This window comes from Anomalospiza imberbis, chromosome 6, assembly GCF_031753505.1.
Source record: "Anomalospiza imberbis isolate Cuckoo-Finch-1a 21T00152 chromosome 6, ASM3175350v1, whole genome shotgun sequence".
Taxonomy (NCBI): Eukaryota; Metazoa; Chordata; class Aves; order Passeriformes; family Viduidae; genus Anomalospiza; species Anomalospiza imberbis.
Window position 1 is genome coordinate 56,878,311 of NC_089686.1, and position 486,519 is coordinate 57,364,829.

The 486,519-nt window shown below is 40.5% G+C and overlaps 7 protein-coding genes and 4 long non-coding RNA genes across 23 annotated transcripts; 7 read left to right on the plus strand and 4 right to left on the minus strand.

The window, feature by feature from the left end:
* The first annotated feature begins 11,806 nt into the window (after nucleotides 1-11,806).
* IRAG1 (inositol 1,4,5-triphosphate receptor associated 1) lies at nucleotides 11,807-45,032 on the plus strand. Of its 2 annotated transcripts, none has more exons than XM_068194602.1 (20): nucleotides 11,807-12,409; nucleotides 13,423-13,611; nucleotides 18,969-19,069; nucleotides 20,218-20,288; nucleotides 21,622-21,795; nucleotides 23,271-23,320; nucleotides 23,784-23,825; nucleotides 24,404-24,994; nucleotides 26,795-26,873; nucleotides 29,216-29,336; nucleotides 30,188-30,218; nucleotides 31,281-31,421; nucleotides 33,815-33,946; nucleotides 34,714-34,855; nucleotides 35,515-35,564; nucleotides 37,123-37,230; nucleotides 38,425-38,492; nucleotides 39,861-39,980; nucleotides 40,605-40,736; nucleotides 41,712-45,032. In XM_068194602.1, the coding sequence occupies exons 2-20, from the start codon at nucleotides 13,543-13,545 to the stop codon at nucleotides 41,950-41,952; spliced, it is 2,463 nt and encodes an 820-aa protein (XP_068050703.1). In that variant the 5' UTR covers nucleotides 11,807-12,409; nucleotides 13,423-13,542; the 3' UTR covers nucleotides 41,953-45,032. The 2 variants fall into 2 exon arrangements, with proteins under 2 accessions (XP_068050703.1, XP_068050704.1); XM_068194603.1 differs by having other exon boundaries at nucleotides 12,249-12,409; nucleotides 41,715-45,032.
* Nucleotides 45,033-46,436: 1,404 nt separating this feature from the next.
* Nucleotides 46,437-57,088, plus strand: LYVE1 (lymphatic vessel endothelial hyaluronan receptor 1). The gene is made up of 6 exons (XM_068194609.1): nucleotides 46,437-48,221; nucleotides 51,558-51,717; nucleotides 51,824-51,963; nucleotides 54,229-54,531; nucleotides 55,303-55,381; nucleotides 56,093-57,088. The coding sequence occupies exons 1-6, from the start codon at nucleotides 48,140-48,142 to the stop codon at nucleotides 56,277-56,279; spliced, it is 951 nt and encodes a 316-aa protein (XP_068050710.1). The 5' UTR covers nucleotides 46,437-48,139; the 3' UTR covers nucleotides 56,280-57,088.
* A 3,148-nt stretch (nucleotides 57,089-60,236) lies between these two features.
* RNF141 (ring finger protein 141) lies at nucleotides 60,237-97,977 on the plus strand. Of its 5 annotated transcripts, none has more exons than XM_068194614.1 (7): nucleotides 60,237-60,394; nucleotides 62,223-62,422; nucleotides 63,878-63,986; nucleotides 64,950-65,131; nucleotides 68,126-68,233; nucleotides 73,083-73,198; nucleotides 96,722-97,977. In XM_068194614.1, exons 2-6 carry the CDS (start codon nucleotides 62,238-62,240, stop codon nucleotides 73,168-73,170), a joined length of 672 nt encoding a protein of 223 aa, XP_068050715.1. In that variant the 5' UTR covers nucleotides 60,237-60,394; nucleotides 62,223-62,237; the 3' UTR covers nucleotides 73,171-73,198; nucleotides 96,722-97,977. The 5 variants fall into 5 exon arrangements, with proteins under 5 accessions (XP_068050715.1, XP_068050713.1, XP_068050716.1 ...); XM_068194612.1 differs by lacking the exon at nucleotides 96,722-97,977 and adding an exon at nucleotides 73,330-77,381; XM_068194615.1 differs by lacking the exon at nucleotides 96,722-97,977 and adding an exon at nucleotides 73,358-77,381.
* Nucleotides 75,208-107,256, minus strand: AMPD3 (adenosine monophosphate deaminase 3). Of its 3 annotated transcripts, none has more exons than XM_068194606.1 (15): nucleotides 107,137-107,256; nucleotides 103,887-104,112; nucleotides 101,196-101,391; nucleotides 100,636-100,801; nucleotides 98,348-98,567; nucleotides 95,769-95,898; nucleotides 88,103-88,297; nucleotides 87,725-87,856; nucleotides 86,696-86,859; nucleotides 85,410-85,536; nucleotides 84,433-84,596; nucleotides 82,307-82,427; nucleotides 80,132-80,305; nucleotides 78,938-79,048; nucleotides 75,208-78,009 (listed from the first exon to the last, which is right to left on the minus strand). In XM_068194606.1, the coding sequence occupies exons 2-15, from the start codon at nucleotides 104,105-104,107 to the stop codon at nucleotides 77,833-77,835; spliced, it is 2,298 nt and encodes a 765-aa protein (XP_068050707.1). In that variant the 5' UTR covers nucleotides 104,108-104,112; nucleotides 107,137-107,256; the 3' UTR covers nucleotides 75,208-77,832. The 3 variants fall into 3 exon arrangements, 2 of the variants coding, with proteins under 2 accessions (XP_068050707.1, XP_068050706.1); XM_068194605.1 differs by lacking the exon at nucleotides 107,137-107,256 and adding an exon at nucleotides 106,819-107,048; XR_011000328.1 differs by lacking the exons at nucleotides 75,208-78,009; nucleotides 107,137-107,256 and adding an exon at nucleotides 79,293-79,908 and having other exon boundaries at nucleotides 78,957-79,048.
* Nucleotides 107,257-107,381: 125 nt separating this feature from the next.
* On the plus strand, nucleotides 107,382-143,327 carry LOC137476385 (uncharacterized). Of its 2 annotated transcripts, none has more exons than XR_011000335.1 (5): nucleotides 107,382-107,503; nucleotides 108,324-108,445; nucleotides 109,340-109,463; nucleotides 134,410-137,861; nucleotides 142,856-143,327. It is a non-coding gene; the product is annotated as an uncharacterized lncRNA (long non-coding RNA). The 2 variants fall into 2 exon arrangements; XR_011000336.1 differs by having other exon boundaries at nucleotides 137,747-137,861.
* Nucleotides 129,499-130,605, minus strand: LOC137476387 (uncharacterized). Its single transcript, XR_011000343.1, has 2 exons — nucleotides 130,314-130,605; nucleotides 129,499-129,968 (listed from the first exon to the last, which is right to left on the minus strand). It is a non-coding gene; the product is annotated as an uncharacterized lncRNA (long non-coding RNA).
* On the minus strand, nucleotides 139,028-142,048 carry ADM (adrenomedullin). Of its 2 annotated transcripts, none has more exons than XM_068194617.1 (4): nucleotides 141,803-142,048; nucleotides 141,107-141,217; nucleotides 140,667-140,807; nucleotides 139,028-140,178 (listed from the first exon to the last, which is right to left on the minus strand). In XM_068194617.1, the coding sequence occupies exons 2-4, from the start codon at nucleotides 141,202-141,204 to the stop codon at nucleotides 139,875-139,877; spliced, it is 543 nt and encodes a 180-aa protein (XP_068050718.1). In that variant the 5' UTR covers nucleotides 141,205-141,217; nucleotides 141,803-142,048; the 3' UTR covers nucleotides 139,028-139,874. The 2 variants fall into 2 exon arrangements, with proteins under 2 accessions (XP_068050718.1, XP_068050717.1); XM_068194616.1 differs by having other exon boundaries at nucleotides 141,107-141,220; nucleotides 141,803-142,040.
* A 4,343-nt stretch (nucleotides 143,328-147,670) lies between the features above and the next one.
* On the plus strand, nucleotides 147,671-380,836 carry SBF2 (SET binding factor 2). Its single transcript, XM_068194618.1, is given in 43 exon segments — nucleotides 147,671-147,947; nucleotides 193,311-193,399; nucleotides 248,089-248,226; nucleotides 260,734-260,847; nucleotides 262,452-262,562; nucleotides 264,840-264,945; nucleotides 282,082-282,214; nucleotides 283,239-283,347; nucleotides 284,054-284,167; nucleotides 284,968-285,045; nucleotides 286,731-286,844; nucleotides 287,366-287,494; nucleotides 288,230-288,328; nucleotides 290,563-290,767; nucleotides 293,021-293,130; nucleotides 294,641-294,790; nucleotides 315,960-316,028; nucleotides 331,566-331,736; nucleotides 332,568-332,824; nucleotides 334,058-334,230; nucleotides 334,479-334,552; nucleotides 334,929-335,124; nucleotides 335,772-335,899; nucleotides 338,077-338,252; nucleotides 339,177-339,322; nucleotides 343,032-343,230; nucleotides 344,807-344,876; nucleotides 344,878-345,004; nucleotides 348,916-349,053; nucleotides 350,002-350,097; nucleotides 353,486-353,557; nucleotides 355,579-355,763; nucleotides 357,556-357,732; nucleotides 360,570-360,671; nucleotides 361,808-361,993; nucleotides 368,483-368,609; nucleotides 369,433-369,560; nucleotides 370,071-370,304; nucleotides 374,482-374,586; nucleotides 375,659-375,852; nucleotides 376,326-376,413; nucleotides 377,854-377,985; nucleotides 378,257-380,836. Coding segments are annotated over 43 exon segments (5,703 nt in total). The 5' UTR covers nucleotides 147,671-147,892; the 3' UTR covers nucleotides 378,356-380,836.
* Nucleotides 380,837-403,786: 22,950 nt separating this feature from the next.
* LOC137476389 (uncharacterized) lies at nucleotides 403,787-444,670 on the plus strand. 3 transcript variants are annotated; one of them, XR_011000344.1, is made up of 4 exons: nucleotides 403,787-404,542; nucleotides 424,757-427,145; nucleotides 428,602-428,764; nucleotides 440,936-444,670. It is a non-coding gene; the product is annotated as an uncharacterized lncRNA (long non-coding RNA). The 3 variants fall into 3 exon arrangements; XR_011000345.1 differs by lacking the exon at nucleotides 403,787-404,542 and adding an exon at nucleotides 420,465-424,567; XR_011000346.1 differs by lacking the exon at nucleotides 403,787-404,542 and adding an exon at nucleotides 420,465-421,157.
* On the plus strand, nucleotides 406,334-417,026 carry LOC137476391 (uncharacterized). Its single transcript, XR_011000347.1, has 3 exons — nucleotides 406,334-406,605; nucleotides 406,932-408,230; nucleotides 416,476-417,026. It is a non-coding gene; the product is annotated as an uncharacterized lncRNA (long non-coding RNA).
* On the minus strand, nucleotides 444,384-480,220 carry SWAP70 (switching B cell complex subunit SWAP70). 2 transcript variants are annotated; one of them, XM_068194620.1, is made up of 12 exons: nucleotides 480,002-480,220; nucleotides 471,729-471,869; nucleotides 466,348-466,521; nucleotides 458,388-458,615; nucleotides 455,737-455,883; nucleotides 455,371-455,479; nucleotides 453,947-454,128; nucleotides 450,458-450,565; nucleotides 449,091-449,257; nucleotides 448,162-448,360; nucleotides 446,717-446,813; nucleotides 444,384-446,394 (listed from the first exon to the last, which is right to left on the minus strand). In XM_068194620.1, exons 1-12 carry the CDS (start codon nucleotides 480,098-480,100, stop codon nucleotides 446,285-446,287), a joined length of 1,761 nt encoding a protein of 586 aa, XP_068050721.1. In that variant the 5' UTR covers nucleotides 480,101-480,220; the 3' UTR covers nucleotides 444,384-446,284. The 2 variants fall into 2 exon arrangements, with proteins under 2 accessions (XP_068050721.1, XP_068050722.1); XM_068194621.1 differs by lacking the exon at nucleotides 480,002-480,220 and adding an exon at nucleotides 478,276-478,311.
* Nucleotides 480,221-486,519: the final 6,299 nt, after the last annotated feature.

Consider the following 486,519-nt stretch of genomic DNA (forward strand, 5'->3'; position numbering starts at 1 on the left):
AGGAACTAGGATGAAAGTCTTAAGTGATAATAAAATTATAAAGCAATCAGTCCTCAAATCTGAAGTTTGTTTTGTTTGAGCAGAATTACAAAGCAGCTCAGGGTCAACATCAAAATATTGAAGGAGATGTTTGGAAAGAATGAGCATCCTTCACTGTGTGCCTTTATCTCAGTCTCTTTAAGGCTTTTTATTTGCCTTCCATTACCTCAGGTGATAATGCACAGCTTTTTTTCCCTTGGCATTTGCCAGAATATTGTCCAGAGACACTCTAAACCCCCAAAACTTCGATTAACAATAAAACTTTTGATGCATTGGTATTTCAGCATTTCTTCTATTAAAATTAGTCTTATGGTATTGTTAAAATTACAATGAGTTCCTCTATCTTCTTTTAAGAGATATTTTCTAAATATTTTACCTGGTTTTGTATTTTTTTATTTCCTAATATATTACAATGACTGAATCTTTTTCATTCCATAATTCTCTACAAGTGTTTTAAACTTTAAATAATGGGTTCCATTACTTCAATGCAACCTTGTTTACTTTATTTGACATAAAGAAAAGAAAGGTAAAGTAATAAATCTTAATGTTTGTGACTACAAACTTATTGTATACAAATTGTTTATAAGTAGGCAAATACAGAATGCCATTTTGACTCATCATATATAAAGTTGTAAAATTAGCAACTTGACAATTTCTTGGTAGAGTGATGACAAAAGCAATACTGAGTTCTAGCGTAGCTTATAAGGTGCAATGAAACAGGACTAAGAAATATGTATTCGAGTCAATTTAGCTCAGTATCAAGATATGATTGCTGCTCCTTTCCCACTTTGTCTCCTTGCTCCTCTCCCAGGAGATACCAAACTGTCAGCAGCTGCAAGGGAGCAGGAGGTGTTGTACAAACTCAGTCATTTGCACCAGAGCTGAAGTGCTGGTTGTGAACTGAGGAACTGAAGTGCAATTCCATGCCTTACTCACTGCTCTTACTGCAGATATGGAGTGCCCTGAAAAAAACAGACAATGGCAGTAGGTCTAGATATTTCTGTGGCAAATCTTGACCCGTGGCATGTCTTGGAGTTTTTTTAAAGCTTCATAGAATGTGAGTAACTCTGTTGCTTTTATGTCCTTCTCACATCCCCTATTTTCATTTTAGGTTTTGAGGTTAAAATGTCATAACTAGCATACGAAATATAGCCCCCAAAGTGTAGAATTCTCTTTTCCCTGCAGAAGTAGCTCTCTAGTTTAAGCTCATCTCTTTCCTAGGGCCTTCCTGTGCACAACACTGATAAAACCATACCAAACGAGTGTGGGGTTTTTTTAGATGTTGATGAGATGAGATTGTGCATAAAGCTGGTACATTATTTTTTGGATCAGCTCCTGGATATAATCAGGAATGGAATGGTGTTGGCTAAATAATTTTATCAGGGAAAGATTTTGACAAAGGACATGAGGAACATTTTGCTACATTTGGCTTGTGCTATTCCAGAAGAGCAGAGCCGTTGTTTTCCTCAAAGCTTTTTTCTGAACTGTCTTATTACACAGAAAAATGTGGGAGTTTGGTACAGTGTGTGCCAGTCAATACATAAAAATTCCTTTCTTGTTCTGATAGTTTTGATTTTTATTATTAACTTTCTTAGTCCTAGGTTTTGAAAAGCAATAATTGAAAATGGCAGAAATAAGGTTAGCAAACTGTGTGTTCTCAGAGTGTGGTATCTGGTAGCCTTCTAAAAGAAAATGAGAAGCTATTTTTCTTACCATGCTTTCTAGGTGATGTGAGCCAATAAGGATAATTTTCCAATTAGAGTGCAAATTGTAAAGATCCTGAATCTAGAATTTTAACAAGTAGCCAAAAGAGGCCTCATTTTCTTTCTGCTGAGAAGAGTTTAAAAGTAAGAGGAATTCTGTACTTTATTCACTTAAATCATCACAGGTTAGTTTGATGTTGCATATTTGGAAATGCTGACTGTCCATATGCAGAATACATCAGTATTTCCTTAAAGTGAGGACACTGCAAGTAGAGGGTTAAATTCTCCTTTAGGTCCTCAGTGTTAATACCTGGAAGACAAATAGAATGACTGAGGTGCTTTTGAAGTGGATGGTATAAGAGAACATTCACTTTACTTTTAAGGATACCTGAAAAATAAAAGGTTGAATTGCTTTTAGCAATTTTTTGCTTTTTAGCATTACCATGTGCTCCCAATCTTGAGATTCTGTGGGTAGCGACTTTGTACGATGTAGCAGAAAGGCAGCTCTGGAGCTGGTTTGGGTTGTTTTGTTTGGGTTTTTTAGGTACTAGCAATAATCCCTTGTTCCTCATTTTGGATTCCGATGGCGTGCAGAACTTCGAGAGCACAGGAAATGGAGACTTGCTTCTCTTTTCTCACAAACAACTGCTTGCTTTCATTTTCAGACCATCCTTTCTGCAAGTCAGCACATCCGTTCTTTCTGAAGTGATGAAGCAGTGTGCTTTATCCCTTTCCCCTACATTAAAATAAAGAGCTCAGGTTGAATTTTCCTGAAGTTTCATCATCTGGATTTCACATAAGGACAAAAAAGGGCAAATTATTTATGCTTTAATTTTGACCATGGGTTCTTGATTGCAGCCGCTGGCAAGTCTCCTTCAGGCCAAGTAGCTGATTTGGGGATCTGAGCAGGAGAGAGCCATGACACTTCTCAAATCAGAGCTGCAGCCAGACATTACCTGAGAGAGGCTTGCGAGTGATACCTGAGATTAAGTATCCCCTTGGGATAGTGGTATTTTCAAACCAGGGACAGTAGGCAGAGCATCACTTTTCAGAAATCAGATAAAGCACCTGTGCAGTCAGTCAGTTGTAATGGTAATGTGATGCACTGCTCTACTAAAAACTTCAGCCAGAACTCAGCTGTCCTCAGTCTTTTCATTTCAAGGCTTTGTTTGCACTGGGAGTTTGGACACAGTGTTATTTTCACACTATGAAGTTCTTAGAGCAAGCATTCCCAAACTGATATACTTTTTCGTTTAAATTTATTTTTAGAAGGTGTGATAGAAATAGGCAGCATATTTACAGCACAATTCAATTTATGTACTATGTAAAGGCTGCTTGCAAAAGGGCTCATCTCACAAAGTTCACCAGATGTTATTTATGACTGAAGTTTAACTCAGTGCTGTGCTTGTATTATAAAATAAACTTTTAAAGAATGAAAATTAATATTTTACTGTGAGATATAAGAACAACCATGTCATGAGCATGCCTGATGGAACAGTCTCTGTGTTAACAGCTTGTTTCTGTATGATGTGTGAATTTTAGAGTATTTTTTTCACCTCTGTCTTAATTACCACATCATCCTGTCTAATGCAACACCCTCACAGCCCTCAAATTATTAAATCAAATATGCTTTGTTGGTTTCACCTTGAAATTAAAAACTGCCTCCATTAGCAAAAGAGGGACTTTGAGGAATTTGTTGTTGATTCAGCATGTGCCTCATTGGAGGGTCATCCAATCCAATTCATTGCTAATTTGGCCAGTAAAATGCACATAGAATGTCTTTGCTAAATGCATCAGTAACAAGGTGATCTTTCTGTCTCTGAATATTGCGGGTCTTGGCTTTTAAATACCAGTTAAAAAAAAAACCCAAAAAACAACCAAGATCAGGCTTCATCCAAGCTACTCAAAGTCTGCCTTTACATAGTACATAAGTTGAATTGTACTGTAAATATGCTGCCTCTTCCTATCACACCTTCTAAAAATTAAATTTAAATGAAAAACTGCATCAGTTTGGGAATGCTTACTGTAAGAATTTCATAGTGTGAAAGTAACACTGTGTGACTACATCTGAAGGGTTCTTGTCAGGGTATTTATAATGTCCCAGAAGCATACAGTAGCAAGGAATAACACAGCACACAGAAATCTGTAAATGATTCAGCAATACAGGCAAAAGACCTTCTACAAAGTGTCTTTTCAGAATCTTGTATTACATTAATAGATCTTTTGAGAAAGAGGTTTTGGCTCCAATTTTGCATTTACATCACACCTGAACGAGACAGTGAGGACTTCCTCACCCCACCTCTTTGAAGAATACTAAAATTGAACAATCATCCTTTGTATTATTAATCTGTTGTTGATGTTGTTTTTGTTGTTGCTGCTGCTGTTATACCTGTTTTTAGAGCTAGATATTGATGAGAGAAATCAGTGTTGCTGCTGGCTTCAAAACTGTGTCTGTTTGTAGGTAAAAAAACTTAAAAGGTGGCATTACAAAATGTTACTGCTTTTTCACACTTCTGTATCGTACGCTGGCAGGAAGGAAGAGGTGACATGATCAGCTTTGCTTTTTCACAGACAGCTAGACCTGCAGATTTCATGTGTACTCCAGGAATAAAATTAGACTGTTTCTAGCAAAAGGAACAATTCTTGTGACCTAATATACAGCATCCCTAAATCCAAGCTCGACGTTGCAGCCTGGATGAGTGAACTACCAGGTGTGTATAAAAAAAGTAAGCTGTCAAAATCCACACAATTGCTGTTTATTTGAATAAGTTGATAATGAAGATATTCCTATCCTGGTGTACAGCAATATTTGAAAAAACATTCAGTGGACTAAGATCCATCATTCTTTTCTCATAAAAAGGAAGTGAAACATGTTCATGCTCTTTTGGCATGTGTTCATTTTTGCAATGCAAAAGTAGGTGTCCATGTATCACTAAAGTAAGCAAATGTCAATCTGATTGTGTCCAGGAAGGATAAAATGGGAATAAAATTCTTGTTTTGCTGCTTTGCCATTTATCTATGCAAGATGGAAAGCCAAGTATAATCTCCCTGCTTGAAAGCCTACAATTGCATTCTAGTTCCCAAAGAAAGCTATTTATTGTTGGTTTGTTCAATAAAGTTTGCCCTCTGGGATTACCCTTTGTCATTGGGAAAAAAAGAATTAAATTTCTTCATTTGGAAAATTTTTTTGCTTGACTAGCAACAAGACTCCTGGGTCACTAAGCAATAGTTTTCTGCCCTAATTGCCTTCAACTTATTTATGTTTCTAAGTCAGGCCTTTGGTAGTCGGTTTTTCCAAATTATGCAAAGTTGATATCCTGCTGCCCTGAAAAGCAGGATAATTTATAGAATGTTTCTATGTAGAAATTACTTTCAATCATTTTACTTCATGTAGAAACCTTAAGATTTTTCTTTAAAAAGGATGAATTGGCACCAAGGAAGACTGATTTTTTCCCCCCTAATCTTATCTGTCTCTCCTCCATGCAAACGTATTTGTTCTCTTTTTACACTGATTAAGGATACAGTCAAGTGGCAATTTGAGAAAATATCATCTCAAGCTCCCAACTCTGCCTACACCCTAGACAAAAATAAATGTGTAACTAGAATGTGATGTATAATACATGCAGTCCAGACAGCAGAAACATACCTAGGTTTCTCCAGATCTGTGAGAAGGAGTAGAAGAAAGAAACCCAAGTGACTCTGTGTGACTGAGAACATGATGCTCATTTAGGCAAAAGCATGTTGGGTGGTATTAGTATCTCCTGGTATTCTGAATGGTGCAATTTCTGTTGGGAGATTGCTCAGTGCACAGGTCCTGCTTCAGAGGGGTTCTTCAGCACCACATGAGCCTGGCACTGCCTCTTAAACAATTTTACTTTTAATTAGTAAGTTGTCTAAGAGGAGGATATTTTTTACTCACATATAATTTCAACCTTTTTTTTATTTTATCCTGTTTTAAGTTCACTGCCTTTGTTATAATAGACTTTTTTCCAGGTACTTCCTAGCTCTAGATTTTTGAACTGCCCTCCTGAATGACACCAAGTGTACTGTTCTCCCACTCTTATCTTCACACTTTCTTATATGCTGTTCCTTATTCTTATATGCTTAGAAATCCTTATTCTCCATGCCAGATATCCTCCCACTCTATATTCACATTCTTCCTTTAAACTGCATTTCCTTAAAGTCTACACAAAATAATCTGCAAGTTAAGAAATATGGCAATTGTGCCTTGAGGTCTGACAGTCTTCTGATCATCAGATTTGCTACTGTTGACTGAATTCTTTAATTTATGCATAATACTGAATAAATCAGGGATTCATTTTTCCTTAATATCACATGTACTGTATTTTGCTATATAAATATTTCTAAAATTTTATTTTAAAGTACCCCAAAGTTCATCCAAACTGTTCCTAGAGGCCACCTTGCTGAGCAGTGCATTTCGTTGTCTTCTTGCTTTTCCAACTGAAAGCCCACTGATTAAAAAAAAATGAGCTCAGTAAAAAATCCTTCTCATAAGAGAACTGAGTCCAGTTTCTTAGGTACAAACTCAATCAGATAAAATCACCATTTTAGAGTTCTGTCTCAAGGATATTTTTTCAAAGAAAAGCCCCAGAATGAATAAAAAGTACAGGTGAACCAGAACATGGGGGTTTTTTTTCCTGAACTTGTATGCAGTTCTTAAAACCATTTGTTTTAGAGAGGTTTTGCTGCCTATAACCTCATTTTCTTAAGTTCTTATTAGTGCTAGATAAAAAAAAAATCCCTGCAAATAAAAAATTGTATCCATACCAGAGTAATTTATAAAAATTTGATTAATGCAACATCAACTCCTACTTGTCCCTAAAAAACAACCAAAACCATTGGAATTGGGAAATTTTCAGGCTGTCTAAAATAGGCTTACCTTAAAAGAAATACCTTTTTTAATAAATCTGTGTCTACTAGTTAAAAAGCTAGTGAAATACTACTCCTCAGTGTTTCTAAAATATGTACATTCTTCATCTGTTTGCTGATTGTCTGCAGAATAAAATTCAGCCTAGAATTCTTGCAAGGCAAAAAAAGTCCTTGTAAGCCACTCCTTCAGATGTTTTGCTGCAAGAGAAGTAAATCTAAACACTGACTGCTAAAAAACCAGAAACTGTAAAAGCATTGCTAAAACAAATGAAGATGACATTTTACAGAAAGAAGAGTGCTATTTTGAACACAGTCATGATATTTTAGTAACTATTAAATTTCCATTTAGCTATGTTAAAATGATTGTCTGTGAGTGAAATAGGTCCGATAGCTGTTTCTCTTAATGTATCAAGGGAAAGCTAAAGCGGGGACCAGAATGGGTCCTCTGGGAGTTAAGTACAGAACTCCCAGAATAAATTTTCCACTAGACTCTTTTGGAATTAGTTTTCAGATTTCCTTGAACTCTGATGTAAATTTTTGATACATAATCAAACCAAGTGCCTTGTTGTAGGGGTTGGTCTTGTTGATAATGGAGCAGCATCACCTGTCACCCCCAAACCTTTTGGTTTTGAGTCTCAACAGTGTCATAACTACCCATTACTGGAGAAATTCTCTGAGGATGCATGTCAGGCTGGACAATGCATCAAAACATTTTACTTTCTGCCTGACCTAACTTTTCCTTTCTCTCATTCAAGCGGATTATTGAAAACCATCCAGTTTTATGTGTTCCTGAGCTATGAGGAAAACAGGAAGCAGAAAAGGAGATTCTTTCCTGTCCTGCTGCTCTGTAAATCAAGTCCTACATGTGTAGCTTATAGTTCCAAAGAAGTCTGGAACCACTGAGTTTGAGGGAAGTTTTTTAGAAATTGTATTTTCCTTCAGCTTTCTCTAGTTTCTTCCTTTGAAATATTTTTGTGACAGAATTATTCACATTTATCCCTTGTCTCTGAGGTTGCAACCTGGAAGTGTTCTGACTGTTAAGAAGTATAATTTAAGTCACTCAGTAATGAATCTCAGAATGCAAACAGATTTTTTTGAATTCACGCAGGGATTGCATGTACACTGCATGCCCCAGTGGAATTGTTCTGTATCCTAAAAACAGAAATACTACTTTGTCTTCCAGGTTTTACCTTGACCAGTTTAATGGATGTTAGTGTGGGTGGAACTCAGATCATTAAGATTATCACAGAGATGCCATATTTTTGTCCTGTGGCTATGACTCTGTAGTTTGGTAAATTGGCTGAAGCAGGATCTTAATATCTTGCAAACTTGAGTACTTAACATGAAAAACCACTCCTTTGTCATAAGAATGAGATGCAATAGGAAACTACTAGTCGATATTTTTCCTGTGTTGCAGACAATAAAGAAAATGTCTTCCAGTTTCCATGTAGGACCTTTTGTCACAAAGGGCAAGAATGTACATGAGTCAGCTTCAGTTGTGGGATTCTTTTTCCTTTTCCCAGTGAATTTTCCTATTATACAAAGATCTTGGAGTCCTAATGCAAAATTTCAAAGTGTTTCTATTAAGATATTCTGGATCTGTTTTTAGGGGGTTTATTTGTTTTGATGTGTTGTGGTTTTGGGTTTTTAAAATTTTAGGGGATGGTTAATGTATGCCAACAAACTGTGTATCTTATGCTATAATCATGCTTTGTCTTTGAAAACACTTTTGTGGTACAAACATAAGAAAAACACCCTGTTTTTCTCAGGCTTTGTTTGGAGGAAGTTTACTGGGTCTTAAGTACTTCAAAGCTGCAAAACCAAATTCAAAATGTTATGTGAATTCCATATATTTTTACAGCTATGCAAAAAGGTACCTTTTTAATTTGGTAACATTTTACTACCACTTTCAGGGCAACAAAGAAAAAAGCTACAAAAGGCCACTCAGAATTGTGCAGTTCAGCTGCTGCATCCATGAGCAAGCAACTCCTGTTTTGACAAATGAGACTTGACTGCAGGCAGCATGAAGTCAAGAAATATTAATAAAACTCTTTCTTATCTGGTTATTTCTGCTCTTTTTTGTGTCCCCTTGCTGAGATCTGACAGCATTTGGGGTCAGGTGCCTAGCTATCAGTGGAGATGGAGTGAAGCACCTTTCTCTGAGCCTTTGCTGCCACGGACTCAGCCGTGACTCAGCCAGGGGAAGGGAAGTGATTATACTTAACTTTCTCTACTATGGTAAAAAAAGTTGCAGAGAGAACACACTGAAAGCCAAGGGCCTCTAAATACTTTTCCCTTTTATGGAATAGAGCTCCCAGATCTCCATTTCCTGGAGATTGTACTCTAAGCCTACACAGTGGTAAAAGAAAGTTCTCTGCATTCACTGATCTGTATCTGACTACAAATTTGAGCTCAGGGTATAATTTTTTTCCTAACTATTTTAAGCAGTAAGTTTATAATAACAGAGCAAAATGTTAAAAAGCACTCCATCCTCTCTTTTATTTATTTTTCTTTCTTTTTTTTTTTGTTTAGATTGTCTCCTGTTAGTGTGGGAATGAGCAGAATTTGGTGAACTGGATAGGTAATTTGTTTGTGGGGTTTTTTTAACTTATTTTGTAGGTGCACAAGGCTTGTGCATACAGAGATTGTAGATCTTCACCCACATCCACTCTGCCTGTGACATGTGAGTTAATATCTACAAGTATTTAGTTTTAAAAGATAATTTTGAAGCTTTTGTCATTTATGAAAGAATGGAGTTTTGGGGGAGATCATTTACTTTGGTAAAACAGTACAATAATGTAAATGACATTCTTTGATAAGATAGAGACAGACCAGACAGGGCTTGATCAATGAAGAGAAAAAAGAAATAAAAATAGAAATAACAGGATCTTGAAATGATCTCAGTGCCTAGGATGCTAATATGTGCTCATATACCTTGACTGTTTTTAAAGTGCAGGTGTATTTTTAAGCTCTTTTCAGTGTCTTCAGGGCCAGTAATTACAGGTGTTTCAGTTGGTACCTCACTGTATTGCATGTATTGTTAACATATCCTTTCCTTCTTTGACTGAAACGTGTTTGTTCTTGTGGAGACAAACCTGGCAAAGCTAATGGGAGCATCATTCCAAAGGCTGTTCAGCTGGCAGGTGAGCCAGGCTTAGAAGCAGGCTAGTCAAGCTCTACATACTCTAGCTCAGGGTTCAGTAAAGCTGTCAGCTGGTTTTGTAAATAGAGATGTGATTTTCTGTGAGCTCCAAGGCTGCACTCTGCCCTAATGCTCTGCTGAAAAAGAAAAAACGTGCCTTCCAGTGACATAAATTTTCCAAGGACATTTCTTTATCTTCTATCTACATTTTTGAGATGCATATAAACTCCTCTAATTCTTGTAGAGTGTTCTTACAAAGCCTCCCATTTCTATCCCTTTTGACTCCATGTGACATTTACTGTGGCTGTTTTCATTGCTCAGCTAAAGGGGCATAAGGTTGCTTCAGCAGTGATGGAAGAACATTTATTCACTAATATTTAAGTTTCCATCTTTTCTAAACATTTGCCTTCCCTACCAGTATCAGGAGGCAGTAACTGATCACAAAATGGCAGAACTCCTTGCAGAGCATGGTATATCCACTTGAATTTACAATGTATGATATCTGTGCTGGGTAAGCATCATTGTCTTTAAAAAATCTGGGCTACTGACTTTGAGAACACTGCCCAGGTTAAAACTAAGCTTTTAGACAGAAAGTTAATCATTTTGGAGTTCTAAATAATATAGTTTATTAATTGAACTACATCCTTATACTGAAATACCAAAATGCAGTGCCCCTCACTTTGGCAGTGTAGTGAACTGCAGCAATGCAGTTAAGGTGTGCAAAAATGGGGTTTGATTCAAGAAGCCTAAGAATATGAGTAATTATGTGTAAGCTTTCACTGCTCCAATATAGTCCTTAGCACTGGGGTTTTCTGGAGTGGTATTAGGAAAAAATGGAAAGTCAAAAGAAGAAATTTTCCTACTGATCACCACAGAGATTTGAAGCTTATTCCTATTTGCAAGATAGCTCTGTAAGGAAATCAGAGTAGGGTTCTAATTGTGTTGGAGACAGCCTGAACTCAGTCCACTCCAAATCTGGGGGTTGTTAAGGTGGCATAAATTCATCTTTCTACCCTCTGTTTTCCCTTGGCTGTACTTTCTGTGCTGCATCTCTAGGACAACACAACTCGGGATTTGTCCCTTTCTATTCTTAGACAAGCTTGCTGATTTATTTCTTTCTCTTTTAAAGATTTTTTTGCTTTTTAAATCTGAAAAATGAACTGAAACTTGATGTGCTTAACCGCTCTTTCTTGTTTCAAGATAAGTTGCATTACTTTTTTAAGTTTAGTATGTACTAAGAACTCAGCTAAGACTGGGAATAAACCACTTTGGTGCAATAGCTTCTACAATTCCATGCAGTACTGCAAGCATGCTTTGGCCGTGACTTGAAACATTCCTGATTTTTCAGGCCCAGCATTGGGTTGAATGTATCAGAACCATAATAAATTCATAAGGCAAACACTAAGAGGGATTAGACAAATAGCCAGATTTATAATTTTTTCTCTCTTTTTTTTTTTTTTTTTTTTTTTTTAATTTGAGTTCTTGCAAACTCAGAAACTGTGTAGGATGCCAGGATTTTCTTATAGAGATGAAAAGCGAGTCTGTGTCATATTTTTCAGTCACCTTGTTTCCATCTCAGCTTCATGTGTTGCTGATAGATGGTAACTGGGTTTGATACAAAAAAAAATGGTGAAACACACAGATGTTCAGTGTCTGTCTAATCTGTGGATTTATTCAAATATACATAATCATAAATTTGTTTTTTCCATCCTATTAGGGACTTTAATTGTTTTGCCTTAATAGCCATTTTAAAAGATTTTATTCATAGAAAGTTTCCTCTACTCTTATTTGAAGTCAGAGGTGGGTAAAATCATGATACAAACATGAACTACCACTTACTTTTGTAGAATTAGAAAACCACCTGTAGCAGGTACAAAAAGGTCTAGAAAAGCTTGAAACGTACTGTCCCTACAGCATGCACTCCTCTTAAAAATCTTTATGCCCACTGTTCAAAAAGAGTCTGTATCTTGGTCTTCATAATGATGTCACAAGTGCTGCATCTTTTTCAGTGTTATTATTGAGGAACTGCAATTATAGAATTACTTTTTCCTGAACACAGCAATACTTGTGTAGGATCATTTTTACAATCTATTTGTTCAGCATTAAAGTTCATGTGAGATGGCCTTGTATTCCTCTTCTAGTGAAAGAGAAAATTAAGTTTCCAACATAATGTGAAATAAACCCAATAAAAGCATGGGTCTTAGCTGCTTCTGTAGTCCAAAGTTTTCACACATTCTGTAGGTTTTACAACCCAGATTTTCTTCTGTGAGGGTTGAGGTCAGGCACTTGTCGCTGCTGAGACTGCTTCAGTGTTTCTTGTGAATGGTTTTCCCTCTTTTTGCTTTTATTTTAAAGCAACAGATGTATTTTGACAAATGCAATTGGCAGCCTCAGTAAACCAACATGTTTCTGAGTACCTTTCTTTGCCCACCCCTGAAATGGAAGGGAAAACTGTAGCAGGTTTATTTCCAATGCAGTAGTCAGCAGTTCCTAGTGGAGACACCAGAGTGTGCACCAGGTGGCCTCAGCTGTGTGTGTGTGACCTGCAGGCACGGCCGGGGAGTGCAGTGATGCATCCATGAGGACACCGATGTACTGATGAGGACAGCTCCCTGATTCCTGGGCAGGTGTCACAGTAAGTATTGCAACCCATGCACTGCCACTCTAAGGACTGATTTGAGCTTTGCACTGCTGATCCTCAGACTTTGGTGCAGGCTTTCCTGCTGATGTTACCCTTGTGAATGCATTGCCTCCCCTTGATACTAATAATGAGAATTTTCTCAGCTAATAGGTAGTGATTTTTTTTTCCTTCTTTGGGCATTTCTGCTGTTTTGCTTTGGAAGTGTCTTGCACTTTGTTGTCTTGTGCAGAGGTACACCAAGACTTTTCACAATTCACCTTGCTCAAAGGAGAAGTGCCACCCTCTAGGGTTCCAGTTTTGGTCCTCTGAGATCTGAGATCATGCTCTGTAGGCATATGATGGAAGAGATGACTGAGAAGGGACCCCAGCAATGTCTGTCAGTAGATCTGCAGGGAGCTGTCAGAGGATGGATCCAGACTCTGCTTGGTGGTGCTGAGCAATAGGACAAGAGGCAAGGGCAAAAACTGATGCACAGGAAGTTCCACGTGAACATGAGGAAAAACTTCTGTGCAGGTGATTATGCACTGGAACAGATTGTCCAGAGAGGATGTGGAGTCTCCCTCACTGGAGATATTCAAGAACTTTCTGGATGCAATTCTGTTCCATGTGCTCTGGGATGACCTGGCTTGAGCAGGGAGGTTGGACCAGATGACCCCTGTGGTCCTTTCCAACCTGCCGATACTGCTGTTCTGTGATAGTCAGGATATGATAATAGGATGCTGCTTATTTCTTAGAGGATATTTAGAAAAGGCAGTTTGGTCACATCATAGTGACAAAATGAAAATTGTAAAATGGAGGAAAGAGATGGAAATAGCAACAAGAGCAGAAGGTTGTCTGTTTTGAATGCATTTGCTAATTTATACTTGGCCTTGAAAGCTTTAGTTAATAAAACACAAGATAGCATTTTTAATTTAAACCTTAATACTGTTTGTTATTGTAAAGTGATCTCAGTTTTTGAGCATAGAGTTTTAAATGGATTTGATTTGTATTTTTGGCATCTAACCCAGCCTGCAGATCACGAGGCCTCCCAGAGCTTATGCCTTCAGGCTAACTTGAAACAGATACTGCCAGCAGTGCATGGTCCTCTTAGTCAACATTGCAGCTCCACGTGCTTCACGCTGCCCACCATGCCAACCTTACCTGAAGACAAGGGACAAGCAAAAGAGGCCCAGCACAACAGCTCTCCTCCAGCCAAAGTAAGCTCTCTTACTTACAGAGGTGTTTTCTGACACTTGCTGGAAACCTGAGGCTGAAACCTGTTTGTATATATTTAGGGGTTTATAAAATCAAATCTATTTGTTGCTCTGTATTAGGGTGTTTTGCTTAATTGATGAAGCTATGAATGATCCTTCAGTTGAAATCCTTAGAGTTCCTCAAATATTTTATAGCCTAAGGGATGAGAACTTAAATTGCTCAAGCAGTTGTTTATCATTTTGAACTGGAGGCTTATAAATGGTTCAGAACAGACAGACATATATCAAAGCTGTCCAAAAATGTCCTTTCTGATGTTATTAAAGAAAACTTTAAACTTTGAGAACAGAACTTAGGCTTACACTTCAACAACTAGGGTTGTTTTTACAGATATAGAGGATGTTATGCAACTTGTGTATGTGAAAGATGGAAATGGGGTTTTTTTGGTTTGTAGTCTTTCTCAGTGCTTTATTTGCCAAAGCAGTAGATGAACATACACTGGAACTAGACAGAGGCAGGTGGGTGCTCTCCAGGCATATTGATCAGTTTGCTTCAAATTTGTGTGGCATCTATGTTTTTACATGTTTTCTTTCCAGATAAATATAAAAAATCAGTAACAGATGGGTATTCCCCATTTTCAGTAATCTCTATACCACAGATAAAAAGTTTATGCTTCAATAAACTGGGGTTGGATATTTTTTTCAGTTGTTAGCTTAGCTGAAGTAAAGAACTTCACTGTGATTAAGAAATCACAGGTTATCCAAATCATTAATTTTATGCAAACTGGTGTAAAGAAAGAGGATTTATAGTCTGGCACATCCTCAGTTAAAGATGTGACACTGTCATTGGCTTTGGGGACACTACATTCCAGACTTTAGGTGAAAACATCCGCTACTTTAACATTGTTGGAAAATATTGTCAGTGGTGAGCTCTGCACTGATTTGTCCTGCCTTCCATCTAAACTGCACATGGTGCTGAGTGTTAATTTCCTGCCTTAAGATAAACACCCCAGTTGGATGCAAGTTCATCAAGACTACCATCTGATAACATATATTAGCTCAGGAAGATTGTATTGGGGTTTTTTAACTCATCTATGTAAAAAGTGGTTTAGTACAAAAGATTTGCTATATAAAACATACCCAAAGATGCAAAATGCAAAAATCTAGCAGACATCAGTAATTCTAATCCTGAATGTGCTTGTCAAGTGGGAGAAATGAAAATTTTCAACCTCCTAATACAAAAGCATTACATTTTTAATACATTTTCCAGGCCTTTTAGACGTAGGTTTTAAATGAACTGTTGTAATGTGATAGTTCATGAATCAGTTCACTGTGCAAAATGCTTCATTTTAGATAAATTATTATTTTTAGGCACAAAATTGCAGTGGAGTGATTTTTACCAACACACTGCTCATAAGCCTAGTTAAGGTTTGCCACTTGCCAACTTGATCTTGTTCGTAGCTGTTGTCACTCTTGGCTCTTGCTGCAGGTCAAGTTCTGCAGCACGATTGTAAGTCACTCTAAGTAAAACTGCTTATCATTGTGAGATAAGGACTTGCAAGCAAGGAGAGGGCATCAGAAGGAGCTAAAAGCTGCTGAATTTGTTTTCTGCCACTCAACAAAATTTTCCAAGTTTGGAATTTCGTCTCATCTAGAGTGCTGTCTGGTGTCTAACAGCTTCCTTGTTCTGTTTCAGGAGATTCTTCCCCACCCTTTCTCTGCATGCCCAAATGCACACAGATTGCAAAACAGTTCTGACAAAAAGAAAGTGAACTTTACATTACATGTAGCTTTCTGCATGCTTCAAGTATGATCATGCTTTTACATGATGGGAAGACCTGGGTTCTATGTCTCAAATTAATTTTGAGAAAACAAACGTGGGTTTTCATTTCAGTATTTCTTAAAGCAGCCTGTGTTTTTCTAAAGTTCAGCCCAGACTTTTAGTTAATATCTAAGAATATGGCCAGGTGCAGTGGGTTTTCTGTTTCCTGGTTTTTTTTTTCCCAGTGCTTTGAAGAATTCAGGTGTTATACAGTAAAGCTCTGTCACCTGACTGTCTGGCATGGTAGGTCTTTCAGAAGAGTATCTTTGTATTCCTTCTCCCCTCACCATCCCGTTAATGTAAAAATCATCCAAATTTGTCTGGATTATAAAAAATTCAAAAGCACATTATCTATATGCTTAGTGAGGGCCTGGTAGAACTTAACAGCCAGAATGTCTGGAGGTTCTACTTCCATCCCTGATCCTCTTGGCTGCTCTGTTATGGACTAAACTGCCTGTGCCACCCTCTCAACCCTCCACACGCCTCCCTGCAAGTCTGGATGGCTCCTGGTCACCCTTGTGGGGCAGTTCCCACCTGAGCCACAGAGGTGGAGTCAGTTTTACCCTGCATTTTTGTCGGGGGGAGGGCTTTGGACAAAAAGGAAGCAAAGATTTGGGTAGTAGGGAAGCACTGGTAGTAGGAGATGAGACAACTGTTGGGAATAGCTGAGGAGCAGATGGGGCTGGAAGCTACCAAGGGAACAGAGTTTAAAGGCACACAAATAAAACAGTGATGGAAATCTTCTGTGACATCTCTGTGCAGTTGTACAACACTGCACTGTTGTGAGGCAGCTTAAGCTTCCTGTTAAAGCTTTTCTTCCAAGGCCTGTGTGGAGCAGCCTGAGCACTCCTCAGTCTATAACAATTCCTTTTGATTGGAGCCAGCTGGCCCTGCAAAGAGCTTCCTGCTCTGGCTCTTCCTGCCCCTCTCCTGGACAATGCAGGTTTGGACAAGAGGAGCCATGAGGTTTCACTTGTGTAGATGCTGAACTCCTATTGCTGCTGACCAGGATTAATGTTTTCTACCTGACCTGAACTAGCCTTGACTGCAAACTCTTTTTTTTTTTTCACTTCTCTTTTTTTATTTTTTATTTTTTATTTTTTTATTTTTAATGAGCTGTTTTTAGAGTCCTAAAATGGGCTTGAGTGACTTCAAGGCTGATGTTACATCATTCAAAAGTTTTTGCTTTCTGGCAGTCATGAGATTAGTATAAAACACTGTGCATGTGTATTCAGCTGCTTTGCCCTACAAGCAGGGGAGTCACCTGAGTTTTGTCATTGACAAAATATATCATCACTTTTTAACATTTTCAAGGCTATTACTAAAAATTGCTTTTAAGCTATTATCATAAAATGTCACTTGTGTATTTGAATCGCATATGCTTTGGGATTCTGACATTTTCAGAATTACAAGGATATTTTTCCTAAATTTAAATCTGCTCAGTGTTTTCTTGGCATGTTCCCCATCCTGCTCTCTTGTGACTGACAAAGGGAACTTGCCAAGGCAGCTCATATGAGAATTATGAGTATGGAAGTGTGGAGCTGCTTTAAAAAAATTAATTTTTGTAAATAAAGATGCTATTTACAGTAGAAGCAAGAATTCTAACTCAGGTGTCCAAATCAAGGCCTATTTCATTGTCTTTGAGAGGTAGAAGGGTTATGCTATGTATTTTAATATTATACCATTTTCCAAGTAATTCTAGAGTCCTTTGACTTGATCAGAAAATACATGATTTTAACAAGAATAAAATGCAGCACTGGGAGAGATGTTGCAAGGAGTTCTATGGTAAATGACAGACATTAGCAGTCAAGTAAGAGTCAGCTTCCTTATGGAATAAAATAGAATGTTTTAGGATGGAAGGGACCTGGAAGGGACCTTAAAGTTCGTGCAGTTCCAGTGCCCTGTTATGGACAGGTATAGTAAAGTGTGACAAGCCCTGGATGAGGGAAGAAATGATGATGTCTGGCTCCAGATTAGGAGGCTGAAGGACAGCTTTATTAAAACTAAGCTATACTACATTAATATACTATTTAAAGAGATACTATACTATTCTACATACTTACCTGTCTAACTAACAAACGTGTGACTCTGCTGAGAGTCCGAGCCACAGCTGGATCCCATTGGTCACTGAACCCAAACAACCTTCACCAGAATCCAATCAAGCAATCACTTCAGGTAAACACTCTCCATACCACATTCCACATGGAGAAAACAAAGGAGCAGAGATAAAGATTGTTTTCTCTTCTTCTCTCTGTGCTTCTCCAAGAAATCCTGAGAGACAGAATTATGTCTCTCTGTCCAGAGAATGAATGTCACAGAGAGGGACACTTTCCACTAGATCAGGTAGCTCAGAGCTCCACCCAACCTGGCCTGGAACACTTCCAGAGTCTAAAACTGACTTGCTGAACTGTGTCTTACTACATTCTTCATTCTGTTAATGCCTAAAATAGTGCTATTGCAACAGCTTTTTCTTACCTGCCTTACAAATTTCTTGTGAAGCTTTGGGATGTAGTTTCAAGAAAATTGTAGACTCCAAATAACAAACTAGAACAAAACTCTTAAATGTATCAGTGCCTAGCAGAAGCAATTAGGATTTGAGAATTTACAAATTATTCTTTAAATTTTACAAGTCACTTGACACCAGCCCACTGGGAAGCTTTCCCTCCAGCTGTTTCTTGGTTTTAATCTGAATATGGTGCTTGGGGTAGAAGTAATAATTTTCTTACCACATATGAGACATCCACGTTAATTTATGCCAACTTGATGCATCTCCACTTGTGATCTCTCACAGGAAATGGATTCCCTTTCTTCAGCTGAATGGTATCATTATGCAGAAGGTGTGAGATTAAGTTCTTGGGGAAAGGTCTCATATTTTTAAACAGGCAAGCACATACTGTAATCAGTACCAGCTTGCCAGTTTATTTTAAAAATTATATTTTATTAAATATTTAAATTGTATTTTTAAAAAATATGTTTCCAAGTAATTTGAGGGAAAACCATGAGGAGCTCTTAACAAGATAACTTTAAATTATTTTTTGGGGTTTTGGGTATCATGTTTGCACTTAATACTGTGTTTTTTCAAGATTTCATTATACATTACTATAATTTGGAGGGTTTGTGTGCTTAATTTAGCCCTGTTATACAGAGCTGCTTTTCACTCTTGCATTCAGTTCATAAACTCACCGAACTCTTGGACATGTACTTCACTAGAGGAATGGTTTGCTGTGTGTGAAACTGGACTCTCTGCCTTTTTAAAGCTTTCTCATTAGCTCCATGCTTATTGAATTTAGCTTGCATGCATTAGAACTTTTTAAAGAAAACAGATATTCCAGGTCTCCATCATGTCTTTTGAGTAATTTAAGTACAGGCCTCTAATTCATGTTTGTTTTGTCAAATTACAGCTAATTATCTCTTATTTCAATTACTTTTTCTTTTTTTAGGTAAATTGAGAAATACACATTGTTTTCCACACAGAGAATCAATGTTCAATGGTTTGAATTTCTGTTTAACTACATTTTTATATTTCTCACACACCATTCAGGACACAACTGTTGAAGGGACAACATGCAGCACACCTTCTATTGTTCTTCCAGAGAATGCTGTCACGCCAGATGTAGAAATTGATAAAAATCTGGTTAACAGGTACTATATAATGCATTACCAATCCATCCATAAATTCCAAGGGCTGTGTTTCTAAAACATTGCTCTGAAATGTATGTTGTATGAAAATATTACTGCTGCATCTCTGTGATTTGATCATATTGCCTTTGCATTTTGGGAATGATGTTTGGGAGGTGGGGTGGAGGAACAGGAATATAATTGAGACTAAAATAATAGAGTTACACAGAATAACTTTCCTGGCAACCCCACTTATGGAGCTGGACAACTTAAATATCTAGTTTGAACACCGTAATACAATGGGGTTTGAAGCAGTTTTGGGCCTGTTCACATAGATGGGACAAGAATACCACCTTGAGGTTAAGCATATGTGAAAGTAAGTCATTGAATAGAAATAGTAATCCTCTTTGAAGTTGAAAACTTCGATTAAGTATCAGTTATTATATTTACTCTGATAAATCTCTGGGCTTTTTAATTTTATTGACCTGCCACTAAACTTCAAATATGGGGAAAAACCATATTTCATAAATCTATAATTTGTTTTTATTTTTAAAAGTGTGTTTCTCCAAATTTCAAGATTAGTTTAGAGTCAGAATTTATATGTAGCCCTTCAAAAGCAGAATTATTTGCAGGATCAGTATTTACATTCTGCAGTTGTTTGAGATTTTTTTCCTGGTTTGCAGTTTAGAAAGATCCTATAGGAGTGTCAATGTGGGAGCCTAAGGAATTATTTTATCCATAAAATTTAGTTTAAGAAGCCGTGACAATTCAGAAAGACTACATCTTATGGGGGGTTTTTGGGGTTTGGTTTTTGGGTTTTTTTTTTGTGTTTTGGATTTTTTTTTTCTATATGCCATTCTTACATGATTTTTAAGTCATGGTAATAATCTAAAGAAATGTAGAGGCTTTTTCTGAGAAAAGAGGTTCACAGTGAGTGAGATTAATAGCAAATTTTAGAACTGCTTTGTCAGATCAATTTCTGCAATTTTCCTTCTTTCCACAATCTCCTCCATTTTCCAGTTGTTTGGAGGTGCGAGGAACTGCAATAAATGCTTTTTTGTCTTCATTTTAAAATCATAGGGCTTTCTTTTTAATATTAACTTTTAATAGGCAATTAGGACCTCTTTTTGATGCCATACTCCATAATTTTTTTTGTTCACTTTTCTCTCTAGACCTCGGAGTCCTCATAGGAGACATTCTAACCGTGCCACCAGGAATTCAACAAGTTCACTGACTTCTGTTGGTAAGAAGTGATTATTCATTTCAACTAGGATGCATTCTCAGAAAATGTGACATGCAATAAAAACCTGTATAGAGAGTCTGTCTGTATTGACCACCATTTTCTTTTCTCTGTGCACACTGTGTAATGCACGCACAGGGAACGCTGCTGGGATGTTGAATTGTGATCATGAATTTGTAAGTGGACTGCATGCAGACCAATTTAGGGAAAAGCACACATTGTTACTTTCAGAACGTTGTTAATTGGTGCATTAGCTTAACATCTTTAGAAGGCTCAACATACACATGCTTTATTTCTTGAAGAATACAAAATACTGGTTTTGCTACACTTGAGCTTCTCTTTTGTTGGCACAGGGAAAGTGTCATGGGAAGTCTGTCTTTCAAACTTCCAACACACAAATCTGAGTTTAAAACAAAACAGATATTTCACTGAAAATAGATTGCTTTACAATATTTAATTTGTAAGTATGGTTTTTGTCATCCTTGAAATTGAACTAAATTTAAGGAAATTAAAGCCAAAGGATTTCTCCCTCCCCCCCAAAAAATCAATCCAAAACCAATAGTGAAACAACTCCAAATCCACAAACAAAAAATCCTTGAGTTTTTGCTGCTTGCTTACATCCTTACCTTTTCTGAAAACTGATGGGTCTGTAATGGCTCTTGTCAATTTTTAAAATATTTTTCTCATATTATCTGATGACTTTCCCCCCGCCTCATTCAAACTGTTCTTTAGATGCTCATAAAAGCCATTTATACTGACTCACTCAGGGCTTTTCTGACAACTGCCTGCCTTCTTTGCTTCATCGTAGGCTGGAGAATTGTAAAAATTGATGCTCAAAGTTTAGTGTTTTCAAACAATTTAAATGCCACAGATTAATGAAGTGTTAGATTAATTGTTAAAACTATTGTGCATAAATCTTTGCTGGATGAGTTTGTGGGTTCTTAGCCTTGAAAAACTAAACATGAAAATTCCATGAAGAAACCCAGTCTACAACAGAAATGCCATTACTGTTAGTTGAGATGGATCTAATGGCACTTTTAGTTAGAAATTAGAAAAACTGCATTGGAGGCACAGCTGGAAAAGTCAGTTTCACATATTCAGAGAATTTCTGATCACAGTGAATTAATCTTAGTTACGTGTGGTTTTGAGGACTTGCTCTAAACTTGAGATTGTAACAACATAAGGAATGAGCAGACAGTAATTTTTGTTACATGCAAGCTCAAAACTAAATTTATAGGTATAAATTTACAGGTTTGTTTTGAACTTGTTACTCTCACATGCCACAATATAGCTGGAAATGGAAGGTCCAGCTCTAATTCTGATGTTTTCTACACAGACAATAGCGGACATGTGATTGATCTGGTGAATGATCCACTACCAGATGTCAAAATATCAGAGGAAGACAAAAAGAAGAACCTTGAATTGTTAGAAGAAGCAAAGAAAGTGAGTGAGAGGTTCCTAACACGCAGAGGCAGAAAGTCAAGAAGCAGCCTCTCAGAGTCACCCACAGGTACAGGCAGATCCTGAAAACCAGATTTTACATTCTCCTTCAAACATCTCCTGTAATCTATACATTGCTGCTGTTGACGTGCACTTGGTTAATTTGAAAGTCAGAATCCCTCATGTCCTCTACAAAGTTCCACATAAAACAGAAATGACCCATCTGTGCTACCCAGATGTGTCAGGGTAAAATGGTGTAAAGTTACACTGCAAACAGCGTAACAAGAAAGCACAAAGTACTTCTAATGAAAAGTGAAAAATGCTCACAAATTATTGGTTAAATGAAATTCTAGTGCCTAGATTCATCCTACTGAAAAAACATTCCCTCCAGACACAATTACACTGTCTCTTATTCTGAACATAGCCATGAACTAAGCTAAATGGACCAGATCCTCCTTTAAATCAGCAGAATAAAATGTTTTATTCAAGAATGTCAATTGAAATTATTTTTCTTTCTATATGAAGTGTTGGAAAACTGGAACGAAATGCTTTTTTACCGTGAAATAGGACTCTCATTTTGGTTTGAAATGCCAGTTCAAACAAAAGTTCTGTCTTAAAACTGGCCTGATATTCTCTGGAGGGAAAAAAACATCTCACAGCTGTACATCACCTCTTTTTTTTTTTCCTAAATTCCTCATGGATCTTATCTTGTGCTGTGTCTCCTCCGTGCTTACAGTCCCAGAAAGCTGAGGAGCACAAGGATTTCCTGTATCAATAGAAATTTATCCATTTTTGATAAGCATAAGACATTAAACGTGCTCCAAACTCCTAATTGCCTTGTACAACCTAGCAATTACAATGACTTGTTGGATTCTGGATGGACACATGACTATGATATTGATGTTTTAATCTCACCTGAATTCTTACAATACAGAAGGTACAAGCCTAGAAAGTAAAATCACCTTTTCATTTTGTTTTTGTTCTTGTTCTAATGAAGCAGTTTCCCCTACTCTTAGTCCTAAAGTTTCACCCATAACATCTCGGAGCAACTCTCTCACTCTTCCAGTTCCATCAGGTAAAATGATCACGAATCATTAAGGGAGAAAATACCTCTAAGATCATCAAATCCAATCATTTGCAGACTCAAACTTTCACTTATAAAAGCTCACCAAAAAAGTATTTGTTTAGTATTTCTTGAGAAGAGTAAATTTAAGCATCTAGTCCTGAAGATGATAAAGTTCCTTAATGCATACAAAATATGTTTTTGCATATAGATTTTTAATTATATTTTTATTCCTGTGATGTTGCAATTTCGCATGTTCTATTTTCTAAGTTTTATCAATAACAGAGTTTTGAGAAGATTTAATGATCTTTCACTTGCTATGTATTTGATATTTTTTCTTTTTTAATAGTATTTTTGACATTTGAATTTTTGTCCTTCATGTATTATGAGAAACTGTGCACATCTGTGTTTGTTAATGCTATAGTAATAAAAGTTTTGAGCAAAATATCAGGATATGCCCTAATTATATGTGTATCTTTCAGGGTTGGATGCATGCACAACCACTAGTATTGAGTCAGTATCTCCAGGGCAGGTAAGAGCTGAATATTCTGTGCAATAACCTGGTTATTACAGTACTGTATTATAATATGTTGCCCTTTTAGTCCCTGATAAAAATTGTATGTTTGGAATATAATTTTATAGACCAAAATTAGATTACTGGTATTTTCTCTGTACAGCAAGGGACAAATAAATATTTAGTCTGAAGATAGAAATCCATGAAGGAACTGAAGTAACTGAAGACTCCATGAAGAACTGAAAGATCATGAAGATCTGTTAAGTGTAGAAAATAGAAAAAGGTGCAATATAACCCTAATCTATGAAAAAACAATCCCTAAAGGTATTTTGTAAATAAATACAAGAAGCAATGTGAAAATTATGAGATTCAAAGTTCAGCCATTTATATCTATATCTAATGTTTGTAGGATAGGTGTGAAACAGAACCTTGTAAGCAGTTTTTTCTTTTTTTTTTTTTTTTTATTTTTTTTTTTTGCTAGAATAACAGAATTGTGAAAGAGGATGACAGGCAAACTGCAGAGGTAAGTGTTTCACATTGAGAGCTGAACAAAGTCTGCTGGTTTGTCTTAGCACACATATGACTTACTGATGGGACTAAAAATGCTGAAAGATTGTCCACTGGGTGAAAAGAAAATTACACTGCTTTAAGAAATTATGAAGCACCTACAAAAGAAGTAGAGGATAGAAAGCTTACCATTTGATCTTTCCAACCTATCATGCATCTTGCTCTAGCTCAGTAAAAATCAATATACTAAATAACTTTATAAGTAAAATAAAAATATCCACTATAGCCATTTTGGTGTATGTCAGTGGTTTAGACTTTCCATGACTTTAACATGCCGAGGAGCTTGGCTCTAGGAGGATTGATGTAATGGACTCTGGAGTGGGAGAGGTTAACTCAAAAGTTCAGAGAGGAGATTCCAAATTCACTATTCTTTAAGTGCCTTTAAAAAATTATTTCTTTTGTCAACAGCACATATTCAAAAGCAAATGTCACTGAAAAGGAAATTGCTTTTTACAATGAAAATCTGTCCTTGGGCAGGGGAAAAGAGGAATCTGGACTCGATTCTCTGTTTCATGTTTGTCCCTGTACTTTCAGAATGCTGCAAAAGGATTAATTGATCGAAGGCAGAATGATCAAAGAAAGATTTCTCAGGGAAGGTTGGTTCCTCGTTCTGCTGGCTTTGAAAACTCCAAAGAGAAGCTCTCAGACCAAAAGGAAAACTTTGATCCACGTAGACATATGGATACTTTACCTAAATTCTCCCCTTCAGCTGGTGATGGTGGCAGAATGTCTCTTAATACTTGCATGAATGTTTGTGAAAATGAACTTGGAAAATCATTCCTCAAGAAAGGGAAAGAAAATGATGTTCCTTTAAGAACCCATCTACCAGGACCAGGAATAGGAAATATGGACTCAAAGCTAAAAATTCCTGTTCCAGAAATGAGGGACCATAAAGTTCCATGTAAACCAGAATTTAAACTGTGTGGACTGCGTCCTCCTCTGTTACGGGCTGTGTCCTGGGATAGCTTGGAGCCTGGACAGAAAGAGAAGACCTCTTTAAAATTACCATCTGAGGAAGATAAGAGCTTTCTTGGAAATAAATCCAGCAATCAGTTAAAAGCATTCAAAGACCTTCAAATCCAAGTTCAGCCAGTTCGAATGCAGAAGTTGACAAAGCTCAGAGAGGTAAGTCTTGTCATCAGCTGTATCCTGTTAGAAAAAGTCTTTTTCATACCCTACTAAACTTTCAACACGTTTAGTATTATTTTTTTCACTACAAGAAACATACAGTAATAAAATGGGAAACAGTTTCAGCATAATCAATACAGAATTGTAACATGTTTTTCCTTTGCAACTTTACTAAATTGTAACCTGTAAGTAAATTCCATGGGATTACTCTATTTCTTAGTTCTCTTTGGGTATGCATCAAGTGCACTGTGGTACTTCAAGGTGTATACATGCATGCACTCTTGCATGTTTACATTTGCAAGATCACAGAGGACAGGAAATGGGTTTGTAATGATTACTTGATTATTGAAGCTTCTCAGAAAATGTGTCAAAGTGTTCAGAGCTGTAGAACTGGGCATCTCTGACAGCAAGGGCACGTTAGAGCATGCCCTGACTTACATTTCCTAATTATAACCTGCTGCAAATTTGTCAGCTTCTAAATGAATAATCTGTTGTTAAATAAGTTCCTAAATGGTTAGCAATTAAACCCTAGGAAAAAAAGCAGAAATTTCATTAAATTATAAACCACCAAAAGAAAGCAGTGAACATGTCTCTGTGGCTAATAATGACTTTGAAAGAGAAAAGAAGCAGCAGATAATTTCCTGAACAGTCTAATGAGGCTATTTTCTTTAAACCCCAGTAATTAATATTTTAAGATGAATATAAGGCTGTCAGGTGAGGACCTCAAATTCTGCACTTCGGTTAATTCATTCCCATTGTATTGTTTGGGAATGGCAGCTTCCTTATCCAGCTTTTCCTGTTGATATAACACAAATATTCTTAGTGTGTATGTACTGGAAGTTTTGATTATAGGGACCCTTGGGCCATATAATTACAGGAGAAATTCTTCCCTGTGAGGTTTGTGAGGCACTGGCACAGGCTGCCCAGAGCCCCATCCCTGGCAGTGTCCAAGGCCAGGCTGGATGGGGCTTGGAGCAGCCTGGGATAGAGAAAGGTGTCTCTGCCCATAGCAGGGGGTTTGTAACCAGGTGATCTTTAAGGTCTCTTTCAACCCAAGCTATTCTATAATTCTTTAATTTTATCATTTTGAATGACCTAGAAGTTGTTAAGCACAAATAAGAGAATCAAACCATTAGTGCAACATGATCTATAATTCCTGTTGGGAAAGATTTGACCTCTGTCTCCAGTAGGAATTGTCTACTCATAAACAATAACAAGTGTTTGTGAATTTAAACATATATGAGAATATGAAAGAAAATGAGGAGATGATAAAAGGAGAAATAAGACAACAAGGTTTAATCCTTGAGAGTGCATTTTTTCCTACCTGTAAGGAATAGAGGTAGAACACAGTAAGAATGAAGCATCCCAAGTTCTAGTCTTAATAAGGTCAAAGTGGCAAAGTCTCATTTGCAGGATTTTCTGGATTTCCTCTGTTATCTGGGATACGTAGTTATACTGTGGCTATATCCAAAACTGATTTTTTCATTGTCAGTTGCTAAAGCTCTCATTTACCAAAACTCTACATATCTGCTTGAATAAGGGGAACATTTCACAAATCTTTGTTTGCATGACCAGGAATTTTTCTCAATAATGCCTGTATGAAATTTGAAATATGTAATATTCTAGAGTGCATGTGAATTTATTTGTATCCATGTAATGTAGCATTTGACTGTAATATAATGCAAATATCTGTTTATTAGCTAAAGTAAGTGCTTTATTTACTGTTCATTTGGCAGGGATATTTAAATTGAGGTTTGTAGTTCAGTTACTTAGAAATATTATTGTTTCTCTTCACAGGAGCATATTTTGATGAGAAATCAAAATTTAGTTGGACTTAAACTTCCTGAACTTAGTGAAGCAGTGGAACAGGAAAAAGGTGCAGTATCATAAAAACTGGAAGGAATATTTGTTATATACTGATTTTTATAACTGAGTATTAGGGAGGGGTGAGGAAAAAAAGTCTTAAAATCTTCAACTTCAATTGCAATAATAGTTGAAGCAGTCACGGAGAACAGTAATAAAGGATTTTTAAAAACAAGAGAGACCAATAATGGAAAGCACCTCAGTTTCTCAATGATTTGAACCAAGAAGATACTGTAGGTATTATTATAACCAAGGGAAAAGATGCACACGTGGAATGGAGTCTGGCCTGTACCTAATAGCTGTGAGACTGAAGTTTCAGTAACTTTCTGTAAAAACATTTCAGCAGTGATGGATTAAATGGATGCAACTTCTGCAAGATATTAAGGTCATATGGGTGAATTTGATCCCTGGGAATATAAATAAGAGATGGGATGCTTTATTCCTTTTTTTATTTTAGTATATGTGTGGCAAGTACTTCTGGTCCACACTTCCATGTCAATGTGAATGAGAAAATGTAAGGCCAGAAGAGAGTCATAAAGGTGTTTGAAGGATTGGAAAAATATGCTTTACAATAAGTGGGATTTTTAAACCTCAATTTCTGTGATTTTTAAGGAAAAATAAAGGAAAATGTTTTTTAAGGAAAAAGCTTAGAACTCTACATAAATGAGGAAAAGAAATCTGGCACCAAATATTTTCTCCAATCTAACATAAGCAAAAAAGATTTGATGCCTGTAGCTGCATCTAAAAACATTCAGAATGAAGAGCAAAGATAAGAACCTGAGGATAATTTAACATATGGAAGAATTAAATAGCAGTAGTGCTTAGATAAATATTTCAACCAAATATATCAACCTAAAATATTTAAGCCAAAACTATATATTTGTTTGGAAGTAGTTAATTCAGAACTTGTTCAGTGTGACATCAAGTGAAATGAAGATGGTTACTATGAAATGAGGTGAAATTCATTGTCCAAGATTTAATCCAAAGTAAATTTCAATATTTTTTAATACTGTACGTTTTGCTAATTCATACATTTGTACTCATCAGCCTTAAAGCTGGCTAGCTCATCAGCCTTAAAGTTCCTGTTACACTTAGAGATGGTTGAGATACTAGAATTCATGTTATGTCTGGAAATGGACTCATCTTCAGTCTGAATGAATCAAGATTAAAAGAGACTTACTGTCCTCTATATTTAGTGATTATATCTTTGGATTCTTAGATATGATAATATTCTTCCTGTCACTCTGTTAATGTATAATTTCCCAGAAATTATTTAGCAGGCTCTGTTTGAAAGTATAAAATAGTTGCCATTTTACCAGCCTGCTACGTAATTTCGGCAGGTTTGGAAGTCTTGAGGAAAACATTATGAATGAGATAAGGGACATTAAGGAACATTAAGGGTCAACTCCTTATCCTCAGTGGGGAAAACAAGCAAGGGGTCAAATTCTTAGTAATTTGTTAGGGAGACCTACTTCCTTACATTGTCATAGAAGCCACCTTTTCAACTGGAGTGGTAATTTTGCTTAAACAATAGGAAATAGCCAAATACTTCATTATTACTGTTATGAATCCAATGTACTGTCTCTGTCATGGTTTTTATCAGTGACAAGTTACTGTCACCATCTGAGTAAACACAATTCTGCATCTGCACTAGATAAGTGGAATGCATTAAATCTGGAGACACTGTGGTGTCAGGCTGGATTTTTTGGGGGTACATGTGACTGTTCTTAAGTAAATACTGGAAATTTTTAATATAAAGCAAATGCACAGAACTAAAACGTAGCTGGAAAGAATCTCCCTTTCTGTTCCATCTTTCATGTTAATGCTCTCCAGATTTACACACTAATTACATGGCAAGTCTAAGAATCCTACTGTTAAACTTATGAGCAGGAGAAGTGTTTAAAGATTCTTTCCCAAGTCTGACATTCAGACTGGGGAATCTGCCTTTCCTACCGGAGATCCTTCATGAAATTCTGGTAAGACAGAAGGAGATAAGGGAACTAATATATGTGAAATTAAATAAAATGAAAATACAGAAGCTAAGTAACGAAAATTTTAAAAAGTGTTAGCCATGTCTTGGTCCTTATGAAAGTGACAGAATCGAAGAATGTAAGTATAACCTTTATATCCTGTTTCAATTGACAGTGCAAACAGGTACATGATGGAAATTATAACAATAAATGGTGTACAAAATCCGTAGTATGGCACATTACACTACACTTCATCTTGGCTAGTGGGACTTAAAGCCTTAGAAAATGACAGTATTCTATTACAAAATCTCAGCTAAAATATTCCAGAAAAGAATGTGTGACTTTTCAAGTAATATAATTTCTTTAAATCTGAAAATGTCTTAAGGCCCTTCACCTCTCCCTTCCCCCACTGAAGAGGAAGAGACAAAGAACAGCTCTGATGTCATGCCCAGCATTCCTGATGTATTGCTGCGAAAACTGCGAGTGCACAAATCGCTTCCAGGAAGGTAAAAGCTCATTAGAAGTGGAAACTCTCATCCAGGAGAAGGCACACTAATGGTCTCCAGCCAACTTCCCTTCCCTCCATTCATAGGGAGATAAATTGTTGCATTTTAAAATGTGCAACACAGATTTACTGAAAAATTTTGGGTAACGCACCAGCTTCCAGTACCTGCCCAACTTTTAAAATTAGTTTGAGAGCCCTACATAAAAAGTCTTAAAGCTTATTTGCATGCTACAAGTTGATTTTTTACAGGTTTTTCCACTCCTGGTTTCCGGGACTGCTGCTGCAGATATGTACTCCTATTGAAAATATTATTTCTCACCCCCATGAAAATAATCAGGCCAGATGATGCTTTCCAATGGTAGAATTTGGGCATGTAAGAGTTCTGCAGTTTTTCTGCAGGTGACAATTTTTTTGGGAAACAGAGTTTATTTTGCAAATGTAGTTGAAGGACTCACTTGTGAATTCACTGATTTGGACTTTCCAAGACATTAAAACAATTCTAAACTTATTCAGCCAAAAATAATTCCTCCATTCAGCCACAATGGTCAGGTACCAAAACCACCAGAGCCTTCAATTATCTGAACTGTCAATAAGGATTCTCTGTGAAGGTGAAATAAATATTTAACATTTATGTTGAAGGAATTGTTATTTACATTATTTTATATAAATGAATGCACAAGGTGAAGAACTTCTGAGAGACCGCTGCTTGATTGTAATCAATACTGAAAAGTAGTAGGAAAATTTTGAAACTCAAATATATATTTTGTTGTTCTTTTCAATTAAGTATTAGAATACCTTTGGTTCTAGAGAAAAAACTCATTAAAATGTGATTTTTTTAACTTTTATTTCTAGCTCCCTACCACTCACTGAAAAAGAAGTTGAGGTAAGTATATTATTATTTTAGACATGTTCCAATTTTAAGTGATTAAGTCTAAGTGTGGTTATTAGAATGAGGTAATAGGGTCATTTTTTCCCCCAAAATATATTTCTCATTTAAAAAAAACCCACATTGAACTCCATCAAAATTTTGTGAAATATGAGCAATAGAAATTGTAAAATGACAGAGTAGGAACAAGCAAAACATTTGTGTTTTTCATAATAAAATATGAATTCACTTTGGAAAGAGTTTTAATATTCTAAAGTAGTAAAAAAATGAGATTAAATAAGATCAGAAACTCAGCAATTTAAATTGCATTTTTATTAGCTAATATGAGCTTTGGGGCATTTTTAATAATATCCTGCTGTTAGTTTACATAATTTTTGTTTTCTCAGTTCAAGCCAATAATTTTATTTGCATGTCTCTCTCTAGCTTGTAGCATTTGTTTCTTGTATTTTTTAAATCACATAGCAGTCAAGAAAAAGATCTTTTTTTACGATACTGTAATGTACTGGAACTGTTGGTGCCTTTTGCTTTGCGAAGTATTAATCCTAAGAAATAACGAGTCTGGTAAAGAAATAAACAATCTTTAAAAGCAGGGTGCAAGAGGAAAAAAAAAATGTTAGCACTTAATCTTTTGCTGGCTTCAGGGGTAGGTGTTTATCCCTTAGGTAAAACAATGCTCATGGTGAGCTCATCCCTGGACTTCCTCTGCACAGACTATCTGTTTAAAAACCTTGGGGACCCTTGGAGGAAGTCCAGCCAGAAAACAGATCCATTGTGATTCTGGTGCTTCTGGTAGGCTGCTTCCTTCATTTTGTCTCTGCCCTACAGTGCTCCCAGAAAAACATCCAGGAAAAGAGGCAGCAACGCATTTACTGTTCCTATTTCAGTGGAAATAAATAGACGTGATTTTTAAAGAAAACAAATTAAAAATAATTTCAATTTTCTGTTTCAATACTTATTTAAGCAGCAAAGTCTGTTAAACACATACCTTATTCATAAGTTGTTATTGAAAATTGTATTACTGTGAGACTTATTGGAAAATGCCTTTTTTGATCCAAACAGAATGTATTTGTACAACTCTCCTTGGCCTTTAGAAATGATAGTTATACATTGGAATCTAGAATTCAGCAGGCAGAGAGAGAGAGAAATCTTACTGAAGAGAATGCTGAGAAGGAACTGGAAAACTTTAAAGCAGCCATTACGGTAAGAAACCAGTGGGAATTCTTTTGCTGAACTAAAGCGTACATGAAAGTGCACACATATTGCAAATGTGTTTGGCTTGTAAATTCGTCCCCAAAACATTGTTTTCTGCTGCTCAAACTCTTTGCCATGAGCTGCCTACTACTCTGAGTGAGGGCATATTCTGCCAGAGTGGGCCAGCATTTGTGGAAATGCCTAGGGGATGCTTCCCTGGGTCTAGCAGATTTCAGGAATAAAGACCTGGAGTTTGCTGTTCAGTTCTTGATATAGGCCTGTGACATAGCTGAGAGCAATCTGAACTGCAGCTGGAGCACTGATGCATATTCTCCTGAGTAAGACCTTCTTTAGCAGTAAATTTGAGGTGTCCACATTTGAGAGATACTAAAATTATTTGAAACTTGAATCCTGAGATGTGTAACTTGGAAGGCCTCTTAACTGCAGGTACTAGAAGGCATGCAATGTGAAAGGAACCAGCAAGGAGTACTTAAGGAATAGGTCCAATCTCAGGCTCAGGTTTTGGGCCTGACTACTCTTTCATTTCAGCTGTCCCTGCTGTTCCTTTACAGCAGTAGTTTTGAGTCCTTCCTTCTCTAGGTTTTCTAACTGGAAGGACAAAAAATGGCTACGATGTGTCAACTGAAGTGCTGTGCATGTCTTTGTGCATAAAGGGGAGGGATGGTTAGACACCAGGCTGATAAATGAAATAGCCTTAGACCCAGCATTCATTATTGCAAGGGGGTCTGCCATTCTTATGAGAATAGTGAGGAGAACATATGAGTCTCCCATTTACTTTATCATCAGGTAAGAAAATATACAATTAAATATTGTGATATTCACATCTTTTCATCTGGAATTCCAAATCTCCATTTTCAAATTACTGTTTCTGTAAAAATAAAATGTTGAGAATAATTTTGCTGCTTTTCACTCGATTCCATGTGTAAAGAGCAAGCAGAAACATTAAATCTCAGGGTTTTCAGACTGAAGTAAATCTGTTAGATTTGCCATGTATTTCTGTCAAGAATCCCTTATTAGGCACCAAGGTTCATGTTGCCAGCATGGGACAGATGTGATTAGGATTTTCTTCCTTTAAGCAGTTCACATGCTACAGTCTGGCTTTTACAAGCTTTTTACATTATTTATAACAAAGTGGAAGCTGCCTTCCCTATGAAAGCTTTTGTTCTGGACAATGGAATAACCTAACAAGCAATTAAAAACAGTGATGGCTTCTGTAAAATCTCTGTCATACTAGACCTAGACTTGTTCCAATCTCATTGAGAGGTTATCTTCACTTCTGTAGGACAGGCACATATTTTATATCTCAGTGACAGTTTTACCAGTTTTTCTGATTTTTAATCAGTCTTGTGATAATTGATGTGTTATTCAGAAACCTAATTTCAAGAGAAAGCTGATCTACATTAATTTCTGTTTTTTTGGGGTTTTTTTGAGAAAATAAGGAGGTTACAGTTGTCAAGAAAGAAAAAAAAATCAGAAATTCTGCGCATGATTTTTCCTAAACAGATTTCCTTATGCCTTTTTGGTTCTTGCAGTCAAATTTTGGTTACAATTTATTATCAAGGTAGCAATTCTTGAGACTATGATGTCTTATTTTCCAAATAAGTGAAGTATCATGGAACTGAAAGAACACACGTGTCCTTCTTAATACTTGTGCCCAGAAAATTAAAATGTCCTTTGTCCCTCAGCAATCATTTTTATGTGCTAGTTGAAATGAACTTAGCATTTGTAGAGTTCACAGGTAGCGGGGTGTGTTTCACTGTGGATTTCAGAAGGGAAAGTATCACAAATGTGCTGAGTGTTGTAGATGTCGGCGAACCCAATGGGAAGAATGATGATGCTTGACTTATTTCAGAAGGCTGAATGATTTCTTTATAATTATGCTATGATACATTAATATACTATATAAAAGAGGATACTAAAAACTACATGCTACTCTCTCTATCATATCTAACTCATGACTCTGATCTCCAGATCTTAGACACAGGTGGATTCGATTGGCCATCAGGCCCACACAATCCACCGTAATCCAACCAGGCATTCGCTCTAGGTAAACAATTCTCCAAACACATTCCACAAGAGAAAAACAAGGAGCAGAAACCGAAATTGTTTTCTCTTTCACTTCTCTCTGTGTACCTTTATAAAAATCCTGAGAGAGAGAAATGTGCTTGCCACATGCTGAGCCCTCTCTAACTCTCAAACTGTGTCCCTGCAGCTTGCAGTGAAGCACCAGGGCAGCAGCACTCTGGGCTGGGTGTGGTGGCAGTGCTGGCACCTGTCTGGGTGTGCCAGTCTAATCTCTCCATGAGTTCTGCCTGGACATTTCTACCCCACTCCATTTGAACTAAAAACATGCTGATAAAGCTGCTGTATTTTTGCTTCAGTCTTCAGCTCACCTGTGGCACCACTATGAGCACAGGGAAGCCTACCAGAAGCTCCTGGAGGACATCGCGGTGCTGCGGCGTTTGGCTGCCAGGCTCTCGAGCCGCGCTGAGATGGTCGGAGCCGTTCGCCAGGTGAGGGCATCCTGGTGTTTACCTGGATCCTGGATCCACAGGAACGCTCTTTTCCAGCCTGAGCTAGAGATATGTTCACCCTCTGAGTTTTGTTTGCCATTTTGACAGATTAAAGACGTCTGTTGTAGTGTCAGGTAACACACCTCTGCAGCCTGGAAACACAATTCCAACAGTAGAATATTGCCCATTAAGCTATGTAACATCTGTACAACAAGAGCATATATTTTATTCAGAACTACAGCTGCACCACAAGAAACTAATTTCAAATCAGTGCAGTACATAATAAAAATAATAATAAAAAAAAACGCCCAAACTTTTCTGGGTCAAAAAACTCATCTAATTCAGTCACTTGCCTTTAGCAATAGCTCAGTCAATTACAAAGAGTATGAGAAGGGAGTGAGTATAAATAAGAACACCAGTACTCTCCCAGATTCAAGAATGTTCCCTCTGCCCTCTAAAGTAACCAGATTGATGTCAGTGACCAAGACCTTTGAGGGTTTGAAAACAAATGAGGTATACCACATAAGTAATCAGGCACACAGGCAGGGTGTCTGAATATATGACAAAATAAATTATTATATTCTGTGAAATGCATATGAATTGGCATTTTCTTCTAACTATCTTAGGAATTTTCAGTCACGGAGGCAGCAATATTTCCTTAAGATCAACAACTCCAGATTTAGCCCTGACATGGAGCATACATATAGAGGCAAACGATTTGTTGATGTGTAGAGGTTACCTGGATATTTCCTTCTTTTCTTCCTTAGGAGAAGCGTATGTCAAAGGCAACAGAAGTAATGATGCAGTATGTGGAAAATCTGAAAAGGACATATGAAAAGGATCATGCTGAACTAATGGAGTTCAAGAAACTTGCCAATCAGAATTCCAGCAGAACCTATGGTGCATCTGGTAAAGCAAAATCAAAATTTAAGGGTTTGCCTTGCCTCTAATTCAGAGAGATGTTGGTGCTATTAATGAATTAAAGTATTGGGAAACATGTTCATGAAGTTCTGATCTACAGGAGTAGATTTTTAAAAGTTACAGAAATAAGTTAAGATGTTTCATATGAGCCATACTTAATGCTAAAGTAAAGTAATTTGAAATCACTATCAGTTACCAAATTCTTATGAGATCAAGTCATATTTTCTCGTGGCCTCTTGCAAATCCATGTACTCTGCACAATTTTAATGCAACTACCTGTTAGGTCCAGATGAAGGCAAAATTTCATTATTAAAACCACTTTTTTCTTTTTGCAACGTCTTCTTTCCTTTGCTGGAAACTGAAATATGAGGATTTTCCTTTGCAAGAACTTGTATATTGGGACCAAAAGTGGGCTTTTTTTGCCTGATTCAGTGAAAATAGTTCTGATTTGGTTATTTGTAATTATTTCAAATTTATTGTGCAGGTGTAATTAAGAAGACAGCTGTATGACAATAAATACATGGTCATTTACAGATCCTGTGTAAATATACTGTATCTGAGTTTGAAATATAAGCAAGAGTTCTATTAATATTATATACAGATACTCACGTAGTCTAATACTGTTCTTTATCTTTGTTTCTGTGCAGAAGATGGGGTTCCTCGTTCATCTAGATCCATGTCTCTCACTGTTGGAAAGGTATTTCTGCAATATAAAGAAAATGAAGATTTTATGTAGTGAAATTTATTGTGTATATACACAGTTCTTTAGGCTGTGCTCAAACAGTGCTGGTAAAGTCTCAATATTGTTCATGCAATTTAGTGCATGTGCTTTGCAGTTTTGTATACATGACTTAGTATGGCTTAGTGCAATAATGGTAGTGCCTGATGTGAAACTCCAGTGTTTTATTTCTGTAAAACTTCCAAGTGTTGGAGATCACGTCTACCACAAAACTTGCTAAAAAAACCAGTGATCTGGGAGGCATGAGTCCCAGTATGACCACTATGAAATTTGGTGATCGTGTGCATTATACTCAGTCTACTGTTTATTTTCATATTTTTATTTGATTGGGTTGTAGTTCTTTAGGTTTAGTTTATTCCTGCCACCTCTGAGTGTTGGGTATAAAGAATTACAGCACAGAGCATGCAGAGGGCAAGAGGGGATTTCAGAATGAGAACCCCATAAGTTGAAGCAGAGGTCTCAATGACTAAATTTAACAGGAACAAGTCCAAATAATAAAGAGGAGGAGAAAAAGAACCCAAACTCTAGAATGCACTGCCTACCATGGCTGCAGACTTCCCAATGTAGTTTTTCAGGAGCACATTAAATAAAACTTTTGTTAATGAATACTTATGGTTGGTTTTGTCTAGAACCAGAGTCATGGAGTGACTCCTAAGTATTCACTCTAAAGCTGTGTTTTTCTCCTCTCCTGTAAAGTTGTCTAGAGCAGAATCTTAGAAGTGTTTGGATATGCACTAAAGCAAAGCTGTTAGATGCTATAAGTGTTTTGATGTTTTACTTAGTTGGAAGCATAGATTTTACATAGATTTTATAGGATGAAGCATTTGGCTACTTACCAAATGACAGCAAAAATTTACATAATCTGTACTTGAGCTAGAATATATTGTTACGGTTAGCATGTGTTTGTCATAAGAAAGAATTTTATGGTCTTTGGGAAATATAAGCAGTGTTGCATGATGCCATCTCACAATGCAGGGGTGGGGGAGAAGGGACTGCTCTTTTGTGGAAGGAATTAATGTTTTTGTTTCAGTAAATTATAATTAATATGTTTACATGTAATTAATATATCCTAGTGGGCACAGTATATCATAATAGGGACATAGCAAGATAAGAGTTTTAATGTGTGACTTCATTATTTCCAGTCATCGCGACACTGGCACTTTCCCCAGTATCATTATGCATCTGCTTTCATCAAAGATAAAGGCCTATGATAAGAGCTGACAATATAAACTCAGAACGTTTCTGTTGTGTGATTTACACTGCTGGGCTTTCAGTATGGAGGGAAAAGAGCAGCATCTCTGGGCCACACCTCATTTCACATTGAGCACTTGCCATACCAGGCAGGACAAGATGAATTTCTGGGAAAAACCATTACCTTTTATTTTACATTTGCTCCCAACTCTCCTTTTCCCAAAGGGGACACTGACCTACATCTTTGCCACACAAATTAACCCACAGAATTGTTCTTCATTCTGTCTTGTTGCATGGTAGAAAAAACAATTGTTGTTTCTCCCAGAATATGCCTCGAAGGAGAGTCAGTGTTGCAGTTGTTCCTAAATTTAACTCCTTGAACATTCCTGGTCAGTCACCAACAGCTTCACCTATACCTTCAATGCCATCCCTGGTAAGTAAAACCCACATTTTAAAGTTACCAGTTTTTGTCTAAACCACTTTTGCATAAGGGCAAGCCATAGTTACTGTAAAATGAAAGCTTTTGCATTGATTTAACTTGTTTTGACTCCACCCTGGTGAAGGGGATGGACAGAGGTAATTCCTATTGTGTAAGGGGATATTGCAGTCTACCTCCATGAATGATCCTTTGGGAGCAGCTGAATAGGGCAGGCTGCTGAGCCACAGGACATTGGTGAGGCACTTTGCCTTTAATCTGAAGTAACACACAGGAAAGAAATAATGAAAATAGCTGTACACTGTAGAAGAGAAATTTCAACCAGAAACCACAGAACACAGCTGAACTGCTGTTCTTCATTGCCAAAAGTCCACTGAACAGAAATAAATCTAATTAATGTACAGAAATGTATATGGCAGCAATTTAGAGGTTCTGTGATGATATGGGATCAGTGGAGCCATCAGCCTCTATATTGAATTGTTTTTTGTTAAACTTTAATAAATGAAATGAAATTCTAATCTGAACATAATAAATCCATAGAAATGCTTTGGAGAAAAACTGCAAGACATATTCACTGTTCAGAGATGAGCTAAGATGGGACATAACCTTAAAGTTACGGAGTTTTCTGTTAAAAATACAGGATTATTTAAATGAGGGTTTTGCCGAGAAGCCAAATCTATTTATCTATTTTACATGTAAGAAAAGCATCTGTTTGTGCAATTTATTTATTATGTACTCAGAGTTAATTGCTTCAGGAGCCAGGTGTGTTTGTTTGCCATGGTTTATTATTAATTATTTTGGTTTAAAATTTCCCATTGAAAATTCAGCTAATAAATGAATGTTCCTAGGATAATAGAAGAGAAGTAAGAGAATAATTTTACTGGTTGGTGATCAATATATGAAGGAGAATGTTTTCTGAGGAAAAATAAACAGGGTACAAGGAAATGTCAGAAAAATTTTAGTGTGCAAGTCCATTGTGTACTCTGGTTAATGGAAGCAATGTGGAAGCACCACGTTAAAGATACTTTGCTTGTGAGTGTGGGAAGGAAACCTAAGCAGCACACTGCCTTTGTCATTTTATTGAAAACTCATTGGAAATTAAATAATGAATTTTAATTGGTATTTAATTATTTAGTCATGAACGTTAACTAATTAATGAACGTAACATTTAGTGCTGTGTTTTACTTACAGTCTGAATCACCCAGTAATGGAAGGAGCAACCTAACATCTACTCCTGCTCTGCCAGCACTTCTAGAAAAGTGAGTTTTGCCTAGGTCATCTCAGTACCTATTAAATGATAACACTAAATGATAATTTAAAAAATCATATTTTGAAATGCTGTGATATTACCACTAGTGGTTAGAATGCTTTAAACGTGCAAATTAAAAGCTTTCAATGTATACATCCCTACAGAATATTGAATTTCATGTATTTTAGATTAGTGCTGAGGCAGGACAAAATTTATCTTATGTCTTTGTTTTACCTTGTGCTTTACTAAGAATGTAAGTATGCAACAACTGAGAAAACAAAAATGGGGAGCTACAGCACTGGCTGCTGCTATTCAAAAGAACTCTGCAAGATCTAGTCCACCTTTTGAAACTGCACAGAAATTCTGTGAGAAAATACAACAGCCAAAAAAACCTTATCAATATTTCACACCTAGGAGAAAACAAATCATGTTACCAAGTAACAGAAGCAGAACTTGAAATTCAAGTTTGAGCCTAAGTGTGTGTGCATGGGCCAGCTGGTCTAGTAGTGTAGAATTACCCAGACCAGCAGACTTTTGTATGTTTAAGCACTTCAAGCTTATACTCATGGTTCGTTTAAAGTCCAAGTGAAAATAATGTTTATTGTTAACAGGACTTGAGAGAAAATCCATTGCCCACACATGGTGTCAATCAGGTTGAACTATTTTAGTGCCAGGAAAATAAGACCTGCAAAAAGTGTGAGATTCCAGAAGCTGAAATGGGATCCATTGCTGAGCTTATTAAACCTTGACTTTGATAGATCTGCTATGTCTCAATCATTTAAACTCTCTGTCCCAGATAAAATAAATGACAGGAGAGTACTGCAGGAAGACAGCAATATAAAAGAGCTTATCTTAGGCTAAATGCTCCAAACTTTCACTTGAGAAAAGTGAGGTATGTGTACTTTTTTTAACCTGTGCATCAGTTCAGCATATAAAGTCAGCTCAGGAGAATACTTACAAGGCAAACAAGAACAATGTTTTGTTGAATTAGTATTTGATATTACTTCTTGTTATGTTCCTCCAATGTAGCAGGTTACGATTTATAAGATGAGTTTTCCAAAGTTGAGGGAAATGTTTTCATGAATAGCAAATAAATGTCATGCATGAGCCAGGAAACAAAGACTGTTTTCTTCTTTTTTAAAGAAGAATAAAAATTATAGTTTTCTTCTTTAGAAACATTATAGTTACTGTTCTTAAATCACAACACCCTGAAACTAATATTTTTCTTGGTGTTCAATTTTTTCTTTTGAAAGACATTTCATTTCTCTGATGTATATTAAAAAAGAAAAATCATGACTCACAAAATTGCAGCATGCTCCAAATACAACACATTTCCCTGATGTTATTTTCTATCTGTCTGCTTCTTTTGTCTTAGCAGTGGGAAGTCAAATGGAGAACCTGACTGTGAAACCTCAACTTCTGTGCTGACACAGAGTGGGTTGGAAGAGATCAGTCCTGAAACGAAAGCCAAGATAGAAGAGGAAGCATATAACAAGGGGTGGGAATATTTTTTGTCAACTAAATCTGTAAATATGTGCTACCAGATGAGGACATGTGTTTTTCAAAATTTAATTTTAAATACAAGTAGTTATGTTGTTGGTGTCACAAAGTGCTTTACACAGCATGTTTTGGGGCAATTAAAAACTTTGGGATCTGTTTCTGAATGTCAAGCAAATAATTTTGCATTATGTGAAGAGTGAGACAAATTTTGATCCTCTCCTGCAGAATCCAGCATGCCATCTGACTTTAGCACTGAATTGCATTTATTCTCCAGGAAAAAAAAGTAGTATCTAGAGGATATTCAAAGTGATGGAAAGCTATAGAGGAATGATTATTGGCTCCTTTACAACAGACAGAAATTGTTCTCTGTGGAGAAAAACCTTTTTCTTTTTTTTGGTACAAAATTATAAACTTGGTATCAGCTCCAATATAATCCTCTGTTCAGGAAGGGTGGCTGTCTGTGTGCCTTACACATGATCTTCAGCTAATTTTTACTCTTGTTCAGGTGCTGCAACATTCTACTTGTGTTTTATTTCATAAAACATAAAGCTAATTTTTCATTAAATAAGATCGTGCTTATACAACGTCCTAGACTAAGAAAGAAATGTTTTATCTGATAAAGATATCAGGAAGCCTTGAAGAAGACCAAAGAACTTCAAGAATTGAAGGAAGAAGATGAAGAGACACCCAAAGAAAGTCATGATGAACACGAAGAAAGTGAAAATGAAGATGAGATGAAAAATCTGAAAAGCAGGTGAGACAGTGGTATAAAATATCCATACAAGAGGGGCCACATTTTTCTACTCGTGGTAACCAAGCAAGTATTTTATACTATCATTTTGGCATGTTTTCCTCCTGGGGAGGCACATTGAAATAACAGTATTTTCACAGAAAGTAATATTCTAAGACAATGTAGTTGCAAACACAAAACTTTTGATTTTGATATTTTGGTGAAAGCTGTATGTTGATATATGTTGACATCAAGATGCTTCATCTTGATGGGGCATGGTTCTGATTTGAGGTAAAAGAATGCTCTATGAAATTTCCTCAGATGCCAAAATGTATCTCTCTGTGAATATGTACTGCCTTATAAAGGTTGTAATTCAGGAGCCTGAATTGGTGCTGTGTGTCATTCCTGTCGCTGGACTGACACTGCATCCATCTACACCCAGTGTTCTCTGTCTGTACATTACAGAGGAATTGGATGCTGGCCAAAGCAAGTAATATGTCCCATCCCAGGTTAAGGCAGGGATCCTTACCTAATCCAGGAGAATTCATTTCCATTCCATAACCATTATAGCTATGAACATCTGTTGATTTCAGATTTCAGCCGCCTTCAGAGAACAACCATCTCATTAGTCATGACACTCTTGGAAAGAAAGGTTTACCACATATTCCAATGTCTAATTTAGTTGATCAAGGTATGAACAGCGCAGAATTTTGCATGATATCAGGCTCTGAGGTTTGCCAGCCGACAGGTGGGAGAAATAGGAGTCAAGTTTACAGTATCCAGCTGTCTCACACGTATTACTCGTATGGAATAGTTGGAGTTGGAATATCTGAGTGTACAGCTTTCCATAAAAGAATTTACAGTTTGAATCTTCTTTGACAAGGTGTTTGTATAGGGAAAAAAGGTGGTGCACCACCTATGACACATTCCAAGTTGAAAAGCTTAAGATAAAAAATTTGCATTTGATTAATATATAATAGTTTTCTTTTCATTTTACAGCAGACTTGAAGTCATCATTAATTATTTATATATCCTGTACCCCAAACTGTGCAAACACTGGAATGTGGTGTGGCTTGTGGTGGCTGCAATAGTCATTTTTGCTGTGGTGTTGGGAATCTACCATTCATACAACTCCTGTGATGAAAAGTCAGAGGCACCTGAAGGGAAGGCCAGCTGCTCTGCAGCCCAGCAGTATTCCTGGTGGAACTCAGGATTCCGACAGGAGCAACGCACGGAATAACAGAGGAACAGCCACGCCCTTATGGTCCCTGAGCAAGTTTGTGTATTAGAGCGCCGTTGTTAAAGGTAGTGTTTAGTCATCCCTGTGGCTGTTCCACCGATCCCTTAGGCCAGTGAGTTACTCTGCACCACCAGGTTTGGGACACATGGTGAGCATTCCTTGCTAAGATGCCAATCTGATAAATAATTCTGTCCGTCCTCTTATTGTAAAGGACTTGTACAAATAAAGTAGTATTGAATCATGGTAAGGTTGTGGCAGTAATCAGCAACCTGCAAGACATTTAAAAGAATGATTTGCACAGGACATTGACATTTTGAAGACCATCATAAAACCCGCATTTGCAGTTAATGCTTTACTTTGCGTTTCCTGAATTTATTGTTGATTGTTGAAGTACTAATTGCATTTAAGTCCTTTGGGTTTTAAGAGGCTAACTAATTTCCTTATTCATGACTATTGGGTAGAAATAGAAACACTTCCATGGAAGAATATAATTATAATCTAAGACCAAATGCCTAGCTGCTAAAGTAATTTTATAAGAGGAATTGTCTATATGATTATTTAAATGGAATGCTAAGTATGTGCATAAATGTGTTTTATGATATGCTTTGAGAATGGGACCACCACTTTTTTTTAAATGGGATACTCAACAGAACCTGAAATGGGGTCTAGGTGGCACGGCTGATATCATCCAATAAGTCTGGAAACTTCTGATATATAAAAGCTTCCAAAAATGTATGTGTGCCGCTCAGAGTCAGTACTGGTTACAGCCAAAAGTGGTAGCTGCCTGGAAGGGTCCATGTGCTACCCAAACCCAAAACACAGCAGTCTTGGACATGGGAAGCAATCTTCAATTCTTGATTGAAAAAGAAAACAAAAGCTCTTCAAACCTCTGCATGGAGGTGACCATACCAAGTGGACTCTGCCCTCCTGCTAACACTGGAATAGGCATTCTCTGAGATCTGCAGCAGGAACAGAGTTCTGAGAGCAGCCAGAACCCAGCCAGTGCCTACATGAATCAGGCCATGGTAGCAGTGAGGCCTTAGGAGAGCTCACTGTGTGTTTTCAGTAGTTCATTTTCAGAATCTGATGCCAAGACCAAAACTGATCTGATACACTTCCCAAGCTGAGCTACCACATCAAGCTAGAATAATCTTTTGCCCAGATTTTTTGCCAGTTCTGCCTATTTGGGAGTTGTGAGTTCTTACACAAGAATGTGAAAGCCTGAAATTTTTGGACAAGCAGTTTGAAAATGGTGAAGCCATTACCTGTACAAAACCCAGCACCTAGGGCTGAGACCAAAATATATGTCACTGGAGGTGTGCCATTTGTACCTGCTGAGCATCACTTCTGAGTGAGGGTGAACCATTTTGTCTTTCCGTAGCTACGGCCACAACAGCAAAGCCAGGGTGACCCTCGATGGCACTCCTGTCCTGCATCCTCCTGGCGTTTTCTGGTGGAGAAATGGGTCTGTTTTCCAACAGAAGGATAAGAGTGTTATGAAGTACTGTAATTTCAGTTCTGATACAGTCAATATTGTCCTGTCTTCTTTTGGTGGAAACACTGAATCTTAAGCTGTCAAAGAAAACAGGTTTCTAACTCGGTCAGAAATTTATTTCACATACCTGGCACTAATAACAAATATCCTGCTGGTGAATTTTTCTTGGCCATGTGTTTCTTAGGAGACATTAATATGGGGAAAGAAAAAAAAATTAAAAAAAAAAAAAGGCAGACCACTACCAAATTTTTGGGGGGTGGGGAAGGGAGTCTATAAGCAATTACAATGGGTTTTTTAATACTTTTTAAAGTATATATATTGAGGAATAGTGTGCTTAAGGAAGTTCAAAAAGGATAACGGGGAAGTGTGATTTGGTCTAAAATTGCAATTGGTAAAGAATAAGGAGAAGGTTTCTTGCAAATTACTTGGAATCTGGTTCAGTTAGAATTTCTGACTGTGAAGAACTACTGTGACCTTTCAGGTAGTTTCAGTATTTGGAGAAACTAGTCAGTTGTTTCTTTAACACTTCTTTTCTAAAATCAGCTTCTTTAACTTAATATTCATTGCAAATAACATTAGTAACTTAATAAGGCAATAAAATTGAATGTAAATACTGCTAAATATTCAGATTTTTCTGTGCCAAAAATTATGGCACATATTTATGTGACTGTGGAAATGTTGGGCTGCGCTGAAGAAAATTAATTAACAGTGCCTGTAATTGAATTAATTTTTTATTTCCATCTGCACTGTTGTAAGTCCAACAACTTATTTTAAGTACACATAAAAGGTTATTGATATCAACAAGACTCTCCAATTGCTTAGTGTTAAGCATGTGAAAAGGTCTTTTTGGTAATTGGGTGAATGAGGTCTCCATCCTCTCTTAAAATTCAGCACACTGGCTTCTTGTGGAATTAGTGCAAAGGGACAATTCCCATGAGTAGTTGTACTGATTTGAGCTGAACTACTTGCATGTCTGAGGTAAGTATAATTTAGCCACAAATGGACTGAAAGAGGCAAGAGATTTTAGTGGGGGTGCAAAAATGAAGATAAAGTTTACTTTAAAAAAAAAATTGGTTTTTTTGTAACTACTTTGAGCAAACTGTCCACTAAAAATAACAAACCACAATGACTAACAGCACACTAAATAGCTATGCTTATATTTTTCAGTTATTCAATTAAAACACCTTTTGTTTAATAGGAAACTAGATTAAGCTCAAAAACTATTCTAAATACAATTTTATCTGTTGGATATTAGTTTGCTTTATCTGGAAAAAAAAAAAAGCCGAACAACCTCTTCTGTGTTCAAAGATCACATCAGATAACAAGAAACAGACCTATTATTTATGCTATTAACACTGAAATAGTTTTCTTAAGGTGCAATATTTATTTTTCTGCTTTAACAAGATACATTTATGGTTTCTCCTGCACAGCACAAATGTTTCTAGCAAAAGGAATTTCAAAAGGGCACTATTTTTGTGTATCATATTTAAATTTGTAATATTGTAAGATTTTGCACCAGTGTGCTGGTATTGTACTGTATAGTATCACATACTTGAGTTTTGAAATAAAATTATGGTTTCAAAGTCCTCAGTGTTTTTACCTTAAAGATTTGGGGTGCTCTGTCTGCATATTGATGGCCGTGTCCTCATGAAACAAGTCCTGCCTTGTCTACACTGTTACATGTTCCGAGGATCTTGCTCTTAGTCTTCCAGTTCTTCAGGAAAGTGGTACAGAAGAGGAGAGCAAACTCCTGTGTCAGTGGAGAAATTTTTGGAAGCAGGATCATCCTGCCATGCCCTAGAAACCAGCTGAGAGAGGAAGCTGAAATATCCTGGAAAGAGTTTAACTCCTGCTTCGGAGGGAGGCCACGTGTCACGGAGGAGGCCGAACATGGGAGCCACAAGGGAAATCTGTAACCCAAGGATTCTGGGCCAAAGCTCAGGAGTCTTTATCTGCTTCGTGGACTTAGGAGGTCTGGGAAGCCTGGGTCTAGTGGGGAGCAGATTTGCCTGACCAGCAAGCAGGAGTCAATCCTCAAGTTCTGAATCTCTGATGGTCTCTGCCAGGGGACAAACTCTGGGACATCAACAACCTGGAAAGGAATCACTGTTTCCATGGAAAGACCCTGATATTTTTATTTTCTACGTGAACATTTTTTGTTTGTTTCCTCTACTGTTTTTCAGGTTTCAAGGTTCCTTTTGAAATTATTGTAGAGAACAATTACATGTGTTCTGCCTTATCAAAGTTTTCTGTTTAGCAATCATCAGCATTTTAAAACATGCTGACATAAAAAGCAGGGAATTTTTCATATAGGTTGTAATAAGTGTTTAGGTCAAAGACTAATTAATCATTCAGTATAGGTCTGCTTTTTTTAACCACACTGATTATGAAGAAGACACACCAAAAGGTTAAAGACCTTTTGTACTGTTTCAGTCCAGATAAGTGATCTTCCATGCAGTTTTGGAACAGCTGAACTACAAAAAGGAAGAAATAGACAAAAAACAAAGTTATTTCAGTCTTGCTTCATCATTCTAAAATTCTTTTCTCCCACTCCTAATCTGTAAGACATGGTGAAAGAGCTCATAGCTTTGTTTGGTGTTGCAAAGGTGTATATCTCATTTTTACAGCTAAAAATCCTACTAAACATCAAGAGTTTGACTAAAGGAACTTTGCCACAGCACAAAATGTTAAGATCTGGCAGGACAAGTAGCATGCAATTTTAAAATGTCAGAAACCCAGCTATTTATGAGTTTTCATGGTAGGAAATACTTAGCAGTTCAAGGTAAGCATTTTCAATGGAAAGATTTTGTTTAATGTTCTCAGTATTTTACAGCCACAGTCTATAGTCCACGAGAGCTTCAGAATAACTAATAATTAGTTCCTGCTTCTACCTTGTAAATGCCAGTGAATCCCCTTACAGCCTTCTTCAAGTGAGAGCTAAGTCTGATTATAGTATCTGACTGCCATGGCTTTGTAAAGGCAGGTAAGTACAGCACAATAAGGGAGGGAACAGAAATTGGAGCTAGAACTTTGGCTGAAGATCTCCTTGAGTTTTACCAAATTCAGTTCCAAACCACAGCCCAAACACAACCCAATTTTCATTTCATCATTGCTAATGGAGACATGATCTCACTGACCCCAGGCATTCTCTTCAGGCCCTGTCTGTGTTACAGAGCACCATCTACTAACCCTGTTACATGCTGCTGCAGGAGCTGTGCCTGTGCCCCATTAAAAGTTAATGCCATCTCATATATTGGCTGGGGACTTTCTAAATGCAAACCACAGTTTAAAGAGGTAGCTTTACACTGTTACACTTGTGTTTCTAGGACTCTGTAAACAGCCTGGAGACACTGGACATCCAAAAGTTTGCTGAATCACAAGTTGAACATGATGTAAGAAAATCATACCGTTGCAATAATAAAAAGACTGACACCATTCTGAACTGTAAAGCAGGTAAAGCAATTTATTAATTAGTCTTGGCATTGGCAAGGCATCACATAGAGCAAGAGACTGAGGCAGCAGGGGTTTCTTAGCTGAAAGAAAACTGGGAGCAGAGGCATTACTCTTTAAAAACATAAAATAGTTGCAAAACATAAGGGAGTAAAACTATCTTCCATGTCCATTGCCAGCAGGAAAAGCAGTGATAGGTTTATACCAGGGAATAGCTAAGTCAAGTTAGTGTAGGGAACACCTTTGAACTGTAAAGAACAGTGAGGCACTGAACAAGAGGAAAGATTAGAGGAAATGTTAGGAATCTGTCACTGGAAATCTTTGAGAACAGGTTAGACAAACATCTGTCAGGAATACGTAGATACAACAGACATGACTGACACTAAAGGAATTAGCCCATCCCTTGAACTCCATTCCTGCTCTGTGTTTATTGGAACCTCTGGGAAAAAAAATCTGCTAAGACTTCTTGAAGGTTTTCTAAATTATAGCTGTGGGGATCATCTGTGTTTTGAATCAATCCAAGGGAATCGCTGTTTGTTGGAATGTCACAAAAGGCAGCAGTGATGGCACTGGCTGCCACCTCTGTACCTATAGTCTCAAAAGGAATCCCATTTACAGTAGTGTATCTGCAAATCTCTTAAAAATAAGTTTTATATTACCTCTGTGTTATGGGAACTACTTTTGCATTGGAACTCTAAGAAAAAAAAAGTAAAACTACTCCATCAAGACAAATAGGACGGTGGGGAATGGATGCCCTTCCAATTCCAATAAAAAAGAAAAATCTTGTCTGGCATATTGTGATACAATAGAAGATTGGTTTTATTTACCAGATGGATAGACAACATGAGTAATGATCTGTTCATCAGTAAAACAGGAAAAAATAGCAAAAGAAAAACTTCTTTCAAAGTGTTTACTGACTTAGCAGTCTGACAGCCTTATCTCCCTTCCTCAGCCGTGCTTTGTGAATCAGCAGCAGTGACATTTTCCAGCCATCCCCTCATGAAAGCCAGTGGAAAGGGTGATGAGAGATTTCCGCTCCGTGACCTCGCCCTGCAGTGGGACAGTCACCACACTGCCTCTGGCATTCTTTCTATGAAGCACTGCGGTGACAGCTGAAGTTGCTTTCCAGAAGTCATCTCATCATCTCATCATCTGACAGCATCCAATACCTTAACTTTCCTTAGCACAGGAGACAAACTACCTTGAATTTCCTACTTTTCTGAGTTTTCCAAGCTGGTGACAATGGCAAATTATCTTGGAGTTACCTCAGCAGTGTCTTTCATCTGGGTTATGATGTTCCTGGCTCAAAATTACTTTGTAACAGGTATGTCAAGTTCCACTTTTTAAATTCTTGAAAAAAGTAGCTGGATTTACAAACAAAAATGGGGGGAAGGAACGTGTGTAAAAAAATGTGTCTCTAGCAGAGGAAGCCACAGGGCTTTGAGAATACAGTGCAACAAAATCTGGCATGTAGGGAAACTTTCATTGTTGGTCTAATTCAATTGCTGTAAATGCTGAAGCCTTTGAATCTAAATGCCACAGAAATGCTTATTTTAAAGATCTGGTATTGCATTTAGGATTAAGTTCAGATCTATTGAAATGTAACTTTATTTTGTATAATTTTAAATACCAGAGCAAAATATGACACCTATTCTCTTTCAAATTCCATTATTAACTTGACAGAATCCATCCTCACTGCAGTAGCTGCTGGGATATCTGCAGAAGCACAATGCACACCAGAAGCCTCCACTGATGCTTCACTGTTTTCCAAGGATTTAATGCTTGTTCTAGTTCTGTTAAAGAACATATACAGTTACTGCAGACAATTGATTTTCTCACCTACTGAAAGACTTCTGGACTGAGTGAATTAGATGCTCAAGTCCTGTTGAAATTCCACAGGACTGGAGTACCTAACAACAGCGGTATCCTCTAGCAAAACCAACACTACAATTTCCACTGGGGGAAAGGAGAGCTTGAGGAAGTAACCTTCCTTGGGACACCTTCTCATGCACCCTCACGGCTCCAAGAGCTCTAGTTAAGCTCAGGGCTGATCTCCAGCTGTGTCTTGGAGCTATTTTGTGGTAGTGATTTGCTGTCTGGGCTTTTTCCCTCCTGTAGTAATTTGCTGTCTGGGCTTCACATATGGACTCTGGATTTAGGCTGTAGGTAATCTTGTCTCCAGGACAGACTTCAGGCATGTGTAGAACCATCTCCTGCTGTTCCCAGATGGACTTTCTGGATGTCTGACTCGTTGTCTTGCTCTCTGGCAGTGAAGCCTGCCACCATCCCCACTGTGGTGCTGTTGAGGTGCTGTGGGACTGTGCCTGTCACCCTCTGCTCTTGGCCCCCTTCCTTGTGGAGCAGCCTCATGCTTGCTTCTCCCTGACACCAGCAGCCAAAGGGAATTCTAATAAATCAGAGTGAAGGTTAGACACAAGGCAAAGAGAAAAACAGCAGCTGCCCCACTAAAAAAACCAAAAAAGGGAACTATTACATAACAAGGCCGACATCCACAGCATACAAAAACTGAAATTTTCTTCCTGTTCTACAGCAACTTTATCTTGCTGTGAGATTTGTCTGTCTAGGTCTTCTCACTTATTTCAGTAAACCAATTTTTTGACCCAAGACCAAAATACTGAGCAGAATGTGCCAGTACTAAATAGAGTAGAGCTTAAAGTATAGCTATGTGCAGCTTGTGGACCAAAAAGGATAATGTACTTCTAAAGGATTAGTGTGCCTCCTGCACAAATTCAGTCATCTTTAGAACAGAGTTCAGAGGTGATTTAATGACCTGACACTTGAAGAGGCTACTGTTCTCTTTCTGGATTCCTTCCTCACAGTATGAAATTCATAACTTTTACAAAATGTATCATTCAATCACTGTTTTGTTTTAAAAGACCTAGCAAATTTTAAGGCACAATTTTGGTCCATATCCTAGAGTCATTTTTCTTATAATTTGCAACCTAAGTTTCTGGCACTGAATTTCTATATTATGCTGTGTATCTAACCTGCAATACACATGTGAAAATATTTGTCCTGTATGATTGTAGCAGTTCACAAGTATCTCGGTAATTTTCTAGGATTTCATTAAGTTCCTTTCATTCAGCTGCTCAGCTTTATTTGAAATTTGTAAAGTTGGTCATCGAGAAGCTTCCTTTCTCAACATTACATTTTTTTAAAAGCTCTGTTGGCTCAGATCTGAAGATATGAAAATAATAGACTAAATAAGGTAGACTTGAAGTCCTTGCTAACAGCACACACAGCTTCACTGAGCACCAGGGCTTCTCTGCATCCCCCTGCAATGTGTTTGGGCTTATCTTCAGGTCAGGGCTGGATGCAGCCACAATTTTTCTGAGGGGGACTGCTCGAGGGTTCAGTGGCTTTCCCTCTCTGCTGAGATAAAGCCACCTGATTCAAAGACAGCTCTTCCAAATATTTAAACTAAATGTAAGGACAGCAGAGATGCATCATTTTCCAAAAGCCATTTCCAGCCCCACCACATCCAGTGGGAGCAGGAGCTAAAAGCCTGTCTGGTTTCTTAGCACTCCACACAAGCTGAGTCACCTTTTATCCTCTTCTCATCACAAGAGTAGCTTGGCTGCCAGTTCTATCTTTTCATTCATAAAATTCAGTTTAACTTGTCTTGTTAAGAAGTCATGGGGTGGATTTGGAGGCATCACTTCATCCTGCCTTGAGAGTTTATGGACTGCCTGTATTCTGAAGCACAGATTTTGTGAAATGCACGTTAGTGCACGCACCTAGGGAATACAGTCTGACAAACATATTGAGCAAGGAAGTAACACCTGTGGCTGGTGGTTATCTGACATGTCTGTAATGAAATGCTGAAATGTTTCCTTTGACAGGGCAATTACTGTATGTAACTCCAAAAGAATCTTTTTCACTGCATCCAGTGAAATATGGAGGCAAAATAGTAATACCCTTTATCCTTATTTGTGCCAAATCCTGACTTTTTGTCCTATGCCCTAACACAGATGTGAAAGAAGAGCAGGTGTAACCTGAGCTATGCACTTGCTGGTGCAGGTGTCACAAAGAGTGTGCCAGCTGTGGCTATTTAAAAAGCTGGATGAACTGCTTGGAAAAGTGCTACATTCACCTGGCCTATCTCCTCTTTTCCTGCTGCCTGCCAAACACCGTAAATGGAACACTTGACAGTGGCTGAAGGATGGATGCATCATGCAAAGCTAGGAAAAAAAAAAGCAAAAAGAGTTTAGGAGGAATAAGGAACATCAGAAATGATAAAATATTTTTATTTTCTTATTGGTATATTAATTCAGTGGAAAATTATGTGTAACTCCTTTGCTGTTATGTACCTTACCATCTCGATAAGAAAGGTGTCATAACAGAATCAATGCCTTGGTGCAACAGCTAACTTGAATTCATTTTTAAAAAGAAAAGAGAAAAAAGGCTGTATATGCATTTAGTCTAATGACAGTCAAGCCCCTTGAAATTCCAGACTATTGTGTTTAAAAAATACATTCTATTTTTAAAATATGTCTTTTATGCTAGAAATTAGTTTTCTGCTATCCTCAAGCTAGAAATTTTAAAAAAAATTTTCAATTCAGTTGATCTTAAATTCTTCATGAGGAATAAATGTTAATATTCAAATACTAACCTTGACTATTTTATGGCTTAATTACAGGTTCCATTAATTCACCTTGCAGGATCAAGGGTATAGGAATTTATCTTGATCAGAAAGCGAATTTTTCAGAAGCAAGTAAAGGATGTAATTCATTCAACCTAGAGTTGGCAAGTAAAATACAAGTTGAAGAGGCTTTGAAACATGGCTTTGAAACATGCAAGTATGTGCCATCAGTTAGTGGCCCACTACCTTTAGTGAACGCCTTCACACACAGCTGAGGCCGGTGATAAATCTCATACTAAAAGCACTGATCCTTTTTATTGTAGCTATGGATGGGTGAAAGATGGATTTGCTGTTATTCCTCGGATAACATCCAACCAGAAATGTGGTCAGGGAAAAACTGGAATAGCACAATGGAATGCTGGCAAGGATAAAAAATTTCATCTCTACTGCTTCAATTCCTCAGGTATGTAAGCATGACAACTGCATTTTCTGTGTGTTTCTGATTATATTAGATTTTTTAAATCTGCAATAAAAAATCATAAAAGTGAGTAATTTCCTATGATTTGTTGACCCTTTCCCCCAGTCTTAAACATTGTCCAGCTGTTCTTAGCTCAGAAGCTTCCAAGAAATGCAAAAGGTGAATTCATTTAATCCCAATTAACAATGTCGTGCTGCCATTAAAGCTCTTGACAAAGAGTTGCTTTTCCCATTACTTAATGTTGACTCAATGCTTTTAATATGTATTGATTATTTGGGTATGATAATTTAAAAAAGAGTGACTTAATCTTTAATCAGGGTGTCTGTGTGTAAAGTGTGTGTCTGCTCTTGCAAAAAGGCTAAGAGTGGAGTACTTCAGGAAAATTGGAATTTTTTTTTTTTTAATAAAGGGAGGTCTATCCATTAAGTCAAATTAAATTATAAGCCAGAACTGCCAAGAGATCATAAAATTAATTAGATTCCTAATCAGTAAAATCCAACAGTTCTTTTTAATTTGCATCACCCTAAGTGTGAAAAGACCCGCCCTTCCCCTCACTGGCTATTTACAGACTGAAGTCCAACAGTAGAACTTGGGCCTTGATATATCAAGTTAGATCTCAGGACAATAAGTCAATATTGTTTCTTAATGGCTTCTACTAGAAATAAGTAACTAGAGATGTTACGTTCCTACTTGTGTCTCATATCTATGGTTATTACATGACAAATGTATCAATAATTAGAACAAAAAAATGATAATTTCATTATTTATAATCAGTTCCTAGACTTTGCCAATGAGTTTTAGGTAACAAGAGCAAGAGGATATGTAAAAAATCCTGAAAGTTTTCAGGAACACTGTGTGAACAAGGGTTGGAAAGCAGGAGAAAGATGGAGATGCAAAGATGTAAAGACCTGAGACCCTGCCTGATGACTGTGAACATTGGAGGCTCCCAAGAGACTGAGGATAAAGCTGCAGAGAGAAGGCTTATGCCACATTCACTGCATGAAATGCCTCTTATTCTGCATCAAAAGTGTTGGCTAGATTGGGTAATGCTAAAGAGGCAGCGAAGAACTCCAAATTGTTTGCTTTGTTTTGCTTAAATTAAGAGAAAATAAATACATATATACTGTTAGAGTAGGTGAAGAAAGTAAAGCTTGCTCAATGGGTAGAAAACCATTAAATGTATCTTTCACATTGGGATGATTGTGCAGTCCTTTTTCTTAATTTCCAAACTGTTGCCTGTTCTAGGCATTTCTTTCCATTTCCTTCCATTTCATTTCGAAGTATTTGTCAGAAGCTCGTTTTGTCAATTTTCTTGTGCCATAAAACTTGCCAAAAGCTCTTGAAAAACCATAGTGGGAAAAGTGTCAAGCCCCTGCCCTTTGGCATTTCATTCTGTAAAGATGACTGCGTCATCAGACTTCCCATGGGGATTCACTTGGAAACAGCACATTCATCGTTTCCCTGGTATTTATGTCAACCTGGTTGTTACTTTAGTGAAATTGTTATAGCTTTACATAATGCAGAATTTCACCAGCAAAGTAGAATTTTCACATTTTCACAGGAGCCTGATTCAGAACTCAGCTTTTCCAATTCCATATAAAACTTCACTTGCGCCTACATTTTTATACAGACAACATCCACTTCTATTAAATTACTCAATTTCTGGAAATTACTTATTTTTCTTCAAACCTGAAGTTTTTTACTTCCCATTCTCTCCTCCCCACTTACAATCAAATCTCTTTATTATCTCACACTGGTGCCTGATTTATTTGAAACTTTTATGGGCTACATTATTTTACAGGAAATCAAATTAATTTTCCAAGTATCAACAGTACATGCATATATTTTGAACTTATATATATATATAATATAATTGAAATACTTTTTAACATTGAATCTGCAGTTAAGCTGCTCCCTGCTCTGTGGGAGTTTATGCTGTTGGGTTTTATGTGCAGTACTACTCTAAGTAGTTTTCATGAGGGATATAATCTTTGGTATAGAATCATAAAATGAGTACCACAGTTACTCAAAGGAGTGTGTGTGAGTAATGATAAAAGCTGTAGAATCTAAGTTGTAACCACAGGTTTGAAATAGGATATATTTGCCTGGTTTGGGTAAAGCTTTTGTGAACAAAACAAAAAAAAAATTCCAGAAGGGAAAGACTGAGGAACAACTTCAATAAATGTGTGTACAGTATGTACAAAACTGGCATCCAACACAAATTTTATATATTTCTTTTCCCTGCTGCAGATGTCCAGATTAATTCATGTCAACCAGACCCAACTACAACCTCATTTCCTTTATCAACTGCATCAAGGGACTTAGCTGCATATTCAGCCTCTGATTTGACGGAGAACATCACAACAGTGCCCACTGAGACTGTGACTGAGTCAGAACAATTCCTGAAAAAGAGATTTCGTGTTGTATGTGTGACTGAAACGCTCTTGCCAACAGAGGGGCCCACCACACCAATGCCAGAGGAGCACTCGCCCACTGACTCCCCCAAGCACACTCCCCACCTGGCCTTTAAGAATGATGCTGTTGTTTTTGGAGGTAAAGGCCTTATGTGGTAGTTATTTAATGAAAAGGCTAATTATGTAGCAGCCAGTAGTCAAACTGTTCAGTGCTGTTTTTGTTTGCTGCTCCAGTGTCCATTTTGATAAAGCTGAACCTGGAGGCAGAATTAGGAGTGTTTTGATTTTGCAGAACAAGGCTTATAGGGCAGAGGATTCAAAAATAGCTTTTAAGAAGAACTAAGGTCGAATTTTATACTTTATGATAAATTTTAATATTAAATGGTGTAAATTCATTCTGGTTAATGTGATTTGGGGTAAAAAAATTTCTGAAGAAATCTTGGCAAACACTCTCAGTGTAATGGAAAGCTCACCAGGCTTTTAAAACTAAAAGAAGCCAAGAAAGTTTGAAGGAGAATTGTTCTTGATATACAAGGTGTGAGTAAGCAATCCCAATGCACAGCAGTGGAGAAACAGACCAAATGTGGGGAAAGGCACGCTAACTGTAAGAATAGCTAATAACAAGAATCTGTTCTTCAAGCAGGTTGTAAAAACCCTCCAATGAGCAGATTAGACAAATATCTGTCAGGGATTGCCCAAATACCAGTTTTAGGCTATCCTGAAAGAAATGAGCAGGAATAACTCACCTTTTGATCTTCCTAATATTCTGTTCTTCAGTTCATGTGTATGTACTCTTATAATAGACTGCTTTTAGAAGAATCCAGACTTTTGCTCTTAAGCCTTCAGAACATCAGCTTTAAGTACATAAATAAAAAACACTGTAAATAATAAATATCACTTTTATCTCCAGGTATCCCCACGGCACTTCTTGTACTGGCAATCATCTTCTTCATTATTTCTGTTGTTCTAGCAGTCTGTTATATCAAAAAGTAAGTTGCTTTTTTTTTTTTTTCCCCTCTCTTGGAGTGAACTAACTCCTAGAGTGCAATCACTGAATATTTAAAATACATACGAAAGAGCAGAGAAGTAATGATGATAACATAATAGTGTTGCACAAATTTTAAAAATCTTAAACCCTGTTTTTATGCAGATAAGTTTGTTGTTGCTGTTGCCACTCCCTGCTTTAAAAGGAACACAAAAAATATTGCCTACTTTTAATTGGTCAATCATGCCTAGTGTGAATCATTTCCAATTGTGTCAAAATAGCAACACTGAAATGTGCATCTGTTGGTACATTAACCTGTTTATGCAGTTCTATCCTTTTTTTTTCCTGTGTCACACTCAAGGTAAAAGTTTTTATTATTGCACTATGATTTTGCTCAGAAAAAAAATAATTGTTGAACTCATTTGTCAGACTTAGACTTTCAGTACAGTACATCATTAAATGCTGCTAAAAAGTGTGCAGTTCTCACACCCTAGCCCAGACAGCTTTATCATTGTGTACCACAAATCCTGAATACACATTGTATGTTTTTTAAAAAAATACCAAAATATTTCTTTAGAAAGCACACTGCTGGAAAAAGCACAACGATCTAGCATGCCACTATTCTCTGAGAGACTTCTGCATTTAATTCTAGCTGTTTGAGTACTACCAAACTATACCAGTCTTTCTGCTTTACTATCTTTTTTTCTTTTTAAAGGTACAAGAAAACCTTACCATTTTTAAACAAGAATCAGCAAAAAGAAACAGTTGTAACTACCGCTCTGAAAGAGACAAAATCAAATGACCAAACACCTGAGAAGGAAACACAGAATAATGGAAATAAGGTAGAAGAGTGTAAAACTAAGCCTGAGGCCACAGTAAAATGTCTAGAAGCAGAAGTTTAAAGGGAAGAATGTACAGTTCTTGATGGAAGTATGAAACAAAGCACACAGAACTTAGCAGTGCTTTTAAACATAAGTGATTGTAAATACTCATATCTTTTCTATCTTTAACATATGAAACCTTGGTTTTTTAATAATTACATCTTTGGCAACAAATACTCTTGCAGAAGAACATGACATCTTATTTACTTGAAATAAATTCTACAAATCCATATTACAGCTCATTTTTCATCTTTAATAAAGAAGCAATTAGAAATATGCTATTAACAACATGCACTACATTAACTATTTGCATGGACTTCAGATCAATATATAACAAAAAGGTTTTTATATCTGGCTGGAGGATGTCTGCTAGCCTAATGCCTAAAATAAAATGCTGACACTGTAGTTCTTTCTCATGTAGATTAGCTTATTTCCATTCAGTAGTTGCATGCTGCTTTAAAAATGTCTGTTTACAAACAGAAGAAACAGTTCTGTTTACAAGGGAGTAAAAACTCAAAGGATTAACCCACTGTCATTCAAATGCCCAAAGAAGGGTACAAAGATGCTGATGTGTGTGTACATATATATATATATATATACACAGCAATGAATAACTTAGATACCTTCGTTGTATCATAATTTACTCTTTTATTTATTGAAACCATTATCATTCTTCCACATGAGATATTTGACAGAGGGGGACAAAAAATCCTTGAACAAGACTTATAATGGAGATCTTTTGTGTGTATTTAAGTGTGGCTTTCATAATAAAGGTCTCAGGTGATATGGGATGTCTGTAGTGCTCCCTAAAAAATAAACTGTGGTGGATATGTTTGTCTGGACAATTTATTCTCATGAAAACTGTCTCATGGTAAAAAGAATTCATAGAACCATAATGTTACAGAAGTAGTTGTTGTTATAACAACACTAGCAGTTTATCAAATATTTTCCTGAATAAAGAATTTCGATAACTTATCTTTATGTTTGAAGGAGGTTGTTACGCCAAAGAAAGATTTTTTTTCCTCCATCAGGCAGCTTTAAAAGCATAGTCTTAGATGATAATAATAATTTTTAAAATAGCAATAGAACTGGTCGTCACCTATATTGTGTTTTCAACAGCGTAGGACACTGGATTACGAACTTGGATATTTTTCGATCACATAAATTTTAAAATGCCCAGTGTTCATACATTCCACTAGTAATGATTTATAGTGTATTTCTAGCATTATACTGAAGAGATTCCCTGGGTTGTTTTTTGTTTTCTTTTTGCCTTTTTTTTTTTTTTTTTGATAGTTCAGAAATATTTTATGGCTCCAAGTGATACAGTACAGCTCTAAAAACTGCTTAGTTCAGATGTCCATCAGCAGAATTTTAGCAGAAAAATGTGCAACAGTGAACAGCGCTAGACACAGCTTTCCCAGCCAGTTAAGTAACTTCTCTCCTTGCAAAATATCACAGTAACACCTTGTGTCCTGAAGGGAAGTGCTCTGTGAGGAGCAGACAGCACAAGGAAGGCCATCAGGAAGAGCCACAGCCACCAGTCATGAAGGTGCCAGAGTAGCAAAGAGGCCTAAGGACCCAGGCAAACATAGTGGATTCCAGGTAGTTTAGGACATTTTTTAATCTCCCTTCTGCCTCTCTTTTCCATGTTTTAGATATCAGAAATTACCTGTTTCTCTATTCTTTTCCCTACAGCCAAGAGATAATGTTGCTTCTGTTTCAGAGCTAAATAAGGCTGCTTTTTTCCCCTGAGCTGTTTACTTGCTAAAAAAAAAAATTACCCTATTTTAATAAGACATTGCCTTAACATCTAAGTGTCTTATTTTATCATGTACCTTAAAAACTCAGCATTCATCCCACTGCTACCTGACCAATGCACATGGTTTGATCTGCCCCTCCGTTTCACTACACAATTTATGCCAACACCACAATGGCTAAAGGAGCTGTTACACTGCTGTGTATGGAATAAAGGCAGCTCTAAGTACTAATCATCAAGGATTTTATATTGTCTCTATGTAGATAGCACAACTCAGTCACATTGGAATTGGAAAGTACAAAACATTCCTGCTCATTGTTTAATGGAATTGCAAGGGATGCACTAGTACAATGCAAACAGGAAACATTTATTTAAGTATCTAGACCAAGAGGGTCAAACACCAAACCCTTAACTAGAGGTAGCAGAAACTTAAGAGAAATTCTTCATTATGTTTCAGATTTTTCTCAAGTGTTGTGCTTTATCTTTTTTTTTTTTTTTTTTTTTTTTTTTTTTTTTTTTTTTTTTTTTTTTTTAAACAAGACCTTCTCAACAGTTCTGAAGCTCCTTGATGTGCCAGAGCTGCTCAAGCACCTTGGACAAATAACTCATCCCAGTGAGCAGGGGAGCACAGTCTGTACTTGTCACTCGATGGTAACACCACCCAGATTCCCACACTGTGGCTACAGATGTTTGCTGACCTTAGGCAAAAGGGGTGCGTGGCCTGCAGGAAATACAGCAAGGTTTCCAGTCCAGCCCAATCCCTGTCTGGCATATAGGGATGCCTTTGGTGTGGGAAGTACGTGTGTCCATGTGTGAACAGAAGCAGGCAGGAAGGGGAAGTACTACTCCTTTTCTCCTCTTAAAATTAAGGAAAAAAAAAAAAGTAGAATTAAATATTGCAGCATCAGGATATGGATGACCCAGAGGATGTTCTAGGATGTCTGTTTCTCAATGGCTTGTTGTCGTTTATGGGTATTGGGGTTTTTTTTGTGAAAAGGTCGGTGAGCATTGACCTTTGCCACTCACATCCACCACCCACATCCTCCCTGCCGACCGGGATTTGCACCAGCAGCTGTGGCCTGGAATGATCCCACTCAGGATCCCAGGCACTCAGCATCTATTAAATCACTATTTAATAGAGCTCATAGTTAAGAGTGAAGGCACTGTGAATCCTGGGCAGTGCAGCACTGAGTGTGCATCTGCTGAGGGTGCAGCAAGGTGAAAAGTGATCCCATTTTTGTCAGTCCAGCTATCACAGAGTGTTTCTTAAACAAACCAGCTCTCTACAGCACTTCTGCTGTGTGTCAGAATGGATAATAGTGCGACCAGCAGGAGCAGGGCAGGGATCGTCCCCCTTTACTGGGCACTGGAGAGGCCACACCTGGAGTGCTGTGACCTGTTCTGGGCCCCTTAGGAAGGACATCCAGGGGCTGGAGCGAGCCCAGAGAAGGGCAATGGAGCTGGGGAAGGGAGCTGAGTCGGGAGCCAAACTATGATGAGGGAGCTGGGGGTGTTTAGCCTGGGGAAAAGGAGGTTCAGGGATGACCTTATCACGCTCTACAACTGCCTGAAAGGAAGCTGTGACCAGGAGGGGGTCGGGCTCTTCTCCCAGGAAAGCAGCGCCAGGATGAGGGGACATAGGCTGTGCCAGGGGAGTCTCAGGTTCGACAGTAGCAGGAATCTCTTCATAGAAAGGTTGATCAGACATCGAAATGGGCTGCCCAGGGAGGTGGTGGAGTCACCGTCCCTGCAGGCGTTCAAGGAACGACTGGACGTGGCACTCAGTGCCATGTTCTGGATGACACGGCGGTGTTCGGTCACAGGCTGGACTCGATGACATCAGAGGTCTTTTCCAACCTAACCGATCCTGTGATTCTATGGGTGTCCCGGCGGGGCCCGCTCCGCTCAGCGGCAACGCCACCGCCGGCAGCCCTGGGACCAGGAGGGAAGGAGGGAGGGACGCCGGGCGCAGTGAGCGGCGCAGCGGCCGCGGTGAGGGCGGCGCTGAGGGCAGGGCCGCGGTGAGGGCGGCGCTGAGGGCAGGGCCGCGGTGAGGGCGGCGCTGAGGGCAGGGCCGCGCTGAGGGCGGCGCTGAGGGCAGGGCCGCGGTGAGGGCGGCGCTGAGGGCAGGGCCGCGGTGAGGGCGGCGCTGAGGGCAGGGCCGCGCTGAGGGCGGCGCTGAGGGCAGGGCCGCCCGGGCCCCGCTCCCGCCGCGCGTCCGCCGCGTCCCGGCAACGGCGCGCGCCGCCCGCTGGCGTCACCCCCGCGCGCCGCCGCCCAGCGCGCGCCTGCGCGGCGCGGGGGAGCGGCCGCGGCGCTGCGGTGCCCGTGGGGCGGCGGCGGCGGCGGCGGCTCCTCCGCGGGACGTGCCGGGGATGCGGTGAGCGGGACCCGCCCCCCGCCGCCCCTCGGCGCCGAGCGCAAGGCCCGGCCCGGGGGAAGCCGGCGGGTGCGGGCAGGGCAGGGCAGGGCCGGGCGGGGGGAGCGGGCGGGGCGGCCGTGACGCAGCCGGGCTGAGCGCGGCCCGTTCCGCGGGGGGCCGGCAGCGGGCGGGGCGCACCTGGGCCGTGAGGGGCGGTGTCCGGGCCGTCCGCGCCGCTCGGGGCGCCTCGTGGGTCAGCGGGTGACGCGGGGTCTTTTAGGGTGAACAGTAGGGAATATTTCATAGAGTGCCTCCTTGGAAGGGACTCTCAGGGATAAAGTCCAACTCCCGGCCCTGCACAGGACACCCCAAGAGTCACTCCGTGTGCCTGAGAGCGTTGTCCAAACGCTTCTTGAACTCTCTCGGGCTTGGTGCAGTGACCACTGCCCTGCGGACACTGTTCCGGTGCTCGACCACCCTTGGGGTGGAACCTTTCCCGATATCCAGTTCTGCACACACCCTTGCAGGTGTTTCTCCCCAAACTTTTCAGTGCTGGGATTTAGGTGCTGAGCTCGGCAGGCCCGCGGGAGGCACGGTGCTCCCTGGGAAGCTCGGGAGAGCAGAAGCCCGGGAGATCCGGGAGGAGGTGTCTGGAAGGTGGCAGGTTGTGCTGTTGACCTGTGGGCCTGGGCGTGTGCTCACCGGACACTCCCTGGAGAGCGGGCCAGGAGGCGACTGCAGCCGTATCGGGAAGGGGAAAAGTGGGCGGAGGGGGAGCTTATCTGTGTGGGAACAGAAATTGGTCACAATTCCAGCCAGAAATTGGAAGCTTACTGTGGTGAAGCATAGTGCTTCCGACGGGAGCTCGCTCAGTGTGCTGTGTTTTTCTCAACAGCTGTAAATTTTGTTCTGGGCGGGGTTAAGCCCAAGTGCTGCTACAGCTACCTGCAGGGCAAAGCGCTGCTTTCTCTGACAGCAGTTTGTAACGCAGCTCCTGTCAGACTGCTCCGTGTGTGAGTTTGGGTGGATGTTCTGCGGTTCCCTTGCCCTCGCACACCTCTGTCTGTAGAAGTCTTAAAAGGGCCTGACACAACTGGTTTGCTTGACAAACAATGAACTCTGCAAAGAGGCATTTTGGGGGAAGTCAAATGCAGGGGGACCAAAGGGAGCAAGTAGATAAATACTCGGAGGGCATGGCATTAAGCCTTCGGCTATCTTTTGGGGACAAAGATTTGGGTGTGAAGGAAAGATGAAGTAAGTTGGAGTTGGACACATTTGAGCAAGTCAGTTCTGTAATACAGCCTGAAGCTGAGTGTTTTGTGTGGATAGGGAGGTCTCTAAATTGGTTTATACTGACATGGATTCCTTGGCTTACCAGTTTCAGAATGCTGTGGGAGCTCTTCTAATCTGCCAATGCAAGTTTGATGTCAGAAAGCTGATTCCTGATGTGATGTCTGTGTAGAAACAGACACTGATGTGCTTATTTGCAGACATTCTGATATTCACATGCACAAATATTTAGAATAAACAAAGATTGTCATAAATTACCATTGTCATCTTAAGATTTTTTTTTCCATTCCATTGGATGTATTTATATATGTGTGTGTTAGAGCTGAATCTGTGGGGAAAGTTATCTCAATTTAATATAAGCATTGCTGTAAAGCAAAATAGTGCATTTTTAATAAGATTATAATGCCACATTCCAGACTCTTTGAAGTGTTTTGCGTTGTTTCTGATCTGACTGTTCAGGTTGTGTTACTTGTGGAATAATTACTGTAGGCTAAAAGAAAGTGAGGGAGTAGCCATTCACAAACACACAAATGTAACTCTCACATATTTTTGGCAGGGACTCTACAAGTGAATGAGAGCTTCTCTCTACAGAACTGAGGTGAAGAGCTTCACCATGGGTCAACAGATTTCAAACCACACGCAAACTGTAATTAACAAGTTGCCAGAAAAAGTAGCAAAGCATGCCTCTTTGGTTCAAGAAAGTGGTTTCCTAACCTATGAAGAGTTTCTGGGAAGAGTAGCTGAACTCAATGATATGTAAGCCTTACTCTTTTTTTTTTTTTTTTTTTTTGGTATTTTACAGAGACCCTTTATGCAATATATTGTTGTGTGCTGGCTAAGCCAGAACTGGCCTGATGGGCCAGTTGTATCCTTCATTTCTGTATGTCTTTATAATGGTTGTAATTAAACTTCAAAATCAAGCCTTTCTCCTCCTTAAATTCACTTCTCTGCAGTACTCTTCTTCCAGCAAGTGCTGCTCTCTCTTAAAAGTTCACAAGAAGTGATTTAGAGTCATCATTTTGTTAGTGTCACCTGTGTCCCTTATTGTTCTCCCTTCCACCTGAAGATGCAATGCTGCTTCTTCTCTGCTTGTCATTTTGGGTAGGAAGGAGCAATAGGAGCCTGTAGGGACAGCAGATCTACATGAGGAGGGTGGCACCTGAGACAGAGCTGTTTGTGACCATCTCTGCCACCTCTGCAGACATGCCAGGCTGCTCCTCATTAAGGATGAGATGTATCCCAAACCAGTGACCTAGATAATCCCAAACAAAAGGCTGCTTTTTTGTCACATTTTTCATAGCCTGCCTTTTGCTAGACCAGTACAATGACAGTAAAAGGAAATGAGAAAAAAAGCAGTGTTGTCATTTTTAGCCTGTATTTATGGCATACAGTGAGAGTGATAAAATGAAGTGGAAGCACACACACACTCTGAATAAGGGCTTTGTAATGTTTGCTGTTTAACTAAAATGTGAATTTGTATTCAGTTTAGAAATTATCTTGGAGAGGGTCATATTTTTTGTGAATGACTTTGAAAAACACATGGCTGTCTTCTGGGTTGACACATAAATAGATTTTGAAGAACATAACCTGATGTTTTGCCTGAGACTCCAGGCATATATTAGTATAATTCACTCCAAAATACTGTTACTCAAGTGGTTTCTTTCTTTCCAGTGTTTACTTAAGCCTGAATGTGTTCTGATTCTTATGGAATAGATTGTTGTGTCTGTGTTCCACTAAACAAACAAATCTTAGGTTACCTGACATGTTCACATGACTACCTCATTATTAATATATACTAACAAAAATACACCTCGTCAGCATACACTGGTAGTCACAGGCTTTTTTTTACATACCTGTTGAGGAAATAACCTTTTCAGATTGGAGACAACATTGTGTGATTAGTACAATAAACAGTGAGAATATATATGAATTTAAATGTCTGTAAAGTATACCTGCTTGTTGATGCTGGATCAAAAGAGTTGCACAGCATTTTCTGAAGTTTGCTGTGCAGTGTAAAGTGAAATGGATTGTGTATTCAGTGATGTGCTAAGAAAGTCATACTCTGTACTTTGATGCCTCTGGGCAGTATTGCTAAAATCTCTTTTAAGGTTGGAGAGCAGACAGGTGAACCATAAATAATCTCACTTGTCTGAGGCTGCTGATCTTTGCAGGTCCAGCACATGGCATTGAACTGATGTTGCTTTGTTTCAGTACTGCAAAATTGGCTTCTGGACAAGACAAACATCTGTTATTTGAAGTGCAGCCTGGGTCTGATTCTTCTGCTTTCTGGAAGGTGATCGTTAGGATAATATGTACCAAAGTAAGTGTGAACATTTTACTTTGATGGGCAGTTTGTATGCACAGATTTGAGGACTGTCAGTTTTACTTGTAAAATCCAACACCTGCTACATGTGTTTAGATACAGGTGATGTATTCAAAGATGCTGTTGGATATAAATTAAGTCTAAATTCTAAGTTTCTGCAAAAAACGTGGCAACAAAAACATTTTTATAACTAAGTTTAAAGGAGTGATGCCTTCCAGTGGAGCACTTAAAAATGCAGGTGATTTGGGAGGTCAAGTAATCGAATGGCACAACAAACTGCCAGCTGTAGATTTTGAGGTCAGTAGTAGAAATTAATCAGGTCTTCCAGGCATTTTTAGTTGAACTAGTGTGCCTGTACATAGTCTAATCCCTTAGAAAACCATTCTAAAGGTTAAATGTTTTCATTTGTGACAAAAACTTATGAAATTTGCTCTGTCTAATGAGGAGATTTTCCCCTCTCTATCCTGTCATTAAAGGTAAAGTCCTTTAATGATCCTGAATCCCCTGAGCAATCTTAAGATGTGATTAAACAAGCCAACCCTCAACCTCTGTTTGAAACCAACAGTTTGTAGTTTTTTGTTTGCTCCTAGTTTTCATTAAGGCAGCCATCACTGTAGGCAATTTTTAGTTCAGGTATCAAATGACTGATTATCCTGTGCTTGGTTCTAAGTTCAGCCCATTTCTTTGGGCAGTCAGTCCCTACTCACACCTGAATCCATTTGAGTAGTGATGGCAATTGCCTTGCCCTGAAATCGTGGTGCTGCCTGTGGTGTTCCTCAGCTGCAGCAGCTGTGGGCAGTCCTGACTCTTGCTGAGGCAGACTGCAGCTTGTTAATGTGGAGAAGGACACTTGGGAAGGAGACTACTGCCTTACATGAGAACTGCAGTGCTTTACAAACATTCTGAGCAATGCCAAGTTAAAACCTGATAAGTAATTGTAAACAATTCTCATATCTTAAGATAAATAAAACAAGTGGCATCGTGGAAGCTTCCAGAATCTTGAACTTATATCAGTTCACTCAACTTTATAAAGACATCACCAGTCAAGCAGCAGGAGTTCTTGCACAGAGTGATACTTCTGAAGAAGCTGCTGAGAGTTGGAGGTCTCTGTCTTCGTGTCAGGCCAGCTTGTGGATGGGAAGGTATTTTGATACACTTTAGCTTCTGACCCAGTTACAACATAAGCATTTTGGGAGTTGTGCTTCAAAACTGAACTACAAATACCTGCTGATGAGAACTGCTCGTTCTTGATAGCTGCAGGCTTTGTACCATCTCAAACATGGACAGACACCTTCCCTTGCACCAAGGGAGCTGCAGTGCACTTGGGTGAAATCCTGAAATATGGTGCTACCATACATTAGCTTCAGAACAGCCCTTTTAGAGATCAGTTCCAATAGAAACATAGTATATGTTCAATCTCCTGAATAAGGAAACAGGAGGAAACGGAATCAGCTGCAGCTACAAATCCAGGGGGTTTGACAGTGTTTGTTTAAACAGATTTTGTTATTGTTCCACTTAAACTATCTCTTCCTCTTACATTTTGGCATGTGAAAGTTCCCATCTGTTGCCACTAGAAACCCATCCATTATGGTAATAATTTAACTTGCAAGACTGGAAAAATGTGAGTTGTCTCACTCATGTTGACCTTCTGCTTTGTTAACCAGAGGAAAAACAAAAGACTGAGGTCAACACCTGCAATAACTTAATTTCAAACTGAATGTAAAAGCAAGAAGCCTGTCACCCTTTACCTGTTGTGGAAGTGTTGCTACTACCAGCAATTCCTTACTTTTCTGGAATAAGTTCATGGTTCTAACTCAGTTTAAAGTGAGGTAGAGCTAGGTTTTACAAGAAAAGGTAGTAAATGGTAGAGTTCTCTATGTTCACCAGTGAAGAGCTGGCAGCCAGGTGTTTTAATGAAACAGCCTGAGTGTCACACTTCAGCTGTTGAAATGAAAAAGGGGTCACCTGTGTTGTCACTTCACAGAGCCCTCTGGTTTTTCTAAGTCAGTGGATTGCAGAAGGTATTATTTTCATGTCATTTAATTTCCTGTAAACTGTAAACATGTTTGAGAAAGAACAGGCAAATTGCTTTCTCAAGGTTATACCAGAACACACATTTTGATGGAAATGGTCTTTTGCTTCAAACAGACAAATCAAACAACATAGACCCCAGATTCTTAGGCAAAACAACTGTATATATAGTGCTAAAGTCAATGAGGAAAACAAAAGATTTCCGATGTGAGTTTCTTTTTCAGTTTTTCAGACTTGGAGACAGGGGAGATGGGCATCTTTCTTGTTCGTAAACTTCATCACTTGAGGCACTCTCAGTCACAAATAAAACCAGAGTATTCTTTGCTAATATGATGCAATTTGGTGAGCTTGTGTCTTAGCCAAGTTTTTCTAGTTACTAAGGAAAATATAAGCTGAAGCACCTTCAAGTATTCTACACCAGTGAAATCTTCTGTATATTTTTCTGTGATAACCACCCATTTTCTTCAGTTCTTCTTCTCACCTTCAGATATTTTTCAGCTCTGCAAAGTTAGCCCTCACTATCTAAAAATAGCAAGTGTTATCTGTTCAATTCTTCTTAACTTTTCCCCCTAGAATAATACCCCATATCTCTACAACATCCACTTCCTATTCAGAGCATTCAAAATGGGCCTAAGTGGTTTATGCTTTCTGATAACGAAGAGATAAGCATTTCCTTTGTCTGTCACTCCTTTATTTTACTGTTTCTTCAGGAACTTAGTACTGTGACTAAAGTTGACTTTGCAGAAGCTTTATAAATAGGCCTTGTGTAATTGCTTGTATAGGCATCAGCAAATCTCAAAAATTCAAGTGCTTTTAAAGGTTAGTACTCAGAATTGCATGGGGGAGGAAAACAAGAAGGGAACAGGTCTAAAGAACACAGCAGGCTTCTTGGAAATTGTTGTCCTTATTGTATGCAAACTACCATCTGTAAAAAAAATCTGTCATTTTAAAGCAATTTCTCCAAAAGCACATTAAAAAGGAAACCCCAAGGACCTACTGAAAGATAAAGGCATGTTGACTGCTGTTCAGTAGCTGGCTATTCTGTGCAGATCAAAAATGAATCTGTATTTGACAAGCTCCCTGAGATACCTAAGCAAAAATGGTGTGGTCAGTAGTCATTAAGGTGGACTAACTCCTGAAATGCCATTTTTTTCTAGAACACTCTCTGTCCCTCAGTTCAGAACAGGGATTCCTTAATCAGGGTTTTTGGAAAACCCAAGCATTTTAGAACACTTCCTTGATGGTTTTGGAAGTGAGCTGTGACTATAAAATTGCAAACTTTACATATCTGTTTAGGCCAGTGAAAGCTGAGGAGTCTGTACATTTTTGCACTTGAGAAGTCTTGATGGTGCCAGTATTTGAGATACTCCTGATAAGAACATTAGATAAAGATATCTAATATTTGAGGAAAAGATAAAAAAAGTCAATATCTGTCTTGGGTAGTGAGATAATTTTTAAACTTCCCCTCCAACAGAAACACCTGGGAGTTTAACTGGAAAAGCTGTGGTAACAGTCATCTTGAGAGTCCTAATTTGAGGAGCAATCATATGGAGCATATTGCAAGCTAAAATCACCCTTTTCAATCTAATGAGCAGTTCAGCTCCTGGCATTTTGATGCCATGTGAGATAAGTGAACCTGCATTCTGGTAGTGATCCTCTTGACATGCATGTTTTTGTCTAGGATATAAGCCAGCACACAGAAATGTGGCCAAGTTCATTATGAATTAGTTCAGCCTAAGGCGCAGTGACAGGAAGGCAGGTTCTTCTCCTGCCTTTAATGTAAACAGTGTTTCTGTTCTTCTGCCCAGTCATGTGATACGAAGCAGTTACAATTCCTCACTCTTCCTTGTTGATATGAAAAAGGATTTACAGAACCCTTGGCAACACCAAAAGCACCTAACACAAAAACCTGACACAAAAAATAAATGCACATTCTGGCTTACTGTAGTTCACTGCTGACATAGGCTGGGATGACATAAGTAGTCCATTCACACATTAAAAGCACAGGTGTTTCTCTCTGGCCATCACTAATAATTATGAAAAATGTAATAACTGGGGCATAAATATCAAACATCTGGAAGAAAACAGTGTCTTCTCTTCTGCAGGGTTAAACAGCTGACGGATGAAGAGGAATGTTGCATCTGCATGGATGGGCGTGCTGATTTAATCCTGCCGTGTGCTCACAGTTTCTGCCAGAAGTGCATTGATAAATGGTAATATAGATGAAAGGATATGAATTATTTTATAGTATGCATGTTTCAGTTTGATTTGACAGATTCTATGATTGCCATATAATTTAAAATTGAGTAAAAGCAGACTGAAGCAGAAGGAAGGCAGGAAATTTTGTTAAAAAGAGATGTGAAAATGCTGTTCAGCATTTGTTTTGTAATTTCTTACATCTTTTTATTCTTCTGAAATTGAATTGTTACAGCCTTGCTCAGAAACTTGTGAAGATGGTATATGCAGATGCTGGCATGTTATGCTTCACAAAATCTCATTTAAAGCTTGTTAAGACTGTGCAGGTATGAAGGCAAGTTGGACTGTCTGTCACTTACTTGGGAAATAACTGTCAGAGAGGTTTTTTTTTCCATATGTGATGCTTTCACTTTAAATAAATAGCATACAATCTACTGATTTATCAGATTCTTCCAGAAAGATGTTTCTTCTCCATGGCAGCACCTTCAAGTTTATATATATAATGTGTAGTTTACAGTGTTCAGCTTCACAGTAAATTGAACACCGTTTCAGCTTCTGCATCTCTGATACACCAGTTCTTGGAAAAGTGGGAGAGAATTCCTTTGTGGAGGAGCACAGCTCTTGTCTGACCATGCAGGCCTTCAAGAATTAGTGAAGTGTCCTGGCAGTCTGGCATTAGGGGACACATACCTGCTCTGTTAAAAAAGTGATTTTTTTGGCTAGTTAATGCAAATGGGTTTACACATAATTTGTGCATAAGGATTTCTTTGTGGCTTTTTGAAAGATTTAGCAAGGAAGTTATTCTTGTAACAAACACCAGGCTTCCACAAGGAAAAAATATAGTAAAAAATCACTGGATCTCAGAATACAGCAAGTCATTTCTCTCTTCTGGAAAAATATCCTAACATCTATCGGCAGGACAGGGCTTAGTTTAGTGACTCTGCTGGAGAGTGGATTATATGCTGCTTTGGCTGATGAATCAGCTGAACTCCTCACTAAGTTCCAGCTGCACCATGCTTTTTTTTTTTTTGTCTGTAATTTTTAAGGTGGATCTCCTCTTAATTTAGGCATAGTGGAGGCTCCCAGCTCAAACATAAGTTGTTGGGGACCTCCGAGATGGTGGAGGGGGTTGAGACTCCAAGGGACCAGTTCTAAACTTTTGTGGGCTGCGTAACCCAGGAAAAGGCTCCTTCTTCTCTTTATCTAGGAAGCCTATGGAGATTGGTTTCTAAGGACCTCAGCTGAATTCCTGAAGATAGGAGAATTAATTTAGACAGTGAATTTCCATTTAAACTGTCTGGTCAGGTAGCCAGATGCATCCTGTCTGACCTGAGCAAAGGATTAGGAGGAACATGATTTCAAATTTTCACTCAAAGAATGGAGCTCCATTCAGAAGTCTTTCTCACAAAGAAAGAAGTTTTTAAACAAACAAAATAGATAGGTGGCCTAATTCAGTTAATGTGATCATTCTTCAAGTTCTCGCTGGGTTGGTTTTTGTTTGGGTTTTGTTTGTCCTTTTGGGGGCTCTTTTGGCTTTTTCTGGCCAGCAAAAGACCATCAGTGAAAACCACTCATTTCTGTGCCTTCCTAACAGGAGTGACCGCCACAGAAACTGTCCTGTGTGCCGCCGGCAGGTGACTGGGGCAGGAGATTCCTGGGTGGTGTCAGAGGCCCCTACAGAAGATGACGTTGCCACTTACATCCTTAACATGGTGGATGAGGCGGGGCAGCCCCACAGACCCTGACCCTGCCCACCAGGCTGACCATGGCAGAAGCACTTGAAACTTTTGTTTTCCCCAGTGTCTGGTTTTACCCCTCCTGGCCGTTCTTCCACAGTCTGTCCTTTCCTTCTCCTCTTGGCCGCTGCGAGTCTGCGCTGCTCTCCTAAAGCACAGGGTATCTGAGCAAGTCTCTGTGTGTGCAGTCTTTGTTATTGAACTGTTCTTCCAGCAAACTCTTTGATCATTAACATAGTTTACTTTAACGACAGCGTTTGATATTAATTAACAGTTCGACTACTCAATGAAGCAACTTGTAACAGCACAACTACAACTGCAAACTGCCGTTTGAGCATCACAGTGTACTGCTACAGAGGTGAACCATGGTAGATGGCTTGACCTCACAGTTCCTGCCCTTAAAAGCAGTCCCTTATTCACAACTAATGTGAATAAAGATGATGAGTTAGCACTAGATGTTATTAATTTGAAATTGTACTGTTGAAACTTGAAGATGTCCCACTGCCTGTTCTTCGGTAGGAAGTTATTGCTGCTCTTAGTGTTTATAGATAATTAATCTGATCTGTTAAGACTTTTAGTATTAATTATTTAAAATCTGTTTTTGAGAGTGTAGGCAGGTCTGTAAATGTACTTGTGCACTTCCCTTTATTCTTCTAACAAAACTTATCTCTTAAAATATTTTTTTTTAATATGATATTTAGCATAAGCTTATTAGCTTGGAAACATTAAACAGTTTTGTACACAATCCTAAAAGCAGTAAATCAGCTTCTCAGTAGTTTTTGATAAAGAACAGCTAGAATTATTTTTAAACATTGGGTATATCTGAATGCCTTTATTTGAATTAGCACTTAAGGTGTAGTTTAGTCTCATGCTGTGGTTTTATCTGCTCCTCTTGAGTTATTGAAGTGATGAGATCAGAGTTAAAAGGTACATGAAGAGTTACAAGTGATAATCTAAGTAAGGGTGCTCTACTTAATATCTACAAGTGCAATATGCTTTTATGTAGCAGAGGGGAATTTCTTTAATAGTAATGTGGCTTGGACTGAGATGCACATGTGACAGTTTGGAAAAGGGATATCTCAACTGGAGTGCAACAGTATTTTGTGTCTAGCAGAATAAAGTCTTTAAGAGCTGAGTTTAGACAGTCTAAAATTGTTAGTATTCAGGAAACCCATCCTAAGCCTCTTATGCATAAATAGTGTTATGAAAATGAATGGCTACTGCAGAGAATTAATTTTATATATATATTAACAAATACTACTTTTTCTCACTCAGTAACCTCAAGTTAAAATATTCAAGTGTAGCATTTGAGGGAATAACAGCATAAATCTTGCTTACTGTGAAGACTGCATTTTTTCTTACCATACCTGTTAAAATTCCATGACGCCATAAGGCTTAAGTCCTTTTGTCACAGACAGGTTCTGAACTAAAAGGCATGTGCACATGTAGATATGCACATTTAGGTTATTTTTCTTAATTGGCTACAAAAAATTTAATTACTTCAGTTTGTTAAAGAATGTGCACAGAGTATGGCACGTGTTTGAGCTTGGCTTGTGACACCATTGTCAAATTTATCATAGGTTTTAAGACAGAGAAGCAATGTACCCTTCACGTGTCTGTCATCTGAGAGCCACTATGGCTTAGTGTGTAAATCTGTATTTAGCTGTGGAAAAATCCTTTTAGGAGTATATATAGCTGAGAACTATTTTTTTTCCCTTTGTTAAGCTATTGATGGCAATGAGATATTCTTCAGTAAATGTATGGAGTGTTTGGTTGCATAAGGGTGGTTGTTGTTTGGGCTGGAAATCATTACTGGCCCAGGATTTCCCACTAAAACATGCAAATATTCCTAATCACTAGTTTGGTTTCTTTTTGCTTTTTGAGCTTGTGTTAGTCTATGTTCAGAACTTTCAGATAATCTTCGAATTTTTTAAAGTTTTTATATTACTGGAACAGAAAGAGCATCTAAGTGAAAGCCTCAAGCTAACTTTATTTTTCAAGTACTTCAAGAATTATACTTCTGAACTGAGATTTTATAAGTTGACTTTCTGCTGAGAACTTACATGAACTTCTTAAAATGTAATTTTATAATGATGTAAACAGGTTGTTAATTGCAGCATAATGACAATTACAATATAAACTAATGCAAAAATTATTTAAATAGTGAAAAAGTAAACTTTGTATGCTGTACAGCTTTTATAAATTAAGTTGCTGTAATTCACACTGCTGTGATGTAGATACTGTAATGTGTGCCTTGTAAAATATATGTACTGTATGTTATATGGAGAAATAGATACTTAAACACCGAAAAACTAGTAATTTGGTACTGGTTGGTATGACTTAGTCAGAAGTACAACCTTTAGCAAACAGTTTTGGAAAAGGAATCCATTGGCATGGACATGGCAATGAGTTCCAGAAGCTAGACCTTGAAAATGTGAATTACTGCAAATAGCTGTTGGTAGTGGAGGGCATTAGAATAAATTAACTTTCTTGTGTTAAGTGAACATTTCTTACAGGTTTAATGTGAAATTGTAACTTAAACATTAGAGATGGTATTAATAGCTAAGAACATTCCACTATATTAAACTTTCTGTATGAATTGTGCAATAAAGTTGCTTTGGAAGAAATGTTAGAATTTTTTTAAGCTTAAGGAATCTCTTGGCTTTAGTACTACGGAAGTCTGAAAACTTGAGTTTTGATCCAAATACAATGGCATTGTACAGGTGGTGTGGTTAAAAGTGTGGCACTTTGAGTCAGAGCTCTCTTAAACTTTGAAGGGTCGTATCAACAAGGTACCTCAATGCAGCTCTGCAAAAAAAAAAAAAATACTGGCTCTGATTTGACTTCTTCTAGGTACACAAATAAATTGGAACGTTCTGAAGTAATGGGAATAATTAAACAACTCTAATTCTTAGAGGGCAATATTCAGGAGCGTGTTTGTTTGGGGAAAGGATTTTTATTTTCAGAGATGTGTGATACACTTTTTCCCCAAGTTATTTCATCATGTTTCTGATGGTATTTTAAGGTTTAAGAATGCTAAGGTTTGGAATATTCTTTTTTTTTCTTATTTTTTCCTCCTTTTAAGTAAGAACTGAAATATGTAATAAATATAACTCTTTCCTCTGTCTAGTTACTTGGCTTATCTCTTTGGATCTTTCGAAGCCAAGGCAGGAATGGGAGCGGAATTCATTAACAGATCAGGAAATGAGAATCGATGAAATGACCAGCTGACAGGCACAGCAGGAGGTAGGTGTACCAGAGCAATTAGCAAACCTTTATATTTACTAGGTTTCAAGTTTAGGCACCATATCAGTGTGATGGGCATGATTCTTTAGAAAGGTTTTCTACTCCATACTCCTTCCAGTTCTGGAAACCAGGGCAGCCACTGAGATCTCTGTGTTACAGGTTTGAACGGAGCTGTTCAGTCCCACCCCTGTAGAGCTGTATGTGCCGAAGGCATTATTTTTGGAAGGAACATAGTGGCCATGGTTCTTTGTGCTTTGCATCCAGCTAGATCCTGGAAGAACAGCCCCCTCAGGATGTTTGATATAACTAGGAGCTGTATGTTAACCTGACTGGCCTTAATCCTTACACTGCATATACATAATGTGTTAATTTTGTATTCACACACATTCTGTAATGGAAGTAATATGACAGTAATTAAGAATTTTCTTTGGGCTTCTGTTGTTGAATCATCCCTGAAGATAACTTGCCAGAGGTTTTATCCTCACCTGTTTTAAGTAGGTGAGCAGAATTTTTGCTTTATGAGTGTGTCTTAAACATCAGCCATTTCAAAACTGCATTTTTGTTAACTGTCTTTTCTTACAATGCTTGACTTCAAGGCATGGAATTTATATACAGCAATATTCTTTAAGGACTGAAAACTTTTCCTGCTGGGATGTGTCACTGGAATTAGGCTGGATGGGGCTGTGTGCCTTCCAGTGACCACAGTGTGTGATCACCAGGTAACGTTTCACTCTGAGCCAGCCAACGTTAGACCCATGAGGGATGGGACAGCACATTCTGCTTTTGTGTCTGAGCTGCCAAGATGTTTGTTAGCAGATCTTTACTTACCTCACTAAGCCATGAAAATCCAAATAGTAAACACTGGGCATGGGATTTTTAGGTTTAATATTAGAAGGAATTATCAGTTTTGTGAACTTGGATAGAACTTGGCACTGTGTGTCTGCTGGAATGAAGAATACAATCCAATAGGTGATTAAATGAGCACTCTTCTTTAGTTCAAAGTGCTATTTAAAAATGCTATGTGTTTTCACAAAGTAAACTTAAAGTATTTGGAAACCTGCACCTCTGAAATTTGTAAGTGTAAGAAGGTAGGAGTTTGATACAACAATGTGCTTCCATGCTGATGTGTTTCTGACCCATTTTAACAGACCTTCAAAAAGTACTTTTTATGTGAGACCTGTCAGTCATGGTGAATGACTAATGAAGTGGTGGTGTTGGTGTCTCACTGTTCTACAGACTGTGCTGTTTAACAGTGGTGTTCAGTGCTCTGAGGGGCGTGGGGGAGAAATGCACATTTCTCAGTTACTGACAAACTGTGCTTCACCAGTGCTACTCGTGTACAGAAATAAAGTTTGTGTACTGAAAGGGATGATGTCCTAGTCTTCATCTAAAAATCTTAACACTTCTTACTGAAGTGTTTTGTGTTATGCTTTTCCTCAAAAGTCACGGTGACTCTAGCAGGATATCTGTGTTGATACTATTTCTTTAAATCTGTCACTTGTTGGCTTCATAGTTGGGTTTTGTCAGATGTATTTGTTGTGTGTGCTCATGAAATCACACCTTGAACTGCTCTGCCCTCAGGGTCAGGGCTGCTTTCCTGCTCTCAGGCTGGGTGTTTTGACTCTCAGCTCAATATCCACATGAGGCTCCAGGATCAGCAGGAGCTGCTGTGTGCCCTGCCCTGGTGCCCAGCTTGGATGAGCAGGGAAGCAGGGTGGGCACCAAGAGATGGTGGGGGCAGCAATGCAATTTCACTTTCACAACTTTATGCCATGTCTGAATGGTTGGTTTGCATTAACACTGACTTGTTTTAAGCCAGATAAGCCTTTAGCCCCTTCTCCTGAATAGTGCTCACTGTCTTCTCTATCTCCACTGGGTTTTTTCAGTTTTCATGCTTCATTAAGGTTTAGTCAGTTTAGTTGCACGTGGGTTTAGTTCTCCTTAAATGTGAAGATTGGGAGGAGCTACTTTTTTTTTTGAGAGATACACACACAAAATCCATAACCATATTCTTTTACAATTCATTCATTAGTGTAATGTTTAATGCTTCCACAAGAGGCAAAAGATAAACATCATGTAACCCAGGCACAGAAAGAAAAAGCAGTTTTTACAGACACCTTTTCAGACTTGGATTTTAACTAGGCAAAGAGAACAGACATGTTTAGCCACATGTAAAGAACAATTATATGAGACAATAAGGTGGCTGTGGGCTGTGAAAAAATATGTATTCTCCAGTAGCAGAGCAAATGCCTTAAGTTTGCTAAAGTAACAGAACAGAAAAGAATTGTTCAGGTAGACAGGTTGTAAACATCAAATAACCATAATTAACCATTTCAGCTTGAAAGTATAAAATGCTTTTGAACCAACAGATTTAAGGAAGTCTTGAATAACCTTTGAGCCTCTCTCCTAATGAAGTAAAGAGAAAGGAGGATGTTCTTCCATCCTGCAGCAGTACTTACCCAGTGGCCACCTGCAGTGATGTTCTTCCAGCCCCTGAATCAAACCAGCTGTGTTCTAACCAGGTTTGACCTCAGCACTGCTGGGGGGATCAACCACTGCCCTGTCCTGCACTGGTGTCTGTGTGTTCAGCAGTGACTTGTTGCTGGATCTGTCTTTTCATTCCAGCCTCAGCCTGAGCCCTCAAGGTTACTCTGAACAGCCTCACATTAGCACAAAAGTGCAACTTAAAAAAAATAAAACAAGGCAAAGCTTAAGAACTGAACTTGGAAATCAGTAACATTTGCCCAATTAAAGGATGACCAGGAGAAATGTAGTAATGGAAGCTTGAAAGGATGTCTGTTTATTTCCCCAAATATAATACTATAAGCCCAATTTCCCCTTAAAAGCAGCACACAAGAAAGCACAGAAAGCAGAACTTGTGGTCATGACCGCTTATGCGTTACTGTGGTTATTGTCAGAATCCCAATTACTGTCCCTTCACTGAATATGCAAATCCAGTTGTTTTTTTTTTCAATAACAGCTACAGACCTATTAGAACCTGAGGTAAGGAAAGCTGAAAAGGTATTAAATATATACACAAATTTGGTATAATTTTAAGGAAACTAAAAAAGACATGTAAGTGACAACAAAAGCAGCACTAATAGGTGAAACTACCCAAGTAAAGCAATGTTTATCAGATGGAAATACTTGAAATTTAAATTCTTCATACCAAGCATGTTGCTTATTTAGTGTGGATGCAGATGTTTTTTCCCAAATAATGTTATGTTGATAACAGTTTATTAGGAAGTTGTACTTCTGAAAACAAGACATTTGCATTTGATGCAGCTGAACAGCTTAAACCACTTTCTCAGACTTCATCCTAAACAAATGACACCAATCCTGAGACTGCACTCTATGAGCAGGCACTGCACTCTACTCACAGGCATCCACACCCTCTGCTTCCCCAGCCTCGAGTCTTTTTTGGTGTGAAACTGTGTGCAGCTTCTACGATACATAGCTGCCATCATGTTACTACCTTTAATCCTTTCTGAAGTACTGTGTCATAAAGATGATGAAACAGAAAGAAGATTGAAAGTGATAAATATCCCAGTAGCTGTATTTTACTAACCACTTCCTCATAAATAAATAGTTTAACATAACATACCATGATTTGAAATGACACATTTCAAGTGGGCTGGCTTCTGTATAAATAGACAGCTTGACTTCCCATTTAGCTGTAGTTGACTAAAATACAGACTAAAACAAATGTGTAAAAATATGTCAGAAGTAGGAACCAGTAGAACCAGGTCTGGCATTTCTACCACTGATTCATAAGAACACTTCCCTTTTTCAAGTAAAAAATTTCTCTTTACATGCAGCCAGAATTATCTGCATAAATTTCAAAATAATTTGAACAGGCATATCCACATATTCCCATTACAAAGCAATAAAAAAAGTGTTCTCAACTTTCAAGGCAAATTTTTCTTGATGTAATTAGACCCATTACAATGTATAATAGTGATTTTGACACCATGTTTTCCATTTGCTAGATTAAAAAGCATTAATCTGCTGTTCTTCACTGACATCCTACATAACAACAGGAATTAATTAGTCATTGAACAAGATTGCTTGATGATGGTGTTTCTTGTTTTCCAATATAACTGTTGAAACATTGAGTTAAAAACTGTGTCAGAACACCTTCCAGAATGAAAGGGTAGCCTCAAAATTGTGCACCCCATAAAAATTGCTAATGAATAAAGGGTTAAACTTAAAAGTGTTAAAAGCCATGACTGGTACAGAGATGTGCAGGACCAACCCAGGTGGGTGTGTGCTGTCAGCATCTGCAGGATCCTCAGGTGCACAGCACAGCTGCAGTACAGATACTCTCTCTGGCTTCCCAGGCTACACAGCAGGGCACAGTTAAGACAGAATGAAACAAATAGTACGTGATTCTGAGTTTGCATTTAATATTTACAGCAATCTTAAAAGCCTAATGTTCGTAGAAACCGAAATCTTTGCAATGAGAATAACGCGGTAACAGGTGATGGCAAACGCTGTTTACCTTCCACAGATACTCCCTTTTGTCTCTGTACTGTTCAGGTATGTCTCCACAGCATCAAAGACAGGTGATTTGAGGTTAATTAGCATCTTATCCTGCTTAAGAGGGACATATTCTGGTTTCTCTGAGTTTGTAACTACTTGGACAGAGTAGAAATATCTTCTGTTCTCATGGCATCAGCCAGGAAGCTGAGTTCATTGCACAGAGTCTCGTACCTGAAGGCCATCCGGATCTGGGCAACATTTGTCTTTCGAATGTCATTTCCCTCAGGCCCTTCCTTGCAATAATTCATCCCTAAGAATTTCTGCTTTTCCTGTGAACAGGATTAAAAGTCAAAAGGAAGAAGTCAGTTCAACTGCTTTGGCTTATTGCAGAAATAAGTGTTAGCTGAATGAGTCTGGTACAAGTGAAAAGAGCAGTTTCAACCAGCTGGCCGTTGAACTCTTCCTCAGAGTCTTAACCAGTTTAGGAGATTTTAAGGCCAAAGTTTATCCATATAATCACTCAAAAGTACACTCAGTCTGGCTTGCTAAAACCCTCTCTGTTAGTGTTCAGCCTTCACTGCCACATCTTGCATGTGAGAGGGTGAAAAGAAGCTTAGGTCTCTTCTGTTGGTTAAATGTCACATGAGGAAAATGAGTAGTTGTCACCAGGGAATATTGGAAGAAGCAACAGAATATACTCATGAAGCCCCTTCAAATACCAGTTCCTTCAGAGAAATGTTCAAAAGTGACACAGAACAGAGAATGCTCTAAAGTAAGTCCTACAGAAAGCCTTGGCTGTGTAGAGTTTTAAAGCCAGAAGGGAATTTAATCTAATCTGACCGCCTATCTAAACCAAATATTTTCTGTAGTACTCCCTTTTAAGTAAAAAAAACATGTCTTACTTATGACAGGCAGTTTGTTTTTACTTAATGCTAAGCCATGATGCAGAAAATCACTGGCAGAAGGATATCACCCAAATTAGAAATTTGTAACTGGAAGAGGAACTGAGTATAAACAGACATCTGGTCTCTACATATTTTGAGAATTCCAAAACAAAGCTAATGGGGAAAAGTAGTATCAATACTTTACTTGTAATATAAGACTGCATAGCAGATAGTTTGTGACTATTTCTGGAAAAGAAGACAGGGATGTGCACAAATACATCACTAAGCACCTGCTATTCCGTGTTCAGACTATTGACTTCTAGGTTCCTACTTGCCTTAACATTCACAGGAGAGGTTTTCCAGCCATACTTACCTTATCTGACAATCCACTCTGTAGAACACTGTTTCTTGCTATTTCACACAAGTCACACGTGCTTAGTTTCCACACCTGAGCTGCAATAGCATATTCTTCCATGAGAGCTTCCTGCAGCACCAAAATATATTTGGTATTAAATTATATGTAAATAAGATATAAATGGGGATATGTACTCATTATTAATTAAGGATTTTATACATGCTCTTTAGACAGCTGTGAAAAATTAGAAGTTTGAAACTTTAAAATCACAAGTACTATGAAAAGAATTGTTCATTTCAAATTTCCCAAGGACTACTGGTTAATAGTTAATAGGCACTGGGTATCCAGTTAGCTTAGTCTAAGAAATTGCAGCCTGCAGTCCAGATCCTTGGAGGCATTTCTTAGGCAATTCCAAAGGAGCCCCCAGGGTACACAAACACCCTGGAGCACCCAGCTGTAAGGCCCGAGTGATTGTGCACATGGACGGGTAGCAGGGCAATTTCTCCCTCCGGCCCTCCAGGCGGGGCAGGCAGGTGTGGCCCCGGCGGGCTGGCCCAGCCCAGGACCTTGCACACTCCGGGCGACTGCAGCCGTGCCCCAGCCAGTGGCAGCTCCGCGTCCCGGGCCAGCAGCCAGCCCGGGCCAAGGCCAGCAGGGCTCGGCTTGTCCCGGGACGCGGAGCTGAGCGACGGACGGGCCCCTCTGGGCACAGCACGGCTCAAGTCGGTGCCAGCCACAAACGAGGGCATCACAGCCAGTGACCAGGCACTCCTGTCCTGCCAGGCCACCCAAGGGCAGGAATCTGTTTCAGCTCACTGAGCAAGCAGCTCGTATGTCATCTTGAGATTCCACATCGTGTTTTTGTAATGTACTTCCCCAGACTTATTAGAGTAAGGAAACTGGACTTTCCTGGCACTCTAGAGGATTGTTTATGAAGGCTCAAACCTCCCTTCAGCCTCATCCTTCATTTTATACTTCAACAGCCAACACTGGAGAGGCAAGAGTACAAAAGAAACATAATTAGGAAATCAGACATTTCCTTCTGAAGCCTAACAGTGAGTAGTAGACAGAGAATGAGGAGGGAGAATGAATGAAGTGACTGAAAGACATGACACTATGTCCTAAGCAATGAAATAAAACAGCTTTCAGGTCATTCTGGACCCTTGTGGTGCTGTTGCCAAATTCAAACCTGGTGCTTTTTGCAATTCCTACCTTTGTGTAATGAAACTGCATAGGATCATCTGTGGAGAGGGAGACATGCAGGCCCTTATGGAGAAATTCCCGTAGTGGATTTTTGGAGTACTCCAGGAACAGGCTGTTGTTACTAAGTGGGGACATAGCAATGGGTATTTGTGCAAGATAATACAGATACTGGAGGACGGGACTCTGAAAAACAAAACACAGCATTTAGTGGTACTATGGGATCATGAAAAAGAGAAGGATTTCCCTTGGATTAAATGGTTAACAGCACTGCAGGGGGAAAACTAAGATCAAAAAAATTAGGTTGACATTGAACCATGACTTCTCCAGGAAATATCTGAAAGTCTGAATTTTAAATCTTACTGATCTTTATAAAAATAATTGATGTTCTTAAATGTAGGTGTCATCCTTTTAAAAATCTGGTGACTAATATTACTGTAGATTAGTAAGTACATATATATATGAACATTATGGGCACTGCATTTGATATCAGCTGCATACCTTCCCCCAAAACCTGAAAGTCACAGAAAACAGATGGGCAAGAACTGCTAAGCAATTTTTTATTTCCAAAGCTGCAGTCCAATAGATAAATTTTAGGAGCAAAAGAAGTTTTAATTTATGAGAAGTCATGTGTTGCTGTTGTAAATAATGTAAATAATCTGTGATCATGTCATCTTTATGACTGTTTTGCCTTAGCCAACCTATGAACCTAGCAAGTGCCTTTATTACTGTTACTATTATTAGTACCTGCTATGCCATCTTATCACACCAGGCCATGCAGGAGAGAGGGAAGAGGAGAATGCTTTGGTCACACACTGCTTTAGTGCTGCTCTGTCTGGGTCTAATTTTATGAAGTATTATTCGTGAGCATAGTATTGGACATGATTTTAGGTATATTTTTTCTTTGTTCTTGGTTATGTTGAAAAATACAGAGAATTCTACAGCATTAACCAGAAAAAACTCACTTATAAGGAAACTCCTGAAATATTACAGTGAACTCAGTACAAGTCTGCCACCCACTGACCAATTATTTTAATTATGAAAAAATGCCCTGAGGATGGGTTGAGTGATGATTTTCATTAACTAATGTGCCAGGAATGCTAACATTTGTTCTGTCATAAAACATTTGTTCTGTCTAAAATATTGTTGTGTCAAACAACTATGTTGAATTTCTTGATCAAAATAATCAAATCCTTGGAGAATTTCAGAAGGAACCTTGAAGAACAGAAATGCCAATCAGAGAAAATGACCTTTGTCCCCGGAGAGAAAAAATGAGAGATTTCCTTAAGTTCTTCTGGGACTAAACCAGGGAGCAGTAGCAAGTCTGAAGTTTTAAATTTTGTTCACATAATTTTAACTCTGCTTGGAGTAACCAAAAATGGGTGCTGCCAAATCCTTGACATATCTGAACAGCTGATCTTCCTTCCCTGTGAAGACAAAGCTGTCTTTTTGTAGCTTAAGAACAGGAAGTTCATTTGAGCTTATTTATTTCATTGAATCATGAAATAGTTTAGTTTGTAAGGAAGTTCATTTAAGCTTATTTATTTCATTGAATCATGAAATAATTTGGTTTATAAAGGACCTTAGAGATCATCTGGTTCCAACCCCCAGCAATGGGCAGGGACACCTCCCACTGGACAAGGTGGCTCAAAGCCCCATCCAACCTGGCCTTGAACACTTCCAGGGATGGGGCAGCCACAGCTTCTGGGCAAGCTGTGCCAGGGCCTCACCACCCTCACAGTAAAGAATTTCTTCCAAATATCTAATCTGAACCTACCCTCTTTCAACTCCCCCTTGTCCTGTCACTACCTGCCCTTGTGGAAAGTCCCTCTCCAGCTCTCCTGTAACCCCCATTTAGCTACTGGAAGGTGCTAGAAGATCTCCCTGGAAGGTGCTAGAAGATCTCTCTCTCTCACTTTTCCAGGCTGCACAACCCCAATGCTCTCAGCCTTTCCTCACAGAAGAGGTGCTCCAGCCCTCTGAGCATTTTCATGGCCTCCTCTGGACTCCCTCCAGTAGGTCCACGTGTTCTGGTGTTGGGGGGGTCTGGGTGGAGTTTCTGACCAAACTGAAGAGTTACTTGTGCCTTGCTAAGAAAGTGAATTAATGAAAAATGTCCATTTGGTGCCTTCTGTTTGAACCAGTGATGGATGTCTGAGCACAGAGGGATTAGTTTAGGAGCAATACCTTCTTCAGGAGCAATCCATGAGAGATGTTGTCTGCTGTCAGAAAGGCAGAAACAAGGTGCGTGATAGACCCAGCTTCTCCACAGTGCGGTCGAAACAGGAAGGTGCACATGCCTCTTTCCCTGAAGAGATTAAAAGCAAGTTTCACTTAAGAGAAAACACTGTTCTTTATCTATTTGGTATACAACTGCCAGTAACATGTGAATTTAAAAAAAAAATTAGGTTTCACATTCTCATACAGTTTGATGTGACATCTACCCAGGCCTACCTGTAGTGGGCTGCTCAAAAGGTCAGGTCCCTCTATCCAAGCCCCTTCTACCACCAGACATATTTGTGTCTTCTTGCCTTCCTCAGTTACATCTCGTTTAGCAATTGTCTACCCCCTGGGTGAACAGCTACTGAATGGATTTCAGTAGAGTGAACTGTCAGATGGAAAATTCAGTAAACCCATGCAACCTGTGGCTGCAAAATTCCTGGTTCAAAATGAGGGAAGAAGGGGAAGCACATTGCCAAGAGTTAGCTAACAGTACCTAGTGTGATCAGAGGCTGCCATCTCACCAGGTTAAGTGTAGCATAAAACCACACCTTCAGAAGCAGAGATGATCTAGGAATGTTTGTTATTATAGCAGACTTCCACTGTAATTTCTAGAATTATGTTATCACCTGTATTAAAATTGATACTGGGTTGGAGGTTATAATGGACCCTGTTATCCAGTGCAGACAAGTGTCCCACAAGTATCTGCAGATGTTTAAAACACAATTTCAACAAGGAGTGCTAGAATATAAGGCAATTCTAGGGTGGAAGTTAGTAACATTTCTCCTGATGTAAGGATGTAACCCATCCTCACTAATATTACCAAAAATATAAAACAGTCTTGTCAGGGCTGTGTTGACTCAAGCACTTAGATTAACAGGGTGAACAGTTAGTGACTCATTGGTGAATTCTGTCAGAATCTCAGCTACAAAGAATATTTAATGATTATCTGGGGGCATTTTAATACAGTAGTCAAAATTATCTTGAGGTTAAAAAGAAATGCATTAGTTCTGGCAGAATCTCTCTTTGGATCAGAAAAAGCATGTAGACTACAGACAATGTACAGGAAGTCAGGAGAAAGGGATGACTTAGCTATCTGCTATATTGCATCCATTATAGAATTAAAACTAACAACTACACCTGATTGTTGCACATACAAGGTAATTTAAGGTATGTGTTTGCATTATGAGTTTTGATTAAATAGAATGATAAAGAAATGCTTGAAGTAGCAGTGGGGGAGAAGAATTAACATTTTGAAGGCTAACTTGGATAAAACTGTAAAATGACAAATCTGTGCACCTTCTATAAGAAATCCCCAACACATTTTCTAAATAACTAAAATAACCTAAATAACTAAATGAAGTGAACCAAATCCTTTCAGGGTACGTGATGACACTCACATTAGTGGATAACCTCACTGTGCCTTAGCTGGAGTCAGTTGTGCAGGGCACTCAATGAGTCAGCTGCAAATTTAGCAATATAACCTCACACTGAATTTCAGGCTTTCCTGAGCCTGATGCCAAAATCTGCTCTGACAGTCTGATGTCACGTAACTCCCTGCATTACCTGCCCAGACGTTGGTCCTGAAGTTGTAAAACTGAGTCAAGAAGCCTGCTAAAGGAAGTTAGCTGGATGTGCAGTTTGTAATTGTGTCCTACTCTGTCTGTCTCTGAATGCACAGCCCCTAAGCCAGTGTGCCACAATATTACTTTGTGTCTCTTAAACTACCAGGAGATAGCCAGGCACCAAGAGGCAGGTACCTTGTATTTGGGAATCTGCTGCAAAGCCAAGCAGAGGGCAGTGAGTGGGTTTTGTGGGGTTCCATCTTTTGTTTGGTATATGCAGCTATAAGGAGTTAAAAAACCCAAAACACACAAGAACATCAAACCAAGACATTAATCTGATGCCTCTGCATTTTCTGAATTTTTTGTTTTAATTAATTCTGACGTTAGTATTTTCAAAATATCTCAAGTACTCAACTCTGTAAGTCAAAATAACCCTTGCTTCAGAAGATCTGTAATCTAAACACTGACAGTCTGAGAGAAAGATACTGATTTTCTGGGAGCTTGTAAAATACAAAAGTGTCTGCTTACCTCCTAAGGTTGTTTAGCAACATGATATTGACATACATGTAATACAAATAATAGCTATATGGGGGATTCTTCTCACTGGTCCAGAGGTCAGGGTTAAGGCTCTTGTCAGAGAACATATGGCCACTGTGTTTGGATTCATCATCAACACTGTCAAAGCCAGTCACCTGGTGGGAGAAGAAATTCACAGAAATAAGGGGCTCCAAGAAGCAAACTTCAGTGCCACTTACTCTTGCTTCAGGATTTGTTTGAACAAGCCTCCAGCCCCTCCTCCTTCATTTCCATCCCTATCCTAGCAGTCCTGCTGCTCTGCATCCTACCATACCATGCACACAGCAGGAATAACATGTTTTGTCAAAGTTTGACCCATTTTTTTGTTTCTGAGACAAACAGGAAGCCCAGGTGCACAAAAGCCTTCAGGCTCCTGTGGGGGTTTACAGAGCCGCAAAACTCCCTAGGATCCAGACTAGAATCCTTTGAACTCATCTGCTGTCTTTGATAAGCAGCTGAAAGCAAGAGGCTCCCAGCAAACCTCAGAGCTGTGATCTGAGGCACACTCAGAAATGTCTGTGTTAAACTTGTCCCAGCAGCTACATCCCCACTTCCCTCCTGAGATCCATCATGATCTACACAATGCTTCCTTCCAGCTGCCTCCTTCTTGGAGGCCAGTTCAGAAGCAGCTCTAAGTGCCCTGGATGATGATGATGTACAAGAGCATGCAAACAGTTTTGGTCATTAATAAAAGGACAAATAAATAGCTGCTGAGCTTTTTCTGAGGAAATAAACAGGTTATGTGGGAATAGGACCTCACACAGACTTGTACTAAATTATGTGTCAGGGCTTTGAAACAATAATAATAGGAGCAATCTGTGGAGAAGGAAGCTTTTTTAGTGTCTGGGAACAGCTGTTGACCAAAAAAAAAAAAATATGAGCAGTAGAGGATCCATTTCATGTGAGAAAGAAAACCCAAACATACTTACATATTTGAGGAATAGGTGCAATTCTTTGTGGTCTTTGGGATTGATTGTTGCTTCAAACAAAGGTACAAAGATGTTCTCCAACATCTTCCCAAAACTAGGCAGAATATTTTTAGACCTAAATATGTCACTGAAAGGGAAAAAATAGACACATTCTTTAATAAGCTTGTATTGTCCTTCACTTTTGTATTTTCTGTTATTTGTGTAAATTCTAGAGCTTCAGTTCCACCAGGATTCAGAAACTCAAAGTTTATGTCAGGGCGTATTGTCTCTGTGCTCTGTTTCCTGCACTGCCTGGCACTCTGCTTCATCCAGGCTCTGCTGAAGCTCTCAAGTGCTCCAGAAATAGAGACAGCATGCAGGGGCAGATGCTGCCTCAGAGCAGTGACCCTGTCCTTTACAGACATCCGTGTACTACCAGGGGAGATAATGAGCTACCTCTCGTGAAGGATTCTGTTTCCTAAAGCTGTAACTACTCCAAATGAAAGTAGAATGCTGTGCTTAAGTGAGCCTTTCAGAAAAAAGGGATAGTACTTCCATGTGCCACTAAGTGCATGGCTTATTCCAAGTGCTGACTGTGCCATGCATGTCAGAAATTGCTATGTAAGAAATTAAAGGACAGAAACTTTCTCTCCAGTGAAAAGCACACTCTGGGGGATATATGTGACTGTGACAGCTCCTTCTTTACTCATACCCCAACTGTGACATTTCAAAACATGAAGCTCAGCGCTTAAGTCTGACAAAATTATCAGGGGAGACTGTATTACAACACACAGTATTAGAAACAAAGAAATAAAGTCCCAAAGGATGCTGAAAAACTAAGAAGATCCCGACAAGGATTTAAGTTTGGAAATCATCAGTCTGGGTTGTTTCCAAGTTCACTGTCATTTAGTCACTAATCTTGATGATAATGATTTGACAGAGCATTTTCTACTCCTTCATGGAATTTAAGAGTTGATTTATTCTTATTAGTAAATTGTATTTTAATTGGCCTTTGAATGCAGCTTGATTTCACCCAGTTGTAATTTTTGGTTTCAATGTCTTCAGACTTACAAATAATTCACAGTAATTTTGAATAGCTTCATAAAGAGTACATTCAATCCCCAACTCCTGTCTTCCACCCCCAGACTGTCAGGAAACCTGCATCAATGTTTCAAAATAAATCTCCCAAGCTATTGCTTATAAATAGAACTACAGGACAGCTAATAAGCCATCTAAATATTATCAGAAATTAAGTCAGTGATATGATTTCAAACTATTAGGATTACCAAGAGCTCCTGATTACTTACTAGATTCTGGGAACCTGAATTATCCAGCGCATATTAGGGGAATAAACTTTATGCTTAATGAACCATTTTGCCAAGTTCAGCCATTCATCTGGAGACCGTCCATAAATGGATAAGCGTGGTTCTGTGTACTGGTACTTACTTTCTTCTAGTTCACGGGCTACTTCCTAGTAAGTAATAAATATATTGGCTTTAATATGGACACTGAGATCATTTACAGCTAGAAATATATTTATCATTGCATTTTCCTCAGAGCAGACATAACTCTATTGGCACCTTTCACAGATAAAGGGAATCTCTTGTCTTTCAATCCATTATTTTATTTTAGGCATCTAAATACTCTACTGGCAAGCTAGCTCAAATATCTTGTGAGTATAACTTAACTGTACATATAACTGGGAATAACTCTAACACTTCCTTTTGGAGGACAATGTTCTTGTGGAGTCATTACTAACACCTTTGTCAGACCTACATTTAAGATAGCTAAATCAAAAGTAGACTGTTTAAAATACAGCAAACCTCTACATAAAATATGCAGAACAATGGAGTATCTGAGTTTTATGGCAATTAATTTTAGACAATACTCCTCTATATTCAAGAAGAGCTGATATCTACTACATTGCAAAAACTACTTTTTTTTTGTTCTAAGAAATCAATTTGAAGCCTATTGCATGCATGTGCAGATGCAGATTTATGCAGAGGCACTGCCCTAGCAACTACCAGTAGCCAACTAAATCCTAACAAAATATTAAACCAGTGAATTGACCCCCAGCTGCTCTCCATTAGTTTAAAACTACCCACAAATCAGCTTTGAACTCATACACAGCTTATGTGTACATTTCTACCTCATAAAACTATTCAGAAAGCAGCAGGGGCTGGCTTAGCAGAGATTCTCCTCTGAAGAATTGCTGGAGCAAGCCCAATACTTGGAATCACTTAACCATAGTACTAGTTCTGTGTACAAGTATGACATCACAAATCTATTACAAACCTTCATTTCTCTACAGCTGGACAAGCTTGAAACTTATTTACCTTGACCATACGAGCAAAGTATTCACCACCAATATAGTTCTCAGTCTTCAAATACAAGTCCCTCAGCTCGCTGGCACCAACTGGATTGTACTTGGAATTGAATTTGTCAAATCGATGGAATGTTTGACGTCCCTGGAGGAGGGAAAAAACCCAAATAACCATGGTTTTAAGAACACACAATAGTTCGTAAATTAAATTGCCCAGCATTAAAAGGCATAAAAAAGAAAAATCCTTTGATAACTCTTTCAAACATACACTGTAATGCATGAAATCAAATTCTGATTTAGTAAGTCTTCATGCAAACGTTGTAGGAACTAGAATTTTACACTTGGAAAACTTAGCTTTTTCCCATTTGTTTTGTCATTTCACTAGACTTACTGCATGGACATCTAAAGAGTCTACAGTGAGGTCATAGGGGTCCATGTGAAGGCTTTCGAAGACTTGCTTTAAAGTCATCTTCTTGCCTTTTTTCTCTGCAACAATCCTGTCAGGCTCCGTTTGATAGGTGTGCTTAATAAACCTCAGTAAGTGCTTCTGGTTCATGCAGGCAGCAGCATGGATATGAGTGTCAACCTGAAATCAGAAGGTTATTTATGCTTATCAGCAAAGCATCTATGTCACTGAGTAACAAATGGATTAGTGCCTAAGCAAATCAAAATGTTTCAGTACCCTGAGATTTTGATTTTGGTAGAATCATTCAGTAAGCAGAACTGTAAGTAAAGTAGCCCTCAGTTAGTAGTTTCCTATTTAAATAGGAACATTTTCGACAAGATACATTCTAAGTGCCAGTCACTGAGCCTGGTTTCAGATTAAATTTGGTACTTCCTTAAAGGACACTCTGACCCCTTAATACCCTTTTACTTCATTCATGAATCAACAATGCCTCTCTAGTTATAGACTGTGGTTATAACTATCCTCACTGACTGAAGGGACTTGGAATTCTCAGCCATTTCCAAAAGCAGAATTCATTTTTATATTTCAACCATATAAAACATCTTAGGTCATAGAACTGAAGAATATACATGTGAGATTTTTGTCACCATTTTTTCCAAGTTTAATTATGATACAGCAACTCATAACACTGAAAGACTTTTCAGATCTCTTTTCTTAGATCTCTTCACATAGTAAGGGAAGTGAACCTAAATGTCTGAAAGGATTCTCATGCTGGACTCCTCTGTCCAGGAAACTGCAAACATGGACACCAACAAAGTGAGCCCAAGGCATTCCCCTTTGTGCAGTGACTCTGCAGTTTCACATTCTACCAACAGAACTAATCAACATCCTTATCTGCTTTTAAGGATCAGCAGGAAACACATCACAGAGCACATGAATAAGCCACCCTCCTGCAGTGTAAACCTGGGTTTATGCCATGACATCCAGGCCACAGGAATGCCACTGCTTCAGTGGGCACCTGGAGTCATTTTATTTGCATGTTATATATACACAAATTGTTGCAGCTTCTCCCTGTGAATGTCAGTAGCATAAATAAAGTCCAGGATAAAAAACTGAATCCTAAACACTTAAAATTGTTAATCACTGCCTAATTCAAATATACCAGATACATTAAAGCTAAATGAAAAAACAAGAAAGATATTGCTGTCTCAAAGTACATTACATAAAGTACATTATTAATGCACAGGAAACAGTGCTGTCTATAAACAGTAAACACACCTCTGCACTAATGTATTCTCACCCTCCTCAGAGTATTTCTATAGATATTTGAGCCCAAGTGCATTTTATACATGTGCTTACTCAGGTTAATAAACATTCTCTGGGTTAGGCACTAATGTTGTTTACTGTAAACTCTTCCTGGAACACTGATACTACTAGGCTTGGTCAGCTTGTATAGGACAGTGAACAGCAGTTACCAGGCTCTAAATGCTAATGAAAAGCAAGTCCTAAACAGAGAATACAGGGGTAGGGATCCTGAAGAAGTGTAGTTTATTGAATTTCAGAATGCAGTGGTTCCAGTAGTGGCCTAGCTACTGGAATAAGTGAGTCTTGAAAAAAGTCAGAACAAAACAAGACACAGCACTTCCTCCTTATGTAAATCAGCATGAATTCACTGCTGTTAGGAGGACACGGATGGAAAGCAAGGCTTTTTGTTTCTTTTGTTTGCTTGTGTGCAAAGATCACATTGCTTTTAAAATCCTGCTTCCTGTTGAGAAATAATTCTCTGGAATGTGCCTTTGCTGTTCAGTGAGCTGCTTTGACATCTTCTCCAGTCCCCACAGACACATCACACACAGCCCTAGAGCTGAGTTAACCACAGCAGGTTTATTCTGAGAACAAAGATCTGCCTTTATATTTATATATATACTTTTTTTTTTTTTACCTCCTCCTTCAACCTAAACATACATATCTGCCAAAAGTTAAGAGACCTTTCTGGAATCTCCTTCATGCTTTTTTCCAGAGAATATTCACTGCTTTAGCTACCTTTTTTAACTACCCAGTATAATTTGACCTTTAAGCAAGCAGCAACTTCAGTAACAAAAAGTCATAAAAGACTCAAGTCTAAAGTCATAAGAGTATCATACAGCTTTTCTTCTTTATTTTTTTTAGCATAAATGCAACATTTTGGAAGGTTTTAAGGACCTGAGCTTTGAGCTACCCTAGCACACAGTGAGTTAGTGTGTAAGCTGTTGTACATTTTTACCATGCAGGGTGCAATCCTAACTAAATGAAGTATCTGAACACAGAACCCTTAGATAGAGCTTAGGTGGGCTGACTGGTTAGGCAGATTATTGTCATCATTATTATGTGAAATGTTGTAATGCTAAAATATTGTTGTTAATTTTATTGTTATTTATTATGAAAGGCTTCTACTAAAACAATTTGAACAGACTGAATTCATACAAGGGTGACAAATACCCCCTTTGCCTCCTTCCTCCCCCCCCCCAAAAAAAGACAAAGCCACTCCAGTTTAAGATGTTACTATTTTGTTCTTCATACAATACATAAAATAAGCTCATGCTTTTCTGGACCATGAGTAACACACCCCCACCACAAGGTTGATTTGTTTCTATTTGCAAACATTCTCCTTGCATTTTCAAATTCACTATAGTGCCATTCCAGCCCAGTTTCTCCTTAGTGGAAAAAACCCCGGCTGCATTCCCTTAACCAGATTTCCTGTTGCACTGCTTATTGTCCCCTCCCCCAGCAGAAAACCTTTCACTCAAGGTCACATTAATCTTCAATGGAAAGAAAACCAGAATTACTGACAGAAGCCTGTCTTGGAACACAATTTTATACCTTCAGTGAACTCACCCTTGTAACAAATGGAAACAGTTGTTTACATAGAGGTTAAATTCTTGTAATTCCATCATTCAAGCAATGGTGGACATCAGCTTTCTTGCACTTAAAGGGTAGTAGAATTCCCTTCACTCAGCAATCCTCCAGGCTTTCTTTCTCTGCAGATTCCTACTGTGTACAACTTACAGCTTGAAGGAGTTCTCATTGCCCTCCACATCTAACCAGCACCAGCCTCCCTCAACCACTGCCTCCTCCCTTTTCTTCCTGCATTCCTTCTCTTTCCTTCCACTGTTGCTCAGATCTCCACAAAACCTCCATCTCAGATCTGTTTTATAGATGCTTATCTGTGCATATCACAGACAGTGCTGCACTGAATTGGGCATATGAGCTAGATTCAGAGTGACAAGTAATAAGTACAGCAAAAAGAAATGCCAAGGCCAGCCCTTTTAATGACACAGAACTTTTCCAGGGTGTGGATTAGTTGTACCCACAGCTGTAAACTGCCACATTTTCTAAACACATACACTTTCATTTGTAAATACTTCTAACCCAATAGCTATGGGCTGCATGAACTTGACACTGGCTGCTCTGCAGGCTTTACTTCAGTGCTGAATTGAAGGGAAATCATTCCTCATCCCACTGCTAGATCCCTGCTCGTCAATACATTGATACTGCATCAGCTTTTCTGATAGGATGCAAAGCTCTGTACAGTGGGATTGATTTTCTCCTGGCAGTTCTTTAACAGGCATGAGAGGCAGAGGCACAAAATACTCTGTCTTCGGGTAGTGCAGGAATGCTCCTGGCAGCAGAAATAGTCCCTAGAGCAGTGCAGAGCTCTTCAGCAGCTTGTCTAATTCATATTTATGCCATGCAGAGCAACCCAGAAACCAGGAGAGATAAGAAGAGAATCCCTGCACATCCAGCTTCTTGTTTGGCTGCAGAATCCAGCCCAAGTGTTTGTATTCACACAAATACAGAAATACACTGCTGTGAAGAGAAAACCTCTTGTTCTGTTCTTTTAAATACTAAAAGAAAGAAGAAAAGCTTTCTTTATGGTCTTGACAGAAGTTTTGCATTATAATCATTGATGCCTTTGCACCTGATCGTATTTTGTGCTCACTTGCAAGACTGAGGGCAAGAATTTGCCTCAGCATCTTTGCAAGGCAGGAGGGGAGAAGCAGCACTCAGAGCTTTGAAAGCACAACAGCCAGCTTTGCTGCCAGCTAACAGTGGCAAGGCACCATTCTGTGTCATGCTGAAGGGGCATTCCTTTTAGATCTGATGCCAACCTCTAAGTCTTCACATTCATTGTCATTTTGGTTTATATGATGAAACTATTTCATCACCAAAGTCAGTTAAGTAGCTACTGAGGGAAACAAAAGAAACACTTAAAAAAGAGCAAACTTGGAATGAATCAAAGTTCAGAGAAGTTATGGTATAGGTTCACCATTCACTCACAATGCTTGTAAGCACATGTTTAAAAAGCAGGCATCTGCTGATTTCATTCAGGATTTTTTGAGATCTATAGAATTTAGTAGCATTTAACCCCACTCTAACTTCCCTTCTTACAAGTACAACCAGTGGTGTATTAATTCTCTGGTCTTAAAAACCAGCTAGAATTTACTTCCTCTTTGTCTAACCAATAAGTAAACAAATAAAAATTCATTGCAACGCCCTCATCCAACGGATGTCACAGCAGCAGCCAGCTGTTGCAGTGGAGCACTCAGCAGGGCTGTGAGTGCACAAACTGCATTCTCCCATGTACAGCTCCCCACACAAAGTTAGGCACCTGCACTAGTAAGCCTGCAGGCAGGAGAATGTGATGTGTAAAAGTCACTGCTAGGACATATCCTCAGGTCTGGTTTGCTGACACACTGAAAATAGTGGCTACAGAAAGAAAGAATATCCAAAGAGGCTTAGGCTGTGATTTTTTCATCTTTAGAAACTGTAGCAAAGCTATTTGCAGTGAAGGACACCTACCAGTTCAGTACATCAGTATCCATTACAAAGGTAGCAAATTATGTGAGGTAAAAAAAAAATCTCTTGGCTTCACCTAAAAAAAAAAAAAAAGTGTCTGCTCTGAATTATCTGAGGCTATTGGGCACAGAGGTCTACAGGAAGCCCTTCTCAAACAAACCTCACATATAGGTCAAGAAACCCTGGTACACCAAGGTTAAAACTCAGTTCTGAGTTTGTGTATCATAGAGCTAAACTCTGGTTCCTTAATTTCATTCTTCATGCAGGCAGTGTTACGTGGGAAACGTGTGTTGCCTGCACTTTGCTGTGCATCAGCTGGAGGACGTGAGGAATCCTGCTGATGGCAGACTCAAGAGTCTCCTCTAAAGTCAGTGTTCTCTTCACAGACAGCTGTTCACCTCCTGTGGAGAGCCAAGGGGAGCCAGCCACGCTGTCTCACCACCTGTGGGTTCTTATCTGTCTACAGAAATACCTGTGTCCTTAGTAAAGGGCAATTTTCCAGGTCCAGCTTGCAAAACTGTGAAAAACATACCTGGCTGCATTCCAGTTCAGTTCAATATACAAGATATTAACATGCATGTCCCTTATTTAAGATGAGCCTTATCCTGGGTTTTAAGAATAGATGATCTCACTAGAGAACTCTTATTAAATCAGGAAAAAGTGAGGAAGGGGGAAGGAGGCAGGGGAAAACCAGCAAGGTTTGGTTGTCATGCTAGCAATTAATCCTGGCCAGCTTTCTACTGCACCTTTCTAAATGCAGCAGTCCATGTTCACTGACTGACCTTGCCACTCCATTCATATCTGTTCTAATTTGGGCATTTTCCATCCGTTCCTTTGGCTCTTTCACATAAGCAGATTGTACCAGGACCTCCACACTTGTGTCTGAGGGATGTGATACACAACTTCACCAACAGCCTTGGGAAGAAGGCTTGTTCCTTGCTTTCCTTGTGAGCTGTAAGCGCTTCTTAGGATTGACTTAACAGAGAGACATCCTGAAAACATAGGCTGAGAAGTGTGGCTTTCAAACGTTTCACTGCTGATACGGTTATTAGAAGGAAGCACTTCAGGGAAGTTACAGTTCCAAACATTACAGGGGTTAGCAGGACACAGGGAAAACAAGATTATCTGGGGGCTTACAGGAATTGTGCCTACAATGCAGTTTACTTTCCAGAGTGCTTCGGAAAAATACTACTTGTGAGCTTGCTTCATAAAAATACTTTAAGCAAGATGAACTCTGTGCAGCAGGAATTTTTCAAGCAGTACCTGGCACTAGGAATTGTCTTTGGCAGAGCAGAGCAGGCTGGTTCCAGCTCTCTGGAATGTGCTTATTGCCAGAGGGGATGCAACACACATTTTGGGCTTTTGACCAGTATGAATCCTTTTGTAGAGTGGCTTATTCAACAGCAGGTAATTAAAAAATAATTAAGATATGCCCAGAGACATTGAACATTTGCTTTTAGATCAAAAGCTGAACTTAGCAAGTACGATCCTGTTAATTACAACTTCTCACTAATCAAACTGATTGTGGTAGTCACCTGTTCCACACCTCTGCATGTCTCAGTCAGCATATGTTTTATTATGAAAGTCTCTGTCAGCTACTGAAGTGTTTTCTCTGAACATGGCACGTAGCAAATGTCTCACCAGGGTTATGGAAGAAAACGTCAGACTCAGCTCCCAACCTGCCACTTGAGCGAATTAGCTGACACATCCTCCCATCCATACATTTAACAGTCAGAGGTGTGAAATCCATTAGAACTTACCTGACAACTCATCTGCTTCCACCCTTGTGATGGACACTGGGACAGTTTATTACCCAACAGTAGCCAGCAAACACATTGGGCATTATAGGGAAAAGCCAAGAGGACTTTTTGATGAACTAGTGCTAACCAAAATGTAACAAGAAGGGTTAGTGAACCCTGAAGTTATAAAATAAGGATCACCTCTTCCAGCTGCATAGAGGAACAATGCAAAATGGACCCAAAGTGGTTAAAACCACCAGCAACAATTGTGAAGAAATCTCACCTATCAAAATGAAGCAGTAACTCCAGTAACTTCCTCTCCACTTCAAGAAAGGGAAGCAAATGAAGCAGCCTGACACTGTTGTTTCCATGCTTTGAAGAGCACGCAGCTCCCTTGGGTGTGAATATGTCAGGAAGTTAAATCAACTCCTTGATTCCCCTACCTGTCTCCTAATTATAGCCCAGTGTATCTCAGAGGCAGCCAAGACTACAACTCAGATTATCTTTTTACTTAATATATCACAGACTTTTTTTACCAGATACTGATGGCAGCATGAACCCTCAGTTTAGTTTCTGTGGGAGGTCTTTTGACATGTATTTAAACATGTATTTTCAATATGAAATGAAATTATCATCTAAAATCTATACAGCTGTTCCTACTACAGTCTAGTAAGATGTACCTACATGAAAGCAGAAAAATGCACTTGAATGTCTTTGAGTTCATTAAAATTAATTAAACCTCCATAAGGATACTTTTATTCATAATTCAAGTGAGCTTCATTTGATTAACTCTGTTTCACTCCTTTAAAGCAATCTACACACAATTAAGCCCCTTTGATTCTGAATAAGTAAACAAATTAGTTTAGCAAAATCCAATTAACCCATGCACATTCAAGTTAATTTTCCTGGAGAGCTCCCATGTAGAAAAACATTAACATTCTTAAAATAACTTATATCAGTAGAGCGGTAGGCACACACTACTTCACGCATATCATCTACACCTCCCATAAGAAAAACAAAACTGCTGGTATTCCTACTAAAAAGAGTGTCATACCTTTAATCCTTCTCACACTTACCTTTCTCACATTGTAAAAGTCTCGATGGGGATTACTCTTCAGTTCTTTAAATTCCGACATCTCGTTTAACATCTCGTGTAAGCTAAATTTAGATTCTAAAAAGTTAAGCCTCCGATGACAATACGTTTTTCTGTAAAAGAAACACAAAAATGAACTGTAACTTAAAATTAGTTGTATTTCAAATTCAAAAAGAATGTCAAAGTTTTCACAGTAAAAACAAAGTTGGGGCATTTTACGAGGTCCAAGACAAATCCATTCTTTTTATCCTAATGGTTAACAAATATGTAAGTAAATTTCAGACCAAAGTTATTGGTGAAATCTCAAACAGAACTCTACATAACCATGTTATGTCCTTCAACTTGTGTGTTGCACTGCAGTCCTTTTAGTAATAATGACCAAAGCATGAAACCTATAATCAAATGTGATGTCAATTGCAACTTCTCCAATAGAACCATCTTCTTGTATATAACAGAAACAACTTGTCATCCAGCCTTACTCATTATAAATTTTTTTATTCTCTAAATTTATTTGCTTTTTTCAGTTAAATGTGAGAAGCCAAGATAAGATCCAATCTGCTTTCATCTTTCATGCCTTGAGAACACATATATTGTGTAGAAATACTTTTTTCCAAAATAATTTCTTGTGCCCTTTTTAGAAAATATGCTTTTTTGTTCCTGCTTGCCTACTCAGAGCTCCATCTTCACTTTCATCTTCTGTCATGTTTCTCCTTCTATTTTTAACCAATGACATGGTTTTTCTCTTCACCATCTGTCAATTCTTATTGACTCCACAATATTTTGGTAGCACTGTTAATGTAATAGCCTTCTTTTTCCTGCTTTATTGTTGCCAATCTCTCCTCAATAGGACACATATCCCATTATGGTTTTGGAAGTCTGTTTCAAACCCAGTTTCACAGAACCCAATACTAATCAAGACCTGTTTGCCCATTGCAGGAAGTCTGTTAGGTCATACTGTTATCCAAAAGACCACAAGCCTGAGGAGCAGGGGTGAGTGAGATTTCATCAGTTTAGCAGCAGCAAAGATTAAAGAACAGTGGCTCCTGATCTCTGAGCAGCCCCACATGTGATGGGCATAAATGACAGGAAAGCACTTGCTGCAAACAGGGAAACAATACCAAAAGAAAAGCTTATGCAAAAGGATTATGGGAAAGACCTTTTTCTTTAGGGTTTTGCACCTTTAGTAGAGAGTGCGGATGAGCCTGCAAAAGCTTACCCTGAATTAATGAAAGGAGCAGGTGACTGACCTACATTCACCACAGTGCTGAGTGTTCTAACTTGTCCTACCATAGCCCTTCTTAGGGCTCCCTGTTACAACTGTGAGGTCTAAGGTTTAAGTGCAAACTGCAGAAGGGGCTTCAGCATGACTCTTGTTTCTGGTTTTCCTCCTCATCCTTTTATCTTCTCATTGTCTGTCTGGGAATATAAGGCACTGTAACTGGAATGCATTTGCCCATTGCTCTGTAACCAAAGCCTGCTCAAGCTGGTACTGATTTGGAGCTGATAAGGCTGGCAGAAGCACAGGAGCTGGCTCCTGAGAAAGGGCTTAGGGAATGGGCCAGGCTTGTTCTGCCACTGTCGCTGCACGAGGCAGACAGACTGGCACAGCTGTGAGACAGACAGACAGGGGAAAGAAAGCACCAGGTGGGGCTAACTGGGCACAGTGTCAGTGATGATCTCTCCCAGGCAGAGGACCAGCAATGCAGTGCTGGCACACTGGGCAAATAGCTCAGAAGAACAGTTCAGGTTCCTGCTTGGTTCCATCCTAGAGTGGATTCTTTTCCTTTCCTGGTGTTGAGGCCATGAGAGATGGTGCTGTTTCCAACCCCCAGCTAGGAAGTAAACTTCAAACTGGATGCACGTGCTTTCATCATGCACTAGGCAAGGACATTGCTTTGTCACGAGTGTCACTGACTATAGTTGTACTATAGTAGTACAGTTGTTACATTTCTGGTTTTTAGAGAGTTCACAGGAATTTGGTGGTGTTGGGAAATTTCGGACTTATTTTGATTGTGCATACAGGGGTCAGTTTTGCAGCATATGAGCAGTTAATTAACATCTGGAACAAATCAGACTGAATATTTATGTTGCTGAGCTGATCTGTATGCTCTGCATATGCAGGGTTTCTCTTCATGCAACCAGAGCAGGACAGACATGAAGGAATTTAGGACAACTGTTCAAAAACCTCAGGTTTAGCATAGGCCAAAAGAAAATTAAAGAAAAAAAATAAAGGTTCAAGTTTCAGTTCCCATGCTTCAAGAAGTCTGGGTCAGATTTTACTTGAATAGAAACATTTGGCAAATTCCTTTATTTTTTTTCTGTTAATCCCTTTCTTGCCATGGTTGATGCTAAGAAACCAAAGAAATGAAAGGTAGCCATAGGTGGCATTGTATTTTTTACTTCTGAAGATTTTTCATGATGCATTAATGCTTGAGAAAGACAAAACAAAACACTACTATAGAATGGGTATGCTGAGGAATTAAATATCACAGAAGGGAGAAGTACGAAGCCACAGGTAGGCAGCAGCCTGAAGGGGCAGAGAGTGACAAAAGAGGAACATACGTTGGGCCATCTGCAATTAGAGCAAGAACGTGGCTCAGGTCAAGGGTGTAGGTCTGCAGGTCAGGATATGGCAAACTCCGAGGCTCATTGAGCTCCATCATCTCTTTGCTATCATAAACAAAGGGAATGCCACCTTTCAGCTTGATAACATAATCCAAGTTGTCTGGAGCATCGTCGAGATTATAAGGATCTTCATTTTCTTCTGGGGGTGAATGGAAATCTGAAAATGTAAATTTACATTACAGTTAGAAGAAATAACTTACACAAAAGGCAAAATAATTACAAAAAGAACGTCCTGTTTCTGTAAAGCTTAATTTCTAATAGATCTCAGTATTTTCATTAAAATCACATTCAGTTACTATAAAAGATCTGCCGTTACAACAAAGTTTTTCCTGCCAGGCTTTAGTTGCAGCCCCTCTCTAAAGGGGCCTACCTTAATTCAAATGTTGTATGTTATTAGTGTTCTCTGAACCAAGGCATACAGATTTCATATTATTCTTCATTGATGTGTGTTGGAGTAAGTTTGAAAATGAGTTTGCAGAAGTATTTAAATTAGGATGGTCAAAGAACAGTTGAGATCTTTGAACAATAAAATAATTGTTGTATGTTGACTTCATACCCATCTTCATTATTTTCTTTTCACCTTCTGACTCTCTGTAGCAATTTTGGAAGCTTGTATTTAAGCATAGAATCAGTTGGTTTTGTTGTGTTTTGATTGGAGTTTTTTAGTTTGTGGGGGTTGGTTTGTTTATGTGTGGTTTTCTGTGGTGAGGGTTTGGTTTGAGCTTTTTTAACAAGTTTTTTTTTAATAGAAGCAAGAAGGATAGAAGCCAAAAATTGTACAACACAAACCCAGTTTATCCCTTGGCCTTTTGATCATAAATGAAATCACAACGTGCCAGAAACACAATTGGGATTTGTTCAGTACAGTTTTGTAAAGCCTTTAAAAAGTTATAAAGTTTTTTCCTACTCATCAAGTAATCACACACACACTTCTAGGAGATCTAGCTTATGTGAACACTCAAACATCGTCACTCCTGTTATGAACAATCATCACTTCTTCTACAAGATCTTACTAATGCAACCAGCACCAAGTGTCCTGACTGCATTTATGTCAACTGAACTATATTCTTTGGCTCAGTCTTATCAGAGATTTCTTCTTTTACCTGTTCAGTTAAACCAGATGGAAAAGTAATTACCAGTCCTTTTATTCACCTAGAGCACCTGAATGAATGTTATAAACTGATACCATCCTTATCTCTAATATTCATAACTATTTAGCTCAAACTTGTGCTAATTAAGACATTGTGTAACAAGATTTCATTTTTTGTGTTGTAAGTTTAAAATCTTAACTGTAAGAAAGTTATTAACCTAATAATAGCTTGGAAATATCTCCCTGGCAGCTGTTCCAAAATATCTTCCCTGTCTTGAATATTCAGTATACTGTCCTCTTTACACTCTTCCTGGAAAACAAACACTTGAAAACATATTTAGTCACCCTCTTTCAACCACTAAGCCAGAAATTGATTTAAAATGTCTCTTCAAGGCTGAAAATAAATTGTCAGCAACATGGACACATCTACAGTGGCCCATCTGTACAGACCGAAGGTTGCTCCTCACAGCCTAATCCAGAAATGAGCAGTGCAAACAGTTTAATGCACAAGCAAAGCTTTCAAGACACAACCCACCTAAGAGACAAAAATAATTTGTGACACACATAGTGGGGGAATATTTTCAGCCTAATAAGCCTTGTTGAGAGATCAGTTTATTTACCCAGGCAGAATGCCCAACAAATATGACTCTACAGCTTCCAGTCTTGACCTGGCAAGTGTAGCCTGCCTGTGAAATTCCTGACTCAGGGCTTGCTAACTGGCATGTCTGTATCATGCTTCAATTTATGATGTAGATGAGCTCATCACCACTTTTAGTTCCATATGCCAAGATGAGGAGGAATGACTTCACTTTAAACCACAGCCATACAGCTTTTTCCTGGGGGAGCGCAAGTATGCTACTTAACCTTTGCTTAGGAAGTAAAATAATCAATGAGAATCTAGTCTTGGTTTTTAGGTTTTCAGCTTCAAATTTCTAAATTAGAATCAGGATTTATAATTTAGGCCTGTTAGTGATTCTCCAGTCAATAACAGAATAAATTACAAAGACAGTCAGAAGAGATCATCACAAAAATACAAGTTTCCTTTACTACAGTAGTGCGTGGGTTTAATTCTGCATTTTAAAATAATGTCTAAATTTTTCAGAATGCAATGGGATATTTTAAAAAGGGTATTCACCTGGGTACACCTCATCTTCAACCTTCCATTTCTGATCCCGCATGCTGCACAGGTACTGAGAGGTTGTTCTCGGGAAGCGATGGTAGGCGAGACGTGAGTACTTCTCTCGGATGAGGAGAGCTTTCACCAGGCTCTTGGCAGCTTGTTCATAGTCATCAACTGTAACCTGGAAGGAAAACCTGGATAAACCCTGGAAAAAATAGCAGTTCTAGCATAGAAGTGTGTGGGGCTTGACCATAAGGATCGTGCCCAAGGAGTCAGTAAGCCAGTGACATAAGCAGAAACCAAATACAATATACAAAACACAGACAAATGTTTTTATCCTACCATGTATTACCTATTTTCGAACATCTGATTATGTTTTTATCCAATTTATTTTAAAAAGAGTCTAAAACAACCTGACCTTGACTTCTAGCTGTCTAACAAATCACTGTATTCACAAAGCAATTTGGAGTTTGTTGCAGAGCACCATCATATTGGCATTTTACACTTCATGTACATATATGGGACCTTTTTTACACCCTCTAGATAGAGAAAGTGGGAAAACAATAGTTTCTTACCCCTGCACAGTAGTCCCCACTAATTGAAACTCTCTGGAATTCTGGTACATCATATGGCACTTGGACTGGCACAAAAGCACTTGGAAGAACTGGCGTTGCAGGAGACAGGACAGGATTGGCCGGTGGTGCTTTCCATTCCTGAGGTGGAATTTGTAATGACAAAGACTGGGATCTAATCATCTTGAAACTTTTCTTCCTATGAATTCATGGTATAAAACATAAAATAAGCCATGGTATAAAACACTTAATACACTGGAAAACTGATGACAGCAAAGAGATCACCCCCTAGGAAATTTTACTAATGAAAAATACCACAGAAAAAATGCTGTTTCTTTCATACCACAGAAAAAAACCTGCTCAGGGTTTTTTAGCTTCTCTGCATTGACATTTCACATGAGCTGCACCACACACAATTGCACTTACCCTCTACATGAGTCCAGTATGCCACAATTTATTTACAACCACTCTAAGATGCCCTAAAGTTTTTGTTTCACTTCTCACAACTTCAGTTTCAGCAAGTCACTGTGCAGAAGGAAAAGGTGATCACTGTGCTCACTTTGGTAAGGGTCAATTCTTACAGACTGACAGCATCAAAATTCATGAAGGATCAGACAGAAACGAGTCTGTACATTTGGAATATTGCGTATGGAAATTGTTCTAAGTTATCATGCTGTTACACACACTTCCCATTCTTCCCAAAACTTGCAAGACTGAAAACTCCTCTAGTTGTCAGACAAGACTAGGCAACAAAATTTCACATACAGTCATTCACTTCAACTTGTAAGGAAAGAAGGAGCACCTAGTTATTCCTTAGGCAGTATTTGATGAAACTTGAGCAGAAGGCTGATGTTGGTTATCAGAATGCTATCACAGCATGGCTTTGATACACAAATCCATTCCTCCCTTCAGGTGGAACTCACATAAATTTAAGAATGCTGCTTTTTCTCATCAAAGCTGTAACAGATGTGCACTTCAGATAAACCAGCTAAAAAAGAATGCTGTGTTTTCCAATGAAGTAACTGTAATACCTCAAGTGGAGCTTTGGAATATCTCTGAAGATGGAATTAATTTTCCTTACTCAGTTTAAGTGTACTTAAATGTATTTTAAATACTCATATAATATACAAATAGTGTGTTATAAACTACCTGTGATAACAATTTCTTTTGCACTGTGGAAGTAGTCTCTACTTTTGTAAGTTAGATACCAAAACCTTAAAATGTTAGTAAGAATCACTAACAAAGAAAAAGGAACACTGGAACATTCTCTGAAAGCTGCATATTACTTCTGTGGTATTCTTAAGAATAAGAACATGCAGTGCTAGTACAATTAACACCCAAATTTCATCCTCTAAAGTACTTGTAGCCACCTTGGAAATCAGCATCAGTTTTGAAAGGCAGTGTTTGATCAACTGAGACTGGAAACAGCACAAGCTGTACTTGTGTCACTGTCCCTCCAGTCCTGCAGGACAGGGGATGAACACTTGTTCTGTTCCTACATGTAAACAAAATACCTATAATACCCCTTCCTACAGTTAAACCTGTACAAACCCCGAGTTTGTTTCTGTGGGACAAATTTTCCAAATTAAAAATGAAACACACTAGTTCAGGAGGAAATATATACCAAATATTTGTTTGACTGGAAACATCTGGTTTTCCCTTCTGTGCCTGTTTATGTCTATGAACATGCCAACTGGGAAATCCACTTGCACAATTCCAAACCCAAAGTCTCAGCTTGTATCATCAGTGAGTCATACCTTAATTTAACTAAATTGACTCTTCTCCCTTCTGTTCCAGAAACATGATTCCAAGTGTTGCCCAACTGCCTTTCTGCAGCTAACCAGGTACATGGGTTCAGCTATCACTTTCACATGCTTTCTTGCCTGCCTGCTTTTTGAAGAGTCTGCACACGTCCAACCCATTTGGTGTCAGGCTGCTGCTGAGCTCATGTGACTCCAGAAACAGCCCAGCAGTCCTGTGAAGGCAAGACACTGGAACAGACTGACATCAGGGGAAGGCTGCCTCTCTTACAGAATTAAAAAAAAACAACAAAAACAAACTGACAAACCAAAGCAAGCTTGCCTTCATTACAGCCATGGGTAGACCAAAGGTAGAATGCAATTTTTTTTTGTTTAATCTGCACTTTTATGGCTGACGGTGGTTAGATTTTATCTCTGTGAGTAAAGGAAACTTACAAATAACCTCATTATGACAATACCACTTTTCACCTTATCCCTTGATCTTAAATATATTCTTTGCTTTCATCTATTTTTGCAGAGACTAAAGGAAGTATCATGCCACTGTCATTTTCCCTGTGTTAAAATTTCCTGTTTCTCTTAATGAAACTAGAAAAAGAGGGGGCAGCGTTTCTTTTTCTTACTCTTTTTGCATTAAAGAGTCTCAGGATTTTGTTCATTTCTACCCAGCTATGCTGTTTATTAAATTTGCATGAGCAATATCTGTGCTATTGCTGGGAACACAGCTGAGACAGCCCGACCAATCCAAGCTCCCTGGGGCCCATCCTGATACCTCCTGCACAGGACAGAAGGACACCGCAGGGGTGGCCCTGGTGCCTGCTGCTGACCTTTCTCCTGGAGTAGTAAGAGACAGAATGCAGTTTGCCAGGTATTTCAATACTAACTCAAACTCATCTCAAAAACTATTTTCCACTGAGAAAGCAACTACAGAACAAACCTTTTAGCTGTTTCCACAGACTGCTGTTCTGCCAGCTCCTTCTGCAGCTCCCTCTCCTTGGCCTCCTTCTGCCCAATAGGGCAGTCTTCAGGCACGGTGAAGAGTGACAACGCATCCTTGCTGTCTTCTTCTCGCAGAACTTTGGCAAACACCTTCTCTGCCAGGAGCCGCACGTGCTCATCCACCTCGGAAATGTTCAGCTTGGGAAACTGTCGGGGCATCTCGCCTGATGAGGAGCACAGTTGACAAAGTTAGAGCTACAGGATGAGTGAAGATGTGCGAGAGATTGGGGGTTTTTCCACGGTATGCCTATCAAAATTCAGAGCTTGGAGCAAAATCAGAAGAAAGTAGAACAGTTCTGCAGAATTCAAACTAGCATGCAGTACACAAGAACCACAGAGCAGCTCTACTTTCGGAGCCATGCCAATTTGTGCATCAGGAACCTCGGGGTATAGCCACAAGAATTCCTAAGCAATTTATATAGAGATTTGCCAGGAGATTCCACTTACTTGCACAGTCAGACAGACAATTATTTGTGATACAATGGATATTCAGCTGTCCGTCCTTGCACTGAACCTGGAAATCACATCCACTCAATTGCTTGCCTTCTTCCTTGCTCAGGCAACAAGGCAAGTTAGAAAAGAAGGTTGTAATTTCTACCTCACCCCATCCCTTGCACAAATCAAAGTCACAGAACTGCTGGGAAGTGGAATAGTTGCACAACAGGAACAAAGGTAGTATAGTTAACTCACTTTTTTCCATTTGTAGTAGCTCATATCACATTTTTGAATGCATGTGGGAAGCAGATAGGTCGTGGACTTCCATTTCTACTTGGTACTTAAATATTATTTTCAAAAAGAATATGTTCTATATTTTAAATTTTTAAGTAGCTAGTCTTTAATCACAAAATATTTCTGTTTTATGCTAGCATCATTACTAAAATGCCATCTTTATTGCTTCTTCTGTAGTTTCCCAGCTTTACTTTTATTCCATTTTCATTCAATCCAGAATGTGCATTTTAGCACAAATGGAAGCATTCCAGAGAGGAAAAAACACAGTGCTGATAAGCTACTGACCAGCATTATTTGTTGTGTACTATAAAGCTTTCTGAATGCCTTCAGTATGATGGAGTTTATAACAAATAAGATTAAATTCTTATTACATAAGTTAAAAATAGCTGTGAACATGTCACAGCAAATGGATCCAAGCACTGCCAGAATGTGAAGTCTGGGTCCAAAACTGGCATTTCAGAATCCTTTTTGGTTAGAAAAATGCAAACATATTTTGTGAGATAGCATTCATTTAAATAACGACATACCCTGGAAGTCAGCAAGGAGAGTGGCAGTTGTTTATCTCTCCAGGCACAACTTATCAGGGCCCCCATTACAATTTTTCTGTAGGCATTCTGCAGGTTTCACATGTTGATATGTGATCCTGTTGGTTTCAGCCTGCAAGACTCTAATTAATATCCACCTGTTTCCACAGTTGCTTTGAGAACATTTCTGCTTTTATTCTAAAAGCAAATGTAGTATGAAAAGGTGGCAAGAGTTAAATTGGACCATAACACAGCAATTTAGTGTTCCCCTACATTACTTGGCATTCCTATTTTATAAGAACCCATTCACATCCCAGTAGAAAAGCATCTCTGTTTTTAAAGAGCTGTGGATTTGACTGTGCTCTTTTCTGCACAGGAGAGTATTTGTTTTGCAATTGGTTATTAAGTCTTCATAAAATCGAGTATAACTACATAAGAAATTTTAAAACACATACATGTTTAGCTGAATAATTCAGTGACAACGCACTACCATGTCTTAGTAGCATCCAAACTCAAGTTTGGTTTCGCAATGTCAACCCCCAAGGAAGTCATGGGAGCCTGTCCCCTGACCTCAATGAGCACAGCTGTCAGCAGCAGAGCCTGCCACACATGCAGCTGTCAGCAGCAAGAGCCTTTTGGGCCACTTCAGCCAGGGAAAAACTCCCTTTATACTTACTCAACTACAGTAAGAGTGCTAACAATACTTGTACAATGTGAAATAAAAATGTTTTTTCTGCTGATCAGAAAATGCTGAACATTTTCCTAGTTTAAATGAACTTTTTCCTAGAGAATTGTGATCAGAAACATAAATGCAGCAAGAAACACGCTGCATGAGAAACTATGCTGTGTTTTAAAGCCTTACAATAAGATAGTGAAGAGACAGAAAATACAGATGTAGGTACAATCCTTTACTGACACCAAAGATTTTTTTCTTTCTTACAGAAACCAAGCTCACCGTCTCCACTCAAGCATGAGATGCTAAGGCACAGAATAGTTTGAAATGTACATTCACCCACATCACTGCTAGCTCATGGCACCGAAAGGAGCCGAATAAACCTAAAACAGTCATGGGGCACCTCACGCAATACTCGTGTGCGCTGTGCCATCCTGAACTGGAAGAGGTTTTGTATCCAGTATCCTTCTATTAAATGCTGCCCTTTGCCCAAGGTGAGCAACAACTGCACATTTTAATGGGATGGGGAAGGGTATGAATGCCACCCAGTAAATGCTCTTTTCCTAAATAGCTTGATGTAATAGAAAGGTTGGTTGCTCTTTAGGTCTGTACCTTTGCAGAAGAAAAGAAAACTATTTCTCTTGAAACATGCTGCACTAAAAATTAAAAAAAAAAACCAAAAAAAAAAAAAAAAACCAAAAAGAATCCCAGATGGAATGATTCCTTAAAAAGCAATTATCGATCAGGCATTTAACGGCCTTGAATCTATACCAAGCACATGCCGTGAAAGCCAGAGCCACCTCCGAGCCCCGCGGATGCCCAGCGGGCAGCGCCGCATCCCGGCGCGAGCAGGCGGGGCCGGGCCGCGGCCGCCGCAGGAGCCCCGCGCGGCTCCGGCCCAAGGTCACCGCCAGCGCCGCGGGCCAGCCCGGCGCGGCACTTACCGAGCGCCCCGGGGAGAGCCATGCTGGGGCAGGGCCGGGCCGCCACCGGCCGGAGAGACGCTGCCCGGAGCCGCCGGCGGAGGAGGAGGCGGCGGCGGGGGGAGGAGCCGCTCCCGCCAGCTGCTGCCGCCGCTCCCCGCTGCCGCATCCACCCGCCGGCTGCCCGGTACCGCAGTGCCGCGCCGCCCGAGCCGGCCCTTTATGGCCCGCGGGCGGAGGAACCCGCTCGCCGCGCCCCCGGCCCCGCCGGGCCATAAAGGCTGGCCCCGGGGCGGCCGCATCGCGGCGGGCGGGGGGGCTGCGCTGCGCTGCCCGTACCTCTGTGAGGGCCGGCGCTGTCGCTCCGGGCGCCGGCTGCACCTGTGGCGGGGCACGGGCGGTGCCTCCCCCGCGGGGCCGCGGCCTCAGCGCAGCCGGAGCAGCGGGGAAAGTCTGGCCCCTTCCCCTTCCCCTTCCCCTTCCCCTTCGGCGGCTTGAAGGCAGAAGTCGCGCTGTCACATGGCTCCCGGCCGGCGCGGCAGGCAGGGACCGAGGGGCGGGAGCCCAGCCCCCAGCCCCACCTGGATTCGCCTCAGCTGTGCCGCCTTCCCGAGCGCCTGGTTCAAAACTCCTTGAAAAGTGCTTTAACGTAGAAAACTTGGGTTCGAGACCAGAAAGTCGTGGAGTCAGTGCAGAATGACAGCCGGTAAGTGTGCTGGCGATGTGTCCCAATAAGAAGTGTTTTCAACAGCGTCTGCCCTTCAATGTAGCAACGCGGGCCAGGTGCTCGTCTATATTAAAACATAAACAAACAAAACCCCAAGAAATTTTCCGGGTAGATAGGCCAAGGCAAATAACTGAAGCTCAAACCCAGTGTGACTCAGCAGGAAAGAGGATATTAAGGTGTAAAATAATTTGACCTTATGTTGAGAGATTCTGGGCCCTGAAGCTGAAAGTTCTAGGGACATTTTTTTCTGAGTTTGGGTTACACTACTTGGAGACTAACCTGAAGATATTTAGATATAAAAGTATCTTTAGGATGCAGGGAAGCACTGGGAATGCAGTGACTGAAGGTAGTTGGTGTAAAACGATGAGCCGAGTTAAAGGTAGATGTCCCAAAGCATGAGGCATCAGGTAGTTCTGTGTCCCCCCAGCTTGGGAGGCATAGAAATGCTCCATGTGTAAACCTCAGGGGATTTTGGCTTTGGAAACTCCCTTACTTCACATAGCTAGTAAAGAAATGAAGTGAAAAGAAAGGAGTTTTACATCCCAAGTCCTAGTTGCAAAGAAGAGTGGATATTTTGACCTTTAGGCAAGTGCAACACATTCACCCACGTGTGGTCATAAAAAAGGCAAAGAATTATGGCCACAGCTGTTGTATGAGACACATAGCAATCCAAAGCCTTCAAGAATGAGTCAGCCTTAATAAAAAAAATATTTAGAAACAATATTAATACTACAAAAGTAGGCCTTTTTTCTCAGCCTGGAAAAAGGACTTATGCTGCGTGTACGTGCTTTTCCCACAGTAATTCTGAATGTCTTCATCAGCTGCTGCTGGCAACACCCTGACAAAATATGTGTCACCCAGAAAACCACATACTGTAAGTGTCTGTACCTGTGACTCACAGCTGGCCTGCCCATTTGAGATGTGAGTAAAGCACACCTGTTGCTGCTGGCCATTCAATTCCTGATCTGTTAGTTCTGCTGCCTTCCTTTCTCCCAGCCACCTGCCTGAACTTGCTCGAACTTGCCTGCTATCAGGGCAGTTTGTCTGGAAGTTTAAGCTTGGTGTCCATCAAATTATTATTGTGCCCTGCCTGCTGGATTCAGGTGTCCCACGGCCCTTTGGTTTTCTGTCCTCAGCTTGGCACATCAGTCTTGCCTCTGCACTTGATTTAATCTCTTCTGTGGGATGCAAGGGCTTGGCAGAGTTCCCTCTCGTGCTGACTTGGTGCCAGCCGCAGTGAAAGGATAACGGTTTGGAAGATAACTGTTTCTCAGCTCTCTTACACACAAACGGGCAGTTCCACGTGCCCCCGGTGAAGAGAGAGAACGTTGCAGTGTGAGCTCACGTGTTAGCAAAGCCAGAGGATTCACACAGAAAGGAGACCTTAAAATGCATTAGCAAAGAATAGGCTTCTGTGAGCGCTGAAGTACAAATTCCTAAGTGTGTAGGACACAGGGCACTTGTTGTAGGTGACCATGAGTATTTAAATGAGTTTTTCTTTTGTAACAAATTGGAAAACTTCAAAAGCAAACTGTGATCACAGCTAAGTAAATGCATCTACGGTAATTGAGGCATTAAGAAAATACTATTGCGAGATCTGTAATAAGGGCAGGGTGGATTGTAAGGGTAGGGTAATACTAACAAATCAACAAGTAAATACTTTAAGTCCTCTCACATTTTGCAGAAGCAATTACATTTGACTGGTGGGTCTAGTTTCCTGTCGTGTCTCTGCTCTCCTAATGAACAGTTCCCATGCATCCTTGGGGAATGGCAGTAACATTGAGCTGACAGTGAAATAAAGTATTTTCTGCACAGATCTTCTTATTCTCTTCCATTGGCACCTACAAAACATAAAGCACTAAACCTTAGAACACCTCAGTGATGCCAGTCAGCACCTTGTCTGCCCCATCAGGAGCCTGTCTGCCAGCCCTGTTTGTAGGTAGGTTGTACTTTTACACACCACATGCTGAAAGCAGTTCAAGTGCCTCCAGAGTTATTTTAAATGTTGGGATTCCCACTGTAAAATGTCAGTACTTTCTGAAGCCACCTGGGTGTTGGTTCACTTCTGTTATGCAGCAAGCACTGGTTCTCTCAGGTAAATTTTACACTCTGTAAAAATGTATTTATTTCAATCTTTTTAATGTTGCTATTATAATTATCCACTTTGTTTTACCAAGTTACAGCTGATCACATTTATTTATATATATATTTTTTTTTAAATGTGTATTTCTATTATGTCTTCAACTTGCTTTTAGTCCTACTTTAGGGACTACTCTTTTGGTGACAGTAATACACTCATGATTATTTCAGTGCACATGGTATTTTCTCTTTTGCAGTCTGTCTATTTTAACAAGAGGAAATGCAGTAAAAGTTTTAAATGTCAACATTTACAGAGGAATGGAACAAAATAATAAACCTCCCCTAAATTTACATCTGTATTATTAACAATTATTTTTAGAAACAGACAGATCTTGTCTGGGAGATGATTACTGCTGGAATGCATATTCATCAAAATGGTCTCTCATTTTGACTTGTAATTGTTTCAGCTGTTGTAGGAGACTGCTTTCATTTGAGCAGTGCCTTAAAAGCTGAAGGAGTTTGAATTCATTTTGTAAATAGATTCATACAACTGTCTGTGGTATTGATAACAACAAAACAACTAATGGATCAAATGAAATATTTCAATCTATAATGGACCCATTAGTGGCACCCAAGTGATATCAGGTCTAGTACTTGCTTTTCTGATCTTCAATCAGTTCAGTTAATGATATGCTTGGCACACATGCATTTACTTACGGAAGACTCACTGATATTCCAACAGAAAAAAAACTCCTCACAGTTAAATGAAATTATCTCCAAAAGCTAGAGGGGAGTTTTTTGCCAAATGTGCAACGCAGTTGAATCGTGTTATCAAATACTCTTCACTGTAAAGGAAGAATGATTCCTTTTTTAAACCAAATAATATAGAAAACTGTAATCATTCATAAACAGAGAAAATTTCTCCACTGAATGATGGAATGATACCAATCATATCTGTCAGTTTTATAAAGTCAACAAATCAAAAAGCATCGTATTTCTTATCCACTGCTTTTCAAAAAGCCTGCAGAAATTGATTTGGCATATGAGTATTCAGTCCTGTAATGGAATTAGAGCAGCTAAGAACTCTTGGTACAGATTATTTAGTCTTTCTCAGTATTAAGTTAAGGAGGAATTTGTAAATCTAGAAGTTTGGCTCCTACTTTAAATAAAACCAACAAATTTCCTATGTTTTGGAGATTGTTCAAGGCCATTCCAGAAAGTGGGTTGTGAGATGAGAACTAAGAGGAGAAACTTTGATTAGACCAAGCTTTTCCATAAACTCCATCTTGAGTAGTTGGAATGTGTACATACAAGATACTACTAGGCTTATATAAAATGCAAAATGTTTTTATAATGATTTGTACTGACATTAGAACTGAGATTTCTAGGTGTGGAATCCAGTTCCTGGGGGGTTTTCAGCCAGGTGACATTCTCTCTTCTGAAAGGATACCTGCGAGTAGGGTTGTCCTGTAGTATATTATTATAAGATAAAACACACAGAGTATGCAAATATAAACCAGTTTGTTTCAAACCAGAAATGGAAGTGAGAAATGCAGAAATTGCAAAAGGATGTGACTGTTCAGCCACTGCTTTAAAAATAAATTGGGAAAGTACATGTACAGTCCTAATAATTAGAGTCTGAAGCAACATAAAAGAAGTTTTCTGTGAGTTTATAAATAGAAGGCACTGTAATACTTTGTTGCACAAGAAAGGTTTACAAGCAGGTTGGGACACTGGTGTGTTTGGAATTGTAAGTCATCATGTGGATGTTTGGAAAGATTTCTTTCCAGCCACTTGGCAAATTCTTAGCTGGCATCTGCTAACTGCCTCTGGCACAACAGCCATGTAAAATGGTGCTTTAAAACCAGTTTGTCTCAAACCTGCTTAGCTTGGACTTTTCAAGTAGTTACCCCAGATGAAGACTGCCTTTCTCTGACTTTATACATAATTTGTCTGAAATTCTGGAGTTGTTCAAATAAGGAGAGAGCTGAATGCATCAGACAAACCTGTATGTGTAGCTGAGTGACCTTAAATCTGATTTATAAAACAGAATTTTCTGAAAGTTACATTTCAAATCCGTTATGTGCAATGTGGTAGAAATAGTTTTTAAGCACAACTCTAATGTACAATGCCTTTTTACTCAACTTTGTTTTAAGAGGAGTTTTATTTGCTCAGAATGAACATAAAATAAAATATTCAGCAAGCAACAGTCTAATAAATTAAACACTACCAGTGCATGATAAATAATAAATCAGTGTAATTACAGGTCACAGAGGAGAACTCTGTGGTCTGTTTTGGAGACCCCTAAAATACAAATATTCTAAATTAGGTGTTTTCTGCAAAAACCAGTACTGAAATCTAACATGTATGTTTAGAATTAATTTATATTGTTATGTTTGCAGGGAAATGCAAATAGTTAAGTGCTACTCAGTTCTGCATTTGTATTATTATTGGCCATTAAGTTTTCTGTAATCATTAGTGATAAGGGTTTGCATCTGGGTTCTTTGGCCCTCACACTGGACGTTTCCTTCCCAAGGAACAGGTATCTGTGGGATGCAGATGGAGCACATAACTGCCCAGCTGGGAAAATGCAAGGTAGGTTTAAACATGACTTTACACAAAGGTCACATATCCTTAAATAAACCCTGGTCTAGGTGTTGTTGAACTATTATCCTTAAATAAACTCCAGGCTAGGTGTTGCTGAACTGTAGCTTTCCCTGTCCCCAAAGTATCCCCCATCTTCTCTTTGTTTTGCAAGTGTATTTTCCAAGTGTCAGTGAAACTCTGCAACCTCCAACCAGAGTTCATTTGTACGTGGGGATTCCTGGTGATCATTTATGGCCCAAAGAAACTTCCTCTGTGTTCCTTGCCCAGTGCTAAGCAAGCAGAGCTGGCAAGAAAGCAAACAGAGAATTTTCTAATCCTCCTGTAGAAACTTAAACTTTCACTGGGAGTGGGGATTGTTTTATTATTTTATCCAACCTGCCTGTGTAAAATCGCCGTGGCCAGGCCTGTGTTGTCTTCGTGTTTCCAGTGTTTGGATGGTCAGATGTTGGAATGGGCTGCCCTGGGAGGTGGTGGGATCACCGTCCCTGGAGGTGTTCCAGGTGTGTCTGGGTCTGGGGGATGTGGCTGTGTGGCTTAGGGGTTCCAGGGGCACTGCTGGCATCATGGGGGACTGGATGATCCTGAAGGTCTCTTCCAAACTTGATGCTTCCATGATTCTATATGAAAAACTACGTCAAAACCTCCTGTCCTCTTTCCATAAAGCCCACCTAAACTATCGCTATGGGAATCTGCAGTTTGTGAGATTTCCCATCTTTTTTATTTCTTTTCCTCCAGGCAGAAGCAGCGCATTTCCTTTGTGGTGGGGCGGGCAGTGCCGGGCGCTGCGCTGCGCTCCGCTCCTCTCCGCCGGTGCGGCTCTCCCCGCTCCGGGGCCGGGGCCGGGGTTATGTAAAGAGCCGAGTTACGCAAGGAATGCAGATTTTCCCTTACGTAACCGCTCGCCCCTGCCGGAGCCTTCCCTGTTCGTGCCGGCGCTGCCCATACATTAAGGGAGGGAAAGGCGGTGCTCGCGGGGTTGGAGCATCCCTGGCTCCATCCACACTGACCTCTTCGCTGCGGTGGCTCTTTCCACTCGCGTTTCGTGAAAGTCCCGCCTCTTCCTTAACCTGCGGGACATTTCCTTCCATTAAAATAAACAGCATACATACCTAAGTCGTATTTGTGCCCTTTTCTGGGTCTAGGAAAGACTTTATTAATTCCCAGTTATTGCACAGAGTGAAGTTAATCCAATGTGGACAAGTGAAGTTACAAAGTTCTGTGTACCTGGAGCTCTATGTTTCAGCTGCTGCCACAATTAAGGACCTGATTCCAATGCCTGTGTCCAAAACCAGATTTCCAAGTCACTTCAGTGCCAATAGGGCCAGAAAAAAAAAGAGCCCAGTAGCTCAAAACTCTCTTTAGCAGATGTTAGGGAAGATTGCAGAGATGGTGGGGCCTGTTGCTGTTTGCTTGTCCCCTCATGTGCAGGCAGAGCATCATCAGGTGGTGCACACTTGGGATGCTTTCATGGAGCAGTAGATGCTGTCAGGGCTTCTGTGCTTGTTGCCTCACTCAACTCCCTCTATACTGATTTCTGATCCTGCAACTTTACATGCCTTTCCTTTCAGATTTAGTGACCCTGATAAGTTGGGGTAGGTGGTTTGCTCAGGGCTTTTTTTGTTGGTTGGTTTTATGTTTGTTTCAGGGTTTTTTCCGCTTTTCCTTGGCCTTGTTTCTCCACGGAAAGGCCTTGAATTCCATGGACACCTTGAAGGATTGATGTAAAAGGAGTGCTCTGCTCGGGGCTTTGTTCAGGTTCTCTACTTGGACATTTTTGACCATACACCTTCATACCCCTTTCCTTTTTCACGTGTTTCTAAAGCCCAGGATCTGTGGGGAGGGTCGCTATATGTAATAAACTCTTTGCTGGATCACGTAGTGGAAAAGAAGGGATTTCCACTGGGAGCAGCTCCAGCAGGGACACATCTCTTGGAGTGTCAGGTAGCAATAGAGGCTGGGGGATTTGGCAGAAGGTGTGGATTGGAAGGTGACCTGCTGGATTAGTCAGTGTTTGAGTGGCTTATTCCTGTCATCTCCTGTACAATGAGCTGATAGTAGGGAAACAGCCAGTCTTCTCAAATCTAGACTAAAGTGGAAGAAAAGAAGAGGTGTTGAACTCAATGCCTGCCTTCCCTAATATTTAATTTCTGAGTTTCAACAACCTTTTGTTTAAAAAACAGAAATATCAGAAGAGTTTAGAACTTAAATGAGTAGATAATTAGAAAATGAACCATCATGTTGGCGTTTCTTCAACTTTGTTTTTTCAGATCAATTTAGTTTTTCTTCAAAGCTCATATGAATGAAGTATAAATTGTAAACTTACATGTGCTACCCCAAAACAATGAGGAAAGGTGAATTTGCTGTATGCAAACATTCATTTAGTAATCTGGTACTGAAACTGGATATTTGCTAAAAGAGCAAGAGTAAACTTCACCATCCCTCAAGACAACTTTTCAGCATTTTGCAGTGCAGCAGGAAGGAATGGGTGCTTCCATGACTTTTCCTTTTGCCAGTGTGACACAGATAGGTGCAAAAGGTTGGAAGAGCATGTCAACAGCTTAAAACCACTTTTGCCAACTTTCACTGTGCAAGGGGCCAGAACCCTTTGTTTTCCATCCTTCGGCACCTGCAGGCATCCTGTGGATAAAATTAACTGTGAAAATTCAGTATAATACAGGGGAGAAACTGAAAGCCTTTTTGCCCCTTGCACTGGCTGTCTGTTCCACGTTGCTCAAAGGATGAAGACAATTATTTTTTTCTTTTTACTTTTCTTTTTTTTCAGTAGTCTCTATGACTGTCAATGGAACACACTCTGAATGGTATTTGCTTTTCAAAACTCTGTGCAAGCTTGGGAAGTGCTGCATTTAAAAAGCCAATGGAGCCATCTAGTGTTTAAAAATTACAGTTCCATGGTGTTTGGACTTGTGTGTGCAAGATAACAGGTACAATCTTCAAGGTCAGAGAGGGAAAACAACTCATAATGTTTCATATTAATCCCTGACAGCCCTTGATTCTTACCAAATGAACAGTTAGGGGTGCCAGAATTGACACTGTTAAATTGCATGTGGTGATTTCCATTACTTCACTAGAGACACCCAAGTCTAGACAAAAAGGTTTTCTTATATTTATGCTCAGCCACTTTCATATATCATCATTTTCAGTAATATGTTTTCATTTCTGCTTGGCATTTAGACCCTTCCAATACCTGTGCTGCTCCCTTGCCTGCTCTTTCAGGGCATACACACAAGACACATTCACACAGCTCACAATTTACATTGATTTTTTTCCTTGTAATTTCTTGTGCTGAGCTCAGATATGATTGCTCAACATTTGTCATCCACAGTCCTTTCCCCTATTACATAGTCACATGGTCATTTTCTGCATTTATGGATAACTTCTAGAGACAAGGACAATTTTTTAAAATAATTGGGATGACTTTATTCTTCTAATGTAACCTCGGAAGGTGATTGCAGATCAACTACTCAACAAAAAGGCAAAAGAGAATTTTGCTGCCCTGTGGAGAAAAAACTGGGGTCAAAGCAGAGACTGAGCCAACTTATCAGCTTCTACTGGTGTGGCAGATGTAGGACAGAGGACGGGAGGTGTCACACCAGGAAGAACCACTGATGTTTCTGAGACAAGCCACCTCTTCCTGGGTCCATGACAGAAGTCAGTGTCCCTTAATAATTTTTCTTTTTTTTTCTTTCTTTTTCTTTTTTCTTCTTTTTTTCCTGTCCAAGTCTAGTCTAATCCTACAGATTTGGTAGACATAATGCAGCGATTAATTTAAATCCTAATGTCCATTTAGCAATCTAAAATATGTATAATTCAAAGGTAGGGCAGACTTTGGACATGGGAGCTGACCTGACCTAGCTTTGGATGTTTGAAAGATAGTGGCTAAATTTAAGCTGGTGTTCTAAGATTCTTTATAGTCCATAAGAGGAAGCAAGAAAAGGGTTTATTTTGATCTCCTCATAGGTGCCTAAGAATGCTGGAGCCAATCCCACATGGCCAGCAGTAACTACTGAAAATCAGCTGCTTACCAGGAATCTCAGAGTGAGTCAGAGTTATCGTAGTTCTTTTGGAAGCCACTTCTGGATGGCCATCTTAGACAGGAGAGGCAAGATTCTAAGAATCACTTAACACATGGATTCCTTCTAGTAGTTGCCCAGTGTGGTCAGGAAAGGAATCTGAGTCTTGTGCTTTATAAACCTGTTTTGGTTATTATTGGTGGTTCTTCTGCCCACTATACATTTTAAGTTTTTAAAAACAGAGTTTCTTCACCGATATTTTTGCCAAAAGTCAAAATAAAGGCCCTGATAATACCACAGTGCACTACTGCTCTATTGTATTTACTGAATCCATTCAAAGGGACTATCATATTATCGCTGTGACCTCAAAAAAATGTTAGTCTTGTTTAATCATTAGAACAAAGAGCTGGAGGCCAAAAAGTTTGTAATATCACAATTAGGGGCAGAGGAGAGCCAACAGTGTGGTTTATAGAAAGGAGACCAGAAAAGACCTGTCTGAGTCAGTGGAGTGTTTCCATTTTCCCCAGCTGATGTAGTGCACAAACCCATGATATATCCAGTTTCTCCAGACTTTCAGTTCACATTAAAGCAGGTCTTGTGCCAAGCTGTCCTGTTTACAAAGCTTCTGTCTACACAAGGAAATCAACTGATAGAGCTCTCATGGCATAAAGTGAGCTTTTCTAAAAGCTGTAACTAGTTATTTAAGAGCAACTATTGTGGAATAGCTTATGCTACAGTGGTTACACCCATCACCTTCCCTGGAGAGAAGAAAATCCATTACAATATTCTAAACATGAACTCACTGTACACTTTTGCAGCATTTTCTTCAGAACTCTACAAATAGGCAACTTGAAATAACATTCTGAATGACACTAGTTACCTTTGAACAGTTAACTCTAAGATCCAATTACATGACTTGGAATGCTTAGCAAAACTTTGATTGGAGGCAATTAGAATTAAGAATGAGAAGAAAGAGGAGCTATCAGAGGGAGGAAAACTCCAAAGGAAAGGAAATTAATAGCAACAAAAGGAAAACTCTAAAGGAGAAAATCAAAGCACAGAATTAACAGTCAAGATGGGAATGTTTCCTCAACTGAGAAATGATGGTGGTTGTAAGCCTGAGTGAGCAACAGCAGAACAAAAGTAAATAGGATATCCTGTAGATCTCAATGCCTGTGCCCCACTGATTTCAGTGTGCACCTTGCTGGTTGAAGTGCATCACAGAGTCCTAAATTCAGACAAGCAGTCATTACACATGGAATCTGGCCTTCTCTGCAGAATGACTTTTCATATCCCCAGTGCCAAGGCAATATTTCCCCACATCATGCCCATGTTTGTTCTGCCAGCCTTTTCACTGCTTGCTTCACTTATTCCCAGTATGTCAGAGCCCAGCTCTGACATTTCACTCTGGGGATCTTTTAAAAGAACTGGGTTTTTGGATCTGTTTTGAACAGGGCAGAGCAACTTGCTGTTTGTTTCCCTCCCTGTGGCAGACACTTCTGTCCTCTAAGCAGACTCAAATACTGTGACAGTTTAAAGGAAAAGTGTGTTATTTCCAGATGTGTGGCAGGAGCTGGGGAGCAGGGGAAAAGACAAGGACCCGAGCTGTGCAACAGGAACCAACAAGGACAGAACAGGGCAGCAGAGCCTCCTCTCTCAGACCTGCCCTGAGATAGTGTCCGAGCTGATGTGCATGAGTCTGTCAGTTTCCCACACAGTCCATGGACAGGATTTTCAATCCTTGAAGAACCAGGAGCTAAAGTTATTTTACAGAAGTGTTCCTTCTTTTATTTTCATAATTCAGGAGCAGATAAAAGGTTACCTTGATCAAAAAATATAATTGTATTTGTGATATTTGAGTATGTAATGGAAATTTTTCTCCCTGTTTTTAATGTTCAGGTGTGTTTTTAATACCTGTGCATGAATGTGTATCCACATCACTAGGAAAGCCTTTCTGTCTGAGATTAAGAATGAAAGGGAGTCCTTTGTTTTAAATCTTAGTTTGACCAAGTTAGACAAGGAAGTTAGATTAATGTTTCACTCTAAATGTTTCTTCAGGGAACAAAACTTCAAAAAGCTGGAAAATGGGACAGGAAGTGTGAATTATCTGCAGGAATTGAGACCAGAGCAAGTGGATTGGGCAGGAGAGACTCTGCCTGGAGCTTTTGGAGCCAGGTTCTAGATAACTCCAGACAATGAGGTCTCTACTTGTAACAAGTGACTTAGGTGGTGTCAGGAAAATGCGCACTGTATTTCTTGGTTTATCTTCATGAAGAGCAGTAAAGTGCTACAGGTGACAGGAAATCCAGCACAGCAGTTTGGGGGGCACACCTTGGTGCAGTTTGGACAGATCTGTGCACCAAGGGTGAGTAGATTGCTCCACAAAGAATTCCTTTGTGTGAAGTTATCACAACATAAGGACTCTTTAATAATGTGGAAAGAGGTGAAAATGAGAGCCAAGGGCAGTAGGGGGAAAACAGCAAATTCAAATGAGAAGCTTGTGTGCTATTTAACATTGTGTGTGATTAATAAGTGTCAAGGAAAGTGCTGATTTTCCACCTCTTCATGTTCTCACTCCAAAGCAGTGTACCTTTCTGGAAGCAATGCTTCAGTTGAACAGAGCTGTGGATCTCAGCATAGTAATGGAATGGAAACGGGTAAAATGGAATTGCCTTCACAAACAGGAGTCAAACTCAGAGAGCTGTCGTTTCATCCTGCCCTTAAATTCTCTCAGTCTGTGAAATTTCTTAGACAGTTTTGACTTCCTCACCCAAGATTTCATATTGCTTCTTTCTGCATGTAGTTTAGTGTTCTAAATTTGTGCCTGAAGGCCAGAGGTGCCTTTTTTGTTCTTGTTCCTCAAACACTAACTTGAATGCTGAAAACATTCCTGTTTTTCCAAATCTGGAAAAATGCAAAATGGTCATATTACCAAAGGGAAAGAGAGGAGGGAAAAAAAAAAGAAAAGGAATACTGTGTACCCAACAAAATAGAGGCAAGAATGCAAGAATGCAGGAATGTAAATGTGTTACAGGCTGTTATTAGGATTTTGGATGCAAAAATAAAACTTAGAAAAGACCGAAGATTTGAAAAGGTATAATACAATCCAATTTATTTTGACTAGAAATTGCCCTCCCTAGATTGCTAAGGTGACAGGAAAAATTATGAAAATAAGGTAATCATATTTGTTTCAAGTCTGGCAGTTTCCACTGAAATGCCTGTCTCTCTATAATAGTTTTTTTGAAGGAAGTGCCTTGGGGAATTACTAGAAAAATGATCTTTATTAAGTGTTCATGGCCATCTGAACTATCCACCCATCCAGTATAAATGTGTTCTGGCAAAACAAGTGTTTGTGTTGCCATGGCCTTTCCCATGATGTTATTTTCTTAAGCAAAAGCATTTTTCTAGCTGAGATCTTAACAAGGACACAGGCAGGGCGCCATGATTCAGTCCTTGAAGAGAAAAATAATGATTTGGAGGGAATGGTGAAGGAAAAAGATGGTCTCAGAGGGGGTAGAGCACAAGACTTAGATATCTGGTGTCTCTTTTGCCCAACAGAAGCAGTGATTCCTTTCACTAACCACCCCAGTTGTGCAGGACAGCAGTGCAGCCTCCATCAGCCCTGCAAAAACACTGATGAGCCCAGTGCTGAGATTCTCCTGAGGCATCCTCAGGATAGGGAAAATCTTCCTTAAAAATAGCAGCTCGATTATTATTTGCTGAGCAAATCACATGCCTCAGATACAGGCTTCCAGAAATCAGGTCATAGGGCCCTGTGCTGTGCAAAGGTACAGGAATTCTGCACAAAAAATATTTTCCCAAGGTCTGTGTGGATCCATGTGTTGTGTTTACAAGGTTTTAACTGTTCTGTGTGCTTGGGTTTGGGGTTTTTTCTGCCTTTGTTCTGCAAAATCTCTTTGGGAAGGTGCTGCCTAAGGGTTTCACATTGGTTTCTGTTCTCTGGTAAATACCTCTGGAAATGAAAGTGATTGTGAATTTTATTTTTTTATGGATTTATACTCTGGGTTTAGACTAATATCAAAGTGTTTGAGCATAAAAACAGGTGAACAGATCTCATAAGTATTGAACAACATTGTAAAGTCACAGTGACTGAAGCAAAACTAATGGGTGCTTACATAAAGTGAACAAGGACAAGGTAGGTGTTGAGCCCTCCTTTCTCTGCATATCTTCCCAAATTCCAGTAATCATCACTTTCTGAGGCAGAGGTCATCTCTGAATCTGTCTGCTTCCCATTTGCCAAGGGGCCACAAATTCCTTTCGGAAGGAATAAAACCAAAAAATGAAGAGCAGCAGGACCAAAGGCTGGGGCTTAGCTCTCATAGGGTTCTGATGAGATTTGGGCTTTTTCCTTCCTTCAGCTCCTTTGAGAAACCTCTCTCAAACTGCTTTCATAGCCGTGTAGCTCCACAAGTCACATCAGAATATTGATCTCAACAGAAAATATAAAGGGAATAAGGTCCATGAATGCTGAATGTAGGTCCAAATCCATTTATGTATCCAGCTGTAGAATAGAACACATTACCAAAACCAAAAAAAACCAAACCAAAACAAAACAAACAGAAAATACCCAACAAGTAACAAAAAATGAAAAGAGTAGGCTTGTAAAAATAGAAAGGGCGGCGTCATCATGAGAGAGTGAGTTCACATCTCACAGATACCTGAACACGGCACCATTTCAGCAAACAGATCAATTACAGAACTATGGCAAAACAAAGCAAGCAGCACTAATCATTTTATTTGCCATGAAATGAAATTAGTTAGTGTGACACTAAGGCAGTAAATAGTGTTTGATATAAAGGATAGAATATGTTAGAACTTTGCTCCAGTGTGTAATGTGTTCCCCTAGCTACTGAGACCCATTCACTCTCCTGCTCCTGCACTGAAATTACTTTTAGAAATCCCAGGAACAGAGCTCTGCTCCATCCTCTGGGATGCAATGCCTCAGTCTACCACCTCACAGAAAGTTCTTCCTGTTCAACTCAACACTTACCTGCCATCTCACTGTACTGCTGAGTATCTTCAATAACATGTACTTGACATCTTTCATATTCATACTCACTGAAAAAAAATCACAACATATCTAATCTAAAGCTAAAAATCCACAGAAAGAACATGAGGAGCATGAGCTAAATCCAGTTTGCTTTATGCAACTAATTCCAATGAAATGAAAAGGCTATTTGGGGGGGAAACAAACTTACAGCATTACATAACACCAGTCATATATTTTTTTAATACAACTTTTGAAATTAGATTAGAGAGAAAATTCCAAGTTAAAATTGACTCAATTAATTCTCCTGCTCTTGCACTTCAAGAGGGACATGTCTGATGCGTGAAGCAATAATGGAGCTGCGTGCTTGGGATGTATCTGGCTCATGACTAAATCCTAAGTGGATTTAGTTGTCACAGTGTGGTGCAGGGAGCTTGCAAGCTCCATTCAGCAAGAAAAGGGTTGACCTGGATAGTGATTCTGGAACAGAAGGAAAGGGAATGAGCTGCAGGGGATGACAAGGCTGCCAGGAGAGCAGCAAAGATCACCCAGAATGTATCACTTAAAGGGAGGCATTCCTAAGCCGATGCTGACAGGAATTCAGAGAAGTGGATGAACCAAAAAAAAAAAAAGATCTAGAGGCTGGAGAAAGGGCTCTAAATTGAGTTTGCTGGTGCTTATCTGCTGCTACAAACAGTGACAGTAATTTATAGGCATGCCTATAATTTATAGTTGTCAGGAAAAATGAGTTAAAATAACCTATGAAAAATGAAAGCTTGTAAAATAGTCCACCTTTAACAAAATGCTGGAGAACACAATGCAATTACAATTTACTTCCAAGTATGTACTTTTTAAAATTAAAATTAATAATGCATTTAATTAATACAGAATCATTAGGAATGACATGTTTTACTGAGGAAATAGTGATAAATTTCTGAATATTACATATATGCAATGTGGTTCCTATGAGGTCTACCAGCTCTCAGCACTTGTGGATGCATCCCATCATGGCCCATGGATTTGTGGATGTCAGGTATACCTAGATGTTCTCTAACCCTATCCTCCTTGAGAAAGGGAAGGTCTTCCTTCCAATGTTCCTTTACCCTGGTCTCAATATAGTATCAGCTTTGCAATTTAAATTAAAATTTAAAATTTAAATGATTCAAAATTTTCTAACTTTGCAATGTGTCAGCTTCTTCCCGATATACATGTGGCACTAATCAGACCCCCAGTTCTCTTCATATTCCCAAATAAGCTATGTGATTCAGAATTTAGAGTAGGATTTGACCCAGAACCTTGTTTATTATGTAAATGTACAGTAGGATAACTCTTTTGCTTAGGGCTTGAGGATGGGCAGTGGGAGATGTGTATTTTTATTTAGAATCTGACTATTAATCATGAAAAAGCTGTTAAGAACCAACATTTATTTGATGTCTTGATAGTTTGTCTGTCAGTTAATTAGCTGTCCTTTATGGTCTACTCTCATGGCCTTTCTGATGCAAGCTGAATTGCAATAGTCCAGTTGTGTATCTTTTATGTTTTAGAGAAGAATGATTTGGTAATATGTTTCACTTTTAAATAGCAATTGGACAGCATAAGTTCATTTTTCCACTGCTTTTTAAATGCCAATGCATGGTGTAAATAGCTTAAGAATGACTGTCATCATTGGTCTGTCACCAGGGAGGTATTATTCATGTCCCGAGTCCTTGGAGGAATTAAATTCTCTGTTCAGATTCATGAACAATAAGTTGTTAATTTCTTGCATGGAAATTAAGATAGTTGTGAACACCAATTGACACAGTGGGATTCAGCAGCAAGGAAAGGCCTTCCCAATGCTATGGCTTGCTTCTTCCAAAGATTTTCACCTCTGCTGTAGGGACAGTTGAACTGCATGAAAAACTGGTCCCCAGTCACCACATTCTATAGCACAGAATCAGTGTTTTTATAGTGTAACAGCTTAGAAACCATAGAATCATAGAATTACTTAAGTTGAGAAGGTACCTTAAGGATCGTCTGGTTCCAACCCCTCTCCATGGGCAGGGACACTTTTCACTAGACCAGGTTGCTCAGAGCTCCACCCAGCCTGGCCTTGAACGCTTGCAGGGATGAACGGATTATTCCACTTCCCTGTTGTGGGATGAATGGATTATTCCACTTCCCTGTTGTGGGATGGATTGTTCCATTTCCCTCTTGTGGGAAAGAGCAAAGGACAGTCATAGAGACCGGCAGCTGAAGGCCACCATCAGTTAAATCTGCCAACTGCTATATGTACTGAATCCCTGCTTTCCAGAAAGTGGCTGGGCATGGCCTGCTGTTGGGAAGTAAAGAATTAATATTTTGATTTTCCTTTGCACAAAGCCTTTGGTTTTGCTTTATTAAATTGCCTTTACCTTGATCCACAAGTTCTGTCCTGTCTTTGCTTTCTTCTTCTCTGTCCTGATGAGGAGAGGAGTGGTAGAGTCACTTGGTGGGCACCTGGCTGCCAGACAAAGTCAAACTCCTGCACCATCTAATAGATCTTTTTGGATCTGTTGTGATGGAATTTATTTTGGTTGGATGCGGTTTTATACCTGTAAAGATTGTGATAAGGCCAAGAAATGGAAGTGCATTCTTGTCCAAATTCTGTGTTTATCCTCTGCGTTTGAAGGACTGAATGACATTTGCCAAACTATTCAGTTGTTGGTCGAAAGTTGGAGGAGCTACCAGAACATGCTCCTCTAATATTTATGAACTATATGATTTCAAGCATCTTGTTGCCAGGGTTTAAAATAGTGCTAAGTTCTCTAAATCTCTGGTATAGTCCAGAAATTAACTAATTGTGAATCTAATCAGTTCCAGAAGGAGATCGACTACCTCAGAACACTGAGGCCCCTCAATGATGTTAGTCAGAAGATGTTTGTTGCAAGTGGTCACAAGATTGAGAATCCTTGAAACAATTTGAGAACAGGGGTCACAGATCTCTAGCACAGTGGTGAAATGGGTGAAGGGGGTGGTTATTTGGGGGTTTCTTAAGTTACTTTTGTCCTAAACCAAATTAGCTATCAAGGTGTTACCAGTTTTGTAAAACAATGAAACCTCTTGTTCTGCTCTCTGGGATTTCCTGTAATTGCATGAATGGAAGACAAAGAACAGGGGCTGTGTACATTGGAACCTTCAGAAAGGGGACTGAGGCCAGTGGTGGTGTCTCCTCTTTTCAGGAGGTTGTGGTGTGGTTATGAGACCTGGAGATTGCTTTGAGTTCCCATGCCATGTAAGAGGCAGCCGTTATAAAGTTAAGGTCATGTCAGCACTGGTAGGCACTAGACAGCCACGCTGCTGGGTGCTGGGCTGCTCTGCAGAGCCTGCCCTGGGAGATATCCCAAGGATACCCACGGAGTATGAAAGGAGCAATCAGCCAAGAAAAGCAGGAAAAAGTGTTCTTCTGAAGTGGGGGAAGGGATGCTGTTTGTTTTCTGATTTTAATCTGCAGAAGTCCAAGAAAGGGAACCAAAAAATTACAGAGTGGGAGGACTGAACTGGAGGGGAGGAGAGTAAAAGTATCTTTTTTCATCAAGAATAGCCAGACCACTGTTTAAGCCTTGGAACTTCATTATTCTTCATCCAGCTGGCAGTCTGTTAGAAGAATCCTCCTGACTCCTGAGTATACAGATTTTGGAGAAATGCAGGTTTTCCCATTTCCACTCTTGCAACAGTAACAATTTCCTTGCCAGAAACACCAGCATGGGGAAGGCTGTGTATCTGGAACTCTGTCCTAGAGTAAGGTCAGAGAGAGCTCAGCTGCTGCTCCAGGAGCCCAGAGGGGACATCCAGAACGAGGCCAAGAACAGTCAGTGTTGGTGTTAAAGACAGGTAGCCAACTGCACCGTGTCTCTGTGCACAGGGATTCCCTCAAAGTGCCATATTAGCCAAAGCCTCTGCTGTACCGTACAAGTCAGAATTCCAGAGGTTAACTGCTCTCTGCCAGGAGAAACTGCTTTCTGTCTCCTGCAGAGCTTTCAGAAGCAGAACATAAGCATGTCACCGGAGCCACAGGAAGCGTGTGGTTTGTCCTGCCTGGCAGCCCCTGAAAACACACATCTTCCCTGATGCTTTTTGGCCTAAGTGTTTGAAAACATGTCACTGAAAGGTGCTTGCAGGCAGTGGACATTTCTCTTTTCCTGCTTCAGTAAAAATGTCCATCCTGGCAAACTGCAATGAGACAAACTCTCTGCCTGAAGAAGGAGTCCCAGCCTTTTTTGTGGTCAGTGACAAGGGGAGCAGAAATTACAGCTCTCAAGGTAAAGTGTCTGTATCTTCCTTGACACAGCTGATCCAGGCCTGGATATTGCTGTGAGACCAGGAAGTCTTTCTGTTAATTGTCTGTGTTCTTTTCAGTGCCTTGTAGTAACCAAAAACACCCATCCAGTGGCATACAATAGAGAGAAAGAGAAATGTGGGGCAGAAGAAGACACTTTTCTGGAGAAAAACTGGGGACTGGGGAAGATAAACTGAGCTTGATTTTATTTGTGTTGAGTTCAGCAACATAAACCACAAGCCTGTAACTTTTAAATATAATACTCTCATTTGTAATATAAAATAGTCTTTATGAATTCTCTTACCACTTTATGTCTCAAGGCATTTTGAATTTTAAAGTCTTCAGCCCAAGCAAGAGCATGTCCACATGCACTACCTAACCTATTTAACCATGCATAGATGCAACTTTTAAAAAAATTGTATATAGAGGGGAACTAACCAAAATAATAAAAACAGATAGTCCTGAAAACTTAACATAATAGATTCAAAATTTATCCATTTCCCATTCTCTTAAATTTCTAACCAGATTTTTCCAAAGTAAAAGATAAACATCTTGATACTGCCATACACATGTAGATTTTGTTTGGAATTTTCAAAGGTCAGTGCAGAGCAACTATGTACTTTGGAAATCCATTCAGAGGCACAGATACTATTCTTAGATAGTAAACAAATAAAGATGGACTTCTATGCCTCTAGCTGAACATTCCACAAACTTACAAAGAAGTCCACACCTAAATATATCTGACACGAAATATTGTGGTATTCTGGGGTTCTATACATTTTATCACTTCTTAGATGCATTTATTTAGTTCTTGTTATCAATAAAAGGTGCCCTTAGTCAGATATGTCATTTCCCAACTACTTAGCTGGGTTAGGCATTGTTGTCCATAGTGTGTGCTGTTACTTGCACTTATTTTTTTGGACAACTTTTATTGCACAAGGAACCTGTATTGTTCTGTGAAGTGTACACAATGTAGGAGTACAAGAAACAGGAAACAATGTCACCAAGCCCAATAAGAGTAAGGTTTTGGTAAAAGAAGCAACTTCATTCAGGGACAGAGATGTACTCACAAGCTCACAGACAGGGCCCCCATACCAGCTCATCTGTCTGATTCTGTAGTTTCTGAAATTTTCATCAAATGTAGCTGTGTTGAACCTCAATCCCTAGGTTATCTGTGTAGCCACATTCTTCACAGGTAGCAGTGAGGCAGGAAAGTAATTGTAATTTAGCATTTGGGAAGTTGGCACACACTTTAATGTCAGCTTCCCTTTTTAGCTAAATGCTGTTTCAAAACTCTTCCAAGTTAGACATGGATAAAAATAACTCAAAGATTGGAGGAGATTTTCAGACAGGAGTCAACAAAAAAAAAAAAAAAAAATCCTGTTCTATCTCTGCCCGGGACAAGCAATATTTGAATATTCCAGGCATTTTCACAACAGTTGGAGTTGCAGATAATCTGTACTGAACACAGACCCTAATCCTTCTAATGGCATGTTAAATTTGTTGAGCACTCTGGCAGTGAGCCACTTGTCTGGTAATGTTAGGAAGGGGTTAGGTCAGAATGACCTAGACACATGCAGAGAAACCATTGCCTTCCCAAGGCATTCTGCTTGGGATAATCATTCTGAAACCTCCAACAAGGAATGCCATAGCACTGAACTTAGGAAGGAGCATCTGGGCTAATGAGTGCTACAAAGGAGACAAAAGCCCTCTGCTCTGAGGGCTTCTGATATATTTACTTTTTTCTCTTGTTTCTGTGGTACTAAATATTTGAGAGAAATCCCAGGAAATCCAGAACAAAACACTAAATGTGTCATGGCAAGCAAAAATGTTTTTCTCCTCCTCTTGATTCCAAGGCTGTGAGCTAAATCAGGATATTTGCTTTCCTTTGCCATCCACTTCTAACACATAAATAAAGCAACCACTCCTCTGTTGCAATGTGTCTGAGGTAGCAGTAATCATGCTGTTGACTGACAGTAATTGGTATTTGCTTCGGTCATCTTTAAAGTCATGCTAATTAAAACTGATCTTCCTACTCACATATTGAAAGAAACCAGTATCTGGAGGCAAGATCATCTGGGGAAAATGTTAATAAATCCTCAGGCACCAATGTCTGCCTCCCTCAGAGCTGGCAGCAGTGGCCTTCCTGTTCCGAAAGAACGCTTTGTCATGGTGTCGTGGTTCCACCCCAGGCAGGCACCAAGCTCCAGGCCGCCGCTCGCTCTCTGTCCCATGGGATCAGCGAGAGAATCAGAAGGGGAAAGGCTGCAAAGCTCATGGGCTTGAACTAAAGACAGTTTAATAGGAAAAGCAAAAGCCATGCAAAACACAAGCAAAGCGAAACAAGGAATGAGTCCCCTTCTTCCTGTGGGCAGGCAGGTGTTCAGCCATCTCCAGGAGAGCAGGGTCCCCTCACGCTACCAGTGACTTGGGGAGGCAAAGGCCATCACTCCAAACGTCGCCCCGCTTCCTTCTTCCCCCACTTTATATACTGAGCAGGATGCCATACAGCACGGAATATCCTGTGGTCACTTGGGGTCACACAATCCTGGGCTGTGTCCCCTGCCAGCTTCTTGTGCACCTGCAGCTCTCTCACCAGCGAGACCTACGGAAAGCAGAGAAGGTCTCATCTCTGTGCAAGCCCTGCTCAGCAATAACAAAAACATCTCTATATTACCAACTTTGTGTTCAGCACAAATCCAAAGCACAGCTCCATTCCAGCCAGTGTGCTGACAATTACCTCAGCCCCAAAGCAGCACACACCTTCTCTAGGCTCTTGCCTTCTCCATGTGCATCAATGATTCTGCCCCTAGGACCAGGAAAGCTTACTATGCTGTGTAGCAAACCAGCACACATTGATGGCCAACACTGTGTGAAAGCCAAAGATGTTTACTATTTTTTCTGAAGTTTCCTTTCTCCAGTTCTTCACTGGAGCATTTCTTGACCATCCCCAGAGACCTGCAGAACAGGGAATAGAAAACACAGAGAGAGGAGAAAAAACTAGGGAATACCGTGTGCAATTCCTCAGGTGTGGGCTTTGGTCAGGACACTGGGATCGGTACCAAATGCCCAATAAACTCTTTAATTATGGCATGGTTTAGCACTGCCTTGAGGTACCTTCAGCAGTCTGTGGCAATCCTAGTTAAGCTGGTTTGTTACGGAGCCCGCAGGAAGGGCTCACCTTGGAGCCCAGCACGCGGCTGGCTGTGCTGGTTCAGCTGGGTGCTGGCCAGCCGGTCACTCACTGGCCACAGATGTTGGGTAAGAGGAGACTGGAGTCAGAGGCTGCACAGCAATAGGATGTCCTTGGTTTATAACCTCTGTAAAGGCTTCAAGGTGGTTTGAAATCAAGCAAAATAGTTTTCAGAGGATGCCTTGCAGTTTCATAAGATGTTGCATGCTTTGCCTTACAAAAATGTGAAATAGCTGCCAAGAAAACTGAAATAAAGAAAACCAGATTAAATAGATACCAGTGAATTTTCCAGGACTCTTCCATCCTTCATTTTCTAACTTGTTAATACAAATGCATTACAAGTAGGTCAGCACTAACAAGGAAGTTATAGTGTTTGCATTTTGTCCAGTTTTAATTAATGCTATGTTATTTCATCAGTGTTTTTTGTAAACCACTGATAAAACTAAAGATGTACTTGCTTCAACATCCTCTGTAAGATGTTGCCAAACTCACATTAAGTATATACAAAGATTTTGTAACTAAAGATACATATGCATCATTTAATGTATGTTATCATTTGACAGCATTGTCATAAAATGCTATTTTTAGTGCCACTGTTGTCTTCTTTAATAATTTTATTTTTTGTTATTCTGGCAAATGCAAAACTTGTCAGAAAATATACAAAGAACCACAAAAATTGTAGGTTCCAAATGACAATAAAAGCTACAAGTTGTCATGATTAATCCAGATTTACAGCATGAATGTTAGCTTTTCATTACTCTGTAGTAGAGGACCATACAAAGAAAATAAACTTATTATGTTGGTGTCAGACATTTTGACAGCTTAGTAGACATTGCATTCCTATTTTCTTTCCTGTCTCATGTGGCACTGCTGTCTTCCATACCATTTAGCAGTTGCATAATTGTTCCCTTTCAAGCATACAAACAATGAGGTCAACTTGAGTCATGTCAAATAACTGAAGCAAATACCACATATGAAACCATTTAAGATAACAAGTCATGTAATCACATCTATTACCCCTTGCCTGGATTTTCTGGATCATGCTAGAAGTGTGTTAGAATGCACAAAAGCAACAGAGCTCACCAACTGGCTGTTTTGCCTGTGATAGGCAAATAATGAGCAGTTTATTGCAAAGTATTTAATACAGACAAGCTAGAATTGAAAGTTATCTTCCTCTACATCATCATGCTTCTTCTCTACTCTGACCTTTTCAAGGCAAAACCTGTGTTTTCCTGCAGAAAAAAAAAAAAAGTCAGGGATGGAGGTTTAATTTTATTTTAGTGGTTTTAATAACATTCAGCTATGTTACATTTTAAAGCATCCTAATTATCAGATGTAACATCTGGGATACAGTATCTATCAGACTGTGTTTTATCCAAACTGGGCACAGATGCAAGAAAGTGTTATTTGTATTTATTAACTGGAACATAGAGAGAAAGGTCAACACTTTCCCTATTCATCCTTCATCAGCAGAGAGGCTGGTAAGAAAGCAGGGTAAAAGTAAAACCCTTAGTCAACAAAAACCTGTGCCTTCAATAATATGCAAGACACATGAAAACAAAGAAGAAGCTTCTTACCTGTGCATTTTTTTCTTTTATTGAATCATTCAGTTAAGCTATAGAGCACATCACAGACCTCTTCTGTTCTCAACTGAAGCCAAAAGAAGTGATTTCTCTCTTGCTACAGTGGTTGACGAGAAGCGCTGACACACTGTTCATAAACAGGCAGCAATTAAGAAATAGCAGAACATGGCTAGAATAGTTCCTATTAATATATTTTATTCCACTCTGCAGCACTTTTGAAGTAGTTAAACAGTGCTGTTTCTATAATCCTCCCAAGTACTTGTGACAATAGTGGCAATTACTGACTCTTCAATGCGAGTTGTTCTGCTTCCAGAAATGTTGAGTCTCTTTTTTTATTTGCACTGCAGGGCCTCACTGACAAGAGGTAACTTTCCTCTAACCTTTTGGTCCTAGAGAGTTTCAGGCTGCTGCTGGAGGGTGTGTGGGCGCTCGGGTTGAGCAGCCCTGTTGGTGTATGGTATGGGGTAAGTAAGTGTGTGTTTCTAACCCCACACACCCTCACCAGCCAGTTTCCCAGTCATCTGCTACAGCCCAGCCAGCATTCGCATTTGCAGTACAGCACAGCAGAGTGGCTTTCCCTGCATGGAGGGGATGCTCAACACAGGGGCTTTATTCACAACAACACAGACATGCCTGACTGGGTCAGAACCCCAGCCTGGCCGGGCCAATGTGCTGGGCCAGTCTCCCACAGTGAAAGAGCTACTGTTCAGGGACATTGTGTGAACCTGGCCACTTCCTGTGGTCTGTTCTCATACCCTCCCACATCACTGGATTAGGAGGCACACCTCTGCCTGCTGCCTGTAGCTTCTGCTTTGATACTGTTATCTGTGATACCATTCCCCTGCCGGTATCAGCGCCTTCCCCAGCCCCAGCCCCTGTTGTAATGTTGCAGGGTTTGATGAGTGGCACTTCACATTCATTCACCTCATCTACCACCTTAATGATTCTCAGTACCCTTCCTGATGATGTCCAACGCACCCACTTCGTGCTGCTGCTGGACGCTGAGCTGGAAGGTCACTTTTCTCCCTCAGCATCTCTGATGTGGCCTATCACACAACTCTGGTTCCTTTCTCCATCACAGATTTTTTTTTTCCTCTCCACTCCCACTTACCTTGAATACATGAGAGCTGTCAGAGTTAAAATCCAGTCTAATTTAGCAACTGGTGGCTTCAAAGTGCTGTGGTTTTAGTCAGAAAATAAAATGGAATTCTAACTGGAAAACAAAACAAGATCTAGAACAGAATTTGAAATAGCATTTTGAAAACATTTCCAGATATATTTATATATAAAAGCCACTATTTCAAAATACTAATTTGACTGAATTCTGGAGTCCCCTAGCAACTATTTTTGCAGTAGAAGGACTGTTTAGACTGGGTTTTGCACAGGCCTTTTTTTCAGGACTGAAGGAAGGTGCCCTGGCTGCTGAGTGCTGCTCTTTAGGTTCTCAGTGGGCTTGTTCACTTGGGGGCCTCCTCCAGGGATCTCCAGGCTTCAGTGGAAGAGGGCTGACATGTGTGTGGGTTGCATGGTTATTATTGATGCTGTGCCCTGGAGGTGACAGCAGGCCTGTTTCTCAAGCCTGGGCAGGTGTGTTTACTTGTCTGTGTTTCTGTGCTTCCATGATCTATGTGAAGTCCATGAAGTAATGTCCTGGCTGAAGGTCCATGGTGTGCCCTAACTAGTGAATCCCTGTGCATCCAGGAGAGAGCAAAGGTAACCAGCACTGATTCCAAACCATTTCAGCTACTTATTTTAAACCCATTATAAATAAAGGGTTGAATCTTCTATACCAGCATCATACAGAATATAATTTTTGAAGCAACTCTACTGTCACAGACATGAAAAGAAATGTATTGATGGAAGGTCCATTTTTCAATGCCTGATTGAGTTACTTGGCAGGATTAAAAATAAAATTTAAAAATCCCTCATATCAGCCAAGATATTTTTACAATATTTTAAAAGACACTTCTACTGTCTCGAGCTTTCTCAGGTAGAATTTGAAGCAGCCTTTCATACCAGATATGATACTTCCTTCTTGTGCGTTTTTGGATTATATGTTATAATGAAAACATTTTGCAACATGCTATTCCTTAAAATAAGAGTACTTGTATCATATTGTGTGTATAAGTTACATAATTATGTAGAGTAAATACAACTGTAATTTCAATCTAGCATATATATTTTTTTTTCTTCTGAAAAGAATCCCTCCTGTTTGTAACAGTTAGATGTACAACTTCAGTTCTCTGATTGTGGAAGCTGACAGCTCATACCTGACTACTGCTGAGATGGTGTTGTTTATGCCTGAGGCAGAGAAACAGGTCAGTCTGACTCAGCACACTGTTCTGACTCCTGCCTTTGAAAGAGCTCTGTGTGTAGAAATGAAGAGCATGTGCACATCTCTCCAATTGTGAGTTCTCCTGAAAAGGCATTACTGGTCTTTTCTAACTTCAGCCTTCTTTACTCTTCAGCAAGTAAGTCCTTCCTGCAGCACAGGAGCCAGTGTTCTCCTTTTATCTCTTCATGTCACACCTTGAAAACAACTATTTTCTCAAAAAATGCTGCTACTGTTCTCTTGGTAGCCCAGAGTGGCAAAAGTGGTATCATGCTGGTTCCTTTCTTCATCTCCTCGGAATATGTAAAGGTATTGTGCTGTTCCTGCGGTTTCTGAGTAAAGCTCGGGAGGAATGAAAAATCTGAGTCTCTGCCTTACTCAGCATATTGAGTAACCAGCCCAGGGCAGCTACAAAACACTTTTAAAGCCAGGCCTCCCTCCCCACTGGCAGCAGCCCCGTGCCACTGGCATCCAGCTCTCATTTTAGAGTGATTTGTTTGTCTTCAGGAGGCAGCAGATGGCAGCAAAGTTGTACAGATGCACCAGGAGAAGGAAAATACCTTTGTGCACACACTCTAACAACATTCCATGGAAAAAACGTATCATTTGTTTCTGTCTGTCTTGCAGTGTGGTTAAGACAATAAATCAGGTTTATTGGCCCTCATGCACTTGTAACGTAAGGGGTTGTTTTTCCCCCATTACCAGGAGTTAATTTAAATCAGGCTGGGGTGAAAGGACGTGAACTATTTCTCAGTAAGTCATTTTCATCTCTGTAGGACTCACTTCTTTGTGCAAATCTCTTTATATCCTTCATTAAACAGATACTGATGGCCTTGTGCAAATATTATAACAGTGCTGGTGTGTGCACTTTGATTGACTGCCGGTCTCTGCTGTGAGCTACGGAATTCCTCTCTCACTTGAGCTGTCCAGATACATCCTTCTCCAACACTTCAAAATAGGTAGCAATATTTTTTTTAAAACATAAAGAGCAAAAAGAGGAGGAAGGAAATGCTACTGTATAAAGTCTTACTGTTTAAAACGCTCCAAAGTCCTACTGTGTTAAATAAAAAATGAAGCCTGGGTTTTGGACAACAGCACTGGAAGTTTCTGGGATTCCATCCCTGCTCATGAACACATTTAGTGACGCACTTGACACATGTATGTTTGCTGAAGTTGTCACTGCCAGCAGCACCACATCCACTTAGAGCAGCAGCAATAAGCATACATTGCTGAACTCATTTCAGATTAAATGGAGAGTCTGGATTTGTGTTCCTTCTTTTTAACAGGGATCCCATTCCTTACTCGTATCTTTTAATAGTTTCTTCCGTGTTCAAAACCAGAAATTGGGAATAAATGAAGTATAAAGCAAAATTTACAATACAGTTTTTTGGTATAAAAATAGACATGTTTTTGAAAGAAAGCTGGGGCTTAGATTTTCTTCCTGCTGAAGTCAGTAGAAGTTTTGTTTCAATTAGATAGGATCAGTCTTGGACCTGGGATTTGTTGCTGAGATTCCTATCTGGCTCACCAGTTCATCACACCAGCATGTCTGATGTCTGTAGGCAGTAAGGAGACTAATGATATATGCCAGTTGCATACTTTTTCATGTTTATCAATAAAGGCTAGACTGTGAATGTGTTCCTTATGCAGAATGAGATGCAGGGCTGCACAGCCTCGGGAAAAAAATTACTTAGGAAAAGGGATTTAAAATCCCTCACTTTTTCCTTGTCTCTAAAGAGAACAGACATATTTTACAAGGTGCAGCTGTCCTCTTCCAGTGTGCAGCTCACACCTGCTCCTGAGCCCTCCTGGGCAGGCAGGGAAGTGTGGTGGTCTCTGAGAGTTGGGTGCTTTCCAGCAGAGAGACACTAGAGCTGGGTCACATCAGGGGAAAGGAGGAGCACACACACCCTCCTGTGCTGTGCTGTAACAGCAGGGGGATGAATTACACGGTGCCTTTCAGTCTTGGAGTGATTCAGCGCCATGGAACTCCTGTCACAGAAACCACCTCTTAAAAGGACAAAAAGCGTGTTTGTTTGATGAGCTGCTCAGTCTGCTCCTGAACTAACAGATAAGATCCGGCTTGTTTGTTCTCCCATTTCTGCCCCTACTGCTGGACATCAGAGATTAAGACCCAGACATCTATTTGTTTGTTTTTTTACACCATGTTAGAAAAGTATGGAGAAAATAAAAACCTTTTTATAACTGATGGAAAAGTTGCATGTAATTTTCAGAGAAGTGACAACTTACAGAAAGTATTGGAAGAATACTTATTTTGCAAACCTATTCTCAGAGTCAGAATTTATTACAAAAAATGTGCCTTCAATGGCTAGAACATATTTTTCTTGACTTTGGAAAACCCCAGGATTTTGTAAGTGGATGAGAGAATCAAGGAGGTCTAGTTAAATGTTTTGTAAAAGTTATCACAGAATCAAAAAAGTAAAAAAAATTCATTTGGCATCCTCACTGCTGTTGTGTTTGCTGGGAATGTTGCATGCAAAACACTCCAGTCTTATCAAATCATTAACATGGATTCTAGTCTTAATGGGACCATTTGTTTTTCATCTGGAGACATTACCAAGCATTTTGACTAGTGTACATAGCTTGTAGTAAAAAGGCTTTTACATAGCAAAGTTTTTTACCTCATGAACAAATTATGCTCCTTCTTCTCATGAAGGATACATGGCCTCACTCCAAAGAATTAAGTATTTAAAGATTAAAACAATTTCAAAGCTGACACAAATTTTTTGGTGAAAAAAAACCCTGTTCCTTAAAAAATATTTGGATAATAAAAGCAAACCCTTGTGAATGCAACAAATAGATTTTAATTAGGCATAATTGGATTTACTTATTGGTTGTAGTCAGTCATGCTGGAATTCTTTCTCCTGATGCCTGTGTGCTCCACACTACTTAAGTATGATGTGAGATAATATGAAACGGTGAATTGACGGCACAAGGAAACTATTTGGATGGCTGTCTGGAGTTGCCATTATTGGCTTTAATTATGACTTGCTGTCCTTTGGGTACTCAATGAGCCAGAAAAGGCTTCATATGTGCCAAAGTATTCATTAGTATTCCCCTTTCTGTCATTGTGCTTGCAGAAAGAGTTTATATCTGGCACCTGACTGCAGTTCTCCTTAGCACGGACCGAGATGCTTTGCAGATTTTGATAATCATCTGTAAGTACACCGGCGTCTCTACTTTTTGGATGCTGTAGAAGTTGTTCCTAGGTAACCGTGGAAGAACTCTGACCACTTTCTGATGTAACTGGAGAACAAACAATTTTTGCGGTTGTTCATGTGACACGGCTGCATAAAGAAAATGTCGTGGTACCAACTGGAAAAAGAAAAATAATTACTTGTTTTCCTCTTCCAGGTTAGGGGACCTGCACTAGGGCTTCATGGGGAAGTCCTTGTATATATCAGCATTTTAGGCACTTTGACATCATTCCATGTAGAGCTAACAATGAAGCCCAAAAAACTTTTTGAAATAAAAATAGCCTTTGGAATCCATTTTGGTAATGAAAATTTGTCTATAGTGAATTTTGGATAGAATAGACTAGATTAACTAAATAGAATAGAATTAAATAGAATAGATTTTTTTGTCTGCCATAGGGTGTCCCTAGGGTAGCTACAAAACACAGTAATCACTCCTAAAGAATACTCCATGAACTTTTCTGACACTTTGCTGTGGAGGCTGTGCTGAGAATGGTGACCACTCCTTTGGCATCTGCTCTTGAACAGGCTGGTGGACAAGGATGAATTCCTGCTCCAATACATATTTACCATTGCAAAACTTAACTTTCATTTAGAACAGTGTTTGAACTTCGAGTCATGTTTTTAGCAGCCTTTGAAATACTGTCCTGTGGGACACCAGATTGTTCTTAGAAACGAATATTTTAACTAAGGTGGTGTGTAAACAGATGCTCCTGATTTTGGAGGCATTTGATGACATCTCCCACTTCTCATCTGATACATTACAGCATAAGCTGGCTTTGACCTAAGTACAAAGTTCTTCTTGAACTTCTGCTGTTACAGGAGGATGCTCTCTTTCATGTGCTGTTTCCCAGTCTTGTTCTCCCTGAAACCCCAAATCCTTACACTTGTCAGAGATTTTAATCTAGATCATGGATGAACTTCAGCCACTATTGAAGCATCCACGCCCAACATTTTGCTTTATGGGATGAAGTGAAAAGATGCTTCAACAGGGTTTTTCAGTATCATCCCCTGTTTGGGCAGGAGGAAGAGCTTTCACCTGGGCAAATTGCACGTGGGGCTGGTGCAGAAATGGATGAGAAGAGAGGATGCTGTCTTGATATATTCTACCCCTTATAAACCCATTCCCTGAAACCTAGAACTGAGTCTGTCTAGCCTAGGTTAGCCAAAATCCACTGGCATTGTGTTTCCAGGGTTTCCTTGTCTGCTCTTTACACTCAAAGAGTGTGCCATCTTTGGGCTGCTCACTACTTCCTGACATCTCTCCTTCAGCAGTGCTTGTGCTTTAAAACACATGGTTTCAAAGATTGGTGGGGGAATGGAGGGAACTTAAAAAACCCCAATCTTTCTTTTCTTTGGTTGCCATTTATTGCAGAGAGTTTTGCTTCTCCTTACAGGCGCGGCAGGTGGTGCTCTTGGTCCTTCCAAACACAAGTTGCACTTCCTAAACTCCAGTCAGGCCAGAATTGTGCCATCCTGCACCAGCTGGCTGGTTTGAGCCCTGTCTGGTTCAGGGCAGGGTCTTGCAGCTTTGAGTGAAGTGTTTTCCACCAGTGAAGAGGAATGGAGGGAAGAAAAGGTACTCTATGTGGGGTTTTGGCAGGAAATGAAGAAAAAAGATCAATACAAACAAAAGGAACTAGTTGGCAAGTACATACTTAACCACACTGTAGCCCAATCCAGCCTTCTGTCCCAAATTTAGATGTAAAAATACTAACTGTGGAACTTACAGGGAAAACGTAGCTATTAAATGGGATGGTTCTGTTGCCGTTGTTTTCTTGTGCTGTGTACATTAAGTAGGATCACGCTTTCACCCACAAATTGTAATTTCTCAGTGCAAGCACCACTGAACTTGTAACAGCAACAATTCTCATTTCCAGGTTCCACTTGCTTGTTTCTCAGCTGGCAGCTATACCTTGTGCTGAAGACCATGCATTTGTGTCATCCCTTACATCTTGCAAAATCTGGATCAGAAAGGCCAAGGGCAGGAGACCGGTAAATTCTCTTCCAGCTGTTAACAAACAGGTAATTAAAACTGGCAAAGTATCATTATCTTTGGTTTTCTTTCTTTTTAAAATAATGTTTCAAGTGGAAAATCCACCTCTCCAGATTTCAAAAATCTAAGTTGAAAGTGCTTAGAAAGTAACTAAAAATAGGCAATTCTGAGCAGAACTTCAAAGTTTGGAAAGAAAAATCATGACTACATGCCAAGTATCTCATCAAGAGATTCCTACCCAAGGTTTTTGCAGCAGTTTCCTGGAAAGGTGTCATTGCCAGTTCTTTTCAGTTTTTCTTGTAAATATATGTTCTTGAGGAATTTAATATTAGGTAAACAAAATTAAATGCCCACTTTATTTTTTCTAAAGGCATTGAGTTCTGCTGTTCCCCAGTCCCCTCCTGTATATGTTCACTATGTTCAGAGACATGGTAAAATAGAGGAAATGCTTCATTTCACCCAGTAAGTTATTCAAATACACTTGATTAGGTTTTAGGTTTGTTTTCCTCAAGTGCAAGGAGTAGACACCAATAGATGGTGCTGGTGGTGCATTAATAAGGTTCAGTTTCACATTTGTTTTCTGGTCTGTGCTTGGAATTTGTTTAAAAAAAAATAGAAGGAGAACAAAACAAAACAACAAAAAAAGAACAAAACAACAAAATCCCTCATGATAAGCTTTTATCCAAAATGTTCTCCCCACACTGAACCGGTCACCGTTTAACTTTAACCTGAACTGTGGCCCAGGAAATCCTTCAACATAAATAACCTTGGAAGCTGCCATGACCATTTTTGGAACGTGCTGCCTCAATAAATCTGTTACTTTGTTGTGCAATGTTGAAGTGTGCAGTTGTTTCTCTGATTAATTAGGGCAAAAAATAAACTTGCACGATCAATCCAAGCTGTGACACGTTTCAGCCCTGGCTTGAACATGTGGGCAGAAAAGAGCCTTAGAGCCTTCTCCACAGACCTGCCCTGGAATTTTCGGATGCATTGCTGGCTCGGAGATTACTCCATTTGATGAGATAAGGTGGCTGCTAACAAAGTGCAAGGGAAGAGTTTTGGTCTGTCCCAGGACTGCCATTCTAGCTTAGCATGAGTAGGACTGAACACAGTGAGAAATGATTCATCTTGACCACTGCCCCCACTAAAGACAACATAACTGAAGTGTTTTATGTAATTGTGTTTATTTTATTTCACATATTACCCATGGAGAACAGCTGATACATTCTCTATATCTTTCACCAGTCTGGAATGCAAGATAAAAAAAGGTATGGAAAAAGAGTTTAACGTTTGACATTCATGATATGAAAAATAGAGGGGATACAATGTTTTAAAATGCCCTTATGCAATATATATATATATATATATATATATATAAACCGTATAAAAATAAAATATATTTTTCCAAAAAAAAAAAAAAAAGACATGGCACAGAACAATCTTAAATACCAATGCATATCTCGTGATCCACACACACCGCACTTATAATTAACAAAAACCACGTACAATTGCACTTTTCCTCTCTGTGACGTTCAAGTATATCGCAGTCCCCGCAGGGACTAATGAGTGTCCGATTCCCTGCCGGGTGCACATAACGCAGAGGGTAGAGCAGACGAGGGCGGCTTGTCCTTGCCCACGGCTGACGCGCACCCTCCAGCCCTCGGGGGCAGAGGGCGAGGCCGGGGCCCGTCGCCCACCGGCGGGTCCCCCCCTGAGCATCCCCTCCTCGGGGCGGCGGGGCGCGGGAGGGCGGCCAGGGCCGCCCGGCCCCCCGGGAGCAGCGGCGGCGCCTTCGCGTCGCGGGCGGCGGCGGCTGCGGGAGCCGGCGGTGCCCGGCCGGGGAGGGCCAGAGTCCGTGGCGGGCGGGGGGCGCAGCGTCCGCTGCCTTCTCAGCTCCCCCGGAGGGCGCGCCGGGGTCCCGCCCGGGCAGGCGCTCTCCGCGAATCCTGGCGGATCTCAGCCCGTGCCTCAGTCCATCCGTCGAGGCGGCCTCGGCCGGGTCTTGCGGCGCTTCAGACTCCGAGGACGGCGGCGAGGGGCTGCGCCCGGCGCGTCCGTGGGCGCCGCCCGGAGCTGGGGGAGCGCGCCGGGCTGCGGCGCTCGGGCAGGGAGCGTCGCCGGCGGCCGTAGCCCTGGGGGCTGATCTTGTTTGGGGGGGCGGCATCGTTCCTATCGTTGACGGCCGCCCTGTGGAGCTCGTCGACCAGCCAATGCACCGTGCACGTCCCGAAGCGGCACGCCTTTGTTTGGAAGTGGGGGAATCTGTTAATGCTCTGGCGGTAGCGCTTGACGCGGATGTGAGCATCCTCCCGGTTGCTGCAGGAAGAGAGAGAGCGGGCATGAGAAGAGCGCAGTGGGGGCCCGGAGGAGGGGACCCGGTGGGCGAGAGAAAGGGAGGGCAGGGAGCCCCGAGGCTGGAGACGGGCTCGTCCCCACGGTACCCAGCTGCCCCCCAGCAGTCCCGGCTGTGCCCTCCGCGGGAGCGCGGATCAGAGCCTGCTGCCCCGGCTAGGAGAGGCCCCGCCGGTTTACGGCTGTTACTTTTTCCTACGCATCCAAGGCTCGAGTTACTATTTATATCTGGCTTTCGCAGCAAAGGCGCTACTATCTCCCGCCAGCTAAAGAGCGCGGGGAAAGGAAGGCGGGAGGCTGCTTTCAGCGCGATGGGCAGCCCGGGCAGGACCTGCCTCTGGGGCGGGGAGGATCGACAGCGAGAATAACCCTAAACACCCGGAAACGAGGGGACCCCGAAACTTTCCAGTGTCTCGAGCAAGTGCCCGAGCCCAGGAAGGGCTGGAATTTACCTGGGAGGCGAGACTCGGGAATCCTCCTTCACGTCCTGGGTGCGTATGAGAGGCAGCACGTCGGCGGCTGCCCCCAGCCCTCGGAGCAAGCCCGCAGGCTTCACGTCCCGCTTGGCTCGGCTTAGTGCCCATTTCGTCCATCTGAAAGAGCACAAGGGAAGAGGAGAGCCTGTTATCGCAAGTCTGCAGGGCGGGAGCCAAACCAAATAGATTCGAGAGGCGAAAAATCTTTGCCAGCGCCGAGATTTTTTTCTTTTTTTTTTTTTTTTTTTTTCCTCCCCCCAGTCAATGTTTCCTGAAAGGGCACGAGGCCTTTAAGGAGCTGAGCAATTTCTGCAGGGAATCCAGTGCCTCTGATCGCTGCCGGACCCAGGCGCGGGGGCTCGGCAGCTCGACGCGCGGCGCGGGGCGCTGGCAGGAGGGCGCGCTCCGATACTCACTTTCTTTTGAACTCTGTCGCTACGTCCGCCCTTGCAGCATCCACCCCGAAGAAAGTCACAGAGCCGAGATAGAGCAGGGCTACGTGAACTAGTTTCATTTTGGCTGGGCTCCTGCTGGAAGGAAAAGAGAAGGACTATAAGCATGCTTGCTAATAAAAGTCAAGTAAGGACTGTCCTTTATTCCTGGTGATTCCAGAGACCTCCTTCCCTCGCAGAGCCCCCAGGCTACCGGGGACTTTGTGTCTGATATGAACCAGAAGCTAATATTTGCTCAACAACTTATCACAGAGTAAATAACAGAGCCTCCAAAGTTTACGTTTGTCGAGAGTTTAGTTGCAGAGGCGGCTGAAAACCAGCAGGATTTCCAGAATACCCCCAGCGGCTTGCACTAGGATTTAGCAAACCCATAAGATCAGAGAGAGCTGGCTATCGGACGCATCGTTTCCAAACTCCAGCAAGTGTTTTGCTGCCGAGAAGTTTATTCCCTGATAGCTCCTCTTCCCAATTCACACGCAGAACCAGCTAGTTCTGGATCTTAGGTTGTGAACTGCAGCTGATGCCAAGAGCCAGTGCAAGACTCCACAGCATAACTCCAAACTCTTCCAAACAGTCCAAATTTAGTAGAATTTTACTTGCGTTCCACCTCCCCTGAATCTTTTGTTGCTGCCAAGGACGGGGGAAAAAAATAGTTCTTACCTGACAATGAGGATAATCCACTGAGACAAATGTTTTTGTAGTAGCGATCCGAGCTTGCAGGGTTTCCTGAGGAGCGAGAACTCCTCCTTTGTGTGTGTGTGTGTGTGTGTGTGAAGTAATCACTGCCGAGCTCTGCGCTCCACTGCTCGCTTTTATAGAGCAGCGCGGAGAAGTGGGTGGACCTTGGCGTGGCTGGGCGATCTCTCTTTTGGCACCCCCCCCACCCCCACATTTCAAGCACTCCTTAAGCATTCTGACCTGGACTGGGGGCAACATTGGGGGGGGGTGGAAATAAGAGGATTATTGAAAAATATCTAAAACAACCCCCTTGGTATTTTGTTAATTATAACGGCAGCTTTTAGGATTCTGAGTCATGGCACAACTTGCAAAATCCGATGAGCCCCTCAGCCTGTTTTACCGGGGACAAACATTTTAACCGCCGAAATACAATTATTTTTATGCTGTCTGTAGCATAATTTCTCATTCTAGACATCTTAGCTTCAGGTGGGTGAAAGCAGGGGAGTGGAAACCAGATTCAATCCATTCCAAAATCCATGAAAATCTATCAAATATCAAAGTTCCAAAAAGAAACCCATATTTGGACAACGTGAATTTAAAATGAGTAACTGGAATGACAGCCTTCTTTACATAAGTAATGAGGTGGCAAATCGGGCATCATTAATATTTATGACTTAACTTGGGTGCATTTTTTATCTAACAAAATGCATTTGATTTACTTGATCGATTCAAGTAGATCACGATTCAAATGGATTTGGCAGATGAAGGTTAGAGTCCAGTTCTGTGCCTTGGAACAGAGCAAGTGGCATTGCTTTGGGGCAAACACAGGGTCACTGAAACGCCTGGGGTTACGGGCGCTGGGAAGATACGCCGTGCCTTGTGCTGTTCCCTATCCGCAAACCTCACGGACGTGAGTGCGGTTACTTCCCGGTCAGAAAGCTGAACCAGTGCAGGATCGGGGTCTCTTACAGCATTCTCCCGTCTGGCCAGCAGCAAGACCTTAGTCTGACAACCTTGTTGTTGGGTTTTTTACAGTCTTTAACGCCTTTGCTCCGTGACGCTTCAGAAATGCAGCGGTCCGGCTTCGCAGGGGGTGCTGGAAGCGAGCAGCGGATGGACCGTGTCTCCGCTTACTTGTGGCAGTGCAAATTCGGCGGGACGGAGGGAAATGCCCCAGGAGATCTGCGCCCTGGGGCGCCAGGGTGCCCTGGCCAGCGAGAGACGCTCGGCAGGAAGGAATGAGCTGGTGAGACTTTTCTCTCGCATCTTGCCCCAAGCAAAGCGTTTCAAAAGTCAGGCGAGTGAGTGTGTGCTCGTGACTCTGTGCCTTTCTAGATAGCCGCGGTATATAACAACACCCCGGAGAGGTATGTGCAGGGGGATGACGGAAACTTTCCTGTGCACGGCTCACTCGGTCTAAGGCGCTCTCTCCCTCCCTCCCCCCGCTCCCCAGCAGCGTCCAGACATCTGGAGCTTTCTGTCTCCGGCATCTACCTGTGCGGGACAGGCTGGCCAGGGAGCTGCCATCACCCGGCCGGCGGGGAGGGCCAGCACTGCCTGTCGCTGATCCCCATCGCATCAGCCCCTCTGCCCCGAGCCCCCTGCGCGGCTCTCGCGGGGCGAGGCCGGTCCCCCGGCCCGGAGCCGGCCGCCGGGCGAGCCCGGATCCGCTGCCCGCCGCACCTGCCCGGCCGAGCGCGGGGCGGGACGCGGCGGCGGCCCCGGAGCGCCGGCAGCCAGCGGGGCTCGCCCCCGTCCCTTCCGCCCGCAGCCCCGCGGAGCCGCTGCCCCGCGGAGCCGCTGCCCCGCTGCCCGCGCCTCGGACCGGGCTCCGGAGCACAAACGGGCAGAGCGAGAGGCTTGGGGGCGAAACACAGGGAGGAAGAAATAGGAAAATAAGTGATCTAGAACGGGACCGTATCGTGACCAGAGCTGCACGACTGCATCAGCTCGCGATGGCTGAATTTTAGAGACCTCACGAGGCAGCTCAAGTGTTCAAGCATTTCCTTGACTAGCAGAAGTTTAAACTGAATCTAACTTTTTTTTTTTTCGAATGAGAAGGCAGGATTTTATGTGATAAGCATTGCTTTGACTCAAATTAAGTCTCCCATTCCAGTAAAAAAAAAAAAAAGCCAAAAACAAAAACACCCCACCAACACATTTCCTCAAATGCTGGAAAACCCCTCATTAAAATCCTTGGCTTAAACGGAAAGTGTATTTTGTATACTCTAAGCTAAACAATGCAGAAAAAAAGAAATCCTGCATTGATTTAGGAATAGTAATAACAGTAGTAGCACAACTCCCATGTGATTTCCATGCTGACTGTAACTATCATCTCAGTGATATAAAATTACTTCAAGTAAATTCATGAGGTGGCAAACTCTGACACATAAATGATCAGTGTGTTGCTGATGTGATTCGTGAAAGGGCGTCAGCAGGTAAAGCTGGTTCAAATCAACCACAAAACATCATGTTCTTTGTTCAGATGCTCATTTTGTTCTTTCTATGAACTTGCATTCTCATGCAGTTTGGAAATGAGCAATAGTCACTAAATTGGTACTATGATGTAACAGTGACCACTTAAAAAAATTATTCCACCAATAGTTATTTCCTTAAAAAATAAACAAACAAGCAATTCCACAGAATGCTCCATAGCAATATCATTCACAAGCTTTGAGTCTGAGGCATTGCCAAGCAGTTCAGCAAGACCGGTGTGTGATGTGAAGTGCAGGGTCTCCTGGATGCTGCCTCATCCGTGCGGGAAGCTGGCCTGGAGGAGCAGCCAGCTCCTGTTTACTGCTTATCTTGGGTGTACCATTCAACCTCTTGGTGTTCCCATACAGAAGACCTTACAACAAGTATCTGCTCTGGCAGGGACATGGTGAAGATGAGTTGCTGTTATAATAGAGCATTTTATTCAGGCTGAGATTTATTCGAAAAGAAAAGGTTTAAAATCTGTGGGTAGCAATGGGGAATCATTGTGAGGCAAATATTCGGTGCTGATTATGGAAGAAAACTGTTGTTTGAAGCCAGTGGAAGTGCCTTTGCATGTTTCACTTTGTTTAAACAAATTGTTCTGAATTCATATGGCATGAGTATGAATAGACTGGATTGTATTTCAGCCTGCATGAAATCAGCAGAAAGATAATACTAATAGAAGAATGGCACCCCCTGAAGGATCTAAAAGCTCCACACAGAAAAACCTTACTGTTAGTTCCTGCACTCAGCCAGTTCTCTCCGTGCCAAGAGCACAGCAACAAAGGGGTGATTCCATTTTGGTAGTCCCGTTGGAGGTGCTGTGGTGAGCCTTATGTCTGGTAGGTTTGAGTATACCAAACAAAGCCTCCAAAGTCAGTGGGGAATGTCTATTGGTAGGGGAAAACCTGGTCAGGGTCATGGCTGCCCCCCTGTTCTGGCATGGGCTGGGGTGACACTGGATAGAGACTGCAGGCAAAGTGTGAATTCCCTGCTTCCTGAAGGAGGAGTGAACTGTAGAAGGTACTGTGGGTGTTCACACCTTGTTGTTGGCAAGTGCACAGTGAGAGCGTGGCAACATTGTCCCTTGAGTGCTTTCAGGCTCTTGGAGAGGCTGCAGCCTTGCAGGTCTTCCCCTGGGGTAAGTACACGACTAGGGGCTTGTGGAGACCCGTGCCTTGGTGTCCTCTGTGAGCCCCTGCTTCTCCTGTGAGGAGCTAGGCTACCCTGCTGCAAGTGAGGGAATTAAGGTTTGGTGGTCTGGAGGAGCATTCAGTTTCACTTTCCACTAGAATTTAGGTGAACAAACACTGTGTCTGCTGCACTTCTTCATTTGTCCTAGAAGAATGTAAGATTGCTCTATACTTAAGGGAAGTTGCCCAGAGAAGTTGTGGATGCCACTTCCCTGGAAGAGTTCATGGTGTGGTTGGATGGGTCTGAGCAACCTGGTCTAGTGGAATGTGCCCCTGCCTGTAGCAAGGGGGTTGGAACAGCATGATCTTTAAGATCTCTCCTGACCCAAACAATTCTGTGATTCTGTGAAATAAATAAGCTCAACTGAACTTCCTGTTTCTTATTTAAGATGTGCCGCTTCTTATAAACTTTATAAACTTTGGCTGTACTGATCTAGATGGCAGAAGGAGCAAGGCTGTAAAGTGAGCAGTAGCATTATTGGGAAATCACTAAATAAACATCTTTCTCTCAAAACAGCATTTATTAATGTCCTAGGAAAGGTGTGAGTGATTTTCTCCTGGTAGAGGTGCTGTGTAAAAAGAGCAGTGAGATTTTACTAATGAGATTTGTTATTGCATATTGAATCTTTTTATGAATGCAGATACCATAACCCTAAGGTCCTATTTCAGCTCCAAATTAGGTAATTTCTTAGTGTCTTTAAACTTTCCCTCCAGGTTTAGCTGTACAAAACATTATCCTTTGCTTTTGTGAACTGTTGTTGTGTCCTGAAACCAAAATGCCTATGCACAACTTAACAAAGATATTCCTACCTAACTTCTACCTAGAAGCAACTGACCCCACAGAAAGCATCCCTTTCTCAAAAAGTATGGTCAATCTTTTTTATGTATATATTACACATTTTTCTCTACTCCTAAACAAGGAAATGTATTAGGATTGGATCTTTACACATGTCATTTGCTTCCAAACAGCTAAATCACGAAGCTGATGACTCCGAGGAGATGTCAACCTCTGCCCTCGGCTGAGAAGGCACAAACGGGAACACTGAAGCTTCCTGACCAATTTGCATCTGGCTCATTAGCAAGACACTGCATCACTATGTCCCAGCTAAGAGGTGTAAGAACGGCGTGTTTGAAGCAGAAATGTCCCTGAGACCACTAATGACTGTCTACTGGGTCCCTCGTCAGGAGCGAATCCAGTTTGCTGCACTTCCACGCTCAGCCCGGCACCCACGACTGCTCCTCGCTGGAGTGCAACCCGTGTCCTCCGCGCTGTCTTCTCTCTGTGCTGTCGAACGGGACGTACACAGAAGTTTATCAGTGTTGTCTGCAGGCTCCGCCAGCGACCCAAGCGCTGTACTGTCCGCTCGTTTAACCTCAGCATCTCCGCGACTTGCTGGCAAAGCCCAGCGTGCTTTCGAGGGCCACGGTCCAAAAGGTGCCTGCCTCATCGGCACGTTATGAATAGCACCACGGCAGCTCCCGGCGCGGCCTCGCTGAGCGCCCCAGCGGCCACCGCCCGTGCCCGGGCCAGCACGTCCGAGGCCACGCGGGTCACGCCGAGGCACCGCTGGCCAGTGCCCTGCCAGGCTCGGCCCCGGCGCAGCCAGCCGCGGGCAGCAGCAGGGCCGGGCCGGGCAGCACAGCCCGCTCGGGGCCGTGGGTGCTGCCGTGAGGGGACCCGTGCCGACCCTCGGCACCGCCACAGAGCTCAGCGGGGCCGCGGCACGGCTCCCCCCGCGGCGGCACGTCCCGCACACCCCGGGCAAAACGTGACCGGGACACATTCTGGAAGCGCAATCCCCGATTCCCCGGGCCGGGCTGGCGGGGCCGCCGTTATCTCGCCGCCGGCTTCCATTTCCGCGGAGCCTCAGTGAGGGCGATGCCCGGCGCCGGCAGCTCCTCGCGGGAGCGGCGAGGTGCAGCCCCGCTCAAACACTTGAGTCTCCCCGGGCACGCAGAGCGCTCCGACCCGCCGCGAGTGTCTTTTGTAAGGGGAACGAGCCCCGGTCCCGCCGCCCCCCGGGCGGCCACCGCACCGGGGGAGGCTGCCGGGAGACAAAGCCCCGCGCGGGCGGGGCGCGGACCTCCCCCGCCGGGCCCTCCCCGCCCGCGGGGGGCTGCGAAGGGAGGCCGCGGCGCCGGCGGCGGCGTCCCGGCACGGCGGTCGGCCCGGGGCAGCGGCACTGCGGGACAGCCGGGCCGGGCCGCCCCAGCCCCCGCCCAGCCCCGGGGTCACGGCGAGCGGTCCGGGCGGCGCGCAGGCGCACGGCGTGCCCGCGCCTCCAACATGGCTGAGGTGGTGCCGTTCCTCCTGCGGCGGGCGCGGAGCGGAGGATGCTGAGCCTGGCCCGAGCCGCCGCCGCAGCCGCTGGGGTGGTGAGGCCGAGGCGCGCCCCGCGCAGCCATGGCCAGGCTGGCCGACTACTTCATCGTGGTGGGCTATGACCACGAGAAGACAGGTAGGTGTGGCTGCGCGCAGCGCTGCCCCGCCGTGCCTGGCCGCTCCCCGCGCTCCTGCCCGGCCCCGGCCCCCGCCCGCCTCCGGCCGGGCCGCGGGAGGAGGAGACTGCGGCGCACACGGGGCGCGCGTCCGGCCGGGGGAGGAGGGGGTGAGGGCAGCGGGGCGAGCCAAGGGTTAATCCCCCTTTCCCGAGGGGGAGGCGGAGGGGCTCCGGCACCGACCGGCCGGGGCGGCCCCGGCCCGCCCCGCCCGCCGGGAGCGGCTGCGGTTCCTTCCCGAAAGCGCGGGCAGGTTCAAACGGGGCCCGCGGCCGTGCCGGGCCCGGCGGCCGGAGCCGCGGGGCAGCGCCGGAGCTGCCGGGTCCCCACCTGTGTCCCGCCGGCTGGGGCGCGACAGCCGCGCCTCCCGGGAGAACAAAGGCTGCGTTCGGCGAGCGGCGGGGTTTGCCCGTCTCGCTGCTCATCCATCGCCTGTGGAGCGGTGCCGCGTGTCCCCCGGGGGAGCGCCGCACACGGCTTGGGGAAGGAATGGGTGCTTTTTCCTGAAGCCTCGGGATGCGTCCTGTCTGCTGGGGGAAGGGGAAGTGGTGTTATCTGCTGTCGTTTTGTGGGCAAAGAGAGTGGTTTGTGTTACGTAACTCTCCGTTACGGTACCGGCTTTGTTGCTGCAGAGACCTCAAATCAGTGTTTAAACTGATTGGAAAACGAAGTGATTGTCAACTGGAATGTGTTTGTGCTGCGTGTTTCAGAGCGATATCCTTTGAATGTATGTTGTTAATAAACAATATTTTAAACAGTCGAATGTTCCCTAATTTATTTGACTATGCATAAACCAAACAACACTCAAGTTTGTTACTCAGACTAATTCTTTGAAGTAGCAATTGTGTGTCCTCTGTATCTGTTCATTCGAAAAGTGCAGCTAATAAACTCAGACTATGGGATTTTTTAAAAAGAAATATAATTTTTAGAGAAATCATTATATTTGTGTGTTTAAAGATGCAGCATCTTACAAAGTTCTGCTAAGGGTGTCTTGGATTTTACTATTCTGCAATTATTATTCTATTAATTACATCCTGGTTTCCCCTCCCACCCCATTTGATAATAGGTTTGTCCTAATTGTACTGTCAAAATCAAGCCATGTGAAAATAGGAAGTATTTTATTTTAAAAATAAAGACCTTTTGTCTCTCTCCTGTTTGGAACATTTTCCCTGACAAAGGAGAGAGAACCCAAATCAAAACAAGCCACCAAAAAACCCAGATGTGCTTTTAAGAAGACAAAGCGAGTAGGCTGCTTGCTTCATGGGTATGATCAATCTGACAGAGTATGTGAAGTGAAATTACAGATTGCATTGGAAAGCTTTGTGTCTGTAAAATGTCTTCATCTGTAGCATTTAAGTATGTGTTTAACTTCCCATACATAAATTGTCTCATGAAGTTTTGTAGAATTGCTTGCATGGGTGAAATTGAGCAGATTCAGAAATTGAGCAGATTCAGAAATAACTTCTGAACCTTAATTTAAAAAGGTCATGCCCAGAAAGTAATTGTTTACACTTTATTATTTAAATTACTTGTTGCTGCTTTAATGCTTCATAAGAAAAATGCTTGAAGGAACAACATTCTATTGAAGACTAGGCATACATTGTTTTCCAAATTCCTTTACCCCCACATGCAATCCCATAATACATGGAGTACTGACCTTTATTTTTCTTATAAAACTCAAGTTTTTTGATGCACTTATTATGCCTCCTTCCATATGAAAAGCGGGGACAAACATTTCTAGGATTATAGACTAGCTACCCTTGAAGCTTTTATATTTTTAAGTATGTTCTTTTTTTTTTTTTTTTCTTTTTTTTTTTTCATCTGCAGCTACCTTCTGGCTTGGTTTTAATGTGCTTGATTGTAATACTGAGTGTAATTACATTTTGTAGTGGTTTTTTTGTTTGTTTGTTTCCTTTTTTTCCCCGGCATAATCTGTGGAATAGCTTTGTGTAAACAAGCAAACAAAAATGCTGGACCCTTCCCCCCAACCTGTGTGTCAGTAGCATTTGGATGATAAACACTTGAGGGTGTTTATAGTAGTGACTGCTCTCCCAGGAAAGCCTCACTGTGTCTGCTGGCTCTCCTTTCACTGCTTATATGGATTTATTTACATGTGCCAATATCTTACCCCTGAAAACGTGGTAAAGGTGATTTTCTGGCTTTACTCAAAAAACATCCGCTGTAAATCTCTAAAATGCAGTGCTTATGCGGTTTAGGAGCAGATTTGTAGATTTTTTTCTTGTTTTGGAACACTTTGTTATTGATGCTACAGGTTTTTATCCAGCATAGTCTTCAGGGAAGTGAAGGGTTTTATTGTCCTTGAACCTTGAATAAATCCCTTTGGGAATCAAGCATGTGAAAGTCCATTCCTGTTCTGGTCTAGGTCTGTGTAAATTGATGTTACAGCAGCCCTAGTGCTGCCATTGCTATTGTGTTAAATCTTCCTTTGGATCCTGCTCACTTTAGGATACTCACCCATCCAGAAGACCTTTCTTGCTGGGTGTGTTACCGGTGTTGCTGTATTGTCCTTGGATTACTTTCCTGCCCATTTTTCAAACAGTGCTGGCTCATCAGGATGTCAGATGAACGCCAGTATTGGCATGAAGGAGGGTCAGGAGCATGCTGAAAGACAGATCAGTGCACTCTGAATTTAGATCGGCCGAAATGGTCCTAGAGCCTTGGGCACAAAGGTGCTAGTGAGGTGCCTTGGTCTCCTACATGCTCCAAGGAGACTGAGGGGAGCCCTTGGATAATTTGCCTGACAGGCAGTTCGTTCATGCCTGGCAAGGTGCACTGAGGCTCTGCCTGAGCGGAGAAGGAGCTTTGTGTCAGTAGAAGTGCATGCGCTTAGGAGTTGAGAAGTCTTTGTGGTGTTGAGGATGACCTGATTCGCCCAGCTTTTTCTGTGTTTCAGGTACACTGCTCTGTATTCCTACTTAAGTTGCTCAGTCTGTGTCTCTCACCATAAAACTGAGCTGCAGTGGATCATCGTTTTAATGAAATGTTGTGTATTTTAAGAACTCGTTGTGAGACACTGCTCAGAACGGCAGCAGCAGTAGCTGCTGTCAGAAGTGCATGTTAAGTGTCCTGACAGAGTTGGAGAAACCGGATTTTTAAATCCCCCAGCTTTACTAAACCCCTTTTTTTTGTTTGAACACTGAAAGCATGAGGGATTTCAGGGATACTTTTTCAGAGTAAAGCAATCAACCTTGGTGTATTTTGCCTTCAGCTGAACCTTGGCTGAGGTAGATAACCACATTTTCCCCCATCCTATCAGCACAGTATAAAGCTGTTACATAACTGGCTACAAAAGGCACTTACAGAAGTCTCTGAAAGGAGCAAAGGTTCTACCAAATGTAGGCATTCTGGGTTAGCAGCTAGGAGAAATCCCAGGAGGCCTTACTGTTCATGCATTTTATTTTTTCATGGGTTTTGAAGTGTGTTTGATGTGCTTCACCAAAAAATTCTCATGTAATATGTCTGAATAATGGAATGTGGATGGGATTTAGGAAGAACACAGATGTTTGCAAAGATCACAGAAGGGCATGAGAAAATGACTTTTTTGTTTTGTTTGTTTTTGGTTTTGCTGGTATAAGCCCTAATCATAAAATTATCCCTAGAATGTACATACAGTGATACTTGGAAAAGGTAAAAGAGAGAACATTCTGTGTCTTCCTTAGCTCAGCAGCTGAAAGGTAAGGATAAAGAAGAGAGGCTCCAAAGACTGCATTTGATTAATTCTCCCATACACCTGTAGCAGCTTTCCTGTAGGATGCTGTTTTGTACCCAGAAGTTAAAGGAGAAAACCTGTGAGGTGGAGCAAGATGTTTTCTGTGAGGTTTGGTCGCTCTAAGAGGACAGAGCAATGCTTTGCTCTTGATTCTATGTGCACTTGCAATGTGTAGGACAGAAGGCTTGCAACAGTATAGCAGTTTAATTTGGCTGTTGTCACAACTGATAAATGCTGGTATAACATGTGTAGGCTCTGTTGTGGTTGTTTCTGTTCTGATTTTTATCAGCTCCTCTTCAGGGAAGCCTTTATTGTGTAACATAGCTTTGTATCTCAGAGGATTTTGAAACAAGACAAGTGATTGTTGATGGAGTGGGAGAAATTTCTAAGTGGAGTTGCCTGATTCTTTTGTTTTGTTTTTTTTTTTTTCCTGTGAGCAGATTTTGCCTGCGAAGAATAAAACGTCATGAGGATTTTCTGGTGTATTTGCTGTATATTCATGGTTGAGCATTTCATTGAGCTAGTGTGTGTATAAGGAGTGGATGATTGCTTGATGCCATGGCATGCAATCTCTGTAAAACAAAATGCAGAAAAATAAGGGAATAAAGCTGTTGCTTCAGTGGCTTTCTTATCTGTGCTGCAGCTTAATTTGATTCAAATGCAATCCAGGGAAATCTCAAAGGGATTAAAAAGGCAACAAAAACTGAATCCTTCTTATTATGGCAGGAGAATTTTTGTAGCTGGAATGAAGCATCAAGAGCAGTGCTGGAAGTGGAGCGGCATGCAGGAGTGTGCCTGTGTGCTGCTGGGAGACGGCTGCAGGTGGCTGTGGCTGGGTAGGGCATGGCAGCCCAAAAGCATTGCAAACAAATTAGTTGATCAGTCAATGAAATTAGCTCTTCCTTGTGCTTTCCTTTTCAAATACAATAGATTCCACAGTAGTGTGCTGAAACAGAATGAGGGAAAAGTATTGCCATTGCATATGGTTTTGTTTGTTTTGATTGTGGTGGTGTTTGTTTGTTTGTTTGTGAGATAAAGCTCTCTTGAAAGTCTGCTTGGAGGACTCCCAGTATTTTTTGGTAGCATGTATTCCTAACGATATTCAAGCAGTTTCTTCTAGTACATAATACTGACCAAATTATTTCGATTTTGGTTTATGAATTTATCATTTTGGAGAAATCTTAAAATCAACGGAGATTATGGAGATCTTCTCTCCCTCACACGTCTGTAATGAACATTTCTAAAGAACTTGGATTTCAGACTCTTTACTCTCTCAGTCTTGCCATTATAATAACAACAACAATAAAAATACTTCTTTTTCAGCCTTTCATCTTAAACTAAAGTATTCCTGGAGGCTGATTTCTTTTTTTTCTGTGTAAGCTGTCTTCATTTGTTCTGAAATACGAGGACACAGATTATGTTGAGGGAAGTAGCATTTCCTATCTTTGTGACTAAATTGCAGTCAAGGAACTCTCTCTTCCCTGTTCTGTCCTGGATTAACTTTGTGGATTATCTGACAAAAAGACACTTTTCCTGCAGCCTGTTCATGGAAAACAGTTTGTTATGCAAGCCTGAATAATGTGTAAGCCCTGGCCTTCTATAACCCCAATCATATTTTTCAGTGGAGGGACAATGAGACTGACATTTAACTTCTCCAATGTCCCAAACACAACAGTCTTGTCTTGTAACAGCAAGGAGGAGAATTATACTGCTGTGGTAGTTCTCTGACATCAGTTTGAAGTACCAGCTACCTCCCCAGTTACTGCTGCTCACAAAGGAGAGCCACAGTCACTGTAAAATTTGTAAAATGTGTAACAGCAGATTCACAGTTCGGCTTTGATAACTGTCAGCGAAAGTTGTGTCCTGCAAATATGTACTGGTGAGCAGGAGGTTTTCCTTTGGTTCATCTCTCCTCTTACTCCTCTTTGCAGTAGCATGAGAATTCCAGGCTCCTTGCTTCTATAGTGAAAAAAAAAATGATTTCTAACAATAGCATTATCAGTATTGATGAGATTAATTTTCTTCTGCTTGGCGTTTTGGGAATTGGGTTCCATTTATATGTGTTTGTTGAAATAAATTACTCCTGTGGTGTCAGTGGTATGTTCTGAAGTCAAGGACAATCCAATTAGTGTTGATTGGGATTTGGCAGCTAAATCCCTGCTCATTGAGCCAAGAACATGCTGGTTATTGCTTATCTGCTAGTGACTAGATAGATCCTGATTTCATGTCTCTAATGTTTACAGTTCTCAGTTTTCAATCTTCTGCAAATGAATACTATGAAAAAAATGCAATCATTGAACAGAGCTTGAATTCTTTGTTTCCTTTCTGGTAGCGTTGTGCTCAAGGTGTCAAAGTAACCACAAGATTTCCACTGAACTGGATGTGGCTGACGGGCTGTCACTCCTGCAGCCAGAACCAGCACTTGGTGACAGTATGGTCTGGGGTTGTGTGAGCTGTCGTGGAGGAAAGCTGAGAGAAAGAAAAAACAAACTCATCATAATTCTGGATACAAATTCAGGATAGTTGCGTCCAAAACCCCGTTGGACCATGGGAGACCTCAGTGGATAAAAAGAGGCAAAGGAATGTTACTGGGCTTACAAAATCAATCACTCAGAAAGAAATTCAAGGGGGCAAAAATAGAAGGTAGGAATAATGTCCCTATCCTTTTACTGTGGTTCATATGTTGTTTCCTAGGATTTAAAACCCCTGAAAATCCATTATCTGACACTTGGATTGATCTTCAGCAAAATAGAAATGTCTTTTTTTAAATGCTAGAGTGTTGGGTTGGGTCTGCTTGAATAGCAGCTGGAAGGAAGATGAGACATGCTGGCAGAGGATTTCTCAGATACTTGTGGGTGAAAAGGGATGACAGCTCTTCTTTCTGGAGCCTTGACTTCAGTTGTGGAAGGTTCTGAGTTTTGTGGAGCTCCTTTTGCCAGCTGCTGTAGACAGTGATGCCAGGAGTATGGAGTGTTGTCCGACTCCGTAGTGCGCTGCATGTCACTTCCCGTGGTTTAGGAACCCTTTGTAAGACATTGGCCACTGCTCCTGCTTACTGTATTTGACACATTCTGGTATTTTAGAATGCTTTCTGTCTTCTGGGTTTACTCCAGAAGAATCTCTACCTTTTCTCTCTCACTTTCTCCTTCCTTCTCTTGCTCAATATCCATTTAACTCTCTTTATCTACTCTGTGGTTTTCTGAGATGAAGTCCTCTTGGCCACTCAGTCTGATTTCTTATGGTTTTCATCTTTAAATAAACAAATTCCAATTCATCACACAAGCACCAGGGCCAGGTTTTGTCCCTTCTGTAAATTTTGGGCCTAAAAGCGTGTTTGGTAGAATTTTAGTTTAGGCCAAAACAAATCCTTTTCTCCCCAGTCTTATTTCTTGGAAGCAGAAAAAGTATTTGGTGTGAAATTTTACTGAAATACTTGAGCTAGAAACAGATGTCAACCATTGAGACTTTATGTGGCGCATTTAGTTTGTTTAAGTAAAAAATAATTGAAAATAGCTACAGAACAAGACAGAGCACCGTTAGTGATGCCTGTAGCTGTTAGTTATTTGTGTATCTTAAAAAATCACTCTTGTTTCTTTGTTTGTTATAACTGCACCAGTTAAAGCCCAGTAAACCTTTTAGTTTGACCACTGTGTTGTTGAAGTCTTCCACAGTTTAAACTTGTGCATTTAACATATGTATTTTTGTTTTGGACAAAGAAATGCAGACGCTTGTCCTTTTTTGTGACTATTGTTCTCTGGACTGTAAATCTAATTCCTAAATGGCAGTAAGAATAAGCTGTATGTGTGACTGACAAAATACTCAAGACTCAAAAGACAAAGTTGTGATCTTGTCATAAATGCAACTGTAATGGAATTTAAATTCTTGAAATATTGTTAAATGGGCATACTGAACTTTTAAAAAAAATTAGGAAAGCTGTGTTTTTTAATTCTATTACACAGACTGCTTTTCATAAACATGCAAATTGCAATTGCATAAAAATAGAAGAAAGCCACATGCTTTGTTCCTGCAGAGCTGTTCTTCATAATTAATCTATTTTCCCAGAAAAACACATAGTAGTTTTATGAAGCTCGTGTGATGACTGGGCTGTTACTGGTCCATATTGTTGGTGTGTGCTATTTTTAAACTAGGTTTAGTACAAAACATTCTAGTAGAACTTACAAGAGGATTTCAATATTCTTTCTTCTTGTTTTGTAGTTCGTGAAGAGAGAAGTAGTGAGTTTGAAATTTTTTAAGAATATAGAATTCTTAAAAGAAAGTTTCAAAGAAAAATTGGTGATAAAACCAATTTTAAAAGCCTTCCTAAAACATGGATTTAAACCCACATTTTCCGCCATATTTTTTTGGGTAATTTAACCTATTTAGAGTCTTCCTCTTTTAGGCTGCAAGTTCTTAGAATCTTCAGTCTCTGAGTTTTTTTTCCTTCAGTGTATTTTGTTCAGTGGGCTGCCAGGCAGAATTTGCTTTTTGCGAAGGATCTTAGCCTGGAGCCTCTGCCTGAGCCATAGGTTGTGTCTGGCTGCAGCTGAGGAACAAGTTGGAATTTCCTGTAAAGGGAGGAAAGAGCTGCTGCCTGAGCATTGCCTTTGAGGTTCACCCTACGTTTCTTAGAAGTGCAATTATTGAATTACTCTTATTTTATGCCTTTCAGGAGCCGCTTGCTTTTGCAAAATCGGAGGCTGATTAGCATGTGCTTCTCATGATCAGTAAGTTTCAGCAGTGGTAGCAAGCCCAGGTTTGGATTGGATGCTTTTAGTGGTATTTCCAAGACAAATGAGATAACGAGGCATACCCACAGAATAAAAAGATGCGTTCTTTGGTAATAAATATTTAGTTTGTGTTCAGAAATCCATGCAAGTGTTCAAAGTGTCGCAGAGGAATGCTTCTTCCCTGGGTATTTTATAGTGACTAAAACTGAAATGCTTCTTTTCAGTGATAAATTCCGGTCCACTTTGCTGAAGTGAGTTAAGGGAACACCTGTGAAGTCTCAGATTTGCCCTTTAGCTGGAGGCAGCGATTTTAGACACTGGTGCCAGTTCTGTGCTCCTCCCAGTCACGAGCTGAGGTTTTGACTCAAGCTACCTGTAAGCATGCTTTAAGGTGAGGCACCTGGATTTGGAGTGACACTGTGTGCTCTCTTTTCCAGCTCTGAGGGGTTGGTTCTTTCCAGCAGGGAAGCAGCAGAGAGAGCTGGAACATCCCCAAGCCCCTCAGCCTGCAGCTGTGATGGCACTGCACTTCAGCAGGACAGCCAAAGCAAGTGGCTGTGTTGTTTCAGCTACAGGCAACTGAAAAGAAAACAAAGCCATAGAGAGCCACATGTTTGTGATTTGGAATTCAAAACTCTTCTTTCAAAAGATTCTCTTTCCTGTTTGGTTAACGTGCGTAAATAATGATACCAGGTTTGCCACTGAGTAAGCGGCGTCCGGTCAAGTTGTGACACTTCTGTAAGGGTGTTGTTTCAGCACCGTGTTTTCCAAATGTTTTGTTTATAGTGTTTATTATTAAAAGAGATGAGATCGTGCATGTTTAACAAAATAATCTCGTGGAGGCTGTTTTTTATCATTTTGTTCTCTTTTGCCATATGGCATCTCTTTGGAAAGAGGCAAGGCTGTCACTCATTTTTTGTGAGAGAGTGGTCTTGAAGAGAACTCAGAAAACATGCTTTGTGCCTTCTGACCTTGTGAGATGATTTTGCATTCCTATAAAATTGTTTACGTGCTTGTTCATGGGTTTCTTTATTATTTTTGGTTTTAATTTACAAAAATGTGGCCAGTGTTTTACTAAATAGCCTTTTTTGGAAAACTGCGGTTCAAGAACATGGGGGTTCCCTGGTCTAGTCCCTAGACATAGTTACTGATAATCAGAGCTGCTCTTCTTGCTGATAGCCTAGTAGAAGACAGTTTACATCCATACTTAATTCTAATAAAAATGAAGATTGTTCCTCTTTACGGTGAGGTAGGATTTGAGAGGCCTAACTCAGAGGATTATTGTTTTCATAATCTGTTGTTTGCTTGAGAATATGCTTACCATTATTTGAAGTTAGAAAACCCAGAGGTAAGATTCAGATAAAAGTAATAATAACAATAATATTTTTTTAAAGAAAGGCCTTACCTGGTCTGCAAATCATTGTTTCTGTCTTTTGGAAAAGACCTTGGAGATGTTTCCCAAAGTTGTGATGGTTAAGGATAGGATGCTGGAAAGTAAAACCCATGGCTCTCCTATTTTGTTTTGTAACTGAGTTGTGTGTGTTCTGCTTATTCTAAGCCGGTGTTCTTAAAGTTATAATAAAGTCTGTGGGTTGAGTTGTTTCCTATCCCTAACTTCTTTTCTCCTTCTCCTCTCTGACTCCCCAAAAATCAGTAATTCTTCTTGTTTTAGGTTTCATATGAAAACAAGAAGGGTCATGGCTACTAATAAAATACTGAAGCAGAAGACTCAGAATATAGTTCTGTTTAAAAATCCCCATATAAAGTCTAGAAATGAGCAGTAGAAAACCCTCTTTACTTACTAAGTCTGGTATGTAGTCTCTACCTAGTCTTAACTGTTCTATTAAAGCTTTGAAAATAGATTTACAGAGACCAAAATATAAATTGTATGTTTTATTAGATTTGATTTATGGTTTTATGAAAACTCTGGATCTTTTTTTGTTCTTTTGCATTTGATGGTTACTAAGAGAAGCTTTGGACTTCAGTGACCTTAATGTAGTTGTGTAAAGCACCATATGCTTTCTACAGTTTTCACAGCAGATGGACCAAGGTTTTTGTCAATATGGTCTTGCCAAACTTAATTAGCAGCAAATTTTCATGTCTGAATCTAAGCTGTTCCTGGTTTAATGGTAAAAGTCTCAAGAGTTACGTATAGATTAAAGGATCATAGAATGGTTTTGGTTGGAAGGGACCTTAAAGATCCTCTGGTTCCATGGGCAGGGACACCTTCCACTAGATTGGGTTGTCGTTCCTCTGTTGGGGACCCCAGAGGTGGTGGAGCACTCCAGTAGAAGGAGAGAATCACCTCTCTTGACCTGCTGGTAAAGGATGGGTGCAAGTGGTCACTGTACTTGGTCAAAATGGGTAGCATGGGCTCCCAAAATTAATTTTGCAGATCTTTTTTTTGTTCAACTTGTAAATATCAAGTAAAAGAGGAAGTGGAATATTTAGCGCTTGAGACTTGCAGATGATTAAAAGAAAGTAATTAAAGTAATTCCGAATAGCTGAATCTAAAGCTTGTGGTGAAGGGCTCCAGACAAAGCTCATGATACTGAGTGACCAGAATGTTCAAATTTTGGATGAAATGCAATTTTGATAAATACAAGCCAAAGTATATTTAGTGGTGAGAAAGAATTCATAGCAATGGTCTCTAATTTAACTATTGTCACTTAGTGAAAAGTTCTTGAAATTTGTTGGGACAGTTCTCTGTAAAACTTCAGCCTAAAGTCTGGTATGGCATCAGTAAACTCAGAAATAAACAGTGTGGAATTGTGAAAAAAACCCGCCCAAAACCACTGTGGTATTGGGACTTGCAGCTTAGGGGCCAGGAATGGCTTAGGTGAATCCGGGAGGTCCTGCTCAGCCCTGCTTTCTGTGACCCAGACCCTCAAGACTGGACAGCATCAGCGGGAACTGCCGGATCCGTTCTCCTCTCCTGAGGCACGGCTGGCTGCAGCCTTTGCTGCCTGGGACAGGTTCTACCTCATCCTCAGAGCCCCTCCATAGCAGCCCTTCACAACCTCCTCTGGCAGCTATTCCAGTGCTTCTCAGGAGGCTTTTCAGAGTCTTTGAGTCATGGGGGTCTGGGTACAGTTGTCAGCCTGTTACTGCTCTTCTTGAAGTGTGGTGGCCAAACTGGATGTGGTAATTTACCTGAAATCTTACCAAAATACAAGCCAAAGCTTTGTGGGCAGTTCCCTGACATCACTCTGAGCTTTTAATTTGTTTTTCTTTTAGCTCTCAGCATCACAACACTGAGGGTCACTTTGTGGTCTGCTTTAACCTCTACATCCCTTTTACCTAAACCTCATTTGGGTCATCCCCTACATGTGCAATCAGGTGTTCTGGCCTAACTCAGCAGCTTTGCAGTTCTCCTTAGTCACACTCTTTAACATTTTTTCATAACTTTTTCCCCAGTCTTTCAGGGTCACTTTGAATTCTTATCTTGTCCTCTACTCTGTTTATTTTCATTTTCAGAAAATAAATAATTTTTATATATATATATTTTTTTTTTTTTTTTTAATATATATGCTTGTATATTAAAAGAACAGGTGCAGTTATGTTCTGTGTTTCACCCTGCAGCAACTTCAATCAAAACCAAACCAAAACCCACTTCAAACCGAAAACCGAGCACTGGACCCCACAATGACTCACATATCATGTGCGGGAGATAAAATTAATGCTGCTGTAAATATGATTGTGTGTAGTGAATAAATTTGCAGAAAACACATTCAGTTGATGTCCCTAGGCATACTAAATTTTGGGTTGTTTGGGGTGCATTTGAGTAGGGTGATATTTTAAGAGTCAGGGACTTTGAGAAACAAGCTAGCCAATTATTTCCTAAACAACAGAACTAGTGATGTATTTCTGCACATTTTGGTCTTTTGTCTGGAATGGCCCTGGTAGTGCTGCTACAGACATGGAACAGGGTGTCTTGAATACTAACTTTTCTTCAGATCAGGGTCACTGTGTATTTATTTATTTGGGTTAAAGGCCATTGGTCACATGGACGCCGTTTCTGTAGGAAACCTCTCTGCGAGGAGCAGTTTTACTTGTGAGAGCACTGTTTACTGTCACTTAGGAGAATATTTGCCTGCCTTTGTGGCAGACACATTATAATACGCTCCAGTTAAGATTCTGGGCCTGCCACAGCCTCAGTAAGGAGAGGTTATGTTCTATTAATTAATTACGGGCCCATAGTCAAGTGGCATTTAATTGTTTGCTAGGACGTGGATTTGACTCTGTTTCTTTGTTTGTGCTCTCATTTCAGACCACCAGTTCCTTCGGTTTCTTACAATTGCAAAATATGCATTGAGGAGGTAAAAACCCCCTATTTTTACTGCTAATGGTGCATGCACTGGAAGTGCATTTGGATGTGCAAAATCTTGGCAGTGTAGCTTATTTATGGGGCAGGAGATGGCAGTAAGGAAATAGGTGATTTAGCACAAGCACAGAACCATACTTTATTCTTACATTATGGTTTTAAGAGAACTCTCAAAGCCCCTGAAACACCATAATAATTATTCACATTTACACATTTATATTTATTTTGTGCCTTCCTGTTTGATTTTTTTGGGTCTTTTTCCAATGAGGTAAGTAATTACCAGCATTTGCAGTACTTGTTTAGCTGTGTGTGGAGATCAGGTGAAATATTATGTGCTACGTGAGCAAAATGCAATTCACATTATGCACAGTTCAGCTTTAGGGAAGACTGCTAGAGTAACACTTGTGACATGTTTCAAAGTTTGTGTCTGTGAGTTTAAAAGAAATTAGCATACAGCATTATTTTTAAGAATTCACATTCTTTGTGTTGGTCCTCACTTAAATTAAGTCACTCTGGCAGCCCTGTTCTGTGGGCAAGGAGGGAATGGAATACTGTTAACCTTTGCGAGCCAGAACACAAACAAATAGTGTTTAACTGGGGACAGCTGAGGGTGTTCCAAACAATGGTGTTAATTTTGATTGCCTGTTTGAAGTAGCCCCTGGCTTTTTGTTCTCGGTTTGGAAGCAAAACATGTTGTTTGGAACTTGTCTGCAGCTGTGAAGAACAAAGTTTGTCATGCAGGAGTTGAGCAAGATGACATCAGGAGATGGTGGTGACTGCTGTGGCAGTGTGCTGCTGTTTGCCCCCGTGTAAACGTGATCACTGGCATGGATTCCTTCCATTTGGGGTCAGTCAAGCAGGCAGGGATGGAATTGCATTCTGTGGGTGTTTATGGGACCCCTTGTTAATAGGGGCTGTTGTTATTTTGACCTGGAAGCCGGTCAGTCTCTGTTCCAGGGTGTCCCCCAGGTAAGTGCTCCTGCCGGGTGGTCGGTGGGCACCCCAGGGTGTTTGGATGGTGACACACCAGCTCTTTGCAATTCAGGCACGACAGGAGGCCAGTCACTGTGGAGCCTTGCTCACCTCCCCTGCACATCCCCGGCTTATGGAGTGCTGGAGAATGTGGAGCAAAATGTGCCTAAAGCCTCAGGGCCAAATGCTCTTGAGAGAGAATGCTGCTTCAGAATCCTGGCTTGCACAGACCAGTGTGGGGTTAGCTGGTACCTGGGGTGACCAGCCTGAATGTTGGCATTGATGCCATTCAGGCAGGTGGGTAAAGAGCTGGTTTTTACTAAATACATATGGACCATAAGATATGCTCAGCTTACTGGAAGCTCTTTGTTTTTTTGCTCTGTTTTTAGTCTATAGTCAGTCCAGACAAAATATTTGGCCTACCAGGATATGTGAATCATTCTTCTTTGTAAAGCATCATTTATCATCTCTGTTCTGAAAGTGTTTTGTATGAGGAAAACATTGAATACACTCAGAAATTTTTATTGTCAACGTGCGTTTTTACAGCTGTTGTATGAAAATCTTACTTTGTTGAGATCAAAATATTATTTAATTGTTTTAGTCTATTGGAATCACAGGAAATATACAGGGTGGGAAACTCCCAAATGACTTGTCACTCTCCATCATCTGTAGGTGAGCAGTGGCACGCAGACTTAAATAAACAAATCTTAGCAGCTGGTTAGTTCTGTGAAAAAAGAGAAAACTTGCTTCCTCATCCTTTATGATTGCTTATACTAATGTGTTTAGTGGAAGAAAAGCTTTGAAACTTCCTTAATCAATGCAAAAAAAAACGTACAGTACAAATCTGTTGTTAAGGATTGAGTGATCAGCTTGAAATCAACTTGTGTTGATTTTTTGTTCTTTTAGTCTTGTTTTAAATGAAACTAAGCCTGGTTTTGAAAGAAACTAGTGCATTTTAGAGGGTACTGTCTAAAATTCTATGTGGACTTTCAGTGAGTATCTCAGTACCCAAAGATCTGTGGCAGCTGCTGTGAAGTTGTGGGAAAAATAATGTTGTAGTAGACAGTTGAGATGGCCTTCCAGTCACAAAATTCTGCTTGAGCAAATTTTGTATCAAGTATGATGCAAGGAAGTTTGCTGACATGTGATACATATGAATGATACCTGCTGGGGGGTGAGCATGTACGGATCCATGTTCCAGTTCCTCTCATTAAAGGACTGTGGCTCTGCAAATGCTTAGAGGCAGGAAGCATTATAGAAAAACAGTATTTTAAATAACAATAAGGAATGGAATAGGGCAGTGGAAGAGGAACTGCGAGATGACAAACATTGTCTATTAGAGATCAGGTGTGCAGTGTAGAGGAAGAATCCTGTGAAGGTGGTGGAGAGGGAACAGGGACTTGGAAGTTAAGGCAGCTTCTTACTGCAGAGGATTGGAAAGTAGATCAGGAGGAAGTGAGTTGCAGAGCTAACATCTTGCATGTTGGGATTTGCTAAGTAATATTTACAGGTTGGGTTGGGATGTGGGTAGCTTGTGCAAGGTCTGGAAGAGGAATTGGCAGTGATGTATGATATGAGACCACAAATAAAGACTGGATTTAAGGCTAAAGTGAGGGAGTTGGAGAAATGAGTTGCGTGTTATCTCTGCAGCGCTGTCACTGCGTGGGCTGTCAGAAGGGCTCTTATGAGGAGGATTCCTTCTTTACACATTTCAGATTTGAGGAGGATTGTTTTGATCTGAGGCAGATGAAAGAGAGGTGTGTGTGAATATACAGCTTTCGAAAGGAAGAAGTGAAGGCAGAGGGGATTTATCTGTCTCTGCTGCCTGAATTATGTTGTTCCCAGGCCCTGGGTTGAAAATTGCAGTTGAGCTGGCTTAGTAATATATTGCAAGGATATATTGAATTTACCGAGATGTTAACTTTTAACACAATTTGCAAGTAGTATCCAAAAGAAATTTTAAATTTTTGGAGGTCATGATAATTCCCTAGCTCTAGAGTGACAGTGTGTCCAGTGTAAAACAGCATTAAGTTACAATTATGTTGCAATTTAGCAGGAAACGTGGATCTCTCACATAAGATCTGGGTCAAGTGTGTATTTCCTTTGATTCCAAGCAAGTGCTTTTTACTAAAAATCAATGGCTTTTTTTAATATATGTTGTGGAAATATTATTTTTATTGATCAACTACCCACCCTTGAAATGCTTTTAGAAGTGATGATTGTTTTGCTTCAAAGTGTGTCACACCAACTTCAACGAGTCTGCTGTTTGTGTGGAGTCTCTTTCTGGTATTGAAAATATCAACCCACACCATGTCTAATCTTACAGTAGACTGAGAGCTTTGGAAACCTTCACCTTGAAAATTTCAGAAAGTTCATTGCCTCCTGTATAAAAAATGTTATTTACAAAGGATTTTTCCACGTCTTTGAAAGCAAGATGCATGCTGTAATGCATGCTTACTTTGCTTTCTGGTTTCTTGGCTTCAAGGAAGAACTGCTTTTTTGCTGCTGTATCTTTTACACAGATGTGCGTTTTGCTTAATTTTACTCTAATCCTTCATGTACACTTTTGATGACAAAGAAATAACAGATCCTCCTTTACAAAGCGTTTGGATGCTTTACTGTGTACGAAAGCATCACTTTGAACTCTGAAAAAATTACTGTAATGAAACAGCTGAGTTCCAAACGTGTCAAAGTTGAGCTTGAAAAGAAACATTCTGCATTTTCAGCTGCTCTGTGCAAAGACAGTCTTTTGAACATGAAATGTATGATTACTATGCTTGAGAAGATGTAAAGCACTTTTTATTTGATGTAAACAGTGTCATAATGCTCTGTGTTCTACTGTACTCTAGTGTTTATGATTACACTTTGTATTATTTGGTAAAGAGGCATAAAGAGCTTCTAAAGAAACATCACTAAATAGTCCAAATTATCCCAAGGATAAAACTGATTAATAACCAGAAAAAAGCCTTTGCCTTTTCAGTCATTAAGCAGACATGAAGCCCAAATCCTCAAGCTGAGGGAAAGAATACTGCTCTGTTGGAGACACAGTTTGTGGTGGCTGGGAGCGGGGCTGGGGCCGAGCCTCATCCCCAGTGGGCACAGCTGTGAGAAGCAGGTGAGCAGCACTGCCAGCAATGAGCCATGGAGTGCCCAGGTGCACTGAGCAACCACCAAAGGGAGCAGAGGGCACACAGGGGCACTGCATGAGCAGTGAGGGCTATTGAAAGGTTGGGCTGAAGGACACACAGGGGCACTGCATGAGCAGTGAGGGCTATTGAAAGGTTGAGCTGAAGGACACACAGGTGCAGTGCATGAGCAGTGAGGGCTATTGAAAGGTTGGGCTGAAGGACACACAGGTGCAATGCATGAGCAGTGAGGGCTATTGAAAGGTTGGGCTGAAGGACGAGAAGGGCAGACGCTTGCAGCCTTCTGAGGTGGTACGATGTTGCTCTGTATGAGCAGATAACTGAAGCCTTCTGATGAGGTGTGGTGATACTCTGGATGGGCTGAAGCCTTCTGATGAGTTGTGGTGTTACTCTGGATGGGCTGAAGCCTTCTGATGAGGTATGGTGATACTCTGGATGGGCTGAAGCCTTCTGATGAGGTGTGGTGATACTCTGGATGGGCTGAAGCCTTCTGATAGTGTGTGGTGATACTCTGGATGGGCTGAAGCCTTCTGATGAGTTGTGGTGTTACTCTGGATGGGCTGAAACCTTCTGATGAGTTGTGGTGTTACTCTGGATGGGCTGAAACCTTCTGATAGTGTGTGGTGATACTCTGGATGGGCTGAAGCCTTCTGATGAGGTATGGTGTTACTCTGGATGGGCTGAAACCTTCTGATGAGGTGTGGTGATACTCTGGATGGACTGAAGCCTTCTGATAGTGTGTGGGGATGCTCTGTGTATTGTGGCTGTCTCAGCTGCAACCACTGCTGTGGCGTGTGTTGTGACACTCTGGCACAACAGAACTTGTCATTCTGGTGGGGAGCGGTCTGTAGAGCTTGTGAGCACAGTCCAGGGCAAATCCTGCCCTGTCAGTGGGATGGTGCAGAGGGACAGCTGGAGGAATATGTCCTGGATATGCCTGCAGAAGGTCTCCACTCCAGGTGTTGCCATGGGGGATGCAGTTTGCATATGGAAGGCTCTGTAGAAATACCTGGAAAATCTGGTGTGAAACTCTGAGCAGTTCCTCTCTGCCTATGAAGATGCAGCTCTGAGGTAGCAGATGTACATGGAATTCCTGGGCAGTGCCAAAGAGAGCGTGTAGGAATCCCAGGTGTGCATTGTGTGTTGTTGTAGGTGAGGATATTCCGCTGCAGGGGGAGGTTGCTGGGGCTGTTGAGAGTTGCTCTGGTGGCTTTGCTCTGCATCTCATCCTGCAAGTAACATGGGTTGAACTTAGGCATTCAGGCTGCTGAAATGCAGAATACGTTCTAGGTGCATTATTTTATTTTTGTAGGCCTGCCTTGTTAGGTCTTGCAGCAAGGAACCGATGTTTTGTCCTAGTGAGGAACATTAGAGGAGTGGCTTTGGCCTCTTCAGGCCAAACTGAAGGTCATAATTAAACTTTTTCAATAGTTGTTCTGTTTGGTTATGTTCTGGTTTGAGTCATGAAGGAGTTGCTGAGTTGCCTTTTTTATTTATTCTGATGGACACAATAGAGTTGGGGTTTGGTAGGATTAGTAAGGCAAGAAAAATTCTTGTTGGGGATATATCTAGAAATGGGAATTTTTTTTCTGTTTTTTCCCCCGGAGGGGAAAGATGCTCTTAAAAATAAGTCAGGATCCAGACATTTAGCACAAGTTTTATTTGTTTCTTCTTAAATTGAGAGTAGTTGTCCTACTTCATGTACCTGCATTGGAAAAATTGTGAGTTTGCCATTTTTAGTTCCAAAGCAATGGCTAAACATTCTAAAGTTTCTCTTAGTGCAAACATTATGGGTTGTTGTTTTTTTTTTTTTCAGATTTTGAAAGGCAGTTTTTAACTTTGAAAGTACTGTAGTTTGACTCCTCAGTCTCCAGCAGGTTCTTTTCTCCTCTGCTTTTCCATTGACAATCAACTTAACAAGAAAAGTCCATGAGGCTGAGGCTAAATAAATAACAACAGGTACAAATCCAGGATAAGGGTAACAGGATGGTGTGTGCAAACCTTGTAGTTCATTTTGCACATTTCTATTAAAATCAGTAGTTATTAAGTAATACAAGTCCTCAGAGGCCTCCTTTGTGTGAAATGTGTATTTAGCACTTGAAAGTCATGGTGATGCCAAAGAATATGGGAAGTTGTATTAAAAATGAACCCCATTTACTGTGTAGTAGGGCACAAAATGTACTGTAAAGCTAGGGATACAGTTTCATGACTGCTAAGTTTTCAATATATTATCATTTGAGACTTCTGAAAAGCAGCTTTTTACCAAGTGCTATTAAATTATTTCTGTATGACTCTTGCTAAAACAAGAAAATGGCAACAAATTATGAATGTTCAGTAGTAGGTCTGTATCTTCTCTATCTTCAGGTGTTCTCAATAATTGTCAAAATACTTTCATTCTTGTTAGAAAGCTTTAGGCAACTTTGCTATGCTGCCACTTGAATAAAAGTCAACCCCAAGAGCCAGCCCTGCTAAGCTGCATGAAACCAAGGGAGACCTTGAAGGCCAACAAGTACACAAATACCACCTCAGAAAATCAACTAAACAACAACCCACAAACCACCACCACCACAAAAAAAACTGCTCAAAACAAACCCAAGAAAACTCCCTAAACAAAAACCCCAGGAAATAACTTCTTTCATTTCCTGCATGTTTTCTATGGAAGTTTGGGGCTGTCAGACCCACAGGTGGATTCTGTCCTTTCATTTGCTGAAGCCATGGGTAGAAATAGGTTTGATAGTGTTTGTGTTCAGCCACTTGAGGGGGTAATGCATGGAAAGCATGAGGATGAAAAGGTAACACCTGCTTCTGCCACACAAGAGGGTTTTTACCTCTTTGCCAGGAAGAATTTTTTGCTGAATATTGTTCAGTGTTCAGGCAGTGACGTGCATTGTCTCATGTTGAACTTCTCTTCTTCAAGCTGCTTAATAAAAGTTTGTGCCTCACTTGGTGATCTGTACTCTGCATGTAAATTGAAATAGTTCTGTGTTTCCAGGATGGGGGAAGGAGGAAAGCAGTAGAGACTATATGTATGTATGTGTGTATATATATATATATAATTTTTTTTTGGTGTGCTGCATTTTAGGGAGTGTTTTGGCTATTTTCCTGTTTTATTTCATTGCACCTCTGAATTGAAATCTTTCTCACTTCTGTTAATTTCAAGTTAATGTGTTTTATGATTGTATTGTGTGTGAGTAGGGCACAGCCCAAAACCTGGCTGGAGTATGTGGAAAATTGCTTCAGTTTAAAGACAAATTATTGCTTTGTAAGTTGTACCTTTGAATATTTGTGCTGCCACATTAATTGTGGTTTTGTCATAGTAATAGATTTGGTGTGACCCAGTAAGTATGTCAAGGGCCACCTTACTTGCTATCCACAGTACTTTTAGGATTTAAAGAAAAAATTCAAAGTCATTGGTTGATTTTCTTTCCTCTCTTACATTCTTTCACAGTGTGTGAGAAAGTAACAAATGATGAAACTAATCTAGCAAGTTTTTTGCCTGATTAATTTAAAGTTATTTTTATTCAGTGCCATACCAGTTAAGAGACACAGGACTGAAAAACAGATCTGAAATTGTAACTCAGACTCTGCTGGGGCAGGGCAATAATAGTTACTCTGTCATGGGGGCTGCACAAAGGTAAGAAGATGAGCAATGAGATGGGTTGGGGAAGATTTCCTTGGGTGAAGCTGAGACTGGGGTTAAGTGGGAAGCCAAGAGAAGTGGAAAATAGAGAAGTGCAGGTAGTGTGTGCCTGGGGGAGCAGGGTGGGTAGGAGCTGTGCTGTTACCTTGAAGACAATTGAAATTAAGTTGATTTTGTACTTTCAGGTAACTCCTTCTGTTTTATTAGTATTGATGCTCCTCAGACTCCTCTTTCGTTCTGACAGAGAGGTTCTGTTTTTCCCCTCAAGTCTCCATGGAGACTTTTGGAGTTGAAGTTAGGAGAGGTTATGTACACACAACGCTGTCTTGTCATCCATAACTTCTCAGTTCTCTAAACTAATCCCAAGCATTTAAGTGTGTGATGGCTCGATTGCAGTCCTGTACGTAAGAAGAGACATGCTAGAGAGGAGAAGGCTGTTTGTCTTGGACAGTGCTTTTCTGCCATGCTCATTTTCTGGTGTCAGGCTTCTGACTGATGCCAAATGCTGGCTGGATTAGTAAAAAGCTTGCAGTTTATAAATTCAGAGAGCAGCTCTCATACATATCTCAATTATTTGGCATACTAAACCAGAAAATCAGATAGGGAAATTTCAAAGTGCGGGTACTTTGGCTAGTAACAGGGTGATAAAACTTTTTACTTTGGCAAACAGATTGTTTGCAAGATAGAGTTTTTGGTTTTGCTGACGATATTTATCACGTACATTACCTGTTAATTCTTTGTTGTTGTGGCCCAGGCTTACGTGTTAAAATGTCTTTTATACGGGGGCCAGCAGAAACAATTTTCAGTGTATTATGTGTTGTATTTCCTGAATTCTGAGTCAGAAGTTTACAATAGTTTCTTATTTCAAAAATAAGACACTATAATACGTATTTCTATGCATAATGTCTATTTCTGTATGCTGTGTATGGATGTATTTTTGGGTAACACCTGAAAATGCTGTCATCCTGAACAAACTAATAAGACTGTAGTATTTTTTTTTCCTTTCATGGTGGTTGTATCAAGTGTTCCAGTAAAAGAGAGACGTAGTTTCTGCATTTTGTCTGTGTTGTGAAGGGATTTTTTTCTCCTCCCCCAATCCTCCCAGTAGCCACTGGTTATGTAGAGAAGGTTGGAAAAGCAAGGAAAGGATAAACATGAAAGAGTAGGGCCTTTTCCTGACATTGTAAAAATAATTTCCTTAATGAATAAAGCAGTTAAACAAGATCTTGCAGGTCCCATGAAGAGAAATTCAGGGTTGATGATGATGACAATTATTATTATTACTATGGAATTATAAAGCTGGAAGCTTTTACATTACATCAGAAGTAAATGTGACATACATAGAATACCCTGGTTGTCAGTGGATTTATTAACTTAAAAAGGAGAGATTTTTACACTGGCTGCTCCTGCTGATGCTTTTGGCTGTAGATCAGTGGTAGAAGAGTTTTGTACTTAATTTGTCAGGTTAAGGAGGGCAAAGGGCTGGAATTGTGCTGCTGCAAAGGGTTTCATAGCTGATGGATCACTGCTGAAAGAAGCTCTTGTGCTGCAGTGCTGTCCTGGCAGTTCTCAGCTCTGTAAGAGCCACTTGAAGGGCAAGTCTAGGGACTGCCCTTGGGCTTTTTGAGCACAGCACCGAGGATTGGTCTTATTCCTAGCAGGCAAAGGGTAAAGGAAGTGGAAAGGTGGCTCATAACCAACTTCCACTTGCCCTCTGGTCCTGTGCTGCTGCTCTGGGGCTCTGGGCCAAGCATACATAATGTGGAAGATTGTGCTAGTAAACCACATCATTTGGAGACAGAGAATATGTGCAATCTGCAATTTGCAACAATTTGTACAGACTGTGGAGGAGGTTGCATTTAATATGTAGCTTAGAAACAAAGTTATGTTACGGACTTGTTTAACTGTGTGAGCATTTTGTAATAATGGGCAGTTTGCACCTCAGTAGTCTTTAAAAAAAAAATATAGTCCAAGTACTTCCAGACATGTTAGTCTCGTGTGACAGATTCATTCATCAGCAGTTGCAATCTTGCCTGTCTTTTCCCCTTACTAGAAAGTAGTAGCTCCCTTGTACAATCCCAAAGGCATTGTGCATTCTGAAGAATGTGGAAGGTATTTTATTAAGGTAAATTCTTTTGTGCTCAGAGAACGTGTTTACCTCCACTGTTTAAATGTTTAAGCTTGACTGAGGAATAAAATAATATTTTAGGATTATTTGTAGTTATCTTGGGTTGTGTCATTTTGTTGTTCTGTAGATCTCATGTGCAGGACTGAGATGGTCACCAGTGGAGTATTATTTTCAGTGTATCAGGACCTAATTTTGCCTTTATTCATTATATTAATTTGTGTCCTTTGAAGCCAGTTTTAAAGTGTACCCTGTCTTTGCTAATGCTGAGCTACAGCATTAGCTGTTCTCCAGAACATAATTAAATGATTGGAAGTTATTGCTGCTAAGGGAAAGAAAACATCTACCATTCACCCAGAAATAAAACATTATAACAATTCAAGCCAAATAGGATAAATAAATAGCCCCAGGCTATTCTTTTTAAAATGTCTAGGTCAAATGCCTAAGCTTTAATCATGAAACTTGTTGGTATGTATGGAGATATTTACAGATATTTCTGCATTTTTCTCTTCAGACCTGACTTAGGTTTGAAGGGGTTTTTTACTGTTACTGAAAACAATAAAACTCAGTGTTGGTATGCATTGGCTTAAATATATAGCATATTTATGTAATAACCCAGCTTTTATGGGTTTGATTTCTTGCTTTTGTGAAATGTTGTGTGATGTAAAATATTCTTTACTCATGCAGAAGAACTCCAGAAGGGCTGCTGAAGTTGAATCTGTTGCAGTTACTTTGCAAATTGGAATTGAGCTAATAGAGAAAACCTTGAGGTAGTCCATCAGAATCCACGAAGTTGCTAAAAATTTGCTGTATTTAAGCTAATAAGGAGTAATTGCATCACCTCTAAAACAAAGGGTAACATGATGATATAGGTGAGAAGTAAAAAAAAAAAAAAAAATCAAAGCTTAAATTTTTTAGGAGTTAAGTCCATTTCTTTTTTTGTTAACCTAAAAGAAATGGAGGGTTTCATTTCTTAAGGTAATGTTTACTTTTAAACCTATGGCAACCTTCCTCTAGAGTGTGTATTGTCTACTTCAAAGCAGCATTAGATCATTCGTTTGTTCATTAATGAATCACTAGAATTATTTGTCCAGCAGTGAATCACAAAGCAGGTTTGAATGAAGCTTATTGAGGAGTGTATTATTGTCAAATTTGCATCACAAATGCTTCAGCATATATTTCATTTGTGTTCATTGACTTCCTTATCCTGTTTTCCCTGCTGCTTCTTCCCCCCCACCCTGCCTCATTTTATGTCTTTCTCTGAAAGGATAGCTGAAATTCAATCTTACTGCCTCTGATAGCTGTTTCATTTTCTTTTCTATTGCTTTTATGTGATAATTTGCCAGCCCATGACTTCTGTAGATAAGAATGTGTCTTGGCTATCAAGTGCATCATTTACTAACAGTATTTCTTACAAGTAAGGTTAGAGGTAGAAATGATTACACTGAAATTACCTGGGTAGATGTTCAGAAATCTATAAAATGCAGAATTTTACAGCATGAAATTAGCCAAGAACGTAGATATGTTTTCTGAGTCACATTGAATAGAATATGAGGTGCTAGTGCCTGGAAGCAGTGTACACTTCTGTGTAGTTTGTGGAAGTGTGTTATTCAAGTTCAATTGTTATTCAGAGTAGCTTCTAATACTGCCTTTTCTTTTTGGTATCATAAGTCAGTTTTCATGTGTGTCAAATTTGAGTTACAGGTGTGTTTTGACTTCCAGTAAATTCTGTATTATCTTCAAGAACTTTCTTCTGTTCTTCAGACTTGCAGTAGTGTCCCTGTTGTAACAGCATCGTGGGTAGCACTAGCAACACATCACATCTCTGAGAAGATAACATTCTGAAGGCGTTGGGCCAGTCAGTTCAGCATCTCTGGCTGTTTCTGAATGTACTTGATTCTTGAATGAAGGATATTGGCTAAGTGGAGTGCTGATTGTGGGGGGATGACCTGGAAGCTCATAACGTGTTGAGTTCCTCATTTGTCCTGCCTCGTTTCGTATGGTTCATAATGCTCTGGGTGGTTGGCTGGAGGATGTTCTTGTTGAGTAGTGGGGATTTAGTGCTGAGGACACATTCAGAAGAACTGCAGAGTCTTTATTTGCTTTGGTATTTGGTTGAGTTTGTTCTAGATTTTGTGTGATTGGTGTTTTTTTCTTTTCAGAAGAGGAAAAACTTTAAAAGTCAAAATAACAGAAAAGATTCAGCACAAAATAGAATTTATGGGTGAACAAAAAGCCAAGTGTATATGCATTATATTAAAAGGCATTCAGTTTTGGTTTACTGTGGCAATAGTTGAGTTTGTGTCTGAACAGGCATTTTTTTCCCCTGAAAACCTGTGAGCTATACAATGTGCCATCAGATTGTGTACGTTTTCCCCATGTTCACACCCTTCCTTTTGTTTCTCCAAGCACTTGTCAGGATGTACAGGATGCAGCCCTGGAGATGTAGAGCTGTTTCTTGGTAGGTGTGAGGTTTGAGTTTGCTCTTGCTAGGCGGTGTCAGGGAGCACAGCTGCAGCCTCTGCTGCCCTCTCCTGCTGTGCTTTCTGGCTTGTGTGCTTGGAACACTCAGTGATTCTCAGGATGGAGCCAGGGCAAAATGGGCTTGCAGCTTTGGAAACCGATAGGGCAGAGAGTTCCATGCACCCTGATGCCCTTCTGAACCAGAAATATTTATAGCTTAACACAGGTTACCCGGTCTCCTCCTCAGTGTTAATTCTGGGCTGGGGAGAAAGTCCTCAAACACATTACTTAAATTATCATGAAGGTAAAAAACATGTGAATTCTCAGGGTAGTTGTCATGGTGAGGGAGTTTCTGGCGCTTAAAATAGACTAATCTTGCATGTTCAGGGACTTGTTATATATTTTTTTTGTACCCATGGGTCACAGGTAGTAAAAAAAAAAAAAACACCTTAAATATATTAGTGGTACAAGAGAAAAAGATACTGAGTATGTAAGTTTGTAATTCGGGTGATGTAGGCAATGTTTCACCAGAGGCAGGCTATATTAACACTTTCCTTTTAAAAAAGCCATCATCTGTTGTTGCATAAATTGTTTGCATATCTGGATACGCAATAATAAGGAAAATTTTATTTATTGAAAGGTTTGAAAATGAAAATTCTATGTAAAAATATATTATAAGATATGAAAATCTCTATGGTAATTCCTTCTCTAGGAATTAATTTCTCTGAGGATAGTTGGTGGGAGCACTAAGGAAGGGATTGAAAGTGTCATGGAATAAGAGCCATGTGGATTTTGTATGTATGCCATTAAATGGTTTGACAGTATTTTAAGGGCTCCTGTTTTGGATAACATAGAAACACAGTTTGGAGAGAGTGCTTGAAAACTCATTTAATTGAGCATAGTATAAATATGGACTGAAAACAACTGGGACTTGGATGACATTGCACAGGACAAAGAGTACTTAAAGTGCAGAGCTCTGTGGTAAGAGTAGTGTTTACTTCAGAAAGCATGGGCTGCCAGTTTGATAAATAAAGTTTAACTGGTGTAAATTGCTGTTAGTGAAGTCTCCTTATGTGAAGGTATTACTAGAATCCAACTGCCTAGTGAAACCGTTCTGAATATCCAAATCTGAGATGGCCAGTATCTGTTTGGTCCTTTTTATGCATTTGTCCTAGCCAGCTGTATTACAAAATGTTTTATTTCTCCAGCATACTTTTGGCTTTCAAGTTCTGGTACAAGAGGCTGCAGCACACTTTGCTAATTCAGAAAGCATGTGTCGTATGTGGAAATTGGTCTGACAATCCTGAAAATAAAAATACCTTGTAAGTTGTTATCTCTCCTCTGGGGAACATTGTAGGTGCATTTATGATGTTATCAGTGGCTCTTGGCAGGTGCTTGACTGAGATCACAGGATCGTGTTCTTCCCACAGAGGAGACAAGTTTGTTTTCCTCTGTGCCCCAGGTGATGAGGACTTCTCCAAAGGATTTAGGAAATCTGTACATTCTACAGTAGGTGTTGAGTCATTAGTTGGGTGTCTAGTGCACACTGATTGACTCTAATTTCCTGAGTCGAATTTAGGTCAAAACTCATTCTAGAAGAAAAGAGTTTCGATGTTTTAAAAGTAAAGCTGGGTAAAGTCATGTTTAACTCAGGGTGCTTTGCTGAACAGTTTGACAGTGCCTGTTGCTGGGTGTGCTGTGTCCACTTCTGGGCTCCTCAGGACAAGAGGCACAGAGCTCCTGGAGCAGGTCCAGGGAAGGGTGGCAAAGCTTATTAAGGGCTGGAGCATCTCTCCAGTGAGGAAAAGCTGAGGGAGCTGGGCCTGTTCAGCCAGGAGAAGAGACACTGAGAGGGCACCCGTCAGTGTCTGTCAGTGTCTGCAGGGAGGGCCAGAGCATGCACCAGGCTCTGCTTGGTGGGGCTGAGCAATAGGACAAGAAGTAAGGGCAGAAGCTGGTGCACAGGAAGGTCCATGTGAACATGAGGAAGAACTTCACTGTGCGGTGACCAAGCACTGGGACAGATTGCCCAGGGAGGTTTTGGAGTTTTTCTTACTGGAGATGTTCCAGAACCATCTGGACTCAATCCTGTGCCATGTGCTCTGGGTTGCCCATGCTCAAGCAGGGAGGTTGGACCAGGTGATCAGCTGTGGTCCCTTACAGCCTACCCCATCCTGTGATTCTGTGACAGCATTTGGTAGGTTTAGGACAACCCTGGAACTGAAAAAAGTCCACACTGAATTAAGGCTATAATGTGTGAGGAAGGATATCTTGGAACAGTTCAATGTGGCACTTGCAGCATGCACAGGAATTCTTGCCTCTTTATAGTTGTGTTGATCTGGAAGGGTACATTTAAGAGCAGTTGGAAGTAATTTGGTAACTTGATGCTCAGACTGTACTACACATGCAAATCCCACAGGATTTCAAAGTTTTTAGGGCTTTTGCACTTCAATATCCTTTTGCATGTGGTGGCAGGGCTGGATAATAGGACAGCACTTGACTTTGGAGGTTACATTTTAAAAACAGTGGTGCCTGTAGACCTCAGGTCTTCAGTGATAACCTTCTAGGGCAGGAATCTGTGAAACGAGTTTGCTCTGATTTTGATATTAGTGTTCTAAAAACAGAAGAGCTACTTCTGATTGAGGATTTCTGGTGAAGTTTCAGTATTGTGATAGAGCTCTTAATAAAAGCAGTTGAACACCCTCTAATGTATGTGGTTCTGGGTAATGATTCTGAACACTTTCTTAATATTTCTGTGGAGTATTATGATTGTCCTGTGTGCTGAATCCAGTTAATTGCAATTATTACTGACTTGTACGTGTAGACACTCAGCAATGGCCAAAAGATGAGGCAGGTGTGCTAGAACCACAGCCAGCAGTGGGGTTACATATGGTAGTTTGTCTGCAGACATGAATGCTATTTTTTTTTTTTTTTTGTTTGTAGATAGCATAATTTTAATAGTAACAAATCTGGTGTGCCACAGTTCTTCACCATTTTGCAATATGTGCATATGGGTTAGATAGAAAAGTGAAGCAATCCTTGCTTTTCCTAGTCATTAATCATTTATAGCACTCTTGTGGTTTTTTTCAGCTTGTTTGGATTAACGGCTTAGAGTTTAAGATAATTCTAGCCTAAGTCAATGTTCTTTATATACAGGTGATTCCTGTTTCTGGAAGTTTTGTGATAAGTTTTTCCACAGTTGAACTCCTGTCCAGTGATTTTCCTTTGAAACAGTTGCAATTTTCATTTAGGAACATAAGAGTGGAGTCTTGGCTGTGGTTTCTTTCCTAGACTAGTTTTTTTTCCCCTCAGTTTTTTTTTTTTAGATTTTTTTAAGTGTTCTCTCTAGCGACTATGGCTTGTCACTGATAGATAGGCAGCTCTCCCAAATTAAATATTTAAACTTTAGTCATGTAAAGCAGATATGGCAGGAGTGTGCCAGAAGAAAGGATTTACTCTGATACATCTGGTTCTGTTTCAGTATTGAAATTCTTGTAGAGTTCAAAAATAAGAACAAAAGGTAACAGAGAACACCAGTACAGAACAGTTGTCCCTGGTTGTAACTTTTTGTCCTTTGTTCCAGAGGGGTGAAAATCCTTTTGGGCCGCGTTGATAAAATGTTTCTGTAGAGTTAGTGTAGAAGGAGGGCTTCCTCAGACTTTCAGTAGTAATATTTTTTTTTAATAATACATTTTTCATTTTAAGTTCCACAGCATTTGTTGTTCTGTATTTGACTGTGGCTCACATGAGTTCGAACACACCGCTTTCACTTGCAAACTTGAGACAGGGGAATATTTTCCCTGTGCAGGCTCTGTAGATGGAACATTCATGCTCCATGTGTGGGGAATGAGAAAACACATGGACACATTAGTTGGAATGCGTCTGGCATGGCTCTTCCTTGGGGAGATGGAGTGTTCCATAGCTGTGAGTTGTTTTCTTTTCAGAGTGGCAGAAAGTTGTTCCATATTTGTTCTTTTTCCAAGATGTTCTGGCTTCCCACATTCTTCTTTTGCGACTTGAGAACTGACTCCATCTTGTAGTCCGCATGTATTGTATCCCTATTACCACAGAGATGGAAAGGTCATGATGCTCCACCATTCATCTTTCATCAAAACAAAAGTGGGTAAGATCTTTACCTTGGAAGATTTTCTCCTTGGAAGAGCATTGAAGGGCGTATGGATGTCTCGAGTTGACATTACCTGAAGTCAGAGCCTTTAGCAGTGTCTTTAGAGCAGGCAAGTTTTTGTCAGCCAGCTCCTTGGGTGCTGCCATCCCAACAACTCCATTTTTGAGGGCAGTCCCTAGCTGTCAACATGATAAATTTGAGAACTGTTCAGCATTGGGTTATTCAGTAAAATCCAGAAAGACGAAGTTAATGTGTGCTCAGAGTGCTCTGTTCTCGTGTCTTGGAGGGCATGGCTGCTTGTGGCAGGGAAATGGAACTAAGAAGCCAGAATTGTGACAGTAGCAGTTGTCCTCATTCCCTATGAGTTCTAGATATGCCTCCACAAGACTTGTGTTCATTTTTTGTGGCTACAGACCAGGCATTCAGCCAGTGCACATTTGTATAATACACTTTGACAAAGAAAAATAGAAAAAAAATCTACTTTTAGCAGGTTTATCTTTACTTTTGCAATGAGAATTCCCCACCTTCATGGAATTACTATCTCAGAACCTTTCCCGTGGTCAGTGTCAGTCAGAACCATTATTTTATTCTTGGGAAAGGTGTACTGCAGGGGTGAAACTTGATTAAATAAGTAGAGGATCCTAGTGAGGAGGAGTCCCTTGGTGTGGAAGTAGAACCATGCTTTGTGGTCAAGTTTTGTAATCTGCTTGCAGCCTCAATGTCATTGCCTGCAAAGGAAATCTGATAAACATGAATCTTCTGTGGTGGGTTGACCCTGGCCAGTGGCTAAGCCCCCAGCCAGGTGTTGGCTCACTCCTCTATAGCAATATGGGGGAGAGAATCAAGAGGGCAGAAATGAGGAAAAGTTTTGTGAGAAACAAAGGCGGCCTTGATGCTGTGCAACAGCTCAAAGTTTGGTTTATTATCAGCACTGCTGCAGTCATGTACCTGAAGGACACCACGGTTCAGGCCGCTTTGAAGGAAATTCACTTCACTGCGACTATACCCTGTGCATTCTGTCCCTGAAACTCTCCAAATTTTGTTACTTTACTGCTCACAGAGTAAGTGGGGAATACCTGTTTTTTAAGGAAGTGAATGCTTGCTGTAATCCTTCTTCTTAGCTAAACCCCCCAGGTTCAGAAGGGTTTGCAGCATGAGGCTGATTTCAGCGAAGGCATTTGTTCTTTGCCTCAGTGCAGATGACTGTCAGATTATTTCACACTGCTTTCCTGAAGTGACCACGCTGTTCCTCTTTGACTTCCTGCCCACTGAAACCAGACAGAATTACTTCTTCTTCCAAGTTGTCTCCAGGGCATTTCTTCGACTCCAGGAGTTGTTTAGAGACCTAGATGGTAGTGGTCTGTGGAGTTAGCTGTTTTGCAAAAGCTTGAACACTGCACCAGTGCAAGTTGTGGAGTAACTGGATGTGTTCTTGATTCCTGAGTGAGGAGAGGTCTGTTTCCTATAAGACTGATACCAGTCTGTAAGTTTGGTTCTGTGACTGCATACTCAGCTAACCACTATGGTAAATCAGTATGTCCTCCTTCTGAAATAGATGACCCATTTATCCTCTGTGACTCATTGCACCAAATGTTACCTCAGATGACTTGAAGTATCTGGAATCGTTCTGAGTCCTTCTGGCAAGCTTTCCTTTGAGTGGGTCAACATTGTTCAGATTTGTTGTAGTAATACTGTTCAGCACTTGAACCTCCCCGAATCCTCCAAAAAAGTGACATCAGATGTGTTTCATGACAGTTGGGAAGCACATTTTCAGTGATGTTGTGCAAGGTCTGTGGTCTTGGTTGGAAGAGACATTTTGCATCAGTGCTGTGGGGCTGTGCACTCTTGGAAATGGGTGGGCAACCTCACTGCCTAATACCAGATTGATAGGTAACATAATATAGTCATTGCTCTTTTAATAAGAACATCGGGTTTTGGGATAGATAAGTGGAAATTTGCTTGCCAGCAATCCGCCCAAGTAAAGCTTCAAACTTTCATATTTAAATTCGAGATGTCTGGTTCCTAAATCATGAGCAGCAGATTCTAATTGAAATTTAGAAAGTGGGGTATCAAACTGTTTTCCTTCCTGCAGCAACTGGAGGCTCTTCTGCTCCTTAATGAATTCGCAGCCGAACGTTCTTGGATACGCTCCCAGTTACATCAGGGTGTCTGGCCACATTTATGTTCTGGTTCCACTGTTGCAAATCTTTCTAGCCCAAGGAAAAACTGTGTATGTCACTGGTTATCCATTTCTTTTGATATAGGTGAGAAAATTTTGATATTTAGACCCTCTGATATTTTTGTTTTGTGTGAAAGAGTAGAGAAGGTTCAAGGCCTTGCTTACCCTCGTGGTCTTTCATGTGTATTTATGTACCTTATTTTTCAATACTGGTTGAATGTATTTCTTACTATATGAAGAAAGACTCAGGTGACAAGGTAGTCAGCACTGGGTGAGCACTGCATAGGTTCTGGTTCTTGATCAGTGAACTTCCCGTAGAGTTATTCCATTGCTGTTGTTTCCTGATGTTATGTGTGGAGTGTAGAAGATTGTTTCCATCCCAGTAGTTTGCCTTATTCTGTGTCAAGTAACTGAATTGTGAGGCTTTCTATGAGTTAGGATCCATATTAGGTCATTTAATTTACATCCTGGTAGGAATTCAGAGGCATGTAGGAGTGTTCCTGGCTGATGTTTTCTTCAAAACTACTGCATAACGAGAAATGCTATTGGAGAATCACCATGCAGTGCCTGTCGTAACACTGAATTCTTCTGCATCTTCTACATGTGGCCTACATAAGAAAACCACAAAACTAAAGAGACTTGTATGTTAAAGAAGCTCTGTTATTAGACCACAGTTGAGAGCAGGTTATGGCAAGAATGGTTTTCTGTGGCAATAGTACTAATTAATAAAAATTACTTGTGTAAGAGTTTATCTGCGTGGGGACACAGAGACTTAAACCCTTAGTGGATGTAAGTAGCTGTAGTGCTGTCATTTTTGGTGTTCAGTGATTAATCTTTTGCTGACTATAAAATGGGGATGTCCCTGTTTTGACAGGTCATCTGTCTTTGGCTAGAAGTGTTGTGATACTATGATGGGAAGTATTTTATAAGTTGAAACATTAATTTTGTGTTCTGACATCTGGCACAAGGAAAATGTCATTTGAGAGCAGCTGTTAGGCTGAAGAAAAATAAGTAGTCAAAAACTTGAAAATTAAAATTTCTCTTTAAATATGATGGTCCAAGATAATGATGTATTTAGTAGGCAAAAAAAAAAAAAAAAGTGGGAGTGATGAGCTATTAGCTTCTGTCTCTGTGAGTCACGTATGACAGAAGAGCCTCATGGACACTTTTTCTTACACCTCATGATGTGGCCACTGCTGGATCATACCCAGTTTTCTGCCCTGAGGTTCTGGGCTGCATCTGCAGTTGGTGTGGGATAGGTATTTTACATCACACTAATGAAGCACCCCAATCAACATGGCAGCTGTCATTGTGAGATTTGGACATAAAGCTTTGTTTTATAGGAGCTGTAGTAGTCGATGATACAGATGCTACTCCTTTATATAAAAGTAAAATGTTTCAGACTTGAAGCTGATATGATTCTGTTCCTGTAACAAAACAAATTCAGTAACCACTGTTAGATCTGTGTGTGCATGTGCTGGTGCAATTTAACTAGAAGGATCCCACCTATTTAAAGTTTGTAAGGTCAAGCTAATTTGGGGAAAATGAAAGCTGAGGGATGTTCTAGTTCCTTCCTGCTTATGAGTACCTAAGCACTGCATATTAAAGCGGAACCTTACATTTTTGCTTCTGTTACTTTGTAGATTTAAAACAGTGCCTTCTTGCATTCCTTCCCCTTGACTCTCCTTAAGAATCATAGAATCCTAGAATGGTTTGAATTGGAAGAGACCTTAAAGGTTGTCTATTTCCCACACCACCACCATAGCTGGGGACACCTTCCACTAGACCAGGTTTCTCAAAGACCCATCCAACCTGGCCTTGAACATTTCCAGGGATGGAGCCTGCACAGCTTCTCTGGGTAGCCTATTTTCACCACTCTCACAGTAAAGAATTTCTTCCTAATATCTAATCTGAACCTGCTCTCTTTCAGTTGAAGGCCATTCCCCTATGTCCTGTCACTGCATGCCCTTGTTAGAGGTCCCTGTCCAGTTCTCTTATAGCCCCTCTGGGTACTGGAAGGTTCTGTAAGGTCTCCCTGAAGCCTTCACTTCTCCAGGCTGAACAACCCCAACTCTGTCTCCAGAGGAGAGGTGCTCTGAGCCCTTTGTGGCCTCTGGACTCACTCCAACATGTCCAGGTCCTTATGCTGAAAGCCCCAGAGGTGGATTCCAGCTGGGATCTCAGGAGAGCAGAAGAGAAGAGCAGATTCACCCTGTCACCTGCTGTCCACTCTCCTTTTAATGCAGCTTGGGACATATTTGGCTCTCTGGGCTGCAAGTGCACGTTGCTGGGTCATGTTGAGCTTCCCATCAATCAACACTCCCAAGTCCTTTCTCCTCAGGGCTGCTCTCCGTCCATTCTCTGCCCTGTGTTTGTGCTTGGAATTGTATGTGTTCAGTTTAAAACAGGAAAAAAGATGACTGCTTTGTAGCAAAGATTAGTCTTCAAAAATGGAGTCCAGATCTTCTGTTGCAAATATGTGAACTTGGTATAGCTAGAGCTGTCTTCCGGTGCTGTGCTTGCTTTTCCTCGTGGGATGGAAAAATCTTTCCAGAATTGTCCTTTTGTCTCTCAGAACTGTCCTCTCTGCTCACTTCTCATGGGTCTGTGTGTTGGTGAGCCCTAAGTTGAAATGCAGTTATCAGCCAGCTCTGGGAAGTGCTTTGCTTACTCTTTTGCAACATTGCATTCCCTGTTAATTAGATGTATCCGACTCTCTGGTGCCTTTGAAACAAGTCAACGCTTGAGGAGACACATTTGGTCTTGTACAGTGACAGTTTTTCTCATCAGCAGAATTTTCAGGTGATAATTCATGCTGGTAATCTAATTTTATCTGTTTTCAGAGGTAGAATGTGGTAGGGATACAATTGTTCTTGCAGAGTATTTATTTGAAGTCCTTCTGACAGGGTCTAAATGATGTTATACAAACTGTTGTAATTTTTCAAGCAAAAAATATTTGTGTTCTACTTGGTGCTTGTTAACAGGAAAAGTGTGTACTTTCACATAGCTTTTGAGAACCCATTTGCTTGACACTTTTTTGAGATACAATAGGCATGAAGACCTTGTCTTTCCTTTTGGAATGATCTTTCCAATTACTTTTTATTAGACATTTCATTTCAGAGCTCTTTACTTTTTGACTGAATTTGAACTCTGTGACTCTTTCCCTCAAAGACAGCCACTTGTTCAGACCATTGGATACAAATGTGAGCTTCAGGGGAAGTCTCATTGTTTACCTTAGAAAAATATCTTTGTTCAAGAGTTTACGCATCTTTTACAACACAAGATCCAACATCAAACTTGGTGTATGCTTATTCTACCCTGTATACCCAGCTACTACTAATTTACTCTCCCAAACAGACCAGATCTAATATTTTTCTGTTAGCATATGCATCAGTTTTGGAAGAACTTGTTGAACTCAAGACACTGTCTCTGTAAAATAATTTTTCCCTACTTGAATCTTAAGAGTAAGCAATAGAAAAATAAGTGTGATGATGGGTTGAACTGAATAGCAGCTGAGCGCTGTATTTCATGGTTTGTGTTCTTGCTTTATTGTGAGTGTGGCTGAGAGCTGAAGGCAGTGGGGAGAAGCTGGTGGACTGACACAGTGCACTACAGAAACCTCATTTCCTTAGGAAAGCAGCTGGGGGAGGGTGAAGAGATCCTGTTAGAGCAGAAGAGCTCAGGGCCAGGAGGTGCTGAGAGCACTGAGCTCTGATGGCTTTTTGGGAAGGAGGTAGACCCAGCCCCAGAACTGTGCAGGAATTCAAAGCCTGGTGAGCAGTAACACTGGTGTTGCACACCAGGCTGCTGTGGAGCAGGTGCTACAGAGACAGGAAAAATTGCTCAGGGCCGTGGACTGAGATTCTGGGAGGGAATCAAGACCTTTAGGAGTTCAGGTGTCAGCAGCTTGGTGCTCACACTGTGACTTTTTCTTCCTCCCCTCATCCAGATTTTTTTTTTTTTGTTGTTGTTTTTATTACTTTATTTTTTGACTTTCTTATCCCCCCCCTTACTTTAAATTCTTATTGAGCACTTTCTAAAATGCAAATGGAACGACAGTATTAGGAAGCTTCTTCAGGCTTTTTGTAGAGGATTTAGTCTGCAACTTTCCTATATTCTATAGGCCCTGAAAGGGTTTATTAAAAGTTTCGTTTCCTGGTCAGATATATGGGTTTTCCAAATGAATAATTTATGATGGTACTGTAGATGGCACTTCAAATGAAATTACTTTGAGCATAATTTCATTTTTTTACTTTCTCATGTCACTCTCATTTTCCCCCAGGATGTCATGAGAAGGAATCTCTTGTTTATCAGTGTTCACACAAGTGTGAGTGAGGAGGATTTCAAAAAACCCCATAACCGTATTATTAACATTTTCAATGGGCACAGTAGCATATTTCCATATTCAGTTGAATGTGCCAGAATTTCATTTAGTGTTTTTATCTGTATTGTGCCTTGCATAGATCTAATTATGACTTTTTCTGGCTATCACCAAACACGATTAGACACTTCCAGAAGTTATTTTGTGTATCTGAACAAATAGTGTGCAGTCAGTAAAATGATAAATGTGGGATTCCCACCCCATGGCCCCAGATTATCTCTGTATCCTCTGCTCCTTGGAAAAAAAAAATTACGTAATAGGGAAAAAACCCAAATCATAGTAGAAGATAAAACATGACTGTACTTTAATAGTAAACCAAGTGTTTCAACATCTTTATGTTTTAAGCATTGCATTGCAAACTTATGTTTTACATAAGTTACATTGCAAACATTGCAAACATATGCTTTAAGTATTACATTTAGACCTGAATCTTCATATTCAAGAATCCTGTAAATAAACAGAAGAACTGTTGCATGTAGTCTTCTTTACCTATTATAGTCCTATGAAGTGATTTAGAAAAATAAGTTTTAGCACATGAACAGTCTTCTTTAAGAGAAAATGTAGAAAGCCTTTTTGTGAAGTTGTTTCTTTGCTGAATTTTAGAGTATGAATAACTGTCCTGTATACTCCACAAAATCAGGTTACAGTAACAGCTACTTACATCTCTGGAGTGTAAATATCTGAAATCCGATTCTGACCTTGCCATCTGTGTTTGGTTAAAAAAAAAACCAACCGCACAAAAAGTAAAAAAAGGTATAAGAGAAATATTTGCACAGACTGTTTTTTTAATGTATTCGAATTTTGTATGCTGAAAGGGGTGCTGATTAAAATGTTGAAACAACAATAGTGAAAATGTAAAATTGTTTTGGTAAAATTAGAGTCTTACAGTTAAGTTCAGGAAGTTTCAAAGTGGAGCTTTTTTTATTCATTTGGTATATCAGTTAAAGATAATTCCAGTGGATGGTTGTAGAAGGAAGATAACTTATTGAAAACAGTAATCATATTTAGCAAATATGGCAGGATTATTTTTAAAGCTGGGCAAGTAAACATAATTAGTTGGAACTGAGAAGCTGCCTAATTTTTTTTTTAAAGCATTTAAGACATTGATTCAGAGTACAAAGCTGAGTATGATTTTGGCATCCTGATTTTTATACCATCCTTGAAAATAAATAACAAATATTTTCTCCAAGACAGTTGGGAAGTCTTTTTCAGTTCGGTGTGTTCAAAAGACTGTTTGTTTAATATAGAGTGTTTATTTTGAAGTCTGATCTTCCCTTCCTATGCAGAAGCTGGCAAAAGTGATTTGTTTGCAAACAAGAAGGGGAATTGTCAGTGAGCAGGAAACTTTCTCCCTGCCAGCTGCCCTAGCTTTTTTCAAATTTCTTGACTATTATGCCAACTGTTGGGTAGGGAGTTACTTGAAAATTTAACATTCATTGTTGTTTTCTCGTCTGTTATTTTTTTTAAGGCTTTTGCAAAAGCACCTTACTGTCCACCCAGCAAAAATACAGTGTTTGTCCAGGAGTGTGTTACATCCCAAACTTCTGTCTGGAAGGAAGAGTCCTGAGGTGCAGCTGTTCAACCAAGCTGCATTCATTGTCTCAGTAACTGACCTAGATAAAACCCTGGAAATGGTTCTTCAGGAGCAGCTGGCACTTCCATAGGTGAGGGCCAGAAAAGCTTTTTGAAGGGCAGCTCGTGCTGTTGCAGAAGTTCCCACTCGAGCTCTTAAAGATGAGAGAGGCAATGACAGCAAAGTCAAGTAGCTTTTTACAGAATTTTGCAAAGTGCCAGTGAGTTCGTTGCCACTGGTCACTGAGGTTTTGTCCTCAAAAGTGGCTTTCAGCATGAGGCAGCATTTTGCAGGACAGTTTTCCAAGGATAATGCTGAGTTTGTGGCATTTGGCACATTTCTTCAGCAGGGTCGGGTGCTGGGGACAGTGCTGCTGTGCTGTATCAGCTGAGCAGCATTAGAGGGACACTGCTGCTGCAGCTGAATGGGTCTCTAACCTGTGGTGATGATGGTGACATCCCTATTTATTCCCTATTTTTCCTCCTCATTCTGCTTTTTATTGTATTTATCTGTTTTCGTTTTCACTTGGCACTGATGCAGCTTCAGTGGATGAAGTTCATCCCTAAATGTGAATTTCCCCTAGAAGATCTGTTTTAGAGTACCAGTGGCTAACCTCCCTTCAGCAGAAACACCAGCTGATTCAGTGGAATGAGATATGGCATGTTTTGCCGTAGTCTCACTTTTTACCTTAATTAAAATACAAGCTGGAATATTTTCCCTCCTTTATTTACAAAGCATAGAAATGGTTTCTGATCGCCAGGAGCAAGGGAAATGCTGGCCTGCCTAGGAGATTATCCATTGCAATAGTGGGGAGGATGATCCTTCAAGTAAGATGCCAGTCTGTGATTTGGGTGGTAATGACTGAGCCTGTTTCTTGTACATCCCTTTCTTTGTGCTCTGCAAATGACAAAAGTACAAAAATCAAATAAATACCAAGACAATTCAGGATTTTGGACCATCCCAAGTATTTCAGGTAGTCCTGACTGCAGTGACAGTAAATTTGGGGGAAGACTGAAATGCTACTTGGTTTTTTTCCCCCTGCCAAGTTCAACAAATTTTTCCTGTTTACAAAGAAAAGAGCCTGAGGGTTGCCTTATCCCATTATTTGCTGCATCCTTGATGATACTGCGAGCCTCCAGAACGGCTGCCGTTCAGATTCCCGGCATTGCTGGGTTGTTGTGTGCATCTCTTTGACCTGGTTAAGATGAACTGACTCTGAGCTGTGCCAGTTATACAAAGAGTGTCCATGGTCACTGTGAGAAGCCTGTCTTCATTCCTAAACGTGCCAGCATTTTGTCTAACCTTTTGTGGCCACAGGCTGCAATGAAGTCTTTATTCTCTTGAATAAATCAGAATTAAATGCTCTTTATGTAAACTTCCATGTCCAGGCTACTTCAGACTTTAGGATGCACATGGCCTGTGATGTGCTGGTGGGGGTTGGACAGATATTTTGAGAATTTCATGTATTTTAGGCCTATCAAAGAAACATTTTTCTTTCTAGGTGTTTAATATTTGTTCTCCTTTGGCTTCTTGTTCCCTTTTGTTTCAGCAGTGACTTCTGTATAGGGACTGAATTAAAATGGGGATATCTCCTGTAGTATTTTGTGTCTTCTGGCATCAAGATTTCTGTAGTGATGTTTATAAAGGTACAGGAAGGCCCCAGGTACATTTCTGTTCCCAAGATGGAACATGAGTTGTCTTCATGCTTCCATGAAAAGCATTTCCAAAACACCTAAAAGTGACAAGAATCCTGAATAGTTTAAAACTTCTGCAAGGTTCAAGTAAAGAACGTTGCTATGAAAAGAATTTTACTTCAGAGCAGATTTTAGTGATGTCTTTAGCACTGGGTCCTGTTTTGGGAAGGATCAGAGGTCCTGTGCTCTGCCACCTGCCTGTGCATCTTTCACACTGACAGTGTGATCCTAACTCTGAACATGGAAAGTTATACTTCTGAATACTTGAAATTATTTCTTACCTTTTCACCTACAGTGGTCATTTTAAACAATTTTCCATGGCATAACTACTGATGTTGTTTGTGATAGTTGCCTGAAAATTACACCTTTTTATAACAGATCACCAAAGTGCTTCTATGCAAAGCTTTGCATGTTAACAATACTTAGTGCTCAAATGCACTTTTATCAGGGGTTTGTGAGTGAAAAGACAAGAGTGCATCACAGTCCTCATTAATTTGGAATGTAAGTTACATGAACAGCTTGCTTCTGGAATTTCAAGGGCGAGCAAGAGATGGCATGTGACCTTTCATGGGGAAAGATTTATGCAAGAAGGGAGTTTAGGGGACTAGGGTTCAGGAACCAGCAAATTATGCCAGAATTTTAATGTGTTGCATGTTTGTACTGTTTAAAGAAAAAGATGGGAAAAGGAGAAGGAGAAAGAGGGCAGATCAGAAGAAGTTAGCTGAGAAGAAAAGTTGCTTTTCCCTTAGTAGCTTGAGGTATAGACTGCTTGTTCAGAATTCTTACAGGCTGAAATTTGGGGTTTGGTCTTGGCAATGCACTTTGTGTATGTACTATACACAGGCAAGAATGTAATGTCTAAAAATTTGAAGCCTCATTCATTTTGTGGTCAACTGTGATTCTTAATGGATTAAGGAGTTAAGCCCTCTTAAAGGTAGCATAACTATTGGATGAGGATGATAATGATTATTTTAACCTGGCACCTTTAGTGAAAATGAAAATGCAATTCATTGCTGTAGGTGCCAAATTACAGTTTTGAAAAATGGTTGCAATGTTTTTACAACTTTTGTACTTCGCTTTATGTGACAAAACTTTACAGCAAAATGAAACAAAAAAATTGCAATTCAGTTGAAATACAGGAATAGTTTTGCTTTTGTAGGAATGACTCTTAAGATAACGACCATGAGTGTTTGATAACAATAATAATAATAATAATAATAATAATGACAGTAGTTTTGTTAGAAATGTCTCTTGTTACTGCCAGGCATGTTTTGTACATATAATTAATAATGAGAGCAATTCCTGTTTTATGTGGAGCACACTGTTAAAGTGCAGTGATTACCCATGCTCTGCTCTCACGCACAAACACTACATTTAGTGGATTGTTGTCTGAGTGATGTCTGGAGTGCATCTGAGTTTCAGTGGTTTTAAAACACCTCCAGAATCTTCTGTCTGACTGGTCAGAATTCAGTGAGCAGTGCTAGCCATGGGCTTTCCACCATGGTTTTGGGCCGCTTGCATGTTATTTGAAAGGACACCAAAAGACAAACATTCTTTCCTTGCTGATACAGAGGCTCTTCTTGGTGGCTGTGGCCATCTGAAGCCATTGACACTGCAATGAGCTATTTTTCCAGTTCAAAAACAAGGATTAACAAGTGTTAATGAGTGGCAGTTCACAGAATCATTTAGATTGGAGAAGACCTTCAAGATCATCAAGTCCAACCTCTGACCCAACACCACGGTGCCAACCAGAGCATGGCAGTGAGGACCACATCCAGTCATTCCCTGAACTCCTCCAGGGATGGTGACCCCACCATCTCCCTGGGCAGCCCATTCCAGTGTCTAACTACCTCTTCCATGAAGAAATTATTCTTAATGTTCTCAAAACCTCTGAAATCTTGGTAGGTCTGTAAAGCAGATACTATCAGGCACAAACTGAGGAGGCTGCTACTGGTGTTCACTGTGTGCATGTTTTTAATGTGGTGTCACATTTGTTTAATTAGCTTTAGTTAACAGGAATTTCACCAGGGCACTGAGGCAATGTCCTCTGAGTGTTAAGAATTAATAAAAGGGGCTTGAAAGAAGACTAGATACAGAGCGAAGGGAATGTGGTCAAAATCTGAAGGTATTAACAGGAAAATCTGAATCACCTTTATAATTTTTTTTCCTCATGTGGCTTCAATATTTGTGCAAAGTTGTCAGTAGTTATCAGTAGCATATATTGAAACAAAAGATAGTTGTTGAAATCCCATGACCTGATATTTTTCGGTTTCTTCCTGTTGTGCTAAAGCAGTCAAGAATGCAAATTCACTTGGGTGTTGAGTTGCAGCCACCTCTTGGATAATCTGTTATTTTCAGACACAACTGCTCTGCTGAAAGTTGGATGATTTAATAAAAGTCAGCTGAAGGCAGATAGTGTCCACACCCCCTCACCCCAAACCGTGGGATTTAGGGACTTACTGTAATTCTGCTGTTATTTTGCTGGTTAGTTTGAAAAATGTCAACAGAGAATCAACAGTAATTGCAATATAAAGTATTGGGAAAATGTGGTGAGCATATGGTACTGGATTGGGTTTGTTATTAAAGGAAGTGCAGCTGCTGGGTCTTCTCTTGCACAGGAGATTCTTTCAAGTGCTCTGGGTCTAAACTTCTCCCAAAGAAGGCAACTTGCAGCTCAGTAACTTTTGTAATTGAAAAGAATAATTTTATTTATTTTTCAAATTTATCAAATTGCAATGAATTTTACCTCGTGATTGCAAACATAGAAAACTCTGAGAAGATTCTGAAGAATTGCCCTAATTTTGAAGGAGTGCGGATTCATTTACAAAAGCAAGCCCAACAATCCCCCTCAAGCCCAACCACATTTTAGTGGGATGGAAAGCGTGTTTCCTGCCTATCTCTATTGTATTCAACTTAAGAAATTATGTGAAATAGTTAGATCTTATGCATTATCAGTAGATTTGTAAATCTGTATCACAGGACTTTTCTGTTGAAGGATTAACAGTGCTCCTTCTGTTGGTGTTTTGTTTTTATTTTTTTACTCATATCTGATAGATGTGAATACTTTTCTAATGCTCATATGTTGAACACAGAGCTGTTCACTTCCCTTCCCCCGCCCCTCTTTGAAATGTTGCACTTCTGTGATACATCCTTCATGTGCTGCTCCATGAACTTTTTGAAAATTTTAGTATTTCTCTGTGTCAATGGTTTCCTGAAGATTCAGCTTTACTGCTGTGGGCCTTAAGTTTGACTGTTTAATACCTGGAATGTTTGTGAGCCTTCTGTGAGCTGTTCTGAACAGGATCCTTTTCTAAATTTTTTGAGAACTCGGATACCAAATGAGTTGGGGCTGAACCAGAGGTGGACAGAAAGCATTTCTGGTTTTCAGGTGTTTTCCCACCGGTGGAGACAGGCTGGTTCTGGGGACACAAGGAGGGAATGGTGCTGCACCTCTTGGAGGGAGCTGCTCCATGGGATGTGTGGAGTTTTTTCTTTGATCCTAGAGGTGACCTCAAGTGCAAGTTCAGGCAGCATAAGAAGTTTTTGTGGCTTTCAGAAAATGCTCAACAGCACATCATTTTCTTCAGGGAAATTCCTATGGAGGTCTAGTATCCTTCTTGAAAGCAAAATGGAATTACGTGCAGTTAACTCTAACACTGGTGGCCAACATTAGTGACCTTCTAAGGAAAGCAACCTAAAAAACCTGATAAGCTTTTGACATAAAAGAGAGAATATTAAAAACTTTTAAAAGAAGTGTACATCTCTCAATTCTGAATTAAGAGCTTCCTGTACTGTAATGTAGGGAGAGTCCTTGGAGCAGTCAAGTAAAAAGAGAGCTAGAAGGATTGATAGCTTCAGAACATGATGAAGTAGAAGAAATGTTGAGCTACTTTCCTGAATGTCATTATTGATAAGTGTAGTTAAGTGTAAGTAGTGTCAGAGGTCTCAGTCTCTTGTAAACTGAATTCAGAGTTCAAAAAAGTCACCTGTGTTCCCCCAGAGAAACTTAGAGAGCCCATACGTAGCAGGGACTGTTTGCTGCTCTCTTTGATACTTCCTTTTCCAGAAGTGTCTGTTCAGCTCAGTCCTTCTGCCCTTTCTTGCAGGCTGAGCTCTGCCTGGAGGGTGTTTGTGCTCACCCCTGCCTTGGGTGCATTTGTTTGCTGTCTCTTCTTTGTGCCACCTGCCAGCCCTAGAACAACTGGAGGAAGAAGAGATTTGACAGAGATATGACTTAGGATAAGCAGATAATGTGATCATTTGAGACTTGAACTCAACTAGGGGAGAAGTTCTGACACTGAGTCAATGAAGGAGCAACCCCTTTATGCAGTCACCTACTCCACAGTCACTGCTGCTCTCTGCACAAAGGAATAGAAAAGCTTTGCTGGAGTACATGAGGGGAACACTTAACAGTGGGAGCACTGACTGGTGACCCTGTTCAGTTGTTACAGTCTAACAGAGAGCTCCTTTTCCTTACAAAAACTACAGCTGGGGCCATGTCTGAACTTGTTCCTTGGTTTCTGGCACATCCTGGCTCTGCCTTCGGAGCATCCCTGCAGCTCCTCTGTAACTGAGATACTTCCTCTGGCTTTTAGCTTGCTGAGCTCCTGCACAGAGCCCCAGCTAAGCTCGTGTGATTGCAGTCCATCAGCAGGCTGCCCTTGGCAGTCACACTGTGTGCTACCTTGGGGCTGAGGTTGCTTTTGGGAGTTTTACTCTTTGTAGTTTGCATGGCCATTGTACCAAGAACATCTGTTCTGAGATTATCCCCAAGAGACAGTTCCAGAAGGTTAAATGTAAATGTGCACAAACTGGAGGAAACTTACTAACTTCTTACTAACCCATCGGATTGGTTCTGCCCAAATGCCTTGTAAGATGTTTTGAGGGTTTTAAGATAACAGCAAACTCAAACTGCAGGTTTTAAGATAACAGCAAACTAAATTAGCAGGAAGCTTAGAGGAAGCCTATTTTTTTTTTTTCACTGTAACACTGATTTATGCTAGCAGACTTGAGTTGTGTCAGACTGAAAATGGATTTTTATGGTAAAGCCAGGAGAGAAATGTATTCATTGCTGCTGCCTGGGTGTCTGCAGAGGAGGCAACACATATGGACTGCTACTACTAATACATAAGTTGGATTGCTTCATAGTATCAGAGTGCAGCTTTAAGAAGAACATCTTTGAGAAGATTTTCTTTGACAAGAAAATCTTTAACAATTTCAATGCTTAATCTCAAAATTTTGTGATACAACTTTAGAGAAAAGATGATTCAATTAGATAGGACAGGTCAGCTATTAAAAGGTATTTTAAATGGTTGCAAACTTCAGCTTTGCCATTGATCTAGGACAGACTGAAGAATGAGACACCCTGGAGAGCAGCCCTGTGGAAAGGGACCTGGGGTCATTGAAGTTACAGCTTCTTCAATGAGGGGAAGAGGAGGGGCAGGCACTGATCTCTTCTTGCTGACCAGCACTAGGACCTGATGGAATGGCCTGAAGCTGGGTTAGGGGAGGTTAGGTTGGATATCAGGGAAAGGTTTTTGCAGGATTTACTGGAGGATTTCAGAAGGTAAAACCAAAATTCCTGTTTGTACGTGCATTCCTGTACCATTCAGGATGACGCAGTGCTACAATTCTGGTGTTTCCAAAATTTATCTATAGCACTGTTGTTTCCAAAAAAAGGAACGTGTCAAAAAAGAGGACAGTTGCATCAGAAAAGTTACCAGAAATGATCAGGTTTTCTTCATGTCTTTCTGGGTGGAAAACCACTGCTGACTTGTCCAAGGAAACCGGTGAGAAATACTGGCAGAGAGCTAGTGTGTCCTGGATCAGTCATGTTCTAATCTGCATATTTATTTCAGTCTGTAGGTTTCTTTTGGAAGATTGCTTCTTGAGAAACGATTGCTTTCTTTTTTAGATATCACATTATCCATAGTATTACTCTTAAACTCACTGCTGTTTGTAGAGAGAGACCAAAATTATCAATAACCATTTGTCACTTTGAAACTGTGCATGAGAGGCAGAGGCTGGATGCAGCTCGTAGCTTCACTTCCTGTAGTGAGTCCTTGTGTTACTGCTGGAAAATGTTAAGATTGTATTTATTACATGACTTGCAAGACACATTTCAGGGGTGTGTTCTGCCTCTCCTGGCAAAAAACTCACATATTGGGTATATTTTGAAAAGATTCTCAAATATGACTTCAATTCCACCAGTTTGCCTTTAGGTAATTGAATTTTATCTTTCAGCAGGACCAACAGAAGGTTTGGGGAAAATAATACAAAGATTTCCCCAGAAGGACTGGGAAGACACTCCTTTTCCACAGGGAATCGAGTTGGTAAGTTTGCATTACATTTTACAATTTTTAGAATTTCTTTCATGTGCAGTTGAAAGATACATCTGCCTTCATGTAATGATCTGTATTTAACCCAGCAGGGCATGGGTAGAAATTAGTGAGCACAGGGGATAGATAATAGGTTGAATAACAACAATTTTGGCTAACAGAAGATAATTCGTTCTGGTATGCACAGCTAAGTATTCTTAGAATATAGAAAATGTCTGCTGCAAATTTATAAACTGTGTGTTTAAAAGAAATGCTTATTTGTGCCCCTACGTTTTTGTGAGCAGCTTTCAGATGGGAGATGACTTCTCATTGTCATGTTCAAATAATTACAAATGCATATTTGTATAATGTAGATTTAAAAAGAAGTGAATATAATATCCCAGTAAACTAGATCTATTAAAGTGGTCAGCAAGGCTGGTGTGCAGGGATTGATCTTAAACAGAGAATTCCCAAGGTGCTGCTTCTTTCCCTTCCTTGGGCTCTTCTTGTGGGATGCAATGAAAAGGTGTCTCTCACTCATCTGGATCAGGGATTCACTCAACACCTTGTCTCTAAAAATCCTGAAGAGAAACGAAGGACTGCGGTCATATTCTGAAATGAGGTTTCTGAGAAGTCAGAGTGAAACTTTCGCTGGTGTGAACTGAGCAACTTTGGGGACGGGATGAGCTATAGGAGGAGATGGGCTCTAGGAAATGTCGCAATAGGAGTCTCTGTGCTGTGGGGCACAATCGGCTGCAAGGACAAAGACAGCGACTCTTCACTGAGTTTACTGCACAGGTGCAGCCAACACAGCAGGCTTTTCCCAGTCTGGCACCTCTCAGGCAGTGTTCAGCTCCTTGCTGCCATGTGCTGTGCTCTCCTGAAGGACAGGGAAGGGGACTGCTGTTGGCTGCTCTCTCCCCGAGAAGTGCGTTCGCTCCCTGCGCTGGCGTACGCGGCCGCGCGCTCGTTTTCTCCGCCTCTGTGGTTTCATTTCTTCACAGCCTGGGGTTTCAGCACCTGCCTGAGGTTTCAGGGCTTGCCATGCCCTGGTCTTTGGGGTGAGCACGATTTCTCACCCACGTGATGGAATTGCAGGCTCTTGGTGCACTTGCACAACAGCGGGTTTGGCAATGCCGAGCTCTGCTGAAATGGGGAAGCTCCAAGGTTCAAGCAGGAGGGCTCATCTTGCCTCAAAGAAGCCCAGAGGCTGAGTCATGGTAAGATTTCCTCTGTCCCACAGATCTGCCTGACCTCCTTCAGAGAAAGCAACGGGTCTGACTACCTGTGAAGACGTGAGATAGGCACAGCTTCTCTTGAAGCAGTGAATCTTAATCTGTGCCCAGTGATATCTCCCATTTAAGTTTCATTGTAGAGTTTTAGCACTGCAAGAAACACCTTTCTAAAGGAAGATTTTCTTTTAATGGGAAAAAAGGTTTTTTTCTGTATCGATTCTCAAATGACTCATTAGGCAAAGCCATTAAGACATTAAACTTTCCAAGTAAAACAAAATCTGACAATTTAAGGACATCAATTCAGCCAGTTGGCAAAATCAGTCAAGTTTTGATCTGCTTTCCAAGTGTGGTAAATAAAATTTTAGTTAATGAAGATTGAGGAGTCAGTGCAAAGATCAAGTACTAAAGTAAATCACTTATGAAAGTCAGATTTTGGCAGGAAGTTTTTTTCATGATTTTGGATGAGCCTAACAAGAATCAACATTAATTCATGGAAAGGAAAGAAGAAAAGCTGTGTTACCATGTTCTGTCACCTTAAGGGCAGATTTAATATCAATAAGGGGGTAATAGGCAAACCTTAAGGAAAAAGAGATGCAGGGGAAAAAGGTAAGAATAGAGTTGACAAATGTATATGAGACTGAAGAGGGACATAATTATTAATAGCACTTAGTTCTATGAGAAGTTTGAGGTAATATCCTCTTAAATGTACTTTCTCTTCTTTGAAAGATCTGTGTGGAAGTGTATGGGTTGTGTTAAGTGGAAAAAAAGCCATGGTTTGTATCTGAAAAACATGTCAAGCTCTCTTCACTTTGTTCTCATGAAGGAAAAAGGCCAAAGCTTTCCATGCTTAATGATAGGATTGAAGGGAGATTTGCTGTTTGAATCTTGTCCTCTGTCAAAGGTGGTTCTCCTGCTGTGAAAACCTTCAGCTGATTATTGGTGATGATCTCAGTGTGCCACTGACTTCCCCCAGCCCTCTCAGCTCTTTCATGAATTCTTTGCCTGAGAATTTAGATATTTGTGTCATTTTTCTAAGTTTTTTTTTCCAATAAGATAGATTGAATGGGGTGATTTGTATTGACGTGTAATGGGTGATACATCCACAGACCAGCCCAGGCTGGAAAGGAACTGGAAACATGCTTTGGTCCAGCCTTTCATGGGAAAGGAGGCATAGCTGAGATTATCCCACCACCTTCCACCCCGTCCAGTCTCATCTTAAAAACCTCCAGCAGTGAGAACTCCACTGTCCCTAAATTATCTATCAATTATGTCCTATTCCTATTGGTAATGGCATTTTATGGGACAAGACAAGTGGAAAAGACCTGTGCACACCCCCACCCCTCAAGCTTTAGTGCTTTAAGATGGAAAATGCCTTCTGGGAACCCTTGTGTTCTCTGTAGCTGGTAGAGATGCCATTAGTCCAAGCTCCAGCCAAAATGATAGGTGAAAATCCTCTGAGAGTTTTTTGGAGGGCTCTTCTATTTGCCAGCCCTTCATGTCCCCCATCCTTGTGGCTTGAATCCATGGGGTCAGATTTCTGAGACATAATTAAGGCAATGTAAACAGTGGAGTTGTGTGGGTAATTTTAAAGTTAAATAAGAAAACCACATAAAATAACGTTTAACAATTTTTTTGAGCCCAGTTTTGTTAAACAGGCACCCATGGGACAAACTGGGCCTACTGGATCTGCCTTAGACTGAGTGAAAAGGGATCATTTTGAGAACATCATCTCTAGGAATGATGACTCAATTTCACCTTTCACTTTGACTGTATTTTGTAGTTTTGGTAGTGTGACACAAATATACAGAGAATTGGGTCATTATAAAGTGTAATTGCAGTCTGAACTTCACTGAAGGGTGTTTTGCTGTATGTGTGTTCTGGATTAAAGGATTAAGAGTTACTCAAACTGTGTCTGTTTTTATAGAGTAGTATGATAGCTATGTTCTGGTCACAAACACATGAGAATGGGAGTAAATATATTGTCCAGAATTCAACAGAAATATGCTTTACTCAATTTTACTCAAGTCAAGTGCTTTAATCTGTTTTATTCAGTAAATTGTGTGTCTTCTGGTTGTCAGTGGTGAGGAAAGCCATGAGTCTCTGCTGAGGAAATGATGCTGTCAGGAGGTGTTGGTCAGTGTTTTCTTACACCTCTTACTTGTCTGCATCCCCTGAAACTACCTAAAAAGAATTTTCTTAATCTTTTTGCATTTGCCATTTCACTGAAGACTTCACAGCTTTGAACTTTGTTCTGTTTATAACTGAAGGCAGAAACTTTGATAAGCCACCTGCAAATTGCTGTGAAACATACCTGAAGTCTTTTGCCATGGGTTATTGATAATTACAGTAGCTGCTAAGGGGCTGAAGACTTTTTTACCACTTGTTAAGTTGTGTGATGTAACTGTGAATAAGATAGGATATTTCTTAATGTTATATATCATATATATTGAGTGTTACTTCAAAAGCAATAAAATACTCCTCTTCCATTTGTTAGAACCTTTGTGGCCTATTCAAGAGAAATTTAAGGAACAATTTCAGTTTAGAATCTGAGCATCTTCATTTTACTGACAAATAGTAGTCCATCTGCAATTTATTGACCAATGCAAGTCAGAGTGAGTTTCTTCCAGTTCCATGGAAGTAAGCTGACTTTGTGAGGTAAAGAGAGATTTATGCTCATTCTTAAAGTTAATAAAATATTTGTCTCAGAAAAGCATTTCAGTCATTGGTTTTTGAAAGAACGCAGTTAGAACACACCAGTCTGATAGCTGCCCCCCATGATATTTTAAATGAACATTTTTAGGTATCCTTCTCCACAGTCTGCCTGTTTCTGAGAAGTTTTTTTTTTTCAGCTGCAGCCTAAGTGTAAAAATAACCCTGTAAAGTCAGCTGAGACATACAGAGCAGTGTAAGATGAGGACAATCAAACTTGATCTTGCTTGTAGAGAGAATGCTCGAGAGTGTGGGTTGGTTGAATGAGTTAGCTTTATGTTTCTGCATATTTTTCTAATTTCTAATGCAGTTTTAATTCCACTGTGTAACTTTCTAGACATCATAATTAGTTACACATCAGAGGAAGCTTTGGTATGTAATGTTACACTGTAAAGTCATTTTTGTCCCAGGGCTAAATTAGCTAAACTAATTCATCATTACTCAGTGCTGGGAGGCTGCTCTTAATGAGGCCAAGGAAAGTCATACCTAGGAACAGTTACATTGTCTGGAGTTTGAACTGGGTATGAAGTGTTTCTGCAGTTTGTGAGTAGCAGGGAAGGAAATTTCCCTCTGTAACTGGCGCTGGTGTTAGCAGCAGTGTCATGATTCAGTAATTTGAATTTCAAGTGTGGTCAAGTATAGAAATTAACATTTATTTCTAGACAAGCTAATCACCAATCCAAATAATTACTTAAATTCTAAAATTTACTTTTAATTGGTAAAAATTGCTATTTAATGCAACCATTTGCAGACCACTTACACAAGATATGAGACTAAGAGAGAAAGAAAGGCTGCAGGTATTCCTTTGGATTCTGGAAGGTTGCCTGCTTCCTTCTAAAGGAGGAGTTGGAGTTTTTGGAATCAGTTTATTCCTCCTTAGTGCACAGCCCTTGCTGTGGAGCTCAGCATTTCTGCACCTTTGTTTTGCCTCAGACATGAACTCTTAAATGGACGTGGAATATGTCTTTTATGAAAAACTGGATTCAACTTTCAAATTGCACCTAACCTGAGATACAAAATAAACCCATGAGTTTTGTAAAATGAGAGTAAGGAATGGTGTTTTCAAAGTGTATTTGTATTCTGACTGATCTAGTTGGTCTTGTAGAGATTTCCACTTCATTTTTACATACATAATTTATGAGTTACAGCTCTACCTCTGAGATCTTAACGGATCTTTACTTCTGTTGGAGCTTTACAGCTGGAATGGGGAGAAAAAAAATCTATAAAAAACCCCACCAAAACCCAGCTCGTTTATCTTCAAAGTTGCACTCAACTGAAGACATTTAAAAGAAGGCCAGATTTTAAAGTGGAAAAGTTTTTCAAAACTCCTAAACTTCTGAAAACTTCCACTGCAGTGTCTCTGGAAATGATTACACATTCAGTCAAAAGCAGTGCTTTTAAATTTTAAGTGTTGATCTCTTGGTATTATTTTTGTTTTGCCACCTTGGTATAAGGCAACTTTTCTGAGGAAAAAAAATCTGGTGTTTGAACATTTCACTGCTTATTTTAAGTAAGACATAAGAGACAACTAGGGCTGCAGATTAGACAGTTAAGACCTGAAGTGATTAAAGTTTTAAAGAAGTTAATCTTTAAATGCTTCAGTCTTAGCTAGCTGATCTGTAAGCCAATTTTTCTCAAACAATAATTCTTTTAAGGACCTGAATAAGGAGTTGTCTACAATGTCCATTTAACCTTCAGTGCACCTGATCAGCTGCAGAGATTTTTGTTTGATGGGGGATTTTTTGCTCTTCTTTCTCCTCAAACATTTTTTACCTCTCAAGAATCATTACATATGTAATTGTTCAATGAACAACTGCAGAGCAGAGCTCAGTGTAGCACTTATAAATGCATTGTGTTGTTTTTATTCTCATATTATTACAGAGCAGGTGCTTTGAGCACTTAGTAGGAAACTGATGATAGCAAAAGTACAGATATTTTTTTTTTCTTTTTTTTTTTTTTTTGGTCAGAGTGTTTCTGGACTCAGCTTATATTCTTTGAACATAGTAGCCTCCACTAGACAACTTAGAGTGCCCTTAATGTGGTGTATTTTACAGTTACATTTCTGCTGTGGTGTAAAACAGCTACATTGTGGTTTTAGAATCTGGTCTTACTGAATGGATGTTAGCTTCTGCATTTTGTAGACAAATGTGATAAAATAATTTGATATTTGTATCTAAGGACTTGCAAGTAGTCCTTATGTAGTATAACTTTGTCTGACTTGACTAGGTGCTGTCAAAGTGTTCAATTAATGTGCTTTATCCACTCTTAGTTCTGTTTTGAGTTGGAAAAATGTCAGGGCACGTCAGAGCACTACAGTCAACAGGTTTGGTAGAAATGGTAAACTATTGACGTGACACCTGTTTGGAATTTCAGCTTGTCCAGCTCTCTAATCTTTCAATGGAGTATATTGAAGTGGAATCTTTTTTGCATCTATCATGGTGTTTTAAGATCCACACACTTTGGTTTTAAGTTAAATTCTTTTCAGCTCTTCTGGAGGAGAAGGCCATTTTTACAAGGTTTCTTAGGAAGTGCAGATATTTTTAGACTCACAGAATGCTTTGGGTTGGTTTTCTTCTTTGTTCATTTCTGCCATCTCCATAGATAATGCTTGACTGCATGAGATGGTCTTGTCCACCCAAGCTTTGTTTGTGATTCAGCATCTTTCTTACCTCTCTCTAAGTTTTTCTCATCTTGTTTAAAAATTAGAGGAAAGACTGTAACGTGGACTTCTCTCTGTCTCTGCTTTGGGGTTTTTGTGTAACAGTCTGCAGAGGAGATTCTGAGACCCCCAGTTAAGCCATGAGGTGATGTAACATTCACAAAATTCTGTGAGTGTCTCGGTATTTCCACCTTATAACTTATAGACTTGTCTGTGGTAAGTCTCCTGGGAGACCCTGCTTTTCCTGAAGGTTCTGAATTTTAAATATTAAATGGTTTTTTGTTGTTCCTTGTTGATTTTTTTAAAGCTCTTGAAAAACTCTTGACCAAAAAGGGAGAGCAGCGTACATCTCAAACACACAGTATGAAAATGGGCTGTATCTCCAGAAGCCAAAACTGAAGAACAGAAATCCTGTTGTTTTGTATGTGAAAGCAAAAATTATGGGGAAAAAATTATGATTTTAATTATTTTCAACTTTATGATTAGCCTGGTTACAGATGTGCTTTGTGTTTTTAAAAAATGTGAGTTTATACTTGAAAGTTAGCTTGGATGAATGCAGCGCATGACTGTGGAGTGACACAAGTTCTTGAAAAGCTGAGCATGTCCTTAACATCAGAGGAGGTTCTTTAGCCTAAGTGGCCTATTCCACTTTGGACTAATCATCACTGATTATTTCAGAATAATTCTATATGAACATAAATCCATGTGAGTTTGGGATGCAAGCAACAAAAGAGCAATTTATCTGGAGAGACACAAACCAATGTGCATTTCTAAGTCAGTTAAAACTCCTGTGCGTGCTGCACCCTCTGGGTTTACAGCACTGTTTTTATGTTGACCCAAGCACACAGAAGTGAATGGAAATGAAATTGTGTGCACTATAACATCCAGTTCTGTTGCTATACAAAACTCCTGTTTCCAGTTTTTCCTCATGCCATGTGCAGATGACTGTACCTCTCTAAGTTATTTGTGTACAGTGTCTCTCATTTCCCCATCTGTTGTCTCCACAAATAACAAAGCTGTGCTCAGCGTGAATCAAAGAAGTTTAACTTTTGAATAAAGGTAAGCACTATTCTGAGATGGCTAGAGGTTAAACTTGAGAAGACTTCAGATTAATAAAATGAAGAGGATAAACTGTTCTCCTTGTCCTTGTTTGAGAATATGGTGAGTGAATGGATTCTCTAGCAAAGGAGATTTGGTGTAAACAGTAATAAATGTTTAAATAGATGGGGCTCGTGCTATTTAGAATGAAAATTTTGAGCAGTCTTATTTGTTTCTGATGGAGAATGACATGTGTGAGGCTAACAGTATGACATGGAAAGGGGAATTGTTTGGATAACCTCCTGAAGTGGTTCTTGGATCTGTTAATCTGAACAGTAAAGGCCCTGGCTGTCTTGCGTGCCTTCTCATTTGGCTCTCTGCAGAAAGAGCCATGCCAAGGGGCCGGACTGGGACATCAGAGCCAGACTGGGACATCAGAATGGAGACAAATGAAGAAATACTGTGGGTTACCATGGGAGATGAGATCTGGGGGGATTGTCAGGTGTTTGCCCTCACTGTTAAGTACAGCAAACGTTGACACCATTGGATCATCTTCCTGTAACTACCAGAGAAAGAGAGGACTGGACAAATGTAACGATCCTGAAAACCACCGAATCACCTCAGAACCACTCTGCTTAAAATCCTATGTTTTGTTTCAGCTCCTTATTACAGATTGTCTGTCAGCTTTCTGTAAGAAGTGGGAACTTCTTTTACTCTTGATGTGCTATAATTGAGACAATTTTTGGACTGACGTTTCTGGGGTTTTTTGTTTGGTAGGTTTGGTTTTTCTGTGTGTTTGTGCAGGGAGCTGAGAACTGGTGAGGTTTTGGAGAAAGCCAGCCAGCAAGAGTGTTGTGTGTTGAATTTATAACTATATATCCAGTTGTCACAAAGAGATCCTCTCTGGGGTTGTGCAGAAAGGCAGATGATGTGCAGCTAATCAAACACAGCCTATTGGGCTGGAGACAAGATTGTGAAACTTGAACTGGGTCGTTGAGTATGTTCTGGGAATCCAGAAATAATTCATCTGTGAAGTTGATTCCTATGACTGTAAATCACTTTGGAATGTTTTCTAATAGTTCAAGAAAACAGATTAATGGAAAATAAAGGGTATTTTACTTTTTTTTTGAACAAATTTGTTAGTGGTTCGTTAAAGCTGATACTTTTCATGCTAAGAATTTCTAATCAGTAGTACTTGTAACTCCCCCAATTTGACTGACCTTTTAGTTTGTACTCTGCAAAAATTTTGTTGTGTTTTGATGCAGGTTTCTTATGCTGGCTTAAGCCATCTCAGTGGTTTTAAAGCTTGGCTTCTTAAACTTGGAAACTTTTTTGAAGCCTTTATACAGTGTAAGTGCTTATTAATAATAAATTGTAAAAGGTGTGTCCTAGTTGTGTTCACCAAAGAACAGAAAAGAACATTAATAAATCTTGTGATGATACTTCTCAATTTTGAGCATTCTGTGGGCCACAGCTCATTTTGTCATTGCATTATCCAGTTTGAAGCCAAGCAGAAAGATCAGTGCAGAGGCTTTCTGCAGTTCCCAGTTGGTATAATTTCTGATTTCCAGATTCCATAAAGGTCAGAGTGACTCCAGGCATGCACCTGACACAGCACCCATGCAGCTGATTCCAGTGCTTCAGTGTCTGACTGAGGCTGTGCCGTGCAAAATTCCTGGGAAAGGACTTTGGAGGCTTAGAACCAATTTTTTTTTCCCCCCTCCCCAAAAGTATCCTGTTGGCCTCCAGTACCACCACAACTGTAGTCTCAAACAGAGCTCAGTTTATGAATCCTGAGGTAAGGATGATGTTTTGTTTGTTTATAAAGCCAGCACTAAATATTGTTTCAGTACAGGATGGTGGTGCTGGCTTTTGGGTGACTGCATGGAGTTGGCCAAACTACTTTCAAATTTGCAGGTTTTATTGTACAACCTTTTTGGACTCTTGTCTATATCCCAGTAACAAATCATTTTCTTTTATATGAAACCTGGCATTTGTAGGTGGAAGAAGAAGTTTATGAGTGAACTTCAAGGTTAGAAGATAGAAAAGGTGGCTAGGCTGTTTAGATGACCTTCTTCCTCCTGTATTATTCTTTAGAAATGTGGTATTTTATAATTTCTGGTATGGTTCTAATCCTAATTTCAGTATGGATTTGATAAATGACTATGAGAATTTTACTGAAGAAATCTTATTTTAAGTAGAATTCAATAAATAATAATTTTCTATGTATTCGTTGTAACAGGAGTTTGAGTTTGCTCATAGTAAGGTAAAAGAGTAAAGAAATAATTACTTTTATATGCAAAACACAGTTTGTATTAAGAGGAAGAAGAAAGATATAACTATATTCAGATGTGATTTCTAAGTGCTGATTTTAGGGCTAGTCACCAAGAAGAATTTCTGTCTTTGAACTTCTCCTGAGTGGGGATCTGCTCCAATCATGGCTTCTTGTAATGAATTCCAAGTGTGGAACCGTAGTTTTGCCCGCAGTTTACCTGGACTGCTCCTAGCAAAACTTTTCCTTTTTTCTCAGTCCTCATTGCTCTGTGGATGTCAGAATTAAACCAGTGCAGAAGTGGCAGATTTTTCAGAGGAGTGCTCATGGTGCAGCTGATCCATGGAGCGTTAGAATTTTATTAAATGTTGCTAAGAGAGACCTCGAGACCTCTCTGGGCTCTGTTGGGTTTCAGTGTCTGTGTTTTTCAAGGACACACTGTCAAAGCATCACTTGACCAGGTGCTTTTATTTAGCTGTCATGGATACCAGCATAAACTAAAAAGGAAAAAAAAAATCAAAACCAGAGTAATAAATGAGGCATTTCAACTGGCTGCTAATGTGACTCAATGAAGCTCCAGCTTACAGATTTGGACAGGAGGCAGTTCAGGCTTTACTTGTGGCTAATGCTGCTTGTATGGTGACCCTTGCAGAGTTTGTAGCTATTGCTTAGCCTGCAATTAATTAAATCTGAGCTGTGGAGTGAACTTGGGCAAAGAGGGAGAGCTCTGACACCCAAGTCTTCTCTTGGATGGTATTTGGAACTTGAGCGGCCCTGACTGGATAGCACAAGTCTTGCAGGTTTGTATCCTTTAAAACATCACCTGCTCTTGTCATGTTTCCTTAGAAAAAAGCAAATTCCCCCTGCTGCCCCTCCTGCCCTTCTTGGATTTATATCTCTAACATAAAGGTTACTGGTGGTCTAAGGTACTACTGATGCTTTTGAAGAAACTTTTCTTGATGCTTTTGAAGAAACTTTTCTGTCCAGATTTTGTCATAAAGTTGTCCCCAAACTGCTTGCACATCTTTCCTTTACACTGGCTGGTTCCTGAACTTGGATGTGAAATGATCTTTTATTTACATGGACAAAAGGGAGATCAGAAAAGCAGATTGTGCCCTGTTACTGATCAGTATTGGTTATCCTTAAGTCAAAAATGTCTTTTTTCTTTTTGTTTTTTTTTTTTGAAGTATATTTCTGATTTGACTCTCTGCCATGTTACTTGGACAAAAGCAGCTAGTACATACATAAAATTAGGACTAAAGAAATTTTAATATAATACATAATACGTAGTCACACCTCCTACCTCCAAATAAAATGATCTGCTGTTTTACTGAGCTGCTAATATTTCTGTTGTCAGTCTGCCATAAATTGTGGGGAATTTAATATAAGAAATGGCTTTAACTTTCTGTTCATGTCCCTCCCCCTCTTCTCCTCTGATCTCTGTGTCTTCTGAGCTTGGTTTTAGGTGTTTATCTGAGTAAAGGCAGTTGAACACAAATCCATTCTAGTGTGTGTGAAACAGTTTGGTAGGACAAGGCTGGATTATGTAACTACTTTGTATGGATTCATGCAGTATATTACTCTGAATTATAATCAACCCAAATGTTCTTTCAGTAATAAAATGCCCAGTGCAGGTATGATTTTGGTGCTTTTTCTTAGGCTTACCTATGAGCTAGGAGTGCAGGGAGCGTTACTCTAAAAAAATGTAAATAAATTCAAAATTTTCATCCGAGAGAGAAGATTTGTTTTTTAGTTTACTGACAGATCTATGGTATAATGTAGTATTTTAAAAACAAGCAATTCTCCTGTTATGCACATGGCATATGCAGAATCAACCTCACTTCATTTTTTAACTATATTGTTTCCTTTTTGACGTGTGTTATAGCAGTGGACAAGAGAGATGTTCATTAAAATCACTGCTTATAAGCTTAGAATGAAGAATGAATTAGATTTAATGTCAAAATAGTGGGATAAGAAGTGAGTACTAAAGTTCCAGTGTGCATTCGTGACCTCAGTGTTTTTAACATTCCTTGAATACCAGATTTGTCTAGTTCTCGGCATCACCTCATGATTATTTGCTATAACTGCATACCAGAAAACCTTATTTCACAAGGATTTTCCTGCATTCTGGTCTGGTAATATACTTGCAGAGACTTGTTGGCATTTGCAATTTTGAAGATTTGTTGTTGGACCATTTTCATATCTGGTTCATGTCTTGTATATTGGATTTGATCTGCTTCTCCCAAAAAGCCGAGGAACTGGCAAGACCTCTCAAAAAGTGGGTGGAGAGTACATTCTCCCCTCCCCCCAATTTAAATATTTTTCTCCTTTGACCAATGTGTGTTTGCAGCAGCCACTTCTGCATGAGCAGCTTTTCAGCATCCACAGCGAGTTATTGAATTGGCACTGAGGAGCAAAAATTACTCTGAAAAGTCACTTGCTGGTTTGGGTTATGGCTGAATTATTTATAGAAGCATGGCTGAAGTTTTCTAGTTTGAAATTCAAGGTTTGATTCTTGTCACACTTTCATCAATAATGTTACTTAAAAGGACGTGTTTTGGTCATTTCATGTCTGAATGTCTTTCATCCAAAAGATTAGCAGCATTTCCAGCTGTGTAGTTGGGAAACTGTGACTATTGTAATAAATACATATCTGCAGATTTCTCTGGGTTTGGGTAATACAGTTGTGAAAACTTCATATGATTGGGGATACTGTTTCAATTTTATATTACCAAAGAATGATTAAGTGAATAGAAATAAACACAACAACTTTGAAGTTTGATCAGGCTTGAAAGATTGTTGGTATCAGTTTTTTGTACTAGTGTGCCTTAGCTGAAGAAAGTAACTATTTGTGTTGCTATGCCTGAGAAAAATGTTTTGCAGTAATAACTTCTGTGGAATTATATACAATTAATAAATATTTAAATATATTTTATCTTGGTTTAAAATGAAGGCACACCAGTGTTAAATTTAGGTTTTTTTGGCTGCCACAAAACATAATTATATTTGTATTTTGTGTGGTAAAGGCTAAGTAGATAGTATTCAGTGAAATGTTCAATAATACATTTTCCAAAAGGTTTCAGTTTGATCCAAGGTGAACAATGATGTAATTTAAGAAAATGTCATCAAATGTCAGGTTTTGTGCTGACTTTGGCTTTAGACTGCAAGTAGTATTGTGTGTAAGAGTTCAGCTACAACCACCAAACTTCAGCCCCTGAGTTCAGACTGAGAATTAACCTAAGTGGGATGTTTTTATTGAACTGTTTCTTTGGTTATTTAAATGGTAAAACAGAAGTAGTTTAACTAAAAAAAAAAAAAAAAAAAAAAAAAAAAAAAAAAAAAAAGGAAGGACTTAATTAAAAGTTTTATCTGTACTTTTCTTTCAAAATTCATCATTAAGCTTTTAAGAACAAAATTACAAAACAGAAAACAAGATTTTCATTGGCTCTCCTTCCTTTTTTAACTACTTCTTGCAGGATCTGAAGATATTTGATGATGCAAGTGTTATTTAACAGTCTGTATTTGTAGTTCGATCATGAAAAGAAATGGTAGGAAAGCATTACCTGAAAAGGAGTATTTTGTGGCATGTTTTATGTATTGGCTGGGTTTTTTTAATGAAACATTTTGAGCTTATCAGCCACTAAATAGACATCTTTATAAGTATCCTAATTTCATTTGTTAAATACATAGATGGAATCTACGCTGAAGCATTTTAGGGCGTGTAGTATGGGATAATAGTTGACATACTTCTTATATTATTAAGGTGTGTCATTATTACAGCATATGCACACCCTTTTATGTCTTATTGCTTAAATATGATAGTGCTTATAAGCTTTCCTTTTAAAGTATGAGTTACTACGGTGAGTTAGGTAACAGCATTTTTATATGCACTGTTTCACCTATTATGGGTAATGCCTTACGTTTCTGTTGCAAGAGCCTCACTGCAGTGTGGAAACAGTATGTAAATGAGGGATTGAATTTAGTAGTGGTTTCTGAAGTTCAAAGAACGAAGCTTAATGACTCCTGTCTCTTCAGATGACTGGCTCTAAGTGTGGCAGAAAGAATGTGCTGTTTCAGTTTCACAGTATGTGATGTCTTGCACTGAGTGAGGTAAGAATGGGGTGCTCAGGAGTGGTCCATCATTTCCTTCTAGTTGGAGTTACCCCTTTTTGGGTTTTCCCGTTGGAGAGGCTGCAGTTCTCTGTGCCAGCACTGGTCCAGAGGGAGAGGAGAGAGCCAATTAGCTACTTTGAGATGCAATCTAGAGATGTGTAAATCAGATTTGCAAAGTGCACCTACACGTTTCAGAGCCCAGTAAGAGGCAGTGCACACAGGAGGTGCTTTCTGCTGAGACTGCAAAAAGTCCTGTGGGCAGCAGGGGAGGGAGGGGATTCTGCCCCTCTGCTCTGGTGAGATCCCACCTGGAACACTGCATCCAACTCTGGTTCCCTAGCACAGGAAGGACATGGAGCTGTTGGGGTGAGTCCAGAGGAGACCACCAAGATGATCACAGGGTTGGGTCACCTCTCCTGTGAGGAAAGGCTGAGAGAACTGGGGATGTGCAGCCTGGAGAAGAGAAGGCCAAGGGAAACCTTCTTCTGGCAGCCTTCCAGTGCCTGAAGTGGTGCTACAAGAGAGCTGAGGAGGGACTCTTTAGAATGGCAGGTAGAGATAGGACAAGGGGGAATGGCTTCAAGCTGAAGGACAGTGGGTTTAGATGAGGTGAGAGGAAGATTCACTGTGGGAGCAGTGAGGCAGTGGAACAGGTTGCCCAGAGCAGCTGTGGACGCTCCATCCCTGGGAGTGTTTAAGGCAAGGTAGGATGGGGCTCTGAGTTGTGACATTCACATTCTCTGGACAGAGAGACATAATTCTGTCTCTCAGGATTTCTTGGAGAAGCACAGAGAGAAGAAGAGAAAACAATCTTTATCTCTGCTCCTTTGTTTTCTCCATGTGGAATGTGGTATGGAGAGTGTTTACCTGAAGTGATTGCTTGATTGGATTCTGGTGAAGGTTGTTTGGGTTCAGTGACCAATGGGATCCAGCTGTGGCTCGGACTCTCAGCAGAGAGTCACGAGTTTGTTAGGTAAGTAAGAAGTAAGTATGTAGAATAGGATAGTATCTCATTTAAATAGTATATTAATGTAATATACCATAGTTTTAATAAAGCTGTCCTTCAGCCTTTTGATCTGGAGCCAGACATCATCATTTCTTCCCTGAGTTGGGGTCCACCACATTGTTACTGTACTGAGTAACCTGGTATAGTGGAAAGTGTCCCTGTTCCTGGGCAGAGAGTTGGGTTTAGATGATCTTTAAGGGATATTACACTGTTGATAGTTGAGCTAATGTGGTTGAAGTGAATCATGTTTCAGGTTCCCTTTCCTGAGTGGTAACAAGAAGTCTGGTATTGCATAGGCATCTTCAGGATTCTTTTTTCATTTGCTTTAGTTTCCCCTTCTCAATTAGGCAACATGAAATGCTTACCCATTTGCTTGGTATTGTAAGACCCTCTCTCATGTGCAGTCACACGGGACTTTAGTATTGGCTGTTCCAGATTCTTTTATTGTCCCCAGACTCGATGAAATTTACTGATGAATGTCTGTGATATGTTCAGAAATTATCTGTAGAAAACAAACAACCCCCCTAAGTCAATCAGCCCCTATGACACATGCACAGAGCCCAGCAGAAATCTAATTTGCATCTCTTGGAGAAAACCTACCATTTATTCTTACTTTTAAAAATAACTTTTACTTCAAAAGAGAACTGTTCTCCTATACCATGACAATTTAATTTGATTGAGAGTTTTTTTGAATGTTCCTTCTAAAAGACTTTTTACTAAATGACTCTATTGTGTTGAGTGCATCCATTTACTTTTGTTGAAGAGCTGTTAATAGATGGATGATTTATGATCTAGCTGTAGAGAAGCCGTTCTGTTTCTTTTCCAGTGTAATTTATTTTTCTGCAGGGTTTCTAGTTGTGTAATTTGATGTCTTCTACACATTTGCTACTTGAAGCAAAGATTCTGGATAATGCTTTTATAAACAGATGCAACATTTGCCTACTTCCAATAACCCTATCTTGGCTTGTCTTCAGAAACTCACAATTTAGAGTTATCTAATTTTATATTTTGATTACACAGAACACTTGGAATCATGCTCTCTGATACTTCCCTTTTCATTTTCCAAACTCTTCTGTGGCTTCCCCTCCAAAATACAGTTTTATTCTGGGAACTTCCCCAGGAACCCCTCTGAGAAACTATAACATTGAAAGATTTCTTAGAGGGGTTTTTTCAGTCCTCTTTGAGGGATTTTACCTTTGCTCTTATTTTAGCTGTTGTCATCATCAGTTTTTAGAAGCTTTCTTCTTCTGATTCATGATGAAACATATCTTAGGGGATTGAGGGGATTGTCCCGTTCTGCTCTGCACTGCGGCGGCCTCACCTCGAGTCCCATGAGCAGTTTTGGGATCCACAGTATAGAAAAAATATGGCAATACTAGAGAGTGACCAAAGGAGGGCATGAAGATGAGGGGCTGGGAGGTGGGAGAGGAGACTCTTTGAGGAGTGGCTGAGGTCACTTGGTCTCTTCACATGGAGAAAAGGGACTGAGGAGAGACCTCACTGCAGTTACAAATCCTCACAAGGGCATGAGGAGGGGCAGGCACTGCTCTCTTCTCTGTGGTGACCAGTGACAGAATGCAGGGCCCTGGCCCGAAGTTGTGTCAGGGAGGTTTGGGTTGGATATCAGGAAAAGGCTCTTCCCCCAGTGAGTGGCTGGGCACTGGAACAGCTCCCCAGGGCAGTGGTCGCAGCACCAGCCCGACAGAGCTCAAGAGTGCTTGGACAATGCCCTCAGGCACATGGTGGGACTGCTGGGGATGGTCCTGTGCAGGGCCAGGAGTTTGAGTTGATGATCCTGATTGGTCCCTCCCAGCTGAGAATATTCTATGATGTGATGATTCTAATCTTCATTCCTTAGCAGATTTCTCTGCCACGTTTCTCAGTCATTTTCAAATGTAGTTTTATATGTGACTTGCTGGAGTTTATGCATACTTCTATTGTCTTTGTCTTGGACAGGACTTTCCCCCCCTGACAGTTATTGATTGTTTTCAAAAGATAATTATAACTGCTGAGTGATGCACTCTGACAGCAACAGGTTTCAGATTCATCACCATTTCCTAGACCAGAAACAGTCAAGTCTGCATGAGGTTTATCACATGGACTTCCAACAAACAAATTGCTACAGGTTCTTGCTGGTATGAGTTACAGTCCTACTCCCCTGCCTTTAGAACTTGCTTTTCCTTCCAAGCTGGGTTCATTCCTACTGCGAGAGTGTCCTCTGTGGAAAGAGGGTCAAGGCTACTGGTAGGGCTCAATCTTGGAATAATACTCCCTTAATGCGAGACTTCTCTGTACTGAGAAAGAGCCAGGGCTTGGAGTGGGACTGTGCTGTGTGGCCTGGCTGGCCCAGCACGGTCTGACCTGCTGCTTTCCTGGCACAGGAGCAGCAGCATCACATTCCAAGGAGCAGTGCCTGGGCACAGCTCCCCAAGGGAACTATGTGGGCCACCACTGGGATATGTGGCAGGAGGAGGAGGAGGCAATGGTTGTTGTGGATGCTGATCTTTCAGGTTTTATGTACTTGCTGTCAATTTTTTTCTTGACTTTTCCATTTCTGTCTGATACAGGAACATGTAATTAAAAAGTGTGGAAATGTGGAAAACAACAAATGCGTTTTAATGACATTTTCCAAGCAAGGATTTTGTCTCTAAACTTTTCAATCAAGCTGGCAAGAGTGTGCTTTAAAAGCCTGTGGCCAGCTCACTTGTGTTCATTTGGAACAGAACTCTGGAGCTTGGGCTGCTTGTCACTGCCTGAATGTTCCTAAGTAGGAACAGTGTTGAAATTCCCATACTAAACCTCCAGTGGTTATCCTTCCTCTTTGAAATTAGTTTGTGGATGTTTTCACTCCATATTGTATATTTGTACTGTGTTTACATTTTCTTCAGGTTTTACTTGAAGATAATGTACCTTTCCTGAAAATACCTGAGGTGATGAAAAGGATGTCAATGTTTTCTTGCTCTGATAGGTATTTCAGGTATTTTGGTAAAGGAATATCACAGATATTTTCACAGCAGAGTGGGAAGACTGTACATGGTGCTGCTAAACTTGAGCGCTTGTCTGAACTTGTTTTTACATCCTCTTTGGGATGTAGCTGTGCCACACTTGTGGTGGGAAAACAAAGAGGTCTTACTTAAAAGCTGTGGCAGTATTGGGGCATAGAAGTACTGGTTTTGGGGGCTTTGGGGCTTTAGGGGGGTTTGTTTCTTCTTTTAACATTTCAGGCTCTAGTTTCACTGCCACATGCCATAAATTTTGCACAAGACTGCAATTTATGTGCAATGTTTTCAACTACAGTAAACATTATTAATAACCTCATCTAGGAAAGAATTAAAATGCTCTGAGGCCATGAACCTAATCCTTGGAACGCCACGGGTCGCAGTTGGAGTTGACTTTAGGCGGTGTGACTGAATGAATATGTGTATGAATATATGTAAAATAAAAATCTGACAGATTTTATCCCTTACTTTTTAGAATTTCTGGGTTGTGAAAGAGGCAGTGACTTTGAAAGTTTTACTGCGTTTTTATTGTGGCTTTAAAAATGCATATAAATAAGTAATTGCATGCTTTAAATGGAGGCAACGTCAAGGCATGGAGTGCTCTTTACTATTTTTACATATACTTTCTCAATAAGTTGTATTCAATGAATATGGTAATTTAGTCACTATTCAGAACAGTAGCTGATATTTTATATTTAATTTGATTTGATTTTGTAGCAAATCAATCTTGGTCTTAAACAGAGTTTAAGACCAAAGTTTGTGTAATACTATGGAGCAGGGGGGAGAAGCTTGTTAAAGGTTGTTATATGTTGATGTACATTTCCACAGGGCTTTGTGAACACTTTCATGTGGATTCATTGGAAATGACCAGAGTATTTTTTAGATTTTTTTTTTTCCTTTCAGTTGGCAGTATTTCCTTCTAACATTTTTTTTTTAAGATTTTCCTTTACTGAGGATACTATTTCTATTACAAACCCACAAACCTGCTGGCTCTGGAAGCAATTACTTCAGATGAGACTTTAGAATTATAGATAAATATGAGCACTTCAATTTTTTTCTCAACTATGAATACTTGGTAATTTACTCCTTATGTATTTTGTAAAGTAAGTTTACTCATTACTCTTGATATTATAATTTGCTCTTTAAAACATCATTATTAGCATCAGTTTTGCAAATAGGTTAACAGGTATTATGGGAGTCCGTCATGAGTCCTGGAGGCATATTTTTTACAGCATGTAGTGCATTTGTTACTGTAAAATTTTCTCTTGTGCTTTTATTGTTTCTGGTGTTGACATTAAAGGCATGCATTTAGTCAGGTATTTACCATCTAAGTTTCACTGTTTTCACTGTCTCATTTCAAATATCTGACTAGTCGGTGCTCCAAACCATGTCTTGGTTGAAGTGAATTGACATTTAAGAACGTCTCTGCTGCAGGAGCCAGTAGAAGTTGGTTAGCACTGGTTACAGGAAGAAACCACAAGGCTCTGGCTTACAGCAGATACTGGAATCTGGTGCTAGAGGATGTTTGAGTCGATACACTCAGGGGCAGGGGTCCCATACAGAGAGCTTGTACAGGCTGCAGGAGTGAGCCAGGGAAAGCATTATGAAATGAATCAGGGAAAAATGCAAAGCCCGTGTTTGGGAGGGAAGAACCACGTGTCGTGTTTCATGTTGGAGACTGGCTGGCTGGGAATCCTCTCTGCTGGAAATGACCTCGAGGTCCTGCTAGACAGCAAGCTAAACGTGAGCCAGAGTGTGCCCTGGCAGCAAAGATCTCCAGCAGCATCCCAAATGGCATTCACAGCCAGGAGCCTGAGCGAGCTGATTATTGAAGTCTTTTATTCAGCACTTCATAGATCCCATCTGAAAAGCTGCATCTGGTTTTGGGCCCCCCAATACAAGAAGGATGTCCATGAAATAGAGCTGTTCTGCATTGAGGGCAGCCAAGAGGGTCTGGTCAGTGCCCAGAAGACTTGTCCCATGAGGAGAAGCTGCAGGAGCTGGGAGAGTCTGCAAACTGGAGAAGGGACATCTTTGGGATGACTGAACAGCAGCTTTCCAATACCTACATGGAGGCTGTTAAGGTGGAGCCAGGTTCTGCTCAGTGCCATGCGATGGCAGAACAAGAGGCAAGAAGTTGAAGTAAGAGGAATTGTAAACCAAGCAAGGGAAAATCTTTCATCATAAGGAGAGATGGGAGCATTGGGATAAGTTATCTAAGAGACTTTATGGTCTCCATCCTTGGAGGTTTTCAAGGCTGACTTTATAAATCCCTGAGCAATCGGGTCTGAATTTGATGTTTATTATACTTAGAGCAGGAGGCTGGACTGTACAGCTCCTGAAGTGCCTTCCCTAGGACCTCCAGTTGTCAGCAGCCTTATGTATCACAGTGTGCAGAGGTTGATGAGGAGAAGGAAGATCTGCAGTGGGATTACATCTCAGTTCAAGCAGCTTCTGCTGCTGAGCAAGAGGGGCAGAGCTGCATCCCAGCACGCAGCTCACATTCAGTGAGCCAGGTCACACACCTGCTGTGGTTAACTTTGTAGTTGATTTCTTACAGGTAACTCTGAGGAGTTGTTTTCCACCTCTCTGCCCAACATCCTAAGGCTCCTTAATCTGGGAACTGGTTCTGGATGTTGTTCAGCAGTCTGGCCCTTGGTACCAGGAGATGTTCTTCACTTGCTGCATTCGCTGCTAACAAAACCAAAGTGCGCGTTCCACCTTTTAAAAGACCTTGTTGGAAATAATTACTTTTTTGAAAATGTAGGAGATAGACCTGTTTATTGCAAGATCGCCACTGTTTTGATCTAACTGGTGGCTTAATTGACACCTCTGCATTTGGAAAAAAAAGGGAGAAGAAAGCGACTAATTGTAAAATACATTTTTTCATCTTAATATTTAAATTATTAATGGGTTGTGGTATGGTTTTCATTACTCCATCCAGTCACTTGGTTTCTGTCACTTTCTCATGTGTAGAGCCAGATATGCAAGATGTTTTTGCTGTAATTTAGTGCCTTGATTCTGTGGTATTTGTCAAGAGCATCTGTTTTATAGCAATGTGCATGTTCCTAGAAACCTGTAGAAGCAGAAAAGCCACTTCTGACTTGCCAAATCTCTTGATCAAAAGTTATTAAAGGCCTGGAAGTTCTTCCCAGTAGACTGGCTATCAGCTCTATCTAGAAACAGTATACATGCTTCATTAACTCAGTGTAGCTGTTCTTGTGATAAATCATTCTGATTAGTTGGTAGATGGAGTTTGTTGGGTGAGCATGGTCATCTACTGAGAAGGCAAAGGTGAAAATGGCATAGTTAATGAACAATTGGTCTGAATATGTTTTCACATTTTGCTCTAGAAGGAGTGCATGTTTTCCATGGAAGAGCTGAGGGAGGTGGTCATGTACAGCATGGCCTTTCTGTGCATCACACATGTATTGCTTTTAGTTATGGCACTTGGAATGTGAGAAACAGCAGCTGCAAAGAATGGAGAAATAAATTTGTCTGCTTTATCACACAATCATTTTATTTTTCAGGAAAAGAAATCCTAAGGAGAGATTTCTTTCGTTGTCAGCATGTCAACTTGCCCATTTTCTTTACCCCTTCTTTCTCTGTTTTTTTCTCTATAAAAACATTAAATGATTGTTCTGTTCATCCTTCATAACAGTATGTTTGGCCTTCAAGAAATGCCTATGTAAAAGTTTGTGGGAATTGCTTTAAAAGATATCTAAATACCTTAAAGATGTAAATTGTGAAAATGTGTTTTTATATCCTAGAGTGGAAATCTAATTAAACTGATATTTTCTTCTAGTTGAAAATAAGTAGGTTTTTAATATGCTGTCCTGAAAAAGTGTTATTAAAAGAAGAAAATGAAGGCATCTCAAAGACAATATCTCAATATTCCATTTGTTAGTACTTAAAGATTTCTTTTACTCCAGAAAGGAAGTGCTCGGCTTCAGGCAAGATTCTATTCCAGGCTTAATTTGTGTTTCAAGAATTTCAGTGAATTGGAAGTTCCATGAGGGAAATGAAAATGAAACTCAGACTTGCACCCCATTGCCTCAAACAAGAATGTGATTTAGACAAAGGCAGCTTTACAGGTAATCTGCAGTTCATACAAATATATATATATTTTTTTAATCTGCCGTGTTTCTGTGTTTAATTCCATGTGAGGTTTGCAGAGCAAACCTGGCTGGGGGTTCTGCAGATGGTGCAGCGTGGAGGTATTTATCTGACAGACACTGCTTGACTTTTTAAACTCTCCTCATTGTTCCAGCGCAGTCCCAGCTGCAATGTGGAATGCAGCAGAGCTTCCGGGAAGCGCTGGAACGCTGCTCCAGCACAGCCTCAATGCGAGGGAGGATCAGCACTGGTGGCTAAGGGCAGCTGAGCTCAGCTCAGCAATTCCTCCCTTCTTCTGGTTTCCTGTGCTCTTGGCAATGGCTGTGGTGATAAAGGAAAGGAAAGGTGAAGCAGCTCCTGGAGCAGGAACTGCGGGAGGCTGTGTTTGTTTCTCTTGCATGTTTGGTAATGAAATCTGTTGTTTCAGTGAATAAGCAAGCGGCAATGACATGCAGAATTGCACGTTCTAGTGAGACACTGACCTGCCAAGATTCCTTTCATTTATAACATATTCCAGAAAAAACTTTAGACCAGAAGCATCGTGTTACTACTTTGAAAGCTCATCTTAGAACACGGCAGCCCAGCATTTCTGAACCTGTGGTTTTACATCTTAGTGTAAGAGGTTGGTGTGATGGTTATAATCAGAAAAGCTGGTTTGTTTATGTACTGCTGTAAAATTCAGTATTTTACATGTTGTTTTAGTTACTGCACTCTATACTACTTATAGTTGTAATATTTGGTCACATTGTAGTAAATGTGAAAGTTCATTTTGATTTTTTTCACTACATTAGGATCTTACCTGTGAAAAATGGTACCTTTTATTTTGTTTTTGCACCTTGAAAGGAGTTATTTCAGTGGTGTTTTTACTGATGATTCATTAGAGTTGGAATTCATTGTAGTTGCTAGAAGTATCTTGCAGATGGTGAATTAAGTCTTTCATTTATGTGAGTAGTAATGCTTTCATGACACAAAAGAATTTATGGCTGTGTGTACTAGCTGATTACTTTCTCCTAGTAATACACTTACTGCTTACATATTTCTAGTAATTAAGAACACAAAATCATGCAGGAAGGACATCATTACTGCGTAAAATACACTGAGTGATTTAATAAGTATTGTACTTGTCAGGCCTTAATTGCACAGGTGATTAGAGCTCTGGATGGAGAGTGAAATGGGCACTTTTCCTCAGAGACCTTTTAGTGCATTCCTTTTGTATTAATAAAAAGCTTCAAATCTTTGAAGTGTGTGCACCGAAAAGATGGTAGAACTTAACCAGAACAACTAATGAAACTGATCAAACAGCAGGTTTTGTTTTTTAAATAAAGATAAAGAAGATATCAAAGAAGAAGTTAATTGTTTCAGAAAGGAAAACTCCCTGTGAATCTGTTCGTGTTTGAGTGCACATTCAGAACTGGATCCAGCTGTGCTGTGGATCCAGCTGCTGCTCAGTCTGTGCAGCTGATCCCTTTATCTTGTGACCTGGAGTGTGACACAGAGGATAAGGGATTCATTCCTGTGTCCTGCATTCCATGTCAGTAAATCCTTCCATACCCAGCACCTCATCCAAAGCACTTTTTTTTTCTTTTTTTTTTTTTTTTTCTTTTTGTCGGTTTGAAGTTATTTAGGGAAAGCCCAGAAACAACGTAGGCATAAAGGAGGATGCATCCTGCTGACATGTTCTTCCTTTTCCAGGAACTGACGTTCTCCTCACATTGAGTGACACACACAAGGGATATTGAGTTTTTAATAATCGTGTGAAATAAAATCAAAAGGGGGACAGGGACTGCAGTGTTTGGGAATTTGGAAAGGAACTTCAGTTCCAGTCTCAGAAGTTGTTCCATTTTGCAATCAGACTGCTGATTAAAATATGCAGTTTTAGAAAACTGTAGCTGAACAAAATTCTCTTGGTTTCACAAAGCAAAACTATGCTTTGCTAATCTATTAATATTCTCTGAGTGCATAAACCAAACAGTGGATACAGCTGAATCACTGACATCGTTTATTTGAAGATTCCAAGTCCTTTGCCAAACCCCTTCAAAATAGGTCAAGGAAATTCCAAGGCAAGGGACAGTCAGGAATCAGGTGGTGACCAGGAGAGCTGAAAAAAAGGTGCAATACAAAAGTATTCATCACAGCAGAAGTGTTCTTGCTAGAGATGAGAATGTTTATATGCAATAAATACCAGTTATAGGATTAACAAAATTGCAGCTATTAGAACTATTTATCTAGCTGGGATCAGAGGAAACCCTTGGGACAATTTTGTGAGTGCAAATTAGTTGGATGAGTAGCAAGATGGCAGATGAAATTCAGTGCTGATGAATGCAAACCCATGCGTAGTGAAGGAAGTCATATGAACTGTGCATAAGCTTTGCTGTGTTAGGAATTAATTTGACAAATTTAGAATACATCTGAGCAATGTTTTGGACAGCAGAGTTGGGGATCTCTGGCTCAGTAAGCAACAGTTTGTGAAAAAAAGCAAAAGCTAAGATTTGTTAAGGATAGAATTGTGGAAATAAAATGCATAAACAAATAGTTCCCCTGTTGTCTGGAACCACACAGACAAGAGATTTGGGAAGGATTACTTGAATGACAAGGGAGATGAAAAGCTTGTGGAGATGTATAATAAATATGTTGGATATGTCTTTCTTCATCTTCTGGAACCTGGTATATTTTTCTCTCTTATAGAACACAAAAATCAGAAAACAAAAATTGGAAGCAATGTTAAATGCTCAGAAAAAGTTTTTTTTTGGACAAGATGCTTTTAGGAGAAGAATAAGTTCCTTCTTTTTACCAGTAGATTCTTGCATTTCCATTTCCATATACAAAGCATTCACAGTAGGTTAAGGATTTGCAGGTTAATGAACCAAAGCTTTTTAATTCAGTAGTAGTAAATATTTCCAAATCCTTTAACTCCGATAAATTTATTTTTGGAGAGAAATTCCATACGTAGGGGAAGGACTTCTTTTTTTTATTTTTTTTTTTTTCCTTTATTTTTTGTATTTTTGCTGTAGTTTTGTAACAGCCTGTGAGATTATGTATTTACAGTGAGGTACCTGTTTGTCACTCAGGCTGGAGCTGAACTTCAAGTTCATACACTGCCTCCTCAATCTCTTATTTAGTGCTCATCCTTGTGCTTTAGACTGGTGGTGGCCTCTTAATGTATAAGTTGCAGTTTATTTGAGGAATTGTATCTGAGCATCTCATACAAACATTAATAAATGTTTTTCCTGCTTAGAACAAGTAAAGCAGAAGTCCTTTAAAGAAATTACCCTGTTAATCAATGAATGGGGTGCTTTTGAGTGAAATCATGCCTTGTAAGTAAATCCTTTTTAATACTTTAATACTTAATTTAATCAATCTTGGTAGATGCATGCAGTTAAATTTGGGGTTCACGGTATTTTAGGACACAGCAAGGTGCAGCAAATACATTAAATTCCTTTCTGAGCAGCAGTTTTAAAAGGCTTTCTGGCTTAAGTGAATTTTTGCCAACGGGTATGTAGTGGTTGCCTTCTCAATGCTGAGGATGGTTGTTATTTAAAAATGCAGAGTGCCATGGCTATTGCTTATCCTTCTGATTCAAGGTTCTCACTTGGCATCAATGCCAAAAAGGCAAAGCGTTGTGAGGATGCACATGATACTGGCTTGAGGTAATTCTGAGATGCAGATATCTCTTACTGATGACTGTTGTATGCATTTTTATGGCACAGATGAATTAAGCATTGGTTTGTTTCTTAGAAATTTTCTGTTTTGGAGTAGAAACTGGATTTACAGCTGTGTCTGTAGCAAATTACTTTGGGATTAGTGTGACTCTGTGATACATTAGATAAATACTAGTGAGTTTTTGAAAATAATTTCTCATTATTAAAAATAAATGTTGCTTGTACATTTCTAGTGGATACAGGATTTCACCGTTTGGATTTGCAAAAATTTGTATCCTAAATGGAAATTCATTTTTGGTGTCTGTCTTGGTGATGTTCTTACACAAAAGTATAACTAGTAAATCAAGAGTTTGGAAAAAACATTGCTGCTTGATTTTGGCCCAAGGCCAACATAATATCTGCTGACCTTTGTTTCTTAATAAGTTTTTTTTTTTTAATCTAGTGTGTCTACCTTTGCTAATTAATTTAAATTTTAATTATGCTAATATTTCTTCTGTGTGTATCTCTTCTAAAGAAGCTGTAGGAACTCAAAACCTTTGGTTCTGGGAATTGCTGGGAATGTAGCTCTTGCACACCTGGCTTTAAGGATGGCTTTCACTGCTCAAATCTTTTGTAATATAACAAGTAGCTGTGTAAGAGAGAGAGAGAGACCACTTCAGTTTTACCAGTAATTAACCTAGCAGTGTGTGATAGACAAAAAAACCATTTCACATAAAACTGGATGGAATGAAAATATCATCCTAAAATATAGACCAAGGTGTTGTAGATGTTTCCCTTCTGAGGTTGGGGAAAGGAGCAAGGAGGAACACATCAGGGGATATTCAGTCAATCATCAGATGATTCTGATAATTACAGAACACTACTGCTCTGTGTTTGGCAGGTGAAGGGAGGTGGTGATTGCAAGATACTGTTGTACAAGACATTCTGGCTGTGAAAGAAAAGAGGTTGGTAACTGGTGGTGTCTGTGTGGTTCTGGTCCTTGAGTTGTTCCTTCAGTTCCATTATCCTCACATTGCCCTAAGAAACCCAGGATGCAGTTACCCTCCAGGGGGGCAGTGAGTAAGACTGTTCAAGTTCTCAAGCTCAGTGAATCCCTCTATTTGGTGTTTAAAACTGCTTTTGATATCCCAAAAGTCAGGTTACTTTTCAGAGTGTCTTCTCTGCACTTCACAGCATGGGTTTAACCTATGGAATACTGACATGTCTGGAACATGTTTTTGAGAAAAGCAAAGCCCGCTTATCCGGGATAAAAACCACAAAAGCAGTAGCAAGTGCAGAGATTTGTAGTTAGTGCGTAATGCTCCCAGTGGTTTAGCCAGCGCTCAGCAGGTGCAGGGTATCACCTTCCCTCTCCAAGGGCTGGGGACTGAGAGCTCTGTGAACGCCCCAGCACTCGGCTCAGCTGTTCAGTCTGCAGCTGAGCTCTGGCTCTTCTGTCTCAAGGAAGCAGCTCCTCAGAGCAGCCTCCTGTGCTCCTCATTAGAGAGCTCCCCCTGCTCGGCTTGTCAGTTCTTCCTGGAGAAGGTCCTGGCTCTGCCTCTGTGCCTAAAGCTGGATGTCCCTACAACACCAATCCCTTGTAACAGTGGTAGTAATTGTAGTAAGGGAGGTTTTTCTGCAGGGAGGGAGAAGGTTATGTCAGCAAGTTATTGTCTCAGAGGCTACAAGTTAAAAATGCAACACAGCAGAAAAGCCTAGCACCAGAAAACCCTTAAAAATCCTCAAGGCTTTTCCAAGCCTCGTTAGGCATGGCACCAGTAGGAGAACTTAAGGGTGTGTATGCAGTGCCTGTGCTAAAACAGGAACTCATGTGCACACATATGGAATATTTAACATCCCAGCTGGGCAGCACAAAAGCATTGGTAAGCAATGCGTGGCAGGTTAGCTCAGGATTTTGGTGTTGGTTAAATGCATTTGGCTGAGGGTGTACAGGGAGCTGTGTTTGTTTGTGTGATAAAGAAATTCTTTGGCTTATAAAGCTGAATTCAGTCCATATATGCTTGTGTGTGTTTAAGTCATGCAGAAATGATCAGCCTTTGTGACTTGCCACCTGTTTTGAGTTAGAGGAAATCTAAGGTTGTCTGAAGGCACATATTTCAGGCCTCATTTTCTTTGGCAAAAATGCAGGCAGGAGATGCATGTTCTTCTGTTGTAAGAGTGCTGGCTGGTTACATGTAGGCATTTTCTTAAATTCTTGTATACACTGTATTTAACTACATAGCAAAACCTTTCAGTCTTTTCTAGAAGACTAAATACTTTTCTCTGAAGAGCTGGATAATGTCTTTATGCTTTTGTGAATGTCCCAATTTCAGTTCTGTCATCTAGAACATTTATTTGTGAACCATGTTCAAATGAGAGTATCACATTCTAGCTTTGACTCAGTTGACAAATTTAGGATATGGGAATACATCTGTGTGTGTAATTTCATATATGTCTCTCTCTAATGCACACTGTTACCAACCTTTATTAATGCCAATATTTTTAAACATTACAATTACATTTTTAAAAACCTAATTCTCCTTTCTGTCTTGCGTCAGTTTCAAACAAGAGTGACTGCTACTAAAAGCACTCTGCTATTGAAACATAACTTCTCTGTTTAAATGCTTACAGTGATTTATCTTGTACAGACTGGTGACTGAGATGCTCATACCAACATTTTCATGCCATACTTTTAAACACCTCCATTGCTTGGAGGATTAAGTGTTCCTTATATCATGAAGCTCTTCCTAAAACAAACAAATAAACTTCAAGGTTTGGAATGTAGTTTCTAGTATCATGTTGCCCATTTGTCTCTGTACTGCTTATGCAACTGCTTATGCATTGTGCTTTTTTAGTCAGAGGAATGTATGGTGGTTAATTTCAACTTTTGTTTTCAATTTATTTGTTTTATAAGTCTAATCCAATTATTTGTCCTTTTGAAAGAGAAGAAACTAAAGATACATACACAAAAATTAGAACTATTCTTTTAATGTACTGTACATTAATGTACATGGCAGAACCTACTAAAAACTGTAATTTACTGAATTATCCCATATGTCTCTGTTTTTCATGCTGAAACTTGTCCCTGTTGCCTAGAGAAAGGTATATGTTGTGTCCATCACCAGAAACTGTGAAAAGCAGTGTCTGGGGAAGGCAGGCAGACTGCAGCACAATCAGATTTTTAGATGATGCAAAACTGAGGGGTGCAGTTGAATGTGGAGATGTCATTGAGATCAACCTGGACAGGCTGAAGGAATGTACTGACAGGAACCCCAGGAAGTCCAGCAAACATTTTTGTATGAGTCATCTCTGTAAGTTTATAGAGCTAAATGAAGCCACCATTCAAATCCAAAATCTCTCGATGTTATACTCTGACACCTGGTTCAGTTACCAATTCCATGATAAAGGTTTTGGGGCAGCTCATCTTGATTTCTTTATTTTGGGGTATAGAAACCTATGAAAGTGTCCTGCCAAGTTGCTGTCCTTTTTCAGAGCAGCCCCACTGCACTGATCAGCAGCTCCCAGAGTGTGGGCAAACAGCTGAAGGTGCCAGACCCTTTGGCTTTTCTGGGAGTGTTCAAGGCCAGGTTGGATGGGGCTCTGAGCTACCTGATCCTAGAGGAAGGTGTCCCTACCCACGGCAGGGTTTTGACCTAGATGATCTTTAGGGTCCCTTCCAACCAAAATATTCTATTTTCCTATAACATTTTATAAACTGTTGGCTGATAGGTGTGCTGTGTCCCCGTGTAATTCTTCATGGAGACCCAGTTGCACCTTTTCCTCTCTTGGGTCTGAGTTTATTCTTTCACTTGAGAACCAGTGACCAGCATGCCTGGTGTTGCATGCTTCATCACCAACAGAAGCCACTGTTAATGCTGTTAAGAAGAGATTTCTGTAGCTGTGAATGGTTTCCATTAAACAGAAGGACTTTCCTATCTGTTGGGTTTGACTGACTAAAAATAACTGTCTGATAAGCAGAATTTATAGTCATGGTGTAATTTTTGAATTTATAATGCATTTCTGTTGGTACTAAAAAAAGGAAGTTAATTTTTCATCTAGATATACTGACCTTGAAAGTTGTGGAATGTAGTAAAGATTACAGCAAGATTATGACATTCTTAGTCAGGATAAATATGCACCATGATGGTTTTATGCTTTAGTAAAGTCTGCTAAACCTTCAGCAGCACATTGACAGCCATCCAGAGTGAATTTTCATTACACTTATCCAAACAATTTTTATAATCTTAGCAAGCATACTCCATCTCGAGGTTTATTTAGATGAATAATGTTTCAGATTCAGCTGATCAAGATAACTGCTTGGGAAAAAAATAGCCCTTTATGTGGAAAGATTGCTGCCCTTTTCACTGCTTGTCTGTGTGTTTGCTGGTACTGGGCTCAGTAAAAATAACCTTCTTCACCACTCCTCACGGGGTAGGTGTGTGTTTCAGAGACCTGCAAGCCCAGGTCCCACTGAGTGCAGAGCCAGTTGTGAGGATGCACGTTCTTCCAGCTCAGGGGAAATTCCAGAGCAAACTGGAAATCTCTCTGTTGTCTCTTCAGCTCTCCTGGCTGTTTGGTGTTTTCTAAATTTTCACAGGAAACTTCCCCATTGCTGCCAGTTTTCCAGGATTCATCTGTGGGCTACCCCTTGTAGAGCACCGAAGGATTTTTCCTGGGGAACATGGCTTTGGCTTCTCTGGCAGACTCTAAACTATGTATGGTTCAGGAGATTATTTTTCTATAGGCATTTTCTCAGTTTTAAAAGAGAAGCATATTCTTGGGAGCTGTTGTTTTCAGGACTTGTGTCTAGAGGACTTTGCTGTCTAGGATCACTTGGGAGGATGGGAGGTGGCAGAGCTGGATGACTTTGGGAAATTGGACTGTGTTGGAATGGTTCTTCTTTCAGACTGGCTTGCTGTCCTCTGTTGTCTAACAGAGATTGGGGTTGTGACAGGCAGAGTGTTTGTTCTTGAGGTCCCTGCTGTACAGGACTCCAGATATTAGGGTATTCCTGCTCTTCCTGCTGGTGTGGGAGCTTGGAGAGTTACCTGTGTGCCTGCTGGGCCACCAGGAACCCAGGTGTCAGCTTTGGTCTGCACTGCCAAAGATAGATGGCTTTCCAAAATTGAAATTGGAATAATGACCAGGAGGCAGGTACTGAAATGGTAGATTTGAACTGTGCTGGGGTCCTGAAAAAGAAGGCATGACAGTTTTATTCTGCATTCCATAAAAGTGGCAAAAATTCTGGTAAAGTGGCCTGATTTGCATCTCCAGAGATGTCGTCCTGTTTATACTTTATTCACAACAGAAGATATTCTAATTCCTGTACTGTGAATGAAGTTAAATCACCTTGCTGAGAAGCTTGAGATTCTTTTTCTTTGTGTTCTTATAGCCACGTTTTATTTCTTAGAGTTTTATGCCACAGCTTTACTGCTTTGCAGAGCTTTGGTGATTGGTGGTACATTTTCTGTAGGAACAGAATTGTTTCATCTGCCAGAGAAAAGCAATTTAGGACAAGTGCAAAAGGATTCAATGCAAATAATGTGGAAGGTTCCATACGATAAGCTTTTTGCAAAAGGGAAATCAGTAATTAAAAATTCAGCTGTTAAAAGCAGATTTATATTCAATGAAACTTGATGTTACCCAAGATTTATCAAAAAGATATGTATCTCTCTATTTGCATACCAATTTCTTATTATGGCAGGACCTTGGATGTGCTTCTGAGGAAAGCAGAGTAAAAATGCTTTCCTGGGCTGCACAGGTGCTCTGACACTGGACAGTCATATCCCTACACAGAGCTGTGCAGGCTTTGAGCATTACTCGTTACCTGTGCCCTTGATGCTGTTCCAGTGAAGCGGTCACTGTCCAGCTTCCATGTTAGCCTGCTTTAGGAAGCAGTCCCAGCCCTTTCTGCCTGTGTGAAGGGGAAGTGATGCTGGCCTGGGGCTGATTCTGCCTCCAGTCTGTTGGGAAGTCTGCGTGTTGTGTTTGTAAATCTGGAGCAGTAGCACGCGCAGCATGGAAATTATTGCAGCAGTTTCTGCATTGTCAGCTGCAGCCTCGCTGGGGTTGTTAGGTTCAGATATAAACTCAGTCCCTGGGAGAGTGTTCCCACAAAAGTCACTTTCCAATGCTCAGACTCAGGCAAGCTGTCTAGAATTGGGGTTGCTCTTGAGTGAAATTAGTGAGTTCCACCCTGGGGACAATGTGAAAGTTCTCAGGCTTATGGATCTATAAGAAATTTTGTCATCAGTTTCTAACGTAACGGGGTAAAAACCAGAAAACTTGAGTCCCTGAGTGAAGCTGAAGGAGGGTTATTGTTTTGTTGGTTTGTTGTTTTCTCTTTTGTTTCTGGGCTTAGAAAAGAACGTAGTCGGTTGAATTCACATCTGGTTGGCTGATTTTCTTTGTGGAAAAACTCCAAATTCATTGTGAAGATTAGAGTAAGCGTTTATGGGTTTTCAGGATTTTGAATGGAATTTAAAGTATTGTGTTTTCAAGCAGTGGACAAATCAGTTTTCTCATAGGTATTTGTTCATGTTCTAATTTTGGCATTTCTTTGTCTATTTTCTAATTCTAAAAATTGTTTTATGCTTCATGTTGTGTCTTGGGATTTCATAATGTGCTTGCTCTTTTTGCAAAAATGCATACAAATTCATTGATGTTCCTCATGACAAAAAGTTCTCATCTAAAAGTTGTTGCCAAGTTAGTTGGAATCAACATATTTATCAAAAATAAGTTGCTTGTTAATGAGAGTGGAATTTGCAAATCATAAAAATTGATGAACGTGTTAATATGCAAGATTTGCTTAAAAAAGTACAAGCACGCTCTTGTGCTGTTGCCTTATTTTCTTCATAATAATGGTTAACAAATGTATCTCCAAGAGGTCTCGTGAGCAAGATAATGAAAAATTGGTTAGCCTGTGAAAAGTGCTTGGCAGCTAAAGATGTCTTTTCTCTCAAGATTTATCAATCCCCTCTTTTGCATTTAAATTCATAAATTGTAAATTATGTAGGTTTGGGAGGGTTTTTTTTGTGCAAATTCCTCTGGAATTTTAAATGTCCAACATTGCAAAACTTCAGAGTTTTTTTGCAGTTTTGGGTGGATGTTATTGACTAGTTTCTGGCATATCTCTACAACTTTATTCATATTTATTTCCTATAAGTGTACTGTTTTCCAAGAAGCTCAGATACTGGAATCTCCGAGTAAACTCTCCTTGATCTTCTCTGTTTGAAAACTGAATTTTTTCCTTGATTACAATTATTTCAAAGTATCACATCACTTAGATTCTTGTGCTTTATGTTTTAGATATTTGTTGTTTTAAAGTGTAAGACTGTATCAAAGTTGTTGTCTGGTCCATGCATCTCTCTGCTTATCCAGTAGGCAAAAAATTGTGTTTGAACTTTGCTGCTGTTTTATACAGGCAGACGAGTTAGGCTACATTATTTCATTTCAAAAACCAGCATTTTGAGCCATCAGACTGATAAAAAATCATAAGTAGCTTTATAAAACAAAACAGTTGTGTGTTAAGGATACACAAGAGTGGAATGCAGGTATTACTAATGTACTTAGTAACTCATTTTGAGAATTGTGGTACAAATGGCAGCCACGTAAAATGATTGTGTAGTCTTATTTGAGATTTTAATAGTTGGTTGAAGACATGTTGTTTATTCTGGCTAAAGAATCACAGAATCACAGGATGGGGCAGGTTGGAAAAGACCACAGGGGTCATGTGGTGCAACCCCTCTGCTCAAGCAGCGTCATTCTGGAGCACTTGGCACAGGATTGCACCCAGATGGTTCTGGAATATCTCCATGAGGGAGACACCACAGCCTCTCTGGGCAACCCCGTTAAATGCTTGGTCACTGCACAGTAAAGAAGTTCTTCCTCATGTCCAGGTGGAACTTCCTTGTGGATCAGTTTCTGCCCATTGCCTCTTGTCCTGTTAAAGCTTTGATTGGAAGTTCTTTTCCTAAAGAGCCCTGGCAGCTTTCTGGCTTTTTTCAAATTATATTGTCTTTGGTTTCAGTGGGAACTTGAATATTGTCAACAGCTTGTTGCAAAACATCTGTAGACCTGAGATCTTAAGACTTAACCGCAAGAAGGACTTTTTTTTTTTTGCCAGTGCCAACTGTTTTTGTGAGGAAGATTTGAGGAGGTTTAATTACTATAATATTTCTGGGGCTTTTCTCCCAAGTCCTGCATGCACATTATACAGTCATTGTATCAATTTCTCTAAAACTCTTTGGTTAGCCTTGTCGAACGAAAGAAACCCTCACAAGACTTTTGTTACAATTTGTTAATCTAGAGACAGAGCTACCCCAAACAGTCACTCAGTGTGTTTTCTCATTTCATTTTAATTTCCACCCTGTGTTGGGAAAGAACATTTCCAGACTTGTTTAGACCTTGAAGTGGTTCAGATAAGAGGATACCAACAGAATGATGTGCTGGATTGATGACTGAGTCTACGTTGTACAAATTCTCTGGTGTTGATCTGGTGTCCCTAAAATGTTACCATCAAGTTGTCATAGTTGATGAAATGAACTTAAAATATCATCTTTTGAAATTTTTATTTTTATTCTACTTAAAAACTCAACCAGACATCAACACAATCAATTCATTTTGGTCATGCTTCCATATGTTTCCCTCACAATTCTGTGGGGATGTAAAGTTTTTGTTCCAATAGAGGTAGAGAAACCATTTGGTTTATATTGCCATACAAAGAGGATATTGAGGTGTGACTAGGGCTGTAACCTTGTTCTAGAAATGGGCTTCACCACTTTGTCCTACAGTTCTCTCTTTTTTTTTGTGTGTGTGCATTTTTCCCCCTTAAGATAAGTACTAGAAAATCTTAACTTTCTATTGATTAGAATAAATTTCACTTCAATACTTATGCTGAAGTAGTGAATTGCTTAGAGGTGATCAGGAATGGGTAAGATCACTCGAGGTCCTGGGTAAATCTAGATCATCGTTTCCTACTGCAGCTTCTGATGTACTCTGAAGGCCATTGTGGAAGGGTCTAAAGCTTCTTTCTTTCCTGTAAATTGTTGTTCCTGATGCAGGAGCAATTCCCTAGGGTTGCTGTACTCAAGCCTCATATCACAACATCTTTTAATTGAGGTTTGAAAATTTTAAGTCTGCAACAGCTTTGTCAAATCTCAAATATCTATGACCCAATTTTTCAATACTACCAATATTGCAAATGAAAGCATTCTAAAAAGAATGCCTGCTCAGCATTTCTGAGAATCTGGCCCTGGATCTGTAGTGTCCATTTGTAGCAATTGGGGAATGCCCGTAAGAAGTGTCTTCACAGCATCACACAGAAAATTGGTGGCGGGGGCACAGGGTTATGTGCTGGTTCCCAAAGTAGCAGCTGGTCACCCGTGTGGCTGATCAAACACATGCACTGCTTTACCATACAGACACTTCCCTTCATTTCTTTTCTGCTTATGATTGGCCACCCATACCTGTTTTCCTCCTTTCTTAGGAGCAATGAATCTTTGTTGGAGTGCTTGCATGCTTAGCACTGGAATTAGGAAACCACCTTTAAGTTTCACAGTGTCAACTCAGCAGGAACTTCAGTGATGTAGAGGAAGCTTAGTGTGTATTAAATGTCAGCATTTTCTATCCAAATCACCTCTTCTTTTATCAGATGATATGCACAGCTTTTCCCTGCTCCTTCACTTCTCTGAAGCTTCTTTTGCTCACTTACAAGTAGCACATTTACAGGGGCTGAATTTGCAAGTAAAAGTGGTTTGCTGGGCAATAAGGAATTGTGAAGTTGTCTTTATATCCCATCTGAATTCCCTACTTTATATAAAATGTTTCTAGTAAAATCATTAATAAGTGGATGTAGTCATTTGTTCAGGGAGCTGAGTAATTTTCCACTCCCAGCTTTCTATTACTGGGAAGTGGTAGTAGTAGTAGTATTATCAGTTCATACCCTACGTTCTGGAGTTTGGAAAAGTTTCCAAATCAGTGTGGAAATATTGGATTTGAAATATTTCCCTAGTTTTGTATGGCTTTCTGATATGCTGAAAGATGCAAAGTATGTAGCTGAACATCATCTTGTCTCCTTAAACTTGTTTTGAACTATAGTTGTGAAATATTAAAAAAAAAACCAAAAAACCAAAACAAACAGAAAATAAAGGGGTGGAGACATTTTATAATTCTATAATGGTTTTAGAGTAGTGCAAGCCATAAGAACAATTGAAAACAGTTATTGTTGCATTTAAGTAATGCAGTAGGTCGATGACACTTTGCATGCAAAGTTGATTATTGAAAATGTTAAGTAAAGGGGAAGTATTATGGTGCAACTTTTAAATGTATACTGAAGATACATTTAATGTTACTTGAAGATTCATAGCTTTTTAATCTTAAGAATATTGGCATCAAATCACAAAGCAATTACACGGCTGTTAGCAAGTCATGGGGTTTATAGAAACAAGGATATGATCCAGGCTTTCTGTTGAGCATTTTTTTTCCTTTTAGTAAGTTGTTTTGCAAAATGTTGAGTTGCAAGCTGTCATTATTACTGGACACTTTTTTAAGGCACTTTTTTAAGGCACGTGCGTAACTCACAGTATCAAAAGATCTATAATTTTATTCATCATTTTCTCCCTCAGCTATAAAGCTTCTACTTCACTGTGGACAGAAGGTAAACTGTTAGAAACTTGGAAGAGTACCAGTCAGTGTAAAGATTCCCAATTTTTTTGTTTCATTCCTAATTTAAATCCTTTGAAAACCAAGTAGCTACTTTTGCAGTTTTCTCCTTTCTACTCTGTTAAAAACAAGACATTGTTCTTGATCTTTGTTTTCTGCTGTGCTTTTTACTTTACCCTTCAAGCACAGCTTGATTTGCTGTGTAAGCTGTCTTGGTGGCTGGTGCTGAGCAGTTGGAAGCAAAAGGAGAAAATGGGCAGTAGAATGGTAGTTTTGAGGAAAAAGTGGACTTGAAGAATATTGAGATTGGAAAATGAACTCTGGTTTTAATTGTAATCACATTTATTGTCTATCATGCTTTAAACATCACTGTGTCTGGGGATTTAAATTAAGTCATGTAGAAATAGATTCATTTTAGTTTAGAGAAAGAAGACCTGGGGGGTTTTTTTGAGCTGCTGACATTGCACTGGTAGCTGTGAATACACCATAAAATATACCACATTCTCAGAGCTGAAGTGTTTTGCTACGTTTTTACTACCAAGAAAACCAAATAATTAAGGAAAAACCTTTAACAATTAAAATTAAAGATGTTAAAATTAAAGATGCTAGTTAAGATCTGACTTATTTCGCCCAAGAATATTAAGCAAGTGTTCTTAAAACCAGAAAAGCCTTAAAGCATTTAGCTGAGCACAAATGCACCTTACTGAAAGCAGAGTCACCAGGGCAGTGGAAGAATGCCCGGATTGTTCAAATCCCGTCCTGTCATTCCAGAAGTTGGAATCACTGTTGTTCCGGTTACAGGGTGCGGTCAGTGCTTCAGGCACGAGGTCACGAGTCACCCTGTGCTGTGCCAGCGTGGTGGAGAGGGGTTTGCAGATGTGTCCAGCATCAGGCAGTTTAAATTGTCCATAATTTTGTTATTAATGTGTGTTGGAAGATCTGTGTCTTGTAATCTACAACTAAAGAAGTACAAAATGTGATGGAGTTAGTTGCTTATTGTTAAGATTTTATTGATTAGGAGATTTTCTGGTTTTCTTTCTGCAGCATACCAATTTCACTTTTACAAGATGAGAATTCTGTTAAGGAATTGTTCATCTCGGAGACTTTTTGGGGTAGGGTACTTAAGAAACACAAAATTTACAGTACCAGAGGGAAAAGAAGACATTTCTCTCAGGACTGAGATATGGCTATAGCGTTGCTGTCTCTTTGTACTTTTGGGGGAATGTTTTTTGGAATGGCAGCTTTCAGTGAGACAAAAAATTGAGATACATCCATTTTAGGCACTCAAGACCTGTCCTTGCAAAAGTAGGAGTGTTATCCAATTATTTTTCCTTGTATTTCTTTCTCGAGTAATGCAAACGTTTTTCCAGCAGCTTTCCTGTGAATTGTGTTGTGTCCACCTTTAAAACAGTTTTGAAATTCCTGAATTGAGGAAAAGATTTCAACAAGGGCATGTTAGTTGCTCTTCATAAATGGATGCCTCTGAAGTCTCTGATCAAAATAAGCACTGTTGAAACTCAAGCTGAATTGAATTGGAAAAGGTTGTGAAGAGAGTTCTTGGGCTTTCCAGTTGGCTACAAAAGAAGAAAATTAAGAAAATTAATACCTGCATCAAAAAATAGGTTCTTCTTAAGTGTGAACAAGTGTAAGGGTTTGTGAAAGGGGTAAGTAAATTCTTGGTCTAGGTTTTAAAATCTTAGCATGACTGTCCAAAAGATAACACAAGAAAGGGTTCTGCAAAGGAGCTGGTGTAACTGAAGCAAAGAAAGTTGCTGAGCAGGATTTTTAAGCGAATCAGTTCAAATTATAGTGCTTTAGTTCCTCAGTATAGTGAAGAACTTAGGTAATTATAAATATAATATAAAGGAAAGATATTTATTAGAGGTTATAAAGGAAATGGTACAAGATAAAGAAATTTTAGTGTCGGAGGTAAGTGAAGAATGGGTCAAAAAAATGTGAGTCACTGGTGACAGGAAGAGTAGGTGGTCAGCTATGGCAGAAAATTACGATTTCTTGGATGCGGGTGGGAATACCAACTGAAGGACTGTGGATAGTGACTCAAGGTTTGGTCTGCCACTCAGGCTGTACACATGTTTATATATCCAGCTATTACTCTGAAGTGTTGATAGATTTTTGTACATTGCTTTTGGGTTTTTTTTGGATTAAAGGTAATGAAATAGATGACATGTCTTTGACCTTTCCCTTTTTCCCGTAGTGTTGCTTTTTATGTCACTGGTTTTGAATGGTAAGTTATCTGAATCAGCTGGTGCATGGAGGGCAGGGGATGTCAGTTCTGTGCCTGGCAACTTGGAGGGGGCTGTTTCACAGCCTTGCTATTCCACGTGACACTTGATGGCAACTTTCTGTGACTTGGAGGTGCTTCTTAGGTGTGGTTTACAAATGAAGAACACCAGTCTGAGAGCTCTCCCATAACCTACAATTCCAGAAAACGTTGTCTAGATCCTGGTAGAACTGTCCTCTCTGTTCCCAGTGTCTCATTTTGTTCTGGTATTGTGGTATGTTTTTCTTTCCTGTATCCGGTGCTCATCCGCTTAAGTCACTTTTCTCGTGCTTCACTGTTTAATTTTAATTTTTTTTAGAAAAACGGATATATGGAGGAATGTTTTTAAAATGCGTCAGTTGTTCCATGGTAATACCAATGAAATCTTTTCTGGTTTCATTCTGAGAAGTGATGAGAGTTCAGAATTTTGCTAATGTAGTAGATTGTAGTAATTTCTTGGGGAAGGCTACAAACATTTTGAGTAGGCTTGTATGTCAGCCAGTCTTTGTTTGCGGTAATGGATTCCTTTCCATATCTGCAGGGAACAAAAAGCAAAACTAGGTCTTTACAAATCACTGCACAGTAACAAGTAAGTCAATGTACTTGCGTGGTTTTCTATTGAAAAATCCCTCCCCAGGTGAAGGACTTTGCATTTCCTTTGTTGAAGTTGATGAGAACTTCTTTGTACGTGAATTGATTCTGGTCACTTTTTAAACATCACCTCCTAAAGGGCGATGGAGCAGCAATTCCCAAATGTCACAAGTCAAGCAGATGAGGCAGAAAACTGGCTTGGCTGAGCAGGGATCTCCTCTTGGAAATAAGGCAGAAAAAGGGAGACGTGTAGAGTGGAAGCAAGGTCAGGTGACCTGGGAAGAATACAGTGGTGCTGCTTGCCACTGCAGGGAGAAAATTCTTGTGGCCAAAGCTCAGCTGGAGTTGAAGCTAGCCAGAACTGTGGGGGACAATAAGAAGAGGTTTTCTAAATACATTAACAGTGATAGGCAGTGAAAATAACTGGCCCATTACAGGATGAGAATGATCACTGCAAACAGGGCCATGGACAAGGCAGAAGTGTTTAATGCATTCTTTGCCTTTGTCTTCAACAAGGATGATGGACCAGGGGAGGATGGTGAAGGGTCTGAAGGGGAAGCTGCATCAGGAGTTGGCTGAGGTCCCTTGGTCTGTTCAGCCTGGAGGAGACTGAAGGGAGACCTCGCTGCAGTTACAAATTCCTCCTTAGGGGAAGAGGAGGGGCAGGCACTGATCTCTTCTCCCTGGTGACCAGTGACAGGACCTGAGGCATTTGCCTGAAGTTGATTCAGGAGAGGTTTGGGTTGGATATCAGGAAAAGGTTCTTCCCCCCAGAGCGTGGTTGGGCGCTGGAACAGCTCCCCAGGGCAGTGGTCACAGCACCAGCCTGACAGAGCTCAAGAAGTGTTTGAAGGGTGCACCCATGGTGGGACTCTTGGGGATGTCCTGTGCAGGACCAGGAGCTGGACTCGATGATCCTTGTGGGTCCCTTCCAGCTCAGCATATTCCATGATTCTATGACGTATTCAAGAATTGAGCTCAATTAAAAAGAAGTTAACCCATAGTTCTGCCTTTACATGAAGAATTCTTTTCGTTCTGGGTGAAATGTAGTTTGCAAAATGAAGTGCAGTGACTTTCTGACCACTGCAGGAATGTGTAGGCCTGTGTTTATGACTTGAGCTCTACAGCAGTGTTTTCAAGCTGTAGCAGCTGATATTTTTAAGGACATAGTATCCTAAATACCTGGGGGGTAGGAAATACTCTTTTGTGAAGAACAGTCTGTTGGTTTCTATTTTGGTGCAAATCTGTGCATAATCAAAAAATCATTCTGGCAATCTACTCTGAGTTGGTCTGTGTGGGCCAAAGCCGTTCGATAAAGTATCTACTGCCTGCTGCACCTTGTAAGAAAAAGGAGTTTCTTAAGTCGCATGGTGTTGACTAGGAAAAATAGAAATAGCAGGAAGTTTTTGTAATGTTTTACAGAGTCTTTGAGTCCCTAATTATTCTGAAAGATTCCTTCTTTTCTGTGCTGCTGGAGGTTGTGCGTAGGACGCTGTTGTTTGCTGTTCAAGTGTCGTAGGTCAACACATGTTTCCTGGTATGCAACTGTTGAGAAGTGGGGGGTGTTTGCTTGTTTTTTGTTGTTTTTTTTTTTCTAATGTAACCCATACACACTTTGTCAAAGCTCATCTATTATTCTTTTAATGTTTTTCCAGTACTACATAGTTATTTTCAAATTTTCACTTAATTTGTTTGGAGTTTACAGCGAATACTTTTCGTATTATTTTTCTTTCGTATGATCTGTTTCATATTTGGGCGACTCAGGAATGTAGGAAACATTGATGCACCAGGAAGTGCTGCCTCTGCAGTAGGGTATTTCTGCTCATCTTGTATCATTTCTCCTGAGACAAATGAATGACTGTGCTAATATTTGTAGGCAGCTCTGCAGTCCTTGCTGCTCAGACAAGACCATCATGTCTGAGATGTTGTCATCGTCGGCGCTTATGCCGTGCTCGCCCTCCGACCGTCCGTGTCCCAGACTTCCAGCCTTCCTGATAAACCAAATTTTAGTTTTACTAGCTTGAATTTTAGTGTTACAGGGAGTGTATTGCTAAGATGTATGTTATTATTCATCTACTGGAGCATTACCAGGCATTTTCTGTTGTTTAAAGCAAAGGCTTCAAACTTCCCGTGGCCGTGTAGGTGTCGATGTTGAACTTGTAATGCATTTTCTTCCTTAGGTTTCAGTTTCTTTTCGAGCCAGACCATAGCAGCAGTGGTTTGCTTGGCTCTGGGTAACTTCAGACAGTTTCAGAGTCTTCTAAAGATGGCTTTTGCCAATATATTAATATTTTATTTTAGATCAGGAGAACAGTAAAAGAGCCAAAAGTAGTTCAGTGTTTCCCTAAACCAGTGCAGAATTTATTTTTAGTAGTTAAGAAAAATCCCAAACGTTTTCAGGTGATTTTTATGTTGCCTGTATCATGAAGGAATAAGTAGTCATTCTTTTAAAAGAACATGCTGTCCTTTTGGATAGCTGTATTGCACAAGTAATGTCCAAGGCAAAAGAGTGGGGTTTTTTTTCTTGTTTTACTTTTTATTTTTCCTGCAGATGGCTTCCTCTTGGGTATAATTTGGAATAAAATTCAGTACTGTTAAGTGTTTTGGCTCTTTATTTTATTCAAAGTATGTAAGACATTACAGATGCCTTGAAATATTTCTGTTTCCTCTGTATGCTTGTGGGACAATAGAAGGGAACCCCCCATGGTTGACTGGTGTTTCTATTTTTATATATAAGAGTACCACTAACATTTGATTAATTTGGGGAAGGAAACATGTTATTTAATTTTTTTTTCAATGAGATTGTGATATTTACAATGTAATTTTCCATGTTTTAATTCCTACTATTCAATAGCATCTTCTATTGTGTAGTAGTTATCTCGTAATAATTTGACATACATAATAATAACAATAATGTGTTTTCCCCACCTCTTGTGCTGTTTAGATGATAAAGATGAGGTTTCTATTTCTGTTCCCTGTATTTTCTGAGGGGATCTGTAATTGTTGATGTTCAGTCATGTTTAGTTTCAAAGAACAATAAGGGTAGCCCAGGTCCCTTTGGATATAAGGGACTGGAATTCTTCCACCAGTAAAGAAGTAAAGAGAAGACCCTTTCTGGGCATCCTGTCCCTGCAGAGGGCACCTTCATGCAGCTGAAGTGCAGTGCTTATATTTTGTCTGCACTTGTTAACCCACTTGGGACAGAGGGGGAAATGCATGGTTTTTCTGAACAGTGAAGTTACCAGCTTACATTTTTCAATTCTCTTAAGGTGGCATTGTTTTAATTAATTACCAATAAGTGGTGTTTATAAGCAGTAAACCCTTTCGCAAGTATAATTTGCAGGTATAATTTGACCAATTATTTTGCAATAAATTATGATGGCAAGATAGAATTATCTAATCCCTACCAATCCACTTGAAAAATATTTATTCCTTCATATACAATCCTACTCAAATCTTTCCAAGAACTAAATTTTATGGTATGAAATGATATAATGTTTTGGATATGTTGCACACAAGCAATGAAGTTTGCTTTCTTTTTAAAGCATTTCAGTTTATTAAAAAAAAAAATTCTCCCCTCTTTTTGGCTTCAAGGAGGAGACCATATGTGATTATGTGATACATCAGCTTATTGAGTCTGACCAGAGTCTATTAATTAGCACCACTGATTTGTGATACAGTGTCCAGCAATTCTAGTTATTCCAGCTAGTTTCAGTCCTGTCCAATTTGATAGTGTTCTTGAGATTAGGATGAAACCAGAGCATCTCCTGAGCTTAAGGGAATTGATTACACTGATGATGCTAATGTGCCATATGCTACAAAGGAAAACAAACAAGTAAAATAAATCCCTGAATCCCTCTCAGCTTGATTTGGTAGAAAATTCCATCTCAGCCCTTGATTTGGCATGCAGTTTATAGTCACATAAGCAAGACAGGCCAGCCAGACTCCTCTGTAAGTATCTGCCAGCCCCATGAAGTGCTGGATGGCTGCCACTGGCTCTCTTGCAAAAACTCAGATGTCCAATTAGGTATCCAGGTGGAAGTGCTGTCTAAATCTCTATGCTTGAGTGGTTGAAGCTCTCACGTATGAGATCTGATTATAGCTGTATAATAATGGAAAGCTTCAAGTGATATGAGCAAGTTCAGCCCCTGAAAGTTTCAGAACAAGAGGTTTCATGTACAGATCTTCAGGTCCCCAACACACATGGACAAAATAATTTCTTCCAAAAGCTGTTCAATTTTACTTGAAGGACTCCTGCTCCAGCTGAAGAAAGCATAATGCTTACCCTGATAACCTGACTCTGTTTTCCATCCCCATACTGACTAGAGTATGAGATCTTATTTAGAGATTTGAATTTTTATGATAATGAATTCTGAACATTTACCTGAAATCCTCTTACTAGCAAACACCGTATCTACAAATAACCACTCTATAATGTGTTTCTCAACTCTCTGCAGTAAACTCCAAAAGCTGAGCTCTTTTAAACTCATGATATGACACTTGTTTTCCAGCATAAGTGTTGGGGCTTTTTTTGTCTTACTTGGAAAACTGTCTTTGTATTCTCTACACCATGTTCCAAAGTGATTTTTTTGGCAGGTCTGTGCCTGCCCAGTTAGGAAACATGGGACAGGATGAGGCTTTTTAGCTGGGACCAGGGTTGGGTATTAGATAATGCTTCTTCAGTAGAGGTGCCTTCACTGATGTGTGACACTGGTAACAAAGATGGGTTATCTTTCCCAGTCCCTCAGCAGGCTTGTCTTTACTCTGAGGAATGTGTTTTTAAAACATAATTGCCACAAAGAATCAAATCACTTTTAAGAAAGAAAAAAATCCAGGTATACTGATGTGATTATAATTGTTTTTATTAGCTGCATTGTATTCCTGTTACCCTACCCTGAAAAAACCATTTTAATGCCTTGCTTTTTACAGAAACGGTCATCATTCCGTTTGTATCTTGATTTTGGCTCTGATGCAGCTTTAAATTGCCTTCTGCTCTTACCTGTTGTGCTGAACTAGTCAGTAATTTCCTAAGGACATTCTTTTTTTACCCTCTTAAAGCATAAAAATTATGTCGTTGGTGTCTGGGCCTCTGGGAATTCCTCCTTTTGGAATACTGAGTTTAGTGGTGAAGAACTCCTCAGTTCTTTTCTGCTGCATGCAAGTTACTTGAGCCAGTTTGCTTGAAAATACTGACTTTTATCAGAGGTGCTCACATTCTCTCTTCTAATTTTTCTTTTGTTGTTCTAGTAACATCTCGTTACGGAAGTCTGCTCCCCCATAAAAGCTTGTGATGCTCTGTTTTAATTGCCATGTGGTGGAGAACAGAGAACATGCAAGCTGCAGTCCTGTGGTGATTGTGCAAAGCTCCAGTTGAGCATGTTGTCCAAACGTGGAGTGCGCTGGAGAGCTGCCAGAAGGGAGGAAAAGGGGCTGCCATGAATAGACAGGAGCTTAGAAGCACAAACTTCCTCAGTGCCAAACCTCTCTCAAGCTTCATTCTGATGAGTTTTGGAATCTCATAGTGCAGAAACTGCTAAATTCAGCAAGCCTACCTGGAGGAAATAGTCTCTTGCTCCAAGTAGCTGTTTCCTGGCATGCCAGCTGTGCACATGGAAGCATCTGCAGTGGCACAAAGCCTTTTTGTTTACTTGGGGCTTTTGGCAGACACGCTCTCTTACCACAGCCCTGAGAGATATCCTGTAGTGCAGGCCAGCACTAATGCCCACTGCTTATATGACAACAATAATCCACGCCCCGGTGCTGTGGGAAGAGAGGACAAGTGTGTCTCATGTTGTTGATCCCGGTTCTCTGCACAGGAAACTGAAACTCAGTGGAAAGCACCAAACTTTTCAGCTGTCTTCTCATGCTACTTATTTTACTGTGTTCCTGGTGAGAATGCTGACAGGAAATACATTCCATATTTTTCTTAATTAGCACTGTGGAAATGCAGAATTCAGTAGTAGCAACCAGTGTACAGAACTTCATTGGTGGAATATGTTCATATTGCAATCCAGTTGTTTGGTATTTTTATTTTAGCTCCCAGCCTAGTCTTTCACTTATATAAGATGTTTCTTTGTGAGATTTTTAGTCACATTTTTCTATGTTTATGTATTTACTCTTCTGTTTCCTTGTAGAAACTCACACCTGCAAACGGGGAAATCAGTTGTGACCTTAAGTGGGAAACAATAATATGACTCATATAAGAAGTATTGTTAAATTCCCAAAATTAACAGACCAGCAATGCACTGCCCATTCTATAGTTTCCTTTGTTTATTTTTAATTTAACTTCTCCTGGCTGAGTCAAGCTTCTGGTGCAGGGATCTGCTGTAGTTCTGTCTGTCCTTTGCATCTCTGAGGATCTGAGGCTGATGGAGCAGGTGGTGCCAGGGCTGATGCTGGGAATGGCTGCATGTGACAAGGTGGAGGTTTTGGGAGTGCCCTCCCTTTAGACCTTCCACCACTGACATGGCTACAGGGCTCCTGCTGGCTTAGGCCAGTGCCAAACCTTTTAAACTCCCCCAGTTGCATCATGATGGGATATATTTCAAAAAGAAATTGCTCATCACTTTGCACTGAGCACTTTTTTTTAGGGAGTTTAAGGTATGCATTACCCTTTTTGTGGTTTGCTCCACAAGTGTATGTTCCAGTTGCGTTTCTGCTATTTTAAGAGCAAATTCTGACATCAAACTAATTTGCCTGTTTCAAGACTTCCTGTTCTGTATTCTGTCATCTTGAGGCTGCTGATACCTCTTTTGAGTCTCTTAAGTCTGTTTTGCTGCAGCAGTCCCAGGCCTTTCGGTGGCTGGCTCTCTGTCAGGTCACATCAGTGTTCTTTCCAGTGTACCCTGCATTGCCATGTGCTTACACACACTGCCCCCAGCTCCCACGTGCTTTTTTCTGAGTGTTGAGGCTTGAACCCATCTCTGGCACATTATTCTAAGGAGTTAGAAGATGATGGATACAAAAATCCTAACATATATTAGCACAAAGCTGCTTGTGCATTCTTATGATTGCTAGAGAGCAGCAGCCTATCTCCAGACTGTAGCATGGTATTATCAGTGTGGTTTAATGTCTGATTGTGCAGGTGTGAGTGATAAAAATGAGGTAATGAGGACCTTGTGTATTATGGTAGTATTTTATAGAACATTGACCTGCGTTATCTGGAGTAGTATTAATCATTAACATAAATCAAAATTTATGTTTGTGTAAATTGCTTACTGTGTGCCAGTAGTGGTTGTTGAGTGATGTATGTTAATTACCCTATTTTTTTTTTTTTGGACACTCAACGGATGCAATAATTGCACATGCTGTGTGTATATTAAAGCTAATTTATACTTTATCTAGCAAATGAATTGGGAAGTCACTGAAGGCAGGCTGGGAAATGTTCATGGCCACTGCCAGAAGAGAAAAATAAAGAAGGAAGGAGAGAGAGAAGAGGAGCAAAAAGAGTGCAATAGGCAAGGTTAATATTTCATACTTCACTGATAATTGTGCATAAAATGCTCAATTATATTTCTAAATAGAAACTGTATTTCTAGGCTTGTCTACCTCAGATGACTACTGATCTTTTAAAAGGTCAGGGATCATTAAAAATAGGAATCAAACCAAGCCCCAAAACAAAAAAAAAAAAAACAAGCAAAAAACCCTTCTGAAACAAATTAACTATTAGCATAGCATCACAATGCATTTTCAAAACCACTCCTGAAAAATGGTTGTTGAAAAAGTTAAGAGGGACAGAGATGCTTCTTTATCTACTTGGTGATGAAAATTAAAGCACAAGCATTTAATACAAGGAATCAGTTTCTTTGATAGTTATCCTTTTATAGTCCTTCTTTAAGTATTCTAAATATCAGAAATTTTCCTTCCATGCTGTCTTTTTGTCTATAACAAAACAGTGCACACTAGAACTGTTTATTCTGTATTCACTAACCTAAAGTATAAATTTCTAAAGCCATGTCTTACTTGGATTTATTGCTGCGTTGTAATTGTCTTTTCTGCTTTCATGTTGAACAATTAATTTCCAGACTTCTCTTATTCCTTTGACCCGTGCTGACCAGCAAAGATTGCTTTGTAAAAGGAATTCTGAAGGCAGGCCCTGTGTTCCTGAATTTCAGGTGCAAGACCCAAGTTTAAATTTATGACTTCTTAACTGTTTGATGATGTTTAAAATGTATGTTTAAAAAGAAAAGTACCTAGAAATCTCTGGTGTAAAGCATGTGCTCCAGACACCAAATGTATGGGTATTTGGTTTGCCGTACTGATGTACATCTGAGAATTCCTGCTTGTTGTCCGCAGCTATCTTGCTCACTTTACCTGAGGTAGCCTGGAGCAGTGCTGGGTTTTACTGTGGGTGGGTGTGGTAAGAAAAGATTCTGGGTCCAAGGGTCTGAGAATTTTTAAATGTCCATAAGATTATCTTGATAGCACTTGGCTGGAAACAACAGGATGGACCACTGTTTAAATAGGTTAAAAAAATTATTTGCACAAGCCTGCCATTTCCACATTCTTACTAAACTTCATTAGAATAGAGATGTTGGAAGTTTGTTTTGTGAAGAAATCCCCATTCAGTGCCATTATTAATCCTGTACTATTTCTGAAATAAAGGCATTAGCTTGCAGTACTTACTCATAAATAACCATTTCTGTAGTCTAGCCTGGTTTTGTTCAGAAATGGTCAGAAGAGTATTTGACAGCTTTTTGTTGTTGTTGTTTTAAATAAGCCACTGGAATGGCGATACTAAGTGTTCTGAAAACACAAGAAGGAACTGTTTTCCCAGTGGGTGTAGTTTTCTTTCTAAAAGCCAGTTCAGTTTTGGTTTGTTTTTTTTGCAGAAGATAAACTAGGAGTACAGTTGCTGCGCAAATGCTTTTTACAAATTTGAGTTTTCATTATAGCAGCTCCTTGAGGAAAGGTGTTTAAAACTACACAAGGTTATGAGGTTATAAAAAGGCAAAGCAATGAACTTGATACTGATTTTTTTTTTCCAAGTGCATGTGTAGATGTACACCCAGGATTATGTATTTACTGGTGTGCGGGGGAGGCTAACCTGGATGAATTTCGGAAAAAGACTTCTCTGTCTTTGACTTTGGAGGATGAACTGAGTGGTTTAATTGAGATGTTCCTGCATATTTTAAGTCACGAGGCTGGTGAGGGGCTTGGAACACAAGCCATATGAGGAACGACTGAGGGAGCTGAGATTGTTTAGCCTGGAGAAAAGGAGACTCAGAGGTGACCTTATCGCTCTCTTCAACTTCCTGAAGGGTGGCTGTGGTGAGCTGGGGGTCGGTCTCTTTCTCCGGGCAGCAACAGATAGAACAAGAGGACACAGTCGCAAGCTGTGCCAAGGGAGATACAGGCTAGACTTAAGGAAGAAGTTTTTCACAGAAAGAGTGGTCAAATACTGGAATCATCTGCCCAGGGAGGTGGTGGAGTCAACATCCCTGGATGTATTTAAAAAAAGACTGGATGTGGCACTTGGTGCCATGATCTAGTTGAGGTGTTAGAACATGGGTTGGACTCGATGATCTTAAAGGTCTCTTCCAACCTAGAAAATTCTGTGAAAGTTTCTGTGAAAGTTTTCTGGCTTTGTGGAACTTTGCTGCAGGGTCTCTCTGGCAAGCCTGAGCACCTGGTTGTTGGGGATCGCTTGAATGTGCAGCTCCAATGAGAGAATTGCTGGTCTGCCCCGTGTGCAGGATTAGTGCCACTGAGAGATCCTTCAGCAACTTTCAGCCTTAGGAAGCTCAGGAATGTGGTTGTGGGTCTCCCCTCTGCAGGGAAACATTTCTTAGTGTCTGTTTTTACGTGGCTTTAAGGGTTTGAGTGAGGGCAGTCTGTCCCAGGCAGAGAGGGAAGGATCATTCACCTGTAATATATATAATTCACAGGCAGCACAGGTGCCTCAAGGTGATTATGTAAAGGTTTCTCTTGGAGAATGCTGCATTTCGGTTCATTTCAAGGCATAAATTTTTAAAAGGCCTTTATTTTTTATTTCTTTAGAGCTTTAGGATTAAAAGCTATTGTTTTGTTTGTGAGTGAGTTTAATTGTTTGGAGTTGATCACCAGAATATTCTGCAACACTGCAAATTGACTTTTACCTGGAAATAATTTGGAGTGTATTTTAAGTACTCTGGTTTTATTTTAGACCAGGATAAGGATAAATACATGGTTTCCTAGATACAAGGCAAGAAGCTGTTACAAAATTCAGTCTATATTTTGTGTTCTGTTTACATCCAGAGATGTCCAAAAGCTCCAAGTGTTTCTTCATATTTACAGCTTCATAACATTGCTTTTTTTTTATCATGCCAGTGAGCATTGTAATTGTTTTGTTTTAAGTAGAGGTATGCATGTGAGAAAATTCCCTTTGCCAAAATTCCATACATAAGTGAACGGAGAAATGGTGAAATACTCAGCAGCTGGTGCTAGGTCATGCAAGTCCAGATGGAACAACTTCCTTCACATAATGTCCAGAACATGGTTCTTTATTTTTAGAGAGGTTTGCAGGAAAGATGATGATGATACAGGTTAAAAACAAAGCACACTTACTTGAATAGTGAGAGCCTACAGAAGCAGCCTTAATAAAATAATCTTTGTGCTCAGAGTGATTCAAGGGAGAATTCAATGTTTGGTGAAAGAGTTGCATTTGAAAGGAAAGTGTATATCTCTGACAGATTTTTAAAATTTTCAAATAATTTTGGGATCTTTGAATTAAAATTTTGTCAATGGGGTTCAAGTGTTTTCTATTTTATGTGCATTTTAGATAGCTTTGTATTTTATTTGATGAGGAACAAATGCACAAATATATTTTGAAGAAAAAAAATACAGTGTGAGAAAATATCTTAAGTATAATTATTTAAGTTCAGGATGCTGTCACAGAGCTCTGTGTAAACCCTTCACAAAATGCTTTCAAAGGATGACTTGCAAAGAATGTTTCATGTTGCAAACTTTCCGAACAAGCTTTTTTTCCCTTTCTCCCTCGGTCATGCCATTGGAGGTGGTGGATTTCTGATGGAAAGCTGAGCAGACCATTGATACAGAAAACAATGTAAAGTGCAGAGTGAGCAGTCTGTGGCTGCACAGACCCAACTAGAATATCGGTTCGAGTTTTTGTTTTGGACTTGGTTGTGCTCGGGCTGCAAGGCCAGAAGAAAATGATGAATTTCTAAAGTGCAGTTCAGCAGCTGGGTCATTTCTGATCAAATTTCTGAGATACGGATATTATAGTTTTGCCATGGTAGGGATACAAAGGACTAACATTTTTCTTTAATAAAACTTGAACACTTCGGAATTACTGTTCATTATAATGATATTTAATCTTCATATTCACAGTAACCAATAAGCCTTCTTCCTAGGAATTCTAAATCCTCCAGTGCTTTAATAGAAATTGTGACAATTTCAACATTTTCTTCAATTTTTCAACAGACTTAAATGCTCCTTGGGGAAGTTTTCATGGTCTCAAACCACTGGGTGTTTAAGCCCATCTTTGGATAAACTCCAGCATCTCAAAGTCCTTTCTCAAGTGAGGGCAGTCAGGAGCACCTACTCCACGACCTGTCCCTTCCCATTCAGGATGTGCTAGGATTCTGGACACCAAAGCTGTGTACAGTGTATCTAGGGGATATGCTGATTTATGCAAATGATTTATTTCAATAGAGAGGGACAAGGCAGGCAGTAGCAGTACAGCTGTGACTCTAGCTTAGAGAGAGGGAACAAATCTATGAATCAAGCAAAGATGATGTGTTTAGCTTATAAAAATCAGAAGAAAGAAATGTCACTTTTAAACTGATTAATCATGTCTAGACTTTAGCAAGAAGGCTTGTGGTGATGACATACAAATTTTTTGAAGGTAACAAACCCAGTTTCACTGGTTTAAAACACTATGCGTCATTTTTAAATCTGTCTGATTTCTTGTTTAGTCTGAAAGCATTTGTGGGAATAATTAAGAGAAAGTTCTTTGCTTCAATGGGCACCTGCAGTTTCAGATAATGCATAAAGTGTCATTTCAGCACCTGCAGTATGTATTGCATATTCTTCAGTGCAATCTCTGCATATCTGCAGCACATTTTAGAAGGCAATCAGGTGTAACGTGGAGTCTATTTGTAGCACTCACCCAGCATTAGGGGCTTGTTCTTATAAATTTTAAGTTGGGCATTGTGCTTCATTCTTCTTCTCGTTGTCTTCTATAGGAGTTGTAGTCTGCTTCCAAGAATTCTGGCAAATAAGTGAAACAATGTGGAAGCATGTTGGTTCTTAAACTGTTGGGGTTTTTCTTGTTTACTGGAGAATCCACATGACCTTTGGATTATATTCACAGTGGTGCTTTTTTGTGTTTTGGTAAAGCATCTGGTTTGGTAAGGAAACATTTTCCTTTTCTTAGTAGCCAGAGAGTGCTGGTAATCATCCTGGAGGGTAACTTGTATTTATACTAGTTTGGAAAGTTCTTCTCAACGTTGCTTGCATTTCAAATATTGCGCTAACATTTATTACCTTATTTTAAGGAAACTGAGAAACAGTCATTGTTTAATCTCTTGGGGGAGCCTGTTGTCTTTATCCTCAATCTCTTTATTTATAAATTCCTTCTAGTTTATTTGAAAACACAGACTCTCTGTGTAGCCAGTGGTTGTACTTTACTTCAGCTGTTTTTCTCAGCAATCACTAATTGTTGTTTTCTAGTAAAATAGTTAAATCTAGAAAGCATGCTTTGATGCCTGATGAAGGCTGACCTAGGACAGAGGCTAGATGGAGCTAAAGAATAAAGAAGGTCTTTATTAGAAGGCCTCAATGGATCCACCTTGGGCAGCACAAGAGCCCAGCCCGGGCAACACTCAAGATGAACCCAAAATAATCGCAAAAATGGGTGACCGGTCAGGGGGTCTCACACTTTTACAAGTTCTGGTCCATTGGCATATCGGAGTTAATTGTCCAGTTATAGCTTCAGCCCATGAAGTCCCATCCTTCTTGTTTTTCTCTCTTCAGTCCACGTTGTTTGTGCTCTTGGGCCTGAGATTTGGATCATTTGTCCTTGGTCCCCAGCTAGAGAAGGAGCTGTTTTGTACTCCTGCTCTCTGAAGAGAGTTCACCATCCCCTAATATGAACTACACACCAAAGTAGTACAGAATCTGAGAAACGTAAACGCTAAAGCCTGAGGCATATTTTGTACACAAGATCACTTTGAAATTGGGGAGAATTCTCACCTGTGAAATGAGTAGGTTTTAGACATGCATAGATTGAGAGGTTGCTATTGACAGCAGCCTGCCCAGATGCAAAGTCTCCTCTGGCAGTTAAAAGTTTGGCTGTAGGGCTTCCCTTTGCATTTCCCAGTTTACAGGGCAGATGTTGGTATAAATTTTATGCAGCAGACATGCTAATAATGGATTTTTCCAATAAATAGAATTGTTTTCACTTCTGTGCCTTTAGTAGGGTACGGTTTGGCATGGGCAGAGTGGGGCTTTGTCCAGGAACTCCAGACTCTCAAAAATCTGAGAGATTGTTGTTTCCAGGTGTGAGATGGGCATCACCTGCAGAGCTGAAAGGCAGTGGCACCAGCAAGGAGCTCCTGTCAGAACTGGGAGACTGGGCAGATCTGGAGGAATGTTGAGATTGTAAACTCGAGTGTTTGGACCTTAAGAAGCCTGAGCTGCATGAACAGCCTTAATTTGACCTACCTTGTATGAATAATTTGGTTTCAATGGCATAGCATGGAAAGGTTTTATTTATTATTAGGCCCTTGCTGCATTCTTTGCATTTTGACTCATATTTGTTGAGCAAAGAGCAATTTGCACTTTTGGGGGTTATCTTGTTGAACTGTAGATTCCAGGCTTCATTTATTACACAGACACCCCTCAAACTCTGCAATTCACAGAGAACTATTAATGATTTTTTTTATTGTCAAAGTTTTTAATGATGTTTTTGTTACAATGTCTGTATATATTGGCCATATTACATTATCTTTATAGCAGTCCTGCAAGATTAATAGCAGTATCTTCTTATTTTTAACTGACGTGGGATGAAAAACAAAAGGAGATTAGGCCAGTATTATCAAAATCATGGACTAATACTGGATGCTTAACTTGGAATGACTGGGATGTCTTTTCACAGAGTACTTTTTGATGTTCGGAGCAGTTATTCTCAGATGTAGAAGGGAGTGCTTAGCACTTCTAAGGGTACAGACTCACAAGTGTTAAGCTGGCTATCTAGAATTTGAAGAATGTAGCATGAGAAAACTTTGGTTTTGAAGATTTTCCCAGGACCATAAAAGAAACTGTATATCAGAGGCAGAGTTTTAACTGGTGGTCACCTAAGACTACCCAGGTTTTATGGTAGAGGTTCTAAAGATGAATCTGTAGAAAATGTTTGTTTACAACTTACTCTTCATGCTCTTTCAGTCTTTAATATCTGTCTAGAGGAATGAAGCAATTCTGGAAACTTGAGATTTTGACCTGTCTGTTTGGTTCCTTTGGTATCTGCATTGTTTAACAATCCTAGGAATTTATTGTGGGTTTTTGTTATTGTTATTACTCCTAATGCATACAGGGGTTATTGCTTTTGTGGTCTTAATTCTAGGTTTATAATTTTTGCTATTAGGAACGTACTTGTGTTTTTTTGTGGATGTGACTTTAGCCTTCAGTAAAAGAAAGGAGGGGTGCAGTATTCCATAAAGGTCATCTCAGGTATCTTCAGCAAACTGATCCCTGAATTTCAGCACCCTCTTGCATTAAAGAGTATTTATTTAAAAAGGAAAAAAAGACAACACAATTTCCACTTTGCTGTTGAGCTCTAGTTCTCTGTTCATGCTGCTTGTGCATGTAAAATTTAAAATGTTTACAAAAGTAATGAATAAATAGGTGAAAAACATTGTTCTACAATGTTCTTTCAGGAGTGAGTATTGAACTCACTTCCCATTTTGCAAGTAGGTGCAAGTGATCTATATCTATGTTTGATTAGATAAATTATTGGTGAAATAAGTGAAGAAATTAAAAATGTAGAGATGTTTTAAGACACAAGAATTTTAGCTTCAGAATCTAACCTTTTTATCCAAATGAAATCTGCTTCATGTGTGAATTTATTCACACATGTTATTTCCTGTGAATAACACACGTGTTATTTCCTGTTCAATACCGCAAAGATGCTCTTGAATGCTGACTGTATTTAAAGGAATACATTTTCTTTTTATAGTGTTTATTCTCTCCCTTGATGTTTATACAGCTAAATTTATCTCAGTCTTACCAAGTTCAAGACACATTGGGTTTTCCCCATTTTCTTCAAATTTTGCAGCCCTGCATATGTTCACTTTAAACAAAACGATCCTGGATAATGCTGAAATATTTTTCACATTTCTGAAAACAACTGGTGTCACTGCTTACCTGTGTCTGTTTGCTCCCTTAGTTTTGCCAGCCTGGAGGATGGCAGCTTTCCAAGGAGAGGAAACAGCCAACGTTCTTCGTGGTGGTGTTGACTGACATCGACTCAGAGAGGCACTACTGCTCCTGCCTGACTTTCTATGAAGCAGAGATTAACCTGCAGGTAAGAGATTTACAGCAAGAAACAGAAATGCTTGAAGAAGTGCCTGCAAACAATGGATCAGTGTCATAGAGAGCAACTTGAGAAAATATTTTGCTGTTCCTGCCAAAGGTTCATTTTTCTGTCCTACAGAAATCCCTGTGTTTTTGCAAAAGGTGAGCTTGAGGCACTTTTTAGTGTGTTTGGAGTTTTCACCTGCTTTGAAACGAAAAAAGAACCCAGCCAAAAACACGTCATAGAATTTCTTTTTCTCCACTGCAGTTTTCTTTTCAAATGGGATAAGCAATATGGTGTTCCTTTTCATTTCCTTTCATGTTGGACCTAGCATGGATGAGTCTCAGCCTTGTTCTAGGAAAAGGTTTATTAACTTCTGCTCCCTCTGCTGGCCTGCTCCGTCAGAACAGATGTGCACAAGGATGCTGGAATGTACATCCAGAATTCTGTAAGCCCATTTATTGGCAAGATTTTAGAAACTGATGGAATAATTATTCAGTTTTTAGTTGGGTCAGATTTGAGGTGTCAGCTACTTGGCACTGTTTGTTTTTAAACATGGATTTAATTATTTTTTGGCAACCTCAGTCTTTCAAAAATACATTTTGTTTCCCATTTGATGTAAAGTGCTTTACAGAATATCTGCTGTGACTTAATACTTGAATTTTTTAGAGTCTAGAACCTAGGGAAAACCTAATCCAATATGTAATTGCAGACTGCCATTGTTATGTTTTGAAATATCTTCTTTCCTATGTGAAAATTAAAAAAATAAGTGAAACCTTGGCACTAAGTATAATGGAATTAGCTGAGATTAAATGAATAGCTGAGTAAAGTAATTTCTTGTTCTTCTAGTGAAGAAATGTATCATTATTGATTATTTTAAGAAAATGTTTTTAATAATCCAAGAGCACTATGTTCATTTAATACCGGAGTTGAAAGATTACCCTGTTTGTAGAATAATTGAAAGATGTGTTGTAATAATAATAATAATGGTGTGTTTTTTCTGGGCACAGTTGGAAGCCAGAGAATAATAGTTATTCTCATTTCATTAGTGCTACAGTTTAGTTGGATGTTTTTGTGGACTTCTAGAAGGGTTTGAAAGCAGAAGTGTACCCCAATATTAGACGTATTTTAGTCTTAAAGTTTAGTGTAGATCAGCTGACACATTCCTTTTAAAAATTTAATGTCTGTCATATTTCCTTTATTTTATAAGTAGAGAGTGAAATATTCTATAGTAATTCTTTCCCAGCTGATAAAAATTTACAATGGCTGTCTCTTCCTCCACTCTATGTATTTCATAACGTAAACTAAATTTAGCAAACTTGTTATTTATCCTGTGGTTTCTAGCAGCTGCTTTTGATTCCCTATCCACATCTTTGAAGTAATGCTCCTCACAAAACATCCAGTATTAACTAAAACAGTTTCTTTCTTATATTGCCTAAGTATTAATACAAAATAACCCAAAGTAAAAAAACAATAAAAAACTGAGTGCAGCAGGATGTTGGTTCTCATAATGCCATTCCTGGCTGTGTTGTAAAGAATGCATATTTTTCAGATGAACTTGCTGTGGTGAAATTTATTCTATGACTGCATTGTTTATAGCAAAACTTCCTGTTTCTTTCTGAAACCCAAAGAGAATAATTGAACGTGCCCTGTTTCATGGTCATTAGACAAGAATCCAGCACGTGTACAATCTGTAATGAAACCTAAGCTCACGGAGCATTGGCCTGTGACAGTAATATTGATTTAACCATTCAGATGCATGCCTAATTAAATCATCTATGAAACATTGTGCCCAGGACTTGAAATAAAATCTAGACAGTGCTTTGCACAGATAAATACAGTTCAGTTTTTTCTTAAGTGAATGATATGACTTACTGAGGCAAAAGGAAGATTAAATTTCAAAAAAAACCCACAAAACCACTTCTTTCCCAGTAGTCTTCACCAGGTAAACCTTGCTGATACATGAGACTGGTCAGAATTCAGCCAGAGCAGCAGATGAGACGTTTGGCTTGGCAGAATCATCTTCACAAAAAAAAAAAAAAAAATTGAATCAACTACTTGGAAGTTTCTATGGTTAATTAAACTGGGAATTGAAAACAAACTCATTTCTCAGCCTGTGAATGCTACAAGTGCTACAAGAGAACCATCAAACCTTTTTGGAACCTTCTGCATAAGAATACAAACCCTTTAGACACAGTTGAGTTTGAGAAGACTCAAGGGAGGACTCAAGTCAAGAAGACTTGTTTTGTTTGGGCTTCCTTCATCCCTGCTTCAGTTGTTTGTTACAAGATAATTTGTAAATAAATGCTACCAGAAGCGTAAGGAGTTTGTACTCACATGGAATACATAAGTGATACCATGATAACCTAGGGTGCAAGATTAATATAGCAGCTGTAAAAACTACACAGTCTGCAGGAAAAAAGTATTCTCCTTGCTGTCTCTCAGAGTCCTGGGTTTAGTGTAGCCTCTTGGCAGTTGCATGTCATGACAGGGTTTCCAGAGGAAAGCACAGGCTCTAGGAATCAATCAGCTGATGGCTTATTTTCAGCTTCTTACCCCTGGACAGAAACCAGGATGCTGTTTTCTTTGGTGGCATCTATGAATCATCCTTTGCATTGCTGCAGTTCTGACTGACCCAGAATTTATTACCTGCATGGGTGCTGGTCAGTTTGATTGGCAATCAGCTCTGGAAAAGTGTGATAATGGAAAAAAATATTGTTATTAACTTTAGTCTGACTAATACTCCATATCTTTAGGTACAAGTAAGCTGAACACAATCCATTAAACAGGGAATGGAACTCACTTGGTGCTGTGTGATTTCAGGTGATACAGCTTTGCCATGGAGTCCTTCATGAGTTGTTCTGGTTTAGGATGCCAGTCTCACTTATTTGTCCCAGTAATGTTTCCTAAAGCTAAATAAGGATATGTTCTTCATCTGGGTTTAACATGAAACATTAGACAAACATTAGTTTGACTTTAAGAGCAGAATAAATTGGATTGTGGATAGGCAGTTCAATTAACAGTGATAAAGCTGCTGTCATTTAGAGGCATCCTGAGCATGTTGCAGAGCAGTTCTGTGTGCAAGGTTTCTCTCCTACCTCAAGTTCCTACATGAGTGTAAACAAATCTGAGATGCTGCTCTGGTTCTTGGTCCTTCCAGCTTCTTGTGTTTCCAGCACATGCTTGGCTGTATCCACGTTTCTGTCTGGCTTAAGGTGTTATTTAGATACTCTAGCAAACAGAGCTGGGTGCCTCATTCACTTCCATGTGCCTGCAGGAATTAGGAGGAGGAAAGTAAGTCAAAATATCTCTATTTCCCTTCCTCTCACAGTGCCTTCAAAGTTGGTTGGTTTTTCCAGAGGAGCTGGGAGTCTCTGGAGGTTTGTGATGTCCCATTGCTTTATTTGGATTGCTTCTGTGGACTTGAAACCTCATAGGTTTGAAATCCACTTGAATTGTCATTGATTTGGAAAAACCTTGTTCTATCAACCACAAAAAAAAAAGACTACTTAGTTTATTTTTCTGTCAGCTGAAGCCAGAAGCTGAGCAGCCAAAGGGTATTCAGAAGAATCATAACTTACATCTACAGAATTCACCCATAAAACTCAGCTTCTCTATGTTTGTAGCTTTGTTAATCATAAAAAGTGTATCTTTGTATACATATACTTGCATACTTTAACGTGTTTCATTCTGTGTGGTGTACACAGTTTGCTAAAATGAGGTTCTTATTTCTAACAGCAATTTCTGCATGTTACCACTTAGTAGACAAGGACTTGGTTTAATACTTTTGACTCAGCAGATACTTCTAGTGACCTCAGTTGTGCTTCTTACCAGTTACGCAGTTAGAATTTATAATAACAATGTTTGGAAGAGCACTGCAGATAGAATCTTTCTTAAAAAATGTTGACTCAGATAATTTAGGAACATAATGGTCAATTTGTACATTGCTTTGCACTTGGAAAGAAATTTGCCCTCTCTTCCCAACCCCACCATCAACAAATTAGAGGATGATTTATGCCAGCAATTGAGCCTGTGCAACTGCATTTCTTGCATTGCAGGAAATCTGCTCAGTGAGATCAGCACAACACCCCAAAGATTTGTTTATAACAATCTTATTACAAGATTGTCTCGTGCTTGTGTGTTGTCTCAAGCGTGTGTGTGTGTGTTAAAACATTGCAACCACAAATATAGGATTAAATATTTCATTCTGGGAAATGGACATAAGTAATAATTCACAGCTCTCCTGTTTCCTGCCATTCACATTCTCTTCCTCTCCCTGCCCTCCCCTGAAAAAGAGGAAAAAGAACTTGTAAAAATCCCAAACCATAAAATGGCAGATTCACAACATTCACAGAGTTTTCCTGAGTCAAGAGAAAAACTGCCAACAAAATGATTGTGCTTCAGAAAGTTACGATTTTTCAGCTTGGACTGGAGAGTTGGTGATCCTGCTGTGCTAAGGCACGTGCTGCTCGATGAGTCACTGATATTTGGGTTTTACCAGAGAGTGAGAACACTCAGTTCAGTTGTACCTGTTTTGTATGGGAAATCTGACCCCCCCTTTGGATATTAAATGAGCATGTTCTTCCTAAAATGAAGTTTAATAATTTTTTGTTAGTATCCCAAATGCTAAATTTATTCTGAAAATTTCTTCATATAGTCAATGCCCCAAAGCACATTTTGTTTAAAAAAACCCCAAATTTTAAAAGCAATGTTCAGTATGTTGCATCATCATCTTCCTGAATCTACTGAAAAATGGCTATTGTGACATTGTATAGAGATTTAAGTAATGCCTTATTTCCTTTCTAGTCTGGTGTAAAGGCCAGATTGCAGATAATTTTCTATATAAGAAACAGACTTGTATTTTAATGTCCTTTTATACATTTAAGGTCCTCTTTAGACCAGAATTTAAAGTTAAGATGAGAACAGTTGTACAGAGGAAATCATATTTCCATCTTAATAACTCCGGCAATAATTTCTCCTGCCCTGTTCATCCCCTGCCTCGTGCATTTGCACACACATCCCCAAGCTGAACTCATGCTTTTGCAGGGTACAAAAACTTGTGTTGGGTAAAGGTCACCTTGTCCTCTTAACTCCTGTGTTGTTGAACAGAGGCCCCAAGTTCAGCTCACAGGACAAGGAGATGCTATCTTTTAAGCCGAGGCATTTCTTTGTCAGTAGAGATCAGATTCAGCTGACTTTCAAACAGTAGCATAATACTAGTTCAGCAATTCACTGCAAGTCTTTTCAATGCTTTTCCCCATATGAAATTCAAAGGGATTAACTGTTTTAATTAACCAAAACAATCTGTGTGTGTAAAATTTTGCCTTGGTGTATGCCTACGTATGCTGTTCTGTATTATTAAAAAAAAAACAAACCACGTTACAGTGAGTTAAAATAGGGCATGAATTACAGCATTCTTAGGTTTGAGTTTTGCCATTTGTTCTGCATGTGTATCGTAGGTGTCTGCAGTTTTCTCACCTCAGTTTAGGTGGGTGAAGTTAGGGTGGCACTCATGGATCAAGCCAGCTGCCTTTGGGAAAAATCAGAAATGGTTATAAACTTGAAGCTCTGAAATGATGTTTGCTTCTGCATGGTTCTTGCTGAGGACCTGGTACTGCAGGAAGAGTGATAAAGTTCTGGAGTGGTCTGCCTGGGGAGGTGGTGGAGTCACCATCCCTGGATGTATTTCAAATTAAAGACTGGATGTGGCACTCGATGTCGTGGTTCAGTTGAGGTGTTAGGGCATGGGTTGGACTCAATGATCTTGAGTACAGGTCTCTTGAAGGTCTCTTCCAACCTAGTGATTCTGTGAATTCTGTTTCCTATTCCTCAGTGATGAGGTTAACACAGTAAAAGCAGTTTTTAATGCTATTGATTATTGATATTCCATCAGGGCAACTCAGTGGCATCACCTTGCACTTCCCGGATCCTCTGGAGCTTGCACATCCTATTCCAGAGAGACAGTGGCTGGAAAGCTGCACTGGAATGTGCCAAGTGTGGGTGTGAGGCTGCTGTGGTTCCAAAGTGCTTTCATTGTTTTTATGTGACAATCCACATCAACACCTTCTGGAGGTTTTCAAAGTGAGGTGTACTAAGTGGTAAACATCCAATAGGCTGTGGCGGTGTCAATTTTGCGTAATGCTGGAAGGTGCATTGCAAACTCTTTCCTATCACATTTGTACTCTGAAGTGTCAGTAGTACATAGGGAGTGAACAAGCTGACCTGTCATAAAAACTCGAGATTACTCTATTTGATAAGTTTATGACCTCCATATCATTTTCTGACTTTGATCCTTATCTTTTTTAGTTGATAGGCTCCTTACTGTGCATTGCTACAGTGTATTATCCCCATTTTGAAATAATTAAGTCAAGATAATGGCTTTTATGCTGGTTGAATTTTTTCCAGTGTAGGTTTAGCTGCAGTGGTATGGTTCTGTGCACGCAGGCAAACCACAGAGCAGATCTGTTCACCTGTGGTTTTAGCTCAGTACAGCAGATTGCAGGCAGGCTGCAGATTTGACTTCTGGCAGCAGGCAGCTTAGTTTATTTTAACTTTCCTACATGTGTTAGAATTTATTGGATACATGCATTTATATGCTCTGACAAGTAAATAAAATTAATTGATGCTGAATGTTTTTTGGCCTTTGATTGTTAATAAAGCAGCTAAGCGTGTATTTGGCTGCAAGTAAGACAAACAGAGACCAAGTCACATAAGGAGAAAGGGGTCTGTCCCAAATGAGTAATTGGCATAAGGTTACTAAAGTAAACTCCAAATAATTTTTCCTAAAATAAGAAATTGAACATGGTCTCTAAATCTTTGCTGGGCAGTTAGTAGAAAAACAACAGGCTTGGTGAACTTGGCATAATTTCAATGCAAAATTTTGCATAGGGCAAACTGTTTCTGACCTAATGAAGTACTAGAGTGCAAGATTTGGAATGAGAGAAGTTCATTCTCTTTCGAAGGGTGAACTAATTGTTAAAGCACAACTTCAATTTCTGCTCACATTTGATTTCCTTTTGAGTTTCAAATAATGCCTGCCAGCTTCCACCCTGAGAACCGCACAGCTACATCTAAGGCCTTGTGTTTCTTGGAACTTTTCTACTAGTACCTCTGTTTAAATTGGTTTTCTTCCCTCTAACATGAGGATAAGCCTAATTTTTCTCTGCTCAACATGAATCAGAACTGGCATTCCAGATTCTGAAGACTGGGGTGAAAAAATAGGAGAAGAAGGGTGGCTGTGGTTCATGTGTGCTGTAATTCAGTTGCATGTTGATGGAGCAAATGATAATGCTGCAGTCAGTAGTAGGGAGAATTTTTTTGGGGTCATATTGGTAGGTCCTTTTGATCTTTCATAATTGACTTTGGTTCCTAATGTTGATTTTGGCTAGATGTTTATCTTTAAGTTAAATGTCAATATTTAGAAGCAGAGCTGACATCTTAAAATAATGTGATTGTTGTGGCAAAACTAGGTTTATAGAAGTTCGAGAGGAAACCTTAAAGTTTGAAGGCTACATCATGGCAGTTAATATCTGTGTTTAATAAAAAGATAAGGTTAATATGAGTAAAGTTGTTTTTTAAAACTTCATTTGTTTCTTGGCTGCCACATCTGTTGCCTTTAAATGAGTTGCAGTTCTTCACTGAAGTAGCACAAAATCAGTCACCTTTTTCTTCTAGAAGCTTTAACATAATTTTTTAAGCAGAAATTGAGACTTTCATGAGACCGTCGGGTTTTGTCCTGATTTACCCCATGCAACACTGAACCACATCCAAGTGTCAGCCAGATGTGGCTTACAGGAGGTGTAATTTCATGGAAGTGAGTGGGGAGCAGAGAGATGTTTCATAGTCCATTGCCACTCGATGGAAAATTTGGAGTGTAAGATCAGCCTTGATCAGCAGTCAGGTAATCCACAAATGTTTTAACTTGCACATAAATGTACATGAAATGGAAATAATTCATGGCTGTGAGTACCTATTTTCTTGTTACATGTATGATGCAGTTATTTATTTAATATTTATTATATTATAATTTATTTAATATACATTTCACTGTTGAGCAAGTATTTGCTCTTGATCGATTTCCATTTATTTGAGGGAAATATGCAATGTTTTATTTTCATAATTATCCTTTGTTTAATATTTTTTCTTCTAATACCAAGCTTTCAAACTCTTCTCTCATTACTTGGTAAAATACTGCGAACTGTGCTCAGCTTTACACTTTTTTATAGATGTAGAGGGATTTTAAGAGCAAAAGGACACTGATTAAACAAAGCAATACCTTACTTAATGTGCATTTATTAATTCAGCTGCTTTTATTGGACAAGTTCATAAACTATGGAGTGATGCTGTTAGTTCAATTGGTTGGTAATTGCATTTTTTAATTTACCCCGTCACTTGAGGTCACAAATATGTTCAGTGGCTGCTTCTCCTATAAAAGAAGAAAGGCCAACAGCTGCACTAGGTGCACTCTCTAGTTCTGTGCTCTCATTTTTGTGAGAACCTGTGAAACTGATTATTGTGTCATTCTGGGAGTTGTGTGTGTGTATATATCTATCTATCTATCTATATATATATAGATAGATATATACATGCATGTATTTTAGTGTAGATGTGGGTGTGAACATTTGTTAAAATACATGAAAACATTTGAGTTTAAATATATGTATTGGTGTGCTTTAAGTGCACTGAACACACACACACACACATTTTTTGGCCAATCTCTTAAGAGGCCACTTTATAGCTATAGCAGCCAAGGTAAGTAAAATGAAATTGCATCCTATGACCTTCAAAAGAGGTTTTACCATTTTCTGAGTTTGTTTATTAAATATTATTAATGCAGAAAAAGAGATGGGGGGGGGGGAAGACAGCAAGTAAATAAATAAAATATTTTGTTGTTAAACCAGGTAAGATTTTTCTGTTCGGACTTATATCTTCACCCATGTTCTACCTATACAAGAAATAATTGCTTGTTTAATTGTATTTTAATTTTTTCAAGGATTTAATATTGTTTTTAGTTTTAAAATTGGTTATCTTAATTTTTCCTATGCATTTTTTTGATCTCACATGACATAAATGTTAACATTCAATACTGTCATGTTGCATGTAAGTTTTTGTGATGGTTTGTAACATCCGGGAAATTTTTTGGGAAAACTGCTCTAAGGACATAAGTCAGCTATACTTTACAGATCTCTGCATTATATTCTTCTTATAACTTTAGAAACCAAGTCAGGGTGCAGAAGAAAAGAGGATTCTGAGTGTGACAGGCAGGGAGCAGGACCCTGATGGGCTTTGGTCGTGTCTAAGTACAAGTGACTGAATATTTTAAGCATGTATAATTATTTTAATTGTGTATAACCACAGGTCATGCAGTTCTTTGATACAGTTAGAGCAGTCTCTGCTACCTACTTTGTAGCCTATGGAAAAGTCTTTTTCAGGACTTTATTAATTGGATGGTAAAAAAGAAAAAATATTCATTTGCCTTCTCAAGGCACAGGTATTTCTGGATGAGGTTTTAGATGTTTATCACCTGTTAAATTAAATGGATTGGTAAGGATCTGGAACACTGGTTTGCTCTCTAGTGGTACATTTTTCTAAATTCAGCTGTTCTCAAAGTTTGCTTATTTCAAATAAATAAAAAGAGAAAAATGGAAGAGAAAAAAAAATCTTTTTTCAATATTAATTAACCAATTTAAATTCAGGGAAAGGTAACAGAGCTGGGGAAGGATCTGGAGCACAAGTCTGATGAGGAGCTGCTGAGGGAGCTGGGGGTGTTTAGCCTGGGGAGAAGGAGGCTCAGATGGGACTTTGCCCCTCTACAACTCCAAGGAAGGTGGTTGTAGCCAGGTAGGGATCAGTCCCTTCTCTCAGGCAATGAGTGACAGGATGAGAGGACACAGCATCCAAGGGGAGGTTCAGGTTGGACATCAGGAGGAATTTCTTCACAGAAAGGGTCATCAGACTCTGGAATGGGCTGCCCAGGGAGGTGCTGGTGTCACCATCCCTGGAGGTGCTCCAGAAGAAGCTGGACATGGCACTGAGTGCTGTGGTCTAATTGGCAGGGTGGTGTTCACTCATAGGCTGAACTCAGTGATCTCAGAGGTCTTTTCCAACCCAAATGATTCTGTGGCTCTGTGATTCTGTAATTTAAATTCATCTTTCAATCTATGTATTCTTTAGCAAGCTTACCATACCATCCATTTATTCTTAGGTAAGCTGTAAACTGAATGCTGCATATATAAAATAAAAAGTTATTGTAAAAAGCACCCAACATAACAAACTCTTTCATTTTGTTATTTTTTATTTGACAGTATTTTTCCTTAGATGGAAAAAGGGATAAAGAAAGATGGAATGTGTGTGTGTGTCTGACCAGAAGTGTAAATACAATCACATTTGTGGCTTTAATGCTTTGTAATTACTTTTGGTACAGAATGCTTATGCTGTTAATACTTTGCTTGAAAAGTAGGTTAAAAGTCATGTGTTTGAAATGATTATCTACTTAGTCTAGTGACTCCTAATAATGTGCCTGTCAGAATGTTGAGCTGGGAAAGAAACACATCAGTCACATTACATTTTTCTGTACATCTTTTATGAAGTAGGAGAGAGTGGTTTAAGAGTGTAAATGCTTTATCAGTCAGTAGTGTGCTGCAGTTGTGCCCCGAAAGCTTTAAATCTAATTATGAATTCATTCAAGACTGGGACTCAAATTGTGTGGATTTTCTTAGAAGGGTCTTGTAGGGAAAGCTCCTGCCTATCTGAGCACCCTGAGGTTTCATTATCTTAGTACCATGTGAATATGGAGGAGCTTCCATGTTCCCTTGCCTTTAGGAATGTGGAATGTGTTTTAATTTCATTTTTCCTAATGTCAGAGCCCACAGTTTGTCAGATATCCAGAAACTGTTGTCTTTATGCCTAGAACTCATACTTGCTCTTTAGAATGGCTGATACAGTAAACTTCTGCTGATAATTAAAAAATTTGGGGATTTGGGGGGGCAGAGGGAGAGAACTGTAATTCCTGTAAAAGCTCTCGCTGTCAGCATTAAAAGGGAAGAAAATGAATGAATATGTGTGGGATGTGTGACTGTTGAGTTATTAGGTTTCTCTATTTGTGAATCACAATTTTATCTTAGAAATGGGGTGCAGACTCCACCGAGCACATCCAGTGTGAATGAATTGCTTGACATTTAGGGAAAATTTAATGTACAAAGCCAAGTGTTTGCCCATATGTGTATATGTACTGTTGAACCAACTGGTTTTATTTTGGTATGAAGGTGTTATGCTGTATTAACCAAGATATTCTGATTAAAACCCAAGTACTCTTTTTATATCATTTTAACTTGAATTCTGGGTTGTTGGTTGGCATTTGCCTAAAGAAACTGTACATTCTGAACTGAGATTGTGAAATAAAGCTCATGAACTTGTAGCATTCCTGGCATTTAAGAGCATTTTTATCAGATTTCCTCCATTTAGGAGAAATGTTGGATTTTTTTTTTTTAAGGAACTGAAATGATGAGTAGTAATGTGACAGGAATAGAAGGCTGATATTTTAAGTTGTCATATGAAAATGGACATAATTTTTCTCGTGTTCCTAATTAAGATAATAGAGTGATTTTTGCTTGGAAGAATGCTTGGTCAGAGGAACAAATAAAAGAAATTTGGTGGGTGGTGTGGGGTTGGAGAGAATTACATCTGGAAATTGGAAAGCAAGGACATTCTGTCATCTGAAAACTTTATTTGTCAAAGAATGTATGGAATTTGAGAAATGAAAATATTTAGTGACATCTTCAGTTTTGGCTATGAATAATAATAATAAACTATTTGTGATTGAATAAGTTCTGGCAAGAAGGTTCTAGCCACTTGCACAATATCATGAGCAACTGCAAGTTTATCTGCACTGTGCTGTTCTCTCTTTTTTTTTTTTGGTAACCTTAGTGGTTCCTAAGTGTGAGGAATTTTTTTGAGAAATCTGAACCAATTTTCTGGTGAAGAAATTTCTTTAAATTCCAAATTCACTAGGTCAGGCTGGAGATGACATTGCAGATAATTTCAGCTGTAATGATAGGGGGAATTCTATGAGAAATTGAACTATATTAATATGAGGAAGACAACCAAACATTCTTTTGTGAAATGCATGATCTCTGTGTTTGGAGAGATTGTAAATCAGCTAACACTTTGATGTGGAAGGATCCTGTTCTATCATCCACCTCACTATCTAAAATGTGCCACAGGGAGTACTTAATGTGAAACAATGTCCTGTGAAACTGCTGCCTTAAGAGAACTTTATTTTAGGTGCATTGGAGCATGACTTCCCAGGGTGAGTTTTAATAAACTGAATTACATCTAGAAGCTTTAGGGAATTGGGGCAGCCATTGGAGTGTGCTGCTGTTACTCGATTTTGTTGCCAGTTTCAAGTAATGCACTACTTTTCTGAAGCTCTGAGAAACGTTACCTTTTGGTAAAAATGCTAACATTTTGATTTGAGTTTTCTTCCTGCTTATTAATTCAAGTGTTTCTGTTTTCAAGGGAACGAAAGAAATTGAAGGTGAAGAGGAGTCTGGTTTAATTCAGCCTGCAGAAGTATTTGCTCCTAAAAGTCTGGTGCTGGTGTCCAGACTAGATTATCCAGAAATTTTCAGGGTAAAGAACTTGCAATTGCTATTTACAATATATCAGCAGAAGGATCTGGTTTTAAATGAGTAGCAATGACAGTTCTTTTGATTTAAAATATCTCACTGAGGATTGATCTGGGAATTTAAAAGTAAAAGTAGCTTTAGATTGAACTAGATAAAAGTCAACATCTGTGACAGTAAATAGCCCCTGTAGGTTAAAGTAGTGCCTTTTTACCCTCCAAGCAGTTTTAAAACTACACAGAAGGGGTGGATAAGATTTTTCTGGGCTCAGAGTACTCTCTAATGAAAGAAGTTATTAGGAAAAAAACCAGACAATATTTGACTAACTATATAAAGGTGAATTAACAGTGAAAATCTACTTCTCCTGCATATATAAAGTAAAATGTCCAAGCCTCTTCCAGACCAAATTAAGATACATGACCAAGATTGAGGACCTTGGATTACTTTCAGCTGGTGAAATATGACTTATCTGAGATAAATGAAAAGCTTAAATTTCTCTGAAGCTAATGCATATTAACAGCAACAAATAACGTTCAGTTTACAGATCAAGGGAGGAAATCATTCAGCAGTTGTCTTTAGACATTAAGGATGACTGCTCCATGTGAGGCTAAAAGTCCTTGTAGCCCAGTGTTTTGTCTCTCATAGTGGCCCACGGCAAATGCAAAGCAAAGTGTGTAAGAACAGGGCAGGCTGTAGAAATAATTCAACAAAATGTTTTCCTCATTCAGTGTGAATAATAGTTGAATGACATCCTGAACCAGAGGTGTTGTTTCTGTGGGTTTTTCTAAAATTGGTTCACTTTCTTAACATTCACGTTTTACAACAACCCACGGCAGAGTTTCACTGTTTAACTATGTGTGATATGAAAAGTTACTGTTGGAATTATTTCTAAGAAGAGAACTACTAAAATATTTGCTGATTTATCAAAGTTACAGCAGTCAAAAGGCAAAAGATGCTGTGGAGCAGTTATTTCCTTTTGTCCAAAGGCTTCTTAGAATGTCACATTGATCTAGATTAAATTATTAGCAAAAATGCTAAAACAGTATCTGTGATTTCTCAATCAAAATTTGATCCATTAATAAAATATGTGGAAATATTGATATACTATTAATATAAAGTGTATTTGCATTGATACAACAAAATAAAGAATGTAAGTTAAAAAACATATGGAATTGTTCTTGATTGATACTGGTCTTAAAATGAGCCTCAGAAGCTCATTGATTAATCAGTGTTCTGTTCTGGAAACCAGTCAGGTTTAAGTCCTTTGGAGTTCAAAGCACATATATGAAGCTGTGTTGATTTTTATCATTTTTAACAGTAACCTCTAATAAAGCACTTCTTATATAATAAAGAAAGCAAACCATTATACCTAGGATTTCTTTTTAAAAAAACATACATCCCTTGCAAGTAGCCAGTAGCCAATTTTTTTAAATGAATTATTGCCTCTGTGGCAAATTACTTTGGTTGGAGAGTACTTCCCTGCACTACTAAGCTGAACTTATTTTTGAAAAGATTATATACATAGATCTTTGAATAATTTGACATCTTCCTTCCCTGTTTTGCAGCCTGATATATTTTGTATATATTTGTATATATTGTGTACTTTTCTAGGCTTGCCTTGGCTTGATCTACACCGTGTATGTGGACAGCCTGAATGTGTCACTGGAGACTCTCATTGCAAATCTGTGCTCATGCCTTGTCCCTGCTTCTGGAGGGTCTCAGGTAAATGGGGAGGGGGGCTAGGGGAGGAAAGGGTATTTTTCCAGTTAATTTAATTTATGGAGAAAACAAAAAATAAATTCTTGAGATATTTTAGAGGAAAAAAAAAAAAGATCATAGTTCAGCTGAGTGCTTTCCCTGTGGCCTGTGAGTGCTTTCCCTGTGGCCTGTCTTCTAGAGACAGCAAAAATTCCATTCCAGGATAAGGTCAAAGGGTTAATTTTGTCACTGAGTTGGCTTTTACAGGGCATATTAACAAATTAAGCAGTTTGTATAACTTTAGTTTTTAAATAATAAAGTGTTCAGGAATATTTTTGCTTGCTACAGAACTTTTTTTAAAGGCTTTTTTTCTTTACCATTTTCTAACATAAGCTTCATGTCAGTTCACTTATGCATGTTTTTTCCTTGGTGGAGTTCAGGATTCCACTGGTTGTTTCTTTGATAATTAATTTAAATTTTTATTTCCATAATTAGTTTTTTAAATGCTAAAATAGTAACTCAAATGTGGTTTCCTCAGGGGGAATTAAATAATGCAAAAGTTTTCTTGCAAACAGACTTCTTTCTGCTTTTCACTTGTGCTTTCTGTGAGCAGAAAGTCAGGTTTGTTTCTTGACTTACTTTTTATAAATTATCCCTATACATTTGTGGGGTTTTGGGAAGCCAGTTGAGTCTTCTGTGTTTGGTTTTTGCTTTATGCTGTGACCCTGATGGGAAATTATGGTCCTTACTATGAAACATACCAGAAAACTGCATGTGCAAATGGCAACATTTTAAAGTCAATTACACATGCAGCCTCCCACTCAACCTATGGATTTTCAACCCTCTTGAAATCCTGCAGCCTCCCACTCAACCTATGGATTTTCAACCCTCTTGAAATCCTACAGCTTCCAAATTCTGTTCTGGTTTTGCCATAGCCCTGGCTGCTGTGGGACTTCCCTTAGTGCAGAAGGTGTCAGTGTCCTGTCACTCACTCAAGCTCTGCCTTGCTGCTCTCCAGGCTGCCACATCTCTGCTTTTTCTATCCTAGCCTTTTGGTTTTGAAGGGGAGTAATCAGATTTTATCTCCTCATCACAAAGCCTCTTTTCCAGTGGTATTTGAGCCTCACATTTTTGGTTTTGGTGATCCATTTGAGCTTCTGGCTCTGCTTCTGTCCTCTCTTTTTTCTCCCTGTCCATAAATGCAGCTTTTCTCAGTGGCTGTTTGCTCTGCTAGAAGAGGAAGGAAAAGTCATGCTCCTCTGGTTGTTCTTCCTTCTGCTTTTTCTCTTCAATTAAAATGCTCACTCATTTCCATCTTAAGTTTGCTACTGCCAAACTGTCATTTAAATCAGAAATTAAGTGTTGCTCTTCCCTTACTTACGCCTTATGCTTGCAGGGCTGAAGGTGAATTATAGTGAATTGTATCTACAAGAGTGGGAACACTCTTGTAGCATTTATTTCCAGAAATTCTCGGCTGTGAAATGGGTTCCTGACCTGCACCCAGGCCTGCTGGGGCAGAGCATCTCTGCTACAGCTCGGGGACTTCTTTGGCTTCACTGGGAAGATTTTTAAATACCTGCTGTGCAGCAGGCACAGCTTGCTGCCTTCCTACATTCCCCACCTTTGCTGCCATACAGAGAGAAGATTTACCACACAGAGATGCCCCCAGCCCATGGGAGTCTGGGTGGAGGGAGCTGCTTGGCATCACTCGGTGCTCGAGTGCCGTGTGGATTTGCCCACGGGACAGCGAGGGTGTGTGCCAGTTGCAGAGCTCTCTGGGATGTGATACCCAAGTGCACTCCTTTCCTCCTCCCATTTCCTGCCTCCCTCCATGTTCTTGTGCTGGAAAGGTAACTGAGGCTGTAATTGTACTTTAATGTGCAGAGCAGGAGCACGGGAATGGCAGAAGTGCCTTCTTCAATACCCACATGTCACAAGTATGTTCATTCTTAATACACGCCTGAGGATGGTAGAGAGCAAAGAAATTCAGTTAGTAATACTGTACATTTTTCTGATTTAAATGGATTTGAAACCTTTTTCTTCCCTGGGAGGTTTTTTATTGTATTAATAGAAATGTTCTATTAACTGCCTTCAAAGCCATAACTATTTAACTTGGTGTAAAATGCAAGGGAGACACTATCAAGCAGACATATCACTGTCCCCAAATTACACTTCAGATCTCTGTTTGACTTTAAGTTTCTGTATAGAAAATAAATAATTTTTGCAGTATGAATCACTTATCTGTACGACGACAGTTTGTTCATTTTATATAAATTAAATTTAAAAAAATTCTTTCTACAGAAATTGTTTTCTTTGGGAGCTGGAGACCGACAGCTGATACAGACTCCTCTACATGATAGCCTTCCTGTTACAGGCACCAGTGTGGCTCTTCTCTTTCAGCAACTGGGTATGTCTAGGCCTGCTTTGAAAAAAAATTATTTTTATAAATTATAAAATGAGGTATTTTCTGTTCTAATTCAATTCTAATCATGTGCCAAGAAAGCTGCATGGTAAATATTAATTTCTTTCGAATGAAAGAATGACTGACTGTGCTTTTACCCCCTAATCAGACATTCAGAGAACCTTTCTGTGCAGCCTGCCTGTGGTAAGTTATTTCCAGTATTAGAGAATCATGGAATTGTTTGGGTTGGAAGGAACCTTTAAAGGTCATCTAGTCCAATCCCACCATGTAGTATCTGTAAGTTACTGGGGGCAGAAGTGAGCGTGGCCCCTGTGTAATCACACAAACATTCCTGTAAAAAGATTCCCTGCTCCACTCCCCTTGGATGCTGTACAAACTCCAAAGAAAAGCAGGGAGCTTTGTAATAAAGCTGGTGTGACCAGAAAGTTCCTTTAATTCAGTTGTTACCTGTTACTCCCAATCTTTCAAGAAGATTCTCTAACACAATCCTCACCAAATGTTTTCTTGTTCATTACAACTACAAAGTTGCATCTCTGTTACCTGGGTACCTCAGTCCTGCTCTTGTCTGCCATTAAATCCTGACACTTTTAGTCTTTGTTCCATTGGTTTGTGAAGTGACTTTGAATCATAAACTTGTAGCAGCACTGTATAAGGGCACAATTAATAATCTTTTCTGATCCTGTGAACCTCAGTTTTACTCTCGAGCAACCAAATGGCCTCAGGATATGTGTGGTCATCCATTCTTCTCTCAAACAGGCAGTAAGAATGAATGAAACCAGAAAAACATTAGTGAACAACACTAAGCTTATGTCACAGAAAGCAGTATCAGATCGGATGAGCTCAATGCCTTCTCCTACTAGGATGATTTAGTTGCATCCTTCCAAAAAGAATATCATTCCAAAAGGAAGATTTTCATTTTTTTAAATACTAGTTTAGGTAAAAATTGTGGCTAACATGGTATATAGGTGCTACTTAACTTCATGACAGTTCTGGGGTTTTACTTGGCTTATTATGTCAAGATTCGTTAGGATTGATTGCTCTGATCAGATTGCAGGCAGTTTTGAATGTGAACAGACATAACAATTTTTCCCCTTTTCTGAAGACGTAAAATGTGCTGTGAGGTACCATAAGTGCAGCAGGTTACACCATGTGGTGTGCTATGTTGTTCTGTAAATATAGTGTATGTGGTAGCTGATTTGAGGCAGTTTTTAAATCACTTCTAGTGAAGGTTGCTATAAATGCACAGTTCAGAAAATGTTGAAGAAAGTGAGGCTTTCCATTAGTTTTTAAGTAATTGCCCTGTTTTCTGGCACCTGGCTTTTCTATGGCAAATTGGGATTGGAGTGTTTGGTCACAGGATCAGGCTGAGGAAAACAGTGAGGACAAATCTGAAAAGTCATTGTGTGCATCAGATTTATAGAGGGAAGCCATGGAGATGGCGTGGGAGTGTAAATATGTGGAAGAGAAAACTGAGGCCGATCTCTTTCTCTTGTCTTACTGAGAGAATATTTTGCAGGGCAAGTTTTTAAAATTCCTCTTGTTGTGTATAGAAAGGAATAACAAAGCTTTCATATGAGAATTTAGCATTTATTTCCAACACATACGGTTTAATTTAATATTGTTAACCACATGTTATAAGAGGGTTAATATATACAGATGGATGTCATGTAAATTCCTGAATCTACTGTAGCAGAGTACTGAAGAGTTTGGAGTTTAACCAGGACTAGATTGTTGTGCTAGCAGTCAAAAATCCTTTACCTTTATATTTTGAATTTGTGTCATTTCTTATTAGCTCCTGTATACATTTCAATATCTGTACCCCCAATTTACTCTTTGTCTACCATCTCATCCTTCTTTTCCCATAGTCCATTAGCCTTTTTGCTGTCTGCTTTCTGTGCTTTTGCTGCTCTTCTGCCTTATTTTCTCCTCCTGACTTCCAGTAAATGTTTGGAGGTTCCGTCTTTCTTGCTTTTTGGTGCCTTGTAAGAAGTATGAGTCAGTGTTCACCAGATGTCCTTTCCAGGGCACATAAGGATATGAAGATCAGCAGAAGGAGGGGGAAAGAAAGGGAGATAAGGAAGGAAAACTCAGTGCTCAGTTTTCTAGTTAGTGATGCTTCAACTGGCCTGAAGAAGGGAGAGACTGAAGAAAGTGCATGGTTCTAAAACTTGGCAAATCTTGTCACGAGAAGTTTATAGGCTTACATCCTGTTTCCCTCAAGGGGATCATGCAAGCTTATGGACAAAAAGAAGAGTTGTCTCCCTTCTTTTCTGTTGCAGCAGGACTTTGTCTTTTCCAAGACTATAAGAACAATCAGGAATAGTTTGTCTGATGGCCTTGTGTGGGCCCTCTTGTTGTGTCTCCCTATTTTTTGGTGTGGCAAGAGTGGTATAGCTGCCTAGGAATGGGCCTGGTATTAGTTAAGGAAAGTGCAAATAAGAAGTTGGCAGGTAGATTTTTTTTTTTTTAAGCAAATGCTGGAACACTTTGTAAAAGGCTGCTTTTCCCACCTCCTAGTTTTGACCACTGATTTTTTTTGTTGTTGTTTCTTTGTGTTTTGGGGGGTTGTTTGGGGCTTTTTCCCATGTGTGCCTCAGTTGCCAGTTCATGTATCTAAGTATCTGGGGATACAGCACAAGGGTAGAATTGTCTTGTGTCTCAAAGGACACAGATTAGAAAATGTTTGTGTTTTCATAGCGTACCTCACTTTCCAGAACAGCACAAAATTCCATTCCCATGTAGGTGATGGGCTGTCATCATGTTCGTAGTGCCAAGGCTTGTTAATTCCAAGTTGCTGTCTGGATTTACTAAAAAAAGAGTTGTTAATAGAGCTACACGTGCCTGTTTGCAATGGTTGTTAACTGTGAAAGGCGGACCAGGAAATAAAACCAGACTGTTTTAAATAAATTCTCATTTATTCTCACTTTTCATGTAGTCTTATGAAGAGTTAAAGGCAGTGAATCCAGAAGACTGTGGTAGAACCCACTGGCTCATCCCTTTGAGAAAGTTTATTTTCCTAAGATAAGGCCTAATTCTTTCTGCTGGAGATCACAGCTGAACTTGTCAGAAGTTTTTGTGCTTCTTGGAACAATCTTCACACTCACTTTGTTTCTCTTGCCTGGTTGGAACAGGAGCTTACTGTGTATTTGTCTCTCTCCAACCTGGGCTAAAGCTTTCTGCTGCTGTTCAGTCCTCAGTGGCAGCTGTTGTCCCATCCAGTCTCGTGTTCAGGACACAAATATTGACCAGAGCATTTGTCCAATAACGACACGTTCAGTTATTTCTCTGCTGGCACGAGGCACTTCGTCCTATCTCAATTATGAATAGAAAATTGAAGAGTAGCTAGAAAAATATTTGTGAACTGCATAAATCACCTTTTTAAAAATAGCTCTTTCTTGGAGGAAGGTGGGCAGCAAGACAACATGTATCACTATGAATAGATACAAAAGTAATTTCAGCATTTATTTTGAGAACTATTGTGCAATAGTAGCCTCATCATGCTTTTTCTGCTTGGCAGGATAACACCATGTCAGCAGATGACCCTCCCTTTATTACTAAGTGCACAGCATATCTGGAAGCAGACCTTATTTGTGCTTAGGCGTTAAACTACAGTTGGGAAAAATATCCCCAAAGGTTTTAAGCTTAGTAATAAGGAACAGCAGTCTTTGACATTTTAAATCATACCTTCTTTTTTTTATTTAAAAAAAGCCTAATATATAGGAATAGTGTGACAAAAACCAGGCCTGTAGCTGGATCACTAGAAATTATTTAATCAATAAAGGATTAGGTGGAAAACCAGGAATCATAAAGTTACTTTTAAAAATAATGCATGGTAGCAAGAAGACTTTCAGTGCTCTTCTATTTCTTGTTGTGTTAGTGAGATGGTAGGTATCTATAGAAGCTCCAAAATGCACTAGCTTTCTTCAGGTTCAAAGGAGATTTAGGTTAGATTTAGGTTATATTTCTCTCCTGTCTCACTGCATTAACTGTACATTCCTAAGTTTCTGCCTTAAGCTCTTTTCTCCAGATTCCAACCCTACTTGCCTTCTCCTCGTGGGTATTCAGCAGCGATGTATTCAGTCCTTTGAGTCTGAGACACACACCTCCATCTCCCCAGAAAGCAGCTTTTTTTCCAAAAGAAGCCAGGACAAAAAAATTAGTGACCTAAGGAGCAAAACAAAACCTGGGGTTTAGCCAGCATTTTTCATTTTTGCACATTTCAAGGCCTGGTAGCATGAATGACACTGCTAAGCCGAGCAGAACAATTATGAAAATTTGTTTTCCTGAAGAATTTCTCTCTCCTTTCCAAATACTTAATCAAAGACAAAAGAGTTTTCCTTCCTTTCCTTCTTGTTTAGTCTCATATCAGGTCTGTTTTCCCATGTCCTTATTTCCCCTGTTCTGCTTTGTTTGCCTGTGCTTGTTTTCCTCCTAGCTTAAATTCACCACTCAAGTATTTTCAGTGAAATCACACTGACTTTGTGTTAAAAAGAAAGTCATTTTTAAGTGGTGAAAATGACACTTCAAAGTGAATTCTGCTTTGAATCTTCTGGACAAAGACACAAGGTAAGGGTGCTTTGGAATCCAGGGCTGTGTAGAATAGAGATTGAAAAGGTGGAATGACACAAGCATGAATGGTCATGGTAGGTGGAGCCAGGTTGGTTGCTTGGCAAGCTTGTCTTTGATTTATCCAAACTATGATGTAACTGAAAGTGTTAAACATCATTATCCTTCAGCCTCTTTGTGTGTCTTAAAATATTTTTAAGTAGAAATTGTGTGTGTACCATTAGACAGTATATGGAGCCTCTAAAAAAGAGTACTCAAAAATGACAGAGTATAGTTGAAGTCTGCAGTGTCATTAAATATCTGTAATTCCAGATCTCAAAAGTGATTGACTGATTAAACTTCTAAAGATTATTACAGTTGCACAAAATATAAATACTAGGGGAGATGTTTGTGGTGATGGGGGAGTTGCTAAGCAGGGAAGTACTTCAGTACAAGCACTTTTAAATGCTCCACTCCAGCATTGATGTATTTTCTTAATGTGACTATTCAATTCCAAATTTCAACACTGTGACTTGGGACTCAGAAGTTCAGAGTGTTCTCTGTCCTTTTGCCCTGCTTGCATATTCTTGCCTTTCTTTTGCATCAGAGCAGATACTTCTCTGATACCACAGAGAGCTGCTTAAAATTAAATAATTAAACAGGAACGAGCAAGCAAAAAGAAGTGAATTCTTTTCCATGTGTCCATGGAGTGACACTGACAGAGATGATTTTTGTTGGTTTAAACAGTTGTGGAGCCAAAGCCTGTTACTGTTACATGGTGATAAATCCAGTCAAAACATAATGATGAGATCAAATATTAGTTGTCATACCTGTTTAGAATTTTTTGGAGTTGTGTATTCAAGTGCACAGAAGTAAAAGAAATGCTGTATTTTCTAATTTTTCAGATTTGCTAGAAATTAATGAAGAATGGTGGAGATTTAGCGTTTTTTTTAATGTAATGAATATACTGTAAATTGTTTTATGTTCAAAAATTTGTTTGGACAAGATCTTAATTGCAGCAGCATTATTTTAATTATTTTTAATTGAGATGTGCTACTCCAGCTCTGTTTGGAAGTAGATATTTGTATGTGCCAAGGGAGTTTAAACTGACGAGCTTGCACTTTACAGCTTTGGCTAACTTATGAAAACCACATTTTTGGGATGGTTCTGTAGTTGTGCCAGTATCGTACAGCAGATGTTCTGCTCTCAGAAGGAATCTGTGCATAGGCTGGGAGTTGAGCAGGCTCTGTCCTTGGTTCTTACAAGTCCTGTTTCCTTTGGAAGCTGATGTCGTGGCACCGGGCAGCCCCAAGGCCCTCCTGGCAGGGAGGCCAGCACAGCTGGGCACAGCTGCACAGCTTTGGCTCAGGCTCTGGGGGAAGAGCTGTGTGAAACATGGCAAAAGGAGGGGCTCCTTGGCCTCTTGGCTTGGCTGCTGTCCTTAAGCTCAGCCCATGTCCCCAGGGCCAGCCCAAGCCATGATTCTTGTGCCCTCTGTGAGCCGGATCCTCCCCCCGGGCTGCTCCTTCTGCCTCGCTCCCGGCTCTTCCTCACGGCCCGGGCTGGCCCTGTGGCCCCTGGCCGCTGTCACTGGCCCTCATCCTGACCTGGCCATGCCAGCCTGGCCCCTGACTGTGCCTCCTCATCTCTGTGCCCTTTTCTGGCTGGCTGGCACCAGACCCACCCAACTCCTCTCTTCTGGGTGCTCCAGCGCGTGTTGGTCAGGGCACTGCCCCCTCCCCCTTGCTCCCCTTTGCCTTCTGTTCTGGAGATGCTGATCCCTGCCTGCTGGTGCTTCTTCAATTTTCACTGCTTACCTTCAAAAAGTCTTGAGCTGATACTTTAGTATTAGTTCTTCACAGTAAGTTTTGTTCCCTGCCTGCTGGTGCTTCTTCAATTTTCACTGCTTACCTTCAAAAAGTCTTGAGCTGATACTTTAGTATTAGTTCTTCACAGTAAGTTTTGTTCCCTGCCTGCTGGTGCTTCTTCAATTTTCACTGCTTACCTTCAAAAAGTCTTGAGCTGATACTTTAGTATTAGTTCTTCACAGTAAGTTTTGTTCCCTTTGATGCTAAAAATCAAGCTTTATAAGTCCTACAAGAGATGAAATCGTGCACCACAACTTCTTGGTATAATTTGATTCTGGGGAAGAGAACGAGATTTTGAAACTGTATTTTTTTTTCTTGATCTTAAGATATGAACACTGATCAGTTTCTGCATTCTAAACTAAAACTGGCTTCATCTGTTATCTGTCTTTCCAATGTTTTATTGCTTCCCAAGACCATGCCTCAGAAATTATGATGTGAGCTACTGGGTCTATAAACAGTGAAAGTGTCCAGCCTATAGAGTAACATAAACAGTATAACCTTACTGTGATAATTAGAAAACAACCTATCGAATCAAAAGGAGAAAAACTGAATTACAGCGTGCCTCAAGTGAGTTTATTTCTGTGGTAGCTAATTTTTAAACTCAAAATACTTGTAGGATATGCTTTACATTTTTATTTTAAATGAAAGTAAAAGTAGCCCTACTGCTTAAAAACTGTCGCTTCCTTTAGAAAACATAAATCCCAAAATAATGTCGATTCTGCAATGAATATTTAAATTGTTGGTCATGTTATAGCTCCTACTGGCTTCTGGAGGCTGCTTTTTGAGCAGTGTTAGGGTTTTCTGCTGTGCTCTTTTTAGTTTACTCTATATCATAGGCCATATGTATTTACCATTTGCTGATTTTTACATCAGTGTTGTTCAGGGAGAAGTCACGATTTAGAGAAACAGGTGAGCACCGAGAACAGGCTCATACAAAAAGATCACGAGTTATTTAAGGTTGGAAGTTAAAAGGTGATTTCCAACTGTAGGATGAGAAACATCCTGAAACACCTCCTGATGGGAATAGTCATGCAAAGCATTATCAGTGCATTTAAGATGAAGCTTGATCAGTTTGGGTTGTCTGATATATCATGATGGGAAAAGGCTGGACTCCTTCACTGTTTATAGACCCTTCAGTCCTATATAGTCTAAATCCAGGATCTATTAAAATACCCAGAATTTTTTTGCTTTTTGGCTTCATTTGTTGACACTTTGAGTAATGTTTTCTGTAATAAAATAACTTCTCATTATTTTAATTCTGGTTTAGGGGAGATAAAATGTTCAGCCTCTCATGTAATGTATTTTATGCCAACAGATGACAATACCAAATTACTGTATAAATGGGAAAAGACATTCCTGATGAATATATATGTGTATTTGTATGGCTGGGAGACATTATGAAAGGGTCACTGCACAGTCAGCACGTGAGCTGGCTTATACTTGTTGACTAAGAAAATCCTGGAGTCTTTGACATACAGCATGAATATTTTAATATTTCATTATGTAGGGCAGCAAAGCAATGAGAGATGTAATCTGCAGAGCATATGAAGAGTCCAAATGCAGGCATTTTCAGTCCATTAATACCTGTAACAGGGAAATGCACTGAGGGTAGATGTGGTGCCCTTTCCACATCTTATCTTTATGAGATTTTAGTGATACAAACCAGAACTTTTTTACTGTCAGGTTGTTTACAAACCTCTCACCCAACTCACTCAGTTTTTTTCCTTTCCATGGAACATCATGTATCATGGGATGGGAAGCTATATAACTTTTGTTGGTTTTTAGCAGCATGTGTAATTAAATGAGGACTGTTTTATTAACACTTCTAATCAGTGTTTGATCTTAATAAATTGTATGCTCTCCAGCCTATGGGACCTGGCATCACATGAGTGGGTGCTGTTGGCTTATGTTCTAGTTTCAGTTTAAATCCCACTGGCTGGTGAGCTGCAATTAGCTCCATAACCCAGCCGGAGAGAATTTACCATTCCAGCTTTCCAAGTAGATTTGTGGAGTCCATCAAAGAACAAATAGATTATGAAGGGATTTGATGTGGCATTTACTGCTAATGGGGCCTTACTGCTGCAAGAGCAGAACAAAAGGAAAGTGTTCTTTTAGATGCTGTTGGAAATAAAGGGACATTGTCATAGTGAATTTTATACAGGGACTCTTCTGCACTTCAAGTAAAAGCACTTTGTGGACAGTCTCTGAGGCTTCATTTCCCCAGCAGCCAAGCAGATGATCCTGTCTGGAATGTCCACTTCCAGTTGCACGGTGTTGCCCCATCTCCTTTGCTGCAGTGGTGCTTGACTCAGCCATGCTGAGCAGTTTTATCTCACCGAGTTAACAGCAAATATTTGGAGAGTGGAAGGAGGGAGGGTCCCATCTGTTTTCTGTCAGCAGTCTCAGGTTGTGGTTTGATGCTGTGGTTAAATCAGCCTAATGGCCAAGGGCTGCAGTAGGAACAGACCCATCCCTCTGCTGGCTTGAGCTCACTCACTCCTGTATCCCTGCCAGGGAGAGCCAGGGATTGCAGTCAGGTAATGCCAAACCATTCCTTCAGTACATCCTGCTCTGGTTCTGTTTGTTCACGTGGGGATACCCTGGGGGCTTGCTCAGCACCCCCTGAGATGCTGCTGCTGTGGTGGCAGGAGTCTGAAATGAGTTGGAGGCACTACAGTTCTTCTATCCAATATTTCTTGCAGTGTTCCATGTTTTTCAGCACAGCAAAGCACACGACATAAGATGCTCACTTTTATCCACTCTGCACTTGTGATACTCTTTCGCTGAGAAAAAGCGTGCAGTAGTTTATTTTAAGCAAATTATAAATCTGAGAAAGAAAATTTATTATAAGTTATTATAAGTAAATCAGCTTGAAGCTGTGTATTTGATAAAGTGCTGTAGTTAATGAGCTTTTTTAAAAAGAAAACATTTCAAACAAGAGAAAAAAAATTTACAGATTACAGTTTGCTCTATAACAATCCACTGAAATTTATTTAAACTATTAGGTGAAAATTTGTTCAGAGACATTTGAGAAGAGAATTCTTTTCTATTTACAGCGGGACTTCAGAAAACATGTCCCAGAAGAGTGTAAACAAATTATTGTTTTTCAGAGATGAGCAAAATGTAAGCTCCAAAAAGCAAATGTCTAATAAATAGACAAACAAAGTTCAAAAAGACACAAAAGAAGCTTGTCTCTGCTTATAGAAAATACTGAAAGGGATCCTACTGGGAACAGATGGCTTTTCTTTTATTTTTGCTGGTATGAGTGCAGGCAGAACTTTTCTCACTATTCTGAAGCAGGCTTGGTAGCTGTCAAATCACAAGAACTTTCAAAACTGCAATTTCCAAACTTTGGTGTTAACACTTGTGGTGAGAAGGAAAAGAAAAACATTTCTATAGACCTTTACTTCCATATATTCTGTCTTGTAAATTCATTTAAAGTTTTGCTCTTTAGTTGCACTTTGGGCTGAAGTACCCCTGTCTCAGGAGGTCAGGAAAATCTCAGAGAATTTGACAAAGAATTTTTAAAATTTCGTAAATGTTTTGAAGAGAATCCAAGCATGATCTTTAGAGAAAATAAAGTGATTTTTAAGTTTTTTCAGGGTTACACTGTTTCACAGTTTCTTCAATTGAATATTTGTCCTTTTATGCTCCATGACCATCAGTCAGCAGTGGCTCAGTATTGCTCTTACAGAATATCCTGATCAGCCACGTCTGTTCCTGTTGGCTTGGCATTTATTTGGTTATGTTCATATAATGCTTCTGTAGTAATGTTCCTTGAGAAAGCCTTTGTAGTCCCTAGACAGGAAACAGGTATGTTTGCAGTTCCTTGTGTATCCTTGACCATTTTTTCCTGTGTACAGTTCAAGAAAGACAATACTCTTCTCATTCTTAGATATTTTACTTTCTAAGGATCCTACTGGTATTACCCTCACTCTGAATTGCTCTGTTCAATAACACTTTTTCTGCTTTAAGTGAATACAGACAAATTATAAAATCTTAAAAACAAATCAGGTTGCTCAAAAAGTTTTAATCCTCCTTCTGAGTTTTAAAATGTCTGTTGGTGGCTGAACAGAATCCTCCTTTACTTTCTACCATCTGTGAATCAATTTGGAGGAATGGGAAACTGCTCTAGTTTTGATTACTCAAATACATCAGCAGTTGCAAATAATTTCTCAAATTTCAATTTTAGATTTGCAGTCGGGATACAAAGAGACAATTTTGGCTAACCAAACTGCTATAGATAATTTCTATAGCGTGTGCTTATTTTTATGACATATCTTTTGATGTATGTGGGGGGAAAAAGGGTTTTGGAAAACATTTGGTTCAAACAATAAAATCCTCATTCTTTGAAAGGACAGTTCTAAAGAATGAATGATAGAAATCCACCTGTAAAAATTTCTAGAAACTTGGGAATCTTTCAGTAACACTCTCCCACCTCTACTCATGGGAATTGGGCAGGATGGCAATTCCTTAGTGTGTATCCTTTATCCCAGTCCACTCAAAATTCTTTTACAGAATTTCATTGAGTTTCTGTTAGTGTGGACCTGTGAGGGTTACACAGAATTTCTGTGTCCTGATATTAGTAATTATCCAGGTAATTTACAATTAGTACACAGATTACTAGTGTACTAATTATCCTAGTAATTATACAGGATTACTGTTTACTTATGATTTTGGAATTATAGATATTTATGGGATTAATATCCAAAACAAATAGCTTCCTATTTTAATTACCTCTCTAGATAACTAAATAACTAAGCAGAAGATGAGATGTGAAATCAGACAAGAAATGAAACCATATTTCAGCAGAATAGACTATTACTCAAATCTTAAAACCTGCATGCATATAGAGGCACACAGTAGGGGAACAAAACCTTCTGGTTTAATTTGATATTTAACAGTTCGATATTTAGAAATAGTGCTTCCTACCCTCCCTCTAGGAAAAAAAATGTTAGTCTCCTATCTGATTTCTGTGAAGATTCTTCTCCTTAAATAAATATTTTTGTAGCATCTCTCAAACATAAGCTGTTTATATGGGCCAGACATACAATCAGTGGCAAGCTTTTAACTGGTAATGCAGGTTGTGTTTGTATATTTGTGTAATTCAGCTTACTGCCTTCACTTGAAATTGGCATTTACCTCCCTGCCATGTGAATACTTTCTGTATGTGAAGGGGTTATTTGTCTGGTTTACCTTCCTATGTCTTTTCTGCTTTGTCAAGAAGATTCGCTTAACACAGTCTTATTAATCTTGAGTTTATCAATCTCCCTTTGGGTATGTAAAGCTTTAACATATGTATAAGAAATGGTATTGCACTTATCTTTTTCAGGGGTGAAAGCCTTATTATCTAAATCTTGTATTAAAAATTGTATTTATCTTTATCATTGTCTCTGGAAAAAAAAAATAAATTAGTGATCATGTTCACTCAAGGCATTGGCAGAGTTGTATTTGGAGGCTCAAGAAAGCCAAAGGGCTTTTGCTGCTTCTTTAAGTAGGTCTGGAGAGGGATTTAAGGAAATTGGCAATAATGGAGTGACATCAACATGCAAATGACAGACAGACTGACTGTTTTCTGAGCAGATCATATGCTGTGCTTAATCCCTGTTTCTTTGTGCCTGTGTGATTCAGGGTTTGGAGAACAACCATCTGCTTGGCTCAATGTAGACAGCACAGAGTGGATACTGTCGAACTTTGGGGGAGTGATAGCTGGAGGAATATTTATCCATCATCTTTTTTTTATATATATCTCCTCATTTTCAGAGTCTTTTTTGGTAGCTTTTAATGATCACGTGGCTTTTGGGGTGTTTATACCAGAATCTCTCTATATGGTACCCTGTTTCCTCTTCCCACCCTCCCCACATGCTGGTTTGTAGGGAAGCCTTCATTCCACCCTTCTTACAAAGAGCATGCAGAATTCGTGGTTCAGATTCTGAATTGCCTTCAATTCAGTTCCCAAATCAGAAATGCATCTCTAAAAATGGAGGCTGGCTTCAGTAGTGCATGTCACACCCATGTTTCCTTCTGTGGGCTCAGAAGTGGGGATGAATTAATGAAATGCTGGATTCTTTGAGTAAGTCTCAGCTGAAGGCTTCATGCTGTAGGGATTGCTTCTCTTCCTCCTGAGTCTGACAAAGCCCAAATAAGTTAATCTCTTGGGGTTCTCATCTGACTCATGTCCTTTGTTTGCCAGCCAAAAGCAGGACAAATTAACCCCTGCAAAGCTCTGTGCTGGCACAGCCAGATTGCTCCCCATTTGTGAGCAAGCTTGGCTGTGATTCAGCGTGGAGTGTGCATTCCTGCTCTAATAACAGACCTGCTTGCTTTCCTAAATGCACATTGATCCTGAGCTGAGTGACACAGCAATCATTTGGCTTTCACTCCGCGTAGCTGATTGCAGATACTGTGTGCTTTTTGGGTGGACAAATCGATGCAGTTTAGCAGATTACCTATGTGAGTGTTGAGTGCAGTTGCTGCCTCTTATTTACTAGTTAAGCTTGTATTTTGGTCATTAGCAGAGTTATGCAGCCACATCTAAAAATAAATATGAAAAGAGTTTTGTTTTTCTCTACTCTTTTCCTAGTTATCTTTAGAGCTTGACACTGCCTGGCACAGAGCTTGTACTATGCAGTCTCCAGTGGCCTTTCAGAAAGGCTTTTCAGGCTTTGTTGACCCATTTCCTGGATTAGTCTGGCTAAATTATGGATTATTTTGTCTATTAAGCTTTTTCTTGTGTCCAGTAATTCAAGAATGGCATACTGGCATAATAATATATTCAGTCAGGTGAGTTTCTGAATCCATGTTTATAACTCTTAACAAAAGTCCAAAGAAGTAAGTGGTAATATTTTGATTTCATGCTATATAGAAGACAGTAACTTCTGTTACTGTCAAGTAGACTTTGTGTTTGGTAGTTTTTTTTAATCATGCTTAAATAAGTACTTAAATTCTAGAACAACAGGAAGCAGGCAGAATGATACATTTGTTGATGTAGGATGTCAGATAATTTAGTACAAATTACAGATTCTTTAAATACTTGAAAACAGTGAAGGTCAGGAAGCCTCCATTCAGAATTTTCCAGCATATGTATAATATTTTACAGGATGTCTGTCTGTAGACTGCGAAGGGGCAATCTGTAAAAATCAACTTGTTTGTTGTTTTTCATGTTGTCTATTTATGCCCTGACAAATGAGCATGGGATGTAGTGTGGAGTCTGCAGAGCAGCAGAGGGTTCAAGGTTACAGGCAGCCACGATTGTGTCCTGCAGCACGAGGAAACTGGGCTCAGGCTGTCACTTGGAATGGTTTGTTTTCAGTAAACAACTTGGAAGGCTTGGAACAACACCTTGGTGGCTTCCTCAGACAATTTAATCAATGGCTTCAATGGTTTAGAAAAGGAAAGTAATCAGAAGTCCTATGGTTTATAATTTGATTCTGTCAGACAGAGGTTTCCCTCACAGTCATTTCACTGCTGATGTTCCTGAGAAGATGCATTTCAAAGTACATGTGGAGCAGTAATTTTGTATTGAGTTAGCGGCTGTCTTCTTGAAAATAAGAAAATTCCAGATTCGCTGTCTGTATTGCACACTTAATTTCATTTATATTATGTATTTTATATTTTTCTGTATTGCATATAAAGCATTTAGAGAAAGAAAGAGGGAAAGAGAAGGAAAACACTGGTACAAAGAAGCTGTGTGGGCTTTACAAGCTTTTCAGTCAGTGGAAGTGGTTAGCCTGGATTTTATTGCAAGTTTGGTCTCTTCCATAGGTTCTGCAAGTAAAGCAGTGTTTTTCTCTAGCTCTGCACAGCTGGGGCTACATCAGGTGCATTCATATCACAGTAAACATTTCAAATTCACCTTCCTTGGCCAGTTAGAGTGTAGTGAACATCTGGAGACCAAGTCCCAGAATGCAGCGAAAACATGTTTGCACTTTGTGTTCTGCCATGGGACATCAAGTTAAGTTGTGGGAAGTAGTTGCTGAAAGCAGTCATTTAAATATCAACTTATATTGGTGCTGTTAAGATGCACTGACAAATGCCTTTGTGGAGTACAAACTGAAGCTTTATCTGTGGCCACTAAAATGCAGCAAAACCAGACTTAATTTCCCTAGTGAAACTTTGAAAGCCTCAGAAGCCATACCATCACTGCTGAGTAATTGCAATAAGCTTCGCGTTCCATTGACTGACATCCGGACCTTTCTGTAAAAGATGCTGACAAAATCCATTTCTTACAGTGGTAAAAGCAGATAGGAATCAGACTGATATACAGTTTAACACTGTGCAGGAACATGAAGGTTACCTTTATTATTTATTCAAAAGTGTACCATTTTACTAGTCCCTAAGGGAGACTGTGATCTACAACCACTGTGTTCAAACACTGGGAATTACTTGCAGGTATCCTCTTTATACGTAAGCAAAATTCTGATTTCCTCCTCATTTATATTTTTTGTTAGTAAAATTTTTGCAGAAGTGTTCAGTTATTATGTACTCTGGAGAATTGAGTATTGTTTTGGTGTCTGATGAGGAAGCCTGTATTCAGAAGAGATTTGAAATTAAAAATGCTGACGCTGGATAACTTTTATGACTTTCAAAGGTGCTAGAATTAAAATATTCCTTCTAGACTCTTGAATCATCATAATTCACAGCAAAATAATATCATATAGCCAAAAAGGCTGGGTTTTTTTTACAGCATGGTTTCAATTGAGTCTTCTACATCAGTAAATGAATGTTCTAATTCTTTCCAAAACAAAGTTTTTCATCAGTGAGATCCAGAAAGTATTTTAGAACTCTGACCTTTCAGAACTCAGGTTTGGGTTTTAAGATGTGCAGACTGGAAAACCATCTCTTGCAGGAATTTTCAATTATAGGTATTTTGATGACAGGAAGGGCTTTTTTAGGGTATTTCATTGTACCAAATGTTTTGAATATTTGTGAGGGTATTTGGGATTGTTTTCCTCAGTAATACCTGCCAAAACATTATAGGCTTTTTAGGGCACTGTTTGAGAATCTTTCTGATTGTAGGAAAAAATTGTCAGATGTTTAAAAGGAAAATGTATTCCTAGATGTCTTAGGATACTTGCTGTGGAATGAAACGGAGTGAGAAGCCCAGGTGAAAACAAAAACTTAGTTTAAAACATAAAGTGTACTCCAGAATATTTTTTAAAATTTTCTGGGAGAGGAAAAAGGGCGATTTTGCATAAAAGGGGCAGTTTGACTTTTTAACTTTTTACTGAGATTTTTTTTCCAGCAGGCAGCAGATTCTAACCTTGTGTTCAGAGGTCACTATTTCCAGTTCCCTTCTAACCACTCACTGCTGGGTGCTGTTTCATTCACATGAGGAAACAAATTGGACTTTTTTATCATCATCCTCACCTTGTGTGCTACAAAGCAGTTTGTTTTCTACTAGCACTATATTAATTATGCCACTGACAATAATGTCAAACATTTGCAGCAGTAATTCACTCAGCCTTGTAGCAAAGCCCTCTATCCTCAGTCCTCTCAAGCCTCTGCCTTTGGTTGTGTGAGTTCTGTGGGACTCTTGGAGAATGGAGTTTGGAAGCACAAGCTGTTATTTTGTGGTTTGACTTTTACATCCTAAGAATTAATTCTTCTTTTCCTAAACAGCCCTCTCCAAATTTTTGTCCCACTGTGTTCATGAACTGAGCTTTACTCCAGCCAAGAAAATCTGCATACATTATGGAAGAAAAAAGATTTATCAAAACTTGTAATAAAAAAAAAATACTTAAAAAACCGAAGTGTTAATTATCATGTAAATATAGTGGCTGTCCACAGTCACACTTCTTTTTGGGGACATTATTGCTAGATAAGCAGTAGCTCTGGGAAGGTAATACAGACTGTCTCACTGATAACACAAGCCATGTCCTCAGGGAACCATCATACATTCCAGCATATTTCAGGAAATTTCATAAATTTCAGCATATCTCACATGTGTCAGGCATGTCTGCTTCTCAGGATGGGACTTTTTTTCTAAAGGAAATATATTTTTGGTTTTCCCTGAAAGCACATGGCTTTGTCTCTTAGGTAAATTGCACTGTCTTAAAAAACCCCCAGAGCATCCCATCATCTGATTCATGAGTCTTACCCTAAATCTATTGGGACTTTTTAAAACATTCAGATCTTCCTTTAAGTATCTTTCTAGTGATGAATGCACTCTTACTGCCCTCTTTTAACCTCTTGACTCCTAGATTGCTCTCCATGGATAAGCCATGAATGTATTCACTAGGAATCTTTTCATTTTCTTTGGAACTTGGCAGTATGATTTTATTTTTTTCCCCCTGCTTGGAGTTACAAAGAGGTTTAGAAGTTAAGCCTGGATCAGTGACCAGAATTGAGTGCTGGATACACAGAAGGCCATGCAGAAGATGCACATAATACAGTTTGAAGCCATTATTAAGCACTGCTGGGATTTGTGCTGAGATGTGGAAAGCCTTGCAAGTGGTATTGAAAGGGAGATGTAATACAGTGTATCTGAAATGTAGAAATACATTCAGATAGTATTATAGCAAGCTGAAAAACAGAAGCTGCATTAGTCAAATAAAAGGTAGAAAAACTTGGAACTTGGGAATTTATGTGTTTATCATATGCTTTTTGAAAATGCCTCCAGAAAATTTTAATGTAATTTTGAATTTTTTGGCATATTGTTACAGTTATTTCTTTTTTCTTTTTTCTTTTCTTTTTTTTTTTTTTTAAGGAATCCAAAATGTACTCAGCTTATTCTGTGCCGTGCTTACAGAAAATAAGGTTCTCTTTCACTCAGCAAGTTTTCAAAGGCTCAGTGATGCCTGTAGGGCTCTGGAGTCTTTGATGTTTCCCCTTAAATACAGGTGAGTTAAGTTTGGATTCTTTGAACTCATTAGATAATTTTACAACTAATTTTGTAACTTTCATTACAAATGCAATTTATTACAAAAACAAATTACTTGTATTTTTTATTTGTCCCAAACAAAAGGAGTTGTGCTATAGTTGGTACAATAAGCAAAGCTATTAATGATGCAAATCCTGGTGTGTCATTAATAAAATCATTAATAAAAATCTGGTTGCATGGTGACAGTGGAAACAATTAAGGGAGAAATTCCACCTGCAAATGTAGGGTAGAAACACTACTCACAACCCAGAAGATTCTGTGGCTCAAAGATAGCAGCTACATTAGTGTGTTTCAGTTTTATGTCACTGACAAATGTCTACCAGTGATTGAATTTAGGTCAACAAACTGATCCTCTCTAAAAAGCCACAGGTGGATCCAGAATTTTGAAATGGAAAACTTAATGTCAATCAGTTGGGTTTTTTTAGGAAGAAAACATCTAATTCTGACTCACCTGCTTCAAACTGTGCTTGTATTTTAATAACTTGCTTTATTTAAAATATTTCAGAGATTGGTTTCATTATAATGGACAATAAGAAGGAAGAACTAGAAATTGAATTTTGGAATATGTTTCTTAATGTTTAACTAATAATGAATGTAAACTTTTAATAACTATACATTAGGTGTAGAAATTAATTGATCAATTTAGATCCAGCTCTTGATGTTGTTTTGATGAACACAGAGTTTTCTAAATTGTCAAACCAAGTAAGCAATGCCTGAAATAGTGCTCTATGCATTATGTTTAGTTGTCATTTCAAGATGAAAACAAAATATTTTCTTTAGCGACTTCTAATTAATGATATTTTGCAAAAGGCTGAAGTGTAGGTATATGGCCAAAAGCTAACCATGTTTTTAAAATGAATGTATTGTTTATAATTTCAGTGTCCCTGACTACTCAAGGGAAGATTTTTTTTTAAGAAAAAAAGTTGCCTTATGTGAAAGGATACTCAGAAGCTTTTATTCTATTTCACTTACTCTGTTGACAGCTATCCCTATATCCCAATTCTTCCTGCCCAGCTGCTGGAGGTTCTCAGCTCCCCAACCCCTTTCATCATTGGGGTCCATTCTGTCTTTCGCAATGACATCCACGAGCTTGTGAGTATTGCTGCCACTCCAGCCTCACTGCCTGCCCTGGTGTCCAGCTGCAGAGCCCTCCTGGCAGCTTTGGAGGTGTTTGTGTGAATAATCCACATATCTTCAAAATACTGCTGTAAGAAAGCAAGGCGAGACAGTCAGGAGAAGAAAAAAAGAGAATTTTTCCCCCCCCCTCTACTGTAAAGTAGAGGGAAATTATTTGGTTCTAGTGCAGGAGGGGAAGGAACGGATCCATTTCTGGCTTTGTCATCTATTTCTCTTGAGTTTGAGCAATTCACTTAGGATTTTCAAGTGTATTCTCAATTGTTTTATTTTACCCTTTTAAAGTATGTGCTTGGGAAGCCGAACCAGGGTTACAAAAGGTCCTTTGAAACATGAAATTCTACTTCTAGTTGCCCTCGTTGTGTTTCTTTGCAAATATATCTCATGTCTCTGAACACAGACCTGGAACATCCAGAAACAAAAGTCACTTTTGAAAGTTTTGCCTAATTTCATTTTCTTTGGTTTAATTTCATTTTTCAGGGCTAGATTCAGTAATAGAAAGTATTTGGAGTATTTCCTGTATCAAAAACATTCTGTACATTAAAGTTGGTACTGTTTTAATTTTTTTTTAAACTTATGTTCAGATCATTGTGCAGAAATTTGAACTGTTGTGTTTTTTTAAGCTGTGCTCACTGTATGCACTTCTACTGTTTGTCCCTTACAGTTAGATGTAATCATAGCAGACCTAGATGGAGGAACAATTAAAATTCCTGAATGTATTCATCTGTCCCAGCTGCCAGAGCCACTGCTACACCAGACTCAAATGGCACTTTCTCTGGTATGTTTAGATAAAATCCCCACTTTTCACCCTCTCACCTATTTGTAAAGAATGAAAAATTTCAATATTAAGCTTTCAAGCACACTGGAAATGAGATTTAATAGAATGATTCATGCAACATCGGTGTTTTTAGAAGGGTTTATTCTCTGTAGTTCAAGTTAATGTCATCAGTAATGGAAATCTGAAATGTCTTTTCACTGTTCAAGAGGTAGAGATTTTTCCCTTATAATGATTTTTAATAGGAGTATTTGAGCAGTATTATAACTAACTACTCAGTTCTGCTGCCTTCCTGTGTTTATAAATTCATCTATACATGTACATTTTCTTGAAATTTAACAGATTAATAACCCTTTAAATTTTATTTGTGTGATGCCCCTGTTTCAGAATTTAGGAATGATGGATTTTACATGAGGGAATCGCCATTAAAAGCACTTCAATTTGTCCTTTTGCTATCATTGTAATAAAATAGAAATCGCCTTATTTGGAGGCTTCTGAGCAAATCTTAAGCAGAAGAATTTTTAGTCTGTTAATATGTTTCTGCTGAATTGACTCTAAAATCCCTAATAGTATTGATCAGTTTCATGGACTCTGGTAGGAGTTTTTGATAACTAACTCATATGTAGAAACCTGAAGCTGAGAAGTTAATTCCATCTTCATTTCCATACAGTCTTCACAATTCAACTCAATTTTTTACTGGAGGTACTCAGTATCAGTGAATATTAATTTCAGAAAGAAAAAAAAAAAAGTCTTTTTCACAGCAAATGAAAGAAGAAAAGATTTATGTTTTCAAAATTCTCTAGGTTTTGCATCCTGATTTGGAAACAGCAGATTATGCATTCCCTCCCCCACGAACAGCTTTATCACACTCAAAAATGCTGGTAAGATTTCTGGGTTATTTTCTGTGTCTGACTTTCATAAATAGAAAACTGTTGACATTTTAGCCTAGCTTCCTTTTAAGAATTTGAGTTTGCTTTTCCATATATTTATAGTATTATTGGTGGAGCAAAGAAATGCATCTTTCCCTCTAATAGCATTCTGATGGGTTAGAAGTTTTATAAAATCCTAAAGCCAGTTCAATTTAAGAACACACATTGGGGTTTTTTATGTAGATATACTTGAAAATGTGAAACTCTTAGGTGGTACAGTTTATTTGTTGTACTTATTTCTGGCTTTAAGATTGAGATTTTTCGTTACTAAAGACAGGGCATGTCATCCAGACTTCATCTAAACTAATGGAAGAATTCAGTTAAGATCTCCCTTTGAACAAGGAAGTTTCAAATTAATATAATTTTGTATCACAATAAGGATTTTGTTAAATTTGAAAAAAAATACCATGTTTTCAAGCAGTCAAAAAAGTCAGGGTACAAATGTACCTGTTAAAATCCTAGAGAACAGCAGAAAATGAGCGTATCTGTCACTAAAGTGAGCCATACAAAATTTAAGTTAAAAATAGAACAACAAGGATCATGTTCCGGTGCAGAATAAACAGCCATCTAGTAAAATATCCCAATAATATATTCCAGCTTTATGTAATCCTATGTATTACTTTTCTCCTTAAAAAAGATTGCAGGCTATAATTTAATTAGTTTGGTTGTTACTTAACTGATCAGCTGGTTATCTGATAGTAAATATTCTGTGCTGTGTGTAATATTTAAAATTAGAGTTTGTAATGTAACACCATAAAACCTGAGGTAATAAAGGAATTTTTGGGACCTCAAGTTTTTTGACATGGCTGCTGAGATAAAATAGTAGGGTGGCCCAGGATTTGATGTCAGTCTTTAGTGGCATCTGGGCCAGGTGGAGATGTCACTGCCCCGGCTGTTCACATCATCTCCATTAACCTGGTGGTGTGTATGTAAGCACTCTTACTCAAATAAATAAACCAGGACTTCAAAGCCCTGCTGTTTTAAACTTTTTAAAGTAGCTCTGGCTTGTTTTGGTGGCAGAAGGTTGGCAAGTGAAGATGTAAGTTGGAAGAGTCCCAACCAGGTGGCTGGGCAAGCCTGGAGCAGGATGCTCCAAGCCTGGCTTCTCCAGCAGCAGCAGCAGTGCCACCTTGGGCTCCTGTTATTCCCTGCTGCCCCTGCCCACTCTGAAGACCCTGCCTGTGTAGTGCTTCAAAGCCACACCTATCTTAGGGAATGAATCCAGGCTAAAATAGCCCTTTTCCTTTCTTTCACAGCAGATTTCTCCCATGGCAGCTCATCTGTGTGGTTCAGGACATGACCACCCCTGAGCCCCCCTGGCTTTTGCAGGCATAGCAAAGACCAGCAGGGGTGAAGGGTGGCTGTGTACAGAATCTGCCATGGCCATCTGGGGACAGGGCAGGGGAACCTGGGGTGGCCTTTAAGGTCCCTTCCAGCCCCAGCCATGCTATGAGACATCCTCATCCCTGTACAAATACCAAATACCTCTGCTTCATGTGCTGCACTGCTACACTCATGAAGCTGTAGCATATATATATATATATCTATATGTGTATTTCTCATATAGATTCATACAAAGTGTGGAGAAATTTAGGGTGCCAGGACATTTTGACAGCATATTCAATTAATGCTTGCAGGACAAAGAAGTGAGAGCAATCTTCCTCAGGCTCTTTGCGCAGCTCTTCCAAGGATACAGGTCGTGTCTTCAGCTGATCAGAATTCATGCTGAACCTGTCATTCACTTCCACAAGGTAAAGGAAGAGCAGTTATGTGTATTTATGGTGTTCCTTGGTGCCATGTTATTCCCACAAGCCTGCCTTTTGAACAAGTGGTGAAGTTTAAAAATGTAAATAAAGTTATCTACACGTGATAAGCACATCATTTTGGCATAGCACAGGATCAGTGTGTTTTAGTGGGACTAATTGCAGGGACAGGACAGAAATGTACAACAAAGTTAACATTGAAATTTAATACAAATAAACATTTGAGGAATCACAGTGGAATTTTGAAAACCTCTGTATGTAATAACATTGCTTGAAGGTACTAGTTTTCTCTTTTATTACCTGTGAGATTTAAAAAATGTGTGCATCAAATTTCAATTTTTTAGGTATAAAAAGATACTATGTATAGTAAAAAATCTTATTAGAAAGTACCACTTACTAGTATAAGCTGATAGGCTGGTGAAAATGTTTAACTAATATAGAACAGTTGCTTGTAATTGTTAAGTTTGGTGCTGATTGAAAATGGTGCATTTTTTCTGTCTTTGTTGCAGGCAGCCTTCTTGGGCCAGCGAGGCTTGATTGAGAATGACTTCCTAACCAAAGTCCTCAATGGAATGGCATTTGCTGGCTTTGTGTCAGAGAGGGGTCCTCCCTTCAGAACCTGTGATCTTTTTGATGAGGTGAAAACTGTTTCTGTATCCCCAAGTAAATTACAGTTTACTGCGATATTTCAGCATGGGAAAAACTACTGGAATGCTTCTGAATCCCCAATGTTTATTATATCAAGTTTATACTAATCATCTCAACTCTTATTTTCTGCTAAGGAGATATTTCTAGCTTACTTCCATAAAATCATGCCCCCTCATATGTATGAAGTTAAATAAATGTATGAAGTTGTATAAACCTTGGTAATGCTCTTCCTGTTGTCATGTCTGTAGGTTCATAATACATTGCATGTGCTAGTACAGAATTATTTGCAATAATTTAATTATATTCTCTGAAAAGTTAACAACCTCCTAGAGAAATATTACATTAAACACAGACCCAACAATGGAAACTGAGACAAGGAAAAGTTCATTTAAAAAGCAATGCTGTAGTTTTAACTGTGTTGGCTTTGTGTTGAGAGTGCGATATTAATTCTGTGTCGTAGTAGTGGTACCTATGAGAAATTTGGATTGAGCTGAGGAAATGTGAAAGGATTGGTATAGGTATGTAGGACTTTCTGTCTGGTAACAAATGCTGCTTATGGAACTGAAAATGTCTCGTGTTCCAGAGCAATGTGAAATCAAACATTTTTCAGTGTTCAAATTTCTTTCCTTGTTTTCAGTTTAAGATTAATGTTTCATAACTTAAATAGGAAATAATTTTTTCAGTTGAATTATCAACATTTTTATTCTTTCTTCTTTTTTAAAAAGTTGGTGGCCTTTGAAGTCGAAAGAATTAAAGCTGAAGAGGGCAATCCACCAAAAATGATAAAGCATGTTAGAGAACTTGCAGAACAGCTCTTCAAAAATGTAAGTTGACTGTACCTGCTGCATCTGTAGAGTTGAGATGGTAACATTGAAAAATCTGAATTCTCAGATTGATCCAGTGTCCAGAAAATGGAAGTGACTGCTTGTGGTAGTCATCATCTACATTATGGCAGAATTTAAAGATCATTCAATTTGTACATGCAAAGGAAATTCAATATAACACCATTTATTTATTTATTTATTTCTGCTAATATTTATTTAGATATAGGTACAACTACCATTTTTATTGTGTATTCACATAAGGTCTATAAACTGCTGTTTTCTCTGCTGGAACCTATCCATGCCAAATACATCTCTTTTCTTGCCTCTTAACAATTTTCCATATTAAAATCATGCATTTATAATGTGTATTATATAATATATATAATACACATATATTATACAATGTGGCATAACGTGTACTTTCAGTAGTTCTTTCCTGCTGTGTGATCCAGTCACTCTGGTTTGCATGCTCAGCAGGCATTATTTCATTTTTTACAGCCTGTTTCTTGTACAATTCCATTTCCAGTTTAATTTTTGCCTTCATATCATGTTTATTTTACATAATGCTTTTATACAGTTTCTTACCACTCCATTAACTGGTTCTGGGATGGGTTTTTTTTGTTTGTAGGTTTCAGATTTTTTTGTTTGCTTTGAGGTTTGTGGACTTTTTTGGCATAGACTGATCTCTCTCTCTCTGTCACACTTCTGTGGTTATTCAGACTCCACAGAGCATTATCTAATAAACCATCAGCTGACACCTTTGTCACACTTTCCTTTCTACATCCCACTTCCCCAAGACTGTGGTTTGCATGTACAGTTCTGAAAAAAAACCCACAAGAACTACCAAATGCTGCTAGGTTCTGGCGTTTCTTTTGTGTTCTGTGTGTCTTTTCTGATGGTGAGATTAATTTATGCCACTGTGACTGAGCTGCTCCTTCCCTAGCACTAAGTCAGTGACTTCACAGGAGCCCTCTCTGGTCTTCATAAGTCAATGGCTTTGTGCATTGAGAAGTCAGATTTCTGGTAGTTTGTGCATGCACCTGTCTTTGACTGAACACAGGTGATGAGTAGCACTGCTTAGGCTGTGCCCAGAGCTGCCTGATTTTAAACAGACTGCTTGATCTACGTGGACATCTTGTTTCACAGTTTTAATAATGACAATATTGTAGCTGTGACGGATACAAGGGAGAGGCAAGGTCTGTTGGGGAGAGATAATGTTTGCATGAGTCTTGCTGGTACAGGTGGACAATCCAAGGCATTAGACCTTTAATTAGTCTAATAGCACGTACATCTCACATGACATTTGTGATGTCCAAGAGAAAAGTAACTTCCCCTGTGTATTTCCTCTGAATCTCTCCTCTCACTGAAATGGATTTTGGAGCAGTTACTCTCCTTTTTTGGTGTTTTCTGCCCTCTGTTACCCCTTCCTGAGAGTGTGTTTCCTTTCCCTCTCTTGTTTCCCCTGGCATCTGCTGCTCTCATGCCCCTGGATTTCTGGCTTGTTCCATTAAAGTTTCCTTTGCAGAGAATGCATGTGGCTAAGTAGCTGTTCTGTTTTGTCTGCTATTTCTCAAGTTGATGCACTTGATCTCCTTGTTGCCTTTTGCTCCTGTAAACAACAGTATGAAGCTCCTGTTTACAAGTTTTCTTCCCAACTTATTGTGCATTTACAAGAGAGCCCTCATTGATGGATGGCACTCTTTGGCAGTGGTATGTAGCCAGTAATGAGTAACAGCATAGAGTCAAACTGGACAGCAGTAAATTCAGATGTGATTAATGGTACCCCAGAATAAATGAATGAAGAGATGAAAGTACCCCATTTTGTTTGATTACTGCAGCCCTGGAAATGTGAGCTGTGATCCTATGCATGGTGGTAGGTAGACTCTCTAATGAAGAGCTTGACTGTCATACCAGTTTATATTCAAGTCCTTAATATTCATTAATTTGCATAAAGTCAGTCTAAGTTAAGCAGGGATTTTCTTTTGCACTTGTTTTGAATTTTGCACATTGACAAAAATAATTATATAAAAGCCTTTAAGGAAGTTGAAAATACTAAAGTTAATGAGTCAAGGGCGGTATGAATATGAAACATTTTATTAATCATCTGCATTAGATATTTGACTTCTTAATCTTTTGTGTATGGGAGATTCTCCAAACAACAGCAAAATTAGATGAGACAGATGGTAACACTGCATGATTGATTTTGTATGTGACCTTTTGCTCTTGACCTGCAGGAGAACCCCAATCCCCACATGGCATTCCAGAAGGTGCCGCGGCCCACGGAGGGCTCTCACCTGCGGGTTCACATCCTGCCCTTCCCGCACATCAACGAGGGCCGCGTGCAGGAGCTCCTCCAGGAGGGGCTGGCCAGGAGCCAGGGTGCCCCCCCTGCCACCCGTGGGGACAAGAAGTGCGTGGTTCCAGCAGGTCCCCCTGTGGGTATGTTCATTTGTGCCCTGTCCTGCCTGGTTCTCGTGGATGATGCAAGGCGTTGCTCCCAATTTCGTGTCCATGTTGTGTTTTTAGTGATCGTGGCGAACTCTGGTGCGTAGACTCCAATGTTTGCCTGTGCAATTTTAAAAGCCCTTTTTTATCGGCCTTCACCAAGGAGTCAAACATCCAGAGAGTGAGGGGTGTTAACTTCTAACAACAGAAGTGGATTTGATCTGAATTAGATATTGAGTTGAACGATTAAACTGGATATTGAGTTGAACAATTAAACTAGATATTGTACTCAGTTAGGCCTGTTAAATATCATCATAGGTCACTGGTAGCACTGGCTGAACCAGGCTTTGAACCATTTGAGTTCCTCTTTAGATACCAGTGAAAGACATGTAAATTGCTGGAGTAAAGAGAGAAACTGTCTCAAAATAAATGTACCTGTATTTAAGCATAAAGAGCAGATGTGAACATTGTAGGCCTGTCATTTTAATGCCAAAAAGTTCTGTTACTCCTAGTCATACTCAGCAGTTTGAATGGTGGCATAAACCAGTATGCTTAATAAACTTGAACATGAAGTTGGCAGAGCTGGCAAAACATTTGAAGGATGGGATAAGAATTCAAATCGATCTTTAAAAATTAGATATCTAACCACAAGACTCCACTGAATTCTGTTCTTCTCTACTGCTTTTCTTCAAATAAGGTATGGCACTTGCATAGGCAGGCTCGCCTGACTAGGCAGCAGTTCTTCAGAAATTAATTTGGGAACTTTAATGACTGTAGGGCAAACATGACACAACTATATCAAGCTACTGCAAAAAGCCAAACATCTAAGTAGGATGTATAAACAGGAGTGCAGTCAGTGAACCCCATGGAGAAATCTTTTCATTGTGCTCAGTAAGACCTCAGCTGGATGTTTGTGTCCATTTTTGGACACTGGAAGATTTTTGGACACTGTCTCCATTTTTGGTTCTGTTGGAGGGAGTCCATAAGAAAGCAACAGGAATGACCAGTGGTCCAGAGAATGTGACCTACAAGGAAAGATGGGGAGTTGTTTAGACTGAAAAATAGGAGGCTGAGGGGACATATAATAGCAAGCTTCAATTATACAAGAGACAGTGAGAAAAAGAAGGGGAATAATCTGTAATGATAAGAAATAATGGGTTTAATTGCAGCACAAAAATAGAGTTGTTTGTCAGCAAGACATGGTAAAATGAGGATGGTGAGGCAGTTGAGTGCAGCATTTCTTGTGCAGCCATGGAGTCTCTCTTATCACAGAACATTGGGAACATATTAGACAAACATGAGAAATAACATAAATAGAGTTGATCCTGTCTAGGGACAGCAGGGTGAACTAGATGGCCTCTTGAGGCCCTGCCCAGGCCTGTTTCTCTTTGGGTTTATGCAAGAAGAGGATGAACTCTCTTCACCTGCCTTTGCTGTTGACTGTATCATTGAATCTGGTACTTAGACAAAATTTAAAGGATATGTGGTTGTTATTTCTTGTCTTTCTTCAGAAGGCTAGTTGCAAGAGAAGGGTTTTTTAATAAGTTGATTTCTGTGTCAAAGCAGGGGCTTAGCTGTTTTTTTTCTGAGGACCAGCTTTCACACTTACACTCCCTGCTGAACTCTGTCTCAGAATCCTTGGATAGAAGTAGCTCATTATTATCTAGTAGAAAGGCATATCCTGAATTTAGATGCTATTTATTTGATATTATAGAGAAAAAGAGAATGTTAGTTCTTGCATTCTGAAATTTCTTGAAAAATTGGGGCAAAACAGTGCATTAAGGAAATAAGATCTCAGCAATTTGGAATCTAGATAAGAGAGCAGGTTTGTCAGGTTCTATTCCATGTTGCAGAATTCTTGTCATGGCCATCTAAAAATAGTTATCTACTGCTACAAAATATGCTAGGCTATGTAACTCACTGCAGAACACACATTTATTATTAATTTGTGTTTATTACTGTATTTCATCAGTATGTTAGAGGTTGTAATCTCTTTGTGCCTATATGAGACAACGAGAACAGTTAAGAGAATCAATTAATCCAGTTAAACTTCAGAGCACTCTCCTCTTCAGAAGGTATAGGAAAACCAGAGATTTGGGATCTTGTGTTCCCATCTGCCTACGAATGGTATTTGCTTAACAGAATAAAAGCGAGGACACAGTAATTATTTTTTAAAATAAATTTTTGGCATTCTTTGTGGTTCTTGCAGACATTTCACAGATGTATATTCTCCTTTTTCTTTGTTAGTTTCCATAATGGAAAAAGGAAGCACAGTTTTCAACAGTGCTCAGAGGCTGGAAGTTGTTAGAAACTGCATCTCGTTCATTTTTGAAAACAAATTTCTGGAGACTGAAAAGGTAATAAAATGAAATTTCAATTCTCCCAAATTACTCTCTGTTCTGTTAATGAGCAAATGGAGACTGGCCTAATCACAAAGTACATTTTGAAGTCTTGTTTCAAATGCTAAGGATTATTTTGGCCATTTAAATGAATGAACTAAGCAATAAAAATCATCATCTAAATACAATATTGTGTGTAATATGAGGCTAATGGATTTGAAAATCTGTTTCTAATCCTACATGGGTGAGTTGAAAACCCTTTTTGCAAAATTTATTACTGTTATAAGTAGCAATGTCCGCATAATTTTTTTTTAAAAACAGGTGGCTGTATATTGGTCTAGCAGCATTAATTAGAAGGAATGCAAACAAAAGGCATACATATGTGCTTTGGTGTTTAACAGCCAATGCTCTTTGGAAATTTTCAGGACAGTCAATTTTGCTGGTTTAAAAAAACTGTATTATGATAGAACTCAGAGATTATTGTAAATATTTGGCATGTCTGCCTTCACTGAAATGTGCTAATGAGTTGTTACCCTTGATATTCTTATTTTCTCTTCATTAGGAAGTTGCCAGGTTTTGTAGATTCTGTCCATAGAGTGTTCTGTTATTGGTTGTAGAACAATCACTCAAACTCACAATCAAATTGAATTCTGCGTATTAAGATCACTGTAAAATTATTTTAAGAAATATTTTGATTTCTCAGGGAAGTATCACCAGTATATCTCTGACACTGTGCCAATCAAGATAGAAAACGAGCTTTGCTTGATTTCCAAGTTATGGTGTCAAAATGCACATGGGAAAAGTCCTAATCAAGTGTGTAACTCTTCAAAAGAGTTTTCATCCAAGCAGAGCACAGTAATTTTTAACCTCATTCAACTTCCAGGCACTTGGGCAAATTCAGTGGGTTTTTTGTCCCTCTGTGTGGTAGATTTTTCCTTAGCAAATAGGCTGCCTTTTCTTCTTAACCTGTTACCTCCAGGCTAAAGGGCCGCAGCTGACAATCACTGTTGCAGCATTTGCTGCATCTTTAAGACTTTGGTATAAATATTCTGGTGGCCCTGCTTTAGGATAAATTGCATGACAATCTAGTGGCCTCACTGCTGTGAGAGCTATGCCACTTCCAAACCCATTTGTCATTCATTGCTTATCCCAAAACGTGCAGCTCAGCCTAGACAGGCAAACTCCAGTCCTGGCCTGGCAGAGCACTTGCTTTCATCCACAATAATCCATTCCTGATTTCACATCCATTCAATGCCTGTCCACATTAAAAGATTTCTATTGACAGATGTAGGTGAGAAATGCTGTTTAATGCATTTGGGGAAGAAAAAAAAAAAAAGGGAAAAATTTAGTACTTGGTAACTCAGGCTAAATTATCCATTATGTGAAAGTTTGATAGTCAAGCTAATGGATAATTTCCAGAGTTGTTCTTTACTGTCACTTGCAGTTTCTTAATGAGAAATGAGTGCCATTCAGTATGAGTAGTGCCATTTGATTTCATGTTCCTAAAGTGAGATGTTGTTCTCTGCAGACCCTGCCTGCAGCTCTGAGAGCCCTGAAGGGCAAGGCAGCTCGGCACTGCCTGACCCAGGAGCTGGGCCAGCACGTCAAGGAAAACCGAGCAATCCTGGACCATCAGCAGTTCGACTACATTGTGAGAATGATGAACTGTGCTTTGCAGGTACAGTCTGGCAAGGCTTGGCCTTGACTGTCTTTCTCTTGTTCAGGGTTAGGATAAGCAAAATTGCTTAGAGGGTTGTGGAGAAGCAAAATAATTAAATTACTCGACCTACAGTGATGTAGGACATGCTACTTGATGGTGGTTTTATATTTTGTTGTTGAAAGAATAAAACACTCAGGTCTGTACAGATCTGCCTGAAATGACAAGCAGAAAGAAACCTGTTCCCATTATTATTAATTTAGATACAATTCAGTTTTGGTAGGTACTGAAATTATTTAACTTAATGGCTTGAAGTGCTTTTTTTTTTAAATGAGTGGGTCTTGGCTTTTCCAGGTCATTTTCAATCCAGAGTTCCTAAAATGTGCAACAACCACTGCTCACTTAAAAATCCCAGAATTTTGTCTTCTTTGTTTAAACATAGTTTAAGAAAGGATGCCTTCTGCTTCTGTGGCTCATGGTGGCAGTTCTGCTTGTCGCAGTTTGTCAGAAACTGCAAATGTTTGCAGTTCATCTCCAAATTTAATTCTACTGACAAATTCTTAAGTGCTGAATAAGCATCAACGTATGGTGGCAGCTACCTATGAAAGCAAAATATGTGGGTGTCTTCTTTTGACTTTCTTTTCAATATTTGGTCTGTTTTACCTTCACTTGTTCTCAATTCATCATCTGAATTTTCATCATATTTTATAGACTTACATGTTTTCTTACATGTCTCTTGTCTGAGAATGTAGTGGTACTTCTATTAATTTGTAATGTGATCACATTTGCTTATAATTTTTCTTTTGTTGACCCTGTCTAAGTTATTGTATCAAAATAGGGACTTGGTGGAGGCCTTAGTATTTTAATCTCACTCTCCTCTAACCTAAAACCCACTGAAATTATTCTGCAGCAATTTAAAAAAGGTTGACCCACATTTTTTAAAAGGTGAGTGCTAAATGCCACTTTCACTGAAGTGTAGAAATAAATTAACATTGACTGAACAAATGCTACCTCAGGTCACCATCAAATGCAAGTTTTGCTCTCTGTTGCATTTCTTGTTTGTTCATGGTAAGATATTTTTCTGCTGTTGTGAACGAAGTTCATCTTTGTCTGAGCATTGGTCTTAAAAGCAAAACTAGCTGCAGTCAGCAGATGAAAACTGAAGTTGACTGGCTAAAATTACACAGTACCTAGACTCTCCTTTTTGACACAGTTCTTCACCTTTTCCAAGCCCTAAGTTTAGCCTTAGAGTTGGAAGAAAATTTGAATTTATCTGTGAAACTCTTGTTTCTCTGTCCAAAATCATGACTAATGGAATATTGCACCTGCTGTGTATTCCAGACTTAGAAATTTTCTTTCAAACCAGAAAGCAGGATTGTCTAGGTGTGTCACAGGTTTTGCTTCTACTTTTTTGATCATTCCTGTGTTAAAAAAACATCCAGAGGTTTTTAGACAATAGGAACAGAATGCAAATGCCCTTTATTTCAGTATCTCAGAAAAATGACAGCAGAAGAAAAGGAAATTCGCTTTTTTGAGGGAAGAAATACTGACATCACCTTTTAATAAAATAATAAAAGCCAATTTTGCTCTGGAAGAAAAACTTTTTTTTCCCATCTTGGTGATTTGAAGGCCCAAGAAGGAGCTCAAGTTCAAGGAAATGAATGTATCTGAAGAGTCACTGAAATTAAAATAGGCTTGTTTTTCCTCAATAAAACTAGCAAATATAACTCAAATCATGCAGGGGAAAGAGATCAAATAAGGAGGCAGTTTTTATGCCTTCCCCCCTGCATCCCCCAACAGTATTTTCATGTCTTTGAAAATATGAAATGAAAGTTTTCATTTCTCAGAAGTAAGCATGGCCAACATGAAAACATCTGAACTCCTGACACTGGGCAGTGAGTTGGAAGCAAGTATTTTTAACATCTACTTTTATGACATATGAAGTTATTTATTAAGATAAAAACATGATTTATAATTTGTCTTTGCACTTTGCTCAAGTGTGTTATTTGAAACAATGAGTAAATTGTGACATTTTGGAGCTTCCCTGCATCAATTCAATAAAAAAAGCACATTATCAAGAACTTAAATAAGTTTGCCATTGCTGCAGTGGGACTCAGTCAGCATTTTGCTGTAGACACATGAATTCTGTTAGCTGCAGGTCATAAGACCAAGTAATTTAAGCAGTGTCTGTTAAAAGACACAAAAATCTAATTTAAGAAACGTGGTCTTAACTGGAGATGTAGTGGAGCTTTAGGGAAATACCACATTAATTATTGATGGGGTTTTTGGGCAGAGTTGGGTTGCAGTAGGGCTTTCAGACCTCACTGACCTACTGGAATTGCAGAAACTGTCTCAGTCTTACCATCAGGATTTTCTGTTCATGATGTTGCGCATTCCCATTGGCTTCTGCAAGATGCAGACTGAAATCCTGCTGTGCCTGGAGCATGGAGAGGGTGATCCAACAGCTGAGAGGAGGGGAAGGCAGTGTCCTGGCAGAGGTGGCAGGCTGGGCAGAGCCCTGGCTCCCTGCTGGACACACTGGGTGAGTGGGGACGTGTGTGCAGCAAGCTCCAGTCCCAAGGCTTGCCCTGGGACACTCCAGTCTCACCTGCTCATCCAGGTGGGACATCTGATGCCCTCCAGCCACCAAACCTCTGCTGATGGTAAGGTGAATTGTTGCAAACACAGCAAGTCAACATTTTGCTGTAGACTCGTGAATTTTGTTGGCCGCAGGTCATAGGACCAAGTAATTTAAGCAGTGTCTTGTTCAAAGACACAAAAAACAAACAATTTCAAGAGATGCAGGTTGGCCATTTCTGGGAAGTCTTTTGGACTGAATTCTTTGTCTTACTGTGAAGTGCCAGATGTTACAAAATCAGGAAGATTGCACTCTGCAAGTCTAATGCAGAGCCCGCCACTGCTAGTCAAGATTTTTCTGATTATCTAGTGTCAGGTTTTTTCATTTAATAGAATCTATTTTCTGTTTTTTGCTGGAGTCCACAAAAATAAAGGTCAGATGCTTTTTCAGAGCTCCTGTATACTCGTTTTGTGCATGAAGAGCAGTATGTTAACGAAATGCTTGTGATAATCCCACCATGTATGTTATTGCTGGTCTCATGTCTGTCTGCTGCCACGGGGCTTGAGAAGAGATTAGGGAACTGGAATAAATTACTCCTACTGTTGCTTCAAGTGAATAGCTATTTGATTTTAATGAACAATTCCATAGGCTGTGTTTCCCCAAGGATCTGATCTAGCTATTTTGCAACTGGGAAGAAGTGAGGGTGGTATTTTACCAATGCCTCTAGAGATGGTAAAACTCGGACTTGCCACATCTCTGGTGGTTGTCAGCTTGAGTTCTCTCAGCCCTAGAGGGGCATTGTTTTAAACTTTTGTTCTTTCAACAGGTAGAACCTGCAGATTTTAATAGGCTTATCATTTGTGGAATAGTGCTTTAGAGTTTCATATTAATCTGCTTTCTTTAGCACCTGTGGTAGCCTGTAGGAGGCCTTTAAAAGACAGTTAAAGTGAGGTATGATGCACCAAGTCAGTACCCAAGTGTTAAATGTGTTTTTCTGTGTCTGAGAAGTATTGACAATTACTGCTGCTGAAATAGAAATGAGAGAAGTATTTCTAATAGATTTTAGTAGCAGGATGATCAAAACTACATGGAGATTGTAATGGTCATGGATTAAAGCAGATACCTTCTGATGAGGGCAGTTAAATCCCCACTTACTTTATTTTATCTCTGCTAGGAGTTGTCACTGACCCCTTGCTGAAAACTTTGTTGTCATGCCCTGGGTAAGACTTTTTCCCCTGACAAATCATGTACTGTGGCAAACATTTAAATCAGCCTGTCTTACCAGAGTGATTCATGCCTTTGATAGAGGAGCAGGAGCATTAGGTTCTGTTCCATATCTTATGTGACTAAACTACAGTTAAAAAACACCTGCAGTGTTGTGAAGGCTTAATATATTGATTGACAATTCAATTTATTCAAACAGATACTATAAAAATGCCGATAAAAATGTGAAATTATAGCTCTGAACACTATTTCAGTCATACTTGCTTTCCTCTGCTGTGGTTACCTCAGAAAAATTTGCAGATCCACATAAATTGCTATTGCAAACATTTTTCTTTCTGTTTTAATTTTCTAATATTTGCTGACATCTCAGAAAAAAAATACTTAACTTTTTTTTGCAACTAAAAAGCCTTTTTTTTTTTTTAGCAGGGAAACCCTTCTGTGTAATTATGTTTCCAACAGCACATTGTACTTTTAATACTCGTTCAGAAATCGTGGCAGAAACCATCTCAAGGCTCAGTTTGCATACTTCTCCATTCATTTATTGAAGTCATAGCTTGTTCAGAATTTCAGTTGTCTCTCTAACTTTCCTCTGGCAGCAACAAGTGAACAATGTATTTTGAAATGTAGTCACACTTAATTTGGTAAATTTAATAGTAGTACAAACAAGGAGAGGCCTGAATACACTGTGGGATTGGTATTTGATAACCTGAAACAATTTTGAAATAAAAAAGACATTCAAAGCTATTTGCATAAAATATTTAACAGTAACAATAAGTCTTCCTAAGAACATTTATTTCTGGGGGAGGATTCTCTTCAGATAATGCAGGACTGTGAGACACCTTTGTTGGGTAGTTGGAGCAGATGAAACTTTTTGTTTCAAAGGAAGTGCTCCAGGATGATGTGGTACAACACTGCCTCTGTAAGATGTTGGTCAGTAATATTGCCTAACTGCATATTAATGCTTTTCTTTGGCAAATATGAGACAAATTGGAAAACACATCTGCCTCAGACATCTGGATTCTTAATCTAAATGTGGTTCAAGTGGAAAAATTGTGCATAAAACTGATAAATACGTAAATACTCAAAATTCTGGTCTTAAGCTGCAGGGAAGGAGTGAGGTTGTCTTGTGATGTGATTTATTTAATCTGACTGTTACAGTCATCAGTGCTGGTTTAGGACCTGCTCCAGTGTCACATCTGTGTCAGTAGACATGTGTTGTACCACTGTAACTGAGAGAACATCTTTAACAGCAAACTAATTAGTCATTGTTTTAGTGCTTTCGGTAGTTTCTGGTAGGTCACTGTGGCTTTCCAGTGTGGCAATAACCAGATGTTTATCTTTTCAGCAGATTATACTGAATATTCTAGAAGTATGCTTGTAGTATACAGTATGAAGCACAACTTAGTAGCAACCAGGAAAAAATTTAGAATGTCACTTGTGTTAGGTGACAACAAAGGCACTTCTGGGCCATCATCTGTTCTCCAACATTGGCCAGAAGCAGATGGAATGTAATACTGATTTATTTTGCCTCTAGAACTTTGCTTGTGATTCTTCTGTATCACTTAAGTGTAATAAGGGCCTCTCTGTCGCACTTGCTGTGCAGTCTGAAGTGAAAGAAAATTTGATAGCAAAGTTAAGAACAATGGCATTCTATAAGTAACAGTAAATTTATTGTTCTTAGGCAAGTAACTTTTGGATTATATTTTGCCACTAGATAAAGTTTAAAAACCTATCAGTCAGTTCTCAGAACTCAGAGATTTGCAAATACTGTCCAATAACAAGAAAGATTTTATTATTCCTGAGAGAAAATCAGCTCGGTGCGTATGTCATATGATTCAAATTCTTGGCAATATGAAGGTTACATGAGATAGCATTTCTCATATTTTATGTTGAAAACTATGTTCCTAAACATCTTTATTTTGGAGGGTTACAGAAGATTTCTCTCCTTCTGGACTTTTGTTTCGTGACCTGTCTTTTGTTATTTTTTTGACTTGCATTCCTGGAAGAGTCTCAGAATTCTTGTTTGAACATAGCACTATTTAAAAATATTTAAAGGTGTTTTAAAGCATAGAAAACTGGACATGAAGAGAAATCATGGGAGTTTAACAGGTCCACACTTAATTCTACTAATTCATCAGTTATTACCAGTTTGAACTTTCTCATCATGCTAGATGTAGTAATGGTTTTATTTAAGTGGGGGGAAAAAGGAGGTTCCAGTGTTTAAGGCTTGGGCTTCAAGCTTCCAGATTTAATTCTGTATTGTGCTGAACATAATTTTGGTAGGGGATTTTATTATATGGCTTCTCTGATACATGATTTCCAAAAAGTAGAAATAACAGCATCATCATCCTGCTGACTTTTTAAGGGTCCACCTATAAAATTCTGGACTTAGGAAAAGAAGTTGCTATTCCTGAATCTTTCTGATAATGTTTTTTTCCCAAGAGATTGCACAGTACCAGAATAGCATTGCACTGACATTGAACTGATAGTGCTTACCTAATTTCTCTAGGGAAAAAAAAACGGAAACACAATCTAAAAGATTGTATTGTTGATCAGTTTTCATTTTTCCTTTCTTTGCTCTGAGGAACATTCAGTTTGTTATACTCATCATAGGATGGCTGCAGAGTCCTGGGAGGTTGCACTCAAGGGTGACTCTTGGTCAAACCCAGAAGGCAGAGTTGATTTCTTTGCAGGGCTGCCTGTGTCTGTATCATGGAGTAGGGGTGGGTGGGTGTGTGTGCTGCTGTCATGGCACTGCCAGCTTCCCTAGCCCTGCTGGAGGGCCACTCAGCGTTCCCTACACTGCGGGTGTCAGGGCAGGCGACCCCTTTGGCATGGCAGGAGCCATTCCTCGGGCCAGGACTCTCCCTGTGTAAGTGACAGTGTCCAGGTAATTCCTTGTGGCATCCTTGGGGACGTCAGTGTGTGCAGTGGTGTCCCCAGCGAGGTGTCTGCTGATTCTGCATGTGTGCCCATGCCCCAGGGGGGTTGTCTCCAGCTCTGTTAAACTGCCTCTGTGGTTTTAGCAAGGATGGGTTTTTGATGACCAGGCAGCAGAAAACCATGGCTGCTTTTCACACTGGGGCTGTGCCAGCAGTGCTGTTCAGGAATGAGCTCGTGTGTGGCAGGGAAATTCCCAAATTGCTGTTTCCTGCAGACTTCTGAGACCCTGCCTCTGTTAATCTTGACTTCTGCATGGACCTGCCCTGCATAACTATTGCACAAGACTGTTACTTAAGGAAAGAAAAAGAGAGGGATTAGCAGAAATGAGAGTCTCATGGCATGCTGTCCATTCCTGCATCTGCCTTCAACTTCCCTTCCTTCCCTCCTGGCTTCTGACCACAACATGTGGTGTTCACACACTTCCTCCTGCCCTCGATGTGTACACATCTCTGCTTACCAGAGCAGGGCCAGCCTTGCTTCAAGGGTCTTTGCTTAATATTATATAAAAATATCAAATGATAGCGGGGTGTTTTAGTACAAGAACAAGCAGAACTGCCATGAGAAGTGGCCCCAGCAGCTGCTCTGGTGGTTGCAGCTTTGGGGCTCACGGGGGAGTTTCCCTGAGCAGCTCCCTGGCACGAGTGAGGAGGGTGGTACAAACCCATCCATCCCAGATGGCTCTCTGTGCTGTTGGGCAGCTGGAGCAGGCTTTACTCAGGCTTTATTCTTCATGGATGTCTCCTTGTTGCTGGCCTTCTGTTCAAGCCTCTCACATTTGCTGCTGGTGCAGGATGTGCTCCCCTGTGTTTGCTCACATGCAGGTGCCTCACTGAAACCATGGAGCTCCTTGGAGGGTTGGCATGGTAAGCTCTGACTGCTCTGAAGTGATCCTTACTGTTGATTGTGGCCTTGTGGTTGCCAAGTGTTCCTAATAACTCCGTGTTCTGAATATTTTTGGTCGTCGTGATGAAAAGCAGACATGTGTTTGTACGCTGCTCCTCACTGCTGTAAATAAAGCAAGTCTGGGTCAGGAATTGTGTTCTGCTGCTGTGCAGTTGCTCTCCAGCCCGGCTGGGAAAGAGGTGAACTGATGAAAGGTGGTAAAAAACAAACCAAAACAAAGAGTCTTTCATGTTGGAAAGAATAGGCACTTTGCTAATATAACAAGCTATGTGAAATGAGTGACTTCTGTTTTTACAGGTTTTGTATCTATAAAAATAAGGAAGCAACACACGGAATTTTGGTTTTATCTAAGATGTCAGGTATGTTTCTAAAGCGTATTAAAGTACAGGTCCATCATTCCCTGTGGATGTGTGTACAACACTGTCAGTTATGTGTACATGCACTTCACCTGCTCTGAGTGCCATTTAATGTGCCCAGTGAGTGGCAGGCCATTGCATGGTATTGATTTGCTGTCCCCATGCAGTGACTGTGCCACTGGGGCCACACGTGTGCACAGTCTATTTTTAGGAAAAGGAATTCCTGTGTAACGTGGTGCCTGCTCTTCTTTCCCCTGCACTTCACCCATCAAGTACCTGGTAAGCCCAGAGAAGCTGCAGTGAGACATTTCTGCAGGGTGTGCTGCCTTGGCCACCAGGAGAAACACGGAGATAGACAGCTGGTTTGTTGTATCTATAAAGAATTTTGTGAAGTTTCTGTTTCTAAGTGCTTGATTTTACCAGAATTTGCATAAAAATTACTAATGTGTGGCTGTAAGAGCCTCGTTATTTTTCAAATATGGTTATTTCTGAAGCAGAAAGAAGATGGAATATCCAAAGTCTTCTTATTATTTGGCTGCTGTCATGTTTGCATAACCTTTGGTTTAAACAATTGAGATCTCGACAGCTTGCATTCAAAAACTGAAGTGTGGTGCTGAGATAAATACCGTAAAACACAGACCAGTTCTGGGTTTTGTCAGTATTTTGTGTAAACTTTGACAAATGCATTAATATGACAAACAAACAGTAGTGAACTGCGTGATGCTTTAGAATGATTTCTAAGGAAAAAAGCATAAGGATCAATTTCTTTACAGTAAAAGACCCACCTCCTCTGCTGTTAGATTGCAAGTGTGCACCATTCTAGAGCAAGAACACAAAATAAAGGTGTAAACAAAAGAGCATTTGACAATCTGCATATGTTGTAAAAAATTCTTGCAGCTGTTGACATCCTTTCTGAATATTACAGCCCAGAATTATGACTTAAATATTTGGCTTTTAGGAATCATGGAAAATGCCATGTAAACATGCTTTAATGAAGATTATTTTTAGTAATTCCCTCCCTGTACTCAGTCACGGGAGCAGGCTTTGGTATCTAGTGATCCAACAAAGTATTTAAAAATTACTTTACCTAATGTCTATAGGTAAAACAATCTCACAATCCCCTTTCCCCGCCCCTCCCCTAATTCTTGAGCTCCAAAGTCCAAAACTCCACTTGGGAGTTAAGAATTGGAATTGGAAGTGCATGTTTAACAGTCTGAAGTCCTACAATGTTTGTAAATTAACAAATTTATTTGATTTTCTATACAGATTATTTGACTTTTGAGGACAAAAGGAGCTTCCTTTTGAATAAATTAAGTCCTTTAGTCGGTTGAACACCTTGTAAAGCCTTTACTTGGAATGTTAATTGCTTAAACATCACTTTAGAGAATACAAATCCTTTGTTATACATAAGCAAATTCCATACAATTGACATGTAATATTCTCTATCCCTTCCTGGTATATGGAGTGAAATATCCTTCTGGATCTTACTCTAACTGTAGTAACAATAACAATGCACTTAAAATCAACTCAGATTATGAGTGTGCCGTGATTTTCAGCACTTCTTCTTTAGAAACTTCTTATTTTTCCTTGTCTGCATTATAATACTCTGTTTGTAATATACTGATTTCCAAATTCAAGATACAACCTGCACATGAAAACAGTAGGCATTGGAACTGATTAATTTAAAATCAGTCCAGCAAATCATATTAAATTTAATCAATTAATTATTCCAGCCAATTTAACGATAAGGTATTTTGTAGAGATGTTCATCAAAATCAGGTATGTAGCACCTCTGTTATTGTTAAAGCAGTGGTGAATTTTGGCTGCATCATCAGTCACATCTTGTGGCACAAATGGGCTCCAGCAGATGACACAGCAGCATCATGCTGATGCACCCAGCTCTCACCCTGTGTATTCATTTAGAAAATGCATTATTTTAGTTTCTCTGCATAGGAGAAGATTGGTAAGTAAGAGTATTTGAAATTTTCAGTAAGTTGTTGACTAGCAGCACCTGACGGGATGTCTCACAAGACTGAACCAAAGGCCACACTCCTACATGTCCTTGAAAAACAGGAAAGAACAAATCTAAAATTTTAGCAGCATAAGGAACTTGGACAATAAGTGGCCATCAACATGAGCGTGGTACTGAAAGAGAGGCTAAGGGGTACTGTGGGATTCGTGTCAGCTGTGATAGTGAAGGTCTTCCTGAAAGCTTGAGGATTTCTTTGCTACTTGGAACTGCAGGTAAGATAAAAGGAATGAGAAAATGGTCAAATGCATCAGGATATCTACTCATATTTCTTGTTGGGAAGAGACACAGATAAGAAATATTTATCATTTGAGTCATCACATTTATTGTACATGGCTGGTAGTTCTTGCTGATACAGTGTGTTTCATTCAGTATGTGCACTAAATAATGCCATGCTGTCCAGAAATTATCCGTTGATCTTCAGAACTCTGTTCTGCACTCGTTTGGTAATTTGCTTGTGTGTTCTCTGGAATTGGAGTCAGGCTGGTTTTAGGATGCCAAAGCCATTGCTAATGCTTGAACTTCTCAGTTTTTGTTTTCACTATCCATTCTTTTTTATCCACCCATTGCAGTCTGGCTCATCCTTCTGAAAGCTCTAAATATGAATTGTGAGGAAGGAATTTCAAGCAGTATGGCTACAGTTGGGACTTAGAACTTCACCAGTATTTCACTGTACCCCAAGGTACAGAAGTTTTATTAAACTTCTCCTTGCCATGTACTGTGATTACATAGCAGAGCTACCCTTTCTGCATTTTTTCTTGAAATGTCCATGAAACAAGAACAAAACAGGTGTTTGGAACAAAACCTTCTGGAAGGAAGATCAGATAGCCTAGGAGGAGATTTGTCAGGGTTTTAAAATGGATTAGCTGGCAGTCCAAAATCTGGCAAAGAAGGCTTTCTCTGTGGCTAGTTAGCTGGATGTTGCTACTAGCAGTGATTTAGAAGGCTGTGGAATGGAAAGGGATCCTACCAAGATTTCCTAGAATTTGTACCAAACAAAGAATTTTGCTGGAAGGCAGTGCTGGTACACTTTTGCTTCTTTGGTCCACACAGCAAGCCCAAGGATGTCTTCTTTCCTCTGGTTGTGCTTGCCCTTCCAAGCAGTTTTTACAAAGAACAGGAATTTTTTTAAGGACATCCAAACATGCCTCTTCAGCTAGATGACCAATTAGTATATTTTGGGAGTTTACTTTTTTACTTCTGTAACCAAAGTTGGAGGAATTACTTCTTGGAATTCTAACCTTCTTATTTCCTGAAGCCATTTAAAAATCCCAGAGGAAAGTATCAATTCAGCAAGCTTTAAGACTGAAGGGTTCTGAGGAAAGTTCTACAACTGCCAGTTCAAAATTGGTTTACTGTTTCTTCCATTGTCTTTATCTCTTACAAAAAAATGCTTCATGCTTGTTTTCATTTGGATTCTTAGAAAAACAAACATTTTGTTAATAATCAAGAAATGAATTTTCAATAAATGTTCTACAATAAACAGTTCCCACATCTCCTGTGCATTGAACCACCAAAAAGTGTAAGACTTCTAATAAAATCTGTACCTGTATGGAAGAGGTGTCTGCTGTCAATGCGCTGAAAAGTACAATCAGCAAGTTTAAAATACTTAACATTAAGTTAAATAAAAATATTGTATTTTCTGTGTTTTGCTTTTTCATAGTTTAAATATTTGTATTAGAATATATATTTCATTGACGGATTCTGTCTTGGAGGAAGCACTTTACTAAATCAAGCAGGCTTGAAAACTCAGAATCTCTTGGGCTTTTCAGGCTTCATAGCAACATTCCTCCTCGATCACACAGATTTGATGTGTTAATCAAGGTGGACACTGCTTTACAACATACTACTTAATCATGCACAGTGTATGTCTTTCAGTTTCCCAAATCTGGTTCAAGTATTCTTTTCTATGAACTGTTTATCCTTGAAATGACTTTATCGCTGGATTTTTTTTTCCAGAAAAAATGGGATATTTCTGATGACTGCTCTAGTAACGTGATTTTTTTTCATGACACGCAGCGTGCCTAATTCTGGTTGTTGTTTCAAGGTTAGTTTTTGGATTAAGCAATTTCTACAACAGCTTCCATTAATGTTGTTGAAACTGCACTAGTCTTTGAAACATAACTGAAGATTTACATTCCAGCCTATTAAGGAACAGAGAGGTCTGGCAGTGGAATTGGCAACGAGGGATTTTAGGTTCTGTCAAGTTCACCAGCACAGCTAATACAGTGCGTCATCTGTGCCTGACAGTGGAAAAGCCCTCGCTGGCTGAATTCGAGATTCAGAACCTTTTAATCAGAATTTCCTCAGAAAAACCCACAAAACGCCACTTGTCATCCTTGAAATTCTGCAGCCATTGCAGGTCATCCCAGAAATATCCTCTTCCAGCAGCTGACACTTGTTTCATGGATCCAGAAATGGGGCTGCACCAACAATTCTGATCCAAGAAAACTTCTTCCAGGAGCAGCTGGTCGGTGTCGTTCGTGTTGTCCTTTGGTGCAGCTGTGCACAGACCATCTGGTGCCCGCGCCAAAAGAGTAGGAAAGCTTTTCAGTAATATCAAGGTTGGCTTAAAAAGCCCAAAGCTGTCCTGCAGCAAGATGTCAAATACGTATTGAAGAGACCCCATTTTGGGCAGCTGGTGGAAAATGCCTCTGCCGGGGGCAGTGCTACAGCCAGGCAAACATGGGCTTGGGTTCCCAGGGGCACCTGCCAGAGCCCTGTGGCTGCTTTGGCCATAGATATAGATACATAAAATTGGCAGCAGCTTTCTTGCCAATAATTTCTGTCTGTGCTGGTTGAGCACGCTCTTTTCTCATTATCTGTTTATTTAGGTTTTTTGGGTTTCTTTCAGTTGTGCTCTCTCCTGGTGGTCTCCTGGTTCAGATCCATAAGCTTTCTAATTGCTTTGTTCTTTTGCCCCTGCTGTAACTCTTTGTGAGACTAATGTTTTAGGATTTTTGACTTGGTTTGAGGTGTATAGCACAGCACATGGCTCCTGGTGCTGTCTGTATGTAGTTCATGTTTCCATGTGGTTACCCTGTCCCTTGTACAGATCTTTCTCTGTAAACACAGGCTCTTTCAGTCTGTGTCTGCCAGGCTGTGATGCCAGTCAGCAGCAGTCCTGCCCTCCAGCATATTTACCACTCTCCCAAATTTGATGTCGGTCAGAAATGTGATGAAGATGCATTTCATGCCATTTTCCATGTTGTTAAAGAAAACATTCACCACAGTATCAGGCCCTGAACACAGGATTCAGAGCCACCTGCCTGCTAAACCTTGAGCCTGACAGTGCAGTCACTTTTCCACTCTTTCCTTCAGACTTTCTCTCCCAGCTTGTCCCCAAGGGTACCAAAGGAGCCTGCAAAACACAGGCTGCTCTTTCCTCAGATACACAGCTCGGTCGTTCATTGAAGAAATGAAATGTTTTCCTTGGTCAGCTGGTTTTTTGTGTTCTAAATCACTTTTGTGTTCTTCCTGTGTCTGGAAATGCTGTCTATGGGGACGTGCTCCCTACTGGCCAGCCTGTAGCTCCCCCAAACCTGTTCCTTGCCTTCTTTGAATTATTGTAGAAGGTTTTATTTCTGGTTCCCCAGCAAATCAGTTGGCAAGAGACTGAGTCTCCCAAGGGGAGAACCTTGGGGATTAGAAGTTCTCTTTCCTAAGATGATGTCATTGAGGGTTCTTAGCATAAATAAAAAATTATTTTGCTATCACATGCTATTCAGTGGAAAATTTTCAGTGAGCCCTACTTCCAAGTTACATTTCATCAGACACTATTCAGTTTCTCCATGGTGAACTAGACCCAGAATTTTTTGGTAACTGCTCTGAACTGAGCGTCGGCTCAATTACATGACAGAAGATGGATGTAAAATTCCATTTCTATCCAAACATTTTTCTTCTGAAGTGAAAAACTGATTTTTCAGTGAATCACTTTACATACCCATATAAATCTAATTAATTTTTTTTAGGAGTTCGTTCCTGTTAAGTTGTAAAAGTTGTATACAATGTGCTCTGATGATGTGATGCATTTTTATTAAAAGTATGTGAAACTGGAAAATCACATGAAACTTAGAAAAGAACAGTAAAATTAAATTAAGCAAGGTGAATGTACATATTTGAAAGTTTATGAAAGTGTATATATATTTGAAAGCTTTTGCTCTAAAATTTAGGAGAGGAGATGCTGCTGGGAGTAAGGATGTGTCCTGTGTTCTTGTGAACTGATTTGTTAATATGTAACTGGACTATCCTGTAATATGGCATCTATTTTAATAGTTCTTTTAATGTCTTAAGGATTTCTCTGTTGTTCCTTAACTCAATTAAACAGGCTGCCTGTACAGCAGTTTACAGAGTATCCTGTGTTAATGTTTTGCAGTGGCTGCAGAAGTGTTTTGGTCTACCAGGGCTCTAGGAGTACACTGCAGTTCCTAGATATATTATCAATTAATCACCCCCTCCAACTGAGCAGTTAATGGATATTGATCACTTTCTTATCCTGAATTGCAATGTATTCTATCATTTGAGTGTTGTTTGTCAAGACTTTTTACAAATTGCTGTGCAGGACCTTGTATCACAGCTGGTGTAGTTTAAGGTTTGGACAGAGTCACTGTGAATGAAGCCCTGCTGTGAAATAAAAGTCAAAAGGCATCTTGGCATCCCAACCATTTCCTTGGGAGAAGATTACAGCCTGAGTATGTTGAACTTTATTGCCATGGGCCTCATGACAGTATTCAGAAACATGCATGGCATTTCTGTTAAAGAAACTCAGATGTGCTGAGACGCAAGGGATGGCATTCTTGTTTTTATCAGTATCTTGCAAAAAAAGTTACATGTTTTTAGGCTTCTGGGGTACAGAAAAGTACAGTGACAAATGTGTAATTTATGCACATAAAAATTGAGGTTCCTGATGTCCTTAATGTAATTTGTAATGAGGAGGAGGAAATGACTAACCTCAAGCCTAGACGGAAATGTGTTTATTGAGAAAGCATGGGGGTTGGGGGGGCTTGACAGCTCTTCTTTGAGTGAAATGTTGTTTCTTGTTTTCACTTGCTGTGAGATCAGGAGTAGGATGGGGCTGCATAGGGAAAATCTGTTGCATTTGCTAGCTTGTGAATGTGTGGAGTAAAGCAAAAGGAAACTTGAAAATCATTGAACACTATGTGCTTGTGTAATTGCATCTGAACTGCCTTGATTGAATCCTGTTCCTTATACCACTATGCTTCAAGGGCAGGCAAACTTAAGATGAATCAGGGCCAGGTGAAGACAAACATGAAGTTCCTCAGGAAGTAAAATACCTCTAAAATAAAACTGGATCTCCTGCCTGGAATGGCAGCTCTACAATATCTTGCATCCTGTTGCTGACAGGAAAAGTTCCTTAATTAAGTGGTCATTGCAAAGGCTCCTGATCAGGCAGAAAGACCACAAAGACCAAACAAATCAGTGAGGATTCTCCTGGGCTGGGTGCTGTTCCTTTGTCTTCTGGCCTGGCATCACTCTGTGATGGCCATAGAAGGTGAAGAAATTGTTACTTGTGGCAGACTTCAGAGCATGGGTCAAGTCTGTGATCTGGGCTTTGTGTTCATTTTCTGCTGTCAGCCCAGGTAGCAGTCTGAGAAGCTGCTCATCAAAAGCCCAGAGATCAGATCGATGTTAAACCTGGAAACCATAGACAATAAGTGTCCTTGTCTTGGTTTTATTAACTGTGAATCCCTGCACCAGCGTTTAGGCAGAACAAAAATAAAACTAAGAGCTTGTGTTAATGAGCGACACATAAAACGTATTAGGGTCATTTATGAAGGAAGAGTTGGTTTTTGCAAATTAATACTTTTGAAAAGCTCTTTATATTCTTGTCAAGACAAGAAGTTTTAAAAATAATGAGAATTTTATTAGGGCAATATCTCCCAAATTTTGAATTTTTTCTTATAGTTCTGTCAAAATTTAAGGCAACAGGTAGTCAGCTCTATGGACTTTGGCAGTGTGTCTGCTTTTCATCCTGTTTCTCAGGTCCCAGAAGTGTTCCACTTAATAAAATTGTAGCTGCTTCAATAAGGTTTGATTTCACATTTGTCAACAAAAACAAAGGAAAAGTTTGATCCCACTATAAAGCAGAGCAGTAGCTAGCATTGATGGTAGCTTCATTAGGCAAAGCTCTATGTGAATATTAGCAAGAAAGTAAATGCACATTAATATTCACTAAAAAGGCAATTTTGCTTATGATTCCAATAATAAGATTTAAACTTTCTTGTGAAGTTAATTATGTGATGCTAGTAAAGGTATTATAAGTGATTATTGTCATGTTGGCATTTACTTCCACAAACTCTGTAATTTTTTCTATGGCTTTATCTGTGAAGTTAAAACTTGTAAGTTAAATACCTTTAAAAGTTATTTTGGAAATTCCAAGTAGGACTGTGGTTTTTCAAGACAGCATATAATTATATGAGTTATAATCAGATGTTGTTAAATTAATGGTCAGTTTATTTACTTGCATTTTTGATTCTGCAAAGATTGAATATAAAGGACATTGATGGTAATATCAGTTTACATACAAGAGGTTTTCTTTGATCAAAACCCATTTGTAATAGATCAATTGCATTAATTTTGTATTTGTAGATGAATGAGTAAAATCTATGCAGCTTATCTAATAAAAATGAAAAATAACCTCATTAATATTAAGGTATGGTTATGAATAACACTGCAGTTCTACTTGATGAATCTATTCCTTTTATCAAACAAAACAATTTTTCTGAGCCTGGACCATTGAATTCTTTTACTGCCTTAGACAAAAGTAGTAGCTTGTGCATCAGGATTGACAGTTCATATTTCCAGAATATAAACTGCATCAATAATAAAAATTCTGTGATTCAGTAAAACCCTGCCCACATAATACCTCTGTAAGAATTGGGATTAAAACCTGACACCAGTGAAGTCATCTGTTGAATTTGTAACTAATGTTTCACCTGTAATTTGTAGCTGATGTTCTGCACATAGTTACACATGCTGACTTAACTGTTCTTGGGTTGGTGCTTTAAAAACACATCTGACCCTAAAGTTTCTGGCTTTTTTTTTTCTTTTTTTTTTTTTTTCTGGATTCATTTTGAGCTTAGTCCTGCAGGGTGATGAATGCTCTTTGTATGCCTGAAAATTGACTTCAGTTATTCTCAGGAGAGACAGTGCAGTGTTGAGCAGCGTTTTTACCAGAGCATGCACGCATCCTCCTGTGCTGCCAAAAAGGTATGGATCAAGTGCTGCCATATTCAGCTTTTTAGTTTGGATTCACTGCATGCTACAGTGATTTCATGTGACAGTCAGGCCTGTGGGGAGTTCAGTGTATTTGTGGTGTTTCTGAATGGAAGGCAAAATCGGATCCCAGGTTTTTGGCATAGTCGGATTTCTGCAGATTATTAAAAATGTGGTGTCTGTTTGAAAAGCTTAGTGCCTAAAGCAGAATGGGTTTTAATGCAGGAAGATAGTGTATCAGGTAGCAGTTAATGAGAGAGACTATCAAGATGAATTTAAGAAGAAAATTCCACCTGAAATGTTATCTAGATGTTCCATACACGTCTTCTAGATTTTTATCATGTGACTAACAGAAAGCAGAAATCCCTAAGTGTAAGTTGTTGTTTAATGCAGGAAGAGAGGTAATTTTTGTGCACTGTCACGGTGCTTCACTGGCTTGGCCTTGCTCTTGTGGGATATCAGAGGGGACTTAAGAGTATTTTTGGACCTGCATGTCCAGGAGCAGATCAGGGGAGATCTTTTCCTGGGGTGACTTCTCCTAGCTGTTCATCACTAGGACCACACTGCAGAGGGCATCTCAGCTTCGTGATGGTGCGCGGTTCCTGATGGTGCGCGGTTCCTGATGGTGCGCGGTTCCTGATGGTGCACAATACCTTTTTTCCCAAGCAAGCATTCCAGGCAGTGCCTGTTCTGAAGTCAAGAGTGAGGAGCAGAGCTGACTCTCTCCTCCAGCACCAGAAGCCTAAGCCACCTGCCAGATCCCAAAAGCCATCAGTGCTCCCCCATATCAGCCCCATGTGTCTAGCCAAGCAGCCGAAATCTGTAGCTTCCATGCTCTCAGCTCTGCAATCTAATGACAGTATGGAATCACCAAAGTTTTGCTGCATATTTAAACTGACTGGAGTATAAAAGTAATTCACATGCGTAGTCGAAGTAAGTGATGTAAGGAAAAACATTCTCATTTATTATTCACTTGTCAATTCAGTGTAGCAAAGCTATTTTAAGTGTACATGAATTCCTGTAACCTTTCCAATCTGCTACAGAGTTCAGCAACTGTCTGGATATAGGATCAGTATGGCCAGAACAACGTGCCAGGTTTTCACTCAATTAGGCATGGATTCAAAGCAGTACTCTGCATGTGTCATGGTGGAAGTCTGTATTTCACTGTCAAAGGATGTTACTTTTTTTTGGTGATTAATTTGCTGAAAATAATTTTTGTTCCCTAGATGTGTTTCAGCTTAATTTTGTGCAAATTAGGTGGAAAAGCTTTGATTATTTTATGGTATTTGATTTTTGCCTACTTCTGTAGCAGCAGTAAGAGGATTTTTCACAATTGGTAAAGACATTATATGTAAGGCAGCTGGATTGCATTGTTTCAGGGGTCTAAATTGATTGCCTACAACACATATATGACATTTCCAGTGCTTTGGTTTGTCTGTAAAATTGAGAAGCTGAGATTTCAGTGCAACATCTCTTTTAACTGTGGCATTCTGTCTTGCAGCTCCAATGCAGGTAAACAATTAATTAGTTCCACTCACCTTAAAACATCAGTGTTGTAATTTATTCCTAACTGAGATAATTTTTGTATTCCTTGTCATATACAGGAGAAGAAAAAAAAATATAGAGAGATAATACTTCCATACTACAAGTCCATGTACTGCTGACATGGAATATGTGGAGAATTTCATACTTGAAGGAAGGAATGGAAAAATAATCTAATGTGTTGTTTATATGGTGATGATGTATATCTTTGAGACATATGTTAGCTCTTGGAGTATTGAATGCTCTCTAGGTGAAGATACATTGCTCAGTTTTTATAAAGATATTTTTATGTATATTTTGGATAAAAGCCCGAACTCTTTCAAATAATTTGAGCTAAGGGATTAAGTAGGTAACCTGAAATTGAGGATGGATTATTTTATACCTGGTTATAAATAATCATGTACATAAAAAAGATATGTATTTCTTTGAAAGCTGTTGCACATTTCTAAAGATTGAAAAGTCAAATTTTAAGTGAGAAGTGTTCTTGTTAAGTGAAAAAGTAGTGAGAATATTTATCATATATTTTTAGTTCTAAAAATATGTATGCTAACTTCCAAATGGGGATTAAGGATGTGGATAACAATAGGGAATAATGCAGAAATGGAAAATTGAAAGCAGCTGAGGCTGTGTCCCTTAGCCTTATGCTCGGAGATCTTACAAACTAATTTGGGTTTGCTATATACATATTGCAATACCAAGAGGCATCACTGGAACATTTATTGAGTTTTTCAGTGTCCATTTTTGTTAGTTTTCCTCTACCAGATTGGAAGTGTGTTATGAAGTGTGAGCACTTGCCAAACTCTTGTTGTCCATGCACAGTTAGCATTCATGCGTTTGTGCAGAGTTAGACACATTGGAACCCTCAGTAACTCTGTGCAGAAATAAACCTTCACAACTGTGAACTTGTTGTGTCCCTTTTCAGAATTTATGTGCAAGCAGTTTTCTAACTGCTGCTGTATCTAACTGTAATGGACATTGGTATTCCATTTAGGTGAGCTTGATTAAAGCAATAGAAGATGAAGGATTTGTTGTTGAGAAATCAAAGGTTAAAATAGACTTTAAAATGATGAGAAGCAAAATAGTCTTGTGATGAGTTTTTTTGGTCTGTTGTTTTGAACCTGCAATCCACATGACTGTGCAGCCATTTAAGAACAAAAAATGAGATGGATGCAAATAACATCCTAATAATCCATAACATTGTTGGTTTTATAATGCAGATTTTATATTTCTGCTATCACAATTGGCCGGTGCCAGGTTTTTGCTAGTTGCTGTGTTTTAGATAACTCTGATATGCTGTAGGCATAAATGTAAAGTCTGGCAGAGGAACACTGGAGATATTTCAATGTTGGCATTTGGTCAGTTGTTACAGTTAGTAGGAGTGGTTTGAGTTGCAGAGTGCCCACTGTAACAATGATGTTAAAAATGTTATAATGAATTGTTCAGCTGAAAATGTTGGCTGTCCATTGATCATCCAGGGGCACAATGGTGATACATTTGTCAACCGTACAAGTATGTGCATTATTGTGTTCTTTAGTGGTGGCAAAAAAAGCTGCTGAAAAAACATCTGATTACTTTTTTTTAAAGTATAATTTTTAACTCTTGTTGGGTATTTTTTGTTCTTTTTTTTATGGTCATAAAAATTCAAGTAGTTTGTTTTTTAAATATCAAGTTACATTCCAATTCTGCTTTCTTTTAAAAGACTTCTGTAATAAAATCACGACTTTCATCGGCACAATTACTAGTTGATTTACTTTGGCATACTCTTCTCTGCCTAGAGAGACATGAATGACACACTTGACTGTTGAATGAGGCATTCAGAGACTTGAAGAGAATGGGTTTTCATCTTTTTTTTAAAGTTAACCTTGTGCCAAACTTTTGTAGAGGCTGTGGAGGTGATTATTTCACATTGCATAAATGTCACTTCCTTCACATAGAGGTTTTGAGAGGGCATTCTTTGGTCATCACATCACTTCCATTTTAATCAGGTTTGCTCTTGACCCAGATGGAAGCAAGCTACCTTTTTGTTGTTTTCTAAATGAGGAAAACTTTCCTTAGTATGTATAAACGATGACAGTGAATTTGTATTTCAGATATATGAATGAGAAATTGGCTAATAAATTTCTAAAGTGGAAAGAATCACAGCAATACCTGTCCAGGAGAAGCCATGAGAAAAGAGATTGATAGATAGAAAGAAAGATATATATGTGTGTGTGTATATATGCACACACACTCATAAATATGTGTTATCTTTACATGATATCAAATTATTAAAGATTGCATTGTGTGTCAGAAGGATGCCAGAGGGACTCCATAAGGCAGAAATGAAATTACAGTGCATAAAATGGTTTTGCTTATTTTCTTCCTTGTTTTTTCTTGCAGGATTGTTCATCTTCAGAAGAATACAGCATTGCTGCAGCATTGCTGCCCCTGACAACTGCCTTCTATAGGGTAAGTTTCTACTGCAACTACTGCTATTTTGTATTTATTTTTTACATCACGTACATTGTTAAAATGGAGAAAGAGATGACAGGAGATACATGACAGGCAGGAAGATTAATTCTAAAACTTGTTAATGTCAATGGAAATCATCAAATAGACTGATGAGGACATTATTACTCTAGGACACTTATTGATGTTGGGTCATGACATACACCCAGAACGAGATGCGGGCTATATGATGGGTTAGAGAATTATCTCCGAATTATATTTAGTCACTAAAATAATAGAATAATTTCTGATGTTACTATGTAAGAACTATTTATTGCAGTAGTACTGTGTTTAATTTGGCACGTTAAGCATGCACTGGCCAATATAATACAGTGGTCACTGTAGTACAGTTGGCCAATAAAGTACTTGGCCAAAAGTACAAGTGAAGTTTCCATTCTGTGTAGTTCATTTTGGAGGATATTGTAACTGGGTTGTTTTAACTGTGTATTTGTTTTCATTTTCTTGCTTTGGTTTCTTTTTTGGGGTGGGGGGGAAGTACATAATGTTTGATAGTGGCAAAATACAATATGATAGTAAATACAAAAATGTAAACAATGCAAATTTTGTAAGTAATTATTTCAGAAGCAGAACTCTTGTAGTATGACTGTATTTATTTCAATGCCCCAGTACAGTAGTGTTTTCACCAGTTCTGGGTAGCTCCAGTCCTGCTTTTTGGGATGTACATACCTCAGGAGACAAGTTCAGAATGTGGACTTGCTTGCAATATTAAATAAACTTTGTTTAATGTGAATGTTGCTGTACAACCCAGTTTGGGAAATAAGTGCTTAGTCACTGGTAATTGGTACACTGTGATAGTGCAAAACAGTAATTGCTTTGACAGCTTATCTACACATTAATAATACAGCAATTGAAAAATGCAACCTTCCACCTTGCAGATGGCCATGGGGCATTTATGAGTAGCCAGAAATGCAGTAAGTTCCCTATTTTAGCTGAATGGAAACCAAGGTTTCTGCAACAAAAAGCTGCAAGAGCAGTCGGTCATTTTTAGTTTAAATTATATGTTCTAATCAATTTCTGTGGTTTTTTTAAACTAGAAAAAGATTCTGCCATGTCGCTTTTAGAAAAAAATGTCAAACTTTACCAGTTAGAGAAACCAGAATTATCTGTTGAAGGCAAGAGCAATTTTGACAAACTTAAATGTGTAGATTTCCTGACATTTCTTATTTAAACTAGTACTTAACAACATGTATGGAGCATGAAGTGGCAGGGTTTTTTCCTCTTCTTGAACTGTAAAAAAGTTTGAACTGTAGAAAAGTTTTATTTAAATGTGTTTTAGTTTATAGCTGTACATAATACCCCATAACTGCTCTTAGGGAAGAGTGTACAGAGTATTTTCATTCTCTTATGTGAAGTAGCATGGTGAGATGTTAAATTTTTCAATCCCAGCAAATTGACTTTCTCCCATCTTTAGATCCAAGTTTATCTTTCTCTGTTCCCTCTGTTTTCAGTCCTTCAGTAGTGGAATTGTTGTTTCACATTTGCTGCTGCCACAAATATTTAATTTGAGGGAAGAGATAATGAGTTATAGAAATTTCCCTCTTCCCTATTTTATTCTTACTGCTGCATAAATTCTACATTTTCAAGAAACTTCTGCTTTCTTTTATTTTCTTTTTTTTAGTTTTGCTTATAAGAATAGCCAAGAGAGTCCACATAGCTCGTTACTTTGAGAGGTACATGGAGTGTTTTGGGGTGTTGGAGCAGTTTGGTTAGATTCCAACCTTGGTAAAGTTTGACCAAGTAGGCAAAAAAAAAAAAAAAAAAGACAACAAAAAGAGACTTTTTAATGTAGCATCAAGAGTTTTGAAAAAAGCTTAAAAAGTTTTGATTTCACCATCAAGCAGAGCAAAAATCCGGATTGAATATAAAATATATTTAAGTAATTTCATCTACACACTTGTATTTTTTGGTAAAAGTACCAAGATCTCACACCATTTCTCTCACAGAAAGTTCTCTGAAATCTTTTTATAATAGCCTGAACTATTTAACTCTAAAAATACACTCAGGAAACTGTGAGTCCCTTGGTGGAAGAAGCATGATGAGTTTTTTAATGTGCCTGACCTGAATTAAAAATTAAAATAACCTGACTATTAACTTGCAAAAGCCAGCTGTTAATGCATAATAGAAAAAGAATTTTGTTTTTCCCAGATCTAATCCTCAGGTTCAGTGATGGTCCCCTTTGGTATGTCCCATTAGATACAATTCTTTGGCAAAAGTACTTACTTTGGCATACAACTATTCATACTAAACACAAACTGACATGCTGTTCGGAACATAAGATTATTACACTAACTTTGCAGTGGTTAGTTAAAATTCAGATTAACAGTTTAAGGTTCGGTTTGAGTAGAGCTTATACTTTTGAGCAAACTGATTATTTTTGAGTAAAAAATGATACTTTTTGGAGGATCTTTCAGCTTCTCTAAAGGTTTTCAAAATCGTGTCATAGATTAGAGTGAATATATTCTACCTGGCATGAGCCTGTGCTTCACCATGAAGAATTATCTTTCCTCTGCCATAAGATTGTGTTGATGCTTCCCAAGGATGAAGCAGTGCTTGGCAGAGTGCAGTTGTTTTATTGGTGTTTCTTTTCTCAGAATACCATGTTTAATGCCAGCAGCCTGCTAAATCTCATTTCACCCACCCCTTTTGAGACAGGACAATGTTCTTAGTAGCCAGGAATTGTGCATCTGACAGTGGCACAGGGTTCCATTTGTGTGTACATTGGTGTCATTGCTCCAAGTCAAGCTCTCAGTGACAAAATCTGTAGTAAATCTAAAAGTATAGTAGAGTTTTAAGAGTCTACAGTTCAGTCCAGTCTGATATTTTGCCATCTATGTTTGCTGTAGCATTTTGATGGGAAATCATGATGGGATTTCATGTTGCAGCACTTCACTGTTAGTGCAATTCCTCTTGCTTCCAATGAAGTAGTATAAAGAAGTTACACAACTTCACAGTTCCTGTATGGAAGGACTGTTGTGTTCGTGAAATGTTAGGTTTCATTTTATTTATCCAAGACAAAGCAGAGTACAAATGAAACAGTTACCTGTTCTTCCCAAATAACTTCACTGTGTTTTACTGAACACAGTGCAGTCACCAAGTGTTTGCGGTGTATAAATAATGAGAAGGACGTGGTTTTGTTTGAGTTCAGCAGATAAGCCAAGAAACTGAGCAGTAACACAACTTAAAACTTGGTGGTGATGTTGGTAAGATTCTGGAATGGTTGTGTCATGCATTAGCCTTGAGGGATTTTAAAATATTTTTGGTAAAACAGCAGAAAATTTAAAGAAGGGAGCAAGCTGGCATGATGTAACCCATCTTGTCTTTGCCTTTGCTTATTTAAAAACTAGTCTAGGGTATTTCTACACAAATCCAATTAAAATTACAAGAAACATCACGCTGTGTACAGCGTGCTAGGAGCTTTTGGGATGTCTGGTGAAATTTCAGAATTCTCCCTGAAGTCTGGTGAGTGATCTATTGTGAAACTTGATCAGGCAGGATTTGATCACACTCTAAGTCAGAGCTGATGGGATTAAAGTCATAGACAGGAAGTCAGCACTGGTTGCATATTTGTGGCCTGGAGTAATAATTGAATTTTTCTAGAAAAAATAGTCCCAATGCTTTTTAAAATTTTTAAATATTGGACACATGCTATTAGCAGAATGTGACTCATCAGTGACAGTGGACTTTGGTGTGTATTGCTAATGTCGCAAAAACAAACAAATTTTTGCTTCTGGGTTAGAAAAAGGTTTTAGTTTACCATTAGTAATACCGTTGGAATTTTGTTTAAAATTGAAACAATATAAATAAAATGTATTTATACGTGAAGATAAAAGAATTTTTCCATGTTTTCATGGTACCAATGACCCGTGCTTATTTGGTACGTGCTCACTTCTTCTGTGTATAACGTGGAAATGTAGTATTCCACAGTGCTGTGGAAAACAGGTCTTGTTCTACGTGTGGGAAGAGAGGAGGAGAGGGAAGGGACCTATGTTAATGATGTTTTCCTTGCATGAACTCACCGAGGAGCAGCTCGGCGCTTGCGCAAGCGGCACCGTCCCATCCGCAGGGCTTGGGTTCCCTGTTTCACTCTGGCCCCCTGCCAGGCTGGCAGGATGTGGTGAGCCCCACGCTGCCTTCTGGAGTGCAGCCAGGCAGGAGCAGTGGCAGGCTCCAGTTCCAGCCTGTCCTGGGCAATGGCACAGCAGCAGAGCTGCCACCCCAAAGTGCCCAGTGCTGCCCCAGGCAGAGGCCACCGCTGCGTCTGCCCTCCCTGGCGGCTCAGCTGATCTTTGGCACTCCGGTCAGCCTCTCTTGCATCCCTCCCCCACTGAACGTTGGACACAGTTGTGTTCCCCTCTCGACCTGATTGTTCAGATGATAGTAAAGTTTTCTACTCCTCGGGGATCTTTGCCAAAATTTTATGACTAAAATGTTGTGGTTAAACTGGATATGATATCTGTGTTCCCATACCTTTCTACCACATTGCAGAGTCCACAGTAACACTTGCAAATTTTCTGTTGTTTGGCATTCAGAAGTGTTTGAATAAAGGAAGTGGCATAATAAAAATACACTATTCTAAGAGTAAAGTTTTTTCTGTGTAGATGTCATGAATAGGCTTCCACATTTATAAACAAGCATTTCTTTAAATGGCAGTATTCAGAGCAGGATTATTTTTCAGAATCACAGGTTTATTAGAAAATTAGAAATTAATTAATTAGAAAATAATTAATTAATTTGAGTCAGTTGTTTTTAATGGTTTGATGTATGCTTGGAGAGTGCTGATCTAGTTTAGGCAAAAAAAAACCCAAAATGCAACAAAATGTCTCATAGTTTGGATGTATTACATTCAAACTGGTATTTGTCTTTTAGCAAGATGCACTGGAGATTGCTTTTGAATTTTTATGTGACTAAATTATGTAATTCTTGGGAGAGACAGAGGGAAAAACTGATTTTTAATTGATTTTTTAATGCTTCTAAGCCACAAAATTTCAAATAAAATTTCAGTTGGATGCTGATGTGAATTTTTTTGTAGAGCTTGAAATGGAATGAGAGAAATGAGTCTGCAGCTTTGCAGACTGGGTCTGGCTGCAATCCTTAGGATATGGCATCATTGGGCTGTTCATCTGCATGCCTGCCCATTATTCATTTGTACTCCATGTTCCTGTACTTTTGTTGAGAATGAAAGAGAATTACATAAAATCAGAGACTTTTTTCAGAGTTTTTAAAAGAACAACATTTGGTGTAAATAATTTAACTTAAAATCTTTGGATATAGTACAGAACATTTATTCAGGTCATCTTAAGATGTACCCTGACAGCAGTTTTGTGAAGAAAAGGATTTTAGTCCAAGGGCTTTTTTTATACTCTTCGAGGAGAATACAAAAATGTGAGTTAAGTAAGAAGTTGAATTAATAAAAAAATGTGAAACTGGAAGTATTTAATGTTAATGCACGAATAGAAATAATTTGAATGTTTTCCATAGTGAATTATATGTGGTGTTTTGCATAAAACAATAATAAAATAAAAGTAATTTGAGTGTGGACTTTCCTAGCTGAAATGGGTTACCAAGTTTCAATAAGTTATGGTAGATACTCAGTGGAAGAAAGTCTTTACTCCTTGAAATGCCTGGAGGAATGACTGCTCAGCTCCAGAGCCTGTTGGGTGTAGGAGGGATTCCCAGTTTCGTGGATGAAGGCTTTCTCTGAAGATTGGAGGCAGTACTAGTGAAATTCAGAAGAGTTTATAGTATTTTAATCATTGTCATGAACCCTCCCCTTCCAAGAGAGACCCGATTCAAGGTTAATTATGTAACAGAAGCGTCGTAATTTGAAATGTGCTCTTTGTTGTGTAGCAGCAGCTGTGAAGTCACAGGGAAGATACTCCATGAAAGGCTGATGTGGAAAAATCTATGATTATGGGTGAAGAGTTGATTGCCTTTTTATGTCTCTGTCAGGCAAATTTTATAGTTAGTGTCAGCTGGAATCAGTGGAATATTGGTCCACCTACTGTGGAAAACAGTGGAATAATTTAATACTAATATTATCTCTGTTACTTAATGACAATATTATATTACTGTTTATTTTAGAATTTGTGTAAATACCAGGGAGTTGCACAAAGCTATTGAATGATGCAGTTAATTTAGAAAAGCAAATTTAGTGAGGTTTTTTACATTCAACATGAATTCTGATTTTTAACTTTAATTTCTGCACAAGTGTGATTGTCCCAAGTAATTCTCATACTCATCAGCATGCTTCTAGCCTCCTGGAAAGCTAGGAAGACTTTCTGTAATGTGTTAGCTTTCCACACTGAAATATTTTCACCCTTGCACCTAGTTATTGTGCTTCCTTCTAAAACTTTCTGTCCTACTCTGGTGTGCTTGGATTAAAATCACTTCTACTTTAAAATTCTTCACTCTTGAATTGCTGGCTTTAATTTAGGAAACTCCCATCGTGAAAGACTTCCTTTATTGTCTTGGCAAGGAGTTTTGTCTGCTTCCATTAATTTTCTTTTTGTATCTCTATCCTGCCAGTTCTGATACTATCTTAGTCTATGGAAATGTTTTTGTGACTGAAATAGTATTAAGTAACATTATTTTTAGTACTAAAATTATTTTATTTATCCATTGTCAGAAAGCTAATCGCTTTCATACAGAAACATATTTAAGTTGCCTGCTTAAAAAGAACATGGCTGTATCATGTAATGGATTAATAGGGAATGAGCTGAACCACAAAGGAACATTTACAACATTATCAAGTGTGTATATGAGCATTATTTGCATTCCTGGAAAATCCAGGAGCCTTAATTGTGGACCAGAACTGCTGGTGTTACTTTTGTACAAAAAAACCAAGAACTGTTCTTGTTCTTTTTTACAAGAAAAATGAAGATGCTTACCCACAAGAGCTTACAAACAAGTATTTGAAATAAGTAGTAATACTTGAAGCCAGGCAGTTTGAAGCATTGGAAGGAAGCTGTGGAGTCATCATTATTGCTCATGATTCATGACAGTCATCATTATTCATAACAGTAATCATTACTGTTGGTGATTCTGTGCACCAGTAGGTTAATTAGGGCTCAAGTTTTAAGAGACATGACCTAAAAGCAGGGTTTTTTTGACTTTTGAGAGAGAATAATGTGGTTACTTGGCAGGTGCTTATGAATATGAGTGGGATCATGGAAGAGCATTTTTAAGGCAATGGTCAAAGTTCTGTCAATATTTCCAAACACTCCTCCAGTCAAAAGTTTTATTACATACATTAAAATTTATTTTCATATAAATATTATAGTTCAGTAAATTATTTTTTGCAAAAGCAAACGTACTTTTCATGTTAAAGCAGGAATCTGAGGATTCTTGTTAGTTATGATCGAGTGCTTTTGCAGTATCCCTTGCAAACACAGGCACCCAAAAGTCATCCCTGATCCTTAAGATTTTAACTTGTGTACTTTGCTTCTGATAGATACATAATACATGCCAGTAGAATACATTTTATGTCTTTGCGGTAGAGAATATCTCACTTCCAAAACTATTTTTAGGTGGGGGAAAACAAATTATAATACAACAGGTTAGCATATTAATAGGAGAGACTAACTGGAGAGTGTCTTTAACGTGCGTCTTTACAAGGAATTTAGGAAATCCATTACTGAGGTAACTTTGCTCTGTTGAAGAAGCTGACTTTCCCAGAATGATAACGCAATGGAAAACATAATTTAGCAATCTGTAGTTCCTTTCCTTAGTGGTTTGTGGGAGGGAAGTACTTGGTCAGGAAGAAAAAAAAGGAAATTTCCCCCAATTAAAATGAGACGTAATGATAAATTTTGTAGTAAATTTGTGTTACTGAGGAACTGACCCACTATTGCCTAGAATAAGGAGAAAGCTTTCTGTTGCATTTCCTCTCTATTGGATCACATCATTTGTTTTCCAGAAATGATACATTACTCTGGTTTAAGAAGTTCATTTCGTTATTGCCCATCTCTTTACGTTGTTACTTCTAGGGGGGATTACAGTGTTACAGAAATTCTGATTCACTTCAAATTTTCACCATGAAAGAATTTCTGGTGGCTTAATTAAAATCTAGTAAAGCTTCTGAGCTTCATGTGAAGGAATGTAAATGAAGTAACAGAGTCCCCCATGCGTTTTCCGTATGTGTAAGGTCAACTTTGCCTCCTCATCACCCCATCCTTGTCCTGGTAAAATGGAGCTTTCTGGAATAATTTCCTTCCCTGAGTTCCATTTCATTGTAGCATTATTATCTGATATGAGCAGCGTTATTTTATGTTTCCATGACAGAGCAAATGCTTACAGATGGTAAGGGAGAGAAATTGCTGCTATATTTGTGTGTATTGCTTGCTTCTCTGTGAATGTCTCAGTTGCCATCCTAGATAGCTCATCAACAATTTAAACTGAGTGTGACCGAAGAATTGAGTTGTCACAAACACTTTTCTTACGTACATGTCCAAGTGATTTAAGCCCAAAATCGGAGTTTTTATCTCCTACTCTTGTTTTCATCCATATCCCTGCATTTTTTTCCATTTGCTGCTTCTGTATACTTCATGACATTACCTGCAGTTGGAATTCTTGGTAGGATGCTCTTCTTGGCTTCCTCTGATTAGTCACAGCTCTCTGAACTTGTGCATACCACATCAGCTCGTTGTCATGAGTTTGTAGTGCTGCGCCAGGAAGAATTCACAGGGCAGGTGTGTGGCTCTCCTCTTCCTCGTGCCCTGCACGTGCCAAATCTGCACCTTACCATTTGGCAGAACTGTTCCTGACAATATCCTGCTCTGTAAGGCACTTCCATTCAGCACCTCCACAATCATTTTCTGTGTCTGTTGGTCAAACTGGATGTTGTTTGATCTCTCAAATGGCTTAGCTCAGAGTGCAAGTTCGGTTTTCTTGTCCTTACTTTCAGAATTCTTCATAATATTGCGGTTCCTGATTTTGCCCGTCCTCTTTCTTTCACATGAACCATGTAGTATATATATAATTTGTATTGCCAAGATGAGACCTACTGCCATTAAAATTGTATGAATTTGCAATTTATATTCTCTATTGTACCCTTACATCTTTCAAATTTGCTCATCCTCTTCTTGAGGGCTACTTGAGGACTGTTGTTTTAATAGTTTCTTCAGATAAGGAAATGCTGCTTGTTGAGATAAATTCAGAAATAATTTGACCAGTGGAGACAGAGAAGGCTCCCACAGAAGAAGCAAAATAGTAATTAAAGAACTACTAGAATGAAGTGACAGAAGAATTTAAAGTAGTTACTTTACTACCCCCTTGGGGGATTGCTTAGATGCTCTATTTAGCTGGGCTTTAAGTTGCATATCAGGTCATCAATAATTCTAAAAACCATTATTTGAATATAGATAAAACCCATCAACTTCTGAGATTTACAGGGTTTATTTATTTCTGGGCACAGACCTGGATAACAACTTTGTTGCTGTGGGTTATTTTTGTGGATAGAGCCAATGGCACCATTCCAGTGCACTCACAGGTGCACTCACTGCTGGACCACCTGATCCAAAGGGATTCAGTGACTTTTTAGGAGATTTTCAAAATAACTGTGCCAAAGCTTGAAAAACTCTTCAGATGGATTCAACACTTCAACTGAGAATTTGTGAAATCTGTATCTTAACTAATGGATTTAACCCACCAAAACTTTATAATGCTATGTAGAGGGAGAAAAATCAAACTATTTCTCATCCACTTTGTGGAGTTTGACCTTATTTAGAACTGTGAAGTTATGGCATGAAAAGGTCTTTTCTTTTTTATGGGATCTGAACAGATGTCGTTCTAGACAATTTTAGTTTCCGTTCTTTCTTTGTATAACAAAACTATTTAAATGTCTTCTTTATCTCTTTGGAAAAAGAAGTAAGCTATTATGTGTATTATTTAATGTTACAGGGAACTTTGTCGCATGTATCCATCCTGATAAATCTTTGTAGAAATCTGAGGTAATCTGCATGGCTTTAAGTAATGTCTAGTAAATTACACATGATCTTCAGGAATCTAGGATTAGAGATCATGAGTAATTAGATGTTTAATGACTTTTGCCAGAAAATGTATACAGTAAATAAAGCTCCATCCAGAATTACATCCCATTTTTGCAAAATTCTAGAATTCTATTGCCCTCTGCTGGTTTAGCGTACCTGGCTGTGATTTGCTAGCGCTGAATTATGAGTGAATTGACCTTCCATTCATTTTTCATGGTGAAATAATAGTAGATAAACAGTGTAATCGATCACTTTACTACTCATTTTATTTTAAAATAGAAGTCAACCTTGAGTCTGGTTTGGTGGCAGGAAAGGGGGCAAATTTGTTTTCTTTTTTGTTGCCGAGATTTTCAGGTTGGAGGCGAAGCTCAATTTAATATTTCACCATTTTTTTCTAAAGCAGTTAAATAGAAATTAACAGAAGCTTTGCATTTCTTCCTTCATGCTTTTATGACATTTCCCCACATTTGTGTGCACAATATGTGTGTGTATAATTTTATACTTTGGACCAAATAGGAAAGCCATCCATTGAATTGGATTTTTTGACTGATGTTATCCGTGCGGCACACAGTCGGACTTGAAAACATTCTCATATGCAATTATACTTGCTGGAGTATGTGTGTGTAATGGCTTTGAAGTGAAAGAGGGTAGATTTCAAATAGAAAATAAGAATGAATTGTTTATTGCAAGGGTGATGAGATGTGAGGGAAGGCTGCCCAGAGCAGCTGTGGCTGCCCCATCCCTGGAAGTGTTCCAGGCCAGGTTGGATGGGGCTCTGAGCCACCTGGGACAGTGGAGGTGTCCCTGCTCAGGAGCTGGATGATCTTCAAGGTGCCTCCCCAGGCAGGCCATGCTGTGGTTCTGTGCTACGTGCACACGCTGCAGTGTTATCTGCAGGTAGGATGTAGGTAAGGCTCTGTCCTGCTGGTCAGTCAGTGAGGGTTGATCCTGGGGGACAGCTTTGAAGTCTTTTGGGGTTTAGCAGGATCTGTGTGGGCACAGCATGGATGTGACTGCAGGACTGGCTGGTAGAACGTGTTTATGTGCAGAATTTGGTTGGCATCACTTGGCCTGGGGTGGCTGCAGTAACTGGTACCTGCTTAGGTGTCAATAGGTGCTGACTGACAGGATGTTTATCTAAGCAGGGACAGGGAGCAGCTCTTTAAATTAGTAGTGCCACTGTGTCCTGATGATCTCTACGCCTGCACTAGCACATTCCAGGGAAAACTGTAACCAGTAGAGGAGAGGAGGAGCTTTGGCATGCAAAGGTGCTGCAGTAGCTTCCGCACAGAGGTCGGATGATGACCCATAGCCAGTGATTCCTTGAGGAGCTGAGGAGGAAGCTACTCTTTGTGTTCAGCAGCACCCTCCTTCTCACTTGTTCTGCCTCATTTTCTCAGCAAATATATCCAAAGCAATAACTCAGGCTGTCAGTTGGAGACAGAAATACACTTTATTTCTGAAGTAAACTGGATGTCTCTACAAGACAATGCACTGTTGAGTTTTCCCCTTCATTTCCATAACTGAGAGACATGCAGCAAAATCTTGTGAGAAAAGAGCAGTTAGGTGTATTCATTCTTTGGGTTTTATTCTTTTTGGTTTGAAAATCACTTTACAACTTCACAATCAATACCTGGATCCTCTGCTTTACTATAACAAACTTCCTCCTTTAAGCTTTTGTGGTGTAAAGGGTAGTAACTACTGAGTGACCAGCTCAACACAGGCTTTTCTTTATCAGAAACAAGCAATCTAGATAATTTAATGTTACAGAGACATTCTTTGAGGACCTGGACCCCACAGCAAGTCTGGGAGTCTTGGAACTGGTGCATATTTCTTACTGAGCTGCAGGCACAATTTTCACAATCAGGAGTATCCAGTGCAGGGAAACAGGGAAAAAAAAATCTAGGCAGGTGTTATTCAGTACCTCTCGGGAAGGTGGAAATAATGGCAAGATAATTCCTGAATTCAGGAAGTTGCCTATATAGTCTTACACAGCAAGTCCCAAACCCACCTTGTGTTCTCACAAACTGTAGTATGTAATTAATTATTTTGATAGGAGTAAGGTCTGTTTCATAGGGAATTTGGGAAGGGAGTGTTCAGGGGTTCTTAAGTTTCATTAATCTGTTTAAAGGACTCGGTGTCCTTTGCAGAAGTTAACTGATTTTCTGTTGGTTGTTACAATTTACACCTCAATGCTCTTTCTGTCATATTGACAGCTTTAGAATAAGGACTTCATCAGTTCAGAACTATTTTCATGATTTTCTTCTGGGGTCTCGTTTAAGCTGTCAGTCCCTAAAATCCTCCCTTGTAAGTAGGAAATTCTTTTGCTGCCTCCTGCATTCATTGTGTCTGGCAGGACTGAGTTACTGGGACAGAGAGAAAGCACAAATATCAGTGTAGTTTAGCTGTCCTGTGGAGAGCTATCCTGTGAAGATATGTTTTATATAGGTAGTATTTCTTAATGGAAAATGCCAAACTGCTGTTCTACTTAAACTGGATAAACTGTGAGCAAATTCTTTTGAATGCAGCAGTAAACACCGAGGTCCTTTTGATGTGTTAGGTGAGTTTCCATTCTAGGGAAATGGGCTGACTAAGCACACTCAGCATAGAGAATATAGACACTGCAAACTTCATGGAGTGCTTATGTTTGTACCAAGAGTATTTTTAGTCCATGGGTTTAGGCTGCACAGGGACAACAGTGTGCTTCTTGAGGTTGGTATTGTTACTGTTTTTTCTTTTTTTACAAACAAACTAACCCAAACACGCAGAGAATCCAAAGTGATTTTGCCCAAAATAACTGGCAGAGCCAGGAACTGCAAGTCCTGATTTTGATTCTGTGCTCTGGCCACTGTCAGGTTTTGCCATTTGTTTCATCACATGCAGGTGATGAGCAGGATAATATTTATGATCACTGAACTTTTTTTTGATGTGTTTTCTTTCATGCTTTTGTAAACAAAGTTTTTTTATTTGGTCTAGGAGTTATTGTCAGTGTTGATTTATGTCGTTATATGTGAACATAAATCTTCATTGTTTAAAAATTATGTTTTGTACATGGCTGTTCATGGTTTTAAATTATGAGCACAGGAAGAGCATCTAAAAGCCCCTCAGGTTTCCTGTCATGTTTGTCCCCATGTGAAAATCATTTATCTCATTTTTATTTCTTTAGCTCCACGGTTAGGAGCTTACACTTTGTTTTGAGCTTGTGTCAAAGATCACCCCTTTTCTACCCAGTTTACCCAAATTGCCTGATGTGGATTGAATTATCAAAGGCAACTGAAGAGGTTGATAGTCAGTTCATTCCTTTGTGTGCATTTACTGCACAAATTGATGTGAATTAACCCTACCAACTAGCTAGGCTTGAGCAGACTTTTTATTTCTTTTCTCTTTTTGTTTTTCCTTCCCCTTTTGCTTTCCTTTCCCCTTTTACCTTCTCCCTCTTCTTGACATTCATACTCCCTTTCTGCAGATATGTTGTGGCTGGGAATTGAGTCCCAGTGAAAAAACAAATAATAAATCAAAGTAAAAGTCATGATATGGCTTTAGCACTAACCTTTGCTTTCAAGCTATGTTGTCCATATTTTTATTCCATGAGTTACCCAGCATCCCTGTTCCTCTCTAACACAGGTTTTGTGCATCTGGATTTTGAGGCAGGTCAATGATTAAGCCAGATCAATTTGCGGGCCCTGTGGTGTGTCTTGTGTATGATTAGGTTTTTTCAAGGGAATATCCAGCAGTCCCTACAAAGATGAGTAGGACACTGATTGTGCTGACCTGTTCTGTGATTTAACAGCTGGATCAGTTATCATTTCCTGTCATCTGCCATAAGCTGCCCCACAACTGAAACTTGGGCATCTGTTAAACAAACCAGATATCTTCTTTCTGTCTGTATTGAATAAACAAAGTCACATTGAACATTACTTGAGTAGATGTAAATTTCTTAACAGGTTACCAAGAAATTCTAATGAAATTCTGCATGATCAAATCAAAATTATACTGCTTGCTTTTAGAAGGCTAAGCACAAGAAGGCACTTCAGTTGGGTAAATTCTATTAGCATGTCACATAGAGTTTCCTCAGATGTAGAATTTTCAAGAACCTTTGATAGGGAATAAGTACATGGCACATGATCAGGACTTTCAGTTCATGCTGTACTTGGAAGAGCCTAGTGAGGAAAACACAGTTTGAAGAATTGCAAAACTGGAAATCTTTAAACCAGACTGCAGAAGTTTTGGTTGTAATTTCCTACCCTTCCATTTGAATGCCCAGGTGCCAGCTAGGGAAATGTTATAAGTACTGGCTGTTCTGTACAACTCTAAAATGACAAATATTAAATGGAGCAGTATTCATGCTCTCCAGGAAAGTGGTTCAGAACATAATCACTGCAGTAAAATCTAAGTTCTGGACATTGTGCGTTTCAGGTATGGGTAGTATTGTGAGTGATAGACATTAAATGAGGCACCCAGTAATGCACTTTATTCTTCAGTTCTGCTGCAGAAATAATCATAAGCACAAATTTAGATGACCTGCTTCTTTGCTACATGCAATATACAACACATTGTTTTGTGGCCTTATTTCTTCAAAAAGTAGGAACATATGATAAAAGATTTCATTATTTGGGCCACTGAAATAAATTTCCTTTCTTTGTATGTGGTTATCAAGAATATTAAACAACTCCCTGGGAGACTAGTGCAACCTAAATAAATAGATGTACTTGAAAAAAAATGGTTCATTCATAATGACTAATGCTGTAACAGTTCTGGGTTTGTTTGAGACTTTACAGTGATCCAGACCCTTGTGACTTCAAAGAACATACCCAAATTAGCACTCTTTCAGGAACTGGATTTGGGTCACTCAGTTCAGTAAATAACACTGAAGCTAGCAATTTATCTAATCTTCTGCTGTGGCAACAAATGCAGATTATTGGAAGGACTCAGCTGACACTATTATTTAAATTTAATTACTACAGTTCTAAATAAAATGAGAAATAATTTTCATAATTTATCTAATCTTCTGCTGTTGCAACAAATGCAGATTCTTGGAAGGACTCAGCTGACACTATTATTTAAATTTCATTACTACAGTTCTAAATAAAATGAGAAATAATTTTCATCTGTTTGAATGCTGATTTCTATGTTGTACAACTAGGTTATTAGAAATACTGTGGGTTTTTTGGCAAGGAAGATGTTTTATATTACAAATGTGTTCTGTACTGTTTTCGCAAAATTCTTACCTCAGACCTCATTTTTCTGCTCTGAATCAAGAATCAGTGCCTTGCACTGGCATTAGACTTGTATACAACCTCCCTGTGTGTTAATGTCTTGAATGGCACAAAACTGGAGATAATTTCTCTAGCCTATATTGCAGTACAAAAGTTGATGTAGTTCATATTTCAGTCTGTACTCCTGATCATATATATACACATATGTGTCATAGCCTTAAAAAAAATTGAATAATAGGACTGATTTGTCAACTTTGCACATTTTTTGCTTTCAGAAATTAGCACCTGGGGTTAGTCAGTTTGCTTACACCTGTGTACAAGATCATCCTATCTGGACTAACCAACAGTTTTGGGAAACAACCTTCTATAGCAACGTGCAAAATCAAGTTCGCTCCCTCTACCTTACAGCCAAAGATGACAACCATGCAGTGCAGTTGAAACAAAAGGTAGGAGACTCTATTAAAATATTACAGTAATATTTTTATTCACATATTAATTGTTTCCTAGGTTACAGAGAGTTAAGTTATGGTTTTTCCAATTTTATATGTTTTTATTTACATTTATTTGCAAAGCATTATCATTTGATGTTAGCTCAATTTAGTGTGGAAAAAGCATTGGCAAGATACCTAGTCATTCATTAATTTGACATCAGGCTTTAGGTCACTAATACTAGTTCCCAGATTCCTTTATTTTACTTTGACTGTGTGCCATCTACCTAGTTTGATTAAGCTAATGCTAGAATTGGACTCCAGCATATAAAAACATGAATGTTTCAGCTGGTCTGGAAGCTATTTATACAAAAGCTTCCCTCACCTGAACATCCTAGGAATTTGGAGAATATTGCCAGCATCAAGCCATGAGCTGCATGTTATTTCTCAATCTGATTTATGCTTGTTCTTATTTGAGCTAAGTGGGTAAGCTAAGGAAAGCAGCTGTGTTAAAATCAGATAAAATCAATAAACCACTCTGAAGAAACGTGGAAGATTGGATGGCATAAAAAAGGCTTTAAAAGCAATGATGTTTTATATGCCCACGTTGTGCTACTGCTGCATTTCCGTAAACTGCTCTCAAACCTCAGTTCTCATAATCATAACTCTCCTTAAACCTTATTGAGGGTAATTATTTGCTCTTTCTTTTTAAATGAATGTGTAATTTAAATAACTGAAGGAAGTTTAATTAGCAATTTAATAAATAAAGCTTTGGCTAAGCATTGTTTTTTAAGTTGTAGCTTTATCTTTTCTTCTATGTCTTTATATTTCTTTCTCTGTGTCTTCTAGGAGAAGACTCCTGCAGACCAGGAGAAGACAGCAATGGACCTGGCTGCTGAGCAGCTGAGGTTATGGCCAACCCTTAATAAACAGACACAGCAGGAGCTGGTCCAGAATGAGGAAAGCACAGTTTTCAGCCAGGCCATTCATTTTGCCAACCTCATGGTCTACCTGCTGGTACCACTGGATACAAGTAAGAACAAGCTGCTGAGAACATCAGCCACTGGGGACTGGGAGAGTGGAAGCAACAGCATTGTCACAAACAGGTGGGTACCCAAGGCCAGGGCTCATCCAGCAGGATGGGACACGGCTTGCACAATGGCTGTACTCTAATTACCAGACTGTTTCAGCATCTTCACCTCTTTTCAAGTTCAGTAGTTGAGTAGAAGTCTAACATGATTCCTCTCAAATAACAGAATTTTGTCTGGAGTGATTCCATTTAAAGGAACATTGCATTGTCCCTGTAAGAATTTTTAATCTATTAATGCAGATGTTGGAGACAAACATGGGGTTTGGTGAGAAAGAAACAGCAGCCTCAAACCCACTCTGTTTTTATATAACTTGAAAAAACCACTGTATGAACCTAAAATCAAGAAAGCATTTGTATAGCATCTATAAAATCATCATTTCTGTGCAACAGCTGCAAAGGAGGAAAGGCACTGAGGTCACAAAAAGCAAGAGGGCTAAACCACAATGGCAAAGGTTAAATTACTAAGGAAGCAGTAGGAGTATAACACCAGTTCCATTCATTCCCTAGCATGCAAATCCAGGACATTTCATAACAAGCCTTCCTCCCTCTTTGTTTATTGTCTCCATTATCACCTCTCTGTACAAATTCTCACTTGATAAAATTATAGAACACTATGTGAGTTCATTGGCATCAAGTAAAAGACTATCAGGATGAAACTCCCCATGGAGTTACTAATTTCTGCTGACTGCACACCTCTAATCTCAGGCATTAGGATGTGCTCAGTAGACTGCTTGTGGTGTATGTTGCAATCTATGAATTTGGCCCGTAATGTTACTATGGGAGGCATTTTTAGACATTCAGAGTACATCTCCCACTGACTTGCTTGCTTATCTAATGCACAAAAAATTTTTCTTCTGATCTTTTTAGCTTTTGATTGCTTTGCTCTGCAGCCTAAATATACAATTAATGATTTTCTCTGTATAACTGGATATTTGCTTACTATGGGTTGCAAATACTTTACTTGACTTTATGAAGAGAAGAGAGAGCTCACTTCCAAAAAGCTGGTTTTTTCTCTTCTGGGCCTATCTGTGCTGGACTCACGGAGAGAAAATTGTCCTATGCCATCATTCATGAAGTTTTGGCAATGAAAGTACAATGTAATTGTGGTACCACCATGTGCTTTTAGCAAGGTTCGCAAATTGTAACTAGAAAAAAAACCACTACAGCTTGTCAATGTCTGTTCTAGTGTCACATGTGCATCAGCAGCTGAATTGTTCACACTTGTTACTGCTTTTATTTCTGCCTTTAGCATTGCAGGCAGTGTTGCAGAGAGTTATGACACTGAGAGTGGGTTTGAGGACTCGGAGAACAATGATGTTGCAAACGCAGTCGTGCGCTTCATCACCAGATTTATTGACAAGGTTTGCACAGAAAGTGGGGTCACACAGGATCACATCAAGGGTCTGCACTGCATGATACCAGGTAGGAATTGTCACCAAGAGGTGTTTTATAGTCTTTTTTCTTTTCCTAATTAAACAAATGCACTTTCTAATTTGAGTTACCTTTAGATAAGTTAGAGCGTTAGATTTCTTTTCCAGACTGTAATTGCTGTCGAATGTCAGATAATGTGTCAAAATTTGAGAATTTCAGAATTATCAGAGTTCTAATTACAGGGCAGATATCTCTTTCCCATTGTGTGAGACTTCATTTTTGGTGTTCCTGCTTTCCAGGCATTGTAGCAATGCACATAGAGACTCTGGAGGCTGTCCATCGTGAGAGTAGGAGGCTTCCACCGATACAGAAGGCAAGTGTTATGAAACATATTTGTATTCTTTACAAGTATTAGAATCATTAAATCTAGTCATCTTTCTTTTTCCTCTCATAATGTTATGAGGAAATATCAAAATGTTAAAAGAAAATTTCCATTAGTAATAAATAAAGTGCTTGGCTTTGGTCTCATGAAATATGAAACTAGTAGAGCCTGACTTCTGATCATAAACAAGCTGTTGCATGCCCACTGCTTTTTGTGACCCATTTCTCTTCCTTGAGTCCAAACTCTATCTCCCTTATTTGGACTAAGTGTCATAACAATTTTGTTTTTAAGCTTTTAAAACCAAATATTATTAGTAGCTTGAGGTATAACACTGCTTTACACTTACTTTTCCATTTATTTGCATCAGCCCAAAATTCTACGGCCAACTTTACTGCCAGGAGAAGAATTTGTTTGTGAAGGTCTCCGTGTGCTGCTGGATCCTGATGGCAGAGAGGAAGCCACAGGAGGACTGCTTGGAGGTCCTCATATCCTCCCTGCTGAAGGAGCTTTGTTCCTTACCACTTACAGGATTATATTTAAAGGCACTCCTCATGATCAGCTGGGTAAGAAAATCCAGTGGTAATTATGGTCCTTCAGATAGGCAGGATTTTGAGCTGACCTGTCCACCTCTTTAAGCATCAACATCATTAAACAGTTTTTTTCGGACACTGGAAGCAAGTGAAAGGAAAAATATTAATGAGTTGGTATGCTACCTAAAATAATTGCTTGGAAATATTTTCTTAATATGTCAGCTTTTCTGAATGATATTTTTTCGTGATTTAACATGTACCATTTCTAAGCAGATTGTTATTCAGAATTATAAAGGTATTGTGGAAAGTTCATGGTCATATGTAAAGATATCAAAGTGTATGATTTCTGTTCACATGTTGCATTATGAAATCTGAATAAACCTGAAATTGTTTCTTTACCCCCTACCAACCTAGGTTTTGGGGGTGCATTTCCATTATGTAGAAAGACTCAGAAGTAAGGACAGTGTTTTTCTGATCATCACAGCTGAAACAGTGTAGAAATTCACATTACAAATGCCGCTTTAGGAATTTGCCAACTTTTCAGGTATTTTGCCTGAAATTAACCCTGTGCCATCATGTTCGTGTTGCTTTGTACTTATTCACTCTTGTTTATTCCGGTGGCAGTGTGAGCAGAGGCCTGGTTGTGTGATCTAACAAGTGTCTGTGTGTTGTGTCCTCAGTCGGGGAGCAGACCGTGATCCGGAGCTTTCCTATCGCCTCCATGACCAAGGAGAAGAAGATCAGTATCCAGAACCAGCTGCAGCAGAGCATGCAGGAAGGGCTGCAGATCAGTTCAGCCACTTTTCAGGTAAAAGGAATGTTTGTGAAAATTTATGTGGCTACAGGCAGCTCAAAATATTTACGAGCAGCACTTTGCCCTGGTATTTGTGAGGAGTCCGGTTTTCTGCCCTGTAAGGTCAATAGACAAGGCAGAACTCCTAGAAACCCTGGCATTTCTTGGCCCTCTTGATATTTACAGAGGGTTGCTATTTTCACATTGGATTTCTTTCACTGCTTTCCTCACCTGTTTTGGAACCAGAAAAGGGCTTGTGTTGGTCCAGAATCCCTGCATGTAAGTAGAGGCTGGTGAGAACCTGCTTCCTCACTCCTCCAGCTGCATGGAATCAATATGGAAAAGCTCTGAGTGTTGCTTTCTTCTCAAGGTTTGTCACTTCACCAGCTTTCTGTTAAAATCCATGGCAGAAAGTCATGGCATGTTGCACATGGAAGCTGCACTTGCAGGAATCTTTAGGGCAGAACCAATGAGCCTCTATCTGACAGGCACAGATCCTGGAATTTTCTGTCGGATCCCCATCAGTGTGTTCAACAGAAGTGTGTATTGCAGGGCAATTGATAAGAATGGACTTGTAGAAATTAGGAATCCTGAAGTCTTTCCTGTGTTTTTCTTCTTGGTTTTGATTTTAACTGTGGTCAAACTCTGAGAGATAAAAAGCTGCAAGCGAAGAATTCTGTATCATGGACTGAAAGTAGACTGCAGTGCTTAAGATACTAAATACTTTGCTGGATTGACTGACTGCAGAAGGGTATTTTCATTGAGAATAATAACTCCAACATTTGAAATCATAACAAAACAGCATTTTACTAATTCCTTACAATAATGAACATCATTTAGCTAATCATCCTTCAGTATCCTCTTCAAAAGCACAAAACTAGGAATGCAAATGAGTAAAACAAGCAAAAAAAAGTTGTCCTTGTGGACTTTTGAGAGCACTTTTATTTTCCAGAAATCTTTTTACCAGAATACTTAGCATGCTTCAATGATGTGATAAATACAGACACAGCTCAGTGTTTTCAGAGCTGGATCCGGGTCAAACATCATCTTTGCTTTTGTTTAGCATAGTTTTGTATTAGGTTATGAGAACAAAAACAATCCACAAACAGTTTATTCCCTGGCCCCTATGTAACAGCCAGGGTTCAACACAGGATGAAATAGCCCCTCCCCTTTGTTTATTAATTATGGTTTTCAGATGGGTTTGTGTGCAGCTATGCTGTTTGGTATCTTTAAAACTTGGGATCTGTGTAACCCCGAAACACTGAAGAGCTCCTTTCAAGGAGGTCCTAGAACAACAGAGCCATTAGTCATTTGGAAAGTATTTACAAAACAAGTGAAATTGGAAAAGCAAGGATGAAATCCACCTCCTAGATGGCAAGCAAAGGAATTTAAAAGGTGTCTAGGTATGCGCTCAGAAATAGAGCTCTAGGATATTTCTTTGTTTGCTCTCTCCACATTCTTAGAGTTCTTTTGGGCCTTTTTATGGATTCCGTATTTTCTGTCTGTTATTTGTTTTCCCCAAATTGTTGACTTGCTTTCAGCAGAGGATGATTGGATGAGAGGATGTTTTCCCCCAGAACCTTTCAAAAGCATTTTTAGTCAAGTGGATGGATCAGTGTTGAATAGCACAAGGTTATTTCCTTTTTAAGGAGCAGATTTCACTATCGCATTTTTGTTACTAGCAGTTTTCTACACTTTGCAAGGTGAGGCCAAAACTGGAACATCTAAGTCATAGAAATATAATGGTTGTGACATATGAATGCTGAAATTGCTGGCTTGCTGAGTCTTTGAAGTGCATTACCAACCTCAGTTCCCAGTGTAGGGGCAGAGCTGGCAGACTATTTCCCAGCTAAGCTGTCCCATGTGACCAGAATTTGAACTGTTGTAGATGTCTTAGTGCCAGCACTACGACTTGGATTTACCAAAATATTTTGTATTTTGTCTTATGAGAATTCCAGATGCTGTCTAGTGAAGATACCTTAGTATTAGGACATAAATTTTAAACAGGAAATAAAAAATTGTTAAAATGTATAATAGCCATCAAAATAAATGAGACATATGTACATGTATTTTCTGGAGGGCATAATACTGTGAAAGTATGGGAATTTTGATAATATATTTTAGAATCTTTCAATTTCTGAAATTCTCAGATTGTTTTCCAGTTTCTAACATGTCATGTCTTTAATACACAGTTAATTAAAGTAGCATTTGATGAAGAAGTCAGTCCCGAAGTGGTGGAAATATTTAAGAAACAATTGATGAAGTTCCGTTACCCTCAGTCCATCTTCAGCACTTTTGCCTTTGCAGCTGGGCAAACAGCACCACAGATAATTCTCCCAAAACAGAAAGAGAAGAACACTTCATTCCGGTACTTCTCTTCTCCCTCTCCCTCTCCCTCTCCCTGTTCTCTTCTTTTTGATGTTCTTGTCTTGTATTATCCAAACGCACTGAACAGCCTGAAAGCTCTGCACAAGTGGAGGTCATGTCAAAAGAAGTGATTGCTATTTTGCATCTCTTTGTATTTCCTGAGTAAGAGATAGATTAGTAGGATACAGATGTTTATTTGGGGTGGGAATTACTTTATTTATCTAAACTTCTGGCTGCAGTGGATTTGTACGAGAACCTTATTACATTTTGAAACACACTAAATAGAAGTAACATCTTGAGCTATGCAACCTCAACATGGAAAAAAGATTAATTGTGTGTTACTTCATAATTAGTAGCCTAGCCACTTATAGTCTAGTGTGGATTAGGATTAATTTTACCCTGTGCATTTGCCCTACTGGGTATTAATTTAGAGTTCGAGTTTTGGGTCCTCTTTCAAGTTTTGTTACATGTTAATTTTTACTGGACCAGCTGCATCATTAGTCTATTCCAGAGTGGTAGTTCCTGTGATTCTCTGTTGATTAGTGCATTGTTGACACAGGAAACAGAATCCCAAGCTAGTCATGAAATCCTAAAACTTAAAGGTAATTTCTATCTTTCCTGATTTTACTTTGGCAACTTGCTAGATTTATCACATTACTAGCAAAATAATAAAAAAACCTAAAGAAAGATGATATCTGCTTATTCATTACCACTAGAAAAAAAAAAGACACAAATTTATCTCAAAGTAATAAAATTTTTGTTTAAAAATGAATATAGGAAGCAATTTTTCTGAAGTTTATAGTCATTGTATTGAGTGAAAAATTATTTAATCCATTGTATTTGTGTTCATCATAGAAATCTGTAAATGCTATCAGGCAGAATCAGATGAACCTTTCCAAATGCTTTTGTTGTTTTGGACTTACAGTACCTTCTCCAAAAGCATTGTGAAGGGAGCAAAACGTGCTGGGAAGATGACAATTGGGCGCCAGTACTTACTGAAGAAGAAAACAGGCACCATAGTGGAGGAAAGAGGGAATCGGCCTGGCTGGAATGAAGAGGATGATATCTCTGGTAAGAGTGTGACTTCTTTATCCACATTGGTTAATAAATGTGTCCTGTTGTGCTTCCATTCTGGTATATTGAATGAGAAATGCCTTCAAGAAGAACTTGGAGGATTTTCCTAGACAGGAAAGAGAAGGGTTTTGAATCCGTGCGTTTAGTGAGTGTTTTCTTCTGCAATGAGAAGAGGAAGTTGACTTAATTCAGTGGTACAGGAAAGAACTAGATTGTTTTTTAATGATCAAACTATTTAGATATATCTTAGATAATTTTTACATCGTGCTAGTGGAGATGAAACAGCACAGAAGCATGCTGCAGCTTCCATTTATCTCTAGACATCTGCCATCTGCAGCTAGCCTCTGATGAGGAAGCAGTAACTGGTGAGGTGCAAGAATGAGCAAATTGGAGACTTTTGTGGATATGGAACTGACAAATGATTTCTGAAAGCAGCAGAACTCGTTACTACTGAAAATACCACTTCCCATATTTTTGGTTGAAATTATTTTGGGGTAGAAGGTAGAAAGAGGTTTGGGCAGTTAGTGCAGTTTGTGTGATGGTGTGGAGTTTGGCTTTCCCCAAAAAGCCTCTTTTCCTCCCATATGCTGCTGTCTGTACAGCCTTATCTGGACCACTGCTAATTTATAATAAACCACTAGAGGGAACCAGATTCTCCTGTACATAAACAGGTGTTGTTTTGTCAAAGCATTCTTTCTTTAAAAAAAAACCATAGGCATCTCAGATAATGAAGTGTTCTTCAAACACTGATAATTTCTTCCAAACATCAAACCAGCCGAATTTTGCTGTTGAATATTTGGACACTGAGCAAGGCAACTCATGTCACTTAGGAACAGATGTATGAAAGTTGTCTAAAGCAGGACCGAAGCCTCTGCTCTCTCTGAAATGGAAGAAAGCCATTCCAGGCAAGCTTCAAAATACTGTTTCTCCTCTTTCATTCCAGATAAAGTGATGAGAAATAGGCAAAAAGAAAGCTTTGGAAATCACAGAGTGTCTTTAGAGTGCTGAAAAATTACGTTCTTAATTGAATTTCAAGCGTCTTCCTGAAGTGCTGGGTTAGCGTGTGCTCTTGTTCTTTGGGTCAGAAACAATTCAGCACGCTGTACCTGGGTGATTTTGGGGTGGTTTTGTGTCCTTCACCCAGAGACACCAAGCACAGGCATACCTGTGTATTCATAGTCTCTTGCTGATGAAGAAGTTTGCAGAGTTTTTGCATTGCTGATACACAAAACAACAGTATTCTTCCATGAACACAGGTGCTCCATAAGATTAGTGGCAGTCGCTTTTTTTCTTCCCTAAAAAAACCCTAAAAATATAACTGGTGAGTCTCTAGGCCTGCTGCTTTCCAGGTGTCTTGGCTGGGAACATGTTAAGGTGACCAAAGGCTGAGTTTGCTTTTCTCTCCATGCAGCACTGGCACATCAGGGGCAGGGAGCTGTCAGCAATGACTCTGCTCCAGACAGAGTGCAGAGAGCCACAGGCAGTAATCACTGCAATTCCTTTTATATTGACTGCTGTGGCTTTGACTTTGTTTTTGACTTGTTTGCAAGTCTCAAAAACTGAAGTATAGGAAACTATGCAGCTCTGCCAACAATGAACTATCTACAGCAGGTGATGCACTTAAAAAAGAGATGTTAAAGATAGGGCTGGAAGGAACTTCAGGAGATCAAGTAGTCCAACTCTCTGCCCCAAGGCAAGATCAAATACTTCAGTTCCTCATAGGTGTTTGCCTCACTACTTCTCAAAAGCTTTCACAGGTGAAGGTTCCACAACTCTAGGCAGCTCATACTAATACTGAAACCATCCTTAATGCTGGAGAAAACAATTTTCTGAGATTCAGGACTAAACATCATCTTGCTGCAATTTAAACCCTTCATGTCTCACTCTGCCACTATATACAGATAGAAGACATGATTGCCCTCATTCTGATTGCAATGCATATTGTATTTATAATCTATTGTAATATATTTCTGTTGTCTTCTCAGTGTTAAATCTATGCAGTTCTTTCAGTTCTTTGTTTATTAGTCTTGATGGACTTCTGATCCTCTTCATCGCTCTTTTCTCAGGCTTCTTTAGATAGCCCACATATAACTTGCAGTGTGATTTTGAAAACTGGGCACAGTACTGTAGTTATTAGTTATTGCCAATGAACATCTGATTTCCTTCAAATTCCTCCTCATCTCTTTATTTTCAGAGTTTAGACTATCTCAATCATTAGTAAATTCTTTTTCTTACAGTGGTCATATGGGTGTGTTCCATAAAACAAGAGACTGTGAAACCTTTTGAAAACAGTTATATCTCAAGAACAGTAAAACAGAGGGATTAGTTCTTAGTTTTTCAGAATCAAATAAATAATGTTAGACTTTAGACAGCAAAATGTCTTCATCTCCCTCTTCAGCTCAAGGACATGGATAGGAGCTGTTATGTTTAGCTTTTTATGCACAGGAGACTGTTTTGCAAAATCTGATCACCAATGTACCTGCTTTCATGGGAGAAAAATCCATTTAGGAAAAAATATTTCACAAAATGCACCCTTATCTACAGTCTGTTACAGCTTTCCATTCAAAACTATTAAATACCAAGATTTTGTATGACCTAAAGTAATTATTTCTAAAGGTCATTTAAATGCATTTCTCATTAGTGCACTTCATACTTCAGATGTTGTCTGACTTGTTTTTACCATGACAAATATGAAAAAAAGAGGAAAAAGAGGAGAGATCCAGAGTGTTCAACTTTATTATTCAGATCAAATAGAGATTTTTTTTTTTTCTTTAGCTGAAAGGGCAAAGAAAATTTTTCATTTAGCTTTTATGCTAAAGATGCACTGGGGAAAAAAATCATAGAGGTACTACTTCTGTAAATTCTGAATGTTGTCTACTGTCAGTAAAATGTTAATTATAGCATAATTTATATTTTCTAAATAAGTTTAAATTCCAGTTTTATGAAGTCCTGTTTTCAGTTTAAATCCTCATGTACTTTTCAGTGCCTCATCCATGAAGAAATACGTCTCATAGGCACATATTTCAATGCTTGAGGTGGTAGCAAGTAACTGATACATGCTGTGAGCAGTAAATCTGCTCTCAGAAGTATTTGGAAATGGTTGAAAGTGTCACTAATAGGCAGGTGGCAGGTTTTGCACAAAGACCTTGCTTGACTTGAATTTCAGAGTAGTTTGAACTTGTGACATAGTTTTTTATTTCTCGTGGTTGAAGTTTTTCTGCTTTGGAGAGGGCAGCTGATAGGCACGGCTGAAGAAAGCTGCTGCCTGACACTGCAACTGAGACATTCAAAACCCAACAGTCATCTCTTGTGAAATTGCAACACTAAAACATTTAAAGCCTTCTGAAGATAGTTTTAGAAAAATATTGTGTACTTCATTTTTGTTTTGAACGTGTAATGAATCTATTAAAGATTTGTAAATTGGTAAAGATTCTCTGTCTTCAAATGAATATGTGGGATAACTTTCTCCAGGATTTTAGCTAGAGAGATGTCAGCCATGCCAGTCACAAGCACAGTAGGTAACTTGGTGCTATGGTCAGGTTTGCTGACTAAAATCCTATTTTAGTGTTTATAAATTCAGTAAGCTGTGGTGTGCATGTCCTGCTCCTTGCCACTCATCACTGAGAGCAGCACAAACTTGTTTGGAAGAAAGTGGCATTGTTTGCTGTGTAACTTCTGGCCTCCCCAGTAAAATGATTCTCTTTAGTTTCAGATGACAGTGAGCTGCACACCAGTGGTACCCTGAAAGCATCAGAAAAATCAACCATGGAGCAGTTAGTGGAAAGAGCCTGCTTCAGGGACTATCAGCGTTTGGGGCTGGGGACCATCAACACGAATTCTTCTCGCTCCAAAACAGAATACTTGAGAATAACTGCACTGAACAGGATGTATTCCCTTTGCAGGAGGTGAGTCTGTCAAACCACTGAAGTAGCTGAAACTAGAGACACATGTATGTGTATCTGCATTAATGGATTTGCATTTAGAATCTCTTCTGGTCCTAAATAAAAAAGCAAGCTTCAGAAGCAATTATAAATAACTATTTTCTTCAAATTAAAAAGTGTGTGTTGCAGTTGACTTCATGAAAGTATTTACTTTAAAAGTTTGTCATGTGCTGAAAGTCACATGCTGTGTTTTAGCACATCAGTGTTACTAAGTCTTTTTTTTTTTGTTGTGAAAGCTGATGTAGTTTGCTGACACTGCCCACAAAAATGCCTTTTAATACAAAAGCCTATCTGCATGAGTCATATCAGAAGACATTTGCATTCTCTAGAGCCAGTTTAGGCTGGTCATTGCTTTCATTATGGACAATGGAATTGCCGGGAAGTAGGGCACAGAAGGAAAATACTAGATCCTTTCTTGTTTTCTCACTTGTTTTGTTTAGTGACCATGGAGTGCAATGCAGATGAAGGCATGAAATCTGTCCATTTTCATTCTGCTTTGAACATTATGCAGGCAACCCTTTCTTCCCCTAAAACCATGAGTTTTTAATATTCTCTAGGCTTTTTTTTTTCCAAAACATATTTACTATCTGAAATAATTACAAATCCTAGGATATAAATATTTACCTACTGCTGTATTACTGTGGTTGCTGTGTAGACCGTAAATACCATGTACATTTATTTCGTCTGAGTTGAATAAATGTCCAAGAACTGAATTTGCAGAAATAGTGTATATTGTAGAGGGAATAAAAGTTATTTAGTAAGCAGCAGCTGTTTTTTGTTCCTCATCTTAGTTTCTTAACATATGAAATTGGCATTTAAGTTGATTTTTGATTTTTTGGAGGCGATAGAAAATCATATTTCATATTGCTTGAATTCTTTTGCTAACATGAATAAAACTATCATCTGGCTGTGTTTTCTATCTTTAAAGGTATTATATCAGTGAATTTCCTAATCTCTCAGTGCATTGCAGTGTTTTAACAGAACACAAAAATGCAGTGTCAAGCACTCTATTGCAAGGACTCCAACTACAAAATTTAAATATATTTTTCTATAAACGAAAGACTATTGTTTTCATTGTGATACTTTAGGCAATCTAACATTCTTTCCTTTCAGTTCTCATATTTCATGTCCAAGTGCCAAAATGGAACTACTGCATCATTTGTGTACCTCAAAATTCTGTTTTTTGTCATGCTTAAAAATACAGCTTCATTATAAGGATAGATAAGAGATGTGCTAAGAAGAAAAATACTACCAAATAAAATATGACCTTAAATAGAAAGTGATTAGTAATGATAGTCTTACAATTTTTTCATAATTCAATTTCTATTTAAAATGCAGTTTGCATAAATTAATATATCTACTCGTCTTGGACTAAAAATTACTTTAAAAATAAAAGTAATTCTAACAATTAAGGTGTATTTCATTAAGATGTGTTTTCAGCTTGTAATTTCAGGAATTTGTTTTTTCATTGCTGAGCATTTTGAAAGCACTTTCAATTGTTCCATTTTTATTTTTTTTTTCCCCTTTGCTGTCAATGCAGCTATCCTGGGCTGCTGGTGGTCCCTCAGTCTGTCCAGGACAGCAGCCTGCAGAGAGTGGCTCGCTGCTACCCGCCACAACCGCCTGCCCGTCGTCTGCTGGAAGAACACTAAAAACAGCACCCTGCTCCTCAGGTCTGGGGGCTTCCATGGCAAAAGTGTGGTGGGCCTCTTCAAATCCCAGAACACACATCCCACGGGTGAGTTGGTGCAGCCAGGCTCTCTGTAGAAGGGATCTCACCGAGGAAAATCAGTGATTTCGATTGAATCAGAAGTCTCAGGGTGTAAGTGGTTATCTGACATTATTAGTTGCTGTGTGTCGAAATCCTGAACAGCGTGAAAGCAGTTCAAAAAATGTGAGTGAATGATTTGGACAGAGATTGGACCAGCACACTCAGAATAGTTAGTTTTTCAGAAGGGTATAATATTAGGGTAACATTAATTTTGGAAATAACATTTGTTGACTTCCATCATTCACAGGCAGTGCTTAGGATATTCTGACTGCCTGGATTTCCATCTCATGCTAATAGCTTTTTCAGAGTTAACTTTATGCCAAGAATGAGTCAGTATTTTCTTTAATCAAACTGATAGTTGTTTAGAAATTATTCCAGAATTAGGCCATAATTTTTCTTTTTAGAGGAAAAGGAAATGTGAGGTCAAATTGAAGTACCAGAAACTCATTAAGGTATCAAAGAGATTCTTATGTTCTGTTTATGTTTGCATTTCTCCACAATGCAACTAAAAGTTTGACTCTATTCAAGTGTGTGCTATAGAATTTTTCAAAACCTATAAGAAGCATACTGTACACTTATGTACAAGTGCCATAAAAATAATTTGAAGATTGATTTAAATATTTTTTGCATTGTCCTCCATAATTTTTCCTTCACAGAATACCTTTACGAAAACCATGTTTTTCTTACTTTTAATAGCAATTTTATCACACATCTTGAGGTTTTGTGTGTATCAAATGCACCTTTAAAATCTCATTATTTAAAAGATATTAGAAAAATGTGTTTAATGTTAGACAGTTTCTGGACTGACTATTAAGGCTAATTTGTGAATCACTAATTAGCTGCTGAATATTCATTGCTATAACATTGAATGTATCTCTTCAGTGTTTTGTGGGAGCATTTTTTAGTTGGAGTGATGAGCAGTGACGGCAATGAACTGAAATTGATATAATGTGTTTTTGTTGAAAGGATTAATAAAATGAATCAGTGAAGTACCACCAGTAGGTGACACAGCAGCTGCCAAAGCTAATGGCTACACCAGCTTTTCAACATCCTTATGGTGTGAATCCCAGGCTTGGCAATTCAAGTGTTTGTCTTCCAACTGATTTAATGCTGATTGTCCTGGCTGAAATACAGATGAGGCATCTTTAACCTGGTACAAATAGAGAATAAATTGAAAAAAAATCTGCAGGACTGATCTCAAAATTATGGAAAGACAAACACTTTGATGTTTTCTGTAGTAGTTTTCTGATGATTTCTTTTCTTAATTTTATATAAAGGGTATATATTGCCTTTTATATTGCCACCAGAATATTATGGAGTAGATAAACAGATTGACAATAACTGTGTCTGACAGATACTTGCTTCTGGAGTTACTGCTCCTTTTAAAGTGTGAAGAAAATGGAGACTTGCCTCAGGAAGGAAAATGGAGAATATTTCTAGGGTGTTTATCTTACTCTTAATGAAGTTGAAGCTTGTTGAAACAAAACTGATCAACAAAGGTAGTTGTACACTGCTGCCTCAACAGGAGTTGTGTGCAGTGAAGGAAAGTCTATAATGAAAAAGGCATTGTGAAGCAAACTAAGAGGACAAAGATAATCTGAAGTTAAATTCAAGCTGACAAATTCATTCTTTCCTAAATAGGAGTAGATTTTTATTGGTCAGTTCTGGATTGATACAGAGAAACAAGGAGGGCCTGCTGGAACTTAGTGAACAATTTTGTGATTTCCTGTTACGTGATGTATTACGCAAGTTTTCAGAGCATAGTTGGAGGTCAATGTGTTATATAAGAAGTACAGAATATATATTTTAGGGAAATTATGCACAGTACATAATTTCTGTGTGGAACCAAAGTGCATGTGCAACAGAATTGTATTTTCTAACGTCTGTCCAAAAAAAAAAATTATTAACAGATGTTCAGATATGAAATGGAGAGTATATAGGTCTTTTGAAATGGTCCTTTGAAACCTGCAAGTTGGTTTCTGAATTACTTTGACCTCTCTGGGAATTTTGTTACAGAGCACTGTAGTTCTAAATATGACATTCTACACCTAAATTAGCATTTATTGGTCAGCTACCCTACAGAAAGAACATTTATGTTTCTTGGATGTAGTAACACTATCCAAGAGAACAGTTATCTTGGTTCAGGCTGAATTATTGATTGTATTAGGACTTAGAAGATAAAGGTGGAGCAACCTGTGACCGGGCATTTAAAGCACATACTAGCACTGCAGGACTAAGCAATGCATTTCTTTCCTGTGATGGAACCAAAATTAAGCGGGATAAAATTGCTACCAGGATCTCCATTCCCCATCTTTTGTTTAAGTCCATGTTGCTGCGGTGACCTCCACAGCACTTGAAAGGTGGTGGTTTCGTGGGAATCCCAGTTCACCTGTGCTGGTGGGGGGCAATGCTTTGAGTCACCTCTGTTTGCTGCTGTGATGGGACGAGTTGTGGGAAGGATGAAGGGGCAAATTTCCCATCTCTAAACCATCACAAGGACATTTTTTGCCCGCAGTCTTTAATTTTGGTTTGTGCTTGAATCAAGGACAGACTTTGATATAAGTCAAGCTGTTTTCTAAAATACACACAATATTCTTCCCAAAATAAACCTTTGTAAGTGCAAGTGGTATAGACATTATCCTTCCATTTAGACAGCTCATTTCTTTTAATTTAACTAAATTGTTAAGACCTAAATTGACTTTTTGTAGTATTACTTCAAGGGCTAGGGGACCCAGAGGTCATTCCAGTAGATTTCAGGATGTGTAAATCCTGCTTAGGAGTAGAAGAGAAAATAATGTTCCTGCTCAGGCTTTTTCCACTTGGTCAGAAAGAAACAGCGTGATGTGTCCTGCAGGGAGCATCATCACTTCTTAATTGTACTTTCAATTCAGATACTGACTTCTATTTTGAAATTTCTTTTGCCACCTCCAGCTAATTAGCTTACTGTCTATTAGTCTCCAGCATAGAATCTGATTGGCTCATCATTGGAGAAAACTATTTACAAATTACCGTTGTGTTTTGTCAAAATGTGCTCAAATTCTTTGTCTCTTATTCCAAATGTTGGCTCTTGTGAGCAAGATACCAAATCCTGGTTTAAGCAGCTGTGAAACTTTTGCCCTATAGTAAGTCCAAAGATGGCTGCAATAAACTGGAATTCCAAAAATTTTGTTTGGTATTTGAAGAAGTATAAACTGACTCATTGATACTGAACACTATTTTGTCATCATGCTATGGCCCAGGACCTGAGCTTCATCTCCTTTCCTTAGGTCCTTGCACCTGGACACAGTGGGTGGAGCTGATGGTTGGGATCCCACAATGATTGGGATTATTTGTTTTTCTTATTTTTGAGGGCTCTGTGTTTTGTTAATGGTTTCTTGACTTTTTTTAATGGGCACTGTATCCCAAAGAGCCTCCAAGTACAGGTAAGTAACCTTTTCTGGAATGAGGAAGAGCTGGTTGAGTACGGTTTTAACTTAGTTTTGTAAAAGAAACAGTTCTGTCTGTTCTCTGAACATTTTGCTGACAGTAGCACAAACTTAGAAATGTTACTTTTCATTTGGAGAGTGAAGGGAAAGCTGCATGGTCTTCACTCAGTTTGTGCTGATGACATAATGGCTAGTGATGAATGTTTTAAGCAATGACCATGAGGTAAAAGTTTCAGAAGTTCAGCTTTGTGTGGAATGCAAGAGAACCTTGCTGGATCCTGCTGTGCAGCCAGGTGATGAACAGCTTGTCATCAAAGGAGAGGCTTTTTGAACCTTTGACAGACAAACCAGGACATTTTCAATGCTCTGCTTTACGCAGTAAGCCTTTTATTCTGTGTATTTACAAATGGTGTTTTTCTTTTTTAATGCATTCCATTCTCCTTGTGACTCTAGCTCCCACCTCTCTAGAATCTTCAAGCAGTATAGAGCAGGAGAAATACCTTCAAGCCTTGCTGAATGTGATATCCGTCCACTGCAAAAGGAATGGCAGTAATACCCTCACTGTCAGCCCAACCATTGCTCTGTCTCCAGGTAAAACTGCTTTGTACAGAGCTTTTCTCTGGCTCTGCTGAGTGACTTTGCTCTCATTTGCTGCTAGTTCAGTGTTCCATATGAATTCTGTTGTTTCATTATTGTTAGGCTTCCCAGGTAGCCTGTTCACTCTTAGTTTCAGTGAATATGTTTCTCTGTGTGAAGGAGGCCTATCATCTTTCCTGAAATATTTTCAATATTAATCTGGCAGTAAAGCCTTTTATAACGAATGAAGTATAAACTGCATATTGAATAAAAGACTACCAGATTTTAAAGGATGCAAAATCTGCTCTATTATATATAATGAGGCAAAATCTGCTGTGTTTTGTATAATGAGGAAGTTTGAGGTTGCAAGATCAGAACAGATGACGCAGTTTAGCTGCAGCAGCAGTGGAAGGCATAGAGGCCTCTTTATGCTTTACATACTCATAATGGGTTTCTACTAATGTAATTTCCAAATAGAGCTCTTTTTGCAGTGAAAACTCCTTCAAAATACACTATTTGAGTTATGGCTAGGTGGAGCCATGAAGAAATGAATCCATGTTTTATTTCAGTTATTTTATGCTGAAACCTAGTGAGGTTTAGGTGAAGGTAACCCCAACGTGTCAGGAAGGACTGTGTGACTTGAAATTGTGTCTGTCTTGTCTTACTCAGTTGTAATTGGCCTAATACTGCCAAACAGTGGCTTTTCTTGTAAAGTAACACCATCCCAAAGTGTGTGTGCTTTGCTTCATTTATTGTAAAATAATGTTGATTGCTTAGCTGTATCTAACACCTCCATACTGATGCCAATGTACACATTTGTGTTAAAAACGGAATCTAAAGTACAAAATTGGCAAGAATTAGCTCTGTTGGGTGAAAAAGGGCATTTTATCAGTCGTATTAAGTATTAGTCTGGTTAACACTGTAGCTTTTTTAATCTTCTATTCTTTTTTTGGCTGACTTTAGGCACTGAAACGAGGGCTTCAAGAATGTCCACTGTGTTTAAGCAGGTAGTGCCAGGACATTTGGATGTAAATCTATCCAATAGCTTTGCTCGAGGAGGTTAGTAAGACTAGCTCAAAGTCTATTATTTGAAGTAATAAATGATGAAAACTGTTAGTGAAATAAAAATAATTATTATTGATTCGTTGCTCTGTTAAACAACAAAACAGAAATTAGATTGGCCTCAGTCCACAATATTATCTAATTTCTGTTCAAATCCTTTACTTACCATTGAAATAAAGTTGGTTTCATGTTGGAATTAGTGAAAAATTAAGCACTCAGGGATTATGTTTCTAAATAATTTGGGATTTATCCATATTTTTAATTTTTCTATGTATGGCCTGAAAATGCATATTTTTGTACATGAATTTTATAGACTTTAGAATCTGCAATTATAAATCATTCCAATATGTGTCTGAAGCTTTGCTGATGCTTCATAATATTACAAATAATCTGTGAATAATTTTACTCTAAGTAGTGGGGAGTTACATGTTCAGGTGTAGTAGGTAGGGAGATAAAGTACATTTTTTGGAAGCAGTTATTCCTAGACACAGGAGCTCATCAGTGTCATTTCTACAAGAACATTTCTTTCTGTTAGGGTGATTCCATCTACTTCTACACTTCTAGTCTGATGAAGTTATGGTGTTTTTTATGTGCAATATAAATAAGTGCACCAAATTTCTTAAATATAGGTTTGTTACAATAGGGATGAATCCATTCCATAAAAGAGAGTGTTTCATATTTGATTTATTACCTCTCAGCCACGAAGGCTTCTTTGACAGATATTTCTAAGCATATAAATGCTGTTTTTCTTCTCTTTAGATACTCTTAGCATCTGAAATTAGTTAGGTTTACATTGACCTGCTGAGGTCCATTGCAACCTAAATCTTCTTGTGGGATACAAGACCTACAGCTCATATGAGGAAGGATAAAAATATTTTGTAGAGAAAAACTTCCAGAAGAGGTGGGATGGGATTATGGAAATGAAGGAAGGAATAACAGAGAGGGAGGGAGAAAAGAAAATGCTGAGGGATGTATAGGGAAGTGTTGTGAGAATTGTGGCAGAAGGGAAGACAGCAGAAGGACATGGGATCACCAAAGACCAAATTTTCATTAATCCTAGGAATTCTGTGCATTTGCATTAATCATAGGAAATGCGTCTTTCTTAGCTAAGAGTGTTCTTTATGTTCTGTGCTCACTGTGTTGTTGCTGTGCTGCAGCTGGAGATGAATAAAGCTGGTGGAGGTGGCTGAAGAGAGCAGGAGGGAGTGGTGGCTGCAGCTGCTGGGTAAATGGTGCTGTGCCCAGCCTGGCTGAGCCCTGCAGCACTGGCGGCGCTGGTGGCTGCCAGCGCAGCTTTGGTTCTGCTCCATCCCCTTGTGCAGCACAAAAGCACCAACAGCCCCGTGGGGCTGAGGGGCAGGGGCTGCAGATGAGTCAGGGAGAGCTCTCTGGTTGCTGGCTGGAAGTTGTCTTTTGAAGGTAAAAGGGTTACTGAAATAACTGCTGCTGGTTTCTAGGATTAGAGTTCATGGTAAATGTGATGGGGATGAGTTTGTTGCTACTCAAAGAAGAAAAAGGGAGCCTAAAGGCAGTATGAGGTCACAGACATGTTGTTTTATTGGACGTTGGAATCCCTTGGCTGAATTTCAGCAGTAATCAGGAGGGCAGGGAAATTATCTTGTATCTTGCTGGATCTCTGCCACGCCTGCCCTGTGTATCTGAAAGGTGTCTGCTCACAGTTCAGCAGGACACAGGAGGACTTTGCTGAAACATGAGAATGTTTGACAAGTACAGTGGGAGCCCTGGGGAAGGTGAGAAGTTGATAGGGGAAGAGGGAACAGAGAAAGGGAATATCTCCCTGGAGAGAAGTAAACACTAGGGTTTTTTAGATTACTGTCACAATTCTTTTAAAAGAAATTCAAAAATACACGGAGTATAAAAGAAATTCAAAAATACATCTCTAAAATTGTTCTCAAATCCATTATCACAAAGTTCCTCACTACTTTTTCTCAGCTAGATGTATTTCACATGTGAAGCAGCAAGCAGCTATGGATTATACACTGTGCAAAATACAACAGCAGTGGTTTTGTGGTTTGGATTCTGGACCACTCTTTTCTTTCCTTGTGTTTATTATCACACATACCAAGGCTCAAAAGCCAGGTTCAGCTAAGACACACCAGTAGAAAATTACATTTTCTATTTTTTTTTTGTGCCAGACAATGTAATACATATAATTTTAAAATGTAAGTTAGAATGTACGTTCCAGTGTGTGAACAGTAGTTCTAGTTTTTTTAAGCCATCATTGTTCTGAACACTCATCAGTTGTTCTGAATATTTGTGTCTGTGTCAAGTATGATTTTTTTTACTTTATCTGGAACATTGTCACGAAGCATCTGCCCAAAGCTCAGTCAAGTTGGTTTTGATCTGAAATATTTGGTCAAATACTTATGTTTCATAATATATTTTCATTCTTTGACCTTTTCTTGGTGGATACTTTTCATGAGAATTGTAAGTTCACTCAAAAGCCATAGCTTTTCCTCTTCCTTCCTTTGTAAGTATAATGTGGTTCTGTAGAGCAGCACTTCTTACCTGGAATTGCTGCCTAATTTAGCAGAATAGGAAGTTTCCTCAGTATGTTTTGCCACTATTGCAGAAATACTAGGAAATTTTTCATTTAAAAATTACACAGACCCAGCTCAGAGAATTATTTCCAAAGCAGGAAACATTAACATTTTGAGTATGATTTAATAGAATATTTGTATTAAAAGGACTCAGTTATGTTGATGTGGGTTTTCAGCCAAAGATAAATGCACTGATAAACACATAAGGCTCCCACAGAAAATGATGATTTTTGCAAGGGGAGAGAAGAGCTCTTTCTGTGATAGATATTGCATGTTTTCTAAATTATATACTTGTACACAGGCTTTTAAAAATGTTTGTAGCTCTATATAACTAATATCTTGCATTCTGCTTTAATTTTGAGGTCCATCAAATTCTACACTTAATGTCCCTAGACTAAACCAGCTTTTTATAACAGGTATTAATGTTGGGATGTTTAATTAAACTAACTTTCAGCTGGATAGAAACTTTCAATAAATTATTCAACAGAATGATTTAATCATTGTTTCCTTTGGTATTATAATTATGGAAAAACTCATGGTGGCTTTGCGACATGTCTGAAGCTATTGCAATGACAATGGAAATTATTCCTGTTTGATAAATGGATACCTCCTTCCCATTTTATATTGGTTTTGTGGCTTGATTGATGTTTTGTCTTGTGATGCCTGAGATTCGTGCTGTCTGATAAATCGTGTGCTATAAAGAAATGCAATATATACTAGATCTTTGGAAATTAATAAGTAACCCTTTTCTTCTCTCCTGCAATGTGTTTCGCTGCAATGTGCATTCCATTCCTCCTCCTTCTGTCTTAACTGTTATCTGCCAGTGCTTGGGTACAGAGATAAATGTTTCACTCATTCAAATTCCAAATCAGCAACTAAGGAAAGAGTCCACCAAGGTACTGTATTCTGTGTCCTGAAAGCCCATTCTTTCCTCCCATCTTCTGCTACAATGTCTTAATTCATTCTAAAGTGATACTGACAGAAAGCCTTGTTTCTGCATTAACAAAACTTCGGGGGTTTTAACTCAGTGTTGTGGATTTATGTTTTGGAGGTTTTTCACCCATTGTATGCACAGTGTCAGTGATGGAACACAGAGTGATGTGTAGAAACATTTCTGTGTGAAAAATTTAAACAGCTAAAATAGTAAAATAGCTAAGAAACACTATTATCTAATCAATTCATTTATTTCCATAGTCATTATTTATGTTAATGAACAGGGGAAATTGATTACTGTCAAATCAGAAAGTCATAATAATACAGTAATACATAGGATACTGCTAACAAAAATAAAGTACTAGGCAAAAGTACAGTAGAAACATAATTGTGCCTTTTAATCACTGCTGTCCATGCTGGTAAACATGTCCATCTGCATGTATTTGTAGCCAGTTTTGTTGCTTTTGATGTGCCACGAGTGCTGATGGTGGGTGCATTTGTGAAATGCTCCAAAGTGTCGCTGTGTATTTTGGTACTCTTCATCTTTGGGGACAGCAGTTTGTGTTGGAGCTTGCATTTTTCATACCAAATGAATGAGAACTTCTTTCTCTTATTAAGTGTTTGCTGTGATTTCTGCTTGCTAAAGTCTCTATTATTTCACGTGTAGTAGCTGAGACGTGGAATAAAAGTTCGTACTAAACACACTCCTTTACTGCTTGAGGTGTTTTACACAAGTGGCTGGCTGTGAAGTGGGAGCTTTTGAGAGGTGTTACTGCCCAGAACTCCTTGCCAGCCACTCTCAGTTGCTGCAGTTCATCTCCTCACATCTCAGACTAGCAGCCAGACAGGCAGACAAGCTAAGCTGTACAGACAAGTTCCTGTTGGGAGTTACTGTACAGGATTATTTTTTAATAGAAACACAATCCTGCTTCTAAAAAAAGAGAATAAAATTATTTTGCTGGTTGAGCTATCTCAGTGGAATTTACTGTTATCTGCATCTTTTTTCCTCTGTGCAAGAAATGTTAACTATGCACATTGTTGGATTTTCCTGAAGAGGGGTGGGTGTTGGTCCTATGGTATCTAAATTTCTAATACTGTGAGGTATTTCTGGTGCCTCTTTTGGATATCTTGCTTCACAGATTTATGGACGAGAGTCTCTTCTGATAATCTGATTACTGCATATTGGGATAAAGAATTTCACACTGCCATTTGGACGCCAAATTTAGTGTACTTTAAGGGATTTGATTTTCAAGTAGTGCTATTCATACTCTGAGAATCCAATACCTTTCACATGCCTCACATTGCACACACAAAAACAATCTCACAAAATCCTGGTTATTAACTGAGGTACAAGAAACAGGAAAATATTTACTACTTGCCTTTTCTTCTAGCACTAAACAGGCCTTGGCAATCTGATTTTAAAAATCAGATTGAAAATCGCTACTTTCTTATGTAAAAATCACCAAAACTTACTCGAGCAGGATGAGATGAGAGCATGGCTGTGAGCTCTAGGAGTTTCCCCCTGGCCGTGCCAGTGGAGCAGCAGCAGCAAGGTGTGCAGACTCAGGGTGCTGCTGGGGTGTTGGTGGGATGCCATTCAAGGATTGCTGCTTGCCCATCCCACTGCACTTCATGTTGTTGCCAGCTTTGGGATTTCTGCACTTTCCTGATTGCTGCCCCTGTAGAATTTTCATTTGCATGCACTTACACGGACATTGCTATTTGCAAATTGTGGTTTATTTATCACTGTGTTACTGATATCACAGCAGCTCTTTTCTCTGCAGTAGGAAGAGTTAGATGAGAGTCTGAGGTTAAACAACAATGCTCTTGACAATTTTTGTTAAAAATCTACTTCTTTCCAGTACATGCTGTTAAATATGTCCTGTGAGGGATGCATGTGACACATTTAAGCATATGTCTCAGTAATTATGGTCTCCAGTGCCTCACACAAAGTGTTTTTTAAATATTCTTCATCCTTATGAAGGTGTATGGGCCAGTCTTCGTTCAAGCAACCGATTTATCAACACTCAGACTCCATTCATTGATGTTGGTGCCAGGCTTGCAGGGAAGGATAACACCCCTCCCTACAGCAGCAGCTCCTTCCTGCAAAGTCAGCTGCTGAGAAGACAAGCAGCCCTCTATATATTTGGAGAAAAATCTCAGTTACGGGTAATGACAGTTTAATTTTTTTTTTTTTTTTTTAATGTGTAATGTAGTTTTTTTTTTGGTTGAGCTTAATTATTCTCATGTTGTTACAAACAGTAAATGATACTTTAGATAACATGGAAATATGTTATGAAGGAAACAGAAATGTTGTTAGCTGGGGAGCAATTAAAAGAGAAGGAAACCTTCGTTACTGTGGGCAGCACTGAACTCACATAAAGCCAAATTGATGAGAATAAGGCCAGCCCAGAACTTCTGATTTGATTACATGGAGAGGACCATGATGTCTACAGTTTTGTACATATTAGTTGATAGATTTTAATGTTTTAGATGCAATTGTTTGAAAAACTACTAATTCTTAGTAATTTTACTTGTTTTTTGAAAATATTTTCAGATTTTTTTTTAAATCTCTGCATTCTAAGATTAAGAAAAAAGGTTTTTTTCTACTTTCTTATTCAAAATGTGAACATACATAAAATAGTAATGTATTTTTTGAAATACAAAAGGTCCAAAACCCATTATTGATAGTAGGAAAACACATCACTATCCATTTTTTTCTGAAATTATGTTGTATCAGGAGATGGAGGAGACATGCTCTACCAGAATAATGCATCAATTACATAGATTTAAATTACTGTATTCCACTAATAATGACTGTTTCTATTTATTTGATTTCTTAATGAATGAGAAGTGAAGAGTTCAGTCATGCATCTACAGCTGTGTAGCAGAAACTACTGCTTTATTCTGCTAAATATCACATCACATAAGTGGATGAGGCAAACAGAAATATACAACATTTTGAAGAAATGGTGCTGCTTTCCTCAGTTGCTTTTGCCATGCATTATTACAACTTGCCATTGTTGAGTAATTGAATTTATTTTTGAACCATGCCAAATATAAACAGAATTAAAACCAGGCTTTCACTTTCCTACATTTTCGATTGGCATTCTATGAAGGAGCTTAATGAAGATTATTTGCAGGCCAAGTTTAATTCAATGAAAGCAATGTCTGAAGAAGACTCAGAAAGTTTGGCATGAACATCTTCAGTGATGCTTCATACATGAGAATTGTTTTTCCTAATAATCTTCTCCATATTATCCTTTTCATCATAATCCATTGGGTTTTGGTGGGGGTTTTTTTCAGCTAACTTGTTCTCTTAATTCAGTCCTCCTCTCTAATTGCTAAATTGCAGTAAGTTAAATAAAACATGAGGAATTCTGCTAGGAAAACCATCCAGCTGCTGCTCTGTGCTGAATGAGGTACTTCAGCCAAACAACTCCCTCAATGCCCGGTGATGGTTTAGATGACTCAGCTAGTTTGCAGTTATGGGGTTTCTTTTTGGGTGTGGGGGCTACTTTTTTCTGCTTTATTGAACTCCCAAAATGTGTCTTGCACTCTTCATATGTCATCCATACAGATATTTTCATTTCTATTTGTTTATTGTTGATTAGCTTTAAAAACGTTAAAGGAAGTACACTATGCTGTGTATAGATTGTCACTCGACTTTGGTTTTTCACCACTATAACTGCTCGAATAATTCTAATTATAATTGAAAATATGACTGCTGTGCAGTACTTTCTGCTGTTATGGTTATAGGTGGGTACTTTATTGTGGTACATTTTGCAAGGATTTTTATTATATCTTTTATTTTCCTGGGCAGGTGTTTAACTACACCGATGTTTCATGAGGAATTAATTACTTAGCAATAAAGCAGGCAAGACTTTGGGATTTAAAGAGACTGTCAATGAAAAATCTGCTTCCCTTTTAATTGACATCTGCTATTGTCCTTCTCATACAGGGGTTCAAACTTGATTTTGCTTTGAATTGTGAATTTGTTCCTGTTGAATTCAGTGACATCCGGCAGACAAAGGCGAGCTTTAAAAAGCTGATGAGAGCTTGTGTTCCCAGCACTATTCCTACTGACTCTGAGGCAACATTCCTCAAAGCACTTGGGGAGTCAGAGTGGTTCCCACAGGTAATTCATCTGACAGGTACTTCTGATAATCTATATGCAGGACTGCTCACACAAAATAAATTCCAAGCTCTTGTGACAGAGGGCTATTGTGTTCTAACCAGCTGTTCGTTGCTCACTGGAAGCACTTTGCATGCTATCTAGTCTGGCATTACACAGGCATTACTATTATTTTAGTGCCATCATAATATTTACAAATATGAGAGGCATTTTTGTAACAAAATTTATGTTTTATAACATGGATCTCACACACAAGGAGAGGTGACTGGGTTTTCTGTCTGTATAAATTCACAGTCTTGGTTTTAAATTATTTTTCTTATTTAATATAGTCTAAAATCAGAAAGAGAAATTGTGGGACAATAAATGAGCTTTTTGATTTTAAAACCAATATTTGACTCTTCTTATGTGTGCCCACCCTGGATATTGATATGCACAAGCTAAAAAGCAAGCAAACATCTGTTGTGGAATATGGGGGAGTGTCTGTGGGGAAGAGAGAATTCTATGTGTGTTACTCTCTTCTCTCTGAATCTGTACCTTAATTTCCCTATCTCATGTTCCTTTACATAAATATTAACCAAACAAAGGTAAGACTGGAGCAAACTTTGCAAGATTCAAATTAAGAAGGATGTGGGAAAGCCAGCTCTTTGTAAATCTAAAACCACTTTAATTACAGTGAATGGTTTTTAACAGCTGCTTGTTATGTTTGGAAACCCCTGAGAATATACTTTTCTCAAATACAATTAATCACAGAAAGCAGAATAGAATTATGCTGATTTCTTAAGGAGGAAATACTTGTGAGTAACATGTCAGTTCCCACACCTCAGGAAATGCACTCCTGATGGAAATGTGCTGCAAGGAGGGGCTCACCTCCTTCCTGGGGTGAGAGCAGGAGCTGCTCGCGCCTGGGGCTGGCCACCAAGGTTTCCAGGAAGGGGAGAAGCTGGGAGAGCATGGAAAAGACTTGATTTCCCCATCATGTGAACATTTTCCATCACAGAGTGGTTGAGCAAGTTCATAAGTGTAGCTAAATTAATTGAATGTCATTTCATCACTGAATTAATGAAATAAACTTGTCCCCTGCAGCAGCCCAGGGATGGAGGGCAGATAACCCTGCAGTTCTCCCTCTTGGCATATTTCAGAGGATCATTCCTTGCTTTGAGTGCATTGCTCTGCTGAGGACTAGGACATCATGTCACACACTAGCTTTGTTATATTTAAACCACATTTCTGTGGTTTAAATCATGTCATACCTGACTTATGTGATAAAGCTAATTTATGGCTGATAAAGTTAATTTATGGCTGATTTGGCACATTCTCTGCTATTCCCATGAAAGAACATAGATCTGTCATCTCAGAAATGTTTTCATTGTATTATGCTTTCCTCTTCTGGGCAATAGAAGTTTAACATTACCGATTTTAACACTGTATGGACTATCTATTCATAAGAATGTGAATGCATAGAAGAAAATTGAACACTGCCCTGTCTTCTGAACACAAATTTAAAAAACAGTGGTTTGCATTTTTAACAATGAACCTGTAAAACCAGATTGCATATCAGTTTTCTCATTAATTTGGGAAGAAACAGCCTTCCTTCTATTCTACTGCCTAAGAAAGGATAGAAGAATAAACAAGCTTGGTTTTTAAAGTGGTTATCTTTTCAGTCTTTTCCTATAGAAGTTGCAGGAAAATTATTCTGTTTGGGTTGGGGTTTTCGGTTTTTTTTCTAAATAATGGCTATGTGAATGATCAGAGGAGTCAAGGTTTTTCTATCACAATTTCCATAGCAATATTCTTCAGATTTTTAAGAGGAAGAAAGCAGACTGCCATGAATAAGGATGAATTTTCTAGGTTTTAATTGTTCTTTGGTTGATCTTTCTTCTTCTTGTTTTCTTCAATTGAATTTTCTTCTCACTTTCCTGTGCCTTGTGTACTTTCTGAACTTTTTTTCCTTGCATAAGTGATCTTAGATGATTCTTACCATCTTTTGTTTGTTTTCCTGTACTGTTTTCTTCCTTCTTTCAGGCTTTCATCTTTCCCATTGCTTCTGTTGGTTGGATTATATTCAGTGCTGCACAAAGAACAGTTTCACTCTGCTGTAAAAAACTGAATTGTTTATGTATTACCTGTTATGTTGTTTACCAAGAGTGCTGTCATAGTATACAAAAATGGTAAAATCATCATATAGATTTTTCTTTTTAGTAATAATTATGTGAATTCCCATAGTAAGATAAAATTGCCCAGATTCACCTGAACTTCTTTAACCTGCTTATTTTAGCATCACTCTGTAATGAATATTAAAGTGCAAATCATTAGTGTCCTTTTTCATAGATTTTAGCCTGTCTACCCAACTATCAAAACTGTTTCTCTGTTGTTGTTATTAGTGTTCAATTCATTCATTTCCAAATTCCATGGGACTGAATATTAGTAATATTATCTTGTAAATATCTTGCATGGGTTCTCCCATCAAAATACTTTGTGATTTTATGGAATCTTAACATTTCAGAGGAAATTATTTTAGTGTTAAGCCCAGGATGGAATTTCTCTCCAGTAAATCTGTCAACTGTGTTGTTCCCATTCTCCTTTTTTATGACAGCTGGTTTATTACAGTACTCATTGACTTTAATACTTCAAGTTCCTATCTGCAAAACTTCCCTGAGTTTTATTGTAGATGGAAATCCTTAGACTTTTACATTTAATTGTTGCCTAATCAGTTGCATCAATGTGTTTCTCTGTGCTATATGTGTATCCAGGAATGCATTTTTAAATATGGAACTATTCTATTTACTGATATTATCTAAAGATTTATCTAGAGTGTGTTACTCATTCATAATATTTTATAGCTTCACAGGATTATGCAATTGGGTGTGATCATCTCTGAACTCCTGGAAAATGGTTCTTCTGTTATGGTTTGTTTGGAAGATGGCTGGGATATTACTGCTCAAGTAAGCTGCTATAAAAACCTTGAAATAGTTAAATATTAAGAAAAAAGCACCAGGCAGTACTTTTTTACACAAGTGACAGATAATTTGCTATGACATGAATAAATTTGTGTTGCATGAATCCTTGCATTCATTTGCAATTCACTTCATGACATGGTTCTTTAAAATGAATTCATTCCAAAGGTCTTGATGGTCTTAACAGTTCTAAGGCTTGTATCTAAGATCTGCATTCCTGCACCTGACCATGTGTAAGAATGAAAGCTAAAAGTTGCCACAACTGTTCATTTATCACTTTAAACTTTGTACATTTTAAACACAGGAGAAATTTATTCTCTTCCATTCAATTTCCATAAGTAATGTTAGAAGACCACACAGGGAGAAAACTGAATTTGTGCCAAAGTGCCTGTAACACCTGCTGCAAGGAGAGATCACCTCAAACTATAAATTAGGTGAATCAAGATCTGCTGCCTGACTTAATAGATGCATTGTGGCCATGCTGCTACTTCATAATTCAGAAGAGAAACACAGATATCCATAATTCTAGTGAATAAACCTTCATGTGCAGCCAGCATCATAATACCAGGTAAACAAGCACACAAAAGAATGTGACCATAATTATTGGAATCATTGCCAAACAATGAAGAGTAGAGAGGGGAGATCATAGCTGGAAGTGCAAGAAGGCTGTGCTGCATTTTAAAGTCTCCTGAGATACTGTGTATAAAAACAGACTGCAGTTGGCTGGGACAGAAACTCCAAAGTCACCCTCAGGACCAATGCTTTAATGCTTTTTTTGCTGAGGTAGCAGATACTATCTTTTAAATGTTTATTATAAAAGGGGTTTTATTTCAAACATACTTTAAATGTAGCAAACATTGTGATCACCTCCCAAGTCTGTAGCTGCTTAGGTTTTACTTCTACAGGTACCATAAAGTCTCAATGTAATTGAAGCTTTTTCATGTGGAATATTATTTGATTTGTTTCATAAAAGTGCTTAATGTATGTGATGAAATACTTTTCATTGAGTTTATACGAAAGCTTTTGTTTTCTTGAGCGATGAACAGATTGCTGCGTGCTTACATTCATTTGCTAAAGGTTTCTGCTGTCACTGGTAACACAGAATATCTTGTCCTGTGCTCTAGGTGGTGTCTCTGGTGCAGTTACTCAGTGACCCCTTCTACAGGACCCTGGAAGGCTTCCGAATGCTGGTGGAGAAGGAGTGGCTCTCTTTTGGCCATAAATTCAGCCAGCGCAGCAATCTGACCCTCAACTGCCAGGGCAGTGGATTTGCTCCTGTTTTCTTACAGTTCTTAGACTGTGTGCATCAGGTAAGCCAATCCCTGGCTTCCATTTGCAAGGAGGTTTCACGAAGAAATGTGTATATTGCAGTATTTCAGGTGTTATAGATAGAGGTCTGGGAGAAGATTAGTAACATCATTGCCTAGGTTTTATTAAAGTGGATGGATTTCACCCCAAGAAGAGCTGGAATGGTTGTCTAGAGGAGACTGACCCAAAGCAGACTCAGAGGGATGGTTGGTGGTGCTGCTATATTAAGGTTGTTGATGCAGAGGTTTCAATAAGAAGGTTTTTAAGCTATGAGTGGCTTTTAAAAGAGTCCTTTACTCAGAAAGAAAAAGGGACTGATATCTAGTACCTTGACTAGATAGTTTTTAATTCCTTGTGCTTGATGATGAGCCTTGAAGAGAGGCCTTGTACTGCACCAGTTGTGGAAACAACGTCAGCTATAAACCAGGGGTTCTGAGATGTTCTGATTTTTATGCCTAGTACATGTTCAGAAGAAGATGGACACCAACAATTCTGTTGTGCAGGAGGAAATTAGGTTAAGAAGATTATACTCATTTTGGGTTAATTCTGAAGTCTGTCCTTTTCTTCATCTCAAACCACTAAATGGAAATTATTTGCAGAGATTCTGTGTATGCAGACATAAGAGGGGCTCTTGCACAGTTCCTCTTGTACATGTGTCCTTCTTTTCCCACTTCTCTGATTTTTCTCACTGAAAAAGCTGAAAGTTTCCTTGACATTATTAACCTGTGTTAAAATGTAAGGATGACTGTGTATCACAGAAAATTAACTGTTAGGGCACCAGCCTTTTTGCTGGGAACACACATTCATAGCGAATACTTGCATGAAAGAGGAGTCTGTGAGTAGTCTTACTCTGCTACCTGAAGAAAACTCCACAGATTAAATAATTTGCTAAACCAATGGAAAGCAATCTATGTTAGATGGATAATGAATGAGCTTAGAAGAAGAGTGAAAAACATGTTATGGAAAATATCCCCAGCTTTGTGTGTGTCCCAGTGCTAAACACAAACAGCTATCATTATTGCTGTCTCAGGAATTAATAAATCATATTATTGGATTTTTCATTGATTGTTACAGCACTGCCCTTATGAAAACCTTAGAAATATTTGTCACATCTTCTGTGTCATCCGTTTCCCAGTGGTTGTAGTCATCAGGTTGTTTTTTGAAATTGGGAGATTTCTCTAAAGAGAATTAGTACTGCATTTTTTGTTCAAATAAGTGGATCTGCCCAAATGTCACACTTTTTCTTACAATAGGCTTAGGGTTATTGCTCCTTTTCTGCAGTAGAAAAGGACCCATATTCTTGGTTGCAGTGGCTACGGCAAGACAAAATTGCCATGTGATCTAATACTGAAACCCATCTGCCTGATGGTTCATCCAGTTCTGTAAATTAATTATTTGTCTTGGTCATGGTGCTGTGTTCTCTCTGCTGTCGGGTGTCTTCTCCAAGCTTAAATTGGCTGACTGCATAACTCCATCCATTAGTAGAATGGAGTAAACCTACCTCTGATTTTAGACAGTAGTGTAAATTTTGAGCGAATCCTTCTAGCATCTCCCCTTGCCATTTTTTGATGCCGGTCTGGTGCATGTGTACTAGATTTTCTGGGGAAGAATTTAAACTTGGACCAATGGTTTGTCACTTAGCTTAAAACCATTGGGTTCGTCAACATAAAGTGGAGTCATCCACTCAACTGGACTAAATCTAGTCCAGGTAAAACCAGAGATGTGTAGTATGGCTGCAGGGACCTGCAGCAGCTGCTTCAGTCTGTTTGTCTGCTCTGGGTTCCTTCTGATTACTTGCTAATGTAGACATAGCCTGCATCCTGTTTCTGCCCCTGGAAGCACTTTGCTTTAGTTTTACTGTAATAAATCTTAGAAAGTTGTCGTTACAAGGAAATTATCCTCACATGCCCGTGCAGTATTTCCTTCTCAAGTGATTCAGAGATGACACGGGTTTTGGAAACAAATGGGTTATCCAGAAGAAAGTTAAAATTTAAATCCAAAGATTTGGGTTTATTGTCATGAAATAGAATGGACCATGTTTTCTGCATGGTTTTTCTTTCAGTTATGTTTAAGAAAATCTGCAGTTCTAAGGACACAGAATATTGAATTATAGTCATCCCACCTTTAAAAGTTAGAATGAAATGCAAAGTGGGATAAATCCCTGCTGTTGACAACTGTCTGGTACAGTTTTGCCTCTGGCTGCACACTTGTGAATGTGTCAAGGAAATATAGGAACATCACCTTTATTATTCACCTCAGGGAGCAGCTTCAGTGCCTGTCACTTGTTGGAATCCAAAATGCAAGGAGCTCTAAGAACTGTGGGCCTGGAAGCCAAAACTTAGAATTAAATACAGAATTTGGTCTGAGACCTTGGAAAAGGCTTCCAAACTCAGGTGCTAGAAGCAAGAATGTGGATTTATAGTTTAAAACAGAGACATGAGAGTTTAAGAGAGTTTAAGATGTAGAAAATATAAAAGTAGTTACAGAGTTAAACAAGGAGTTTAGGTTTTATAAGATGAACACACTAGGTTTGTGTGTTATAACATGATTGGCTGAGAAAGCTTACGCTGTTGCATGGGTCTGTAAGACAAAATATTTAAGGATTGGGTCAAAAACATAAATGTGCTTCTGGCGGTGTTTTATTGGTCAATAACTCCTTGAAAATCTTGTAACTAAGGGTCTTGGGACCTTCTGAACCATACTGTAATGATGTGAGCCAAATTGACCCTTCCTGCCTGTGTAGAAGATAAAAACAATAAACAGCATCATCAGAAACAACTCAGAGGTCCCATCTCGAATTCCTTCCAAAGCTCCCCCCAAGTGAACGATCACAGTCACTCAGCAGGTGTCTGAGTCTGTCTTAGGCAATCCACAGGTTATTAGCAGATACATCCTCCAGAGAGAAGAGCATTTGCTGTTTGTGAGTCGGAGCTGTGTGCACGTGCCCTGGGCGCAGCTGTGGCAGCAGGGCTGGCACCTCCTGCTGCCCGTCAGGAGCTGCTCCCTGCGGCTCTGGGGGAGAGAGCACCTTCCAGCCTCTTGGCTCAGGGCTTCTTGGCAGCCTGCCTGCTTTTCCCAGCCAAAATGTTGGGGAAAATTTGGGAGAAAAGCCCATTAGAAGCAGCTCAGCTTGTCCATCTGAAGGAGCCAGTAACTTCTCCTGAGGAAAGATAAGGCTGTGAAGGGGTTATAATTATTTTAGCCAGTGTTATCTTTATCCAAGACAGGGCATGGGAAGCATAATCAGTCTAATATTGATAATACAGACTTGTCTGTAAGCTAAATGACCTACAGTCCCATGGAGAATGCAATTCTGAGTAACTTTTCTAGGACTAGAGTTAGATTATTCTTCTAACTCATGATAACTCTTCTAACTCGTAGTATTGAGTTACCAAATTCTAACAGTGTGGTTGCAGTTTCTAGGGAAATTGATTTCAAAGTCAAATTATTGGTTGAAATTTCACATGAATTTACCATAAAAAATAAGTTTTCTCAACATCTGTACTTGAAATTTTTTGTGACTTTTCGTTGGTTTCTGTGCAAATTGTTACACAGCTACAGAATCCAACTAGATAGCAACTTGACCCTGAAATGTAATATATTATGATCAGTTTTTTTTTTCAATTGCCCATTAATTGGAAGCTAACATTTGGTCCTTTCAAAGTATTTTCAACCTTTAGAATCCATATACTAGGTGCAGTAAGAAAATTACCACAGAGCCACTATATGCATTAAATTTCAGGGGTTAAACTAAAGATACAGGGAAAACAAATGAAGCAGTGATTCCTAAATTAGAACTGCATCATCTCATAAAAAGTCATTGTTTATGCCAATATCTCCAGGTGTCAGCTGAATTATTAATGCAAAATCAGTCTTTCACAATAGCAGCATCTGGCAGATACTTTCCCTGCTTCTAAGGAGACGGAGTTTATGCAAGTGATGTCAGTGAGGAAGCTTTTCTTATTTTTCTTCTGAATCTGTTTGGTAATTTATTAACTGTAATTAAAACAGGATGATTTTCTAGAGCTGACATCTTTTAAGGCCAGTGAGGAGCTCTGTCCCAGCACCCTGTGTAAGAGGAGGTGAGTGCTGCTCCCGTGGGAGATGTGCTCAGTTATTCCAGGGTTTGCAGGAGAAGCCTCGTAGCCGTTACCAGCACAGGACCTCTGGAGTGCTGTATTCTTCATTCCAACTAAGTAAAAATTGATTTTTAAAACCAAAATGTATTAGAAAACTAAGGAAAGCTGATAGATCTATAAGATTATTAAATACATGCAGGAATTATTTCAGTTGGAACATGGGAATTTTAAAAAGAACTCAAAAATGCTGATTTTCTCTAATAATAATATTAGAAACATGTACAGGTTTAATCAGATTTAAAATGTTCATGTATTATGGAGATTAAGACAATAATAATTACTACATTGTTTACCTCTATCAGAGAAATGTTTTAAAGATGTTTTCTCTTTAAAAGTAAATTATATTATAATAACTTATAGTTACTACAATATTTCTGCATCCAGAAATCTCAGGAATGGAATCACCCACAACATTTAGAGCCATGACAGAATTTTATCAGCAGCTTGTTCTTGTAACTCTTACATGTATTAAAATAATTGTTGGACCATAAGTAGAAGTTAAGACCCTGGATATATTTCATGTCAAATAGCAGAATGTTGCCTTTCCTTCTTACAGTTTATTAAAAAAACCTTCTCCTAACACCAGGAGAAAATATGTACTAAAGTAGATATGGAAAAACCCTCTTTTTTATAAATATAGCTAAATATTTAATTTTTCTATAAAACTGAATCCTGAATTTATTCTAGAAAAAAAGAATTGCTTATTGTTACATCTTTTATTCTTACAAATCAGTGCAGGAATGTAGTATTTGTATCAGGGTTAAAATGGGGATTAAATAAGAGTGGGTATATTGAACTGACATGTCTTAAAGTATCTGAGCATTTAAAATGCCCAGCCCCAAGGTTATATTGAGATATAATAAGAGCAAATTCTCTGACTGAAACGCTGTGTGGGTGTTTGTAGCTCCTTTCAAGGGATTATCATGTCACCGTTGTATGTTCAGTAGAAAAACTCTCCTTGCTAAACACCTTTTCCCCCTTTATTTAGCTGGTCTATGTGGAAATAGAAATGTAAGGAGCTTCAAGTAATCTTAGTAACAGTTCCCATCAGCACTGCAAAAACCCCATGGAGTAACTGACAGGTTCAGAGAGAAACTGGTAAGAGATTAGAGAGAAAATATGGAACAGATAAATGAGTGGTGGGAATGCAAAAGACAAGGCAGGGGTAGATTGCAGAACTACAGGTCTATTACAGGTTTGATGTGGAGCTAAACAAAGCTCAGTGGGACTCATTTCAAATGTGAAATTCAATCAGCAGTTTCTTTTTCAGTTGCAAGCTGTACTTATTTCCACTGCAATTAGGAATTTTCAGTTAATTGCTGTGCTTACTCTGAAAATAAAATCATGAGTCATAAACTTACTTGAAGAGTAAATTTTAAATTAACACATGAAATTTCTCCAAGCTCTATCTCATCAAGATTTTTAGACTCTTTCATTTTATATGGATATCAAGTATAAATATCAGTAACTAATGCTATATTTTTTGCCATGAATTTTAAACTTCATGCTTAAAATCTTCCATGATAATGTTAAAAGAAAAGCTCTTTATGTTAATGTTAAAAGAGAAGTTGCTGTGAAGAACCAGCAATTTCACAGTGCTGTACTCTGATAATATTGTAGAGTTTTCTTGAATAAAGATCAGCTCCTGACTCGTGTTGGAGACACTCACTGAATCAGACAGACCCACAGCCTAATGAGGGTAACAATTTAAGGAATGACATTGTTTTTACTGTTTTAAAAGAATAATGGCAAGACACCTCCTCATTGTGGGGTTTTTTTCATACTCTAATATTTTTGGTCATATTTTGAAAGGGAAGAAATATGTGTAGAATAGTAAGCACTTGAGAAATTGGCTGTTACAGAAGTGGTAGGTGGAATCTCACTTGCAGCATTGTCTCTGTGCTTGTCTGCTTTGTGGGGTTCTGAGCAATAGCCAGAAATCCAATATGAAACCTTTCAGTTAAGGTTTGAATTCCAGCCACATCCAGGAGTAGCATCTTTACCTGTGAAGTTATGTGGTGGCTCCAGAATTATCATAGAAGATCTGTATCCAATTGGAGTTCCTGGAAGAATCATGGAATCATTTGTATAGACTATGATACTGTTTATTACACAGTTCACTCTCTCTGCTCTGAAATGCTTTTGCAGCATAGAAAATACATGGATTTATTTGGCCAAAAAATATTCTAGGACAAAATGTTAGAAGGATTTTTGTGACACTTGCAATTTGCTTTCAGCATTCATGGGAGAATTGTTTTGCTGTCATTTCACTTTATTATTTCTTACATATCTATTTGTACTATCCTTAATATCCACTTTTTTTCCTTTTTTATTTTTAATTTTATTTTTTAGATTCATAACCAATACCCGACAGAGTTTGAGTTCAATCAATATTATCTGAAGTTTCTGGCTTTTCATCACATATCAAATCGATTTAAAACATTTCTTCTGGATTCAGATTATGAGAGACTAGAACATGGTATGTGTGATCTTTGTGTCTTGCCTACTGCTTTTGTAGTTGTTGGTATTTTTCTCCTCAATATTTGGTCTACAAAAATTTGCCTGGGTTAAGTTGGTCCAGCAGCTGCGTGGTGACCACATAAGGAATTTCCATGTAATGAAATTACATTTCAGGTGTAGAAAGGAAAATGGAGGTGAAGAACATGGATTATTTTCTGCTTTAGTGATTCCTGAGCCATGCCTCTGGTGGCTCTAAGAGAAAGTAGAAGAAATTAGTGCCATGCCTCAGGGTTTTTAGCAATTTTTCCACTAAATACCTTCTTTTAACAGAAACAAAGTCTCCGTGAGTCCATTAGAGAGTGCATAAAGTTTCAAGAAAGAAAAGCCTTTCCATCGATTACCTCCCACTTCTTCCTCTTGCATTATCTTCAGTGTCTCTCCTTTTCTATTTTCTGTTTTACTCCATCTGTCATGTGCAACCTGATGGGTTCCAAGGCCTTAGCTGCCCTCAGAGCCATCTTCCTGAGGCTGTTCTTGGATTTGTCCACTAAAACATGCTCCAAATTTCTCTGCTTTGTGGGCTGCTTCTCATGGCATATGATCAGTTGTAATGCTTTCTTTAAAACTGTTGTAGCTGTGGGGCAGATTAGACTTGAGCAACCATTTTATTAAAAAAAAAAAGTTAATATCTATTATTTATCTTCCTTATTTATTTTCTCTTGCAGTGGCATTTGATAGTAGAGTTTGCTATACCTTCAGTCTGTGAAATTCCTTTAGGCTGTGCTTTAGCATTTGTTGAGCATTATCATAAAGCCATTTTTTGCTGCTCTTCTTTTCCCCAGGGACATTGTTTGAAGACAAAGGAGATAAACATGCCAAGAAAGGAATTTGTATTTGGGAATGTATTGAAAAGATGCACAAAAGGAGCCCCATTTTCTTCAATTACCTCTATGCCCCTGCTGAAATTGAGGTTTGATTTTTCTTAAAATACAGGTGGTTTGTTATTCTGAGTGTTTCCTTGAGTACATTTTGATATCTTAATTGCTCTGAACCAAGTTAAATATTTGGTGGACAAAATTGACCCTACCTGATTGATTGGAACAGTATCTGAAAGTCATGGAAATGTAATTTAAAGGGCCAAATTCATGCATCCTGGTGAACTAAATGAGGTTCCCTGCTTGATTTCATTAAATTATATGAATTATTATTAAAATTGTCTTTAAAGGGAACTGATTTTACAGTCATAATGGGATGCATTTCATAACAATCTGATTGAATCACATTATCTACATCTCTGTCTTATATGACAATGTCTATCCCCTAGACTGGGCAGTGTCTTGAATAATTCTAGAAAATTCACAGTACACCCACCATTGTAGAGTTCAATTTAGAATAATCTGGAAAATACAGGTATTGTGTTGTAAATCTTAAATTCAAAGTCTTCCTTCATGTCATTATAATAACACCTTGTTTCAAATAGGCACTGAAGCCAAATGTAAACATGTCCAGCCTCAAAAAGTGGGATTATTACGTAGAAGAGATTTTGGCTACAGGTCCTTCCTATGATTGGACCATGGTACCTGCAAAATGCAGTGTTTCAGAAGAAAATGACCAAGCAGATGGTTCAGTCTCTCAGACTAAGAGGAAAATAGTGTGGCCATGTTATGATGATGTAAAAAAAATACAGCCTGATGCCATCACCAGCCTTTTAAATGTGAGTACTTGTGTTGCACAGAACAGTGAGTTCTCTGATGCTCATGAAATTCATATTAACTTTTTATGGAAGTTATTGCCTCGCAGATGTACTGTCATTAAAAGGATCATGATAGATGTCAAAACAGGTCTTTAGTGAGGCTGATTGATCTGGAGATGTGGTGGTGGTTCTGGGAATCAATCAGACATCCTGCAAAGCTGATGTTGTTCTGAATGCACACTTCCCTTGGAGTGTGCTTTAATTGTAGCCAACAACTACTCATGGATTCATTTCTTCACTGTCTGTTTTAAAGAATAAATAAAATTTTAGGTTGTCTTTTGTAGGAAATGCAGGAGCAGCTATTTTCATTTGGGCAAATGGTGAATCTTGCTTTCTTGACCTCTTTCTCCTCATTTTAAAGTAGGTGTGTGGTAAAATAATGACCCAGATTCTTGGATAGGTCAGAAAAAAGAATCTAACTCTTGTTGATTTTAACAATTGGGAAGCAGATACGCAAACATAAACTGAACATCTTGACCCACATTTCTCAAAAAAGCTTGCCGTGATTGCTCTTAGTTTATTCATGTTTACTAGAAGCAAACTGATAAATTTAGATTCTTCAAAATATTTGGGTACTTGAAATAGATGCTTGATTTTGGCTTTTTCTTGTTTGGGCTCACTTGGGCTGCTTAGGTTTTGTCCTTCATTAGAAGATGAAAAATGATCCCATTATCATCATTGTTGTAGTTATTTAGAATGATTTAACATCTTGTCTTCTCTTGAAGATGCTTGTTGATTATAATTAATTAACAGCCTAACATTTGGTTATCATCATAATTGATAGTGCAGGAAAATGACAAGGGCACTGTTCACTTCCATTCTTTTGAGCCACTTGCATGTCCAGATACACATCTCTGTGTGCAGTGTTTTATTTTGAAAACTCTTTGCAAACTTTACCTTAAATTAAAGCTGGGATTGTGGAGCCCACTATTGCAATGCTTGGAAAATCAGGATGTGTTCTAGGCCCCCAATTCTCCTGAATCAAAGATGATTTTTAGCAAGTCTTAATGCAGGAAGCTTCTGAATGGACGTGAGTCCTTGAAGATTACGATGGAGACTTAGCTTTATTCTGGCACATTCCTCAAATTCCTTTTGGTCTGCTCCTTCCAATCCTGATTGATCAAACACAGGAACGATGCCCAGTAAAAAAAATAAAAAATGAAGAGAATCTCATGTAGAACCCCCTCTTGACTCAAAATAAGACAGTCAGAACTTCTCAGAGCTTCTAACTTCCCAGAGGCAAAGGCAGAGCAGCCTCTCAGCAGGGGACATTTTGGGGATTGTTCAGCAAAGCACAGAGAGTTTTGTATCAGGTAACCAGAGGCCAGAAGCACATCAGGAACACGACAATGTTCTCCCACATTTCTTCCCGGGGTAGGTGCCAGACTATCCATGTCCACAACTGTGAGAAACTGCCATGTAACAGGGAAATGAGCCATATTATAGGCTAAAGATATGTGGGTCAGGTTTTATGGAGTTTAAATGTTATTTGTGAATTAGATTATAGTAATAAAAGATAGCAATGGAGAGAACATTTGGAAAACTTTGGAGAGGTTGTATAAAGGTTACAAAAATATTCTTCTAAGTTTAAAAAGCAAAGTGAACGTTCTTTTAAAACAAGTTGTTAATTTAGGGCTATTGCTGATATAGGAGAAAGACCTCCTTTAATCATAAATCCACTGAGAATGTGTTGGTATCCAAAAAATGTTTCAACTGAAACCATATTTAGCATCGTAAATTACTGGGGAAGATTGAGTCTTGCTTAGTTTATAACGATAAGCCCAAATTTGTTTGTTCTAAAGATATTTTTCAATTGAAAACTAGATAGTGCACTTCAGGATGTAAAGCTGAAACAGAGAAGTTACTGAGTGCCTTAATTCAGAATTTTCAGGGTAGAACGTGATGATCTTCTTTTAAGAGTGGATCAGATCTTGGTAATTGTAAGAATTGTGAGAAATGAACCTTTGTGCATTCACAGACATATTGTGGGTGCAAAGGAGGAGATCAGCCCCCAGGGCTCTGGAGCTGCTGCAGATGTAACTCCTGTCTCTACCATTCAGATATTCCAAAGCAGGTTCTTTAGCAGATCTTCTGGAAGGTGCAGTACTGCTCATTGTTGGTTAGTAATTGCAGGAAATGGATCATCTCATAATTGAACTTGTTATAACCTTTCTTTTTTTTATATATATCTATTTCTGCTCCTGTAAGGCTGGACAACAGCAGATCAACCAGAGAGATCCATTTTAAGATTTTTTTATTTTTCTTTCAAGGAAATGCATCCACTCAGAATCCATTCCACACATGGAAAGGAAAAAAAAACTCTGCTGCTTACCGTAAAATTTAAAACTGAAGAGGCAAGAGTAAATCTCAGTGATTTATTGCCATATATGTTTTTTTACATGGGGTCTATTAAAGGAGAATTTAGTCCTAACTTTTCAAGTTATATACAGGAGATTGTTGAAAGATTTTTGTGAAAGTTTTTCATTTTAAGTTCTGGAAGCACTACTCACCATGAAGCCAAAAAAGAAGGAATGTGACCCAGTTGCTAAGTAACAAGTTTCAGTTACTTCCAGATTCTGCAGAGAAGGACTCATACTCAGAAGTCAAGACTAGGGCAGAAAGAGAATGACCAGATTAAACTGATTAACTTAAAGCAATGAAGAGCTTATATCCTTTTGCAGCAATTTGGAAAGGATTTTACTTTAAAAAGTGTCTGGAAAATTGATTCAGTTTTATGCCTCCAGAAGTGTTTTCCATTCAGCACTTTCAAGGACAAACAAGTCATCTAGAGAAGGCTTTAGTCTGGCTTGTGTTCATCAGCCCTTATTTTTTTATCTACCTGAAGATACTTCAAACAAAAGTATTCTGGTTTGATTTCTTAGCAGAAGGAGAGCATATGTGACTTTCAGCTACCTTCAGTATTTAAAGCTTCTGATTTGAGTCTTGCTATCCAGCCACATTTCTTATATTTCGTTTCACTTTGGAGTTTTATAATTTATCTTCAGCAAGGAAAAGTTTGCAGAAATATTTTGTTCCCGTTACATTGTCAAATGCTGGCTTTTTATTTTCACCTAAGAGTTCAGAATTTAGTTCAGAAGTTAATTTCCTTATCAAAATGTTTTCTTACTTCAGAAGTATAACAATTTTATGTCTTTCAATAAATAACAATTTCCTGAAAAAATTTTTCAATCAAAAGACCAATAGGGATTGGACAATATTATGAAATCTACTGTAATTATTAATTGTGGTAGAAGTAGAGACTTACTTTCTCTACTTCGAAAATAAATGTCTTAGATGTTTAATTGGCTTCTATATAGCATGAGAAGCATATGTCCTGTGGCATTTTTTTATTCGATCATTAATTCTTAATGGAATTTACAAAATTGAGGTTTTCATTTTATTTAATTAATAAGATGATGTTCTTAACAATATAGTTGTTGAAAGTAAAAACGGAGAAAGGGAGCATGGCAAGGAATATGGACCACACTTGAGGTCTTGATAAATGTATCAATGAGTGTTCACAAGTAAACATAAACTCATAAAATTGCCTCTTTTTACTTAACTTTGCACTGTCTTATTAACAGGAAATAACCCTAACTGGAGGTTATCAACATAGGTCATATTCCCAAGTTCCACAACAAGAACATGTTGTTACAGTTTGGTATCCAGTTTGAATAAATCTTTCTGTTTCATTTCCTTCTTTTATTACAGCTTTGTATCACATTTTATAAACCAGGGTAAATGTTAATATTGGCAGTGTACAGTGTTGGTGTCGCAGCACAGAATTTGTTCTTTGTAAATATTTTCAGAAAATACAGCCTGTCCTTATCAGTGTTGTGTTTCTGTTATGGCAGTGGGTGTTGAATTTTGTGTGTTCAGGAGAACTGGGGGGAGAATTGAAAGCCTGGTGGCTCCTCCAACCTGGGACATGCAGGAAGAACAAAATGTGGCTGATGCTGTCCTTGGGTGCCTTTGACTCCTGATTCTGATGGCTCTCAGTCTATAGCTGGTGTGACGAAGAGGTTTGAACTTCTCTGGGTGAAAACACTGACTAGAGAATGGTTGTATAAAAATGATTGCCAGGGAGGGATCAGTTAGAAATGTTTATTCTTAAGGAACCCCTTGTTACTCGTTTCAGGAAATCGAGAGGTTGGAAAGTAAATTAAATCAGAGCCCAGAGAGGTGGCAGCTTTTGTGGGAAAGGGTCAAAATGAATCTAAAGGATGACATCAGACAAGACAATGTAAGTAGAAAAGAGCTTGTCCAATAGAATAATTCCATTCCTGCTATGTAGGCTACCTGAGGCACTGACAAGACCACTGTATTTTTTGGAGTAAAATACTGCTTTTGAAAAACTGAGTATATTGTTCTAACCCGTGATACTGGCTTTTTATTTCTTCATATTGAAAAATGTATTTTTACTTGTGCTGTTTATCTAGTTGATTTTCCAAAGTAGTTTAAGGCATACAGATAAAATGAGCAATTTACTAATGCACAAATGCATGGTTTTATAAATTTTAAAAATTCTTGAAGTACTAAAAAAAACTCAATTCCTGAAAGTAGCCAAAAGGATATCACAGATTCTCAGAGATACATAAAGACATTTCCATGGCTAAATGGATTTATAATGTTTGAGTAGAGATAAGAAATATTCATGCTTGTGCTTCCAATTCCTGTCTGTGGTAACAAGAAGAGCTGACAGTATAGATACTTTCTAAGTCAAAGGCTGCCTCTTTGCTCTCTGTGTGCACCAGGAATAATGCTAGATACTGCTTTTTGGGAGCTTGGCCTCTGAACTCTGCACAGAGTTACCAGTTCAAGACTGTATCTGTAGAGTGTTGTCATTTAGATTAGGACCAAATACAAGATCCCTCTTGTTCCAGGTGATTGAGATTCTACTAAAAGGACATGGACCTATAAAGTAGCTCTTGGAAGCCACAGTTTTTCCTTTCCCCTCTTCCTTCCCTTTGAAATTGGGGAAATTTACTGTATCCTAATGTCTGTTCAGTTTTAGATGCTTCTGAGAAAGCAAGGCAAACACTGTTCAGTATTATGTCACTGGAATATACGAAGCTTTTCTGAAATACTGATTTCTCACACCTTGTGAACCTTTCTGCCTAAGAAATGCAGGGAATTGCCATCCCTCTGGCTTCTTCTCTGAGGCAGCACTGACTTGTATTAGGAGGATTTTTTTTTTTGGCCAGTAGTTCCCAACTTTCATGTTGTACCATGTATTTATCAGTGCAGCACTGAGACCATCTCACAATGCAAGACACATTGCATTGCCTTTTTTCTTCTATTTCCCTCTTTTTCAGCTCCGGAGACATCCTTCTGGCTCCTCAGGGATGATGTCACCTAATCTGCATTCCTATCAAAAGAGGTCTTTGTTGGAAATACCTGACAGTAGGCTGGGTGAGGAGCAGAGTTCAAGCATCTCTCCCTCTAATGGAGTAGACAGAAGAACAACGACGCTGTACAATCATTTCACATCAAAGAATGATGAAAATAGGTAAACTGAATAATCAGGCAGTAGTTTGTAATAATAACTAGATAGTATATCTGAGTATCACTGAATAATCAGGCAGTGTTTAGTAATGTTTTATTAGATTGGTAAATATCTGCCTTAGGAAGCAATGAAACTTTCATATGCACAGAACGTTTTGTGGCTGCCTTATTCCTTCTTTTTGGATTTGATTACATTTAGTTGTCTCAATGGGTGGGCCTCTATCTCCTACCAGCATCCTTCACCCTTCCCTTTCATTAGATGCACAAGCAAATTGCAGTTGTACATTTAATGCATCCAAAGCACTAAAAGGGTGTTTTATCTGTGTGTCACAGTTACCAATAGCTAAACTATTGGTTTAAGTCTTGCTAGTTTTCCTGCAGGAAAATATGTCTTTCATATGTGTCATTTAGGGGCTTTTATTTCTCAGCAGTGTCTGTATTATGGGATCACATGCCTCTGTTTTCTGTCCCTCTCAGATCTTTTGAAGGTACGCTGTACAAAAGAGGAGCTTTGCTGAAAGGTTGGAAACCTCGCTGGTTTGTGCTGGATGTGACAAAACACCAGGTAAAACCTTTTTAGATGATGGACTTTTTTTATTATGTTGTTGCTCCTTTTTTATTGACTAGGTTTGTATAGATTGGTCTTAAAAAGAATATTAGTAATGATGATTTTCAGTTGTGATGTGTGCTACATCATTCATGACCTATCAGTGTTTGTCTTGTGTATCTTGTAGCTGATACAGAATTCTGAGTGGACAGAAGGATTTTAGTATTTTGCCTTTTATTTTTTAGAAAGAAACATATTGGAGTATTTTATAAAAATATATTATTGTGTTTTTAAAATATATAGGAGTATTTTAGATTAGTCAGTGTCATGTAAATTTAGTAGCAAAATTACTCATAAGTGTTTTACCTAATCATTGTGCTAAAAGGAGCACCAAAAATAGACATCTGTTGGTCTAAACTTTTTATCCAATTTACAGTGTATGCCAGAATTCTGCAGTAGAGATTTATGGTCTTGTTACTTCAAATAATGTTGGGTCATAAGGCAGTAAAATATTCTGAGCCAAATATTCCACAAAGTGGTGGTTATAACTCCTCAGACTCGTGTATGCTTTTGTTTAAAAAACATGTTAATTTATTGTAGTCCATACACTTTAAAATATGTAATGTCAATAAAGACAGGCATCTCTTGAAATGCTAATTGAGTACCTCAAGATCAGTGTGGTAATTACCAACAAATGTGCTGTTTATAATTATTCTTCCTAATATATCCTATATATCTTATATATAGGAGAAAAGGTTCATTTTGCAGGAGAAAAAGATACTCTTAAATTTTTTGTATAACCAAATAACCTTCTGAGTATGATAGATGCAGGAGTAATACAGGTCAGTCCTACCCGGAATTCTGTTGTTTGACTTTTGCTGTGAAAGATTCTGTTGCTATTTTACATTGGCTTATGGGAATTTGTTGGGGTTTTGTTGTGGGGGCTTTTTTTGGAACTTGTTTGCATGTTGGAACTCAGTTTACAGAGTGATTAATATACATATCAAAGTATCTTTGCAAGGAGGGAAAAAAAAAAGCACAGACTTTGTTCAGCCTCTATGGGCAGTATAGGAAAATGTGAGCTTTCTGTGTGGTTTATAATTATCTAAAATTACACTTAAATTTCTGCTGATCACTTTAAATTCTTGAAATACAGAGAACAAGTGTTTTACCAATGCCTCAGTGAAGTAAAGCTTTTGTGTTAGTTTTATGTGATGACCAGTGAAAAAATGGTTCTGCTTTCCTGCCTCACATGCCCTCATGCCCAGAGCAATCCATGACAGTTTGCTTGTCTGCTCTGGAGCTCTGGGGACACAATACTCTTCCCTCAGCTCCTAGTAATCTTTGTGCCTCCCACCCTTAGCAGTCAATGCCCCCAGGCTGTATCCAGGAAAAGGGAATTGATCTGAAAGGTCCATCTAAAAGCATGTCTGGGTTTTCTTCTCTCTCGTGTTCCAGCTGCGATACTACGACTCTGGTGAGGATACGAGCTGTAAGGGACACATAGACCTGGCAGAAGTGGAAACTGTGATTCCCGCTTCTCCAACCATTGGAGCTCCAAAACATGCCAGTGAAAAGGCATTTTTTGATGTAAGTGTATCTGGTCTTCACTTGATCTTTATGTGAAACTTCCTTCCCATGGTGTGTTTAAGCTCCTGCTTCCAGTTCTGCTAGAAGGTGTGAGCTAGGAAAGAGATGTTGTGCCATCTCAAGACAAAAAAATTTCACGTATCTGGCATCACTCTCAACAGCAATAGTTCAAAAATGTTGCATTCAGACCCAATTGAGTATTGCAGTTTAAAGCCTGCAGGTTTTCTTTTCCATGTGCTGACATCTTTGTGTCCCTGTGTTTCCTTTGCAGCTGAAGACAAATAAACGTGTGTATAACTTTTGTGCCCAAGATGCACAGAGTGCTCAACAGTGGATGGACAGGATCCAGAGTTGCATTTCAGATGCATAGAAAGGAGAAAAATGTTCCATGATAAAGTCCCCATTAAAGCACCTCATCCTGGAAGAAACAGTTCTGGAATGTTACTGACACACAACCCACCTTCCTTACATTTCAGCCATAAAAGTTCATAATCAGTTCTTTTCTGTTTAATAATTATAACCACTGTAACTGCTATTTTTTTTTTTCTGCAGGGAGGACTTGAAAAAATAATATTCAATTTATCCTGAATTTCCTCTCTCTTCAGAGGAAAAGAAAAGTGGGCTGTATTTGCACTAGCATCTGATCCCAGTTTTCTCATTTCAGAGCTATTCTGTTAGGAAACATGTCCAAAGGAAAGTGTAGAAATTTTCCCTTCAACAATAAGTGTATTTCCACTTTATTTCTATTGTATTTAGATTTTTAAGCAGAATGTTCTTATTTCCAAGCTAGTCATGAATAAGAGGGAACATGTCTACAATTCCTAAAAACAGATAAATAAATGAAGCTTGTGAGTCCAGTGACATACACACCAGGTTGCCAATAGACAGTTGATATTTTTAAAGACCAAAAAAGTGAAATTGCCTGATGCCAGACTTTCAAGTGTCTTCCCAGTGTGCAGGTCATTCTCTAATCTCGTGCTCTGCTGAGTGCTTCTGCAATGTTGTTATGGAATTTCAGAATCTAGGGATTACCTGAAGACCATAGATAGCACTTTTATTTTAGATTCTGTTTGCAATTCCAATGGGATAAACTGAAGAAAACTGGCTGACACTACCCTGGAGCAATGGAAAACAGCAAACTAGGAATTCAGTAGATGAAGAATCTCTTGTGTGTGAGTTATATGTGTTAATTTATATGCTGTTCTGCTCACTGTAAAATAAAAAATAACAAACATGATAATGCACTAAACAATGAAGCAAGCACTTGCACTGAAGTCTTTACAATGCAGACATTTTGCAGGACAGAGGTAAGTTATTTGTAGCAGAACAAAACAAAACTAGCTAGTTAACAGCATTTACAGATATTAGATATGTACATAATGACGTTTGAGGTGTCGTGATTTGATACTTTTTAAACATTTTTTTTGCACATTAATTGGAAGACTGTTTATAGATTTTTACTTTTGATGAACTTGTGTTTGTTCTGCTTAAAATCCTGGCGAAACATTTTTAATATCCCCAAATTAGTTGAAATTTTACAGTCTACGAATAATGAGGACTTTGAGTAGACTATGTAGGTAATTAAGCCATTGTTTTTACTTTGAAATGTTAATATGTTAAATAGCACACTAATATTACAAAAGGTCTGTATATATGATTCACTATTTTCTCATTTTTCCAGACGTTCTGCTTGTAATTTAATGTCAGCCTAACCAAACTGACTATGCTTACAAGGTTTTTCAGTTATTAAATTTTGTGGGTTTTTTTATAACTAATGTATTTTGTCAGAAAGGAACATAGATTTCTCACTACACACAATAGGAAGTGCAGCTGTTTTTAATGCATTTGCAATTTCAAAACAAAAATATGAAGGATTTTTCTAGCATTTTTCAATTGACAAATTTCCACCTGTGACAATGGTGTTTGCACATTTGTATTTTTCTTTGTATATGAAGTACTTTTATATGTACTTTGTAAAATACTGATCCTGTTCTTAGGTTATATGAAGATATACATACCACTGCTTATTTTGTAACTGGTCAGTTTTAACGCTTGTATGTTATGTGATATATGTATGCTAACCATCTTGGAATAAATAACACTCCTTAAGGAAAAGTAAAAACTTTCCTTTTACTGTAAAAGAGAAGAAAAGCTAAACCCACCTGATGAAATATTCCACAAGGGCACAAGACAAATCCTTATTTACTCTGTATTAAGAATAGTGGGTGTATTCAAAACTTTTGTATACTTGTAAATATTCTTACCTAAAAGTTGCACTTGGGCATCCCTAACTCAAACACTTGTCAACAGTAACACTAAAGAAATCAGAATTTAAAGCAAAATTATCATTCTAACAAGTCTCAGTGTATAGCCTTTACCAAAAGGCTAAATACATGTAATGTTCATACCAGAGTCATTGAATAATGACGTTAAATATATTTTTAAAAAAAAAGATTCTGTATGGTATCACCACCATAAGTCAACTGCATACTTTCACCCTGAGACGTATCTCACTCATATCACCTTATGCAAAAATGATCTGGTTCCTAAAAAAGAAACTATAAAAAAAAAAATGGCAGGGTCTTACTTGAGACTGTGCATGTAAATGGAATTCCTGAGTGTGGTGTGGGACAGCAGAGTCCAAATGGAAAGGGAACGTGTGACGGAGGCGGGGGACCCGTGGCAGTTCTGGGATGCTGTGGTGCTTAGAGGACGTGGTTTGCATATTGAGCTTGGCATGGATGCTAATGTTGCCTTAAATGTTGATCTCAGTTTTTAGTGTCTGTATTGATGGAAAATGGACTTGAGCAACTTAACTTAAAAATACCCAAATAAAAGCTGAAATGGGAGACGTGGTATTTGTGGTGTCTGTGTAAGGAATGTACAAGGGAACGGTAGAAAAAGGCTCTCGGTGTGAGGACACAAAGTTTGCAGTGTCTCTGGAGGTCTCTCCTCTGCAAAATGAAGATTTCAACTGAGACTTGGAGAAAATGTGGACACGTCAGCATAGCTTAAGGTACGGGCTTTGCCACTGTGTTTCAGTTGTAACAGCAGCAGAGAATTAGGAACCTAGAACGTGTTTGGGGAAAATGCTGTGTACAAAAGGATTCAACTTCAAATTTGAACGTTTTCTGGAAGAATTCACCCAGGAGTTGGGGATGAGCAGAGGTGCTCCCTCTGCTGTGTCACATCACTATTCCCACTCTCGGTATCAGAACATTCCTACTGGAGAAAAGAGAATTACAACATTGCAGGTCTTACAGAAGGAGAGAGGATTGTTTGTCCTTCTCTGTGTTCAGTAACAAAACATCCACGGCGTAGGTGGAGGAATGAAGCGAGTTCAGGCTTTGAAGAGTTGTTACTGGAGTATTTTATCAGTGATTTCTCTTTCCTATCTAACAAGTGTTTTCTATAAAAACCCTTCCTTTTGATGGAGCCTTAGAATTACTACACTAAAAAATAAAATACTTAGCATGCCACACGTGTGGGTCACTGGTTATGTAATGGTACACAAACAGCTAACAGACCCAAGAACAAATGTTCAAAATTTTGTGTCACATCCCACACACATTATTTGTATCTGATATTTTGTGAATTTCAGACATAACAAAAATGTGGTGGTCTTGTCCAAATACTGTCATTTTGCCTTTTCATCCTGTAATATTCTTGGAGAATATTGAAGTGGCTGCACCACATTTCTCATTTTTCATATTTGTGATCATCCAAATATTTTGTCTGTTCATGATTATCCTGTGGTTGCTTTGGAGAGTCAGAAAACTGGAATTAATCTACCCATTCCCCGGTAATGCTGAAGTTCATGCTGAGTATCACTGTCACACCTACTTTCTGGGGTTTGTCTGTATTTGATCCGTTTCTTCCCCAATTTTGGCTACTGTGCAAGCCAAGGGCAATGGTAGCATCCACATTCTGATTTGGGAAATTTTCATCTTTGAGTTTTTCCACATCCAGTTTCTCATTAATTGACTGTTCATAAGGATGCTGCAAGTTCAGTATTGTTTCCTCTCTTCACGTACCAGTCCACATCCAGGGGGAAATTACATTTTGTCCAGTTTCAGCTTGCATCACATAGTTCAAGATTCTTCCTTCCTCTTCAGATTTTGCTTAGAAGTCAGAATCTGCCCACTTAGAATAGGAAATGTTGCTTAATTTTGGCACATTTTCAGTTTTTCCATTGTCTACTCTTTGGTGAAGATGTTGTGTTTAAGTGTCTTTTAAGAGATTCACAGAGAGATGATACTTTTATCTGTAAAACAGGCAATAGTAGGAAATGTAAATAGTTAGGCTACAAGCACCACAGTACTATCCTGGAAGGAGATTCAAAGGTAGCAGTTCCTTCAGGTATTAAGTACTGCTCCTTCGTGCCCCTGTGCTCACCTAGAAAAACTTAAGAGGCATAGTCTTAATTTATTTTATTTATTGATGCCTTGTTTATCAGCATATATTGAGCAAATATCAATGAATACTTTGTTATTTAATGAATTTCTCTCACTGTTCCACTCAGAATTCTTGTAATTCAAGCCTGTCACCAAACAGGAACTCCAAAACTTCGTAGTGTCCATCTGAATTCTATTAATTGTCCAACATTTATACAAGGTGTTGTCCAACATTTATACATCCCTGTTCACATCAAGACCTCCGGTAAGTTCAAATTGATAATATCATAAAACTGTGTGTAATTATGAGAGAGGCTCAGTATAGTGAGCCACAGTGCAGGTAGAACACTCTCAAGTTTAATTAATTGCATGCACAGGCTTTGCTCATGTTGCATTGCTTTTGTGCCACCACAGTAGTTAAAACTTAATTTTACTTCTGCTGTGCTCACATTATCCCTCACATTAAGTATTTTGATGCAGCAGCTGAAGCAAGTGCCTGCACTAACTTTTCAATCAAAAATACTTTGACTATTTAGTATAAAGCATTCAAATCTTTGTAATATTTCATGCTGTTAAATGATTTGGAATTCAAACTTTAAACAAAATACTGTTGAAGACTTGGTACTGGAATTGCCATTGGTTTTTGATTAAGTTGGGCAGCCTGTGTCTCCAGGATGCTGGTAAGATTCTTTTTATATTCTTTTTTAATTTTCAAAGAGCTCTTATTTTCAATGCTTCCTGAATTAGGGTAAATCATGTATTTGCTTCAAAACAATTAAGTTCAAAAATCTCTTCTATTTTTGTACTTAAAACAACTAGTTTTCTTCATCTTTAAAAACTCTTTTCTGACCAAAAAACAGTCCAAATTTAAGTCAAAAATAACTTGGTTTCTTCCACTTTAGGCCCCTGACTGAAAGGGAAGCTTGCAGAAAGTCTTCATCTGGTATGAGTACGAAAAGCTGGAAAATATCCCATCAAGTGCTAATGAACCAGAGCCAGGAATAAATTGGGGAGCTGGTTTTGGTCTGTGGGATGGTGTCACTGACCACTGAGTGTGTGATGTATGTGAGCTGTGTCAGGGCAGGCTCTAGGTTTTCTGACAGACTCAGAAAGTGTCATTCTGTTGCTACAGCAGTCAGACATCTGGTTTTAACCAGAAATCTGCATTTTGCACGCCCTTCTTCATGCAGAGGCCTTTGAGACTTTGTTTCTTCAGTGACACAAATTTCTGGAGAGAAAAATAATTTTTCAGATAAACTGGTTTTATCAGTTATTATTTCAGTCATTAAAACCACACAGCTGACCACACAGCGGCAGGTGTGACAAGTTTCTCAGCCTAGGAACAAAACCCAAACACGTAGATATTTCCTGTGATGCTGAATGTGTTTTACTTCAAAGACTACTGCACACAGGTTTTTGTCATGCAAGCAGATTTTCTGTTTTTGCTATCAAAACTAAATGTTGCTGTCAATAAGGTCATGCATACCCCAGCAACTTGCTATGGACTGCCACTAAATTCTTTTAGCTGTTGTCTGAAAGGCCTCAATTGAAAAATATTTCTCCTCAGGCCTAGGTCACTGCATGCCTGTTGCCTTTTGGTGTCCAGGTATTTCCTGGAAACATGGCTCTGTGCAACTTTCCCACTTTATCTTTTCTCAGACCTGCTCCCCATTTCACAGTGAAACATTATGCATATTTAATTCTTTTTAATTAAATTCATGCAATACTTGAGATAAGGAGAGCTTTCCTTATTTCTTGATAGTATCTCAAGAAAACTGATAGCTTTATTTGAAAAATATGTCTGTGCAACCCAAACAGAGTTCCTGCAGTTTCTATTGGGACTGCAGCCCAGCGATTTCTGTTAATTTTCATTATCAGTTTGAGCTACATGAGAGTGTGTTGAGGCCTCCAGTGACACTGCAAATCACAAGTGACTGTATTACTGCTCTCACTGGAGTATATTAGAAGCTAGGATTTTAAATAAAACTCTTCTCGCAGAGCCATGATGAAAACTGCATGTCAGGAAGTGGAGAAGGGCACGGGAAAAGCAAGCCCCGGCCGGTTGCTGGTGCCTGGTACAGCAAGGGGGTGATGCCAGTGTACAGCAGAGAGGAAAACAGCAGAAGGGAGCAGCTCAGTGCATGTCCAGCTGGGAGACAGAGGAGCAGAGCATGGACAGGAAACAGGCGGTGCCTGGGACACAGCGGGTGTGGGAAAGCTCACAGCGCAAATGGGAAGAGCTGCAGGTGAGCAGCCCTGGAAGCGGATCCCATACAGCCACACCTTCAGCAGCAGAGAAAGGCTTCCCATCTCCTTTGCTTCCCTCAGGCTAGTTGCTTTATCTGTTCCCCAAAACCCTTCTCCATACTTGTCTCACTCTCTGTTTTGTTTTTTGACCTTTACTTGTCTGATCAGGTCTAAATTTAGCTGAGAAACTTTTGAGAAGCAAAGATGATCCACGTTAGCTCATTGCCTAGGGTTGCCTTGAATGCTTGCAGGTGCTCTGATATGCTGCAAGCCAAAAGGGAAAAGTTCTTTGTTTCTCTAAGTGCTCTGAAACCAGTGGCTAGTTCAAGTTGTGCATGTATCTTTTGGAATTTTGGGGAGCTGAGTGTGGTCTGCTGGGCTGCCATAAGGGCTAACACTGGATCTGAGCCTGGATTTCAAACACCCTCGGCATTTGACATGTGATTATCACTCTTTGGAATTGGATTTAACAGCACTGGGGAAAGAGGTCACCGTGAAGCCAGCATCAAGTATGCTGAACTCTGGTCTTTGGAAATACCATTGCTAATGTTGCTATCAGTGTCTTTCCAGGAGAACATCACAGCTTTGTTTATCAAAAGCCGACTTGGCCAAATTATTATCAGCTGCTGGAGATGGGTACAAAGGATGCACTGTCAAGTCTCCCCTTGAATTTCCAAATTTGGGCCATTCTTTCCATGATGTAACATACTTATCTGCTATATGGGTATTCTCAAATGTGGAATAACCTATAATACAGGATTTTGTCCATACAGTAAAATATGGGTGCCTTTGCCTTCTGTTTATTGCTTTAACCAAAACAATTTGATTATATATTTTCTTGTCTTTCTTCAGTGTAGCTGAGCTGCCCAAAAATTGCTACTGCATTGTTCTATCCTATTACTAATTATTGCTAATGTTATTTTGAGATATTATGTAATTAATATTGTTATTTTCTGTAGGACAGAATTCCTAGCAGTTTGAAACACCAACACCACACCTAAAACAAAGTCTCCCTTGGTACATCCACTGAATGTTTTTTTCAACCAGAAACCACATAGTAAACATGCCTGTTCCATTTCATCTGCATTTCATAGGGAAAAAGAAAAATATATGATATGGCAGTAAAAGTGGGCTGAAATAGCAATGCTAATAAGTACTTGAGGAAAGAAATGCTACTTAGAACTGTTACCTTTGCTGCTCTTAAAGGAACTTGGTAGGTAACACAAACACTTAATTTTTGGACTGCTAATATGGGCTTAAAACAAATCTCAGCTTCTGCTGTGTTAGGTAAAGCTGTTCCTTTTAAAGACAAAAGCCCAGTGACACTGTGCACTTCAACAAGAAATAGTCATAGAGCCCTTGAAAAAAGAGGACAGTTAATATACAGGAGTTCTTGCCAAATCAGAAATTAATGTAATCAAACTCTGGTTTGCAAGGCTAGAAGAGAATGGGAGTGGAGAGAGAAACCTGTAGTCATTTTTTTAGAACAAACATGAGTAGCAGTTACAAAGAGAGGTGAGTACTTGGGAAAGAAACCCTCATAGCAGCCAGCATCTGAATTTTTCACTGCTGGATTAATACTAATATGGTACAAAATACTTTTAAATGATGAGCGTTACCCTACATTTCTCTATAAAATGCAAAGTCCAGGCCTTTATGAGAAGGCATTTACAAATGCAACGCGTGCAAAATAAGAAAAGTCTAAAGTAGATCCTAAAACTCTTTGCCCTTGCCTTGTTACACAAGGTGGCATTGAACGAGGAGAGGGGCAGAGGAGTGGGCAGGGCAGGCAAATGGAGAAAATGGGAAAATTGCTCTTTATTACAGAACTTGAAAAAGTTCCGTACTGCTTGGAAGGGCACAGGGTGGCAGAGACCCTGGGAAAATGGAAGACTAAAATTGTCAAACCCAGGCAGGATAGAAATTATAAACTGTGTTTTTATCTGTTGTCAGTGCCTTTGAATTATGTTTCAGGTGCATGGCAACTTTTTTTTTTTTTTTCTGAAGAGAAAGACTGAGAACAAAATTGGGGTTGAAAAATATGCAATTTGCATTAATGTTATCATTTAAGTATATGTTATTTAAATTGATATTTTGTTACTCTGAAGGGGGAAAGAGGATTGCCATGAGATCCACAGGTGACAATAATGCCCTTGCCAGAAGCATGTTCTGGATGGATGGAATGGCAGGGAGGAAATGGCTGGAGCCACCATGAGCCAGCAGAGCCCTAAACGGGATTCTGCCAAAGGATGCTCCAAAAGGTAACTGTGGGCACGTGGAGTTTGGGGGAAGTGCTGGAAGTTTGGATTGACAGTGCAATTCCAGGAATTGTTGTCCTCTAGAAACTGCTAAAACATGGAAGGCTTTTGAACAGTAATAACTCAGTTTGGGGAAGTCTTCTGGCGTGGTATTTTGGAATAGGGTGTTGCTGTGCTTGAGGGCATGTTCTGTTCTGGATGGTTTGTTGCAGCCTGCATTGGGAAGATGTTCACAGATGGCTCTTGTGCTAAAGGATTCCTATATCTGGAATGAGAGATTCCCTGGTGGGTTTTTTGTGTGCCATTTAACATGTCACCTTCAGCCAGCCTCATAGGGAGCGCTGAAGTGTGTGGGGTAAGACTGAAATACCATGATCCAAGTGCTGAACCCTGCCCTGAGAAGGGAAGCTTCTATGAATTATTCAAATCATTGTCCCAAGAGCAGCTGCAGGACTCAGTGGAGTGTTTGGGATGTGTTGCACTGGTCTCTCACAGTACATTTTATGCAGAGTTTGCGGATAGTGCATCCTGCTGGAGCTGATCTCTGTCAGCTCTGAGGTAAATTCAGAGGTGCTTTCCCTTCCCTTTAAGTGGTAACACCTAGAGCTTTGCCAAGTCCTAGCAAAAGCTGCTAATATGCTATAGAAATAGAAACTAGCCAAAAGGTGGCTGCAGCTGTTGTTTACTACATTATTGCACAGTTTGGTTCCATATGTGCCTCTGTGGAAAAGAAGTGCTTCAGAATCAGCAAATAAAAATTAAACAAACAGGAGAAGATAAGTGAAGCTAACCCACCTTCAGCATCTAATTTGTACATTACACCAGAGCCTTTCTGTATCCAATCCCAGCTTCCCAAAGGATTTGGTGGAGGTCAGAAATACCTCTGAGCCTAATCATGTCAGTGGAATTCTTCCACATTAAAATAAAATACCAAATCTGCACATATGCTGAACGTGTTGAAGTAGTGTGGGATAAAAGACAGTTTGGACATTCTGTTAATGTGATGGAGAATATTTTGATGTTGTAATTTGCTCTAAAAGCATGTGTAAGTAATTGCTGCATGAGGCACTGAAGTCAGACTGACTCTTCACAGATGCAACTTCCATCTCCCAACCAAGGAGTCTTGACTCATTTTGCAGTACAGTGTGTTGGAAAGCATTGATAGGTTTTCCTCTTGTTAACTATGTTTTATGTTTTATCTGGGAAAAAAAATCATACTTCTGCTATGTCAGAAAACATTTTATTTCTTTAAATTCTGTTGCAATGATGAACAACAAGAAATCTCCGGTGCTCAGAGGAGATAAGATTCCTCTGTTCTGATCCAGGGAGGGTATATTTGCACACTTTGCATTTTGTGCATTACACATGTCATTGACATGTGTGTGACATGCCAATTGAGGCAGAATCTTCTTTACATCATGTAAAACAGCTCATGCTAGAAACCATGATAAGTGTGTGGCAAACTGGAGAATTTACTTGTAAACTACAGGTGAATTCCATTTAGATGGAATTTTGGGAGGCATGGAATAGGATGGAACCTGCAGTCAGCTCTTTCCCTGTGCAATAGGATGGATACATCACCTTAAAGCACTTTTTAAAGATCCCTCAGCTACTGTGTTTTAATGGCTGTAGCAGTAACTTCAGGTAAGCCAAGCATCTTCCACAAGGTGGATCTTTCCTTGCTTTGCTGCAGCAATTTTGGATTTAGCTGACTCTCAGAAGGGATCAATTGCTCTGCTCCTGAGTGATGCTGTGGCCAACTAGAGCATTTCTCTGTGATTACATGAATATAAACAGCATGTATTGCATCCTGCAGCACTTAGTTTGACTTACAGCAAACTTCCTGAATGGCATTGTCAATGATAAAAATATTTGGAGCTCTCCATTGTCTTGGCACATTCTTTGGCAGACCCAGTTCTTTGCTGTCATAGGTAGCAAAATTCAGGAAAACGTGCAGCTGAACAGCTGTAATATATGTGGGACCAGGAAAAAGTCTATTCTTAGTTCCTTTGGTTCTTTACTGTTATTTCTGAAGTCTTTTTCAGGGGGTGAAATTATGGCCTGCTTGGCCATTATGGCCTAATTATTTGGCAAAGCTCGCCCTGAGTTCAGCAAAGCAGAGGTTCCATCCCTCATGAAGGTTATCATATCTGTTAAATTGAGTTTGAGCTCCGGTCACATGGAAACCAGTATTTGCTGTTATTATTAAAGCTGCTTTTCTTTCAGCAGAGTACTTTGGAACCATGTTTCTGTCCTCTCTGGATTTACCATCATAATTTCCAAAATACTGTGTTCTGGAAAAAGAACAAAAACAATACATGTTAATAACCATGGGATGCTGGGAAATTTCACAAGGGTTTGGAAGTGACACCATAAATAGCTTTTAATTCTGTGGATTTATGATTTCACAGAAGAAATTATGAGATTGTGTTTGTTACAAGCAGTAATCAAGATGAATATATGATGCAGGAGTTATTTTATTGCAGAGTCAGCTGGTTGGACTGTGTCTCTTCAGTAATGCAGCAACTATAGAAACTGATCAGTGCTTCCTATGCACTGTGCCCTGCAAAAGAACGGAAAACTCTCATGTCACAGCATTCAGCAGCCTGAGAGCACAGCCCAAGCAGAGATCTCCCTTGGGCTGGTTATGTTTGCTGTGTTAAATGGGGCTCAGTCCTTCAACATTCACCTTTAAAGACATAGCTCAACATAAACTGGTGTAGAGCCATAATTTAGAGTATTGGCTACAGAATTTTCCCCAATTATCTCTGGAGTTATTTATAAGTAAAGCACATATTCCTAGCTGCCAGGTATGGTATGAGGTGTATGAGATTCATTGCTGTGTGTCATGAGCAATTGCCCCTGGGTCAGCAGAGCCCTGAAACTGCCCGCAGACCTCTGATTCTTTCTTTCTTTCTTTCTCTCTTTCTTTCTTTCTCTCTCTCTCTCTCTCTCTCTCTCTTTCTTTCTTTCATCCTTTCTTTCCTCCTTTCCTTCCTTCCTTCCTTCCTTCCTTCTTTCCTTCTTTCCTTCTTTCCTTCTTTCTTTCTTTCTCTCTCTCTCTTTCTCTCTCTCTTTCTTTCTTTCCTCCTTTCTTTCTTTCTTTCCTTCTTTCCTTCTTTCTTTCCTTCCTTCTTCTCTTTTCTTTCTTTTCTTTCTTTCTTTCTTTCTTTCTTTCTTTCTTTCTTTTCTTTCTTTTCTTTCTTTCTTTCTTTCTTTCTTTCTTTCTTTCTTTCTTTCTTTCTTTCTTTCTTTCTTTCTTTCTTTCTTTCTTTCTTTCTTTCTTTCTTTCTTTCTTTCTTTCTTTCTTTCTTTCTTCTCTCTCTCTCTCTTTCTGCCTTTCTCTCCCTTTCTCTCCCTTTCTCTTTCTTTCTCTCTTTCTTTTTTCTTTGTTTTCCTTCCTTCCTTCTTCTTTCTATTTCTTTCTTTCTTTCCTTTCTTTCCTTTCTTTCTTTCTTTCTTTCTTTCTTTCTTTCTTTCTTTCTTTCTTTCTTTCTTTCTTTCTTTCTTTCTTTCTTTCTTTCTTTCTTTCTTTCTTTCTTTCTTTCTTTCTTTCTTTCTTTCTTTCTTTCTTTCTTTCTTTCTTTCTTTCTTTCTTTCTTTCCTTCTTTCTTTCCTTCTTTCCTTCTTTCCTTCTTTCCTTCTTTCCTTCTTTCCTTCTTTCTTTCTTTCTTCCTTCCTCCCTTCCTTCCTCCCTCCCTCCCTCCCTTCCTCCCTTCCTCCCTTCCTCCCTTCCTTCCTTCCTTCCTCCCTTCCTTCCTTCCTTCCTTCCTTCCTTCCTTCCTTCCTTCCTTCCTTCCTTCCTTCCTTCCTTCCTTCCTTCCTTCCTTCCTTCCTTCCTTCCTTCCTTCCTTCCTTCCTTCCTTCCTTCCTTCCTTCCTTCCTCTCTCTTTCTCTTTCTTTTTCTCTCTCTCTCTTCCTTTCTTCCCCTTTTCCTTGTCTTGTCTTTCCCAAGCTACAGGCACATAAAGGCATGTCCAGTGGTGCTGACTTCCTGCAACCAGCAGCAGGGTGTGTCAGTGCCCCTCTCAGTGTCACTGCACACTTTAGGATGGACAGCTCCAGCACTGGGAAATGGAAGCAGGACAGGAAGCTGCTCCTGAAGGGAAGGGCAGGGCAGCTCTCTGCTCCTGTGCAGCCTCCTAGAGTGAGCACAATTGCTCACAGCTTCAGCAGGGCTGTTTGCTCTCCACGCTGTGAGAGATCCACCTGGAGAGGAAACTCAGAGCCATTTCCTCGTGTCACGGTTCCAGGCCAAGCTTGACGGATCCCTCCTGCCAGGCTGCAGGCCAAGGAATTCTTTAAAAGCGCAGAAACGCAGGTCTGTTGTTCTGGTTCAAACCAAACTTCAGTGAAGCCACGTGATGCAGCTCACAGCGTTTCATGGCACAGCAGATCAGAGCTCCAGACCTTCAGGGAAGCTGGTGGGTGCTCACCTGAGCTGGAAGGGCTGTGCTGTGTGATGTGGGGCTGTCGGGGTTGGGTTGGAAGACCCCAACAGTGTGAAAGTCTTTTTTCTTTAGCCCGGCAGCTAAAGAAGATGTCTGGAAGGCGTGAAGCTGAGTTTTCAAGGTTGTTTATTTCTTCTTATTTAATTTTTTTTTCTGACCCACCGAGGTCTAGTTAGTATAGAAGCTATGGCAGTTTGCTGTGAGCTCTGGGCATCTCTCACATTATATACTTAAAATTACGTGTACCGTTACACATGTACCGTTTACAGTTCCCGTACCAGTACCTAAAATCTATGTAGGACAGTGTGCTCTATCCCAGACCAATAGAAAAGTGTCACTATCACACCGAGACATGGAGGACAAGAAGAAGGAAGAAAAGGCTAGGGCACGCCCAGATTCCTCCATCTTGTACCCTTGAATTCCATTTTTAAAAACCCCAAAATTCTACTTTTTCACCCTGTGTCAATTCCCTTATTGCACTACTCGAGCCCTTTTGGCTTGTAATTCCTCATATAAGGTTGGCAGCCTCCCCCATGGGTTAAAATCAAAGGCACAGGTGTTTTTGACTTGCTGCCAAGGTCCCTGAGCCCCCTGCCAGGGTCTTGAGGCATCCAGAGCAGCCAAAGGGATGCTCTGGACTCCGACATGGGCCCTGTTCCAGCCCAGCCTGGTTTGCCAGAGATGTTTTCACTGTGGGAGAGGGACATGCAATACTTGCAGACTCAGTGTTGCCACTGTTTCTCTGCCTCAGAGCCTTCAGAGGGAGGTTTTTCATACAGTTTGCACTGGAAAATTGTTTGCATTGCATTTCATATGGTTTGCAATGCACATCCTGCATTGCTGTCTACTTAGACGTGGATTTGTATTGGTCGGTGCCAGGGTTCCAGTCAAGTTTTCTGGACTATTGTTACAGTGTGTCACAGATAAAATTGCTTTGTCAAAACACCACAAAAATGCTTCTGTGTCTTTGGCATCCATGCTCAGCATTCTGGAACCATTTATTTAATTTACATTTTTTTCCTTTTTCCCACTCTCCGTTATTTAGAATGTAGAAACAGTAGCACATCTTCCTTTTAACTCTGGTTTTGGTAAAGTTATAAGCATTCCTTCTGAAGAGTCTGTGGCTCTGTTCATTGGAAAGAGTCCTAGAATGTGTTGGGAGGGACCTTAAAGATCATCCAGTTCCATCCCCTCTACCATAGACAGGGACACCTTCCACTATCCCAGGTTGCTCAGAGCCCCATCCAAGCTGGCTTTGAACACTTTCAGGGATGGGGCATCCACAGCTGCTCTGGGCAACCTGTGCCAGGGCCTCCTCACCCTCACAGTAAAGCATTTCTTCCCAATACCTAATTTAACCCTGCCCTCCTTCAGTTTGAAGCCATTCCCCCTTGTCCTGTCACTACCTGCACTTGGAAAAGTCCCTTTCCAGCTCCCTTGTAGCCCCTTTAGGCACTAGGAAGTGCTCTAAGGACTCCCCAGAGTGTTCTTTTCTCCAAGGCTGGACAACTCCAACTCTCAGGTTTGATATTTCTTTCATTTTTCCAAAGACAAAAACTCAGACCCATCATGAGGTCAACTTTGTGATTTAAAACCAAACCAAACCAAGGCATGGACACATAGCAAAATAAAAGTGTTATCTTCTATAAAGAATTTGATCAAGCCTACACAGCCTTGGGCTGAATATGAATTATTTGTGGTTATAACCCATTTTAAAAGTTAACACCAGTTAGTTCTGGAAGTGCTAACTGAAACCACTGCTTTGTAGTGGGACAAATGGAAGATCTTGTGAATTGAGAGGCAGAAATAGCAGAGAATTGTGCTTTATCTTTTTTTCTGTCCTCTTTATCTGCTTTTTATCTTAGCAGTCAATTATCTCAGGAACCAACCACGTCTGTATGCCACCACGAGATTTGAAGGAGCTGGAGCAGTGCAGTGGATTCTGTGAGGAGCACGACATGAAGGCCTGCAACTGTTCATGGATACAGAGCGATCTCAAGAGGGAGCATCCCACGCCTGCTGCTCAGCAATAGGGACAAATACTCTGTCCTTCTGCCTTTTCCATAACAAAACACTGTTGTCCATAATACCAGAGAGCACTTGCAGTCTCTAAAGTCCTACAAAATTATGCACCAGGGTCAGGCTTTCACTTCTGCAATGTGATAGTTTACTCCTACATTTTTTTCGTAATTATCCAGATGTTCTACTTATTCTGATTATCCTGAGTTTCTCATCTTGTTGTCATTATCTGGGGAAGTTCTTGGCTTGACTAAAGCAAAAATTTACACTCTGTGTAGTTTTTCTGGGTGGGCATTTCCAAAGTTGTGGCGTATTTCAAAATTATTTATGTCTCCTTGTTCTAGACCTTCTGGTCCTTTGTGCAGTAAGACCAAGAGGACAAAGAGTGCAGGATATTTTTTCACTCTGTGCACAGTTATCTTTTTGCACACTGTAGTTTAAAATACAGAGGAGGTCACCTAATTTACAGCGAAGGTGGCTGCCACTTTGGGGTTGTGATTATTTTTCTTCTTGAGACTTCTTTTCCCTTCTTTATGCAGAACAACTTATGGACTGCAGTTATGACCTTATAGGATCTGAGTGCTTGGATGAGAAGGATTTGGGAATCATTTTTGCTTGTTTTCATTAATGTGGGGGTTTTTGTCTTTAGGAATCTTATTAGAGAGGTACTCTTGACCTAAAAATTCCTCTTGCTGTTAATAATATTTCTGCTGTAATAATATCTCTGCTATTGAGCATTTATGACAGTGCTGCAATGTTTGCTTTGCAACCAAACTCCTGCTCTTTGGAAGATGAGCAATCTGTTTAAATACTGCTGGAAGTTTTTATTTTACTACGCTGTCCTTGGGTGTTACAAATTCTCTTTAGATGGGAAGTTAAAAGCAAAAGGTTTGAGAGGTTAGTTTTATGAATGTCTTCCTAAATGAATCCTAGGACTACAGAGTGTGTTTCTTAATGCTTTCAAGAGAATTCCTAGAAATTATTTCAGATTGTTAGACAATGTCCTTCAGAAACTTTTGCTAAATATTCAGATACAATATAACTTTCTACTAGTGAGTGAAATTCACTGCATGCTGTTCACTAGAAACAACTAATCCTAAATTCTACCTTTGTAATTCCTAAAAAAAAATAGGTTTTCTGAAGACTCTAACCAATTCCTAGTTAACTTGCTCCTCAAGTTTCCCAGATGCCTTATTCCAGATGACAACTATTCGTTTTTATGCCAAACCCCTGAGGTATCTGTAAGACCGGCTTCCAAATTGTCAATGCTATTGTAGAGTATACACTGAATTTGGGCAGGGGGAGGGAGGGAGGGAGAGAAGGAAAGAGAGACTACTTGAACCTAGTTTGTTTTTCAAGGACTTCACACACTCGTGTGGCCTTTGGTAATAAATTGAGTTTAGCTCTCACTGAAAATATTAAATCATGCTGATCTAACCTTGTTGAGACCTGTGAGGGGTTTTCTTTCCCCACACTCCATGCCCCACCCCCAAAGATAAATGTATTGTTACACTGGGTATGGATATTGATGTTTCAGCAGTGCTTGCGACATCTTCCACAGTGAAGTTTATTCAGGAGCAGACCATCTGAACCTAATTCAGTTTCTTGTTTTCAATTTGCTTGGGAGCTATTATTCTGAACTCTTCAATGTAGAAATAGCCATTGGCTTTTGCAGTGTTCCAACCTTGTCCTCTTTTTGCCCCCTTTAGTAACCTCGTTCAATGAACTATGTTTCTTGCTGGGATATGTGATTAGCTGTAGCTCCCTCCTTCTCCAGGGATTATCCACACCAATTCCCTCAATGTTCATGACAGAAACAATCTTCTTTCAAAGCCTCTACCTGCAGCCCAGCTTCCTCTCTCAGTTCTCCGGGCAGCTGGCATCCACTCTGCTCAAGAGCAGGAGGGACAGGAGCACAGCCACGCTCCACTTCCTTTCCATTATTTTTGGGACTCAGTGACCCTTCTGGGTCCCTTCCAACTCTGCATATTCTGAGTGAGGCAGCCTTTAAATTTCAATCACCCTGCATCTATTCCTATTTTAATTTAGCTCTGTATAGCTCCTTCCTATGATGGTCGGCCAGAACAAGCAAAACCTTAAGATCTCCCAGCAGAGCTCTCCAGAACAATCCGGGGTGTTTCAAAGCTGTTCCTGCACCGTTCTCTGGTGACTGCTAGCAAACCCAACTTTAACTGGGCCTCCCCAGGTGTTACTTTCCCTTGCAGGCTGCTAAGCAGTAAAAACTGGATGTCAAATCAATCATATTGGTACAGGACTACCTAGGCATGGGGGGATTCTCCAGGTAGTGTTTTGGTTGGTTTTGATCAGTGCACAGTTCTGTGCTGACCTCCTTGAGCCATCTGAGCTCCTGTCCTCAGCTGTGCCCCTCGTCTGGGGCTCACTTGTGCCTTGATGTCTGAATGGGGCTGATCTTGTGAGCTGGTACCAGTGGATGTAACACCTCCCAAAAAAACTTACCCAATATAGCCTGGTGGTTTTCAAGAACGTTTTCTGCTACAATCTGAAATGAATCTGCAGTAGAGACTTTGCTTCTAGTTTTATTCTGATATCCTTTTTTCTAGGGTAAACTTCACATATCTTGTGCTTTTATCTTGTGCTTTATTGAGCATAAATGCCTTGGCCATATCATCACAGGGATGTGCTACTCTGATTTATTTATATTTTGATAATGAATTTGGAATTGTTTTTAGCTCTCCACAGGGCCCTAATTGTAAGAATAGATGAAAATGCAAATGTTCTCATTCAAAACAGCAGTAAATATGTTTTTAACTTGTTAACTCAAATGGAACTTAATTAGGGTAGACATGTATTTACTGCTGTCCTGGACTGAGGTCAGTGAGACCTGGCACTGTCAAGTTTAGGTTTTGATTTTGTTGCTACAAAATGATTTATACAAGTGAAAGAAAAACTTGTTTTTGTCTGGAGTCCTAGGCCTCTCGATGCTCTGTGATTAGTATCCTGGGAGCATGGTTTTCAGCACATTCTACAGGATTTGGTTATAAATCTCTGTCCTTGTACACTTCTTCAAACTACCCCGATAGGTACAAACTTCTGCTTGTGCACACCTCCTCTGTTTGAGATAGGTTACAACTACTCTTAATTTATTGCAGTCAAGTGAATGCTAGAAATGTGCCCCAGGTGCATCCAAGACTTTTCAAAGTTCAGGAGTACTCCTGAACACACCTAGGGCTTCATGGGGGAGAACCTGTGAAGCTCAAGTTCAGACCCAAAGGCTTGGGAAGAGCAGCCAGCAGCTGAGAGCCCTGTGATAAATCCTGGGGACAAAGAGATTCCCAGCTGGAGCCGTGGAGCTCACTGGTAGAGGCTGTAGCTGTTCATCAGGCTGCTCCAATATGTGGGAATCCCACCTTGAGCCATGAAACAGAACCTTTGCTTTCAGGAAAGAGAGCCTGTGAGGGGAAAGCAGCGTCTGGCTGTGCCCTTGATGAGGGAGCTGATCTTGTTATGCTGTGGTTTGTCCAGGGGAGCTCAAGCCTTGTTCTCCGAGGGTGGCATTTTCCTTATTTATTTGTTCTTTGTTTAGCCCTGCATTTTTACATGCTGGCTGCAGGTCAGTCCCTGCTCAGCCAGCAGCAGCACTGGCCAATTCAGAGTCACTAAGCTCAACTAAAATGTTAGCTTCTCTGTTCATCCCTAGGTTTCCCAGGATTTTCAGCAGTAAATCTGGAAAACACATCTAATCCTGCTGAAGCATTCTCCAGCCTTTCTGACATGAAGGATGGTGTGGTGGCCATTGTGATTTGTGGGCAGCAGTGGAGTCCCCAGGACACAAACCAGTGATTAGGAGCTGTGTGATTTGGGGGGAAAGAGGAGAGCTTGTTTGCTATTTCTGGGTTAGGGAAGGAAGGCAGTTAAACTTTGTATTAATGAACTGACTAGAGGAAACAGACCCAAATCCAAAAATCCTGCCAAATACTAACTTTTTGTTGATGGTAGAATTTGTTCAGTTTATACACCTGCTATAGAAGTGCTTTTTATCAGCAGCTGGCTCATTTCCAGAAATGAATATAAGCCTCTGGCCAATAATAGACAGAATAATACAGAAACACAAACAAAATCACAAGCAAGTCTGTCCGTAATGATTTATTCTCATTTTTACCCACATGGAAAGCAAATGTTTTGATTAATTTGCTGAAAGTTTGCTTCTCTTGTTTTCCTTAACATTCTTCCTTATTAGATTTACATCTTAATACAAATAGTCTGCTATATATTTAGATACATTGTTTAGTTTATAACAGTATAATTGGAAAGAAAGATGAAATTGAAGATAGCTACTGAGATACAATAAATTAAAGTTTATCTGATTTGTTTTCAGATCCCTGCTGCCTTTTAACTCTGAAAACCAAAACTTTTGAAACCAAAATTTCATCATAGTATTTGTTTCTTTGTTGTAGAGGTGGAGGTGCTGACAGAAAGGTTGATGATGGCTGAGTAAACTTAAAAAAATGAAAAAAAGAGAAAGAGAGAAATACTGGTGATTCCTTAAGATGGAAGGAAAGGGGATCTGTCCTGATGTTGAACAATATCCTTCTGTCCACAGATACGGTACAGGATGGAAGAATCTGGCTCCAGAATGGTCTTGCCAAATAAACCCAAAGGGCATCTGAGGTGTTTGCCGTGACTCCTCGTGAAATTGGACTCCTTGCAGAGCTGGTGCAGAAAACTGGGAAGGCTCTGTGCAGAAGCAACTGGATAGGTATTCCTTGCTAGGCTGTTTTAATTCATATGTTCTGAACTGCTGCATCCACTTTGGAACAGAGGAAGATCTTAGAGTGGTATTACTTGAGCTCTTAAGAGCTGTTTCCACAGAATCTGTGCAGTTGTGTGTTTCCCATACTGGAATGAGCACGGTGACTGTTGGGTGCTCACCTTTGGGAAGAGGCAGGGGGCATCCAGGCTTTCCTCTGCTGCCCAGGACAAGCTGGGCCATCCCCACCACCGGCTCCCATGCCCAGGAAGCAGCACTAATTTCAAGCAATGAGGCACATCTGACTCTGCTGTCTGCTGTCGGAAAAGCTGGATCCCATTTTCCATGGCCTCGCTCCTCCTTCCACCCCCACTCCCTCCTCCTTCCCCCAGAGGAGGACAGCGCTGCCATACGGCACAGCAATCACTGGAAGTGGCCAGTTCAGGACAACTGGAAAGGAATTTGAGCCATTACTGGAATTCTAATCTCAGACTCTTCTAGAAAAGAGCTTAACAGCTTTCTGCTTGTCCTCTTGGGTCTGATGCTTGACAGGAAATGAGTTTGAAGGGTTCAGGAGCAGGTCACAGAACTCGCCTTGCTGCCAGCTGCTCTGCCGACCTTAACAGTGTGTTTGCAGAAATCTGATACACTTGCTTATTATTAAAGCCTTTTCTCTGAGAAAAGTGACTTCCAAAGCCAGGTCCTACCAGACGTATTTCTAGAATATTGCATCCTCGCCTCTCTGAATTCTTCTCCACTGACACTTGCTATGACCTAAGACTCCAGCCACGTAAAAAATGCTGTTTTGTAATTCAAGGCAGAGTGAACAATTGTGTTTGCAGGCATGTTTATGTTTGTCTTTTGCAGCACTTACTTTGTTTGTCCTTTCTGTGCCCATCTGTGGGATCTCAAAGAAACTCAGTTCCCCAGTCTTGCATAATTAGTCAAATATACCTCATAGACTTCATAAAATACCTCAAATCTGGTCTCAAGAAAGCAATTGTAATGGATGGGCTGACTGTTTCCTGTGTAGCAGCTGAGAAGTATATTCCCAAGCAAATTTAAAAATAAGGCAGGCTCCATGCATTCTTGGAATCCTATTGGCAAGTCAGTGTTGTTCAGACTAGTACGAAGTTCAAACAGGCCATGGAGACTGATGGCATGTCCCTCTTTCTTCATTGTGTTTCTGATTTAGAAATCACTTTCCAAATTAAAAATATCAGAGCAGACAGACCAGATCAGGGCAGCAGGAAAGCTCAATAACGGGGCTGTGCTGGCAGGAATATTGCAAATAAAAAGCTGTGGCAGAAGTACTCTTGATCACCTGCTTTGAGAGTGCTGCGTCTTCCCAAGGGAGCAGCTCTGCAGCTCTGTGTGTTTCCTTGTAGGACGGCATGTCGAGGGACCAATCCTTGCATAGAGCCTCTACTTCCAACCCAGCAGGCTTGCTTTTCCCCTCCTCTTCCTCCTGCCCAAGAAGGTTCTTGCAAAAACACTTAAGGAGATGCAACTAAAACAACCCAAAATAGGTAAGACTAACTGGCTGTATAACTGCATTTTTTATTCTCTTTATTTCTCTCTTATGTCTTCACTTTTGTAGGAACTTGGCTCCTCTGCAGCTTCTGCTGCTTTAATATATTGGTCAGTTTGCACTTCAGTTCAGCCTTCTCAAATGTCTGCTGTCTCTCCAGAATGAGAGTGTCCTGGAAAACAAAATGTGTGCAAATACACTGACAAAAAACAGACACATGGAATACACAAATGTACCATTATTTGACTTAGTTCAACCGGTAAAAAGTCTTCCAGAAATCTTGAACAACAACTGAAAATGGACTTGGAAGCTCCAAAAACCTATCATTCATGGCTAACAACTACTTCAGCCCTAATCATTTGTGGTCTCTGCCCCAGTTTGAAAATTAATGTGCAGGCCAGCCCACTATTAATGCAGAGCTAAATATTAAACCTCTGGTTCAATGTTGTGATTGCCAGACTTGGTAGCACTGAGCAAAAATAAGATAGATACTGTTTGCTCCAGTGCTACATATGTACAGCGCTCTCCAGAATGGAAAAGCCAGGAATTAATAACAAGTAAGATTCTGACTCAAAATGTTTCTGGTCTCCTTGCCTTCCTTAGGGGTTCTTAAGAGCCCTGCTGCCTGTCCTTAGCTGCACTATTTGAGAGGAGCTACTTCTGTGTTAACAGGAGCTCTCACTTAGAGAAAGAGTGGAAACAGAGCAAAACTTTTCTATTACTTTCTAGTGCAGTGACTGCTGTGAGAATGGCCAAGTAGAATGGGTCATGAATGCACAAACAATGCCAGCTGAAGGAGTTGAAATTCATTGCTCAGGACTTCCTCCTCGCAGGGTACAGTCAGGGTTTGCTGGGTAAGGGCTGGAAAGGGGCAGGAGGGAAGAAACCCACCGTGTTAAAGCAGCAACAAAACCCATCAAAGCTGCAGCACTCTGGTCCTTGTGCAAGTTCATCCTTCCCTAAAACCAGAGCCAGTTCCCTTGCTGCCCATGGAGGAGCTGTGACTGCATAGCTTTCCATAAGAGCACTTGGACTTACAGGGAAGAGACACCTTAGCAGGAACACCGTGTGTCCCCCTCTGCTCCTGGATGCAGGTCCATGGCTGCATCACCCCTCAGGTCAAACCTCCGTGCTCCCAGCAGTGTCAAGGGGAGCTCAAACTCACTTCCATGGCACAGCCGAGCTTTTGGAGCAGAGGACATGTGGGCACAAAGAATCACTTGTCTTTCAGATATTTATGAGCTGCTATCCTTTTCTGTGGTGTAACAACAGTGTGGGATGCTGGCAATGCATCAGGAGAGGTGTGTTAGAATGTGCAAGATGAGAAGATTTAGGGCAGGGTGGGTAGGGATTAGGCACCCTGATAGAGGAGTAAGTGTACGCATGACATGTCTTAAGAAACCAGCTCTGTTAATTGTTTTTCTGGATGAGATGGAACCTGAGACCAGCCTTAGCAGCAGGAGTCAGTACTAACTTTAGAGTTAGAACAGAACATGGAATTTTTTTTTCCTTTTTTAAATTCTGAAAGAGACCTTCTTGAGATAGACCTAATTAAATTATTTCCTTCTATAAGCATCACTATTTCTAAGACCTGTTTTGAGCACAGACATGGGAGGCAGTTTGTGCTCCACATTCACGATGAATATTTTAGGTTGTTCAGAAATGAGCACATCTGTTGGAACAGCAGTGATGGAGTCGTACAATATCTCTGTCATAGGGCTGGTTATATCTGGAAGAGCACCTGTTCCAGTGACGAGAAATGTTTATTTTCCAAAATAACAAAATCATCAAAATTATCTAAATTAATTTTAATGACAACAAGAAGTTAGTTCAATCCTGAAAAGGTTAAAGCCAGGAATGTTTGTCAAGGAGCTTCAGAGCACAGGCAGCTACTGGCCCAGTGAAGTCACCTGCATGAACTGCTGAACAATTCTTCACTGCACACATTGTGGCTCTGGATTTGCTTAGGATTTTGTGGCCTTGTTTTCTTAAAGAAGAACATTCCATTTTACCATAATGGAAGCTTAGAAACTAGTATTTTTTTCTTTTTCTTGACTTGGCCTTTGTTTCAGAAAGTTCCTATCAGAGGAAAAAAAAAAAAAAAAAAAAAGGCAAACCAAAAACATGACCCAGAAGATAATGACTGCAAGAACCATTAATTTCCCCCTTCTGGACAGAGGCCTGAATGAAAACTTTCTTGTAAAATCAGAATTTCAGAGGAAACTCCAACATGAAGAGTCATCACTGACTCACAAGCCAAAAAACTGTAAATGATTAATTAAGAGCAGTTTAAGTCAAATCTGCATATGGATTCTCCTATTTTTGTCATCTGCTATCAGCTTTTCTCATTTGCAGATTTTCCTCACTGTTGTACAAGAAATAACACAAAAATTCAAGGAAAGAATGTGCCTGACTGCACACAGTGAAAGTTCAAATGTGCAAGTCCAAATGTGCAGGTTCCCTGGGCTGGAGGGAAGGAGCAGAGAGCAACACTATTTTCTTTTATCACCTCTAGTCATCCTGGGCATGCTAGCAGTAAATGGGTGGAAAAAATGTTGAAAACAAATGTTGTTTTCATAAACTGATGCTATTCAGAGCAATTCACCTTTGTGTGCTTTGTGATGCATTGAGTTTTAACTGCCTCATGGGGTCTGGGATTACCTTAAAGGAAAGTGCTGATTAAATATATTTTTCTGAAACAAACCTGATCCTTCATGCACAGCCGCTTTAGGAACCATCTCCTGTGGGCTGATAGAAAACAATCCAGTGGACCTGGAGTAGGATTCATTTCATTGACTTCAATAAGCTCTGGATCAGACTCATGAGGAATGAAGAGTGACTTTCCCCTAATCTCTTAAATTCTTCTCCTCTTCTGTTCCAAAGCAATTACAAAACTGGTGAAATGGAAGGAATGGTTTCTCTTGGTCTCGTGTTCATCATCAGTCTTCAGGTTTATTTTAGGCTATAAATCGCCCTAATTGTGGATGTTTTCTTGTTTTTGTCTTACAATGTTTAGCTGCAGAAGGCCATGTTTACTGCCTTTCTGCAGCTGCTGTTGTGCTGAGATTGTTTATCTGCATAGTGCCTGTCTGCTGTGGCTTCTTAGGTATTTCACAATCTGCAAACCTCCAAACTCTTCAGTAGTTGATAAGAGAACCAAAGCATAATGTTCTCAGAAACAAAATCCATCAGACTGAAAAAGCTGAGGGCTTTTTTTCTCCTTTTGTGAAAGCATCTCTGAGGGCCAGCGTAATAAAAGCCTTTTTTTGTGGCTGTGCTCTCTTATGGTGCTGCATGTTCCACTTCACTGCTGCCAGAGCACAGCTGTGTGTAGCCAACATTTTGCTGAAGGGTTTGCATGAGGCTGGCAACAACATACGGTGGTTTTGTGGAGTTGACTTGTACATCCACAACCATTGTGCAGGGAATGCTGCTGTTCTGCAGCCAAAGCAGATTTAGCTGCAGATCACTGCAACTGTCCAGTGTTGCAGTGTAACCAAAGAAGTGTTGGGCTCTTCAGCCAGGCTTTCCCAGTATTGCCACTGCTGTGTAAAATCTTGGGACTTTACATACTGTGCGTTGTGGCATCCAACTGGAAGAAGATGGAATTTTGAGGCTTGGAGTGAAATTTAAATTCCCATGATTCTTCTTGTCCTCACATCCATCCTGTTTTTTGTAACCAAGCCAGCACCAGTTTAAAAAACATTGGCAAGCACCAAGACGTTCGTGGTGATGAATATAAACAGGCTGTTGCAAGCATGTCTGAAGACATGCAAAGTTGTCAGGACCAGGGAAGCAAGGGCATCCAAGGAGGAGTCTGGCACCAGGCACGCAGGATGTCACCTCTGCCCCTACCAGACAGCCTTGCTCCGTGGAGCGTGGTCCGTCTGGACAGTCAGTGATGCCTGGCAGCAGGTTAGTTCTTGTAGATCTGGGACTGCAAATGTGTAAAATCCCTTGTGACCAAAGCCCTCTGCAGGGCTGAACAAGCCACAATAGGTACTTGTGAGTCTGTGCATTTGGGAGCCCTCAGGTTGTTTGATCTAGATGATTCTGTTGCTTACACTTGGAGCCCCTGGAGTAATCCATAAAGAAGAGCCCACAAAGCCTGCCCAGCTGAAGGGTCACCTGTGTGAAGGCATGAAAAAGCCCCTTGTGCCAGACTTCCCCCAGCCACTCTTGTGCTTCTTGTTCTTGTAGCCTCTGGCTGTGTCCCTCAGTGCCACTGCAGAGGAGAGACTTGTTTGTGTGCCTGCTGTCAGGCACGTCACCGCCGAGCTCTCTTGTGACTGCAGGAGCTCTTCTGCACAACTTGTCATGAAAGGAAGGGCTGCAGCCCTATGGGACATGTGGGAGGAGGAGGCTGATAACCTTGAAGGCAGTCTTGCCTTTACTCCCACCTCTGAACAAATGCCGCCACATCTGGGCTGTAGTCATTTGTGCCCCTGCTTTGAGGATTAGGACTGCTCATGGAAAAATGTGTGTTGTGCTTTGTTTGGAACCCATCCCGCATGTTAAGGTTGTGATGTATAGCCCCCATCCTCCCCTGAAGTGTGTGGCTGGAGTGGTGAACATGCAGAAGTGCTTTGTATGGGGGAGAGTTCGGGCTTTGTACCGAAAGAGATTTCTAACAATAAACACATTTTGTGTGGGAGTGTGGTGAGTTGTTTGCTTGATTGTTCACGGGTTTTTAAAACAATTTTTGGTGAAAGATCTTAAGTATGTGTCCTCAGTGCACACTGGTCATTGAATGCTTGAGATAAGCTGTCCTGTGGGTAGGATTCAGGAAAAGGGGCTCTCCCAGTGCTCAGAACTGTCTTTGCCATCACTTCATGCAAAAGTGAATGCTGATGGGTGTGGTGTGCCCCAGAAAACTGCTGTTGCAGAAGCAGGGGCTTGCAGAGGATGACAACAGCCTGGCATCTGTGGTGACTCTTGGAGCCTAAGTCCCTGTCTGGGTCAAGCAGTCTGACTCTTCAACCTCTGCAGCAGCTGCATCTGCAAGGCCACTTCTCTGTCCCCTGTTTTCACTTCAGGAACCCTTTCCTCCACTGCTCCGTCTCTTTATTTGCCTCCTGGGATGCCCTTGCGAGCATTTTGAGCATTTTGAACATGTCGTCATCTCTGGAGCTCTTCTTTTTCCTACGTAGATTGGACAAGTATTTGCCTAACGACAATAGCAGCCCTGTCCTTAGTTGCCATGAGTTGTCAGCTGTTGGGGGGAAGGAGAAAACGAGCTATTGTAAGAATGAGTCTTTCATGCCAACTGGAACAAAGAGCTTGGGTTGCTCCCCCTTCCCCCTTTGTTTTAGCTTTCTGGTTCTTCCCAGTCTTGGAGACAGCAAGACATTTTCCAAATGTTATTGCCTTTAAAGAATGAGGGGCATCAGTCTACCTTGAGGAGAGGAGTTTAGTAAAATTCAGCACAAATCAGACTAATGGCTGCATCTGTTCTTACACAGCTTGTTGTGGCAAAGGAAAACAGTTTTGCCTGCAGAGGCATGGTGGTGTTTGTTTGCACTTTGGTACTGGCTGTCCTCACTTAAGCGGGTATCTCTTTTCCAAAAGGCATGGGACAAACCGCTTTTGCACTGGAGTGGAAGGACACCACTGGCTCTGAATGGTACTGCCTGTTATGAGTCACTTTGAGAACTGCACTGCTGTGCAATTCTCTTCCCTAAATTAGATTTCCTTAAGGTTGCTTTTACTGTTTGGTTCTCTTACCTTTCCCAGCCACTGCAGTCAGCACGAATTGCACAACAGCTAAGTGACCCAACAGCCCAGAGAGAGTATGCAAAACCTTACTCGTGCCTTGAATCATTTGTATTTTTGCAGTCTCTGCCTGTTTTTTTCCTAATCCTCAGCTGCTGCTTTGCCACTGCAGTTAGAGCTTGCCTTCCTGCCCAGTGCTGCAGCCTTCAGTTAGGTGGCTGTGGAGGGTGGGGGCAGAGGAAGTGTTAAAAGGAAGGTGGTGTGAGCAGCTGGATTGTACTGGGTGTGAGCAAGTGAAGTGGTCATTCCCATCATTAGGAGGAATCCAGAGAGCCTGAACTTTTTCCAGTCTGGCCTCCACTCGGCGCAAGTTAGAGATAGCACCTTTAGGTAAAGAGGGTGGGGGATAGTGTAGGTGAACACCCACAACAAGGCTGCTTTAATGATGCAGCTGGCAAGGCAAGAGGAGCTCTGACACAGCTGAAACATTCCCATTTTCAGCTCTGTGTGCATCCTGTTCCACTGCTCAGCACCTCTACTCTGGCTGAACGTGCTGAGGCTTTCGCTGCTGCATTGGTCCTGTTTGGCTCCCTAATCCCCTGCAGCAGGGACAGAGCAACTCTCTTTTTTGGCTACTTGCAGGCTTCCAGGCCCAAAGCTGTCCTTTCTTTTTCAGGACAAGCTATGCTATTAAAAAAAAAAAAAAAAAAGCCACAGACCAACAGAATAATTTTGCTTAAGACTTAAATTCACAGCAGCAAGTAAGATATAATTGCAGCCTTTGATCTTCAAAGATCTCATCCAGTGTGTGCTGAAGTCAGGGAAAGCCACTCTGTTTGACTTCAATGAACATTTATAATATACAACTCAGAAATATCCTTCCATTTTATCTGTACATGTCTGAAGCCTCTCTGGTGGAAATAAACCTCAGTATGTAAGTTTGGGTGTTTTAACATAATTTTATGTTAAAATCCACAAAGGATTTTACTGGAGGTATATCCCAGTTCAGGAAGCAGGCAGGTTTGGGTTTCTGTGAGCACTGGGGTGACCTGGAGCTCTGTTCATCCTGCTGGCACTGTCATCAGGGTGTCTGCTTTTGTGCATTTTCTCCTCACAGTGGTTGGTGCCTAGCAAAAATGACACAGGTTTTTGGGGTGGAACCAGCCTCCAGCTTCACTGCAAGAAAACTGAACTCCCATCTCCTTGTGCCCAGCTGTGAGAAGGCTCATCGGTAGCAGCAAAAGGATCTGAATTCACAAACAGCTTTTGGGTGCTTGAGGTATTTGTTATATTTATTTGGGGTTTGTTTTTATCTAAAGAGAAAGTGCATGGTAAATTACAGCTACAGGTAAGTCCTACCACATGATACAGTGTAGGTCACACAGTCTGCTGACAGAATCCTGGCGTGGGGCTATGCTGAGGATTTGTCAGAGACTCATCATAGTTTAGACTTTATCCACTATAGGTTTAGGCCTGATTCCTAAAACTGTAACTTGTACATGTCATCCTTTCCCTCCCTGAAGCCTCATTAAATGTATACATTGGTAAATTCTTTATGTTTCTGATACAGTTGAGTGACCCCTAGTGCTTAATGGAATTTAACAGGAGAGCTGGAGCTGCAGTGGGGTGATGGATATCATCAAACTCTAGGACAGCTTGCAAGATGCATCAAATGTGAACTCAAAATGTGTGCACGTACGAGGGACAAATGGACTCCAGCAACAGAAATAGTTCCCTAATGCCATATGCACTACTATGTCACAAGAGCATTAATCAATAAGTTTACTCCAGGAATTATTTTGAGGCTGAAGGGCAATCCAATGATCAGCAGAAGGATATTGGTGCTGCCAGAAACAAAGCTGCAAACAGCATAGGAATTCGAGAAAATGCATTCAATGCTGTATTTGTAATGGATTTACATATTTATATAACTGCAGAGTGAATTAATTTTATTCCCACTGCTTACGATACAAGGAAATCTGGGAAGATAATATTTTTCCACTGATGGTGATAATAAATGTGATCTGTATTAAGTAGTTAAAAATTATTCGAGCCAAAAATTCCATAAAAATTGGCAAGTCATGTATGGGCAGTTTTTCCTGAAAACTGGCAAGAAAGTGAGCTCAAGGAGTGCTGATGGAAATCTGCATGTTTATCCATGCTTCTAATGCTGTTGAAAAAAGCCAAGAGGTTTTATACTGGCTTATGTAAAAATATGTAAAATGATGAAACCCTCCAGGAAACCGAAATTATTTCCCCACCACCTTTACGTTGCTCAATGCAGCTGCTGTGCCACCCACCTGGGGCCAGGGGGCACGGCCACTTTGTCACCCCTGGGTTCCTCGTGCCAGGGCTGGGACGGGGTGGGGCTCTGGTTGCCTCTGCTCTGCCCTGCCAACCCCTGGCACCTGGGAATACCTCCTCGAGGGCTCCCTGGATGCTTTTGAGTTGGGAGGCAGCAATATTTCTTCCAAACTCCTGGGAGAATTTTTGTATGTCCAAAACAAGGTATTTTCCCCTATTTGTTTGAGAGGGGAAGCTTTCAAAATCTTGTGTGCATTTATGTGGATATATAATCAAAAATATCTCTTAATATTTTTTTTGCAGCAATATATATCTGTAAAATAAAGATATCTCTTACCATACATATTTAGAGATGAGGCTGAAGCCAAATCTACCTTTTAAGCCCCAGATTGGCCCTGTCCCTTTGCAGTCAGCAGACAGGCAGCAGAGCCAGCTGCAGAGATAAGAGCCAGGGTGATTAAACCCTCCTGATCTGGACTCCCATTGCCTCCCAGCACTTCTGCTCCAGATCTGAGCCTGGTGGCACAGGCAGTCTGCAGCACCAGTGCAGATAGCTGAACCACTCCAGCAATCACAGCTGAGCCCTGGAAAATGGAAGGGGTGAGTCACATGAGGGAGATGAAAGCCAACACTAAGTGCTGTGATTATTCTATCAAAATGAGTGCTATAAACATGCAGTTAAAAAAAAAAAAATATATATATATATCCCTAGCTAAACAATGCCATCAGGTGACATTAACTGGTGACACTTTCTAATCTGGGATTCCGCACTAGCTGGCTTTGTGTAAGCTTTGCTTTGCTTTGCTTTGCAGCAAATGGGAGTAGAGGGGTAGCTGTGCTGGCCAGGCTGGGCCCACTGAGGTTCAGAGCCCAAAACAGGGTGGTTTTGGGACCTTGATGGGCTGGCCTCTGTGTTGCTTGGGATGGTAGTTTGAAACCTGTTAGTGCATTTCTGCACGCACTGCACTTCCATGGCCCGAGCTGTGCTGTCACTGTAACAGGCAAATCCAGGGACCCTCCGCGGCTTGGGTCAGCAGCCGTGGCTCGCACAGTTACGGCCACCACAAAGCCAAAAAGTCCAATTGCTGCAGTGCTTTGATGGGTGGAGGAAACCCCCAGTCCTTCGCTGTGGTGGCTGCACTTGCAGCTGCTGTGTGGCTTTCCTGGCAGCCTCAGCAGCTGGAGCCATCCTCTGCAGGAAAGGTCTATCTGTAACCAGAGACACTGGCTGTGCCTTTCAAAGAGCTCCAGAAGAGGAAAGGAGAGGTTTTTTCTCACACCACTGACTCTCTTCAGGAGACCAGGAGAGTTAAACCATAAAAAGTCCTTTTAAATGTCAGGATGATGTAAGGTACCTGTGTCCCACCCTTCTTGGGTGTTCTTGGCTCCACTGTCCTTGACCCCAGTAATTTCAGTACTATTTGTTTTGAGTAATTCTGGTTTTGCTGCTGCATGTCCCTGTGAATAAGAAACAATGTTTCTATTGGCAGCAGTCAGTTCTCCATCCACCCATGTCTCCTCCTCAAGTACAATAAAAGCGCAGAGCAGGCTCTCAGTCTCTGACCTTTCCAGTGAGTGTGCACTTTGTCACCCAAGTGGACCGAGAGCAACATTCCATCCTTTGAATGTTTAGGTGTCCATGCCAATAGCAGAAGGCACAAGGTTTGTCTCTAGGCTTTGAAGGTACCTCAGGACCTGGATTTGGAGGTTTGGTTGATGCCACTTGTAAATCCAGCTCCAGCTTCTGTAACATGAGAGCTGACTGTGTGAAGTCACTGGGAGCTCTGCCATGCTTATTTGGGCATGACAGCTTCACACTCATAATTTCCTGGGTTTGGGATTCAGTGTTTCTATCCCAACCAACTTTAATCAGGGAGAAGCGGATTATTAATAAGGTTAGCTCTCCAGGGCTTGGTGTTTTTTTCTTTGCATGCTGCCATTTCTGGGAACTCCACACTGAAAAGCTTTGGACCAAAGGTCTTCTCAGGTTTTAAAAAGCTAGAAGGGTTCCTGCAAGTCTGTGGGAGGCATCTTTCTGGCATCCTCATGTGCTTGGCTGCAGTCTTCAAGCCTCCTGGGAAATGAGAGAGAACCCAGCCTTCTGCATGCAGTGTCAGAATGCCTGCTAGCTTTAAAGTTAAGGGATTTTTAAATGGCTAAAATGTTTTCTGCTTAAGAATGAATCTCCCAAGAAGGATGTCTGCTGCAAATGAGAAGACTGCACTTCCCATAAGCTCCTCCAAAGTTTGATGGAAGTTCCCTGCTAGATCTGTAAGCACACCCTATCAAGTTCTAAGAAAATATCTGAGTTCAGATTTCAGGACCATTTGTTCACCATAATTTGTTTATGCTTCACTGAAATGTTGGATCACTAAATTCATAACATCTGCTGATGCCACTGGCTGCAAGAGGTAGAAGCTGTCACTTACTAGGAGTGTGAAAAGACATGTTGGATGCCTAGTTTATTTTTTCTTTGGTACTGCTCAACAAACATGGTTTTCATCTTGCAATGCTCCTAGAACCAAAAGCAAGACCAGCCCTTGCATGTCCCTCCCTCCCTCCTCCTTCCTGGCCTAGAAAGGGAAGTGTAGTGCTGCTGTTCATAGGGGAGCACAGCTCTGTGGTAACAGGGGTGCAGGGGGACTAAATGTCCTTCTGGACTGGGTGTCTGCCCCATGGCATCTTCAATTCCAAGCTCTGGTTTCCTTCTCCTAGTCCATGCTAGAGTAGCTGCTTCTTGGTGCACTACTGTAGCAAGATAAATATCTTCTAATGTGAGATAGAGTAGCTGCTTCTTGGTGCAAGAAAATTATCTTCTAATGTGAGATTCTTGCTTGGGCTGTGCCCTGAACATAGATTATTATTATTCCAGAACAGAAAAGCATGTATGAAGTACATACCCCTACAGTGTATATAAAAACCATACATACCTGAGCAGAAAAGTACTGATGCTGCTTTGCAAGTGAAAAGAAGTGAGGCTGGAGGAATTGTTTTGTTGTTTTATGCTTACCTGGGTCTTGTTTCCCTTTTTCCCTCCCCTTAAGAAAGGCAGTAAGAGCCTACATTAGAGAAAAGAACCCTCTGAACTTCTTGTCAGGGTCACACAGTGGTTACATGATAAAAAAGGAATGCATATCCTTGAGCAGACCCTGACTTGCTTGACCTGGTGAAATGTTAGGGCCTGTGATCCCATGAGACTCAGACAAATTTTGGAGTTTGGACTTTTTCCTGTGCATCCACATTATTTTGGTCAGATGTTCCCTTCACAGTGCTGTTGCTTCTATGTGATCCTGCACAAATCCCTAAATTTCTCTAGCTCTTCACTCTTCTGCTCGGTGACATCCAGCAAAGGCTCATTGATTCCTGCCTTCCAGGATTAAAGAGTGGCTGGTTTGCACTGTGTGGTGTGACGCCCTGATGAAAGCTATCGTGTAAACTCTGATAGTGCAGCATGCCCACACTGAAAAGCATGCAGTCTGGAGAGTTAGACATACTTTCTTCTCACTTGCAGACAAGACAAGTCTTTCAACATGTTTTGGTTTTGGATTTTGATCTTTAACCTTGATACTTACGATGGTTGGAAGAGGGAGAGGGTTGGCAAGTGTCTTTCTGGTAGAGATTAACCAGACCAGGAGCAGTGGAGCAGCTGGGGGGGATCCCAGCTCTTTCCTGCACAGCACACCTAGCCCAAGAGTAAAGCCTGTGTCATGTCAACAAGAAAAGATCTGCCTCCACTTGGCAACAAAGTCTGTAACACTAAACTTGCTTTCTTGCTGTTCTTTCTCTCAGCACTGCTGGCATTTTCCTCACCTTCCTATGACAGCTCTCTTCTCCAGGCACAGGGGGGGTCACCCCTGTGTTCTCTTAACAAACTGGAAATGAGGAAGTGATGCTAAAAGTTCATCCTTTAACAGCATTTAAAAATCCTTCTTTACCCCCTTGTGAGAGGGGAGAAAATTATGTGGAGACATTTTGGGGTTTTGTTTTGACCTTGATTTGCCAAGGTGTAGAAACTACATGAAGCAGCCCGGGGTTTTAGTTTAATTTGTTCTGTCCTCTGGTTTCATCATTTTGGAAATGTGAACAATGCACAGAGGATCTTGTTGCAACATCTTCCAATAAGAGCAGCATAAAATCACCCTGGCTACGTGACTCTCAGATCCCTGCTGCCTGTAATATTCATTACAGGCATTTAAAAGTGTATGGGCAAATCAAGAGGTTCTTGATCTCTGCTGATGCCACAGTGGCATGTGCTGTAGGAAAGACTAAGCCTTGGCCCCTTTCTGCACTGGCCACCTGCACTCCTGCAGCTGGAATGTCAACACAGAATTTTGGAAGCAGCTGAGACCTTTGTAACACTGGGGGAAGGGCTGCTCCTCTCCTTGGCTTGCCCCAGGGCAGGGGCAGGCTGCACAGGCAGGGTCCATCCCTCCCAGCCTGGCTCCTGGATGTGCAGAGAAATGCTCCCCAGGCATGCTGCGAATGATTCACACCTACATCCCCCAAAGGCTCTTTCTCGGTGAGGTTTTGCCTGTGTCTGAGCAATTTCCTGGGCAAAGCCCTTCAACTGTAAATCTGCTGCGTTGTCTTTGCACCAACAGTGAGTGCTACACTCATAAACCAGTGACAGCACTCACAATTAATGCCAGCACATTAATTGGCCTCCTTCAGTCTAAAATAAGTAATTCCATGGTCTTGTGAGGGCGAATATGAGGAAAGAGATTCCGAAATACTGAATACTTGAGGGGATTAGCAAAAAATGCAAACGTTTGTCTTTCAGGTTAATAGCCTGTGTGGATGCTGTCATTCTGCCCCTGGGAACCTGTGGGTTGGCATCAAGGCTGTCTCTGAGCGTGTTGAGAGCAGTTAAAGTATTATTAATATGGACCACATTCCATGGATGTGCAGTTCTGAGGTGCTGAGGACACCCTTGTTAAAATCTTGGCAGATCATCACAAGCATCTTCTGTGTTTTTGGCCTGAGGGAGGTGTTCCTTTATGAGCTGCATTAGTCAGGGAAAAGGGGGAAGGTTTCAAAACAAAACCAAAGTTCAAACTCTGAAAAAAAAAAAAAACCCCAAAACTTTTTCAACTAGGATATTATTCTGGGGCATGTAGTTGCAGGCATGTGCAAAGGCATAGTGAGTGTTGAGGAAGGTGTAAGCTTTGCTGAGAAGGGAGCTCTCAAGATTCCAGCATGGGTGACAAGTACTGACTCCTCTGTTCAAGACCTGCACTCTGCCAGGAAGTTTTCCAGCTGAAGTGGACATGTTCCTACCACTGAGATAAAACAGCTTACTGAACTTCAATGAACTTGCAGAAAGTATCTGAATTTTTTTGCTCTAAAAGCCTTTTCACCATGCAAGTGAATGGAATGCGTGGGACTTATGACTAATGGCAAGAAACTTCAAAGCAAAATGAGGGCACCACACAGTCAGAAGTCACAAGTGTGTTCCTCAGCACCTGGCCTGCCCAGAAGGCTGCTCAGGGGGTGTCCTCTTTGACTGCAGCTGCGTGAGGAACCTGCTGAGAAGTGTTCATGTAACAGGTACCACTTCTGCCCTCGGGGGCTGTGTGAACACATCAGGGCCAGTGTCCTGTGCGGTCTTACTCTCCCTGTCCCCCTCCTGCCAGCACAGGCTAAACATTCATACAGGTGGATGTTAATCTTCTGGAAAGGGAACAGACAGGACAGCAATTTAGAAAGCATTGTCCAGTTACACTACAACTTTATCTCTGTTGTGTATTTATTTTGAGCAAGAGTGATGGAGGCTGATTTAAGAGCATGTTTTAAGTTCCTCTGTGCTTTGCAATAAGTACTTTCAACCCCAGCTCTCGTATATGGAAAAAGAAGTCTAAATAAAATGTAATTATAGCATAAAGTTAGCTTTTCTCCCCACTTCAAAGCTTGGAATATGGTTGTTTTTGCAGTTTGTAAAAATACATCATGTTGTCAGGCTTGGTGAAGCAATACCCACTTCTGTGTAGCTGAAGACCTTCATTCTACACTGTTTTCCTCAGAGGATGGAATTCCTGACCACTGTCAGGACTGTAGAGACTCAAGTGACCCTTGGAGTTGTCACCAGTTCAGGCAGGGCTGAAGTTGGACTATTGCTGTTGGTTTTATGCCAAAACTTCCTGGTAGTGACTGGGACAGCAGCAGAACCTGCGGCTCTGCTCTGGTGTTGGGGACAGCCCTGCTTCAAGCAGGAGGCTGGGTGACACCCACTGGGTGCTTTGTGGCAGCCCATGGAGGCCACTCTGAGGCTCAGTAAAATGCAAAGCCAAGCAGGCAGGGTGCAGAAACGGAAGGAATAATTCCAGCAGCATCAGGCCACGAAGGGGTGTTGAGGGGTGGCACTTGGGGTTTGTCTGCTTCCACCATGTCAAGCTGGAAGTGAAAAGATGTAAGGCTCCATCTCAAGAGATATCCAGCTTCCTGGAAATATTTATAGCTGTTAAAGTTTCTCTGTTCAGGACAAGCCAAAAATATTGGTGTGCTTTGGATGAGTGTGTCCTTATTCATATTTCAGAAAATGCCTATCTCTTAAACAACCTTGTGTAGGCTGCTAGAAAGTGCCAGGGAAGGGCCTTCATACATTTGTATAAGTTACATATTATATATATGTAATAGAAATACATATAAATGCAACATTGCTGATGAGGTAGCTGCCATCTGATTTTGAAAAGAACAGCACAAACAGAGGAGAAAATGTTTCCTATTTTAAATCTCTTTGATTACTCGCCTGTGAACAGTTGATGACTCCAGTTGGCCTGCTGTAAATCTGGGAGGGATTCTTTGGACAAAGTACCTAATGTATTTTGTACTGTTTTAGCTGAAAACAAGTCATCTTTTTATTTATCTCTTTGAAAAGATGTCCACTGGCTAAATTCAGCAAAATTTTACATGCATGTTGGGAGGTGTTAAGAGCAGCCTGAAAACAACGCTGTTTGCTCTGAAGAGAAAACTTTCATCGGGTAAAGGGAAATTATTTGGGATTGATATAACCTGTTAGTTATTTCTGGAGGGCAACTAAAGAGGGAAAAAATCAATTCTACCCCACAGCTCATGCTGGTGAGTAGGGGGTGGTCATGCTCAGAAAAACTACACAACAGGGGCTGCCTTGTTCTCTCTGATGCATTTGCAGGGCAGCTTGGTGGCTCACCACATGAAGTCTGAAAAGCTTGGTCATCACCCCCATTCCCTTCGCTGGCCCTCCAGGTGGATGTAATCCCAACCACTGTCCAGCAGCCCATGAACATCCTGGGAAGGTAAGAGCTGCCCTGCAGGGCAAGCCGTGCCACATTTGCAGCGTTCCAGCCTGCCAGAGCAGTCGGTGGCAGCACCAGAGTGTCCCCAGCAGCTGTGCTGGCTGCAGGCCACCACTTTGGCAGGGCAGGAAGCCGCGGCTCAGCCAGCCTGGCTGAAGGGAAGACCCAGCCCAGGGGCGGCAGGGTGCTGGGGTGGCAGGAAGGGATGTGCAAGGAGCACTTGTCCGAGCAAGGCGGCGTCCCACAGGAAATCCAGGGCACGCTCAGAGTGGATTTGTTCGGCCTCTGCCAAAGGCAGGCCCAGGGACCTCGCTGTGTCCCCTGGGGTTTTGCTCAGACAGTGGAGTGGATATTCAGGGCTCTGCTGGAGCAGAGCTAAGCCCAACAGCTCACAGCTGTTTGACCATCATAGAAAGCCTGACTGCAGAGAGGAATTTTTCCTTGTTGATTTGTATGGTTTTCTTTGGAGAGCAATGGTCCTTTGGGCTCTCTGCTTTTTCACTCATCTGTTTAAAAAGCCCCATTTTGGGACATCCCAAGTCCTTCAGCCAAGAAAAGCTGGATTCTGCTCCTGGCTTGCTCAGAAATGGTTGCTCAAGAGCAAAATGAAGCATTCCTGTCAGGAATTGGATGCACAACATCCAATGTGCTCCTGGGGTCAGAGGAATAGGTCTTAGGCTCGTGGAGAAATCCTCCTCATGGCAGTGCATGACGTCAGTGCAGAGAGGGCCCATCCAGCTCTGCATTCCAATAGGAAACACAGCAGCCAGGTGATATGTCCAGCAACAGGCGAGCTTAATAAACTTCCTGCTCAGCTTGAGGACAGGATAAATAGCTCCATGATGTCTGCTTAACAAAGCCAAATTGCACACCTCTCTTATTGCAGAGCTGCTCTGATTAAGGGACTGTCAACATTTCCCATCTGGATGGATGATTTAGCTGCTCCCCTTCTCATCAGCGTGTTTGACTTACCCAGTGCTGCTACAAGACTGTTTTTACGGAATATAATTTTCATCCACTGGCTATGTCATCCTTGGGCTTGAAAAGGGAGTTTTAAGCAGTATTAGAGTAGAAGGATAATGAATATTTAAACACATCATTTTGCAAACCCCTGGAGAATAAGAAGAAACTTAGAGGCGGACACACACAGACTCTGGAGATGGCAAACACTCTCCCCTCCTTGCCTTTAGTTTTAGAAGGATCCATGGGATTGAGCTATTACTCATTCGGGTCTGCCCCCCCAGCTTTCCGCTCCGCGCCGGATGCGCAGTGTTTGTAAAGAAAGCAAGCTTATTGCACTGTGTAATAAGATTTGAATGCAAACATTTAATTAACATTATCTGTTCAGAAGCATTGTTTAAACAACAGTTAACCTTTCTGTGCCAAAGCTGAATGAAACTTTGAAACTGGAGGCTGGGTTTTCTGTTCTGCTGACCAGTGCCATGGATTGATGTGCTGTTGATACAACCGCTTTCTCAGGTTTCACGCATGGAAGTCTGTGATGGAGCAGTAACTTCATTAATTTGGCCCATACTGATTCAGTTGAATGCTAATATTTTGACCTTATTCCCTAGGAAATATTCTTCCTGCTGCACAGACTTGGAAAGCGTGGCCATCCCTGCGTTCTGAGCCACATTTATGACAAACTTTCAGAAAGATAATATTTCACACGTAGATACGTGAGTGTTGGTTGTTAACACTTTCTGTATTACCAGAAAAAGGTGAGTCCTCGTTGCTCTGTAGCTTGTGAGTGTTCCTTTGCATTTTTCAGCATGCTGAGGTGTACAGTTCTGCCTGCCCTCTAACCAGGAGGGACAAGAATGTGAGTCTTCTGTGCAGCTGACCTCACCTGGGCTTGACACAGTCGTGAACCTCACGCCCCAGCACAGAGGATAAAGATGCAGAGGTACTTACCAAAAAAACCCTTAAACACAAAGGTCTTTAAGCAAAGAGCTCCATTAATGGCTTTGTGCATCTAAAGCCCTGTGGTGGATCCAGCAGGCTCTGTTAAGGAGGCGTGTGGAGAAGCTGAACATTGGTTACGCATTGACTGACCCACATAGTCTCACTTAGTGATCACTGAGGTGGAATCTGCCTGGTTATCTCAAGGAGGAGGAAGAAACTGGGCTAGGAATTATGTTTTGTGAAAATACAATACAAATTCCTAACCCAGTTTTCAGCTGGGAGAACATGTTATTGTTGAACAATTGATACCACTTCATGGAAGCTTATTTTCTGTGCCTTCAGGGAAATTCAATTAACTGAACTTCTATTTTAGAACACTGCTCTTTCCTGTCACTGATGAAGCAATAACAGTTGCAGAACATGGGATTTTCTGGGAGTATTGGTTGTTACGCTCATTTATATTAATGTTTCAGTCTCTGTTTTAATCTTATCTATAATACCCTCCGAGAGAGCCCACCAGAGACCTAACTGATTTCACTGGTGACTCCAGGCTGCTGTGTGCTTGCTACCACAAGGCAAGGAGAAAGGCATGTCCCACAGCTGCAGGAGGCAGTGCTAGAGGTGCTGTGGCTCCAGTGAATAGGGCTGTACATGACAGCAGCTGAGGTTTGTGGTGTGCTCTACCCATAGGCTCTTGCTGACATCCAGAGGAGCCTGTTCCTCCACATAGTGAGCTGCTTCTATCACTATCCAGCCCAGAAACCAAAATGTTCACAAGTGATGCAAGTCCATTGTCTAGTCTTTGCATTTGCTGAGCTGTAATGAGCATGGAAAGGCAGAGATTTGAATCTCACACGACAAGAAGTGTCAGGATTGGGGATTAAGTCTCTGTGAAATAATTTTGGTGATGGGATGCTGCCAGGACGCCTGACTCTGCATTCCTCAGACACCCCAGATTCCCACAAACTGTAAGGAGAGGACTGTGTAGGCAAGGAATGCAGCATGAACTTGTAAACTTTTCAGAGATATCTTAGCACCTTAGTGGGATGGTCTCAAGAGCCTGCTGTGCCAAAAAGGTAATCCTTCTAGGACTGGGGCCATTTCTAGAATGCTGGGCTTTAGTGAAGGGCACATTTTTATAATTGTCTCCTATAAAAGGCTAAATACCAGGTTAATTAGGCTTGACCGTGCTGACAGAGTCTTAATTAAATCACTGTGAACAATATCAGTGTTGCATAACTCTATTTCCATCTAAATCGCCAGAAATTAAGATATTTTCGTTGTTCCTTGTAAGAGATGAAGGTCTGACAGCTCGTTCCCATTTCCACTACTGCCGGTTCATTAATTTGTCCATAATTCTGAGCTTTCTACTCCATTCCCATCTCTCTTTGGTTCTCTGTTCTGCTTGCTTAGCACTGACATTTTGGCTCATTCTGTATCATGCTGTACTGTGCCTTTCCTGTAACCCTTCTGTCCCTCCATCCAGCCACAGAGGTACAAATGTGCAGTCCATCAGCAAGGATGGGTCCTGCAAAACACCACCTGCCACGAGCTTGTATCTGGTGTATCTGGTGTTCAGCACCTGTTTTTTGGGTTGGTTTTGGGTTTGTTTGATTGATTGATTGATCGATTGATTGTTTGTTTTGGGGTTTTTGTTTTTTTTTTCTGTTTTGTTTGTTTTGAGGCTGAGTCCCTGGGCAGAAGTCATTTAAGCAGAGTGGAAATCCAGCCTGAGCCAGGGCCGCTCGGGGATGTTGGCAATCCACATGACTCCTGGGTGCTGATTAACTGCTGGGTCTGTAAGGGTTAAAGGCAATGCAATGCCTGGTCTTGCTGCCAGTCTCCTGCCTGTCTGTCTGTAAAAGGGGGGCACCTCCATGCCAGCCTTTGAGTCGTGCCAGGAGCACAAGCCAGGGCAAAGCCCTCTGCTTGCTGCACAAACCCTGGGAGCAGCTCACTGCTTTCTCCTTGTCGGTACCTGTGCTTCCAGGCACACTGCAGAGCTCTTAGCAGAGGTGAAGGCAAGAAATGCCTGTGTGAGTTTTGGAACTTCAGCCTGCCGAGCTCCTAGCCAGGGGACAACAGCAGCCTGTTGTCCCCTCCTGTCACCAGGTATCTGGGGAGCCCCTGCTTTCTCAGGGGGAGCAGGCACAAGTCTGGCTTTGTCTGGCCTTATGCCACCTGTGGGTCATCTCAGGATCAGGAAATTCCCAGCTGCTCCCCAAGACAGCCCAAATCGGGAAATGGTGCAAGGGGAACTTAACCTGGACTGGGATCGGGTCTGAAATCTCCTCTTCAACTCAAGAAAGAGTTTGCTGTCTCTGTCTAAATGTTTTTGTCTATCTCTGCTTAAAAGCTTTAAATAATGTCACGAAACTACTCACACATGCCACACCACAAAACATATAAACAGAGAGAGGAGCTGAGTGTGTTTTAACAAGCTGGAGTACAACCAAAAAAGACATAAAGCCTGTGATCAACTTGGTAGCACACAGGAGCCACCAGCAGGTGATCACAAGGGTTGACTCAAGTTCTGCTTCCTCTTCTGCTTTTATATCCCATTGTACATCCGTGATCTCCAGGTTATTCATTCTCTGATGACCTAGGCTCGATCAAGCCTTCACCTCCTGTTGCTGCCATTTCAGGGAACATGGGGATCAAGTTCTCAGGATCCTGAAAGAGCCGCCATGTCTTAAATCCCATTTCTTACGCTGCAGTTCATCCTGTCTGTTCTCTCCCTCTTGCCCTCTTGCTTTGTGCTACTCAGCCCTTGTGATGTAGAATGCAAATAGAAAGGTTTTGTGGGAGACTACCAGAAGATTGCAATCTTCTTATCTCTCATTCCAGACTTATCCTGAAATGACTCGTTCTTTCTTCTCTTTTTATTTCACAATTTAAGCATTTCACAGAGGAGGTGACATCTTTCAGTGCTTTAGCATTTCATCTCCCTATGTCTCCACATTTTTTTCCACTTTCTCATCTGCATGTTACCAACTTAATTATGCTGCACAATGACTTTAAAAAGGCAAACTCTAACAAAGGCTAACGGGGATGTTTCTTGGCAGCTGGTCATTGTTTTGCCTTGGGCCCATAACTTTGCTCGCCACTCTCCACTGGGTGCTGAAGCTGTTCTTGTGTTTAAAGATAATTGCTCCGAGCAAGATTATATCATATTTTCTGTCTATGCTTTCAGGAGGGTTTAATGCTGTATAATCTGCTCATTATAACCACATCTCCAGACAATAGCAGGCTGCAGAATACAGTGTGATAAAGTGTTAGCAAATCTTGTTCGTGTCCATTCCCTGTCATTATATTTAGGTTCTAATGGTTCAAGAGCACACAGAAATTTTATAAAAATGGGGCTCAGATTAATGGCTGCAGATGTACCCAGTTTTCTTCACCCACAGCCAAAGATGACATGGACTCCAGAAGGGATGCATGATATTTTTCTGAATCAGTCTGTCAAAGCAGCATAAGAGCTTTGCTATCTAATGATGTGTATTGACTTTGCTATCTAATCATGTTGATGTGACTGAACCAGCCTTCACTAAAGACATTGGAGAATAACTGCAGCAGCTCCTATCTTCTCCAGGGAACTCCGGGTAAATTTCTGAAGCTCAGAAATTTACCTGGAATTCCCTGTATCCTGTCTTTTTATGGCCCATTTTCCACAAGCAGTGCCACGATGCTCATTTCTTTTGCAGCAGAGCAATTTCTCGTGATTTACTTGCTTTTCTTTGAGTGTGGCTGGTAGCTGAAGTAGTCAAATTCCATTCAAGACTGAGGAGAAGTGACTTTGCCTCAGTTTCCTGTCTTGTTAAAGATATAACCAATGTTTAAAGACTTAGGAAGTTGTGTTTCTTGAAAGACCAGTTCCTTTAAATTCTTGCATACATATTTAATTTCTGAGTGCCTAGTGTCAGTTAAGTCCTGAAAACACGGTGAAGACACATTATTTCCAGAACCATCTTTTGCAAGACTAGAAAGGATCTGATCTTGTCTCAAACTGTACTCCTGGTTCCTAGAAATACTCTTGCTAGGAGATAAGGAATATGATGTAACCATGGATCTCCCCTGGGTATTCTGGATTGAATGAAATCCTCCTTCTCTAACAGGAGAGTGGTCGTAGAATAAAAATTCCAGATGGGCTAATCATAACACAAACATTTACTGAGGTTTCAAGCTGGGACATCTGGGAGAACAACTGCGGAGCAAAATGCTAAAGAGAAAAGGTGCATTCATCCTAACTGGGACAACTTTTACCCCGGAGTGGCCGGGGAAGTGCTGTCTTCATTTGGCCAGCAATAATTAACGGCAGGAATTCCCAGCCAGCCCACCCTTGGACTTGAAGGTGAGCTCATGAAGGTACTCACTGGGGGTGAAGAGAGGTCTCCTGGGGAGCCTTATCCCTGGAGAAGGGCACTGTGGAAATATCTGGTGCTTGGGCGAGGCTTTATAGTGACATTCCTTGTTTGTCTTCCTTAATGTTCAAATTTATCACGTGGGGAATCGAGCCGACCTTGAGTTTGCTCTATGTGCCATCTACAGGTAGGGGGGAGAGAGAGAGGCTTCTCCTCCTGCTGAAGCCATCCTCATGCTTTGTGTTTAATGTAAACAGTGTGTTTAGAAATGTATTGTCTGTGGCAGACCTGACATCACAACCAAATTCTTTAAAATAAAATGTTTAGGGGGAATCGTGTGTCAGCTGCCTAGCGCTGAAATGTATGGAATGGAATTAAGCAAACCTTTTCTTAATTAAAAAAATGAAAACGGATTCTGAACTTTATCTAAGGGTCACTTTGGGATGATTTTTAGACAGAAAAAATCTTGGCTTTCTGGCAGGACAGCTGTGAGGGAGTGTTCTATTCATTAGAACACAATTTGTCCAAGAAAATACGTTCCAAGTCCTAATCAATTTAGATGAAAACTTGCTGGACAGGGTTCAAGCAGGCCAGTTATGAGTCTTATAAAGCCAAACCCACATGTCTCAGTGGGCAGGAGGCAAGATAATCTTAGCTTACAATGGAATGTTTAAATGTATACAGCTAAGACACTGACATAGGCACAAGGGTTGATTCTTTTGTGATGGGTTTTTTTTTAACCCATCACAAAGATGGGTTAGAATTTTTAAGAATAATTGGAATTTTTAAAGAGATGGAATATCCCTTTAAGATATAATCACTCATGCTGAATGGACTGTGGTCATATCCATCCTTTTTTGAGCATCTATAGAAAGATTTTTGGAAAAGATCAGCTTCCAAAGCACTGGGAATGGAGGTGTGCCTCTGAATAAAGGTCCTTGGCATCACAGGCTCCTGTGGAGTTTTATAATTCCCAGCTGTATGAGGATGATTTTTTTTTTTAATGAGCTGCTTCAGCAGTGGAAATGGAGCAGTTTGGAGAAGCTGTTGCACAGTGAGCCCCTGGGAAGGTGACAGCATGCACAGCATTGTTCTGCTGTTAAATGCAGACTCTTTATGATGACACATCACTACTGAGCACAGAAAACCACAGCTCAACACACCCCCAGCCCTCCTGGGGTTAATGGTGACTATTTTAGGGTTTGCTTTTCTGTCATTCAGTTAATTTCTCCATTATTGCAGCTGGTAGCTTTAAAACAATGTATTTGCAGATCCTTGCAAATTCCCATAGGGATGAGATATATAACCTGAGCAGTCTTTAGCCTGGGGAATATTTCATTTCTTAATCTGAAATGGTTTTCCAATTTGCAGAGTCTTAGCTAAGGTTAATCTCCATCACAAACATGAATCAAGGGTGCCTTTCACAGTAACTTTCAATGCCTGGTAGAAAGCCACAGCAAGAAGTTGTTCTCTGAAGTGCCAGTTCACATTCACCTCTTCACTAGTGGATCCTCTGCTCTCCTGCATCCGTCGCTGGGAAGGGACAAACACAACATTTCTCTTCTCTCCCGACTCTCTTCTGGCACTGGAAGGCCTTCACTGACTTCAGGGGGGAAAAAATTCTTTCTAGCTGTACGTGGCCCTGTTTACACCACAGGGCAGCCCCTCAATCCCAAACTTGTTACTCACCAGCCTTCTCCTATCCAAGGACTGAGACCTGAGCCAGGAGCTGTCTTTTCTCATCACGACTCCTGTAATTTCAGGGGGCAGTGAAACACCTATTCTGCCAGTCCTCCTCCTGCTCCTTTGTCCAACACCACCACCCTGCACCTGCATCCCCCCCTCAGAGAGGGATTTACCAGCATGGCTGGGGCTGGATGTGAAGGAGAAGGCTCATACAGTGTTGTTAAGCAACTTGTGGTTAAAGTCACAAACTCTGGAGACTTCTTGACTACTGTAAACGCCAGCGGCTCGTTGTCCCACAGCCTCTTCCTTCCTTCACGCCCCGCTCTGCCAAGTCAGCCACCTGAGACTCTGCTTATTGCTCTTGTTTTCCCTGGCTCTTCTCACTTGTTTACTTAAAAATCTCTTTCCCTCCCCTTCCCTTCATTTGAATTTCTTGCAGGAGGGTCTTGTAAGGACACCTACTTTAATCAGAATTTCCTGTGTATTAATAGGCAGCTTTTTTTTGAGTTTTACATGCTTTGAAATAAAAATGTGATCATTTCTTCATCACCCCTTCCCCGAGCTCTGCTTTCAACGAACCCTCTTCTTATGGAAAGTCGTGGTTTTAAAGGCCCAGTTTAAAAGGCAGACTCTGTCCCACAGAGAAGGAGGAGGAGGGGTACTTTGGATGCAGCAGGACAGCCTGTCACCCAAGGGAAAACAGCCGACATGCTGCTGAGGCTGGCTGCATACTTTTGTTTCAAAATTCACTCCAGACTCAAACCACCTGTGAGTGAGTCTGGCTGGCTGATTTAGTAGGGCCTAGTGCAGGGTGTCCTGTCAAAAGCCACGCTTATTTTCACAAAGGCAAATGAATCAGGTTTTATGTGGCAGGGTGACAGGCTCATTAAAGCTTTGTAAAACAAACTGTAAGCGAGAGGTGCAACATTTCCCTCTCCAAACCCGGAGAATAGACAGGCGTCCTATGGAAAAGTGAGTCATAATCTCTGTGGTACATTCTGTTCATTCTGTTATAATAAACACGAGTGTTTGTTTGCTGAGTCCATCAGCATGCAGACCTAAACTTGATTAGGAGGACGAGCTCCTCGGCCGCTGCCGGCCTCGCGTGTGCACTGCTGTTTGCTCGCTTTGTTGTATAACTGCACCAGTCATGTCAGCCTGCCATTCCAAGAGGAAATAACAGCACTTCCCTCATTTCTTTCAAATCCATCCCAAATTTCTATAAAAGACATCAAAGCAATTACTCTGATGCTTCCCGTGCTTTCCAAATGACTCATCTTCTAAAGAAACTGCTGGAAAATAAGGCGCAACCAAGGTTCCTTAATTCCAGGGTTTGAGACTTTTAAGAATCTCGTGGAAACAAGTCAAAATAAGAAGCCACAAACCCACCTTCTCATAAAACCCTTCTGCATGTTTTATATATTTCTCTGCTACCAGTTGGAGTTGGTTTTACGAGCTACACAGCCAGGAGATAAAGCAGGTTGTGAGTCCAGCTCCATGACTGCAGAAGGTGAATTAGCTGGCCAAATGCGTTCATTGCTGCCGCTGTTGGAAGATGACTTTTAAATAGGATGATGCTTGGCTGCATCTAGAGCTAGTAGTGAAATAAGGGATTGTCTGCTGGAAATAAGGGGACTTCTGGGAAGGAATTTTCCGAGCAGCATGAGTAGCATTTTGGAAATCCGACTCTTGCCCTGTTATAAGAACGGGCAAGGTGTCCAAAATTTTAAATGCTCACTGCATTTCTAAGAAATGTAGATGGGGCAGGAGGGATGGCTTCTGACTTCAATGGGAAGAGAGTTGGAGATTGGACATGGGTTAGAAACTTGTTGGGCTATAGCTTGAAGCATTTCAGCTATTTCCATGGAATCACTTGCTGATTACAATTGCTTGTCTAATGCAGGGCTCCAGGAAGTGAGGCTACTGTCCTGAGAAATCTGAAAGGAAGGGCTGAGGACAATGAACATCCCCTGCGTGGCTATGGCAGGTAGGCATTCCCAGCTTCTGGGGTGCATGAAGGCACCCTTAAGAGTGCTCATTGTGCTGACTTTTTTCTTCCACCTTTATCCACATGTGGAATGAACAGTGGCATTGCCATTGCAGTCTCTCTCATGCAAGCAGACCACACACCAAAAACCTTTGGGATACCAAACCATGTTAAGACTGCAGGTAAAATGGCTACTTCACTCCTCAACCTGAACCTACCAGGTACACTCATGTTGGAAGTAAAAACTCTTTTGCCTTTTTCCTCTGGCAAATATCTGGTGATGCTCTTTGGGGTGTTTTCTGCCCTGATAATTTTTTTTTTTTTAATTTCTCTGCAAGTTATCCATTCACTGAAATCCATTCATCCTTTCCCTCAAAGTCTACTCGTGCCATTGTTGAGGTGGGGAAGTGCTTCAAAGGCATGTGAGATGCTCTCAGCATGCACAAGCCTGCTCCAGGAGCCAGTCCAACTCCAGGTTCCCAGAAAGAACCAGAGAGTCTCCCATCCCAGAGGGAAGCAGCATCCAAAGGCTCTCCTCACCCACTGCAGTGTCCCAGCTTCTCTCCATGAGTCACGTATCACAGGAGGGCTTATCTTGACCATAAGTGGGATGTTTAATAAACCTGAGGTTTTTAATCTTTAGATGTTCACAGCTGTTCACAAAAAAATAAAATACACAGTCCAACATGAGCAGCAACACGCTGGGAGAAAAAATATATAGCATTGTACTTGATCAGGGGTCAGGATATCTCCATGGGTTCTCTGGCAGGAATGAGTGGTTGGCATCATATTTTTCTAGGTAAAATACAAGCAGTTTACCCAGTAATAGAGCCTATTGAGTCTAGAGCAGCCTGATTTTTTGTAACACCCCCTGCATGTCCATGCCTGTGTTGCAGGTAGAAACACCACATTTAAGAAGTGAGCAATGACTTAAAGATCTTCACAACCTAAACTATTCTCTGATTCTGAGATCACTGAGTTGAACTGACTTGATTTCTGCTTGAAAGCTGAGAACTGCTTTTATCCCTATCAGTGACTGTCTTCTTTCCGTTGTGGAAATTGTCACCCTGTGACCACACCATTGAAGGGATTATTTAAATTCTTTTTTTAACCTGCTGGTTATAGTTTTTAAACAGTATTTTTTAATATTTTGTGTGTGTGTGTGCTTAGACAAAAGCAGGGGCTGTTGGAAGCTGCAGGTCTTTGCTCTGCTGGCTCCTGGTGAGGCATGGATGTATAAAGCTGTTTGGTATGTGCTGCTGCAAGAAATACATGTGCAAGCACGATGAGGTATCTGGGTGCAGAAGCATCTCCCAGGCAGCTCTAATGTTTGCTTTGCTGCCAGTATTGTTCCACTGAAACAGCTTGCAGTTGCTTTCTACCTCAGCTTGTTTATCTGTAAAATGGAAATGGGGAACTTCCTAGAGAACCCAGAGCCGTATTTTTAATTATTCATAGCTTTTGCATACCCTTGAGGCGAGTATAAGCTGTAAATCTCTGAAGCTGCATACCAGCATTTCTGTGGTTTGAGCATCAGGGGAGCCCCTTTTCCACAGACACTGCCGTATTCTCCCGGCTGTGTGTTTCATGGCAAGCCTGTGTTCAGCCCTTGGCATGCAGACTCCTGGGACCCCGACCCCTTTCTGTGTGCAGAGCCAGGTGTTTTCCTGCAGAGCCTGTCCTGCTGGGGGCTGGGGGCTGGAGCTGGGAAGGTGCCTGTGGTGTGCGCTGTGCATTTGAGGCGCGGAAAGCGGCGTGTGGCACACCTGGGCTCCACAATCTGGGGGGCACGGGGCAGTGGCCCCCTCCCAGCACCAGCATGGCCCTTCCCCAAGCCCCAGCCACACTCTGCTCCCAGGGCCAAGCCCTGCTGGGGCTGTGGGCACACACAGTGCATCCCAAACAGGATGGAAGGTTGCTCAGGTCACCCTGTGCCTCTTGGTAAGCGGCCCCGTGCTTTACCATCAGCTCCCTGGAGGCTGTGACATTTGAGCTTACACTGGCTGCCCGAGCACAGGGAGGTCAAACAAATTGAATTTCTCTTCTAATTAGCTGTCTATGGCTTTGATCCCTGTCCACTGGAAAACTTGTGTGTTTTAGCTGGAAGAAGGCACGCCACGTTCCAGCCCCCTCCCGCAGCCAGGGAAGCGGTGATGCCCCGGCAAACGCGTGCGCTCGGAGCGGCGCTCAGCTGGAGAGCCACCACTGGAGCCTGGCCTCTGTGGAGAAGGATCCCAGCTTCCCTGGGCCTCCCTCTTACAGAAGTTCATTCCTTCCTATTGTCTTTGCAAGTTCCAACAGAATGGTAAGCTGCAGTAAAGAGAGGGGATATGTTCAATTTAAGCGGCGAGATTACGATGTTCCGAATGAAGCCGTATTTATTAATAATTACCTCTCTGCCATGACTTTAAATTCAAGCAGCTGGACAGCCTCTGCTCTTTATTAATTTCCTTGGATCCTTGGCACAAAGCCCTCAATTCCTGTGATGTAATGGTATAAAAAGTTGGCTCCTGACTGAGCTCCCACCCACAAGTTCTAAATTTGGAGCATGGCAAATTTCTGCAGATTCCAGAGACAGGCTATGCTCAAGACGTGCCGATGCCTTCAGTCCCATCCTATTGCACCAAACAACAGGGCTGTGTGCTTTTTATAACGGGGATCATAAATATGACTCAGATGCACATGTTGTCTATGTAAGCACTTGGGGTTGGCTATCACTTTATGGCACTGGGAAGAAGCCAAGCCAAATAAAAATTGTTTTGAGTAAATATTACATTTCTAGAGCATGAATAAGTTTTCTGTGCAGCCAGCGTGTCACTAATGGGAATAAAGAAGACGGGGTGGGGGGAAAGCAGTAACTAAATCACCCCTCTAAACACAGACAGTCTGCAGCAAGACCTGTTGTTTGGACTCGTCTGGGGTGTGATAGCCCAGATAATTCAGAGCAGGTCTCAGCAAGGCCACGAGAGATGGAAATAAAAATAGCTGTATAGCTCAGCGCCGTCCTGCTGCGCGGCTCTCTTTTGGGTGGGATCTCCAGGAGTGGTATGTAAAACAGGCAAGCAGAGAACCCAGTGTCCTCCTCTCCCCTGCTCCCAAATGTGCAGAGGCTCAAGCATGTGGATTGCTCCATGGAGATCAGTGTTGCTACTCACATGCTCAGCACTAAGCGTGTGCACATGTCTGTCCAGGATCCGGGCCAGAAGGAAGGATGAGTTTTTCATCCTGCAGTTTTGGGACCCCGGGGGATGTCTGCACTGCAGAACAGGGGGAAGCAGAAAATGAGCCCACGTGCAGCTCTGCATCCAGAAGGAAGCAGCTCCTTGGCAGCTCTGTGGGGCAGGGATGTGCCATCCCACCACCGGCACAGGGCTGGTTCCTCACAGCTGCTGGCTCTGCTCCAGCTCCTCCAGCAAGCTGATAAGTCTCAGCATCCCCCAAAATCCCAAAGACTCCTGCCCTTGAGCAGACAGGGAACCGCTTATGAAGTGCTTCATGTACCTGAAATGCAAAGAGACTTTAAAAAAACAAAGCTCTTTCTGCGAGAACTTTTCAGGAAACATTCCCTGATAAAAGGAATCCTCAAGTCTTTAAAACACAATAGCCAGAGAGATATAACAAGTGAGAGTCTAGCTTTGAAAATCATTAATGCCTTTCCAATTTTCCTGATGGGCATGTGCGTTCCTTCCTGTTGCACCTGTGAGCTTCTACATGTCAGATAAGTGCTTTCCTGAACTCTGCTGTCTTCCCCTTTTTTATAGGCTTCTTTCAGACAGCAGGCAGAAAACCTGGCTTCAAAAGAGGAGCTCAGACAGGAAGCAGCAATGTTCCAGGAGGATTTCTGAGTCAAGCAGGAGAGCAACTGGCTTCTTGAAGTGTGAAATTCAAAGATCCCTAAAACCACTGGCTGCACAGATGGAGCAGGTGAGCAGGGAGGCGTTGAGAGCCCTCGACATTCCCATGTCCCAGCCGTCCCTATCAGAAGCTTTTGAAGAGCTTTTCTGTGCAGTGGGCTGGACTGGGGCTTGCAGACAGAATGTTTGGAGGGCTGTGAGCCCTGCAATAACCACAGCAGCCTTGACGTCAGCAGACCTGTACCTCCAGGGATTAGTGCTGAGAAATCAGGGCCGGTTTGCCCAGCTAAGGCGGTTTTGACTGTTTGAAGGATCTGGGTGATAAGTCTTTTTTCCATGCCTTGAATGCTGCCACTGGTCATTTTCTGCCAGAAGAGCAGCCCAAACAGTGTACATGGGGCTGGCTCCCTCCCCTTTGCAATGCCTTTTACAATTTGGAGAAACTTTTGTAACACAAGAAAGTGTTTTCACATATTAGAGCTTCTAAATTGTTAGAACAGTTGGAAAATCCTAATTGCCTTTAAAAGTCAAGGGAAAAAAAACAGCAGAGAAAATATTTTGGATTGCAGAATTAACAAAACTGGGAGCTGAAGTTCAGTTTCCTGGACCAAAAATTTATTCAGGGAGTCCTGTCATACTTGTTACTTTAAAACAAATACTTGAACCTTCAACAAGGGATTTGCACCTACCCCCAAACTTGCTCTGAGATGCAGAGCTTAAGCTTTGAAAACTCTCCAGAGATGCATTGTTGGGGTTGGTCATGTTTAGATTTACCCCAGCGTGTTGTCAGGGCTCCACATGCACAGAGGAGGGGAAAACCTACCTGGAATTGATTCAGCATCTTCAATGAGAGATGACAAAAGAGGGCTTGGCTGGAGTGCTGTCCTAATTTCCATGAAACTTTGGGGGTAGATGAGTGGTGATTTAACTCCAGTTAATTAGAGGCTAAAGGCTGCTTCAGTTTGTGGTTGTTACCCAAGAGCTCCAAGGAGGTTTTCTGGCTGCCAGGGATCAGGAATAAAGGTGGAGGAGCTGGAGGTGACACTGCAAAGGGCTGGCAAGGGCTGGTGCCACAGAGCTCTGGTAGAAGTTGGGCTTTCGGGGCCTCACTCAGCAATCTCTGATTTGCACCTGGTGAACACAGGTTCAGAGTATCACTTAAAGAACCCTCCTTTCGGGGACAGTTTACTACTTTGCAGATGTCCATGTGCTTTTGTAGTGGGTAAAGATCACCCATCTTTCATCAATGCCCAGCAGAGGCACAAGGAGGTTAAGGGACCTGACGAAGGTGATAGCAAGTCAAATTGTTTGGAATTTTGTAGCTCTGAAAGATCATCTTTCTAAAACAGAAAACCCTCTCAGGAGTAGTAGGTTTTCATTAAAACAACAGTCCAAACCTGTCGATCTTGATCTATCAGGAAAAAGAGGAATGTAGAAAATGTGAGAGTTAGCTTAGCCTCCCTTAAACTAAACCACCAGGTTCACGTTCCTATGGAGAAACAAATACCCTGCAGGCATAGTGGTGTCTTTGATTTATTTTTGGAAGTTGAAAACTCCCCCTCTTTGGTGTCTGAGCTAAGAAAAAAACAAGGATTTTTTGAGCCAACAAAAGGTTTCTGGAGGAAAAAAAAAAAACCCAGTCCCACTTCTCAAGGGCTTATGACACGAGCAGTTGAGCTAAGGTAATCCAGCTTAGCCTCCCCTACATTTCAAAATTGGGTTAAAGTTCCCAAGTCATTGAGGGAAAATGTTACTCAACAGAGTAATGACTCTCTAATTGGCGTGTCAGGCCTTGGCAGCGGCGGGTGCAGCCGCTGGTTTCAGTCCCCCGAGCAGCTCAGGGTGAGCGGCGTGTCCCCAGGAGGGAGGGGGCATCGCGGCTGCCCACCCTGGGGTGAATGCCCGAGCTGTGGTGCCACATCAGATGATGTGGGCATCATCTGCCCGGCCCTCTCCCTCCTGCCTCTGGAGGCCAGCGCAGCCCCAGGCAGAGGTTTCGGCCGCTGCTGGGTGTGGGTTTGTGGCGAGGCAGCAGCGGTGTGGTGCTGCACGTACACGAGTGACGCGGCTCGGAGCGTGGGACCGGCCCCGCGGTGGAACCCCCGCGCGGTGCCGCATCCCCGGGCGGGATCCGCACATGTGATTCATCAGGAGCCGGCCGAGCAGGGCCGCGCTCCCCGGGCGCTCCGGGGCCGTGCGGCGGTGTCCGGCTGCCATCTGCTGTCCGGCGCCCGGGGGGGCCCGCTCACCCCCGCGCATACCACGCGATTATCCCGCGCATACGCCGCGAAAACCCCGCGCATACCACGCGAAAACCCCGCGAAAACCACGCTCAAACCCCGCGAAAATCCCGCGCATACCACGCTCATCCCCCGCGCATCCCCCGCCACCACGGCCGGCGGCAGCGCGGCCTGAGTGCCATCCCCTGGGCTGCGGCCAAGCCGGGAGCAAATGCTGCCCAGACTCTCAGGGCCCCCGCCACGCTATCTCCCGCATTCCTGCGGCAGATCTGCTATTCCTTATTGTTCTCCCCGTCTCCGGGGACGCTGCTGCCGCTGCCTGCCCGGCGTGCCGGGGCAGGAGCTGGCGGAGCCCTGGGCTGCGGACCCACGACCCGCCGGGGGCTTTGGAAAAATCGTGTCAGTCTTCTCACCCCGCCTCGGCACGTAGGGACTTGGGGCTCCAATACCCCGCGAAAACTCCCGCGAAAACCCCCGCGAAAACCCCCGCGAATACCACGCGAAATCCCCGCGCATAACACGCGCATACCGCGCGAAAACCCCGCGAAAACTCCGCGAAAACCCCGCGCATACCACGCGAAAACCACGTGCATACCCCCGAGCATACCGCGCGAATAACGCGTGAATACCACGTGCATACCCCGCGAATACCGCGCGAAAACTACGCGAAAACTACGCGAAAACTACGCGAATATTACGTGAATACTACGCGAATATTACGCGAATATTACGCGAATATTACGCGAAAACTACGCGAATATTACGCGAATACTACGCGAATATTACGCGAAAACTACGCGAATACTACGCGAATATTACGCGAAAACTACGCGAATATTACGCGAAAACTACGCGAATATTACGCGAATATTACGCGAAAACTACGCGAATATTACGCGAAAACTACGTGAATACTACGCGAATATTGCGCGAATATTACGCGAATATTACGCGAAAACTACGCGAATACTACGCGAAAACCACGTGCATACTCCGCGAGAACCCCGCGCATACCACGCGAAAACCACGCTCAAACCCCGCGCATACCACGCTCATCCCCCGCGCATCCCCCGCCACCACGGCCGGCGGCAGCGCGGCCTGAGTGCCATCCCCTGGGCTGCGGCCAAGCCGGGAGCAAATGCTGCCCAGACTCTCAGGGCCCCCGCCACGCTATCTCCCGCATTCCTGCGGCAGATCTGCTATTCCTTATTGTTCTCCCCGTCTCCGGGGACGCTGCTGCCGCTGCCTGCCCGGCGTGCCGGGGCAGGAGCTGGCGGAGCCCTGGGCTGCGGACCCACGATCCGCCGGGGGCTTTGGAAAAATCGTGTCAGTCTTCTCACCCCGCCTCGGCACGTAGGGACTTGGGGCTCCAATACCCCGAGAAAACCCCGCGAAAACTCCGCGAAAACCCCGCGCATAGCACGCGAAAACCCCGCGAATACCGCGCGAAAACCACGTGCATACCCCCGCGAATACCGCGCGAATAACGCGTGAATACCGCGTGAATACCACGTGCATACCCCGCGAATACCGCGCGAAAACTACGCGAATATTACGCGAATATTACGCGAAAACTACGCGAATATTACGTGAATACTACGCGAATATTACGTGAATATTACGTGAATACTACGCGAATATTACGTGAATATTACGTGAAAACTACGCGAATATTACGTGAATACTACGCGAATATTACGCGAAAACTACGCGAATATTACGCGAATATTACGCGAAAACTACGCGAATACTACGCGAAAACTACGTGAATACTACGCGAAAACTACGTGAATACTACGCGAATATTACGCGAATATTGCGCGAATATTACGCGAATATTACGCGAATATTACGCGAATATTACGCGAAAACTACGCGAATACTACGCGAGAACCCCGCGCATACCACGCGAAAACCACGCTCAAACCCCGCGCATACCACGCTCATCCCCCGCGCATCCCCCGCCCCCACGGCCGGCGGCAGCGCGGCCTGAGTGCCATCCCCTGGGCTGCGGCCAAGCCGGGAGCAAATGCTGCCCAGACTCTCAGGGCCCCCGCCACGCTATCTCCCGCATTCCTGCGGCAGATCTGCTATTCCTTATTGTTCTCCCCGTCTCCGGGGACGCTGCTGCCGCTGCCTGCCCGGCGTGCCGGGGCAGGAGCTGGCGGAGCCCTGGGCTGCGGACCCACGACCCGCCGGGGGCTTTGGAAAAATCGTGTCAGTCTTCTCACCCCGCCTCGGCACGTAGGGACTTGGGGCTCCAATACCCCGAGAAAACCCCGCGAAAACTCCGCGAAAACCCCGCGCATAGCACGCGAAATCCCCGCGCATAACACGCGCATACCGCGCGAAAACCCCGCGAAAACTCCGCGAAAACCCCGCGAAAACCCCGCGAATACCACGCGAAAACCCCGCGAATACCGCGCGAAAACCACGTGCATACCCCCGCGCATAGCACGCGAATATCGCGTGAATACCGCGTGAATACCACGTGCATACCCCGCGAATACCGCGCGAAAACTACGCGAATATTACGCGAATATTACGTGAATACTACGCGAATACTACGCGAATATTGCGCGAATATTACGCGAAAACTACGCGAATATTGCGCGAATATTACGCGAAAACTACGCGAATATTGCGCGAATATTACGCGAAAACTACGCGAATACTACGTGAATATTACGCGAATATTACGCGAAAACTACGTGAATACTACGCGAATATTGCGCGAATATTACGCGAATATTACGCGAAAACTACGTGAATACTACGCGAATATTGCGCGAATATTACGCGAATACTACGCGAATATTGCGCGAATATTACGCGAAAACTACGTGAATACTACGTGAATATTACGCGAATATTACGCGAAAACTACGCGAAAACTACGTGAATACTACGCGAATATTGCGCGAATATTACGCGAAAACTACGCGAATACTACGCGAATACTACGCGAAAACCACGTGCATACTCCGCGAGAACCCCGCGCATACCACGCGAAAACCACGCTCAAACCCCGCGCATACCACGCTCAAACCCCGCGCATCCCCCGCCCCCACGGCCGGCGGCAGCGCGGCCTGAGTGCCATCCCCTGGGCTGCGGCCAAGCCGGGAGCAAATGCTGCCCAGACTCTCAGGGCCCCGCCACGCTATCTCCCGCATTCCTGCGGCAGATCTGCTATTCCTTATTGTTCTCCCCGTCTCCGGGGACGCTGCTGCCGCTGCCTGCCCGGCGTGCCGGGGCAGGAGCTGGCGGAGCCCTGGGCTGCGGGTCCCACGATCCGCCGGGGGCTTTGGAAAAATCGTGTCAGTCTTCTCACCCTGCCTCGGCACGTAGGGACTTGGGGCTCCAATACCCCGCGAAAACCCCGCGAAAACTCCGCGAAAACCCCGCGCATACCACGCGAAAAACCCCGCGAATACCACGCGAAAACCACGTGCATACCCCCGCGAATACCGCGCGAATAACGCGTGAATACCGCGTGAATACCACGTGCATACCCCGCGAATACCGCGCGAAAACTACGCGAATATTACGCGAATACTACGCGAATACTACGCGAATATTACGCGAAAACTACGCGAATACTACGCGAATATTGCGCGAATATTACGCGAATATTACGCGAAAACTACGTGAATACTACGCGAATATTGCGCGAATATTACGCGAATACTACGCGAATATTGCGCGAATATTACGCGAAAACTACGTGAATACTACGTGAATATTACGCGAATATTACGCGAAAACTACGCGAAAACTACGTGAATACTACGCGAATATTGCGCGAATATTACGCGAAAACTACGCGAATACTACGCGAAAACCACGTGCATACTCCGCGAGAACCCCGCGCATACCACGCGAAAACCACGCTCAAACCCCGCGCATACCACGCTCATCCCCCGCGCATCCCCCGCCACCACGGCCGGCGGCAGCGCGGCCTGAGTGCCATCCCCTGGGCTGCGGCCAAGCCGGGAGCAAATGCTGCCCAGACTCTCAGGGCCCCCGCCACGCTATCTCCCGCATTCCTGCGGCAGATCTGCTATTCCTTATTGTTCTCCCCGTCTCCGGGGACGCTGCTGCCGCTGCCTGCCCGGCGTGCCGGGGCAGGAGCTGGCGGAGCCCTGGGCTGCGGACCCACGATCTGCCGGGGGCTTTGGAAAAATCGTGTCAGTCTTCTCACCCTGCCTCGGCACGTAGGGACTTGGGGCTCCAATACCCCGAGAAAACCCCGCGAAAACTCCGCGAAAACCCCGCGAAAACCCCCGCGAATACCACGCGAAATCCCCGCGCATAACACGCGCATACCACGCGAAAACCGAAAACCACGTGCATACCCCCGCGAATACCGCGCGAATAACGCGTGAATACCGCGTGAATACCACGTGCATACCCCGCGAATACCGCGCGAAAACTACGCGAATATTACGCGAATACTACGCGAATACTACGCGAATATTACGCGAATATTACGCGAAAACTACGCGAATACTACGCGAATATTGCGCGAATATTACGCGAATACTACGCGAAAACTACGTGAATACTACGCGAATATTACGCGAATACTACGCGAATATTGCGCGAATATTACGCGAATACTACGCGAATATTGCGCGAATATTACGCGAATATTGCGCGAATATTACGCGAATATTACGCGAAAACTACGCGAATATTGCGCGAATATTACGCGAAAACTACGCGAATACTACGTGAATATTACGCGAAAACTACGTGAATACTACGCTAATATTGCGCGAATATTACGCGAAAACTACGTGAATACTACGCTAATATTGCGCGAATATTACGCGAATATTACGCGAATATTACGCGAAAACTACGCGAAAACTACGCGAAAACCACGTGCATACTCCGCGAGAACCCCGCGCATACCCCGCGCATACCACGCGAAAACCCCGCGCATACCACGCTCATCCCCCGCGCATCCCCCGCCCCCACGGCCGGCGGCAGCGCGGCCTGAGTGCCATCCCCTGGGCTGCGGCCAAGCCGGGAGCAAATGCTGCCCAGACTCTCAGGGCCCCGCCACGCTATCTCCCGCATTCCTGCGGCAGATCTGCTATTCCTTATTGTTCTCCCCGTCTCCGGGGACGCTGCTGCCGCTGCCTGCCCGGCGTGCCGGGGCAGGAGCTGGCGGAGCCCTGGGCTGCGGACCCACGACCCGCCGGGGGCTTTGGAAAAATCGTGTCAGTCTTCTCACCCCGCCTCGGCACGTAGGGACTTGGGGCGCCAATACCCCGCGAAAACTCCGCGAAAACCCCCGCGAAAACTCCGCGAATACCGCGAGAAAACCACGTGCATACCCCCGCGCATACCACGCGAATAACGCGTGAATACCACGTGCATACCCCGCGAATACCGCGCGAAAACTACGTGAATATTACGCGAAAACTACGCGAATATTACGCGAAAACTACGCGAATACTACGCGAATATTGCGCGAATATTACGCGAAAACTACGCGAATATTGCGCGAATATTACGCGAATATAACGCGAATATTGCGCGAAAACTACGCGAATATTGCGCGAATATTACGCGAATATTACGCGAAAACTACGCGAATACTACGCGAATATTACGCGAAAACTACGTGAATACTACGCGAAAACTACGTGAATACTACGCGAATATTACGCGAATATTGCGCGAATATTACGCGAAAACTACGCGAATACTACGCGAAAACCACGTGCATACTCCGCGAAAACCCCGCGCATACCACGCGAAAACCACGCGAAAACCCCGCGCATACCACGCTCATCCCCCGCGCATCCCCCGCCCCCACGGCCGGCGGCAGCGCGGCCTGAGTGCCATCCCCTGGGCTGCGGCCAAGCCGGGAGCAAATGCTGCCCAGACTCTCAGGGCCCCCGCCACGCTATCTCCCGCATTCCTGCGGCAGATCTGCTATTCCTTATTGTTCTCCCCGTCTCCGGGGACGCTGCTGCCGCTGCCTGCCCGGCGTGCCGGGGCAGGAGCTGGCGGAGCCCTGGGCTGCGGACCCACGACCCGCCGGGGGCTTTGGAAAAATCGTGTCAGTCTTCTCACCCTGCCTCGGCACGTAGGGACTTGGGGCTCCAATACCCCGCGAAAACCCCCCGCGAAAACCCCCCGCGAAAACCCCGCGAAAACTCCGCCAAAACCCCGCGCATACCACGCGAAAACCCCGCGAATACCGCGCGAAAACCACGTGCATACCCCCCCCCCGAATACCACGCGAATACCGCGTGAATACCACGTGCATACCCCGCGAATACCGCGCGAATATTACGTGAATATTACGCGAAAACTACGCGAATATTACGTGAATATTACGCGAAAACTACGCGAAAACTACGCGAAAACTACGCGAATACTACGCGAAAACTACGCGAATATTACGTGAATATTACGTGAATACTCCGCGAATATTACGCGAAAACTACGCGAATACTACGCGAAAACTACGCGAATATTACGTGAATACTACGCGAAAACTACGCGAATACTACGCGAATATTACGTGAATATTACGCGAATACCGCGCGAATACTACGTGAATATTACGCGAATACTACGCGAATATTACGTGAATATTACGCGAAAACTACGCGAATACTACGCGAATATTACGTGAATACCACGCGCATACCACGCGAAAAACTACGCGAATACCACGTGAATACCACGCGAAAACCACGTGCATACTCCGCGAAAACCCCGCGCATACCACGCGAAAACCCCGCGAAAACCCCGCGCATACCACGCGAAAACCACGCTCAAACCCCGCGCATACCACGCTCATCCCCCGCGCATCCCCCGCCCCCACGGCCGGCGGCAGCGCGGCCTGAGTGCCATCCCCTGGGCTGCGGCCAAGCCGGGAGCAAATGCTGCCCAGACTCTCAGGGCCCCCCGCCACGCTATCTCCCGCATTCCTGCGGCAGATCTGCTATTCCTTATTGTTCTCCCCGTCTCCGGGGACGCTGCTGCCGCTGCCTGCCCGGCGTGCCGGGGCAGGAGCTGGCGGAGCCCTGGGCTGCGGACCCACGACCCGCCGGGGGCTTTGGAAAAATCGTGTCAGTCTTCTCACCCCGCCTCGGCACGTAGGGACTTGGGGCTCCAATACCCCGCGAAAACTCCGCGAAAACCCCGCGAATACCACGCGAAAACCACGTGCATACCCCCGCGCATACCACGCGAATAACGCGTGAATACCACGTGCATACCCCGCGAATACCGCGCGAAAACTACGCGAATATTACGTGAATATTACGCGAATATTACGTGAATACTACGCGAATATTACGTGAATATTACGCGAATATTGCGCGAATATTGCGCGAATATTACGCGAATATTACGCGAATATTACGCGAAAACTACGCGAAAACTACGCGAAAACTACGTGAATACTACGCGAATATTACGCGAAAACTACGCGAAAACTACGCGAATATTGCGCGAATATTACGCGAAAACTACGCGAAAAACCACGTGCATACTCCGCGAGAACCCCGCGCATACCACGCGAAAACCACGCTCAAACCCCGCGCATACCACGCTCATCCCCCGCGCATCCCCCGCCCCCACGGCCGGCGGCAGCGCGGCCTGAGTGCCATCCCCTGGGCTGCGGCCAAGCCGGGAGCAAATGCTGCCCAGACTCTCAGGGCCCCCGCCACGCTATCTCCCGCATTCCTGCGGCAGATCTGCTATTCCTTATTGTTCTCCCCGTCTCCGGGGACGCTGCTGCCGCTGCCTGCCCGGCGTGCCGGGGCAGGAGCTGGCGGAGCCCTGGGCTGCGGACCCACGATCCGCCGGGGGCTTTGGAAAAATCGTGTCAGTCTTCTCACCCTGCCTCGGCACGTAGGGACTTGGGGCTCGTCAGGAGGGGCGAGATGAAAAATGAGAAAAGAACGGAAAACTGGAAGAGCAGCGAGCGGTCGTGCAGCTCCGCTCCCCCGGAGGTGCTGCGGGCTCAGCAGGCGCTCCCTGTGCCCGGCCCGGGCTGCCCGGGCTCAGCCCGGAGCTCGCTGTGCCAGCCTGCAGCACACGGCACCCCGAGTTCGCTGGCAGCCCCGGGGACACCAGTGGCAAGGAGTGGTCAGAGCGGGGCGAGGGGCAGAGACAGAGCTGCCTCGGAGCTGTGCAGGGCTGGTCCCTGCTCTGTGCCCAGGGCACCGCTGCTGCTGGGCAGCCTGGCCCAGCACGGGTGCCCAGCACTGTGGCAAGCACATTTCTCTCTCTCTCAGGATTTTTCATAAAGAGAAAACAATTTCTATTTCTGCTCCTTGTTTTTCTCTTGTGGAATGTGTTTGGAGAATTGTTTACCTGGAGTGACCGCTTTGTTATAAACGCCAGTCACTTGGTTTTTAAAATTTTAAAAGTTTAATAATAATAAAATGGTTATAAAAATAGTAATACAATTAGAGTAATGAAAATTTAGAGTTAGGACAGCTACAAGACAATAAAAAGCAAAGAATTAGGACATCCGGATGCTCTCGGGCACTTAAGCCCAATAAGCATGCCTTGTGAACAAAGGAATAACCTTTAAAAGCAATAGCCTGTTGCATATTCATACATCTCATACATGATGCATAAATTCCTTGCAAATTAAGAACTTTTCTGGTTTTTGTCAACTTCTTCCCCTTAATCCTGGTGGTTCCCTAAAGACGGAGAGAAGGTGGAAGAATGTTTGTCTTTTCCAATGAGGAGGCAGTAATTCTTTATGGGCCCCCATCATTGCCATCTCTGTGCAAAGAGTTTCTTCATTATCTCATGTCTTGCTTGAGCTAGTAAAAAAAACCCACATACATAGGTTCTATTTTAACTACAAAACTACATTTACCATACTATTAAAATGTTAATACAGCACTTCTAATCAATATAACATAATACATATAGTATTCAATTCAATATTTGCGAAAAGCCAATCATAAAATATGCATTTTTCACAGCTTGGTTGGATCACAGTGGATTGTTTGGGCCTGATGGCCAACCGGATCCACCTGTGTTTGAACTCTGGCGAACAGGGTCACGAGTTGTGGGTGAGTTAGATATGATAGAGAGAGTAGAATGTAGTTTTTAGTATCCTCTTTTATATAGTATATTAATGTATCATCGCATAATTATAATAAAGAAATCATTCAGCCTTCTGAAATAAGAAAGACATCATCATTCTTCCCATTGGGTTCGCCGACATCTACAACACAGCACGTGGTGGTGTTTCCTTGTCCCCTTCCCCTCTGGTACACTGGTTCTCATACCCCATGCCTGCGCCCTTTCTTGAAGTATGATTTCAAGGAATCCTCTGGATTTTCTCCTGCTGGCAGGAAGGATTTGCTGGCTGAGAGTTGCCGTAGGCTTGGCACTTGCCATCTGTAATGGTGACAGCGAGGAGCGTGTGCTGGAGCACGGGCAGGTGACTTTCTTTCGCCACAGGAGCCACGTTCAGCTGTCCTGTGAGACCAGCCGTGGGGTGTTGGTTGTTTTGGGCAAGCCATCTCCCCAGGAAGCTCCATGGGCCAGCAGGCAGGCAATGGCCATCTAAAGCAAACCAGCAAACCCAGAAGGTGCCACCTCCATCCCCACAGTGCCACAACACTCAGCTTTTGGTGGCAGCTGAGTGTGAGCAGGTGAGTGACACCCTGCTCCCATTATTTCCCACCTCCCGTCTGGGAATAAGCAGTCCACGGCCACATGGATCTTTCTGGCAGGGAGGAAAGCCTGGCTGGAAAATGGGGCATGCTCTACCCTCACAGAGATGTGGTGGTTGACTTCATGGCTTGGAGAGAGTAAACGGCCCAAAGCATCACTGGCAAAGGGAATGGTTCAGAGAACACAGCCTTGCACTGCTCCAAATGCAAAAATTCAGCCCCAGTGTGAGAGGGACTTTCTGAAAACGTCTAAGCAAAATCTGTCCATAAATAAGTTTTTTAAATGTGGTTTGTTGTGTTGTTTTTTTTTTTTTTTTTTTTACTCAGGACTGAGGAACCAGCACCCCAGAGGACCTGCATGTCCCCCACACTTGTACCTTGAGTCATGGCTGAGCTGCACAAGCCTCGTCAGAGTGAGAAATCTCCATGCTGGGGTAGGCATTGAAACAGCTAATTTGTGTCAACACCAAGTCCAGGCTGCTTTTGAAACTGTCTCATGTCTATGCCTGAGCTTTCAATCCCACCTGAGATACCAAGGTGTGCTCAGGAATAATGTAACAACAAGAGTGACAGCAGGTGAGTGTTTGCATGGGGACATTGTTGAGCCTGGATCCTGTTAAAGGCCTTCGTGTGCTGCAGCCACGGCAAGCAGCTCTATTAACTCTATTAATTAGCAATTACTTTAACAGCTGTGTGCAAAGGGGCTACATCAAGCCCTTTGGCAGGCAGAAGAGTGATGTGAGCTATGAGCATGCTGCGTAGGGTAGAAAGGGTTTTTTTTTTGTGGTTTTATTCGTTAAGGGATTTAAAGTAATGGTTGATGGGGGAAAGTGAATGCATTTGTGCTGGGGATCGTGATTTCTTTTTTTCTTGTTATCAATATTCAGTCCAGTCTGCCGTGGGCTTTCCTCTGACCCTGCTGGTCATATCCTTTTGCATTTCCTCTGTCAAATAGGCTAAAATATGAGAAAAAAGGCACGAGAAGGGCTCTTGTCAAGTGGTTCTTCCAGGGTTGTGTGCACAGGTGTTAAAAACGGCCTAATTAAATCTCCCTCTCACAGCCTTTCAGGATGTTTCCAATTTAACTGTTTTGCATCGTACCACTCCAATTTTAATTTCTTCTGGAGGTGAGATGCAGCTACATTTGCCAAATATCATTTCATCTTATTTGTTAAAACAGCCACTGGCCTTTCCCTTTTTTCGAAGGACGGTGCTTTTGACACACCCATGAAGCCAGTCCATAAGACAGTGCTTTTCTGCGCTTTTCAATCCTGCCATTTCCAGGCAGTCGGAGTTCACAGGGAGAGTAAATGTGTGGAAACCACAGAAGTCTCTAAATCCACGAAGCGTCACGAAGTTTCTGTTCGCACTTTATTTTGGCCCTCGGGGCCACATGAGCTGATATCCTCTCCTCGCACACCGTTTGTGGCTGGAAGGGGCGAGCCCGAGTCCTGCTCCCAAAGGGGGAGTGCGTGATGCTGAGCACATCCTCGGCTCGGGCTCCTGCGGCCCCGGGGCGCGCACACAGCGCCTGGGCAAAGGCTGTTTGCAGGGCAGTCACCTCCCTCGCACGTTTTTAAATAGGTCTGAATTAGCTCACAGGCAAAAAAAAAAAATTCAAAAAAAAAAAAAATCCATTTTTTCCCAGGCTGACGCGATGTCGTGGGCACACTGAGCCAGCCCAGGAGCCGACCGGGCTCCTGGCGCAGGGACAGAGCTGCGGTGGCCACGGCACAGCGCTTTTCCCAGGTACCCGCCGCTGGGAGGGGAAGGAGCGCCAGGGTGGCTGTGCCGGGACACCTCCACAGCCGGGAATGCCGTCGAGGGACGCCGGGCTGGGCCACCACGAGGTGGCAGGCGGAGCCCAGCCATGAGGCAGCCCCGGCGCGCTGCTGCCCCGCGGCCCCAGCTCGGTGTCCCGGCGCGGGCAGCGGGGCGGGGGGCGCAGGAGCTGCCACGCCGACCCCAAGAGATTTGTTAATCAAAACAAAAGAAAAAAAAACCGACAACACATACCAAACAACAAAAACACAAAAAAACCCCACGAAAACCAAAAACAAAGGCAGAGAGAGACATAATTATCAAGTAACCAGCAAGTAATGGCAGGCTAGGAAAAGCCCCTAAAAATCTTGTAAGTGCGAAAGGAATTTGCCATTGTCAGAGGACGAGTGCACGGCACACCTGGGCCCTCCAGCACCCCTTCCTTTGGGAACAAATAATGACCTCGTGCCCCAAAGCAGCTGAAAGGCCTTGTGGAGATCCCCTTTCCTGGCCCTGCTCCGGTTTGCTCAAAAATTGTTTATGTAACTGCTTCACATATTTGAGATTGAAATCAGAGCAGTTATGTTCCTTCTCTTTCCCTGAGAGGGATGGTGCAGCTCCCGTTCCAGGGGTTCTGCATGGCTGAGACACAGGATCACAGGATGGCCGGGGTTGGAAGGGACCTTAATGATCACTTGCTTCCAATCCCCCTGCCATTAACAGGGCCAAACAGGTGCTTCTTTTGGACCTTAATGATCACCTGCTTCCAATCCCCCTGCCATTAACAGGGCCAAACAGGTGCTTCTTTTGGACCTTAATGATCACCTGCTTCCAATCCCCCTGCCATTAACAGGGCCAAACAGGTGCTTCTTTTGGACCTTAATGATCACCTGCTTCCAATTCCCCACCTGCCTAGGATACAGATCCTGTCCTAGGAAGGACTCTGTTCCTTTCCCCTGCAGAGGCTTTGCTTTTGTGGCTGCTCATGCAGGACGGTGAAACAGGAGTAACATGAGCTGCTGGAAGCCAGCCTGTTACAGTTTGGGAATGTGTGATCCAGTGAGCACGGCTCATAAATCAGCTCCATAAAATGGTCACCAAAAAAAAAAAAAACACCTAAACCAAACCCCATCCTGTTTTTAGAGGGAACAGCACAGTACTGGGGTTGTGGTTTGCAGGACTGTTCCAGCAGCAGCAGGTAAATGAAACCTCAATCTGGCAGCAAAAACAAGTGGGCTGAGCCCTCCAGTGAATTTGCCAAGGGCTCAGGAACAGCAGCCACAGCTTTCCCCTGGCCTCTGTGTAAGCCTGAGGTGTAGTTAGGGCTTCTTGGGCAGACCAGTGGCATCCCTAATCCCACAGTTCAGCGGGGATGTCTGACCATGAGCAGGCTCTTTGGATTGTGGGAACAGCAGAGCAGCACCCCAGCCCCACCGGAGATGACGGCACAGCGGGATGCAGACTGCCATGCTCCCTGATCCATGGCCTGGGCGAGCCAGGGCTCTGCACTCCCTTGGGATGCTGCCCAGTGTCGCTCTAAGGGGCACGTTCTCAAGTGGTATTTTTGCTCAGCATGCAAATGGTTTAATTTTTAAACCAACCACTCCCCCCAGCTTTACTGAGCAAGGCCTCACACAAAGCTTTTTTGTCAGAGCAAGCAGGGACAAGGAAACTAAAAGGAACGTTATCTCATTTCCTCTTCTGCCAGACAGACAGACAGACAGACGTGACACATTGTGAGGGGCTGCTGTGTGTCTGTCCTCAGCTCTCTGCTGAGCCTGCTCAGCCCTTGCCCCAGGCTGCAGCAAGGAGTACTGAATATGAATATATTTAAGAGCAGAAGTGCTGCTAAAACAAAGCCTATTTATGTTATCATGTGATCACTGCCTTTATTATGCCTTTAACATCCCATTGATCCGACCACTAAACTTCTTCCACGCAACAGTCACTGGATTTTGAATTCCAATAGGCCAAAAGAAACCCAGGCAACAAGACAGCCATTAATTCCAAAATGTAAATGACTTTACATTACTTTATTAAACAGCCATTTCTAAAGAACAGTAAAAAATACGAAAACATGCATCATTTGGTGTTCTTAAAAAAACATTGTCCAAAATAAAGACTGTTAGAAAAATTAAACCAGTTTAGCCCAAATACCCCTTCTGCTCTCCACCTAAGATGTTTGGTAGTTATAAATACTGTTCCAGCTCCTTTAGCAAAGTTTAACCTTGTGTACATTAGTAATTCTATTACAGGTGTTTGGGTTTTTTATTCACATTGCTTCTGTAAACGTGGTCAATTTTAAAAATGCACTGCTGTGAAGTTTAACAACTACTGTTTTCCTGTACAGTGAGTATAAATAGGAAGATCCTGGATTTTCCTGCCATTCTAATCAGCACTCAATTTACTGAAACATTAAAGATTTCAATTAGTATAAAAATATAACCAGAGAATAAATGTCTGAGAAGATTCAGTATTTGAGTGAGTCTTAGTTAATAGGCAAATAAAATGCTATTTATGATCTGGACACCACTTCTGTACAGCTTCTGCTCTTCCAAGACCCAAGTATCACAGTGCTGCACACCAAGGCACTGCTCATCCTCCTGAAAAAATTCACTTCTTATTTACTACAAATAATTTAACATGTAGCTGAACTGACAAGCAGGTGAGGGACCCAGTCAAAGCTGCTCACAAGCCACTCCAGTGGGCACCTGCTCCTCGAGGGGGCATCTCAAAATGTCTGTACAAGCTGGCAGGAATCCTGTTTTACTGAGCAATGCTGGTGTGGGAGATCTGCAAAGCAAAGCCACAGCCTTGTTCCTTTTCCCTACAGGAACAGAAATAACTGGCTTTGTCCCAGGAGGGAATGGTAAGGCACAACAGCAGGCTCTTTGGGAAGCCTTGGTACTAGAAAGACTGAAGTTATTTTATTGACAGGAATTACTTTTTTTTTTCTAAAGCACTATCACTACACATTTATCATTTTTATTAAAAAAAAAATCTTACATTTTTTAAATCTGGCCTCCAATTAAAAGTAAGACAGAAGTGCTACATCTAAAAATGGTGGGATGTTATAATAAGATTTCTTGCACAAACACAGCCTTTACACAGAGGCTATCTGCCCTGTGTGTGCTACCACCTTCCACTGATCTGCTTCAGAAATCTGTGAGCCAAAACGTCATCTTTTAAACTATGAAGAGAACTCTCAAGGCTTCATTTAGCACTTCTCAAGTATGAGACAGTAAAAAACCAGTCTTGCACAACTGCTTTTTCCAAATGTCTTACAGCAGTGTTTTCTACATGCCTATCTCCAGTTCTTTTGTTTGGATTCCTGCAAAGAGAGGGAAACAGGACACCAAATCCAAGCAGGCAGCAGGCACCCACTGATGCCAGCCCCCCTTGCCAAGGGAATGTGTCTGAGCACCAAGCACTGTGCAGAGAGCAACAGAGGGACAGAGCAAAAGTAAAAGGAGGAAGGAAAGGTAATGCTCCATCTCAGAGCTGGACACAACCTCCAGGACTGATTAATCCTGGGCTGAAATTATACCAAACTGAAGCAGCAGAACAACTGCTCCCTCCCCTTCTGGAATGGAAGTGATGCTGCCTGATTGGTTAGCTGCTGTCAGATTGTTACAGGCTAGTACAGGAACACCTCTGGCTGTCACAAGCTACTTTTCAATACAAACTTTCAGTTGCAAAGTCTTGGAAAAGTGAGGGAAAACAGCACGCCCTGTCAGACTCCACCCACTGGAATGGCTGAGCTCTGAGCAGACCCTCCAGCCTGGTAAACAGCATTTCTGAGCAGAAAGGCCCAACCTGCTGAGCAAACTAAACTTTGTAAGCAAGAGGCTGCTCTGTGCAAAGCAGAACGAGGGAGGTGGGCTCCTGTTCCAGGCCACGTGTCAGCTGCCACTGTCACTCCGAAGTGGCTTTCTTCCCTTTCCAGCTCCTTTGTCTTTGCTCCAATTCAGCTTCAGTGAAGGCAGCTGGGCCCCAGTTTGTGATTAAGTGAGGATTCTTGGAGCCTGGAAGACAGAGAGCAATACCTGAGACAGGCAGTTCTGACAGGGACGTCACACTCCCACAGTGCAGCGTTCAGGCTGATCCTTGCTTTGTTTTAAACATAAAAGAAACAAACAATAATGATGATAAAATCATTATAGTAGGACCAATAGAGGTAAAAACTTGGAAGTTCCCATCAGCAGCTGTCACAAAGGGTGATATTTATAGGCTGCTGTGAAACCAGTAAACTACAGGTAAAGGCAGACTTCAGTAAGCCACCAAGTGATTTAAGTGCATGAGACAGAATAAACACATACTTTTGTAACTCTTCTGTTGACAACTCACCTGGGTCTATTAGTCGAATCAATCCCTCATGATGAGCTACTTTATCTTTCCAACTCTTGGTGTTGTTAGCTGCTGTTTCCAACTTCTTCTTAACCTCCTGAAATAAGACAGAGCTCACTTGAAAACAACAGCTTTACTCTGTTTTTATATAAAGATACAACACCTTTTAAACCAAAAGGCAGAACCATGCTAATTCTCCCAGTCCTCTGTTTAATGTGGAACCATCCTAAGTAATTTAGCCACCACCACCACCCCCCCAACAACAAAAAAAAAAGTTGTCAAATCCAGAATCCCAAAATAACAAGGTTTTATGATAATCTGTAGCTGTATAATGAAGCTAGTCTTCATTCTTCAGCCTAGACTTTTGGGTAATTCTAAATGGAAGGCTAGAATGTGTAATTATTTCTAAAATAATTGTTTTATGGATTCTTTTCTTTTTTGTGGTTTTATATGTCTATTGTATTCAGCAATTCCTTTAGAGTAGTAAATGATGCTTCCCATACAAAAAGCCTGAGATGTCACCTAAAAAAGAGTCAAGTACTAGCCAGAAGCAATCTTGTGGTGCTGTGAGATGTTACAACTTCCCAGCGTGGTGTAAAGTGGCCACACTACCCCAGCTGGGCCCTTGCTTGCAGTGAGTGCAGCACTTGTGCTCTGTGCCAGGCGAGACAGGCTTGTCCTTCAGAGCTCACCCCATAAACACCCTCCCCTGTCAAACACAAACCCAGCCAGGCTTTCTTTCCTGACCTAAATAAATGCAGGATCAACACCTCTCTATCCCTGGAAAGTGTGCAGCATTTCAGCCTCTGTACTTGCTGGATTCTGGCTCTTATTCCTTCCACGAACAGTTACTGACCTTCCCCAAAAACACTCAGCAGAGCAGAGAGCAAGCCTGGCTTTTGGGACACGAGGCACTGCTGCACACTGAGGATCTGAGCTAATTCCTACCTATCCTTAACCTCCATTCAGTGCTTAAATACATTTTTGAGGAGTAGGTGCCTACAGTAACACATTGACCTTTCATCTGTAGAAGACAATACTGTGCCGTGACATCATCAAAACACTGCAGGAATTACTACCTCAGAAGCAAAATGCACCCAGTTACGGCAGCAGTGGGACTGCACATGAAGTGAGACTGCAGTAGAAGACAAATGTACAGAGTATTTCAGGATGTGACTGAGCTGGTCTGCATGCAAATTGTGACAAAAATAAATAAAAGAGTTTCAGAGGTGTGTCTGAAACAGATCCTCTTCTTCAAATGTATCTACTGGTCTAGAAACAGACTAAAAACTAGAAAAAAAAAACCAAACAAAAAAACAACCAACCCAACTAGCCTACCTATTATAACTTTTGTGCCATACTAACTCTTAAAGAAGCATAATATTGAAGAACTTCAAATTCAATCTATGGATAAGGATGAGAGGTTGATGACCAGAGCAGCTCACCTCATACTGCTCAAGGGCCTCCTTCCTTTCCAGTTCAAGTTGTTTCAGTTGCTCCATGGCCACTTGAAGAGCCTGTTCCTTCATCATTCTCTGGTTTTCCAGCTCTTGCTTCTCTGCTTCTGTCATCTGAATGGTCTGTTGCTGCTGCAAATGCCATTTTTCCAGTTCAGCCCTCTTTGCTGTCTCCTCTTCCAGCAATCTGCAATGGGGATTGTGATGTTAACTGCACTTTAACGTAAGTCATTATCCGTGCAGTGAAGTTAAATGAATTCATTTTTTTTTAAGAGAATATTGTTTTTAAAAAAGCTTGGGAAGCAGGGAAAAAGTTATTGTTTGTTGGCTTGCCTTCAGTGTCATGCCAGCAGTGCAAGCAGTCTGTTACAAAGGGCTATTCAGAAAATGTAGTCAATAATGCAAATACACAACACAGAGCCTCAGAAGAAACAGGCATGCATAAGTTATCTTCATTGTCTTAGGAGGACTGAGTATATGAAATAAAAACCCACACTCCACAAAGCCCCTGTAGAGGAAATTTAACCCTTTATCATTCCAGTTTAAACCTGTGATAAAATACAGCAGAAAGTCATTTTTACAGATACTGCTTTATAAAATAAACAGCTGAAAAGCCTGTACAGAGTGATCTCAGTTTTTCACATGCTGGCATGCACAACACCTGATGGAAAAATGACTGCACCTGCTTTTCCAAAACTGCTGAGCTTGCCCTCTGCTAAAGGCGAATCAGACATATTTTTAAAATCATCAACAGCAGCTTCAGCCTTCATATCTTAAGGGAAAATAAAATCTGTCCTGTGCTTGGACGTGAAGGTAGTTCCCCATTCCAAGAGGCAAGCAGTCATTAGTAGCAGGGCACAGGTACTCACTTCTGGCAGGGGGAACTGAAACACTTTTCCACCTGGTCAAAGCCATACCTGGCCTGAAGTTTCCTCACAGTCTCTTCATCTTGACGTGCCTGTTTCTCATCCTCCAATGCCTCCTGTAGCTGTTTATACATTTCTTCCAGTTCACGTACTCTTTGTAAATATTGTTCCAGTTCAGATGATTTCTGAGCAACCTGCTCTTCCATTTTTTGTCTTACCTAGCAGGATAAATTTGGGACACATGAGCTACCATTCAACTCAGGTTTCCAATTTTTAAAGGAATTGCCACGTTTCCCTCAGGCCACGTTTTCAGAGACAAACCTTTTCCTGCTGACTGCAGAGCAGAACTGATAAAATTGGGGCTGGATCTGCAGATGTGGAACTAAGAGCATTTAAAAAAATAAATAATAACACAGGCTACTTATATTGACCTACTTCCTGCAGCACAGGATTTCTACAGAAATTGTAATTAGAAATTACAATTGTAATTAGAAATTACAATTTCTAATTTCAGTCAGCTTGATCTTGTTGCTTAGTTTACAGATACACAACTGAAGGAAGAGAAAGGTTGTAGAGAGGCCAGACATGAAGGTCAGGCTGCTTCAATGGCACTGTTTTCACTCCCTCCTTGGCAGCAGTGTACCTCACACACTTATGTCTCAGGATGATGGCACAGGCTGGATAAAGGGGGTTGGCATGTCCTGCCCCATTGGTCTGCAGCCTGCTCCCCTCAGCTGACCCAAATCCCAGTGACCCAGAAAGGGATTTTATTCAGGAATTCATGCTCAGCCCATAAAGCAGCACTGTGTGCATTAATGTCCTGAGATGTCCCATCACATCACTTTTTCTACTTCTTTTCCCCAGCTAACAGAACAACCTGACAAAGCCTCTGAAGACTGAAAATCAGTTCTTTGGGGAATCCTCAGTGTAGCTGAATAGTAACAGTATTGTAAACCAACAATATTTCTTTATTTTTTATATTTGTGTTGTGTATAACTGTAAAAGAACACACTGCATAAAAAAGCAATAGTTCTAGGAACACATAAAATGCATTTTGATTATGCCTGATTCATTTGGTTATTCATACAGCAAGTACTGGCCTCAGGTTCTCCATCTCTGAAAACTGCAAGGAGAACTTCAGCCTGCATTTATCTTTGAAACAGTCTATTTTTTCCCAATTTTCCAATCATATTTTAACCCTGAGTGTTGTACAAATTGTAGCCAAGCTGTTCCAGTATTTGAATTCACCAGTAAAAATACTTTAATCCTACATCTCAAATAAATGCAACACAGATTCCATTCTCCAGCCTCCTGCAAAATCTGTAGAATCCTTTCAGTGGCTGCCTGTGAGGGAAGCCCCTGCTGAACACATGGCTCCCTATGTGTAATAGCAGCAAAACCCCTCGTGCACTACTCACCATTTTTTCTCTCTCCAGCTCCAAACTGAAGCGATCCTGTAATTCAACTTGAGTCTGAAGCCTTTTCTTCTCCTCCTCAGCAGCACGAGCAGCTGCTGCTTCCAGTTGCTGGAAGAGAAGGAGGAAGAAAAACAAGGAAGAAAACAATTTGTCAAAACTAAATTATTTTGAGCTTTATTTAACAATTTTTGGTTTTTAAAAAAATGTAAGAAGCCTTCAAAAGCATCAAAGCATCAGTTTGGATTTTTTTAATGTCTGAGATTATTCACAGCCTTTAAACATAATTTACTATCTTGATTGTTTGCAAGACAATTTTAAATTTACCAACGAAAAGGTGAAGGTCACCTGACTATCTCCAAGTTTCCTGAGTCCTGCTTTGCTCAAGACATAGAAATCACTGTTATTTCCTCTACCTCAACAGGATAGAAAACTATCATGCAAAACCACATCTCAGGCAGGACTGCATAGGACTTCCAATAGGGACAACATGCCAGCAAGCACAGAGTTCATACAGAAACAGAAATGAGAAGCACTGAATTGTCATGGGAAAGCAGAAGTCAGGAACTTTGACTAGAATAAGTGATTGTGCTATTGTGAATCATCCCTCTAACATCCCCTAAACTGCCAAGTAAGGTAAATAAAATCCTGGTCCATAATCATCACTTGAAATTAGGAGGAACATTAGCTAGGGCTTGGGAAACAGCTGCTGGTACCTTTCCACCTCTTTCATCTTATTTTACTTTTGTTGCATCTTGATTTCACAAATACAGTGGTCACAGTTTTTCCTTTCGTCAGGATTTCAATCCCTGCAAGGTTAGAAATCTTCAATCATCAGCCTCAACTTTACCAGTAGTGAAAACAAAACCATTTTTTCACAAAATTTTCCTAAGAAACTTATCTGATGTTTTCTTTAAAATATGCTGGGCTGTGGAAATTGCTTCCACAGACCTTTAGTAAGTGCAGGGCACAACATAAAGATGGCACGGACCTGTTGGAGCAAGCCCAGAGAAGCTGACACTGGGACCGGCTGTCTCGAGAACCTTCATCCCTGTGGATGCTTCATCCCTGAAAGTGTTCAAGGCCAGGATGGATGGGCCTTTAAGCAACCCGGTGTAGTGGAAGGTGTCTCTGCCCACAGCAGAGGGACTGGGACTGGATGATCTTTAAGGTCCCTTCCAAACCAAACCTTTCTGTGGTTCTGTCATGCTCCTTGAAGGCACCACATTTAAACCACGCTCCCTCACCAACCCAGATGAACTAAAGAGATGCCCCAATGATTAAAATTGCCAAGCTAAAACTTCCACTCTTTTACATGCTTGTAGTACCACTCTGGTCTCAAACAGATGAGAAGTGAAGGAGAAGGCTCGAGTTTCTGGGTTTATGCTGAAGAACACAGCACAGAACTGCTCTGCTTTGCGAGGCTTAAAAGATGCCAGTGTTTTCAGAAGCAGCATTCTTCCTCTGCCATGATATTCAAAAGCATGTAATTGTAGTCAAATCCAAGATGCCCATTTAAGTGAAATCTCCTCTAGATTTCCTTCCCCGCTCTGAAATTGAACAAACATTGCCAATACTGAGCTGAGAGGGCGAACGCGCAGAGTCACAGGCAAGGGCGGGTGCCAGGCCATGGCCAGAGAGCTCAACAAGAAAATGATCTCTGTCCACTCAGTATCGGCAACTTCCTCCTTCATCCACCAAAGCTGCTCCTAGCAGGTAAGGTTACTGGGATTTGTGCACTTCAGGGAAAAGCCACAAGTTGGAGGGGGGAGAGAACAGGAACACACCGTTCCAGCAGGCACAGACAGCCAGACAGCACAGAGTCTCCAAAGCCCATGCAAGATCCCAAATTGAAACAGAAAGGGTGCACACATCCTGTGCATGCTCTCACACAAGGAAAAACTTACATTCCTATCTGTTCAATGTGCACATGTCAAAATTCCATTTAAAAATATGAAAAAAAATCTGTTTTAGACAAGAGCATTTATTCTTTTGGAATGCTCTACTGCAGGAGCTACCAGAATACAAACCAGTCCCAGAGTGCACTTTGGCAGATGCTGCACAAATGGTGGCTCACCACCATCAGCAGCAAATCAACCTCTGAGATTCCCAGAACAATCCAGTTTCCTGAAGCATTTACAAAGCTTTTTCCTTGAAGAACAGTTTTCTAACTAATCAACCCTTTCAGTTCCTCCAACAATGTACCTCCCCCCTAGTTCCACCTAGGCAAAGTGCAGTAGTTCATGTCAGAGCCTAAGATACCTTCCTTGAGAAATCATTTTAATCCAGCCCACTTCAAAAGATGCTTCTGGCCACAACTCTCTTTAGTTTGCCCATTGGGATTTTTATGAAACTCCCTGGAGCCTGCCAACATCCTACTGCTCCTTTAGGGTTGCTCTCATGTTGTTTTCCCCCCTAGATATTTTTCCATAAAGCAAACAATGCAGAAATCCAACCTTATGATTTCTGTTAACAGGTACATTACTTACCAGTAGAAGGTAACAGAGGTTATCCTTTATTGTCTAATTTGCATTCTGAATCTCAAACACATGGTAGACTACAGACGCCAAAATTAAATTTAAAAATGGTTTTTCACTGTCAGACTCTATTTAAGGCAAACAGAATAATACCTACAGTACTGACTGTAGTACTTGACTGTCAGTGCAAGACGAATTTTAAAAAAGACAAATTTCCTCTGCCACAAATTGTGACAATGACAAGACTTTTAAAAATGTGGGGTTTTTTATTATTTTATTTGCTTTCTAGACTCAAAACCTTTCATTCCCTCAGAATATTTATAGCTGCAAAGACCACTGAAGTTTTTTCTAAGGGCTAAAACTGGTGGGTTTTATTTATGAAAAACTCAAGCAATGATGCAGATTTGTCCTAAATGGGAATGCAAAAAAGTTGCATTAATTTAGGGAGGTAGTGGAGACATTTAGAGTAGACAAAGGAAGACCTGGACTGCTGTAGCAGCAGGACTCAGCAGCTAAAATCTAAGGCAGCAAGTGGGGTTTGAATTAGAATATTGGGTTCTGAGCTGTTTTCAAGGCACACTCCACACTAAAAGCTCTCACAGCAAGAAAAACCACATCTTTTGTTTTTAAAGATAGAAATTATAGAAATTAATCTGTGGGAAGAGAACAGCACCCATAAACATACAAATAACATAATAAAACTTGGGTAAACGATAGAAGAAAATCTTCATGGAAAGCCCCAGGTTTGACAGATGTGTCTGACAGAAAAGGAAAAAAAAAATCCCAAAATCAACTGAAAATATTGGTCTCTCCTGTCCGCAGACACCATCCAGAGCTGGCAGGTTCTTCTCCACCAGCCTGCTCAGGACAGGGGCCTGGCACAAGCACAGCTCCTCTGGAGGAGTCTGCTCAATGTGCCTGATCAGCACAGAGATGCCCAGCTCCACTGCAAGAAGCCCGGTTCAGCCTCAGGGAGTGAGCTTTGGGCTGGAAGCCTGGCAGCTCCCGGTCCCACCTTGCGCACGGTCTCCAGCTCCTTCTGCTTGTTCTCGTTGGCCGCCTGCAGCTCCTTCATCTGCCGCTCCAGCTCCTCCTGCTCGGCCAGCAGCTTCTGGCGCAGCTCCTTCCGCTTCTGCCGCGCTTCCTTGTGCGGAGGAGGGCTCCCCGCCCGCAGCAGGTTCACCGTGCTCTGGATGGCTGCAGGGGACAGGGAGAGAGCACCGTGAAGGGGAGTGCTGAACTTTCTGGGTAGACTTTGTGAAGAGACTTCAGTGCTGTGCTGGGCTGTGCTGGCTGTTGGGTTGGGGATTTTTGAATGTATTTTTAAATCAGAAAGCGCTGTTGTCTGTTGTCCTAGTTCTCATCAGGCTGGCAGTCAACACAAACCAGGAGTGAAAGACACTTAGCTCTCAGTACTGGCTGTGTGCCACAAGGATAAGGTCTGACAATTCCACTGCATTACGGTAATTCCAATATTGATTTGTAACAGGCTGTGGACATATGAGTCACTCATACACCCAGCTGCAAGAAAAAACCCCAACACTTGAGGATTTCTTACTACCTAGACTCAGTGACCAACTAAGGAGTAAGGTGTTACCTATCTTGCCTAGAGCCAGCCTTAAACCCTGAATTCTTACAGATGCTCCAAGGGAAAACTTTCTCCCAGAAAGACAATAGCTCTCATTCACTTACATGCAGTGACAAAATATTTAAGACAGCAAAGCCGAGGAGTGGCAGATGATTTTGGTATTTTATTCACATACCACAACCATGAAAAAAAAGTCTCCTTTTGAATCATTCATCATACTTTGGTGCAATGAACACATGCTGCAGGTACAGAGGGAAGTGCAAATAAAAGCCCACAGCTCCAAATATTTAACTGCTGCACATTCTTCAATGGCATTGGCAACAACAGCTTTGCAAGGGCTTCTACCTCACTCTGCAGACGGATGTACCCATCAATATCTGGGAAGGTCTCACAGGAGGAATACCTTTACTGTGAGAATAGAAAAGCAAGCCCTAATTCCCAGCTTTATCCTCAGCTCACTAAACCATACTACTTCAAGCAGAACTTTACAACCAAAGCCATTATCTTACAGTGCCAAAATGAACAAGCTTTCCCTTTCTCCCCAAAAGCAACTATTTACAACGTTGCTTCCCTTCCCCATCCCCAGAAGTACAGTCAATATAAAAACCAACAATAATAACCATTTCATTTTAGTTATGGCTGCCTGAATTGAGGCACCCACATGACAAAAACTGATTTGCCTTATGTGGATCCTTAGTTCTTCCTGCATCTCAGACCCCTTAAAGATCCATGTGCCCAAAACAGAGATATCAAAAAATCACAAGACTAAGAATTTCAAATTTGAGCAAAGCACTGCTGTAAGAATTCCAGTAACCTTAACTTTCACGTAACTTGCATTTTTGAAACCTCACCTTGAATCCATTCCTGCTTCTTCTTTTTATCAGAGGCACTGATCTCAAAGGTTTTATCAAGACATTTTATGAGAAAAAGGCATTTCTTTCCATCTTTGTCAGGCAAGGCCTAGAATGGGTAACAATAAAGATTAGCTTTGCAAACACTGAAATCTAAGTTATAGAGTCAAACAGCATCTATGCACTTATGTGTCACAGAGATACAAATACCAGCACTAAGAGCCTTTATTAAAAGGGTGTGTATGTACTGGAGTCATATGAAGTAAAAAAAAGCTCTGTTAAAGATACCAGGAGTCAATCCCACACACAAAAAAAAGGATTAATTCCAATCTTTAGAGACATACATAGTTTTTGGAGTGGTTTTACCTCTACACAACAGTTGCCATCCAGTATGATGTCTCCCTTCTTGTCCTTTAAATCTTCACTTACGTAGTAGGAAATAATATTGGGTTTTAGCACAAACCATCGTTCCATCCAATTTTTCCGTTTGTGACCTTTTTTCAGCATGTATCCCTGTTAAAAGCAACAGAGCAGCTGAAATGCCTGGCCTCTGCTGAACCACCTGGTCTTTTGGTTATGTGAAGGTGTAAAGACACAACAGAGCACAAAGAAAGGTTACCTCATAGCCCCAAATACTTTCAAAGTTAGCCAGTACTTCAGCTGTACCGTCCATTTCTGTAATCGTATTCCCCAAATACTTACATACTTTTATCTGACATTTAACTTCCAAAAAAGTCAAATCACAGAGGAAACCAAAACACCACCATCAATATAAGCTGTGAACAAGCCATATAGAAAGTATAACTCTGTATCCAGAGTATTCCAGATTAAGAGGATGAAGAAGTTGGAAAGAAGACCACAGAACATTTTTCTGTAATGGCTTTCATCTATAACTGTTTTTGATACATGCAAATGTGCTTGTATTAAATAAATAAATAAATGTGGTATATTTAAGCCAAAGATATCTTTTTTTACAGGTCTGAGGGGAAAGAAAACATTCAGAACAGTTGAAGAAGCTTTTTTGTTTAAAAAACAAACGAAACCAAACAAAAACCCGAGCCACCCCCTACACATTTAGCTTATCTTTGCTCAGCTTTTCTAGCCACTGAAATATGTCCAGAGCCAAGGCCGTGCCTATTCCCAGGTGCCATCCCACTCCCTTCTTCCAAACCAGGAATGCACAGCTTTGTTTGCCGCCCCCATACTTGGGTCTGAGCTCTGGGTGCTTGCAAGGCCATGTGAAGGACTCCTGCAGCTTCAATCTTTCATGCTTTGCACAGTCTAAGTCATAGCCAGGGTTTATTTTTCCTTCCTGACTTACCAAATTTGCTTTCAAAGCCAGGTCAGACTAATACTTTCCCCGCAAATTTCTGCAACATCTTTACCTATTATTTCAGTATCAGCTGTTTCTCACCTTCCAAGAATCCACTGAGAGCTCTTGAAAAGCAGGAGCTTTTTTACACCGATCATCACACAGAGGACACATCTTTCAGAACACAAAATATCACAAATTTAACTATTGCTGCTACCGTCTGTAAGCCTCAGAGATCCAGAATGTGTTCCATACAAAGGGTAGCACAATGCTTGGTTATGAGACCATGTGTCATTAATTAATACCTTAAAGCAATTATGTGATTACTGCAATAAACAGGACAATTCTGTGAACCAACAAGATATCAGGATACTGAAATCACACAGAACTCTGCCCTCCACCAGGCCAGTAACTGTCCAAACTGCCCAGGAGGCACAGGGCCAAATCTTGACACAAACTATTTTTTTTAAGTGTCAAGGAACCATTCAAAGGCACTCAGACATCCTTGAGAAAGAAGCCCAGGCACCTAGAGAGGAAAGGAAGTAGACACAAAACAAAACCAAAAAAAAAAAAAAAAAAGGTGTGGGGGAAGACACACAATGCAGTATCAAAACAGAAAATAAATCCAGTTTCCTCACAAGTTTCAAGTAGGACTGAACTGACACTGGTTAATTTATTTTCATGGTACCAAACAGCAGAATGACTTCATTTTGCCCTCAACTGACTTCATGTGTGTGTGTCCCCAGCCCTCACCTCCAACAGGCAACCAGCAGTTAACAAAAATAGACTTTTGCATTGTTCTGTGGGTATTCTGAAAGAATTTCCTGTGCCAAGACCTTCTGATGGTTTCTTCAGAGCAGCTTAGGAAAGCCTGCCAAGAAAGCCTTTGTTTCTCTCCTCACCGAGAAATCAAAGATGAAAAAAATTCTCTTGTCAGGTAAAAGTCAATTTTAAAGAGCTCTGTAGGTAAACCCTGCTATGACCCCTCAGGTCCCTCTGGAACTTCCAATTCCCATGAAAGAAAAGCAGTTTTTAAAGGCATTCCTGAATTGATAATGCAGTCACTGGAGATCTGAAGAAAGAAGTTTGCTAAGAATACAAAGGCCAGCATGACTTCTGGAGTCTGAGTGCAGGTAAATAAGTTGTCAGTCACGTGGCCTGCTAAGCAGAACAAGAAGGAACAGCCCTCTGGAGCTCTTCCACAACTTTCTGCCCTGTTGAAGAGGGGCACTTGAGAAGCCAAAAGACCCTGCTCCAGACCCCCTTGTTTGAATGCAGAGGTGGTGCCCAGCACAGCTGCATTTCCTACAGCACAACTGAAACTACAGAAAAGTATTTCCAAAGACTGAAGAGCTGTCACCAGAACTGGGAGCATGATGCAGCTATTCTGTGAACTAACAAGCAGCTGGTACTAGTGTAAAAAAGGTCATATTTCAAGTCAGAGCCCACTTCTTTCACTTTCTAAAAGCAAGCTCTCCCAAGAAGCAACTCATTCATAATACTGCTGCAATTACAACAATCTGAAGAGCAGCACAATTTCTTTGCTAAAAAGAAGCTCATATTAAAGAACCCTTACAGATAATTTACCTAATTTCCTCCTGCTCATCATTCAATAGGATAAAGAAATTTGAGCACAAATTGAACATTTTCTAATTAAAGCAATAAACAAGTCTACTTTAAAACATTAGCTCTCTGTGGTTCTTACCTGCTTGAGTACATCTAGTATGAGCTCATTAAAGACTTCATTGATGGCCATGGACACAGTCTGCCTGTCCATCCCTTTGCTGAACTGCCCGCTTCCGATGAGGTCAATCAGCTCCCACGCAGAAAGACCCTCTCGACTGGTGTTGAGAGCAATCTTGTAATGGTCAAACTGCTCCTGCTGCCAGCCTGCTCCCATTGCTTCCGTGATTTTTTTGAGTAAATATTCAATCTGTGCAGAAACACAAGCAGAAATCCATCAGCTGCAGCAGGCATGGGAATCAAGTGTTTCAGAGCCGTAAAGGAAGCTTCTCCAGAGATTCCTATTACAGCAAGTTTCCTATGTTCACATGTAGGCCCCTAAACGTAGGTGGTTTAATTAACAAAGGTTTTAAGCTCCTGTCTCAGCTGAACTCTGCACTGCCAAGCCCATCCCTCAGCTACCCTCTTCACAGTAAAACAAAGAATTGAACCTGACAGCCTCATTTAATATTTCAGATTCCTACTGAACACATGGGACCTTTCCCTGCAATGGCTTCCAAACTGTGATGAGTGAAGCGTGAGAAAGCAAGAAGTTTCAGAAAGTATTTTGTAAGCAAAAAGCAAACAAATAACAAAAAAATAAGAAAAGAAGGCTGTTTGGACTAGAAGTGAAATGAAAAATGACCAAGGTATGATCTACATCTGACCCCTCTTCTCTAGCTCTCAAGCACTCCATCCCTGGACACAATCCTGACAGTTGTATCACAAGAAATAAAAAAACAAATCTTTCACATCTGCTTTTGTTTCCCAGATAAATTCTCCTTGTCCTTTAATCTTTCATCACTCTGTAAGCATTACCATACGCAGGATAGTAACACCAGTAACACTCATCAAAACAAACACAAGAATGAAAAAGAAGCAAAGAAGGCTGGGGCTCTTTAGTCTGTTTTTTTTATGTTGGTTTTAAACTCATCAGTGCTCATTTGCAGTATTTTAAAGTAAATCCATCTACAGCTTTGAGCACATACAAAATGCTTTTAATGACTCTCTAAACAAAACAACTGGTGAGGGCCTTTCTGCTACAGCTCAGAGTCATCTTTTAGCTGGTCTAATAGGCTTTTGAGTCTCTATGCAAGAGATTTGGGACTACAAAGAAATTAAGAAGCGTTTTTGTCCCCCACACATTTCACCACAAGGACTCCCAAGCCTCAATATATTGTGGCTGCTGTTTCTCTCTCCTGCAACGGGCACAGCCAAATCTCTTCCTTTCCCCCATGTCTATGGTCAGGAAGCACAAGTGTGCAGTAGAAGAGTAAATCCCAAATTCACCCTGCAGACGGATGTGCTTTTCCCACTATTTCAGCTCAGTGACTCTTGGTGTCACAGCCCCTACTCCAGGGGCCTGCAGGTAATGCTGCAGTAAAAAGGAGAAGCTGCAAAGCTGCTGCAGCACCAGGAGGAAAGTTCCTGCTCCACTGAATGAGCTGCAAGTGCACACACCTCCAAGACGTGCCCGTCGCATCCTCCTCAAGTCTTTCTTTGGAGAAGACAGCCCAGCCAGGCACAGAATATGCCTCTAGAAATCGTAGACAGCATTGTTTTTCATGTCAGCTTTACCAAATAAGACACTTCAGTAAGTTTTAGCTCCTTGTGCAATTCTTGCTAGCAAAGATATGGTCTAACAGAGGCCTCTGCAGAAGTGGCATTCTAATTCAGAGTCTTTAAAATAAGCTTTGCTGATTTTCACTCTCCAAAATCCTTAAGTTAAAAAGACAATTCAAGGCTTTCAAGCACTGACTACCATAAATCCTCAGTATTCAGTTAAGGGCAGGAAGCAGCTTACTTCCTACTCCAGACATGTTTTATAGAAAAAATAAAAAAAAAAAAAGCCAAAACCTAAAAAAGCCTTCACAGAGTGCAAGAACAGGAGCACTGAAAAGCTGTTTCAAAGCAAACCTCCTAAAACCTTGATTTTTCTACCTGTGTTCAAAACACATTCTGCCACTCTGCCCATTCCCTTTGAGTAGCATCAGTTCTGAACTATGATCCTGGACTTTAACTGGAAGGAGAGCTAAAATAACTCAGACTTAATTAGGTAGATAATATACCTGCCAAAATGCTACACAGTAACAACAATTTTGAAAAAAAAGTTAAAAATATGAACTCTTTAACTTTAAAATGCTTTGTTCCAGAATTTCACAACCTCTTACAATGCTTGAGGCATGGCAACTTAAGGCATCAAGCTCTCAAATTCCTTTGGTTAATTATCTGAAAGTACCTGGTCTTACTTGCAGACAATGGAACACACACACACAAAGAGCCTACCTGAATTAATTTTTTCCCATTTTTGCTCAAGCTATATAAATAAAATATGGATCAAACTAATGGTCTGGAAATGATGCAATGCAAAACTCTTGGCTGGTACATGTTCTCATATAATACACTAAAAATAAGTCAAAATATTGTTTCCTTTAGTGTTATTTGTACACATTTTATCTTATTTTGGTTCCTAGATTAGATTTAACCATTTAAGTCTGTCAACCCCCATCTACAAGTCATTTACATGACTACAAATATCCTACAACCCCCCTGTAGTACATAAATTACTCATTATTTTAAACTACATTCACTCTTCTTAACTGAAAAATGACCTGTGCATGTTATAATTCAATTTCTAAAATTAAGAAAAAAAAATTAAAAGGTTTATCTTGGATTCAGTCACGTACATGGATAACCAATGTTGCCAGAGAAAGTTTATCTATCTGCTCAACAGCAACAGTGACTTTGGCACAGTATGAATATGGAAGTATGAGGTAAATACAAAGAAATAAGTTGCACCAGTGTGAAAGCAAATAGCAACCACTCATTAGGTGCTCAAATGAGGAACCTCTGAGAGCAAATGACATTTCCCCTCCTCCACAGAGACATGTCAACCTAGCAAATAACTGACAAAGTCTCCTGTCTCAAATATAAACGACTCTTACGGCTAAAAAGCAAAAAGAAGCGAGGTTTGCTGCTATTCTGACAGGACCTTGCTTTCAGGTCAAAACTATGCAAAATACAGGTGCAAAAATACCAGGGAGTTGTTAACACTACATACACCAGTAGGGACTCAGTGGCTCCACACTACCAAAACCAGCTTCCATCTCAAACTTTTCAGCCAGAATTTTGCCAAGAGAAATCAAAAATAATAACAAGGAGCAGAGCTCTAACACGAGTCTGTTTGGGAGTTCTTTCAGAGGGCACTTTCTTTCCCCCATGTTTCAGTGTCTATTTGTTTTCCTTTTCCAGGTATTCCTGCTTCCATGGGGAATGAAGCATCATAGATTTTCCACAAATATTTCTGATATACGAGTAGGTCTCTTAGAATGAGAAAAATAATGCCAAGGAGGCCTTCATGCCCAGCAGAGCACAGCAGACAAGGCTATTCTGGTTCACACTATTCAAATAAGGTTTGTGACATTAACAAAGCAGATGTCAAAAGTCTACTCACACTGTACAAAATTCTGTGGGAGTATATGTTACTGGGCCACAGCCATGAAAGCAGTCATATCCCCTCTCACAGTCATCATCAACTCCTTTTCTTCATCCCATCAGAACATCGCTTACATTTAAGTCAAATATTTGTTTCTTCCTTTCCACCAGCAAAACCATGTTTGTTACCCAGTGCAAGCCACTACCTTGTTTCTTTTTTTTTTCAAAATTAAATCAGTCTTAAGTGAAGCACAGTAAAGGTCAGCTCAAGAAACAACCTGCTGTGTGAGCTGAAAGCTATTTAATACAGCAACCAAGGAAGAAGGCAGTGAAATGGGAAGAACTGATGCAAGTCTTCCTAACCAAGTGACTGATGCAAGTGACTAAAAATCTTCCTAACCACTGTCATCAGCTTTTAGAGATCATGGGTCAATTTAAACCCCACACAAGCAGCTTTCATTCTCTTTATATCAGTTTTTATGTCATTTCTGAAGGGCCGAGGGTCAATTCCCAGTATTTCATTCACTGTTTCATTTTCTGGTACTAGAATGCAGAACAAGGAAGCAAACATGGTCATAAAAAACACTCCAGAAGAATCACCACTGGATCAGATTCTCACCTCCCCAGGCTAAAAAAACATCACCTCATTCTGACATGCACAAAAAGCCACACTAGGCTTAGTCCTCTTAGGAGGATTAGAAATGCCATATGTTAATAAATTTGAAGACTAGAGGACAGGTGAAAAATGACTGTAGAAATCTTTCCTCATGAAGCCAAAAGCAGCAAATATGTTTGGTTTATTTGAAATAAACCGTGAAGACGGGATTACAACACTGAGTATGCAGCCTGCAGTGTGTATATCTCTGAGTTTCACCGTGAAGAATGGCCCAGGAACACAACTAACCACACACCACAGCTCTCAGGCGACAAAGCATTCCCAAGGCTGCAGTCACATGTCCAGAAATAAGAAAGGAGAAGTGCTTGAAAACCTTGTTATAAAACAGAAAATGTCTGCTTAAAAAACACAAAGACACACAAATGAGTCTGTAACAACTAAGAGGTGACTTGTAGGAAAGCTCATGACAAAATAGAAATATTTCTCCTCTTATGGATTCAGTTCCTTCCACCTTTTTTCCTTCATTTCATCCTTCTCAGGGAAGAGGTAATGCCTGCAAGAGATGAAGGAAACACACACTTGGATGTCTGCATCTCAGATGATCCAATGGAAAATCTGGCTGTGGGGAGGGGAAGGAGCTCCCAGCCAGTCCCTGCTTTCTGCCTTGACACATGAGCACCTTTGCAAAATAAGCATTCATGGATCTCTGTTTCTTCCCAGCTCTTTCAAGTGCTCTCAGCTGCCCACCAGCAGCAGCAGAGGGAACACTGGAGAGCAAGGCCATTCCCAGCTGTGCCCAGTGCTCCCTGTAACCACATGTCTCTGTGTCTGTGTCTCCTAATTTCTCCCCATAACACAGAGGTGAAGTCACATTCCAGAACTGCACACCCCAACCCAATCCCTTCCCCAGACTGGATTTTACAAACCTTAACTCCCTCAAGCTGACATCCCTGCTTCCAGGGCAGGTGAGGAGCACAGGTCAGTCACTGCCTCTGGCTTTCAGCCTGGCCTCTGCTAAACAAGCAACTTCTGGCCCTTGCATCACCCCTCCACTGCTTTCAGATTCGCTCCTGGTAACTCCTTTCCTCACTTTGCTCTTTCTAAAGCTCTTCTCAGCCTGCATCTCTGAATCCTTTCCAAAGTAGCCTCTTTTCCCTTCTCTGGACGAGCTGCAGCCATTCCCCATTTGTGCCCATTCAACCCTTGGGCAGGGAATCAAGATTTAACTTTGTAGCTGGGGGTAACAGCCCTGCCACAGTCAGCTGCCCAAAAGGAAAGGCCCAGCACAGCAGCACCAGTGCAAAAGTACACTGGGCAAGAAGGAAAGACAGCAGAAGGAAAGTAAAAGGGCAAGAAGGAAAGACAGCAGCTTCAATATTTAGTCAGCACAGTGCAAGTAAGGTGAAACTGTACTCAAGCAGGAGGCTTTTCCAGATATGAGATATGAAATCTATGAAATGACTGCAGAAACCACTTATCTCATTTTAAAAATTACAAAAAGAAAAAGAAAAAAAAAAGAAGGAAATTCAGACTCCCAAGCATATCTCAAAGAGCAGCTGCTCCAAGGAGGAAGAAAAGGCATCCTTACAGCCACATGAAGTTGTGTTAATATACTCCCTGGAGACCAAAGAATTCTTGTAATTTTCAAGATAGGATGCAAAAATCTTCAAGGGATCACCCTTCCAAACTGAAAGCATTTGGCAAGTTTCTCAGTTACTTATAAAGTGGAAAAGAAACAAAACAAAAAAAAAGCCAAGCAGTGGAAGGGAGGGAGGAGGGGAAACAGCCGGATCCCACACAAACAGCTGGATCTCTGAGCCAGAACTGCAGTAGATGGTGTGTTGCAATATTCTCAGCCAAGGATAAGAGCAGCAGTAGGGCAGGGCAGGAGAGCCTGCTCCCTGGGTGGGAAGCTGTAGTCACACATGAGAGGTTTACACTGCTCCCAGCAAAACATCAACAGCACAAACAGCAGCGCTTCCACCCCCTTTCTCCTCTCCTTCACTTTGTCAAAATCCTCTCACTGTACACATGACCTGCAAGCCATTTTGTCAAAAAGGCAGATACAAAACATCTGAGAAAAAGCAAAACTGGCTGAAACTGAGACTTAGCATTTTTACTTTGGGAATTTTGTGCAGAGAGTAGATGAGTAAATGTGAAATTTTCCAGAAGTACAGAGAACCTGATGCAGGACCAGTGCAAAGCAGAAAGGAGAGTGTTCAACAGACAGCATTCCTCCAGTGGCTGATTACATTACCTGTGTGGTCTGAGTGAAGGTGGAGTGAATACAGGCATTGTATATGATAAGAACAGAGCAGCCTTTCTTTGTCAGTCAGGCTCTGAAAGCTTTCTTTAAACAAATTGCACAATTTAAATCTTGCTGTAATCGAGGAGATGCAGACACAGATCCACAATCAGAATTTTTTAAATAATCCAAGTAGAAGAGCAATACAGGTTAACCTGGACATTAAGGAGGGGAAGGAAAGCAAACAACAGCACATACAAAATCTGGAAATCAGGAAATTCTCAGCTCAGTGCTGACTCTGCAGCACATCTGCCAACACACAGACATGTTCCCATTACCTGGCAGCAGCCACAGAAGGCAGCACCAATCTGGGCTTGCTTGGTGGAGAAGGAGTGGGGAGCAACACCCCAGAGCTGGCAGGGCTGAAGCATTTAACCATGCCAGCAATTTAGGAGATGTGAAATGTCTGGCACAGGTAAGCCAGGCTGCACAGCAGGGAACACACTGACAAACCAGAGACGTGGATTTGAGTCCCAGTTTTGGCATTTATTAGCGGTTCTGACCTACCAAGCCAAACATAGCACCACTAAGAAAGGAGCTGTCTTAGCTTTTATAACCATGAACCCTGTTTCCCAGAACCAACAGAAACAAATGGGAAAGCAAGCAAGAAGACTGTCTCATTTCTCATGGGAATACAGCATGCCAGGTAGGGCCCTGGCATGGGCCAGTCTGGCAAAACTGGAAATGTGCAGAGTGAAAGTCTTCTGCTAAAAAGTGAGAAAGCAAAACTGAACAGTTTCTTTTGATAAGAGAGCTATCTGTTCATGAGGGTTTGGCACAACACCTTGGAGTCCAACAGTAATGCTGTTAGTGAGATTTTAATGAGACTGTTTTGATCCCTGGCTGTTCAACAAATCGCAAATATTTATTACTCCATCCTCCGGTACAAACCGATGGGATTTGTGTACGCAGTTTTGCAAGGGATTATTTATGCCAACAGTTCTGATCTTTCTGCTTCTCTCCCCACCCATCCCAAAGGGGAGAATAATGGAGATACCAAAATCTTGCTTTAGGGTAAAAATACCTATTTGAGTGCTGTCAATACTTGTTCATGAACCGAATGTATAAAGAGATCTCTCTGGTATTATTCCTTCAGACGTTTCAAGCAAGAGTGTTCAGGGGCTGGCTGGTTTTATCAGAAAGAGACACCATCAGAAAATTTTGTATTGTCCTCTCCATCAGGAGGGTGATATGAGACTGAAGACTCATCTTGCAAGTCCCAGTAACACAGAACAGATGAGGGCATTTTTTTTTCAGAATCACACGGACCTTGTAAAATTGTAACCACCTATAAGCAAGTGCAGTGATTAAAGATCACATCCATGCATGTCCTGTTATCCTGTTTAGTCCAGGCTGTTTAAATGACAGACACACAGAGCTATCAATATCTCAAGTATCCTGTGGAAATCCCCATATATCCACCCTGGAAGATAGAGAAATGCATCTGAGGCTTTACAATACGAAAAGAGGGGAATAAAAATTTTAAATTACACAATATTTCCTCTTAAGTCTCTAGAGAGTACCACACTTAACACAGTTCAACTGGGACACTAGGCAAATTGGTGTTAAAAAGTTTTTGTTTCTTACCTCCTCAGGTACAATGATTAAAGGGTATTTGTCCTCTGACAAGAAGTTAAAAATAACCCACACTTTAAATGCATCTTCATCGCTAATCAGCAAAGGACTTTTAGAGAGGTTCTTTTTAGCACAGAGAGTCCAGCACATTCTGTTGAATTCAACTTTGTCAAAGTTCCCTTGAACCTAAAGAAAGAAATTGAAGGACAACAAAGAAATTGATATGTACAAATGGCACAGAACAGCAAATAGACAAAGTTTATCAGGTTTCATCATACAAAAAGCAGCAAGAAAATTGTAGTTTGCACAAAACACCAAGGCCCAAAAAGAGCACTGTAACAACCAAATGCTGACTTCCTGCATGGGGTAAAATAAGGAATTCCTCTAGCAAAACTGACATCCAACCTCCAATTTCTGGTTGAGTTAATTACACTCTGACTCCATGGAAAGGAGGCTACAGTGCACTCTCTGTTTCCTCTAGCACATCAGTCTCCAAACCATCTCCACAACTTAGTTCCAGCTGCCCTCCTATTGTATTGGCTTACTGAGATTTTATATAGCAAATTTGGAAACCAGCATAGCCAAATCCACATGTGGATATGCTAAAAGCAATACTGGAGCAACAACTGAGAAGGACCTTTAGTATGTTTTTTACTTCACGTTACTCAAACTAATTCCTGCAGAGTATTCATAAACACAGAATAATTTTTTTCCTCAAATGCAAATCACTTAAAACCTTTGCTTTTTCTCAGGCTTGCAAACCTTCACCTCATTGATACAAAAATTCCTCTTGTTTTTATTATCCTTTATCATATCTAGCAGCTGCATCTACAGATCTGTGAATTATTTATATAGGCAAGACCTCTAATTTACTGTTTTGTTTTTAAACCCTCGTTAACATTAAACCTATTTATTATCTCCCCATAACTTAGCAATGCTATTTCTTTACCAATGTGTTACTGATTAAGGCATGTTTGGCACTGTAATGGAAGCCCCTTTGAGATTTTGGAAAACACATCTAAGAAACTGGTTCTTGTACCTCTTGTGGTAGTGAGACCAGTAATGGTCAGTGATTTGTTTAATGATAAGCCAAACCACAGATCTCAGGTATTTGAAGAGCACCAATGCAAACTGTCTGATTTCCGACCCAGTCTGGTAAGCAGTCAAATACAGTGACCACGCCACACTGGCTCACTCAGTGACAGACATGGGAAGTCAATGAATTGATGTGGGTGGAGGGGAAAAAGAGGGGGAAAAAGATAAAAAAAGAAAGAAGTAAACAACCTGATGACAAGAACAGCCTCCAGGCATAGAGAGTGAGACTATGAACAAAAATCATTGACTTTGCATGCTTGCAGAGGCCATCAACGTGAGTAGAGATGCAAGAGGCTGTCCTTTGAATGAGGTGGCAGCTGTGGGAGCCAGAGCTGCTCCAGCCACAAGTTCAGCATCTGTCTCGTTTGCACAAGAAGCACAGATCTTAAATGAAACACCAGCTAAGAGACAAACACCCTCTGGACGAAGGGCTAGAGGTCAGGACTCCTTCTCCATTCTTCTCCTTCGCAGGGTAAGCCAGCACTTCACTCCTTGGCTACTCTTGCCCATGCTTTTTCTGTGTCCTCTCCACCCTGCCCAATGAACCAGGACTTCTTTTCTAAAAGTGCTTTTCCCACCCTGACAGTGAGCAGTTCCACCTTGGAAATGTGCTGGTGGTGCACGGGTTCTGCTACCACAGCAAAGCAGGACTGCAGCACCCCAGACACTCCTGTGGAAGGCCAGGTCACCTGCAGCATGTCCCTGCCACCAGGACTGTGCACCAGTTGAGCAGGAGGTTTCAGAACCATTTTACCACAGGGGAAGAGGTCTCACAGGGCCAGCAATCCCACTTTAGATATGTAAGCCCTTTTCTCAGAATCCAGATTTCCTTCTGAAATGGACTTTGTGGGGCCCATGTGTCATCCAGAAGAGAGACACTGTTTAGGAATTATTCAGGACAGTAATTACATCAGCACACAAGCCCTGGCTCTCCAAAATTACAGTTCCAAAAACATAACAAGCATTGGTAGTGTAACTTGCATTCATGAAGTTGCCTGGAAGATGAGATAACATGAGGTTTGAACAATGTCCTTCTTTGTCTCCCCTCACCAGGACTCTTCTCTGCTCTGAATAAGGCCTGCTGTAAAATACTACCACTGCCATCATTGAAAGAGAAACATTTCCAATTGGTATTTAAAGATATACATTGCAAATAACAGAGCATGCTAAAATATGGTTAAGGAACCAAGTAAAACAAATTATGAGGACACTACATTGGCAAATCACAGCTCCCTCCTGAAAGAGACATTTACAGAACAAGACAGGTTTCGTTTCATATGCAAGAAAATTCTAGATACATCTATCTGCTGAGTAAGAAGATGCATAACACTGGAAATCATCAATCAGACAGTACTAATTACTCAAATCATTTACTGAAATTACCTATGTGAATAAAAGAAATTAGTTGTAGAAAATGTACCTCACTTAACTACCATGTCTTTCTTCACAATTGTCCCTTTCTTGATGATTCCTTGGTTCTATATAAGGAAGCTTTATTGCAGGGTAAGTCAGCATCAAAAACTAAAAAGTTACAACTGCATTTAAGAGTACAACATAAGTTATTTCCAATGATTACAAAGTCCTCTCAATAAAATTCTAACAGTTATACAACTGTTTTAAAAGAAATTTAAGAAATCATTCATAAAATACTTATGAATGTCTTAAATCAAAATATCTTAACATTAAAAATCCTTTCTTGAGCCAGTGGCTCTTGCTTGAATCAATTAATTTGCTATAAGATGCATGACTGGAAATTCAGAAATTCCTGTGTGTCTGCGGTATAAAGCATCACTCCTTCTTTAGCAGCTTTGCTTACTTAACTATACTAACAGCAATTTTTCTACAATCACCCCATCTAAAATAACCGATTGGGCCTTGGAAAAATAAAGAAGGAGATTCTTGTTTGCTTTTTGTTTGTTTGTTTGTTTTAAACAAAGGAGACACGCAATGAATCAGTGACTTCATCCCACTGCATGTTGTCTTTTGGCACTGATGTAAACTCATCTCCAAAAGAAGAGAAGTCAGAGACAAGATTTTTCCCGTTTAAAAAGACAGCCTTCTGTCCAAACAACTTCACTAATTTTCTTGTTTACAAGCATTTAGTCAAGATCAAATAACATGAAGCTACAGATAATTTAATCCTGTTCCTTAACACTTTCATCTTTTAAGATTAACTGATGCTATGGATATATCAGGCAATCACTGGTAGCCAGATCAGTATATGAATAAAACAAAACAAGAAATTATACACAGTCTTGCTCCTTCCTTTCACACCTACTTACTTACACATCCAGGTCTGTCATTTTCAGATAAAAACGTTACTTAAATGCAATTTTGCTCTTCATTTCCATAACTATCCTCCCTAGAAATGCCCTTTAACAATAAAGCATTTTTATATTTGAAAAAGCCATACATATCTCTTTTGGGTTTTCTTTATTTAATTTGCTTGCTACTGTCTACAAAGAGTATTAACCCACTGTGGTTCAGCCTCTCCCACTGTAATCCTTTGGTCAAAATAAATTAAGGCCTTTTCTTTTTTCCCATAATTTGGGAAAAAAGACTGCTTGGTCTCCACAGGATCTCAGACAGCCAAGATGAAGCAGAAAGGCTGTCACAACTTCTCAGGGACAAAGCAGGATTCTTCAGCCTCAAACAACCAAGACAATAATGAGGTACCTTTACGTGTATTAAAGGGCAACAACTCCCACAACATCAAACAGGACACTCTTGGGATGTCTCTCATACTCTTTGGGTGAGAGAGAAACACAGACTAGAGAGGCAGAGAAGCTGGTAAGTCTTTGCTAGATATAAGCTGCCAGACTGCATTAAATATATCACTTTTTCCACCACTATTAAAGGAAGGAGTAGAAATCAGCAAATGGGGCTGAGGAGTTTGCATCATCTGCAATTGCTGCATTGGACTTCTGGGCAGTATGTCAGTTCAGGACTTCTTCACATAACAAATGAGAGCAAACAGCTCTGTATCTCTGCAGCCACAACATCAAAGTTTGAGGGTTTCTGGGGCTGGCCCTCAAGTGTACAAGAAATCAGTGGTGTTGAAGCCGATGTTTCTACCATCATGTGAGCTGCTTTTGCTGTTCAGCCCAGTACGTGAACAGAAGACAGAAAAAAAGCAGGAAGATCATTGTTTGGGGCTTCCTAACTTTCCAACCCAGTGACCACATATTTTAGAACACGATGGAGAAGAGAGGAGGGGAGAGGAGGGGACAGCCCTGCTGGCTTTCCAGAGTTTCTCCTGAAATAAGGCACGACAGAAGACTGAAGAATACTCAGACATGAAAGGAAAGAACTTGGAAGACAGAACTTCACAACACACCCTAATGTCACCCACTGTAACTCTCTGAAGGGATCTACTTATTCAAGTACTTTGTGACAAATAGTGAAGATATTTTTACCCTTTCTGTTTGCAAAGGAGTCTGTGACAGTATTCTGTTATAGCTGCAGTATAAAGAGGGGCAACCTATAGCTCCCAGACACTTTCAGATAAATTCAGGTTGAGGAGCTTTATTGTCACAGCAGAGACAGCCACAATACACAGAGTATCACCATACAATATCATAAGGCTGCAAGCATCTGCCCTTCTCGTCCTTCAGCCCAACCTTTCAATAGCCCTCACTGCTCATGCAGTGCCCCTGTGTGTCCTTCAGCCCAACCTTTCAATAGCCCTCACTGCTCATGCACTGCACCTGTGTGTCCTTCAGCCCAACCTTTCAATAGCCCTCACTGCTCATGCACTGCACCTGTGTGTCCTTCAGCCCAACCTTTCAATAGCCCTCACTGCTCATGCACTGCACCTGTGTGTCCTTCAGCCCAACCTTTCAATAGCCCTCACTGCTCATGCAGTGCCCCTGTGTGCCCTCTGCTCCCTTTGGTGGTTGCTCAGTGCACCTGGGCACTCCATGGCTCATTGCTGGCAGTGCTGCTCACCTGCTTCTCACAGCTGTGCCCACTGGGGATGAGGCTCGGCCCCAGCCCCGCTCCCAATCCCCACAAACTGTGTGCCTACACTTTATTAATATGAGCACAGTTCTGCATGAACACAGCTTAGGCAAGGGCCAGATGTAACAGGAAATAGAAATCAAGGAGAGAAGAGGTAGAGAAGAGCACACCCTTCTCTATTTTTAGGCACAGGCTCTCCAGAGTAGCCACCCTATGAGGACCCCACAGACACGCTCCCAACAAGCGTCTTCAGCCTCCTGCAGGCACCAGTTACCACAAAGACACTCTAACAACAAAAGCTTACAAGAAAGCACAGAACGCGAGAATTCCTAACTTACCTTTTCCAAGATGAATTTGTTTAGATAAGGCATGTAACCCTGATTGGAAACTGGTCCTTCGTCATCGTCCCTGAAGTGCTCTTCCAAGGCCACTGGATCATGAGGAACGTTTAACACTGTGCACAAGTTGTGAGAAAGGACCTGAGGACAGAAGAGAAACCAGTGACACTGCTGTCAGCCTTAACCATGGTGTGCTCCCTCCAGAGCAGACCTGTGACTCCCAAACCATGTGCAAAATGACACTTTGATGTCACCACAAGTTCTGCCCCACAAAGTTTTGCAAAACGTAACTAAAAAAATTCTGATTTGATGGTTTCAGAGAGTTGATTGTTACAGAAGCAATGTGAGCACAGAGAGGCCCAGCCCTAGAGAGCTACAAATGCAGCTACACAGGCTCCCCTTTGTACATATATCCCCATGCAGCTGAAAAGCAGGAGAGGCATGCAAGAACACCAGAATAATATTTGCAGAGTGCAGTCAGATAGCTATCAAAACAACCACAAACACCTAGCCTTTGAAAATATAAATATTTCTATCTAGTGAAAATGAGTAACAAAGAAAACAACTCAGTATGTAGCTTTAGTTTACAAAGAAAAGACTATTCATATTAAAGCATTAACTATGGATTTCTCTCATCTGCTTGCTTTTGGGCTGCTTCTCCACATAGACCCCATGTTTCAGTTGGCAAAGGAAAGTAATGCTACAGAAAGAGGAAGGGTTTAGGTGTGCTTCTCAAATTTTTATTTTAAAAGCTATTTGCATGAAGTGTGTCACGAACTTGACTCCCACTAACATTCATGTCTGTTCTTGAGAAATGACCTTCAAGAAGAGACTACACGCTTGACTAATTTTAAGGAAGTACTGAATTACTAAAAACTAACTAGCCAACACATCTCAAGTTCTTCAGCTGAGCTTGGCAAGCACAGACCAACACCTCAATACCAACATGAAGGCAGAGCCTGGGCAGTAGCAACTCCTGTGCCACCAGAACTTCCAAAAAAACAGCAAAGCACCATCCCTCCCTTTGGCTGTCCACACTGTCAGGAGCTGGGTCAGACCTGTAACAGGCTGCCCACATCACCCCTTGGCAGGATGCAGAGCTGAGCCTCTGAAGATCATGTACCACCAACATGAGCTGGGTTAAGGATTTAATATTACACACCCTGCCACGGTTTGCGTGGAAAAAAATGTAAAAAAGGCAAAAAATACAGCTAAAAAATTACACAAAGGTAAAACACATCACATCTCTTCAAAAGGTATGCTGCCAGTGCTATTATTTTTTTTAAATCAATAACTAAATTCGACAACTGAATTTTGTGGGTTTTATATTGAATTTTTAAAAACAGACCAAAATTATGCAATGAGAAAACAGTAAAAAAAAAAAAACCAAATGTGCAGAAAACTTATAAGCATGTCTATTTAGGTGAGTAGACATAAAAGATGGTCAAAGATGAAGTAGTTGTAAAAGAAGAAGTGAAAGTCTGAAGTTGTCAAAGCCTAGGAAATCAAACCAAAGCTACACACTTAAAATGTCTGGGCTTTCCCCCACCCACCTACCCCCAATAAAAAAGAAAATGTACATTTGCTATTCTGATGCATGATAAGGAGACAGCAGAATCTAAGTGCTAGTTAGCAGAAATATTACAAAGATAGTCCAAGATGTATATTCAGTTCAGAGAATTCTTCTCTACATACCTCCAAAGTTAAACTTGCTTTCAGGAAAGGAGACATTTCCATGAGAAATACATATTTGCACAGATGTATGCTAACACTAAGGCATTAGAGCTAATAAGGTCTAGAAATTTATAAAGAGTTAAACAACAGCATCTGCCCTAGTGCAACAAAACCTGCACTTCCCAGATCAGCAAAAGAGCATTTAGAAGTTATCACATTTCACACCACTCTCCATCAACAGTGTATTTCACTTCAATCCATCCTTGTCTCCAACCAGATCAAGTATTTGGGTCCATGTGATTTACATATGGGGTTGGGGGAATGTACTATCTTGTGTGCTTCCCCTTCTATTTAAGGCTTCTTCTGTTATTTATAGAAGCCGGAGGGATTCTTGAATTTCTGAGAGAAAGAGAGAGAGATGATCACTGGTTTCCAACCACACTGGAGTTGCTAATACTATGACTAAAAAAATACTCAGTTAATAAAAATGTTCTGAAAGCACGACCGATTTCAGCTTACTACCAAAGTAAATTAAAAAGTCTTGATAAAATACTTTCTTATCATGTCCTTTCTACATATTTGCCTTCTCCCTTTTTTGGTGTTCTTGCTGTGCTTGGGCTGTCAGAAACCTAGGTGCTTTCCACATCAAGTGACCAACTTACCAGGAAAGAATTCTACTTTCAATGATTTTCTAAGATCTGCCTTATCTGCAATCTCTCTGGTGCCCAGTGCTCTCTTTTCATAACTCAGGAAATTCCTCGGTGCCTGCCAAAGCCTGCCATTCTCCAACGTGGCCAAGCGCCAGCTGAAGTCTTCACGTGCAGGGTAAGCCAGAAAAACTCTGCCCTGAGGTCTCACTTGGTTTGGTTTTGTTCTCTCAAATCACATTATCTGGACCAGAAGATTGTGTTAATTAATAATTTAAAAAACCCCAACAAGTAGCTGAGGACTAGACGAAGTGGGGTACAAAAGAATCGCCTTGCAGAAGCTGCATCAACCATGAGGAAGCTTTGCACCAGTCAGGATTATTCCCCCAGGGCTGCTAGGCAGCTTTCTCCTTCCACATTTATCATGCTCTGGATGCCACATTTAACAATTTACCTTCATGCCAAAGCCAGCTCCTGCCCCAGCCCAGAGACTCAGCTCTGCTGCAGCACATGGGGGTCCCCAAACTGGGGTCTGAGACAGCACAGGCAGCCTGCAGGGGGTTCATGACACCAGTGCACTCCAGGTACAACAACTCCTTCACTTTCAAGGAAAAGTTTTTAAGAAAGATGGGTGCCATCTCATCTTTCCCTGGGAGCACTGGAAGTGTTCTGCTCCAAATACAAATACAAGCAAGCTGAATGCCAAAGGTCATCACAGACTTTGGATTTACTTTATGTATGCCCTGATTCGTGCTGCTTTACTTTCAGGTCTACTCTGCCAGAGCTGCTCCCCTTTTGAGCTCCCATTTTCCAAAACTTTCAGCAAGTGTTGAATTGTTATCATCTGAGTAGTTTCATTTAACCATGTCTCAGTAAAAGTGATCTGCATTTCTACAGGGAGAGGGAGGATCTGCTAGACTACTTACTGCTCAGTAACAAAAATTTGGCCCAGGTGACAGTGGGAGCATTACCAGGGCAGACTAATCCTGCAGCAGCTATTGTCAGCTTCTTGGTAGTTTTCTCTTTTTTTTTTTTTTCCATCTTTCAAGGGGGGTCTTCCCACTCCCCATCTCTTTTTCAGATTTTAAAATGTTGGCATCCCAGATCCCAACAGCTCTATTCAGTGGCTTTGTGTGAATTCATTCCAAGACATTCTTGGCTCATCTCTCCCTAACATCCATGTCAGCAGCCAGACAGCCAGCCAAAATAAGGCTACTCACAAGCACTTTCCCTTTTTCTTTTATGACCAGTATTAAAAGTAGCATCATATAAGCCCCTTGTCACAAGCACCAGGTCTTTTCATCCAGGGTACACCGTACACACAACATATCCTGCATCATCACACCCCCGAGGTCCAGCTTCCTTATCCTCTCAGGTAGCACATACCCCATCTGAAACCTCATTATTTAATGTCAGGGTTACTGCAGCAGCCTCTTTCCCAGCTGGATGAGTGTATTCCAACTCAGCCTCCACATTCCTGACACTTATGCTCTTCGCCCACATCAGCTCCCGTTCCTTCAGTCGCTCCTTTCACCCCTGGGCACTTGCACACCCCTCATCACCATTTTCAACAACCTCACCCTTCCTTTTGCCTTCATCATCTGCACAATCCCCCTTGGCCTCCAGTCACATCCTGGTGTCTGCCTGCATCTGCCCAAGTAGCCGAGGGAATTGCCTTTCTGTCCTGGGGCTCCCAGCCCTCAGGAAGAGCTCCTTGTAAACATACTCCCTGTACCGCACTTTTCTTCTAAATCTTCCCTGACAAAACAGAATCACAGAATCCATTAGGCTGAAGAAAACCTCTGAGATCATCAAGTCCACCCTATGACCAAACACCACCATGTCAACCAGACCATGGCACTGAGTGCCACGACCAGTCTTTCCTTCCACACCTCCTGAGACTCCATCACCTCCCTGGGCAGCCCATTCCAATATCTATCAGCTCCTCTGTGAAAAGATTCTTCCTAATGTCCGACCTGAACCTCCTGTGGTGCAGCTTAAGCTTTTGTCCTCTTGCTGGTTGCCTGGAAGAAAAGCCCAATCCCCACCTGGCTACAAGCTCTCTTCAGGCAGTTGTGGAGTGATAAGGTCACCGCTGAGCCCCCTTTTCTCCAGGCTGAACACCCCCAGCTCCCTCAGCTGCTCCTCGCAGGACTTGTGCTCCAGACACTTGACTACCTTTGTTGCCCTCTTCTGGACTTGCTCCAGCACCTCAATGTCCGTCCTAAACTGCGGGGCCCAGAACTGGACACAGCACTTGAGGTGTGGCCTCACCAGTGCCCAGCACAGGGGACAATCCCTGCCCTGCTGGCCACACTATTGCTGATCCAGGCCAGGATGCCATTGGCCTTCTTGGCCACCTGGGCACAGGCTGGCTCGAGGTTCAACAGGCTGCTGATCCACTGGCAGCTGCTCCTCTCAAGCACAGCCTCATGGCCCGGTCATTTCCTCAAGCTCCCTGTTTTAGTCTACAGGCTGCCTGGGCTTTCCTGGCACAACAGCATCCCTCTCTCACACCTCACGGACAGCACAGCTCACGGCTACCCTAATACACACACTTTGAGCCCCAGAGCAGGACCTGTCCCCGTGAGTCACAGTGACTAATTTCCTACTGCCCTGCACCGCTGCACAAAGCCGATTGTCCGGCCGGGGTCCTGCCCACTCGGTGCAGGCTCCCACCCCTGCCCCTGCCTCACTGCATTGTTCAAGGTCTTCCTCCGTGGTCAGACCACCCCTCTCACCCCTGATTACACCATTCTTCCTCTTCCCACAGGCCACCAACTTCTCATCTAGGGCAAAGGCAAAGCAAATGTAAGAGGTACAATAAGCCTATAACACCCCAGATATAAGAACAGACCAGTATGAATTTTCTAAGCCTGACAAGTAGCTTTGGTCACCCAAAATTATAATACAGGCCTGAATGAGACAGTATTTTCACATGTGGCTACCATCCACATTCTGCAGATAGCATCCAGGAGTCCAAGATTCAGAAAATACAGCCCAATGTAGCATGTAAAACAAGAACACCAAAATAAACCCACTGCCTAAGCAGAGACAGTAACAAAGCAACGTGTGGAAGAGCTTCCAGAGAGTGTGTCAAAACTAATTGGTGGATTTTTCCAAGATCCAATCATACACACACACACTACAAGCAGTTTTGCTGGCTGTGAAGTGGAACTGTATTTAAAATTACATTATTTCAAGATCCAGATGAAAAGCGGATTTAATGCTGGTACCTTAGAAAAACTTCTAAAACAAGTTAATTTTAAAACTGCCGGTTGCAAGAAAGATTAAATTGGATGTAAGTGTAGGAAAAGAAGCAATTTGCATGTAGCTCGTGTTGGAATCGCAGCAGCAGCTGTAACTGTGTACACAGAACCTACACCTGAGCCTTGCTGTATCAGTGTTTGAACGTGCCAAAAAACACACTGGCAAAACAATGACTGTGTCCAGTTTTTAAGCTGTAATTTAAGAACAGAATACACAAATGTTTCTGCTGACGTGGAAAAAAAAAAAGACTAAGAGCTGCAGCCAGCATAACAGTAGAACTTCTGAAGACTACCAGTTGAAAAAAAGTAGAAAAACACAAATAAACAAACAAAAAAAATCAGTGCATACTGGAAGAAGACAACATTCAAAATTACACAGAGGACTGATCTGACCGTCTCCTCTCTCAGCAGCTCAGAACATATACAAAAGATACAAATGGATAAAAGACATGACATCCTTACTATTCCAAGCAAGTCCCGTTCTTGCCCTCAAGCACTTGCTGTTTCTCCACACTACGAAACAGACCAAAATGACTCAATCCATCCATCTGCTCTAGATCTACTGAAATCAAATGTGTGATGCAAACCCTTAGCAGTAGGGCCTCAACTACAGAACACATACACATATATTTATTTTTCTCATAGTATTTAAAGTTAATTATTTATTTTTATGGAAGGATCAAAGGTCACTTCTAGGCAGAGTAACTAAAAATCACTCCCTTTAACAAGCAAACATATTATCCTTAGGAACTTCCCTGCAATGTGATGGCACCACCTTTTACTGGACTTTACAAACTAAAGACACATGGCCAGAAGGTTTTCTTACTGAGAAGGGAAGAGTTCAGCAGGCTACAGCACTGCCATTCTCACAAAACAAAAAGGTTTTTATCAGTTTTAAAAACAGCATTCCACTCAATTATTAAGCATATTTTTCTAATGTCAGAGATCTCTACTAACCTGTTCATCTCCAAGCATCATCGCTCCATTTTACAGGAGTGCTGTATCTTCCTCATGATGATGGGAAACACTTCATTAGGAAATACCTTCTAAGGACAACACAGTCCTATCTCTATCATACAGGAACTTCTCTTTTGATGTCCTACCTGCCCTTTTTAACCCTGTGGGGCTACTGCCACCCTGCACACCTTCTCTCCCCAGTAGGACCATCAGTTTGGCACCGCATCAGCATTTGCCACAAAAAGTCTATGTAAGAACACCCTCCACTCCCTCCTGAAAACTAATTCTTGGTGGCCGCAGGAGAAGGTGGCAACCTCATTTCAGACTTGTTTCTGCACTTCCAGATCCTCCACCTGACACTTCCCACAGGAGCCTTTATGTCACAGACAGAACTGCACAAACACACAAGGTCCTGCTTTTTCGGATGACACTGTACCAGCCCACCAGCACGCTGGCAGCTTCTTTAGCCATTTCATTCAGGCCAGCACCTGCAGACCACGAGAGGTTTTGCACTGGCCTGCAGGACGACACATCTGCAGACACCTCAGGTGAGTGCATGGAGCACACCAGGTGTGGTCGGCAGCATGGCAGGAAAACAGGATTCCTATAAAAAAGCAGGACGATTAAAAAAAAATAATAAAAGCTTCTCTGCAAAAAACACTGACTTTCACTGACACCCGCTGTGAAAAACCCAGGACCTGCACACGTTTTCAGCTCGAGGTCACAGCCAGGTCTGGCGTCTGGCCTGGATCCTGCCCGCAGTCACTTCTGGCCGAGTTTGGCTCTATCTCACAGCCGATCACCCCAGCAGAAGAAAAGGAGAAGAGGAACAGGCTGCTTGCAGCACTCTGCCAGGTCCGGACCCTCATTACATAATGCTAAAAATAAACTCCATGAGCGACCAGGCACGCTCGGAAACAGCGCCCACAGCACGGCCACTATCGCTCGTGGAGTTAATGCCACCAAAGGCGCAAACCTCGGCTAATTGCTGCGGCCCAGGCAGCCCCAGCACCGAGCACAAGGACCCACAGTCTCGAATGTCAACAGGTGTTGCGTTCTTATTCAAAATATTTATTTAGCCAGATTCCTGCTATTATTCCCAGGCCAAGACGGTCCCATAAAGCAGGGCCAAGATGGACTGGATTCAGCGAGCTGCCTGAGAGCTCTTTTAAGAGCACAAACACTACATCAGCGTATAAGCTAAGGAAAGAATGACACACTTGGAGCCTCTTGACTAATTCTCCTGTTTATATCCAAATAAGAGGGCACTGTGGAACCTCTCTCTCCCCTTGGCAAGCCGTGAATTTCACTTGGACGCGGCCAACCCCTATAGATGGGACCTTGCGGCTACCCCACTAAAGATTTTGGCCAGAAAGGGTAGCAAGGACACGTGGTTGAGAGCGGAGCAGAAGCACAACAAGGGCTTGTGCGCTGACATCTCGGGGAGGACGGAGCGGAATGAAAATCAGCCTGCCCGGGCTCCAGGACAGGTCCACGCCAGCCCCCCGCGGGACGGAGGCGGCCGGGGCCCGCAGGGACAGCGGTGCCGTGGGACGAGCGGTGGGGAAGACGCGATTTACAGCGTTTACTCCCGAAAGCGAGCGCCCGTGCGCCGCCAGAGGCGGCGGCCGCAGGCAGGTCCCAGCCCGCGCCCCGCGCCCGCGGCGTCAGCGCTCGGCGGGGACCGACCCCTCGCACCCCACCGGGCTGGCCGCCCCCCGCTTGCCTTGAGCTGGGACTTGGAGACCTTCCCGCTGCGGTCGAGGTCGAGGGCGGTGAAGGCGTGCCAGATGGACTTGAGCAGCTCCTCCTTGAGCCCCACCATGGCCGGCCCGCTCCCGCCGCCGCCGCTGCCGCCGCTGTGCCCCGGCCTGCGCCGGCCCCGGGGGCGCGGCCCGGCCCCGCTGGCGCCGCCCCGGCAGCCGCGTCCCGCCCCGGCCCGGCCCCGGCCCGCAGCGCCGCTCGGCCTCCTTCTCCGGGCTGCCTCTCCTACCGCAGGTCTGCCTTTTATTTTATGCACAACGAGTGCGGGATTTTATCCCTTTCAGTTTATTCCTGATGGCTCGCTGTGACATGGGTGCGTACATTAACATTGGTCGCTGTAGTGTTCCTCAGCACCGTTAAAACACTCTCAAGGGTTTTCACCTTAGATGAGATAGTAAATAAAAGTCTTCTCGTTGTGGTGTGCTACTGGATAGATAAAATAAGCACTACACGGTAATGAAGGCTGTCGTGAATATATCAGTGAGCCTGATACTTTGGTGTCTCTACAAATATAATTCCCCCCTAGAAAATCGTGGGTTTTTGAAGGACAGGAATATAGGTGAGTCTGTGAATGGAATTTATGAAAGTCTCAGGTCCAATGTTCCCAGTAGGATGTACCTCAGAGTAAGGAGAGCAGCTTTCCTCTTGGAATTTTTCTGCCCCACAAGCAGCTTGGAAGGAAGGCTGCACACAGCTGGAGTGCAGTGCAGTGCAGTGCTGGGAGAGAGCAAAAAAAAACCTCCTGTTCCACTACCTCCAGAGCAGAAGCCAGACGAAACATGACCAAGAGGAAGGAGTTGTGTTGTTGGAAGTTTTTTTGAGAGTTGTTGGGTGCTTGGGGTAGGTTTTTTGTGTTAAGTCGTCTTTAATGCTGTGGGTTGGGAATAGGCTCTGGTGAGGGCAGCAGCTGTGAGAGGACATCAACAGAGCTTATTAAAACAAAATAAATTTATGCATGATGTCTTCTGCATGTTGTAGGAAAAGCAAATTATTATTTATGATGTATGTGCTGTGATCTCAATGGTCTTTTTTCCATGTATGGAGCCTCTATTTTTTTTGGCTAAGTGCTGTTTTGGTCAGTCTACTTACCCAAAAATTCTCTCCCCAAAGCCAGTCTGAAGAGGTAATGGAATGGCCTTTTTGTACATCTTGATGGATGTCCTCAGCATTTCAGTCTGAGCAGCAAATACCATAAATCATGTCAGCAACACAGCCGGGATCCAAACCCCAAATGCACTGGAGCCCTAGGCCCAAACAGGAGCCACGCACTGAGAGCATCTCTGTGACCTTATTTTGCAGAAAAGGACAATGGGGGAGAAGAAGTGAGAGATGATGGGCATGGTCTTAGAATGTAAAAAACTCTCTGACACTTACTGACAGAGGCTGAGAAACAGGACTCCTGCATGCACTATTTCCTGCAATTGAAAGAAAAGTTCACACTTTTCTGTCTCTCTGTAAACCACGTACATTGCTCCGAACACTGAGACTGTCATTCACAGAACACAGCCCATGATCACTTGAAGATTTTAATTTCATGGATTTCACACAGAACCATTAAGATCCCATACTCAAGACACATAATAAACAGCAGGGGAAAAAAACTAGGTTTTGCCCAATTTTAGTCTTCAGTCAATTGTATCATCAGAACAAAAATAGCACTCAAAGTGAAATAGTTCTGGCAGTTTGACAACTGTTTTTTACCAGGTGTTGCTGGTTTATTGTGATTCCAGTAAGAAAGGCACTCAGATTCTAAAGTGTCACTTAAAATACCATTTATTGCAGCCAACATTATAATGGAGAGAGCAGTGTAGATAACCTTACATTCCTTCAGGAAAGGTGGGCTGTCCAGCATCAACCAGGTGCAGCACGTCACGCAGATCCTGCCCGTGGAAAATTGAAAACATTTTGGTCATTCAATTCATACAGGATTTTTGTACAAGGAGACAACTCTGTACACTGTTTCTATGGCCAAACATAAAACATGTTCACACCAGAACCCTTTGCTGCCATTTTCAGATGACGTGCAGGGCATGCAGGGGGTGTCATTGCAGGTACCGTGTAGGACCCGCCCAAAAAATCCTGTGGGACTATAAGCCAGGGAAATTTGTCCCCTGTGTGCCTGGAGGCTGGACAGACAGCACAGCTCAGCACAAGCTGGGAAGTCACAGGCCTAACCTGCATGGACCATGATCATCCAGGTACAGCGGGCTTCTGGCCAGGAGCAGGGCAGATGAGCAGACAGCAAAGCCCACTGCAAGATGCAATTCTAATTCTCATAGGTGATAAATCATAAGATTGATTTTCTGTATGTGATGGAGACTACAATCATCCACAGATTTTTATTCTTTAGAGATGTTATAGTCTCCAAGCAGCACGGTCAGTTGCCAAACACAATCTGCCTTATTCACGGAGCATACCCTAACAGCCTTTTTCCCCTCCTTTTTCCTAACCTTTTGCTCCATAATTTATTCAGGACTTTGGAATCCACAAATAATTATTTATGCTCTTTCCTCAAGATGGATACTCTGAACTGTATGATTGACATAAAAAATTATTTTGATAAAATTTCCTAATGAATCTGATTTGCTAACATTATAGCTGTTACTATTACCACAGAAACATCTGCCATCTTAACATACATTAGCATTTCTCCAATTAGAAGACAGCTATTCCACTTAAGAAGGAAAGAGACAACTTTTATATATGCAGATAAGTTGGTAGCTGAGCACCCACAAGGTCACCAGTGAACACAGAAGACCCTAAAGTGCATTAAAATACAGCTAGATTCTGTGAAAAGTCACTAAAGAAAAGCAATTGATGTAGTTCACACATGAATCTTCTAATGGCAGGGACTTAATCTCTGCTTTGAACAGAGTTCGGTGATTTTTTGGCAGTTTGGATTTTTTGTAAAAACAATAGAGTGGAAAAACAAAATCCAAATTAAATGCCCCACAAATTGTAGAAAACAATGAAACCCCACCACACCCGCACATATAAAAACCAACCAACAAATCAAACAAACAAACAAAAAGACTTCCAGAAAAAAACCACTAAAACCGTGTGTGCTGCTTTTCATTTTCTCTTCATTCTTTTTGCTGGCTTCTGTTACTGCTGATTTAAATGACATGCTAAAATCCTTGGCCAGAGCAGAATTTGTTTTCCACTCAGAATATAAATAGTCCCATTCAGGTCACTAGGTTAGCAGTCCATGCTTAAAGGTTTCAGTAAAATGAGTGGTTTATACAATTCTCAGCTGCTCCAGCACTTGCTAGGTTAATCAAGAGGATGCTTACAAGTTGTGCTTAAACCTAGCACATGATTTTATATAGCCATACTCACATTTAAATCCTCAGTGTTTTTATAGGATTGAACTAACAGAAAAACCAGCTAAAGTGAAGTTCATGTTCAGGCAAACTTACTGTGGAAAGAAACCTTTGTTTTTTATGCTTACCCAAAATAGCTTTAACAAAGTTACAGGACTAACTGCATCCACACCCAAAGCGCGAGTTATTTTAGGGAACTCTTCTATTTTGATATGCTAATCTGGATCTTTGCTTATCAAAGACTTTACATTCTGAACCTTTGAAGATAAGATTGACATGTAATCCATTAACCATTAATTAACAGCAATCACACTTAACCAAGAAACCCTTGATAGCACTACTTAAACTCTAAATTGCTTGCCTGGTACAAAAGCAAGTTCTGATGCAACTTCACATACTTCTGCTTTTCCTGAAAGTTGTCAGAGAGCTCAGCAACTTCATTTAAAATCTGTGCTTATTTTAATTTTGTTTCCTCACCACAGTTAAAAACATGACTGAGGGGAGGGAAAACTGGCTCGGTCTCACAGAGTGACTCACAGTTTCAGGAAGGAGCTTTAGTTAGACCCTGCTGAGGCTCAGCCTTGAGGGGTCAATCACTTTTCTCTTGGTCTTCTTTGCAGAGGCTTAATTACTCCTTGTTAGCCAAATAATAAGTATTTGTCAGGGAAGTTCTAACCAGAGGAAAGATTACGCACTTGAACCGTTACTAATTTTGTTTTATGCCACTGAGTCAGTTAAACTGACATCAAGGAAAGAATTCCGGCACTTCAGTTCCCTGCTCATTGTTAGCCCAGGGAAAATCTTCCCAGCCTTGGCCAGAACAGTCATTTTCATCCTCCACAGGAAAACTAAATGGAAGCAAACAGAAATTGAAGACCATTAAGGCAACTTTGCAGCAAACTGTGTTTCCAATATCTGCCACTTCACAGCAATGTTTCAGGAGAAAATAAAACTGAAGCAAATGCTGGGGTTTATTATCAATGTGTTAGTTTCTGAATAGACTGCTCCTGCCTTAAAACATCTCAAGGAAACATTGGGGAAGATTATAAAAAGCATTAAGTACATTTGACATAATAGCATGATCCAATTCTCAAGCCATCTGAGGAATTTGTCTTTTTTTTTTTTTTTAGTTTAAAATACTTCAGTAGTTTTAGGTGAAACAGGAAGCAGCAGCAGATGCTATCTCAGAATGGCAGTTTAGTCTCTCCTAGGAAAAAAAAAAAAAGAAAAAAAAAGAATCTTCCATTCACTTCTAAGACTTTCAGAGCCATCTTTAAAGGGATTACAGCAAGGCACACCTATTTCACTATAGTTTTCTACTGTTTATTCACATGTGCACAATCCACGCATTTTTATTTAAACTTCAGAAAACAAACATAATGTAGAGGTAAAACATGAGGTTACCTTTCAGTTCCTCCCTGGTAACAAATCTTACTCTACGTTTTCAGCTGATAAGGTATTTCCCACCAAGTTACAGGATTCACCTCAGAGAACAAAATACCACAGACACCTTACCTGCAGAGAGGAAGAGGAAATTCAGTCCCACATGCGCTGCAGTAACCCTCTGATACCACCTTTTGAGGTGGAAACTGGAAAGAGACATAGCCAAAAAAAACAAAAAAAAAAGCTAATTAAGCAGGGTTAATGTAGAATACAGTCAGTCAGAATCATGGAATTGTTATGGTGGGAAAAGACCTCCAGTATTATTAGGCACCCCTGTTAACCCAGCACTGCCTTGTTCACCACTAAACCAATTCCCTCAGTGCCACACCCACATGTTTTTGACTTCCAGGGATGGTGCTTCCACCACTTCCCTAAGCAGCCTGTTCCTCTGCCTAACAACATTTTCAGTGAAGAAGTTTTCCCTGATGTGCTATCTAAACCTCTCCTGGAGCAGCTTGAGGCCATTTCCTGTTGTCCTATCGCTGTTACCTGGGAGAAGAGGCTGATCCCCACCTGGCCACAGCCTTCTTTTAAGCAGTTGCAGAGAGCAATAAGGTCTCTCTCCCCTGAGCCTCTTTTTCTCCAGGCTAAAGACCCCCAGCTCCCTGAGCTGCTCCTCACAGGACTGGACACAGCACTGGAGGTGAGGTCTCACCAGTGCCCAGTACAGGGGGACAATCCCTGCCCTGGCTCTGCTGGCCACAGTGTTTGTGACACAAGCCAGGATGCCCTTGGTCTTCTTGGCTACCTGGGCCCACTCTGGCTCGTGCTCAGCCACTGTGGACCAGCACCCCAAGTCCTGCTCCCCTGAGCAGCTTTCCAGCCACTCTACCCAGGGTTGCTGCGACCCAAGGGCAGGAGCTGTCACTTTACCTTGTTGAACCTCATACAATGACCTTGGTCCATCAATCCAGCCTTGGTCCAATGTCTACAAGATCAAAAGGAGTTTAAAATCTCATGTGCTAAGGCATGGATCAAATATAGGGGGAGATTCTGCCCTGAATCTAAGTAGATGAGAATGAAAAGAGGCAAGAGGAAAGAGCTGCAGAGGCAGAAGCATCACCTAAGGTTGGTGACACGATTAAAGGTTGGGAATAGCAGGTGTTTCTCCTGTCCCCCCCATCCCTATCCTGTGAAACACTTTGCCTAAAATACTTTCATTAGTGGTGCCTTTTGCTGTCTGTAAATCAAGAGATGAACGAGATCTCCATCAGGATGCAGGCTGAACACATAGAATCTTCCTCTGTGCATAAGGTTTTATGTCCATTAGCCCCCTTGTCTGGCAGCAATCCGGGGGATACACAGGAGGTCATTAATCAGAGTCAGGCCACTTAGTCTGCTTTCATCTTGAGTCAAAGAGAAATCAGTTTAGACCAGCATGATAATTCAGATGTCATGCTAAATGCTCATATTGTGTAGTGTAAGGGAGTCAAATGACAGGCAAGAGGAAGATCTTTGAAGCCAATGCTTCAGCTTTTTCAAGACTATCCAGAATCTCAAGTTCATTTTTAGGCGTGTACAACCTCAGATCTCTGAGCAACGTGTTCAACAATAATAAATTGCTTCCTGTTTAATTAGGCCCAGCAATATTCTCTCCTTGGGGCACCTCCCTTTCCCCTAGCCCAATCCCATTATACTTTGGGAAGATAGAATCTCTACCCAATTCCAACTCTCAGCCAGAAGCAGGACCTCTGTTTCCTGAGAGCTGTCCTGC

What these genes read in the sequence shown, in the direction of transcription:
- IRAG1 (XM_068194602.1), top strand. Translation starts at nt 13,543, where the DNA reads ATGCCAACCTTACCTGAAGACAAGGGACAAGCAAAAGAGGCCCAGCAC. An exon ending in CCTCTCAGAGTCACCCACAG is followed by an intron (nt 21,796 to 23,270) that starts GTACAGGCAGAT and finishes TGTATCTTTCAG; the next exon opens with GGTTGGATGCATGCACAACC. An exon ending in TGGTCGGAGCCGTTCGCCAG is followed by an intron (nt 33,947 to 34,713) that starts GTGAGGGCATCC and finishes TTTCTTCCTTAG; the next exon opens with GAGAAGCGTATGTCAAAGGC.
- LYVE1 (XM_068194609.1), top strand. Translation starts at nt 48,140, where the DNA reads ATGGCAAATTATCTTGGAGTTACCTCAGCAGTGTCTTTCATCTGGGTT. An exon ending in CATGGCTTTGAAACATGCAA is followed by an intron (nt 51,718 to 51,823) that starts GTATGTGCCATC and finishes TTTTTATTGTAG; the next exon opens with CTATGGATGGGTGAAAGATG. An exon ending in TGATGCTGTTGTTTTTGGAG is followed by an intron (nt 54,532 to 55,302) that starts GTAAAGGCCTTA and finishes TTTTATCTCCAG; the next exon opens with GTATCCCCACGGCACTTCTT.
- RNF141 (XM_068194610.1), top strand. Translation starts at nt 62,238, where the DNA reads ATGAGAGCTTCTCTCTACAGAACTGAGGTGAAGAGCTTCACCATGGGT. An exon ending in TTAGGATAATATGTACCAAA is followed by an intron (nt 63,987 to 64,949) that starts GTAAGTGTGAAC and finishes TCATATCTTAAG; the next exon opens with ATAAATAAAACAAGTGGCAT. An exon ending in GCCAGCTTGTGGATGGGAAG is followed by an intron (nt 65,132 to 68,125) that starts GTATTTTGATAC and finishes TCTCTTCTGCAG; the next exon opens with GGTTAAACAGCTGACGGATG.
- AMPD3 (XM_068194605.1), bottom strand. Translation starts at nt 106,966, where the DNA reads ATGCGGCAGCGGGGAGCGGCGGCAGCAGCTGGCGGGAGCGGCTCCTCC. An exon ending in GTGGGGACTACTGTGCAGGG is followed by an intron (nt 100,802 to 101,195) that starts GTAAGAAACTAT and finishes TTTTCCTTCCAG; the next exon opens with GTTACAGTTGATGACTATGA. An exon ending in TGCAGTTTCATTACACAAAG is followed by an intron (nt 79,049 to 80,131) that starts GTAGGAATTGCA and finishes TTGGTGCTGCAG; the next exon opens with GAAGCTCTCATGGAAGAATA.
- ADM (XM_068194617.1), bottom strand. Translation starts at nt 141,204, where the DNA reads ATGAAACTAGTTCACGTAGCCCTGCTCTATCTCGGCTCTGTGACTTTC. An exon ending in GCGACAGAGTTCAAAAGAAA is followed by an intron (nt 140,808 to 141,106) that starts GTGAGTATCGGA and finishes GTGCTCTTTCAG; the next exon opens with ATGGACGAAATGGGCACTAA. An exon ending in TCCCGAGTCTCGCCTCCCAG is followed by an intron (nt 140,179 to 140,666) that starts GTAAATTCCAGC and finishes CTCTTCCTGCAG; the next exon opens with CAACCGGGAGGATGCTCACA.
- SWAP70 (XM_068194620.1), bottom strand. Translation starts at nt 480,100, where the DNA reads ATGGTGGGGCTCAAGGAGGAGCTGCTCAAGTCCATCTGGCACGCCTTC. An exon ending in TAATCATTGTACCTGAGGAG is followed by an intron (nt 458,616 to 466,347) that starts GTAAGAAACAAA and finishes GTTTCTGCACAG; the next exon opens with ATTGAATATTTACTCAAAAA. An exon ending in TACTAGATGTACTCAAGCAG is followed by an intron (nt 455,884 to 458,387) that starts GTAAGAACCACA and finishes TGCTTTTAACAG; the next exon opens with GGATACATGCTGAAAAAAGG.